General features: G+C 35.9%; 2 protein-coding genes and 4 pseudogenes across 10 annotated transcripts; 1 reads left to right on the top strand and 5 right to left on the bottom strand.

Annotated features, from left to right (window-relative positions):
• The first annotated feature begins 32,844 nt into the window (after positions 1-32,844).
• On the top strand, positions 32,845-34,431 carry LOC311601853 (protein FAM47E-like). The gene has a single exon (XM_084789564.1). It carries the CDS (start codon positions 32,895-32,897, stop codon positions 34,173-34,175), a length of 1,281 nt encoding a protein of 426 aa, XP_084645690.1. The 5' UTR covers positions 32,845-32,894; the 3' UTR covers positions 34,176-34,431.
• A 172,074-nt stretch (positions 34,432-206,505) lies between these two features.
• On the bottom strand, positions 206,506-210,042 carry LOC311602027 (zinc finger protein 532-like; annotated as a pseudogene). The gene is made up of 2 exons: positions 208,138-210,042; positions 206,506-208,066 (listed from the first exon to the last, which is right to left on the bottom strand). The product of its transcript is annotated as a zinc finger protein 532-like (transcript).
• Positions 210,043-294,678: 84,636 nt separating this feature from the next.
• Positions 294,679-520,315, bottom strand: CFAP47 (cilia and flagella associated protein 47). 5 transcript variants are annotated; one of them, XM_084788970.1, is made up of 65 exons: positions 519,981-520,315; positions 518,776-518,927; positions 517,438-517,553; positions 514,586-514,724; positions 513,035-513,263; positions 512,617-512,777; positions 510,529-510,656; positions 502,032-502,267; positions 494,232-494,421; positions 492,936-493,152; positions 488,983-489,135; positions 487,735-487,927; positions 487,548-487,644; positions 483,166-483,382; positions 482,625-482,866; positions 480,432-480,562; positions 477,402-477,524; positions 476,736-476,867; positions 474,511-474,588; positions 470,272-470,416; positions 466,198-466,292; positions 461,677-461,818; positions 458,434-458,528; positions 455,690-455,849; positions 453,925-454,120; positions 447,973-448,182; positions 438,418-438,518; positions 434,899-435,054; positions 433,102-433,330; positions 430,778-430,999; positions 427,741-427,822; positions 426,299-426,421; positions 423,894-424,086; positions 413,524-413,621; positions 413,153-413,269; positions 410,602-410,736; positions 405,924-406,039; positions 402,781-402,931; positions 400,309-400,397; positions 395,328-395,408; positions 388,766-388,818; positions 386,962-387,107; positions 381,127-381,238; positions 379,674-379,900; positions 377,583-377,757; positions 376,832-376,873; positions 375,370-375,566; positions 372,941-373,084; positions 372,242-372,415; positions 366,316-366,427; positions 356,964-357,092; positions 354,111-354,208; positions 347,361-347,536; positions 345,520-345,627; positions 343,183-343,294; positions 340,098-340,202; positions 337,952-338,108; positions 331,757-331,855; positions 324,355-324,514; positions 322,797-322,891; positions 320,004-320,159; positions 314,537-314,708; positions 313,893-314,054; positions 301,105-301,273; positions 294,679-294,900 (listed from the first exon to the last, which is right to left on the bottom strand). In XM_084788970.1, exons 1-65 carry the CDS (start codon positions 520,182-520,184, stop codon positions 294,688-294,690), a joined length of 9,567 nt encoding a protein of 3,188 aa, XP_084645096.1. In that variant the 5' UTR covers positions 520,185-520,315; the 3' UTR covers positions 294,679-294,687. The 5 variants fall into 5 exon arrangements, 4 of the variants coding, with proteins under 4 accessions (XP_084645096.1, XP_084645097.1, XP_084645098.1 ...); XM_084788971.1 differs by lacking the exon at positions 519,981-520,315 and adding an exon at positions 519,871-519,974; XM_084788972.1 differs by lacking the exons at positions 510,529-510,656; positions 514,586-514,724; positions 517,438-517,553; positions 518,776-518,927; positions 519,981-520,315 and having other exon boundaries at positions 513,035-513,173.
• LOC311602026 (divergent protein kinase domain 1B-like) lies at positions 329,584-331,199 on the bottom strand (annotated as a pseudogene). Its single transcript has 2 exons — positions 330,936-331,199; positions 329,584-330,743 (listed from the first exon to the last, which is right to left on the bottom strand). The product of its transcript is annotated as a divergent protein kinase domain 1B-like (transcript).
• LOC311602025 (N-lysine methyltransferase KMT5A-like) lies at positions 456,900-457,852 on the bottom strand (annotated as a pseudogene). The gene is made up of 2 exons: positions 457,847-457,852; positions 456,900-457,753 (listed from the first exon to the last, which is right to left on the bottom strand). The product of its transcript is annotated as an N-lysine methyltransferase KMT5A-like (transcript).
• A 21,125-nt stretch (positions 520,316-541,440) lies between the features above and the next one.
• On the bottom strand, positions 541,441-543,325 carry LOC311602330 (echinoderm microtubule-associated protein-like 2; annotated as a pseudogene). Its single transcript has one exon. The product of its transcript is annotated as an echinoderm microtubule-associated protein-like 2 (transcript).
• Between the last annotated feature and the right edge of the window lie 33,391 nt (positions 543,326-576,716).

The raw sequence follows: 576,716 nt of genomic DNA, 5'->3' as shown, positions 1-576,716 counted from the left end.
ATTTGTATCCAAATAGAGAGCCCTTCTCTATGAAGAAATATTGTGAAATAAGTTTACAGTATTTGTGATATTTCTTTCAGTACCCAATGTGACATTCAGAACAAAATTAGAAACAGTGAACCAAGGCCACTCTTGCTTTTGGTATTAATACAAAAGATGTAGAAAACATCTTTTGTAATGAAAGGTGTAATGAAAAATATTCAAGTTAATAAAATCAGAGTTTATGAATTTTTGATTGTAGAATTATGTTATCAAAGTTCAGAGTTGCAACTTGTGCCCCAAGTTGGGTCTGGTCATCTTCAATAAGCCAATTAAAAAGCCATATTAAAAGTAGAAATCAGAAAAAGAGAGATTTATTCAATTTTGCACCCTGGAAATGCATGAGAGTGGCAAAGTAAAGTACTGGAAATGGCCAATCCATGGATGGTAAAGGGAAAGTTTATGCCTAACTGCCAAGGAATGTCTTTCGGGGCAGAGGTTGGGGAGGGAAGCAGAGAGAAGTGAGATGGTAACGGTCTCTAAATTATAAAGAAAAAGGACATCTGAGGAGGGAGGGGTGTGAACTGAATCAGTCTTGGGAGTTTTAGGGTAGAGGCAGGGGCAGAGGGGCCATGATAGACTTTTAAATGCATAATGGAGGCTAGTATCAACTTTGATAGCTAGCTCAGGTATATGCCAATGAAAAGTCATATGACCCCTTTTGCTGGAGGCAAGAGAAATCACTCCTTTGGAGGTGGGCATCAGTGAAGAAAACCCATTTCCAAAGTTCCTGGGGGATGCTGACTTTTATTAACCACCAGAAGTCTTTCCACTTCTATAATCCAGCATTAGCTGGATCCAGACCTGATTTTGGAGTAAATCACTGGCCTGCCATTTGTGGAGGAAACAGGATTCTCTTTAGAAAGAGGGACAAAACAGACCCTGAGGGTTCACTGGATGCCTTTAATTCATTTGTTAAGTGGCTTAAATCTGGTGTTGTTTGGGCTCAATTGCTTTTCCAGTCTAGGGATAAGTGCAGCCCTGTGTGGATATGTCCACTACTGGAAAACAACATTCCAGTGCAAATCAGTTAATTCCATAATGGGGCCTTTTTACTTGCTTTCTGTAGTGATTTTAATTGGTTTCTCTAAATCTGTCAATATTGGCTCCAAATCTTTCAAACCAAGCCCAAATAAATGAATAAATAAATAAACAACCACAGTTCACTGACAAATTTCAATACCTTACTTAACCAATGTAAAGACCTGTCAGATGTCAGCACCAGCCTAGCTTATTAGACTATGTATTTGTATTTGTTCTAGAATGAAGATCATATCTTCCCAAAGACATTTGAACATTTCATAATACATTGAGAGTTTTAACACTATGGATTGACACACAGTAGTTCTGTTAATTTAGAGTAGGATTCCATTAGTTTTCTGATGGCTCAGGTAACACTGTTTATTGTTACTGGGCATCAAACCTCTTGGGTGTTTTTCACATTAATTGCTGTCCAGATCAATTTCCTAAATCCTTTACTAGTCATCATTCTTTTGTATTTTAATGTAAAGCTCCTGCTTTGACTTCAGAAGCCTTAACTTGTTGGTTTTACCTACTTTTCTTGCCCTACTGAGTATTTTGACAATTTTGATTTTAATTTCTGTGCTCTTAATTAAAGTTTCTGTGCAAAAACAAAACGAAACAAAAAACAGTTAATGTAGCATGTCTCAAACTATTCTTAGGCAATGGTAGATAGCTTGCAAGCTTGGCTTTTGGCAAACATCTGAAAGCTTGCATTTATGGAAAATTCTTAACATTTCTTAGTTGATAAAGGTGTTTAAGTCCTCAGACTTTTTCAATGTGTTATTTTTCTGTGAGCATGAACTGTTTGGCATAGAACAGGCAAAAGCACCTATTCTATCAACTCCATTAAAAAAAAAAACTTAAGAAGAGCTGAGCTTGATGGTACAGAAGGATCAGTAATTCAAAACTATCCTTGGCTATGTAGTGAACTGCTAGATAGCATGAGCTACTCTAAACAAACAAACAAATAAACAAACAAACAAATAATGCTAAATTGAGTCCTAAAGGGCCTTGCTGGATCAGAAATACTGTATTTTTGTTTGTGAGGAAAAGAATGATCCACATCAGTGCTTTTAAAAGACTGCAAGCATAAGGAAGCCTGACCATGGATTCCAAGAATCTCCCTTTTGTGTTTTCCTCTCATTGATTTAGAAATATTAAGATAGCCGTAATAAACCTTAACTTGGATTACAAGGAACTGCTGTCTCATTAGTCCTTTCTATGAATATTTTTCTTAATCTCTAAATGTTGGCATGGAATGAAAGACCCCAGACACACATCTGAACTTGAACATCTGCAGATATAAATTACCTAACCAAGATATCAATCACATGAGGTAGTTTAAGGATGGTTGTGATTATTATCTTCATAAGTTTAAATGTCTTCATTTATGTAATGCGATTGATAGCCATTTTGTGTCTGGTGATATTTTTAAGCTACTCATTACTCAGTCTCTACTTTGAAAACAGTCTTGGAGTTGGAGAGATGGTTCCGTGGGATAAGAGGGCAGACTGCTTTAACAGAGAATCTGAGCTTCATTCCTAGTACTCACATCAGACAGCACAACTCTAGCTCACATTATTCACATAATTTTGTTATGGAATAAGCTTAGATGTCCACCAGAAGAGTACCAGATACAGAAAATGTGCCACATATACCCAATGGAATTCTATTCATACATAAAGAAAATTCATATTATTTTCAGGAAAATGGATGGACCTGGTGATCATCATATTAAATAGAGTATGCCAGTGAATAATTTCTCATATGCAGAAGCTGTGTGTGTATGTGTGTGTGTGTGTGTGTGTGTGTTTGTGTATGTGTGTGTGAAATGTGTGAATGATTAATACAAACTGGTTGGCAGATTTAAAAAATCTTACTAAAGATAAAAAAGTAGTGGCTGAGGCTGCACTTTAGCTTAGGGTGTTGAAGATTCATGATTTCCCTTTGTCACTGGAAATAAAAAGGGAAGATGAAATTACATCTTTTTAGGATAAAAACATATTTATGAGTTTTCCTCAGTGACATCATCCAAATTACAGTGGTCAAGGCCTTTAGACGTATCTGTTTTTCAACCTTTCAGCATTATTTTATGTGGCCTTATTTGGAGTGAGTTTAATCTTTACTGAAGAGTTATTGTTGTGTTACAATGTGATTGCTTCCTACATTTTCCTGTACTGTAATAATGTAGTATTTTTCCATGTAAATCATGGAGCCCCAGCATATATAGCCCTTTTGCCCTGTACTATGCAATGTTAAACTATACAAATACTTTTTGAAGTGTGTTTTTATAGGCCAAGTACTATGTTTCATAAATCAGAATTTTTGGGGCTGAGATACATTCTCAGTAAGTTTAAGAACTGGCCACTATAGGTGGATGGAGATGAGAGGCTGAAGAAGGAGGCAGCTAGATCAAGGCTTGCATATAATTCAGTTTACTGGGGCCATACAAACAGAAGCATGGCCAAGGGTAGACGGAAGAGTAGTGGATTTTCACAGTTTGTGTCAAAGGAGAGAGGCCTATAGAGTGGATAGGCCTCATACATGCCAGAATGTACCTGGTTTTACTCAATCAAATCTGAAAGATGCCAGGAGGTGCTGGAAGTCTCGCTTTAAAATTCCACAGGACACTCTAATGGTTTTGTTTATTTATAGTATACTGGAAAAATATGCAAGGCCAACTGACCAAGGTTACTTAAGGGCATTCATATCAGTTACAACTTAAGATTCAAATCAATCTAGGATGGAATTGAAACATTGCACCACCTTGTTTTTCCAAAGCATTGAAATATTCTGTAGAATTTCAGTAGTAAATTGAGATAAATTTGAATAGAAACAATTGCTCACTTCAGCAGCCAAGTTACTAAAAAATATAACATTTAGAAATAAATGAATGAGTATGATAATTATTTGCATATATGAAATTTTCAAGAGAATTAATAAGAATATTTTACAAGGTCAGAAACAAGGTTTCTATTGATTTAGTAATCTTGGCTAAGTTGAAGTATTTGGCTAAATGCTAATCTATTTATGAGAAACATTTGTACTTAAATTTTTATTTGAAAATATAACAACAAACATTTATGTTCACAGATAAAGTTTTTAGACTACTAACATGTTATTTTTTTGTTTTGTTTTCTTTTGTTATTGTTCTTTTTGTTTTTGTTTTTTTGTTTTGGCTTTGGTTTTGTTTTTTTGAGACAGGGTTTCTCTGTGTAGCCTTGGCTGTCCTGTACTCACTTTGTAGACCAAGCTGGCCTCGAACTCACAGAGATCTATCTGCAGGGGTTAGAATATGTAGTGTATGAAGCTTTTAAACCCCAGACCTAGAGTAACACACACACACACACACACACACACACACACACACACACATGTTATGTATGCATATTTGTTCATAATTAGGCTATTTTGTTTTAGTTTTGTTGTTTTAAACTAGATTTATTCGCTTAATTGATCATTTATTTTTTTAGATAAGTGTTTGTTTCTCTGACAGCTAAACCTGGCTGTCATGGTTAGCCTCAAACTCAAAGATCCACCTGCCTCTATGTCCCCAGTGCTGGTATTAAAGGCATGTGTCATCATGCACTGCTATTTTATTTTATGCCTAAGTATTTTACCAGCATGTATTTATGTATGTGCACCGTGTACATGCCTAGTGGCCTTGGAGGTTGCAGAGGGCATCAGATCTCCTGGAACTGGAGTTACAGATGGTTGTGAGCCTCCATGTGGGTGCTGGGGAATTAAACCTTAGTCTTCTATAAGAAAAAAGTGCTCTTCACCACTGAGGCAACCAACTCTCCAGCTGTCTTAAGCGATTTTTAACTTGAAAGTTGATGCTTGTATATGAATACATTTTAAAGTAAAATTAGGCAATTATTCAGTTTTTAGAACTATAATTTTTCTATATGTTAATTATATTAAAGTATATTTGTTGTACAATTAATAGTTTTTTTTGGTAACATTTCTTGTAAGTGCATCATGTATATTTTGTTCTTATTTTCTTTCTTTACCCTCTTTTGTGCCCCTTCCTTTTTTTCCTTTTTAATTTAATTAATTTATTCAGATTACATCTCAATTGTTATCCCATCCCTTGTATTCTCCCATTCCTCCCTCCCTCCATCTTTCCCTCTATTCCATTGCCCTACGTCTGTGGCCAAGGGGGACATCCTCCCCCACTAAATGGTCACAGGCTATCAAGTCTCGTCTGTATATTCCATACCACTGTATTTTGGAAGCATGTGATCTGTGTTTGATTTTGATTTTACAGGAGAGTATGGTTAAGAGGTTACCCTGAGTCTTAGAAGAAACTTTGGACTTTAAAACAGTATTTAGATAGTGATAGACTATGAATAGGGACTTTTGAAGTTGGACTAAATGAAATTTTGCATTATGATATGCCTACAAGCCTATGAAGAATAGGGCCAAAATTTAGTATTTTGAATAGGAATGCCCCATAGGCTCATATAGAGTGGCACTACTTGACAAAAATTAGGAAATGTGGCCTCACTGGAAGAAGTGTGTCACTGGGTGGGTGGGTTTTGTGGTTTCAAATACTCAAATCAGGCCCAATGTCTTTTTCTTTCTTCCATGCTGCCCACTAATCCAGTCATAGAACTCACAGCTACCTCTCCAGCACCATGTCTGCCTTTGTGCCAGTATGCTTCCTACCATGATGATAATGGACTAAACCTCTGAAAGTGTAAGCCAACCCAAGTTCAATATTTTCCTTTATGGGTATTGCTGTGTTTATGATGTCTCTTCAGAGCAATAGAACAGTTAATGAGACACCCCCAATAGACAACACACACACACACACACACACACACACATACACACACACACACACACATATACACAATTAAAAATAAAGTAAATCTTATATTAAAATATATTGAACTTGCAGAAAAGGGAGACAAAATCTCTGCAATTTAAAATCAAATAAAGTTTTATGTAGTATATTAAAATACATTATCTGGTTAGAAAGTTTATCTTGAACAAAACTAGGTCTGATGTAGGACAAATATGTACAGTACATTGGTAACCCAGTGGGATTTATAAAATACTTGTTTGGAATAGAATCTGATCATGTGGAAAATGCATTTAAATTCAGTAGTTTTAATAATCTTACCATTATTATATGCAATATATCTTAATATATATTGTTTAAAGCTTTTTATAGAATGTTATGTCAAATTTTAATACAAAATATGGGAACATCTTAAACATAAGAGTGATTTTACTGGAATTATTCTGGTGAAAATCAAATTCATTCATTGATCCAAGTGACAAGGGGAAATAGCATCTATGTCTGAAAGTCTTAGGTCTTTAGTGTCCAGGAGCAAATACTCAGGATCAGGGTTCTGCCAGATATGGATCACACCAGTATCATAACTAGGTACACTTATAAAACAAGTTCATATGCCATATATCCTTTGGGTCTGATTGGTTTTAACTTATGTGTCGTATATATTCTCTGTGTAGCCCTGGAAGTCCTGGACTTTGTAGACCAGGTGGCCTGTTTCTGTCTTCCTGAGTGCTGAGATTAAAGGTGTGCATCACCGTGCCCTGCAACCATGATGTTATATTTAATCAATTACAATTCCAGTTTAAGTTTAGTACCTAGAGAGAAGTCCAACTAAAAACTATGGAATCCTGAACAATACTGTGGAACTTTTAGTCAACACCAGGATTGTTCCTGTGGGCTCTTCAAAACCAGAGAAATGGTCCCTTGGTTAACATGTCATTTTGAATGCAGATTTACCTTCTTAGAATTACTAATCACAACTTGAGTCAAGATTCTGTGTTCACATTCTGTCTGTATAATTAAATAGCTGAGATGGCTAAATTTTAAGAGTAAAGATTTACCTAGCTAGTAGTCCTGGAGGCTCCAACACCACATCTGGTAGACCTACTGCTTTGGATCTGTGCTGGGGTTGCCATGTAACAGAAGCAGGGAATATGTGGCTGAGGAAATTGCTTACCTCATATCTAAGAAAATAAATAGAGAAAGAAGTCATGGGTATTATCATCTTCAGTGCATATTACCAATGACATTATTGTTTTCTCTTTGGCTCACTTTTCAAAGTTCAATCACATCCCAATAGCACTATTCTGAGTGACACACCTTTAGTATATGGATTTTCAGTGTGACACTTACCCCAAAGAGACTATAATGTATAAGATGATGTATATCAGTTGCCTGTTAACTCCACACAAATACTGAATTTATTTACAGTATGAGCTTAGCTGAAGATATATATTTGACAACACAAGGCTATTTCGATGTTTAAACAAACATGTAGGACAGAATCATTGTCCTGAAATTTAAAGTACAACAAAACCATAAATTAGTGAACACAACATGATTATATACAACAGTGGTTCTTTTTGTTTTGTTTTGTTTTTTCAAGACAGAGTTTCTCTGTGTAGCCTTGGCTGTCCTGGACCCGCTTTGTAGACCAGGCTGGCGTCGAACTCACAGAGATCCATCTGCCTCTGTCTCCCGAGTGCTGGGATTAAAAGCATGCACCACCACGCCCGGCTACAACAGTGGTTCTTAAACTGTGGTTTGTGACTCCTTTGGAGGTTGAAACACCCTTTCACAAGGGCCACAAAAGACCATAGGAAAGCACATATATTTGCATTGTGATTCATATCAGTAGCAAAATTCTAGTTATGATGTAGCAATGAAATAATTTTATGGTTGGGGGTTACCACAACATGAGAAACTGCATTAAATGGTCACAGCATTAGGAAGGTTGAGAACCACTGATATACAGATATGATGACTAACTTCATAAGCAGTGACAACAGAGAACTTCTGATTCATGGACATGGGAGTGTAGGTTATGGAACAGGAGCTATTTGTCTTAGTGTTAATAAGCTAGGAAAGTGTGCTTTAGAGAAGATCATACAAAATGGCCCACATATACTTTATCATTGAACTACAGCTTCTTCAATCCCTCTCTTCTAAAATTAGCTCCCACTGTCTTCTGCATTTTGGGGCTTTTTTTCCTGATTTTTACTGAAGAGCACCAGACAGTGACGAGCCTTAGAGACATCAATATATTTCTGACTTTTCTTGTGCTTTCCTTTTGAGGAGCAGGGTTTGACCCACAGCCACTCCTGACCATCTCCATTTTGTTTGAAAACATTCAAAATGGAAACGATGTTGAAACTGAATCCATCACTGAACAACACAAATGCCTTTCTCGTCCCCTCCCCCAAAATACCACCGGGTTTGGTAGCACACACATTTAATCCAAGTACTCGGGAGGCAAAGGCAGCTAGATCTCTGAGTTCTAGGCCAGGTTACTCTACATAACAAGTTGTAGATCAGCTAGGTCTTCATAATGAGACCCGATCTCAAAATAAACTTATCAATAAATAAAATGAAAATAAAGTAAATAGTAATTTAAAGGTTAAAAAGCAGAAAAATTCCAGGCAGAACCCAAAACTGTGCTTTCTTTCTCATCGATTATTGTGGCCTTCTTCTGCAAAGGTAAAAATCTAGTACTTCCAGATAGCCTATGAGCTCAGCATACAGTGAAGGACTCCTTTTCTCAGTGGGGGATCCTTCTCTACCTGAACCCTAGAAATTCTAAGGTGTTTCACATAGGTCACATAGCCCCCAGGGAAGACTACAGACCTGACCCTTTCCTGATAGAACCCATTCAGCAAGCACCTGGGGATTCCTGGAAATACCCTAACCTATGCTAAGGAGATCTTAGCTTTCAGCAAATGCCCTTTAATCATGCCTGGAAGTTATTACCCCACTCACAAGACAATTTAGTACCGTGTTCTCCTTCTTGTGATAGGACACCCCTTCTCCCCCATGCTACTGCACAGGGAATATTGAGTGTTGTAACACTGTATGTAAATCAAATGTCCCTAGCATCTTTATCCCCAGAAAATCAAACGTATTCACCCTCAAAAGCCTTCTTAATGCCCAAGGTCTATATAAATGTCTCTGATTCGTGAAATAAACTCTCTCTCATGTTCTCATCATTCCTCCACCATGACCATCTGACACTTCATTTATTCTAGGGAAGGAAGGGCTCCCTTCCTCCCCGGAGAATCACCATTGGATGTCCAGGGCAGTGATGGGATGGCAGAACTGCCTTGGCATCCACTAAAGCCTGCTCCATCATGGCAAGCTCAGAGGTGACCACTAGCAGAGCAGCACTGCAGGGCCTGTGTCTCACTGGATCAGCCTTCTGGTTTTGGGCTCTGCTTGCATCCTAGTTCATGCTAAGCATAGCAGCTTAAGAAAGGGCTGTTAACACTTTGCTATCATCACAATGATTGAGTTTACACTGCTGTCTGATACTGGCATTTTTATTATAAAATAGCTAACTATAAGATCCAGTGGAAAACTCAATTTCTACCCCCGCCCCCCACCCAGTGAAACCGAGAACCTTGCCCAGCACATGGGCCTCACCCTGAGTGCTCTAAGCTTCCCTTGAGGCAGAAATGGCACCTTTGACCTCAGAGTCTATCTGTTCATGTTGGGAAGTAAGGAGCATCTGGACAGGCCAGCCAGATACATTGGTTTGAACATTAATTATGAAGTGTTTTTCTTAAGGCTTTTCTCCTTTATTCCTAATGCTTTTTTAAATTTTGCCCTTTCTTTTATTCCATCAAAACCCCCTCCCTCCTCTCTTTCAAATTCATGGCATCCTTTTTCCTAATTGTTATTGCATGCATATATATTAGTATGTGCGTTTGTACACTCATGAGTGTGTATTATGTGTGTGTGTGTGCTCATCTCCTGTTCAATCTGTATAACGCTACCTGTTATTATGTTTTCAGGCTGATCATTTGGCCTTGGACAACCAATTGATGTGTTCTTCCCTGAGGAAGGCCACCTCTTCTGTTCCAGCTTTCCTAGATTGTCTATAGTTCTTATGTAGGGTAGAGGCCTCATGGGCCTTTTTTTTTTGTCTAGTTTCACATGTTGGTTGGTGTCTTTTTTGTTCAGTTCATATTTGAACAGTCATGTTGTTGACACTTTATGTGTGTAGCTTCTGAGTATATTTTTGTTTAGAGGAATATGAAACACTTTGGAACTTTGGAGTTGAAAATTGATTTAAAAATTTTTAATCAGGACTTAATGGGCCATCCTAGCAGGAACGTGAAAGACAGTGGTACTGAGGGTGATGTGAAGTGTGGGGGCCTGGCTCAAGATGTTTCAGAGGAGAAGAATTTTAATATGTGCACTAGATGTTGTTTGGGGGATATTTTGGTGAAAAATGTGGTTAGCTTTCTGCCCTTGTCAAAAAAAATCATCTAAGCCTAAGTTGAAGAGTTTTGGATTAACTGAGTTTGCAAAGGAAATTAAAAAAAAACCTAGGGTGGACTTTCTCCTGTATTTATTAATGCACATTCTTATTCAGATCTGTAATGAAAAGGAGTAAGATGAGCAAAGAAAATACAAAATGCACAGTTTGGGGATAAATGGGCTACTAGGAAGTGTAACCAGATTAACGAAAAGCTCGATACTAGAAGGCTAAAGGGTTTGGTGACCTCAGATCAAGAGACCCCTCACCATTTGTGAAAAGGAATTAAAGAAAAGTGAAAAGCCTTTAAAGAAAAGCTTAGGGCCAGGAATGGTGGTAAACACCATTGATCCCAGCATTCAGAAGGCCAAAAGAGGCTGGTAGATCTCTGAGTTCCAGGCCAGCCTGGTCTGCAAAGCAAGTTCCCGAATAGTTAATCTTAGGCATTGAAGGAAACCATCAAAAACAGAAAGCTGGTGAAGATGTAATTGAACAAGGGGGCCATATTCCAGCCCCAGCAAAGAACAGAGCTTGGCAGTTTCAGCCACCTGGTTCTGGCTTTAGAGTGAAGGCTACAAGAAAGGGATTATGGAATTTCCCTCTGTGCCCAAGGAAAGCCACTATGCCAGGCATGTGTCAGGGATATCTCTGCTTAGAGGCCTAGAGATGCCATGGTGTGAAGCTGTGAAGATGAGGCCTGGATTATCTTGAAGATCCCAAGATGCTGGAGATGCCAGAGCTGTGGGATACCTGTCAAGGAAAGTTGCTAACAGAGAGTGGAAACAGCCCCAGAAAGAGAAGTGCACTACAGTCAACAAAACTGAAAGGAACTAGGGATCTGAAGAGCACTTTGACATCAGATATGGAGATATAGAATTTGAAGTTTGCTCAGCTGGCTTTTTTGTTCTTGCTGTGGTCCAGTGTTTCCTCACTATGCTCCCTTTATTCCATTTTAGTAAAGGTGCCATTGTATGTTTGATGTCTGTGATCAGCTGTTTGATTTTGGTTTTATAGGAGGTTACAGTTAAAAGATTGCCATGACTCTTAGAAGAGGCTTCGGATTTTAAACAGAGTTGAGACTGTTACAGACTATGATGACTTTTGAAGTTGAGCTGAATGCACTTTTGCATTAAGTGGAAAGTGGTGGACTGAATGAAAATGACCCTCATAGGTTCCTAGGGATTGTCACTATTAGGAGGTATGGCCTTGTTGAAGTAGATATATAGGCCTGTTGGAGGAAGTGTGTCAGTGGTAGTGGCTTTGAGGATTCAAATGTGCAAGCCAGGCCCCTTGCCATGCTCTCTTTCTGCTGCCTGCTCATTCAGATACAGAACTCTCAGCTCCTCCAGCACCATCTCTGCCTATATGCCACCATGCTTATGGTAGGAATACCATAACAATAGTGGCCTAGACCTCTGGAACTGTAATCCAGCCTTAATTAAATGTTTTACTTATTAAGAGTTACCATGGTCTTGGTGTTCCTTCACAGCAATAAAAACCCTAAGATAAGTCCCTTCAGAGATTAACTCTGTGTTCTTTGGAAAACTCCAACTTATAGGAGGCATAAATTTATTTACTATTCATGTGATCTTAGAGGCCTCAAAATCCTACCACCTGTAATCTAGAGAAGTAGGAATTGATTCCACTGATTCGGGTATTGATTTCCTCTAGAAACATACTTATACCCATAAATGACATTTTAGACGTTACTAGGCATCCTTTGGCATAGTCAATTTGAAAAACAAAATTCACTATCAAACACAAAATAAATTATTTTGATACTCTAGGTTTACTATAATAATTCAAAATTATAAATGTTTCCTCTATGAAACTGTTTTGATTGTATATAATGGTAGATATTCTTCGGAGTTCATAGTTGTTTATAAAATAGTCTTTTTTCCACATCTTCTGTACGTGGACCTACTTCTCAAAGGTAACTATTGTAGTTAAGATGACAGATGGAGGGTGGTAGGCTGCAGTCTTGAGGATTCTTGTGTCACTGGAAACCAGAGTGCTTCTTTTTAAGGAAGAGATAAGATATTTCCTCCAGTGTGAGACTTTTTGTAATACTGTGGCTCTTATGGCTTATGCAGTTTATCTTTGTTCATGAGTTTGTAGCCAATAAAGAAGGTCAAAGATATGGATAACTTAGACTTTTCAAGCCTGCAAGGACTTTAAAAATAACCTAGCCAGCGCCCATATACCACTTCAGACACCTTCCTTACTGTCTTCATTACAAATGGCCATTGGAACGCATCTTTCTCCTTAGAAGAGCTGTGACTCTACTTGACAATCTTAGGAAAAATGTTCAAGCATTGGCTTAATTAAATGTGACCAACGAGTCTTGAATATCCTTCATAAATTGTTAAGCAGGATTATAATTAAGGCAAAGATTTTTCTGGTCTATCATAAAACCAAAGATGGAAATATATCTTTTAGGGGATAATAATAAGTGAAGTGGAAGTTTCTGGTTTCTTTAAAAACTCAGATGTGTCATGTGATATTTTTCTGGAAACTGTCTTGTGAGAGGGTATGTGATGTTTTTCTGGAAATAGACACATGAGAGGGCATGACATTTAAAAATATATATAAATAGAACCCCACATAGAATTAGATGACACTTTTGCATTGCTATGCCATGTAACACTTCACTGATATTCACTGGTGTTTATTGGTCTTCACTTCACAGAGAGAAGTGTTCTAGAGAACTTTTCATGGTACTCAGGCTAATTCTTCCCACTCTTGCCCACTAGTGCTGATTTGATGGAGCCTTGCTGTTTCTGCTGTATTGTGTGTGTTACTGCTATGGATTTGTGTTGCATAAGAATTATGGGTCTTTGTAAGAACAACAGATACTCTTAATTCCTGAGCCATTCATTTCTCCAGCCCAATCACTATTTCTTTCTTGAATTTCTGTTTCTGATAGGAAACTTTATATCAAGAGAAAATATTCTACTAATGTATTGTATCTTTATTTTTTGTTAGCAAGTTATTGGAGATCAACCTGACTCTACCTCCCAAGTGCTGGGATTAGATGCGTGTGTATCCATGCCCAGCTAAGTTTTTGATATCTTAATAGTTCCAATAGTTCTTAGATGACATTTTTGGTTTGTGTATGTTTATACTAAATGTCATTTTTCTATAAATATGTTCTCATTTCCTCCTTTCTTTTTGTTCAATTTTATTCTTTATTGCTACCAAAACAGGGATAATTTTTTCTTTTTTTGAAAAATAGCTATTTATTTTTTATTTTAATTTTATTACTTTATTCAGATTACAACTCAATTGTTATCCCATCACTTGTATCCTCCCATTCCTCCCTCCCACCCGCTTTTACCCTATTCCCCTCCCCTAGGTCTATGGCCTGAGGGGGACCTCCTCCCCCACTATGTGGTCATAGGCTATCAAGTCTCATCTTGGTAGCCTGCTTATTCTTTTTTTGAGTGCCACCAGGCCTTGCCACCAAGGGGAAGTGTTCAAATATTGGACACCAGAGTTCATGTCTGAGTTAGTCCCTGCTCTCTACATAACTGTGGTGAATGTCCTGTCCATTGGCTAGATCAGAGTAAGGGTTCGATGTTTACTACTTGTATTGTCCTTGGTTAGTGCAGTAGTTTGAGCAGACCCTCCTGGGCCCTGATCCACCCATTACAATGCTTTTATTGTAGGTTTCTAGGACCCTATGGGTCCTTCTATTTCCTCATCTCATATATTTCTCTTACTTACATTCTCAGTAGGATGTCCTCACATCTATCCCAATCTCCTGGTAAATGAAGACTTTTGTGGGACATGCCTTTTGAGCTAGTGCTCAATTATAAGTGAGTATATACTATGTGAGTCTTTCTGCTTCTGGGTTAACTCACTCAGTATGATCATTTCTAGTCCCATCCATTTGTCCACAAATTTCGGGATTTCCTTGTTTTTTTTATAGCTGAGTAGTATTCCATAGTGTAAATGTACCACAGTTTCTTTATCCATTCTTCGACTGAGGTACATTTAAGTTGTTTCCAGATTCTGGCTATTATGAATAAAGCTGCTATGAACATGGCTGAGCATATGTCCTTGTTGTATGGAGGAGCATTTTCTGCCTATATTCCAAAGAGGGAAATAGCTGGGTCTTGAGGAAGCCCTATTCCCAGTTTTCTGAGATAGCGCCAGATAGATTTCCAAAGTGGTTGTACAAGTTTGCATTCCCACCAGCAATGAAAGAGTGTTCCCCTCTCTCCACATTCTCACCAGCATGTGGCATCACTTGAGTTTTTTATCTTAGCCATTCTGATGGGTGTAAGATGGAATCTCAGAGTCATTTTGATTTGCATTTCCCTGATGACTAAAGATGTTGAGCGTTTAAGTGTTTCTCAGCCACTCAATATTCCTCTGTTGAGAATTTTCTGTTTAGTTCTGAGCCCCATTTCTCAATTGGTTATTTGGTTTGGTGGTGTTTAATTTCTTGAGTTCTTTATATATTTTGGATATTAGACCTTTGTCAGATGAAGGGTTGGTGAAGATCTTTTCCCAGTCTGTAGGCTGTCGCTTTGTTCTCTTGACAGTGTCACCTGCCTTACAGAAGCTTCTCAGCCTCATGAGGTCCCATTTATTAATTGTTGACCTTAAGGCCTGGGCTTTTGAAGTTCTGTTCAGGAAGTTGTCTCCTGTGCCAATGTGTTCCAGACTCTTCCTTGCTTTTTCTTCTAACTGATTCAGTGTCTCTGGCTTTATGTTGAGGTTTTTAATCCACTTGGACTTGAGTTTTGTGCATGGTGACAAATATGTCTCTAATTGCATTTTTCTACACATAGACATCCTGTTAGACCAGCACCATTTGTTGAACATACTATCCTTTTCCATTGAATAGATTTGGCTTCTTTGTAAAAAAAAATCAAGTGATCGCATGTGTGTGGATTCATTTCTGGGTCTTCTATTTTATTCCATTCATCAACCAGCCTATTGCTATGCCAGTACCATGCTGTTTTAATTACTGTTCCTCTATAGTACAGCTTGAGATCAGGAATGGAGATTTCTTCAAAGGATTTTTTTTTATTGTATTGGATTGTTTCAGCTATTCTGGGTTTTTGTTTTTCCATATGAAGTTGAGAATTGTTTTTTCAATGTCTTTTAAAAATTGTGTAGGTCTTATCATTTGTCCCTTGAAATTAAAAGGATTAGAAGTTTTCTTCATCGAGCATCAGGCAAATCCATTTCCTTCACTGTGTCCTTAGCATAGTAAGGTCTCAACAGTGCAGAAAACAGGAAGTGGAGAACTCTCCCTTCCTTCCTTCTCTTTGTCGCTTTCCTCCTACATTGCCCAGACAAGCCTTGGACTCCTGGGATTAAGTGTTCATTGCCAGTTAGTCTCCTGAGTCCTGAGAGGACAACAGCCCATCATCCTCACTGGTGATGGGTCACTGAACTTTTTGGGGTTTTTTGTTTTGTTTTGTTTTCATTGTTTGTTTTTAATTTTATTTTATTAATTTATTCATATTAAATCTCAGTGGTATCCCCTCCCTTGTATCCTCCCATTCCTCCCTCCCTCCCATTTTCCCCTTACTCCCCTCCCCTATGACTGTGACTGAGGGGGACCTCCTCCCCCTGTATATGCCCATAGGGTATAAAATCTCTTCTTGGTAGCATATACACAAATGCATACAAAGTTCTAGGACGGGGCAACAAAACACTACACTATCTACTGCAATGCTGCTTTGTGAGAGAATACACCAGAAAGACAAAGGTATATGAGACAAGTGTCCCCAATTTCTCCCACAAAAATTGCAAAGTAATTCTATACCTAATGAAAATGGTGTTGTCCTTTGGGTTACTTAAGTAGACGTTTAAATCCAGAACTTTGAAATCCTGAGGAAATAGGAGATGGGCTAGGCCTAGAGACGGTGTCAAGGAGCAGACATAGGGACATCTGAGTGACCAAAGAGTCCATCTTCCTCAGCTTCTTATACAGCCTTTGTCTTCATAGGAGCCACATGTATATTCACATGATTTCATAATTATTAAATGTCAGCATAAACAAAAAATTGTGTAGGTATTTTGATAGGGATTGTATTGAATCTGTAAATTGCTTTTGGTAAGATGGCTCTTTTTACAATGTTAATTCTCCTGAAACACGAACAAAGGAGATCCTTCCCTCTTCTGATGTCATCTTCTATCTATTTTTTCAAAGATTTGAAGTTTTTTTCAAACAAGCCCTTCACTTGCTTGGTTAGAGTTACTCTTAGGTATTTTATATTGCTTGTGGCTATCGTGAAGGGTGTAGTTTTCCTAATTTCTTCCTCTGCATGATTTTCATTTGTATATAGGAAGGCTACTGACTTTTTGGAGTTAATTTTGTATCCAGCCAATTTGCTGAAGGTGTTTATCAGCTGTAGTAGTTCTCTGGTGAAATTTTGGGGGTCACTTATGTACACTATCATATCATCTGCAAATAGGGATAATTTGACTTCCTCCTTTCTCATTTGTATCCTCTTGATCTCCTTTTGTTGTCTTATTGCTCTGGCTAGAACTTCAAGAACTATATTGAAGAGATGTGGAAAAAGTGGGCAGCGTTGTCTGGTCCCTGATTTTTAAGGGATTTCCTTGAGTATCTCTCCATTTAATTTGATATTGGCTATTGGCTTGCTGTATATAGCCTTTATCATTACATTACATTTTTCATTCTGTGTGTTCAAGAGTCTGTTCCACATGTATCTTGTCAGCCACTGAGTTTTGTAGCTTTCATTAAAGAAATAATATACAAAGAATATTCATTTTTGGAAAAGCATTAACTTCTGCACATCACTTATAATGTAGAAAGAACCATCAAGTTAGGGATTACATTCTACTTCCATAATTTATTCTGGGCCAAAGAAAGTTCTTTATCCACATTTTGGTAAAGAATTAGAGTGTATATTTAGTTTTCTTCAGTTATTCTTTTTTTTTCCATTTGGTTTTTTGAGATAAAGTTTCTTTGTGTAGTCTTGGCTGTCCTGGACTCACTTTGTAGACCAGCCTGGCCTCGAACTCACAGCGATCCACCTGCCTCTGCCTCCTGAGTGCTGAGATTAAAGTCATGCACCACCATCACCAGGCTTCTTCAGTTATTCTTAAAATAATTAGCAGGGTTCACAGAATAAATCATTTTCTTATACTCCTTCTCTGTTCCCACTCAAGTCACAATGAACTGAAGCATACCCTAGAGTCAGGAGGTCTGGCCACTAGAAAGATACTAAAAGCCAGCAGCCTTGTGTGCAGTGTGCTTTCACAGTGAGTTTCCAGTGGCTTCAATACGTAAAAGGTGATCTGGAATGTTTAGATGAGGATAGATATATAGTTTCAGTGTCTACCACTTAGAGGTCTCTTGTTTGAAAAGATTCACAATAGATATCAATATATATTAATCTTTTTCTTTTTTATTAAATATTTTTATTTTTTGACATATACATTTATATTATTACACATATATATAATAAACTACCTATAGCAGGAAGAACCACAAAATAATCAAGAATTATATAAATGTTACATTCATAGTGTTTTGGTTATTTGTTTTTTGCAACATCTTTCCTATCTTGGTTCATCTAAAATTCTGAATGCAAATTAATATCTACCATATCTCATCATTATCAACTTAAAGCATTTATATAGGCCTAAAAACATCTTAACACCTAAACAACTAAGCTTAATTGTAAAGCCTAAAGAAGATGATGAGCATCAAAGAACCTCCTTATGGAGTTGGCTTCATATGTGGCAAACCAGCCACTGCACAAAATGTCCTCGTTTCTACCACAGACAGAATTCTGCTTTAAAATAGGGCAAGCTTGGTTGCAGGCAGAGTCGATGGCCAAACTCTGCCAAGACAGGGTAAGCAAGTCCTCAATAGTTCCTGCCTCACAAATATGTCTGTCAGATATATTGGGCCAGAAGGCTGAAGATGATGCTTCAACATTATAGAGAGTTTTGTGTGACAGTTCCAGCAGCAAACTGTTTCTGTCGTTTCATTTGGGAAGCTGCTAACCTGCACTCCCAGCATACTCAGTTAATCAGTTTATTCCTTCTCAGGTCTCTGAAAGGGTTGAATACATATTAATCTTAACCAATTTAGAGAAACATAAAATATATATCTTTTGATGGCCCGTGTTCCTAAGTTTTTTCTTTTTTGTCTCCTCAAATCGTTTTATATCCTGGAAGCAATAATCACTTATCTTTTCATATTCTAACATGCTGTGACTCTCTCAGTACTCTGTCTCATTGGTGAAGTCTTGTGTAACATAGGCTATTATGCAACTTTTTATGTAGCTGAAGATGACCTTGAACTCTTCAACCTTCTGCCTCTACCTCTAAGTGAGGGTATTATAGGTGTGAGGCACCATGACTGGTATTTCTTATTTTTCTTTCTATTCTATTTTATGGCCACAATAGTTATCATAAGTTCTATTTAATTTATAGAAAAATAGTTTTGTGGTGCTCAGGATAAAATCCAGGGCTTCATGCATAGCAAGTATGCTTTGTCACTGAATTAAGTTCCAGAATTAGTTTCTTAAAGTTTTTTTTGTTTCTTAAAATTTTAATTGTTGAATAAAATGTAAGTGACTATAGGCACAGTGTTCACTTCTTTCCTGTCCTCTACATTACATATCTAGAGAGGCATACATACCCTTACTAATTTAACTGCCACAGATGAGCTGGTGACAGGCCTCTTTTTTTCCTTCATCAATAATTCCAAGCTTCTACATTCTTTGTCTCATAGAATGTTTGGCATTTGTACATGGAGATAAAATCAGGATCTTACTTCAATCTCTGTCATTCGTCACATTCTAACTAATTGACTCCTGAAGAAGGACTTTCATAAATCTTACTGAATTCAAGTGTTACTCCTGAATTGCCATTCCTCGATGCAAAAGACTATCATCTGGCTGTATGTTCCCCATACCTGAGAATCCTTCATGTACTGCTCAAACCCAAAGAGCTCGGCCCATTTTATGAAGTATCAGTTCTACCTGTTCCCTAAAAATGTCACTCAAATTCAGCTTGTTCACCCTATTTGTACTATCTTACTTAAGGACCTTATTACCTTACTTATTCTTACTTAAGGATATTTCTTGAACTATTAACCCACTACACAGCTGTATAGGTCTCATCACAGATACACAAAAGGTATAGACTTAAGTGTAAGTCTGTAGGTCTCATTCTTTGTTGTCATCCAGGAATGGTTCCCTATCCTAGGTAAGGGTGTTACCATGTGGGGATTTATATCAGGTTTGTTTTCTCTTCCCACTAAAGGATTAGAAGGTAGGACAAACAATCTCTAGTATAATATATGTAGCAGCAGGGAAAATCTTAGACACAGTATTCAAAATCATCAGATGGAAAATACATCTATCAAAGGTGAAGACATATTTATACTACACACACAGCAAGGCACTTAGAGAAAATGACCCCCTGAAAAACAGAGAAATAACCCAGGAATTCTGGTTTTCCTTCCAGGGTTGCAGTTTAAAGTGTCTTCGGTAGGCTGGAACGGGGGTCTTCTAATTCATTGTTTGTCAGTTGGAATAAAGGAAGGGAAGCTGAGAGGCACACAACTTTGAGTAAAAACTTTCTATTCTGGCATTCAACTTGTTAGACTGGTCTATTGGAATGGGGAGAGTTGCGGGGCTGCTGGTCAGGAAAGAAAAATCCCTGCCATGACTTAGTCCCAGATTAAGAGAATGAGGAAAAAGCTAGAAGTTACCCATCTTTAAAACAACTATTTTTGGCCCCTCTCCTTATCTGTCTACCTTTCATGGATTTGTCTAAGTCTTAGGTTTCATAAAGACATAAATTCCTCATTGGAGCACTATATCCACACCCCCAGGCCTTGTCAACCTGGCAAGCCTTACCCCTCCCCCCTTAGTTGAAAATGAGTAATATTTTTCCAGATTTACTCTGCTATTCCTCCTGATTGATTTGTTTATATTTATCCCCCCTGATGCACTCTACTTCTGACCCCTTTCAGCACCCTTCATCATCTCATCATCGTTTTATATTGACACAGAAACCAAAGGAAAGAACATGGAATAAAGATGACTAAGCCTAAGACAACAGATATCTATGAGGGCAGGGCACAAAGTCATTAGGCCCCTTATAAGATAAATGAAAGGTCCATTATTTCCAACTAGCATATTTCAGTGATTGAAATAAATGTTAGCAGTTTCTTTGCTGTGACAAAGTGCTTATGAATATTAATTAAGAGGACAAAAGATATGATTGGGCTCATATAAAAAGTTTTAGTCCATTGTTTCTTAATTCCACCTTTTATTATTATTATTGTTATTATTATTATTATTATTATTATTATTATTATTATTATTATTATTATTGAGACAGGGTCTCTCTGTGTTAGCCTTGGCTGTCCTGGACTCGCTTTGTGGACCAGGCTGGCCTCGAACTCACAGTGATTTGCCTGCCTCTGCCTCCTGAGTGCTGGGATTAAAGGTGTGTGCCACCACGAACTCCACCTTTTAAATAGGCAGTTAATAAGGCAGAATTCTCATCATAGCAGGGAGTAGTCCATGATAGAACAAAGCTAATAACCTCATGATAATCAGGAGAAAGATATATATAGATAGAAATCTGATTATGGGAACAAAATATCCCCTTCATGAGCACATCTCCAGAAATCTTCTTCCAGTTAGGTCCACATCCTTAAGTTTCTATCAACTTCTATCAATCTGTTAATGAGATTAGGGTCCTCATGATTCAATCTCTCCCCAAAAGGTCCCACATCTGAGCACTGGTGCCTTATGGCCATTGCCAACACATGAGTTTTCAAAAGAAATTCAAGATGCCCCAAAGTAACAGATGCAAAATTTCTTTGTACATAACAAATAATTTGTGTACTCAGTGAAGAATGAAATGGACTCGGCATGCGGGGTCTTCAGTGGGTACCTGTGGAGGGGGCAGACAAGTGGGGGGACAGGAGACACAAAGAAATGATGGCAAGTCTGGATTCTGATCAAGCCCCATTTATTGAAAAATTTCACAGAGTTTTTATAGGCACGGAGGCATGGGTATTTGTGTAAGTGAGGGTTGTTATGGATACCTAAATCTGGAATGCTCCAGCAGGTATCTACCTTTACAGCTGTTATAATTGCAGAAGAGAGAAATTCCAGAGAGAAAAGGAAGTTGTAAAAGATCTGGTTAGTCAGGAAAAAGTTCCCGGAACTGCTGCTCACAGGCAGCTGGCCTTTAATCTGATTTTACCAGTAGTCTTATTGGAAAAGCTAGTTTATAGCGAAAAAAGGAGTAGCTCTTACTATGAGCTCGGGGGTCTTAGAATGACCGTCCCCCACAATAAACCACAACAGGTGTCTAACAACCAAACCCCGACAGGGTCAGCTGGTTTCTGGTAAATGACAGACCGCTGGAGAAATAGGAGCCTAAAGGTATAGGCTCTGACAAGATGGCTGAACATTGGCCATATGGCCTACTGTCCCCAACACGAAATGAAGCAACAAGGAACTCCAATTTGCACTCCACTAATTCTGGTCATTTACCAACAAAACATTTGGAAGGTTCCAAATAGATACAAAGAATTCAGAGTTCCTTCTTGTCATTAAAATCTGTTAACTTTAACTTTAGAGTGCTTAATGTATATTATTTACATTCATTTTTATCTTAAGTACAAATGTAGGGGCAAAATTAATGTCATATTCTATATGTAATCTATATTCTCCAACTAATGCTGTGGTCTGTGAACGTTCTGTGAGAACTTGTCCTCTAGGCGATCCTTCTCCCTGAACTCTGGGAATGACACCTGCCAGCAGTCTCCAGAAACTCCACTGGAGCGATCACATACAATTAGCTCCCAATGTTCCTCTGAGATAAAACAACAACAACAATAACAACTTCCCCTCCAGACTCAGTATCTACCCAACCTGCCTAATGGTTGATGTTCCTGTGACCCACAACTTCCTTGAAGATCCAGTCTCCACCCAACCTGCCTAATGATTGACAGTCCTGTGACCCACAACTTCCACGAAGAACCAAATCCACCAACCTGCCTAAAGGTCAACATTCCCCCACTTCCCTTTATAAACCCATCATCCTTGAAGCTCCGGGGTCACTCTCCTATCCTGCTGCATCAGAAAAGATTGTAAACCGAAGCTCGAGCCTATAATTCAGGACCCTGTGTATCTTGCATCGGTATTGAGTCCTGGTGGTCATTTGGGGGTCTTGCGATCTGGGTGATCTCAGTATTACACTGGGTAATCTCGGTATTACACAATCAAATCATTTTGATATGTAGGTAGCAAAATAAAAATATGTCTTTGTTTCTTATAAAGTCTGTACTTTCACTGCTGGGATTGAAGAGTCTGGTAATGAAGAGTCCAGCTTGAACCGGGGACAGCAGTATCAGATCATTGTGTGTGGCAGGATGGCCAGCTTGTATTTAAAAATTTCCACTACCTCAGGAATGTACTTACCCCTCCAATTGGGATAATCCCTGGATACTAGGATACTAGCTTCCTTCTTTTCTCCTGCCCACACCTTTTCTCCTGCCCTCATTATTACTTAGTCAATCATTTTAAAGGTCAACTAACCAATCATATTTGTACTCTGTAAGAGTGTTTAAGCCCTCTGCCATTACAGAATGGGGTCTTTCCATCTCCTTGGAGTATGGTGGACCCTAACATGTTAGCTTAATAAATTCCTTTGCTTTTGCATCGACTCTGGTCTCTGGCTCACAATTGGGCTTCCAGGAATAGACTCTGATGATCAAAGTCTAACAGGATCATACATTGGAATTTTGGGAAAATCTTGCTTTCCTCAGACAGTACAGAGACATATATCAGGATTTGGATGTTGCAGATATAAACAATAAAATAAAATAAAAGCACCTGAGTCTTTGTACAGTCTTATAATGATAAGATACACAAAGGAGTAGCTTCAAGTGTCTAATGGTTTATGCTACTAATAAAAGTTAAGCTGAATCATTTATAGCAATGATGAAAGATAGGTAAAATGAAAAGTTACAATTTTATATGCCACTGAGGTTACTAATTGATCAACCTTACCAAGAACAGGATCAGAAAAAACTCAGCCATGTTACCCTTAGCTCCATGTATTTCCTTGTTTTACCATACACAGCAAGGATAAGAACATGGCTAATGGGCAAGTCAATTAGTCCTGGTATTTAGAAAATGAGGTTTACTCAAATATATAACAAAACAATACTTAGTTCAATTAAGGAAGGCTGGGAGTGGGAAGATAGTACAATCAGAAAAGTGCTTGAAAAGCAAACATCAGGAACTGAGTTGTGTAGTGGGCATGTCACTAGTTTAGCCATCTCACTAATGCCATAGAACTATTTTGATTTGAAAAAGATAGCTGTATTTGCAAGCACAGAGATAAAGTTATATGTCCTGGTTAGCGTTATTTGTCAACTTGACACACCTAGAATCACCTTTGAAGAGGGAACCTCAAATGAAGTATTTTCCCAATTAGATTGGCCTGTGGGCATTCTATGGGACACTATATTGAATGATGATTGGTGTAGAAGGGCCCAGTCCATTTGGGTTGGTATCATCCCTGGGAAAGTGGTCCAGGCTGTATAAGGGAAATATCTGAGTTTGTAAGTGAACTGGAGAATAGAGGTAAATTATATTCCTCTGTGGTTTCTGCTTCAGTTATTGCTTGATTTCCTGCTACGGCTTCTCTCAGTGATGACGTGGAAGCATATGATAAAATAAACTCTTCCCTCCTCAAGATGCAGAAGTCATGGTGTTTATCACAGTAAGATAAAAGCAACCTAAGAAAGCATGTAATATTTTACCTTATGTTGGCTCTGGTTCCTTAACAATTAAACTTTATTATGAATTTATTGAACAAAGATATCTTTCTTACAACCTGACTATCCTAAATAGGAGGGAAAAGAGATTAAAGAGAACAAAAATGAAACCTTTTGAGTATCAGTTCTGCTGGGCGAATCCCTTGTCATAGTTCTTCAGGTATTTCCTCTACCCGACAGAAGAAGTTTGAACACTCTTTGTCCCCGGGGGCAGAGTTGCAGGAGCCTGTCTTTTGTCTTGGGCTCAAACTTCCTCTCTCTCTGAGTCTATCTAAGATCTTTATCTCAGTGGGGTCTCAGTGGAGTCAGGCTATCCAAGACTACTTTCACCTCGGCCCAGCCTAAGCACATTCCTTCCAAAGCCTGTGTGTGTACTAATGAACGCACTATTATTTTCAGTAAGCAGGGAAAATGTTATATCCACAATTAAATTAGTCAGGTTTCAAATAATACCCAACAGAACATATGTAGATTTTTATCAAAACAGAGTTGAATTGCTGTGTGACAGGGGCTAGGCAATCCAATAATTGCCTCCTGTTTACATGATGAAGTGGCACAAAACCAAGCAGCTGAATGTCTTAGCATCCCCAGTATAGTGCTGAAGTCCTATAAATCCCTTAAAGAGTTACTGGTATGGCAGTCTGTTGCCAGCATCAAAAAATATTTTCAGAAAGCAAGACATTTGCAAACATTTTTACTCTGTCTTCATTTGACTTCTTATTTCTGGAGACTACTCATTGGCAGATGCTACTCACATTAGAGGCAGATTTTCACATTGTAGTTAATGGCTGACATGTCAGTTCTTTCTGGAAACATCCTCATAGATACATGGGAATGTTTCATAATCCTAGCCATCTCTTAATACAGTTAAGCTGACAAGAAAGGACAATCAATAGAACTATAGTTTCCATAGATAAATGAAATTACAAATAAGATCAGAAGTGATGTTATCATCAATTCCAACCAAATGTAAATATTTTCCTCTGGATGTTACTTGCATGACATATCTACTGTAGTCTTACTGCATAGTTTCTTGCTATGTATAATAGATCATAGGAAGCTTGTTGAGGCACAGCCCTTGTAGTAAGGCATTCAGCATTCAGTGAGAAGAAAATGTTAACAGTAACCAATAAAAAACCCAGCTGTCAAGTAGTTACTGAACAATGACTTAAATGGTATAGACCAAGAGGGAAAGATACATATTACTTCTTTCTAACTGACAATCTCTAGGAGTTCTGTGAACGATCCTTAAAGATTCCTAGAACTTATAGCCAGATCATGGAAACAGCCTAAATGTCCCTCAGTAGAAGAATGGATAAAGAAACTGTGGTACATTTATACTATGGAATATTACTCAGCTATTAAAAACAAGGAATTCCCGAAATTTGTGGATAAATGGATTGAGCTAGAAATGATCATAATGAGTGAGTTAACCCAGAAGCAGAAAGATTCAAATGGTATATACTCACTTATATCTGCACACTAGCCCAAGGGGCATGTCCCATGGAAGTCTTCACTTACCAGGAAAGTGGGACAGAGGGGAGGACATCCTGTTGGGACTCTAGGTGAGAGAAGCATGGGAGAATGGGGAAATAGAAGGATCCAGAGGGTCCTAGAAACTTACAAGAAGAACATTATGATAGGTAGAGTTGGGCCCAGGGGTCCCGCTCAAACTATGGCACCAGCCAAGGACAATACAGGCCATAAACTTCAAACCCCTACCCAGATCTAGCCAATGGACAGGACATTCTACACAGTTAAGTGGAGAGTGGGGACTGACTTTCACACTTACTCTGGTGCCCCATATTTGACCATGTCCCCTGAATGGGGAGACCTGGTGGCCCTCAGAGGAAGGATAGCAGGCTACCAAGAAGAGATTTGGTACCCTATGAGCCTATAGAGGGGGAGGAGGTCGCCCTCAGTCACAGTCACAGGGGAGGGGAGTAAGGGGAAAATGGGAGGGAGGGAGGAATGGGAGGATACAAGGGATGGGATAACAATTGAGATGTAATATGAATAAATCAATAAACTATATTTTAAAAAAGAACTTGAATTTTAAAAATGTCATGGAGAGGCCAGATGATAACAATTAAAGTAGAGATTAAGGAGGATCTCACTCAATACTTCGGATGAAAAAACAAAAACTGAAAAGAAACGTCTAAATGCCTGATTAAAATAAAAATCAAGTTACTATTGTAGGTTTCATATATTCCCTCCTAAGTCTACCCGATCTTTAACTGTACAGTCATGGCTCTGGATCCAGCCAACCACTTATATGAAAAGAAAAATAGCAAAAGATCCAAAAGTGGATTTATCTGTGGTTATGGCACAAAACCTTGGCCATTCTTAGTATTTTCCCTCTCTGTCAATAAAAAATGTACAATTTGAAGAGATAATAGAGCAAAAGTCAGGATGTAGGTGTATGAAAATTTAGCTGTGGTTTCCAGTCATTTGATCTGGGAAGCTGTGCCAAGGGGGAAAAATAGCTTTTTGAAGTCCTTGTACCTTTTGGTGGGAAGTTGTTCCAGGGGGAAAACTAGTGTTTTGATGTTCTTGTACCTTTTTGGTGTCACAGGCCAGAACTTCTGAAGGGGCAATCTGTGCCTCTGGCAGGATATTCCCTGAGGGCTTGGAACTGAAAATACATATAGTAAACATAATATTGACTTCAAGGAAGTTCAATTACATCCCTCTCTGGAGCTTTGACCTTGGGTAAATTATGCAAAAGTTTAATTTTGAGGAAGTCTGCTTCAGTTTTCTTAGAAGTAAATCACTCTTTGACAAACAGAAAAAATGTATCTAAATAATTACTCATTTCCTTCAAAGTCTTCTTACTTCCATGGAATAGGCAAATTTTCATTCTGTTCTTGTTGCATGGTTAAAGCTCTTTGTTTCTGATTTACACATCATTAAGATGATATTTTTATACTCCTCTGTCCACATAGATTTTCAAAAATTTATACAAAGAGCATCATGATTCATATTATTTTGGAACACTCAGTCATAAACCATCCTTTATTTTTTCCATATCTGTGAGGATATCCAATGATATTTCAAGCACTTGAAAACTGAGTGAACGATGGTGCAAGCCTGCATTCCTAGCTGTTGAGAAACAAATGCAGGAAGACCACGAGTTCAAGGCACCTTGGTATATATACCAGGGATATAATCTATTTTTTTTAAGAAAAGAAAACCCAAAGGAAAGGAGAAATAGCTCAAGGTTGTGTCCGTTATTTATAAATATGTACAAAGTGATTTCTTATAGATATATAATGCTGACAACAGAATTACTTTGAAGATTTTATTTTTATTATTTTTAGTTATGTATATGTATGAGTGAATACTCTGTACAGTGGTGACTTAGGCCAGAGAGATTGGATCTCTTGTATCCTGAGAAACAAGTGGTTGTGTGCTGCCTTACAGTTCCTGGGTGCTGAACTAGGGTCCTTCACAAAAGCTGCACACATTCTTAGCCATTAAGCCACTTCTCCAGTACATGTTTTTTCATTTTTGAAACTATTATATCATGGGATGGAGATAGGCTCAGTAGTTAAGAGCACTTATTTATCGTACAGAGGAAAGTAGTGCAATTCTCAGCGCCCACATTGTGGTTTACAAACTTCATATAACTCCAATTCCATGGGGATCTGATGCCCTCTCCTGACCTCCACAGATTTGTGTACATACATGGTACAAGCACATACATATACTCATATGTGTAAAATAAAATAGTTATTGTTATTATTTATTTATGTGTAGGTGTATTTTGTGTGTGCTTGTGTGTGCCTGTACCTACAGAAGTCACAATTGGAGTTTGGACCTCCTGGAGCTTGAGTAACAGGCAGTTTCAAACTGCCTGATATGGGTCCTGGAAACTGAGTCCGAGTCCTCTTCAAGAGCTGTATGTTCTCTTAATAACTACTCCATCTCTCCAGCCCTCAGAAATATTTTGGATATATAATTTGAGAATAATAAAAACTCTATATTTACATAAACAAATATCAAATAAGGCAATACACACATACAACTTCTTGAATTGAATTCAACACTGATCTACTAACAGGCACATGAAAGTAAAAGTGAATTACCCAAATTACTGATAAATGCACACTCATAGCTCTTCTCACCCATTTCTTTTCTCCTTTTCATCTTTAAAAAAGTATTATACACATTTTCTACTATTAGAGTCTGTGGCATACATGAGGTGATGGACAGGTTGTGAAGGAAGGCACCATTCACAGATGTAATGCACTCCGTTCTGCCCTTCTCTAATTCTATTTTTCCTTGGGCCACTCTTCTGCAGTTACATTGGATTCTAGGATTACATGAGTGAGTGATAATCATCTTTACGACAAGGGACTGAAACTACTCCCTGAGCAACAGCAAACTTTTGAGGACAGATCATTCCTCCAAATGAATGCAATTACTCATAACATGGGGCTGCAGCCCAGAGCACAAGTAATCTTCTCATTGGAACATGATGAGATTCCTCTGCTCAAGTGATCAGAGAGATAATATTCTAGAAAGAATACCATGTGGAACAAGAACTGATAATGTGATCAATTAGACCATTAGCTTCATCATGATTACTTGCTCTGCCAGCTTCAGATAATTTGGGCTATTCTTTATTTTTTCCTTTTCTCTAACATTTCAGAGTTCCTAGGAGCACATTCAGGGTAGATTTGTCATTGAATGTCTTTATTTGTTCTTCCCAACTTTTCCATGTTTATTAATATTCTTTCTCTGTCCCTCACGGCTAGCTCTTTAACTGACATGTATGAATAGGTGGTGAGGCTATCTGTTGGGACTCATGGAGATGAGACTTTTGCCCTAAATTTCTGGGTATGGTAGGCAGAGGTTGACACAGTAAGGAAAAAAGCTTAAGAAAAAGAGAGTACAAAGCCTATTTGCCTCTCAAATGTTGATAATATGCTTTGGTCATATCAACTTGTTTTCTCAAGAGTTGGCTGATGTGGCTATTTACCTATTTAATATGTTTATGTGGCTATAGGGACAAAAGAAGTCATAGACTACCAAAATCCCTCCCCAAACCCTGCTGCAATGAAAACCTTTGTGTGTACTCTAGCCCCTAGGTTGCTTATGTTTTCTACTAGATAATGGATCACATTCCCTATTTCTTTGTTTTAAAAGAATTGTATTGTATCACCAATTGCTACTGTAGTTATGAGAGCTCCCTTTTGGAAATTACTGTATCATAGCTTTATACTGCCTCTGCTAGAGTGTCTAAGCTTGTATATAAAGGAGCTACTGGGCACAAGAGATGGCTCAGGGGTTAAGAGTACTTGTTGCTCTTCCAGAGGTCCTGAGTTCAATTCCTGGCAACCACATGGTGACTCACAACCATCTATAGAAGGATCTGATGCCCTCTTCTGACATATAGGTGTACATGCAGACATTCATAAATAAATAAATAAATAAATACGTCTTTTTAAAAAAGCACCTGCTGTGTTCTGGCTTAAGGTCAACTTCAAAGACCACATGAAGCCAGTGAAGTCTCCCATGACTACCACTTGGTACTCATTGCCATCTAAGAAGTACCCCACTGAAATTCATGCTCATGTCTGTTCCTGGATAGAAGATCTGCAGACTATTAATACAAGGTTTGCTGGCTGAAATTTATGGTTCATAAACTGTCATGTTTGATCTATCATGTTCCAAGATGTCTCTCAATGAGGAAGAAGCATTTAGATGCAGGATCCAGGCTATGAGCAACTTTGGCAATGGGAAGTTCTGTTGGAAGACAAAGTATCATTGTTAGGCCTACAGATTTTCCCCAAACTGGAATACTTTGTCTAGCTTTAATAGGGGAAGACAGGTCTAGTCCTACTGCGACTTCATATGCCAAGGCAGGTTGATATCCATGGAGGTCTCCCCTTTTCTGAGGAGAAAGGGAGGAGAGGGTCAGGGGTGTGAGAAGTAGAGACTAGGAGGAGAAGGAGGGGAAGCTGCAATAGTGAATTAAGTAATTAAAAATGGTCTGAATAATGAAATTAATTCACCTTACAAAACATGTATTTCGGGACATAGTTTGCAGATAACAGCTACTATGGAATTTGTGTATTAGAGGGTCCTTGGTAGTAACAAAAGAATTTATACTCTATCAATACTGTAAAATCTGTAGAATTTGGTACAAATTTCTGAAGGACATTTCTCTTTGAATATCTTAGGAAAAACATTAATGTATAATTGTATAGTTTAAGGACTAGGGTTTTAATGAAGTAGGTATGATGTACACTTGCAAAGTCAGTAGTCATATGATGTAGAAGAGAGATTTTAAGTATCAAAGCAACTTTGAAGAAAGCAACATATTGTGTTGATTGGGACAGATCAATAAAATATATGGTGATTTTTCTCACAAGACAAAAAGAGATCACCTTCATACTTAGAGATTAAGAAAAATAGAAAAATTTATAAAACAGTAAGTTGCAAGGTATGAGGCAACAGAAACTGATCCCCTATTAAAATGGGAAATTGGAAATGAACCCTGTGTTTGTCTTCCATTGTTTACTGACTTTAGACCGTTGCTCAGGAAAGAGGAACCCAGGCAGAAACCCTGAACTCTCGATAAATTGACGAGATTAAGATAAGCAACTTGGGTTGGTCCAGGCATTGGTTGGATGTCCCCTCAGTCTCTGCTCTGTCTTTATCCCTGCACATCTTGTAGGCAGAATAAATTTTGGGTTGAAGTTTTTATGGGTTGTTTGATGTTCCCCTCCACCGAGTAGGAGACTTGTCTAGTTAGAGGGTGGCCTCTTCAGTTTCTATGACCTCTGCTACTAGGAGTCACTGCTAGAGTCCCTCTCATATCCTCATAGGACACTACCCTGACTTAGGTGTCCAGTAGAGATTGAGAGAATGTCCAACCAATGCCTGCCCAACCCAAGACTCATAGCATGGGAGAAAACCAACTGCTGATAATATTAATGATATTCTATTATGCGTACAGACAAGCATAATAATTTGTCCTCTAAGAGGCTCTACTCAGCAGGGGTTCAAAACAGATGTTGAGACTCACATCCAAACATTGTGCGATGCTTAGGGAGTCTTACAGAAAAGTTGGGAGAAGGAGAAAAAGACCTGGATGTGACAGGATCCTTGCAAGAATACCAACTAACCAGGGTCCAGAAGGGCTTGCTGAGACTGAAGCACCAACCAAGGACCATGCATGGACTGGGCCTAAGGGAGTAGAGGGGGGTCCTAACATGGACTCTGTTGCCAGCTTTTTGATCACTTCCCCCTGGAAGGATTGCCTTACCAAGCTACAGGAGAAGAGGACAAGCTTAGTCCTGATGCAACTTGATGAGCTGGGATGGATGGGAAGGGGGGCCTCCTCTGTCCTGAGGAATAGGAAAGGGGAGAGGAAGGAAAGGGAGGAAGGGTGGGGCTATGACCAGGATGTAAAGGGAATAAATTAAACAGACAAGCAACTTGGTCTAGGAAAAGTACCTAAATGATAATAAGCAGCAGTGCCTGGCGTCCACACAAGGCCTCTAAGAGTATCTATTCTGATATAGGAGATATGATGTCGATTCTATACATACACCATAAATCAGAGATGCATTGAGCTTTTCATCCAAAATACTGCAAACAAAAAGAGACTGAGGAGCTGACTCAGCTCAGGGATTGGTTCAGAATAATGGCTACCTTTCCAGAGGACCTGGGTTTTTCCAGTATCCAATTCACAACCATTTGTAACACCAGTCCTAGGAGATCTGACACTGTCCTCAGGACTCCATGGATACCAGACACACAATTTATACACAGACAGTGCAGACAAAATACCAATACCCATAAAATAAAATATTAACAAAAAAATAAAACAGTGCAAGTAAGAAAACAGTATATCTGCCTCTTCGAAGCCCTGGTAGCAGGAAAAAAAAAACCTAAAAGTATCACAGTAGAATTTTATATTATTCTATATAAAGAAAAAAATCTGTTAAAAAAAAGACAAGACCAGGTGTGGTGGCACACATCTGTAATCTCAGCCTTCTTGAGGAGGAGTTTTTATGCTGGCCTGATCTACAGAGTATGTTTCAGACCAACCAGCACTAACTGCACAGTAAAACTTGGCCTTAAAAGATTAAAAAAAAATGCCACCACAACAAAAGCTCACATAAAAGAAAACAAAAATCAAACCAAAAGGCAGTAGGAGGAATCAGGATGGTCTACATAATGAGGCATTGCTCTACTGTTCAGAAAAGGACAGATTCATCACCAGTAAGCATGCAGTAGAATACATGCTTTCTCAAAATTTATTCAGTTCCACTCATAATAGTATCAAAAATATGAAATATCTGGTAAAAATCAGAGAGGGAAAAACACTGTGACATACATTAAAAACAACAAAATAATACCAAGACAATTAAAATAACATATACAAATGATTTTTATAGCTCAGAAAATCCATTATTGTTGAAATAAAAGTATATGTGTACACAAAGAGGTGAATACAACATTCATAGAAGCATTCTGTGAAATAGTCCCAGAAGGAAACAGAAAGTCATCCCTTATGCAGTGGAGTAATGAAATGTATTTAGTTCTTGGCCAACAGAATGGAAGGAGCCAGTGTGGGGGGTGGAAGTGGGGGTGGACCATTTGGTCTTGCCCATGCTAGTAGAATTTTAGCTAAATGGTCCTTGTCTCTTAGCAACCTGAGAAATCCTCCGAAAACAAGAAGTTGAGGCTGGGGCAGTTGCCTCAGTTCCAGAGGTACCATGGGGGAGCAATGGCTGCCATGGAATCGTCCCCGGAAGGTACTTCAGCCAATGCCTCTGGGCATGACCTGCAAACCCTGGTTCAAGGACAGGCTGCCTTCTAAGTGTTTTCCAAAGCACAAACGGGAAGAACTGAAGTTCCCTACTTCTCTGGATGGCCGACGTTGGGTGTTTGTGAAGAAAGGGCTGGATGATTTCCGGAAGGGCTGTCCGCCTTGTGATAATATGACTTTTCGTGGCTCCAAGGAGGGCTTTCTCCCTACTATTTCTCATGGAGTCCGCCATGGATCCAGAAAGAAGCAGCAAAAACAGTACCAGGATTTAAGCCTGTTTTCTTCATTGTCACTGGCCCAGCAAGCACGCAAGAGCTTTGTGGAGAGAACCGAAGCAAACTTGACCCAGAATCCCTTGGCTTTTTGCCCCCTGGAGCAAGCTGTTTCTGAAGATCTCTTTTTAAATGTGCTGGAAACTCTTGACCCTGACCAGAAGTTGGAGGAGAAATGGAATTATTTTGAGAGGCACAGCGAATCTATTAATCTGTCTACTGAGGCTGAGACAAGCCCTGAAGAAACAGTTGACATGGAGCCTGAAGAAACTCCTGAGCCACGTAGATATCGTATGGTTTTTGAAGACGAGGCCTCAAAAGAGGAATCAGAGGAGTCCGTTTATTTCCAGTACATACCCAAAGGAGTCTATGACTTCTGTGAATGGGTTGATTCATTTGGAGACTTGGGCATTGACGAAGATTTCATGATGAAGCAATTTGACATCGGCTATGAGTGCAAACCGGTCTATACAGACTCTGCCATCAGGAAAATCAGCCTGCTTCCTTCTGAGCTCAAGTTCTGCAGGAGGCTGAGCAAAGTGAAGGAGATCAGATTCTCTCTACAGGAGTCAAACTTTGAAAGGAAACTCCGAAAACCACAAGATCCTTACAAGCCTACCAGGGATAAGATTCGATATGGAGCGTGGTACCTGAAACCGTATCTGTGGAAAAAGCTAGTAAATGATGAGCCTCTGCTGGATCCTAACGACTTAATTGAATTTCAAGGTAGAAGGCCTCGTAAATCAGACATCATTGAAGACCTGTATGGAACAATCGCCTTTAAGGATTTCATCATAAGCAAAGGCTATAATATGCCAAGTATCCTTGAGAAATTGTTTGTGAGGAAAGGATGGGATTATGACACTATCAACACTCCAATACCAAGAGTATTAAAAGCACATGAATTGATCATGCAGAAAAAAGATGAAGATTATGATGATGAAAACGACGACTAAGTGGTTTCCCATTCCCATTTTACTTGACTTTATTCTGTTCTCATTTCAAATATTGAACATGATGAAGATATCACCATAAGCGAACATCATCTTGGACAATATAAATGTTACATTTAATATTTATAAACATTTCTTAGTGACTCAAATAAAATTCTGTGCCTGAACCAATATTTCATCAACTACAAGATCTACACTCATATTTGCAGTTCTCAAATTTATTTACAATTGATAATATGCCATTGTTACATCAGTTACATACAAGAATAAATAAAAATACTAATAAAAGCAGAATTGTTACTCTTTAAATTCGGTGGTATACATTACAACACAAGATAAATCTTAAAACATTTGTTTCTATAAGAGAAATTTTCCATATCTTCAGCTAAATGAAAATTTTAAGGAGATAATTATATGACTATTTTAAGATTTACTTATGTACATGAGTACTCTATTTCTATATATATTTGTTTGCATGACTGAAAAGGGCATCAGATCCCATTATAGATGGTTGTGGGCCACCATGTGGTTGCTGGGAATCAAACTCAGTACCTCTGGAGGAGCAGACAGTGCTCTTTTAACCCCTCAGTCATCTCATCAGCCCCCACAATGATTATTTCTTAACCAAACTTTAAGCTACAATGGAAATAATGTCTGTATTCTTGTTCTTCATTCTAGTTTGATTCTTTTATGAAAAATTTTATTTTGTTTTTAGTCATATGTATGTGAGTGTGTCTATGTAAGTAACATGGGTAGATGCACAAGAAGAACTTATGCATCAGATTCCTGGAAGTGGGGTTACAGGTGATTGTGAGTCATCTGTTGCAGGTTCTAGGCATCAAACTCAGATCCTCTGGAAGAATCATACTCTCTTAACTGCTGACTCATCTCTCCAGTCTTGAGACTTTTGAGAGGTAACTACATTTAAAGAATTTAGTTTTAGGTTCATTTTGAACTTTTATATATACAAACACTCAAAGCACATGTTTAAAGCAATGGACATTTTCTATTTGTATGTGTACGGTGGTAACACTTAAGATGTAATACTTTCAGTATTATAACCATTTTCAGAAATAGAGTTTACAAATAATTAAAATATTCTCACTCTTAATTTTTATTTTGTGCAGAAGTTTTTTTCTACCTTGTCTTTTGAATTGATATGCCATGCTTTTCATGTCATATCTAAGAAGTTAATTCTCATATCAATATCAAGGAGATTTCTTCCCATGTTCTTTTGTTTGTACTAGTAGTATTAGTGTTTTTAGGTGCTACATTTACATCTTTAATCCATTTTATGCTCCTCCCTTCACGTTGTGACAAGTTCAGAGAACAAACTGGAAAATGGGTACATATTTGTTGAAAGAAGAAATAAGGAGGAACTATATTACAATGTAAGTTTTATTGTTGTTTTTCAAACATTTCTTCACATTTTAACAATTCAAACACTTTCTACCTTTATCTCCTCTTAGAAAAACTTAAATTCTCCCTGTTGCTGGTGATTTCTCCTTCCCCAAAATTATTTTCCTGAGTGACCAGAATTGATGAGTGTCTCCTAAGTTAGATTACATCGGTTTCTCATCATTTTCACTCTAAGTACAAAAAATGCCTGGTTTTTGTTGTTGTTGTTGCTGGTGACAGTTTGTTGTCTTGTCTTTCAATGACAGAGTCTCACTATATAGCTCTGACTGCCCTGAAACTCACTATGTAAACGAGGCTGGCCTCCAACTCACAGAGATCTTCCTGCCTCAGACGTCCATGTGCTGGGATTAAAGGCGAGTGCCACTATACTTGTATCAGGTGGTTTTAAGATTATGTAGGGAATTTCGTGTGTTAATCATCCCCATTCATCTTCATACACATCACTTTGATTTTACGTAACGTCACATATTTCAAGGTACAGATGTATAGATTTCCTTAAAATTAGTTTCAGTTGATTCCAGGACAGCCAAGGCTACACAGATAAACCCTGTCTTGAAAAACAAAAGTTTCAGGTAAATTTAACAGTAGTTGAGAACATGCCAGCTGTCAGTGACTCCCTGCAAGAACAGTGTTCAGCAAAGGTGAGAAAGGAGGATAACTCTCCTATTTTACCAAAATTACAATTAAAAGCTATATCTTTTTATATTCTAAAAATTCATTCAAGTGTATGAACTCTTCAACAGCATATAGCACCACATTCTGGGAACAAAAATATTTCAGGGAATACTTACTTTTCCCCTGTGGCTATGAGACTTTGAACTTCACAGAGACTGTTTCTTCAGGTATAAAATGAAAATCATACTTAACATTAAAAATAAAAGTCATTTTGATGAGAATGGAATTTTCATGGTTGCCTAATGCTAATGACATCATAGAACTGACACAGCATATATTAGTAAAAGAGGAGGGAAACAGGACAAGAAGAGAGGTATTGCAAAAGCCCAAGGAAAGAGGTAAGTGGTGGGGGGGGGAAGTTTTTCATAACTTTAATGCAGTGTTATAATCAACAATTATTTTCCACACAATTTTTTACAATATGCAGCTACATAGTTGGCTCTGCTCTTTCATTTGTCCCTTTTACACTTATTCTTCCACAAGTTGGCGTGGGGACAGAATAGAATACAAATGTCTTTCAGAAAAAGAACAGGTGCCCTTAGGAAGGCAATGCTTTCATCCAGCACTGTTTCAGTGACATGTGAACAGAGTGCACTGTATGGAAGTGTAAGTTGTCCTTGTGGCTGAACAGCCTCACTGCCCCTCCATACATCTTTCCCCAACTGGCCCAACTGGCAGGGTGACAGTGCCTGGACACTCAAGGTATTGGCAGGAGGAGTAGTAACTGTGGGATTCCTCTTTTATGATGAAATTCAAGCCCAACTAGCTGTTCACTTATGACCAGGAGGGCTTCAAGAAGTCCGAGACATGAAGTGATTGTGGTTGACTAGTATGTATGCTCAAACCAGGGGACTTTTGCAAGAGGAGAAATAAAGATGAAGAAGAGCTTGGATATGCTGACGTGAGGCAAAGTAAATGGATTGATTACTTTTCTGTTGCTGTGATAATACACCACGATCCAAAGTGACTAATGGAAGAATTTGTTTAGATTTATTATTTTAGAGGGCGAATTAATCATGATAAAAGAGATGCATGGCAGCAGGTGGCTGGAGCATGAAGCTGAGAGGTCCATGTCCTTAAAAAAATACAAAGGATCAGGGAGGAGAGTTGAGAGTGTGGTGAGGCAATACATTCTCAAAACCTGGCCCCTGACCCCTGATGATTCACTTCCTCCCACAAGGTTGCAACACCCCACCAAACAGTGCCATAGAGGATCGATCAAGTATTCAACTATGTGAGCTTATAGGAAAATTTTCTTTCTTTCTTTTTCTTTTTTAACCACATTCTACTCCCTGGCTACCATAGGCTTATGGCCATATCATAATGCAAAATATATTTAGTTCAACTTTAAAAGTCCCCATAGTCTTTTATAGTCTTAACACTGTTTAAAAGTTCAGAATCCAAAGTTTCTGGCCTGGGTGCCCCATATCGATAAAGAATTAGTCAATGAAGCAGAGACTAGAAAAATGGATGCCTTCCACACAAATCTGTAGCCATCACAATGCGACAGGCTGCTAAAATATTTAGTCCTCCTTTGTCAGGGGAGTGAGCAGTGGCCAAGAGGTATCATCCAGATGTTCCTAGGACATGTAGATATTCCTGGCCCCAAATACAGGACACAAACCACAAGTTAGCTCTTTTTGGAAAGTCTGGTAGAATTCTGTGCTAAAACCATCTGGCTCTAGGTTCTGTCTGTTAGAGTTTTGTTTGTTTGTTTTTTAAATGGGAGACTTTTAATGATTGATCTTATTTCCTTAGGGATATGGGACTATTTAACTTGTTTCTCTGATCTTGATTTAACTTTACTGTTTTCTACTGAAAAATTAGTCATTTCCTTTTGATTTTCCACTTTTGTGGAGTACATGTGTTTAAAGTATGACCTAATGACTCTGAATTTCCTCCGTGTGTGTTGTTATGTCCCCCTTCTCATCTAATTTTCTTAATTTGGATATTATTTTTCTGTCTTTTAGGTGGATTGGATAAGGCTTTGTCTATCTTTGATTCATTGATTCCTTATATTGTTTCTATTTTACTGATTTCAGTCCTGAATTTGCTTGTTTGTTTGTTGCCATCTACTCCTCTTAGGTATGCTTACTTTGTTTTGCTCTATAGCTTTCAGGTGTGCCATTTTTGTTGCTCTGTGTTCTCTTTAACTTTTTCTATGTAGGCCTTTAGTTCCACGAACTTTCCTATTAGCACCACTTTCATTGTGTCCCATAAGTTTGGTTATATTGTTTATTCATTTTCATTGGATTCTCGAAATTATTTAATTTCTTTATTTATGTCTTGGTCCAGTTATTATTCAGTACAGCCTTGTTCAGTTTTCATGAGTTTGTAGGCTTCTAGCTTAAATTCATGGTGGTCTGATAGGATGCAGGGGGGCATTTCAATTTTCTTGTATTTGTTAAGAGTTGCTTTGTGACTATGTGGTCAATTTTACAAAGGTTCCATGAGGTGCTGTGAAGAAGGTATATACGTTTGAGTTTGGGTGAAATGTTGTGTAGATATTTGTTAGGTCTATTTGGTTTATAATGTCTGTTAGCTCCAGTAATTTTTGGGAACTGAACTACTGTTTACTACCAGAGATAGTTGCTCCCGTAGTGGATTAGAGTAAAGTGTGTGTGTGTGTGTGTGTGTGTGTGTGTGTGTGTGTGTGTGTATGTGTGTGTGTGTGTGTGTGTGTGTGTGTGTGTGTGTGAGAGAGAGAGAGAGAGTATGTGTGTGTGTGTGTGTGTGTGTGTGTGTGTGTGTGTGTGACTATGTGTGTGTGTGTTGGGGTTATTATAATATATGAAATGGTGAGGGGGTACTTTTGGCAGGCCCATGCCAAGGTGTGCTCCTGAGTAAACAGACCTCGTATAAAAGAGGTTTATTTGGGGAGCACATAGGACTGAGGACCTGAGAAGGGATAGAGTCATGCAAGTGGACATGTAAACAGGCAAACAGACAGGACCTAAGCCATGAGGATAGAGAAAAGAGGGGCATAGAAGATGGGAAAACAGGACAGAGAAAAACATGAGGGCAGAGAGACATCTGAGATGGCTGGAGGGCCTTTTTACCACCACACACATAGTGTACCCAGTAAAGCAGTAGGCGATGATGTAAGCAGCTGCTAGATCCTTGCAGAAAGACCAGCAGAATCACCTATACACTACCATTCCTCCCTTTTTGTTTAACTAAAGATGAAGAACTAGGAAGGAGTGGTATGGCAGGAACAAAAGCATTGTGTTCTTTAGACTGCTTCCTGCTGTTTGGGGGCACCAATATCTTTGGGGATCCTAAGGAAATTTGGATGCTGGACAAGTCCTGGGAAAGCTGGATGCCTCAGTTACTGTCCAGGCTGTGAGACCCTCTTGGGCTAGGAGAGTGTAATATCTAGCTTTTTAAAATCATAGGGTTCAGTGTGAGAGAAAGCAACTGGCAGTCAGTTTTCTATATGGAAGTTAAGTACTTTTTCAAAATTATAATGTTGCAGCATAAATTTTAGAATAAAATCATCTATATACTTTTCTTTTTTTGTTTTTGTTTTTGTTTTTGTTTTTTCTTTCAAAAAGCTTCATTTTTACTTGGTCCAAGACTGGGTAGGGGCCCCCAGGGCAGTTACAAAGCTGCCTAGCAATTTGAGAGGTTCATTCAAGAGGAGGTCCTAAGGCTGCTTGGTGCTGAGCTAAGGAGGGAGCCCCTTAGAAGGTGAGGAGACCTCCTAGTCATGCTTCAGAGTAAGCCACTTAAAGAGAGAGTCACTCAGAGATGCCTGTGGCATGCCAATCTGTTCTGCTTGCAGCTCAGCCAGCCAAGGGATGCTGGTCAGGTGGTTGTCCATCTTTCTCTTCTTCTTTTTTTAAAAATTTTAATCGGGATGATTCTTCTTTTTTTAAATTTAAGTAATTTATTCAGATTACATCCCAATTGTTATCCCCTCACTTGTATCTTCCCTTTCCCGCCTCCCTCTGTCTTTCACCCTATTCCCCTCCCCTAGGTCTGTGACAGAAGGGGACCTCCTTCCCCACCATATGGTCTCAGCCTACCAGGTCTCATCTTCATAGCCTGCTTATCCTTCCTCTGAGTGCCACCAGGCCTCCCCACCAAGGGGAAGTGGTTCAAATAAGGGGGCACCAGAGTTCATGTCAGAGTCAGTCCCCGCTCTCCACACAACTGTGGAGAATGTGCTGTCCATTGGCTAGATCTGGGTAGGGGGTCTAGGTTTAACTGCGTGCATTGTCCTTGGTACAGTAGTTTGAGCAGAGCCCCATCCCCATTCAAATTCACCAGCCTCAGTGGTCTTCTTGTAGATTTTTAGGACTCTCTGGATCCTTCTATTTTCCCATTCTCCATCTTCTTGATGAGCTTAACCTCCTCATCCAGGAAGTGGTTTTCCAAGTAATAACAGAGAAGAGGTTCTGTGTGAGCAGAACCTAGGAAATGAAGATACAAGAGGTTCAGGTTCTTCTCCTGGGCTAATGCAACTTCCATAGCCTCCAGAGTTTCACTTTCCTCATCTTGAGATGGCTTCTGCACATCCTGGAAGAGTACATAGTCCCTGGGCCTCTTTCTGCAACTTGAGGAGACTCTAGCCCTTGTGTTTCTCCTCAGCCAATTCATGGAAAAAAGGACCTACACCATCCAGAGCCATGTCATCACTATCAAAATAGCCCAGAGAGAGGTAGATGTAGGAGGCCCGCAGGTGCAAGTTGACCAGGTGGCTCATGGCAGCTTCCACTTCAGTGGAGTAATTCTGAGCAATCTGGGAGGTCATGACTGATCTGCAGTATGTAGCTAACCACAAAGAGATGGTGCTGGCTAGTCCTAGGAGCCTAGGGTGGTGAGTAGATGCTCCTGGAGGCTGCTACTGGGGAGGCTGGAAGGTGGCTAGAAGCTAACAAAGAGGGATCCCAGGGTCTCGTCAGTCCACATCACTGTTTAAGCAAGACACAGAGCCATGGAACCTCCAAGGCTCTGCCTATATACTTTCTTTTTATTAAATATTTTTTACTTTACTTATGCATTTATATTATTACACATATATACAATAAGCTACCTACAGAAAGAAGAACCATTAAACAACCAGGAGTTATATAAATGTTACATTCTTAGTGTTTTGGCTATTTGTATTTGGCAGCCTGAAGAAAACATCTTTCCTATCTTGGTGCATCTAAAACTCTGAATGAGAATCAGTATCTATCATATCTTGTCATTATCAACTTAAAACATCTATCTAGACCTAAAAATATCTTAACCCCTAAACAACTAAGCTTCACTGTAAAACTAAGCAACCTGGTCTTCAACTCCATCAGAGACTTGAGAAGGAATAAAATTAATTACCTGAGTATACAGGGAGGGCAGGTTAGCAGCTTCCCAAATGAGAAGATGGCAGAGACAGTTTGCTACCTGAATAGTTGCCCAAAACTCTCTCTTAAAGCTGTCCTTTTTACACAATCTGAGAACAAGCATTGGAGTTGAAATTTGGCACAAATTGTTCTCTTTACTTTCTTAATTAATTAATTAATTATACATCCTAATCACAAGCCCCCCTTCCCAGGCTCCCCTCACAACCTCTCTCTCTCTCTACTCTTCACTCTCCTTCTTCTTAGAGAAGGGGGAGGTCCTACATGGGTACCAACTCACCCTGGCACATTAAGTCGCTGCAGGACTAGGGTCATACTCTCCTGCTGAGACTAAACAAGGCAGTCCATACAGGGGAAAGTGATCCACAGGGAGGCAATAGAGTCAGAAAGGGCCCCCATTCCAGTTGCTGTGGAACCCACATGAAGACCAAGCTGCATATCTGCTACATATGGGCATGGTGTTTTGCCTGCATGGTCTTTGGTTGTGGTTCAGTCTCTGTGAACCCCCATGTACCCAGGTTACCCTCTGGCTCCCTCAATCATTTCCCCAACTCTTCCATAGGACTCAGAGCTCTGTCTAATGCTTAGCTGTGTGTCTCTGCATTTGTTTCCATCAGCTTCTGGGTGAAGCTTCTCAGAAGAGTTATGCTAGGCTCTTGTCTACAAGCATAGCAGTGTAACATTAATAGTGTCAGAGATTGGTTCTTTCCCAAGTACGTGTCTCAAGGAGGGGCAGTCTTTGGTTGGCCATTCCCTCAATCTCTGCTCCATCTTTGTCCCTGCACTTTTTGTAGGTGGGGTAAATTTTGAGTGGAAGGTTTTGTGGATGAGTTGGTGTCCTTATCCCTCCACTGGAAGTCCTGCCTTGCTACAGGAGGTGGCCACTTCAGGCTCCATATCCCCTGCTGCTAGGAATCTCAGTTAGCATGACCCCTGTAGATTTCCTGGGGCATCCCCAAACCCCAGATGTCTGGCTCATCTCAGAGATAACCTCCAGCTGATTTAGTATAAAACATGGTTCTGGTGTTCGATGGCAAGTTGGGGGAAGTAAGATAAGGTTGAAATCCAAAGTAGTAAACAAGTAACTTCAAACTTTGCTTAGGAGCACAGGGTGGGGACTTTGGTAGTCCTCCCTGCTTTGTAGCTAATGTTCCATTGGAGGTCACAACAATCTTTTAGGGGCTAAATTCCTCCACATTAAATAGAGGGGACTTATTTAAAAACATTATTTTTGTCTGAAAACTTATTTATTACTTAAACTATAACCCAACTTATGAAATTAAAGTCTAGGAAAGAAAGTTCATTTTTAAAACACACACACATGCACACACATGTGGGCACAGGAGCATGCACGCACAGACACATTTTTATTTTATTTTAAATAATTTATTTTTATTTTATGTGCATTGGTGTTTTGCCTGCATATACGTCTGTGTGAGGGTATTGGATCCCCCTGGAATAGGAGTTACAGACAGTTGTAAGCTACCATATGGGCGCTGAGAAATGAACCTGGGACCTCTGGAAGAGCAGCCAGTGCTCTTGCCCACTGAGCCACCTCTCCAGCGGCCTCCGAGAGCGGGGACTGACTCTGACATGAACTTTGGTGCCCCATATTTGACCACCTCTCCTTGGTGGGGAGGTCTGATGGCACTCAAAGAAAGAATAAGCAGGCTACCAAGAGAATACTTGATAGACTAAGAACATTATAGTGGGGGAGGAGGTCCGCCTCAGTCTTAGACCTAGGGGAGGGGAATAGGGTGAAAGTGGGAGGGAGGGAGGTATTGGAGGATACAAGTGATGAGATAACAATTGAGTTGTAATCTGAATAAATTAATAAAATTAAAATAAAAAATAAAATAAAATAAAATGTCTAAAAACATACTGTAGAAAAGAAAAAAAATACTTAAGGTATTTTTTACAACTATGATAATAGTGGTGCTCAATGTAGTTTGCAGGTGACAGAGAATGCAATATAAACTTTGTTTTAAAAAATTGGTATTTGACCTCTCACAGTTTTCTGAATGGATGACCAGTCTTAGGGTCTTGCTTTTGTTTTTCTTTACCATGAAATCTTTTCTGGGTTGGTCTGGCTTTCTGTAGACATTTATAAACACATTTAATGGCCCTAAATGAGTGAAAACAGAGACAGGCAGGCAGCATTAAGACCAAAATGCCTCTATATGAAAAGATGGAATAATAATAGCTTTGGGAAGTTCTCACCAATAATGGAGAATGTAAAAGGTCACTAACATGCTCAAAACTGGATTTGTGTTCATAAAATACCTATAAAACCATAAGCTGTCATCCATGAGTGAACTCCATAAAAACATAAAATCTAAAGCAGGGTTTTAAATTGTCTCAATACAGTTTGAAATAGTGAATCCCAAACAAGTTAAAAACCTTAAAGCCTTTTACCCCCTCCCTTCTAGAATTTTACTTGAGTTTGGCAAACTTTTCCCATATATCACACCAAAGCATATAGCCAAGAAAAATCATATATGTCACTGGACCTCTTCAATATATATCACTATTCAACTACCAAAAAAATTTAATAATAATCCAGTGGAAAAAAATGAGCAAAGGGCATGGGTATTTCACCCAAGAAGACAACTATGTAGCTAATAAAAAGCACTCAAGGGTATTGTCAAACAAACAACAGTCCTATGGGAAATATTTCCCAGTTTCTTAAATGGTATTTTGGCATTTCCTCATTTTTAGTTATAGAGTCACATGTTAAGGGAGATAATTAGAAACATATTTACACAAATATTATTATATATTTTAATGTTATTCATAATGGCTGAAATTTCAAAGTAAAATGTCCTTCAGTTGCTAATGAACATGTAAACAAAGTGTGTTATATCCATACAACAGAATATTAGTCATCATAATTAATCAGTAATCCATCACAAATAGAATGAAATGCTGATGCTGTGACATGGATGATCCTTGCAAACATTTTGCTAAGTGAAAGAAGTATTTCTTTCATTTGATATTCACACAATAGCTAAATTCATAGAGCCACAAAGTGGATTAGAGGTGGTGGGTGGTTGAAACAGAATCGAGTGCTTAATGAAGACAGGATTTCTTTGGGTAATGAGGAAAACATTCTTGATTTATATACTGATGACAGTTGTATAGAATTCTAAAATACACTATAAACAACTCTACTGCATAGGTTAAAATCATTGACATGATAAATTTTATATTATATGAATTGATGTATTTAAATCAAAGTAATTTCCAAAATTAGAAAAGAGGAAAATAAAAAAAGAAATGACAAAAGTTAATAAACCTGCTAAATGAATATTATAAATTCATTACAGTCTAAGTTAGGGTTTCTATTACTATTATAGGAGAGGAAAGAGTTTATTTTATCATACAACTCTCAGGTTACAGAAGCCACGGAGGGGTGATGCTTAGCTGGCTTGCTCTCCATAGTATTCTCACTCAGCTTTAAAAAATGAGATGAAATTTTAGGTAAATACATGGATGAGGAAAAAGTAATACTGAATGGTACAATCTGGGCGAAGAAAGACAAATGATGTTGTATTGTCCTTAATGAAGAGTTTTGCTTCAACTCTTTTGTGTGTTTAACTTATAGCTCAAGTAGAAGCTAGGAAATTAGAAAGAAGCCTTGTGTGGGATTTATAAGACACGGAGGATAGTAGATTATAGGTAGAATGCAACTAGATAGATAGACTACTGAAGGCAAGAAGGCTTAAGCATAATGGAGTGCTGAAATATGAGGGGAATCAAGGAATAGAAGCAAGGACTAATTGAAAGAAGGCAGTATGAAAAACAATATGAAAGCCTAATATCTCACAATCCTGCTAAAAATACAGTTGAAGGGAAAGAAAAATACATGTGAAATGAAAGAAGAGGGGGAATACTAGGCTTTAACAGATTAAGTAGGGATAAGGAAGAGAAAAGAGGGAAAGAAAAGAATAGTCAGTGGGTTAATCAAAACAAAGGATCAACAAAAAAAAAAGCCACAAAGAAATCCATTAATCAGTAAGATGATTTAAAAATTAAACTTAAACATGTTTCAACAAAATTACCATGCATGGAAGGACAATGATGTTTCCAGACTATATGGATTATTAAATAAAAATCACAGTACCAGACATGGGATACTTCCCCATGAGTTATTTGTCAGGGAGGCCGAAGAGGTCAGTAAAATAACATAGATGCTGCTAGTGCACTGGGATACGCTTTCTATCTATGTGGTAAGACCCTATTATTGCCAAACATAGAGAAACCAATTTCAAACTGACCAGTAAATAGTTTCCCTGTTGGCTAACTTTCATAGAGCTATAAAGTGGCATGCAGGCTGCTGAGAGAGACACAACATCAATGGTCTTACCCATTGATGGACCTCAGATACTTAAGTATTGACCTATCAGGGAAGATAGGCCTATTGGTGCAATAGTGTAGTGGCATGACTGTCATGGGCAACCAATGACTTTCTGGATGAATTTGAGACCTGTTTCATAGTAGAGAGTTTCATGCCCTGTATTACAAATGTGGTCAAAAGCCCATGGCTGGGGAGGTCATGGGCCCTAGTGTCATTCCTCCCCTGGTAGTGGCCTGGGTTCTGTGTCCAGAGGTTTGGTCCAGGCACTGTTTGCTTCCTGATGGGTATAGGGGGACCTCAAGGCCAAAGGTCCCATTTCTCTCTCAGGAGCTGATTAGAGTACATAAGGTGAAGCCCATGTGCTAGGTGAGGCTCCAAATCTCACTGGGGAATGTAGAAATGAACTTTCCATGGGGTGTTACAGTTAGATCTTTTAAAATGAGATTGCTAGTATCAGGAGGCAGTGGAAATTCAAAGAGTTCTGAAAGTTGTGATAATACCAAAAAATGTTATAGCCCTTTGTTGAGCTGCCATACTAACTAAGCAAGGCTGAAGATGTAGGTAGATGGCCCAAATCAGCCAGAAGGCAGGTCTGGTGAGACACTGTTCTGGCAGGATGCAGCCTCAGATGGTCTGCAAGCTTGTAGCTTCCTGGTGACTGGCTGCCTGATTGGCAGCCAAGCTCTGCAAGTTCAGTGGTGATTCTCCAGGAGCTCTTCCTTCCCCAGAATAAATGATGAATCCCAGAGGGTTGTGGTAGTGTGAGAGAGCAAGCCAGCCCACTTTTATTGTTGGAATCAGGGATTTATAAACCTTGGGCAGTGGGGAGGAGTTTTGAGAATAAATGTGTTTGATTCTCTGAGGCTAGAGATTCTGGTGATACTTAATCTACATGTAACAAAGCAGACCTATCATAAGAGAGAAAAGCAGTACTTAATTATTCTATGTGTGTGGGAGAATAGTCAGGCACAGTTAAAATATCATTGGCTGAAAGCCAAGACATCAAGACATTTATTAGCATAGGGTGCGTATCTTCAGGAATCCCCAGGTGCTTGCTGAACAGGTTTCTTATCACGGAAGTGTCAGGCCTGTCATTTTCCCTGAGGGCTATATGACAATCCTTAGAAGATCTAGGCTCCCCAGGTTAGGGGAAGCAGGACTCCACTGAGAAAAGAAGCCCACCGTTTTTGTACCAAGCTCAGAAGCTATTCCAGCAGGGTCCCACACCCTAGGGTAAAACTTGTTTATTGTTATTTTGTTAAATGGTCATGCTATCAAGTTGCCGTGTGTGTGTGTGTGTGTGTGTGTGTGTGTGTGTGTGTGTGTGTACATATATATACAGATAAGCTTGGTTTTACTGTAGACAACAGTCAATGGAAAGATATATAACTGGATATAGCGTGGAAAATAATAGAATGAATTCCCACCCCTAAATGGGACTTGTAAATTAACCCCACCACCACCAAAGTTCAGTGATCATCAAGGAAGAGAAGTTGTAAAGAATGTCAGAGCCTGAGGAAGGGGAAGAGTACTGTGAAATGTCATCTTCTGGAACTCACAGCAGCTTTCTTTATCTGCAAACGATCAAGTCAACCAAACTTTTGACATAGATGAGATAGACAAATTCCAGACCCTGTTGCCTTCTGAAGAACTACTGGCAGTTGACAGCGAAGGGACCCTCCCCTAGTGACCCCAGGCCCACCAAACACCCCAATTTGCTTGACTAGATCAACTCCATGACAGGCTTCAGGTTTTCACTTTGCCTAACTAGGCCAAGTTTCTAACAATTCCTAGAAAAACCATAAGTTATTGACAGCTCATGGACAGAACAAAATGACTAGATACCATTTTTTATTACTTCGTGGCCTTGGTAAAGAACACAGCTTGCCCCATCCAATCAAATTAAAGGCCAACTCCTGAGTAAGAGTTAAATCTCAGTGACTCAAAAGGTTCCGGTAACCAGTCAGTCCTGAATCCCCTCTGACTCAATTCTGACCAATCAACTAAAGCTTGTCATAAATCCCTCCAACAGTCTATAAATTGAGCCTGCATGCTCATTTTGGGGTTGCCCTCTAGAGGAGAGAGGCAATCCTAGCATGCTAAAATAAAAATGCTCTTTGCTTTTACATACTGCCTTGGGGTCTGTTCTTCAGCAGATCACCTAGACCTTAACAGACAGTTTCTAGAGGAAGGATAATCTTCTTTGAGGATGAGACCACTGATAGGTTTCCTATGCTCTTGTGGATATTTCCACATCTGTGCATATATTGGTGCAACTACCTGAACTTAGTTTGGGTTATTAAGAAAGACATGAAGCTGGGCGTGGTGGCGCACGCCTTTAATCCCAGCACTCGGGAGGCAGAGGCAGGCGGATCGCTGTGAGTTCGAGGCCAGCCTGGTCTACAAAGTGAGTCCAGGACAGCCAAGGCTAACACAGAGAAACCCTGTCTTGAAAAACAAACAAAAAAAAACCAAAAAAACAAAACAAAAAAAACCCAAACAAACAAAAAAAGAAAGACATGAAGTTGGGAGGAGGACATACTGAGGAGAGTTTGTGGGGGGAAAAGAGGGTAAATATGATAAGTCTTATTGTACAAATTTATGACATTCCTAAAATTAAGGGAAATTTTAAATGGATGGCAAAACTAATATTAATTTTAAAAATGTATGAGCCTTTAAACTAATTCATTATTCTGGGCTCCAGAAAAAAATCAGCACATATTATTTTATGAACACTTAATTTAATATGTACATTGTCTTTCTCTACTACCTTTCATGTGAAACATTTAATTACTGATCATTGTGAGACTAGCTGCTCTCTCCATTCCATTTTTATTTCCTTATTCAATGAGGTGCTCATGCACCCCATGCCTGACCTAGTGACACCAGACTCATTTAAATTCAGGACCATTCCTCTAGTGATGAATAAATAGACAAGTGTATAAAGAGATTGATGCCTACCTTCAGATAAGATGATGGTGACACAAACATGCTTTTGTTTGGGTATATTCGATCTCATGTTTCAAGCATTTTGTATTAATTAATAGAAGATTAATAAAATCATTAGCTATCAATTAATAATATCTAATTGTCAGTAATAATAGTAACTATTAGTTAATAGAATAATTGATTAGTTAATAGAACATTATTAGATGCATGGATGCTATAGGTAAGGAGGAATATGCTAATATTGTAGATGATGAAACCAGTGTCACAAAACTGAAAATAGGAATAAAAAATTAAAATGTGATAAAACTAAGATACACAGGAAGTTTTTCACTTGTGATTGCAAAAAGAAATAATAGACAAATACACACTGATAAAACCCAGATCAGATATAGTTTATGTTAAAACTTTACTCACAGAAGCAGCAGTAACAATAAATAAACGGATGTGCAAACAAACCATGCTGGTTTGAATTAGAATTCTTCCATATAGGCTCATATACTTAAATAATTGGTGTCTGGTTAGTTATGTGTTTGTGGAAGGTTGTGGAACCCTTAGGAGGTATAAGAACACTTCCGGAGTAAGTAGTTACTGGACACAGATTTTAACAGTTTAGAGACTTGCTCACTTCCACTAGCTATCTTTGCTTAAAGACTGTGGTTGAAGATATGATCTCTCAGGTTCTTGCTTCAGCTACCTGCTGCCATGCCTCCCTCACCATGATGGACTCTTTCCATAGAACCATAAGCCAAACTACACTCTTCCTTCTATAAGTGGCCTTGGTCATAATGTTTCATCACAGTAACAGAAGAAGAACTAATACACAAACTAAAGTGGAGAGTTAGTTAACATTAGGCCTAATATAAATCTACAGTTTCAAATCTACTGCCTTGCAAGTTATTGGCATGTAGCTCTTGCCTTTGGTAAAGAAAATATTTTTTATAAGTCTCATATGTTTAAGAAATTTACTTTGGTGTTCTGCCTCCATGTGTGAATGGTGAAAGTATCAAATCTCCTGCAACTGGAATTATAGACAGTTGAGAACTGCCACATGAATTCTGCGGTTTGAACTCAGGTCCTTTGTAAGAGCAACTGGTGCTCTTAACCCCCCAGCCATCTCTCCATACTTTTAAAGTTTTAAAGTTTTCCACCATGGCAAGTGACAGAAGCAGGCTATTATCCAATCCCATTTATTTCACTCTTAGTGAGTACAAAGTTTCCCTTTCCTTGATATTTTCCTAACATCCTTTAAATAACAACTATTCCAAATGATGTAGACTGATGCCTCCCATGGTTTTGATTCCAATATCCTTGGTGACTACTGATGTTAAATACTTGTATGTCATCTTTTGGCAAATACCTGTAAAGTATTCTTATATTTGTTTATATTATATTTTATACTTTCCATTTTAAATTATATTATATTGGTTGGTTCTTATTGGGTTGTATTCCTTATATATGTTGGATATTAACTTTGTGTTAGGTATGCCATTTATAAATATTTTCTTCTATATTCTAGGTTTCTCTTAACACTGGTGAACATTTTTTCCAGTATAAAATCCTTTAGGTTTGATATAATTTAAATTGTTTATTTTTTGTTGCCTTTATTTTTGAGTTCTATAAAGCCAATGTCCTTCATGGATTGAAGTGTCATCATATGTCATTCTGCATGAATGTGTATGAAGAGGGAGTATTGATGAAGTTTTTTTGGGGGGGGTTTCAAGTTTTTTTTTTTAAATCTCAGATGATAAACAGTAACTCTCTTAAATTAAGCAGCTCATGACCAATTGTGTGTTCTGTTATCTTTACTCAAATTCTTACAGAAGGCAGGGAGAAAGTTACAGGGGAAAGAACAGTAGAATTTGAATTGGTGAAAATAAAACTGCCGAATATCTGAATGAGTGAAAAGGCAGTGTACTTATTAGTATATTACAATTTGTCCTTGAAGTACTCAAGTTCCTTTTCCTCATAACTCTTTTGTCAATGAAGTACTTGATTCAAGGGAAAAAAAATTCCAAGTATACAAGGGTTCTCATTGAGTAGGTCCATCTCTTTTTAGCATCAATATTCCAAGTTCTTAAATGGCTTGCTGAAATGAATTTGACCATTTTTTCCCCTGCGTGAACCCTGTTACATGCCACACATAGGATTTGGTCTCATCTGGTGCTATGTAACAGTCTCTTCACAGATCCGACCATTCAATCCTGCATGGAAGCTCAAGAAAGAGAGTAAACAACTCAAAAATAACTTTAGGAGGTCCCTGGCAATGAAGAGATTCACCAGACCTCTTCATAACCAAGGCTATACAGAGTAAAGTCTGCTAAGAGTCACTACCAGACAAGACAAGCCACAAAGCAGTGTCTTCTTTGCTGTTTGGCTTGTCCAGGCAGTTGAGCTGCCTAGAAGAGGCTGCAAAAAAGATTCTCAGGCAAGTGAAGCTGCAGAGAAGACCGTAAGAACTGACCAGCTGCCTGGAAGAGATTTCGACCACATGAATCACTTGGATAGAACACTCTCCAACCCGTTAGACTGCCTGAGTGTTCTACAGTGTGCTCCAAGTTCACAGTGTCTGTGAGCTGTTATCCATACGTGGGTGGGCTTTGATGATGAAACTATCTTTGAGTTATTTATGCTACAGTAAGTAACCCCTCACTCATATTTCTGTAAGTAAGCCAAATAAAACACACAGTTCACCAAGTTGGACTTTGGTGGTATCCATACATCATTCTGCAATGGGCTCCCTAACTGGTGTTAGCAAAAATGGAGTTTTTCCCCAGGAAAAGTCTTTCCATACAAGATCTGGATAGTTGTATTTTCTTTTGATTCTGTATTTTTTACTTTGTTGCTCATTAACTTTGAATTTAAAGTTCAGATTTAAAATAAAAATTGGATAAAGCCTCTGTTTAATCAAAGTAGTGAGTAATAAAGCTTGATTTTGGTGCCCTGAAAGCCAGTAGACTATTGAACCTATTTGGTCTTGAGATATATGTATTCTCTCCCTTAATCCAAAGAATCATGGTCCTGTACCTGCCCCACCTCACAGATGATCTAGATTGTCTTTTTGTTCTCTACTTTTAGATTTAGTTCTAGTTAGTAGCTCTTGAATGATAAAAGATGTCTTTCTTTTCTGTAATTTTTTATTTAATTTAAATTTATTTAAAAATTATTCACTGTACATCCCAATCATAGCCCCCTCTTTCATCTCTTCCCAGTCCCTTTCTCTCTTGCCCTCTGTTTATCTCCTGTAGTCCTCAGAGAGGGGGAGCCCTCCTCCCTAATCATCTTACCCCAGCCTACCAAGTCTCATTAGGACTGATGGCATCCTCTTCCTCTGTGGCCTGGGAAGGCACCCCACCAGGGGGAAGTGATCAAGGAACAGGTAACAAAGACCATGGCAGGGACACATTCCTTGGGAAGATTTTGTTGGCTTAGAAAGGTAATTCTTGGTATTGGGCTAAGCACAACCATAAGAGCATTCACAATTGGAGTCCTAGCCATTTCATCTATGTTCATCACGACATGTACCTGAATTCATTATATACATAATAATTATAAGCACAGTGCAATATGTTACTTTAATGTTTTATTAAACCTTAACTGGTACTCAGCCTTTAACTTAAAAGAATGACCTTGATCCAGAATACAATATCACTATTTACAAGCTAGTTTAGCTTGGGTAGATAATTGAATCATTCTTATTTTAATTCCCTCACCTAACAATATTTGTGTTACTTTTCATTTTTCATAGCTATAGATTTTTGGTTAGATGTGGTATTTTTGCACTAACACAGGTATAATGCAAATCAACAACACAAGTGATATTTCTCTCATACTTGTTACCTATTTTTTTAAAAATAAAAGATATATGCTTGTATGTATAGTCATTAGAATTCTAATCATTTCTGCTTCCTAACAGGTATTTGCAAAACTATTCATGAGGAGAATCTTTTGTGAGGCTAGAGAGATTAGAATATAGGCACTCCATAAAATTTCTATAACTTCTGTTTATGTAATGTATTATTTGAATTACTTTCATAGTATCAGCACTAGTAAAATTATAAGAATATTTCAAAATTATTTTATGATAACCACAGCAGCCTAGTTAATATCTACAGCAGTAATACATTGTTTGCCTCCTGTGAGTTTTAAGTTTTCCGTATTTTACAAGGAAAAAGCATCCCTAATAATTTTTTCAGGATAAAATTATTGTAATTTTCTAACCTCTACCACCAACATCTTTGCCTTCTTTGAGCCTGTTTATGTCCTATAGAGACATCTAGATAAAGGAATTTGAAGTTGGCATTATCTCCTCACAGAGTACTCAGAGAGCCTCAATATATTTTGTGTATACACTGGAAATCCTAGGCAATAATTTACCACTTTTTATCACTTCAGGGTCTTTGTAAAAAATACACAGATTGTATGAAGTACTCCTAGGACAATGGAAGCATAGAGACTGGCTGAATCTCACGGAGCCTTTATGTACTCAGATGGTAGTTATACACATAAGGAAAAGGGAAAACATAAAATAAGAATTGAATCTTATTTTTTGAGATAGTAAAAAAAATTACCTCAGAAATCTCCAGAGTGAAGCTGTATAAATAATCATATCTAGATTTGTGGAATGTGATGTTTAATTGCAATTTAATAAATGAGGCAAATGATAGCTGTATTATATAAACATGTATCATACATAATAAACAAAACCACACACTCTTTCATGGAACATTTGTCAATTTTCGATTGCAATATATTTTATAGCAAGGTCAGAAAACCTTTTTCTGTAAAGAGCCAGTTGGAAAGTATTTCAGACTTTCCTCTGCAAATATAATTTTATCTACTTAATGTTTTCATTGTGGGCTCATTGTAAATAACACAGAAGTTAAACAATTGGACATGGTTGTGTTTAAATGTTATTTATGGACAATAAAATAACTTCATACAGTTTTTATATGTCACAGGATGCTATTTCTCTTTGATATATTTTTGACTATGTAAAATGAAAAACATAGATTAAGGAGATGGTTCAGTGTGTAAAGTCCTTGCTGTAAAAGCAGGAGGACCTGAGTTCAGATTCCTAGCAGCCATATGAGAGATCCTGGTGGTGTCAGCCTGGGACACCAGATCTTGAGAAATTGAAATAGGAGGATCCACAGGACTTGCTCATCAGCCAGGAGAGCTGAAATGGCAAGTTCCAGGTTCAGTAAGAAACTATCTCAAAAAATAAGATGGAGAGCAATAGAGGAAGATACCCAATATTGACCTGGCTTGTAGCCTCCAGTCACAAAGATTCACACACATGTGCATACAACACACACACACACACACACACACACACACACACACACACACACACACACACATCTAAATGTAAAAATCACTGTTAATTCATACATTTTACCGAAGCATATGCTAGACAGAATTAACCTTATGGGATATAGTCAGTTCTAGACAATATTTTAGAAAGTAAAGAATTATGGAGTAAAGTGAAAATATTCTACATTCATGGAACTTCTGACACTTAGCATTATTCATCTATTTTGAAAGGAACTACAGTTCTTAGCTGCTAAAAGTGTCACTAGGTGGCTCTGTATTCTGAGGTTTGTTCAGAAGCTGTTATTGCAACGTGTCAGCACTAGATGGAGCTGACACGTTTGTGTTCTGTCATGTTTTGAAATTTAGTTTCCTAAATATATTTATGATTCCCAATTTTCTCTGTGTAATGAGGACTGCGTGGCTAGCTTCTATTCTTATTATAAGACTGAATAACTACTTTCATGACAGTGTAATTACCCACTGTAACTGTAGAAACTAAAGAAAATTAACCTGCTTTATTAAGATAGTTCCTATTTCTACTCCTCAATATTACTTTATAAAATAGGTAAATACCAGATAACTCAATAATTCAGAACTGAGGTTGACTTTATTGCAAATATATTCTGAATCCATTACCGTTTAAGTAAACATCACCTCTCATACACTCTTGCTAGCCTTTGGAATGCAAAGTTATAAGTAAATACTTTGAACCGTTTTTGATTTTTAGTCTGATATCACCACACCTGGCTATTTGCATTGGTGCTGGTGATCTGGACACAGGATCTCATGCTTGCACAACAGTTTTCAAAACTGAATGTGATCAAGCATGTTTTTTATAGCTTGTCAGAGGAGACACTTTCAAAAGGTGGAGGTTATCGAATAAAAGAGCCTGTGTAATATATAGACAACTTACCAGCACATTTTAAAATAAAACGTTTGAAAGAAAGTGATAGCTGGCTTTGGTGTTTGCTCACTTTGCCTTCTTTATCACCTCCATAATTTAAATTGCCCTCCAGCTGAAGAAGAATAAGTAAGGGAGTCCACTCCTATTATTTTATTTTATTTTTTATTTTACATATACATCTATACCTATAGCAAGAAGAACGATGACACAATCAGGAATTATCTGAAATGTGTGGAATCTTCAGTGATACTGTTTGACCATGCAGTCTTTGTGGGTAACCAAGAGCAATGGCAATAGCATATATTGTTTTTGGGACTCTCTGTTTAATTACTAACAGGGAGGTATGTTATATTTGATAATGGATTTTTCTTTAAAAACCTGTAACTTCTGGAAGCAATATTATCTGTTCTTACATGATGTATTAATTTAAACATTTTTCAATTGTGTTTTTCAGTTGGCTTATACAGTAACATGTTATGGTTATTTTCGTAAAACTATGTTTGTTTCTCAGTTTCTTTCTTAACCCAACTATCACACAAATAATTGAGACTCCATTATATTATTTTAACAAGCTTCACACCATAAGAACTGATCATTAATACTCTAGTCTTAGCTGTCTAGGCTAATCTGATTCCCTCTCAGCTTACGTCCCAGAGATACTGAGATATTTACATGCTGCAGCTTTCTGCTCCAGCTCCTCTCTCCTCATGGCTTTTTGGACTTCTGTGGCTCACTCTCCTTCTTCCTCTTCTAACTCCTCCTCTCTTGGCTGGCAGGAAGTCCAACCCTATTTTCTTCCTTGCTCATCAAATGACTATAAGCTGATTATTTGCATATGAGGGGAATAGTGTTTACACAACACAGAGGCAACAGATTTTCAGAACAAGGGTTGCAACCAGATATGTGGGATAGAGAAGTCAGCATTTGAATTGTGCAATAACCTTCTGCCTACAGTAACAGGTTTCTTAATCATTTTCTCATATATCTTCAGTTTTTTTTTTTGTTGACCTGCTCATATTCTCCCCCCTTTTTATATTTCTTTGTTTCCATATCTATTCAAACATTTCTGCTCCTAATATTCTTGTCCTTTGTACTTTCATTCCATATGTATTTTGCTTTCCTGGAGTCACAGATACAGCTTCTTTTGTTGTGCAGAAGAATTTCAATTTCACAAGGTCCCATTTGTCAATTGTTGGCCTTGTCTTCTGAGCAACCAGAGCTTTATTTAGAAAATCTGTATCTATGCCTGTATATTCTAATATATTCTCTAGCTTTTTGTAGCAGTTTCAGTATTTTCCTGCTTTACACTGATACCTTTGGGCCATTTGGAGAGTTATATGTCTGTGTGTAAGAGATGCGCAATATCTGCACAGGATTAAATATAAGGGTTCGGTTCCATGGTATACATATAGACATGCAATTTTTCCATCAACATTTATTGAAGATACAGTCATTTCTCCAGGTGAATTTAATTGTTAGCCACAACGTCCTTATATGTACTGTAACAAGTGAAAAGATGGCATTAAAATATAGAGTTGCTCAAGGAAAGATCTGGACTACGAGTTATAGCAAAATTGCTCTGGCTGTGTAAGTGGCAGGAGGAAAACACATTTTATGGTAATTGGATGGGGCTTAGTTCTGGAGAAAACGAAGGACGGAGAAAATGGCTGTAGCTGTTGCCTATTGTACTTTACAATAGTCAGGATCAGGAGTCTCAGGAACTAAGCATTACATGTCTGGGAAAGCTGAAACTTGTAAGAGTCACAAAGACCCCTCCCTAGAGTTATAGAAGTAGTAAACCACTGCTGGGGGAAGAGCATATCATATCAGTGAGTTGCCTAGGAGATTCTCTGAAGATCATTCAGAGAGCTCCAGCATTTCAGCTTGTATGAATTGCTACCGTGTTCAAGTAGGCTTTAAGGTGATATAATTGAATTTGAATCATCCCTGTAACTAACCTCAATAAATGCCCACTGGTCCACAAAGTTGTACTTTGAAGCAAGTTGGTTCATTGTGGATTCTCTATCTGGGATGAATCAATATGTGTTTATCTACTCTCCCCAGAAAAAAAATCTCTAACATAATACATAAAAAGGGAAAATGGCTTTGTATAAACAGTAAATATATGACATTTGATATTAACCTAAATCTTACAATAGCTTATGATCAAATCAAAGGTATTTGTTAGCATTTGAAAATCCTTATTTAAGAAGACCTTAGTGTGGTCACTGATTCATACTCAAGCAGACTGATTTGCTTGAGTTTCTGGGGAAAGAGCTGGGGGATTTTGCTAAGCAGCACTGCTTATACAATGAGTCAATGCTTACTGCTTACCTGATTTCATTTGACCAGCGTGGCAACTGCATGATGAATGTACTGTTATTTTTCAGAATTTATTGTTCTGTAATAATCAGGACACAAATGTGCTGTCTAAAGGTAGCAGTAAATGACAAAAATAGAAATGAAGCCATGTTCTACGTGCCTCTGAAACACTGGTCACAGTCACAGCTGTGCACCCTTTCTTCCCTTCAACATGTTAACAGGAGAAGACATATGGCTCAAAATATACTTTCTCATGGACCTACTGTTGGTGTTCTGATACTCTTCTAAACTTTGTTGCTATCGGAAAACAGTTATAAAGTTGACAAATACTAAAATAATCTTTTACACCATTTACTTTATTTATTTTTTGAAGATTTTACTGTTAAATGCTATTGATTTAAGTTCTGAAATTTTAATGACATTATATATATATATATATATGAGAGTTATTGAAAGGCATACTAATTAAGCCAAATAAAAATATATGAGTCATTTTATAAGGTGGCTACCAAGAGTGGTCAGAATCTCTTGGTCACAAAACTCAGGAGTACAGCAGTTTAAATAAGTCCCACTGTTATGCCAGTGTTTGATGAGGGCTGGAACAGCATTTGTCATTTTTGTAGAGCTTAGTGGTATTTTTCAGACACCACATAACGATTATATTTTATATAAGCTTCCTGTTAGTTATTTTAGTTTTATGTTTTAGCCTGCACAAATACTGATTATTCTTGTTAATATGTCTGAACCATGGTGAGGTTCACAGACAGTCCCAAAAGTTTTTCATGCCACGTGAATGCGGCTAGTGTGTGTGTGTGTGTGTGTGTGTGTGTGTGTGTGTGTGTGTGTAAGGCTTAGAAGTGACTAGGCAGACATAGAGCCAAGAAAAAATTGCTATCACCTTAGTCATTTCAATAATAAAATTACAACAATTCTTCCCTTTCTTTCCTCCTTTTAAGACCCTCCCCATTTTCTGCCCTTGCTCTTTTTTAAATTCATGGTCTTTTTCTCTTTAATTGCTAATATATATAAGTATATATGTATATATACAGAGATACATATATAATATGTATGAATACACATATTCATATACACCATTGGAATACTTTTGTGTTGTAAATAATCATTTAGTAATAGGACATATTTGAGTTACAAAATGTCACAAAGTATGAACACTTGTATTTAAAGAAATAACAAAGCACAAAAATAATCTGTAAAATGAAATACATAAAATATTATGATTACTTCAGAGTAGTTAGAGAACTATTTAATATGTTTTAGATTTTTTATTATGAGCATACAGGTATGTTATAAACAAATATCTAACACCATTTTATAACAAATATCATTGTATGGTGACAGTAGATAATAACTATGTATGATACATTCCAAGAAGCTAGATTAAAAGATTTTAGAAGCTTATTCCATAAAAATAATGAATTCTGAGATAAAATATATGTTTAGCATGATTTAAAAATTGCATAATGTATATCTTTACTGGAAATGATATAACACTCCAATAATAGGAACAACCTTTATATTTTATATGATTAAAAATAAACCTGTATGTTAGAGAATTAATTCTCTCAACCACTTTCTTTTCTAAATATAATTATTTTCATTAAAATATTTATGTACAATAAAATATATAATAGATTATGTTGGTGAAACATTAAGCAAAATGAATTGATAAAGTCAATCTTACATAGTATTTAAATATTAGAATTGATTTATAATAAAATTTCAAAACTTTCTCCTTCTACGTTTATGGTTCTGGGCGTTGAATTCAAGTTAGGCTTGGCAGCAAAAGCCTTTAGTTGCTGCGTCATCTGGCCCACACACTATATAAATTTTTTGAGAAAATTCTATTCTGCTTTCTGTATGGTTGTACCAAGGATTTCTTTTCTCCAATGTGTTCATGAGCATTTGTTGTTGTTGTTGGTTTTTTTTTTGGTAACAATTATTTTTAATGAGGTGGTGTTATACTTTGTTATATTTTTGGTGTACATTTCTCTGCTACTTAGTAATGTCTAACATGATGTTATACTCCCATTGACAATTTGTATATCTTCTTTTGGTTATTACCTATTTAAATTTCCCTGAGTAAAACTTTGTTTTTTTCTTTTTTTAAAAATTTTTTATTTTTTTCCTTTATTAATTTATTCTTGTTACATCTCAATGGTTATCCCATCCCTTGTATCCTCCCATTCTTCCCTCTCTCCCATTTTCCCCTTGTTCCCCTCCCCTATGACTGTTCCTGAGGGGGATTACCTCCCCCTGTATATGCTCATAGGGTATCAAATCTCTTCTTGGTAACCTGCTGTTCTTCCTCTGAGTGCCACCAGGTCTCCCCCTCCAGGGGACATGGTCAAAGGTGAGGCACCAGAATATGTGAGAAAGTAACATCCCACTCTCCACTCTACTGTGGAGAATGTTCTGTCCATTGGCTAGATCTGAGTAGGGATTTAAGGTTTACAGCCTGTATTTTCCTTGGCTGGTGCCGTAGTTTGAGCTTGGAACTAAACAGAGAATTCTCAGCAGAGGAATATCAAATGACTGAGAAACACTTAAAGAAATGCTCAACCTCCTTAATCATCAGGGAAATGCAAATCAAAACAACTCTGAGATTCCATCTTACACCCATCAGAATGGCTAAGATCAAAAATTCAAGCGACACCACATGCTGGCGAGAATGTGGGGAGAGAGGAACACTCCTTCATTGCTGGTGGGAATGCAAACTAGTACAGCCACTTTGGAAATCTATCTGGTGCTATCACAGAAAACTGGGAATAGGGCTTCCTCAAGACCCAGCTATTCCACTCCTTGGAGTATACCCAGAAGATGCTCCAGCACACAACAAGAAAATTTGCTCAACCATGTTCATAGCAGCCTTATTCATAATAGCCAGAACATGGAAACAGCCTAAGTGTCCCTCAGTAGAAGAATGGATAAAGAAACTGTGGTACATATACACTATGGAATACTATTCAGCTATTAAAAACAAGGAATTCTCGAAATTTGTGGATAAATGGACTGAACTAGAAATGATTATAATGAGTGAGTTAACCCAGAAGCAGAAAGACTCAAATGGTATATACTCACTTATATCTGCATACTATCCCAAGGGGCATGTCCCATGAAAGTCTTCACTTACCAGGAAACTGAGACAGAGGGGAGGACATCCTATTGGGACTCTAGATGAGAGAAGCATGGGAGAATGGCAAAGTAGAAGGATCCAGAGGGTCCTAGAAGCCTACAAGTAGAACATTATGATAGGCAAATTTGGGCCCAGGGGTCCCACTCAAACTAAGGCACCAGTTGAGCATTTATTTATTCACTTTGCATTCTGATTGCAGCCCCAGCTCCTCTCCTCCCTATGCCCCTTCGCACACCTCCCACCCCATTCTCCCCTTTCCTTCTTCTCAAAGAAGGCAGAGGTTCCCCCATGAGTACCAGTCTGCCTTGTCTGGACTTTCAAAGATCCAATTTATATTTCTTTTGAATTTTAAGCATTCAGTACATCTTAACTAATTGGGAAGTTTGGCAGTCTGGAAGTTCTGCTTTCTATTGCGACCCGCAGCACTTGAGAGCTAATTGCTTCAAAAGTTCTTTGAAATTTTTGATACTTAATTTGCTTGTCTTTAAACTGAAATTTAAGAAATAGTTCACATACATATAACAACATCACTGTATAATATTTGGTTTAGATACATAATAAAAGTCATTTATACACATGTGATACCAAGTGTTCATAACACATAATGTACATTATATACATATGTTCTTCTTAAGTGTCAGTTTAAATTTTCATTTACATACATACATATATACATATATATTAAAAACTCCTTCTGTGTAACAAGAATTAATCAAACAATTCTATACTTTGCCTTTAAATGACATGTACCCATACCATTGTTATATATTTTTTGTGTTTGAAACATGGGTTGTTACTTTAAACTTAATATATTGGTAAAAATTATTATAATAGACAACATACACATGTAAATTAACATAGTAGATTAGGAGTTTCACATACCTGCCGTGTTCAAATTATGATCTTACTTTTTGTTCATGTTTTTCTTTGATTCAGCATTTTTGTTAATTTTTGACAAATATATAAAGGACTAATTTTTATTTTATGATATATTGCTGTAATGAGGATTTGTTTATGATTTCTTTTTAAAAGTTGGAGGTTAGATTTTCATTTTATAGGTTAAATAACAATAATATAAACTCCCAAGGTACTATGTTCATTACAGTTTATAAATGAAGAGCTTCCTATGTGGTCTATGCTAGATGGTCAAAAGATGCATTATTGTATACAGAATGGGAATGTTATATAAATACTTTTAATCTTGAAAGACAAAAGTCTGTATCACAAGCTGCAAGTCAAATTAAAGGGACAGAGGTTGGATTCTGGATTTTAAACACTTTGAGTTTGAATTTCATAACTATACTTACCATTCGTCTAGCAGATTAAGCAGACTACTTAATCTTTCTGCATTCCTGTGTAAAAATGAGCTAGTGGAAGCAATTACCAATTAGAGGCTTTTTTTTTTTGGTACCAAAATCATTGAGTTTGAACCTTAGCAGCCTTTAGAAAACTGCAACCACTTTCATTTTAGGACTGTTTAGAAATCAAACTTCATAATCAAGCAGTTCATAGATGCCTTCATAGGACTGAGAAAAACAACAAGGAGGAAAACAAGGAATATGCAGGCAGTAAAGAAAGTAGGGAGTGAGTAGTTGAGAAGAGGGTCAGCATGAGTGAGAGCAGGAGGAGAGGGGTGAATGTATTCATGTTGTATTACATATGAAAATAAAATTGTGAAATATTACAAAATAAAATGTGCAAGAAACTGCATCGTGGTGGAAGAAAACACTGTGAAGGAAATAGCAGATCTAGGCTGGCAAGGAAATTTTACCTGGAAAAAGTTAGGAAAGCTAGAGCTGGACTGGCCACAGAAAAGAGCATATTTTTCTTTTTTTTATTGTATTTATTTTTTACATATACATTTATATATCACACATAAAGAAAATAAGCTACATACATCAAGAAAAAACACAGAACAATAAGAATATATAAATGTTACATTCATAGTGTTTTGGCTATTTATATTTGGCAAACTTGAAGAAAACTTTCCTATCTTGGTTAGTCTAAATTTCTGAATGTAAATTCATGTCTATCACATCTCATCTTTATAAACTTAAAACATCTATCTAGACCAAAAAACATCTTATCCCATAAACAACTAAGCTTAATTGTAAAACTAAACTATCTGGTCTTCAATGCCATCAGAGACTGAAGAAGGAATAAAATTAATTACCTGCATAAACAGGAAGTGCAGGTTAGCAGCTTCCAATGTGAAAAAAAATGACAGAGAGAGTTTGCTGCCTGAATAGTCACCCAAAACTCTCTATAACTTTGAAACATCACCTTCAGCTTTCTGGCCTAACATATCTCACAGACATACTTATGAAGCAGGAGCAATTGAGGACTTGCTTTCCCTTTCTTGGCAGAGTCTGGTCGTTGACTCTGACTGTATCCAAGCTTGCCTATATTTAGGCAGGATTCTGTTTCTGGTAGAAATGAGGACATTTTTTCCCAGTAGCTTGTTTGCCACATTTGAAGCCATCTCCATAAGGAGGTTATTGATACTCATCATCTTCTTTGAGGTAGGCTGGGTTTTGCCAGGAGTTAACCTGTGCTGTTGTCAAAGAATCTTTAAAATAACAAAAACATGTTTAAATGCCATATTCTGTAACTCTGAGATTTTTGAAGACCTTATGTAACTATTTTATCTTATCTATCTATAGAATCATATCTATCTGTTAAACCTAGCATGTATATTCTTGTAATATAGACTAGTAATTGACATGACCTTTATTTGATCAACTAACAATTAACTTGTATAACATACTTATCCTAAACCAGCCTGCAATAGCACTTTCAAAGTATTGGAAGTAAACCTGGTATTCTACTTGAGTTGTATCAGTACAATACCTCATATTAGAGTAGAAATATATATATATATATATATATATATATATATATATACATACATACATACATATATATATACATATATATAATGTGTGAAGAATAATCTTACATTTGAGTTCTATACCAATGTAACAAAATTTAACTTATTTTGCATCAATATACAAAACTCTATACCAATGAATTAAAAATAACCTTGTAAGTAACAAGTAAGGCTTTAAGTTGAGAAGTAGATTCAATAATCTACTTTTTGTCCTATCATCCCTATATATTTTTACATTCCCCCTTTTTTCTTTTCTTTTTTAAATTTGTTTTATTTTTTATTATGTTTCTTTTTAAAACATATGCATTTATATTATTACACATGAATACAATAAACTACACACAGCAGGAGGAACCACGAGACAAACAGGAATTATATAAATGTTACATTCATAGTGATTTGGATATTTATATTTGGCAACCTTGAAGAAAACATATTTCCTATCTTGGTGAGTCTAAAATTCTGAATGAATATCAATATCTGTCATATCTCATCTCTATCAACTTAAAACAACTATCTTGACTTAAAAACATCTTAACCCCTAAGCAACTAAGCTTAATAATAAGACTAAGCTATCTGGTCTGCAATCCCATCAGAGACTTGAGAAGAAATAGAACTAAATTACCTGAGTGAACTGGAAGTGTATATTAGCAGCTTCCAAAATGAAAAAAAAATGATGAGACAATTTCCTGCCTGAACAATCACCCAAAATTCTCTATAACATTGGAGCATTTTCTTCAGCCTCTTGTCCAATATATCTGACAGACATATGTGCAAGGCAGGAACTATTGAGGGCTTGCTTACCCTGTCTTGGCAGAGTTTGCCTATAGACTCTGTCTGCATCTAAACATGCCTATTTTTAGGTAGAATTCTATCTGTGGCAGAAATGAGGACCATTTACCCAGTGACTGGTTTGCCACATTTGACGCCAACTCCATAAGGAGGATCTTTAATGCTCATCATCTTTTTTGAGGTCAGTTGGGTCTTGCCAGGAGTTAACTTCTCTTGTCAAAAAATCTTTAGAATAATAAAAACATCTTTAAATTCCATATTCTTTAGGTCTCTGAGGCCATTGAAGACCTTATTTAACTATTTTACCTTATATATCTATAGAATCATATCTATCCATTAGATATAGGATATATATTCTTGTAATAAAATTAGAGTAGTATTTGACATGACCATGATTTGTTCAACTAACAATTAGCTTGTATTACTTAAGTAACCTAAATAGGTTGCAGCACCACTTTCAAGGTATTGGAAGTAAACCTTGTATTGTGATTGAATTGGATGGGTATAATACCTCATATTAGAGTAGAAATGCACACACACACACACACACACACACACACACACACACACACAATGTGTGTGAAGAATAATCTTAGATTTGAATTCTATACCAATGTATCAGAATTACACTTGTTTTGCATCAATATACTTATGAACATTCCTCTTAGCACTGCTTTCATCATGTCCCATAACTTTGGGTATGTTGTGCCTTCATTATCATTGAATTCTAGGAAGTTTTTAATTTTGCCCCATACTCAGAGGTCATTGAATAGTGAGTTGTTCAGTTTCTTTGAGCTTGTGGGATTTCTGTTGTTTCTATCATTGTTGAGTTCTAGCTTTAATCCATGGTGGTCTGATATGATGCAAGGGATTATTTTTATCTTCTTGTGTCTATTGAGGTTTGCTTTGTGACAAAGTATGTGTTCAATTTTGAAGAAAGTTCAATGAGGTGCTGAGAAGAACGTGGATTCTTTTGTGTTTGGGTGGAATGTTCTGTAGATATTAGTTAGGTCCAATAGATCCATAGCTTCTATGAGTTTTATTATTTCTTTACTTCATTTCTATCTCGATGATCTGTTCATTGGTGAGAGCAGGGTCATCCACTATTAATGTGTGGTGTTTGATGTGTGGTGTAATGTTTAGTAATGTTTCTTTTACAAATTTGGGTGTTCCTGTATTTGAGGCATAGATGTTCAAAATTGAGATGTCCTCTTGGTTTATATTTTCCTTTGATGAGTATGAAGTGTCTTTCCCCATCTCTTTTGAATAGTTTTGGTTTGAAGTATGTTTTATTAGATACTAGAATGGCTACTCCAGCTTTCTTCTTGGGTCTATTTGCTTGGAATACCTTTTTCCACTCCATTTCTCTAAGGTAATGATTTTCTTTATTGCTGAGGTGTGTTTCTTGTATGCAGCAGAATTATGGGTTCCGTTTTCCTGTCCATTCTGTTAGCTTGTGTCTTTTCAGTGGGGGAGTTGAAGGCACTAATGTTGACAGTAATTAAAGAGCAGTGGTTGTTGGTTTCTGTCTTTTTTTTTTTATGTTGATGGTGGTAGAGTGTGTATGGCGGTCATTCTGTACCCTTTGATTACCACTTGAATTTTGTGAGAAAGACGCATGCACACACACACACACACACACACACACACACACACACACACACACACACAAAGTGGAGCAGTGTAAAGTTGTGTAGATCAAGTTTATCCTCTTTGATTTGTGGAAATGGAATAGGCAAGGCAAAAGGGAAACCAGTGACAGAAGAAAGGAAAAGGGAAGGAAGGAGGAGGGAGGGAACTTTTTTGCATTCATAGTTGGGAGAACTAATAACAAGGATTCTGAGAGGCAACTTATCCATAGTTATCAAAACGGTGAGGGGAAGCTCCAGACTGTTGTTACATTGCTGTCAGGAACTGTGCCCTGAGGCAGTATATCTATTATATATCATCTAACCAGGATTCATGTCACCTAGATTTGTGGCACAGGACCCACCACAGTTACTAGATGATACAAAATGTAAAGAAACTCATTGCTATGATTATAACAATAAAAATGGAATATGAACTCTTAGGCAAAATTATTATTATAAAAGAAGGGGGGAAAAAGTGAAAGATTCACATTCTCTCCTTTAAGTTGCTTTTTAAAACTCCTGTAGTACCTGGGGCAGAACAGAATATATTCGAATAATGTTTATTTCCTAATCTATTGTTGTTCTAATAGAAATGTAGGGTTTTTTTTCCTATTTTCAGTATTAACTATATTTGAATGGCCTTAAAATAAAGCCATTTACCTTTCTAGCCCATTTTCTAGGGAATCTTTTTACTTTCCTGTAACTAACATGAGAACTTTCATAATTGATATTGAAACTGAAAACTCCTTTAGAAGACATCTAGTGGGCACTAGAGAGATGGTTCAGAGGTTAAGAGCACTGGCTTCTCTTTGAAAGGACCCAGGTTGAATTCCCAGTGCCCACATAGTATTTCACAACATTCTGTTATTTCATTTCCAGGTGATGCGACAATTCTGGCTTCTTTAGGCACAAGACACATGAGTAGTATATAGACATAAAAGCAGGCAAAACATTCACACACATAATAAAAAAATCTACTGATCATGCGACAATATTCTATGTCTCGTTTTTGTTGGTTTTTCAAGACAGGGTTTCTCTGTGTATCCTTGCTTGTCCCAGACTCACTTTGTAGACCAAGCTAGCCTCCAACTCATAGAGATCTACCTGCCTTTGCCTTCCTGAGTGCTGGGATTACAGACCTTGTAAAGACTTTCCTCCCTGACTATTTATTTGGGTTTCTGATTAAGTTTAGGCAAATTAAAGTATCAACAGATCAGGATTTATATCTACCTAACAGCATACACCATAAAAAGGTGGTCTAGAAATTTTAGCATTTTCATTTTATTAATTTTGGGACAATATTCATTTTTAATTGCTTTTGAGTTTTGAAGAAGCATTTTCTCTACCTTTTCAACAGGGCACAACATTTTCTTCTTCCTGTTCTATTTGTATGCACCTAATATGGATTAATATATTCAGATTTCTTTTGGGGAGAAGGGAGGCCTGAGGGAAGGTTGTGTTCCCTCTTGGTATGAGGATCATAGGGCATAGGACATGGCAAGATGGGTTTATCCTATTGTTGGTTTTATGCTCTCTCCTAACCGAGTCCATATGAATAAGACAAGTAACGTTACTGTCTGTGTTTTCTCACCATTTGTCTTGCAGCATAAGTGAGGCTGCAGAAACAAATTGAGCCTAGAGAAACATAAGTACAGTCAATGGATGGCAGCCTTGCATTTTTCATTGTTCAGGAGTCTTTGGGTTTCTCTAAGTAACTGTAATTTGCTCCTCTCTCTGGACTTCTGCAGGGGATGTTTGTAAAGTAAAACCCAAAATATTGCAATATTTGGAGACAGCTCCAAGGAGCTACTTCTTTAGCTGGATAATATCTAAATTTTAACCTAAAAAGTAAATGTAGTGACATAGCTTCAATGTATGAAATAGCAATGTTAAAGCTATGGTATTTTCCCTCCACAAAACCAGTCTCCCAAGTGAGTTGGCCTGAATAAATGCCAAACACAGTGTCTCTATGAGAGAGTAAAAGTATCTCACATTTGAAAAGATACACATGTCCCAGAGCCCAATGTGCTGAGGTGACATTATTAAAACAGAAATACCACTGATATGAGTAGGTTTGCAACCTTAATAAGATAGGACTGATCTACTTTATGTCTTGCTACCTCCACATTTATGTTCATGCAGGCTGAAGTGCTAAGTCACACCCAAGGTGTTCTGTTACTAAAGTACTTTCAGGACAGACAGCAGCACCCACATGCATATTATACTGCTGCATATATGTCTGACACACGGTAGTGGAGCAAAACACAACTATATTTTTACAGACAGGGCATCAAAATTTTCTGTGTCCTAAGAAAAGAGAATAATTACAACCACTTCATTAAGTCAGGGCCTGGGTCAGGTTTTATCCAAGGAGAGAGTCTTCTAGGGCCATGGGGAAACTGCTTTGTAAATATTTCTGCGGTTATAGAGGCCCCTTTGTTCCAACTCACAGTAATGTTGGGTAACAAGTTTCCCAGCCTTCAGACAATTTAGAGAGTCATAACTAAGACAACATGGGTGTGCTTGTAAAAAGATTCTTGCTGCTGAACTAACACTCAGTTGTGATTTTGTTTCCCTCTGTTTGGATAGCACAATTCACAGTTCATCCATTAACTAAAGTAGATTGCCAAATAATTTAGCATGTGTGAAACACACACACGAACACACACACACACACACACACACACACACACACACACGCTGAAATCCCACATTCTAGGATTCATGTCAAGATCACTGCAGTAGCAAGCACATATTTTCAAATAGCCAGAATGAAACAGCAGAATTGCAGAGAGAAGAGCTGTGCTTGCCAGATGCAGCGTCATTTACATGAATCCACAGCGCTGTGTGGATGAGTGCGAGGGTGTGATTGCCATTGTAGAAGAGTGTGTTTCTCGGAAATGCCACAATCAAACACAGTGTTATTTTAAAAGAAAATCCTAATCGTTCTATTTTACCAATAAATACTCAGAGTGAAAACCTGCTAGCTCACAGAAGCAGAGAAAGCATCCAGCTGACCTTCCTATTCAGCTCATGTCCTGATGGAAAAGGCCCCAAAGGCTGACTAGCTCAGCTGACAGCCCAAGAAGAAAAGGCAAAAACAAACAAACAAACAAAAACCCGATGGCAAAAGGTTTGCCAACTCAAAGCTCAGAAAACCCCAAAAGCCAGAGAGCTTAAGAGGTACAGAGCTAAAAAGCTCAAGGAGCTGAAAAGCTCAATAGCACCTTCTACTTCTACACACTGTCTTAAATACCTCTCAACTCACAGTCCCTCCTATTCTTTAATCCCTGTCAGCTGGTTTCTTGCTCTGCCTCTGACCTAGGGTTAACATAATAAAATCTGTAGTATAAATGTACCACAGTCTCTTTATTCATTCTTCAACTGAGGGGCATTTAGGCTGTTTCCAGCTTCTGGCTATTATGAATAAGGCTGCTATGAACATGATTGAGCATATGTCCTCATTTTGTGGTGGAGCATTTTCTGGGTATATTCCAAGGAGTGGAATAGCTGTGTCTTGAGGAAGCCCTATTCTCAGTATTCTGAGATCGCGCCAGGTAGATTTCCAAAGTGGTTGTACAAGTTTGCATTCACACCAGCAATGAAAGAGTGTTCCCCTTTCTCCACATCCTTGCCAGCATGTGGTGTCACTTGAACTTTTGATCTGGCCATTCTAATGGGTGTAAGATGGAATCTCAGAGTCATTTTGATTTGCATTTCTTTAATGACTAAAGACATTGAGCATTTCTTTAAGTGTTTCTCAGCCGTTCAATATTCCTCTATGGAATACTACTCAGATATTAAAAACAAGGAAATCCTGAAATTTGTGGACAAACGGAAGGGATTAGAGATGATCATAATGAGTGAGTTAACCCAGAAGCAGAAAGACTCACATAGTATATACTCACTTATAATTGAGCACTAGTCTGAAAGGCATGTCCCACAAAAGTCTTCACTTACCAGGAGATTGGGATAGATGTGAGGACATCCTACTGGGACTCTATGTAAGAGAAATATAGGCGATGGGGAAACAGAAGGTCACAGAGGGTCCTAGAAACCTACAAGAACATCATATGGGTAAATCTGGGCCCGGGGGGTTCTGCTCAAACTATTGCACTAACCAAGGACAATACAAGTAGTAAACATCGAACCCCTACTCTGATCTAGCCAATGGACAGGACATTCTCAACAGTTAGGTGGAGAGCGGGGACTGACTTTGACGTGAACTCTGGTGCCCCATATTTGACCACCTCCCCTTGGTGGGGAGGCCTGGTGGCACTCAAAGAAAGAATAAGCAGGCTACCAAGATTAGACTTGATAGCCTATGCCCATATAGTGGGGGAGGAGGTCCCCCTCAGTCTTAGACCTAGGAGAGGGAATAGGGTGAAAGCGGGAGGGAGGGAGGAATGAGAGGATACAAGTGATGGGATAACAATTGAGTTGTCATCTGAATAAATTAATAAAAAATTTAAAAACATAATTAAATCCTGTTTACAGAAAACTGTTGGATTAAGGTGTGTGTTAAGGCTCAACTGCAGCAAACAAAAGACAGACTTTACAGTTCACAATCTCAGGGATCATAATGGGATCAAAGATGCTGCAACAACACAGTGTCCCCTCTGTTGCTGTATTAGACATCTTTCAAAAACTTCCAATCATTACTGTTTTATTTTCTACTTGTACGAAATAAAAACATTCCAGTTCTGTTTACTTTGTAAATCTTAATACTAATAAATACATGGACCTCTCATGAATTATTTGGTTGATAAATACAGATTTGATCAATTTTCTGCTGATGTAGGTGCATTTGTACAAAATGCAGGGTGGTCTACCTGTCATATTTTCGACAGAGCTGATTATGACATTGCTGATCTCTGCAACAGAGTATGCATCTTTAAAAACATGTCAGTTCTAGAATGTGAACATTTTTGCTAGAGCAGATACTATGCATAATTTAGGTAAGACTAGCTCAAGGCTTATAATGATAACACACCTTACAGATTTCATATACTTGAATAGCAATCCAACAATAGTTATATGAAACATTATAGATGAGGAGAGGCATGGTGAAACCTTACTTTAGGGTTCACATCACTCCTTCCTTGCTTGGATTCTTCAAAGCACAGCCATCATTCATACTTAAGCCATGTTTAGCAGATGATCTATGAATTTTTAATGTTCTATTCATGCTGAAAAAATTCATTATGGGAAAATTTCCCTCTAGATTTCTTCTGTGGAAAAATGTGAATGAAATGTAGACATGTTTTTAGTCTCTCTGCTGTTACTCACATAAATTGCACACAGCTTAAATTAACCTTGTATTTCAAACTGTCAAAAGTTATACATTTCCCTCTATAAATTGCAACTAAAAAGCTTAACATTTTACTGATCTAATATGAAAAATTTGAATTTACGTATGTGAATTGATATTATCTACCCACCAGGATTCTGGTTAACAGGGTCATCAAAAGCAAAGAATAACATGAACAGGAAACTACAGAGAGATTTATTATTTGCTCCTCTGAATTTTGACAAGATTATGAGTCAGCCTTTGCCTACTCAAGACTTCACAGAGCCCTTAATTCCTAGAGTTAATTTTTAGCAAGACTCTGAAGGAGAAGCAAAAAAAGTAAATGCTACAGGTTCTGGGCCATTTCTTCTCTCAGGGCATCTTCAGTCCCTAGAAAGTAGGCACAGGTCACAGGTGCCACATATGCATCATATGGATGGGGCAATGTAGCCAACCACAGGCCAGGAGAAGGAAAGCTTCTTTGGAAGGGATCTCAGACAAACCTAAGTTCATTTTTTCCTAACCTACATTCTCTTTCTTGGTAATTATCACCTAGAAACTTCTGCACAGGTGTATTTTTTTTTAGTAGTTTAAAAAAGAACCTGGAAACTTCCTACGAAGCACTCCAAGATGGTCACAACCAGCATGCATAGTTTCTGAGTAATAGGAGATCAGAGACTGCAGACCAAGTAACTAGTTGGGCTACAGACTCCAAAAGGCCAGCATCTCTGCCAGCATCCTGGCAGCTAAGGACTCAAAGTTCTAGGTCCCTGTGGAAAGCTTCTGAGTTCAAGGGACACATGGTCCCAGGCTTGCTAACTAAAGCATTCTGCCTATCAAAACACAACTCCTGAGTTCCAGGGATACACTACTCCAGTCTCCGGACACCAGACTCCTTCTGTCTCCCTGAGTACAGCTCCTGGACACCTGCTACACTGTCCCAGCTTCTGGTCCATGGTTCTATTCATCCCCATGTGGAGACCTGCCTGGACAATAGGAACATACAGGGTCTCATTTCAAGATGGTGACACCCAGCAAGCATAGAGTCTGAGTAACTAGGAACTCAATGACTGCAGAGAGCTGCTGACTCCAAAATGCCAGTATCCATTCTGTTTTCTCAGAGGTAGTAGGAGACCTGGGCCTTCCTGCTGTTCCCACCATCACAAGGACCACTCTAGATTCCAGGAACACACAGACCCAGACCCAGGTTCATGGCTCTACTAGACATCTTGAGGAGATCTGTCATCTATCAGGATCATACAGGTTAGACACCCACACTTCACCCCAATTCTGTGTCTATAGTTCCACTGAGACAAACCCAGTAGAGAAGAATTGCAGGCTATACACAGAGATCCAGCCCTCAGCCTGTGACCAAGAACTTCCCCTTATCCCACATCAACTTCCCTACCCCAGCATTCCACAGAAACCCAGCAGGCTCCAGGAACACCCAGCTAATGCCATGGGCAACCAGATAGTTAATAACCAGCATAAGAACACTGTCAACAAAACCATAGCAATATAGCACCATCATAACCCAATGATCTTAATACAGAAAGCTCTTGATTTCATAACACAGTTGAAACAAAGGAAAATGACTCTAAACCTATGAGTATGAAGATGATAGACGACTTTATAAAGGAAAAATATAAATCTCTCAATGAAAGACAGGAAAATTTAATCAAACAAATAGAGGCCTTTAAGGAGGAAACAAATAAGTTAAAGCATACAGGAAAATACAAGGAAATAGGTGAAGGAATTAAATTAAGGAGTTCAAGATCTGAAAACATAAATTGAATCAATACAGAAAGCACAAACTGAGGAAATCTTGGAGGTGGAAAACTTAGGGAAGAGAATAGGAACTACAGAGGTAAGCATCATCAACAGAATACAGAAGATGGAGGAAAGAATCTCAGACATAAAAGATGGAAGAAATCCATGCATCTGTTAAGGAGAATATTAAATCAGAAAAATTTCTGACACAAAACATCCAAGATATCAAGGACACTATGAAAAGATAAAACCTAAGAATAATAGGAATAGAAGAAAGAGAAGTTTCCCGCCTCCAAGGACCAGAAAATATTTTCAAAAAAATCATAGAAGAAAAATTTCCCAACCTAAAGGAAGAGATGCCTTTAAACATACAAGAGGCTTACAAAACACCAAATAGACTGGACCGGAAAAGATATTTCTCAAACCACATAATAATCAAAACAGTAAATATACAGAACAAAGAAAAAATATTACAAGTTGTAAAGGAAAAAGGCCAAGTACCATATAAAGGCAGACCTATCAGAATCACACTTGACTTACCAACAGAGACTCTAAAAGCCAGACGGACCTGGGCAGATGTCTTGCTGCCTAAGAGACCACAGATGTCAGTCCAGAACAGTATACCTAGCTAAACTCTCAATCATCATAGATAGAGAATACAAGATATACCAAGACAAAACTAAATCTAAACAATATCTATGCACAAACCCAGCCCTATATCTGGTACTAGAAGGAGGTTAAATATACCCAAGAAAACACAGGGTATGAATAACTTCACTACATCAAAACAAAAAAAGACAAGCACACACAAAAAAAATCACCACCACCAACATCAAATGTTCAATGTCCTTAGTCATCAGGGAAATGCAAATCAAAAGGACTCTGAGATTCCACCTTATATCCATCAGAATGTCTAAGATAAAAAAACTCAAGTGTCATCACATACTGGAAAAAAATAGAGAAAGGAGAACACTCCTCCATTGCTGGTGGGAGTGCGTACTTGCACAACCACCTTGGAAATCAGTCTGGTGTTTTGACAGAAAATTGGGAATAGCTCTACCTCAAGACCCAGCTATACCACTCCTGGGTATATACCCAAAAGATGCTCCACCATACCAAAATGACATTTGTTCAACTATGCTCATAGCAGCTTTATTCCTAATAGCCAGAAACTGGAAGCAATCCAGATGTCCCTCAACAAAAGAATAGATAAAAAAAATCTGTGGTATATTTATACAATGAAATACTACCTAACTATTAAAAAACAAGAGCATCATGAAATTTGGAGCAAATGGATAGAACTAGAAGAGATTAACCTGAGTGACATAACCCAGACCCAGAAACACACACAACATATGTACTCTTTATAAGTGGATTTAGCCACATAGTACACAGGATTACCATACTACAACCCACAGGCCCAAAGAAGCTAAGTAATTAGGAGGCCCCAAGAGATGGTGCTTGAATATCTATCAGCAGAGGAAATATAATAGACAGAGGAAATTATAGAAGAGAGGAAACAGGGTTAGAGAGGGAGTGTAGAGAGAAATGAGGGTAGAGATCTGACGTGAGGAGAGAGAAAACTGGAGGGGAGGAGTTTAGCTGAGAGAAGAGAAACCACGGGCAGAGACATCTCTGTGACACTGGAGACCTCTGACAGGGTAGGCTTCTGGGAGGATAGAGGTATCACTCTAGCTGAGACTTCTAGTAGCAGGGGTCATGGAACCTAAAGAGGCCACTCTTTAACTAGACAGGACTCCTAGTGAATAGAGGGGAACATCAACCCACTCACAAAAACTTTGAACCAAAATTTACCCTGCCTACAATATGTGGAGGCATAAAGATAGAGCTGAGACTGAGAGAATGTCCAACCAATGCCTGGCCCAGCTTGAGACCCACACCATGGGAGAAAGCCAACTTCTGACACTATTAATGATACTCTGCTATGCTTGTAGAGTTGTCCTCTGAGAAGCTACACCCAGCAGTGGATCGAAATAGATGCTGAAAACTCTCTGCATTAGCCATTGATCAGTAACAAAATTATGCATTCAAAAGTAGTGGGATAGAAAATTTAACTTCTTTATTTAATTGAAAAAAGACACATAATTTTCAGATCTGTTTATGGACCTTTTATTTGTAATATAGAAACTTAATTAATTATAGGATTGAACGGCTTCCTTTCTTTTACTATGGTTCTTGAAAACTTACTAGGTGTTCTACATTTATTGGGATACTTCTCTTCTAGGCCCACGGCTTATATAACAATACCATGATACAGTATATAATATGAAGATTTAAAACTCTTATCAGTTGACATTGTGATTTGTGCTTTAACAAATTATATCTTACTACAATTCTGTTAGATTCTGTTTGAACTTTATTTATACTTTAGGGAACTAGAAATGATCATCCTGAATGAGTTAACTCAGATCCAGAAAGACTCACATGGTATATCCTCCTAATTGGACACTAGCCCAAAAGGGATGTCAAATAAAAGTCTTCACTTACCAGGAGATTGGGATAGATACGGGGACTTCTTACTGGGACTCTAGGTGAGGGAAATATAGGAGAATGGGGAAATAGAAGGATCCAGAGAGTCCTAGAAACCCACAAGAAAAACATCATGACAGGCGGATCTCAACCCATGGGGGGGGGTCTGCTCAACCTACTGCACCAACCAAGGACAATACATGCAGTAAACATTGAACTTCTATTCAGATCTAGTCAATGGACAGGACATTCTCCACAGCTGTGTGGAGATTGGGGACTGACTCTGACATGAACTCTGGTGCCCCATATTTGACCACTTCCTCTTGGTGGGGAGGCTTAGTGGCACTCAGAGGAAGGATAAGCAGGCTACCAGGATGAGACTTGATGGCCTATGAGCATATACAGGCAGAAGGGGTCCCCCTCAGTCACAGACATAGGGTAGGGGAGTAAGGGGAAAGCGGAAGGGAGGGAGGAATGGGAGGATACATGGGATGGGATAACAATTGAGATGTAATCTGAATAAATTAATATAAAATGTAAATAAGAAAAATAAAATAAAAGGAAAAGTAATAGGAATTATAGAAATGATAATTAAGTGAAAATTTATGATATGAGGTGGTGAATATTTTGCAGTTTATTTGTGCACTTGTAAGAAAGTAGAATGAAATAAGGGACATGCATTTTGTTAGTGTTAGTCTATTATTTGTAGCTGTAAATAAGCTACTTCCAAATCAATGTAATGATAATTCAATTAATATTGGATTATATTTTGGTAGTTTACGTTTCATTCTCCTTGGTGCCTTACCAGAAAAGGGGGTGATATAAACGAGTGAAAGTAAGTGTTTTTATTCAATGCCAGCCTTGAGGAAAATAGATGGCATTTTCTGTTTCAGATCTTATCACTGAGGGAAGAAGTTGTAGTTAGGCATATTGAGGACCTTTATAGCTTTATGGGAGTACAACAACTTTTGATTTAAAAAAATGGATGGGAAAACAGTGTTTTCCTATACCGTTACAGTATTCTTATTTGTTACCCTATAATTTAATATACAGAGCCATTAAATCAAAGTTTTAAGTTAGATTGGCTTTTTAACAGTATTGTATTTAGTTGAATTTAATTAAATTAATACATTCAATTTAAAAGGCAATTTAATTTCTTTTTCTTAGTAGAGCTATGTGTAATTTGCAGTAGCATAGGAATTTTCCAGTTTTAAGCCTTGAAATATATTTAAGAACAACAACAACAACAAAATGCCAGGACCATACAGCCACATGGTAATTAAAATTGCCTTTGAAACAATCTGTGAAGTTGGAAATGTGGGATTTTAATAATGTGGACTACAAACCAGTTTTTTGGGTCAGATTTAGAATTAATGCAGCATTAAAAGATATTTAGTGTGCAAATATGTTTGATATCATACCGTTTGCTATTTTAGTATTTTTATTAAGGACCTTAGGATATTTTAGATAAGCTTATTAAAAATGCCAATTTTATATTCTGATTAAGTAAATGCTCACATCTTACACCTGGTATATTTTTAAAACAGATTTAGTATGCTTAGAGAATTACAGAGTAAGTTGGTCAGACTGTGCAATGGGAAATTACTCTTTGTAATGATTAAAGGCTAAAGATTTTGAATAAATCTTCAATAAATCAAAAAACACACATACAAAATATGAATTAGTACCACCAACTGATAAATGTCATATAAAACTTTTTTGTCTTTTGAGTCCTGGATTTTTGAGCTGGAACATTTTTGTGTAGTGTTATATTTTTCAGTTATCAGGCAAACAATTTCCAAATAGAAACAGAAAATGCCAGAAAAATCAATCTCTGACACAAACCCACATACCATGTTAAGATACACAATGTAGAAAATGTTAGTATTCTTCTTGCTTTTGCTTTACTGTTAGAAAATGACATTCTTTTTTCAATTTCTCTACAAAACAACATTCCCTGACTAGTCACCTTTTACTTTTTTTTACTAAATGACAATAGACTTCATTTTCCTTACACATTCTTATGCTTGAGAGGTGATTGTATTTTGTTATAGAAGACCTACATATGATTCATCAATATAAGAACATACCACACAACAATATTTTGGTCAAATATTAACCATATATCAAAGAGGAGTTTTATAGGCTTATAACTACTAGAATTTTAGGCATCTTACTTTGTATAAGTGCATCCCATGATATTTACACAATGACATTACCAAATGGTTCACCCTTATTTCATGTTAAAATGATGGATGAGTACATTCTATATTGAATTATGCCATTTGGTAATAACTTGCAAGGTCGGAATTACTTTTTATAAATTATTCCCCAAATCTCATGCTTCAAGACTATAGGATAAAGAAGGAAATTTGCATAATTACTCTCTACCCCATTCATGTACTATGATAGTCTCTTAAGGTTACTTAGAAATGGCACAAGGAAAAGAGTTCCAGAGGAATGCAATGTGACTTAGCCTATTTTTGGTTAGGAAATGATTAAATGAAGAAGAAAAAGAAGGAAGAGAGAAAGGAACTGAAGTAGACATTAATTTATCTGCTTGTTGCTGCATGTTATCAGTAAGATATGCTCTTGACAGATGTTTAAAGGATAGGAAGACAACTGTTGCTTCTATTCAACATCAAAGGAACTATGAAAAACAATTCCTTGGGAAGCCTCTCACTTGCAACTTTGAACAAGAGCTGACAGTAGGATTGCACAGGAATGTTTTTCTTTCCTAAAGAAACCCTAGCCCCCATGTGGCACAGGCACCGACTGAGCTGCAATTTGAGTGGCTTAACAAAGTGAGCACTGTAGCAAGGGAATGGTGAGCCATCACTTATAACTACTTGTTTTTATCAGTGGAGATCTGGTCCAAGTCCAGTAATTCTGAAGAAGTTAAAAGGAACCAGACCAAACAAATCACAGATGCCAGTTATGACTTTAAGTAAGGTAAGTGCATCAAAGAAATATAGTGACAAAGATCAATGAAATAGAGAGAACCACCTTGAGAACTTAACTCTTTTTCATATTGGTGAGCTCTTCAAGCCCCTTCTCCTTATGCATCCAGATGTCACATTAAAGTGAGAAATGTGTGTGGAAATCAGAGGACAACTTGATTGTTAGTTGTCTTATTCAATCATGTGGAGCCAAGAGATCAAACTCAGTTCATCAGGCTTGGCAGCCAATATCTTAACTATATGAGCCATTTCACCAGTTCAGAGACTTAATATTCAATTCCAAATATAATAATCTGTTTTTGAAAAAACTGCCACTCAACATGATTGAATATATTTAAACCAGACAGAACTTTTAATGGTTTTCTTTCTTGTATTGATAATGTGGTCTCTGAATAACACTATAAATAAATTTTATTTGATTGATTTTTACATTGTCTGTAGAAGATAGAAGATTACTCCAAAGAATCCATCTTTAGTTTTGTCTTTATTATTCTTCCATATCAGGTCAGCCAGAAACAGAAGAAATTATATGGCATCCAGAGTTTCTTAATTTTGTACTTCTGAGCTGATACACAGTTGGTTGTGGTTCTTGAAATAAAAGAAATTTCTTTGAGTTTCATGCTTAAAATAAAATTAATCCATGATCCGAATGTAGCATATTAGGTTCAAGAAATTATTCTTTGCACATTAAATAGTAAATTTTCAGTACAATTTATTTCTAATCGATCAAAAACAATTTTTTGATAATCTCATACATGAATAATACTCACTATATTTCTTTAAATGCCATTTCTGTTCATTCTATCTTTCTCTTTTTTCTTTCTAAGAGTACATAATTTCAACTGGTCAAAATTTAAGCTTGCTGATGGTTCCCTTCCATTTATTCCTAAATTTTTCTGTTGAATTACTCATTTCAGCTATTGTAGTTCTCTGCTGTTTGTGTTTTTCAAAATAATATTTGTCTCAATATTGTTATTCTATTTGTTCATACATTGTATTTACAGTTTCACACCTTGTCCTTGTTATCTTGCAGTGCTTTTTATCATATTGAAGATAACACATTTAAGATAACATCCAGTTTGATCAATAACTTCCCCTGGAACTGTAAGTTTCCTTTTTTTCCCCTGATGATAGTCACACTTACCTATTTCTTTTAAATTCAGATCATTTTTGCTGTCGTTGTTGTTGTTGTTGAAAATTGGACATTCAAATATTTTGCTGTTGTAGCTCTATAAATGAGATCCTCTGCCCATTCCAGAATTTCTTACAGAAGATCACTTGCCAGGGTTAGGAACCACTCTGTAGTCAATTAATTTTCAAGATTATTTTTTGAAAAGAAACTAATGTTCTGTGTGTGTAGTCACTGAAATGTTAATCCTACTATTTCCATGGTTGGTTAGTGACTTAGCAGTGATTCTCATAAAAAATTACTATGCTAGTCTTTGCTGATAGACTTGGAGCTGGGTATTTCTCCAATATTAAGCTACCATAGGTATACTTTCTCCTTAGTGCATACCTACTGCTTCTTTTGAGTCCACAGAGTAGCCAGAGGAACAAACTCTAGCATCTTTTTTGTTACATACAGTAGGCCTTCAAAGCCATTATTCTTGCAAACATAAATTACTTCAACATATGCTGATACCTACCTTGAAAGTGACTTTCCCCACAGTGCAGTGTTTTAGAAAACAATAGTTTGCTTCTATATTCATCCCTTAGAGAGATAAAAGATTAGGCAAGCAAACAACCACAATATATTGGACAACAGGTCTATATTAACACTGGCATGCTATATCATCAGGAAGTGTCATCTCTGTGGACTGCTGTCACACAAGAAACCATCATAGTGACAGGAAAGCAAAATATAATACTTTTTGAGGATACAAAAAATAGTAACTTGCTTCCTTACCAAACAGACCTTTTATTATATTCTAGAATTCCTAAAAATTTAATTTCTGCTTTGTTACCAAGTTTTTTGGTTACATTTCTGGTTATGTTGATATAAGAGAAATTTTGGCAGTAAAATTATCTGAAGTTGTATTACAAAAGTTTCTCACTAAAATGATCACATTTTGCTTAAAAATACTTTTCTGTTTTCTTACATAATGAAATTCGTATTTTATTAGTATCACATTTATTCAAATTACTCAACACTTTGCATAAGTGTTTTTTTGCGAGAAACAGGAGGCATAGTACACGCTGCTTATAGGACTAACAGAAATCATTGAGTTAATGATTGGAAATTTTGTTTCAAAACATTCTTAGCATTAGGAGATGATTTAAAAGAATCAGGAAATTTTCATTTCTTCACTATTTGTGCAGTGCTAAGGATCAAGAAATTTAAAATGTCTTCATGATTATCCTTCATTCTTAGTAAGCAGACAGACTTTAAAACTCAGAATTATCTCTTTGACACAGTGAAGAGCATAATGTCCTTATATATTAAATCAGTAGATTTTTTAAAAAAAATCTAGTTTAAATACTCATCAGGAAAAATCAGTAAGTTTCTTGTAAAAAGTGTTCTACTTAGCCAAGAATGTTTACTAGGTGGGAGCTGTCTTTGGTATTACTTGAATTTTATTCTGGACTTCATAGAATGATACATGGCAAGTAAGTACACATGCAGCCTAGGAAACTGTCCCAGAGAAATATTAATTATGCTGGCTGTAGCCCAGCTTCTTTAGTCATGTTTTCATTGATCTAGAATAAGTAATAATCATGTTCTCTGTGCTCCTCAGCTCCTGAATATCTCCACCCACTGATCTTCTGTTCAAAAGAAAAGATTTAAACACATGCACGCATACACACACACACACACACACACACACACACACACACACACACACATACTTATACCTTACCAGACTACCAGAGCACTTTAACTTTACTTCCCATAGTATGCTTCAATGTCTAAATTGGCTGTATATAGTAAAACTAAACAAAATGTCTTTTGTTTTCAATATTTTAGATATACTGTACATATTGTCTAGTATTGGAGCTAAATATTATTCAAAATACTGTGGATTTCTTAACTGAAATTGTTAAGTATTCATGAAGGAAAGACTATGTTCTTTAAAACTCAAGCATGTAAAGGAAAGCTCTTTACTATGAATCAGAAAACTTGAATCACTTACATATGCAGAAAATCAATAATTCTTGGTAGTTCAAGGATTTGCACCACTTGTCAAGGATATCACTGAGAGTAAATCTTTAGAGGCATTTGGTCTTCACACATTAGAGTGAAGTGTTGAGAATAAATTATCACATTTTAAAAATAGAATTTGGGAACAGCAGAGAATTTACAGGGTATGAATTTATGTATTTTTTAAAGTGGAGAATTCCCCAAAAGACAGAAATTTTCCAGTAAATAAAATAATACATGAATCATCAAAAAGGTAACTAGAAATTTGAACTCCAAATTTAGCATTGCTTATTTATTGTCTAAGAGATGCTGTTCTACTGTCATGTATCTTTCAAATAATAGCTATAGTCTATTGGCAGGAACACAGAATCTATTGTATCAAATGAGAGTACAAAACCCATGACAAAAAATTAAATACACAAGTTGATTTAGTTAAGGTTTCTGTTACTGTGATGAAATACCATAACCAAAAAGCAACTTGGGGAGGAAAGGATTTCTTTTGCTCTTACTTCTATATTAGTTAGTACATCATCAAAGTCTTTCTTGGAACAACCTTAAACTGGGAAGGCAGTATCAAATGCAGAGGATATGGGGGAGTATAGCTAATTGGTTTGCTCTATATGGCTTGCTCAGTTTGCTTTCATATTCAACTCACAATAAGCTGGACTCTGCCATATTAATTACTACTTAAGCAAATGACCTACAGGGTTGCAGACAACCCTATCTTATTGAGCCATTGTCTCATTTGAGGATTCCTTCTCTCAGATGACTCTAGTTTGCAACAAGCTGACATAAAAACTAGCCAGCACATATGTCCAGGATAGTACAAAGCTATGACTTTTGAGAGAATATCAAGAAAAACGTCAGTCATTTATTTTTCTCTATATTCATACCTGGTTAACAGAACAGAATAAGAACATGGCTATTTAGGGGAATGAAGTTTTCTACACATTGGTAAATATAGACAATTTTGTTTTGACATCTGACACTATTGTGTTTATCAGTATTGTAGAGTTAAACATCAATGTAAGTATGGTTTCTTGTAGATGCTTTATTTTAGAATAACATGTTATATCAATTCAGTTCAGTTACTGGTTGTGGAAACAGTCAGGGAACAACTCTCTTATGTACAAATTTACTTATATTTTTTCCAAGCATCAAAAGTAATAATGTTATGAAGTTCTTGTTAAATGTAAATCAGGTCTATTAATGTCTATTAGTAGCTTTATAATTATTATGGTGACATTATCTAATACACCATCACAATCAATAAAGACACAGACCCATGATAGATTTTAGAATAGCCTCATTTAGAATAGCATAGCGGATATTACCCCCTAAGCTATATTTACCTCATACCACAGCTATGGTCTAATAATTTCTATCTGGGCTACCTCCCATTCATAATTCCATAATACTTGCTAATGTTCTTCATCTGGGCCTCTTCCCTCCACTCATGCCAATCTGGCCATATGCTCATCTCCACTCTAACCCATGAGGGTGGCTTTGTTTCCTTTTTCCTTCAATACTAGTCTGCTTTTCCTCTCATGATCCTTCTTGTCCCCAAAGCCCTCAAACCTTTGCCACACTTACCTTCCTCCAACCCTGGTCAGATATTGACTTCATACTGATCAAATAAGAATAATTTCTTATGCAAGGTTTACATAACAAGGACAGGTATATGTAAGAATGTTCTGGGCAGCAACCAGATCTTGGGAGCCAATAATTACCATTAGAATACACAGCACAAGATCAACCCCCAACCTAAAGCTGTAAAGTGAAAACTAGAAGAAGAGATCCTAAAATTAGGAGAGGATAGGAAAGGAGGATAAAGGAGAAAATATATGGATAGACAATTAATTCTAAAGGCCTTTTGAAAAGCCACATACAAACATGTTACTGTAGAGGTGTTAAAAATATATACATACATACAAAGGAGTCTAAATGGAGTTACTACATAATGGGGAGACAATGTCCCAACTTGACATTTTGTGTTATCAAGAAAGTGTCCAGTTCCAAGAATAGGACCTCTTGTGTCAGTAGCTAAAGAGTTCCCATAGATACCCTTGAATATCATAGGGAATTGCCAAAGCTATTGGTTACCTCCCACAATCTGATGGTAAGACCCTATTACTAAAAATAGCACTTACTTATATTATTGAATACAGAGAAACTGAGGTTCATCTACTGACAAGTATTATCTCTACTGACCAACAGTCATAGTTCCAGAAGATAATATTCATGGCAACAGAAGAGAAAGATAATTACCATTATCATCCAACCATGAATCCTGAAACCTACAAGAGTGACCTACCTATGATATATACTGGCACAATAGTAGCACAAATGTTATGAGAGTAACCAAACACTTTTTAAAAATTGAATTTAAGACCCACTTTATAAAAATTTCACACTCAACATTGCTAAAGTGGCCTAAAAATCAGAGACTGGATAAGTTATGGGCCTAGAGGAAAATATGACTGAGATCTACAATTATTATAAAGTGCTGAGAAAAAGGATCAAGAAATTAGAAGATAAGAAAAGAGATAGAAAAGATTTTTAAAAGCCTTTTATATCAGGGACGTAGTGAACCAGTAGAAGAGGCCCATAGGGCACCTGAGCAGCTTTTGCTCTTAGATCTCTCTCTACCTGCTTTTCACAGACCTGGCCCATCTGGGACACAATGAACCAGCAGAGGTGAGTTGTGCCTTGGCTACAACTCACATTGTCCACCATACTGAAGAGGCCTGTGGGGTACCCCAGCAGCTTTGGGGTTGGAGCGCTCAGCCTGTTCCTCACCTGCCTGACCAAACTGGGACACAGAAAGTGAATTCAGCAGAGCTGAGCTGGATGTGAGCTTCAATACCCATTGTCCACCATCCCAAGGAGGTTTCTGGAGAGCCCTAGCAAACAGCCTTTGGCTTGGAGCTCTTTTGATCTGTTTCTGATGTGCCTGGCCCATCTGGGACACAGACAGTAACCCCATAGGAGAGACCTCCAGGCCGTCTAACACCAGAGACAACCAGATGTCTAGATGCCCATGGCAGAACACAAGCAACAAATCTCAGTCCCATATGACACTACCACAAACCAGTGGTCCTACCTTAGCAAGTCCTGGAGATACTACACACATATAGTGCAAGAAGAAGATCTTCAATCTGAGAAGGTAAAGAAAATAATAGAAGGCTTGAAGGTGGAAAGTAAACCTCTCAAAAAAAAAAAACAATACAGGAAAATACATTCACACAGATGAAGGAATTGAATACATCCTTTAAAGAATTACAGGAAAATACAATCGAATGGGAGAAAGAAATTCAAGAAATAAATAAAACTATTCAAGACCTAAAGAGGAATTGGAAGCAACAAAGAAAACAAAATCTGAGGCAGTCCTGGAGTTGAAAAACCCAAGGGAAGAGAACAAGAAGTGCAGACACAAGCAACACCAACAGAATACAAGAGATAGAAGAGGAAATCTCAAGTGTAGGAGAACAGTTGAAGTAATCAATACAGAATATGTTAAGGAAAATGTTAAAACTAAAGTGTTTCTGACACAAAACAGCCAAGAAATTTGAGAAGCTATAGGAAGACTAAGCCTAAGAATAATAGGAATAGAAGAAGAATCCAAGTTCCATGCCTGGAAAATATGTTCAACAAAATCACAGAAGAAAACTTCCCCAAGCAACCAAAAGACATGCCTTTGACTAGGCTGGGACAGTTGTGACCAGTTGTGGCAGGGTAGTCTTCTGGGGCTAGCTGTTTGGTTTCTGCCCAGACCTGGTCAGAGGGCTGTTGCAATCCTTGCTTTCACAAGAACTCTGGTGCCCCATATTTGACGATGTCCCCTGGAGGGCGAGACCTGGTGCACTCAGAGGAAGGATAGCAGGCTACCAAGAAGAGACTTGATACCCTATGAACATATACAGGGGGAGGAGGTCCCCCTCAGTCATAGTCATAGGGGAGGGGAATAGGGTGAGAGTGGGAGGGAGGGAGGAAAGGGAGGATAGAAGGGATGGGATAACAATTGAGATGTAGTATGAATGAATGAATAAATAAATTAATTAATTAAAAAATAAAAAAAGAGATGTCGATGAACATACAAGAAACCTACAGAACTCCAAAAAGATTGGCCCAAGAAAGAAACTCCACCTATCACATAATAATCAAAACACTAAATGTACGAAACAAAGAAAGAATACTAAAAACTGCAAGAGAAAAAGGCCAAGTCACATATAAAGGCAAAACTATCAGAATCACACCCGACTACTCAATAGAGACTATGAAAGCCAGAAGGACTTCGACAAATATAATGCAGACATTAGGAGACCACAGATGTCAGCACAAACTAATATACACATCAAAACCTTCAATTACCATAGATGGAGAAAACAAGACATTCCACACCAAACCCCCCCCCAAAAAAAAACAAATTTAAGCAGTACATAGCCATAAATCCAGCCCTACAGAAGATAGTAGAAGGAAAAATCTAACCCAAGGAGGCTAATTACACCCAGAAAAATAACAGAAATCAATAACCTCATATTCACAAAACCAAAAGAAAGGAAACACACACACACACACACACACACACACACACACACACACACACTACCACCACACACACAAAAAAACTTAAAACAAAAGAAAAAACAGGAGCTAACAGCCACTGGCCATTAATAGCTCTCAACATCAATGGCCTCAACTCCCCCACACCCTCAAAAACAAGGCTCACAGAATGCTTGTGAAAATAGGACCCATCATTCTGTTACATAAAGAAATAAATCACTTCAGTGATAAAATAGACATTACCTCAGAATACGGGGTTGCAAGAAGTTATTCCAAGTAAACAAACATGAAAAGCAAGTGGAGTAGTCATTCTAGTACTTAATAAAATAAACTTTCAACCAAAACTAATCAAAAAGGATGGGGAAGGACATTTCATACTCATCAAAGGAAAAAATACATCAATATGATGTCTCAATCCTGAACATCTATGCCCCAAACATAGGAGCATCCACATTTATAAAAGAAATATTACTAAAGCTCAAATCACACATTGAATACTACACATTAATAGTGGGAGACTTTAACACCCCACTCTCAACAATAAGCAGATCATTGAAATAAAATAAATAGAAAAATAATGAAACTAATAGATGTTATGAACCTATTGGACTTGACAAATATCTATAGAACATTTCACCCAAACACAAAAGAATATACCTTCTTCTTAGCACCTCATAGAACCTTCTCCAAAATTGATCATATACTTGGTCACAAAGAAAACTTCAACATATACAAGAAGATTTAAAAATTCTTGGATTTTTATCAGAATACCATGGATTAAAGCTGGAACTCAACAGAAACAGCAGAAAGCCTACAAAGTCATGGAAACTGAATAACTCCCTACTTAATGACTTCTTGGTCAGGGACAAAACTTAAAAAAGAAATTAAAGACTTCCAGAAATTCAATGAAAATGAAGGCACAATATATCCAAACTTGTGGGGCACAATGAAAACACTGCTTAGAGGAAAGTTCATAGAACTAAATTTATTTATAAAGAGATTAGAGACCTCTCATAAAAACAACTTGACAGCACACCTGAAAGCTCTAGAATAAAACAAACAAACAATCAAAAAAACACACCAAAGAAGAGTGGACAACAGGAAATCATCAAACTCAGGGTTGAAATCAATAAATTGAAAACAAAACAAAACAAAACAAAACAAAACAAAACAAAAACAGTGCAAGAAATCAATGAAACCAAAAGCTGGTTCTTTGAGAAAATAAAAAAGATAGACAAACCCTTAGCCAAACTAACTAAAAGGCAGAAGGAAAGTATTCAAATAAATAAAATCAGAAATGAAAAGGGAGACATAAGGAGAGACATTGAGGAAATCCAAAGAATCATCAGGTCTTACGTCAAAAGCCTATATGCCACAACATTTGAAAATCTAAATGAAATGGACAATTTTGATAGATACCACTGACCAACATTGATTGGGGAAATAAATTAAATAGTCCTTTCTCTTTCAAGGAAATAGAAGCACTCATCAAAAGTCTTTTAACCAAAAAAAGCTCAGGGTCAGATGGATTCAGTGCAGAATTCTATCAGACTTTTTTTTTAATTAGCATTTTATTTTATTTTTTTCCTTTATTAATTTATTCTTGTTACATCTCAATGGTTATCCCATCCCTTGTATCCTCCCATTCTTCCCTCCCTCCCATTTTCCCCTTATTCCCCTCCCCTATGACTGTTCCTGAGGGGGATTACCTCCCCCTGTATATGCTACCAGACTTACCAATTCTCTTCAAATTATTCCACAAAATAGAAACATAAGGAGCATTACCAAACTCATTCTATGAGGTCTAAGTCACCTTGATACCTAACCCACACAAAGACCCAAGAAAGAAAGAGCATTTCAGAAAATTTCTCTTATGAACACTAATGAAAAAATACTCAACAAAATACTCACAAACCAAATCAAAGAATGCATCAAAAATATCATTCACCATGACCAAGTAGGCTTCATCCTAATCATGCAAGGGTGATTCAATATACAGAAATCCATCAATGTAATCCACCATATAAATGCATTGAAAAGAAAAAAACCTACATACTCATCTTCTTAGACGCTGAAAAAGCATTTGAAAAAATCTAACACTCACTCCTGTTTTAGAGATATTGGGGATACAAAGCACACACCTAAATGTAATAAAGGTAATATACAACAAGCCTATAGCTAACAATAAACTAAATGGGGAGAAACTTAAATAAAGTGCACTGAAATCAGGGACAGGACAAAGATTTCCACTCTCTCCATATATCTTCAATATAGTACTGGAAGCCTTAGCTTGAGCAATAAGACAATAACAGAGATCAAGGGCATATAAATAGGAAAGGAAAAACTCAAAGAATCACTATTCATAGATGATATGCTAGTATACATAAGTGACCCCAAAAAGTTCTACCAAGGAACTCCTACAGCTCATAAACACTTTCAGCAAAGTGGTTAGATACAAAATCAACTTAAAAAATCAGCAGTTCTCCTACATACAAAAATAATGGACTGAGAAAGAAATTAGGGAAACAACCCCCTTCAGATTAGCAAGAGAATGCGTAAAGTATCTTGGTGTAACTAACCACACAAGTGAAATTCTTGTACAAAAATCAAACAAACAAGTAAACAAACAAAAACCTTCACGCCTCTGAAGAAAGAAATTGAAGAAGGTATCAGAAGATGGAAGATTTCCCATGCTTGTGGATCAGTAGGATTAACCTAGTAAAAATGGCCATCTTACCAGAAACATTCCCATCAAAATAACAACATAATTCTTTACAGAACTTGGAAGAACAATTCTCAACTTCATATAGAAAAACAAAAATTCCTGAATTGCTAAGACAATCTTATACAATAAAGATCTTCTGAAGGTGTCCCCATTCCTAATCTCAAGCTGTACTGTAGTGCAACAGTAATTAAAGACAGAATGGTACTGGAAAAGTAACAGACAGGTGGATAAATGGAATCAAATCGAAGACACAGAAATGAACCCACACACCTACAGAAACTTGATTTTTGACAAAGAATCCAAAACCACACAGTGGAAAAAAAGATAGCATATTCAACAAATGGTGCTGGTCTAACTGTATGTATACACTTATAAAAATGCAAATAGATCCATATTTATCACCCTGAACAAAAGTAAAGTTCACATGGATTAAAGGGCTCAACATAAAGCCAGACACACTAAATCTGTTAGAATAAAGAGTAGAAAAGAGCCTTGAACTCATTGGCACTCGAGACAACTTCCTGAACAGAACACCAAAAGCTCAGGCTCTGAGATCAACAATAAATAATTGGGACCTCATGAAACTGAAAAGCTTCTGTAAAGCAAAGGACACTGTCAACAGAACAAAATGTCAGCCTACAGACTGGGAAAAGATTTCCCCTAACCCTACATCTGGCAAAGGGCTAATATCCAAAATACATAAAGAGCTCAAGACATTAAACATCACCAAACCAATAGTCTAATAAAAAATGTGGAATGGACCTAAACAGAATTTTCAACAAAGGAATATTTAATGATCAAGAAGCACTTAAAGAAATGCTCAATGTCTTTAGTCATTAGGAAAGTGCAAATCAAAACAATTTGGGTTTACATTTTACACCCATCAGAATGACTAAGATTAAAAAACCCAAGTGACAGCAGATGCTGGATAGGATATGAACCACGGAGATCACTCCTCTATTGCTGGTGGGAGTGCAGACTTGTACAATCACTCTAGAAATCAATCTAGTGCTTTCTCAGAAAATTAAGAACAGCTCTACTTCAAGACCCAGCTATAGCCAAAAAATGCCCCATCATACAATAAGAAAATTTGTTTATCTATGTTCATAGCTGCTTTATTCATAATAGCCAGAAACTAGAAACAACCCAGATGTTTTCCTCAACTGACAAATGGTTATAGAAACTGTGGTACATTGGAATACAACTCAGTTATTAAAAACAAGGAAATAATGCAATTTTTTGGCAGTTGGATGAAACTAGAAGAGATTATGCTGAGTGAGGTAACTCAGACCCAAAAAGACAGGCATGGTATAAACTCACTCATAACCAGATATTAGCCACATAAAACAGGAGAACTACACTACAATACACAGACCTAAAAAAGCTAAGTAACAAGAAGGACCCTAGAGAGGATGTTTAATTCTCATTCAGAAGGGCAAATAGAATAGACACTGGACACTGTTGAAGAGAAGGAAGAGGACAGGAGCCTATCATAGAGGTCCTCTGAATAGAGGTCCTCTGAAAGACTCCACCCATCAGGGGATTGAGGCTGATGTTGAGACTCACAGCCAAACATTGGGGTGGACCACATGGAGTCTTATGGAAGAGTTAAGGGAGAAAAGGTCCTTGAGAGGACATGAGCTCCACAAGTAGACCAATGGCTCCCACAAATCTGGGCCTGATTTGGGGCCTTCTGAGACTGATGTACTAATCAAGCACCATGCATGATGAAGACCTATACCACCTGCTCAGATGTAGTCAATAGACAGCACAGTCTCCCTGTGGGCTCCATAATATGGAGAGTGGGGGCTACCGCTGTCATGGACTTTGGTGTCTCCTTTATCATGTCCCCTTTTGGGGGATGCCTTGCCAGGCCACAGAAGAAGGAGATGCAGGCAATCCAGATGAGACTGGATAGGAGAGGAGGTCTCCCCATTTCTGAGGACTAGGGAAGGGGGATGGGAGATGAGGGAGAGAGGGTGCTCCAATAAGGATATTAAATAAATAAAATAATAAAAAACTTTGAAATTGAGAGGTATGCCTTATGCTAAGCAAAGCCTATTTAGAAGTGCATCTTTGGTTGGTGGCTCAGTCTCTGTGAAGCTACTATACCCCCTTACCAAGTCTACTTCTGAGCAAAGATACAGAACTAGATTCATTTTATCCTTTCATCAGGCCCTCTAAGAGCCTTACATTGGTCCAGCTTTCAACAAAAATCTATTACTCTATAGCAATAAAATGAATCATAATGACACAGTTCTATACCCTTAGATCAGTGATTTATTCAGCCAACACCAGAGAAGTTTTTCCTTGCAATAGATGGAAATTTACAGAGAAATCCACAGCTGGACATTGTGAAGAGTAAGTGATTGGATGACTCAGCCCTAAATGGAATATCAAATCTTCCTCCTCAAGGCTCAGAAATCTATGTGGAAGAGAGGCAGAAAGATTATAATCTTTATGTAAAGAGCCATAGTTGGTGAATAACTCCCGGAAAAGAGCATCTTCCAGATGCAAAAGGATTGATGCACATATGGACTCACAGTTGATGTGTAATTATGCACAAGACCAGCACAGGTTCAAGTCAGACAAAATCTAAGCATGGAGAAGGGGAAATGAACACAAAGTTCCACCCCTAACCATGAGGTTAATTGCAGTTAATATCTGCTGGAAAATAGAAAATATGTTTTCTCCAATAGAGTAACACTAGGTATATCAATCAAATTCTAAGGTTAATTCTATGTTCAGAAGTAGTTGGTCAATCCAAATTGGCTCCATATTTTTGTGTGCTTTTTGTTTTGTTTTGTTCTATTTGTTTTTTGTTTTGAGCTTTAAATTGAAAATAGATTCTTCTTTCATACATTATATCCAAACCACTGTTTCAACTCCCTTCACTTCTCCCAGCTCTCTACCACTTCCCTTCTCTCCCAAATCCACTTCTCCTCCCACTGTTAGGAATCTCACAAGGACACCAAGCTAAATAACCATAGCATGTATGCTGCAGACCTGGCACCGACCTGAGAGGGTGTCAAGAACTTAAAGTTGGGTGGGTAGGAAAGTGGAGAATATCTGGGGAAGCATTTGGAAAGGGAAAAATATGATCAAAATGTAGCATATAAACATTTTTATAAGAAAAGAGATAAATCAATCTTATTTATATATCCCATGAATGTAAGATTGTATTTGTAACTTTTCAGTTTATTTTTTACAAATGTTATTATTCTGTAGAATAAACATACTCACAGAGTATAATAAAGGTTTATGCTTCCAAATTTACTTTATTGTCTGTATTCCAGAAGCATTAATAAAAGAATAAAAGAAAAAATTCCACGAGTGCTAATAATTTGAATTATTTAAGATTTGTTGAAAAGCTCTTATGTAAGTAAATAAGTATCTTTATGAAAGTGGCCTATGCAGGTACTATTATTTTAAGTATGCCATCTTATGCACATAAATTAGAAACGTGTTTGTTGTCATGATTGCAATGACTTGATTATACAATCTGTCTTACTTAGGGTTTCTATTGTCATGATAAAACTCAATCACCAAAAGCAACTTGGGGACGAAGCAGTTTGTTTATTTCACCTTATACTTCCAGGTTGTAGTCCATCAATGTAGGAAGTCAAAGCAACTCAAGGCAGGAACCCAAAGACAGAAACTTCAGGGGCCATGGAGTACTGAAGAAAAAAACACTCTGGTTTCTAATTGATTTATATAGGACAATAAATCTAATGGCTTCTTTGTCTTTAATTTTCTATTGTTAATCCTTTGGTGTGTCATTATATTGAAAATGTTGAAATCACCCTTCCCACACAGAATAAAGCATTTGTTCTGTAACCCTTTTAAAGGTAAATAAAGGAATATTCTTCAGGTTTAAGCAATACAGAAAGTGGCAGGGAAAATGAAAATAATTTGGACTAAATGGAATTTTCATTGCCCTCAAGGGAAGAAAAGACAATTAGCCAGGCTGTTTTAAAATTCATTAAATAATCTTCACGCTTTATTGCATCCAGTTTCTCCAACCATGAAACCACTCAAAACCTTTCTCCACTAGGAGAGACATAAACGATACTAGAATTGATACTAGAACTTAAATATCACTACTGAGAAAATTGGTGATTCTAGTTAGGCTGAACACTTTTTAGACTGTTAAAAGTAGTTTGAAGTTGATATCTTTGTATAAATTTTCATTTATATAAAATTTATATAGAAGCCATATATATTGCTTACTTGTAGTAAGCTTTTCTTTAATTTTCATTATATTAGATTGTCTCTGAAATAATCTACAGGCAGGCTCTTATAAATAAATAATTAATAAAAATACTTTTAAAGTTGAAAAATAGTTATTTTTCCTGTGTTATATAGGCTAAAATGTGTCTTTTCCCACTTTATTTCCTTTTAAGTTTTTGGTTCATGTCATTGGAACATAATTATTGATTTATTAGCCTCTGTTAACTGCAATGCCATCTTCAAACAGCTTTTCTTGTCATGTTTGTTTATGGATAGAAAATATAGTATGTAGTTGCAATACTCTAACTTTCACAATTGCTTGTAGAGATGTTGGCAGAACATCATTTCCTCCTGGACACCACCTTGACAATGCAAGTTCCTGATCATGGATGCCTGAAGTTTAACCAAAGAGACTGTTGAAAATGACTCACCCCTGCGCCCTCTTCAAAATATTAATACAGACAAAAATAATGAAAAATTATTTATGGTGGATAAACATTAGACATTATTCTAGAATCAGAACCTTTAATGAATAAATAAATGTTGTATACATTAGAATTCTTATAACCCAGCTTTTTCAACTCCAGCAGTATGTTTTCATGTGCTCCATAGAAAATTTTCTAAATATAGAAGTAGATGTGGAAATATGCAACAAATAACTTGTCCATGTTAGTGCATGTTTTCTTAAAAGTCTAACTATCTCTTATTTTAAATTATTCACTCTCCATGAAAAAAATTATGGACCACGTATTGCCTGGGAACAAAACAAAGTAGGCATTTGTGATATATTTACCCCCATAAAATGTGGACCAGAAATGACATATTTTTGCTGATCTTCAATTTTTTCTTTCCTTTTTCAGTTTTTTTGGCTTTATTTATACATTTTTATTTCTTGTTTCCTATATTACAAGCCTTCAACAAGGCTTCTTTAAATCCATTCTGTTCCATCTCCGGCACCCCATTTCAGTTTCAACTGGTGCTTTAATTTTGTTCAACACTGATCTAGATTCTTGCTCTTCAACTCTTTGCCTAGTTAAGTAGGCATGGATGATTAAATTTTGGTTGCTTTTCAGTTTTCAATTTTCCAGTCCAGAAGATTTACAATTTTGATCCAACTCCTGAGTCACGGAGGCTGGCTTGAGTCTTTCTATGCCAAGTGTTTGTTGTCTGTGTATCAAACACAGTGGCATCTCCTGGGAGCTTGTTAGGAATATAGAATTTAAGATTTCAGACTTTCTGAATTAGATTATGTTTGTATCCACTTTAACAAGAATCCCAAGGTACTTCTGTCAGTACACTAAACATCAGAAGTATTGGGATAGGTCATTGGTCTATAAAATTATCTTTAATAAAACTTGATTTTTAATAAGATAAACACTGAATACATATGCTACAAAACATGAACATGGCAGAGTATGTAGTAGCAAAATAAAACTTCCTTGAATTTAATAGAATCACGGCAAAGAAGTGCTAGTCTCTAAAGTCACAGGTATGTATATAGATAGGGGATATCAGATTTCACTTATGAAATAAATGCCTCACTCATCATGTTCAATTATAACTGGAACTGTATTAACTTACTTTGTTAGTTTATCTAATCTGAAAAGATAAATTCTTCATCTTCATTAGATGGTTGTTTGCCATCCCTATGTTCTTATGAGAGACTATAGCAGCTCCCTTTAGGTTTCTATATTTGAAGGGTGAGTGAAGACTTGGTGTCATTTCTAGGCTCTAACCTGGATCACATGGAACTATCCAAATGGCAGAAGATTTTATTTGAATATCAAAGAAATAGAGTTAAGATTCAGCTCCCTTATATTTATAAAGACTCTTTTCAAGACAGGCATGGAAGTCTTACTACTTGAAACGTTTATTTATTTATTTATTTATTTATTTATTTATTTATTTATATTGCATGTATGAGTGTTCTGTCCTTATGCATGTATGTACACCATGTGTGTAAGTGTCTTGGAAAGGCATTGGATCTACTGGAACTGGAATTATGGATGGTTATGAGCTGTCATGTGGGTGCTGCAAATCAAACCCAAATCTGCAATAACAAGTGCTCTTACTTACTAAGTGTCTCTCAATCACTTTTAAAAAGTTCTCAAAGAAAAGTAATTCTCTCATTCATCTTGTCCCTAACTTACAAAATGATTACTTGTATTGATCTAGTTCTCATGAAAAAGCTATAGATGTAAGTGTGGGGCAAGATGGGGGATGTAGTTATAATAAAATTTGTCCCTGCTTCTGCATATTCAGGAAACATAACAAAGACAGTATTTACAACTCTAACAGTCACAGTTAAAGTTTTGACTGAGGAATTGGGTTACAATTTTAAAAACTTGAAAATGAAATTGCCATACCCAAATTCAAATTTTAAAAAAGTCAACATTTCAAGCAAAGCAAAATTAAGCAGATTTATTGTCTTACAAGGAAACTTGAAAGAATTGTAACAGGGTCTGAAAGCTTAGAAAGTTAGGGTATTGATTTGCATAGGGGCAAAGACATGTCAACATGGGTTTTGCTGAGGCAGAATACTGTTAGTAATTGAATATAATTCATAGTAAAAATTCTTTAGATTGGAGGCACAAAGAGGAAAGGACTTTTAGGTGAATTTTGATTATGAAAGTGTTCATCTTGGGAAGAAATTTTAATTGGATTGCAGTCCTATCTTGTAGAAAAGATTGTGCATTAGTAGGAAATTATTTTTATTTGTGCTCAAATTGGTTTTGGTACTATTTTTCACAGGCATGGTATAATACAGCAAGTCTTAGGATTATTCAATACAAACCCAGGAAATTAATTTGATCCCATGTCTCAGATGCCAAAATGAGTTTTTAAAAAAGATGATATTTATTTTTAAAATATAGGGAGAAAGTAATAGTTCCTGGAAAAATACTCTCCATATTGTCTGTAACAGAAATGTAAGAGGAATAATTCCATATAAGGAACTCAGAAAGCTTATTGTAAGTATGAGGGATAAACACATATGAAGTATGGATAGATTTCTATATGTGGATGACATGATTATGCCACAAGATATGCTTGACTATTTCTGTGAAATATATTCAGATGAAAACATCTAATGTCTCTGAGAAAAAGCAAACTTTTTAGTACAGTAAAAGACAAGTAAGAACTTGCCATTTTCTTCCTTTGAGTTTTTTAATCCCACTAGATGTAAGCATGGTTAGAAATAGCAGTAGTGACTGAAAACAACCAGTACCTAGAAAGACAAAAAAGAAACTGATCATCTATACTCTGATCCGATCTGTACAAGTTTGAATATAGTTCAAAATGAGAAGTCAAGTTAATTTGAACATTTTAACTTAAATTTGATCATAGAATTTCCTACTACATATAACAATTAAAAATAATTGTGTTCATCTACTAGAGTTTTTGATCAGGTGACAAAGGAATAAACCATTTTATAGAGCTGATTTTGAAAGCAGTCAAAAGAAAAATAAAAGTATGCTTTAATGACTTCCTGTGAGATAGTTTCCTTCATTGACATCTAATTATACAAAATAAATATGTTTCTAACGTGGCTAGAAAATGTACAGATAGCACAGCTCGAAGATTGGAAAAACATTTTATTTTCTTCCTGAACAGTGGAAAACATAATGATCAGTGTGATTGAATGTGCTTCATTTTGTTGGGAGGAGGGCTTTTGATGTTTCATTAGTTCTGCAGTTTTAAGGACAGCAGTTCTATGTTCAATTCATTTTGAATTTGGATTTGCTAAGTCTCAAATATACTTGAAATGGTAAGTCAAATTTTATGGAACAGGACTGACTTCCTTCCCTTAACTAAACATTACATTCGTTTTGTAATCTGACTCATCTATTAAAAGTATTTCCCTGACACTTTACAGGAAAAAGGAGCATCTACTCTGATGAAAGAGTAATCATATGTACTTGCAAACTTACCAAGAGTTTTGAAATGTGAAGATATTATCAAATATATTGAAATTTCACTGATACTTCTGTATTGGGAGATTTTTAAATACTAAAAATTTGGACTCTACTTATCAAAATGGCTAGATGCTAGAAGTTTTATATATGATACATATTTCTTGGGACCAAAGCTACATAGTAATGGAAAATAAAATTTAAAAGTATGAGTTATTTTCATAAACCATTTTCTTATTTTTTAATGTGCTAAACTTAATATTAAAGGCATGCATTATGTGTGTATGAATTTATGCCTATGATAATCTCTAACTTCAACAAAGTGATGCCAATATTTTTCAAAAGAAAATTTGATACATTCAATTTCTACTTTTATCTGCTTTGTGAGGGGTTGAATAAGAGAGGCTGATGGAGAATAAATATATTTTGTCCATGGGCAGTCAAAGTATATAACATAAGCTGCAAAATCACATATCTATCTGTATGGAACTAAAATCCACTGTAATTTGTTGAAAATACATTGGCTAGTGTCGTCACTGCTGGGAACAGGCCCAGAATATCCTCTGGGACACAGTATGACACTTGAACATCTGGCAGACAAACCAAGTATGAAAGTCAGATACCAATCTTTAGTAAACCTTGTTATTTCCCATTTTTAGAAAAAAACATTGTTAGCAAAAGGTCAAATATTTTCCTTAAGCACCACACAAGGTCACCTGCCCCCCTGAAGCAACGTGTTCTGAACTTTGGAAAGCCAACAGGCTTAAAAGGGAGGCAGGGAACTTAAGAAAGCAGACACTATCAGCCCGCTTGATACCTGGGGCCTTGCTTCTACCTATTCCCATTTTCTTTTTTGTTTGTTTGTTTGTTTTTTAAGGTAGAAATGAGTTTATTGCATTATAAAACAAAACAATAAAAACTGGCAAACATCTCCATATTAGACATAGTTTGACTTCAAAAAAGTCATAAAGGAATCTCAAAGGAACGTGTTTCAGTCTAGGAGAGGATGATGGTCTTATACTTTCACTTCTCTTGTCCCAGCTTTTATGTCCCCAGGAGCTGCCTTTGTACTTCATTATCATATCCTGGATTCAGCATTTAGCAGACATTGTTTCTGGCTGTAGATTTCATGCCCACATTGAAATACTGGTTTTCCTTCATCGAATCAAACGTCAGTAGACTAGAAATGGTATCATCAAAGGGCAAGCAAACAACCCTATCAGAAGCATTGAACATTCTTCTGCTTTCATGACTATACAATATAGAAATTCTAATTTGCTCTTACAAGCAATTGAAGTCCTTATTAAACTTTGAAGTGTCCAATAGAATGGCAACATCTCAAGACAGCTCACTAAGTGGTTCCTAGAATTTGGCATTTAAACACTCATGAGAACCAGCAAGCAGACACTAAAGTATTAGTGAACTGCTTTACAGTGCCAATCAGTAATGTTGAATGCACACAGTGAGAAAACAAACTTTACCTCGTAGAACTACATATGTATTCTTTCCAGCTTATACTTGAGACCATTCTGTTCTTTTTCTAATATTTGAATCATTCAGTTTCTCATAATGGAATGCTTTGCCAGAGGAAATCTAACTATCATACCTCACTTTCACATGTGAGAGATTACCTTTTCAAAAAGAAAGCCTATGGGGGTGGTGAGAGAGACTATCTTGTAGGTGAAGGTGCTGCTGCCAAGCCTGAGGATTTGAGTTTAATCCTCAGAATCATCATGGTAGAGAGAGGACTGACTCCTGCAAGTTGTTCTTTCACCCGCCAAAAGGTGCCACAATATATGTGCTTCTCCTCAAGTAAATAAGTAAATGAATGTTAAGAAAATAATGCATCTATATAATTTCCTAAGCTGCTGCACTGTACAAACAGATTTCTCAACCCCAGTGGTAATATTGACACTGAGGACCAGTTAACTTTTGCAATGGGTAGCTGTATTGCAAGCTATAGGATGCATTTTGGCAGCAGTATTTACAGTTCTTACTCACAAAATACCTCGTGGCAGCCGCCACCTCCTCCACCCCTGTGGAACAGACAAGGTACTCCTTGTTGTTTATGAAAAAATAACCTCCATTTCAGAAACACTGATGTAATTCTAGATAATTATAGAACATGTCAACAAGCTAATTACCAAAAGAAAAAATGAATGCTATATGAATTATGAATGACATATTTTTCATAAATGCTATATTCCTATTATGCTTTGAAGTTTACACTGTGCTATAGGTATACACCAGGACTACCTTAAAAAGTAGTAGTTGTTCTATGCTTCTTCACCTCTCCTTTTTCTAATTTGTGTTTAATTTATATATTCACTTTATACCTCAATCACAGCCTCATTCCCTCTTCTCCTCCCTTTCCTCCATCCCACCCTTCCCCCCACCCCCTCCACTTATCTTCAGAAAATGGGAAACACACACACACACACACACACACACACACACACACACACACACACACACACTCACACACCAACCCACTCTAGCAATCAAGTTGCATGAGGACTGAGTTCCTCCTCATCCACTGAGGCCAGAGTAAAGTGATGAAAAGGCAAGCAACAGAGTCCATGTCATAGACATCCCTTGCTCAACTTACAAGAGGACCCACATGAAGATCAAACTGCCCATTGGTTACATATGTGTAGGGGCCTTAGGTCCAGTCCGTGCACGCTCTTTGGTTGGTGCTTCTGTCTTTGTAAGACCCATGGGCTTAGGTTAGCTGACTCTGTTGATCTTCTTGCATGGTTATTGTCCCCTCAGGATCCTTCTATCCTTCCCTCCCAGGCTTCCACAGGACCATTCTAATGATTGGATCAGGTGCTGAGAGTAGGGGCTATCAGAAAAAGGCTAAGTTAGGCTTCTGTCTACAAACATAGCAGAGTATCATTAATAGTGTCAGTGGTTGTCTCTCTCCCATGGGATGGGTCTCAGGTCAGGCCAGGCATTGGCTGGTCATTTTCTCAGTCTCTATCTTTATCTCTGCACATCTTGTAGGTAGGGTAAATTATGGTCCCAAGGGTTTGTAGGTGAATTGGTGTTCCCATCCTACTACTATGGGTCATGCCTGGCTAGAAGGTGGTCTCCTAAGTCGCCTGTCCCACAAGCCTCCCACTCCTACCCATTGCTGTTAAGATGCTTAGCTAGAGACACTCCCATAACCTTCCTGTAGTCAATGCTGCTGCAGGTCTCCAGCTTGTCTCAGTGATGTCCTTGCCTTCAGGTTTTCCTTTTCTCTCCAGGCCTTCAAATCTCCCTTCCTACTCTCCCCACATCTGATCCCTTTCTTCCTTTCCCTCCCCACATCCTCTCCGATCCAGTTCCCTCTCTACTTCCTCATCCACTGTCTATTCTATTTCACCATCTGAGTGAGATTCAAGGAGGGCCTCCCTTGGACCCTCCTTGGTACTTAAATTTTTGGGGTCCTTGATTTGTAGTATAGTTATCTTGTAATATATGGCTAATGTCCACTTATGAGTGAATAAATAATATGTGTGTCTTTCTTGGTCTGGGTTACCTTATTCAGTATGATCCTTTCTACTTCCATCCATTTGCCTGCAAATTTCATGATTTCCTTGTTTAATATCCGAGTAGTAGTCCATTGTGTAAATGTACCAGTTTCTTTATCCATTATTTGGTGGAGGGGCATCTAGGTTGTATCCAGTTTCTAACTATTATGAATGAAGCTCTATGAACATAGTTGAGCAAATGTCCTTGGGTATGGTGGAGAATATTTTGTGTATATTCCCAGAAGTGTGTATAGCTGGGTCTTGAGGCAGTACTATTTCCAATTTTCTGAGAAAGCACTAGATTGATTTTTGAAGTAGTTATAAAGTTTGCACTCCATCCAGCAATGGACGAGTCTTCCCTTTTCTCCACATCCTCAGCAGCATGTGCTATCACTTGAGCTATTGATCTTAGCCATGAAATCTCAGAGTTGTTTTTATTTCACTGATGACTAAGGATGTTGAGCATTTCTTTAAGTGTTTCTTGGCCATTTGAGATTTCTTGGTTGAGAATTCTGTTAAGATCTGTACTCAGTTTTTAAATTGAATTATTTGGTTTATTGGTGTTTAATTCCTTGAGTTCTTTTTTTTATTTAAGTAATTTATTCAGCTTACATTTTATTTGTTGTCCCTTCACTTGTATCTTCCCTTTCCCCCTCCGTCCCTTCCTCCCTCTTTCATGCTATTCCCCCCACAGGTCTGTGACAGAAGGGAACCTCCTCCCCCACCATATGATTGCAGCCTATCAGGTCTCTTCCTGGTAGCCTGCTTACTCTTTCTCTGAGTGTCACCAGGCTTCCCCACCAAGGGGAAGTGGTCTAATAGGGAGCACCAAAGTTCATGTTCCAGTCAGTCCCTGCTCTCCACACAATTGTGGAGAACGTCCTGTCATTGGCTAGATCTGGATAGAGGTTCTAGGTTTACTGCATGCGTTGTCCTCAGTTGGTACCGTAGTTTGAGCTGACCCACTTGGTTCCAGATCTGCCAGCCTTAATGGTCTTCTTGTAGGTTTCTAGAACCCTCTGGATCCTTCTATTTCCCCATTCTTGCTTACCTCTCTCACCTAGAGTCCCAATAGGAAGCCCAGTATCCATCCCAATCTCTGGCTAAGTAAAGACTTTTATGGGATATCTCTGTTGGTCTAGTGTCCAATTATAAGTGAGTATATGCCCTGTGCCACTCTCTGGGTCTGGGTTAACTCACTCAGGATGATCATTTCCACTTCCATCCATTTGCCTGCAAATTTCAGGATTTCCTTATTTTTAATAGTTGAGTAGTATTCCATAGTGCAAATGAAACACAGTTTCTTTATCCATTCTTCGACTGATGGACATCAAGGTTGTTTCCAGGTTCTGGTTATTACGAATAAGGCTGCTATGAACATGGTTGAGCATGTGTCCTTGTGTGGTGGAGCATCTTCTAGGTATATTCCAAGGAGAGGTAGCCCTATTCCTAGTTTTCTGAGAAAGCACCAGATAGATTTCCAAAGTGGTTGTACAAATTACACTCCCATCAGCAATGAAGGAGTGTTCCCCTTTCTCCACATCCTCGCCAGCATGTGGTGTCAGTTGAATTTTTTATCTTAGCCATTCTGATGGGTATAAAGCGGAATCTCAGAGTACTTTTGATTTACATTTCTCTGATGACTTCACTCTGCACCCTGTGCTCCCCACAGGGTCAACAGAGGCTGATGCTGCTGTTCTGTAGCCCAAGAATCAGTTTGAGGTAGTGTAGATAAAGCCTGTTATCCTGCATTTGGCTGTGTTTGAAAACCTTGCCCTAGGGCATTGGGGCTCTGGGGACCTAGGCTCAGTTAGCTCTAGAGTGCCAGAACCCTTGCTGCCGGTAGGGGTTGGCTAGCATTCTGTCTGATCAGTCCAGGCTGTGGGGCCTAAGTTCAGTCCCACTTGAGAGAGCAGATACTGCCCTCTGTCTTGTGGGAGTTGGTTGAGCTTCTGCCCTGATCCCCTCAGGCAGGTTCAGTCCCATCTGCATCTGGGCATATGCTGGTACTCCTGCTGGATTTCTGTAGCTGCTCAGGCTACTCCACAGCTTGGGGGAATGACTCCCTGGGTTGGAGCAGGTGGCTATTTTCTCCCTGATCCCCTTTAGGCCAGTTCAGACCCTCCTGAAAGTGTGGGAGCCCCTGCTGAGCTGTGGTGGCTAGCTAGGCATCTGCCAAGTCCTCTCAGGCCAGATCACTTCTGCCCACATGTGTGTGAACAGTCTGCTGGGATGGAGGTTTCTACCCTGTCCCTTTAGACTTTGTGGCCTTAGATCAGTCAGCTGGAGTGCGCAGCTTTGGAGCTGTGGCTGTAAGGCATGTCCACAGTTGCCTGGGACCCCACGTGGGTGCTGGGTCCCTCCGTGGACTGCTGGGCCCCTGATCCACACTTTCAGGTCCCTCTAGGCCAGTGGGCCAACAGATCATGCAGAGAGGGAGACAGAGGGCACAGGAGAGGCAAGCACACTTGGCGTTGGGCTTTGGTTTTGTGCCTGTGTGGTCTCCTGGGCCTGGGGCTTTCTCAGGACTTGCAGGTTTGTCTGAGGTCAGAATAACTGGTTTTCCTGCATTTTTCCCAGGACAGCAGCTCCAGGCTGGAATTACACCACCCACAGTTCAGTCTCAGATACCAAGCTCCCAGTTTTGACTGGCAGGAACGGGGGGTCCAGACCCAGAGAACTGGGCACTCTTCCTCTATGGGCTTAGATTAGTCAACTGTAGTGTGCAGCTTTAGAGCTGTGGCTGGAGGGTGCGTGGGTCCTGGGTCCTTCCATGCACTGGCAGGCCCCAATCCTCACTCTTCATTCCCCCTTGGCCAGTGGACCCACAGATCCGTTAGGGAGGGAGACAGAGAGCACAGGAAGGCAAGCTGTTTGGCTCTGGGCTTTGGTTTTGTGCTCGCCCTCCCCTCAGGCTTTCTCAGCACTTGCAGGTCTGTCTGAGATCAGAATCACCTGTTTTCCTGTGTTTTTTTTTTTTCCAGGACAGCAGCTCCAGGCTGGAGTTATACCGTCCACTGTTCAGTCTCAGATACAGAGCTTCTGGTTGTACAGCAGCTGGTAGGAACCAGTCCAGACCCTGGGAGCTGGACACCCTTCCTCCATGGGCCAGTTGGGTGGCCTGAGGCGGGACCCACCTGTGTCCTGCAGTTTGTGGACCCTCTCACCTAGGGTTCTTCAGGTCTTGTGGTATGTAGCTACCAGCCTAGTCCCCAGCGTCCTTCTTGCAGATCAGATATCCTGTGTGTTCAGCACCATCTTCGAACTCTGAGTTCCTTATTTATTTTGGATATTAGCCCTTTATTGGTGAAGATCTTTTCCTGCTCTCTAGACCGACATTTTGTTCTGTTGACAGTGTCCTTTGTCTTACACAAGCTTTTCAGTTTCACGAGGCCCCATTTATTAATAACTGATTTTAGAACCTGAGCTATTGATGCTCTATTCAGGAAGTTGTCTCCTGTGCCAATGTGTTCAAGGCTAGTTCCCTTGGTTCTAATAGATGTAGTGTTTCTGGTTTTATGTTGAGATCTTTGATCCACATGGGCTTGAATTTTGTTCAGTATGATAAATATGGATCTATTTGCATTTTTCTACATGTAGAATACAGGAGGAGGAGCACCATTTTGTTGAAGATGTTTTCTTTTCTCCATTATATCGTTTTTGTTTCTTTGTCAAAATATCAATGTCCATAGTCCCTCACCTCCTTTTATTTGCCTTACTTTCTTTGCAATTCTAAGGCATCCATGATGGATCTTATCTGTTTTGCTGTGCATCTGGCTCATAGAAATTGCCAAGGGTATAAAGCCTCCTAGAGTAGTGAGTCCCAAATTCTAATGTGTGCAATTATCACCTTTAGAATCTTATTAAGAAGCAGATTCTGACCCTCATTATCTGGATGCAAGCCTGGCATCATGCATGTGTAACTTACAAGTAACACTAGCTCAATGTTATTGGTAAATTAACAGGGAAGAAATAGCCAGCCCTGATACAGGCATACTGAGTCGAAACCTGTACTTTGTTATGTATCTAATTATCTAGTCAATAAAACATAAAAATATTTAAAATTAATTTTTAAAGAGGTATTTTGGTAAGAATATTTAGCATAGTTGTAAGTATATAATGCATAATTATTATTTTCTATTGAAAATATTTTTATACAATATATTCTGATTATGGTTTTCCCTTCCTCATATCCTCAGAGGTCTTCCCCTCTTCCTTACCAATCCAACTCTGCACTCTCTTTTCTCACTCTTTAGAAAATAAAGAGGTAGTTGATGAAACCTTCAAACAAAAATAGAACAAAACAAACAGAAAAGCAATCAAACCATAAAAAGTATGAGAAATATTCATACAATCAGACAACAACCCCCTCTGCCCCACCAAACACACACAATCAGAAACTATAATATATAAGCAAAAGGCTAGTAAGGTTTAAAAAATTCCTCAAAGAAAATATCATGACATAAAAAAAATCTACAAATATACCATGGAGTTCATTTTGTGTTTGTCGACTCCTGGGCACCCTTAAGTGTTATTTGTATACTTAGTGAGACTCTTTTGGAGAAAACTACTTTTTTCCTTTGTGGGCAGTTATCAATTGGAGAGAGTTCCTGGGCTAGGGGTTTGAGCTTGTGTCTACTTCCACTCTCAACACTGGAACCTGATCTGGCTCAGACCTGTCAAGGCCCATGAAGGTCCTATGCATAGTGGCACACTCTCTGTGAGTTTATATGTGTGTCAGTTCTGTTTTGAATGGAAGGCATTGTCTTCCATCATCACTGGTTCTTAGCAATCTTTCTGCTTTCTCTTCTGCAGAGTGCCATAAATGCTAAATAGAGAGATTTGAGGAAGACATCCCATTTAGGACTGAGTGTTCCAAGATCTCTCACTCTTTGTACAAGAATATATAATTATTGATTGTAGGCAGAATGCTACATAGTGGGTATTTAAAGCACATCTTTTTAAGAAACTTTACAACTATGGGATAATGACTTATCATATTATTCTCTCCTAACATATGACAATCACCATTAACCTATTAGATTTTTACGTATCTATTTTATACATATATCAAGTCTATATTTGGATAATACTTAATTATGAAAGTACCTAAAGTATAGAAATATCTATTTCCTATGGAATCAGCTTCTTGGTGCAATCTCAATGTCCTGGTGTTTATTTCCCACTGCCCCTTTCAGTTTTTTTCTCCAAGCCCCTCAACTTATTCCTTTGTGATGCCCACCAACTCACAGAACCATTCTTTAATGGAGACTCCTAGTGGCCACATTAGACTGGTATTCAGTTAGGCAAGCTTTATTAACTTTCTTTAATAGCCTTTAGAACGTATATGCAAATATTTTCAATAAAACACTTGATAACTAGATACAAGAACAAGCCAAGAATTATCCAATATGATAAAAATTTCTTTATCCAAGAGAAGCAGTGGTAGTTCAATACAAAAATCAATAAATGTGATCAACTGGCACAACCGTATTCACTGGAAGCAGTGAGAACAATGAAGCCAGAACAGCTGCTTGACACAATTCCAGCAAAGCTGAGCATATTGCTACAATCACTGTCCTTCTATCTGTAAATGGAACAGCCATATGCACTGAAAACAGTGAAAGTCATAAAGCCAACACAGATGCTTGACACACTTCCAGCAGTGCTGAGCAGATTGCTGTATCTACTGTCCATCTATCTCTAAATTTTGGATTTTTGTCTCTGGGAAATTTCTGTATTATGATTCAATTTATGTCTTTTCCTGAGGAAAATTATGACTGAGACTTTTTAGGAAAATCCTAAAATTAACTTTATCTGGCCACTATTTGTTAGTCTTCCTTATGCCCTGGAGATCGTTAGGCACAGATAAGCACATAGCTAGATAAAGCCATTACTCCAGGAATCCTCTTGTGGTATCTGCCTCTGAGCTAATTCAAACAATATAACGGTGCAGGGTAAAGAGAGAGTACTTACAAACTGACTGGCCAGGAGAATAGGTTACAGATTTAAGGCTTCTTTTTATTGTAGGCTTAGAAGTCTCTAAAAATGTAGTTTAAAGATAGGAGATCATACAGGAAGCACCCCTGAAGGAAATTTACTGAGTATTGACTCAGTAAATAAGATAGATTGACTAAAATAAACTTTTCCTATCTTATAGCATAGATAGTAATGCATATATTAAAAGAAGTTAGGTATTAGCATTTGCTATTCGAAAACAGCCAGTTCAGATGTTTTCTGTTTGTTTGGAGTGGTTTCATACTACAAGCATTCCCAGCCTAAAAGCACGTTGTCATATATTATATGTGCTTGCTTTGGAGTAGACATTCTTTAAATTCTTTAAATTAGAGTTATAGGGGTAATGATGATGATGATGATGATAAAATATCTTCTGTTTGTCTTTTTAATTGTAACTGAATTTGTAATCCTGCACCTGTAATGAAAAATCTAACACATACACTGTACCACTTGGATAATCATTAGTCTGTCTTTGTTCTGTGAAACTTGTATAAATTAAGAAGCACCTGTTTGTTAGATAATCAAAGACTCAGAAAGAGCCTGACTGTTAGAGAGTCAGAGCCACAGAAATAGCCTGAATGCTAGAAAGTTAGAGCCACCTAAAAGGCCTGATTGCTAGACAGTCAGGTACAAGATTCCTCTGACCATTGTGCGTAGCTCACTGCCCCTCTTCACCAAATCCTTGTATCCTCTGACAGATCCCAGTCAGCAGTGACCCTTGGACTCTCTCCCTGTGCCCAGGAAGAGGCCTGGGAAGGCCCCTGCCAGTCCACCACATAACCAGATTGAATGACTAAACCACAAGATCACCTTACTAAAAACAATAAAAGTCTACAAAAGCTAACATCCTTTCATGATAAAATTCCTGGAAAGCTTAGAGATACAAGAGACATACCTCAGCATAGTAAAGGTTATTTGTAATGAGCCCACAGCAAACATCAACCCAAATGGAGAGAAATTCAAAGCATTTCCATGAAAATCATGAATATGACAAGGATGTCCACTCTTTCCACACTGGTTCAAAGTAGTACTTAAAGTCTTAGCTAGAGCAACAAGACAATTTGAAGGAGATCAAATGGATACAGATTGGAAAGGAAGAAGTCAAAGTGTCTTTATTTGTAGATACTATTATTTTATATATAAAAGAGTCTAAAATATTCACCTTGGAATTTCTACAGCTGATAAACATTTTCAGCAAGGCAGCAGGATACAAAATTTGCACTCCAAAATCAGTATCCTTCCTAAACACAAGTGACAAACATACTGAGAGAAATCAAGGGAATCTCCTGGAATCTAAGAAAGTGATCCTAAAGAGGACTCCTAGTAATGGGGAATACTGGAAACTGAACTGACCATCTCTAGTAGTCAGATAAGGCTTCCAGTGGCAACTCTTGATTGCATTTAATTGAGTTGTTAGCTTAGGCGGATCCCTGGAATTCACCAAATAACACAGGCTAATGCAAAGACAAGGATTCCCCTCTGAAATTGAGAGTAGGCAGGTGCTGAGGAGAGCATTCACATAACTCAGTGAAGATGAAGAAGTCTAGGTGGTGTCTACATGGAGTCTTCATACTTATGTTCTGGTGTGTATGGTGCAGGAAGGTACTCTGCAGGCTACCAAAAGAGAAACAGGAACACCAACCTAGCTATAAAATATTTGACTTATAATCTGTCTGCCTACAAAATATGCTAGGACAATGTTGGCACAGAACTTATGGAAGTAGCCAACCAATTTCTGGCTTGACTTAAGACCCACTCCATGAGAATGAACTCATCCTTGACACTGCTTGGATAACCAAAAATTAGAGACCAGATAGCCCAACGTCCTGAGGTAAAACCAAATACAAATGTTCTAAAACTGAAATGAAATGAAAGAAAAGATACCTAGTGATATTTTGCTATACTTATAGATCAGTGCCTGCCTTGTCATCATCAGAGAGGCTTCTTCTGGCAGCAATGGGAACTTTCAGCCAGTGATTATGTGGAGATAGAGTCTCAATGGAAGGTTTCCATCAAATTCGTCCTCTCAGAGCTCCATGGAAGAGAAGACAAAGAGTGTAAGAGACAAAGGGGATGAAGGACATCAGATTACCACAACCCTCTGAATCATCTAAGCAAGGGACACATATGAACTCACAGAGACTGAAACAGCAATCACAGGTCCTAAATGTTTTGCCAACATGCCCCCCTCTCTCCATTTATATAACAATCTTTAGCTTAGCATTTTTATGAGACTTCTGACTGCGAGAGTGAGTGGGTCTCTGACTCTTATGCTCTTGTGACTTTTTTCCTCTTGTTGGGTTGCTGTGCCCAATTTCAAAATGAAAGTTTTTGCTTCATCTTATTTTATTTTGTCATGCTTGGTTGTTGTGTCTTAGAAACCTGTTCATCTCTATTGAGTGACAGAAAGGAAGTGGATCCCAAGTGAAGAGAAGGCATGGAGAAACCAGGAAAAGTGCAGGGAAGGGAAACTATATATTCTATGAGAAAAGAATCTATTTTCAATAAAAATAAATGAAATGAAAAATAAAAATATGTAAGTAAAATCATATAGTACTCAACTTCCTGTGATTACCTCAATTCACTTAGCATAAAAGGTCTGTTATTGTTATCTCACAGCAAGACTTTTCTTTACTTAAGGAAATGAACATTATTCTATTGTTTACACTTAACATGTTTTCTTTATTCACTCATCTGACCATTGGAATTTAGGTTGTTTTCTTGTCTTAGTTATTGTGAATACTGCTGTAATAAACATGAGAGTGTAAATATCATTTTAGATTTATTTCAGTTTTATTCAATATATAACAGAAATTGAATCTTTACAGTATGAATAGAAAAAGAGTAACAAAGTTTTAAAAAGTATGAGACAACAGTAAATGTTTATATCATGAGATTATAACAAAAGGCAGAGAGAAAATAATAGATTAAGGAAACACTGATGTCCAAGAATTTCTCAAAATTAATTTATATAGAAAATTACAGATGCAGATTCCTCAGAGAAAATAAGGGCCTTTATTTATGAAATGGGCACAAAATCCTATCATATTATAATTTCATAGAAAATTTGTGAAAGAAGCCAGAGAAAAGAAGGCAAATACCTTATATACAGATGAATAAAGATAAGGATTACACATGTGTTCTCCTTAGAAACTATAAAAAGAAAGAAGAAAGTGAATGATGGCACTCAAAGAAAGAATAAGCAGGCTACCAAGATGAGACTTGATAGCCTATGACCATACAGTGGGGGAGGAGGTTCCCCTCGGTCTTAGACCTAGGGGAGAGGACTAGGGTGAAAGCAGGAGGGAGGGATGAATGGGAGGATACAAATGATGGGATAACAATTGAGTTGTAATCTGAATAAATTAATAAAAATAAAATTTTTAAATTAAGATTTTAAAAAAATACCAATCAAGTATTTTTGCTCTGTTCAATTATCTTTCAAACTTGCATAAGAGACTCTTTAGGGAAAAAAAGAGAGAGAGATGAAAAATGTGTTAACAGATCTGTTTTTAAAAATATTATAATTAGCTCAACAAGATGGCACATTCCTTTAATCCCAGCACTCTGGAGAGGCAGAGGCAGTTGAATCTCTGAGTCCAAGGCTAGCCTTGCTTACAAAACAAGTACAGGACAGCCAAGGCTACACAGAGAAACCCTATCCTGAAAAACAAAAACAAAAGAGAAAATATATAATTAAGCTTGGAAAATATAAATGGTGTAATGCCCGTAGAAAACTGGAGTTTATATAGAGAAATGAGCCTATCAGAAGATAAATGAATGAAAGTGAAATAAGAATAGTTTTCCTATTAATACTTGAGCTAACTTACATTTTTTTCAAGATGCTATTATCAGAAAGGTATTTATTTATGTATGTGTATGCATATAACTATGCATATAAGTTTATATAGATGTTAAATGACTGGCAATAATGATATAAAGGATGGAAGGAAGAATTACAAATAATTATAAAGAATTTAGAGTATTCCTGAAGCTGTATATTATTATTTGATTCTAGACTTAAATTAGTTTTAAATTTCTATTATACTCTCCAAAATAATAACTGAAAAATAGAAAAGAATATTGCTATGTACGTCAAATATTTTCATTGTTTCTGTTTCAAAATACCCAGCAGGAATCAATTTAAAGAAGGAAGGAGATATGGCTTACAGTTACAGATGCTACACTCCATATGGTAAGAAAGGGTTGACATTAGGAGGTCAGTGGGTCACATTTAATCAGCAATAAAAAAAGCAGACAGTAAATATAAAGTAAAGCTTGGATGTAAAACTGCAGGGTTTATACCTAGTGACTCACTTCCTTTAGTAAGGATATATGTCCTAAATGTTCTACAAGCTTCCCAAACAGCACCACCAGCTGGGGATGGAGCAGGTAAACACATGGGCATTGAGAGGACATTTCATGTTCAAATCACAACATTCCACCCCTAGCCCCCATAGATCTATGGCTGTCCAGTGGTGCAAAAATGTATCCATTGTAACTTCTAAATTCTCCGTGATCTTTGGGAGTCTCAACGCAGTTCAAAACTTTAAATTCTTCTGTGAGATTCAAGGTGTCCTAATTAGATTGTTGTTGCTGTGATAAATCCACAAACAAAAGCAGCAATAAAAACTTTCAGTGAATTTGTAGGAAGCAAAAAAAAAAAAAAATCAATGTGCAAAAACAAGTTACACTTTGGAACACTAGGTATGAGCTAGACAAAATAAAATTATAAATGTAATTCCATTTAATCAACATCAAGAATATTGATGAATAATACAAGGACAGCTGGGCATCATTGTGCATGCCTTTAATCCCAGAACTCAGGGAGGCAGAGGAAGGTGGCTCTTTGTGAGCTTAAGGCCAACCTGGTCTACAGTGCGAGTCCAGGACAGCACTTGTCTTGAAAGACAAACAAAACAAAACAAAAGAATAACAGAAAGAGGTAAAAATGTAATGTAAAATTTGAAATAATAATCATGAAAAATGAAAATATACTCAGTATTTATAGATTTGAAGAGTTAGAAGAAAATGAATACACCACGCCAGTAATCTACAGATTCAATATAGTGTCTATTAATGTAACAATGGTGTTTAATTGTGTGAAATATAATTGTTTCATTTATACAGCAAATTGTTTTAATTTAATATATCTACAATATTTGTAATGAACAAATTAGAGCTACTACTACCTCTGTCGCCTCAGTCATGATAATTTCTTCTTGTTGAGAATCTTCAACGATTTCTTCAGACACTTAGAAATGATTGTGGTTAACTATAGTTTCTCTATTGCAGTGGTCTCAACCTGTAAAGGTTTCAACCCCTCGGGGTGGATCACATATTAGATATGCACATTACTATTCATAACAGTAGAAAAGTAAAGTTATGAAGTAGCAACAAAATAATTTTATAGTTGTTGGTCACAATATGGTAACTATATTAAAAGGTCTCAGCATTAGGAAGGTTAAGAACCAAAGCTACTTTTCCTTTTCTAGCTATACTTTATCATTCATATTTACCTCCTTTCTATCCTTCCTTTTTCTAGTCCCTGGTTTCTTTTGATGATCATTGTATCTCTAATATGTGATCAGCAGTTTTAGCTACTACACATGAAAACAGTCTTTGTTTTTCAATGCCTAGATTATTTTACTTTATATGTCTACTTCCAATCATGATTACTGAAAAAAGACAGTGCTTTATTATTTCTCATAGCTGAGTAATCTCAGAGTGTCCATGTTCCAAATTATTTTTAGCATTCATCATTTATTCATATTATCTTGACACTTATTGTAAGAAATGCTGTTCTAAACACGGGAGAGTGTTTCAGTTCATTTAGGTAGAAACACAACTAGCAGTGAGAATTTTGGATCATATGATAAAAACGTTTTCCAAAAGTTTTGTTTTGAGAAATCTACAAATAGTTTTTTTTTTTTACCATTTTACATGTCTATTGATATTGAATAAGAATTTATATTTCTCCTTGGGCTCACCAACAGTTCTAATGCTTTGTTTTATTGATAATAACCATTTTCCCTATAGCTATTAGAGCTCTCATTGTAATTGGATTTGCCTTTTCCTCATGACTAGTGAACTGAGGAGTTTTTCATATACTTTGCCATTCATATGTGGTTTTTTTTTGAGAGATGCCTGTTCAGATCATTTGCTCACCTTTTAATTGAATTTATTTTTGATTTTGAGTTATTTGAGCATTCAAAAATATATTGTGAATATTAACTCATTATCAGATTAATAATTTAAAAATCTATCTCAACTGTATAGATTCTGTCTTCATCTAAAGCCATACTATCCGGAATGTGTCCTTTCTCATTTGTATATTGTATCTCATCCATGATTTTCAGAAGCTTCTCAGTATAGTATCTTGCTTGTCTGATTTCACTTTTGCTTCTTGCATTTTAGGAGATTTACTAAAAATCATTTTTGCTTATTACTATAACTTAAAAGCATTTCCATGTTTTCTTTTGACATTTTCACACTTTGACATTTTATATCAACATCTTGAAGACCATGTGTGATAATGTACACCTTTACTACCAGCATTCAGAGATAGAACATGCTTCACGCAGGTCAACAGAGACTCCCCAGTGAAATCCTGTCTGAGCATCTCTCCCAATCCCCTGCTGAATGAAGACTCTCAGAGAACATCCCTGTTGGGCTAGTAAGTATATACCATGTGTATCTTTCTGGGTCTGGGTTAACTCACTCAGCATGATCATTTCTAGTTCCATTTGCCTGCAAATTAGCTGAGTAGTATTCCATAGTGTAAATGTGCCACAGTTTCTTTATCCATTCTTTGACTGAGGGACATCTAGGTTGTTTCCAGGTTCTGGCTATTGTGAATAAGGCTGCTATGAACATGGTTGAGCAAATGTCCTTGTTTTGTAGTGGAGCATCATTCAGGTATATTCCAAGGAGTGGACACCAGGTGAGAGAGGTATGGGAGAATGGGGAAGACAGTAGGACTCAAAGGATCCAGGAACCCTACAAGAAGACCACCAAGGCTGGCAGATCTAGACCCACGGGATCTGTTCAAACTACAGTACCGACCAAGGACAATACATGCAGTAAACCTAGACCCCCTATTCAGATCTAGTCAACGGACAGCTCACTCGCCACAGCTGTGGAAAGAGCAGAGACTGACTCTGACATGGACTCTGGTGCCCCCTATTTAAACATCTCCCCGTGGTGGGAAGGCCTGGTGGCACTCAGAGGAAGGGGAAGCAGGCTACCAGGATTAGACCTGATAGGTTGAGACCATATTGTGGGGGAAGGAGGTCGCCTTCTGTCACAGGCCTAAGGGAGGGGAATAGGGTGAAAGAGGGAGGGAGGGGGAATGGGAAGATACAAGTGAGGGGATAACAATTGAGACATAATCTCAATAAGTTATTTAAAAAGTTTTTTAAAAAGACAAAAATCATCCTTTCTGAAACAAAACAAAACAAAACTCCAAACAAACAAAAACACATTGACCCAATTGGGGTTAGTTTATTTTTTTCAGTTAGCTTTTGTATCTAATGATATATGCAGGGGAAATTGTAACAAATGAGGCCAAAGTCTCTTTTCTATCTAAAAAATACTATAATGGTTAAATGTTAAAATGAATTTTATTACTTTTTTTGGTGAAATCTTGCATTCTATATTATAGAAGTCTGACCTATCCCAGTATAAAAGCAGTGTCAGTAGTAAATGGGTTGGACCAGTGCAGTTAGACATTCTTTTCCTGCTCTTCCATGTCTAGAAACATCATGTGCTCCTGAAATTCAGATAAAAGTATCTTAGCTATCACATTCACTCTCTCTTCCTCTCTCTCTCTCTCTGTCTCTCTGGCTCTCTCTCTCTCTCTCTCTCTCTCTCTCTCTCTCTCTCTCTCTCTCTCTCTCTCACACACACACACACACACACACACACACAGACACACACACACACGTGCACGTACGCATGTAAACACACACACAAGAAAGAAAGAAAGAAGAAGAGGAGGAGGAGAAATATATAACTTCATACATTATTTTATCTCTATTATTTCCATGATCTATGAGCTGTTCTCAGCATATATAGGGGCCATGACCTTAGATACTTTCTGTTTCTGTGACATTATGCTTCCTATGAATTGAAATAATAAAACAAAATAGTGTATAGTAAATATCTGCTGTGAGCCTCATCTGTGTCAGAAGATATGAAAGACCAAAATGCCAGTAGTTCCTCCTCAGGAGCTTGTGTATAGTTTTAAAATAAGTCTGTATTTATTACAGTTATAAGCCTGTGTGTAGGATCCCTACACATCTCTTTAAACATTTAGTGATCATGGAGGTGCTAATGCTTTGGAAGACCATGACTGATGCTATGTACAATGATAAACAATGAAATTATTTCCATTTCCCTTGTAAAGAGACGACCACTCAGTACAGGTGGCCCATTTCACACTGAGCTAGAGTAAAATAAGCATCTGTGCAATAATCTGTGCACTACTTACAAAAGCTAAAAACTAACTAACCCTAGATTTTGCCAAAAAAGTTCATGGTGGTACGCAAAGTAACCCTAACACTTGAGACACTGACATAGTAGCTTCTAGATTTTGAGGCCTTTTGAGAGTGGGGAGATAATGAGTTCCAGGCCAGCCTGTGCAACATAATGCAGTCTCATCTCAGAAACAAATAATCTGTCCTAAGAGTTCTAAATTAAATCATAGTTCTAGTTTTCTTTCAGATATAGTTTTTTTTTCAAGATAGGGTTTCCCTGTGTAGCCTTGGCTGTCCTAGGCTCACTTTGTAGACCAGGCTGGCCTCGAACTCATATTGATCTGCCTGCCTCTGCCTCCTGAGTGCTGGGATTAAAGGTGTGTGCCACCACACCCAGCTTTCTTTCAGATATCTTAATGTGCACTAATAATTATTTAATTAAAATATCTTCACTGGTATATAGAATAATAACTCTCAGCTGGTAAAATATACATTAGAGAGGCTTGTTATATCTCATTGATTAGCTTTTTAAAGGGAAAGAGTAGGTGCACTAGATTGATTTATATATTGAGGGAAAAACTGAAAGGGATGCCCTTTTTTTCAACCTCTCTAATATAGACTTTTAGAAATAACCAGTTAAGCAAATTAGTGAGGCTTTTACATAGCAACCAATATCTCAGTAATTTTAAATAAAGTAAATTTCTTTCTTCAGGATAGTAGTAACTGACAACTGTGATTTAAAAACTGTGAGTATAGTCTAGAAACTTCAATTTCATTCACTCTCTAAACACTTGTATCAGTGTCTATTATGTTGATACTATCGTCTGACATTTGTAGTCAAATTTGCTCTTCCTTTCATAAATTTAAGGAACTTAATAAAGACTTAATATTTAAAAAGTGTTGCTTTAACTGAAGCATCATTAAAGCTTTGAAAGTCAAAATGTACAATAGTAAAAACTATGACAGACAGAATTTTTCAGTAGTTTTAAAAAATTTATGTGTATAGATGGTTTTGCCTGTATTCATGTCTGCACATTATATGGCTGCCCGCTGCCTTCAGAGGTCAGAAGAGGTGTCAGATCCCCTGGGACTGTAGTTACCCTGTGTGAGCTGCATTGTGGGTCTGAGAATTGAACCTGGGTCCTCTAGAAGAGCATCCAATGCTCTTATCTTCTGGAGCAACTCTCCAGACATTAGTTTCTTTGCTGTGAATATAGTATACAAATGTTTACAAGAAATAATATCATTTCACACACTTGTGTTGCATGTTATATACAGTAATAATCATTCTCAACTTGAGATCCCTTTCACCTGAGAGATCCCCAGGCCTCTTAAGTATTATGTACATAACAAATCAAATGTTTACTGACTCAAAAGGGCATTTTAAACAATTCTTAAATTTACATATAATTTCACCATTCATTTAAAATGAAAGCAAAATTTTACATTAATGATGATGGATGCTCTTGTTTTTTATATGAATGATAAAATCTTTCTAGATTAAATGCTTGATACTGGAAAACAGGATTTTCAATGTTTTGCATAATTGATCATTATTTTGATTTTATAATTATCAATGCTGAGAAGGCAACTTCACATATATGTAGAAGAAAATAAGAGAAACATATTTAATACCATTTCAGAAACTGTTGGAAGCCTTCTCTCCTCCCATGGTTATGCTTACACATGCCAAGTTGGCTCAAAAAAGAAAGAACGGGAGAGGGAAGGAAGGAAAGAAGGAAGGAAGGAAGGAAGGAAGGACCAAAAGGGAAAGAAAAAGAAGTTGAAAATTTTTGTCCTAATCCCAAGCTAGCAACTCAAAGAAAAACTTTTAAAATATGAGCTGGAGAGATGGTTCAGTGGTTAAGAGCATTGTTTATTTTTCAGAGGTCCTAAATTCAATTCCCAGAAACTACGTGCTGGCTCATGACTGTCTCTAAAGGGATCTGATGCCCTCTTCTGGCCTGCAGGTGTACATGCAGACAGTACACATATAAAATAAATAAATAAATAAATAAATAAATAAATAAATAAATAAATGAATGGTGGAGCATGCTTTTAATCCCAGCACTAGGGAGGCAGAAGCAGGTGGAGTTCTGTGAGTTCAAGACCAGCCTAGACTGCAAAGAGTGTGACAGTATGACACAGAGAAACCCTGTCTCGAAACAAAACAAAACAAAACAATAACAACAAAAAAAACTTTTAAAATAATATATTGGAACAAAATAAACTCCAAAGATACATTAATTTGCCACCTACATGCTTAAAATGACTATGAGATTTCATCCCCCAAGTTGGCATGTTAACTGATGTCATTGCTCAGGTCTTTTATTATTTAAATATATATATATATATATATATATATATATATATATATATATATATATATATATATATATATATATAATTTGTTCACTTTACATTCTGATTGTAGCCCCTACCCCCTTGTCACCGCCGGGTCCCACTTTCCCTCACTCATCCCCCTCCCCCTTCCCTAGTCCTCAGAAAGGGAGGAAAGAAACCTCCTTAACATCTGACCTCAGCCTGTCATTTCTCATCTGGACTGCCTCTGTGCTATTCCTCTGTTGCCTGGCAAGGCCATCTCACAAAGGGTAAGTGATCCATGAATGGGCACCACAAGGAGACTGTGTGTTGGGGACTGGCTACATGGCCAATGTTCTTGTCAGAATCTTGTCAGAACCTAGGTTCCTATTTCTCCAGAAGTCTGCCATTCACCAGAAACTAGCTGACTTTGTCATAGGTCGGTAGTTAGACACTTGTTGTGGTTTATCGTGGGGGCTGGTCATTCCAGACCCCCGAGCTACTCCTTTTCCAGTGAGACTACTGATAAAATTAGATTAAAGGCCAGCTGCCTGTGAGCAGCAGTTCTGGGAGCTTTTTCCTGACTAACCAGATCCTTCACGACTTTCCTGGAATTTCTATCCTGCAATTATAGCAGCTGCTGGAGCATTCCAGAGTTAGGTATCCATAGCAACCCTTGCTTACACAAATACCCATGCCTCTGTGCCTATATAAACTGTGAAATTTTTCAGTAAGCGGGGTTTGATCAGAATGCAGACTCCCCTCCCTCTTCGTGTCTAGTGTTCTCTCTATATACAGGAAAATTTTCCTCCCGAGCGTTAGTCGAATCCCGCAACTGTATTGCCTAGCTACTACATCTGAGAAGAGGGTCTAGGTCCACAACATGCATGGTCCTTGGTTGGTGCATCAGTCTCTGTAGCATCCTCCTTCACTGACCAGATTTGTTGGCTCCATTGGTCTCCTTTTGGAGCTCCTGTTCCCTCCAGGTCCTTCTATCCACCAACTCTTCTGTAAGACTCCCTGAGATCCACCCCAAAGTTTGGCTGTGAGTCTCAGTATCTGCTTGGATCCCATGCTGGGTGGAGGCTTTCAGAGGACCTCTATGGTAGCGTCCTTTCCTGTTCTTTCAACTGCTTCTGCTGTCTATTCTATTTGCTCTTCCGAATAGAATTAAGCATTATCCCTAGAGCCATCCTTGTCATTTAGTTTCTTTAGGTCTGTGCATTACAGTGTGGTTAAACTATGTTATGTGGCTAATATCCATTTATAAGCGAATATATACCATGCATGTCTTTCTGGGTCTGGGTTACCTCATTCAAGAAATTTCAAGATCTCCTTGTTTTTAATAGCTGAGTAGTATTCCATAGTGTAAATGTACCACAGGTTTTAAAATCCATCCTTCAGTTGAGGGACATCTAGATTGTTTCCAGATTCTGGCTATCATGAATAAAGCTGCTATGAACATAGTTGAGCCAATGTCCTTGTTGTATAGTGGATTGTTCATGTGTATGCCCAGGAGTGATATGGCTGGGCCTTGAGGTAAAACTATTCCTAATTTTCTGAGAAAGCATCTGATTGATTTCCACAGTGGTTGTACAAGTTTGCACTCTCACCAGCAATGTTGAGCTTTTTTTCTTTTAAAAAAAAAAAAACACCAGGATTACTGAAATTTCATCTGTCTAGCTTCCCTATTATACATGGAAGACACAATTCAAAACCACTTTAACAGTACTATGACTCTTACAATCTTTTTACCCATGATTCCACAATGTTCCTTGGACTTTAGGTATAGGGGCTGTTTTAGATGTGATAACTGAGGTTGGGCAACCCACCATTAGTTGCTCTTTGCATTTTGTCCAGTAGTGGCTTTGTGTAATGGTTTATGTCTGCTGAAAAAGGAAACTTTTGACAAGAGGTCAGAGTTACACTTATCAGGCTGGTCTAGAGGACACGGTGTGTGGACCAGGCTATGCCTGGAGGCTAGACATGGTGCAGGAAGAATATAAAGATTTATTTTTGTTTTTAATTACGTGTGTGTGTGTGTGTGTGTGTGTGTGTGTGTGTGTGTGTGTGTGTCGTTGTCCAAGGAGGCTAGAAGAGCATGCCAGATCCTCCTGAACTGTAATTACAAGTTATTATGTGATGCCTACATTGGTGCTGGAAACTGAAATTAGGTCCTGCACAACAGCAATACTCTGCAAAAAAGTAAGTCCTAAATGCCAAGCAATCTGTCCATGCCCTCCATATGTTTCTTAAATCTCCTACAATATTGGCTCTGCAGGTGTTCAGTGAATATTTAGTTGATATGCATCTGTGTAAGTCCTCAAGTTACTCTTTGTTGAGATAAATCATCCTCTAAACATTTCCCAGAAATGAGAACTTTTCCATACTTACAATGTTGTTAAGGAACACAATTGAATATTATCCTCTGAGTTTTTAAAATGAAAAATGTATAATTTTACTAATTATTTAGTTTCATGGGACATATGGTAGAAGTTGATTTTATAAATACATATTTTTATTAATTCTTTGAGAAATTTAAACAATGTATTTTGACCATATTCATCCTTGACTCTTTCCTTTAATTCCTTCCTGATCCACTCTGACCTTATTCTCCCCAACTCTTTTTAATTTTATGTTTAATAACTCACTGAATCAAATTGGTGTTGTATATACATTCACTTCTGGGGCTGGGTCATTTAAATGCATCAATGACAAACTCAAGAGTCACATGCTATCACATTAAGGCCATAAATTAGCTTATTCTTGGAGTAGTTTGACCAAGAGTGAGCCCAAATTTGAATTTTCTACTTGTCTCCAGGTGTCTTCCATCTCTTTATAGCTTATGGTTTCTGGCCTATTTGTTATCTCTGTGTTGTATGAATTAGAATTTGTGCCTTCCTGTATGCTATCTGGAATTGTCTGTCCCTGTGTTTATGTGCCTCACTAAGAGCTCTGTCATTTACTGAACAGCACAGAAAATATCACATGAGGAAAGAATGATGGGTACTGCACAGTCATCTTTTTGTTTTACAAGGGATTAAGTGGTGACTCAAATTTACTCAGATAAGAAACAATATTACAAATATCACAGCAAATAGATTTATAACCATGTTGTTTCCAACATTTATGGCTTATAGTCGTTTTTTTTTTTAAATTAATTTATTCATATTACATCTTGATTGTTAGCCCTTCCCCTGTTTCCTCCCATTCCTCCCTCCCTCCCACTTCCCCCCTTCTCCCCTCCCCTATGTCTGTGATTGAGGGAGACTTCTTCCCCCTATGTATGCTCTAAGATTATTGAGTCTCTTCTTGGTAACTTGCTATCCTTCTTCTGAGTGCCACCAGGCCTCCCCATCCAGGGGACATGGTCAGAAAAGGGGCACCAGAGTTCACGTGAGAATCAGATCTCACTCTCCACTCAACAGTGGAGAATATCGTGTTCGTCGGCTAGGTCTTGGTAGGGGTTCGAAGTTTACTGCCTATTTCTCCTTGGCTGGTGCTTTAGTTTGAGGAGGACCCCAGGACCCAGATCTGCCTGTCATAAAGTTCTTCTTGTAGGTTTCCAGGACCCTGTGGGTCCTATTATTTCCCCATTCTTCCATGCTACTCTCGCCTAAAGACTCAATAGGATGTCCTCTCCTCTGACCCACTTTCTTGGTAAGTAAGGTTTTTCATGGGACGTATCCCTTGGACTAGTGTTTTGATATAAGTGAGTATATACCGTTTGTCTCTTTTTGCTTCTGGGTGAACTCACTCATTATGATAATTTCTAGGTCAATCCATTTGTCCACAAATTTCGGGAATTCCTCGTTTTTAATAGCTGAGTAATACTCCATAGTGTAAATGTACCATAGTTTCTTAGTCCATTCTTCTACTGAGGGACATTTAGGCTGTTTCCATGTTCTGGCTATTGTGTATAAAGCAGCTATGAACATGGTTGAGCATATGTCCCTGTTGTGTGTTAGGGCATTTTCTGGGTATATTCCAAGGAGTGGGATAGCTGGGTCTTGAGGAAGCCCTATTCCCATTTTTCTGAGAAAACGCCAGATAGCTTTCCAAAGTGGTTGTACTAGTTTGCATTCCCACCAGCAGTGAAGGAGTGTTCCTCTCTCTCCACATCCTCGCCAACATGTGGTGTCATTTGAGTTTTTGATCTTAGCCATTCTGATGGGTGTAAGATGGAATCTCAGTGTCGTTTTGATTTGCATTTCTCTGATGCCTAACGAGGATGAGCATTTCTTTAAGTGTTTCTCAGCCATTTGATATTCCTCTGTTGAGAATTCTCTGTTTAGTTCTAAGCCCCATTTTGCAATTGGGTTGTTTGGTTTTGTGGTGTTTAATTTCTTGAGTTCTTTATATATTTTGGATATTAAACCTTTGTCAGATGAAGGGTTGGTGAAGATCTTTTCCCAGTCAGTAGGCTGTCGCTTTGTTCTCTTGACAGTGTCTGCTGCCTTACAGAAGCTTCTCAGCCTCATAAGGTCCCATTTATTAATTGTTGACATTAAGGCCTGGGCTGTGGGTGTACTGTTCAGGAAGTTGTTTCCTGCGCCTATGTGTCCCAGGCTCTTACCCACTTTTTCCTCTAACTGAGTTAATGTCTCTGGTTTTAAGTTGAGGTCTTTAATCCACTTGGACTTGAGTTTTGTGCATGGTGACAAATAAGGGTCTAATTGCATTTTTCTACATGTAGACATCCAGTTAGACCAGCACCATTTGTTGAAGATGCTATCATTTTTCCATTGAATAGATTTGGCTTCTTTGTCAAAAATCAAGTGAGCAAATGTGTGTGGGTTCATCTCCGGGTCTTCAATTCGATTCCATTGATCCACCAGCCTATTACTTTGCCAGTACCATGCTGTTTTAATTACTGTTGCTCTGTAGTACAGCTTGAGATCAGGTATGGAGATTCCTCCGGAGGATCTTTTATTGTATAGGATTGTTTTTGCTATTCTGGGTTTTTTATTTCTCCATATGAATTTGAGAATTAATCTTTCAATATCTTCAAAATATTTTGTAGGTATTTTGATAGGGATTGCATTGAATTTGTAAATTGCTTTTGGTAAGATGGCCATTTTTACTATGTTAATTCTCCCGATCCATGAACAAGGTAAATCCCTCCATCTTCTGATGTCATTTTCAATCTCTTTCTTCAAAGGTTTGAAGTTTTTTTCAAATAAGTCCTTCACTTGCTTGGTTAAAGTTATTCCTAGATATTTTATATTGTTTGTGGCTATCGTGAAGGGAGTAGTTTTCCTAATTTCTTCCTCTGCCTGTTTGTCATTTGTATACAGAAAGGCTACTGACTTTTTCGAGTTTATTTTGTATCCTGCCAATTTGCTGAAGGTGTTTATCAGCTGCAGGAGTTCTCTGGTGGAATTTTGGGGATCGCTTATGTACACTATCATATCATCTGCAAATAGGGATAATTTGACTTCTTCCTTTCCCATTTGGATCCCCATGATCTCCTTTTGATGTCTTATTGCTCTGGCTAGAACTTCAAGAACTATATTGAAGAGATATGGGGACAGAGGGCAGCCTTGTCTGGTTCCCGATTTTAGAGGGATTTCCTTGAGTATCTCTCCATTTAATTTAATGTTGGCTGTTGGTTTGCTGTAAATAGCCTTTATTATGTTTAGATAAGTGCCTTGTATTCCCGATCTCTCCAGAACTTTAAACATAAATGGGTGTTGGATTTTGTCAAATGCTTTTTCTGCATCAAGAGAGATGATCATGTGGTTTTTCTCTTTCAGTTTGTTTATATGATGGATTACATTGATGGATTTCCGTATGTTAAACCATCCCTGCATGCCTGGAATGAATCCTACCTGGTCATGGTGGATAATGTCTTTGATATGCTGTTGTAATCGCTTTGCGAGTATTTTGTTGAGTATTTTTGCATCAATGTTCATAAGAGAAATTGGTCTGAAATTCTCTTTTTTTGTTGGGTCTTTGTGAGGTTTAGGTATCAATGTAATTGTGGCCTCATAGAAGGAATTTGGTAATGTTCCGTCCATTTCTATCTTTCGGAATAGCTTGACTAGTATCGGTATTAACTCCTCTTTGAAGGACTGGTAGAATTCTGCGCTGAAGCCATCTGGCCCTGGGCTTTTTTTGGTTGGAAGACTATCAATGGTTGCTTCTATTTCTATAGGCGAAATAGGGCTATTTAATTTGTTTATCTGGTCTTGGTTCAATTTTGGCAAATGGAATCGGTCGAGAAATTTGTCCATTTCCCTTAAATTTTCGAATTTTGTGGCATAAATGCCTTTAAAGTAGGTTCTTACGATTCTTTGTATTTCTTCAGTATCTGTTGTTATGTCTCCCTTTTCATTTCTGATTTTGTTAATTTGGATAGTGTTTCTCTGTCTTTTCGTTAGGTTGGCTAACGGTTTGTCTATCTTGTTAATTTTCTCAAAGAACCAGCTCTTGGTTTTGTTGATTCTTTGGATTGTTCTCTTTGTTTCTAATTTATTGATTTCAGCCCTGAGTTTGATTATTTCTAGGCGTCTACTCCTCTTGGGTGTTTCTGCTTCTTTTTTTTCGAGAGCTTCCAGATGTGTTGTTAAGTTGTTTATGTGGGATGATTCCATTTTCTTTTTAAAGGCACTTAGTGCTATGAATTTTCCTCTTAGCACTGCTTTCAGTGTGTCCCACAAATTTGAATATGTTGTTCCATCATTTTCATTGAGTTTCAGGAAGTCTTTAATTTCTTCCCTTATTTCTTCCATGACCCATGTGTCATTAAGTAGAAAGTTGTTTAGTTTCCACGTGTTAGTATGCTTTTTGTTATTTCTGTTGTTGTTGAAGTCCAGCCTTAGACCATGGTGATCTGATAAGATACAAGGTATTATTTCAATCTTCTTGTATCTGTTGAGGTTTGCTTCGTGACCAACTATGTGATCAATTTTAGAGAATGTTCCATGGGGTGCTGAGAAAAAGGTATACTCCTTTGCGTTTGGGTGGAAAGTTCTGTAGATATCTGTTAGATCCATTTGATTCATGACATTGGTTAATGAGGTTATTTCCTGGCTTAGTTTTTGAATCAAAGACCTATCCTTGAGTGAAAGTGGGGTATTGAAGTCGCCCACTATTAATGTGTGGGTATCAATAAGTGGGGCAAGCTTTGTTAATAACTCTTTTACAAATGTGGGAGCCCTTGTATTTGGAGCATAGATGTTCAAAATCGTGATGTCTTCTTGGTTGACTTTACCTTTGACGAGTACGAAGTGTCCATCCTCATCCCTTTTGATTAATTTTGTTTGAAATTCTATTTTATTAGATATTAGAATGGCTACCCCAGCTTGTTTCTTGTGACCATTTGCTTGGAATATTTTCCCCCAACCCTTTACTCTGAGGCAATGTCTGTCCTTGTGGTTGAGATGTGTTTCTTGAATGCAGAAGAATGTTGGGTCGTGTTTATGCAACCACTCCATTAGTCTGTGTCTTTTTATTGGAGAATTGAGACCATTGACATTGAGAGATATTAATGACCAGTGATTGGTAAGTCCCTTCATTTTTGGTATTTGTAAGAGTCAAGATTTTGTGAGGTTGTGATTTTGCAATGGTATAGTTACCCATTTCCTATGTAGTTTTGGTTGTAGACCAGTTGGGGTAGAGTTTTCCTTCTAGTAACTTCTGTAAAGTCGGATTTGTGGCTAGGTACTGTTTGAATTTGTTTTTGTCATGGAATATCTTGTTTTCACCATCAATGGTTATTGATAATTTTGCTGGATATAGTAGTCTTGCCTGGTATCTGTGTTCTCTTAGGGTTTGCAGAACCCCTGTCCAGGCCCTTCTGGCTTTCATGGTCTCTGCTGAGAAGTCAGGAGTAATTCTGATAGGTTTGCCTTCATACGTTACTCGGCCTTTTTCTCTTGCCGCTTTTAATATTTTTTCCTTGTTCTGTATATTTTGCGTTGTTATTATTATGTGACGGGAAGATTTTCTTTTCAAGTCTATTCTGTTTGGTGTTCTGTAGGCCTCTTGTATGCTCGTATGCATCTCCTTCTTCAAATTGGGGAAATTTTCTTCTATTATTCGATTAAAGATATTTTCTGGACTGTGGAGTCGGTTGCCTTCTCTTTCCTCTATCCCTATTATTCTCAAGTTTCGTCTTTTCATGTTATCTTTTATTTCATGAATGCTTTGTGTCAGGAGCTTTTCAGATTTAGCATTTTCCTGGATGGTTGATTCCAGTTCTGCGATTGTATCTTCAAGTCCCGATATTCGTTCTTCCATCTCTTGCAATCTGTTAGATAATGCCACCTCTGAGATCTTTGTTTTCTTCTTTGATGCCTCTTGATCACGTTTTTCTTCTGTGTGTTCCTGTATCATAGCTTCCATTTTTATCTTCATGTCTTGGACTGTTTTAATGATTTCCTTCATCTGGTTATTTATATTTTTCTGAAATTCTTCAAATGCCTCTTTATATGATTCTTTTAACTCTTCAGCCCTCTTGTTTGCCTCCTCCTGCAATTGTTTACAGATTTTAATTGATTCTTCCTTTATCATTGTCTTTACTAGGGCTTTGAGGTCCTTTTCTTGACTATCCATTGCTGTTAGGTTCTCCAGGTTGTTTTCATTGGGAATGCTGGGATCTGGAGATGCCAAACTGTTTCGGTTTTTGTTAGCATTCTTTCGTTGTCCTCTTGTCATTTTGATGTCTCTGATGTTGGAAGATATTTTGTAGTGACCTTCGCTGGTTGAGAGTGGTTAATTGATGACTGATTATAGGTCAGGTGCTCTTGCCTGTGGGGATCAAGGAGTATTTCCGTGGAACAGGTAGTTGATCTGGTTTCCCTTCTGGTGATTTTCCTCTGCACCGTGGGCTCCCGGCTGAGTCATCCAAAGTAGATTTCTCTTTGGATTTTACTGCTGTGATTCAGATCAGCAGTTTTGGGACCTAGATTAAGGTCCACACACAGACGTTCTGGTTGTGTAGGTTGATCTCTGCTGCCTGTCCTTCCTGTGGCTTTGTAGTCAAGATCCCAGGTAAATCAGATCTTCTGGAGGTGTAGCTGTCTTTTAGGTCTGTCTCTATACCCTGTAGAGGTGTTCACCTTCTCCCAGAACTCTATGCCTGGAGGGACCAAGGTCGCTCCTGGTCCGCAATTAGATACTGCAAGCAAGACCCACGTTTTTTCTCTTGATATTGTGAGATTGCCTGCCTTGTTTGGGCCAAGAGCCCCTGATAAGCTCTCTATTCCAGGGAGTGCAGGACCAGTGCCTTGTAACTGGGTGGGTAGGCACAATAGCAGGAAAGCTGTGCAGAGCTCTGGAGAAAGCCCGCGGGTTGGAACCAGATCTTCCCGCCGAGCTCTGATGCTCCACTAATGCTCTGGGTCAGCAATTAGACACTGCAAACACGACCCACCCAAGTCTCGACTCCCGATAATGTGAGAGTGCCTGCCTTGGTCGGGCCAAGGGCCCCGGATCGGCTCTCTAGTTCAGGGAGTGCAGGGCCAGTGCCTTGTTACTGGCTGGGTAGGCACAATCGCGGTGCAGAGGTCTGGAGGAAACCCGCGGGTTGGAACCAGGTCTTCCCGCCGGGCTCTGATGCTCCACTAATGCTCTGGGTCAGCAATTAGACACTGCAAACACGACCCACCCAAGTCTCGACTCCCGATAATGTGAGAGTGCCTGCCTTGGTCGGGCCAAGGGCCCCGGATCGGCTCTCTAGTTCAGGGAGTGCAGGGCCAGTGCCTTGTTACTGGCTGGGTAGGCACAATCGCGGTGCAGAGCTCTGGAGGAAACCCGCGGGTCGGAACCAGGTCTTCCCGCCGAGCTCTGATGCTCCACTAATGCTCTGGGTCAGCAATTAGACACTGCAAACACGACCCACCCAAGTCTCGACTCCCGATAATGTGAGAGTGCCTGCCTTGGTCGGGCCAAGGGCCCCGGATCGGCTCTCTAGTTCAGGGAGTGCAGGGCCAGTGCCTTGTTACTGGCTGGGTAGGCACAATCGCGGTGCAGAGGTCTGGAGGAAACCCGCGGGTTGGAACCAGGTCTTCCCGCCGGGCTCTGACGCTCAGCTATCGCTCTAGGCAAGACCCACGTCTCCTGATATGTCTGTGGAAGCAGTTCCAAGCTGACTTCTCACTGCCGCTGTTTGCAGGCTCAATCCACTATGATTGGTGTTAGGTTGGGCCCTGGATAGCCAGCGAGCTGCAGTCCCTCCACCTGTTGGGACCCTCCGCCTGCGTTTCCACTCGCCCCAGGCGGGTGATCTCTGCAGTTTGGGGTGGTGTGGAAGGAGGAATCCTAGGGCAGATTTCCCCTCTTCATTGAGACTCCTGGCTAGAGTCTCCGGAAAATCCCTCCCCAAACAGCGAGTCGGTGCTTTCTATGCAGCTGTAGTTTGCATGTGGATTCCGTTCTAGAGTTTGGGGAGTGCGTTTTGCACCTCCGGGATGTTTGTCCCCGGGGAGGGGGGTGGGCCCCCTGTTTGGACTGCAGTCTTTGGGGCCCCACTCACCTACAGTTCTCAAAGTCCAGCAATCTGTTTCTCTATTTATGTCCCTGGTCTTCTCGGAGTAGATCAGATACGCGGCTTATTGGTCGGCGCCATCTTGGAATCCCCCTTATAGTCGTTTTATAAGGTCACTTTTGACTGTTTTGCTGTTTTCAGAAAATTATCATAACATATTTACAGATATACATATTACTGTCTAGGTCAAGGACATGAAAGAATACACAATATTAAAGCCATGTGTTGGCTTAGATTGTTAAAGGTGATTACATGGGATTCCAGAGCAAGTAAGGCTGGTTGTTATACTGTTGTCTAAAAGGTAGGTTAAATAATCAGGCTCAATACACAACTGGATAGCATTTTTAATTTATAAGTGATCTCTAGGTCTATTATTAACTCTTCTGTAAGATCCAGTAAAAGTTCCAGAGTCCTATAATTTAAGAGATGGTTTCATAGTGATGTTTCTCCACGTGGAACTGCCCACTGGAGTGTGGTTTGACCTATCAGAATCCAGTGAAAACTGAATCTTCCTACCCCAGAGGCCATCAACTGTCAATAACTCCTCAGATAGGGGAGGAAGCCTATAATTCTCTTTTGCATGTTCAGTCTTTATCTGGTTTTATGATCAGGGCAATGTTGGCTTTGTAGAAAGAATTAAAATATTTTATGCAATAATTTGAGGAATATTGGAGTTCTTTGGAAGTTTGGTAGAATTCTACATTGAATCTATCCAGTTGTTTTTCTTGTTGAGAGAGTTTAAATTGATCCTCCTATCTTGCTGATTATTATGTGTCTTTTTATTTATTTCATCTAAATTTAACATCAGCAGATCAAATACATCTAGAAATTCATCCATTTCTTCTAGATTTTCCTCTTTAGTGTAATATAGAATTTTTAAAGTGTAACCTTACAATTCTCTGAATTTTTTCAGTATGTTTGTTTCCCTTTTTACTTATAATTTCATTAATTTGGATCTTCTCATACTTTTGGTTAATTTGCCTAAATTTTTGTAATTTTACTAGCTTTTTTCAAAGAATCAAGCCTTTGACTCATTGATTCTTTTAAATTTTTGTTTCTGTTTTTTTAATATCAGACTTGACTTTTATTATCTCTCTCCACTTACTGTTAGGGGCTACTGACTATTCTTATTTTTCTAAGGCTTTCAGGTGCATCATTAACTTATAAACTTGAGTTATAAGTTTTTTTTTTAAATGTGGGCACTTAGTGCTATAAACTTTCCTCTTAGGACTGCCTTTATATTGTCCCATAGGTTTTTGGTGTGTTGTATTTTCATTTTCATTCACTTATGGAAATTTAAATTTTTCTTTCTTGGTTTTTTCCTTCACCTTGTCTTCATTTTATAGAATGTTGCTCAGTTTCTTTGAATTTGTGTTCTTTCTGTAATTTCTAATGCTGCTTTTGTTTTAATGACTTTGCCTATTCTTTTCCTTTCTTCTTTTTCATTGTTTTATTTTTATTACTTGAATGTTTCATACATGGATGCAATATATCTTGATAATGTCCATCTCTATTATCCCCCTCCTTTAACACTCCCTAGGCCTCTCAAACCTAGTTCATCTGAAGTGCATACCACCCAGCATATGAACACACACACACACACACACACACACACACACACACACACTGAATTCAATTAATTCTGCCTTTATGCACATGTGCAACCAGAGGCTACATCCTTAAAGAAAAGTACCTCTACTCCAGCAACAACCAACTGTATAACTTTTTCCTTCTATTGATGTTATATGTTATATTGACTGATTTATATATGTGGAATGTATTTTGCACTCCTGGAATGAATACCATTGATCACAGTAAATAATTGTTATACTGTGATATTGGATTTAGTTCTCTAGGATTGCCTTTAGGATTTGGGGCATCTATGCTCAATTAATGATAATAGATAGGTATTTCTTTTTTTCTTCTTATTTTATCATCTAATTTTGATATCACAAGACTAGATAAATAGAGTGTATTTAGAAGAATGTATTTCCTTTCAAAATTTAGGAACATATTTATTAAAATTGGCATTAGTTCTTTGAATGTTACATAGAATTCTGTAGTGAAGCCATTTAATCTTGCTGTGTTCTTTCATAATAGAGACTATTTGTTAATGATTCTCATAGTTTATCTGTACTAGTTTTTTTTCATTCGGTCTTCATAAGGTGTATGAGCCACAAATTTTGTCATTTTCTTCTAGGTTGTCCAACCTGTTGACATATAGTTGTTTGTAATAATCTGTAATGAATGCCTTCCTTTTAATTTCTAATTTAATTGGTTTGAATTCCCCTATTTATAGTTTAGTCAACAACTTACCTATTTTGCTTATCTTTCCAAAAACACAGATACTGATTTATTGATCTTTTACATTGCTCCATTTTTATCTATTTGTCTCTCTGTCTGTCTGACTATCTAATGAGTTTTCAAGATAGGGTTTCTCTGTGTAGCCCTAGCTGTCCTGACACTTGCTTTATTGATCAGGATGTCCTTGAACTCAGAAATCTACTTACCTCTGCTTCCCAAGTGCTGAGATTAAAGACATGTGCCCCTATTCCTGGCCTCATATTATTTATTTACTTTTGATTTTATCTTTGTTTTTCTTGTACTACTTATTTAAATTTTTTCTTATTATTTGTTAGTTGGATATTATAACAGTTTATTTATTACATATACTCTTTCTGGAATAAATAGTGTCTACTAAATCAGGTTTTGATTTATTACATTTCCATTATATCTTTTTTTAAATTTAATTTTATTAATTTATTTATATTACATCTCAGTGGTTATCCCATCCCTTGTATCCTCCCATTACTCCCTCCCTCCCATTTTCACTTTACGTCCCTCCCTTATGACTGTGACTGATGGGGACCTCCTCCCCCTGTATATGCTCATAGGGTATCAAGTCTCTTCTTGGTAGCCTGCTATCCTTCCTCTGAGTGCCACCTGGTCTCCCCATCTAGGGGACGTGGCCAAATATGAGGCCCCAAAGTACGTGTGAAAGTCATACCCCACTCTCCACTCAACTGTGGAGAATGTCCTGTCCGTTGGCTAGATCTGGGTAGGGGTTTGAAATTTACTGCCCGTATTGTCCTTGGCTGGTGCCAAAGTTTAAGTGGGACCCCTGGGCCCAACTCTGCCTATCATAATGTTCTTCTTGTAGGTTTCTAGGACCCTCTGGATCCTTCTACTTTGCCATTCTCCCACGCTTCTCTCACCTAGAGTCCCAATAGGATGTCCTCCCCTCTGTCCCACTTTCCTAATTTTATAGAAATAATGAAAATATCCCATGAAAGTCTAAATTTTCATTATTTCTATAAAATTATAATCCTACCTGAATATTTCTTCATCCATTGGTTTTTCAAAAGTAATCTCTTCCATGTATTTGTGTCATTTTGAAAGTTTTTCTTGGTATTAATTTCTAATTGTATTACATTGCATGTGGCAAGATATTTAATATATCAATATTTGTATAATAAAATCTTAGATGTTTTATGGTCTATAATATCTTCTATCATGTGGGAAGTTCCATATACTTTTGAGAATATATATTATTTACTAGTTGGAAGTAAGGCTCTGTGAATGCATAATAGGTTTTGATCTAGAGCACATATTCTCTTGTTTCCTTATTGATTTTCTGTAAGGGTGATGTGACATTTGCTTAGAGTGAAGTGGCAAAAGCTCCTACTGTTATTATGATGAGGCTTTTCCATTACTTTAAGTCTTTTTCCTTTATATATTTGGGTCCTCAGTGTTATGTATATATTACCTTTTTTCATCATTTTATTTTTTATTTATTTTATTTTGTAATTTTCATGTGTCATTTTACTGATTTTAATTTCACTTACCTTTAATTTTTACATAAATGTAGACATTTCTGACATCTTTGAGAATTTTTGCATAGAATCTCTTTTTTCTTTTAGGTTTTAACATGCTGCTTGTTCTTCATTTTATTATTATCTTCTTATTTTCATCCTTATTCTTTTTTTTATTTATTCTTGTTACATCTCAATGGCTATCCCATCCCTTGTATCCTCCCATTCTTCCCTCCCTCCCATTTTCCCCTTATTCCCCTCCCCTATGACTGTTCCTGAGGGGGATTAGAATCTTTTATTTTGTTCTCTCACATTACATTTAAATAGTCCTTATAAATGGAGAAATTTCTTATACAGAACATTTAGTTGGTTATTTGAAAATAGCTATTCAGTTCCTCTGTCTTTTAATTGTAGTGGTAATTACTGATAGGTAAATTCTTATTATGGCCATTGTATAATTTGTTTTTTACTTTTATTGTGGTTTCTTTTGCTTTTAAGGTTTTACAGTGGTCTTTTGTAGTTAAAGTGATGTACCCTGGTACTGTCCTTTTTTTTTCTGGTTACCATAAGAATTAAAATATATTTGTTCTACTTTAATACTGCTGCAAATCAAATGCCTGACAAAACAATTTAAAGTAGGACATGTTTTTTATGATTTCCTAAAGCCATAACGTTGATGAAAGCAGAAGTACGAGGAGAAGAGGGAAAGTTCTTTATCTCCTGACAGAAAGGGAGTGAGGATCAAATAATGTAATAGCTAAGACCATCAAAATGGTCTCCCAATAAGTATTTTTTTCAAAGCTAGTCCTACCTAAAGTTTCTAGAACTTTTCAAGTCTCTTTCTTTCATTTTGAAAACACCCCTAACATTTCTTACACAGCAGGTCATTACACAGAAGGTCATAGTCTGTTTGCTTTTGTCCGTTTGGAAATGTCTTATGCTTCCATTTCTAATGTATTTCTTTGTCAGATGTTATATTCTTCATTCATCTTCTTTGACATCTTGGTTATAGTATGTGTGGGGGCATCTTTGTTTTTCAAAGCTTGACTGGTGACTGGTGTCTTTCATGTAACTAGATATTTGTATCTATCTCAAGGTTTGGGAGCTTCCTGATACTGTCTTTTTAAACAAACTTTCTAACCTGTTGGCATTGTCAAGTCCTACTAGAACATCAAAAAGACCAGTATTTGTTAATATAAGGGTCTTCTGAAGTTCTTATAAAATTCTTTTTTTCTTTTTTCCCCCTCTCTTTTTTCTTTCTTACTCTTATAGCTGTGTATTTTCAAATAGCCTTTTTTTTTTAGTTTTCTAATCCTTTCTTCTACTTGATCCATTTTGCAGTGGTCATCTTTGATTAATTTTTAAGTTACCTTACATTTTTTCTGTTTTATAGTTTATTTGTTTTAATATAATATAATTACAACATTTCTTCCTTCACTTTCCTCCTTCAAATTTATCTCATAACCTACTCCTGCTCTGTTTCAAATTTATGACTTTGTTTATCATTTATTCTTATTATGTGCTTGTATGTATATGAATATACATAGATTCCTAAATATAACCTGCTTGCTACATATAGTGTTATATAATGTAACTTTTCTGTATGTCTTCATGGTTGATCATTTGATATTGGATAATCAATTGATGTAGTTTTAATCTTAAATTCTTCTTGATTTGTATACTTATTTTCATATTTCAGGTAAGCATTGACTTGTTTCTCAGTGACAACTTGAGATTTGTATAATTTTGGTAAAACAACTGCTTAAATGTCTCCTTATGAAATATTTCCTTTATTAGTTATTACATGGTCATTTTCTCCTACCTTACTTCCATGGCAAGTTGAGAGTCATATTTTTTAATGCTCCTGATGGTTTTTAGTGTGTAACCTGGTATGCACACTGAAGCAGTAGGTATCTATTCCAGTATTTATACTTTGTTTTTGTTTGTTCCCACCTTTTCAGAAATTATGAGCAAGCAGTTTGTTTTTTCAGAGTACAGAGCTATCAAGACTTGATCTTCATAGCTACTGATCATAGCTATTAAGACTTGATGGTATCTTATATCCAGATTTCCTCCAAGTCTACGGTAGAATAGTGCCAGTGTTTCACCATTAAAGTGTCATTCAAGCCTTAGCGTATTCACAATCTGTACTTGATTTGTTGTTCAGGATAAACTGAGAATGTACGTAGAACATATATTTCAAATATCTCCATAGGGTAGAAGAATGTTGCTAACTGAAAAAAAAACTTTATGACTTTTATGAAGGTTTTCAGGTAAGAACGTTTTTGCATACATTTTTTTTTGTGATAGGCAGTGTTCCTGTAAGTTTCTCTTATATTTTCCAAGCCCTATACTAAAGGTTTGGCTTCTTGAGGAAGGAGACTAACTTGAGGCTTGTTCTCTTACTGAAGGATACTATGTAGTGAAGTAATGTACCAGAGATAATGGGGAATCTCTCTACTCTAGTGTTACAATCACTGGAAATCAAATTTCCTGAGACATCGATATTGTTAGTGTTGTTATATGCATATTGTGAACTTGATATTTTCAGCTGCACTAAATATTGTAATATCTAAAACTTTTATAGTTTGGAAAATGTCACATAATTTCAGAGAACTAAGTTAATTGGGATGAATTGAGTATTATTAGAAATGTAATATTTCCACAAAAAACGATGTTTCATATTTTTAGGCATTGTGGTAAACATTAAACACAATTAGAAAGTTTAACATTTATATACCTTCATGACCATTCACAGCCAAATGGCGAATGTGCAAACTGAAGGTCAGAGATGTTTTGGAGCCTATCCAAAGTCCTACATTGGTGATTTGGGGTATATATTTCACATGAAAGGGATATGATTCCAGAGACTATGCTCTTAACCTCATTCCTGCATCTCTAGTGCAAAATGACCACATGTGTTTATCTTATAGGCTGTCCTACCACCTGCCATACTCTAATAAAGATAGAATGACGTGTTTAGTAATTTAGTCCTTCTTTCAGATGATATTTATTATAGTTATTTTGTGTCAGCCACTGTTATGTACCCAGGGAGTACTACCATATATAATTCAGAAGAGAAAATTATAGCCATGGAGATGATATTCTTGCTGTTAGATGAGAAAATAATTACAAGCCTTTTGGTTCATGTGGTGCCTTCACTGGCACATTAATGAACTTTTTTTCAAGAGTCTACGATTGGTGTGAATACTTCAAAGTCAAGCCACAAGAATCAACACATTCATTATGAATTGTCCTCACTGTGACAAGAATCATGCCATATTAATTTGGGCTCCCTTACACAGTGCCTGGTAATTTACCCTGGGTGACGTCTAAAAAATTGTTGAATGACATATTATATGCTACTTAAAATTATGTGTTAGCCTTTAATTTGGAAAAGAACTTTCTTTTTAGTATATATGGAGGTTCATTGTGAACAAGGGATTTCTGTGTCATTTTATTGCCAACATTGATAAGAAATGTAAAAAATTTAAAGCAGTATAATGTAGAAACATTTTGGATCAAGATAGGTCTGTAAATACTTTCTATAACGAATAGTAATTAATCTGAACTGAACAAACTGAGACTTTCTGCTGTGACACTTTTATACATAAACTTACTATACTTCAATTACATCCATTATCTCTATTTTACCTACTCTTGACCTCTTTTTCTTCACTCCCTGTGTTACGCTTTCAGGTCATTCTTTCATTTTATGTTTTTCCTAAGTAAAAACACTTTAAAGCAAGCTTCCATCCTTTGTTTTTAATTTTTGTTTAATCATTTACAGAAACCCTGCTGTCCTAATCCTCTGTCCCATATTTCTCTGAAACACTTATCATACTGACAAAACCTTCACTTGCTCTAAAAGAAAATCATATCCTAGTGCTTATTTCCATTTCGTGTGTGTTTTAGATCCTTTGAAAGATTAATAATGTACTGCTACAACATCACTAAACATGAGTCTCAAATGGTTCTTGACAAATTACACACCACTCAATGCCAGCAGGTTCCGTGATGTCAGAACTAAGTTGTCAAGGAAGGCTCGTAGGAAAAAGTCTGAAGGCAGATACCATCAAGTAGGCAGTGAAGTGAGCCAAACAATTTCGTTGCTATTGCTATGAACATTTAAGGCTGAATAAATCAGGAGATGGACATCCCTCTCCTTCAGACAGGTTATCACAAGAATCAGACACTGAAGAAGGAAACATTTTTTTTTTTTGGTTTCTTACAAATATAAGAATTGAGAAAAGGCAGGATTCAAAAGGCCCAAAAGGAATCCATTAATTCATTCAGTGCACTGGCCTTGTTATATGTAGTCAAATAGTTATAACTATACTAATAGTTATAATAGTAGAAATATAATAGTCCTTGTTCTAACCAGCACAATATCCCCAAAAGTTAGTCTATGTATGCTGAGATTAGGAATTCTCAGAGCAAATATTGCAGTGTGCACAGGGTGAAGATACCAGCTTCCTGGATCTGGAATGTGGTTGTTTTGTTGCACAATGAAAAGTATCCTATGTAGACCCAGTATGGTTTTAATTTTGCTAACCTTTACCCACACAAAAATGAAATGTTACAAGTTTAATCATTAGAAAACCGTGCGATCGCACAGAGAAACCCTGTCTCAAAAAACCAGAGGGGGAGGGGGAAAAAGAAAAAAAAACTCTTTGAAAACCCTTATTATTCCTGGAGACACAGACTCTAGGAATCTCTCTTCTTGTACAAATAAAGGCATAATCATACATATCTCTAGTTCTTTGCTAAGCTCAACAGCCTCCACACATTTACTAGTCTGATTACTTTACCAGTCAACCATGGCCTGACAGCGTTCTATACACTACCTACCACAGGGTCCACCTAGCAGAGACATGTGAGCAGGTTTTGTAAGAATGATCTTGTAGGTAACACTCAATCCAGTCTTCATTGTATTCACTACAAATGAGAACTCAAGTATCTGAATGTACAACTAAAACTGAGGTGAAGGCAAAAGGAAGGCCTGCCTCTCTAAAGTTCACCCTTGCTCAGTGACTACCCAACATGAATCAGTCCAAAGGGGGAGTGAGGGTACCTGTCTGCTTCTGTCCAAGTCACCAAAGTGTACAGAGGGCAAGAGAACTCCTCTTGCCTTTGCCCCCAACAAGAGCCTTTTCTAGAACACTGCCCTATTTCAAACACCTGCAGAATGCCCCAACCAGAATTTAAACTACTCGTGAAATATAAACTACTAGTCATTTATTCTAAATGCTTAAAAAAACCCTGGAAAGGAGGGAAACCCTTAAAAAGATACATTCTGCTACCACACTATCATACACATTCTAAGTGTGTGTACGTATTTAGAGGAAATAAACACGATTTAAAAAGGATAGTAAAAAGCCAGGAAATACAGATTTCTTCTTCCCAGAAGAATAGTGTTGCCTATCCCAAGCTACAGCTGTGGATGACTTCACTAATTGGTCTACATTCCAACAAAACCAACCACCAAAATAATAATAATAATAATAATAATAATAATAATAATAATAATAATGATGATGATGATGATGATGATAATAATAATAATAATAAACCAACACCCACAAAAATATCAGTTCAGACCTAGCCTGGAATATGTGACAATAATATATTTCTATGGAACTGTCTCATGCCTTGCAAGCTTCTATGATAAAATCCAGGTCACTGTGTGTCTAATGGTAACACTAAGAGAAGAAATAGAAAGTCCACTAGTCTTCTCACTCTGCCAATCAGCACTGAGTACTAGATCAGACGCAAGCTTTTGGCTTGTTGGACCAGAGGGCCAAAGGCAGTGAAGAAATCACCTCTGAACAATCACTGACATGAAGCATTTCACTTTCCAGTGTGTTCAGTTAGAATGATGTATAGAGACCATTGCACTAAAGGAAGAACATACGTTATCCAAGTAGACTATCTCCCAACAGACCCAAGGAACAGTAGTTATCGTAGCAAAGAAACTGAAGGGGAGTTTGTTGTTTGTGGTTCTGATTCCTCAGGGCTGGCTGTGAGAAGGTCAGCAACATTAACAGCAGCAATGGGCAGAGAGGAGCTGGACAGTGGATGGAAGGTCCCTGCGGGACATTTGTTCATCTGTTTTCTGCATCAGTCAGAGAAGCACCTACTGGCTTATTTCCATTTCAGGGACGCACATCTTAGGCTCCCTAGATCCTTCACAGATTTGGAGAGTGACTGCCCAGCAGGTCTATGACCACGTGAGAAAGAAAGCTTTATCTAGCTTGGTGGCAGCCAACAGAGACTCTATGTCACTGAGGATGTCGGAACTCAGTGCTTCCTGTAGGCTGGGTGTCAGCTCCTCTCTTTCTATGTTCATCTCATCTCCCTCCACTGTTCCAAGGTCCTGGACTCACTCTGTAGACCAGGCTGGCCTTGAACTCAGAGATCTGCCTGCCTCTGCCTCCCGAATGCTGGGATTAAAGGTGTGTGCCACTACTCCTTGGCCAAAGAGTAATTTTTAAAGGAACAAAGTAAGCATGAATTAACTCTTCAGTACAAGCTATGAAATAATAGTTGGTTATGAATTGTAGTAGCACCAGCTAGCGCCTCTATCATTTAAGTGTCTTTGAATGTTCTAGAACAATCTCTCATTTTCAAGGGTTTATAGTCAACAACAACAACAAAAAAAAGTTCTTTCCCTGGCTAAAGCAGCTACTGTGAAAAGTCTCAGCTTAAGAAGAAATAGAAATGTAAGCATTCTGGCCCTTTGGTTTAGTATAGCACAAGAAGTAGAGAAATTTTATTCAGTACTTTGAGTGCTCAAAAAATGCAATTTGTGTATTATACGTGATGATTCATAGGTCAGTCATTTATAGCCATTGACTCTAAGGCTTTTGTTAAGAAACTAGCTGAAGATTTACCCTTGAATTATGTCTGGGGAAATGGCCACAGGGAGGATGCACTGACTGTAGAACAGAAATGAATTCTACTTTAATCCAAAGTTGTGCAGATGGAAGATACACAACAGTGTGTGGTGAACTGCAGATGACAGGGCATTGGTGAGTGCCTATGATATGTCAGAAAACCGAAGAATAAAAGTGGGCAGAATAGTTTTATTGTGGGAGGAGGGAGAGGGAAGGTGGGCATGGGCTGGTGAGAGTTAGTGGGGCTGTGATAGAAAAGCTTTTGTGAACTTTTTCTTCCATAAAGACTTATCTCACATCTTTCTATGCGAAGTTGTTCCTAATCTTTAAGACACTTAAGCTCTCCCACAAAATGTGATGTGCCATCTTCTTTCTCCCTGGGGATCATTTGCCTGGTTATATATACCTCAGTGTCCATTAGCCGTGGTGCCTCTCAGTGCTCTCTGGCTACATCAAACCCTTTGCTGACTGCGGGAGACCTGAGTACCCTTCTCTCACTGAATTTGAATCACGGTCTCAATGTAGTCTTTCTTGTTGTGTCCAAAGTGTTTAATGCTTCCGGGATGTAGTATGTAGCATGTAGATAAGCATTTAAATGGCTATTCTTGAATATCTTTTACAATAAACAATTTTTATAATCTTAAAAAAAGAAAACAGTGCTATTGAGAAGATGTGGAGAAAACACTAAAACAAATTAAGTGAAAATATGTTCCTTTATAGAATTTTATCTCAATAGTTTGTCAGATTCTTGAAACATAGTGCCTGGGAAGACAAAAAGGATGAAAGGGAATTGACAAAGGCCAGAGGAAGATAAAAGAGAGTGGGTGTAGAAGTGATCACAATGCATTATTAACATGCATAAATTTATAAAAGGATAAATTTAATAATAAATCTCTTAAATATTTGTCTAGGAACTGGTAAAAATTAACCATGATATCTTCCATTTTCAGAAAAACTTCAAGTATCAATGCACTGAATCTAACAAAATAAGGGGATGAAACACTGATTCTGGAGAGTCATAGAAAGTACAGTGTAGCTAATAATGATTATTATTATAAACCTATAATTATTATGGAAGTTTTATTACACCCAGTATCAAATCATTAAAAGACATAGACACCTGATAGATTTTATATAAGCCCTATTTTATCTGGGTCTGGGTAGATATTAACCCCTAAATTACCTTTTCCTCCCAGCCCCACACCCTATGTGAATTGCTCTAATAATTTCTCTCAGGGCTACTTCCCATTCATAATTCCATAAGTATTTGCTTATGCTTTCCATATGGGCAACTTCTCTCCATGCCAAACCTGAGGAATAACTTCCAGTCACATGTTTCTTTTCCTATCTGATGGTGACTCTGTTCCCTTCTCTCTCTTCTACCTGTCTCCTTTCCCATAATCCTTCTGTCCCCAAAGCCTTTGAACTTTAGCTCTGCCTCTCACTTCTGCCCTGCCCAGACTTCAGCATTTATTATTAACTAATCAACTTGAAGTTAGTTAGAGCAAGGTCTACACAACAAGGACGGGTGTACATGAGAATGTGCTTGTCTGGGCAGCAACCAGATATTGGTAGCAAAATAACTAACAATAAAATACAAAGCACTACACCATGCTGTTACACTGGAGTTTAAAACCTGTAACAGCACATCTGCTGAGACTTTGTCTAATCTCTATTCCATTTAACTAGCTAGTGGTGCAGATATGTGTTCAAGCCTTTACCTAGAATATGTGAGGTACCAATATCAATCTATAGTAGTAAAACAAACAAAAGCCCTGCAAAGTCTTGTAATCCTAGAATTTTTGGAGGCAGTCTTTTTTATTAGATTCAATTTCATGATTTGTTATTGGTCTCATCAAAATTTTAATATCCTTTTTATTTAAATTTGCTATATCTTATACATTCTTGCTTGTCCAATTTGTCATGGTTTAAGTTTTCAAAAACAACTCTTAATGATGCTTTGAAATTTCTGTAATGCCAAACATTTTTTTCCTCTAATTTTCTTAATTTGAGCTCCATCTATCCTTGTTGCTGTCTTTCATTAATCTAGCTAAAGTTTTGTCAGTTTTGCTTTTTCAAAAAATAGTTATTTATAAAGCTAGGCGTGGTGGCGCACGCCTTTAATCCCAGCACTCGGGAGGCAGAGGCAGGTGGATCTCTGTGAGTTCAAGGCCAGCCTGGTCTACAAAATGAGTCCAGGACAGCCAAGGCTACACAGAGAAACCCTGTTTCAAAAAACCATAAAACAAAACAAAACAAAACAAAAACAAAAAAATAGTTATTTATTTCATCATTTATTGTTCTTTAAGATTATTTCATTTATTTGTGCTCTCCTCTTTACTATTTATTTTGTCTATTAATTTTGAGTTTAATTTTACCTAAAACTTTGAGATACATTATTAGGATGTTAACTATAATTATTTCATTTTTGTGATGTATGGGTCTATTGCTATTGAATTTCTCTATAAGTACTACTTCTGCTGTAAGTCAAATGCGTGTGTGTGTGTGTGCGTGCGCTCGCGCACGCGCACACGTATAGATCTCATGTCAGGTAACTTTCTATGATTTATCTTTACTTTTATTTTTTGAGACAAGTTCTCTCACTGAACCTAAGTATCATAGGATTGATGACTAGTGGGTATAAAGGTTCTACCTATTTTTGGTCCCTATTCATAATTGAAGCTAGAGTTAAAGACACATGCTTTCTATGTAATTTCTGGGCACCTGAACTCATGTCTTTGTACTGACACTGTAGGATCTTAACCAACAGAGCCATTTTCCCAACCCACCAAAAAGTTTTGATATGTTACATTTCTATTTTAATTTTCTTCAGTGACTTGACTTTTCAGCTTATTTAGTGATCCACTCTTCTTTCAAAAGTGTAAATGTAAAGTAGTATAACCTCAATGGAAAATGTAATGTAGGTTTCTTAAAACAATAGAAATAGTCTTATATATATATTCCAACAATCCCACAACTAGGTACATATCCAGGAGAAGTAAAGCTACTGTACAAAAGAGATATCTGTACAAGTATGTTGACAGTGGCATTTACTAAGCACTACAGGAAAGATATTGTATCAACATAGATGCCCGTGAATAAACAAAAGATGTAGTGTTATCTATGCAATGGAGTAAAGAATGAAGTCTTTTCATTTGTAGCAAATTGAATGAAAGTAGGGATCATGTAAAGAAAACAAAACAAGAAAAAAGGACAGTATCCCATGTGCTCTTTCCTGTGTAAAAACTAAACATTCAAATCAGAAAAATGCACAGACCTAAAGAAACTAAATAACAAAGCAGACCCTAGGGAGAATGCTTAATTCTCATTCAGAAGGGCAAATAGAATAGACCCTGAAAGCAGTTGAAGAGAAAGAACAGGAAGGGAAGCTACCATAGAGGTCCTCTGAAAGACTCCACCCAGCAGGGGATCCAAGGAGATGATATCACTCATAGTCAAACTTTGGGGTGGACCTTAAGGAGTCTTTTGGAAGAGTTGGGTGATAAAAAGACCTGGTGGGGACCAGAACTCCACAAGGAGACCAGTGGAGCCAAAAAATCAGGGTGGTGGAGGGAAGTGCTGCAGAGTGATGCATCAACCAAAGACCATGCACAGTAATGACTTAGACCTTCTACTCAGGCAGCACAGTCTCTTTGTCAGTCCCATAATAATTGGCAGTAGGAACTATTTCTGGCATGGACTCCAATGTCCACTCATGGATCACTTCCCCCTTGTGGGGTGGTCTTCCCAGGCCACAGAGGAAGAGGATACAGACAGTCCAGAAGAGACATGATAGGCTCAGGTCAGATTCAGGGGAAGAGGTCCCCTGTTTCTGAGGACCAGGCAGGGATAAGGGACGGAGGGTAGGACCAGGGCTACAATTGAGATGTAAAGTGAAAAAAGTTAAAAAATAATGTAAATAAAATAAATATGTAGGAATTGTGGAAATAAATCTACAATCCAAACTAATGAAAGCTAACAACACACACACACACACACACACACACACACACACACACACACCAATAAAGGAGTTTGTGTTTGAAAGATATTTGAGATCAGATGATAAGGGAAGAGGACTCCTCTTCCTGAGTACTAAGAGAGGGAGGGAGAGCTAATGAGGAAGGGGGATACAATCAGGATGTGAAGAATTTAAACTGCAGAACAGGCAGGTTACTAATATTGCCAATCCCACTATATGGGAATAGCTTGAAACTGGCTGAGACATGAATGCTTCTTGTTGGCTACAGAACCCCTACAAATTAGTATTATATGCTATTCTTCATATGACATGAATGAAGATTTACAGATGTCTTTTTTTCTGCTCATACAAAGAGCAGAATTGTTCTGTGCATCATGCATACTTTATACACTTATACTTTTAGGATTGTATAATGCTTGTGAAAAATTTTATGCTTTCAGAACAAAAGAACCAGACACTGACATTGAATCTGACCTGACAGGATTCATTCCTCTCAGCATGCTGGACACTAACATGCTGCATCCTTCATGTTCCAGTACCAAGTGCTTCAGTTGCTGTTCCTCATCAGAACAAGACAGCCCCCAGGACACTTTCAAAGAAAACTTCCAATCCCAAATGGTCCAACATTTCAGACTGTCCCACACAGGATTCTGATTTTTTTCTCCTTTATTAATTTATTCTTGTTACATCTCAATGGTTATCCCATCCCTTGTATCCTCCCATTCTTCCCTCCCTCCCTCCCATTTTCCCCTTATTCCCCTCCCCTATGACTGTTCCTGAGGGGAATTACCTCTCCCTGTATATGTTCATAGGGTATCAAGTCTCTTCTTGGTAACCTGCTGTCCTTCCTCTGAGTGCCACCAGGTCTCCCCCTCCAGGGGACATGGTCAAAGGTGAGGCACCAGAGTATGTGAGAAAGTCATATCCCACTCTCCACTCTACTGTGGGGAGTGTTCTGTCCATTGTCTAGATCTGGGTAGGGGTTTAAGGTTTACCGCCTGGAATTTTGCAACATTTAGAAACTGGACCACAAATGCGTTTCCAAGCTTGTTTTACCATTTCCCCAATTTTATTTGTGTCTCTACTAGGTACTATTCATCCCAAATCAGCTGGAAGAAACCCTAAGAGAATGATGCCCCATTTCCTTTTAGGGGGATCAGGTAGGTTTTTGGTTGCCCTTTTGGCCTGTAGAGAGTTATTATCAATGGGAGCTGGTTACAAGGTATTATTGGTCTTATGTAGAAAGGAAACAAGGTTAGACTCAGCAATGTCTCTCTTTTCCATTATCTTACATTCTCAGGTTTGGAGATAGGGGTTGAACAGAAAGAAGGGGGAATATAGAAATATATAGAGAAGATAGAACAAACAGTAGATTAGTGATTCTATTCCTTGATTTAATGCCTCAATTGTCACACACAAGGTTATTTTTAATTCACTGGTATAGAATTTTGAATATCGATGCAAAATAACTTTACTTCTAGATACAGTGATATAGAATTCAAATTTGTTTATTCTTCATACACATTATATATGAATATTTCTACTCTAATATGAAATATTATATTCATATAATTCAATTATTATACAAGAATTACTTCCAATCCTTTGAAAGTTCTATTGCAGGCTGTGTAGGATAAATAAGTTATACAACTTAATCGTTAGTTGATCAAATTTACAGTCATGTCAATCACTAGTCTACTTTTATCACAAGAATATACATCTTAGGTGTGGCATATAGATATGATTCTATAGAAAGATAAAGTAGGATAGTTAGATAAGGTCTTCAAATACCTTACCGACATGCAGAATATGGCATTTAAAAATGTTTTTATTATTTTAAAGATTCACTCACCTTTCTCCACATCCTCACCAGCATGTGATTGTCACTGAAGTTTTTGATCTTTGCCATTCTGATGGGTGTAAGATGGAATCTCAGAGTTGTTTTGATTTGCATTTCCTGATGACTAAAGAGGTTGAGCATTTCTTTGTCTCTCAGCCATTTGATATTCCTCTGTTGAGAGTTCTCTGTTTAGCTCTGAGCTTCATTTCTTAATTGAGTTATTGGATTTGCTAGTATTTAATTTCTTGAGTTCTTTATATATTTTGGATATTAGCCCTTTGTCAGATATAGTGTTGGTGAAGATCTTTTCCCAGTCTGTGGGCTGTCGCTTTGCTCTGTTGATAGTGTCTCCTGTCTTACAGAAGCTTCTCAGCTTAATGAGGACCCATTTATTGATTGTTGACCTTAAGGCTTGGACTGTTGGTGGTCTGTTCAGGAAGGAATGCAAATTTGTACAACCACTTTGGAAATGTATCTGGCGCTATCTCAGAAAACTGGGAATAGGGCTTCCTCAAGACCCAGCTATTCCACTCCTTGGAATATACCCAGAAGACGCTCCACCACACAAGGACATATGCTCAACCATGCTCATAGCGGCCTTATTCATAATAGCCAGAACCTGGAAACAACCCAAATGCCCTTCAGTCAAAAAATGGATAAAGAAACTGTGGTACATTTACACTATGGAATACTACTGAGCCATTAAAAACAAGGAAATCCAGAAATTTGTGGACAAATGGATGGAACTAGAAATGATTATACTGAGTGAGTTAACCCAGAAGCAGAAAGACTCACAGGGTATATACTCACTTATAATTAGACACTAGCCCAAGAGGCATGTCCCATGAAAGTCTTCACTTACCAGGAGATTAGAATAGATGTGAGTACATCCTATTGGGACTCTAGATGAGAGAAGTATGAAAGAATGGAGAAATAAAAGGATCCAGTGGGTCCTAGTAAACCTGCAGGAAGAACATTAGGATGGGCAGAACTGGGCCCAAGGGTTCTACTCAAACTACTACACCAGCCATGGACAATACATGCAGTAAACAGCGAACCCCTATTCAGATCTAGCCTATGGACAGGACATTCTCCACACTTGAGTGGAGAGTGGTAACTAACTCTGACGAAAACTCTGGTGCCCCATATTTGATCACCTCCCCTTGGTGGGGAGGCCTGGTGGCATTCAGAGAAAGGATAGACAGGCTACCAAGACGAGACTTGATAGCCTATGATCATATAGTGGGGGAGGAGGTCCCTCTTGGTCACCGAGGGGAGGGGAATTGGGTGAAGGTAAGAGGGAGGGAGGAATGGGTGGATACAAGGACGGGATAACATTGAAATGTAATCTGAATAAATTAATTAAATAAAAAAAGAACTCACAAAAAATGCACTCACAATGAGACAGGTTAACTTATGGCAACATCCAGCCTAGCTCAAAGAGGAGGATGAGCATCAAAGAACCTCCTTACTGAGATGGCTTAAAATATGGCAAACAAACCACTAGGCAAAATGTCCTCATTTCTAGAACAGATAGAATTCTGGAAAAAAAATAAAAGGGCAAGCTTGGATGCAGGCAGTGCCGATGGCCAAACTCTACCAAGACAGGGTAAGCAAGTCTTCAAGAGTTCCTGTCTCACAAAAATGTCTTTCAGATATATTAGGCCAGAAGGCTGAAGAAGATGCTCCAACATAATAGAGAGTTTGGGGTGACCATCCAGCTAGAAAACTGTCTGTCATCTTCTCATTTGGAAAGGTCCTAATCTGCACTCCTGACATACTCAGGTAATCAAGTTTATTCCTTCTCAAGTCTCTGGTGGAGTTGAAGACCAGTATCTTAGTTTAACAATGAAGCTTACTTGTTTAGGGGTTAAGATATTTTTAGGTCTAGATAGATGTTTTAGGTTAGTATTGACAAGATATGATGGAGGTTGATTTACACTCAGAATTTTAGATACATCAAGATAAGAAAGATGTTTTCTTCAAGGCTGTCAAATACAAATAGTCAAAACACTAAGAATGTAACATTTATATAATTTCTGATTGTGTCATGGTTCTTCTTGCTGTAGGTAGTTTATTGTATATATGGGTAATCATATAAATGTTTATGTAAAAAATAAAAAATATTTAATTAAAAATCACTGCTTTTTGTATTCTAAAATTTATGGAATTCCTTTCTCATGGGTTTTATATACATATGTGAATGCATATCAATATAAACACATATTATATACATGCAACAATTATAATTAAAGAAAAGAAAATGAGAGGGGACATGTGAGTACTTGGAAGGGAGGAAGAGAGGAAAGTGCAGGAACAATGTAGGTGCAGTGCTCAAGTATATAGTTCTCAAACAATGAAACTATTCAAAAATATCCCACCTCCCCTTGGTGGGAAGGCCTGGTGTCACTCAAAGAAAGGATAAGCAGGCTACCAAGATGAGACTTGATAGGCTATGACCATATGGTGCCAGAGGAGGTCCCCTTTGCTCACAAACCTAGGGGAGGGGAATATGGTGAAAAAGAGATGGAGAAAGAAACGGGAGGATAAGAGTGATGGGATAACAATTGAGATACAATCTGAATAAATTAATAATAAAAATATCGGGATATTTAAAGATCACAGGCATTAATTAGACTAGTACATATTAGGACATACTAATCTATTTCTTTGCCACTGCTTTTGTCATCAAATAGATTGCACCTTTCTGAGATATCTGCCATAGTGTAAGTTCTTAGATGATTTCCTATACGTTTATGAGGATCTAATCACTGTGGTCACTCCAGTCACTCGTGTCAAACTCTCCAGAAAAAAACAGTGATTGGCAGACATTTTTGCAGCTGGTAACAGTGCTCAGCCCAAAAGTGCTAGAGTTCAGTGGATTTTCTGATTTCTGACTTTGTGAGCAAAACATGTGACAAAAACACTTGTCTGTAAATGGAAAGGATCCTGTCCTAGTCCTTATTCCTATATTTTCCCCTTAAAACTCAAAACATAACTCATTAGTAGAAATTTGCTTTCTCTGAGTTTGTGGAACTACAACAGAACTATATATAAGGCTTTGACATGGAGGATCTTGTTAACCATACATCCTATTGTCCATTCACTTTTAGTAGTCACAATTGTTTCTGGTCTAAATTTCTTTGACATCCTGTGTGAGTGGTGTTATTTTATACATTTTCTTCTAACTGTTTAATTTTTCACCTTATATCTGAATGTATACTTTTGACATTCCAAAATGAAGGACTAGAGTAATAGCCTAACTTTCAGGATTCCCTTTATTAAGAAATAAGAAATGAGTAATTAGATAATCCTAAGAGTCTTGAGATGCAATCTATTCAACAGACATATGCTATTATTCTTGCCAAAAGAAGCCATATCTTACTGCCTTAGAATTCAATTACTGTCAAGAGACACTATGGTCCCAACAAACTCTGATGATGAAAAGCATTTAATTGAGGTTTGCATATAGTTCAGAAGTTTAGTCCATTGTCATTATGGCAGAAAGCATGGTGGCATGCAAGCAGATATGGGGGTGCATAGTGGCTGAGAGTTCTACATCTGGATCTACAGGGAGAGAGAGTGAGAGAGAGCGAGAGAGAGAGAGAGCGAGAGAGAGAGAGAGAGAGAGAGAGAGAGAGAGAGAGAGGGAGAGAGAGAGGGAGAGGGAGAGAGAAAGAGAGAGAGAGAGAGAGAGAGAGAGAGAGAGAGAGAGAGAGAGGGAGACAGAGACAGAGAGACAGAGAGACAGAGACAGAGGCACAGAGAGAGAGAGAGACAGAGACAGAGACAGAGACAGAGACAGACAGATAGACAGAGTGAGAGAAAGAGAGACAGAGAGACAGAGAGACAGAGAGAGAGACTGGACACAGCTTAATCATTTGAAATCTCAAACCCCATCCTCAGTGCCACACTTCCTGCAACAAGGCCACACCCCCTAGTAGTGCCACTCTTTGCTAACCAACCATTCAAATCTAAGAACATAGAAGGGTATTCTTATTTGAATCAGCACACTCAGCATGACTTAATCATATTTTCCTTTAAACCAAGTTCTCCATCTGCATTTCTTAACAGTATTAAAAGAATTTTATTCCTGCCAGGTAAATGTTAGATTCTAGCCATAGCAACATTCAAATTGCCTGCTTTCTTGCATTCATATTATGTATAATGTCTTCCAGGATCATTCCTATTCCTGTCTCGCTGTCCCTTCCATATAGTTTAAGCCTTCAGTTGCAGTATTTAACGGATTATTTTTCTGTGTGGTATTTATAACATATTTCTCAATGGAAATGTCCTACACTGTATTGTATGTTTTCTTTTAAAGGCCAATATTCCAAGCTAGATTTTGAAATTTCATTTCTTCTGTGCCTCACTGTCTGCAGATCCTAGGACCCTACAGCAGGACTTGTTAATTAATAATCTCTCAGATATTGGGCATATTAAAGAGTTTCTCAGTGACATCTTAGTGAAACTCATGTTTCTTCAATGAAACTATGTCCTCAAAATTATTAAAGTATTATAGAATTTTATTTATGAAATTTTAATTGTCACATTCATTTCCACTATATTGATTAACAAAGTATAGACTCAATATGTTTTCTTGACATTTAAAGTCTTCTTTTAAAAATATTTTTATTAATGCTTTGCAAATATAATGTGATGAATTTCATTATACTTAATGTATTCCCAGCTCTTTCCATATCCACCCTCTCCACTCTCAGCTTCCTATGTATATAACATTGAATTTTATTCTTTTGTCATACCATCTAGTCCAGTTTGGGTTGCCAGATACTCTTGGGAATGAGAGTACTCCTTGAATGTCATTAATGTAGCAGGGCTTACAGTATTAAAGAAAACTTACTCTCTCTCTCTTCCAACAACTATCAAAAGTTAATGGCACCTCAAATAGTAACAAGATTTCTTGTCCATTTTCTACCCTCCATCCTGGGATTTTGTCTGCCTTGAGTTAGCACTGCTTTTGTAGATGCTGTTCCAGTTGCAGTGAGCTCATATGTGCAACTGCCCTGTTGTGTCTAGAAAGTATTCTTTCCATGAAGTTATCCAGTACCTTTGGATAGTGGATAACTTTTCCCCCTCTCCTCCCTCTCTTCAATGAAGATTCCTTCATTGCTGGTGGGAATGCCAACTTTTACAACCATGTTTGAAATCAATCTGGTTCTTTCTCAGGAAACTGGGAATAGGGCTACCACAAGATCCAGTTATTCCACTCCTTGGAATATACCTGAAAGATACTCCACTGCACAATGAGGACATTTGCTCAATCATGTTCATAGCAGCCTTACCTGTAATAACCAAAATCTGGAAACAACCTAGATGTCCCTTAGTCACAGATAAAGAAACTGTGGTATGTTTACACTATGGAATACTACTCAGCTATTAAAAACAAGGTATTCTTGAAATTTGCAGGCAAATGGATGGAACTAGAAATGATCATGCAGAGTGAGTTAACCAAGACTTAGAAAGACACACATGGTACATACTGACTTATAATTAGATAATAGCCCAACATGGATGTCCTCTGAGAGTCTTCACTTATCAGGGGTTGAGACAGATGCTGAGACTTGCTATTGTGATTCCAGGTGGAAGAGGTATAGGAAAATCAGTAGATAGAAGGACCCAGAGGGTCCTAGAAACCTCCAAGAAGACCATCAAGAATGGCAGACCTGGACCCAGAGGGGCCTACAGAAACTACTCTACCAACTAAGGACAATGCATTCAGTAAACGTAGACTGACTATTGAGATCTAGCCAATGGACATCACATTTTCTACAGTTGTATGGAAAGCAGAAACTGACTCTGACATGAACTCTGGTATCCCCTCTTTGGCCTTGGTGGGAAGGCCTGGTGGCACTCAGAGGAAGGGGAAACAGGCTACAGGAAGAGACCTGATAGGCTGTGATCATACTGTGGGGGAGGAGGTCCCCTTCTGTCACAGGCCTAGGGGAGGGGAATATGGTGAAAGAGGGAGGGAGTGGGAATGGGAAGATACAAATGAGGGGATAACAATTGGGGTGTAATCTGAATAAATAATTTAAATAAAAAAGAATCAAAACCACAAAACAAAACAAAAAAGTGATATATGGAAACTATGACTGTAGCATACTTATAAAATATATACCTCTGCCTATACACAAATACATATACATATATGGAGAGGGTTTTAATGAAGTTCCCTTGCAGTGTGGGTCAATAAACCAAATAGATACATATGTTAGCAAATAAAAATAGCAGTATTAAAAATGAGTTACCGTTTTAAAAATCATTGGCCAATGGAGTATCAAAAGTCTTAAACTGAATAACTCTTTAAAACTGTTAAAAATTACTTGTCTAGTAAAACCACCACAAAGCTTAACTGGGCTTATTGCTTTTGTTCTTCAATCAGGATATCACCCGTGCTTTGCTCATGATATTTCCTCTTCCACAAGCTATTATCTTCTTCTTTATACCTTTCAGCCCCATCTTTTTATATTCACTAATGAAGTTGGAGTCTACCAGTAGTCCTTCCTGATACATTCTAGATTGTTAAGAACAGAGGACAATGAAATACTTGGCATTCTTTCATAGTAAAAAAGAAGTTATCATTATGTTTTGGTGTAAAAAAAACATTTTAAATAGTATACTTAGCTTCTTTTTGAATCTCTCATGGGCAGAAAATCTGTTACCTTGTATTGGATAGCCATTGATGTACATAGTATGTCCTTATTATTGGAAGAAATAATACAACCATGTTTCACTCACTTTTTGATTCTTAATGGATCCTAAAATTTTCTTCCATGTACATAATGCAAAATCTGTATATGTTTTTGGAACAAATAAATGAATATTCTTACATTGAATGGCCTTGAATTTTCACCTTAGTAGTATTGAAAGTGTGCACACAGTGTTTTGTCCACTACATAAATGGAGGCTTCTGATGGCTACTGTAATTTTAATGTATAAATTTAAGAAGTAATTTAACTTAAAGTTAATTTATTAAGACACTAATAATCATATAGCAATATATCACATTATTTGACATGATACTGGTATATTCTAGCAAAGCTATTAAAATATTCTTCCGTAGTAATGCCTTTCTTAGGCCACAAACAGTGTTTCTGTGCTTTGTGATAAAGAAATAATATACAGGTTAACATAATTCTGTGTTTCATTCTCTGTGAATAATGCTAAAAAACTATTAGCCAAAGTATATTCCCAGTCCTCAGACTACTGGAAAGGAAGGTTCAGATTATGAAATTTTAAATTCTTCATAGTTCTAGGTTAGAAGACACCATTATACCAAATGCACAGCCCTGCGCATGTGCTATTGGGACTCTTTTTCTCACTTTCATTCCTTTGAATTCTTTCATGATCTGGGGCTTTGTACTCATGTTGGTACTGTTATATACAGTATACATTTTATTCATACTTTTAAACTGAAAACTGCTTGGTTGACCTTTGAGACTTACAGGTGTACCACATAGGAGGCAAAACTTCACTCAACATAATGAGTTGAAAAGTATTTTCACACAACCCTAGAAGTTGATTAGGACAAGAATAATTTGAAAAGTGAAGCCATGAGACATGAGTGTCTAGAGTGTGGGCTATCACAACTGTCTTAGTTGTCCTAGTGAGAATCTTATTGGAAATGTTAGGCCAGCAAGGTTCCTGGATATAAGGTCAATACTTAATATTTTACAAAAATTTCTTTTTCAATAACCTTTCTCATCTTTTAACAGTATAACTGGCATTACAAATATTTAATAGCTTGTATGTTTTAAACAAATTAATATTTCCTCCACTGAGGAAGCTATATTTAATCAAGGAACATATAATGAATATTTGCAGCAGATCTAGAATCATTGAAGCATATAATAGTGCTGCTCCTGAAGACCAGCTCCAGGAACGGCAAAGAGGAGAGAAGAGAGGTGGATCTGCAGTAGGGAGAATTGAGCAAGCAGTGAATGGCTGGTTCAGGGAAACCAATCATTGGTTGAAAAACTAGCTAGAGAAACCAATTGTTGAGGAGATGTTGAGGAATGGAGGAAAAAAAAATACTCAGAGACTCAAGCATATGTGGTACAAGCTGAAGATCTCAAAGCCCAGAGATTTTTTCTTCTGGCTCTTTTTCTCCATCTGTCTCGCTTACTGTCTGTCTGCCTCCTTGCTCCTTGCTCACTTACTTGCTTGCTGCTTTTTTATCTAGATATCTTCTTGCTTGCTATTACCCATTCTTCTCACTCCTTGCTTGTTCTTGCCCATCTATCTCTTTGCTGTTTCCCATCTCACTCTACCTTACTCTCTCATGTCTGTTACTTGTTTTGCCCTTCTCCTTGGGCCAACCCCAGTATTTTATTGAAATGAAGCTCAATTTTTTTTCATTACAGATTACATCATGAAGCTTTTTTCTTTTACAATCGCTAGGGCAATCAAAAATCAATAGAGTAACAAGGAAATACAAAAAGTTTTGCATCCTACAACAAAACATACAACAAAAAGCAACCAATTTTCTAGAAATGGTTAGCCTGATCTGATAGTTAATACACGGGAAAGTTTAATCATAAATTTCCCTGGGCGAAAGTCAATGTTATTACAAGATGGTCATGGCAAAATAGCTTGAGCTAGATATTCTATAAAGAAAAAATTTTACCTACTTCCAGTCCGAGACCAACAGGTGTGCTATTCAAGCCTAGGTTAACTGCCAAGGGGTCCTCTATTGTAAAATATCTATCTGCAAAGCATGTTGTTCCTAGCCCACCTTCTATTGCTCTCAAAGCAGATTCTACAGAAACATTTCTACAGGTAATAGTATCAAGCCAGGTACTGTTATACCTAGGTCTTAATTTTCTTACATTCAGTTTCTGCTTGGGTGCTCATAGTCAGAGCGAAAATCTCATTGTCTCAAGCCCTTGGCCAGATGCTGTCTTTCAACATTCTCTGTGGGAAAAAAGTTTCAGCCCATGCTTGCTGTGTACCCCCATGGACCCAGGTTAGTTTATTCTGTAGATCTTCTTCTGTTGCCTTGACCCCTGTGGCTCCTTCTATCTATCCCTCTCACTCCTCCACATAACTGCCCAAGCCCTGCCTATTGTTTCACTGTGGGTCTTGCATCTGTTTCCATCAGCTTCATGAAGCCTATCAGAAGACAGCTATGCTAGGGTCCTGTCTGCAAGCATAGTAGAGTATCATTAATGGTGACAGAGGCTTGCTATCTCCCATGGAGGGGGTCTCATGTCGGCTCAGTCATTGGCTTGCCATTGCCTCAATCTCTGCTCCATCTTAATTCCTACATTTCTTGTAAGCAAAACAAATTTTGGGTCAAAGGTTTTATTGGTGGGTTGGTGTCTCCCTCCCTCCACTGGATATCCTTCCTGGCTACAGGAGGTGGTGAGTTGCATCTTCTTAAACCTCGCTGCTAGTAGTCTCAGCTAGGGTCACCCTTATACTCCAAGGAGACTTCCTTTTCCCAGAGATGTCAACCTAGCCACTGTTTCCATTCTTTCTCCCAGTCTTACCCTCTCTCTGCACACATGATGCCCACTCCTGTTATTCCCATGCCTTTTTCAACTCAGTTCCCTCACTCCATCTATTTCAGATGTCTATTTCATTTCTCTTTCGAAGTGAGATTCAAGTATCCTCCTTTGGCTTCTTTGGGCCTATGGATTGTAGCATGGTTATTCTGTATATTATGGCTAATATCTATTTATGAGGTGTATTCCATGTGTGTCTTCTGAAACAGGGTTACCCCGTTCAGGATGATCTTTTCTAGTTCCATCCATTTGCTTGAAAATTGCATGATGTCTTTGTTTTATTTTTTTATAAATTTTTATTTTTTTAAATTAATTTATTCATATTACATCTCAGTTGTTAGCCTATCCCATGTATCCTCCCATTCCTCCCTTCCTCCCACTTCCCCCCTACTCCCCTCCCCTCCCCTATGTCTGTGTCTGAGGGGGACCTCCTCCCCTTGTATATGCTCATAGGGTATCAAGTCTCTCCTTGGTGACCTATTATCTTTCCTCTGAGTGCCACCAGGCATCTCCATCCAAGGGTCATGTTCAAATATGGGGCACCTGAGTTTGTGTGAAAGTTAGATCTCCTTCTCCACTCAACAGTGGAGACTGTCCTGTCCATCGGCTAGTCTGGGTAGGGGTTTGAGGTTACTGCCTATTTTTTCCTTGGCTGTTGCCATAGTTTGCGGAGGACTCCAGGGCCCAGACTCGCCTGTAGTTTCCCAAGACTCGCTGGATCCTTCTATTTCCTCTTTCTCCCAGGCCTCACACCTAAAGTCTCAATAGGATGACCTCCCCTCTTACCCACTATCCTGGTAGGTACAGTTTTTCATGGGGATGTACACCTTGGACTAGTGTCTCAATATAAGTGAGTATATACCATTTAGCTCTTTTTGCTTCTGTGTGAACTCACTCATTATGACAATTTCTAGTTCAATCCATTTGTCCAAATTTTGGAAATTCCTTGTTTTTAATAGCTGAGTAGTATTCCATAGTGTAAATGTACCACAGTTTCTTTATCCATTCTTCTATTGAGGGACACGTAGGTTGGTTCCAAGTTCTGGCTATTATGAATAAGGCGGCTATGAACATGGTTGAGCATATGTCCCTGTTGTGTGGTAGTGCATCCTCTGGGTATATTCCAAGGAGTGGAATAGCTGGGTCTTGAGGAAGCCCTATTCCCATTTTTTCTGAGAAAGCACCAGATAGCTTTCCAAAGTGGTTGTACTAGTTTGCACTCCCACCAGCAACGCAGGAGTGTTCCTCTTTCTCCACACCCTCACCAGCATGAGGTGTCAGTTGAGTTATTGATCTTAGCTATTCTGATGGATGTAAGATGGAATATCAGTGTCATTTTGATTTGCATTTCTCTGATGACTAAGGAGGTCGAGCATTTCTTTAAGTGTTTCTCAGCCATTTGATATTCCTCTGTTGAGAATTCTCTGTTTAGTTCTGAGCCCCATTTCTCTATTGGGTTATTTGGTTTGGTGGTGTTTAATTTCTTGAGTTCTTTATATATTTTGGATATTAGACCTTTGTCAGATGAAGAGTTGGTGAAGATCTTTTCCCAGTCTGTAGGCTGTCGCTTTGTTCTCTTGACAGTGTCACTTGCCTTATAGAAGCTTCTCAGCCTCATGAGGTCCCATTTATTAATTGTTGATGTTAAGGCCTGGGCTGTTGGTATTCTGTTCAGGAAGTTGTCTCCTGTGCCTATGAGTTTCAGGCCCTTCCCCACTTTTTCCTCTAACTGGGTTAATGTCTGTGGTTTTAGGTTGAGGTCTTTAATCCACTTGGACTTGAGTTTTGTGCATGGTGATAAATAGGGGTCTAATTGCATTTTTCTACATGTAGACATCCAGTTAGACCAGCACCATTTGTTGAAGATGCTGTCATTTTTCCCTTGAATGGATTTGGCTTCTTTGTCGAAAATCAGGTGAGCAAATGTGTGTGGATTCATCTCTGGGTCTTCAGTTAGATTCCATTGATCCACTAGCCTATTGCTGTGCCAGTACCATGCTGTTTTAATTACTATTGCTCTATAGTACAACTTGAGATCAGGTATGGAGATTCCTCCAGAGGATCTTTTATTGTATAGGATTGTTTTTGTTATTCTGGGCTTTTTGTTTCTCTATATGAAGTTGAGAATTGTTCTTTCAATATCTTCAAAATATTTTGTAGGTATTCTGATAAGGATTGCATTGAATCTGTAAATTGCTTTTGGTAAGATGGCCATTTTTACTATGTTGATTCTTCTGATCTACGAACAAGGTAGAGCCCGCCATCTTCTGATGTCATTTTCAATCTCTTTCTTCAGAGGTTTAAAGTTTTTTTCAAATAAATCCTTCACTTGCTTGGTTAGGGTTATTCCTAGATATTTTATATTGCTTGTGGCTATCGTGAAGGGAGTAATTTTTCTAATTTCTTCCTCTGCCTGTTTGTCATTTGTATATAAGAAAGCTACTGACTTTTTTGAGTTTATTTTGTATCCTGCTAGTTTGCTGAAGGTGTTTATCAGCTGTAGGAGTTCTCTGGTGGAATTTTTGGGGTCACTTATATACACTATCATATCATCTGCAAATAGGGATAATTTTACTTCTTCCTTTCCCATTTGGATCCCCCTTGATCTCCTTTTGATGTCTTATTGCTCTGGCTAGAACTTCAAGAACTATATTGAAGAGATATGGGGGAAGTGGGCAGCCTTGTCTGGTCCCCAATTTTAGAGGGATTTCCTTGAGTATCTCTCCATTTAATTTAATGTTGGCTATTGGTTTGCTGTATATAGCCTTTATTGTGTTTAGAAAAGTGCCTTGTATTCCCGATCTCTCCAGAACTTTAAACATAAATGGGTGTTGGATTTTGTCAAATGCTTTTTCTGCATCTAAAGAGATGATCATGTGGTTTTTCTCTTTCAGTTTGTTTATATGGTGGATTATATTGATGGATTTCCATATGTTAAACCATCCCTGCATTCCTGGAATGAAGCCTACCTGGTCATGGTGAATGATGTCTTTGATATGCTGTTGTATTCGCTTTGCGAGTATTTTGTTGAGTATTTTTGCATCAATGTTCATAAGAGAAATTGGTCTGAAATTCTCTTTTTTTGTTGGGTCTTTGTGGGGTTTAGGTATCAATGTGGCCTCATAGAAGGAGTTTGGTAATATTCTGTCCATTTCTATCTTTAGGAATAGCTTGAATAGTATCGGTATTAGCTCCTCTTTGAAGGACTGGTAGAATGCTGCGCTGAAACCATCTGGCCCTGGGCTTTTTTTTTTGGTTGGAAGACTATCAATGGTTGCTTCTATTTCTATAGGCGAAATAGGGCTATTTAATTTGTTTATCTGGTCTTGGTTCAATTTTGGTAAATGGAATCGGTCGAGAAATTTGTCCATTTGCCTTAAATTTTCAAATTTTGTGGCATAAATGTCTTTGAAGTAGGTTCTTATGATTCTTTGTATTTCTTCGGTGTCTGTTGTTATGTCTCCCTTTTCATTTCTGATTTTGTTAATTTGGATAGTGTTTCTTTGTCTTTTAGTTAGATTGGCTAACGGTTCGTCTATCTTGTTAATTTTCTCAAAGAACTAGCTCTTGGTTTTGTTGATTCTTTGTATTGTTCTCTTTGTTTCTAATTTATTGATTTCAGCCCTGAGTTTGATTATTTCCAGGCGTCTACTCCTCTTGGGTGTTTCTGCTTCTTTTTTTTCTAGGGCTTCCAGATGTGTTGTTAAGTTGTTTATGTGGGATGATTCCATTTTCTTTTTAAAGGCACTTAGTGCTATGAATTTTCCTCTTAGCACTGCTTTCAATGTGACCCACAAATTTGGGTATGTTGTTCCATCATTTTCGTTGAATTTCAGGAAGTCTTTTATTTCTTCCCTTATTTCTTCCGTGACCCATGTGTCATTAAGTAGCAAGTTGTTTAGTTTCCACGTGTTGGTATGCTTTTTGTTATTTCTATTGTTGTTGAAGTCCAGCCTTAGACCATGGTGATCTGATAAGATACAAGGTATTATTTCAATCTTCTTGTATCTGTTGAGGTTTGCTTCGTGACCAACTATGTAATCAATTTTAGAAAACGTTCCAAGGGATGCTGAGAAAAAGGTATACTCCTTTGCGTTTGGGTGGAAAGTTCTGTAGATATCTGTTAGATCCATTTGATTCATGACATTGGTTAATGAGGTTATTTCCCGGCTTAGTTTTGAAATCAAAGTCCTATACTTGAGTGAAAGTGGGGTGTTGAAGTCTCCCACTATTAATGTGTGGGAATCGATGAATGGGGCAAGCTTTGTTAATAACTCTTTTACAAATGTGGGAGCCCTTGTATTCGGAGCATATATGTTCAAAATCGTGATGTCTTCTTGGTTGACTTTACCTTTGACGAGTATGAAGTGTCCATCTTTGTCTCTTTTGATTAATTTTGGTTGAAAGCCTATTTTATTAGATATTAGAATAGCTACCCCAGCTTGTTTCTTGTGACCATTTGCTTGGAATATTTTTCCCCAACCTTTTACTCTGAGGCAATGTCTGTCCTTGTGGTTGAGATGTGTTTGTTGAATGCAGAAGAATGTTGGGTCGTGTTTATGCATCCACTCTGTTAGTCTGTGTCTTTTTATTGGAGAGTTGAGACCATTGACATTGAGAGATATTAATGACCAGTGACTGGTAAGTCCCTTCATTTTTGGTATTTGTAACAATCGAGTTTTTATGAAGTTGTGATTTTGCAATGGTGTAGTTACTTATTTCTTATGTATTTTTGGTTGTAGTTTGACCAGTTGGGGTGGAGTTTTCCTTCTAGTAAGTTCTGTAAAGCCGGACTTGTGGCTAGGTACTGTGTGAATTTGTTTTTGTCGTGGAATATCTTGTCTTCTCCGCCAATGGTTATTGATAATTTTGCTGGATATAGTAGTCTTGCCTGGTATCTGTGTTCTCTTAGGGTTTGCAGAACCTCTGTCCAGGCCCTTCTGGCTTTCATGGTCTCTGCTGAGAAGTCAGGAGTAATTCTGATAGGTTTGCCTTCATATGTTACTCGTCCTTTTTCTCTTGCTGCTTTTAATATTTTTTCCTTGTTCTGTATATTTTGTGTTGTTATTATTATGTGGCGGGAAGATTTTCTTTTTGGGTCTATTCTATTTGGTGTTCTGTAGGCCTCTTGTATGCTCGTATGCATCTCCTTCTTCAAATTAGGGAAATTTTCTTCTATTATTCGATTAAAGATATTTTCTGGGCTGTGGAGTCGGTTGCCTTCTCTTTCCTCTATCCCTATTACTCTCAAGTTTTGTCTTTTCATGTTGTCTTTTATTTCATGAACACTTTGTGTCAGGAACTTTTCAGATTTAGCATTATCCTGGATGGTTGTTTCCAATTGTGCGATTGTATCTTCAAGTCCTGATATTCGTTCTTCCATTTCTTGCAATCTGTTAGATAAGGCCACCTCTGAGATGTTTGCTTTCTTTTCTGATGCTTCTCAATCACATTTTTCTTCCGTGTGTTCTTTTATGATAGCTTCCATTTTTATCTTCAGGTCTTGAACTGTTTTAACAATTTCCTTCATCTGGTTATTTGTGTTTTTCTGAAATTCTTCAAATGTCTCTTTATATGACTCTTTTAAGTCATCAGCCCTCTTGTTTGCTTCCTCCTGCATTTGTTTACAGATTTTATTTGTTTCTTCCATTATCATCTTACTTACTAAGGATTTGAGGTGGTTTTCATGTATATCCATTGTTGTTGGGTTCTCCAGGTTGTTTTCATTAGGATTGCTGGGATCTGGAGATGTCATCCTGTTTTGGTTTTTGTTAGCATTCTTTCATTGTCCCCTTGTCATTTTGGTGACTCTAGTGTTGGGAGGTGGTTTGTAGTGACCTTCTCTGTTTGGGAGTGGATAGTTGATGTCTGATTATAGATAGGGTGCCCTTACCTGTGGGGAACAGGGAGTATTTCCCTGGACCAGATTCTACTCCCAGAGATTTTTCTCAACACCTTAGGCTCCAGGCTGAGTCATGCAAAGTAGGTTTCTGTTTGGGCCTTTTCACCTTACTGCTGTATCTCAAGTCAGCAGTATTGGGATCTAGAGTAAGGTCAGCACACAAGCTCTCTGGTTGTGTAGGTTGATCCCAGCTGTCTGTCTTTCCTGTTGCTTTGTAGCCAAGACCCTGAATGGATCAGATCTTCTGGGTTGTAGCTGTCTTTTAGCTCTGCCTCTACACTCTGTAGGAGTGTCCAGCCTTTCCCATGAATTTGGGAGTTCTTGCTGGGTCTGCAGGAGCTGACACAGCTAGGATCTGCCTGTTGGAGATTACAGGATCCGTGCCTGTACCATACGGTTTCAGGCCACTGGCAGTATCTGAGGAGGTAGCAGTTTCCACACCCCTGTATGCCAGGACACTCCCAGCTTGCTATAGATTAGCAGTCATTCCCTGCACGCATGAGCCACAGCTTCCTATATCGTGGAACCCAGCTAGGTCCTGTTGTTCGGGGGGTGCCCAGTCAGAGTCAGCAGCTTGTCCCCTCGGCTGGCGACAAAGGCGGCTCAGAGTCTCTGTTGAGAAGTCAGCTGTAATTCTGATAGGTCTGCCTTTGTAAGTTACTTGGCATTTTTCCCTTGCTGCTTTTAATATTATTTTGTTGTTGTTCTATAGATTTAGTGTGTTGACTTATGTGGCAAGTCTTTTTTTCTTTTTTGGCCCAATCTAATTGGTGTTCTTCATGCTTTTTGTATGTACATAGGCATCTTTTGCTTTAGGTTGGGTAACTTTTCTTCTATGAATTTGTTGAAAATATTTTCTCATCACTGGAGCTGGGACTCTTCACCTTCTTTTATTCTTATTTCTAGGTTAGTTCTTTTATTAGTATCCCAGAATTCCTAGATGTTTTGTGTTGGGAAATTTTTAGATTTAAGTTTTCTTTGACTGATGTACCAATTTATTTTATCATCTTTTTATTTTTAATTTATTATAATTTATTCAGATTACATCATGAATGTTATCCTCTCACTTGTATCTTCCTTTTTCTACCTTTGCTTCCTCTTCTGCCCTATTTCCCTCCCCTACACCTCTGACAGAAAGGACCTATTCCTCCACAATATGACCACAGCCTGTCAGGTCCATCCCCTGCTGGGTGGAGTCTTTCAAAGGACATGTGTGTTGGGCTAACATCCACTTATAAGTGAGTATATGTCATACATGTCTTTCTGGGTCTAGGTTACTTCACTCAGGATGATCATTTCGAGTTTCATCCATTTCCCTGCAAATGTCAAGATTTCCTTGTTTTTAATATCTGAGTAGTATTCCATTGTGTAAATGTACCACAGTTTCTTTATCCATTCTTCAGTTGCTGGACATCTGGGTTGTTCCCAGATTCTGGCTTTTATGAATAAAACTGCTATGAACATAGTTGAGCAAATGTCCTTGTATGGTGGAACATCTTTCTGCCTATCATATCTTCTATGCATGAGATTCTTTCTCTCATTTCTTGAATTCTGTTGGTGATGCTTGCATCTATAGTTTCTGTTCTTTTCCTTAGGGTTTATATCTCCATTATTCCCTCAGTCTGTGTTTTCTTTATTGATTTCACTTCTATTTTCATGTCTTGAACACTTTTATTCATTTCTGTCATCTGTTTAATTGTGTTTTCCTGTGTTTCTTTAAGGGATTTATTCATTTTCTCTTTAAAGATCTCTACCTGTTTAATTGTGTTTTCCTGTATTTCTTTAAAGGATTCATTCATTTACTCTTTAAAGGCCTTCATCATCTTTATGAGGTTGGATTTGAGGTCATCTTCTTGTGCTTTGGCTGTTAGGATATCTGGGTCTTATAGTAGCTGGGCTCCAGTGGTGTCACCATATTGCTCTGGCTCTTGTTGGTTGTTTTCTTATGCTGGCCTTAAGTCATTTGGCTGTCTTTGGTATTGGCCAAATGTTCATGAGTGAGACAAGTGAGACAAGCAATGCCTTACACCTGACGATGTAGCTCAAGGAACAGCCTGCTACTCACCTCTGTTACCTGTGCCTCAGGTGTAACTGAATGTACCTGGGGTCCTACATGTCTCTATTGACTGTCCCGTAGCTGAATCAGGCTGGTAGAGAATAGACAGAGAGGGCTATATGCTGAATATTGCTGTCCCCCCACTCCTTCCATACACATACACAGACTACCTCAGGATGGCAGCTGATGAGGTTGGGGGCAGCATGCATCTCATCACAGCTGGCTGTGCCTCAGGATGATCAGGCAGGTAGGGAATTTTCCAGTAATTTTCATTCAAGTGTGTTTGACTCCTCTGTCTCTGAATACTAGGTCTACTTTTGTAGCTTCTCTAATTTAGTCAAGCAAGCATTGATTATCTTTTTTTCTTAAAAGTAAATATATCATACAAGATAGCGTATTTCTGAGAGCATAATAAATGTGAATTTATATGAATATGAATAGATATGATGACATGAACATGAATAAATATGAATCTTGTGTTATAAATAGGATGTGCATATATACCTAAGGCAGAGAAGATTGGTGCTATCTAAAATTTATGCCTAACAAAGACATCTCAAAAACAAAGACTCCTCTAAGCTTAATATTTCTCTTTTGTAACACAATACTTGATAGTATATTTGGCATCTGGCCCTCCATTTATTGCTGTATGGAACATGATGTTCAAAGAACTTTTAAATATTGAGACCCTGGCTGCTGTTATTTCTCTGAATAATATACCGGTAAGCAGGAACGTGGTGCCTTCTGTTAGCATTACTTAAAATGTAGCAGGCTAACTTGTTATATTGCAAATAGGATAAAATCGCAGGTCTTTTATAGTTTTTTGACAGTTTAAAAATAGAATGCTGAAAACAATCCTATACAATAAAAGATCCTCCGGAGGAATCTCCATACCTGATTTCAAGCTGTACTACAGAGCAACAGTAATTAAAACAGCATGGTACTGGCAAAGTAATAGGCTGGTGGATCAATGGAATCGAATTGAAGACCCGGAGATGAATCCACACACATTTGCTCACTTGATTTTTGACAAAGAAGCCAAATCTATTCAATGGAAAAATGATAGCATCTTCAACAAATGGTGCTGGTCTAACTGGATGTCTACATGTAGAAAAATGCAATTAGACCCCTATTTGTCACCATGCACAAAACTCAAGTCCAAGTGGATTAAAGACCTCAACTTAAAACCAGAGACATTAACTCAGTTAGAGGAAAAAGTGGGGAAGAGCCTGGGACACATAGGCACAGGAAACAACTTCCTGAACAGTACACCCACAGCCCAGGCCTTAATGTCAATAATTAATAAATGAGACCTTATGAGGCTGAGAAGCTTCTGTAAGGCAGGAGACACTGTCAAGAGAACAAAGCGACAGCCTACAGACTGGGAAAAGATCTTCACCAACCTTTCATCTGACAAAGGTTTAATATCCAAAATATATAAAGAACTCAAGAAATTAAACACCACAAAACCAAACAACCCAATTGCAAAATGGGGCTTAGAACTAAACAGAGAATTCTCAACAGAGGAATATCAAATGGCTGAGAAACACTTAAAGAAATGCTCATCCTCGTTAGGCATCAGAGAAATGCAAATCAAAATGACACTGAGATTCCATCTTACACCCATCAGAATGGCTAAGATCAAAAACTCAAATGACACCACATGTTGGCGAGGATGTGGAGAGAGAGGAACACTCCTTCACTGCTGGTGGGAATGCAAACTAGTACAACCACTTTGGAAAGCTATCTGGCGTTTTCTCAGAAAAATGGGAATAGGGCTTCCTCAAGACCCAGCTATCCCACTCCTTGGAATATACCCAGAAAATGCCCTAACACACAACAGGGACATATGCTCAACCATGTTCATAGCTGCTTTATACACAATAGCCAGAACATGGAAACAGCCTAAATGTCCCTCAGTAGAAGAATGGACTAAGAAACTATGGTACATTTACACTATGGAGTATTACTCAGCTATTAAAAACGAGGAATTCCCGAAATTTGTGGACAAATGGATTGACCTAGAAATTATCATAATGAGTGAGTTCACCCAGAAGCAAAAAGAGACAAACGGTATATACTCACTTATATCAAAACACTAGTCCAAGGGATACGTCCCATGAAAAACCTTACTTACCAAGAAAGTGGGTCAGAGGAGAGGACATCCTATTGAGTCTTTAGGCGAGAGTAGCATGGAAGAATGGGGAAATAATAGGACCCACAGGGTCCTGGAAACCTACAAGAAGAACTTTATGACAGGCAGATCTGGGTCCTGGGGTCCTCCTCAAACTAAGGCACCAGCCAAGGAGAAATAGGCAGTAAAATTCGAACCCCTACCAAGACCTAGCCGACGAACACGATATTCTCCACTGTTGAGTGGAGAGTGAGATCTGATTCTCACGTGAACTCTGGTGCCCCTTTTCTGACCATGTCCCCTGGATGGGGAGGCCTGGTGGCACTCAGAAGAAGGATAGCAAGTTACCAAGAAGAGACTCGATAATCTTAGAGCATACATAGGGGGAAGAAGTCTCCCTCAATCACAGACATAGGGGAGGGGAGAAGGGGGGAAGTGGGAGGGAGGGAGGAATGGGAGGAAACAGGGGAAGGGCTAACAATCAAGATGCAATATGAATAAATTAATTTAAAAAAAATGTAAAAAAAAATAGAATGCTGGCTTAACATGTTCTGTATGATATAATTTTACGATCACATGCATCATACATTTTTAGGTTGCTTATGAATGATTTAAAGTGAATGATAGGGCCGGGCGTGGTGGCGCACGCCTTTAATCCCAGCACTCGGGAGGCAGAGGCAGGCGGATTGTTGTGAGTTCGAGGCTAGCCTGGTCTACAAAGTGAGTCCAGGACGGCCAAGGCTACACAGAGAAACCCTGTCTCGTAAAACCAAAAAAAAAAAAAAAAAAAAAAAAAAAGTGAATGATAGTATAGTCAGTTTCTATTTTGAAAAGTCTCTAAAAGCATTTTCAGTTCATATATGTAAGCTCAGTACTAAGTCCAGATACCAGAAGGCATTTAAATCATTGAAGGGTGGAAACATATTAATATTTGAAGTAACATTTGAAAATTTTAAATCCAAAATTCTCAATAAAGCTCAAGAAAAACTGATGCTTCTGTGTGTATGAATTTATCATGACATAATATAAAATTCAAAAATTTTGCCTCAATATGACTAAAAATAAAGAATAATTGATGAAAATAGCAGATGTGTTCTAGAGGATATTAATATACATTCAATATTTTAATAAATAGGCTAATATAGTTAAGTGTAATTTGGTTGAATTATGATCTAATTGACATTCATTCTTACAGACATATAGAGAAATCCCAGACTATTAATTTAGACTTAATTTCTTTTTAGTTGTTTCAATTATAGATATTGTTACTGGAAATAATTCTCTTTATAGTACAAACTTCATGCAACCAGACTCAATTATGGCAAGTTGCACATAGTTGTAATAAATGAAAAAATAATCGAAATCAAATATCACTTAAATGAGATATTTTATTATATTATGAAAGAGAGCTAAATTCAGATAGAGAGAGAGGTGTTCTCTTCAGAAACAGTCAATGTAGTTTATTTTCCAGAGAATCTTAGACTACGGTAACAAACAAAGCAAAAAAATTACAGCCATAAGGAACTGCCAAACTAGATCGCTTTCTTTGAAAAGACTTGCAGTTTCTTTTTGATACAGTTAAGTACCAAAGGTATAATTTTCCATTTACTTTCACTTGTTGTTGTGTATGTAGGATGTTTACCCCAATTTGATGCCATTTTCTCTTCATCAGATGAAAACTTACTGCAGACACATATAAACTACAGTTATTCCCATGTTGCATGTTATATAAATGGTCCTTGTCGTTCTCTTTTTTGACACTGGCCATTTCTTTACACAGAAATCAGTTATCAAATAACTGAAGTCCTATATAATTCAGCCCTAATGGATTGTATATGACAAGGGTGATAGAAACTGCACTAGTTCAAAATACCTTTCTCTAAATTGTCATTGTATCTGCAAAGATAAAGTTCTCCCATGATTGCTACTGGAATGACTATTGTGGCAGTCTTTGGTTTCTAGGGGGCTTTGTAGGCAGTAGAAAATGCCCAATTTGAGTAAAAGCACATAGATCACAGTTGAGCTAAAAGGCCTGCATGCAAGCTTTGAGGTGTTAGACCATTTAAACAGCATTTGGGATTGCACACCCTTCCACCTTTTTTCAGTTTTGTTTAGACCCATTCAATATCAAGTTAATATACTACTGTGTTTAAATATATTTCTTTGGTTATAGATTACTCCTTCAGCTGAGTATGGGAAGTGGCATCTCACAATTGAAATCCCAGCATCCAGGAGGCTATGGCAGGGAGATTTTAATGAGTTAGAGGCAGTATGCTTATTTAGAAAATGTAAGGCCACTCTCTCCTACAGTCAAATCCTATTTTTAAAAAACTAGTTTACATTTTCCTCAAGAGCTACATATATCTCAAATAGAAAAGTAAAACATTTTACATTTCATTGTCAGGAGCCTATCATACTGTTTACTGACTTTCTATTCTCATACTAGGCTAGCGGTCCTTGCTTATAAACAACATTGTTAGGCAGTGCTATGGGACCACTGGATCCTTTTCTAAGACAATTAAGAAAGGCAATTGCGCCCACACGTTAATGTCACCTTTTGGCTTGAATTCAGTCTTAACAGTAATGAACAATTACATTTGTCTCCAGCACAAATCAGTGATTTAGAGTGTTATAAAATTGGCCAGTGTCTGCCAAGAGAGATGAGGTTTACCTCCTGAATATTCCATATGATGTGAAAGCCATTTCACCTTTTTCTTATTATTCAGCATATGAAAGATTTGATTTCTTATTCTTTTTCTCCAGATACTTCAGTTCTAAGAAAAACTTGATAAATTTTCCGATTCATTTTTATTCCAAGGAGAGGAAACACAACTGAGAGCAAATAACAATCAAGTCTGCAAAACCACTCACCACATATATGTCTGAATCTCTGCTCCTATGAATATGCCACATGATATGACAAAGAAAAAGTAAGGTAATAGAATTAAGTTTGTAATCAGATAGACCTAGACCTCTTGGGTTATCTGGAAGGGCTCTGTGAACTGACAACATTCTTTATAACTGTTAGAATCAGGTAGACAGGAAAGAAATAGAGAGACAGCAGCACAAGAAGGAACTATAAAATTTGGGATACTGACTGAAGAGAGAAGAAAGTTGTCATGAGCCCAGGAAAATAGGAATCCTTAAGAAGCTGGAAAAGACAAGTCATCAGATTCTTCTTTAGAGATTTTACAAGAAATGCAATGCTGTACTAACAATTGAGTTTAGTACTATTAGTTTTCTTTCATATTTCAGCAAAGTACAAAGACATATTGTTGTTATTTTTAAACATTTATTTTATTTTACTTGGCTTTATGTGTATGATTAATTTGCCTGCATATATTTATATGTATGCAAGTCAGAATAGGTGTTGGAAGCCCTGGAACTGTAGTTATGACTGCTTCTGAGCCACCATGTAGATGTGAGAAGCAAACCCAGGTCCTCTGCAACAGCACCAAGCGCCTTTTTTGTTTTGTTTGTTGGTTTGGTTTGGTTTGATTTGTTTTCTTTTGGTCTTGGTTTTTGTTTTTGGAGACAGAGTTTCTCTGTGGAGCATTGGTTGTCCTGGACCTCACTCTGTATACCAGGCTGGCCTCAAACTCACAGAGATCTGACTGCCTCTGCCTCCTGAGTGTAGTGCTGAGATTAAAGGCATGCACTACCACCGCCTGGCAACCAAGCATTTTTTTAAAACTGTTGAGCCCCCCCCCACCACCACCAATTTTTTTCAGCCACTAAGTTCATTATAATAACAAGAAACTATAATATCCAATTAGCTTGGATTTCTATAGTCACATTCACTATGAAATAATTTGAACAATGACTATTTTTTTAAAGCACATTGCCCCCTCGTGTTATCTGTATACATACTGTAATATACCCTTTTTAAAAGTGATTTCTGTATCAGGTTATGGTTATTTATAAAGAACTTTGAAAGGAAGGATTTCCAATTATGGAAAATTGTATTTGAAGACACACATTTCCCAGATTTTTGTTTATTGCATAATTACCTGATCTGCAGCTCCTAAAAGAAATCCATGTTCTGACATGAACTTTGGAGCCTCCTATTTGACCACTTCCTCTTGGTGGGGAGGCCTGGTGGCACTCAGAGGAAGGGTAAGCAGGCTACCTGGATGAGACCTGATAGGCTGTGGTCACATGGTGGGGAGAAGGTCTCCTTCTGTCACAGACCTAGGGGAGAGAAATAGGGTGAAAGAGAGAGGGAGGGTGGGAACTGGAAGGTACAAGTGAGGGGATAGCAATCAGGATGTAATCTAAATAATTTTAAAAAAAAGAAAAAAAAAGAATTCCATGTTCATATTAGTTTCAATATTGGATGAGAGGAGATTATAAACTTCTTAACTTTTTCTTTTCTTTTCTTTCTTTTCTTTTTCCTTTCTTTCTTTCTTTCTTTTTCTTCTTCTTCTTCTTCTTTTTTTTTTTTGAGACAGATTTTCTCTGTGTAGACTTGGCTGTCCTGGTGTTGCTTTGTAAACCAGGCTGAGCTGGAACTCACAACGAACCACTTGATCTGTCTCCCTGACTGCTGGGATTAAAGTTGTGTGCCACCACACCCAGCTAAACTTTAATAAAGGTAAATATTGCAAAGCATTGTCGTGATTGAAAAGCACACAGTATGGAATACTAATCCTTTTACTACAGCAGCTCTTGCTTTATAGCTTTATCTGATCTTCCGAAGCTTAATCTGTGTTTTACTCTAATTGTTATATCAAATAGCAGCTAATATAATAACTAGATATTCCTCTTAAAAATGAAAACATATATTATATTATACTTACAATATAATAAAAATAAAGGCTTTTTTTAGTTTACATCTCTGCCTTTCCAATTATGAAAACTCTGAATGAAAATAATTCTTTCACAGTTTTTGTTTGATGCAGAATTTTATGTAAATGAAGACCTAAAAGATGTTTGGCGTGTATTGTGAGTATAAGAACTTCCCATGTGAAAAAGAAAAAGAAACAAAACAAAAGAAAGCCATGATGCTGCCTGAGAGAAATACACCAAATCTCAAAATGAAATACTTAGTTTCTTATTCCATCCAAGTAAGTTATTACTTGAATGGCTTTTGTCAAATCATGTACTCTTCTTGTGGCAGCTATAAAATGGACATAATAACATACATTGTAGATCAATGCAGTTTTTCAATAACAAAATACATCTTGATTAGCTCACTTAACATTCAGGAACTGGCCCCAATCACTGAGACTCTAGCTGTGCATCATGCCATCATATTCTGGCTCTGCATGTTTACTTTGCTGGTCTTCATGCTCTGATTTTAGTTTTGAAGCAAAACAACTGTATCTCATCAATTAAAACTGGCTTTCAAATCTGCAGCTGTGAGTTTATGATGACTCCTAGTTTCCATGTGATGCATTTTAATTTTGTAGTAAATGTCAGTTTTCATCAGCTCAAATGTCCTCATGACATAATATGACTTGACAAAACGAAAATAACATTTTACCAGACATTTCTAATTAGATGCAGGTCTTGGGTGGGCAGGTAGTTTCTAATTAGTTCTGAGGCAATCAGGAAAAATCACATTTGATTATACGTTACCGATTCACTTCAGGAAGATCAGCGCAGGGAGGCGAACACACAGCTCATTTTCTTTTATCGAAAGATGCTTCGTCTCTCTACTTTTAGCTTCTTATGATCTTCTCTATCTCCTTTAACTCACAGGGATTAAAGAAAATCTGGGGAAAACTTTTTTTTTTTTGTAGAAACCAGGGATTTTGCTTTGCATTGTAAATAGAACACTGATGAGGCTGAAAACAAATGTTATAGAGTTCCATAGCTACACAATAATCAAATAAAACGAAACTATAGATATCAGACAACTTTAATCAGGAATTGTTACTTCACTTCTTCTCTCTTCTATTTTGGGCCCTCAGCATTGGGTGATGCCCACAAAATTTGATGAGGACGATCTTATTTAATCTGTCTATATTTTCAAATGTTAATATTTACCAGGAACATTATAAAAGACAGGGAGAAAGGGAATAGTAAAGACAGAAAAATGAAGGCTTTACAAGCAATTTAGTTTTGTGTAATAATTTTTTCTTTTTTTATTTTAAAAATTATTTATTTTTTAGTTAAACATTTTACATATACATTTCTATTATTACACATATATACAATAAACTACCTATAACAAGAAGAACCATGACACAATCAGGAATTACATAAATGTTACATTTTTAGTGTTTTGCCTATTTATATTTGACAGCCTTGAAGAAAAAAATCTTTCTTATCTTAGTGTGTCAAAAATTCTGAATGTAAATCAATCTCCATCACATCTTGTAATTATCAACTAGACCTAAAAACTATTTTAGAGATTCACTGATAATGAAACAGGTTAATTCCTGGCAACACCCAGCCTACCTCAAAGAGGATGATGAGCATTAAAGAACCTCTTTATGGAGAGGGCATCAAATGTGGCAAACAAGCCACTGGGAAAAATGTCCTCATTTCTATCACAAACAGAATTTTGCCTAAAAATGTGCGAGCTTGGATGCAGATGGAGTTGATGACCAAACTCTGCCAAGACAGGGTAAGCAAGTCCTCAACAGTTCCTGCCTCACAAATATGTTTGTCAGATATATTGGACCAGGAGGCTGAAGAAGATGCTCCATCATTATAGAGAGTTTTGGGTGACTGTTCAGGTAACAAACTGTCTCTGTCATCTTCTCATTTGGGAAGCTGCTAACCTGCACTCCCAGCATACTCAGGTATTTAAGTTTATTCCTTCTCAAGTCTCTGATTGGGTTGAACACCAGATAGTTTAGTTTTACAATGAAGCTTAGTTGTTTAGGGGTTAAGATATTTTAAGGTCTAGATAGATGTTTAAAGTTGATAATGACAAGATGTGACAGAGATTTATTTATTTTATTTTATTTTATTTTATTTTGGCTTTTCATGACAAGGTTTCTCTTGTATTCCTGACTGTTCTGGACTCACTTTGTAGACCCAGCTGGCCTCAAACTCCCGGTGATCTGCCTGCCTCTGATTCTCTAGTGTTGGCATTATGGGTATGTGTCACCATGCTTGGCTAAATATTTCTTACTAATTTAAGAATATTAACTATGTAATGTTTCTTCTTTTTCCTCTGTTGTGTTAGTTTTCAAGATGTCTTTTATGACAAGGATTGAAATTATGAAAATAGAGCCTGTCATATGCTGACCATACGTTCTATCATTGACTTGTTCCCAGCCTTGTTTACTTTTTATTTTGAGACAAGGTCTCACTGTCCAATTTTCCCTGAGTTTACTCTGTAGTTTGGGTAGGTCTTGAATTTAAGATACTTCTGACTCTGCCTTCTTCTAAGTCTGGGATTTTAGGTTTGTACCATGAGAGCCAACTTTTTGTTGGTTTTAATCCTTTTAATTTATGTATTTATAATTTCTACATGAGCTTTTGCTGCTTGTTATAGATTAATGCTCTAAAATATGTTATAGGAGTTTCGTGCTTTCAGGTAGTGTTACTGGATATTTTTGAGTATCCCTTTGTGGTAACTAGATAACACAGGGAGTTAGGATCCCCTCATGAATTTCTTAGCCTTATTAACAGAAGAATTTAATAACAGACTCAAATGGAACCTCAAGGATAATTTTATTAGAATTTAAAAATAACCCCCAGATTAGATAAGCTGCAAAGAACAGTAGCTGCCCAAAAGAGAAAGAAAAAATGTCAGGCTACTTAAATTGGCTTGGAGGTCAGCCACATGGTGACAGGCAGCCATCTTTTTTAGGAAGAGGGGCTTTATAGAAAGAGTAAAGAAGCTTCAAGTGTTAGGGAAAACATTCCAAAGTTGCCCTCTTCTGAGTAAATAAGAAAAGTGAGCAGATTTCTAAAGCACTCTGGTTACACCCTGTGAGAGACTGTGGTAGAAAGTGGAATTCTGGAAAGGGAAAGTACATTATATTATGAAAGATATAACTATTGTACCTATCTCTTTAGCATGGCTTAAGGGGAACTTGCCCTTCCTAACGTGAGTTCCCACCTTCCTGAGGGGTATGACAGCTGAATTACGTTAACATTTATCTTTTATTATTAGTTTGTTAAGGGATGCTTCTCAGAACATAAATTTCCTTACTTTGAAGCTTTCCTGAGTAGGCAAAGAAGGTTTTGGTTGTCAAGGAAAGTCTTTCAACAATTGGAAGTGTCAAAGGTTGTACTGCAATGGTAAAGCAACAAAGATAGAGGTGGCACTCTGTCTACTATGAGCCCTCAGTAGAAGACCATGGACACACCAGGAAGTGTTCTCAACAGCTGTTTTCATCTTGACTCTCTCATCTTGATAATTAAAGTTTTCCACACCCATTACTCAGGAGCATCTGTGGTATAGAAAGAGAGAAAAATAGAGGACAGGCAAGGAGGGAAAGAGAGGGCAGTAGAAAGAAAGTCCAAGACTGAACTAAACCAGTGTCCACTAGTGAGAATATCTTGTTAGTAGATAGGAATGGAGGATCGTGGAAGGAGAAAAGGTAGCAGTACCAGTGAAGGGAACTGCTGACACATTATCAATTTCTCTTAGTGTTCCCAACTCAGATCACCAGTAACTCACAAAGCACCCTTTTGTTATTTGCGAATAGCATTATCCTCTAGGTAAACATGGTACTGGCTTCACTGTGACAAGAGTAAGCTCTAATCAGGATCAGGTCTAAGGAATGAACGTTTGTCATTCTGAATAGTAAATGAGGAAGACAAATCCTCCTGAGTGAAATTGAACTATCCTTAGGAGAGTAAGCTTATATAGCTTATGTCCAATGCATTGAAGGCTTCCCTTGCAAGCCAATGAGGCAAAAGAAATGTCCCGGGAAAAAGCAGCATGAAGGTCTTCAGATTGTAAAGGTGAATTTCGGTGCCCTTCCACCACAGGATGTGGCACTGTGTGCAATATCACACACACACACACACACACACACACACACACACACACACACACACACATACACATGCACACACATGTCCAAAGTAACTCTGATGAACCATGTCCCTAATCATCAATGTTCCCTTACTCTGTTACCTATAGTCCCTTCCTCTCCTTTCTACACCTATGGCAACTAATTTGCTATCTTTTTTTACACTTATTTATAGTTTGACACATTTAACAGCACACAGTAATGTGGTGAGAAAGTATGTCTTTGATGTAAACCAAATTCTTTTATCCAATATCAAATGTCCTAAATCCTGAACTAAAAGTGGCTCCTGCAGTTGCAAAACAGAAGCAGCTTTCAGAAATGGTACGTGGTCTTGCATTCATTCTGTCAGTGTCTTACAAGTCATCTACAATGATTTCTTCCAGTGGTAGAACTTGGAACTCACAGTCATTGATTTCCTGGCCAGGGCTGCAAAAAAAAAAACTGTCAATACAATCAATGCATATTGTGGTAAGGAATGTTTTGTAACCCTTTTTGACTGAACCTCAGACTTTCAAGTCTTCACAATCATGATGAGTTTTAGTCACTGTGATCTGGGCTGGATTTTAATTATTAAACTGTCTTCCACACTGGTCACGTAATACTCAAACTGCAGGTTACCTTACTCCTTGGAAAATAGATCAGTGTATTGTACATGAAATGGTTTATCACTCTGTGGCTGTAAATCACACCATCTTGGGAGCAGAACTGTAATTCTCTGAGAATGTTATAGAGCAGCACTATAATTTGTAGGGACTCATGAGGGGTGTGCACTGTCTGTATCAAAATCCTCCTGGACTTGCCTTAAGTAGTACAAGCAGGAATGCCAAGTCAGGCAGAACACAGCTTCTCTAGGTGCCTTCTCAGTCACAACACTTCTACTAATGTCCTGATCACATCCCTTGTCTGATTACCAGAGTCATACACTATATGCCAATACAAACATGCTAGCAGTGTTAGAATACCCATGTGTGTTCCATTCATATCCTGTATCCAAGCACACAATGTAAGTGATGGAGGAGGGCTCTTAATCTTTGCTCTATTTATATCTTGATGTGAATGATATTAAAACACTGAATTTCCTGTGGTTCTATTGTTTGCTACATGTACTTTTTTATACAGTTACACCACTCTAGTGATACAGAGGGCTTCTATTCATTCTTTTCATTTGCATTCACTGGTCAATGGGTAGTACTACATGAATTGTGTCAATATAATTCTGCAGTGATGCTTAATTTTTGTTTAGTTGTTCCATTGAAATGCAAGCATAAAATCTTGTCCACTCATGCTCTATATCTATTCACACAAATGCAACAGTAATATAAAGTAGTACAAGGAGTGTCTTCTTTTCTCCCTTTTATCTACTTCCCATTGCAGACATGACACTGCATGTTATTTTTATCTTTGCCTATCCACACTTCAGCCCTAGGTCTACAATGCATTGGTAATGTATTTTCCTCTTTTATTTCAAAGCCTCTGTCTATTCACAGGAACTATACAGGTTATATAAGGTTGTTTTGGTTGGTAACTTCACCTACAAACTCATTACAGTGCTACACTTGTGTTCTGAGGATGACCCTATATGTCATTATTACATAGTATGCTCAGTTACTCAAGCATAATTTAAAACTTAGTGTTCTTACTATTTACAAGCTCGTGTTGGCTATCTGAGTCCATGATTCTCTTTTTTCTTGTATGAAATTACACATTGCACTGGAAAGAAAGGTCTTTGATATGACTTCTGTTCATCTTCCCCAATACAGTTTCTCCTGCTGGCTTAGGTGCAGTGTGCTTTGTTTTTGTCACCTATAATGTAAAGATAATATTCTTGTTCTTTTCTAGTTGTTATAGTATTCTGATGGTATGAATGTGTTTTTTCAACGCTGTTGAATTTTTCCATTGGAGAATATTCAGGTAAGTGGGTGTCAAATATCTTAGAATTCCCCTGACAAACAATCATTGCATGACCTTCCATGTGTCTGAGACATGTATTAGTTAAGGTTCTCTACAAGAGCAGAACCAAGAGACTGAACACATGCGTGCGTGCGCATACACACACACACACACACACACACACACACACACACACACACACACACACGGGGGGAGGAGGTGGGGTGATTTATTATCCTGGCTTATAGGATGTGTGTGGTCCCAGTAGATCAACAGTGGGCTGTCTCATGATGGAAGAGGCTTACAGTCCCATTGTTGTTCAGTTCATAAGGCTGAATGTCTCTGAAGCTTGAGTCTGGTGCTGGAGTCCTGGAAGATTTCTAGTAAGCTTCTGCCCTTCAGTCTATGTTGGAATCTTGAAGAAGTTGCATTTAATATCACCATCAGCAACATGACAGACAAACTTTCCAGTTAGATAGAAGGCAGTAAGGCAAAAAGCAAAGTTTTCTTCTTCCATGTACTTTTATGTAGGTTGCCACTAGAAGGGGTAGAAAAGATGTAGGATAGTTTATCCTTCTTCAGATAATTTGATTAAGAAAGTTGCCCACAGAAGTGTTCAGCATTCTTTGAGATGTAACAGGAATAAATTAATAATAATAATAATAAAAATCTGTCATAAAAAAAAACAGAAGTGTTCAGCATATTGAGTTTTAGTTGATTACAGATATAGTCAATTTTACAACTGGAATTAGCCATAAAAATAAACAACTTTATTTTTCTCTGGTTGGGAATAATACATCACTTGGCTATGAGGGGGCATGCCAAAAACAAGTTGCAGTACCCAGATTAAGTACAGACCTATCTGTAACTACAACCAGGGTGATCAGAAGTACCAACAAGTCTTTATTTAATTCCTCAACTATAATGAAAATATTAATAATGGCAGGTTATAATTGAGGCTTGAGGATAATATGAGGCCTTTTCATTGAGCATGTGGCCATTCATTTTGTCAGGCGTTCAAGTTAGTCAACTACAAGTTATCTTTGCATCTTTCGGTAATCCATAATGCACCTCAAGCTGGCCCCTGGGGCAATAACTTTTTATTCCTAGGACTAGAAATTGTTGGCGAATTATTGAGCCTTGTACTTTCAAAACATACAATAATAACTAGTGTCACAATATAAACTCTTGAGATTTGTCCCTGGATAGGTCCCATACTAAGTTCTTTGTGAAGGAATTAATTTCAATAATCAAAGAAGCAAATGTCACTGTGCATCTATGATCCAGCTGTTGTGCCTGTGAAGAATATGGCCACAGAGAAAAATCATATTTATGGTGAGATTTGGAAAAGCAGTAAGTTATAATTTGGATTTTGAATATCTCCTAAGGGCCCAAGTGCTGGAAAGCTTGATCTCTAGGGTCATGCTGTGGTGCTTTTACGTTGCTGAAATCCTTTAGGATGCTGAGCTTTGTGGGACGTCATTAGGTCATGGGGGCCTTATCTTTAATGGGGATAGTGGGATGTTCATCCATTCTCTATGCTTTGGTTTGTGGCTGATGATGTGTTGTCTTTCCATGGACCCAAAGGAATAAGGTTACTTGATCAGGGTCTAGAATCTACAAAACTATAAGCCCAAGTCACATTTTTTTTCTCTTTTAAACTCTTTGATTTTTGTCATGGTGATGGAAAGCTGAGTATATATGGCGTCTCTGAGACAAGCTGGAGACCTTCCACAGGATAGGCTCCTGAAAGGACATGGGCTGACTCCAGCTGAGAGTCCTAACAGAAGGGGACATGGAGACTGAAGTGGACACCTAGCCAGGAAGGACTTCCGGTGGAGAGATAAGGACACCAACCCACCCACAAAACATTTGACCCAAAATTTACCCTGTGTACAAAATGTCCAGGAATAAAGATGGAGCAGAGATTGAGAGAATGACCAACCAATAACTGTTCCAACTTGAGACCCACCCCATGGGAGAGAGCCAGCGCCTGACACTACCAATGATACTCTGCTATGTTTGCAGACAGGAACATAACATAACTGTACTCTGAGAGGTACTACCCAGAAGCAGATTGAAACAGATACTGAGATCCAACTGAGCTCAGGCTATTATGACAGACTCCCCTTCTTAGCAAGGTTCTCTCTTCCAGGTCCCCAAGGAGTGTTTCATAGTCCTCAGTGAAGATTACAAGACCAACCCTTTCCTGATAGAACTTGTTCAGGAAGCATCTGGGACTTCCTGGAAATACTCCACCCTATGCTAAGGAGATCCTATCCTTCAGCAAATGACCTTTAATAATACCTGGAAGTTCTCCCCCTACCCATAGGATAATTACATACTGTGTTCTTCTTGTGATAGGCCCCTGTGATACTGCAGGTAAATGAGGTACTGTACCACTGCATGTAAATCAAGTATCCTGGCAGCTCTAGCCCATAGGAAATCAGACACACTCATGCACAAACCCCTCTCCACTGCACAAGGTTTATAAATCCTTATTCATGAATAAAGGCTGCTTTTCTGTCTCACTCATGAGACATTCCTCTACCATGTTTATCTGAGACTCCATTCATTCCTTTCTCCCTGGAGAATCACAACTGGATGACTGAGGCAGCAATGGAGGAAGTGCCTTGGCAGCCACTGAAGCCCACTCCATCTGTCTGCATCCTTTGCATTGTTTAGCATGGCAAAAAGGACTGTAACGTTTTTCTATCGTCACAGGCTTGTGGAGCTCCCGATTCTCCACTGTGATCTGATACCTGAAATTTCATTCTGAAAGAGCTAACTGTAACACTTGGTGAAAAACATATTTCCACCCACCCTAGTTGAAATCAGGAGCCCCAGCCTAGTGCACAGACATCACTGTAAAGGTCTCTAGCTGTTCCTTAGAGAAAGGGAAACTCTGATCTCAGGATTCCTCCGTACTTTGTCCAGAGCAGCCAGCCATGTTCCAGAATACCACCGAACACTGAATGACAGCCAGCTAGGCTCAAACTTTTATTAAAAGGTAACCATAATAAAGAGTGTAAGGACCAAATTAATGCCACATTCTATATGTTCTGTAACTAATGCCACGATCTGTATGTTCTGTGAGACCTTGTCCTCTAGGTGACCCTTACTTCTCTCTGCATTCTGGGAATGACTACTTACTGCCATACACTGCACCTGCCAGCAGTCTCCAGAAACTCCACCAGAGCAATTAGATATAATCAGCATCCAATGTTCCTCTGAGATTAAAAAAAAAAACAACAACAAAAAACAAAATACTTCCCCTTGTGATCCAGCCTCCACCCAACCTGCTTAAATGTCAACATTCCTGTGACGCATAAGCCCCCTTACAGTTTTTCCCTTTACAAACCCATTACCCTTGAAACTCCAGCACCACTCTCCTATCCTGTTGTGTCAGGAAGGATTGTGGTTTGAACTTGAGCCCATAATACAGGACACTTTGGGTATTACATCGGTATCGAGTCCTGTTGGTTTTTTGGGGGTCTCATGATCCGGGTACTACAACAACAAACAGGCTTTTATTACTATAAAGAAACATGATATTTATGATTTACAAATACTTTTATTTTGATGGTGGTGTTAGTGTGTGTATGTCTCTCTCTCTCTGTGTGTTTCCTTTCTTTTGCTTGTGTAGAATTATTTATTTCCTGTGTTTTCTTGATATAATTATCCTCTTTGGGATGGAATTTAGAAGTAGTGCTGAGGAAAATGCGGATGAGGATCTGATGTGGGGAGAGCAGGAGGACAGAGGGTATACATAGAGAAGGGAAAGCATTGCCTGTGTCATCTCTGAGACAGGCTAGAGACTTAAAACAGGGTAGACCCCCAGGAGGACATGGGGGTGACTCTAGCTGAGACCCCCTACTCATGGCAAATGTGAAAACTAAAGAGACTACCCTCTAACCAGACAGGACTCCCAGTAGAAGGAGGGGAACACCAACCCACCCACAAAATCTTTGAATCAAAATTTACCCTGGCTACAAGATGTGCAGCAATAAAGAAAGAGCAGAGATTGACAGAATGTCCAGCTAATGCTTGGCCATACCATGCAAGAATGCCAAACCATTACATTATTAATGATACTCTCCTGTGCTTTCAGATGGGAGCCTAGCATAGCTGTTCTCTAAAAAGCTCCATCCAGCAATGGATCTAAACAGGTGCTGAGACTCACAGCCAAACATTGAGCAGATCACAGAGAGCCTTGTGGAAGAGGGGGATGAAGGACAAAGGGACCCAGAGGGAGCATGAGCTCCATAAGAAGACCAACAGAGCCAACTAACCTGGGCCCAGAAGGGCTTGTGAAGACTGAAACACCAACCAACAACCATGTATAGACTGGACCTAGGCCCCTTACAAATACGTAGCTGATGGGCAGCTTGGTGTTCATGCTGTCTGCTAGTAAGATGAATGGGGGCTTTCTCTGACAAACACTTTGTTGCATGCTTTTTGATAACTTAGAGAAGCTTCTGGTTAGTGCTACCAGATTTATGATTAATACTACTGAAATAGAGGATGACTGAAAAACACAAAGAAGAATTGTTTGGCAAATAATAGTTTCTGATGAGCAAACAACTTTTGAATGTTGGTTTATAATTTGCTACTAGTTCATACAAACCCAGAGAGAACTCCCAAGTTGTCAATTTACAAACATCTTAGAAGATGGAGTAGAAATATATTGCAGCATCCATCCAAGTAGAACCTTTAACTTATACTGTTCAATAGGTCTCATCTAGAACTAAAGTCAAAGTTCAGTTCTCAACAAAGATGTCTGCTTTGAAACTTACCCACTGTATTTCTTTTGTTTTCAATGTTATTAGAGTGGATCAATTGATTTGCTGGAATTATTGGTTTTACACAGTAGTTTTAGTTTTAGAAAAGTAACGATAGGGTTAGAGCTAGTCTCAAATGACATTAGGAGGACAAAACATAGAATATTGTCTTTTTGCACTGTTTTAGATTGATTTTTCTTCTTAGTCATGAGAACTAAGGCTCAAGGTCCTTAGTATTCTCATAAAGTAGCACCATTTCATTTCAAATACCTTTTCCTTTTTGTTATTATTTATTTTTACTGAAAATACATTCTTCTCTCATACATGTCAACCACAGTTTTCCCTCCCGCAACTCCTAAGCCCTCAAACTCCCTTCTTCCCCAGATCTACTCAGGCTCCATTTCCTTTTCAGAAAAAAGATGACAGACAAACAGAACAAAACATGATACACTAAGACAAGGCAAAATCCTTCATATCAAGGCTAGACAAGCAACCCAATAAAAGGAAAAGAATCTCAACCAGCTGGCAAAGAATTCATAGATATACTCATTCCTACTGTTAAGAGTCCCAGAAGAACACCGAGCTAACAGCCAAAACATATACACAGAGGACCTAATGCAGGTCTGTGCAGGCCTTGTGCTTGCCATTTCAGTCTCTATGAACCCATGTGAGCCTTACTTAGTTGATTAGTGTTTGGGATGCTAGTGTAGTCCCAAAAATTTCTCAGGGTGATCTTTTAAGTAAAAAGACCATGTCATGGGTTGACACACTTCAGTTGACAAGAATAGCCAGAAGCAAAAAGCAAGGTTTGCTCACTTTGAATCTTTCCAAGAACTATATGGAAGTTGATGTATCAGGCTTTTTATTTTAGTTTTGGCAGGTGGCATTGTAATGCCCAAGTCATGAAACTTTACAGACTACCAGAGACCCAGTCAGATGCAATATACACAGGGTCTTTTTTATTTATCTTGCTCCAGAGCAAGGACCATCCGTTCCCTAGAGGCTGAGGAAGGTGGGCAGCCTTGACTCCTTTGAATTCAAGGTTTTTAAAGGCAGAAACCCCAAGCCTTTCCAAGCCTTGGCATCACATAATTTGGTAAGGGGCATAGGGAAAGTTGGCCTTAATTGGTAAGGTATAAGCCAGAGGAGTTTTGAGTCATGCTGCAGGGGGACTCTTATCTAAATTTTTCATCTGCTATAGCTATTACACTGCGGGGTCTCCCACACAATTGGGGAAGGGGAAGCTGTCCCTAATCTGATAAGGTGAGCTTTTGTTTGGATCTCAGGGAAGTGAGCCCCTCATCTAGCTCCCAGGGAAGTTGACTTCAGGCTGATTGAGCATAGAGCAGGGAGAGGGCTTCTGCTCAGGGAAGCTAGCCCTTGTCCAGTTCCCACAGTATTGTCTATGTGTTTAGATTTACCATCTGAATGGTACTTCCATTATGGAGACAGTTATAATAAGGTCTTCAGTCCTATTGAAGACTGAGGCCCTTTTACATTTGGAAGGGAGAGAATTTACAAGGCTATATCATTTCGTCCATTTCTTAATCATCTGCATAACTGGTTGCAGCACAGAATTCTCAGAAATTCATTAGGCCTGAGGAGGTACTGATACTGCATTTTTTAATAAACTCCAGGGGTTACTGTTGTTTTGTTCCTGCTACTGATGCTTAAAGGACCACAGCTTGAGAAACAGTGCTTTGAATCAACTCACCTGAGAAACTAATAACAGATGCCTGTGTGAACAAGACTCCAGTATATTCTGTACAAGCTTTCTTCTCAGAAAAATAGGACATTTTTCTCTTCTGTTCTGATAATAGCAGTCTTGTGAGGGAAAAAAAACATCATTTACTGTAAGAAGTATTTTGTATTTGCTTTGACACTTACTAGCATGGTTGTCTTGGAAATTTTCTTATATTTGCTGAAGCTCATATTGTATTACAAAAAGCAGAAAATGAACCCAATCACTTCACTCCATTGTGCAATTTAAAACATAAAACATGTGAAAACACCTACTGAATATTCTACAAATGTCATAATTGTTACAAAATATGTTACTCCAGGCTGGCTATAAACAATAAAAAAAACTGAAGACCATGCTTTGTTTTCTGAAAACTAGGGAGCCATCCACAATGCTATATTTTCCAAACTTTGCTTTCACAAGTATGCATGAGACATTGTTACTAAGCTTTTATATGAAGCTAGGGAGGGCTTCACATACACTGCAGATCTTATCTACAAATGAAGATTCTCTTTGACATACTATATATTCTTATGAAGCCCAACTTTCTATGATGAAAATGCACAAGAAAAACATCAGCCCAATCCTGGAGTCAATTCAGGCATAAGGTATGAATATAGAGAGATACATAAGGATGATCTATTCAATATAACACAGTTTATACTTCCCCCTTCACCTTCACATGCTGTTTAAAACCTAGGAAAACTGTTCTCTTGTGATTACAGAATAAATTGATATAGCATTATATATTAAAATCTACTCTCATTTCATTTGTCTCCATGATACTGTCCCTGCAAATATCAGCTACCTAAGGACACAAGCCAAGATCCATTCACAGCTTTGAGTAAACATTACAGTATACTCCAAACAATTCCCATAAATGGGCGAGAAGTCAGAACAGATGGTGTCTCTGTAGGAAGTGACTTTCCCCCTGGAAAGCATTTGTTTATGGCAGCAACCAATACAGAAAACAAAGCTACATACTTCAAAGAGGTTTTTTCCCCAGCTGTTGAGGTTGTTAACACAGAAGGTCTCTTTCTCTAACAAAAGAGCATGTGAACACTCAGGGTGAATGAGTGGATACATAATGTCAAGCAGAATTATAAAGAATAGAGGTAACAATGTAATTTCATCGGTGGAAGGGTAGAAAAGGTGACAAAATTATTTTACCTTATATTCTGAGATTCTGATGTTATGGTACTAAACTATAACCTTTATCAACTAGGCCATCAAAAGCTTCTGAGGACCACATTCAACTTTTACATCCAAGCAGATCCTGTCCATATTTCTTTAAGGCTTAAGTGGGTGATTATGCCTGATGCTTCATCCATCCTTACCAAACCCTCAGATGTAGCCTATCTCCACCTCCAATGTACACTAGAAATAAACATACAGGAAATGGGTGGCACCAAAGAGCAAAACCTTCCAATTATAAGCCCAGATGAGAGAGAAGAAGCCAAGGTTAATGCATTAACTAGAACTTCAACAATATCATAGAAGAAAACTTCCCCAAACTAAAGATAGATATACCCATATCGATGCAAAAAGCACACAGGCCACCAGAAGGATGAGACTAGAAGAGAAAATTTCTACAGTATATCACAGATAAAGTGCTAAGTATGAAAAACAAAGAAAGTTTATTGAAACCTGAAAAAAAAAAACCACAAGTCACATATTAAGAAAAACCCATCAAAATAACAGTTGATTTGTCATTTGAAAAGTTGAAAATCCTGGAGCAATGCGTTCCAAGTGCCAAAAGACCATAAGGGTGAATGTAGAATAATATATCAAGTAAAACTATCTGTCATAGTTGAAGGAGAAAAATAAAACTTCCCATGACATAAAGAGCCTAAAAAATTATATCCAACAAACCCAACCCAAAGAAAGTACAGAAAGGCAGGCCAGATGAGGTATCATAGGTGCACAAGCCTTTAATGAACTTTTAAGGCAGAAGCATGTAGATCTCTGAGTCTAAGGTCGGTTTGATTTACTGAGGAAATTTTAGGGCTGTCAGGAATACATAGTGACACCTTGTCTCAAAAAGTTAAAGTCAAGGAGGACTCTAAGGTGATGGTGCCCAGCTTGCATGATGTCAAAGTAGCAAGAGATCAGAGACTGCAGACCAAGTGAGTGGCTGGGCTGCAGACTTCAAAATGCCAAAATGGAAATAGAATTGATAAAGAAACCCAAACCAAGAATGTTCTTGAGATAGCCAACTTAGGGGAGAGAACAGGAACTACAGAAATAAGCATCATCAACAGAATATATAAGATATGGAGGAGAAAAATATTGGGCATAGTAGATATAGTTGATGAAATTGGTATATCTGTCAAAGAAAATATTAAATCTAAAACTCTCCTTACAAAAACATGCAAGGACATAGTGAAAAGAAGAAACCTAAGAATAATAAGAATAGAAGAAAGAAGATTTCTGGCTCTGAGGACTAGAAAATACATTTAAAAATCATAGAAGAAAATTTCCACAACCAAAAGCAAAAGATGCCTTTAAATATACAAGAAGCTTACAGAACATCAAGTAGATTAGACCAGAAAAGAAATTCTTCCTTCCATGTAGTAATCAAAATACTAAATGTTCAGGACAAAGAAAAATGTTAAAAGCTGCAAGAGAAAAAAAGCCAGGTAACATATGAAGGCAGACCTATCAAAATCATACCTGACTTCTCAACGGAGACTCTAAAAGCCAAAAGAGCCTGGAAAGATATCTTACATACTATAAGAGACCACAGACGTCAGTGCAGACTACTAGGTACAGCAAAACGTTAAATCCCCATATATATAGAAAACAAAATACTCCATGACAAAATGAAATTTAAACAATATCTATGCATATTCGCAGCCCTACAAAAAATGCTAGATGGAAAACTCCAACCCATGAATGTTACCTACATGCAAGAAAACACAGGATATAAATAACGTCACTACACCAAAACCAAAGATGGACAAGCACAAACACACCACCTCTACCAACATCAAAGTAAAAGGAATTCACAATCGCTGGTCATTAATTATCTCTCAGTATCAATGGATTCAACTCTCCAATAAAAAGACACAGGTTAACAGAATGTATAAACATTCTGTGTTAAACATGTGTGTATAAACAGGACCCATCATTCTTCTGCATACAAGAAACACACCTCAGCAACAAATATAGACATTATGGAGTAAAGGGCTGAGAAAGGTTTTCCAAGCAAATGGACACAAGAAGCAAGCTGGAGTAGCCAATCTATTATCTAGTAAAATAGACTTTCAACCAAAATTAATCAAAATGATGGGGAAGGACACTGTATTCTCATCAAAGGAAATATCTACCAACAGTACATCTCAATTTTGAATATCTATGCTCCAAATACAAGGTTACCCGTATTTGTTAAAAAAAAACATTATTAAAGCTTAGTTCACACATCTATCCCCACACATTAATAGTAGAAGACATCAATACCTCACTTTCACCAATAACAGATCACTGAAGATAGAAACTAAATAGAGAAATAATGAGCCTAGTGAATGTCATGAATCAAACGGACATAATATATATTTATATAACTTTTCATTCAAACACAAAAGAATATACCTTCTTCCCAGCACCTCACAGAATCTTCTCCAAAATTAGTCACATAGTCAGTCACAAAGAAAGCCTCAGCAGATACAAGAAAACTGACATAATGCCTTGTATGTTTTTATTAGACAACCATGGATTAAAGCTGAACATAACAACAACAGAAAGAACAAAAAACCTGCAGACTTATGGAAACTGAACAACTCTCTACTCAGTGACCACTGGGTCAGGGAAGAAATAAAGAAATTAAAGACTTCCTAAAGTTCAATGAAAATGGGACACAGTGAAAGCAGTGCTAAGAGTAAAGTTCATAGCACTAGGTACCTTCATAAAAAAATTAGAGAGATCTCATACTAGCAACTTGACAACTCACCTGACAGCTCTAGGAAACACACACACACATACACACACACACACACACACACACACACACACACACACACAAAGAATACAAGTGAGGAAATAATCAAACTCAGGGCTGAATTCAATAAGTTAGAAACAAAGAGAACAATACAAAGAATCAACAAAACTAAGAGCTGTTCTCTGAGAAAATCAATTAGACAAACTTTTACACTAACTAACTAAAAGAGAGAGAGAGAAAGAGAGAGAGAATGTCCAAATAAACATTTAGAAATGAAAAGTGGGACAAAACAATGGACATTGAGGAAATCTGAATAATCATTAGGTCTTACTTCAAAAGCCCGTATTCTACAAAATTGGAAAATCTAAAAAATAGAACAATTTTTGTGATAGAATTTTTTTACTTAACTTATACCAATGTTAAATCAAGATCAGACAAAGAGGTTAAATAGTTCTATAACCACTGACGAAATAGAAGTAGGTATTCAAAATCTCCCAACCAAATAACACCCAGGGGCAGAATTCAGTACAAAATTCTATCAGACATTCAAAGAAGAGCTATTACCAATAGTCCTCAAATTATTCCACAAAACAGAAACAGAAAAAATATTGCAAAACTCATTGTATGAGGACACAGTCACCATGATACCTAAATAACACAAAGATCCAACCAAGAAAGAGAATTTCAGACCAATTTCCCTATGGACTTTGATGCAAAAATACTAAAATACTCACAAACCGATTCCAAGAACACATCAAAATTATCATCCACCATGACAAAGTATGCTTCATATCAAGCATGCAGGGGTAGTTCAATATATGGAAATCCACTAATTTAATACACCAAATAAAGAAACTGTGAGAACAAAACCCACATGACTGTTTTTAAAAAAACAGTAGTCTTCCTTTATACAAAGACAAACAGGCTGGTAAAGAAATTAGGGAAAACACACCCTTCACAATAGTCAGGAAACAATATAAAGTATCTTTGTGTAACTCTAACCAAGGAAGTCAAAGACCTCTATGACAAAAATTTCAAGTCTCTGAAGAAAGAAACTGAGGGAGATATCGGAAGATAGAAAGTTCTCCCATGCACATGGATATATAGGATTAGCATAATAAAAATGGCCATCTTATCAAAAGCAATCTACAAATTCAATGCAATTCCCATCAAAATACCAATACAATTATTTACAGAGATTTTATAGAAATTATTCAACAAATAGGGTTTTCAAGAAGTTTATATCAAACTGTGACATATCTTACAATCCCAATCTACTTCTTCAATAGATTTTTCACTTTCCATTAAACAAAATACCAAGTGCTTTGTGCTCTATAACATCTATTTTTTTATGTCCACTCTGCTTCCCAATATGAACAGACAAGCATGGAACTCAGTAAGGTGGGCTGGTGAATGGAGATCAGAGATTAACTTTAAAAAATTGTTAACTTTTAATTTTTCAGCACTGACATCAAACTGCTCATCACACCTATCTCACATTTTTCTATTAAAGTGAACATTTTAAAGCAAACACATTCATTTTGATGTTTTTGTGTTCTTTTAAAATATATAAGTATTTCCTTTTATTTTTTATCAGTTGGACACACTAAAGTTTGAAACTGAAGAAAGGATGTAAGACTTTTAAAAATGATTGAAATATGTCAAACAAAATGTAAAATGATACAAAAACAGAATGCTTTAAACGAATCTAATTTAAGTCTGATCTCTTTACAAGTAGAAATCATGGTTGAGATAGGAAATAAAAACCAATTCAGATAGTAACACAGAAAAGTATGGCAGATATGGAATGAAGGCAGACAAAAGGGTTTATATGCTACTAAACCTAAGAGAGAATCCTGATTCCTGTAATGTAATGACTATGTGACCTTGACCAACTGTGTAATTTTTAGACAGTATAAATGACACTACTTTAACTAAAGGGACACAATATCAAATAAATGTTAAGGAAAGAAAATACAAAAGACAGAGGTCATGAATTGAACACTTAGCCATTTGCATAGAAAATATAGCTGATATCAGCCATTAGCCTTGATCTGTTCTAAACAAAATAAGCAAATGTTCATTGTTGTTGAGATTTGTTTTATTAAAGTCATAGATTCAAATGAAGAATAAACAAGCAAAATATTGCATAAAGTAGTTCTAAATAGGAACTTTGTTGACTTGTTTTGAATTTATATTTTATTTCCTTTTATCTCATATATATTGGTTTTTGGTTTTCAAGATAGGGTTTCTCTGTGGAGCCTTTGCTGTCCTAGACTCACTTTGTAGACCAGGCTGGCCTGGAACTCACAGTGATCCACCTACCTCTGCCTCCTTGAATGCTAGGATTACAGGCGAGTGCCACTGTGCCTGGCCAATTAAATAAATGTTAACTATTTATAAAGTAAAACTTTTCTACAGCCTTTCATGAATTTATTAAGAAGATTCAAAAGAGTAATATAGTCTTAGCATCTCTATCTTTTACACACACACACACACACACACACACACACACACACACACACACAGCCAAGTATAGTTGGGAGCATTTTTTATTTCAGTACTCAAGAAGGAAAGGTGAGTGGATCTGTGAGTTAGAAGCCATCCTAACCTACATAATGGAATTCAGGGCATATAGTGAGACCCTGTCTCAGAAAACAGAAGAAACAAAAATAATCATTGATGTGTTAAGGTGCACATAACTTTATATACCTACATTTGATAGAAAACAAAAACCTCAGCCTATGGTCAAATCCGGTTTGATAATTTAGTCTATGTTGGTAGTCAGGTACAATAAATAGACAAATGGATTGCTCAGAACCACACAGAAAATTTGGCTTTGATCTAGTAATCTATTTCTGAACATGCCATCATTCCTCCTGTATTTGAGCACATGCCCCTGAAATAAGAGTCTTCAAGGAATAAAGAGAAGAGAGAGGTGATTGTATGGCTTCTTTTGAGGGGAGATTTTCTATCCCCTGTAACTGTTCTTGAAGAAGGGGAATTTTGTCTTTTATAACTTGCTTTGGATGTGAAAAAACTGGTATGCAGTACACTAGGAGTCCAAAGAAATGCTTTGTTCTGTGGTGTTCAAGTTTCCTTTAGTTCAAAGTACTATGTACTTTACTTCAAAGACCAAGACGAACAACTTTGGAGTGTTATTTTCTATGCTGCCACACAATAGACACTTCAAAGAATTCCTGTAAAGCCAGAATTCATAACCTAAAATCAAATGGGTGCTCAGCTAGTTTCCCTTCAGCAACTGTGACACATACTGCTTCTTTATACATAAAGTAATAATTATGTGGAAGACTGAATAAATCATTTAGAAATAATACTCATGGTATATATGTAGGCTGTTGTCACTCTGAATATGGTAGGTACAAATAAGATATGAATGCACATTGCAGTAAAAGAAAAAATTCTGCTTATTATTCAAACTAAGGTATTTTAGAAATTAGATGAATAAGAAGTTAGCACATTTGTGTCTTTAATGTCAGTGATAATTTACATAAAATACTGACATCATTTGTAACAGATGTATCTCAATTCAGGGTTTCACTTTTTATTTGAAAATGAAGCAATATCCCCTGTCTCTACTGTATGCTAAGAGAGAAATTTTAAGCATGTCCTTGATAAAGATGTTGACAAATAAGGGAAGACAGGAAATTTTCATCTAAGTTCCTACTTGATGCTATACTTTGTTAAAATGGGTTTGGCTCATTAAAACTTTATAACTACTACCCTGAAGATTCTAGCACCTGAAAATAAAATCAGAGATTGGTGGACTTTTGCCATTATGTTGTCCATGAGTGAACAGGAAAATTATGTCTTAAATATTTTAATGGTTCCCTACATGTTGTAAAATACTTAAGAATTCTCACCAACTCTTGAACCACAAATCAGAAAATAGGTTGAGTATTGCTTTATAAGGTCCTCCCATGCTACAGTTTGGGGATATCTTTCAAGTGTTTATTTCCTAAAATATTGTTTTTTTTATTGTAGCATTACTAAGAGGTGGTAAAAACATTGAAGACTTAGGTCCTACTGGCAACTTAGACAACTGGAAATGCTATCCACTGCTATCCATCAGTTCTCATAGGACCTCCCCCTCCAAATATTCTTCAGGAGAATAAGTACTTATGAAGAATAATCTTAACTCTCTGGATTCCTGTCTTGCCACATGATGTCTCTCACTTGTGTTCTTTTGGATGTGAGGACTGATCTTCTAGCAACATTTAAAAAATTACATACAAAGTGATTATGAAATGAAGTTAATTATTTGCATATCCATCATTTCCAACAAACAAATGAACAGAAGAAAAAGACGCAAAGATATGAACAAGAAGCACATACAGATGCAGAGACATACATTCACATATACAGGAAGTCCATTAAAACAAAATTAGAAGATATAGTTTATAAGCAAAGAGTCCATAAGTAAAATAAAAAAATTAAATTAAATTAAAAAATAAAAAAATCAAGGGAAATAAAAAAAGGGGGTAAAGTCCTGATAAAATATCATGAAATAAGACAAAGAATTTCCAACAATGTCATTGAGTTTGTTTCGTTTGTGTTGGCTATCTACTGCTGGGCCTTAGGCCTGCCCTTAAGAGTGGTTTATAAAAATGAGTTTCTACTCTTGGTTATCTGACCACATCTGGGCCAGCTTTGATATATGTTTCTTCAAAGAGCCAATTTTTGGCCTAAAGTCTTTTCTTTGAAGTGTGTCTCTGAAAGGAACTAGCCATTTGACACTTTTTGGTCTAGGGTCCTGTGGACTGTTGCCAGCAGAGGATGGATCCCTGCCTATTTCTGAGCTCAGGGCTTACTGGAAGGGGCCATCTCACCTAGTCCTGAAAGTGAAGGCCAACAACACATTTAATCCCTCTGGCTGGAGTACAGACACACTGTTAACATACACTTTTGATCTCAGGCTATGAAGCTAAGGTTGGGTTTACAGACGAAAGCAGCCATGTTTAAAAGTGCTATCTAATTGAAGAGGAGACAAAGTGATGAATCAGAGAAAGATTTGACCAAATGAGATAAAGATAGAATATTCCCAACTCTCACGAGAAAGAGGTTAACTAGTACAGGGAGCAGTACAGGGAGGCTTTTGTTTGTTTGTTTTATAATCAAGATTTTTTAAAAAACCAGACAGTTTTACAGAGACAGGTTGCAGAGAAAACTAGCTAGATAGAGATGATGTCAGAATAGGCCAAGGAATGAGGGATCTGAATATTAAAATGAATTGCCAGAATTAGTTTGAGGCCAGAATTAGTCAGAAGCCAAGAGAAGCCAGTTTGAATCAGTCATCTTGGAGAAGGGTTTGGACCAGAACAACTGAGTTGAACCAGCTAGTGACTGTTCAGAAAGATCTAGAAAAGCTTGGGAATGGCTCTCATCTTAGTCCCTCATCTGAGGACATAAAAACATTTACACATCTGGATAAATATTATGGTTATATAGTTTAGTTTTCTTGTGGGATTTCTAACAGTGGCAATAGGTGCTGTATTTGACACTTTTGTCTGCTTTTGAGACTCTTTTCTTTCTTCATGGTTGCTTCCTCCAGCCTTGATATGAGGAGATGTGCCTAGTTTTATTGTAATGTTTGGTTTCTATTCCTGGGAAAGAGGGATTTAAGAAGAAGGACTGGGAGAAGAGTGAGAGGTAACTATGGTCAGGATATAACAATGGAGCAGAATATATAAATAAATACTTTTCTTAAAAATAAAAAACTAAAAGGGAAGAAAGAAAAACTTAAATTGTATATTGGAGAGTGGACCATATTTCCTCAGTATGCAAAGGAAGCAATTTTTCTTATTTTAATTTACATATATCAACTTACCTCTTCTTCCCAGTGGAGAAAATAAAGCAAAGTAAATAATTGGTATCACTTCTCTATAGCTAGTCATTTTTGTCTTCAACTTCACAACCTAAAGCTTATGTGCATTCTCATAAATTGTTGAGTTTCCTGTGTAAAGTGCTTTGTGATCAAGATTCTTATGGCCATTTCTAGAATCTAATTGATTATAAGGTAATAGTCTTAAAAGAAGACAAGATAACATTAGCTTAAACACACACATGCACACAGAGAGGGGGCAGGAGGGAAGGAAGGAGTGAGGGAGGGAGAGAGAGAGAGAGAGAGAGAGAGTCAGAAGGTACCCTGCAGTAAGCTGTCATCAGGAAAATATGTCTCCTTCTATTAGCATTTCAGGCATGAAGTAGGAAGAACTAACAAGTCCTATACCTCCCAAAGCTTTTCTTTCTTTCTTTCTTTCTTTCATTTTGTAATGGATTTTGTACGCAGCTCCCTTAATTACAGCTTATCATTACAAGAAAGGCTAAGGTAGTACTAATTTAGTTGTCCAGTCTCTTTAGAACAGATATAAATGAATAAAAGAGCTTTGAGAAAACTAATTCTCAATATCCATTTCTGGATATTTACCTCTTAGAGAAAGCTCAAAACACTTCAAATGAGATGAAATAACTAATCAGACTGTCTGTGTTTTTTACATCTACAAGTATTTTTATCTGAAAGGACCAAACCAAAATCAATTAATTCTTTTGACATTAGGAGAAATACTTTTACAAGGACAATTGCCTTGGAGAAAATTATGCAGAAACAAAATATTTAAAATATGCTTGGCCATGAAAAGTGTCTTACATGATTCTGTTCCCTGCTTTGAATAAAAATACAAGAAACTTATCTGGCTAATAGCACATTTCAGTCATTCTTTGCATTAAGATAATTTGTACCACATGGAAATGTCTGTTTTCATGAAATATATGTACTTATTTCTATTTTGAATTTGAAATATAGATAGTTCTTATGGGCCTTATAAGTTGCTTAAGATTTACTACCTAAGATAATAAGATAATTATAGCATTATTTTTAAATTGAATATGCATGACTGAAATAGAGATTAAAAGTACAGATTAAACATTGTTCATTATTTTAAAAGGTAAAAGTAAGCCTGAAGATCAGTTTTAGGAAACCTATGATGCGCTTTACTATAGTCTGCTTTTTTCCCAAAAAGCTTGTTTTCATTACAGAAATCCAAAACTGGTCAAAAAAAATGAAAGAACCAACTGTCTATAGGTTGCTCAGCCCCAATTAATACATATGTAACACAATCCCAACACCTAAGGCTTAGTAAGCATCCAAGAAGAGGAGGCAGAGAGATTAATAGAGTCTAAGGGCCAGGATGTCTGATGCAAAACAAAAACAAAACAAAACAAAACAAAAAAAAACCTGTCTCCTCTATTTGACAGGGAAGCTGTGCCTATGAAATTTCAAAAACATAACTGTCTAAACAAGATGAGCTATGACAACACCAGTTGATATTCCAACATAGATGGGGCAAATATTCCAAAGCTCCACTCATAAATGAATAACTACAGGCAACTAATGACTTCTAAAAGAATGTGAAACAGTCTTACCCGGGGATGAGTCTCCTAATTGGTTTTCCAGTACTAAATAGTCAGCCCCAAAACATGTGCATACTAGCAACACTAAATATACTTTTTATGCATTTAATGCTAGTAATTAAAGTAAAGGAAGCCATGCTTTTAAGGGAATTATAGAAGAGGAAGCACCTGGAAGGAGGTGAGGGAAAAAGGGAAAGGATTAAAGAGTACACATTTATGAAATTTAAATAAATATATATGATCTTCTTGTTTTGATTTGCTATTGATTATTTTGTCATACCAAATTGTTGGTTGTCTCTCCACTCTTGTCATATAAAGCCACCAAGTAGTAATCTGCATTGTTGAGCTGTATTTCCTTTTGTATATGTCCAGTCTTTGGCTTTCATTTATTTAAATTCATGACTTCAAGAGAAAATGAACCTTTGTGATGAAGGTGTGTGTGGATCCTGATCCTCTTCTACAAATAGATACATATGTAGAAATTCAGGGTGTTTTCACAAAGCATTGGACAGATTATTAAAATAAATTAATCTCTTTTGCATTTTGTCATATACCATTGACTTACTTCTGTACAAGAATAAATCATATGTAATAAACAAGTGAAAGTAACTATTTTTCCTTACAGTATAATTGCAAATTATAATGGAAAGGGGAAGCTTAAAATTTAAAAGTAAATTAAATGCATAGGAGAGGATCACCAAATGCTAAAATTAAAATGAAAAGATATGACAATAGCTACCTATCACTCCTCTCCTCCAGGTCCTTCTCCCTACCTCCCTCTTTCCCAGGAATAGAAACTAAACATTTCAATAAGACTAGGCACCCCTCCTCATATACCACCTGAGATTCGGACAACAAGTGCTTAGATAAAATTTAAGTTAATATTTCACCAGTGGCAGGAAAATACATGGGCAAAATAGTCATTAAGAGTAAGCAAAGAGATCACATTGAATAGAAAAAGAAAACTGATAAGTTTGTATTCAAGGAAAGGAGTAGTTGGCAATGTTGTGGTTACAAAAGAACTATTGTCATCTATAGTAAATCTTATCTTTCCCTTAAAGGCTTATTAGCTATATGTCTTGAGCTATAATAAAAAACAATAAGATCATCTTGTTCTGTAAAAAGTAATTAAAGTATGTTTTGTGAATATTTGATGGTATTTCACTCCATACAATAGCCTTTTATAATTCCTTCATTGGTGTTTCTTAGAATAATCTTGTGAAATATGTCAACCCTTAAGAGAAACTTAGTCACAAATTGACTGAAGTTGTTTATTCGATCTGTTCAGGAATACAAAGTGCAAAATCAAATTCAAACAGGTTTGAATATGTGTTCCTAAGGTCTTATAGTCTTCAAAAAATTACAGGCAAAAGACGAAACCAGACACACACACACACACAAACAACTGGGAAATGAAATTGTGTGAGTTTTAAAAAATGTATATTGGTACAGGTATGGTGGCAGTCTCATAAAAATATTAGATGTGTTGAAAATAAAAGTATTTCTCAGAGATAGCAGTAGAAAGAATTAGAATAAAGAAATTCTTGATTTTAATTTCCTCATGAATATGAGAAAAATTCTAAATTTAATGATAAGAAAGTTGGCTCTCATCTAGGATCTTTTCTTAGTCAAGTTACTTAGATGTCACACATAGTAACCATGTTTGCAACCTTACATCTGTTCCAAGGATCATGCTGTCCCTTTATCATCCAACTCTTTTTGTTTTGTTTTGTTTTGTTTTTTGAGGCAGGGTTTCTCTGTGTAGCTTTGGCAGTCCTGGACTCATTTTGTAGACAAGGCTGGCCTCAAACTCACAGCGATCCACCTGCCTCTGCCACCTGAGTGCTGGGATTAAAGGCATATGCCACCACGCCCGGTTCTACCATCCAACTCTTAAGATCATCAAACTCTTAAGAAACCTGTGGGATAACTCTGGTGCCCCATATTTGACCAGCTTGATGGCACTCAAAAAAAAAAAAATAAGCAGGCTATCAAGATGAGACTTGATAGCCTATGATCATATAGTGGGGGAGGCGATCCCCTCAGTCATAGACCTAGGGGAGGGGAATAGGGTGAAAGCAGGAGGAAGGGAGGAAGGGGAGGATACAAGTGATGGAATAACAATTGAGTTGTAATCTGAATAAATTAATTAATAATAAAAAAGAAAAAACAAAACAAAAAAAAGAAGTTTGATGTGAAAAAGAGGGAGGTTGTTTTGAGTTGTCTGAGAAGTTTTTAATGTAGCCTCTTTGTTTAAAAATTCTGGCTTACAATCAACCCCCATATGCATGGCAGATTATAAACTAGAAAAACAATTCTAAAGAAAACTCATGGACTGCATTTTAAAACACCACAGCAATGGTCTTATCAAGGCCTCTTTTCTGTCATGAATTAGACTACCTATTTCTTTCCCATTGTAATCTCATCATTAATCAAAGAAGATGAAAAAATGTGTTATCATCCCTCAAACTGCTCATTATCTTTACAAACTTTTGATTTGTATTTTAAGTGTATCTTACAGGAATATATATATATATATATATTCTTCAGAAAACGTGGGACATGGTTCACATACTTCAGTAGATTGATTTTCTAAAACTGTCACATACTCAAGGAAATACTAAACTGTGCTAGATTCTGAAGTGATTGGAGCAAACAGGACAAAATAATCACAAAAAGAGCCTTTTCAGTGGCTTTCTCCTATCAGTCAGTATTGGTTTCCAGATTCAACTCAATTCACAGCACTAAATTGTGAAGTTATTCTCAGCACTGTACTGTTGATGTTAAGATTTTCTTCTTTAGTTGTATGATACCATTTCCGTACCTTCCTTCTTTAAAGAAAGTGTGTGTGTGTGTGTGTGTGTGTGTGTGTGTGTGTGTGTCTGTGTGTGTCTGTGTGTGTGTATGTCTGTGTGTGTGTGTGTGTATAGGCCAAGGCTGCACCTTGTTTATTTAGGCAGTATCTTTCCATTAAACTCAGACCTCTCTGATGTGACTTCTCGCTGGCCAGCTTGCTTCCTGGTGTCCCCTATCTGTGCCTTCCCAGTGCTGGAATCACAGGTGGGCTAGCATGCCCAACCCAAACCATGTTTGCACATATTCTCTATGGTAATGTTTCACAATCCTATTCTCTGATTGACACATCTCAAAGTTTTTCTAAGTCAGTAATTATTTGTTTGGAATAAACTATTTATGAACTGTGCCCACCTATCAAGAGACACTAACATCAAGTAAAAATTTTGGAGATATTTTATCCAGAGTTCCTAAGTCATAATTGACAGTTAAAATGTGTATATAGTTGAGCCACCAACATCATGATTTGGTAAACGCTGTAGAGTGATTAGCACAATCAAATTAATTGAACATATCTATCACAAAGATACTATTGTAACATGTTTATGTGTTTGTAGTAAGGAAGCAGTATCTGCTGCCTCAGAAAATTTCAAGGAAATAAAACACTACAGCTTGTAAATGTTGTTTTTATTTTCTAAGATGAGGAGAGGAGATGAGAACCATTCTCAAGCCTTTCTCTGAACTCACACTGGCTGATTCACCTCAGCTGTTCTGGCCCAAATTCCTGTCCAAGCTGACTGGTTTTATCTGCTTTCTTTTAGCTTCTGACTAAATTGCTCTGCCTAGCCTCAAACTAACTCTGGCGTTATCTACTAATCATTTGGCTCCTTCTCATTCTCTAGATCATTCCCTCTGAGACCTGTCTCTGTAAAACTGCCACACACACACACACACACACACACACACACACACACACACACACACACACAGGACCCTTGCCCTGTTCAGATGTAGCCGATGGACAGCTGATTCTCCAAGTAGGGGTGGGAGGGAAAACTGCAGCTGAACCCCTTACATGCAGTCTGGAGCCCACGATTTGATCACTGCCCCTTGGCAGAATGTCCTCGCAGGCACACAGAGGAAAGGATGCTTACTATCCTAATGAGATCTGATAGGCTATGGCCAGATAGTGGGATAGGAACCTCCACCCCGCAGCAGAGGTCTAGGGGAGGGGAATAGGGAAGAAGAGGGAGGGAGGGTGGTAATGGGAAGATATAAACAAGGGATAACAATCAGGATGTAGTGTTTGAATATATTATAATAAATAAATTATATAAAAAAAACAAAAAAGGATCCACAGGACAACTGAACAGAAAGGGTTAATTTCACGAGAGGATTGTTTTCAAATGTACCCATCTTTAAAATAGTTAATATAGCTTTATAAATATTTACCCTTTTAAATATTTAAATATCAAATTGTACATTTTTCTTACTTTTTTGTTCTGACATTATTATGCCATTTATGCCATGCCAATTCAATATTCCATTAAATCCTCTGTAAAATTAAACTTGACTCAAATGAATGTCAATGAAAATAAATTTGAAATATGAAGAAGCACATTGTAATGTGCTTTTAAGATGTCTAGTTTACCCTCAGCCAACAATGTAATCTGCCTATATGATGTGCTAGTGGATTAAATGATACATAGCTTTTGGTATTAACTAAAAATATCTGATTGGATTTAAGCCCTACTCCACGAGATGGAAGGAGTACATGATACTGCTTGCATGACTAAATACCTGTGACAAAATGGCCTAGGTATCTAGGGTAAAACCAAATTCTACTGTTCTAAAAAAACACTTTTACATATAAATAAATAAATAAATAAATAAATAAATAAATAAATAAATCTAAAACATGTAGCAATAAAATGACTCTTAATGACATTCTTTTGTACTCATAGACCAGTGCCTTGCTCAGCCCTCATCAGATAAGCTTCATCCTGCACTAGATGGGAACAAATACAGAGACCCACAGATATTTATAAGAGAGAGAGGTAGGGAGGAGGGAGAAGTGGACTTTGAATACTCAATCCAAAATATTGTACCTCCATGTAATCTCAAGGCCCAAGGAATTTTACAGAAGAGGTGGAAAGATTGTAAAAGCCAGAGGTGATGAAAGACACAAAAGACACAAGGCCTTCTAAACACATCTGGATTGATGCACATAGGAACTCAAAGGGACTGTGGCCCCATGGTGGGCCAGATGGAGTCCCAACTGCTGAGAGGAGGACTGGATTCAACCCCAAGCTATTATAACCCAGAAGCTAGCTACAATTGATAACCACTTGAAAATAAAAATTTAGTTTTCTTCACTGAGGATGAAAATCACCTTTAAAGAGTTATTTATGTATTCACTTTACATCCTGATTGCAGTCCCGTTCTCTTCTCCCATTGTCCCCTTACACATTCCTCTCCCCATTGTCCTCTTTCTTTCTCCTCAGAGAAGGGAGAGGTACACCATGGTAACCAAGCTACCCTGGCCCATTAAGTTGCAGCAGAACAAGACACATCCTCTTCCACTGAGGCCAGACAAGGCAGCCCAGTTAGAGGAGCAACATCCAAAGGGAGACATCAGAGTCAAAGACAGTCCCCCGCTCTAGTTGTCGGAGACCAAGATGGGTATCTTCTACATATGTACAGGGACCTAACACCAGGCCATGCATAGTTTTCCTTAGTAGCTCAGTCTCTGTGAACCCCCATTGTCCTACATTAGTTGACTCTATAGGTCATCTTGTGGATTCCTTGACCCTTCCAGCTCCCTCAATCATTTCCCCAACTCTTCTGTAGGACACCTCACACTCTGTCTAATGTTTGGCTGTGGGTCACCACATCTGTTTCCATCAGCTACTGGGTGAACCTCTCAAAGGAGTTATGCTAGGCTTCTGTCTACAAGCATAACAGAGTAACATTAATAGTGTCAGGTGGTGGTACTCTCTGATGGGATGGGTCTCAAGTAGGGCCAGGCTTTGGTTGGCCATTCCCTTGAACTTTGCTCCATCTTTCTCCCCACACATCTTGGAGGCAGGATAAATTTTGGGTAGAAGGTTTTGTGGGTGGTTTGGTGTCTTTATCCCTCCACTGGAAGTTCTTCCTGTCTATAGGAGGTGCCAACTTCAAGTTCCATGCCACCCTGCACCCCTGCTGCTAGGAGTTTCAGCTAGGGCCACACCCATAGACTTCCTGGGGCCTCCCCTATCCCAGATCTCTGGAAAATTACAGAGATGCCTTCTACTCTGAATTCTGTTCTCTCAACCAGCCCTATCTCTCCCTGCTTTCCCTATTCCTAATCTCCTCCCTTGATTCCCTCCCCACTCCCTCTCCTACCCTGTTCTTTTCCTTAATCAACCTTCTATGCTTATTTTATTTCCATTTCTGAATGAGACTCATTCATTCTCTCTTGAGTCTTCATTGTAACTTAGCTTCTTTGGTTCTGTGGATTGTAGCAATGTTATCCTGTATTTTATGGCTAATAGCCACTGAGTATATACCATACATGTATTTGGGGGTTTGGGTTACCTCACGCAGGATGATTTTTTTCCAGTTCCATCCATTTTGTTGCAAGTTTCAAGATGTCCTTGATTATACTAGCCGAGTAGTGTTCCATTGTGTAAAGGTAGCACATTTTCCTTATCCTTTATTCAGTTGATGGACAATTGGGCTGTCTCCAGTTTCTGGCTAATACAAATAAAGCTGCTATGAATATAGTTGAGCAATTATTCTTGTTGTATGGTGGAGCATTTTTTGGGAATATGCCCAGAAGTGGAATAGCTGGGTCTTTACGTAGAGTAATTGTCAGTTTTCTGAGAGACATCCAGATTGATTCCACAGTGGGTGTGAAAGTTTGCACTCCTACCAGCAATGGAGGAGTTTTCCCATTTCTCCACAACTTTGTCAGTGTATATGCTGTCCCTTAATTTTTTGATCACAATCATACTGAGGCATGTAAGATGGAATCTCAGAGTCATTTTGATGTGCATTTCCATCATGACTAAGGACAGTGAACATTTCTTTAAGTGTTTCTCAGCCATTAGAGACTCCTCTGTTGATAATTCTGTTTAGCTCTGTACCCCATTTTTAGTTAGATTATTTGGTTTGTTGGTATTTAATATCTAGAGTTCATATGCCAATATTTTATGCCAATACCATACAGCTTTTTATTACTATTGTTTTGTAATACAATTTGATATCTCCAGTGCAGGCTTCACCTTTTCCAATCTTACTTTGAGGTTCTTTAAATGCTTATACCTCCCTTCCAACCCACCTACCCTAGATAGGAGAGAAAGGAATTTTATGAGAACAGGAGAAGTAGACCTTGTTGGATTCAGTTCCTGGGAGCAATTTCCCTGGCATAGTCAGCAGGATTTTAGCAAACCAGCAATTCCACCAAAGTTGCTGCTGGAACCTGGAGCAGCCAGAATCTTGAGCCTCAGCCAGAGCCCAAATCCTTGAAGCCTTCACTGTAGCAGTTCTCTCTTAGAGCATCTCAAAGTGGAGCAATGAACACCCATACATGCCAATACCCAAAAAGCCTCTTCCTTTTGTTTTGGGCATATATATATATATATATAATCGTCTCAGAGTCTGTATTAGGATGTGTTTCAGCTGGCAACACCCAAACCACCTGTGAAGTTGTTCGACTTCTTAGTAATAAACATCACCTGTTCTCTGACAAGTCTGTTATCCATCCCAAAAACATGTTTATATCCACTACACTCCAGAAGTTCTTTTGCCATACAGGATTGTTTTAGCTATCCTGGCTTTTTTCCATATGAAGTTGCTCTTTCAAGGTCTGTAAAGAATTGTGTTAGAATTTTGATGGGAAGTTCATTGAATCTATAAATTGTTTTTATTATGTTAATCCTATTGATTCATGAGTAAGGGAGATCTTTCTATCTTCTAATAACTTCTTTAATTTCTTTCTTCAAAGACTTATAGCTCTTGTCATACAAATCTTTCACTTGCTTGAGTAGAGTTACACAAAGATATTTTATATTATTTGTGGCTGGTATGAAATCTATTGTTTCTTTAATTTCTTTCTAAGCCCATTTATCATTTGTATAAAGGAATGCTACTGTTTTTTTTTTTAGTTAATTTTCTATCCAGCCATGTTGCTGATTGTGTTTATCAGCTGTTGGAGTTCTCCAGAAAATTTTTGGTGTCACTTATTTATACTATCAAATAATGTATAAATAGTGATACTTTAACTTCTTTCTTTCCAATTTATGTCCTCTTGATATCCTTTAGTTTTCATTCTTTTTTTCTTTTTTGTGTATTTTTGTTCTAGTTCTATGTTGAATAGATATGGAAATCCTTGTCTTGTCCCTGATTTTGGTGGAATTGTTTTAAGTTCCTCTCCTTTTAATTTGATGTTGGCTATAGGTTTGCTGTTTATTGTCTTTATTATATTTAGGTATAGGCCCTATATTCCTGATATCTCCAAGAGTTTTTTTTTATCATAAAAGGATGTTGGATTTTGTCAACAGCTTTTTGAGAGTCTAATGAAATGATCATGTGCTTTTTTCCCTTTCAATTTGTTTATATGGTGTATTACATTGATGGAGTTTCATATGTTGAATCATCCCTGCATCCCTGCATCCCTGCATCCCTGCATCCCTGCATCCCTGCATCCCTGGGATGAAGTTTACTTAATCATGATGGATGATATATTTGATGTGTTCTTGGATTCAATTAGTATTTTTTGTTGGGAGACATTTAATGACTACTTCTATTTCCTTAGAGATTACAAGACTATTTAGATTGCTAACTCCATCCTGACTGGACTTTGGTAAATGGCATTTATCAAGAAAATCATCTATTTCTTTAGATTTTCCAGTTTTGTGTAGTATAGTCTTTTGAAGTAAGACCTAATGCTTCTTTGGATTTCCTCAGTGTCTGTGGATATGCCCCCCCTTTTCATTTCTGAATTTTTTAAATTTGGAAACTGTCTCTGCCTTTTAGGTAGTTTCCTAAGTGTTTGTCTATCTTGTTGATTTTTATCAAAGAAGCAGGTACTAGTTTTGTTGACACTTTTTATTACCCTCCTTGTTTCTAAGTTACTGATTTCATCCCTTAGTTTGGTTTTTCCTTCCTTCTATTCCTTTTTGGTTTGTTTGCTTTTATTGTTGTTGTTTGATTTGTTTTGTTTTGTTTTGTTTTAGAGCTTTCAGATGTGCTGTTAAGTTGCTAGTATGAGATCTCTTAAAATTCTTTATGAAGGCTCTTAGGGCTATTAAATTTCCTCTTAGCACTGATTTCATTGTGTCCCATAAGTTTGGTTTTTTTGCCTTCATTTTTATTTAATTTTTGGAAGTCTTTAATTTCTTTATTTCTTCCGTGACCCAGTGGTAGTTGAGTAGAGAGTTATTCAGTTTCCTTGAGTTTGTAGCTCTCTGTTTCTGTTGTTGTTGTTGTTGAGTTCCAGCTTTTTAGTTTTAGCATTTTGTTTGACTGATGTGTTGATATTTTTTAATCTTATTTTCTTTGACAGATGTATAAATTTCTTAAATTGTATCTTCTAGAAATTATCTCTTTTAGTATGTTGGTGATGCTTGTATCTGTAGTTCCTTTTCTCCTTCCTAGGTTTTTCATCTTCAGGATTGTCTCAGTTTGTGGTTTTTTTTTTCATTGCTTCTCTTTCCCTTTTCAGGTCTTGAACAGTTTTATTCATCTCCTTCTCAAGTTTGCTTGTATTTTCCTGTATTTATTTAAGGGATTTATTAATTTCATTCACGTGTTTGATTGTATTTTCCTATATTTCTTTGAGGGATTTATTCATTTCTTATTTAAAGGTCTCTATCATCTTCAAAAGTTTACATTTAACGTCTTTTTCTGTACTTCAGCTGTGTTAGGATATCAAGTGCTTGCTATAGTGAGATAGCTGGCTTCTGGTGATGCTTTTCTGTCCTGGCTTTTGTTGGGTGTGTGCTCATGCTGGTTTTTAGCCATCTGTTTGCCTATGTTGTTGGCAGGCTTGGATGTCCCTGGTAGTCTCCGGTAGTTATTGCTTCTGGTAGTCACTGATGGCTGCTACATCTGGGATTGCAAGAAAAGCTGTGACCCAAGGAACAGGCAGGCACATGTAGAGCACGGGGCAGACCTCACCATTACTGGGAGTCCCCAATGGCTGCTGTATTTGGAACTGCAGGCAGAGCTAGGACAAGGGAAATCATGAACAGAAGTCACAGGGAAGCCCTCACTGGTACTAACAGTCCCTAATGGCTGCCACCTCTGAGACTGCAGGCAAAACTGGGGCCTGGGACCTGGCACTCCAAGGTCATGGAACAGATTTCATCACTGCCGGCTCATTGTCTTATATTTCATATCCTACCACCAATTTTATTTTATTTTTAACATTCAGTTTATTCCAGGAATGTTTATTCCTCTTTATAAGAGAAAAGTCCTATTTTTTTTTTTAAACTAAAGCTTATTGGGCTTGCAGATCTCATGGTCATAGTCTCCTTCTTATTGAAACAATTACTTTCCTCTTATATTTCCCTTGTGAATAGAAGTTTATCTTAGCACCCTAACTTTCTAAAATAAATTTTACATTTTCGAAATTTAATTATAATTATCATTCTACCCTTCCCCTTTCTCCCTCCAAACATTCCCATGGACTCTTGGTTGCTCTCTCCATAATTTAACAATTTATTATCCACTTGCTCTTTTTCCTGTTTTGTTCTTATTCTTATTCTTCCTCCTTCTCTTCCTTCTCCTTTTCATTTATCTTTTTCCTGTTTTTATTGATTATGTTCTTGTTTTTGTCTTTGTTTTTGTTGTTCTCTTCCTTCTCGTGCTCTTCCTCCTCCTCCTCCTTCTTTTTCTTCTTCTGGTAGTGATATGGGGCATAAAGTATAGATAGTTAAATGATTAAAAAATTGAAGAAAGACAAAAGAAGTAAAAGTAATATGACCTGTAGAGGTATGCTGTGTGTGTGTGTGTGTGTGTGTGTGTGTGTGTGTGTGTGTGTAAGTAAACTTTCTCAGATAGAAATTTAACAACTAGATAGACTACAGACTAGATTCAAAGAAATATATTCCCAGAATATTTTGAGATCTTCTAACTCTAAATTGGATTCTATACTCAGATCCAGTAGGAAGAAATCTCACCCCTAGATGTGGGAGCTGCCTGAGAAGACTATCCTTCATTGTTTCTCTCTAGTTGGAGCTCATTGTAAATCTTCTCTAGGGAGAATCTTTGAGAAGACTATGTCTTATCAAGTCATCAATGCCTACAAGGAAACAGGAGAAAATAAGCCTCCAATAAGCTGATAAACCAAATTTCAGCAAATTTCATAAGTGTACTAAAAAGAAAATTATATAATTATAAAAAAAGGAAAATATATTATTTACATTGTATACTATTTATATATGCTAATGTATATTAATATAAATATATAAACAAAATATATTTACATTTTAATTTATTTTAAATTTTAATTAATATACAATATATGGTGTAAATATAAAATATGTATTATATATTAATATCTAAAGGGAAATAGATAAAATTATAATATAAAAGAAAATTATATAATTATATAATAGAATGATTAGAGCAGCAATTGAGTGGACAGTACCGTACTTGAGCATGCCACGGAACAATGTCACCAGACACCACCAGGGAAGCTTGTGTTTATTGTCAGGCCATGTTGGAGCTAAACAGACATGTACAAATCTGGGCTTCCCCTTGACTGACAATGATCAGCTTTATGTAGTACAGAAGTCTTCCCGTGTTGATGGATATATGTCTCTGTGTGTATTTCTTGTGTGTGCAGGTACCATCACTGTCAGATCTCCCACAGCTGGAGTTACAGGCAGTTATGAGTCACCTAACATGGCTTCTAAGTACCAAATTCTGGGCCTTTGGAAGAATAACATGTGGTCTTAACTATAAGCCATCTTTCCAGCCCCAGAATTTTCACTCTTATAGACACTATAAACATTAGTAAAACCTTGTAATTTGAAAAAACAAAAAAGAGAAAATTATATAAAAAGAAAAGTATGTAATAAATTGTATGCTATAAAATATATGTAAATTACATAATGCAACTCTTTGAGTTTATGCTCATATAATGTTGAAATTTAATCTCTCTCTATCTCTGTCTTTCTGTCTCTCTGTCTCTCTCTTTTCAGTTTCTAAAAAGCCATAGTGCCCCAAACCGAAGTTTGATTGTACTTTGCACATAACTTTATTTATTGAATAAATGAATATTTGTCAGTATATACATAACCACAAAGAGCAAGTACTAGATTAAGAAAAAGATATTTGGGTTCTAATATGCAAAGCCACTTACCAGCTATGAGGGCTCAGGTGAGGAGCTGGACCTGAACTCAGCTTCCTCGACTGTACTTCCTCGACTGTAGGCTGTACAGACCTATGTGGCCACCACACAGGCTTATTGCAAGGTTCAAATGCAGGAATGTGTGAAAGTGCCATGAACAGAACTGGGAGCAATACAGATGTAGCAAGTGACAGCAATTCAAACTTCAAGTTGAGGAATAGTCTCACACCCTTGGGTTGTACCAGTGTAGTCAACAGACAGTGTCAGAGTAGCTAGCTGGTCACTGGTGAGAAAAAGTAAGCCATTTTTCGGAGTGAAAAAAATTCTGCAAGATTCTTTAGCCTGTCCTGATAATGAGTCATTCCCCAAGTTTCATGATGTTAGAGACCCACCAATAACTCTCTTGAAGAAACTCAAGAGCCAGATGTTCCTCGTTTATTTACATACACCCAACAGCAGCAAGACCTTTCAAGGGACTGAACAGGACTAAAGTCTAGCATGCAAGTATCTATGTACACAAATGATTTTCTTTGCTTAGAAAAACAAAACATATCAGCAGATAAATACAAGATGTAAAATACAATGAAAAACAACCATCAATATATATTGCTTTCCCAGAGAACTATATAGGGAAGTGACTGAAGAGCACCTGGGCAGTGCTCCAGGCAGGTAGCCATGAGAGGGGCTGAAATGACTGTAGATGCCTGATGGCTTGTTTATGGCCAGTTCCAGAGTACAGGCTGCTGAACTGCTAGGTCAGTGGTGAGGCTATGTATCCTGACTCTAAGTACCAGAACATTTGGCAGTACCATCAAAAAAAGGAAATGCTAACTATGTGGACAGTAAATGGTCAAGTCAAGCATGCCTTTTTGTTCCTGTCAAGAGCAAGAGAAATACTTGATGCTCTTATTACATGTGCCTCTGAAATAGTTGGTGAATTCCATGACAAAACTTGACTAGAGAGCTACAGGTATAACTAGGACTTTCAACTTTAACCACAGGCTGCCCTTATTCTAGCTTGTGTCCTCCTGCCCTGTAAGTCAGTCTTGCAAATCCACCCCTAAAAGTTACCAGCTCCATTTCCCCCTTTATGAATCCCTTCTTCCTCATTCTCCCAGATAGAATTAAGGATGCCTGAATGCCTTACTGTATTCTCAGCCTCTTTTACTCACTTTAGAGGAAGAAGAGGTCTGCAAGGCTGTTTTAGATGCTGTCTGAGATGGCTCAGGCCATGCCCTTACCTGGATGCTGTTGTCCTTGGAGCCCTCGGGTGCTATGAACAGGCACACAGAGTGTGGTACTAAGACACTTTAAAGTTGCTAGTGTTGTAAGACCCACAAACACAATTTATGTGGTGAGTTCTAAAATTTAAAAACATTAAAAAAGGCATGATAGCCTGGAATTACTGAACTCATTCAAATTTGTAACATACAAAATGGTTGGTTTGAATTCAGGAGCTGCCCCTGGTACTAAGAACTCCATTTTAAAGAAAGAGTTAAAAAAAAAAAAAAAGAAAAGAAAAGAAAAGAAAATCCTAACACACACACACTACATCCCCCACCCCACCTCACCCCCACAAACCTCAAAACATTTTTCACCAAATACTGATACAAACATGTAACAAGGAGGATAAAAAGTTATTTAAATATATACAAATTCTTTAAAACTCAAATACTGCCATAATAATTATGAGGAGGGATACATCTGAGGAGTGTGGCAACAGGACAGAGAACATACTGTGACAGCTGCGACAGTACTGTTAATTCTGTTATACTGCAAACTTTTGGTAACAAAAATGTCTTGTTTTCACTCTGATTGTGGATCGGGGTTTTTCCCGTGGAAGCTCTGTGGCTCTTTTCAGCTGAACTCAGTCTTTTGAATTTGATGAAGGCCATGCCATGTGCCCTCATGTGTGTGTTTAAGGCAGCTTCTGTTTTAAAAGTCTTGGCGCACATTTGCACTTCCTGTCTGATGCTGCGCCCTCTGCAGCCTCGTCCTCGGGGCTGAGCTTTTTCTCTTGCTGGCTGCCTTCCCCAGCTCCATTCTGCTTGGACGCATGCTGAGGCTCCTTCAACTTGTGCAGGATAAAGAGGTGACTGGACAGGGAGACATGGGACTGGGACGTGTAGCAGAGGCCGCACTCCCAGCACGGGTAGGAGGAGCTGTCCGACTTGTGTGGGGGATGTGCTCATGGAACTGCCGCAGGTGTGTGGTGAAGCCACATATGGCACACTTGTGAACCTTGAAGACGTTGGTTTTCCGTTTCTTCAGTGGCTGGGTGATGGCTCCTCTGGGAGGCCTGAGTTTGGGACTGGGAGCCTTGGCATCTTCCTTTCTTTCTGTTTCCTCCTCCTCCTCCTCCTCCTCCTCCTCCTCCTCCTCCTCCTCCTCCTCCTCCTCCTCCTCATTGGTCGTGTTAGTCATCTCTTTCACATCAGGGTCCTTGATCCCGTGCATCAGCCGCTTCGTGAATGTCCGCCATGAGTCTGCGCGGTGTGAGCAGGCATAAATATTCCTGATGCCTTTGTGCTTGATGCAATTGTGGTGGCACAGGCTGTGGCAGGAGCTCAAAGACTTGTCACACTGACTGGCGGCAGGGGTGCTTCTTCATTTGTTTCCCATGCTCCTTCCTCATGTGACAGAGATACACTTCCCGCTGTGTGAACAGAGGGTCACACTCCCAACACGTCCACCCAAGACTGGCCATCTTCTTAGATTCTCTGAATTTCTTTGCAGGAGATAGAGACTTCTTTTCCAACTTCTTTTGCCCTTTCACGGACTTGGCATTCTCTCTGCTATGGTTTGTTTAATTCTGATTGGCAGGCTTAATGCCCAAAGGCATGTTTATACCCAAGTTTAAAGGCCCTTCAATACTTTTCAGAGTTCCATGCATAGACTTGATATGGTCCATCATAAGTTGCTTCTCTGCGTATAAATGAGAACAGTCAGGACACTTGAAAACAGACACCTTTTAGTTTTTAATGTGCTAGTCAAAGTGGCGATACAGCAAGGTTTGCAGGGTGAACACAGTGTCACACATGGAACGCTTATAGATTATTTTTGCTTCTCCTATCTTGATGCCAAGATACTGCAGGTGGGTGTGGGAATGTGTACTTGGGGGCAGACCTAAATGCCATTGGACAGATAGGACACTTGTAGGAGACATCACAGTGAGAGCCTTCACTGAGACTTCAGTGTGGCCACATTAGAGTACACAACATTGTAATGTACACATTAAAAACCAACTGTCTGTGTACATGCCCTAGGGTATGGGAAAGGAGGCTGCACTTGTAACAAACAAGGTTCTTTGTAGAGTGGTTGCATGTTACTTCAATGAGCATGCTTCACTGTCATAGTGCTGGGTCAGGCTCATTTCCAGGGTGAAGGAGTCCCAATACTCATACCCACACATTGGTAATGAGATCCCTGAATTGGTGGGAGGGGGATTGAGGTTTGGGATGTAAACAGGGACTGGATTGACACTGCTCAGCTTCTTGTTGAAAGCTTTCGCCACAGAACTCTACAAGGATGACCCCACCTGGACCCGAGACACCTTTTTAGGTGGTGTGAGGCCGCTGCATTGATTATTGCCTGCTTTATTTGTTGCCGAGGTTTGGTTAGCACTTGGCGGAGTTCAGATGTGGCCTGGGCACCCTGGGGCAGAAGGTTAAGGTTGGCAAGATGCACAGGTTTTCGCACAAGTTTGGCATTGGCCAGGCTGGATGCCTGTACCAAAATGGTTTGCTTCTGGATGGCATTGGCAGCTTTGATTATGGGGCTGCTAGTACTCTGAACAAAGGCAGAAGATATGATCGTAGCTTTCACCTTCGTGTTGTTAGCAAGCTTCAGATTGGTGACTTGAGACCCTGCCATCTTGAAGGCAGACACAGGAAGAAAAGCAGTAGCCATGGGCTTGATGGTGATCTGTTTGGGGGTCAGCTCTGCTGGAGAAACCATGGCCATCTGCAGAGGTGCCCTGAGAGGAGAGGAAAGGACAGTGGCTGAGGCCCAAGAGGAGAGGAATGATGTCACAGAGGCCATAACAGTTGCTCCCTACTCAGAAGGCTGCTTCCTAGAGCCCAGATGCACTTCTGACAAGACTATTGTCACTGTCCTCTTGATCTCCCCAGATGATGTCTTGATGGCCTTGATGCCAACTTTGGGGATTTCTGGGGTGGACCCCACAGTAGAGGATGGGGGTCTTTTGGTGCTGTTCTCACTGGATACATTCCTGGGACTATGTGGTGGCTTCAGAGAGGCTTTCTGTGTGACATCAATGAGACTATGGGACTCAGAAGACTTGTCAGCTGCTTTGGGACTCGTGCACTTCTGTTGGTAATGGAGAAGCTTCCTAGGAATTGGCTACAGGCTCTTTTCAGGAGTCTTAAGCAGCCTTTTTAGCACTCAGGGCTGCGATGGCAGCTATGCATGAGGAAAGCTTGGAGGACGACTTTGTTTTGGAAGATGTGACAGCAGGAATGTTGGTTGTCTTTGTTCTCAGAGCTCAGCTTCCCATCAAAGACCCTGTTTTCAAGCATCTTCTCAAGAGTTCTCTTTCAACTTATCCTCTGATTTTCTGACCTTAAAAGGCTCATAAACACTCAGGCTTATGGAATTCGTTTGTTTATCTCTTGACTTTGTTTTTATCCATATGGCCTGGGGTAGAAATTCCCCTCCAAGTGCCTTCAGTCCTATTGGGGAGCTGAGCCTGTCAATACATTTGATCTGAAACTGGACCTCATTTCTTCCTTATTGGGCCAGTCATCCACCTCTATTTTCTCATCATCATCAAACTCTTCAGTACTGAAGATAGGGATGAACTGCCTGAATGTAGGGTCTTTAAGAGTCACCACTGAGGTAAGTGTGTCCCCCTTTAAGGACTTTGTCCCATCCTTGCCAGATCTGTCAAAAGAGGATGAAGTGAGGAACCCATTATGCAATCCATTGCCTATGGGGTTGTGGCTGTCTTCTTCCAGTCCCTCAGTGGAGTCAATGTTGCAAGGATTCTTCACAAACACACTAATGCCAACATCTAAGGAGGATAGAGCATGAGAGTCGTCATCCATGTGCACATTCTGCTTAATGTGGCATTCGTGGTGATCATGTCCAGATTCAGTGGCTGGTTTGGGATCTACCATATCAGGTATGTCAAATGCTGCCAAGAGATCATCAAAGTCTGGGGTCTTTATATCTCCCATGGTCATTTGATCAGATGTTCTTGTGGACCTTGACCTTTTGAAAAGACTTTGGGTCAGTCTTCAGTTATTATCACTCGTTTGCATTCTCTGCAAATATGAAAGGGTTAAAAAGAAGCCCCAGTCAACAGACCCCATGGCCTGGGGGGCCTGGACTGCACTCAAGCCCAGGTGTCTTGGTTGCGGCTCCCTCTGCAGTGTTAGCAGCGGCAGCTTCCATGCTATGGGCATGTCACACCTCTGTGCCACCTGGGTCTGTGTGTGAGAACGGAGCCAGGCTTCACAGCCCTGGGGATCCTCACCGCAGCAGCCTGACCATGCACCAGGGCACTGGGAAAATCATGTATTATTCATCAATTCTATAAAATCTGTTCTCTTAATTTTCCTGTTACCAATAAATAATCTACAGTTCTATGACAGAACAAATTGGATTATTTGATATTTTCTCCACTTATACATTAATTATTTGAAATTCAGATAGGAAGCTTTTACAAGGTAGGATAACTAGTTAAATGTCAGTATCTAGACCTAAACCTAAAACTTCAGATTAAAAATGCAATATACCAACAAATTTATCACACTTTCTCAGTCGTTATTTTCTCTTAGACTATTGTGCTAATAAAAACTTCAAAACTTACTATAAATCATGTTAATTTTCAGACAAACACAGACAGGAGGTTAATAAGAAATCACATATGCTTATTAATCCAATAATAGAACCAGAGAGCAAACCCACTATATCCAATAATTATGTGACTAAAATCTGAAGACATTATTTTGCATTGTTCATTGATTTTACAGGGTTATAATTTTACACATATCGACTATAATTTGCAGTATAATAAAAATGTAAGCATCTGAAGATCCAAGATGGTGGCGCCAATCACACACTGTATCTGATTAATAGGAAAACCAGGACTGCACAGAGACCTAAAGACCGAAATTAGATCTACAAAACACCAGTGCTGCTGATTCCCAAGTGAGAGAGATCCACATTGTGTGGAGCACGGGTGGGTCTGACCTCCAGCCACCCAGCTAACCCACAGAAAAATCCCGGGACAGCCCACATTAGCTGCCATCTTGATAAGGCCTGTGGGATATTGACGCAGCTTCAGGTTTTCACTACCCTTCTACTGCTTGCTGGATGCTAGCAGGGAGCAGACATGCAGAGCTGAGTCCTGGCACCAGACACATTTTACATTAGCTGCTTTCCGAGAAAGAGTGAGGGGCACCCAAGAACCTTTGGGCTCTGATCTCTCTCAGCCCCCCAGTTGCTTGCCGGACTAGCCCAGCTAGGTCACAGAGCAGATAGGCAGAGCTCTGCCATCTTAAGAGGGCTTGTAGAGCATCCAAGCAGCTTGGAGTTCTGATTTCTCACAGGGGGCCCTGTCCCCTGCCCCGTGCCAACAACTTGCTTAATAGCCAAGCCCATCTGTGACACAGAACAGACAGGCAAAGCTGAATCCAGGCGCCATCTGTAATAAGCATTAGCTGCCGTCCTATGAACAACTTCAAGGCTGGTCCTGTCTCTGCCAATCTACATGTCTGAAGCATACAGCCCTGACACAGCTAAGATGCAAAGCAAACAGGCTGAGCAGAAACATGCTTGGGCCACAATCTGCATTAGCTGCTATCCTGTCAGCAGGTTCTGGCTCTGATCTCAGCCCACTCACCCGCAGCTTATTGGCCTGCTTCATCTAGATCACAGAGCAGACATACAGAGCAGAGACCTGCGCGGGCCACACCCCACATTAGCTGACATTCTATGAGCATCTTTGAGCTCTAATCTCTCTCTTCCTTCGGCCAGTGGCTTACTGGCCTAGCCCAACCAGGACACAGAGCAGATAAAGAGATACCGGTCATCTCAATAAGGCCTATAGAACACTCCAGCAGCTTTTGGCTCTGACCCTCATTAACTCCCAACTGCTTACCAGCCTGGCCCATCTGAGATACAGACCAGATAGACAGAGCTGAATCTGGTGCAAATTAAGACTCATTTTTGCTGCTATCTCAAAAGGTCTATGGGGCACCCAAGCAGATTCAAGCTTGAATTGCTCGCAGCCCCGCAGCTGCTTACTGGCCTAGCCCATCTGGAATACAGAGCAGATAGACAAAGCCCTGCCATCTCGAAAAGAACTGTAGGGCACCTGAGAAGCTTTGGGCTTGGAAATCAATCACCTGACTCCTCTCCTGCCTGACCCAACTGGGATACAGTCATGGAACCCAGCTGAGCTGAGCTGGGTGCAGGCTCTAACACCCATTGTCCAACTGTCTCTGTCATCTCCTCATTTGAAAAGCTAGTAACCTGCACTCCTGGCATACTCAGGTAATCGAGTTTATACTTTCTCAAGTCTCTGATGGAGTTGCAGACCAGGTAGCTTAGTGTTACAATGAAGCTTAGTTGGTTAGAGATTAAGATGTTTTTAGGTCTAGATAGATGTTTTAAGTTGATAATGACAAGATGTGATGGAGACTGATTTACATTCAGAATTTTAGACTTACCAAGGTAGGAAAGATGTTCTCTTCAAGGTTGCCAAATACAAATAGCCAAAACACTATGAATGTAACATTAATATAGTTCCTGATTATGTCACAGTTCTTTTTGCTATGGGTAGGTTATTGTATATATATAGAATAATATAAATATCTATGTAAAAATACTTAATAAAAAATAAAAGAAAAAGATAAAAGAAACAAATTAAGCATCCAATACATCAATTGAAGCACTGGCAGAATATTCAGCCTAATAAGTATATTCCCTCAAAGAAAAATTCTTGGAGTTAGAAGGGCTAAGATGAAAAGAAGTCAGGAATATCAAAAATACAGTTATGCCATTGAATTTTCTGTTGCTGTAGTAGAACACTCTGACAAAAACCAACTCAAGGAAACTCTTAGTTCCACTTATATTTCCAGGTCACAATCCATCATTGAAAGAAGTTAAGGCAGGAAAATGAGGCAAGGAACCTCTGCTTGATGATTTGCCTTGGTTTGCTTGAGAGCTCATGCAAAGCCAGTTTCCTTATACACCCAAGACTGACCGGCTAGGAATAGTACTGCCCACAATGTACTAGCTGTCAGATAGCAAGATCCTCCCAGACATGCCCACAGGCCTATCAGATAAAGGCAAGCTGTGTGAAGATGAAATTTAAGGCTAACTAGGACAACAATATAGTACATATCAACTCTTTTAAAATAGTAATGTCTAATAGAATTACAAATATAACTTATGCAGTGTAGCATTATATAGGGATAAAATTAAATTTAAAGATCAACTTATTGAAATGTTCAAGAAAGTGATAAAAACTTCATCCTTAATTTTCAGTTACATTTCCTTTGAAGTATAACAAGTACACAGAAGATCAATAAAAAATAGCAAAGCATAATTTAATAGAATATTGGAAAGGCAATTACTTATATAAACAGCCCTATTGATTCACCAAATTTCTCCACTGGAATAAAGTTTGTTCTGCCTCTCTTAACTCTCAGAGAGTTCTTATGTGTTGTTCTTTTGTATTGTTCTAATAATTTTGTGCTCAAATTTCATAAATATGATTTAAAATAATATATACTGTGCTGTTGAATAAAATGACTAAATATTAAAGACCGTATTTATATATGCTATTTGTGCCTTCTATATATTTATACAGTTTTTCTAAGATAGCTCTTAACAGAGTCATATTTTAATATTTTCTCTCTCCAAGCCTTCTGACCACCCACCCATACTCTCCCCACATCTGATCTCCACCTCCATTTTCCCTTCTGAGTGAGAATCAAGAATCCTTCTTTTGGTCATTCTTAATACTGCGATTTGGGGGGGTCTGTAAAAGTAGTATGGTTATCCTGTAATATATGGCTAATACTTATTTATAAGTGAGTATATAGAAAGCATATAGTATATAGAAAGCTGAGTCTGGGATACCTCACTCAGGATGATTTTTTTCTAGTTCCAGCCATTTGCCTTCAAATTTCCATATTTCCTTATTTATAATAGCTGAGTAGCATTCCATTGTGTAAATATACCACATTTTCTTTATCCATTCTTTGGTTGCAAGACATCTGGATGGCTTCTACTTTCTGGTTATTACAAATAAAGCTTCTATGAACATAATTGAGCAAGTGTCCTTGTTGTATAGTGGGGCATCTTTTGAGTATATGCCCAACAGTGGTATTGCTGGGTCTTGAGGTAGAGTTATTTTCATTTGTCTGAGAAAGCACAAGATTGATTTCCAAATTGATTGTACAAACTTGCACTCCTACCAGCAATGGAGGAGTGTTCCCCTTTCTCCACTTCCTTACTAGCATATGTTGTCCCTTGAGTTTTGGGTCTTAGCCATTCTGATGGTTATAATACGTAAACCCAGACTTGTTTTGATTTACATTTCCCTCATGACTAAGGACATTGAGAATTTTTAAACATATATTTATTTTATTACACATGAATAAAACAAACTACATACAGCAGGAGAACCATGAGACAATCATGAGTTATATAAATGTTATATTCATATTGATTTGGCTATTTGTATTTGTCAAACTTGAAATAAACATATTTCCTATCTTGTTGGGTATAAATTTCTGAATAAAATTCATATCTATTATATCTCACCTCTATAAACTTAAATCCTTTATCTTGATCTAAAAAGATCTTATGCCCTAACCAACTAAACTTGATTGTAAAACTAAACTATCTGGTCTTCAAACCCCCTAAGAGACTTGAGAAGGAATAAAACTTAAATGCTTGTGTGAACGAGTAGTACAGGTTAGCAGCTTCCAAAATGAAAAAATGACTGAGACAGTTTATTGCCTGAACAGTCACCCAACATTTTATATAACATTGGAGACTCAATAGCTCTGCCAGATTTATTCATGAGGCAGGAACTGTTGAGGACTTGTTTACCCTGTCTTGGCAGAGTTTGGCTGCCTGCATCTAAGCTTGCCCATTTTTAGGCAGAATTCTGTCTGTGGCAGAAAGTGCTTCTCAGCCATTCAAGATTCCTCTGTTGAGGATTCTATTTAGTTCTGTACCTTATTTTTATATTTGGATTATTTGAATGGTGGTGTCTAATATCTTGATTTCTTTATATATTTTGGATATTAGCCTTCGTCAGATGTAGGGTTAATGAAGACCTTTTCCCAATCTGTAGGCTGTCATTTTGTTCTATTGACAATGTTCTTTGTCTTATAGAAGCTGTTGAGTTTCCCAAGGACAATACATGCAGTAAACATCGAACCCCTACTCAGATATAGCCAATGGACAGGACATTCTGCACAGTTGAGTGGAGAGCAAGGACTGACTCTGGCATGAACTCTGGTGCCCTATATTTGATCACTTCCCGGTGGTAAGGAAGCCTGGTGGCAATCAGAAAAAGAATAAGCAGGATACCAAGATGAGACTTTATAGCTTATGACCATATAGTGGGGGAGGAGGTCCCCTTTGGTTACAAACTTAGAAGAAAGGAATAGGGTGAAAGTGGGAGGGAGGGAGGGAGGGAGGGAGGAAAGGGAGGATACAAGTAATGGGATAACAATTGAGGTGTAATCTGAATAAAGTAATTAAAAAAAAAACAGGACATTCTCCACAGTTGAGTGGAGAGTGAGGTCTGACTTTCATACAAACTCTGGTGCCCCATTTTTTACCACATCCCCTTGATGGAGAGCCCTGGTGGCACTCAGAGGAAAGATAACAGGTCACCAAGAAGAGACTCGATACCCTATGAGCATATACAGGGGAGGAGGTCCCCTTCAGTCACAGACATAGGGGAGGGGAGTAGGGGGGAAGCGGGAGGGAGGGAGGAATAGGAGGATACAAGGGATGGGCTAACAATTTAGATGTAATATGAATAAATTAATAAAATATTTTTTAAAAACTAAAAAAGCAAATGTTCTTATGGAACACAGTACCCTGTGATAAATTATATAAAATAAATATATATACTGAAAAATCAAAATAAAAATCCAATGCAAGTAAAAAAAGAAGCTTTTCAGTTTCATGAGGTCCTATTTATTAATTATTGATATGAGAGCCTAAGCCGTTAGTATTCTGTTCAGGAAGTTGTTTCCTGTGCCAATGAGTTCAAGGCAGACCACCGCTTTCTATTCTAATAGATTTACTATATCTGGTTTTATGTTGTGGTCTTATATTCATTGGACTTGAGTTTTGTGCAGGGCAATACGTGTGGATCTATTTGGATTTTCTACATGTGGACATAGAGTTAGACCAGCACCATTTTTTTAAGATGCTATCTTTTTTCCATTGCATGGTTTTCCTTCTCTGTCAAAAAGCAAGTATCCATAGGTGTGTCTGTTTATTTCTGGGTCTTCAATTCAATTCTACTGATCCACAAGTTTGTTTCTCTGCCAGTACCATGCAGTTTTTACTACAGTTGCTCTGTAATACAGCTTGAAATCAGGGATGGAGATTCCTCCTGAAGTTCACAGGTACTTTTTTTTTTTTTTTAGCTATTCTAGATTTTTAAATATGGTGTTTAGAGTTGTTCTTTCATGATCTGTAAAGAATTGTGTTGGTATTTTGATGGGAATTGCATTGAAACTGTAGATTGCTTTGGGTAAGGTGGCCAATTTTATTATGTTAATCCCACAGATCCATGAGCATGAGAGATCATTGCACCTTCTGATATCTTCTTCAAATTCTTTCTTCAAAGATTTGAAGTTCTTGTCATGCAGGTCTTTCACTTGCTTGGTTACAGTTACACCAAGGTACTTTATTTTTTGTGGCTCTTGTTAAGACTATTGTTTCCCTAATGTCTTTCTCAGCCTATTTTTCCTTTGTATACAGGAAAGTTACTGATTTTTTAGTTAATATTGTACCCAGACACTTTGCTGAAAGTATTTATCAGCTATAGGAGTTCTCTGGTAGAAAATTTTTGGGTCACTTGTGTATACTATTAAATGATCTGTGAATAGTGATACTTTAACTTCTTCCTTCCCAATTTATATCCCCTATATTTCCTTTAGTTTTCTTTTTGCTCTAGGGATTCAAGTGCTATATTGAAGAGATTTGGAAAGAATTGGCAGCCTTGTCTTATCCCTGGTATGAGTGGGATTGCTTTAAATTTCTATCAATTTAATTTGATGTTGGCTATCGGCTTACTCTATATTGCCCTTATTGTGTTAAAGTATGTACACTGTATCCCTTATCTTTCCAAGGCTTTTAACATGAATGAGTGTTGAATTTTGTCAAAGGCTTTGGCATCTAATAAGATGATGGTATAGTTTTTATCTTTTCAGTTTATTGAACCATTCCTGCATGCCTGGGTAAAGCCTAATCGGTCATGGTGGATTTTTTGTTGTTGTTGTTGTTGTTTGTTTGTTTGTTTGTTTTTGATTCGTTATTGGATTTGGTTTACAAGTAGTTTACTGAGTATTATTGTGTCAATGTTCATAATGAAAATTGGTCTTAAATTCTCTTTCTTTGTTGGTTTTTCCTGTGGTTCAGGTACCAGAGTGACTGTGGTCTCATAGAATGAGCTTGTCAATGTTCTTTCTGTTTCTACTTTGTGGAATAGTTTGAGAAGCATTGTTATATGCTCTCTCTTCTTTAAAAGTCTGGTAGCATTCTGCACTGAAACCGTCTGGCACTTGGCTTCTTTTGATTGGGAGAATTTAATGATTGCTTCTAATTCTTAAGTGTTAAAGGATATTTAACTTGTTTACCTGATCTTGATTCAACTTTGTTAAGTGGACTCTATCAGGAAAATTGTCCATTTCATTTAGACTTTTTGTTGGGGACAAAAGGCCATATGGCCAATGTTCAGCCATCTTGTCCAAGTCTGCACCTTTAAGTCTCTGTCTTTCCCAGAGCTTACTTTCACCAGAAACTAGCTGACCCTGTTGTGACTCAGCGGCTAAAGACAGATACGGATGGAACGACCCTGTTGTGAGTCAGCAGCTAAAGACAGATAGGGATGAAGCAACCCTGTTGTGAGTCAACAGTTAGACTAAAGCTAGATGAAGACAAAGCAAGATGCCCTGTGTGGCAGGACGTCATGACCCTGCCTGGAATTCCCCAGTGTTTTGAGAAAAGCCTGTACCTGCATTGCTATGGTAATATGCTTCCCTGCCTTCTGAATTATAAAAGCTGCTGCCTGACTAATAAAGTTTGGGAGTTTGATCAATCAGACTTGCTCTCCTTCTTTGTGTCTTGCATTCTCAATAGGTGACCTCTCTCCCGAGTTTTAGTTGAACCCTGCAGGTTGGGGCAACTGGCCCCCAACGTGGGGCAGGCATAACTTTTCAATTCTGTGGCATATAGGCTTTTGAAATAAGACCTTGTGATTCTTTGGATTTCTTCAGTGTTCATTTCTGATTTTGTTGATTTTGGTATTTTCTCTCTGCCTTTTAGATAGTTTAGCTAAAAGTTTATCTATCTTATTGATTTTCTCAAAGAATCAGCTCCTGAATTTGTTGAATCTTTGTATTGCTCTCTTTGTTTCCAATTTTTTTATTTCAACCCCAAGTTTGATTTTTTACAGCAGTTTACTCCTCTTGGGTGTATCTACTTGTTTTTTTCTAGTGCTTTCAGATGTGCTGTTAAGTTGCTAATCCAAGGACATTCCATTTTCTTTATCAATGCACTTAGTGCTATGAACTTTTTTCTTAGCACTGCTTTCATTGTGTCCCATAAGTTTGCGTATGTTATGCCTTCATTTTCACTGAATGTTAGGAAGACTTTAATTTCTTTCTTTCTTTATTCCCTGACCCAGTCGACATTGAGTAGAGAGTTGTTCAGTTTCTATGATTTTGTAGATTTTCTGTTGTTGTTGATTCTAGCTTTAATCAATGGTGATCTGATAAAATACAAGGTGTTATTTCAATTTCCTATATTGGTTAATGCTTGCTTTATGACTATATGGTCAATTTTGAAGAAAGTTCCATGAGATGTTGAAAAGAAGGTATATTTCTTATGTGTTTGGGTAAAAGTTATGTAGCTATATGCTAAATCTGTTACTTTAATTATTTCTCTTTTTAGTTTCCAACTCAATGACTTTTACTTTGGTGAGAGTGGGGTGTTGAAATCTTCCACTATTAATGTGTAAGGATTGATGTGTGACTTAAGCTTTAGTAATGTTTCTTTTACAAATGTTGGTACCCCTGTATTTGGGTTATAGATGTACAGAATTTAGATGCCATCTTGGTAGATTTTTCCTTTGATGAATATGAAGTGACCTTCCTCATCTCTTTCCATTAATTTTGGTTGAAAGTCTATTTTATTCAATATTTGAATGGCAACTCTGGCTTGATTCTTGGGTCTGTTTGCTTTTTCCAGCCCTTTACTCTGAGGTAAAGTCTATCTTTTTTGCTAATGTGTGTTTCTTGTATGCAGCAGAATGATGGGTCCTGTGTACACATACTTTCTGTTAGCCTGTTTTTCTAAATTGGGGAATTAAGTCCATTGATGTTCAGAGATATTAAGGACCGATGATTGTTAGCTCCTATTATTTTATGTTAGTGGTTGTTTGTGTGTTTGTGTTTCTTTTCTTTTTTGTTTTTCTGCTGTAGAGTTATTTATTTTCTGTGTTTTCCTGGTTGCTGTAACCACCTTTGGGTGGAGTTTTCCTTCTAGCATTGTTTGTAGGGTTGTGTTTGTGCATATTGTTTAAATTTGGTTTTGTCATGGAATATATTGTTTTCTCCATCTGTGGTGATTGAAAGCTTTGTTTGTTATTGTGTTCTGAGCTGATATCTGTGGTCTCTTAGCATTTGCAAGATGTCTTTCTAGGCCCTTCTGGTTTTGCCTTTATATGTAACTTGGCCTTGTTCCCTTGCAGAGTTTAATAGTTTTTTTCTTTGCTGTGTATACTTAGTATTTTGATTATTATGTGGTAGGATGATTTTTTTCTGGTCTAATCTAATAAGTATTTTGTAGACCTCTTGTATGTTTCTAGGCATCTCTTTAGGTTGGGGAAATTTCTTCTATGATTTTGTTGAAGATATTTTCTGAGCCTTGGAGCTGGAAATCTTTTTCTTCTATTCCTAATCTTTGGTTTCATCTTTGCTTAGTGTCCTTGATTTCTTGCATGTTTTGTGTCAGGAATTTTATCAATTTAATATTTCCAATTCAGATGTATTGATTTCTTCTATTGTATCTTCAACACCTGAGCTTGTTTTCTCCTTGTATTCTTTTGGTGATATTTAACTCTTTAATTCCTGTTTTCTCTATGTTTTCCATCACCAGGATTTTCTCAGTTTGTGTTTTCTTTATTTTTTCTATTTCCATTTTCAGGTCTTGAATAGTTTTATTCATTTTCTTCACCTGCTCGCTTGTATTTTCCTGCATTTTGTTAAGGGATTTATTCTTTTCCTCTTCAAAGGTCTCTGTTTGATTGTATTTCCTGTATTTCTTTAAGGGATTTATTTATTTCCTCTTTAAGGCCTCTCTCATCTTCTTTAGCATAGATCTAAGGTAATTTTCTTGTGTTTCAGCCGTGTTTAAGATTGTGTTTCAGTTGTGGGCACCCCACAATTAAAATTCTGACATGAACATCTTTATTCTTAACCACATCCTCCGTGTTCAGTGGTTTTACTGTGACTGTTGGGACTTAGAATGTTTGTAAATATTGAGTGGTGTTATATATTGGCAGTGGAAGAAATATTCATAGTTGTCATTAATAGGGTTATGTTCTCTTGTAGGCTGTCAACTGACAAACATAAATAAAACATGGTACAAAATAGAAAACAATTATCATTTAACCATAAAGACAGAATTGTGCTATTTGTGTGAAACTGAAAGACATCATGTCAATAAAAAATAAACCAAACACAGAAAAATAAGTATTACATGCTCTCCCTCATCTATTAAAGCATACAATTTCACATAAAACAACTAAGAATTTCTAAAGTATAAGAAATATATGAAGGTATTGAAAAATAGATTGAAGTATAACAGTACTGAGATTTTGTAACTAAACCAGTAAGCATAAGTATTACTGATATAAATAAAGTAGATATTATATTAAAATAGGATCTGAATTTAAGGATTGAGAGATGTGGCAACTCATTGGGTTTCAAATGTAAACTAATTCTGAAATGAACTAAATTGAACAGGCATATAAAATGTAAAATGTAAAAAAAAATAAAATAAAATAAAATGTAAAATGTAAAAAATTCATTAGTTTTGATGTCTTTTTTCCTTTTCTTAATTGTTTGTTCTGTATTCTCTTCTAAACACACTCTGGTTTTAGAGATTGAGATGGAGAGGCTATAAACACATCACAATTTGTGACAAAGGTCAGTAAATCTAGGATCAGGAAAAATAGGTTTCAAAAATGATACATTGGTGACTACTATGCTTTTAGTGGGATATGAATTCTGCAAGGGAGATCAAACCAAAATAGTTGGACATTAAAACTGACTCTCTTCCCCTAGAGAGTTGCTAAGACATAACTTCTATAGCTGAAACTGTCATGGAGGATTTGAAATTGTCCACTGAGGCCAGGTAGTAAATAACTCAGCCTGAATCCTAGTATGTATTTATTTTCTAAGAAATATCAATAAAACAGATGCCTAAGAAATAGGTCGTATATGTGTGTGTGATAATTTTTCTTGCCATTATTAGTGACATATGTAAGATTAAACTTTAAAAGATATAAAAGTAATTTTAATAAACACAAAATAAAACCCCATGAGTTTGATTTATAAAGTTTGGACACTTCTCAATCTTTATGGGACTCATTTACTCATTCATATCTAGGATTTCTGCCAATTGTCTAATGAAACCAGACATATTTTTGGCCAATTTTCACAACTTCAAAAATCTTCCAACTAGATATTTGAGAAACTTGACATTATATCTCTTTCCAGAAGTTACTGTAATTTGTAGAGGTATAACTGTCAAGCAATTTTTATTTTTTTTCATTGCAAGAGTTAAAATCAGTATTTTATAGTATTTAACTTATAATATTTTAATTTTCTTGAGTTTTCCAAAATAGAAATTCAGTTTTTCTATCTTACAAGCACATTTAATTTATGTTGTTATCACATGGGCTTTAAAATTATTTTTCCCAATAGAAAGCATAAAAGATTGTCATAAATGAGTCTTATTTTTTTAATGTTCATTGTTTGGAAAATCTCCCATTGGCAATGAGTTACAAAACTTCACTGTTTTCAGATATGTAAATATTCAATTTTTGAAAGTTACTTCAACTCACATGATCAATTAGCTTCAATAGCATAATATTAATCTTGAGCATTTCTTAAATGTGAATTCCTGGGTCACTTTAGATTTATTAAATATGAAAAATAGATTCTAGTAGGAAACATAAACAAAAATGTTTTATAATTCCAAGCTTTAAGTATTTCTTTAAAACAACAAGGAAGTATGTTAGTGAAGAAAATGTTATTGTGACCCCACATGCCTTCTCTGTCTAGACCACAAACTAATGTCTGCCTTTATAAAAGATAGTATATTCTTTTATCAAATAATTCAATTTTTATTTTGACAGAATTAATGCTCTCTGTATAAAATGTAGAAAATCCAAGAAGGGGAATTGAAGGAAATTGGATAACCTATAGACCCATACTCTGAAAATTACTTTGTATTTTTACAAACCTTTTGTATAATCCTTTTGGCAATATATAATGGCCCTGTTTTTAAAAAACTTAACATTCTGTAAATCTGGATTATGCTGCATCCTTCCAAGTAGCTGGACCTACAGAAGTGCATTACTATGTCTGGCTGAAAAAAAACTAAGTGGCTGTATAATGTTACTATAGAATATAAAGGTAATAACATACTTTACTTGACAAAAAGCGATAAGTAAGCTTAACATCTTAAATATTATAATATAGTATTCATTCTGGAATGCAACTATTTTGTTCACAGGAAATACATGCTTTATTCATTCATTTATCTATTTCTGGAAACAATCATCAAGGAGTGTTCGTATGACATAAAAAAGTCAATTCAAGGACTTCTGTGGATTCCTACGGAAATGTTAGAAGAATAGAATGTAAAGGTTCTTTCACTTCTGCAATTGCTTGGCAGAGAAAATAAATATCTGTAACTACTGAGGGTCATCTTTTCTATTCTGAGGAAACCTACCTGAATGGTGTTAAACAAAAGTAGCAGCAAAAAAGCAGTAGATAGAGCTGAAGAGAGCCCTATCACATATCGTTCTCAGCTGAACACTGAGTCTAACAACTTTACCATAATGTTAAGAATTTCCATAGTATTCTTTTGAGTTTTAGTAGCAGCTCCATTTCTACATTGTTTTTAAACCATTTTCAATTGGACACAAACCACTTATACCTTAGTTTGACAACCATGATTTTCTTTTAGTATTCCTTCCTATGAGTACAACTTATAGCTCAAAGAATAAGAACTTTTCAAGGGTCTTGATCCACATTACAAGGCTGCATTCTAAAAATTGACATCAATATCTTCATTAGTAATGAATATTTGTCACAAATAAAGGTCTGAAAAATCTCCACATGATGATGCATCTTTGGTTTGGAGGCTATTTATACTTCTGAATATTCATTTTATTTTTCTAGCATTTGATAGAACAAATGCCCAGTGCGCCAGAAACTCTCTATGAACTAGAAAACAAAGATGAAAAAAATGGGTCTATCTTGAAAAGTTTAAATCTGATGAGAAAAAAAAATCTTCTTATCTATGTATGATGTGATCTGTGATGAAAACAAACTATCCTATAAGTATATAAGAGAAATTGGTGATACAGAATCAATAGAAATGACTCATAAAGCTGGATACAATTGGCCTTGAATAGAAATTCAATGAATGTAGATGCTAGAAAGAAAATAAGGACTACAAGAATAAAAACAATTAGAGTTGTTGGCTAGGAGTCACTCCAAGTGCTGAATGTTTAGACTGATGTGGTTGTTGTCTGATTACATTTCTTTATGACCTTAGCATTTTCACTCTACCTTTAAATGTTGCTGTTTTAGTTCCTCCATTCTTCATTTTTCTATGTTCTACTTACTTTTCTTCAATCTAATTTTTCTTTATTGTTCTGATGTCAATACTAGTCTTAGTTTGTTTGGACTTTTTGCTTGTTTTGAAATAAAAGTTCACTGTGTAACCTAGGCTGACTTGAAAATCCTTATACAGCCCAGGATAGTCTCAAATTTGTGGCAATTCTCCTGCATCAGCCTCTTCATTGAGCATGAGCCTGCATATCCAGATAATTAATTACTTTTCTTACTCTATTGTTTTCTTTCCATTCTTATCCTTAGTAATATCTGAGTCATATCATTCTAACTTTTTTCCTTTATTCTCCCAAAGTGAATGAATTAAGGGATGAACATTACTAATTCGCTGATACTTTGTTCTCATAATGGGCCTATCCAGCAGTTGTGGTTGCTTCTTTCATGCATATTCTATTCTCATGATAGTACTGAAATTATAGTTCATCCCCTGAGCATATAGATGGAGGGTTTAGCTATTGAATGGAGTCCTTAGTCCAGGAGGAAGAAAGTACACTTTAACATTATCGACTACCATTTAGAGTCTCTCTTTTCTTCAGAATCCCGACCCCAGAATCTTAAACAAAGTGGTAGAATGTATTGTTATGCATTCCTGATATGAAAATTATGATATTACCAACAAGTATAGCTTAAGTTAAATCTTCATCACAATTCCAGTAACAACTCTCAGATATTTATGTGACAGCTCTAAAATTCACATAGAAATACAAAAGACCCAGATTTCAAAAAAAAAAACTTAACAACAACAACAACAAAAAAAAAAAACCAAGGGTGAAAGCATAATAGTTAATCTCAAATTAGGCTGCCAAGCCATAGTTGAAAACAAACAGTATGATACTCACACAAAACCAGACATGTAGATTACTGAGATATAATATAAGAACCATAAATCAATTTACACAGCTACAATTTATTTTTGACAAAAATATAAAAGAACTAAACGTTGAAAGAAAACAAGATATGTTGTATTTTATTAAAGACTTTTTTGACTCTAAAATGTATGTAACCTTTCTATGGTTACTAATCATTTTCACAAATATCACATTCTTTTCCATGGTCTTAGGCCTTTGTAATATTGAGTTCACTCTGAATTAGTGTCATTTTGCCTTCTTCTTCTAACTCTCTCCCAGCTCAACTATGTCTTCATTTACTTAGTACTAATATACTTTGTAGTTAATTAAAACCATATATTCTTAAAGTAAAATAAATCATGTATCTAGGGGTTTAATATGTTGGATGGCTTTTACAATTATTATTTTTCTTAAAGAAAAGCATAGCTTACTGAACCAAGTACATGATGTACTTCATATATGTATATAAGGAAATATCCTCTCCTATATCTTCCCCTTTTTGCTTTTAATATAAGTTTTATTATTTTTAAACTAGTATTCATAGCAAAGAACTTAATCGCAATATTATTGTACACACATGCCACAATCTATTTGAACCCATCACAAATAGTTTCTTTTTTTATCCTTTTACAACACATGAATCCCATTACCCTGAGCCATTGCTGTTTTCTTCTTCTTTCAGGCTATCTCTAACCATAATGTCTTTTGGTGTGAAAAATTTTATGCTTTGATGATGATGATGCTCCTGAAGATAGCTTCACCCTCACAAAAAGACATAAAAAAATAGTATATCTCAATGCTTTAAACTTCTTCATATCAAGATCCCAGTTAGCAAATAAATCCCCCGTGACATTAATGCCAACATCACACAAAATCTCAGAGCAATCCAGGGAGAATAATCTTATGACTGGCTCTTTCCTTGCTGGTTCCCTTCTTCTAAAGCCATGATTGCAGTTGTTTTAATTCTCTGCCTTTCTAAGAGTCAACAAGTGACATTGAGGAAAGTCTCCTTTCTGGCTTTGTTTGTCGTATCGTTTGGTAGTATCCTCTTCACAGTGAATCCTAACACATGATGTAAGATCCTCTCTTTACATCCATTGTGTTTTCTGATATTTTAATCTAAGGATATGCACTTTCCATATTTATTAGAATGCCTGTAAAGGAAAACATACCCAATAGTTACTCAAATGAGGTGTTTAACAGAGAAGATATTTATCAGTTTGTAAGATACAAAGCTTTTCTTTGCTTAGCCTTTTACTTCTTGTTAAATAAAATGAGAAGTAACTCATAATATATTTATAGCCATTGTATTGCAAGAATACGGTAAACTGTGGCTAATATTCTTATGACTACATGAATAATTGCAGCTCAAAAAGAAAATATGTACAGAGAACTAATAATAAAACCTGTTATCCATTCTGCCATGTACAATTATTCTCTATTTGTATTTCTGCACATTCAGAAGTAAATTTAAGACTCCTACACAAGTGTATTCATTGTGTCTTTAACTTGTATTTAAGACATCTAACAATTTTTTCATAAAACAGAGCTTCATGTATATAAATTGTATGAGTCTTCACATCTACCCATGTGGAAGACATGCATGCGATCTCATATTTATTAAATATTTTCATACTTACAGTGATTCTAATTTTTATTATTTTATTTATATTTTTAAATTGTTCACTTTACATCATGATTGTAGTCCCTTCCCTTGTCTCCCCCAAGTCCAATGCGTTTGCTCATACTCTCACCAACCTTAGTCCTCAGAAAGGGGGGCGTCATCCTCCTATATCATCTGACCCTAGTCTATCAATTCTCATATAAACTGCCTGCATCCTCTTCTATGGCCTGGCAAGGCTGCCCAGCCAGGGGGAAGTGATCAACTAGTAGGTACCAGAGTCCATGTCAGAGGTAGCTGCTACTTCTCATATTATGGAATTCACAAAGAGACTGTGCTGCCTATCGGCTACATCTGAGCAAGAGATCTAGGTCTTCAACTATGCATGGTTATTTGTTGGTGCATCATTCTCTGCAATACCCACCCCTTCCTCCAGGCCCAGATCTGTTGCTTCCATTTGTCTCCTTGTAGAGCTCCTGTCCCTTCAAGGACCTTCTATCCCCAAACTCATCCAGAAGACCCCCTGCTCTCCACCCCAAAGTTTGGCTGTGAATCTCAGCATTTGCTTTGATCCCCCTACTATGTGGAGTCTTTCAGAGGACCTCTATGGTAGGCTGTTCCTTCTTTTCAATTGCTTCTGGTGTCTACTCTATTTGCTCTTCTGAATGAGAATTAAGCATCCTCCCTATGGTCCTCTTTATTATTTAGTTTCTTTTGTTCTGTATATCGTAGTGTGGTTATCCTGTATTATGTGGCTTGTACACCATGTGTTCCTTTCTCAATATGGATTATTTCACTCAGGAGGATCTTTTTCAGTTCCATCCATTTGCCTTCAAATTTCAAGATTTCCTTGTTTTTAATGGCTAAATAGTACTCCACTTTGTAAATGTACCACAGTTTCTTTATCCATTCTTCAGTTGGGGGACACTTAGGTTGTTTCAAGACTCCTGTTATTATGAATAAAGCTGCTATGAACATAGCTGAGCAAATGTCCTTGTTGTATGGTAGAGCATGCCCAGGAGTGGTATAGCTGGGTCTTCAGGTAGAGCTATTCCTAATTTTCTGAGAAAGCTCCAGATTGATTTTTAAATTTGTTGTACTAGTTTGCACTCCCACCAGCATGGAGAGGTGTTTACCTTTCTCTACATCCTTGCCAGATTGTGCTGTCATTTGAGATTTTTATTTTAGCCATTCTGACAGGTGAAAGATGGATTCTTAGAGTCATTTTATTTGGATTTCCCTGATGATTAGGGACATTGAACATTTCTTGAAGCGTTTCACAGCCATTAGATATTCCTTTGCTGAGAATTCTCTGTTTATCTCTGTGCTACTTCTACTTTTTTTCTTTTTTTAAAAAAAATTATTTTTGGCACCACATTTTTAATTAGATTACTTGATTTGGTGGTGTTTAATTTCTTGAGTTCTTTATGTATTTTGGATATTATCCCTTTTGGATATAGGGTTGGCGAATAACTTTCTCAGTATGTATGTAGGCTATCATTTTGTTCTGTTGAAAGTGTCCTTTGCCTTACAGAAGCTTTTCAGTTTCATGAAAGCCCATTTTTTAATTGTTGATCTTAGAGACCGAGTGTTATTGTTCTGTTCAGGAAGTTGTTTCCTGTACCAATGAGTTCAAGGCTCTTCCACATTTTTTCTTCTAACAGGCTTAGTTTGCCTAGTTTTATGTTGATATCTTTAACCCACTTGAACTTTAGTTTTGTGCAGAGTAACAAATATGGATGCATTTGCATTCTTATACATGTAGACATCCAGCTAGACCATTTGTTGAAGATGCTATCTTTTCTCCATTGTATGATTTTGGCTTCTTTATCAAAAGTTGAGTGTCCATAGGTGTGAAATCATTTCTGGTGATTATAATTTTGCATATGACCTTTAATTTATTTGCTAAAGAGTGAAAAATCATAGCAAATTTATTTACAGTCATAAGGAGTCTGATGGTAGACTATAAAACATTAATGATTATATGAATTTCAAATTTGAATACAAATGAAACACAAAAATTTAATGTTTCTATAAAATATTGAGAAAATACTAGTACATGTTCCAAAATTTACTTATCCTCAGAGTAGTGTAGTGAGATAAGGGTGATAGCACAAAATTTGAATATTACATTGCAAGAATATTTATTGAGCCAAGATGTCAATTATATCTTTATATTCTGAATATAGTTTGTTTACTTATAACATTAGAATTCTTCACAATTCTTTTATACTATAGAAGGAAGTTTCCTACACAACTTTCCGTGGGATTAGTCAATCTAGAGAGACATTTTCTTCTGTGTTAAAAGGTGAAGAGGGAAATCCCAAAAGGCTCCCTCATGAATTTTTTTATATAAATTTCTTTAACACAGCTGTGTGTTTACTCTGTTGGCTCAATTGAGAGTGTATAAGTAAAGTCATCTGCTCAGAAGGAGACTGACTTCCTGGTTTCATCTTCATCTCAGCCCCAAACCAAGCATGATTATGTTCTAATGTAGTTGAAGTGTGAAGTGTTCAAATACAGTGCAAGTAATTCCAGAAGGAAAATGGAACTGTTGCAGTGTGCTGTGTCTGAAATTAGCATTCAAAACAGGCCATAAATGTGTGGTCTAGAATAAGTCCTATGAGCTCCTATAGTAATATTTGTAGGCATGCTGACTTAGCTCTCTTTGTCTGTGCCTATTCTTGTTGAGGTATTCTACTTGTCACATTTGAATATAACAATATCTTAACTAGCTTATTCTCAAATCACATACAGGTGCAAAACTCCTATTTCTTGTACATCATCCATTGTCCTTGTGGCAACTCCTATAAGCAAGGCACTGACTCAAATATACCTGTTTATTCTTTTCTAAGTATAAAGTACTGTGACTTGTGTCTCAGAACCAATTGGCTCTTCCTCATCTTCACAGTGTTTATAGAAGCATTTTAATCCTCACCTCTTTCCTCCTTTAGCTCCTATTCATTTTTAGTATCTTCTGTAGTATAGTCTCTATTTCCTCATGGTGCCTTAAGCTTTACACCTAAGCTATCTAAACATACTCACTTTTCCAGTATGATTTTGAAACTTTATTATTTCTGCTAAATTAATCTTAGCCTACAATATAGAATATGTTACAGTGTCTCCAAAATTATTTATTAATTTTATATATTTCAAGGCATAAATTATATTGCTGAATAATGTGACATAACAATTTCATGCCTCATTTTGTGTTTTATACTGATTGAATACATCTGCTAAGGGAGTTTTAAAAGTTAACAATCTCTGGACTCTGAGCTCAAAGAAATCATATTATTTTTCAAACAAGCATGATGTTGCCTGCAGAATCAATAAGGATAAAACATGACCAACTATAGGAAGTAAATAGCATTTCAGCATCTCTAAGTCTCTTTCATCATTAATGTATAAAATTGCTCTTTACTTTTAAGGCAATGATTTTTATGTAGAGCGGTAGAAATATTTCTTATAATTTTTGTAAATGATGATGCCATATTTCATAATTTACTTGATGTGTCCTCTATTGTTTAATGCATTTATAGACTCTAAAATATTAATAACCCTCCAATAAGTTTATAAATAACTGTAAAATAGAAATGACTGTTTTGTTTCAAATGCTATAGTGAGTTTATTTTTATGGGAAAATTATAAGTAGAAACCACAGCTTTCTGGTTTTACTTTATAGATCTATTCCTAATAAAAACCCAGTGGTTTGCTGATGGATGCAATTGCAAACAAGACACATTTATAACATAACTAACATGATGTTGGTGTAAATGCAGAGCAAAGGTAATTGAAAGTTTTAAATAAGTCTGTACTTTTTTATTCATCTTGATGATATATTGTGCCATATCTAATACTGCTCTGAGTTTTAAATATAAATCTAATACTAGAAAAGCTAGGCTTTATTTTTAGGATTAGTGATTGATCTAAGAAATTATCATGAGGTATATGTATTGTCCTGTGGTGGTAGAATAAAGGATTGCTAGTCTGAGCTATAACAGATGTTACCTTTTAATGATTTTGAGTTTGCACTATTTCTTCCACAAACATCAATCATCCATCCAATCACTATTGGAGAACAGCAGTCTTCTGTGAGAGCACTTTGCAGCTGTCGGATAAAATCTTTTTCTTTGGGAGCAGAGGAACTTGTAAATATTGCCAGTATCTCCATTTTCAAGAATCATGAAAAGGAGTCATTAACATCAGTAAGTAAAACAAACTGCATGTATATTTTCCCTACATTTGATGACCTCTTTTCACAGTAACTAGATTACAACTGGTTTTCCCTCCACCAGTTTCCTACTTTTCTATGACTAGGTAGGAAGAATATTTTTCAGAGGTGAGAAAATGGGAATACAATTTTCTGTGTACTATCTTTAACAACATATGATGTATTCCCTTCTATTTTGGCTATGGTAAAGTGTAATTGACATAAATAAATAATCTCCATTACTTTAATATTTTTTTCAGATTTGACAAATTGTATGCTATTAGCCATTTGCCATTAGTACAGTTTAGATGATATGTAAATGTATAACCTCAAGTGTATTCTTATTAATTAATTAATTAAATTTTATCTTTAATTTGTTCACTTTAAATCCCAATTGTAGCCACTTCGCTCATCACCTCCTGGTCCCATCCTCCATTCCTCATGCCCCCTCACTCCCCTAGTCCTCAGAAGAGTGAGCCCTCCTCCGCTAACATCTGACCTCAGTCTATCAAGTCTCATCTGGGCTGTCTGTATCCTCTTCCTCTATGGCCTGGCAAGGCCGCCCCACCAAGGGGAAATGATCAATGGGTCGGGGCCAGAATCCTTGTCAGAAGTAGTCTCTATTCCTCATATTATGGGACCCACAAGCAGATTATGCTTCCTATCTACTAGAAGAGGGACTATGTCCTCATAATACATGATTCTGGTTTGGTACATCAGTCTCTGCAGCACCACCATCTTCCACCTGGATTTGTTGTCTCTATTGGTGAAATTGTGAAGCTCATGACCCTGACAGGTCCTCATATTACCCAACTTTTCATGAAACTCCCTTAGCTCCACCCTGAAGTTTGGCTGTGAGTCTCAGCATCTGTTTGGATATCCTGCTGGGTGAAATCTTTCAGAGGACCTCTATGGTAGGCTCCCTTCCCGTGCCTTCTCTGCAACTGTTTCTGCTGTATATTTTATCTATCCTCTTGAAAGATAATTAAGAATTTCCCCTAGAGCCCTCCTTGTTATTTAGTTTCTTTGGGTCTGTGTATTGTAGTGTAGTTATCTTGTATTATATGGCTAATATCCACTTATAAATGAGTATATACCATGCATGTCTTTCTGGGTCCAGGTTACCTCACTCAGGATAATCTTTTCTAGTTCCATACATTTGCCTGCAAATTTCATTATTTCCTTGTTTATTATAACTGAGTAGTATTCCCTTGTGTAAATGTACCACAGTTTCTTTATCCATTCTTTGGCTGAGGAACATCTAGACTATTTCCAGATTCTGGCTATTATAAATAAAGCTGCTATGAACACAGTTGAGCAAATGTACATGTTGTTTGGTGGATCATCTTTCAGGTATATGCCCAGGAGTGGTATAACTGGATCTTGAGATAGAACTATTCCAAATTTTCTGAGAAAGTGTCAGATTGATTTCTAAAGTGGTTGTACAAGCTTGCACTCCCACCAGCAGTTGGAGATGTGTTCCCTTTTCTCCACATCCTTTCAAGCATATACTGTCAGTTAAGTTTTCTATCTTAGCCATTCTGACAGGTGAAAGGTGAAAGGTCATTTTTATTTGCATTCCCTGATGACTAAGGATATTGAGCATTTCTTGAAGTGTTTCACAGCCATTAGATATTCCTTTGCTGAGAAGTCTATGTTTAGCTCCATATTCCATCTTTAATTGGCTTATTTGATTTCGTGGCATTTAATGTCTTGAGTTATTTATATATTTTGGATATTAGCCCTTTGTTGGATGTAGGGTTTTTGAAGATATTTTCTCAATCTGTAGGCTGCCTTTTTGTTCTATTGACAGTGTCCTTTGCTTTACAGAAGCTTTTCAGTTTCATGAATTCCCATTTATTAAATTTTTATATTAAAGCCTGAGCTGTTGGTGTTCTGTTCAGGAAGATGTCTCCTGTGCCAATGAATTTTAGGCTCTTCCCTTTTTCTTCTAAAAGATTTAGCGTGTCTGGTTTTATGTTAAGATCTTTAATCCACTTGGACTTTAGTTTTGTACAGGGTGATAAATAAGTGTCTATTTGCAGTTTTATGCATATAGACATCCAGTTACACCAGGACCATATGTGGAGGATCCTATTTTTTTTTCTATTGTATAGTTTTGGCTTTTTTGTAAAAAATCATGTGTCCATAAATATGTGAGTTTATTTATAGGTCTTTTGATTCCATTGATCCACTTGTCTGTTTTTATGCCAGTATCATGCAGTTTGTATTACTGTTGCTCTATACTACAGCTTGAGATCAGGGATTGAGATACCTCCAGAAGATCTTTTATTGTATAGGATTGTCTCAGCTATTTGAGTTTTTTAATATTTTCATATGAAGTTGAGGATTGTTCTTTTGATGTCTCTTAAGAATTGTGTTGTTGGGCTGGGCATGGTGGTGCACACTTTTAATGCCAGAACTCGGGAGGCAGAGGCTGGTAGATCACTGTGAGTTTGAGGCCAGCCTGGTCTACAAAGTGAGTCCAGGACAGCCCAGTCTACACAGAGAGGCTCAGTCTCAAAAACAAAAAAACAAAAAAAAAAAATAAGAATTGTGTTGTCATTTTGATGGGAATTGCATTGAATCTGTAGATTGCTTTTGGTAAGATGGCCATCTTTACTATGTTGATTCTCCCGATCAACAAGCATGGGAGATCTTTCCATCTTCTGATGTCTTCTTCAATTTCTTTCTTCGTAGACTTGAAGTTGTTTTCATACAAATTTTTCACATGCTTGGTTAGAGTTACACTAAGATACTTTATATTATTTGTGGCTATTGTGAAGGGTGTTGTTTACCTAATTTCTTTCTCAGCCCATTTGTCTTTTGCCTAATGGAAAGTTACTGATTTTTAAAAAATTGATTTTGTATCCAGCCACTTTGCTGAAGATGTTTATCAGCTGTAAGAGTTCCTTGGCAGAATTTTTTAGGTCACTTATGAATATTAACATATCATCCATGAACAGTGATATTTTAACTTCTTCCTTTCCAATTTGTATCTCTTTGATGTTCTTTAGATTTCTTATTGCTCTAGCTATGACTTTGAGTACTATATTTAAGAGATATAGAGAGAATGGCCACTATTGTCTTGTCCCTGATTTTTGTGTAATTGATTTAAATTTTTCTCCACTTAGTTTGATGTTGGCTTTCTGTATATTGCCTTTATTATGTTTAGGTATGTTCCTTGTATCTCTACAAGACTTATAACATGAATGAGTGTTGGATTTTGTCAAATGTTTTTTTAGCATCTAAAGAGATGATTGTGTGTTTTTTCAGTTCATTTATAGGATGGATTATATTGATGTATATCCATATATTGAACTACCCCTAAATGTCTAGGGTAAAGCCTAATTGTTCTTGGTGAATGATGTTTTTTTTTATGTGTTCTTGAATTCGGTTTGCAAGTATTTTATTGAGTATTTTTTTCACTAACTTGTCAGTCCAATTTAACTATCTGGCCAGGAAGCAACGGATTTTCTATTGTTTCCATCTCCACAACACATAAATTGCAAGCCTAGGTGTGGCTTCCTTTCTCAGAGAGACTGGGCTGAGAATATGGTCACAGAGTTTTCTTCAGCCTTCTGGAGGCTAGCTGAAGAAGGCTCTGTCCGGAGAACCAGTCATAAGGAAGGCCCCCTGGGCAGGGAGGGAGCTTTCTGGCCAGATCCCTAATTTTGAGAGAGCACAGGGTGGCTGTGCGCTTAGCTGGGGTTGAGACAATGGGAGCTCTTGTCCCTTCCACAGGGGTAGGGATGGGGGGGTAAAGGATCCTCAGACTTGTAAAAGGCCAGGGAGCCAACTGCAATTGGTTAAAATAAAGACAGTCAAGAGTCAAAAAGCTAGATTTTAATTCACTAAGCATAATGATAAAAGAAAGACATACACAGGGAGCTATGGAGGGAGCAACAGGGAGTGTGCTCCCTCACCCCAGACCTCTGGGTTTTTAAACCAAGGGTATCTGAATTGCAGAAGCCATACCCAGGGAACTTCCTGGGGCTTGTCTACAGGGCAGCTTTGATGTGTATTACTTCAAAGATCCAACTTTTGACAACTTTTGGCCTAAGGTCTTTGCAGTTTGCTTTGAAACTGTCCCTGCAAGGAACTAGCCTTTTAACACATTTTGGGATCTGGTGGGTTGTTGCCAGCAGGTAAATATGATCGCCTATTTTCAAGCACAAAGCTTACCTATGGGTAGGGAGCTTCTCCTCCACCTACAAAGGCCCACATCTGGGATTTTACATGGCTACTGGGGATCCAAACTAAAATCCTCATACTTGCATGGAAATCACTTTGCCAACAGACCTATTTCCTAATCCCCTTAAAAACCTTACAACTGTTATTTTACGTATATTCTACCATAACTTTAAGTGTAATAAGCCAAGCACAACAGAACAAATATTGAATGGTCTTATTTGTTTGTAGAACATATAAAAGTAGTCGTGTAGAAGTTGAAAGTATTATGATAGTTATCAAGATTGTGATAACTTGATATCAGAACAGAACAGGAGAATACAGTGGAATAGACTGGTCAAAATGAGTCATATAGATAGGAAGAGTAAGTACTCTTATTCTAGTTAATAGTAACAGATCTAATAGTGTATTTTTAATAAACCATAAAAGGTTTTAAATGTCTTCACAACGAAAACAGAAACCTTTCCAATGATAGGTAAGCTAACATTCTTTTCTCATGGTAGAATGTATAATTATCAGAATACCACATCTCTAAGATGTGGTATTTTCTATAATGAAAGAGAATTGTGTCCCAATCATTGTTATGCATGGCCTTTGAGAGTATTATGATAAAATAAGTAAGCAAATAGCAATACAATTCCAATCTTAAGAAATGGTAGTAGTCAAAACAGAAACAAAAATAAGAAAGATGGCTACTAATGGTTGGGTGGAGAATAAGTACTTAGTAAGTATAGAGGTACACATTTGTAAGAAAATACTTTTAGAGTTTTGTTGCACTATAATGTGAGTATATTTAACAATGTTAATTTGTACACTAAAATCTTTTTGTTATGCTAAGTTTAATGTTACCTTCTTTTTTTACCCATCAACAAATGAAAAACATACAAGTATTTTCTAAGCTGAATAAACACAAAAGTCCAGTGAATATCTGGAAATATATTCAACCCTAATTACAAAGCAGTGCAGAAAACAATAACAACGTGATGCCATTTTGTTGGAATTAATATATAATAGCCCCTAAATATAGACAACCATAAAATTATCAAATAGTATGCTTCTCCATTTTTGGGGAGTGAAAATGGAGCTAGGTGATGAAATTGACCAGTTGTCATTATTGTTTCAACTTTTCTTAATGACAACTTAATGATGTATAAAAAAGATAGAGAATATCTAAGTTCTTTGGTTCAGAAAGTTAAACTCTAGAAATTTATTCCAATGAATTCCATGAAACAATCTATAAGATTGTTTATTTTAATAACATTTAAAAAGGATGTTAATCAATTAAGTAATCTACAAAACATGGTTAGCTAAACATAAATGAAAAGGAATGAAACCTTAATACAACGAATATACATAAGAATATTATCAAATAATGTAGACTATGATAATAAACTTGTCTCTGTGGGATGTAAGTGTGTACATATGTACATGTGTGTATCTGTTGTTATCAGTGCAATGTAGAACAGAACAGAACAAGAACAGAAGAATGACTCAAGGATTCAGCAGAAGTCTTTCCTTGAACAAAATGGCCTTGGATTATAGCTAAATAGTAGAATGTTTGCTTAGCAGTAAAGAGGTCCTCAGTCCTCACTAACACAAAATAAGGTAGGTAGAAAGTTGGCATATAAGTAAAGAAGAAAGAAAAGTGAATAGAGAAGGTAAGTAAGATTTTCAAACTGTTTCATCCTGGCATCTGAAGTTTCCATTCTGTGATCAGTTAGTGTATCAGCTGTGGTGTGACATGCTTTTATATATCACCTCACTTAATCTTAGATCTGCAATTCATAGATGGCAAAATAAAAGTTTGGAAATTTACATAGCCAATGAACATGAACAATGGATTACTAACCTTTGGAACTACTGAGGACATTTACCAGTGAAAAGAAGGCATGAGATATAATATTTGTTGCTTTTTTTCATTGCTGTGACCAAAACACTTAACAGAAAGAACATAAAAGACTGAGGTTTATTTCATGCATGTTTTCAGATGGTACAGTCCATCTCAGTGTGGAAAGCATGGCAGGACACCTCTGTGTTAGTGGGATCATAAGCACTGAGAGTAGACATTTATTTTTGTCTCATAAATGGTAACATATTTTTTCAATGCCAAAGTGACAATGTGGAGTCAGAATTGCTCTCCACAAAATAAAAAACAGAACAGAGTGAATAACAGAATCCAAATGTCTGCCATCTAATTAATGGATAAACACAATGTGGTCTAGGCAAATAAAAGTAGTAAAATGCAAATAGATTCCAAATATTATGCTAAGTGAACAAAGTCAGTCACAAAGACCATATGGAACATAAAAAATATGCAGACATAGAAAGTAGAGTCATGGTTACTGAAGAAAGAAGAGAAGGGAAGTTTCTCATTACTTGGTAAAAATGTTTCCTGTATTAGATATTGGTAGTTTGTATTAAAATCACCAAATGTTATACTTTTAACTGATAAATTCTATATATGCAAATTATAGCTCAATAGTTAATTAGCAACGAATGACATTGTTATCAGTTTTTTTCATATTTTTATTAAATTATTCTTGTTACATCTCAATGATTATCCCATCCCTTGTACCCTCCCATTCTTCCCTCCCTCCCATTTTCCCCTTACTCCCCTCCCCTATGACTGTTCTTGAGGGGGATTTCCTCCCCCTGTATATGCTCATAGGGTATCAAGTCTCTTCTTGGTAACCTGCTATCCTTCCTCTGAGTGCCACCAGTTTTGATGAATGCAAATCAGTTTTATCTTTTTCAGAACTTACAAAATGTGGTAAACTTATTTGTAAAATGAGAAAAAGGAGGAAGAAAGTCAGACATTGGTCTAAACAAACACATAAAAAAACTAAAATTCAGATATATTTCTTAGTAGAAACAGTAGTAATTACGACAGATACATCAAATAAGGTATGATTTTTTCCACAGTAGAAACCAGAAAGAAGGAAGTATCAGTTCATGGGAAATGAATTGTTCTCTGTTGCCAAGGTAAACAGGGGTCCTGATCTCCTTGAGATGCAACATCAAGTAAAATCTACCAAATCCTAGTTGAAAAAAATGCCTTCAGTCTTCCTCCTTGTGATAGTACTATTGTCAATTGACCAATTATCCCCAAGAAGCGCATGCCTCAGCCCTTTGTTTATTCTGAGAACAATTAGTAATATGGAACATACCTTTTATTTAATGAACTACATAATGATGAACTTTATAATTTTGATTATCATCTTTGTCTAGCACAAATGTGGGACCTTGAATAATTTACTTTATCTCTGTGAACCTGTAGTTTCACATCTTTTACATTGCAATATCTGTCTAGCATGTCGGGAGCCATGTTTTGGAGTACTCAAGAGAAGCAGGCCAGAGAACTTATGACCTTGCCTTGTAAACTCTCACACAGCCTTGAGGACTTGACAAGATACTTGTGCTAGCTAACTTCCTAGGTAAGAAAGTTATTTATTAATTCCAGGTGTGGACGTTAGCTTGATGTACATCTTTAGCCTTGAGATGAAAGAAGTCTAAGCATATAGATAACTAAAGTAATTATTAGCTTTTGTTTTTATTCCAAGAATCTTCTTGTTCACACGGATGAACTGTATAAAAGCTCTGAGAGAAATAAACTCGGTGTTACAGTATTTACTGTTAGTCCTCCTGAATACTTGTCTTTTTTCTTATCTATTTTGCTGTATCTTTTCTATCTTTTCCTATATATTTTTTATTTCTCCAGTTTCATGACCCATATCCAGGTATTGGTCAAATCTGTTGGCTGGCACCAGCACTAGAGATGGTATTTCCATTTATTCATGTGCAATTTTTTAATCTTCATGGGAGTGTTTACTAGATACATATGTCCCTGTTATGAACTTTGATTGTTTCTTTTATTTATTTGACAAATGAACATTTGTTGTTAACTCTTGCCTGGCCTTAAGTTTATAATAGTAGAAATGCAGCAGCAAAAAACAAAGAAACAAACCCAGAAGATGAAAAATATATTCATATAGTGATGGATAGATATAAAAATAAGATTGAAAAGCAATATATATACAATGTCATAAATGCTATAAAAGGATTATGAACTATTAGTATAGAGTTCTGGGCTTTTAGTTCAGAGACCAGCAGAAGCTTGAATGAGATTTTGAGTAAAATCATAATGGATATCCTAATATAGCCAAAGCATAAGAAAATGAATTTAAATCCAACCTTATTGAGATAGTAGAAGCCTCTAAGAAAAAATGGATAAATTCCTTAAAAATACATGAAAATAAGATCAAACAGGTAAATAAAATTAATAAAATTGTTCAAGACCTGAAAATGTAAACAGAAGCAATAAAGAAAACAAAGCATGAGGGAATCCTGGTGGTGGTCTGGTTCTTAATAGACATCTTCTGAAAGGAGATATGTTAATAAAAATAGTTTAATATAGGTATATCTTTATCACATTTCTAGCTATCAAAGTGTTTTTATATTCCATTTTATCATTGACAGTTTTACACCAACTACTGTGCTGTGTACACAGAAATGAGAAAGCTGTAAAATGTCCACCCAGAGCACTGAAATAAGTGCAGAAGATGGCAATACAGACTATATACTGTGAAAATGCTCCCAAAGAAATTTCTATTTAGGCCAGGCAACTCCTATTTTGTAGTTGTTATTGTTCTTTATTTTTGTTACGTTTATTTTGGGGGTGTGTGCTCACGCATGCACATGCAGAGGTCAAAGAACAACTTCTGGGAGTTGGCTCTTGCTTTTTACCATGTGGGATATAAACACTGAGAGTTCAAACTCAGGTGGTCAGTTTTGGCAGCAATAATTTTAACCCACATTAATCATTAATCAAGAAAATACCTGCACAGAAATGCCCACTGACCAGTCTAATGGAGGTGATACTTTAATTGAAGTCATCTAGTCAACTTTAGTTGAAGTTACTCTATGGCAAGTTCGCAAAAACTAACATTTCTTCTCAAAATTAATCATGTTGACAAATTGTTTTGAAACAAGTGAAAATCATTTTTAAAATTTAAGTAGTAGAAATGAATGTAATCTTAACAAAGCTAATATTCTGAAATTTAGTATCTGCCAAGTATTAGTATGATTCTTTGTTGAAATCTGGTTTTACAATGTAAAGAGGGCAGCATAACTGCCTAAAGTGGTAAGAAATCCACATTTTGCCCTTTATGGAACTTAATACCTTCATCCCTGGTATAATATTTTTTTCAGGAAGCTAAGTAGATGTTCAACCCTGGATCCCAGTAGTTTGCTCTGTGAAGCCATAGCTGCCATATCAGTATTTCCCTATTACCTAGTCTGTGTAGTGAACCTGATGTAACAGACACTCCAAAACATAGTATTTAGATTCTTTCCTCATAGTATCAGGATGATAGTATATACAAGAATACTAATGTGTCTGAGTAAGCTTATTGATGTACATCCCTGTGAAATGGTTGGTTTGGATGTAATATTGTATCAGATATCAAGGTAATAAATACGACATTTGTTTAAGTAAATAAGAAAAATAATCCTTTTTGAGTCTTTTTTATTTTATTAATTTATTCAGATTACAACTCAATTGTTATCCCATCACTTGTGACCTCCCAATCCTCCCTCCTTCCCTCTTTCACTCTATTCCCCTCCCCTAGGTCTAAGACTGAGGGGGACCTCCTCCCCTACTATATAGTCATAGACTATCAAATCTCATCTCAGCAGCCTGCTTATTCTAAGAAAAATAATCTTGACTGTGTGACATTTACTCAGGAATTTCCCAAATGCCATATAATAATCAATTTGCCCAAGATCTGCCATCTAATCATTAATTTGCCCAAAATCTGCTTTTCTTAGTAGGTGAAAGGTTAGCAAGTGATAAATTAAAACAAAAAGATACTACTTACATTTTGATCAGGCTGCTTTTACACATTCTAGGTAGCATAAAGCATGGGTTGAGCACTAAAATGCCACAATTAAGTTAAAAATATCTGATATTTTTAGGTAAATATATGTTATCAATAGAGTCCAGTAATGACATAGAAGTATGTGTAGCAAGAAATTTAGATATGGATCATAAAATGACTAAGTAGCCTTTCAGTGAAGTAGTAAGCAATGTGAAATGAAGCCTTCCTCAAATATTTTCTCAGGCCCAGTTCAAGGTGCTTTGAAAGCATAGAATGGGGGAGTAGTGTTAATTACTCAGTGTTCATAAGATTTCTTTGCAGTTACCAAAATTTTCAAATATTATTTCTATATACTACACTGTTATTTATTCCTAACAAGACAGTCTGTCCAAGAGGCTTCCTGGTTCTTCAAAGCTCCATTTATCTGTCCTGACTCATAATTCATTTTCTGTCACTATTGGGATTTTCAAAGATGTTTCCTTTTTTATTAAGTTTTTTAGTTTATCTTTTTGTTAGACAGTTAAAACGCCACTTGTGGTGTGTGTGTGTGTGTGTGTGTGTGTGTGTGTGTGTGTGTGTGTGTGTGTGTGTGTGTGTGTGTGCTGTTTTTAATTAATTTTTTGAAGGGGCTGCCTTGCCAGACCACTAGAAGAGGATATACTCAGTCTTGATGTAACTGGAAGTGCTGACGTGGGTTAGTAGGGGCTCCCCTTTCTTAAAGAGTAAGGAAGGAGCGAAAAGGGAGGGACAGTGGGACCAGGAGAAGAGAAGGTTGAGGACTACAAGTAGGATGTAAAATGAACAACTAAATAAAGTTAAAAGTTTAGGTCCTTTTCTCGTACAATATAACCTGAAGTTTCTCCTCACCCTACTCCTCCCAGTTTCTTCCCACCTTCACTCCCATCCATAGCCACTAATTTTATGTCTCTCATTAAAAAGAACAGGATTCTAACAAAACATAACAAATCTAAGCATAATAAGATAAAACAACTGATGAAAGTTCATAAGTACTCACAGAAACGGAAACAGAAGCTATAAGTCTTACACAGATCTGCATCAGTTTCTCTGAATATATACTATAGCTTCCAGTTAGGGTTTTTTTAGATGTATTTATTTGTTATGTACACAGTGCTCTGCCTACCTGTATGCCTGCATGACAGAGGAGGGCATTAGATAACATTACAGATGATTGTGACCCACCATGAGGTTACTGGGAATTGAACTCAGGACTTCTAGAAGAGCATTCAGTGTTCTCAACCTCTGAGCCATCTCTCCAGCCCCTCAGTTAGTATTTTTATGAACCTCTTGATTACATAAATGAGTAGGTTTCTGATTCTTGTAGCTTCTCTTGGAGTTCGGAGTTCCTTTCCTTGTGTTGGTATGACTTGTGCAACAAACATCAATAAAATTGTACTATTTGGTAAAATTTGCATTCATAATTTCTAGTCCATTAGCATTTGGCAACCTTGGAGAAAATATTCTACAATATGTCCTATCTTGGTGAGTCCAAAGTTCTGTACCTAAATCATTTTGTATAAAAACTTGCATTACCAATCAAAAACCATCTTCAGACCTAAAACACCTTAAATCGTAAAAAACTAAGTTTAATTGTAAGACTATAACTATTTAGTCTTCAGCCTCATCAGAGACATGAGAAGGATAAATAGCTGAATAAACAGGAAGTGCAGAGCAATCAGCTTCCAAAGCTATAGAAATAACAGATACTGCTGGCCACCTGGACAGTCACCCAAGATATCTCTATAGTGTTGGATCATCAAAGTAGGAAAACCCACTTTAATGTGGGTGTTTCCTTCCAGCTACAGGGCAGATAGATATAAGGAGATGGCTGGTTAGAAAAAAAAGCTCTTGCTGTTTGCCTACTTGCTATTCCCACTTGCATATGAATATATCTGTCCTCTTACTGGTGGTATTGCTGCCATAGTTGCTACCATCTTATGATGACACAGATTCTTTAGTTCACAAATATAAAATGAAGAACAGTGGCTATCCAGGAATCCTCCAGTAATTTGATACCATATTGGAACTACTCAGACATCTAGCTTCGTGGACTGAGCAAACAAGTTCTTAGCTTCTCCACTATGAGACAATACATTGCTGAATTATTCAGACTATATTGTGTAAGCCAATTTAATAAGTTCCATTTTAATCTATATTCATTCTGTCAGTTTCATTTATCTAATGAACTTTAATTGACACTATGATAAAATACTATAGCTATGAAAGAAAAAGCCATGTGTTATTTGTTGTTTCAGTGCCTAAGATATGCTGTGAACATTACTGCCCTTGTATGGCTTGGGTATCTGTTTTGAGCTGGCCCCATTTGAAGTGGGAGCTCTTTAGCAAAATGAGTCATGAGATATATAACTTAGATCTTATAGTTCTAGTAGTATCCATTATAGATAATCCTGTGTATATTCTCTGGTAAGCCCCCCAAAAGATTTCATAATATCACTTTAGAATTATGAGATAGACTGTGTACTACAAAACTATGGGTCTTTTTCAAAAAACACACACTGTCGATAAACAGCTCTGAGAATCTTATTGCAAAAAACTGAGTAGGTGACTGTGAGACCAGACATGTGCATCATAAGCTAAATGCTGTTAAAGTCTGTGAGTTATGTTTTTGAACTTAAAAAATAAAAAGAGAAAGTTTATAAAATGGATGCAGAACAAATCATGTAAAAGACCACTGTCAACTGTGTGCTTGTGCACCACACTCATATTTGCCGTAGTTCACATTTTTCACGTGATGATAACTGAAGGAGCTTTGGGGAGGTAATTAGAGTTAGATGCCATTATGATAGTGGAGAACTTGTGAAGGCGTTATTGCTATCATAAGAAAACACTAGAGAGTTTCTTTTTGCCCCATAAGCACACAAAGGTCTTACATAAGGCCATGCCAAAAGATAAGTCCTCACTTTTTGACACCTTGATCTTTAATATTTTGTCTATGTTGTTAAGTCACATAAGGTGTCTACTACTGAAACCCAAATGAAATAAAACAAAATACAAGTTTTTCAGATACAAGAATATGCAAATTACAAATAAAAGGGTTCTTTGTGACCTTAATTTATTTTATAGATAGATACTTAGACAGTACTTCAAGATCCATATAAATGAAGGATAAGAGCAAATGCTCACTGTTCCAAAGCTAATGAAATAAGATAATCCCATTAAAATATCAGGCTGCGTTTAGAGAGAGAAAAAAATGAATCATAATTGAAAAGGCCAATTTTTAAAGATAGTTACTTAGCTCTGAGGGGAAGTATTTGATGGAGACTTCCAGCTTAAATTCTCTCTTTGTGTAATGTCTGGCTGTGGGTGTCACAGACCACTAGCTCAGCTGAAGATCGATCCTTGGGATCGGAGGTTCTTGGAGTGTAGGTGAACGGGGATAAGGCGAAGTGACAAACAGTTTTCAGAATTCAAAAAGTTAGGAAATACAAAGTAGAGAAAAATTTAAATTCATAAGCAGTTTAATTGGTGATTCTGGTGAGAATTCAGAATTCCACAATGTGAGTAGAAATCCAGATAATAAAAAATTTGTTTATATGTTTCAGACTGTCAATAAGAATCTACAGGGATGTTTTGGGAATTGCAATATAGGACATTCATATTGCACTGTGGCAAATAGCTTTTCATTTTTTCATTTTCCTCAAATTTTGTGAGAGGTTAAATTTAGAAGTGATAGACTAATTTTCTAGAGGAAATTTCAAAGCAGGTTTTTTAACACTCAGGGTGTGGCATAGTCATTGTTTCCCCCTTTTAGTTAAAGTTCTAAAGCATATTGTGATAATGAAATTTAGAGTCGATGTTTAAACTGGCAATTTCTCAAAATAAGTTCTCACCATATGCATCCATTTACATAATTTTGAGTTCTAGTATAAATGCAGAGCATTATCGGAAACAGTGTCCGATCCCAGATAAGGAAAAACCTTGGACAACTGCAACACAGTGCTTTCCTTTTTTTCTTCAGTCTTGCAAAACTCACTCATTCTGAAGTTAGTTAGCCAGGCACATTTTTCTTCCCATTTTAATGAGACTGTTTTATTCCACAATCTACTTTGAGTAAATTTTTGTATAAAATATTAGTTTGCGTTAAAGACCATTCCTTTTTAGAATAGATTTTCAATCAATCCAGCAGTTATTTGTTGAAAAAGTTTGTATAATTTTAAAGAAACAAAGTCAAGCAAAACAAAATCACTTTGGGTTTTGTTTATTTCCTAGAACTCATGCTGGTTGGACTTAATGGCTAACATTTATGTTGATGAATTGAAGAGGATCACCTAACTTTGCAACTTCTCACTTGGTACTAATTTAATTGGGCAGCTCCCTTTACAGCATTGTTGTGTTACACAAAAATATGGTTATTTTTTAATTTATATCTTCCCAGTGGCTTATAAACATCAGGAATTTCTGGGAACACCAACTGTTTTTTTAAATTTATGCATCTTTGAAGCTACTCCAGTTCACAATTTTTCAATATAAACATGCTCTCTGTATATCATGGGTTTTTAAAAATATTTTAAAATTATGTTTCTTTTTTAACATATACATTTATATTATTACACATGAGTAAAATAAACTACATACAGCAGGAAGAACCATGAGACAATCAGGAATTACATAAATGTTACATCCATAGTGATTTGGATATTTTAATTTGGCAAACTTGAAGTAAACATCTTTCCTATCTTGTTGGGTCTAAAATTCTGAATGGAGATTAATATCTGTCGTATCTCATCTCTATTAACTTAAAACATCTATCTTGATCTAAAAACATCTTAACCCCTAACCTACTAAGCTTAACTGAAAGTCTAAACTATCTGGTCTTCAAACTCATCAGAGACTTGAGAAGGGATAAAACTTAAATACCTGAGTGAACACGGAGTGCAGGTTAGCAGCTTCCAAAATGAAAAAAATGACTGAGACAGTTTACTGCCTAAACAGTCACCCACCACTCTCTATAATATTGGAGCATCATCTTCAGCCTTCTGGCCCAATATATCTGATATACATATTTGTGAGGCAGGTACAATTGAGGACTTGCTTACCCTGTCCTAGCAGAGTTTGGCCATCGACTCTGCCTGCATCTGAACATAGCCATTTTTAGGCAGAATTCTGTCTGTGGCAGAAACAACAACATTTGCCCAGTTGATGGTTTGCTGCATTTGAAACCAACTCCATAAGGGGGTTCTTTGATGCTCATCTTCTTCTTTAAGGGAGGCTGGGTGTTGCCAGGAGTTAACTTGTCTTGTTATCAGAGAATCATTAGAATAATAAAAACATCTTTAAATGCCACGTTCTCTAGTCTCTGAGGTTTTTGAAGACCCTATTTAACTATTTTACCTGATATATCTATAGAATCATATCTATTAGACCTAGAGTATATATTCTTTTAATAAAATTAGGCTAGTTTTTTTTTTACATAAGCACAATTTGCATCAATATACAAAATTCAATACCATTGAATTAAAAAAATAACCTTATTTGTGAGTATACTTCTTCTACTTCCTACACTTAAAAATATTTTATCTCAATACTTTATTTATGATCTCCTCTCAAAAAACTCTCTTAAGACTGTGCTGTAAACCCAATCTTAGTATTTGTAACGTCATTGGATATGGATAAAAATCTATAAAATATGTAACAAAATTGGCTTAAAAATGTATACAAAAAGGCTTATAATAAGAAATACGCAATATTGTGATAATATTAACTACTAGGAAAAACTGACCCATTCATCATTTATCTCCAGGGTCCTACAGAAGCTATAGACACTTTTGAGTTGATTGCCCTCCTCTGCCTTGTCAGTCCTTCAAGTTTCTTCTCCACAGAGGAATCTCTCAAAACTTCATCTGGCAGTGCTGCTCCCGCAGACCAGCTCCAGGAACAGTGAAGAGGAGAGAAAAGAGGTGGATTTGAGGTAGGGAGAATTGAGCAGGTGGTGAACAGCTGATTAATGGAAACCAACCATTGGATGAACCACTAGCTAGAGGAACTAGTTGTTGAGAAGAGGTTGAGCAACTGAAGAAAGAGAAATACTTGGTGACTCAGGCATATGGGTTACAAGATGAAGGTCTTAAAGCCCAGGTGAACTTTATTTTCTCTCTCTCTCTCACATGCTTACTGTCTGTCTCTGTCTCTGTCTTGCTTGTTATCACCCATCTTTCTATCTCTCTTCTTGCTTATTGTTGTCCATCTTTCTGTCTCTCTTCTTGCTTGCTATTACCCATCTTTCTATCTCTCTTGCTGTTCCATCTCACTTTAGCTTACTCTCTCATATCTGTTATTTGCTTGCCATTCTCCTTGGGCCAATCCCAGTATTTTACTAAAATGAACTTGTTTTTTTTCACTACAGATTACACCATGATTTTGCTCATTTTGTACAATCAATAGGGAATTCAAGAATCAACAAAACAAGGTAACAGTCTAATAATGAAAGACAAACAGTTCTGTATAACTTATAATGAAGCATTCAGCAAAAATCAAGTTCCAAGCAATGGTCAGCATAACCTGAGTATCATTTCTTAAACATACTGGGCAAAGTTTAGTCATAAATTTCCTGGGGCTAAAGCTGTTGTGTTTACAAGATTGTCATAGCAACACAGCTTGAGCTAAACGTTCTCTAAAAAGAAAAAAAACTTGACATACTCCCTGTCCCAAACCAACTGGTATGCTATCTAAGCCTAGGCTAACTGCCAAGGGGTCCTCTATAGTAAAATATCTGTAAAGCATGACATTCCAAGCCCCCTTCTATTGCTCTCAAAGCAGATTCTAAAGAAAAATTTCTATAGGTAACACTGTCTAGCCAGATACTATGTTATGCCAAGGTCTTAAATTTCTTTCATGCAGTTTCTACTTTGGTGCTTACAGCCAGAGCAAATAAATTCTACCATTGTCTCAAGCCTTTGGCCAGGTGTCGTCTTTCAACATTCACTGTGGGAAAAAATTTTGCTTCTATAAATTTCCCAAGGGCTGAGAAATAAACAGAAAAAGACAGTGTTAATGTGAAATTTGGTGAGACAGATAGACAAGGGGGAAAAGGTTTAAGGGAAATTCTTATCTAGGGCATACATTTGAAACTTCTAGGCCAATACACTCTATAGTACAGTGCTAACAAACTTTTCCCCAGAGACCCTGGTCACCTCCCCAGGGGCATAAATGCCCCCTCCTTCAATGAACCAAACCAATTCTCCAAAGCTGTTGCTGGGTGTGTTCTTAACCCTGCCTTGCATTCACCCATGCCTGGCTAAGCTTCACTCTCTCCAGTCCAGCCCAGTGAATGAAGGTCCTGGCTACCCACAGGGAGAAGTGGACACGGGGAGGCAGATCCCACATGGTATTGTAGAGCCTGGACACCAAGTGAAATAGCCTGCTTTTATTAGATTTGGACTTGCACTTGACCAGCATTTCAATTTTCTGGTGTACGTAACAGCAATGCCCTAATGTTAGCAGGAAGGAGTCATAGAAAAGATTACATCAGCCGGGCATGGTGGCGCACACCTTTAATTCCGAGCACTCGGAAGGGAGACAGAGGCAGGCGGATCGCTGTGAGTTCAAGGCCAGCCTGGTCTACAAAGCGAATCCAGAACAGCCAAGACTACACAGAGAAACACTGTCTCAAAAAAACAAAACAAAACATCAACAATAGCAAAATAGAAAACAAAAAATAAACAACAACAAAAAAGAGAAAAGATTACATCAATACTTATCATTTATTATCAACAGAAAGACTGGGATGTTAGGTCTCAAACCCAGAAGAAATGACTGAGGTGTCCATTACCATATCAAAGCAAATGTTGGCCACAGTGTTTTCCTATTATGCCTTAATTTCTACCAGTTACAAGGTCCTCTTGGCTGTCATACCCAACCCTTTACCATGAACTTTCCAGACCAGATACTGGGCTGGGCTCCCCACAGATCCTCTGGCCCTTATATAGCTCAGCCATTTTGCCATGCCAGTCTCTTGGTCAGTGTGTTGGCCCAAGCCACACCACTTGATTGGTGGCTCTTCTCCACATTTCTTCACCCCTCTCCTCATATGGTCCAGCTCATACTCTCACTCTCTGCTCACACTCTGGACTCTCCCAGATGCTTCTGTCTCTTCCTGTGTTTCCCCTCATATCTATAATAACCTTGCCAACATACCTAGGGTATTCATGTCCTTCCTTTTTAATTTATTTTCTTCATTCAAGAATAGATGCATATAGGAACTCAAAGTGGTTTTTTAAGTACTACAGGTACATGTGTCTGCTGGAGGTGGAAGAACATAGCAATAGTATGAAGTGAATTACATACTGCAACTTCATTGGACTCAGTTTTTGTACATTTTCTCATTTGTCATGAAGAGTTTAGGAACAGGAGCCAAAAAAGAAACTGGTTTCACCTAGGAAACAAATATAGCTCAGTCAGTCTGAGAGCTAAACAAAATGAAGAAGTTTCCTTTTTTATTTATTATTCACTTTATGTCATGGTCACAGTCCCCTGCCTCCTCTCCTTCTGGTCTCATGCTACCTCCTGTTTCCCTTACCTCCCATCCTCTACTTCTCAGAGAAGGAGAGCCACCCTACCCACCCACCCCAGCATATCAAGTCATATCAGGACTAAGCACATACTCTTCCCCTGTGGTCTGGTGAGGTAGACCTTTGAGGGGAAAGTGATAAAAAATCAGTCAACAGAGTCCATGTCAGAGTCATCCCTCACTCCCCTCAGTAAGGGACCTATATGAGGACCAAGTTGCCCCTTGGTTACATCTTATGTTTCCCTGGGAACATGTGTCTAGCGGAGATTCAAGAGTCACTTGGACTCATCAAGGGCTCTTATACTGCCCATAGCCATTTGTGTTTTAGGCATTGTGATTGATATCTGAAAACTTAGAACTAAAAACATACCCTTTCTAGAGAATTTACAAAGCTTCCAGAGTGTGTTTCTTCAAGCCAAAATAATGTCTCTTTCTTCCATTTTTCTAGAATGGTTTCTACTTTGAGATGAGTTTTAGCAGCAGCACTCTGGAGACTCAACATCTTCTGCCAGTGTTTGTTTCTCGTGGTGATGTACTGTGGTCCACTTTTCACAGAGCATACTGTGAAGTTTTCCTTCTTGTTAGGGAAAATAGGTTCCTATGGTGCAGTTCACATGACTTCAGGGAAAGAGGAAGAGAAGAGGATATTAGCATACAGTACCCTGTCAGAAAGGTTCCAATTCATTAAGCAATGTCACCTAACTGTCTTCTTCAGTGTGCTCTAAGAAGGATGTCATTAAAATGGCACTTCAAGGTGACATAAACCACTGCTCACAGCCATCAATTACTGTTAGGAAATTCTATTCCTAGGTAAAATTAAAGGAAAATGCCCAAACTTTTCCATTTTCTGGGTATTATTAATGTGAACTTGATAATTGCTGACAGCCAGTTACAACACTGTCTATGGGTTTTGCTTTGTTTGCTTTCTGGGACTTTACTACTTGTGAATAATAATTCCTCTTATCATATACTTAAAACAGTAAATTACCCATCAGAGCTCCACAATTAGTATATTAAACATTGTTCTAGGAAGCTCACATGCCATTTTTAACTTCTTCACTTGTAGTGCTTACAGGTAACCTTGGGAACTCAGGGGTAAATGCCATGTTCCCTAGCACCAAAACATATACATTATCAAACTCTTCTAGAAATTAAAAGATTTGAGTGAATCACATTCATTTGTTTAGGTTTTATATCATTTTTCAATTAGTCAGTCTCACTCTGAGGTTGCCACTAGTGAATACAACAGAATCTATTGTGATTACTTGCTTTGCCTTTAAAAGTTGCAATGAATAGATTGTTTACTAAATATTAAAGTTGTCTGACAATCACATCTCATCCCAGACACCAACTGGACCATTTTGATATATTTATATAGCATTATTTTAAAGCAAAATTTTAATAATAATAAAATTATCCTAAATGATGATAAAATAAAAGCTGCTATTTTTTATATAAAGAAACTTCCCAATCTATATTTTTGGTAAAACAAAATATTTTTCTAACATTCTCTCCACCCCCATTCTTTCCTTCTTTTTTTTCCTTCACTTCCTTCCTAAATTTTAGCAGACTACTTTTAAAATTACAAGTATTAAAAAAGAGTCACCAATACAAAACCTGTAGTAGAACTCTCACACACATATCTATGACAAGAATCATTCAAAAAATCCCTCAAAAGTGCTGCTACATTCAATTAGACTGCTTGTACAAGGATGTTTGTGTAGTAATGGTTGTCTCCACCAATGACTTGAAGTCCAATGTGCAACAGGTACTTATAACCAATGATCCTTGTTTTAAGATCACTTACATAAACCTTTAATTTTGCCCTTAAAAGATTTCGCTCTGCATGAATGTGTTTGTGTACACTTATGGCTCCACTTAGCATGCAAATATCAGATTATAATATCCCATTATTCTCCAAACAGCTGCTTGTTTTGGAGTGTCATTCACTTGATTTTGTGGTCCTATGACACACACTCTTCCAAACCTTTGCTGTGCGTTGATTAATAATCAGTTATATTTCTGGAGATATTACTGGAAAGATGGATTCTGGAAAACAGACTTTAGTTCATCTTAATTTTTTATTTTTTAATATTTAAAAATTATGTGTATGTTTACAATTATGTGTGAAGACATGCATATGAGTACAGGTGCCCTGAAAGGCTAGATGTTAGATACCTTAGAGCTGGAGTTACAGGTGGTTGAAAGCCCCTTGATATGAGTGCTAAGATCTGAGCCTGGTTCTTCTGTAAATGTTGAGACATCTCTCCAGATCCCTCATTTGTTTTGCTAAATTTAACATTTTTGTTACTTTATTATTCACTAATACTCTGTGAAAAGTACAAGCTTTTAAAGACAAAAGTAAAAGGCTCATGTATCCTATGCTGAAACGAAGAACATTGGTTATACTTACTTGTTGCTCAAATGGGCTTCACATCATTGGTGGAGACAACCATTTCTTGACAAGTATGCTTGTACAAGCAGCCTAACTGGAGTGCAGATAATATAGTCTTTTACAATCTTTTCATTATTATATTTTTCACAAAGAATAAAACAATCAAATAAATTGACTTCAAAACTCAAGCCACAACCACCAGCAAGATCAAAGGACACAAAAGGAGTTTGTAATAAATAGCATGAAATGATGGGAACAATATGAAGTATTTTTGATTACTCATAATATTAAACATAGCTTTGGTTGTAATATTCTTCCAGGAAGCAGTTATTCTTATAGGCTATGGATGAGAAGAGAATGAAGTGTCATGCATGGCAATAAAAAACATTACCATTCACTAGAAATGACTTAGACTATAATCACTTCATGACTGTGGAGCTATGTATCCTGTTTCTTCTGAACAGCTTTACCACCTAGATATAGAAATGATATTTTGCTGTATAAAAATACTTGGTGAATATCCAATTAAGCATCAAAACACATACATTAAAATTTATACAATTAAAAGAATAACTAAGGATTTAGGGATTTTATGCATATGGTCAGTTTTGGAGGCTAGACATTAGTGTCACAGTAAACAAAGTTGATCCATCTCCAATATCTATAGAAATATTTGCTTGTTCATGTTTACTCCAAACTCCAACTTTTTTCAAACTATGCCACCAGGTCATCTAGTTGAAATACTAGGATGCCCCTTTGACATTCAACCAAGATGTAAGAGTTACTTGTCATTGTCAGCATTTATAATTAAGAAGGACTTTCAGAGAATCAAGGACTCTTCATGTTGGTACCCTGCATACTTAATAAGGTCTCAAATCTGATTGCACTTTCTCTTGTTTTTATATATCTGGAATGGGAGGATAATATTGCTGACCCTGTTGCTTATAATCTTATTTGAGAAGATGTTGTTTATGCAAAAGTTCTCATTGAATTAATTAAGCTTGCAGTGGTTTGTAGTTATTATTTCCATTCTTTCATATATTGTTTATATTATTTTGTATATAAGTGTGTTTTAACTGCATGTATATATGTGAACCATGTGTATGCCTGGTGCCTGAGGAGGCCAGAGAGGGATTTGGTTCTATTGGAACTAGAGCTACATATGGTTGTGACCTGCCATGTTGATTCTGAGAATTAAACGTAGATCCTCTGGTAGAGCAGTCAGTGCTCTTAACCACTGAGACATCTCTCCAGGTTACGATGACCACAGCCATCATTTCATTTTTATAACCAAGTCTGAACTAATAAGGAAAATCCTGTTAAGCATCCTTTACTCCAACTTCTCACACATAAAATGAGGAATTATATAAATATAATCTTTAAAACATTCTTTCAGTTCAATTAATGCATATATCAGATATTTCTTACCAAAACTAATGTGAGATCATTCCATTCCATGAAACTCATCAATTTATTCACAAAACATTTACTAAACCACAACAGACTGTATGATGCCATACTACATTATTTCTTTACAATTTATTTCATTATTATACTATGAAGGTCTCAATGGCAGCAGAATTATATTTTTCTTCTATCCATAATATGTTTATAATATGATATTTTAATGAGCATTATTGATAACTGACAAGAACGTCTTGAGGAAAGAAAACTGACATAAAATTATCAACAAATAAATGGATTCACACAATGCTATGCTTCTGCAAGAGTGAGATGAAGCATCTTACAGTTATTTGTTTGGTAGCTTGTTTAATTGTTTGTATGCTGTTGACAGGATCTGACTCTTTATAGCCCGAGGTGGATATGAATGTACTATCTAGCCCAATTCGGCCTCAGATTTGTGCTATTTCTCATGTCTTAGCTTTTTGAATGCTGGGATTGTAGGTATGAACAACCACTACACACACATAGGAATGTTTCTTAGAAACCATATTAGGGACAAAACATATTGTCACACATATGATCTTACATCTACTATATCATATCAAGAATTAACATTTACAGATAAATGTCTATGTATCATTGGAAATGAGATCATATTTACATATAAATATATGCATATCAAAAATGAATGCTACATGTTCTTCAGTTCTTGATTCATCATAGGGAAGAACTAGACTTCTCTATACTGTTGTAATTTGGCCTATCAGGGCTGAAGCCAAACACATATCTTACATCTTTGGAAAGTTAATCATTTCTGTACTTAAATTTCCTTATCAATTATAGTATAGCGTAAATAAAGATGAACAGAGAATAAATACTTCACAACAATGACAATGTTATCATCTTATACCATTATGACCAAATATATTACATTTCTTGAAGTTAGAAAAACATTAATGGGTAATTTGTAATAATCTTAAACAAGTAATAAACATACCCATACACTGCTTATAAAGAAATCATCAGCATCCTTCAATTAAATGGGTTATAGGGAAAAATCACGATTTTCTGGCAATGTTCTTTGGTAGAGAGAGAATGACAAACTGAAAAAAAGGAGAGCTTTCTAGATAATCATTGCTGACAAATTTCCTATGATTTATCAGAGAAACCAGAATTTCCAGTATAATTTTTGCCATTTCTATGTGTATTTAAAATATACATTCAACTTTCTTTTAATTTTATACTTATAAAACTATATTCATTTTTAGGGAAACTAGAATTTTAAATTTAAGTTTATTTTTAAAAATTTATTCATTTTACATCCCAATCTAGCCCCTTCCCTCATCTCCTCCTGGTCTTACCCTCACTCTCTCTTCCTCCCTATTCCCCTCCCCTAGTTTTCAGAGAGGTAGAGGCCTTCTCCCATACCACTGTCCCCAGCCTATCAAGTCTCATCAGAACTATCTGCATCCTCTTCCTCTGTGGCATGATAAGGCACCCTGTCAGGGAGAAATGATCAAAGAGTAGGCAACAGAGTCCATTGCAGTATAGCTCTTATTTCTCTTAATAGGGGACCCATATGAAGACTGAGCTGCCTATCTGCTACATCTGAGTAGGGCCATAGGTCCTCCCCACTAGAGCAATAAGACAACTAAAGGTGATCAAGAGGATACAAACTGGAAAGAAAGGCATCAAAGTATCACTATAAATGCATGTAATGATTATATATGTAAGTGATCCCCAAAATTCTACCAAGGAACTTCTATGGCTGATAAATACCTTCAGCAATGTGGCTGAATACAAAATTAACTAAAAACAATCAGTAGCCTTCCTGTATACAAAAGAGCAAATGGACTGAGAACAAAAATTAAAGAAACACCCTTCATAATAGACACACACACACACACACACACACACACACACACACACACACACACACACACAAACCCATAAAGTATCTTGGTATAACTCTGACCAAGCAAGGAAAAGGCTTGTAGGAGAAAAAAACTTCAAGTCTCTGAAGAAAGAAATCAAAGAAGATATCAGAATATGGAAAGATCTCCCATGTTCATGGGTAGGTAGATTAACATATTAAATTTGGCCATCCTACCAAAAGCAATCTACAGATTCAATGCAATTCCCATCACAATGCCAACAGAATTCTCTACATATCTTGGAAGATCAATTCTCAGCTTCATATGGATAAAGAAAAAATGAATAGCTAAGACAATCTTGTACCATAAAAAACCTCTGTGCCTATGTGTTCCAGGCTCTTCCCCACTTTTTCCTCTAACTGAATTAATGTCTCTGGTTTTAAGTTGAGGTCTTTAATAGACTTGGACTTGAGTTTTGTGCATGGTGACAAACAGGGGTCTAATTGCATTTTTCTACATGCAGATATCCAGTTAGACCAGCACCATTTGTTTGGACCTCATTAGGCTGAGAAGTTTCTGTAAGGCAGGTGACACTATCAACAGAACAAAGCGACAGCCTACAGAGTGGGAAAAGATCTTCACCAACCCTTCATTTGACAAAGGTCTAATATCCAAAATATATAAAGAACTCAAGAAATTAAATGCCACCAAACCAAATAACCCAATAGAGAAATGGGGCTCAGAACTAAACAGAGACTTCTCAACAGAGGCATATCAAATGGCTGAGAAACACTTAAGGAAATGCTCATCCTCATTAGTCATCAGAGAAATGCAAATCAAAACGACACTGAGATTCCATCTTACACCCATCAGAATGGCTAAGATCAAAAACTCAAGTGACACCACATGCTGGCGAAGGTGTGGAGAGAGAGGAACAATCCTTCATTGCTGGTGGGAATGAAAAATTGTACAACCACTTTGGAAATCTATCTGGCGCTTTCTCAGAAAAATGGGAATAGGGCTTCCTCAAGACCCAACTATTCCACTCCTTGGAATATACCTAGAAAATGCTCTACCACACAGCAGGGACATATGCTCAACCGTGTTCATAGCAGCCTTATTCATAATAGCCAGAACATGGAAACAGCCTTAAGTGTCCCTCAGTAGAAGAATGGATAAAGAATCTGTGGTACATCTACACTATGGAATACTACTCAGCTATTAAAAACAAGGAATTCCCGAAACTTGTGGACAAATGGATTGAACTAGAAATGATCATAATGAGTGAATTCACCCAGAAGCAAAAAGAGACAAATAGTATATACTCACTTATATCGAGACACTAGTTCAAGGGGTACATCCCATGAAAAACTTTACTTACCAGGAAAGTGGGACAGAGGGGAGGACATCCTATTGAGACTTCAGGTGAGAGTAGCATGGAAGAATGGGGAAATAGAAGGATCCAGAGGGTCCTTGAAACCTACAAGAGGAATTTTATGACAGGCGGATCTGGGTCCTGGGGTCCTCCTCAAACTAAGGCACCAGCCAAGGAAAATATAGGCAGTAAACTTCAAACCCCTACCCAGACTAGCCGATGGACAGGACATTCTCCACCGTTGAGTGGAGAATGAGATCTGACTTTCACACAAACTCTGGTGCCCCTTTTCTGACCACGTCCCCTAGATGAGGAGGCCTGGTGGCACTCAGAGGAAGGACAGCAGGTTACCAAGAAGAGACTTGATACCCTATGAGCATATACAGGGGGAGGAGGTCCCCCTCAGGCACACTCATAGGGGAGGGGAATAAGGGGAAAATGGGAGGGAGGGAGGAATGGGAGGATACAAGGGATGGGATAACCATTGAGATGTAATATGAATAAATTAATTAAAAATTTTATTGTGTAAGTATAAAATAAAATAAACAACAACAACAACAACAACAGAAACTTCTGGAGGTACCTACATCCCTGATCTCAAGCTGTACTTTAGAGCAATAGTAATAAAAACTGCACGCTATTGGCATTGAAACAGACTGGTGGATCAGTAGAATCAAATCAAGGGCCCAGAAATAAACCTACACACAATTACAGATGCTTGATTTTTTGACAAAGAAGGACTAACAATTTTAAGAAATAGAAATACTGCAAAATCTGAATGTGCCCCTGATACTAAATTTTTAGATACTGAACTAACTTCTAGTTTTCAGACTCTTACTTCATCTCACTTTCCCTGTTTAATATCTTTTGGGCTCTTCAGTTCTAGCTAGCCAAGGAAAATAAATTATTTTCATGTTTAATTTTCTTTTCCACACAGATTTAGGGGTTGATACACACTAGGAGTAAAAATTGTTTTTGAAATATTAGTTGGAAAAAGAGATATAGTTCTTTGCTCATACTATATTGCCCTAAAATTGGTTCTAATGCAGATCCATCTATCTATCTATCTATCTATCTATCTATCTATCTATCTATCTATCTACTTGCTATGTTTTTTTTAGTTTCATTGGGGTTTTTTGTTTCTTTGCTTGCTTGCTTGCTGCCATTTTGGGGATATGGTCTCCCTATGTAGACTTAACTTGCCTAGAACTTGCTGTTTATACTGATTAACCTTGAACTCAAGGGGATTCTACTTAGGCAGAAACTTCCTAAGTGATCTAAAGGTATATACCACCATGTTCAGTTATCTATCTATCTATCTATCTATCTATCTATCTATCTATCTATGTATCTGTAAAACAGTTAATATGGGTCACCAAGGTTCATCATGTATAGATGATATTACTTTCTTCCTGGTTATGAAATTGGTCCATAAATTAATTTTTAATTGTATAATCCTTATGTTTGATCTAAACACATATTAATTTTCATCTTTCTGCCTATAGTTATAAGATGCAATTAAAATGTCAAATATAGCCTTTATGCATATTCTGAAGACAGGAAAAAACGGTATCCACTGTCTTGGCATTAATTTCCAGAATAAATCGTAGTCTTCACTGATTTACTTTTTTTATTTTTCCAAATCATTCTTAGAACTAAGATGTTATCTTGTTGAATTAAAGATAATGGGCATTTGAGCAGAGGAAAATATGTTGCTATATATTAGTAAAAGTTCTGTTATGGTTAGAAATAATAATAATACACTTTCCAAAAGCCTCTTTTCAGAAGTTGCTTTCCAGCGAGGCAGCTTAAATAAAGTGGCTCATCAAATTTCTACTTTTTCCTGAAAATTTTCCAGGTACATTCTTTTTTCCCTTCTCTTATTAAACATTTTTTCTTTTTTACATATACATTTATATTATTGCACAATAGACTACTTATGGAAAGAAGAACTGTGACAAAATCAGGAATTATATAACTATTACATTCTTAGTGTTTTGTCTATTTGTATTTGACAGTCTTGAAGACAACATCTTTCCTATCTTGGTGCATCTACAATTCTGAATGTAAATCAATCTCCATCACATCTTGCCATTATCAACTTAAAACATCTATCTGAATCTAAAACCGTCTTAATCCCTAAACAGCTAAGCTACCTGGTCTTCAACTCCATCAGAGACCTAAGGAGGAATAAACTTGATTACCTGAGTATGCCGGGAGTAAAGGTTAGTAGCTTTCCAAATGAGAAGATGACAGAGACAGTTTTCCACCTGAATAGTCACCCAAAACCCTCGGTTTTGTTGAAGCATCTTCTTCAGCTTTCTGACCCAATATATCTGACAATCATAGTTGTGAGGCAGGAACTGTAGAGGACTTGCTTACCCTGTCTTGGCAGAGTTTGGCCTTTGACTCTGCCTACATCCAAGCTTGCCATTTTTTGTAGGCAGAATTCTGTCTGTGGTAGAAATGAAGACATTTTGCCCAGTGGCTTGTTTGCACATTTGAAACCATCTTCATAAGGAGATTCTTTGATGCTCATCATCTTCTTTGAGGTAGGCTGGGTGTTACCTCAGTTTTACAATAAAGCTTAGTTGTTTAGAGGTTAAGATGTTTTTAGGTCTAGATAGATGTTTTAAGTTGATAGTGACAAGATGTGATGGAGACTGATTGACATTCAGAATTTTAGATGCACCAAAGTAGGAAAGATGTTTACTTCAAGGCTGTCAAATACAAATAGCCAAAACACTAAGAATGTAATATTTATATAATTCCTGATTGTGTCATGGTTCTTCTTGCTATGGGTAGTTTTTTGTATATATGTGTAATAATATAAATGTATATGCAAAAAAAGAGGATTTAAAAAAAAACCCTCTATAGGCCAAGAAAGAAACCAAACACCTACCTGACCCCTCCTTAAAGGAAATGGAGTGTCATTCTCTTAAGGTTTCTTCTGGCTGATTTATGCTCAAATGAAATTGGGGAAATGGTGGTCCAGCATCTGTGGTCCAGTTTGTAAATGTTGAGAAATTCCAGGCTTAATTACAGTCCTCTGTGGGACTTTCTGAAATGCTAGACCAATTGGGATGGGAAGCTTTCTCCGAAGGTGGCCTGGGAGCTGTCTTGTTCAGACAAGGAATAGCAATTGAAGCATTTGGTGCTGGGAATCAGCAGCACTGATGTTTTGCAGCTCTCAGTTTGGTCTTTACTTCACGTTACAGTCCTGCTTTTCCTGTTAATCAGATGCAGTTTGTGATCTGTGTCACCATCTTTGTCTATCCTCCAGGAACATTATTATACTCAATCTATAATATTGATTCATGAGGTTTTATCCAAAGCCAACTGAGACACTGTAAAGGAGAAATGATGAATATGTTTTTGTCATATTTCAGTGATCAAACTCAGAGATAAGCATCCAGACATACGTTCACATATGCTTAAAGATACATGTGTACATGTACACTTTCTTTAAGCACAAGTTGGAAATTCACTTTCACCTCTAAAAGTCCAGCACCTAGGGATCAAACTCCCATTTTCACATAAATTTTAAATTCCTGTACTGTAAAACTATAACTAGCTAAAACAATCTCACCTAAGAAATAAGTCTTTACATAGAAGTAAAAGGAGGGGCCTGGAGAGATGGCTCAGCGGTTAAGAGCACTGTTTGTTCTTCCAAAGGACGTGGGTTCAATTCCCAGCACCCACATGGCAGCTCACAACTGTCTGTAATTACAGTTCCAGGGGATCTGACACCCTCACATAAATAAAATTAAAGAATTATTTCCTTTAAAAAAATAAGTAAAAGGAATCATTTTTATCATTTATTTTCCAAAAGATAAACACCAAAGCAGGAAATGTTGAGAGTATTGGATTAATACAATGGCAAAGGATGGCACTGGGATATTCATCTCAGATACCATTAATATGGTAGTGAGCTTATTTCACTTTTTAAAATTTTTATCTTTTCATCTGTATATCTGGATGTTTATTTCTTTTTTTATTATTTAATTTTTTCAGATTACAACTCAATTGTTATCCCATTACTTGTGTCCTCCCATTCCTCCCTCCCTCCCACTGTCACCCTATTCCACTCCCCTAGCTCTAAGACTGAGGGGGACCTCCTCCCCCACTATATGGTCATAGGCTATCAAGTCTCATGTTGGTAGCCTGCTTATTCTTTCTTTGAGTGCCACCAGGCCTCCCCACCAAGGGGAGGTGGTCAAATAGGGGGCACCAGAGTTCATGTCAAAGTCAGTCCCCTCTCTCCACATAACTGTGGAGAATGTCCTGTCAATTGGGTAGACCATAGTAGGGGTTCGATATTTACTACTTGTATTGCCCCTGGTTAACTATTGTATTGTCCTTGGTTAGTGCAATAGTTTGAGCAGACACCCCCCCACCCCGGGCCCCAATCCATCTGTCAAGATGTTCTTCTTGTATGTTTCTAGGATCCTCTGGGTCCTTCTATTTCCCCATCTCCTATATTTCTCTTACCTAGAGTCCCAGTAGGATGTCCTCACATCTATCCCAATCTCCTCGTAAGTGAAGACTTTCATGGGACATGCCTCCAGAAAATGCTCCACCTCACAACAAGGACATATGTTCAACCATGTTCATAGCGGCCTTATTCATAACAGCCACAACATGGAAGCAGCCTAAATGTCCCTCAGTTGAAAAATAGATAAAGAAAGTGTGGTATATTTACACTATGGAATACTACTCAGCAATTAAAAACAAGGAAATCCTGAAATTTGTGGACAAATGGATGGAACTAGAAATGATCATACTGAGTCAGTTAACCTACAAGCAGAAAGACTCACGTGGTATATACTCACTTATTTCATTTTTGAAACTTTAGTTTTCCTCCTATGAGCCAGTCACTAATTTGATGATATAAATATGTGGAAGAATAATGTATGCCTACTACCACAGAGGATATTGCATTCTTATGGCTATCAGATCATATATGGTTAATTTAAACTCGATTCACCAAATGTTATTACTGGATTTGGAGTTCAGTCCAGACTAGAAGAGTTAGCAAGACTATTTGGAAGAAACAGTGTTTTACCTGTGCTTTATTTAGATCCAAGCTCAGTACTTGTTAGTTTTGTGCTAGAGGGCAGCTGACACAGTTTGAGTAGTCTTTCTAACTTTTGTTTTCCTTCTGTTATTTCTGAAAAAGTGTATTTATATCCTTATTTATAAAATAAGTTCACTGTAGTAAGCTCACAAATATAACATTATGTATCTAGATGAATAAAGGCACATTTTAAATTTGAACATTTTATAATAAAAGCCTTCTTATTATTGTTAGAATATAAAATAATGGGCTTCATTATGACATTTTCACTCAGCAAGAAACACATACATTTTCCCACCCCTATGAGTACACTTTGTGTAAAAATAACCACAGTAATTTTCATCCTTTTCTTGACAAGGACCAGCTCACTGAAACGGAGTATTTCTATTCATTTGACAATCTGGGACTGTCAAATCTAGGGTACTGTTTTCTTGAAGTGGTCAGCCTATGATGTCTCACTTTGTATGCACTGATGAAAGATATGGAGGACTTGGTTGTGTAACAAGTAAAGATATTCACTTTTATCACCATGGCCACCACCATCATTATACATAATATGCAATGTATATAATATACAATATGCATATTTCTGTATATATTTGTATAATATATGTATATTAATACACATAGTATATATTATATATACACACAGTAGTATGTGAATCATGAATACACATTCGAAGTATAATGACACAAATAATTTGATCATTTAAAACAAAATGTCTTTGTTATTTTTGTGTAATTCATGCTTTGACTCAAATTCACATTTCTTTCTCTGGAACTCTTGATGAAGGATCTTACTCTACTTAGGGCATATTGTTGTGAAAACAAAATCTATTTTTTTTTCTGAAAATGGTGGGAGTAGAAATGTATGGTACCTCTTAGGACCTTGTTTTAAAACTATCAAACTATCATTCTCAGGTATTTCCATGGAGTCAAATTAATACCTTCTGGGTGCAACTTTTGGTAGATTACATAGGAAACACACTGCTTTTTGGAACAGTTTTCTTAGGTCTTTGTGCAAAAAACATGAAAAACTTCCAGTGATGGTTTTGTAACTGCTAAATTTCATGTTTTTGGCATGATGAATTCCTTCAGAATATGAGATTTGGGTAAACTTCCTCCTGTCCATATGTAAGGAATAAGATGATCCTGTTCATGTGCCTTTGTGGAAGAGAAGTCGCTAAGTTTTCAATGCTGATAAAGGAGAAGTTCATAGGAATAGTTAGTTAATTACTAAGATTGTTGATAACTTATTTGTACCCCTAGTATATAAACAGAGCTTTTCCTGTCATAGTTAAACTAAAACTAGGAAACATATTTTTTACCTACTATGTGAAGGTAAAAAATTTATCATTATAAAGTGGAACTCAATCGTCTCTCCAGAGAATTAAGGTTTTGTACTTGTACACTTTGCTTTCTACTTGACAGAACTGTGATTCTCTCATAACATATGAGTCCTCTGAAGCAACAAATAGACATTTATAAGAGCTGACTTTCCTTCACTCAGGGAGAACTTGACCTTGAATACTGCCATTAGCTGGCAAAGTAATGATACCATTTCCTGTCTAAACTAGATATTTATTTGCTCAGAAAATGCCTATAATAGAATAGAAGTAAAACAAAAATAATAAATTTCCCTGAACTAACAAGGCCTGAGTTAACAATAACAAAACCATAATATGTATGTCTTATATTGTAGGTATTATTTCAAGGCAGTCCTTCATGTTTTGCTTGTATTGAAATATTGTTGGGGCAAAATGGTATAAAAGTAATGGGACAATGATTTCCCAGCAGAGTGGGAGAATCTAGTTGAAGCAAGATTTCTTATTCTCTTTCTTTTTATATTACAATATCTTATTTGTTTTTTTTTACTGTAGTGAGTGTAAGATATTCTGTTTTTGCTCATTGTGACCAAAAAGTCTATGACTTACAGTGAATCCTTCACCTTTGATGTTCATAGTCTAGCTTGTGTGTTTTTTAATATAGATGAATTTATGAAATCCTTGATGTCAGGGTATGATGAACTTTATCTCCATAATATTAACCATAGACTTACAACTCCATAGAAATACAAGAGATTTCATTGTTTTAGCACAGTGTACCATTCCTGGCATTTCACTCTTATTTTCATAAGATATATTTTATTGTATCATTAGAAAGATTAAATTAATGTATTTTATTACACATAAAACAATAGCTGTAACAGAGTGAAGAACCTGAAAGTAACATCATTATTAGATTTATTCATCTTAAAATTTGACTGCTCATGTACTTCTGATGTTTTTAATCAACCTGTGATTTTAAATTTTTATTGTTTCATAGAAATCAGATTTTATAACTCTTTTATCCTCCTAACTTAATGTGGAAAAAGATTTCCCTCAGGACTGACTACTCTTATATCATTTGTAAATGTTGCATAGTTTCACAGTGTAGAGATGTTCGCTTTATTAATTAGACAATCCTGCTCAGAGACATTGAACTCAACACTTTATTACTTTTTGATATTATAAATAGTGCTGTTGTTATAAAAATTTTTCAGAAAAAAAATGGCCACAATATTCTGTAGTTCCTCCAATATAGAGGTTTCTACAGGCTGTTTCTCAATCCCTGAATCTGACCTTGATTTTAGTACCTGTTTCCTTTTTGTTTTTGTTTAGAAAAGTTCTAAGGACACTCCATGAACTATACTTAGACTAATTACTAAAAGAGAAGCTACATGACTCTCAGCCATCTGAGATTAAGATAAATGTACAAAAGAGGGCATTTTAAATATTATGGGTATCTACTTTCTGCAGAGTTGTCCTAATCCTCAAGAACCACATGACCAAATAACAGAACACAAAAAAATAACAAAGATTTTTTTATTTTAATCAATTAAATTTGGAAATTTTTGTTATGGAGTCAAAATTAACTGATACAAATTTCCTTTAGATGATTATTATTTCCCAATGAAGTTTCGTAGAAGTACAAACTTCTTGGTCAGTGTGTACACTTTCATACATGTCACTGAAAATGTCTTTATATATAAATGAGCAATATCACATTGTTCTTGTAACTGTTTTAATACTTCTTAAATTTTTAGGGATAGTATGAGTGCCACAGTGCACCTGTGAAGGCCAGGGGATGTTTTGAGAGTTGGTTGTCTCCTTTCACCTTGATTTTGAAGCAGAGTCTCCGTTGTTTCTGCTGCAAAGCTGCAGTTTTGAGTTTTTGGCTTATTCTCTTATCTGTCTCTCCACAAGAATACTGGGTAACGTAAGCCACTGTTTGTGCCCTTATACATGGATTCAGTGGATCAAATTAAGGCTATAAGGCTTATGAAACAAGTGCTTTTATCCCCTGAGCCATGCTCCCAGTCTGTTTTTAGTTTATTTTTAGTATATGTTAATTATATGTGATAATAGGTTTTGTTTTAGTGTTTTCACAATATATATGATGAATTTTTTATCATGCTTAACCTACCTCATTATTTGTTTCCACTACCTTGGCTTATAGTCTAGTTCCCTCATTTGCTATTTTAAGACTTAAGTCTATTATTCCACCCAGTATCTTATTTAAAAACCCTCAACAACCAAACTGGGATGTTGTTCAGAGTTCGACTCTTTCTATAACATATGCAGAACCATGCTAATGCTCTGTTGTAAACATAAGATAGCAACTTGAATTACAACTAAAGTCTCAAAACAGGAAATACCTCACAACTTTCTAAGGAAGTAGCAGGGAGCTACTAGAAGAGGTAGGTGAGATGAAGATTGTTATACTGATATGAGATTCATTTATCTCACAGCATTAGTAGCTATTTTTCTATTTAGATGACTGGATGTTAACTAAACCATTCAGAAGAGGCTATGAAAATCAATTGGTTGAGAAATACACACACACACACACACACACACACACACCACATACAAACAATCACATTAGGGTGCACTCACACCTACATGTGGAGAGAGATAAAAAGAGAGAATAAATATACCTGCTTCATAATCGGAAAATGATTTGAGAGACCTAAAATAAAAAGTGCTCCTTAAAATAGAAAAGTTTTTAGATATTTTAGAACACAATCACAGTGGCACTTTTGTAGGAAGATGACACTGAGTATTTCACTCATGATTTTTAATTGTTCAGCATTCAAAACTTGTTATCATGAAGTATAGTTTCTGTATGAATTCTTACTTCTAAAATGATCCTAAAGGGCTTTAAAATTCAGTTATTAGGTTGTTTCCAGATTCTGGCTATTACAAATAAGGCTGCTATGAACATAGTTAAACAAATGTCCTTGTTGTGTGAGGGAGCATCTTTTGGGTATATTCCAAGAAGTGGGATAGCTGGGTCTTGAGGTAGCCCTATTCCCAGTTTTCTGAGAAAGCACCAGATAGATTTCCAAAGTGGTTGTACAAGTTTGCATTCCCACCAGCAATAGAGAAGTGTTCCCCTTTCTCCACATCCTCGCCAGCATGTGCTGTCACTTGAGTTTTTGAACTCAGCCATTCTGATGGGTGTAAGATGCAATCTCAGAGTCATTTTAATTTGCATTTCACGGATGTCTAAGGAAGTTGTGCACTTCTTTAAGTGTTTCTCAGCCATTCAATATTCCTCTGTTTAGAATTCTGTTTAGTTCTGAGCCCCATTTCTTATTTGGGTTATTTGGTTTGGTGGTGTTTAATTTCTTGAGTTCTTTATATATTTTGGATTTTAGACCTTTATTGGATGTAGGGTTGGTGAAGATCTTTTTCCAGTCTGTAGGCTGTCGCTTTCTTCTGTTGACAGTGTCTTTTGCCTTACAGAAGCTTCTCAGATTCATGAAGTCCCATTTATTAATTGCTGACCTAAGAGCCTGGGCTGTTGGTGTTCAGTAGAGGATGTTGTCTCCTGTGCCAATGAGTTCAAGGCTCTTCCCCACTTTTTCTTCAAGGAGATTTAGTGTCTCTGGTTTCATGTTGAGGTCTTTAATCCACTTGGACTTCAGTTTTGTGCACGGTGATAAATGTGGATCTACTTGAATTTTTTTACTTGTAGTCATCCAGTTAGACCGGCACTATTTGTTCTCAACAGAGGATATCTAGTGGCTGAGAAACACTTAAAGAAATGTTCAACATCCTTAGGCATCCATAAAATGCAAGTCAAAGTAACTCAGTTTCCATCTTACACCCATCAAAATGGCTAAGTTCAAAAGCTTAAGTGATAGCACATGCTGGCGAGGATGTGGAGAAAAGGGAACACTCTCCATTGCTGGTGGGTGTGCAAACTTGTACAACCACATTGGAAATCAATCTGTCCCTTTCTCAGAAAATTGGAAATAGTTCTATCTCAAGACTCAGCCATACCACTCCTGGGCCTATACCTGAAAGATGCTTCACCATACAGCAAGGACATTTGCTCAACTATGTTCATAGCAGCTTTATTCTTAATAGTTCACATCTGTAAACAGCTTAGGTGTTTCTCCACCAAAGAATGGATAACGAAAATGTGTTCCATTTACACAATGGAATACTACTCAGCTATTAAAAACAAGGAACTCTTGAAAATTTCAGGCACATGGATGGAACTAGAAATGATCATCCTGAGTGAGGTAATCCAGAGCGAGAAAGAACTCAAGGTATACACTCACTTATAAGTGGATATTAGGCAAAGAATACAAGATAACCACATTACACAGACTTAAAGAAACTAAATAACATGGAGAATCCTAGGGAAAATGATTAATTCTCATTCAGAAGGGCAAATAGAACAGTACTGGAAGCAGTTGAAGAGAAGGAACAGGAAGGTCCTCTGAAAGGACATAGAGGTTCTCTGAAAGAGTCCACCCAGCAGGAGATCCAAGCAGATGCTGAGACTCACAGCCAAGCAGAGGCGTGGATCACAGGAAGTCTTATGGAAGAGTTGGGGAATAGAGGGATCTGGAGGGGTCAGAAGCTCCACAAAGAGACAATGGAGCCAACAAATCTGTGTAGAGGAGGTAGGTACTGCAGAGACTGATGCACCAACCAAAGATCATACACAGTGAGGACATAGACCCTCTTCTCAGATGTAGTAGAGAGGCAGCACAGTCTCCTTCTGGGTCCCATAATATGTGGAGTAGGGACCACTTCTGTCATGGTCTCTTGTCCCCACATGTTCATCACTTCCCCCTGGTGGGGAGGCTTTGCCAGGCCACAGAGGAAGAGGATACATTCAGATTACACTTGATAGTATGGGGTCGGATGATCTGGGAGGAAGGATCCCCTTTCTCAGGAGTAGGGGAGGGGTAAGGGTGGTATTGGGAGGAGATGAGCAGGGGGCTACATTCCAGGTATAAAGTGAACAAATTAAATTTTAAAAAAATCTAATAAAAAAAAGAAAACTAGCAATGGGATAAAAGTTTGTGTCCATAGAATATGACTACTGTGATTGCTAGTTTTTATGTGGCAAGTTATTTGAACCATACAAATTTCCAAAAAAATCATTAAATACAATTTCATGCAGTGTTTTTATGAAATTTCTGGAAAAAAGTTAGCACTTGAGTTGATGGACTAACTAGAGCAAATGGTCCTCGCCAACATTGGTCGGCACCTTTGATCCACTGAGAGCCTGAAGAGAACAAAATGTCAGATGAAGGATAGATCTGAACATGCTACATTCAAGTACTACTAAGCTGGAGTATTCACATTTTCTTCTCAGTGATCTTACTCTGGGCTGTAAAGCGCACTGAATCCAATTCCTATTCTTCACATTACACCATTGGTGTTGCAGAATCTCTGACTTGCAAAGAAGAAACTTCTCAGTTTCTATAATTATGAGTCAATAGAAAATATCTTATTATAAGCTTCTCCTAGTCATATTCATGAACCACTCTACTGTTTCTGTTTCTCTGGGGAAGCTTGGTTAACAAAATCATTGAGACCTCCAAATAGGAGGAGGATTCATTTACCTGAAGTTAGGGAATAAAAGAGGAATTAGGAACTTATACTAAATGAATATACTTTAAAATTTGCCAATTTTAGATGAAACCAAGAACCTTCCATTTTAGTATATAAAAATATATTGCTTGATACAGGAAAATACAAAGACCAGATGAACTACCATAAAAGTAATGTTGAGCATAACATTTTATTGTCCAGTTTGATTCTCTTTTAGTGGCACAATAAATCATTCTAAAATTTAGTGGTATAAAAATAGGATCCAGGACCCGCTGAACTACAGGTGAGTCTGGGCCCTGGGGTCCTCCGCAAACTATGGCAACAGCCAAGGAAAAAATAGGCAGTAAACCTCGAACCCCTACCCAGACTAGCCGATGGACAGGACATTCTCCACTGGTGAGTGGAGAAGGAGATCTGACTTTCACACAAACTCTGGTGCCCCATATTTGAACATGTCCCTTGGATGGAGATGCCTGGTGGCGCTCAGAGGAAAGATAATAGGTCACCAAGGAGAGACTTGATACCCTATGAGCATATACAGGGGGAGGAGGTCCCCCTCAGACACAGACATAGGGGAGGGGAGGGGAGTAGGGGGGAAGTGGGAGGAAGGGAGGAATGAGAGGATACATGGGATGGGCTAACAACTGAGATGTAATATGAATAAATTAATTTAAAAAAATAAAAATTAAAAAAAATAAAAATAGGATCATTTTAATATTTTTCAGTGTTGCATGGGTCGACTGAGCTTAATTCCTTTTTTAGTTTCATTTTAGACATCTCATGCTACTGTAGACACATAAGTACATGGAATGTTGGGACTCAGCTATTATATCAAGTTTAGTAATTCTCTTTCATTTGTAATAATGGAGAAAATAAGAATACAGCTCTTTTACTTCATTTCCAAAGTAAAAATTGAGGAAGGAGTCCTCCTTAATACTAATTTATTTAGCAAGAAATAAGTTTTTTTCTGAGAGTGAGCTCTTTCTCAGTATATAACTATATAATTTCAGTTCATTTTCTCTATCAACCTGTTGTTGAATAAAATGTTGGCTTTCAAAACACAGCAAATCATTTTGTATGTTTCCATTTCAGTTTTATGTCATTGGAGCAAAAGCTTCTCCTTAATTTATTTATTATATCAGAGTTCACATCATTTTAAACAAATGAATTATTTTTGTTCAGTGCCTTTCATTAGACACGAAACCTACAAGTCTAGATCTTAATGGTTATTTCCAGTGTGATGGAGATCAAGGAACAATGAAGACATCCATCAGAGACTATTTATATAAACATTTCCATGAGTTTCTCACATTTCTCAACAGCTCATTGACAAAGAGTCTAAGTGTTTCTTTTCTAGATTATGTTTTCAAAGACATGTGTGTAATGAAGATCTTTGGAAGATAGATTAGTATTCATTTGTGTGATATGTATCAAGTTTACTTATTACAGAAAATACCAAACATATTTTTGCTATGTATGAAAGGACAGAAAATATTTTATAACATGATTGGTGTCCTCTAAGCTTTGGATTATTATTCTAAAATGATTTACAGTTTTTGTGAAAATCTCCCAAGTCCTTTTTTGCGTGCATGTGAATGTGTTTCTGTGCAACTCAGGTAGTAACAACTGATGCACTATTTTGATAATTAAGCTGAATTCCATATTAAGTATGATAATTTCACTCACACCTGACATATGTTTTCTGACAATATCTTTGAAACAGACTGAATTATTAGTTTTTAAGTCGTGGTATTTCTAAATTAGCTCTTGATATATTTTTAAACATATGTTAAAAGCTCAAATGTAATTATACTAGTTAGCTGTTTTTTTTTTTACCTTAGAATAACTACCCTTCAAAGCACGCAATTCTTTCCCCAAACCAAAGATCTATATAGAATTATGTCACAGGTTAACAAATGAGAAGTCTTGAATTGTTTTTTACAAATATAAAGCCATAAAACTGAGATTAAAAGACAAGTTTGTGATTTTTTGACTAAACCTGAAATATTTGAGTTCCAAATTATACTATGCTTATATTGCTAGCTGAAAATAAATTAAAGAAACAGAAACAGAAGAAAATAGTAGAAGAAATTTTGTTGGATAAACTGTACCTAATTTAGTTAACTAAACTCAATTATCTTTTTTTAAGAGGGACTAAGCAATTATTTGTTAGTTGATCTCGGTATTGGCAGGTTGTATACACAGCAATGAAAATACACAATCAGAGAAATACCAAAGATGGGAGGAAAATCATGTCAATCCCTCCTTATCCACTTTTTTCATACGCAGGTATTCTTGCCTTCTGCTATTGCACATTTAATTTATAAAAAAATTATATTCCAATTAGATACAAAAATTTATGCATACATGTCTCCATTTTCACATTCTCATTCACATTTCATTTAATGTCAAGGAAATTATCAGGGACAGTCTCCTTAAGATTGTATAGAATGATTATTCTATCTCAACTCAAACAGCATTTTTTTTTCTTGCTGAAAGCCAGAAATGTCTCAAAATGAGGTTTAATAAGCTCAATGTTGGTATTGCCTAAATAATGAAAAAAAATCTCATCACACAAGCATATGTCAATTTAAAGTGTTATGAATTCTTAGCCAGGTGTGATGGCAGAAGCCTTTAATCCCAGCATTCAGGAGGTGTACCCTTTGAGTTTTATGGCAACCTAGTTTACATAGTAAGTTCCAGAAAAGCCAGGGCTAAAGACCCTGTCTAAAGAAAAAAAAATGTGTTATGAACTCTTTACATATGATGATTCATTCATTTACACATTATATCACAAGAAGAGATAAATAACTACGAGATATGGAAACTAAAGTACTGCAGGGTGTTTAAGGAACGTCAAAGACCATAGGAATACACTTGATGGAGTCAGTATTCAAAATTAGGCATTTTGACTTTAGACATCATGCACCTGCCACCTTAGCTGTATATTTCATAGTCCCTTTCCTCCCTCTTAATCATCTTCTATACCTCTGCCCCCTGTCTCTCAAATTCGTGAACTCTTTTTTCATTAATTGTTATGTCATGCACATATTATTTGTATGTACAAATATATTCTGAAATATAAATTGCTCTGTCAATATAATGCTACTTGTGCACATTTTCAGAGCTGACTGTTTGGCACCGAACAAGCAATTGGTGTGCTCTTCCCTGGAGAAGATCACCTTTTCCACTCCCAGCTTTCCTTGGCTGCTTGTAGTTCTTTGTGTATGTTTGGATCATCTAGTTTTGCATGTTAACTGGTGCTTTCCTTGCTCCAGTCACATTGGCCAGTTGTATTGTTGAGACATTACCGTTGTAGCTTCTGCTAGTACTAGGAGACACAATCTCACAGCCAACTTCTTGATCCTCTGGATCTTAAAATTTTCCACGTCCTATTACACAATGTTCTCTGAGTCCTAGGTGCTGAAGGGTTTCATAGATGTATCTCTGGGATAGCCCTCCACAACTCTGCATTATGATTTACAGTTTTCTTTAATGGTCTTCATTTGTTTGTTGAATGAGAAGTTTGATCTTCCATCCTTACCTTGCCTCTTACTTTGCTATTGAATTTCTCTGGAAGAAAAATCAGTGTGTGGTATAAACTGCATCATGCTTAGTAGATTTTAAATGTATTTATATTTTAAATAATTTAAGTATTTTATGTTAGTCATTGATATCTACTTATTTTTATCATCATTGGAGATGTAAAATCTTCTGATATTATGTTGATTTTTATCAGTGATTTCACCAAATATACTATTAAATCTCATGTACTGAAAAATGTTTATTAATCTATAAAATTTACTTTGAAATTTTACTTGAAAAAATGGTTCTATTATGTTATGTTTGGGACTGAAAAAAAGTGTTAGAGTGTTGCCTTAATCAAGCTGTTAAATGTTTTTTAATTTGTAATTTTGTTACAATAAAGTGTTTTTCATAATGAAAATAGTTCTATTTAAGAAACATTGAAAATTTCACAACTTTTTACTACTCTGTGCCTGGACATCTAAATATGACCAAATGAGTTAGATGGGTGAAAATGGAATGAAGAAATTTTAATATCATTGATCACATGATCAATGAGTTTATATGTGTGCTGGTACCAAATATCCACGGACATTGATATATTACATTGGACAGAGAATTGATGAAAAACAATTGCATGTATGATTACCAAAAATATGGAATAGCTGTTCAGTTCCTACTTTCTCCTTCAGAGGCATTTTATCTTTCCATTAGAATGAAAGGTACGGGGAGAGGATGAGGAAGGATGATGATGGGTGAAATACATCCCTGTTTTTATCTACCCCTCCTCACTGATGTTTAAAAACAATGTAAATGATATATATTCAATATAATCAAAAATATCAGTATTTGAATGCCTCTGCAATCTTTATAGATAATCTCACGAAAACAAAATTGGTAGTATAGATTTAGCCATATTGCAAGAACAAAATTTAAACAGCACTCCAGCTAGGCATGACATTGCATTTCCCTTTAGCGCTTTAGAAAATCCACAAGCACAGATGGAGTCTTACTATCTGAAAATAAAAAAAGGTAAGAGCTAGATGAATGAAACAGCTGTACCACTTTGTCAAACACTGATATGATCTACGCATTTTTGTATACTTCTTTAATCCCAGCACCTGTGAGGCAGACACAGGCAGATGCCTATGAGTTTGAAGGCAGGTTAGTCTATATAGTGAGTTTCAGGATAGCCAGAGTTGCATAGTGAAACCTCATTTCAAAACCACCACCACCACCACCACCAAAACCTCCAAAAAGTAAATAAAGAAAGAAGAACAAAATGGTCACAGCTAACAGGATGATTATAAACATTAAAGTATTTAAAGGAAGAATACTGCTAATCATGGATATAGGCAGATTTGGCAATGTCATTATAAATGATATCATTAACAAGAATAAAGTGTGTCCGGCATATCAAAGGAAACAAAAACATACTCACTAAGAAAGTCCACCAGGGACTGGTCCTCTAATGTTGGCATGAGAAAATTTCACTTGTTACTTATTTGATCTGTGCTGCCACTTTAAATTACATGATAAAGTCCCAATACAATGTCCTCCCCTCTGTCCCACTTTCCTGGTAAGTGAACACTTTCATGGGACATGCCCCTTGGGTTGGTGTCTAGATATAAGTGAGTATATACCATTTGACTCTTTCTGCTTCTGGGTTAACTCACTCATTATGATCATTTCTAGTTCAATCCATTTGTCCACAAATTTTGGGAATTCCTGGGTTTTTAATAGCTGAGTAGTATTCCACAATGTAAATGTACCACAGTTTCTTTATCCATTCTTCTACTGAGGGACGCTTAGGCTGTTTCCATATTCTGGCTATTATGAATAAGGCCGCTATAACATGGTTGAGTATATGTCCCTGTTGTGTGGTGGAGCATTTTCTGGGTAGAATGGGGAAATAGAAGGATCCAGAGGGTCCTAGAAACCTACAAGTAGAACATTATGAAAGGTAGATTTGGGCCCAGGGGTCCCACTCAAACTAAGACACCAGCCAAGGACAATACAGACCGTAAACTTTAAACCCCTACCCAGATCTAGCTAATGGACAGAACATTCTCCACAGTAGAGTGGAGAGTGGGGTATGACTTTCACAGGTACTCTGGTGCCCCATATTTGACCATGTCCCGTGGAGGGGAAGACCTGGTGGCACTCAGAGGAAGGATAGCAGGTTACCAAGAAGAGACTTGATACCCTATGAGCATATACAGGGGGAGGAAGTCCCCCTCAAGAACAATCAGGGGAGGGGAGTAAGGGGAAAATGGGAGAGAGAGAGGAATGGGAGGATACAAGGGATGGCATAACAATTGAGATGCAATATGAATAAATTAATAAAATATTCAAAAAATAAAGGCACTAGAAAAATTACATGATAAAAGACACTATCTTTTCTCACTATCCACTCATTTGTTCATTTTTTCAGTTTGTTAAGTCAGCCTAACTTAAAAAAATTTTTTTGCATCTGTTGTGGTTTGAACTTTGTCTCCTTCTATATAAATAATAAAAGATATAATCAGTAGCAGCTGAGAATGTGACTAGAATTAGAAACAGGGTTTCTAAAGGTGTAGGAATGAGAAGGAAGAAGTCATTCTACATTAGAGAAGGTCTTAAATCATTAGTCATTAAATTGAAAACTTATTTGCAGAGATAGAGACACAAAAAGAAGAATAGCATGTGATTCATAGTGGAGGCTGAAATTAGATTTCAAAAACATTTTTACTGAAAGAAGCTAGTACCAACAAACAGATGCACACAATACACCTATACACCAGTCTAATTTTATTTTGAAAGGAAAATAAAGTAGATGTTACCAGAGGAAATTAAAGAAGGCTGGACTGCATGGGATTTGAGTCATTTTCCCCACAAGGAATAAAAATTAAAAATTTTAATTAGAATGCTAATTAAATTATACATCTAACTTCTTAGTCATTACCATAAAGATAAATGTAAATATTTACTGCAAATAATGCTATTGTATGTTATTTTATGAAATGAAGTGAAAGGATAAAAATCTACTTGGTAAAATTGTGTCAGTACTTCAAGGAAAATTGTGGCAGTACTTCAAGGAGAAAAGGTAAAACCATTGAAAAAATAGAGATGTATTCATTTGCTATAGCTGTTGTAATCAAGTAGGCTAGGATGCCTCACACAGCAGCAATGAATTCCCATCTAATTTTGGAGCTAGAATCTGAGATCGGGGTACATTAGAACATGGTTTTTCAAATGATGTTAGGAGACGATCTGTTCCAGTGGTTTCTTCTTGATTCGGTAAAACTCATTCATTGTGGCAACATATTCTCATGATAGTCTCATTGTGTATACACATCTATACTTCTTCACTCATATTTATCACTCTGCACTGCCATTTCTTAAATGTGAAAAGCTGATCTCTTATGTTTTTAATTTTAATGTTTATCTTTTTTCCCATGTTTGTTCCCTTTCTCTTCTATTGTGAAGTCACATTCTCCAATGCATTTGAATAATCTCTTAACATTTGTGGAAACTTGTTAAATTTTTTTGTGTACATTTATGTGTATGTGTAAATGTGCATGAGAGTGTGTGTTTACTTATGAGCTTAATGAGTGCAAAGTATTTGAGATTTTAGTGCATTCATCTAGAAAGAAGTATAAACCAAGTAATTAAATATAAAAATTTTAACTCATAATATCTAAAAATCCAAAAATTCAAATATGAATATTCACTAGTTTCAGAATGACATGAGGAGATGAGGAACTAGGTTAGTGAGTTAATAATAGGCATACTTGAAACATGATACATGTAAAAATCAAGTAAATATCTTGTACTGATGTGTGTGTTTGTTGTATATATCTTTGATAAAAGTTGCAAAATCCAAGTGTCAAGCATGAGAAACTTTGATATATTAGGGTGTTTATAATGAAGGAACTGTTTCTAAAATACATTAAATATTTATTATCTTTGCAGCTTGATTTGTGTATTAGTTTCTTTTGTATTGATATGACAAAATATCATGAATCAGAAGGTCTTTAGAACTTATAGCAAAAAAATGTTTACTTGAGTTTATGGTTGTAGAGGAATTTTAATCCAGTAACAATGGCTGCCCTGCAAGGAATCACATCCAAAGACATTCTAGGTCTATCTGAGCTGGTGTCAATGACACACTTTTAATCCCTCTGACTGGAATACAGAAGAGCACCTTTAATCTCAAACAACGAAGTTCAAGTTAGCATGAAAAAGAAAGCACCCATGTTTGAAAGTGATGCCTAATTGAAAGGCAGACAAAGTAATCAATCAAAGAAAGATTTGACAGAATGAGTCAGAGATAGGATACACCCAACTCTCATGAGAACAGACAGAAAAGCTACTTAAGAGCAGTACTGTAGAGTTCAGATAGGAGAGTAGGATACAGCAGAGAAAGAGAGTAGAGAAGACAGTACAGTAGAGCACATTAGAGAATTCAGCAAAGAAGATGGTTGTTAAATTAATGGTATGGCCTAATAAATGTTTACTATTAGGCTTATAATTATTATGGTGATAATGTCTAACCTGTTATCATAATAAAAAAGATAGACACCTGTTGTATTTTATAGAAGATGCTTATCACCTGAGGAATGGCAGATATTAACCTCCTAAACTACCTTCCAATATCTCTCATCCTCTGTCCCATGCCATCTGTTACAACAAATCCTATCTGGGCTACCTCCATCCATAATCCCAAAATAATTGCTAAGGTTGTTCATTTGGGCCATTTCTTTTATGTGGAACTTCAGAGTTTGTCCTCTGGGCCCATATGGCTCTTTTCTATCCCATGGTGACTCTCCTCCTCCTTCCTCCTCTGGTCCCATCTTCTTCTCTTTCCCAAGATCCTGTCTGTCCCAAAAGAGAATGAACATTTGTGGTGCCTACTTCCTCCATGCCCTCCTGCCCAGGTTTCAGCTTTTTTTATTGGTCAAAAAGGGAGGCAAAGTTAAATGGCAATATTTGGGGATTATGACAGTCAACAGTAAGAATCTCAGGGGGCAAGCAATTAACAAATACAAAGCACCAGACAATCCTCCAACAATTCCCCTTTCCTGCCTAAATAAAAGGGCCATTTTTATATAATACCACACAGTAATAACAATTATGAAATACTTATAAGAACAATAGGTAAGATTTATATACATAGTACTTACGTAAAATGTATTTGGCAACCTTGAAGAAAATATTATCTATCCTATCTTGGTACATTTAAAGTCTTGTACCTAAATTAATTTCTATCCTATCTTGCATCTAACAATCTAAAGAAACTTTAGACCTTAATATATATTCTTAAATCAGAAACAACTAAGCTTAATTATAAAACTATAATAATCTAATATTCAACCCCATCAGAGACTTGAGGAGGAATAAAACTAGTTACTTGAATAAGCAGAAATGGCTGGCTAGTAGCTTCCAAAAATTAGAAAAAAAAGTGACAGAGACAGTTCATTGCCTGGATAGCCACCCAAAAACTCTATAATGTTGGAGCTCATCTTCAGCCTTCTGGCCAAGTATATCTGACAGACATATTTGTGAAGCAGGAACTATTAAGGACTTGCTTACCCTGTCTTGGCGGAGTTCAGCAGTCAACTCAGCCTGTATCCAAGCTTGCCCATTTTAGGCAGAATTCTGTCTGTGGTAGAAATTAGAACATTTCTTTGCCCAGGTGGCTTCCTTGCGACATTTGAAGCAATCTCCATATAGAAGTTCTTTGATGCTCACCATCTTCTTTGAGGTACGTTGGGGGTGCTGCCAGGAGCTGAGGTATCTCGTTGTCAAAGAATCCTGAAATTAATAAAAATATTTTAAATGCCATTTTCTGTAGGTCTCTGAGGTTTTTGAAGACCATCTATTCATTCACTTTAACACAATCTATCTATAGAATCATATCCATCTGTTAAACCGAGGATATATATTCCTGTGCTAAGTTAGACGATTATTTGACATAACCATGAATCTGATTGACTGTCCATTAATTTGCATTATTTAACTACCCTAAAAAATCTGCAAAAGCAGTTTTAAAAGTAAGCCTTGTATTATAAGTGAGTTGTATGGCTTCAGTGCCTCATATCAGAGTAGAAACACACACACACACACACACACACACACACACACACACACACACAATGTGTGTGTCATATATAAAATTAAAATTTAATTCTATACCAATGTATCAAAATAAACTTACTTTTGCATCAATATACAAAATTCTATACCTCTGAATTAAAAATAACCTTATTTGAGTAACAATTAAAGCCTTAAATTGAGTAGATTCATTAATCTACCTTTTGTCCTATAATCACTCTATATCTTTATATATTTTCTATATTTCTCCTTTTTTTCAACTCCTATCTTCATGCCTAAGAAAGATAGAGAAAAGAAAAAGAAAAGAGAGATATTCCTAAGTCTAACCTCATTTTTTCCCTCTGAATTAGAACATGAATAATTTATAACTAACTCCCAATGATAATAAATCCCCATGGCCCAAGAAAACAACCAAAAACCTATGAAACCACCTTAACAAAAATGGGACATCATTTTCTTACTGCTGCTTCTTGCTGATATTGGAGCATAGAATGTCTTTTGGGGGGGGCAAATAAATTGAGAAAATGATTAAGAAAACTAGTAATAATATTTTTGGTCCAGTCTCTAAATGTTGAGAAATTCCAGGCTTAATAGAAGTCCTGTTTGGAAGAGTCAGAAATGCTGGACCAAATAAGATCAGGAGCTTTCTTTAAAGTTCTCCTGGGAGCAGGCTCTGATGTGGAAAACCAACTGAAGCAGTTGAAGCTGGAACATGCAGTGTGTTGAGACAGTGTGTCAGCTTCTCGGTATGCTGGAGGATGAATCCTGTCACGGTTGATCCAGCATCATCAGTGTCTGCTTCTTTTGTTCTAAAAATATATAATTTCTCAGAAACATTATTCGTTCCTAAAATTATAAATATATAAGATGGGCATGATGAACAGATCAATTAAGGATGTTTTTCTGTTCTTTGTATGAGCAGAAGAAAAGGTATCATTCTACAAGTCAGTTTGGATTGTAAACCAAACTGTAATTTAATTTGTTTATGCTATTTAAAAGAATGGCATGATAAAATTTGAGGATATAGTAGCCAAGGATTTATTGGCCATGCAAGTTGAAGTTCTGGCTGTAAGAGTTCTCTGAAAGAATTTTGGGGGTCATTTACATATATTACCATACCATCTGCAAATAAGAGTAGTTTGACTCCTTCCTTTCCAGTTCATATCACCTTGATTCCCTTCAGTTGTTTTATTGCTCTAGCTAATACTTAAAGTACTATATTGAATACGTATAGGAGTGGACAACCTTGTATAGTTCCTGATTTTAGGGGAATTGCTTTGAGTTTCTTTCCATTTAATTTGATGTTGTCTATAGACAAATGGCCTTAATTATGTTTAGATATGTTGCTGAGTCCCGAACTTCTCCAATACTTTTCTAATGAAATGGTATATGATTTTTGTCAGTAGCCTTTTCTGTATCTAATGAGATGATCATTCGTTTTCTTTCAGTCTGTTTATATGGTAGATTCCATTGGCTGAGTTTTGTGTGTTAAACAATCCCACATCTATGAAATGCAATCTATTTATTTATGGGGAAGGATCTTTTCTATGTGTTCTTTGATCTGAATTGTGGGTATTTTTTCAGTATTTGTGCATCTATGTTCATAAGAAAATTGGTCTATAATTCACTTCATTGTTTAATATTTGTGTAATTTAAGTATTAGGGCAACTACAATCTCATAAAATGAATTTAGAAATGTTCCTTCTGTTTCTATTTTGTGTAATAATTTGAGGAGTATTAGCTTTAGCTCTTCTTTGAAAGTCTGGTATAATATTGCACTATAAAACTGTCTAGCCTTGAGTTTGTTTTGTTTTCTTAATTGATTGGGAGGCTTTTAATGATTGCTATTTCCTTAGAGGTTACGTGTTTATTTAATTTGTCTCATATTGTTTTAACTTTGGTAACTGCTATATATTGTTAAAGTATCAATTTCTTTTAGACTTTCAAATTTTGTGGAGTACAGATTTTAAAGTAGGACCTAATGATTCCTTGGATTTCTTTGGTATCTTTTCTGTCCCTCTATTTGTTTCTGATTTTCTTAATTTGGATATTCTCTCTTTGACTTTTAGTTTGAATAAGGGTTTGTATATCTTGTTGATTTTTCCCAAAGAATAAACTATTGTTTCATTAATTCTATGTTGTTTTTGTCTGTATGTTATTGAGTTCAGCACTCAGTGATTATTTCCTACTGTCTCCTCCTCCTATGTGTGGTAACTTATTTTTGTTCTGGAGCTTTCAAGTGTGCTTTTAAGTTGCTAGTGTGAGATCTCTCAAAATTTCTTATGTATGCACTTATTACTTTATACTTTCATATTATCCCAGTTTTGGTTGTGTCCCTTAAGTCTGGATATGTTGTGAATTCTTTTTCCCTTTTTATCTTTAATTTATTCACTTTACATCCCAATTGAAGCCCTCTTCCTTGTCTCCTCCTGGCCCCACCCTCCCTCTTTCACCCCTCCCCTCCCTAGCTCTCAGAATGAGGGGAGTCATCCTCCATTCTCATCTGACTTTAGCCTATCAAGTCTTATCTGGGCTGCCTGCATCCTCTTCCTCTGTGGTCTGGAAATCCCACCCCACCAGGGAGAAGTGATAAACGTGTTGGCACCAGAGTCCATGTCAGAGATAGCCCTTACTCCCCATATTATGGGACCCATAAGGAGACTATGCTACCTATCTACTACATCTGAGCAGGAGGTCTGGGTCCTCACTATGTATGATCCTTTGTGCATCAGTCTCTGTAAGACCCTTGCACCCAGATTTCTTGGCTCCACTGGTCTCATTGAAAAACTCCTGTCCCTTCAATGTCTTTCTATAAGGCTTCTATAAGTCTTCCATAATACTCTCTGCACTCCACTCTGAAGTTTGGCTGTGTGTCTCAGCATCTTCTTTTGGTATGTGCTTGGTAGAGTCCTTCAGAGTACATCTATGGTAGGTCCTGTTTCTTCTACTCAATTGCTTCTGGTGTCTTTTCTAGTTGCCCTACTGAATGAGAAATATGCATGCTCACTAGAGTCCTCCTTAGTTTCTTAGGTCTGTGGATTGTAGTGTGGTTATCCTGTTATATGGCAAACATCCACTTACAAGTGAGTATATGCCATATATGTCTTTCTGGGTCTGGGTTACCTCACTCAGGATGATCATTTCTAATTCCATCCATTTGCCTGCAAATATCAGGATTCTCTTGTTTTTAATGGCTGAGTAGTATTCCATTGTGTAAATGTACCATAATTTCTGTATCCATTTTTCTCTTGAGGGACACCTTGATTGTTTCTAGATGTTGGCTATTATGAACAAAGCTGCTATGAACATAGTTGAGTAAATGTCCTATTTATATGGAGGAGCATCTTTTAGGTTTATGCCCAGGAGTGATATATTTTGGTCTTGAGGTAGTACTATTCCCAATTTTCTGAGAAAGTGCCAGAATGATTTCCAAAGTGGTTTTACAAGTTTTCACTTCCACCAGCAATGGAGGAGTGTATCCCTTTCTCCACATTCTCACCAGCTTGTGCTGTCACTTGAGTTTTTGATCTTAGGCATTATGATGGGTGTAAGATGGAATCTTAGAGTTGTTTGATTTCCATTTTCCTGATGACTAAAGATGTTGAGCATTTCTTAAAGGGCTTCTTCGACATTCAAGATTTCTCTGTTGAGAATTCTCTGTTTACTTCTATACCTCATCTTTAACTGGATTACTTGGTTTGTTGGTGTTTAATTTTCTGATTTCTTTATATATTTTGGATATTAGCCTTGTCAGATGTAGGATTTCTAAGGACATTTTCTTTTTTAATTTAATTTTTTACATATACATTTACATTATTACACATATATACAATAAACTACCTACAACAAAAAGAATCATGAAACAATCAGGAATCATATAAATGTCACCTTCATAGTGTTTTGGCTATTTGTATTTGGCAGCCTTGAAGAAAGCATTGTTCCTATCTTGGTGCATGTAAAATTCTGAACATAAATCAATATCTATTATATCTCATCATTATCAACTTAAAACTTGCTTACTCCTTAAACATATGTAGCAGATGTTCTTTTTTAAAATTAATTTATTCATATTACATCTCAGTTGTAAGCCCATCCCTTGTATTCTCCCATTCCTACGTAGCATATGTTCAATGTGATCAACGTGTGGGTCCCGTAACAATGGGAGTAGGGACTGTCTCTGTCTCTGTTGCTTGCCTTTGGATCCCTTTCACCTAGCTGGACTGCCTTGTCTGTCCTCAGTACGAGAGGAAACACTTAATTCTGCTGTGATTTGAGGTACCAGGGTAAGTTGGTACTCCTTACAGGACCCCTACTTCCGAGAAGGAGAGCGGTGAAGGAGGGAGGCAGGCATGACGGCAGGACTGGGAGAAAAGGGGGAGTGGTAAGAATATTTGTTCAGAACAAATATCTTGAAAAACTAAAAAAAGATACAAGTTTGGGTAAGGAAGGTTCTGTGCCTCTGTGAAGAGTTCAGGGAGGCAGTGAGTACAATCAAAACCCATTGTATGAAACTCTAAAAGCACTAATAAAAAGACTTTCAAAGCCTAACTTAGTACAACTATCTATATGTAGCAGAGAAAAAATACTTAACATAGAGTAGTTAACATTGAGCTAAAGTTTTATATCCCAAAGTAAAAAGAGGAAATGAAGCTACAGCTTCACTTGTAGAATAAGCATGACTAGAAGTCTGCCATCTGAAATGCAGGAATGGCCTCACTGTTTAAACCTAGGGGCTATGATGCATCAAGGTAAGGGGAAAATACCAATAATTACTGCCTGAAGCTACAACATATAAGAAACTGCCAGGCAATATAAGCCTCAAAATACTGATATTGTCTCAGTACAAGCATGAATGGTGCTCATTAACCATTTTCTAAATATATTACAACCCTCCCAGAAGTTGTAACAAGGCCTGATTATGCAGTAAGCCCTTAACTTCTAACAGACCATAATAATGAAAGTAGAAAAAAAAACAAAGCATATATCAGGGTTGGAATTAACTCTTGATGTTGTTAGTTTTCAAAGTTTTTAAAGCATATATATATATAATATATAGACATGAACAAGATATTAAATACATTGTATATATAAAACAAATGGAAATTAGCTAACTTAAAATATGAAAATCATGAACATCAGTATAGAAAATAAAGGAAATAGACAAGAAAACTCTAAAATGTAATACTGATGAATACATTCATACTGACTCTGAAGGCAAAAGAACCCAAGATGGGAAATGAAGTTATAAGCAGCAAGAATTTGATATGTTTTATTGCTATTATTTCAAGCCTAATGTCTTGGATTTTCTGTTATAGAATGTGATGGTTAATCTTCCTTCTCAATTTGATTGCATTTAAGAATTACCTAGGAGATACATCTCTTGATGTGTCAGAGATAGGATTTCCAGAGAGGTTCACCTAAGGAGGGAAGACCAAACTTAAATGTGGTCAGCACTATAGACTAGGGTCCTACATGCAATACAAAGGAAAAGTTGAGAAGGAAATGGTCATTCATTACTGTTGTTTTCTTCATAAAAACACTGTATGACTAACCAATTCCTGCTCTAGCAGACAAAAATAGAGCCACCACACTGCCACAAATTCCCAACAATCATTCTTGTTTCCTCAAACTGTGAGCCAAAATAGATTTTTCATTCTTTCTTTTCATTGGGTGCTTTGGAACTTCAACTAGCAAAGTAATGGATGAAAACTATTGGTACCTAGAAGTAGGGTTATTGCTATGAAAACCTGACCAGGTAGATATTAGTTACTAGAATTGGTTAATATGTAAGAATTTAGAGCTATGTGTTTGAAAAGGCCCCAGATTGTTATAAGCAGAGATTAATTGGGCCATTCTAGTGGGAATTTGGAAGCCAAGACTGGAGGAGGAATGGGAGGATATAAGGGATGGGATAACAATTGAGATGTAATATGAATAAATTAATAAAATATATATATTTTTAAAAAAGAGTGCCCAAGGGAGAATCAAAGCAGAGGCAAAGCTTACAAGGTTTCAGTGGGGAACAAGAAACCTATTGATTAACTGGACTGTAGGCCATGCATGTTATACTCAATCAAATACTCTGGCTTCAGACCTCATATCCTGGAAACTTGAGTGAGGCTGGATTTTTTAAAAATCACTTGAAATTTGATGGAGGAAATTTTAAAACAGAAAAGCATTCAGTCTGTGGTATAGTTACTATTTAACTTTATTATCCAGGCTTAAACTGAGAACACATAGAACAAGCATATGAAAAAAGGAACATTTTCTAATGAAAGGAGCTTGAAGAAGTTTAAACTTGAGGGGATTAGAGAGAAAATAGCAGATGAGAAGAATAGAGAGAAAGTAGTTGTAGTTGTAAAACAAATTGACTTCAGCCTCATTAACTTCATACTCTGCATTGGAACAAAAGGAAATGTGAAGTTATAACAACAGTGGGATTATACCAAGAGAGAATCTATATGTGCTTGACATTAGTAGAATTGGAGCGGAAAGGCTTAAAGACTGGTAGATCACATGAAATTCTGTCATGGCCTCAGATTCTAGACATTGAGCTGTAACACTTGGTGTCCGCTTTCATAATTTTCAATATTCCTTTGGTTTTTAACTTCCAATGTTGTATTCTCTTTATTTCATTTTGTGATGTGAATATTTACTTTGTGCATTTTATGTTGAAGATATATAATGTTTTTTTTTTAATTTTATTTTAGAGGACTTCACAATTAAGAGACTCTCATAAATTTCAGACGAGATTTTGGATTTTTAAGTAGTGTTACAATTAGACTTTGATTTTGGAATTAATGCATTCTGTATTATTGGAAAGTGAGCGCTGTGAACAGTATATATATAAGATGCTATAGTACCAGTTTTGTAGTAGGGAGACTTGTTTTTACTTTTTTTGAATGTTAAGGTTCAAAAATCACAATGGTTGGTATATGGCAAATAGAATCTTGAGAAAATGTTTGAGTATGGGTAATTTTTTAAAAGCTAATTCATTCTGTGTTATTGAAAAGATTACTTCCACAGGGAATTGGAACTAAGCTTGATTCTGCTGCAAAGTATGTGAACAACACAAAGAATATACTCTAGGGATAAAGATGTAGATATATTATTAAGTCCTTTATTGATCCATCAGTGATCAAAATCTGCTCTCAGGGATAGTGATGATCTGTGTTTTTGTGTCAAACACTCATATGCCCAGAGATATAAAACAGGAAGATCTCTAGGTTCTGGTAATAGAAAGCTTTTGTTCCATCTGTAAACAGTGCCACAGGGAAATGGGTAGAAAAGATACATGCTTGAGTCTCCTTTGTGGCTCAAAAACAAATTTGAGGAAAGCCCATTCTCTCATGTGTCATAATTTTATTCATATCCTGGTTTTCCTACTTGAATTTCACCCATCCCACTTTCTCAGGTAAAATTTGAAACATTAAAATTTCACATCACAATTTTATGTATTTTGAAATATTTACAGCATGAAATAATAACATGATTTAAAAAATTATTTCAACCACACTTTCATTTCTTTCCCCAAAAAGTTGAATACAAATGCATTTCACCATGGGTATCTCAATTATTGGAGCTTTTTAGTTAGCAGAACAATTATGTTTCTCAAAAGATCCAGTATAATAGGTCCACATGTAATTACTATGCATTAACATAAGCATTAGGCAGAAAGGCAATTCTATTTGTGAATATATTCATGACAACAGTGCTTTTACATTCTGAAGAGATTATTGGGAGATTTTAAGATGTTTCTAGAGACATGTTTAGAGATTGCTTATGTCCTTAAGCCTTCACACTTAGCAGGAAGAAGAAAAAAATATGGAAAGAATAAAGCAACAAAGAAAGAAAAGAGAAAAAAGCTTTATGGGGCTAGAGATTGAAAAAAATGCTTTTGGAAAACTCACACAATTTTAGCTTTTTTTCCATTCAAAATAGAATATCCTGTGGTACATGAACTTTTACTCCAGGCTACCAAAATTGTGGCAGATAATACTAATTACATACCTGTGCTCAAATAACTCTGCTTATCAAAATGTAAGGAAATTACAATAATTAGATTCAAATTAGTTCCTAAAGGTCATTGCTGGCATAACACAGAAAAGAAGTAGAAAATAGTTACAGCTTTGCATCTATATTGTTTCTGTGTACTTCACTGCTGAATTACAAAAGTAGTCATAAGCAATATATAAAAATGATTTTTTTAGCTGTGTGCAATAGTGCATACGTTAAATTTTGGCACTTGGGATGCAGAAGCAACTAGATCTCTGTGAGTTTAAGGCCAGCCTGGTCTACATAGTTAGTTTCAAGAAAGCCAGGAGTATATAGTGAGACACCCGCCCCCCCCGTCTCAAAAAAGATGGTCTTATATTTCAGTAAAGGTTTCCATAGTGAATAAAGTGAATTCTCTATAATTTTGTCATATACTAGCTTACATTGATTTCTCATCCACTGTCATGCAAAATTTAGTCTTAGCTAGTGGCTTCGGAATAAATAAAGATAGGTGGCATGCTACATATATCCCAAAATACCTTATTTTTGAGGTATGAAATTTGATTAATGAAAGGATAACTACACACTATTCCTCATAGAATCATGGGTAAAGTTTAGAACAAAGCTAGCCATTTGTATCAAAATATCTTCAAGATGGTCTTAAAAATTAGAAATGCAACAAAGTAAGTTTTAGTGAGGCTGCAGTGATGTCTCAGAGACTGAGTACTTGCTAATTTTGCAGTAGGTCTGGGTTCAGTCCCCTGCACCCATATAGTGGCTCACAGCCATCTGTAACTCCAGTTCCAGTTTAATCTGATGGCCTCTTTTGGCTTCCACATGCTCCTGTACTCATCAATTCATGTAGGCAAGCACGCGCGCGCGCACACGCACACACACACACACACACACACACACACACACACACAAAGAGAGAGAAATAAAAATACATATTTTAAAAGATGCTTTGTCATTTTGACATATACCTACATTATTTAAAGGATGCAATATAGAATTATAAAAAGTATAAGGGTTATGTAAAGATATGTACACTAACTGAAAAATCATTAGAAAACACATGATATTATAAATATCAACTCTGAAAAATAGTGGCTCTTTCAGGATTACACACCAAACTTATTAATCTTTTTAAGTAGTGTAAGGAATTGACATTTAATACTAATACTTGTTTAAAATATTGCCACAAAAATCATGTTTCAGTCTTGTACTTTAAAAGTAAAGAAATTTCAACATTTGTACACAACATCTATTTTTAAACAAAAACACAAGTCAGAAATGACCTACAACATTTTATTAAAATAATATAAAAACCCAGCATTAAAAAAAACCCAAAACCCAGACTTCCAAGATGGCGGTGGACAAGGCAGATCATATCTGAGTGGCAGAAGATCAGAGACTAGATCTGGTCAGTAACATGGCTACAGAATTAAAAAAAACCAACACTGGTGTTTCCCTGAAAGGAGGGGACATTGTAGGAGCTGGGGATACACAGTTCCAGGAGTCACACACAGTCTGGGGCTCAGTGCTTTCCGCCTACTTGAGCATGGAACCGCTCCAGCAACCAGACCTCAGATTCTTCCAGCTTCACTTAGGGCAAAACCTGGATACTGGGCACTCCAACCTCCAATCCATTGTACCTCTGGTCCCCCTGTAGAGACCAGTTGGATAATAGGAGCATACAGGGTCACAGGTCCAAGATGTCAGAGCCCAGCTGAATCTGAGTGCCAGGAGCGCAACGTCTGCTCATCTTGCAAGCTGCTCTACTTAAAAAGGCCAGCACCAATAATTCCGAACTTCCCCTGCCATTCTGAAGATGACTCCAGACTCCAGAGACATACAGATACAGCCTTTGGTTCAGCTCTACTAGCTGTCTTGAAGAGACCAGCAGACTATCATGGGACCACAAAGGACTGAGTAACGTAACAGGTTCCAGGAAAAGCCAAAGCCAAACAGTCAAAGCCACAGACAACCAGATGGCTAAAGGCCATCATAAGAACACGATCAACAAAAACCAGGGTAATATGGCTCCAACAGAATACCTGCTCCCAAACAATGGATATTATAAAACAACTAAAACACAGGAAAATGACCTCAAATCTGTGCTTATGAAGTTGTCAGAGGCACATAAAGAGGAAACTATTCCTCAAAGAAATACAGGAAAATACATTCAAAAAATTAGAAGTCATCAAAGACATATAAGAAAATACAATCAAACAAGGGAAAGAAATGAATAAAATGGTTCAAGAACTGAAAATCGAAATAGAATCAATAACGAAAACACAAACAAAGAAAATCCTGGAGATAGAAAATTTAGAGAGGAGAACACAAACCATAGAGGTAAGCATCACCAACAGAATACAGAAAATCCCAGGAATAGAAGATACAATTGAAGAAATTGATATGTCTGTCAAAGAAAATATTAAATTGAAAAAATTCATGACAGAACATCCAAGAAATCAAGGACATCATGAAAACATGAAACTTAAGAAATATAGGAATACTCATGGAAAGCAACAGAGCCATGCTGGTCTCCTTGAACTTTGGAATAAAAATTATGTTTAATATAATATGAAAAGCTTAGTATTTTGAGAGCCAAATAAGTAATAGTTTTTATATGTATGGCATGTGTTCACGTATTACAATTAAATCCTGAAAGTGGTGAAACCAATTCCTGCACATATTGACGTTTTCTTATATCTATATTATTATATACCTTTTATATGTTTGTCCTATAGAGATCAAGAGGAATTAATGCTAGCACACCTATAATAAAATACATGTTTCAACTATGAAAAAAAAAAAGAAATATAGGAATAGAAGAAAAAGGAGATTCCAGGCTCCAAGGACCAGAAAATATTTTCAAGAAAATCATAAATCATTTTCCCAACCTAAAGAAAGAGATGCCTTTAGACATACAGAGGCTTACAAAACACCATATAGACTTGTCCAGAAAAGAAATTCCTCCTGCCACATAATACTCAAAACACTAAACCTATACAACAACAACAAAAATAAACATGCCAAGGGAAAAAGGGCAATTGGCTTATAAAGGCAGACCTACCAGTATCACATGTAAGTTCTGAACAGGGACTTTGAAAGCCAGAGAGCTTGAGCAGTTGTAGTGCAGACAATAAGAGACCACAGATGCCATCAAAGACAGTACTATACCCAGCAAAACTTTCAATCACCATAGAGGGAGAAAACAAGATATTCCATGACAAAATTAAATTATTACAATATGTACCAACTCAGTCCTACAGAAGATACTAGAAGAAAAACTCCAACCCAATGAGGTAAGCTATACCAAAGAAAACAAAGAATATAGATAATAAAGGCAAGCACACAAACACACTGTCATGACTCATACCACAACAAAAGAAAAGAGCATTCATTGGTCACTAGTACCTATCAGCATCAGTTGACTCAACTCTCCAATAAAAAGACACGGGCTAACAGAATGGATGTATAAATAGCATCCAACATTCTGCTGCATACAATAAACATACCTCAGCAGTAAAGATAGACATTATCACAGAGTAAGAGCTGGAAAAAGGGAATGGACCCAACAAGCAGAAGTAGATATCCTGATATCTAATAAAATAGCTTTTCAACCAAAATTAATCAAAAGAGACGGGGAAGGGCACTTCATTCTCATCAAATGAAAAATCCACCAAGATGACATCTCACTCCTGATAATCTACACCCCAAATACAAGGGCACCCACATTTGTAAAAGAAACATTAAAGCTTAAATCACACATCAGTCCGCACATATTAATAGTGGGAGACTTCAACACCACACTCTCACCAATGGACAGATCATCCAGACAGAAAATAAACAGAGAAATAATGAAACAAACAGAGGTTATGAATAAAATGGACCTAATAGATGTCTACAGAACTTTTCACCCAAACACAAATGAATATACTTTTTTCTCAACATCCCACAGAACCTTTTAAAAAATTGACAATACAGTCGGTTACAAAGCAAACCTCAACTGATAAAAAATTGAATTAACTCATTTTTTTTATCAGATCACCATGGATTAAAGATAGACCTTAACAAAAACAGACATAACAAAAAGCCTACACACACATAGAAACTGATCAAATCCTTGATCAATGGCCACTGGGTCAGGGAAGAGATAAATTGAGGATCTCCTAAAATTCAATGAAAATGAAGGTACAACATACCCACATTTATGGAATGTCATGAAAGCAGTGCTAAGAAGAAAGTTCATCACACTAAAGTGCCTTCATAAAAAAATTGGAGAGATCCTATACTAGAAACTTAACACCTCACCTGAAATCTTTAGAAAAAAAGAAGCAAACACGCCCATGAGGAGTAGATGGCAGTAAATAAACTCAGGGATGAAATCAATCAATTAAAAAGAGGAAAACAATACAAAGAATCAACAAAACCAAGAGCTGGTTCTTTGATAAAATCAACAAGATAGACAAACCTCTAGCCAAGCTAACCAAAAGGCAGAGAGACAGTACCCAAATTAACAAAATCAGAAATGAAAAGGGGGACAAAACAAGACACACTGATGAAAACCAAAGAATCATTAGCTCTTACTTCAAAAGCCTATATAGCACAAACTTGGAAAATCTAGAGGAAATGGACTATTTTCCCGATCAATATCACTTACCAATGTTAAATTGAGAGCAGGCAAACAATTTAAATTTAAATTCCTAAGAAAATAGAAGTAGTCGTTAAAACTCTCCCAACCAAAAACAAAACAAATGAAACAAATAAACAAAAATAAACTCAGGGCCAGGTAATTTTAGCACAGAATTCTACCAGACTTTCAAAGAGCTAAAACCAATACTACTTAAATCAGTCCACAAAATAGAAACATTGCAAAACTCATTCTATGAGGCCACAATCACACAAAGACTCAACAAAAAAGAGAATTTCAGACTAATTTCGGTCATGAACATTGATGCAAAAATACTCAACAAAATACTTGTAAATTGAATTCAAGAACACATCAAATATAGCATCCACCATGGTCACATAGGCTTCATCCAAATGACGCAGGTATAGTTCAACATATGAAAACCCACCAATGTAATCCACCATGTAAACAAAGTGAAAGAAAAAAAAATCACACGATCATCTCATTAATGGCAGAAAAAGCATTTGAAAAATCCAACAAACTTTCATGATAAAAGTCTTGGAGTAATCAGGGATACAAGGCCCATACTTAAACACAATAAAGATTATATACAGCAAGCCGATAGCCAAAATCAAATTAAATAGAGAGAAACTCAAAGCAATCTCTAAAATCAGTGGCAAGACAAGGCTGCCTATTCTCTCCATATCTCTTCAAAACAGTACTAAAAGTTCTTGATAGAGCAATGAGACAACTAAAGAAGATGAAGGAGATGTAAGTTGGAAAGGAAAACGTCAATTGATCATTATTTGCAGATGATATAACAGCATACATATGTGACCCTAAAATTCCACCAGAGAACTCCTACATCTGATAAATACCTTCAGAAAAGTGGCTCTGGACAAGATTAATAAACAAACACACAGACAATGCAAAAACTGCACTCCTGTATACAAAAGACAAATAGGGCGAGAATGAAATTAGGGAAACTACACACTTTACAATATCAACAAAAACAATAAAGTATCTTGCTGTAACTCTAACCAAGCAAGTGAAAGGCTTGTAGGAAAAAAACCTTAAAGTCTCTGAATAAAGAAATTAAAGAAGATATCACAAGATGGGAAGATCTCACATGCATGTGGATCAACAGGATTAAAATAGTAAAAGTGGCCATCTTACCAAAAGCAACCTACAGATTCAATGCAATTTCCATCAAAATGTAAACACAATTCTTTACAGATCTTGAAAGAACAATTCTCAACTTCATATGGCAAAACAAAAAACCCAAATAGCTAAGATAATTCTGTACAATAAAAGATCTTCTGCAAACTACTGCACCAAACAAGGACAATACAAGCAATAAACATCGAACCCCTACTCTGATCTAGCCAATGGACAGGACATTCTCCACAGTTATGTGGAGAGTGGGGACTCTGACATGAACTCTGTTGCCCCATATTTGACCACTTCCCCTTGGTGGGGAGGCCTGGTGGCACTCAGAGAAAGAATAAGTAGGCTATCAAGATGAGACTTGATAGCCTATGACCATATAGTGGGGGAGGAGGTCCCCCTCGGTCATAGACCTAGGGGAGAGGAATAGGGCGAAAGTGGGAGGGAGGGAGGAACAGGGAGGATACAAGGGATGGAATAACAATTGAGTTGTAATCTGAATAAAATAAATAAATAATAAGATAAAAAATAAGATAAAAAACAATCTTCTGGAGGTATCTCCATTGGTAATCTCAAGCTGTACTATAGAGCAATAGTAATAATAAACTACATGGTTCTGGCAAAGAAGCTGACTGACAAATCAATGGAACCAATTCGAAACCCAGAAATAAACAACTCATGAGCACTTGATTTTTCACAATGAAGCCAAATCCATACCATGGAAAAATATAGTATCTTCAAAAAATGGTGAAGGTCTAAGTGGATGTCCACATGTAGAAAAATGCAAATAGATACTTATTTATCACCCTGCACAAAATTAATGTCCAAGTGGATTAGAGACCTTAACATAAAACCAGACACACTAAATCTCTTAGAAGAAAAAGTGGGGAAGAGCCTTGTACTCATTGGCACAGGAGACATATTCTTGTACAGAACAGCAACAATTCATGTTCTAAGATTAACAATAAGTGGGACCTCATGAAACATAAAAGGTTTTGTAAGGCAAAATACACTGTCAACGGAACAAAGCGGCAGCCTATAGACTGGGGAAATAGCTTCACTAACCCTATATCTGATAGAGGGCTAATATCCAAAATATATAAAGAACTCAGGAAATTAAATACAAACATACAAAATAATCCAATTAAAATAGAGTACAGAACTAAACAGAGAATTCTCAACAAAGGAATATCAAATGGTTGAGAAACACTTTAAAAAGCTCAACCCCCTTAATCATCAGGAAAATACAAATCAAAACACCTTCCACCTATCAGAATGGCTAAGATCAAAAACTCAAGTGACAGCACATGCTGGTGAGGATGTGGAGAAAGGGGAACACTCCTCCATTGCTGGGGAGTGCAAACTTATACAATCACTTCGGAAATCAATTTGGTGCTTTCTCAGAAAATTGGCAATAGTGTTACCTCAAGAGTCAGGTATATCACTCCTGGGCATGTACCTGAAAATACTCTACCATCCAACAAGGATACTTACTCAAGTGTGTTCATAGCAGATTTCTTTGTAATAGCCAGAATCCTGAAACAACCTAGATGTCCCTCAACTGAAGAATGGATAAAGAAACTGTGGTAGGTATACACAATGGAATACTACTCAGCTATTAAAACAAGGAAATCATGAGATTTGCAGGGAAATGGATGGAACTAGAAAAGTTCATCCTGAGTTAGGTAACCCAGACCCACAGACATATATAGTATATACTCACTTATAAGTGGATATTAACCATATAATACAGGATAACCACACTATAATACACAGACCTAAAGAAACTAATAACAAGGAGGACCCTAGGGAGAATACTTATCATTCGGAATGACAAATAGAATAGATAAAGGAAGTGGTGAAAGAGAGGGAACAGGATGGGAGCCTACCATAGATGTCCGCTGAAGGACTCCACCCAGCAGACTCCACCCAGCAGAGGATTGAAGCAGATGTTGAGACTCACAGCCAAACATTGCGGTGGACCACAGGGAGCCTTATGGCACAGTTGAGGGATAGAAAGAGAAGGAGGGGACAGGAGCTTCATAAGGAAACTAAAGGAGCCAACAATTCTGGGCCCAGGGGGTCCTGCAGAACCTGATGTATCAACCAAGGACCATGTATGGAATGGACCTAGACCACCTGCTCAGATGTAGTCGATAGGCAGCACAGGGTCAATGTGGGTCCCATAACGTGGGTAGTAGAAACTGACTCTTTTGCCCGTTTATTGACTACTTCCCCCTGGCAGAGTGGCCTTTCCAGGCTACAGAAGACTAGGATGCAGGCAGCCCAGATGAGACTTGATAGGCTGTGGTCATAGGGTAGGGGAGGAGGGATCTCCCTTTCTGAGGACTTGGGGCAGTGGGGTAGAAAGAGGGATGGAGGGTGGAACTAGATGAGGGAGGGGCTACAACTGGGATGTAAAATGAATAAATAAAATGAAAAGCATCAACAGAGCCAACTACCCAGGGCCTAGAGTGGCCTGTAGAGTCTGAAGCACCAACCAAGGACCGTGAATGGACTGGACATAGGTCCTGTACATAGATGTAGCCAATGGGCAGCTCAGGATTCATATAGGTCCTCTATTAAGGGGAACAGGGGCTGTGTTTGACATGGAGCTGGTTGCCTGTTTTTTGATAACTTCCCCTTGATGGGACTGCCTTGCCAGGCCACAGGGGAAGAGGACAAACTCAGTCATGATGTGACTTGATGAGATGGGTTGGGTGGGGGAGGATCCCCTTTCTTTTAGGAATAGAGTAGTGGGGATGGGGGATGGAGGGTAGGACTGGGAGAAGAGATGTGATGGTGTTATTACTAAGATGTAAAGTTAATAAATAAATCAATAAACCTCAAACCAAAAAAAGTGTATTTTGATTATCCCCTAAAACTTAGATAAGAACCAAAATATCCATTTGTACATGACACCAAGGAACAGTTTAACAATATTTTTTATTTATGTTTTTTAACTGAAGAAGCCCCTTTAATTGTAGAAGATATTCTTGTCTTTCGAAGTTTAGCATTTTCACGTATAAAATTGTGTTGAATTGGTGGCATGCAGTCACATATCTTGTTAGTAGCATCAATTTTGGCTTTTACGTGTGTCAATGATTTCGGTGGTGGAGGTAACCCATTTATTTCATACAACCAATATATTTCATCTGTCTGAAAATTAAATAGAAAGATATTAAAAGACATATCCACAGACCTAGAAAATTAGGGAAACATTTACCATTATATTAGTTTCTACTTATTGTATGTGGCAGGGAAAAGGTAAAAAACAGAAGTTGAATCTATAATGACAAATAGTTAATCGGCAAATAAATACAGCTATTGGCTTTATATATAAAGGACCAATCACTGACAAGAAAATCTCTTAGCTATAGGTCTGCCGCGTAGCTTCATCCCAGGCATGCAGGGGTAGTTGAACACATGAAAATCCATTATTATAATCTACCATGTAAACAAATTGAAAGAAAACACCCATATGATCATCTCATTAAATGCTGAAAAAGCATTTGATAAAATCCAATACCCATTCATATTTAAAGTCTTGGAAAGATCAGGGATACATAGCCCATACGTAAATATAATAAAGGCTATATATGGCAAGGTGATGGCCAACATCAAAGTAAATTGAGAGAAACTCAAATAAATTCCACTGGAATCAGGGTTATGACAAGGCTGCCCACTATTTCCATATCTCTTCAAGACAGTACTTTGAAGTTCTACCTAGAGCAATAAGACAGCTAAAGAGATCAAGGGATCCACATAGGGAAAAAAAAGAAGTTAATGTATCACTATTCGTAGATGATATGATAGTATACGTAATTGCCTCCCAAAATTCCACCGGAAAACTCCTACAGCTGATAAACACCTTCATCAAAGTTGCCAGATACAAGATTAATTTTAAAAAATCAGTAGCCTGAGCTGAGAAAGAAATTAGGAAAAGCACACCCTTCTCAATAAGCACAAATAATATAAATGATCTTGGTGTAACTCTAACCAGGCAAGTAAAAGTCTTGTATGAAAAAAAATTTAGGTCTCTGAAGAAAGAATTTGAAGAAGATATCAGAAGATGAAATGATCTTCTATGCTCATGAATTGCAAGGATTAACATAGTAAAAATGAACATTCTCCCAAAGGCAATCTACAGATCCAAAGCAATCGCTATCAAATACCAACACAATTTTTTACAGACCTTGAAAGATCAATTCTTAACCTTATATGAAAAAACACAATAACTATAATAATTCTGTACAATAAAAGATCTTCTGGATGAATCTCCATCCCTGATCTCAAGTTGTCCTATAGAGCAACAGTAATAAAAACTGCATGGTAGCCGGGCATGGTGGCGCACGCCTTTAATCCCAGCACTCGGGAGGCAGAGGCAGGCGGATCGCTGTGAGTTCGAGGCCAGCATGGTCTACAAAGTGAGTCCAGGACAGCCAAGGCTACACAGAGAAACCTTGTCTCAAAAAAAAAAACAACCAAAAAACAAACAAACAAAACAAAAACAAAAACAAAAAAAAAACCTGCATGGTACTGGCATCGAATTTGGCTTGTTGATCAATGGAATTGAATTGAAGAGCTGGAAATAAACCCATACATCTATGAACACTTTATATTTAACAAAGAAGTCAAAATCATACAATGAAAGAAAAGTACCTTCAACAAATGGTGCAGGTCATAGTAGATGTCTACATGTAGAAAAACGAAAATAGATACATATTTATCACCCTGCAGAAAACTAAAGTCCAAGTGGATTAAAGATCTCAACATAAAATTGTTTGAAGAAAAAGTGGGAAAGAGTGTTGAGCTCTTTGGCATAGGAGACAAATCCTGAACAGAACACCAACAGCTCAGGCTTTAAGATCAACAATTAATAAATGGGACATCATGAAACCGAAAAACTTCTGTAAGGTGAAGGACACTGTCAACAGAACAAAACAACAGCCTACAGACTGGGAAAAGATCTTCACCAACCCTGCATCTGTCAAAGGGCTAATATCCAAAATATATAAAGAACCCAGGAAATTAAACACAACAAAACAAATTATCCAATTAAAATGGGGTACTGAGCTAAACTGAGAATTCTCAACAGAGGAATATCGAATGGCTGAAACGAAATGTTCAATGTCCTTAGTAATCAGGGAAATGCAGATTAAAATGATTCTGAGATCCCATCTTACACCTATCTGAATGGCTAAGGTAAAAAACTCAAGTGATATCACATGCTGGAGAGGATATGGAGAAAGGGGAACACTCCTCCATTGCTGGTAGGAGTGTGAACTTGTACAACCGCTTTGAAAATAAATCTGGCAGTTTCTCCAAAAACTGGAAACAGTGCTACCACAAGACCCAGCCATAACACACCTGGGCATATACCCAAAAGATGTTCCACCATACAAGGATATTTGCTCAATTTCATTCATAGAAGCTTTCTTCATAATAATCAGAATCTGGAAACAATCTAGATGTCCCTCAACCAAAGAGTGGATAAAGAAACTGTGGTACATTTACACAATGGAATACTATTCAGCTATTAAAAAAAAGGGGGGAATCTTGAAATTTGCAGGCAAATGGATGGAACTAGAAATGATCATTCTGAGTGAGGTAACCCAGAACCAGAATGACATGTATGGTATATACCCACTTTTAAGTGTATATTAGCCTAACACAGATGTCCTCTGAGAGACTCCTCTCAGAGGGGGACTGGGTCAGATATTGGCTCTTGCAGCCGGACTCTGAGCAGAGCACTGGGAGTCCTATAGAAAAATGAGGGGAGGGAAGGACCCCAAAAGGTCAGGAGCTCCACAAGGAGACCATCAAGGCTGGTGGATCTGGTCCCAGCAGGGCCGTCCCAAACTGGTTCACCAACCAAGACAATACATGCAGAGAAACTAGGACTCCCCTGTTAAGACGTAGTAGTTGGACAGCTCATTCTCCATGTGGTGGGGGTAAGGAATGGGGACTGCCTCTGACATGAATTCTGTTCCCCAAGATTTGATCACTTCCCATTGGTGAAGTAGCCTGAGAGTATAGAAAGGAAGGGGCTGCAGGCTATCCTGATGAGACCTGATAGGCTGTGGTCAGATGGTGAAGGAGTGCCCCCCTACCCCTTGTCAGAGAACTAGGGGATGGGAATAGAGTGGAAGGAGGGAGGATGGAAACAGGAAGATATGAGTGAGGGTGTAACAATCAGATGTAATGTGAATACATTATTTTAAAAATAAATAATATATAAATGTTTGTATATTTTATATACACATATAAAATGCACACTTATATTTGATTATAGTTACAACCAGAATATTGTTTTGATATATTTTATATTGTAAGATACACAAATATATACATTATTTTATCTAAATATAAGACATCATATATTTCATGTTCTATAACTCTTACCAATTTTTTGAGTGTGTGTTGCATGTATTTGTGTGGGTATTACACATGTATGAAGGTACCTATGCATGTTGTGTACATATATGTGGAAGCCAGAGGCTAGCATCAGGTGTCACCTTTGATTGCTCCTGCTCCCCCTTATTTTTTGAGACAGGGTTGCTCATTGCATCTAGAGCTCATTCACTAGACTAGGCTGTCTGGCTAAGGAACTCCAGTGATCTGATCATCCTTTGCTTTTCACAATGGAGCTTCCTGTGTGTTATCACTGTGTCTTCATTCTGAACAAACTGAGGATTGGAACCCAGGCCCTCATGCTTGCACAACATATAGTTTTCCAACTTAGCCATCTGCCAACTCCAGTTCTCAGTTTTTAAAACCATTTTTTCCATAGCTGCTTTGGAATCGTCATTAGATTTGCTACTCTTCTGGTAAACGGAACAAGTTAACTTCCTTCTATCAGAGCTAATGTCATTTGCCTTGTTTCCTAATTGAAAAATAACAGGTTTTAATTATTCTAAAGATGTCTTAGTTGAATGACAAATTATAAGGCATGAGAACATGATTTCTGATGTTTGTCTGGGCAAGATTTATTAAAACTAATCTTATAAATCACTTATTTTTCTGAGTGAAGTGGAATGAATATTATATTTTTATAACTTCTGATTTAATACTTAACCTAAATATTTTTAAATGGCAATAATGTAAGTAGTAAATTTAATTTAGATAATGAGTTGATTTTTTTGAACTGTCTTAACCCGTAACATGAGTGTAAGTATAGGTGCTATTGAAATTAACTGAGATTTGGCATCAGTGTGTATGAACTGTGATTTTTTTTCTTTCTTTCTTTTTAAATTTTTTATTAATTAAACATTTTTATTTTTACATATACATTTATATTATTGCACATATATACAATAAACTACCTATAGCAAGAAGAACCATGACACAATCAGGAATTATATAAATTTTACATTCTTAGTGTTTTGTGTTTTTGCTATTTGTATTTGACAACCTTGAAGAAAACATCTTTTTTTCTTTTTTAAAAATTAATTTATTCATATTACATCTCAGTTGTTAGCCCATCCCATGTATCCTCCCATTCCTCCCTTCCTCCCACTTCCCCCCTACTCCCCTCCCCTCCCCTATGACTGTGACTGAGGGGGACTTCCCCTGTATATGCTCATAGGGTATCAAGTCTCTTCTTGGTAGCCTGCTATCCTTCCTCTGAGTGCCACCAGGACTCCCCATCCAGGGGACATTGAACTGTGATTTTTTTAAAGATCAATAATTTGATATATGCAGTAGCTCTTATGAATCTCCAGGGTAAATGTACTTAGCATAACATGTCAATTTCAAAAGTTTGTACAGTATAATACATATATATATATATATATATATATATATTCTAGGATCCATGAATAAATGTAAAAATACATTAGAAATATAAAAAGTAGTATAAGGCCTCTAATGTGATTTTTCATATTTAGGTATCTTACTATACATTTTTAGGAAGTCATCATTGGAAGAAAACAAAGTCTTCACAGAACTGCGTGTGCTTTGTTTACAATTTTCGCTAATTCTACCCATTTTCTCAAAACTGAAATAAGAGATTTTTAAATGAATGTTTGAAACCATGTTTACCATGTGTTTATATATCAACATGGCAATGAATAACATTAAAGTACATATTCTTTTTCTATAAATATTTGGAATTTTACATAGTAAAATTAAATCAACAAATTAATATTTCCTCTTTTTAACTGAGTCTCAAGCTGACTTCCAAATCTTAACCTCTACTTAAGCCTTTACTTCCTGAATGCTGAAATTATAAATAAGTCACAGAACTCCTGGAAAAAATATAATTTTAACACATGTTTTAATGTCAATTTGTCTCCCACATAAGCTTTTATTAGTATATCAATAAGGGATATGCAGCAAAAGAGGTTTCATTTCTCAAGTTCTGAGTTCTATATAATAAAACTCTAAATTTGTATTTTCAATATCATTTTTCCACTAATGGTAGTGTTTGTTTGATTTAAAAGTCTAGGGATATCTTTGGAAGCAAAAGTTGTAAGGTTACAGAATGACAACATGTATTTTGTGTTTATGCTACTGAAAGTAAACTGGGAATGTATAAATAAAAATATAAAAAGTCTAAAATTTTTTCAGAAAAGTCAATGAGTGAAACTACAGATTTTAGGAAAATATTAACTATTGTTTCAACATCAATGTAAATGGTTCCAGTAAAGCCAGGAATCATGTACAAAGTTAGGACAGCTAAAAATACAATCCATTGAGAGAAACTGGCATTTATACCATTGGCTAAAAATTAACACTAGTGACATTCCTATATTCAGTTTAAAGTCGCTTATGAGTTACAAGATTAAATAAGAATCTAACTAGGAAGGATTGGTGAATAAAGCTGCAGAGACTGAAGTCTTAACAATGACAACTTTTTTAAATTTTTATTTTATTAATTTATTTATATTACATCTCAGTGGTTATCCCCTTCCTTGTATCCTTCCAACTTTTAATTTTTGTTAAATGGTGACACACATCTGTAATCCTAGCACTCAGGAAGGCAGAGACAAGCAGACTGCTATGAGTTCGAGGCCAGCCTGGTCTATCAAGTGAGTCCAGGACACCTAGGGATACACAGAGAAACCCTGTCTCAAAACAAAACAAAACAAATAAAATTTTACCTTATATTTAACTTCAACATTTTGAAAATATGATTTAATCAACATTTGTAAAAGATTTACTTAAAATATTATAGTTATTAAACATAAAAGCCATTGACAAAGAACTTTTTAAAAGAAAATGTTATGTGACTATACAAAAAGTATTCATACATTTAGTAATTCCTTAATTTCTTAGTTTTAACAAATATTTTGCTATATTCCATAGCTAAATTATTTGGCTTTGAAAATTAAAGTTGAAGTTGTGTGTTCTAAAACTCACCTGTATTACAAGTGTTGCTTGATATTTCTTACTGTACATTCGGGGTTTAAATCCTACAATGATGACAATTCCTTTTGTGTAAAATGGAGGGAGTTCTCCAGAATGAGGATTGACAAAAAATTCTTTATCACTGCCTGGCAGAAAATGAGCTACAAATGGCTCATAATACCTAGGAAAAATGATAAATGTAATCTATTAAATTGGTCATTATCTCATCGACTTTGTGAGAAATTTATGACTAAAACATAAATTCTGCTTCAACAGACCTATAGTTAAAAATTAATACTGAATGCTTGTGAAAATGTGTGAGGTAGTATTTTGAAAATTGCCAAATACTATCTGTCCTAGTTTTCTGTCTGTTGCTCTGATAAAATACCATGACCAAAATATCTCAGGAAGTAAAAGTTTATTTGGCATACACATTGCAAGCATTGTCTATCACTGAGACAAGTCAGGGCAGGATCTTAATTAGGAACAGACACAGGAGCTACAGGAACACTACTTACTGGCTTGTTTCCCCTTCCCATACTTAGGACCATCTATCCAGTGACAGGGACACCCATAGTGGGCTTGGCATTCTTATATCAATCACTAGTCAAGGCAATATCTAAAATATATGCTCAGGGGCCAATCTAATACAGGGAATTTCTCAGCTGATGTTCTTTATTTTTAAAGATCTCTATAGTTTGTGTCAAGTGGACAAAAATTAAATAACAAACTATCATTTTTTTCTCGGTGTGGCAAAATAAAATCCTGAAGGTTTTTTTCATTTATATTTATGTTTATAGTGTACTAAGATAAATGTTGTCATTATAAAAATTGGCAGAATTCAGTATTCCAGATAAGAACTTAGTCTTTTATAAATTCATATGCAAAACAAGTGACCACTAAAGCTGTTATAAAGCCTTTTGTTTCTATTGCTATTCCATTACACTATGTACTTACCAGTAGCTTTCTACTTGCTAAGTGCTATGAAATTACTAGAGTCTCACTAAACATTTGTAGACATGAAGATAGATAATTAAAGTATGAAGTGGAGTGACATTTATGTTTTAAGTTACCATTTTATGCCATGACCAACTAAAATTGACAAAAGAAAGTTAAGTAGAAGAATGTCTTAGTTGAATAATACATATAATACATATCCTGTTTTATACACACACACACACACACACACACACACACACACACAGTTTTAATCTCAGAATTTAAAAATAAATTAATAGACATGCATGTAAAAGATCAAATGTGGCTTCTGAGAACATGTACAATAGTGAAAAAAACAAAAAAAAACAGGGAAGAATTTATCTGATCTAGTCAACAAACATGTGTTGAGTATCATGGTGGAAGACTGGAGAACATGATCTGTAGACATGGGTGGCCTGGATTTGGGTGGTCTATCTAGGCGTAGCAGCTCAGGAAGTTTGCTTAATCTTTTGTATCCCAGTTTTGTCATTTCTTAAATTACTAAACAGAATCAAGTAATTGTACCATTTTTTACTTTGTACTGATATACTTTAGTCATCATTATCATTGTGGTTTTAAATCTTTTATAATCAGTGTGACAAAATCTTAACTGATGTAATAAATGAGCTGAGTAACACAGAGTGCCTAGGAGTCAAACAACAGCAAGATGATAGACAGATAGCCACAGGAATCCATAAATCTCCCTTTTCTTGAGAGACAACAATTCAGAAGTATATATGGAATAATTCTCTTTATGAGGAACCTAGAAATCAGTAACAAACCTGAGGTTACAGAAATATATTGCCATGCGTGGCTATGAACTTCTTTTAAAAAATGATTTCTTTTTTGAGATAGGGTATCTTGTATCCTATGCTGGTCACAATCTCACCATGTAGAACAGGATGATTTTAACACTTTGCTCCTGTTGCCTGTTCCTCCAAAGAGCTGAGATGAAAAGACTGTAGCACTATGGCCAATTTATGCAGTGTTGGGGACCAAACTCAGGAATTCCTGTGTGCTGGTCATGCTCTCTGTCAAGTGAACTGTACCCCCATCCCAAAGATAGTTTTAAAAAATTGATGCACTAAAAGTAAAGAAATTATAGTAGATAAACAGTATAACAGATGCTTCAGAAAGGAAAAGAAACACAAAAGACTCTTATATACAATTATATTTAGGAAGAGTTTAAAAAAAATTTTAATTCACAAATTTCTCAAAAAATTACTTATCAGTGGATTGCTTCAATATGTCAGTAAAATGATTTTTGTAGTGATTTAAAAGTTTACTGTGAAAAAATTTCACTATCAAATATGTTCTCAGATGAATGCTACCTGTCATTCAAAGAAGAGCTACTATCAACAGCATCAATCCTTTTTAAGTCACCTGCAAGTAATTGTACTTTGTCACACCTCCACAAAATATATGAAAAACACTTCTCCCAGAGTTATGAGCAAAAAGATATGTTATGGAAAATGTAAATTAAAGAAAACATAAAAAACAGTTCAATTAAGAGTGAGCTTGTTGAAAAGTTCAATTATGTCAACAGAAGTATAGTCAGATTACCTTAAAAAAAGGATGTTTAACTTAACCAAAAATGAAAGGTAGAATATAAGAGACACTTTAGAAATAAAAATGTTCACCAGAAAGTAGTTAGCATAGTTATAAGCCCAGACTAAGACAAAGGGACAAGTATGCAGAAATACATAATTTCTACAATTGACAAAGAAGTTTAAAATCAAACCAGCCTTATAACTAGCAATGAGATTATATCAGCCAGATGGGTTCACTAGTGTATGCTACCAGCATTTAAAAATACATTTTTTATTTTGTGTGCACATGCACATTTGTATGTGAGTACACGTATGTATATGTGTGTGCACGCATGTGTGTGTGTGTGTGTGTGTGTGTGTGTGTGTGTGTGTGTGTGTGTGTGTATGGATACTTGTCTGGAGCCAACACAAGGTCACCCAAGGCTAAAAGAATCTACTGGCTATGGAAAAATACTGATGGCCCATTCCAAAGCTAACTTCTTCCTTTCAACCTCTGCATAACTTCCTCCTTTCAACCTCTGCATAACTTCCTCCTTTTAGCCTTTGCATAACCTCCTCCTTTCACCCCCTGCAGATGTTGTTCAGCAGGATAGCTCAGGACTTTCGAGAGATAGAGAGATAGTGTTCCGAGATAAACCACAGGATGTTCCCCTGATGGCATCATCTGGAGGTATTCTCGGGCCCCTGCCCCCGCTGCTTAGCCCCTGCCTCCACCCCATGTAAGCTTTTGCTTTTGATTCAATAAACAGACCTTGATAGGGATGCTACTTGGTCTCGGCTTTCTCTTTCTCGTCCCATCTTTTCAGGTATGGCTCCCCTCGAGACCCCGTAATTACTGGTCCTGCTGGACAGGACAGATACTGAAGGATATCTTGTGCAAGTCAGTTATTTCCTTCTACTATGTGGCTCTCAGGCTTGAGGCCAGGATCCTTTACATGCTGAACCATCTTGCCAGCCCATTTAACATAACATATTCTATAAAGAAGAATTAACCTAGAATCCCCTCAAACTCTTCAAAAATAAAGATAAATAAAAGGAAAACTTCCCTTCTCCCTTAGTGAAGTCAATATCAACCTGACTTCATAACCAGATAATGACTGTGTAAGAAACAAAAAACAAAAACAAAACTATGAGTGAGTAGTATCTTTGATGAACACAGAATCAAACTACTAATAAAAACAATTAAGTAGCAAGTTTAAAGGATTATACATGAAAACCAAATGAGTTTTCTTCTGGGAAGAAAACAAAATGAAAAATCTACATAAGGTAGATGGTAATGTTTATTTATGGACTGCTAGACCCTCAAGGGAATAAAAAGGGGATAACTGGAGAATAGCTAGACCACTAGGTGGGTGTTGATATGCTGGTTTTAGTTGCAAAGAAACAAAGAAAGTGGAAATTAGAACAGGAAAATTCAGAATCTATTCCAGAGGGCTTGACCACAACTGGAGGTTAGGCAAAGGCAAAGCCTCAGAACATTTGGTGCTTCCATAACAGATAGTTTAGATAATGTTAACCAATTTAATGGGAATGTGGAAAGCAAGGCAGATGGAGAGGGAGAGAGAGAAATCACTCTAGCACATAGTACACTCCCAGGGATGGGTGGTCCCAGAGGAAAAAAGTTCTTTGACACTCTAGCCTAGCTGTGTTAAGAAGCCCTTTTTACAAATCAACACTACTTTGAGATTCCATGTTACACCTGTCAGAACGGCTAATATCAATAATACAAGTGATGGCTCTCATGCTGGTGACGGTGAGGAGCACTGTCATTGTTGGTGAAAGTGCAAACTTGTACAGCCACTATAGAAACCAACATGGCAGTTTCTCAGAAAATTAGGAATCAAGATCCAGCCACACCACTTTTGGGCATATAACCAAAGGAAGCTTCATCCTACCATAAGGACACTTGCACAAATATGTTTACTATGGCTTTATTCATAATACCCAGAAACTGGAAATACCCTAGATGTCCCTTGACAGAAGACTGGTTAAAAAAAAAACCATGGTACATTTACATAATTAAGTATTATTCATCTGTTAAAAATGACATCATGAACTCTGCAGGTAAATGGATGGAACTAAAAATGAAAAAGAAAAAAAAATAACCCACTCTGAGTAAGGTAACCCGAACACAGAAATACAAATACAGTATTTACTTGTAAGTGGATATTAGCCCTTAAGTAAATGGAGGCCAAACTAAAATCCATAGATACAGAGAGTTTAGGTAAAGAGGATGGGTCTGAGGGAGACATACGGATTTCCGTGGGAGTAGAAAATAAAACAGATTTTACTGGAAGCAAGGGAATCAGGTGCTGGAGAAGCTGGGATGGGTGAGTGTGAGGGGAGAGACAGCTGGAATTTGGGGGGTAGTGTGGAAACTTCCTGGAATCTATGAAGTTGATCGTAATGAGGACTCCTAGTTATGGGGTTATAAAGTCTCAACAGACCATCTCTTGTAACCAGGCAAAGTTTCTAGTGGCAGGACTGGGTTGCATTCAATTGAGCTGCTGACAAATGGGAGCCCCATGATTATTTCCAAACAACCCAGCTGCTAAGACAAAAGGTTGTTCTCCAAAAACTGACAGCAGGGCCTCATTGCTAAGGGCAACACCAACACAATTCATTAAACACAGAGAAGTCGAGTTGATGACTTCACGAGCCTTCACTCCCTGTAGATAGCCCAGAGATGTAGAGTATAACCATACCGAACTGAGATTAAAAAAAAAATCAATTAAGGGGCTGGAGAGATGGTTCAGTGGTTAAGAGCACTGACTGCTCTTCCAGAGGTCCTGAGTTCAATTCCCAGCAACCTCATGGTGGCTCACAACCTTTTATCATGTGATCTGATGCCCTCTTCTGGCCTGCAGGTGTACCTATAGGCAGAGCACTATATATGTAATAAATATTTAAAAAATCAATTAAATGATTCTTAATGATACTCTGCTATATTCATAGATCAATGTCTTATAGATCAGTGTCATCATCAAAGAGGCTTCCTTCTGGAGCAGATGGGAACAGATTCAGAGACCTACAGCCAGATATTATACAAAGAGAGTCTAAATGGGAAGTCTCCATCCAATCCCTCACCCCAAAGCTCATATAATCCTTTGGAAGAGGTAGCAGAAAGTTTGTAAGAGCCAGAGGGGAGAGAGCACACCAGGAGAACAAATGCCTCTGAGTCAACTAAGCAAGGCACTTATGAGGTCGCAGAGACTGAAGCAAAAAGTATAGAGCCTACCTAGGTCTGCACTAGGTCCTCTGCATATATACTGTAGTTATGAGCTTAGAATTTTCTTGAGATTCCTAATTGTGAGAGTAAGTTGGTCTCTGACTCTTGTGCCTACTCCTGAGACTCTCTTTCTCTTGTTGGGTTGCCTTGTCCAACTTTGATATGAAATTTTTGTTTCATTTTATATTTTATTTTGTCACATTTGGTTGTTATCTCTGAGAGGCAGAAAGAGAATGGATCCGGAGAGGAGCAGAGGTTTGGAGGAAACTAGGAGTAGAGAGAAGGTTTTCTTTGGGTAAGCTGTATGCATCCAGAAAATTATCTTTTAATTTTAGTTTTCACATAGACTCTAATTTCTTTGGCATGGGATTCAGTGTTTACCTTTTTTAGTTGGGTTAAGAATTTCTCAATCCTCTTTGTTTTATTGAACAAACTCTTTGCTTCATTTGTTCTTTGCATTCTTTTTATTTCATCTTTATTCCTGTGCTGATATCTATCCTTTATTCATGTTTGTAGATTTTTAAGCTATTGTCAATGAGATTGTTTCCATAAATATTTCACAGCACATTTGTTATTGGTATGTAGAAAAGCTACTTAGTTTTATATTGGTTTTGTAATCACTTAGTCAGCTGAAAGTATTTATTAATTCTGATAGTTTTATATTTTGCATTGTTTAGGTTTTCTTACATATAAAAACTATCTAAACAGGAAGAAATTGATTTCTTTCCTATTTGTATCTCTTTTATCTTCTTGTCTTATTTAAGAAAGACTTCAAAGAATATACTCAATGGGAATGGAGAAAGAGGGCATACTCAGTTCATGGTATCAGTGCAAATATTTTTGAGTCTTTCCAATTTTGTATAAAGTTGACAGTAAATTTGTCATATATAACATTTGTATGCTGATGTGAAGTCTTCCTATTATTGTTCTTTATTTTTATGTCTTTTGTCAGGAAGACAAAAAAGCTCTTTCTGTATCTATGAAATGCTTATTTTATTTCTGCCCTTGAGTGTATTAACTTAATGTGTTGCGTCTAGAGATTTGCATATCTTGAGTCATGCTTTCATTCTAGGATAAATCACAGTGTCTCAGTGGATGAACTTCTGGTCTGTACTTGAGTTTGCTTTGTAAATATTATGTTGAGATATTTTTCATCTATGTTCTTTCTTGTGTTCTTATCAGGCTTCACACACACAAAAAAGATGATAGTGTTTACTCCCTTTCATTTTAAGGAACGGTTTGAAGTACATTGGTATTACTTCTTTAATGGTGTGCTGGAGTTTAGAAGGGGCTCCTGCTAGGTATTTTAACAGCTTCATAAGGATACATTTATTCACTTATTGGGGCCATGAAACTGATTTTAATTTTTCTCATGTTAGCAACTTCTATTAAGGTAAGTGAAATACTAGAGTTGTGTTGATCAATTTAGAAATCCAAGGACTTAAGAGGATCCAATTTAGAATATTAAGGGCATAGTCTGTTCCAGAATATTTTTTTCTGATTCCTTATAAATGTTACATATTCATAGTTGTGGATGGAATCATGGAAAGTAAAGCCAATGGTCCATCTATTCGAAAATAAGCCATATAGAAAACTAATAACAAAAGCATCACAGCTTTACAATACAGCACAGCTAGTGATTAAATCAGTGCTTTAGAGCATAAAGGGAGTAGGTATTCAGAGGAAAGGGATATACAGTGTGGACTGGCCAGACAAATGATGAAACACACTTTTAAGAAATCTTTCTGGCTATGCTATGACAGAACTGCAAAGGAAAAAGGTGGATGGTGAATGGCAGGCAGAACAACAAGGCTCTGTAACAACCAATGCAAAAATATTAGTGGTTAGGTTAAGGTGGCACTAGTAGTAATGGTAAAAAGTAACAGAGTTATACTTATATTTCAAAAATTGTATAGCCATTTTCTCTAATGGATCATAAATGATATGAACTAGAAACAGAGGAACATAAATTTATTGCAGCATTCTGAGAGATGTCAGAACTAGAATTACAATTCAACTAAATGAGAAGTATATAAAAAGACCCTCTTTTAGGGAGAAATAATTTATATTTTGAAACTTCATGTTAATTACTAATACTCTATTGAACTAGTTATGCAACAGAAAATTGGACATATGTATTTGATATTTAAGAAAAAGTTCGAGAATGAAAATATATTTTGGATTCTTTAAAGTATAGACAATAAAGTCAGCAAATTTATGAAATTATCTAGAAAAGGAAAATAGAAGGAAAAAATCATCTTCTGGGAAACAACAATGTTTAAAGGATAGAGAAATGAGAAACAGCCAATAGAGAAATGGCCAGTAATAGAAAAACAAATCCTAGAAAATATGATCCTTTCAGGCTGATGTTAGGACAGAAGTTCAAGATAGATATAAGGCAATGGAGATAAGGAGCAAAAATTAATTTCTTGATTGAGAAAATTGTAAGCAGTGTTTAACAGTGTTAGCACTGGGTACTTTAGCTCAGTAGCTACTGGAATCATTAGAACCATGCAAGTTGTGATACATGAAAGAATAACGGACTAGACACTGATGGAATGTTACTACAAAGAATTTTATTCTTTCTTACTTTCACTCAATATATATGTATTTGGAGATGTGGTTTCTCTGGGTAGCCCTGGCTGTCGTGAAACTCACTCTGTAGACCAGGTTCATCTTGAACTCAGAGATTCACCTGCCTCTGCCTCCCCAAGTACTGGGATTAAAGGCATATGCTACCCTTTCCAGCCTACAATGTAGTTCATAATTATAACAAAAAGTTGGGGAAAGACAATGTACTGATATCAGCTTCAATATAGAAGTGGCCATAGAGAGCAGTTGCTGACTACAGTACCCATGCACCATTCATGTATTTTCAACTATGTCTCAAAGGACATTGATGCTATTGGATCTCACTTCAAATCTCATTTTCTTGCTCTCTATTGGAAATGCTTTAACAATGTGACCCCTTCAAACTTGTAAACTTCTAAATACCTCTACAATAAGATCATTGCTACCTCGTCCCAACTGTCCCACTTTTCAGAATGTGTGGCTTCTCGAAGGTTTTTAAGTGCTTTATTGACTTATACTCTTATGCATGTATTCCTTTGTTCACGAGGCACAAGTGATGAACCAAAATGAATACAGAAGTTCTCTGTTTCAATAGTTAAGAGTTATTGTGTGTGGTATGGCCCTGTACTACCAGGATGGCTGATGCAAAAGGAGTGCAAGCTTAAAGTTTGTCTAGCTTAGCAAAACTTTCTCAAAATACATTACAAAAAAGATCTAGAGTACTTGAATAGTACGTGTGAGGCTCTAGGTTCAGTTTCTATCAGTGAGAAACAAAACCCTATTCCTGTATATGGCATTCTTTAGTGATACTTATTTTGGTTACACTCAAGACAGCTAATGCTGGATATGTCTTAAAAATAAAACAAAACATCAACAAAATCCAAAACGCTGGATTGTTTAGTAGTGTTCTGAGAGATTTGGTTATTCAAATATATTTGAAATATCTACCATGTTTATTATGCTACTAAAATTTGGAATTACCCAAATCTGAGGTTTGTAAGACATCAAATAGATGTAAGGACATGAAAAAGTATTTCTCTGTTGAGATATGGTCAGAATGTAATAAGCAGGACCCGAGGCATCTTACTTAAAGAGGAATCCTAGTTAGCAAGCACTGCTAATTCTGGTAACTTAAGATTTAATACAAAATATTGAGCATAGGATGGGCATGGTGGTTCTTGCCTTTAATTCCAGCACTCAGGGAGGCAGAGGCAGGTGGATCACTGAGTTTGAGGCCAGCCTAGTCTACAAAATGAGTACAGGACAGCCAATATTACACAGAGAAACCCTGTCTCGAAAGACCAAAAAAAATTGAACACACACACATGCATGCACATATGCATGTAAAATGTGCATATGTTTTTGTGTATGTAGGTACATGTATATTTAGGTGAAGTAGATACAATGATATAAATTTTATAGTGTCATTAAAATTAAATACTTTCATATAGTCTAAATATTTGGTAGATATGTACTACATATTTATTATTGCTGTTATTGTGGTTTTAGGGGAAATGGACTAAAGAAACTACAGTGATCAAGAATAATCACGTAAGTGGTCCTAGGTTGAACTGTTTGACAGAGTTATACTATTTACACTATATATTGGAAATGAATTACTTTTCATTCTTTTCCTTTATAATATTATTAAACATTATAGATTACACAAGTAATCTTGATCTTTTGTCATAAGAGATAGTAGGTTAAGTATACATATCTTTAAGTTATTAAAATTGTATAGTTAGTGTTGACTAAAATTAGGATTTTTCTCATAACAATGTGAAAAGAAATAATGCATTTGACTTAAACTAGATATTCATCAGAAGACAATATATTCTTTTTCTCCCTTTGTGACAGTAAATACAGTTTTTTGTTTCTGTCTCCAATTAATTACAGGAAGAAAGTTTCTTATTAACTTGAGACAATGTAGGCTAATGAAAAAAAATTCATGATGAGATATCATCCAGACTTTTCTTTTGCATCATACAAAATTTTGAGTTTTCTTTTGATTGGCTCTTTTAACAAATGATTGCATTATTTATTTGCATCTGTCAAAGTGAAAGAGCTTATGAAGGAATTTGCGTTACTTTCTATTCAAATGATTTAGCGCATATTTTTTAGTTAGCATGAATGCACAGGATATTACAGAGTAGTTAGTTAAGAATATAATATAGGGCTGGCAATGTTTTCCAGTGCCTATGGGTGCTCGCCAGCAAGGCTGAAAGCTTCAGTTCACTTCTTGGAACCTATATGATGAGAAGAAAGAAGCTAGTTGCTTTTTGACCTCCATATCCTCTGTGACACACAAGCATGCAGGCGTGTACGCACACATGCACACACACATAAATACAAATATAAAATACATGGATGTATTCCTAGAAGTTGTAAAATAAATTCTCATTTTCATGTTTGAAGGAACATATCTTTCATCTCTACAGTACTCACAAATGGAATGAATTTGTGATAGGGATCATTTAAAACATCTCTACTTCAAAAGGCGATGAAAAAAGTCCATGTATTACATAGCTCATTTAAATATAGAGGAATATGAAAAGAGATTGATTTCTAGACTATGATACAACTTTCTCTGTAAATAAGTATGCCATTGACATAAGCTACCTACCAAAGAAATAGAATCCCATTTTTTAGTCCTGAGGGCAGAAGAACTATATTAAACCTTATGAAAGTAGGCATGCTACAGACTAGTAAGTAAGAAATGTTTAAATTACTGGAATTTTAGATCTCTAATCACGGCTATAACTATGTTTAACTGGACAGTCATATTCTAAATATATTGATGTAAAAGTTTTATGCAATAAATAATCATATACATTGCTACAGTATTTAGAAAAGTGTTGGAGAAGGAGAAGTGCAAATTAGAACAAAGCGGAGAGATACATATACATGAAAATGCTATAATGAATGCCATTATTTTGGATGCTAACTTAAAAAAAAAGAGGTCTGGTATACTGCTGAATATCTGTAATTTCAGCACTCAAGATGCTGAGGCAGTCAGATGACTAAGGTTCAAGGCCTGCATAGTCTTCACATAGCAAGTTCTAGGCCAGCCAATACTTCATAGCAAGCCTCATCTCTAAAACTCCAAATAAGCAAATAGAGTTTAAAAATAACTATGTTAGCATTGTCCTGGGGGTTGGAAAAGTAAGGTGAAAGTGTTTCTGAATCCTGTATTTATAAAATAATTAATAGAGAAGTTTAAAATGTTTTATGAAATCCCAGAATACAAGTGGTAAATAATTATATCTGCTAGCATTCTTCAGAACTCTAATATGCACATTCAGTTTCTTTTTTGACTAACAGAGTATTTCAAGGTAAATTCATATTTAGTAACCACCATGGAAAGATATGATTAGCTTTTGTCTTATCATAGAAATCAAAGAACTTGGACACGTTTCTCTTTAAAGAGTATATTTAGTAAATATCTTTTAGATGCTGGACACGAAATGAGAGATTCTCAATGCCTTTCCTCGTGGAATTTGGTCTAACAGTAACAGCATATATAATAGACATTACATGGCACAACATATCACAAGTAGTTTTCTGAAATCTAAAGTGGAGTAAAACACCTTGAAAGAGACTAGAGAAAAATGAAATGTTACTCTTAGGGGAACAAATCAAATAGCAGTTTTCTTCTCAGAGGCCACTACAGCTGGACACAATTACTGAAAGAAAAAGAACTCTGAACAACAAATTCTATATTGAGCAAATTTATCCTTTGTTGTTGAAGGGAAAATAAAAATAATCTCATAATAAGGAAAGCCATGAAAATGTTTTATCAGCATGGTTATCCTTACAAAAATGCTAAGGCATACGTTCTGAACAAAAATACAGATAAAAGTGGACAATAACTTCAGGAAGAAATACAAGCAAGAAAATGGGAAAGATATGGCTAGGCGTAATAGACTACCATCCTCATAAGTTCTTTAAAGATTTTTGAAATTTATATACTTTCAGTACAAATACAAAGTAAGAAAAAATAAAAGAGAAGCAGAAATGAAATAAAAGATAAATATAAAATTATATCTAGTAAAGTCAAGACTTCTCTTTTATAAGTTTATAGAATTGGACTTGATTATCGCTTAGTGGTACAATGCTCTCAAAATATGTGCACATCCCTGGAATCCAGATAAGAAAAACCACTGTACAGAAAGTAAGAGAAATGGAAAGAGTAAGTCCTATCATCAACCAATGAGCTCTAATAATAGATACTTGACCTCAGCTTCTTCTATTTTATTGATTTATATTTAACACCTCAATATTTTAACAAGTTATAATAACATCAAAAATGAATTTATAAGGTGTATTTTTCAGATTTCATATGAATCAAACAAAAGCAATTCAAAAAATATGAGAGAAAGCTTCATGTTTTGTTCACATTAAATTCCATTCCACACTTCAGCATTAATTATCTTCATAAGAACAGTGAGAAAAATATTCTAGATAGTTCATACCTTGTTTCACTTGTCAGTCGAAATTCCGTGACAGCTGTCTGGAGTAAACCTGTTCCTTGGATATTAATGACATCTTCCACATCGGGCTCAGTAGCAATCAAAGTTACAGGAAACTTCCAGATTCCATGTGTTATACACTCAACTTTCAATGTGATATGAGTCCTTGAATACAAAAAGAGATTAAAAAAAAACAAGAAGACATGGAAAGAGACTTAATATATCAATTAAATATCCAAAAGCAAAAAAATTTGGGACATTTCATTTAAAAAAAACTCTAGGTAACTGTTATTTTTATTTTAGGAATAATTTTAGTATTCATGGCATCATTGTATCATTTGAGATAATCATTTTGTGGTTAGCTTTGAAAACACCCTAATTGTTTCAAAATTGACTACATATTTTCTGCAACCAATATAAGTTATCAGTGTACTTAGTAAGTTATAGATACATTCTGACAAATGGGTCCAATGAAATATATGTTTTTTTCATTAGAGTCCTTTTTATAGCTCATTGGCTAGTAATGATATAGCTCCAAATAGTTTTTGATAAAATCAAACAAATAATGTAATCCAAATATTGACAGGCAGCAGAAAAAAGACCATATTAAATTTAAAAAGAGTAACAATACTATATTTAATGTTTACCTGAATGGCTTTTTTGGTGTAAATATCATATTGAAAGTCAATGAAATTATTTCACGTTTTACGTTAACATTTTTTCTATACAAATATAAAGATACAGAGGAATCCAGGTTAGACTTCAATTCTTCAGATTCAAATTCTATTTCATATTCAAATTCACGTCTTTTAGGAGTTACTAGTAAAATGAAAATGAAAGCATATATCAGTTTACCTCCTTACACATAAACTGAACATCACTTAATGTGTCAACATTATTTCTGAACAGGTTTTTAGAGAAAGAGAAAAAGGAACATTTCTCTTCATAATGTTCACTACAATATCAGCTATATAATATTATAAGTAATTTTGTTAAAGTGAAATATATGAAGTATTAAAATATACGATCCCTTTCTCAACATCTTTATTTACAATTCAAACTAATGAAAAATGAAAAACTAAGCAAAAATTGACAGTCAACATTAACTATGAATAAGAAATGCTTTTACACATGTGTGATATGTGCTAAATATGTGCAATTTATATTTTATTTATTATAATATATTCACATATTACATCCTGATTGTTATCCCCTTGCTCTTATCTTCCCATTTCCACCCTCCTTCCCTTTTCTGCCCTACTCCCCTCTCTAAGACCTCTGACTGGGATGGGGCTCCTACCCCATTGTCTGACCACAGCCAATCAGGTCTCATCAGGATAGCCTACATCTCCTTCCTCTACAAGGCTGTCTTGCCAAAGGGCAGTGATCAAATTGTGGGCACTGGAGTGCTTGTCAGAGGTTCAGTGGCAGTCTTCCGCCTCTGCACTTGGATAATCATCTGTCCATCAGCTACAGGAAATCTCTAAGTTTTAATCTTGGAATGTTTTAGACAATAAGACAAAAGTAATGTCTTGATACAGTATGTTACCAAAATAAATTAATGGTATGGTATACTAAATATGGAAAATCTTAAGTCCAGAAGTAACATGCATAAAAGAGGTATAAATGTACACTAAATTACTCTATATTTTGCTCTGAGGTTCAAACTACAAATCTAGAAATTTGTCTTATAAAGACCACAGTTCAGACAAGTATGATTTGACTTTGCTCACAGTGGAACCAATTTATATTTGTCTTGGTTAATATAAAGATAATTTATTTGTTTCATGTGTCAGTATTTTGTCTGTCTACATGTATATGCACCATGTATATGCTTGACTCGCCTGGAGGTCAGAAGAAGGCATCAGATCCCCTGGAACTAGAATTTCAAGAACAAGTGCTCTTATCAGCTGAGCCATATCTCCAGCCATAACACCTCTTTTTTTTTTTTAAAGTATTTAATATTAATTTCTGCTATTGAAGGCTGGATAAGAGCCAATATGTAAAGTTCGTGTTAAATTTAATTCGTAGTCACAAAACTTATTGTGTAACAATCTGCCTTATAATATCATAAGAGCTCCATTTTTTTCTTTTCCCTCAGGAAAATAAGCATGAGATCATAAATTGCTGCTTTTAATTCTTTTGATATACTTAAATATTTCTATTCCTACTGATCACTTTATTTGTGTGTGCTTTGCGGTGGTGGGTTTCGTGTGTGTGTGTGTGTGTGTGTGTGTGTGTGTGTGTGTGTGTGTGTGTGTTCTGTGTTGTGTCTGCCCATAGAGTATAGAACAAATCTGGTCTTCTGGAAGGGCTGGAAGCTCTCTTAATTACTGAGCCATCTATACAATGACATCTCCCACTAGCCATTTTTGTTAGAGAAAAACCATTGTGTATACATATACTTTTCTATTTTCTCTGAGAATTGAATCTAAAAATTCCACACAAGAAGATATAACCAACCAAGCTGCTAACCTGCACTCTGGGTTCACTCAGGTATTTAAGTTTTATCCCTTCTCAAGTCTCTGATGGATTTGAAGACCAGATAGTTTAGTCTTTCAATTAAGCTTAGTAGGTTAGGGGTTAAGAGGTTTTTAGATCAAGATAGATGTTTTAAGTTAATAGAGATGAGATATGATAGATAATCTATATTGAGAAATTTAGACCCAACAAGATAGGAAAGATATTTACTTCAAGTTTGACAAACGCAAATGGCCAAATCACTATAATGTAACATTTCTTTAATTCCTGATTGTCTCGTGGTTCTTCCTGCTGTATGTAGTTTATTTTACTCATGTAATAATAAAAATGTATACATTAAAAAAGAAACATAATAAAAATTTTTAAAAGAAGCAGAGGAAGCCATAATCAGGATATATTATGTGAGAAAATAATATATTTTCAATAAAAGAAAAAATGTGAGTAAACCTTAGACTATTATAAATGAAATATATTTTAGACAAACGTGTTAATTTTATCATTCTTTCCAAACTAAAATACCAAGCAAATCCACCAAAAAGAGGATATAACCAATCCAGAAAAAAATGGCATTTAAATATGCTACTGTTTTATACGAGATATGATATTTTTATTTCATTCAAACAAAAAACCGGAAAATTTTCAGTGGTGGAAACTGTATTCATGGCTCTTTAACACTGACCTAAACTCTTTGCTAGTGAATTTTTAAAAGTATATTATTTGTAGTTAGGGTATGCTCCTGTTTTGACTTTTCCAAAAGCTTTATTGCAATGATTCTCAACCTTCCTAATGCTGCAACTCTTTAATAAAGTCCTTCGGGTTGTGGTGACCCCAACCATAAAATTACTTTCATTGCTACTTCTTAATTGTAATTTTGCTACTATTCTGAACAGTACTGTAAATATCTGTTTCCTGATAATCTTAGGAAACCCCATGTGAAAGGGTCGTTTGATTCCCAAAAGGGACACAACCCAAAGGTTGAGAACCTCCTTTTTATGGGACTGGAACCAGGGAATGATCAGCTATCCTTATTTGCAGAAACTTTTACCATCCTTTTATCAACCAGGGAGCTAGCAAAATGACTTAGTGTTTCAAAGGCCCTGGATTTGCTACCTAGAGCCAATGGAGTGGCTTATAACCACCCCAAACTCCAGTTGCAGGGGATCTAGTACCATGTCCCAGCTCATACAGTCATAAAGCATGTACACACTGCACATGCATACATAGAAATAAAAATTCCTACATATAAATAAAAAATTTAACTAATACATAAAATTCGCCCAGTTTGAGAGCTATAATTTCATTCATAAATGAATGTTACTGAATACATGTGTACTTATTAGCTAAGGAAAAAGGAAGATAGGAGAAGAACTGGAGCAATTCTTTAAAGTAAGAAAAATAGAAATGATTGAAACAAAAGTCTTCATAGAGTTTGTAACTGGTAGGAAGGAACTGACAATTAATTGTTAATATTATAACCAGTACTTGGTAATAACTGTTTCCACAAAGAATTAAAAAGGCTAAGAAAACACAGTTCTAGGGACTCAATAACTAGGGACTTGATCCTCCTCACGGAGGAGACCACTACACTAAAATTGGATCCTGAGTGAGGGTTAGGTAAATGTATGTAGGTATAAAATGGCCTCTATTCATTGGAGTATCCAGGAATTGTATATAGGAAAAACCAGATTGGCTCTTTTAAAGAAATATTTATGCCTTAGAGAAGAGGCAGAATATAGGCAGATTGTCCAAATACGAGGCCAGCAATATAGGAAAGAGATAGACCATGTAGGATATGGGAGGATTTGGGGTTTTCAAGAACAAACGAAAAATGATTAACATCAAATTTAAACTTTAGCCAATATTTATCAATACATGTTTTCATATTTTGACTCCTTTATGTAATTTTGAGAAATTCCACTGTGGTTGATGGAACTGTTTTCACTTGTCAGCCTGAAGTGATAATGATGGAAATATTTACTTTGTGGAATATACATGGACAACCGTGTATGGGGATTCCACATGTAGTTATCTATTTAATCCTCAAATTTATCAAAAAATAGTACCTTATTATGTTCATATTTTAGCAAAAGAAACTAAGTTCACAGGGAAGAACATAATGTTCTAGAGGGCTCTCCTACTTAGGTGTGGTAGTTTGAGTAAGAATGGCCCCATAGATTCATAGGGTTCAATACTGGTTACCAGGAAGTGAAGGTCTTTGAACGGAGTAGGAGGTACGGCCTTATTGGAGAAAGCTTGTCACCTGTGGTAGGCTTTGAGGCTTCTAAAACCCCATTCCAAGCACAGAGTATCTGACTTACTGCTGCCTACAGATTCAAATGTAGAATTCCCGCTACTTCTTCAGAACCATGCCTGCTATGCCACTATGCTCCCTGATGTGATGAGGATGGATTAAATCTCTGAAACTGTAAGCAAGCTCAAATTAAACACTTATTAACAATAAGAGTTTCTTCGGCCACAGTACCTCTTCACAGCAATAAAACACTGACTAAGACAACGGGAAAACCAAAACTATCTGACTAGATGTCACAGTGTAGAGTACAAGTCTAACCTCATGGCTTTAATGCCAAAGAAATACACAAACACACGTATGTCTTGAAGTACGCAGAACATGAGCTGTACACAGAAAAGTATAGTGTTGTCAGAGGGTAAAGGACAAACAACAAGGATGGAGAAAATACAGCCAGTGAACTAAGTAAATGATGAGGAAACACCTTCAAACTGTTCAACTGTTACGTGTTACTGACAAGTAAAACATACAAATACGGCCATTCTTTTAGGACTTGGGAAGAAAGACACCAATCTTTCGAAGTATTCGATTGGATAGGAGCAGAGCGTTGATAGAGTGTAGTGATCAGAGGAAATGAAATGATGAGGAACAGAGCAAAGGATGAAAGGCTGAGGCTAACGTAGGGTCATGAAAAGATCATTGATAACTTAGGACATATCTCAGATTACAAGCTAAATTTATTTTTTTAATTTTATTAATGTATTCAGATTACAACTCAATCGTTATCCCATCAGTTGTATCCTCCCTCCCTCTTTCACCCTATTCCCCTCCCCTAGGTCTAAGACAAGTATGACATATAAACCAACAAATAAGTCTCAAAAACTAACACATATTTTAAAAAGAAACAACAGCCTTTGAGTTTTGAACAAATAGGGTTCAGGAGTTAGTAGTGTTTGTTGCTTGCAGAGGATAAATGTTTGATTCCCAGCACCACCCTGCGGCTCACAACCACTAGTAACTCTACATCTAGTGGATCTGATTTCTGCTTCTGTACACTGTAGGGCACTGGACATGAAAATAGGGAAAGATGTTAAATTTGAGTTCAATTAGAAACTAGATTTACTGAAGTGTTTCTTTTAACAATGCTGAGAGGTTTACAATTCATGTCATGTAAATCGTGTAGTAACCATAACTACTATCACTACTGAGATAACTGTTGTGTAAAGACAACACATTACCAGAGTTCTTAGGTATTAACTTCGTTATTAAATTAAATAAGAAGTAAATAGATATTTATTACTGAGCTATCAGCAACCTACATTTTAAAGCAAATGAATTTTATTTACTATAATTAACTCTTATAGCTTTGACTATAATTCTCTTACCATCAACATCTTCATAAATACTGTCAAGTGAATTTCTTTTTGGAAACACTGAAATGTCTATCAACTCCCGCGATGGATGTGGGCCAAAAAAATTACCAGTCATTGTCACTTCCACTTTTTCTTCTACCCGTTTATTGGCCTGACATTTTATAACAACTGTAGGAGAAAAGGTTTTAGTTAGTTCAGTTGTTAGGTATCATTATTATTATTTAGATAAAATAAATTTTTATGAAAATAAAACTTCACTGAACATAATTTCAATTGGCATTGCATATGACACACATCCTCTTGTAATATACCTATTATATATAAATATCAACATGTAGATAAAAATAGTATCCAAAAGTTGAATATGTAATACAGTACACACACACACACACACACATGATGATTAGAGACTATATTAGGATGTAGGAATTTGTTTCAGGAACTGATATGGTCATATCACTAACTCAAGTGACAATTCCGAACACATGAACTAATTTTATAATAACAGTAGAGTATACGCCTTCAAATAATGAAAAAAGTTCAATAACTTCTGGCTTATAACAATAAAGTACTTCTATCTGGCTTTTTACATGTACTTTAAAATTCATACTTACAAAGATTTAAAATTTGAAATCTATAAAATATTACATGTTAGTGGTTGTACATAAGACTACACAATGACTTAATATTAATCTTAAATGTGAGGTATTAATGTTAATTTACAGCGTTAATGATCTCTCTATAGTAGTTACACATGCCAATATTTACCCCTATAAAGTGTAGAAGTTGTCAGTGATATTAGATTCACAATGTTTGTATGCATAATTACACAAAGAACAACCAATATTTGATAGTAGCTCTATATTATTGAGCAAAGTATATGGGAATTCATATATACACAAATATTTCCCCAAGTGTATTGTTATACTTCTACTACACAGAGATCATATACAATGAATATAAATGAAAAATTAGATCCTATATTTTAAAATGTTAGAAGAATATTTTATTTGTTTAGACTTGAGTAATCTGGTATTATCTACCAAGTTAGCTGATGTCAACAAATTTTCACAATATTCATTATATTGCTATGATATTACAAAATTAATTTTAAATTGTATAATTTTATATTTTAAAATAGCATTTATATATCTTACAAATCATATGTAAAATAAAAATAACTATATAAAATGAGAGACAAACTAAAGGGGTGCCATGGTTGGTAAAATGTACACATTTTTCTGGTTATAATGAAGCTAGCTCAACCATGCGGTACTAAGTTGGAAGCTAATGAGATCAATTTATAATTGGTGTTTTATAGCTGGTCTTCACTAGTAGGGCTTTAAGAAGCTAATGCTCCATCCACCACAGTGGATTCAGTACTTATTGCATTATACTATAACAAGTAGTGAAAATATTTTCTAATTATCTGCCCCCAATAAGCAGTAAGCACATAAGTCACAAAGTGAATTGGTAGCTCACAGAACAACAAAATTGTCCTGGGTTTGAAAATAATGTGAATATTACAGAAAAAGGAATAGCAGGACTTAACAATAATGTAGTTGAACAGAGAAAGCACTGGGCTGTCTCTGGTATGTTCTTAAGAAAATAATGTAGAATAGACTGTCCCAAAAGCAATAACATATGTGCAGAAAAATTTGCACACTTACCTCTGAAAAAGATTCCTACAAAAATAACTACCAGCACAATTATAGACTGATTGTAAAACAATTCAATAACAAATATCTAAGTTAGTTTGGAATATTTAGATTACCGCTATCCTGTCTTAATATGACATATACTAGTCATACCATCATAATTTTTAAAAATCAAGTAACTACAAAAAATACAAGTCACAGAAAAACTATATGGAATATGTTTGATTTTCTTTGAGGGAAATGCATTAAAAAGTACTCACAGGCTTTTTAAAAGAAAAATATTTCTGCTTAACATATTTAATCTGGGAAAACAAAATCTGCCTATAGTAGGTAGAACAAAGCAGTGACACAATAAGAATGACAAGAGTTTAATATTTAGTTTTTAGTACAGGGCGTTGATCACTTACTAGTGTATTATACATTTTAATAAATGTAGCACTATGGAAAAGACAAAATTAACATAAAATACATTTTATCACATCTCTTAAACATTTTGAAGATAATTTAGTAGGTTCAAAATGACTTCTGTAGGTGTTCATAAACTGAAAAGCAAAACTACAAGTTACATTGACCTGTAAATGGCAAAAGTACTTCTATGTATGTGGATTTTTTTTCTCCAGTTAAAACAAGGAAGTATTCATTCTTGACCTTTTTGAATAACCAATACTAGTGTATTTAGAGAAGTGCTCTGGTACAAGAAAAATTTACCACTTCTTCCTATTTCAATGTATGATGATGTAATGTAAGTTCAGTAAAGACTAATCATTTCTTATCTCTTTATTGTCATATTTTATTTCTTCTGTTGCTGAAGATGGAGCCCAGGCCCTTTTCACATGCCAAGGAAGCATTCTTCCATTAAGTTATAGCCTCAGCCCAGAAGTAATTATTTCATTTGCAATAATTGATATGGAGAATTAAAGAACAGAATTTCAAGCCTCTGAAAACTCCATCAAAATTTCTTAAGGTAGGTATTGAAGACATGATTTACCATCCCTACTGGTATGGAAGAAAGTACTGTTATAGCACCCTTAGGAACAGGCTGCTTGTAGCATATCTGTTTGCATTTGCATAAAGAGATGAAGTTACACAATGGTTACGGTCTCTTAGAATTCTGTGACTTTTCTTTCTTGAGTAAAATATATTTTACCTGGAGAACTTTTAGGGACTGGTGCCTGCGGAAGTCCAATAATAGGGTATATCCAATGTATTGTTTGTGTTTCCCCATGGTCTGTGCCAATATACCTATATAGAAATTAAAACATGTACATGTAGAGTTAACACAAAACAGAAATACTGTCAATATAGATCAAAGAAATAATTACTATATATCTATATCTATAATATAGGCATGTAACAACAATTAATGGAAAAAGAGGCCATAAGTATGAAAGAGAAATTTGAGGTATTTGGGAAAATGTTGATGAGAAAAAGGAAATGATTAAGTTATATTTAAATCTCAAAAAATAACTATGAAAAAAGAAAAATGATGTATTTTTATTACTCTGAAGTTATTTTAGTAACACTTATTTGTAATTATATTTAGGCAGACAAACTTAGAAAATATTTTCTTAATCAGTTGATGTTATAAACATGTATAAGGAAGTCTTAGGGAATTATTTAAAAATAAATCATCATGGAGTGTAAGTTAAAGTGTAGGAGCTTTAGTCATCTACCTTCCAAGAGTATATCTGTATTTATTGCTAAAACTAAATGGTGACTGGGAGGTAAAACAATTTATATAGGTGATATCCTAAATTATACAGTGAAAAATCACAAAATACAAAATCTTATTAATTATGGAGCTTCAGAAAGGGATGCAAACTTTTATCTTAAGGTGATACCAGTTAATAAGAGTATGTATCTCATCTACTATTAGAAAAATGAATTTAGAAAAGTTTGCTGATCATTTTTGAAGACGAAATTTTCTTGCAAAATAAAATTTGAAACACAGTACAGAAGACCACTTGTGCATGTGACTTGTGTAACTGCCTCGTAGGACACCATACTCAAAAGGGCTTTGCCTTAAACCTATCCTACAATTCTCATTAAGTTTTTAACAAGAATCCTTTCATTGTAATTTTTCACTGAGATGCTGCATATGTGTGTACATATAATTAACTGTCACTCTGGAAGTGGTAAATGGATAAGAATTGAGCCACAGTAAAAACATGTGGAAAAGAAATATGAAAGTATACAATAAAAGAAGATTCTGATTTTAAATAAGGTTTCTAGACTAATTAAACTGTAAAAGCAGAGGAAACACTTAAAATTTGTATGATTATTGAAGTATGCTTAACTCTCAGCTAAGCAAACAATGTGAGTTACCTTTATTATGGAAATGGCATAGAAATGATTCACCCTGGTTATATCAGTATTTCGTCAATTGGTGAGTGCCACCCTTACAAGTTCTGTATTTGCTCAGACAAGCTGCTGATGCAGGTTGCCCTCAAGTTATTATTTCTTGAAGTAGCAGTCAGTCACGACTTTCCCTTTGTACACACCTGACTGGTTAAAAGTAATACTTGTCTTGTTCACTACTCTGAACTTCAACAAACGTATTTTATTTTTCTGCACATAAGATAAGAGCTGCAGTAGTTCAGATCTTACTGAGTTTTATGTCGAATATATATCATACATTAAAAAAACCTATCACATCAAGTTCAGTCAAAATACAAACTACTTTCTTTTTATGTGATAATTGTTACCTCTTAGTCTCTTCACTTAGCTCATCAAAATTGTCAATAGTCCATTTTCTTTTGTTTGCTCTGTTCATCTTAACAATCACTATTGTTTTGTATAATGTCATAGCGGTAGGTATAAATAACACTGGGATATCTAAGTTTCCATTAGGAGGCACCACGATTCCTGTAAAACAGGGAAAACAACTTCAAAACATTATAACATACTTGCTCAACCATGTTAATTAATATTCTATTTGCAACAGAAAGAAATGGGAACAACTGAAATGTCCTTCAAATAATAAATGGATAATAAAAATGTGGTACATATACACAATGGATTTCTATTCACCTGTGAAGATAAATGAAACCAAGAAATTTGCAGGTAAGTTGGTGGAACTGGAAAATATTATACTGAATGAATTAAGCAGACCCAGAAAGATAAATGCCACATATCCTTTTTTTTTATTTTACCCTATAATTTTCATATCAGAAAATAATATCCTAATGTTTTTACTGGCCAGTAATATTTCAAAAACTCCTTCTGAACAAAGCTCACATTCTGGTAAGTTGTAAATGATTCTCTACCTTTCACCTAAAATCCATGAACTATATTCTAAGATCCATTTTATTAAGAAACAAGAAGTTTCTCTGGAAGAAGCTTTGAACTTGGTAATTCTTAAAATTGATGGCTAAGGTTATATAGAGTGATAAAAGAACAAAAAAAATCCTCATGAGTTTCTGCCAACTCTTACTACATTTTATAGACAAGTGTGTGCAACAACTTATAGAAGAAAGGGTACAGCAGTGCTTTTTTTTTTTTTTTTTTTTTTAGAGAAGACATTCTTTATAATAGTGACAATGACGATGTCTGTACTGCAACCAGAATTTTGGTTATAAAAATCAACATTTGAGTATACAGTGCTCAAAAAACATCATCCAACATACAAATTAAGGTATACTTAATTAAAAGTACCCCCAAAAAGATCTTAGAGATTTAAAGAATTTAAATATGCTAATTTGACTTATGGCTGACTTGTGAGATCATTAGACCTCATCATTTTTTTTTCTTCCTCCAGTGGTGCCACATTGAATAAATCCACTCTCTAGTAACTTTCACCAGTACTCATCTTTCTAATTAGCCTACTGATGACAAATTGTTAAAGTCTGGCAGAGTCCCACCCTGATGTCAATAATAATATTGAGACTCAAAAGAGCAGTTCTTGTTGTATCTGAATTGTCCTCATGGCATCTAAACATTAGGAAATTGAAGATAAGAATGGAAGACCAACAACCATTGGAATATTAATTTGAGTATCATTAAAGCTAGTGCAAAATTAGCAATAAGCAAAGTAGAGCAGTAAGTCAGATTTTAGCACAAGAATATATATCCTAAGTCTAACAAATAGATATGACTCTCTCGATATATGAGGTAAAATAATTAAATAAGGTCTTCAAAAGCCTCAGAGACCTAAAGAATATGACATTTAAAAATGTTTTTATAATCCTAAATTTCCTTGACAACAAGACAAATTAACTCCTGACAACATCCAGCCGACCTCAAAGAAGACGATGAGCATCAAAGAGCCTCCTTATTGAGCTGGCCTCAAATGTGGCAAGCTAGCCACTGGGCAAAATGTCCTCATTCCTGCCACAAACAGAATTCTGCCAAAAATTGGGACGCTTAGATGCAGGCAGAGTCAAAGGCCGCATTCTGCCAAGACAGGGTAAGCAAGTCCTTAGTAGCTCCTGGCTTGCGAATAAGTCTGGCAGAGATATTGGGCCAGAAAACCAAAGATGAGGCTCCAACATTATAGAGAGCGTTAGGTGACTGTTCAGGCAGTAAACTGTCTCAGTCAGTTTGTTCATTTTGGAAGCTGCTAAACTGCACCAGCAGTGCTTATTGTACATTTAAAACCAAAATATGTTCATATCTTTGTTTCGTGTCTTCAGGTTGCTGGCAATAAAATCCTTTCATCTGCAAGAAGATCCAAATATTACTTAATAAAAAACAGGCAGCAGGCTCTGTCTCCTAGTTATAAGAGTCTGATGCTAGAAAACCTCCTGAAATACTTTCTTTTCAGATTACTAGAAAAGTTTGAGGTTTACTAAAGACCATCTAAATAAAAACCATGCTACAAATGAGGCTTGTTGAATCTCAACTCAAGGGAATTGGATATGTTCCATGTAAGTGAGGGCACAAGAAGCCTCACATTTTATGGCATTAAAAACATATTACTATAAGACAAACCTTTGAAAATATAATCCCACCAATTGAACAAAATGGAGATATTGGTGGAATGGTGACATAGCCTCCAGGGCTCTGTATGCAAGGTGCTTATCACTGTATTAATTTTTTATTGATATTTTAAGTTTGACTCTCAAAGATTTTTAGTACAGTAATAAATTTTTATATTACTATTTTATGTCTATAAATCCCTATCTAATGTAATGTAGGAGTAATATAAATGAGTGTATATCCAGAATGTCTTAAATACTAATCCCATGAAGTATGTATACTTTTATAGAAATATCACTCTTGCTTTTACTTGTTTCTTCATAGTTGCATATTTTATCTATTTGTAATTCATTCTAATACAAACAATAAAGAACATATTCTATGGTACCGATATTTACATCAAGATTGTTATCTAAAAAGAACTATTTTCAAAGATTATTGGTTTGTGGGCCATTAAGATGACTCAGTGGGTAAAGGTACTTTCCTCATAAGACTGTTGAATACTTGTCTCCTAAGGTAATGTGTGCATATGAGGGCCCAAGAAGCTGCCTGAACAAGAAGAACTACCGCAATAAAAACTCATAATAAGATAAACTTTTGAAAAAATAATCCCACCAATTGAACAAAGTGGAGATGTTGGTGAAATGGTAACACAGCCTTCAGGGGAAATTTTAACAGTGCAGGCAGTATTTACACACACACACACACACACACACACACACACACACACACACACACTTATTAAGAAGCTTCTAACTATAAGATTTCCATATGGCAATTTAAAAGATACTTCTTCCTCTTGTATACTGCTTTCCCATCCCTCGCCCCATTTAATGCTCCTGTTCCATTATCCCTATTTCCTCCTTTACATCATGAAGTTCTAGTCACATTCTATTGAAATCTGTTTTCTATAGTCAGTCCTTTTCTAGTTTCCCCAATTTCTATGAGTACTATGATTTAAACACAGAAATCCAAAATTTCAAATCTCCTATCCACGTATGAGAGAAAACATGCAATAGTTTTCTTTCTTTGTCCTATGCAACTATGAATACTGTGAGTAATGATAATAATTGCCCTGGCAAGGTATGCCCATAGGGGCAACAGTGACCACATCTTCTTGGAATAGATAACAGTTTCTGATTAGATATAAAGTCTACTCTGCAAGACAGAGCCCATGTCTTATATAAACTAGATCCAAAGCCAGTAACTGGCTGCATTATAGGCCCTATGAGAGAACCTAAATCCATTATTATGCAAAATGTACATAGTATTACATTGCCCTCTAAGGTTTTATATTCATAAATTAGTATATTTTTCAGGATCATGTCACCATTTTCTTGGAATTGTTCAAGTGGAATTATTTAGTAGTGCTTGTATATGAAAATGTACATTTAAATATCTCATAAAAACTACAACATAAGTGTACCCATATAACTCAATTATAATACAAGGTTTACTTCCAATGCTTTGGAAGTGCTATAGCAACCTGTTTAGGAGAAATAAGTTATACAAATTAAAGGTTAGTAGATTAAGTCACGGTCATGTCAATTGCTAGTCTACTTTTATCACAAAAATATACATCTTAGGTGCAACAGATATATATGACTGTATAGAAAGACAAAGTCTTAAAAAAAACCCAGACACATGCAGAATATGGCATTTAAAATGTTTTATTACTTTAAAGATTCATTGAGAATGAGACAGGGTAACTCCTGGCAACACCCAGCCTACCTCAAAGAAGATGATAAGCATCAAAGAACCTCATTATGGAGATGGCTTCAAATGTGGCAAACAAGCCACTGGGCAAAATGTCCTCATTTCTACCACAGACAGAATTCTGCCTAAAAAAAGGGCAAGCTTGGATGCAGGCAGAGTCGATGGCCAAACTCTGCCAAGAAAGGGTAAGCAAGTCCTCAATAGTTCCTGCCTCACAAATGCATTGGTCCAGAAGGTTTGTTGACAAGTGCTTTTTTTTGCTGACCCATCTTACTGTACTATATTTTCACTTTTTAATGGCCATTTCTACTCCTACTATTATGGACTAGTGCTTATACTCAATGTAATTTATTTTAAAGAGATAGTGAAAGACTTTAAGTCAGAGACAAGAAGTTCACCGAGTTTACCGGATTCTGATTCTTTTTTTCTACATTTTAATTTTCTCAATTCAACAACAACAAAACTACAACAACTCACCATGGAGTTGTAGCAAATTAGAGATAACCTAGAAATTTGAGCTTCTAATCTGGCTATATCTTCATCCTCTCTTGAAAAGGTCTAACTCTGGAGAATATAATACTTTCCTTTCTTACAAGAGCATTTATTATCCTCCAGATCATATGTGTGTGTGCGTGTGTGCATGCGTGTGTGCGTGCATGTGTGTGTGTGTGTGTGTGTGTGTATGTGTGTGTATACACCGCATATACAGGTTTGGGTGTCAGTAAATGTGTGGCGATATATATATGTGTGCATTTGTGTAAGTGGACATCAGACTTCCACATTAGGCATTTTTTTTCTTAGTTACTTCTCATCATACTTCATGTACAAGGTACTTAATTGAAGTGGGAGCTCATAAATTTGGTTAGGCTAGGTGCTCACCAAAGTCCTGGATTCTGCCTGTCTCTACCTCCCCAATGTGAGGATCACAGGTGTGTACTGCCACGCTAGGCTTTTACATGGGTGCTGGATTTTGAACTCAGTTGCTCCTGATTGCATAGGGAACACTTTACTGACAGCCATTTCATAGCCCATATTTTTCCCATTTTGAATTTTTGCATTTTCTTCATCTCTTAGTTTAATGTCTGTGAACAGAGATGCATTAAAACATTTTCTTTATAAACTACATCTTCACTTTTAAAAGATGCTGATACAAATGACTAAAATAATTACAAGGAGATAACTGAACTGTTGTGGGGAGATTTTTTTCTTTTTGGTCACATAAAAGCCATTTATTTACATGTTCAGAAGAATAACCTAGGTGAGCCAGCTGCTGACAGGGGGTTGTGACTCCTCTGCTTCATCATTGGAGAGTGGGGGTAGTTATTTTCAAAGGGGTGACTTCCCAAATGGATGCTCCACACACATCAGTAGTGGCTGGAGCCTGCACCCTTATGACTACTGGTGTTGGAGATTTCATTCCAGAGCAAGGTCTTGAGGTGGCTAAGCACCAGTGAGTGGTGGGCCTCCACCTGGTTGGCCAGTCCACTCAGTGTAGTGCACGTGTGTAGCTGTTTGCCCAGCTCCTCTTGGAGGTCTGCAGTTACAGCTGGCAACAGATAGTCCCTTAGCAGCTCACACACCTTGGCCAGGTTAGGCTGGATGAGGTCACCCTTGCACTGCCTCATGAGGTGGTCACAAGGGGCCCTGCAATCTCTCCCATAAATGCGGTCAGAGCTCTGCTCACAGTGGCGGTCCTGAAGGAGGCGACACACAGTAGCCTCTAGTGCTACCTGTGCAAGTCAGCCATCCTGAAGTTATAGGTGGCCGTGTACCTTGGTCAGTGTGGTCTCACACATGTAGAAGGTACCATAGGAGCCATGGAAGAACTCTTCTACAAACTCCAGCAGGTCAATGGCAATCTTGGCACACCAGGGCCACACAGTTACAAACCATTAATGGAGATCCTTATGCAGCAGAGACAGCACAAAGTGGGCTCAAGGCAAGCAGTGACACGGCCCCATGCCAGGAGCCATGAGGGATGCCCTCAGTAAGGTAGAGGTCCCCGTAGTAGTCCCAAAGACGGGAAGCATTCTCCTTCTCCTGAGGGGACAGCAGGAACTCGTTGTGCTGTAGCAGGGTCTTTGCCAGGAACACCCTGCTATCTTTGTTGAAGTCCGCCATGAGAAAGATCTGGTCAACTACCACTGGCAGGGAAGGCAGGTCTCCTACGTTCACCTTAAGGAAGTTGAGGGTCATCTCCCTGAACTCCTTTGATAGAGGCGCCCCAGCTTGGCTTGTCAAACAACATCAGCTTCTGCCTCGGTGCTGCATCTGGCCAGGCCTTGGAGTTCAGGGCCTCCTTGATGCCACATTTGATGGTCACCTCTTTGTCCTGCCACAGCACACTGTACACCTGCTGGCCTGGGGCTGAGGAAAGGCAGGTCCTCCACTTCACCTTCTGCAGCTCACACAGGTCCTGGTACACAGAGCCCAAGATGATGCCTTTGTGGTACTGGTCACACTGAAGAGAGGCATCAGGGTATGCCCTAGGGCATGGGACTCGGTGGTCACAGCCCTACCCACTTCCTTTGGATCCACAGCCAGCTCAGCTACACTCTGTTGAGGGTCCCATCTGTGAAGGAGACCCAGTGTCTCAAATGTTCCTTCAGTTGATGATCACTGTCAGGCTTATTTGTCACCATCCGATCATCACCTGGCAGACATGGCCATGGCAGAGCTCCGAATAGGACGAGTAGTGCACATAGATGATCCAGCTGCCCATGAGGATACCCAGCCAGACCAGCAAGACATACTTGACCCTGAGGCCTCGAAGCTGCCCCTTCAGAACCATGGAGAAGAGGCAGAGGATCACCAGGTGCACCAGGTGCTTCAGCAGCCACATGATGGGCACTGGCCAGGGCTGCAGAACCTCAGCAGGTGCCGGCAGGCCAGCAGCGGTTACAGCTTTGCTCTCCATGCAGGCTGAGCACCTTTGGCCCCTGTTAAAGGTGATGTGTGTGCCTTTCTCCGGGAGATGTAAATAGTCATTATTGACTTCAACTAACAGATTTTTGTTAAGATAATATTTATCATATTGCCATAGACTTGATTATTATCATTTAGAATCTTCAATTTTAGACAAATTCATAATGCTTGAGAGATAGTGGTTTTTATTTCTTTGTGGTGCAAAGAATTGAACCTCTGACTCATATGGTCTAAGCATGGAAAATACTGAGTTACATCATCAGCCTAAATTTTAGATATTCAAGAAGACCTATTATTTGTTAAATTTCTTCCTATAGGTGGTATATTGGTGGGACTAAGTTACAGAAGACTGTCTTTACACATTGAAATAAATTTGCAAGTAAACATACAAAGTTGAAATCATTTTTCATGATGCCATGAGTACTTTTACTATTCTACAATATTCTTAAAAATTTCTTGACTGATAAACTGGAGAAATCTATATACAGAACATGTCTTAAATGTAGTGGTATACAAAACGACAGAATTTAAGAAAAAAAAATCCTCTACCTTGCGTACGCCTCAAAGAACTAAACCGGAAGGCAGAATGTTCATGGAGGAAGCTGTCCCAACAATGATCAGTTATAATATTCTTGGTTTTTTGTTTATCTAATTAAGAAAGAAAGAGATATTATACTTAAGTGTCATACTCAAGAAGAAAAATTCTATGAAAATTTAATGCTTTTCAAAGATAGATAAGTATGTTTCAAAGTATGTTTTGACATGAAGTTTAAGTGACATATTTGGAGAACATATTCAACGTTAGAATTGGCTTTCTCTATTAATATTAAAATATTTTAAAATCCACTCACAAATTAGTGGTGTTTTAATTTTAAGTACTCAAATAACAGATATGAAGAATCTAGTCATCAAAAATGAATTATAGCACTTAATGTATACTGTGTGTATATATATTTATATATAATTTATGTAACATTAATTATAAAATTAAACCCAGTGCAAAGAACCATATAGTAATTATCTATACAATAGGATAAATACACATTTTGGTAAAAATTCAATATATGCATAATTGGAAAGAAATGCTGAAAAATATTTAATCATAGAAGTAAATGAATCAAAAATGCTTTGAGCTAATTATGTAAATACCAGTGTCTTAAAAGTGCAGTCTTGTGGCAAGCTGTATTGAAAACCTTATGATGACAAGGCCATAGCTAGAACTAATAAATCAGAATAACAATGTGGTAAAATAAAATGCTTACCTATTAATGTATGTAAACAGTAATTAAAGACAAGTAAAGTGATTGTAAGCAAGTAGAGACTTAGATTATTCATCTGAAAGTGTACATAAGAATTATTCTATTTTTACTTTCTAGTATTAGAAAATTTTAGATTATGCTTAGAAAATCAAAGACAGATAACGCAATTTAACTGATACATCAAAGTCTTTTGTGCTACAATTTTCTAGTTATAAATCTCAAATCTTATAATGCTTTTGAAAATATTCAAAGATAAAATCTGAATGTCTGAAGTTAGGAATTAATTTGAAGGTACGTGTGTGGATTTTTCATTCATATATATATGAATATATATATTGTTTTATATATATATATATATATTGTTTTATTTGTAAGGTCATGTTTATCCTAATAATTAACAATTTATAGTGACTACTATTATACTTAACATATTTATTTAACTATGACTGTGTCTTGGGTATGATTTAAAAACAACATTTGCATCATCATGTATTAGTATGCTATTATACTATGTTAATTAGTATGCATACTCTTACACTTAGTATTGTTTCCAGTAAACTATTGCTGTTTGAAGCAGTCTAATTTTATTTAAAGATTTTAATTTAAATCCTTATTATTGCATTTAAATTTTGATAAAATAAGATTGCATAATCTCCAGAGTACAGCAATCTCTAGAGTATAGCAGTTTCAGTAGAAAAATAACAATAATGCCAGCTTATACATATCAATTATTGCTTCATTCATTTATACTGTTTTTAGATACATAATTATACTAAAATTTCACAGGCAGAATGCAATAGAAAATCAGAGATAGTATATTTGTTATCCATATGTGAGATAGCTTTAAAATGTATATCCAATAGTTTTCAAGCCACAAAAGATGCTCAATAGCAGGTAATTATATTTAACCCCTGTGCTATCGATATCCATTTTGGAAGTAATAACACTACCAATTAAAAGAAACCCTGATATTAAAAGTTCATAAATGAGCAGTTATAGAATTCCTAATAGAAGCAAGGGAACAGACATGTGTTTGACATGTGTCCTTAAATTAGTATCTTAGGCCTTGCCCTAATTTCTAATGTTTTAACTCATACTCTTATATCTCAACATGGTTACTCTCCATTTCTTTATTTTATACTAACAGGTTAGATATTTTGAAGAAAGAGTTTGAGGATGAGGACATAATTACTGATGAAAGATGATTGTTTGCTGAGTATATGAACACCAACCTTTGAGCATACGTATATGTCTAAGCCAAACAAGGCCCATAGAGGAACCCCAAACATGTATGGATTAGGTAGTTCCCGTCTGATGGCAGAGGGTAAAATAAAGGTGTCAGAAGAGCTGACACAATAAGAAAGCAGTGGCGTTAAGGAACATGGCTTGGAGTCCTTTGATAGGATGAAGGCCTCCATCTCTTCACCTAGCATCCAAGGAAAGGAAGCAGCAAATGTTATTTTAGTTTAGTGCCTTAAGACTGGCATTTACATGTATCACCTATGACTGAAATTTAGGTGACCCTGAAGAAGACATCTTGACACATTCAGTTCCAGGCCCTGTTCAGTTTATGCACTGTATAGCTTTGAACAATTCCTTCTTTTTAAATTTATTTTTATTTCAGGTTCATTAGCATTTGCACGCATGAGTGTCTGTTTGAGGGTGTCACAAGGCCTGGAGCTAGAGTTACAGAAAGGTGTGAGTTGCCATATTGGGAATAGAATCAAGGTCCTCCGAAAGAGTAGTCAGTACTCTTAATTACTGAGCCTTCTTTCCAGTCCCAGTATTGACCAATTTCTAAGACTGAGGTTCTACAACTGAAAAACATATAGTTAACTTTGTCTGCAAAACTGAACATAGTCATGCATTCAGAGGGCTCGAGTATTGGGCGTATTGGGTTTATCACAAATATTAAGTTCCAAGGCTATTTACATTTTTCCACAAATTCTTATGTCTCAAAATACTCACTGATGATCTGCATTGATGATTACTTTTTCTAGTCCTGAATATTTATGCCATTTCCTCTGTAGCTACTTTCTGAAATTAGCATAGAGTAATATATGCATGGATGCTTGAATCATTCATTTTCCTACAGCTTGCCGTACATAATTCTTAACTGAAAGCTCTCTTTCAAAGGCCCATTTTCTTTCTACTGTTACTACTGCTGTTTCAGGCTTACAGGTATCTATTCATAAACTGTGTGAGCTAGAAATTCAAAGGAAGTTGGGAGCTGCAGTCTAACCTTAAGATGTTATAGTTTCCAGAGAATTATATTTTCACAACAATCAAAAACACTATAAAATTATTATTTCTTGGGGTAATCCCGTGTACATTTATACTTTCATCTATATTCTACTCTTAAGGGAATCACATAGTTACATAAACAATAATAAGATGAATTTTAAGTATTGTTAAGAGGGAGACTTGTTGAGAAAAAGGGCTTGGTAAGAATAGGGGTAGTGGTGAGAGAGGGTAATGAAAGTGTAGAAATGACCAAAATACATTGTAAATTACTATGAAATTGAAAAAGAATAAAAAAGGTTTTTTCCTCCAAGAACATAACCAGTCCCGAGGGATGAGATACGGCAATAGTAAGTCACTTGTTCTGGGTAATTCTAAAGTGTTTCAGTAGAAGCCAATTTATAGAAAAGATTATGAAGTTGCATCAGAATTCCTATAGTGTAATCAACTAATAGGTTAATGAAAAGCTTCTTCCTGACATAAATAAGTGGGAAATCTCCCCCAGTTTTATATGACATGTGCAATATTCCAAGAAATGCTTTTTATAAGATCTCCAACACATCATGATGAATACTTCTATGTCATCTAAAGTTATGAATGTGTGAAATACCCAGATGGTGAAGTTGACTCAATAAACTTCTTCCTGTGACTGGGAGGAAGTGTCACGTATTTCAAGTACAGAGATTTGGGACTCATTCGGTTTAATTAATGAACAGACTTCAAGGTTCTCAGAAAAAGAACTCTTCTAAGTCTATTCACTTACGCTTTAGCATTTCTTCAATTAAGTGTTTTGTTTTGTATATTTAGGTGACTATTTAGTGAGTAATTCTATCTGTTAAGAAGCTATATACAAAGTTCCTCAGGGATGTTCCTTTGTAAAATTAGGTTTTCTTTCCTGTTCCTTCATTTAATGGCTCTGAATGGCTTTGTGAACAGAAACAAGTTGCTAGCTCTCTGTGTCTCTTAATCTTCTCATGTTTAAAATTGAATATAATGAGTACCTTAGGGGGCTCTTGATTTAGAGTTTCCTTGGAAATAATTATTTGGCAAGTGGTCTTGGGAGTGCAGATTGAGGCGTTTAGACGCCAGACACAAAATCCAATCACATCTATCACATGAGTCACTGCTACAGGGAAGTAGGATTCAAAGTACATGGGGAACTATGGATCTATAATGAGTACACAATGCAGAAAAACAGGGATATGTGGACTGTGATATTTAGCCATTATTCCCTGGCATCCATAGATTGAATATTAACTTAGGGACACCTCCAGCTTACCCTGGGTAGGCAGGAAAAAAAAAAAACTCTTGCAGTCAGCGGAAGCACTCAGAAAAATTCTAAATTATTGGCAAATGAATGGAGGCCCAAATTAATATCAGTCTAATAGTTTCTGTCTTAAGATAAGTTGAAGGAAGTACAGATGAAGTGCTGCGTAAAATTCAGGCACAACTTATATCTGAATAAATGATGATGATGATGTATTATCTAGTTTAAATATAACTGTGTATCAACCATTTAATTTCAAGTGAACAAAATATAAAACCAAAGAAAGTATTAAATTTAGGTGCACGTTCTCATGTGTAAATTTTAGAGGACAACAAGAATTTGTACTTTAGAGAAAGGTAAAAGCACTCAAAAAGTATACCCTTGTGAATAGGACAAACACTGTCCTTAGGCAAATACTGCATTTGTTTGTCATACTCAGAGCAGTTGAATATATTAAAAAAATGTTTTCAATGTCTGAGGCAAATACTATAGCCATGATGATTGTAAGCATAGGACAATTTTAATTTGGGCATAGCTAATACAGATCTGGCATAAAAATTATGTCAATAACAGAAAAATGTCTTGAGAAACATATATTTTGTACAATATAGTATAGTTACTTGGAAACAAAATAATTGAATGAAATAGTTACGCTCATTAAAGAACCAGATGTTTTCTAAGATATGGGAGAAATTTGAGGAATATACCATATGATTTCCATGACCATTGGTCATGGACTTTTCTGCTATAACTGCCTTCAACTTCCTGTAACTGTGCTTCTCAACTATAAAGTATTCTCTCAATCAGTACATGATGTCTACAAATACTTATGGAATCATTGTTAAAAATGCTATAAAATCAAATTTATAAAGCATAAAGCACAATTTCTCTTTTGTAAATTCCCAGTGCCTCTGAGATAAATGAAGCACATGTTCCATGATAATAAGTAGGAACACTGAAACTTACAGCTTGGTGTGTTTAACCGGGATGGCACCAGCCAAGGACGATATGTGCAGTAAACTTTAAACCCCTACCCAGATCTAGCCAAGGGACAGGACGTTCTCCACAGTTGAGTGGAGAGTGGGGTCTGACTTTCACACGAACTCTGGTGCCCCATATTTGACCATGTCCCCTGGAGGGGGACACCTGGTGGCACTCAGAGGAAGGACAGCAGGTTACCAAGAAGAGACTTGATACCCTATGAGCATATACAGGGGGAGGTAATCCCCCTCAGGAACAGTCATAGGGGAGGGGAATAAGGGAAAAATGGGAGGGAGGGAAGAATGGGAGGATACAAGGGATGGGATAACCATTGAGATGTAACAAGAATAAATTAATAAAATATATTAAAATAAAATAAAACAGAATAAAAATTATAAAAGAACCTGGAGTAGAAAGTGGCCACTAGTGGTAGTGGTAGGCAGGGAAGAAAAGCCCTTAAGGGGGGAGGTATAGTTAAAAATAGGCAATGTGAAAATGGAGAGGTGGAATAATGAGGGTGGAAAAATTTAAGCAGGAAGATGGGTGGAGGGGATGGGAGAGAAGAATGTTCGGATACCTACTGTATTGTGAATCTACTCATACCTTCTCCCTCCCTCCCTCCCCCCCCTCTCTCTAGATGTAGTGGGTTATTAAATGAAAATCCCAGTGTCCTGTGTAGAATATTTTGAGTTATTTGTCAGGGAGATCCCAGACTCTTAAACAGTGTCACTAGAATTTCTATAAATTTTTACATAATAAGACCTACAACATTGAGAAATACCATAAGAATCTTATATATCAACTAACTCATATGTGGATTTAAAAAATAAGATCAGAAGACCTTTAATTGGTGCGTAGATTCATATTTTACCTCTTATTTTTATGCTTTTATTCATATTTTACCTCTTATTTTTATACTTTCTACTTAATGAAATGTTTTATTATACAATAAAAATACACAAACTATATCCACAAACTATAATAAAAACAACTTACTTGTTAATATGAGATCAATGGCAACATCTTCATGAGTAGGATTTTTGAAATGTATCATGACAGATGCCTGAAGACCAAGGACTGTGGTTATTCTTTGCACATCTATAGGTTTAGGGAATAGTCCTACTCCAAACAGGTGGAATTTCCATTCTTGAAACTGTTTTTTTAAAGAAAAAAATCATACCTAAAATATATTTGATTTTCAAGATTCAGAAAATATTTTAGTGTTTTCTCCTATGTTTTTCAGGGTATATGGTACTGAGTTACATAATGACTTTTTTTTCCAAGTATGTACTTTGAGCATATTCCCCTGCATACTTTACTACAATCACTTTTGTATATAGTACAGAATCAGAGGTGGAGTGATGAAGGTGACTGAATGATCTCAACTAGGAAAGAGAAATACTATGAATAGATAGTTATGGATAGATGTATATCAAATGCAAAGGGAAGCTAAGAAGAGGAAGATAGTGAGAATGGGGGAGAGATAGCTAAAATTAGTGGGCACCAGAGGTGTATTATAAAACCTAATAAAGTAGAAGCTTCTTAAATTATATACATATATGAAGTCCATCTATATGAAATTGCCAGATAATTGGGTGGACAAGGCCCAACAGGCCATTTTTTTGTCACCAAATGAAGTTTCCAATACCAGGATATGGTTACTTCTAACTGAGTTGTTGATGAAAGTGGTCCTGGGGCGCTCCCAAGCAATCCAGGTTATTGCTATAACTAAAGGTTGTTTTCCACAACTGATGCTAAGGAGGGTCCCATTGCTGAGTTTTATATGGCTCATTGAACATGAGGAAGTTGGGTTGTTTCCTACATGGAGCCTTTAACCTTACATGCTAGTGTCTTTGATACAGTAAGGTATTTTGCAAGATACCAAAAGAGAAATGTAAACACCAAACTATCCTCAAACTCTTTGATCTACAATGGTGCCTTGCCTGTAAGATATACTACTATTCTAAACAAACAAACCAACAAAGAAATACAAAACATTATGCAAATAAAATGAGTTATACAATTGTATATGAATAAAGCAAATGAGGAACAGTATTAGAATAAAAGTTAAGACATTTAAAAGATGAGAAATATATTTTAAACCAAGACCAAAGAAAAGTTTCCTATATTTTTTGTTGAAAGTTTTTGCCCATATTATGTAATATGGCAATTTAACTTTTCTTAGAGGCTCTGGTAGAATAATAAATTCAAGATATTTAAAGCTGGTATTAGAATTTTTGGATTCTGCCAACTAGAGTGCAAGTCAGATTTTTAGGATACAGGCTGTTCATATGAATTTAAACCAGAAGTAAATGAAAGATAATAAACCATAGTATTTTCTCTCATTTCAAGTTATATTTTGGAAATAGTTAAATTTTGTTTGACTAGTACTGCCTTTATCTTATTTTAAATTAATTAGCTACTCAGTTGTGCATATCAGTTCAAGTAAATACAATTAATCACATCCAGAAAGGAATATAAATTTATATACAATTTTTCATAAAGGTAAAGAAATATTTCAAATATTTAGGCTCAAAAAAATACATCTTAAAAGGTTACTTTAAAATTTGTTCTTAGAGTCTTGGCAACACATAATATGCACTTTTTATACAGATGTTTATTTAATTAAAATTTTATGAACTGCTTTTCCTTGCAAAAGTTGTGAATGTGATTAAATAAAAAGATGTGAATCATTAGGGGATAACAAAGGCAAAAAAGGGCAAAGTTTAGAGAAACATTAGAAAAGTGAAAAGGTCTGAACTTAATAGTTGAAGAGATGAATTATTGGTTCAAATTTAAGCATTTAGGAATGGAGATTTTATGAGGTAGAAAGTGGGTACTCACAATGACTGAAATCAAGAACAATGTTCGGCTGATTTAGGAAATGTTAAAATGATTATTTTGTTTTGTTTTACTTTACTTTACACTTGAGAAAGAATGTATTGCTCAATTTCTAGGAAGTAAGATCAGAACATATCTTATTTAACTGTTTACAGATTGGAAATATATACTACTGTATTTTAAAACATTTAATGATTTGCAATTAAAGTGTTTTATTTGCAAAAAGATACTAAATGCATAAATTGCGCTTCTCTATGTACCTTTTTGAAACTCATTGAATCAGCTTCACCTGAGAACATACCTGAGTACAACAGAAGCTAATACAAGTTTCATGACCAATTCTCCCAAGTCCTGATGGATGAAAGTAAACAGATAGCTCTCTCGTAGAGTGAGGAAGGAGGACGAACTGTAAGAATTCAGGGAAAAAAATTAAGAAAAGCAAAAATAAATGTTTTTGCTGAGGAGGGATTTTTGTATGTCAGGTCTTTGAAGGGTCGATGTTTGCAGGATAAATGTAAGGAGGTGCACACATTATTTTTTTTGTATACTCACTGTACAAATATTGATTATAGGGAATGTGATGACTACTATGTTATGTTAGTTCTTAGACCATATTCTTTCTAGAGATATTGACCATGGAAGATTTACTCACTGTGTATTAAGATGTAAGGATTAATTCTAAGAGTTTATTTAAATAATCTAATTATATAAATATGTACTTTATTTAAGAGTCCATAGCCTTTGCACACTCTATGATACAGACCAAGTTATTATAGGATCCTAACTTGTAACTTTGTCAAAGTCAAACGAAATGATCTGTTTGTAAACATCACTGTAAGTTTCATAATTGTTCACTTCATCCTGTTATATTCATGGTACTAGATGGTGGTCTATAGACTAATGAGTTTCAATTTTCTCTTTAGAGATAGTAAACGGAAACAATGATGACATTAAAATGCACAGAAAACTTGAGTTTCATATACAATCAAATACTAGGCTGGCCATACTGCAAAATATAATACCAATGGATACAGAATAGCCTGACAAAATCATTTTTATACTTAAGTACTTTTATAGATAAACTTCAAATACAACAAACCAAAATTATAATCTAATAACAACAATCAATCTTTGCAAAATGCAGCATTTGGTATTCAATAATTTCTGATAATGGTTATGAAACACAAAACCAAATGTAATATATATTATTTAAATAAAAGATATGAATAATATAACTTAGGGTTTCTTTTAAAGTGCAGAAGAGTAATTGGAGGCATTTTTTTCCAGTTGAGATTCCCTCTTCTTGATGATTTTAGATTTTGTCATTTTGACAAAACAATAATCGGCAAAGCTGAGTAAACTTTTGAATTCTCATAGAATCAAGATAATTCTGGAGGATTGTAGGCTACTAAAATATAATCTTAATCAAGTATTTAAGTTGAAAGGACATGGAGAAATAGAATAGAGAAGAAAGAAGCAGATTGTGTGGCAGATCATTAATAAATTGTGAAATGAAATTAAAGGTAATAGGGTTTGTTAATTATATTATTGTTTCAACTTCTCATGTCTGAAATATTTGATAAATTGCTGGAAGAAAGATTTTTACAATAAATTTTTGTTTATTAAGGTATTAAAAAATAATAAACATTATTTGTAAAGACATGAATACAAATACTATTCAATTATAACCAAGAATAAAGTTGCATATATAGACAAGTGAACACACACATATCTGTGCACACATTTATATCACTTATGTTTTAAAAATACTCTTATGATTTTCCATGTGTCATTTTATCTATGTGCTACCAGTTGGTTAACTGTTCTTATCCATATTATAATAGTACTGCCTCGAATATAATGTTCAAGATCTTTCTAATATTAGCTGTTTTAATTTAATGCCTAATAATGCTTGGTAAGTTAATAAAATAAACAATGGAGTCTAAAACAAAGGATAAAAGAATAAAATGTCTACATTTTTAATGTAAGATGCCATGCAATATATTGTCTTTGCCTATTTGTAGAAATAGATTATTAGCATTTTATATAAATGTAAAGATATATATGATGTGAAAACTCTACTTTTAGTGAAGAATTTAAAGTACAAGCAAACCACAATGAACTCTATATGTTTTATAATTACTTATGTTGTTAGATGATACATTCAAATATGTTTAGTTAATGCACTTTATAAATTTTTAAGTAGATTAGGCAGTGATTTTAAATTTGATCTGTTTAATTGTTAAACTAAGAACTAATATTATATATTATATATTAACATAAATATGTACATTCTAGCTTCTCAAACATGGTATTTTTAATTGATTCATATACAAAAAGTACTTTGATTTTATTCAGTTTCAATTTGCTTCTCTTAAGAAAATTCTCAGTAATTCTTTGAGAATTTCATACAGTGCACTTTTATCATATTCACTGTTCCATTCTCCCAATCCAATCTCACTTCCCTACCCACTCACTTTGAATTCTCTTCTTTTTGTCAAAGGCACATGAAGGCCAATTTGTGTTACATTCTCTTATTGTAATTCAAAGCCTACTAAAACACATCTCAGTCAGCAATCAGTCATTGCCGAGAGACAAAATTTAAGGTATAAAGACACCAAAGTGTATACTTATTCAACAGTCATTAAACTACAAACACTACAAGCTTTTATTTTGACAGCTCAGTCTATCTAGCCACTTGTCTCAGCCTCCTGAATAGCTAGAGTAGCAATGACTAGAGGTACGTGCACATAGCTGTGGCTGTTTTTTAATTATCATTTGGAAGTTTACTTGAAATGATATGGGACAACATTTACTGCATAAAATTGATGTCCTATGGTTTTGAAATATAGGTACTTGTGTCAAAAATTACCTTGTTTTGCAACTTAGGCAAAAATTAAAAGTAATTTAGGCCCATTCACCTGATCATATACTTCTCGTGACTCCAAAATGAGACAGTGGGACAGAGACATAAACAGAAAATGAGCAAGACCTTTCTAAGAACCTGAAAAGTTAGGTATGGACAAGGATAGAAACATACAAAGGGTTAAAAACACTTGTCCTCAGGACTTTGTAAACATATAATAAATTGTCAAGATAAAATCATATAACTCATAAGCTATTAATAAAATTGTCAGAAACAAAATATAACCAGTATATTTAGCATAATTTAGCATATATAACTCCAACATTACATTAAAATGAGATTGTTTAATAATAGATTACAATTCATGAACAAGTATAAAAAAAGCAAATATCACTTTAAAGAATTCAAATTTTTGAATTGTTATTAATGTTTCTAATAATAATACTACACTAGAACCCTAAAAGTAGAATTAGAAATTGCTGTTGTAGTGATCAATTTCATGTATTTCTGATGTACTTACTAGTGTTTTTCTGTTAATGTCCATGACAAAATTTTTAGGATTGCTGTTCCTTATTTTCAATTCTAAAGTTTCATTCGTCGGATTATATAAAGGAAGAGTCTGAACGATGTTCCTGGGAGGAAAATCATAAGTAGTAAATTTTCTGAGGTTTATAAACTTATCAATGATAATTTTATTAACTTTTCATTATCAACTAAATTGTAACTCCCTTAAAACCTATGCTATTATATAATATTTGCATATGTTTGTGAAAAACAGTGTATGGTTTGATTGTATGACAAATACATGTGAATCCAAATTAAAAGTAGGAATTAGCCAAATGATCTTAACAATGCTATTGAACACTAAAATATATATTATTGAACTTGTAACCCACAATATTAGAATGTGATATTAAATGCAATATGGAATATATGAGGTTTCTTAAATTGAAGTCAGGTAGGAAAAGATGGTCTTTTAATCAAATATTACTTGTGTCCTGTAACATTTAATTCAAATATGATCAGCCTTCACAGCTTAGGCTGCAGCAATTTAATTATTTCATATGGTGTGGTACCAACTCAAGCTTTGAGTCTAAAAAGAAAGGTTTTCAGACGTTTCTGAGTTTTCACATTGGTTTTAATGAATGCCTGTCTTTGTAATACTTTCTGTGTTGAATAAACAACAAAAAAGTTCCTTGACAGCAAGAAAATTACGACATTTCAGTAGATGTTTAAAGCTTATGCTTGATGAGAATTTGGATATTCAAGATTTAAGGAATCAGCACCATGATTTTCAATGCAACCTTATTCTGATTAATGCATATTCTAATACCACTCTTGCTATCAGCATTTGGACTTTTATTTCATTTTAATTAGAATTTACTAACACAGAATCTCCAAGGAAACTGAATATGTATATAAAGTAAAAAATATATAAACACAACATATATACATATATAGCAATTAGAAGAAGGGATAATGTGTGTATGCTTATTTTCAAACATAATTTGCAGAAAAATTACTCTGCCAAATTGCTTTTGGTAATAGAAATAAAGCCTAGGATCTGCATTCAAAAGTTTTCTTAACATGTTGAGAAATCTATGGCTTCAAATTAATACTAGCAGAAACTCAATTATATAAAAAGTCTATTCACATAAGGAGAACAAGATATGATACTGTTGTATTAATAGTGAATGGAATGATATTGAACAATGGAACAGAAGCCAAAATAGAAATGTCCTCATTAAGGCACCTGCTTTTACTTTGACAGAATCAAGTATCGTTGAGTGGTTTCTTATGTTTAAGTAAGTATGATTTTTTCACTGTGGAAAATGAAGTGCAATGATTAGGAAAGAGAGTCACAGTAACTAACCTTGTTGTAAAACAAGGAAAGCTCAAGAGGTAGCAACAGAGGAAAGCTAAGTGTTTCCATGGGTACTGATTGGGGAAAATGCAAATTAGTGTGAACTTTCCTTTGCTAGGTTCCTTAAACAATTGTCTGATTCATGTAGAAAGTAGCAGTTAGTAGTGTTATGTATCTGTCTGTCTGTCTGTCTGTCTGTCTATCTATCTATTAATTTTACATCTGATATTAGCTGTTTCCCTTCCCTTCTTAAGTAAAAGATACTTAACTGCCCATTAGACTATATATTTTTAAAGTTAATTAGAGGTTCTTCATTCTTGTTTACCAGAATCGATTCTGGTGTCAGACACAAACAATATAAGATCTTGGCTATCTGAGTGTGAGTGTGGTACCTCAAGGGAACATAGTGTTAACCAAGTGGCCTGATGTTTACAGTTGGTCATAACATACCTTCTGCTTTGAAAAAACAAAACAACAACAACAAAAAAACCAACTTCAACCAGGCCTCTCTTTTACCCCAAACCCAACTTGTTCCCAAGGGTAAGCCATATGTGCACAAAAACATGTTCTGCTCCCTCCAGCATCTTCTGGGGAATAAGCTGAGTACTGTGACACTCACTTCCCATTAGAATCCACTGACTATTTTCTCTTGTCTAGCTTTCTTCTCCTTTACTCTCTCCCATTTTAGATTGTAGGGTCTTAAGAGGGAAGCTTGTTCTGTACTGCAATAGTCCCTTTCCCTCCTTTGCAAGCATCTTTTGTAGGAAACTCTTTTGGGGGGGGGTGTTTTGAGGTCGGGTTTATCTATGTAGTCTTTGCTGTCCTGGAATTCACTCTGTAGACAAGGCTGGCCTTGAACTCACAACACTTCGCCTATCTCTGCCTCCTTGATCTGTTCCTCTGGACAGAATTTTCCACTAGAGATATATTTATTTTGTGTTTTAAAAAGGTGTTTTTTCTTTTTGTATAACAAAATTATTAAACAGAACTTACTTTCCAAGATCACACTGCATTTCTGGTATTATCTTTGTTTTTGGAAGTTCAGTTGTTAATTTTAGTGAATACCAGAACTCTTCACCCATTTCAGGCTGAAAAATAATGCTATTATAAAGAAAATTTGAAAATTTTATTAGTTGTCTTGGTTTGTACAATAAACATGGACTAGTAAAATATAAAATTTTATAAATATCTGGTTTCAAATACAGTATTTACTCACTACTCTGTTATATAGTCTTAACATGAATGTATTTGCAATCTTTCTCTTTTTTTTTTTTTTTTTTTTTTTTTTGGTTTTTCGAGACAGGGTCTCTCTGTGTAGCCTTGGCTGTCCTGGACTCACTTTGTAGACCAGGCTGGCCTCAAACTCACAGCAATCCACCTGCCTCTGCCTCCCGAGTGCTGGGATTAAAGGCGTGCGCCACCAAGCCCGGCTTTATTTGCAATCTTTCAATTTTTGGTGGGAAGATTATTTTGTTAAAGAAAAAATTTAATATAGACCTAATAAGTGTTTGTTGAATGAATTGAAACTGATTACATAGGAGTATTTTAAAAGTCAATGTTAGAAAACACCCTAGTTTATAGGTTTAGTCAAATCAAATTTACTTTGTTGAACTAAATGCATGCACATATTTGTGTGAAGGTCAACATAAACATATAAACATCTTTATAATCAGCATGTGCTCATCGTTTAGAAGATGGAGTTTGTAAAACTGTAAGTCTATCATTGGATTGATATCTCAACTTTATTCTATTTTATCTATATAACTTTGATAAAGTCACAAGTTTTTGAGTTTAATTTCACTTTTTATAAAATTGGATGAGTCAATCATCCTTACTTTACTCTTGCTATTAGAATTTTATGTACATAAAATATATGCCAAGATGATAATAATAGAGTACGTAATAATATCAAGCCTAGCGTATACCTTCTAATACATATAAATAACTAAAAACAAAGTTTCAGTTGGTACTTGTAAAACCTAGATTCACATTAGAGAAATGAGACAACTGCATATTTCTAATGGTATTATATTACAAGATTTAAAAAATAACATCCTGTTCTTCATCTTAGAATACCCTGGTCCTCCTCTTCTAGTTCTTCTTTGTGATTTGTTTTTTTTTGTTTTGTTTTGGTTTGAGATAGGATATCACTTTAGTTCAAGCTGGACTAGAACTCACTGTGTAGTCTGAGCTTATCTTTTACTCAAAGATCTCCCTGCTTTGTGAAAGGCAGGATTACAAATGTGAGCCATCAGGCTAGGATAATAAACTATTCCTTTCCTGATTTATACTATTATAAATTTTATCTCTTAAGGTTTAAAGTATATATTATTTTAGTAATTATAGGTAGTAATTTCTATATTTTGTGAGAAGCAAGGAAAAAAATTTTCACAGTCATCATTCTGTGAGACAAAATACTCACAGAACCATACCATACTCCTAATATATACAAGTGTGTATGCATTTGTGTGTGTTTTCAGTAGGGGATAATACTTATAATGTACTTTTTCTATATCTTGCAAACAAATGATTTATAGCTACTCAAAAGGAGAAATTAATTTTTATCAAGAAAAGTAAAATTAAAACCCTAGTACTCAAGAACTATCCTCAGTTCAATTATTGTACTAAGGAAGATTTGTCTAGTAGAAAGGAAAATGATAAATAGCAGGATGTTTAATTTGATATTTCAGTGAATAGTAATTTTGCACTGAAACAAGAAAAAACTAATTCTTAATTGCTACATATAATCAGCAAATAGTAATAAGGTATGTAAAGCAATGATTTTAAAGCTCCAAAAGCTCAACAACACATTCTAATACAAGCCTAAAGCACACCTTTCTTCTTTATAGCCTGTTGCTGCAGGAGAATACCATACAATATAGTTCATGCACTCCAATGGATTCAGTTTAATTTCCTCTGGTCCATTAAATGCAGAGGATGATAAATATACACTCATACAAATAGCTCTATCTTTTGGATTGGAGATAGGAATTTCAATACAGGTGGTCTCCTAGGATTATAAAAGAAAAAAAGATATAATCAACTTTTGTAATGAGGCTAATTATTTCTCTAGGGTAGCAAACAGGAAAAAAATTCCTATTATTTAAGGCCATTTGCACTATTTTTCCTCTTCTCATAAACTTCTAAATATATCTTTATTAAATCTTAATCTCATATATATTATCCCTGGTTAATCTCAACAAATGATAACATGCTATAAAACAGCATTAATGGCTAGCACTATAGAGAGAGCTAATATAATTAAATATGTTTTCACCAATAGTATTATTACCAGGATGTCCATTTGCCATTGTTTCTTCTGGTAATAACTCAGTGATGGCAGGATGTTGTATTTTACTAATTTTCTAGGTAACCTGATGAAGTTTATAAAACTACTAAAGAACTTAACATTTTAAGAAGTGTTCAAAGTCTTTAGTAAAACAAAGAAAACAAACTCCACCAAATAAAAAACAAGCAATAACAAACCTTAAGCTCTTACTGTTACATTTTCTGATACATCATCATCATCATCATTATCTTTTTTAAGGTATGAATTATTAAATATATTATATACATATGTACATAGCTAATTTATCATATAAATACAATTATTTCAGCCAATATCTTTTATTCCATTAAAATTCTGTGCCAGCAAATGGCAAAGGTACTTGCTACCAAGTCTGACAACCTGAGTTCTAGCCTCAAGACCCATATAGAAAAAGGAAATGGATTCTTTACAAGTTCTCAGTTCCATAAATTCCATAAACAGTATGGTAAACACACATACACATGAGAGAGGAGAGAGAGAGAGAGAGAGAGAGAGAGAGAGAGAGAGAGAGAGAGAGAGAGAGAGAGAGAGATTTTAGTCTAGCAAGATGTCTGCACTGGAAAGGGATCACATCTAAACACCTTCCAAGTGTACTTGACCTGGCTAGAATTAAGACATGCCCTGGATTGCAGTATGACCTGGATGGAATACAGGCATGTCCTTAGTATACACTTTAAATCTCAAACAATGAAAGATTAGTTATAGAAGGAAGCAGTGAAATTTGAAAATGATATCAAATTGAGGGTCAGACAAAGTGACAAATCAGAAAAAGATTTAACAGAATGAGTCAGTGATAGGATACGCCCAACTCTCATGAGAGCAGAACAGGAAAGAGGCTAGTTAAGATCAGTGCACGGAGAAGTAGTAGTGGTAGGGTATACTAGTGTGTGGCAGTTTTCCTGGGAAAGTTTTACAGAGAATAAGAAGGAGCCAGAAGATTAAAACATAATGCAAGAGTTAGCTTGACATCAAGCAGAGCAATTCAGTGAAAAGCCAAGAGAAAAGCCAGATAGAATCAGTCAGCTTGGAGAGGAAATTGGGCTAGAACAGCTGAGTTGAATCAGCCAGTCAAAATTCAGAAAGAATGGAAAAAGGCGAGCTTATTCAGTGCTAAGTCTTGGAGGCTGAAAACATTCTAGGCATAGGTAAGCAGACAGAGGCTGGAAACTGAAGCTTTCAAGGACTAGGTTACAGAAGATTAGATTATACAAAAAGCTAGAAGCTTCCAGGCCTAGACAGAGTTAGAATGAAGAAATATTCTGGGATCAGCCTAAGCTTGTATTCCTAGAACTTGGATACAGTTCATTTCATCCCCTCACCTGAAGAAATAAAAACAACAACAACAACAACAACAACAACAACAACACACACACACACATACACAGTAAAATTAAAAGAAAATAACATATTTGACCTATTCATATTTTAAGAACTACACATTAAATATGCAAACTCTGGCCTAAAAAGGAATAGAATATTAGAGTTTAGAATATACAATTTCTTTTAAAGTATATCAATCTTACCCACATTTGAACACAAAATAGATGTGTGTGTGTGTGTGTGTGTGTGTGTGTGTGTGTGTGTGTGTTCTTGAGTCAAGAATTTTCTCTCAAGACCCGGTTAACCTGGAATTCAAAATTCTATCTCCATTCCCCAAATTCTGGGACTATAATCATGTACCATTATGCTTCACTTGGAATCAACTTTAAACTTATTGCTTTCTTGTGAACTATAACTTGTGCAACAAAAGCAAAAATTTTTATAACAAGAAAGTTATAATATGCTATACTTCACTAAATCTTAAGGTTAGAATGAATGTTAGGGTGGAAGTCATGAGGAACTAATATCACAGGGCCTCCTTGGCATCCTTGCTATATCAATGGCAACCTGTCTCTATCTGATTACATAGGAGGTCTAGAAAAATTCTCTAATTCTTTCAGAGGTGAGAATTTACACAGCAATGGTGAAATGCTTACTAACAGCAATATCTTGGTAATCTCTGGAGTATAAACTCTCTAGACTAATTTTCAACAAAAAAAATGTTTACTATAATCCCAAAATTTAATTTTGCTACTAATGTGTTACATAGCTAACATGATAATAAACTGATTAAACTTTAAAATATTTGTCTTGAAAGCCATTAAAGTTTTTCTTTTTGGTTTTTCGAGACAAGGTTTGCCACTTTTGGGAATTTTATTTGAGTTTTAAAGAAAATACCATTAAAACTTTAATGAGCCTATAATTCCAGCACTTGGGAAGCAGAGGCCAGCCTGGTCTATCTACAAAGCGAGTCCAGGACAGTCAAGGCTACACAGAGGAACCTTGTCTTGAAAAACAAAACAAAACAGAACAAAACTTCCTATGAAATTTCTCAGTTCAGTGATTTTGTTTGTTTTCTAGCTCTATTAGCATGTTAATTTCTTGCCAATAGAATCCATACACTATCAAATGCCTGACATGCTGAATACTGACAATACTTAAAGTATCTAGGTGAAAAATCTGACACAGGAAGCACTTCACAATCTTTAAGTTTGTCTAGGATGCTTTGTGCTTGAAAGGCATTGCTTGAGGCAGCAACTTGAGATGGGAGCAGAACTTCATCATCTCACTATTTACTCACTTGTTTAACTTTGTCCCTTGATTGTCATTTCATACTTTTTCTCAAGAGCAAAACATTCATTTATCAAGTGTTTTAACTGAAAACTTCATTACTCCTTTCTGGGCTCAAGTAAAGGTTATGTTTTCACATGTAAACAATTGAGTCAATAATAAAGTAATAGGAAATAGCAGGAAATACATTTCACTATATCTTCTCCCAGAAGATAATGATTATTTCATTATAAAGTGATCATATTTGGTGTGGAAAACAAACAGTACCATTAATTTAGGTAAAATTTCACTGAGGAAATTTTTATATTTAATTTTATTAAGTTTGAAAAATTACCAAGTCAATAACAAATAGTGGTTTGGGCATTTTGAAATTACTATGTGATTAAAAGGAAGATTTATCTATAATCTATCACTACATTTTTCTTAAATTGAAAAGTTAGTTACAGTAGTTTGGAACTTGGTTAAATGAGGGAGGCAGCTATAAATTGGAAATGTCATTCTCATTTCTCTGCTGCTCTTATCTGCATGCCACTGTATTTTCACATATCATGTACATCTTTTCTCTTACCCCTTTCACCTCACAATTCATAGTCCAAACTCAAATGTACAGTGCAAAGGTATTACTTTCTGCACTTGTATTAAAATCATAGTGTTTCAGATAATTGTACAGTTGTTACATTTTAAAATGAAGAGATGGGCAATCACACTCTTCTCGTTTGACCTTTCTTTGCCTTTCCACTCACAGTATATTTGTTCACTTGTGGATATGGATATCTCAAAATAGGTGTCTTTTTTTAGTTAAAATTTCTAAAATATATTAAATCTTAAGTATTTATTGGTTATTATAAAAAAAAGATGGACTTGCTAAAAACAAACCCATCAATTAAACATCTTCCATCTTGACCTCACTCTAGTGTTCTTTTTCCATGTGTAGCATATAAAGTTTTATTCACACACATTTTCACAAAGTATTTGCTGGAGCTCCGGAATATATTAAGAGGGAAATGTTTTACTCTTTTTCTCCCACAACTAAACTCTATGGTGTACAGGAGGATTTTTTTTTTTTAGTTTTCTACTTAACAATTCAAATAAATGTTAAAATTACAAAAAAAGTTCCTACTTTAAATCATCAAAAAATACTGTCTTCAAATTCAATTGCTATTTACTGAGAATAAACTTTTTAAATCTATAGTAAACAGTAATTAAAGACCTTCTACACTAAGCAGTAACATAAAGATCTTTATAATACAAACAATATCTGAAATGCATGTCAGAATAAATTTGACTGTTCATTCTTGTGTAAACAAAATATAGAAATCATATTAAATATAATAAAACCTGAGATATAGCTGGAAATCAGAGCTGTCTCCCTATCCTGAACACACTATTACTATATTTTATAAGCTTAAGTTTAAGCAAAACATTTCATAAACATTTTAACAAATCAACAAATATAATTGAAAACACGGGGAAGTTATATTTATGTGAAGAAAACAATTTTAGTATACAGTTGAAAGTACTAAGAAACACACACTTCAGGAAGCATACAAAGGCTTGACTGTATGTTCATATTTAAAAAGTCAATCTCTCAAGTTAGTTTTCACGTATGAAAGTTAATGAAGGTATACACTTTTATGACTAGAAACGCAGGAAAACTCAATGAGTTTGAAACAATATCATTCAATAATATCAACGTAGAATTAGTTGGAAAAAAAACTTTCAACCAGCCTTAGTAGAAAGTAAACATTTAATTAAAACAGAAAGCTGACCTTAATCACAAGGAGAAGACTGTAGTAGCTACAGTATTTATGGAAAGCAATAAACTCATGAAAGGGCAATACATCTACTTAAGTTAAACAATGAAAACATACTATAAATGTTTAATGTAAGATATGCATATCAATTTCTTTGCAATCTCTACAAGTTTACATAGCTACATGAAATACTGTAATATTGTGGGTTTTTCAACCCGTGTAACAATTTTTATCATTCAAAATTAAATATCAAAAACAGGTATCAATTTTTTTCATTAGTTTTTTCTCAATGGCATAGCAAATCTTAGTGAGAAGGTGCAGTTGTTTTGATTTCAGAATTGCATGTATGCTTGCTAATTTTTTACACATATCCACTCATCTTCTTTACTCATGCTAAACAAATCCTCAGTGAGGAAGGCAATGGCACATTTTCTAAGGTAGTGTCTTGGACTCCCAATTTAAGTCTATTTAATATTTTTCTACACTGCTTTATAAAGAACTTTTAATTCAGTAATCATTTCATTTATCAAGAGGTTGTGTAATTACATTTATGCTGTTTAAAAATAACATTTATGAGGGCCTGGAGTGGTGCTTCCTTGGTGTAGAGCACTTGTCACTCTTGCAGTGGATCTAACTTCAGTTACTCATATGACATCTTATAACCTTCCTAAGAACTTGAGTTCCTAGGGATCCAATAACCTTTTCAGGCCTCAAAGGTACCAGGCATGTAGGCAGTGCAAAATAATAGATACATCCTGGCAAAAAAAAAACCCTTATATACATAAAATAAAAGTAATAAATAAATCTTTAAAAGATAAAATGAATTAAAATAGCCTTTTATGTATGTCTCCATATGGGGCTGGAAAGATGGTTCAGTGGTTAAGAGCACTGCCTGCTCTTCCAAAGGACCAGGGTTCAATTCCCAGCACCCACATGGCAGTTCACAACTGTCAGTAACTCCAAGATCTGACACCCTCACACCAATGCACATAAATTAAAATAAAATATTTTTTAAAAAGTATGTCTCTATATTACAGCAAACAGTAGGGCATGAAACTGGGTCATTTTCATTCAAAGAAATGATCCTACTATAATCAAGCTAAACGATTTTTCACTTATAAGATAATGATTTCACAAACCACATTTGAATGCATTTCAATGTTTCTATCATGTATTTTCTATGCTTCGATAGAGATTTATCCAGAAAACAGTTTGGGATATAATCAACTTAGACTCAAAGTATTAGAAATATTTTCTCACTTTATATGATTAGGAGCTAAACTTTAAGATTCTGAGTAATTAGCTGTATAAAAATAGTATTTATTGGATTATACTCAATTTAATTATCTGTATGTGAACAATATGTTGATTATATCTATTATTAACAATTAACACAATCTTATTTCACTTAAATCTAAACTACTGGTGTTTGAAATTATTAAGTCTAGGATCTTGCTGTTTGACATTATTAAGCAGTTTTGGATACAGATGTATGAACACACGAATAATTCAATTAAGAAAAACTCATCGGTAATCAGTCCCACATAAAATCTATGCAAGAACTATAATATATTTCCAAGAGAACACCTTACTGTGTGCATCAGGAAGAATGTATACTGGAGGCTAAAAGCACAGTTACACTTTTACCACAAATGAGGAGAATTAAAGAGATGGGGTAAAGTTAACTTAAGAACTCTTGAAATATAAAGGTAGAATGCTAAGTAGAGAAGTCACTACAAATGCCACATAATTAAAAGATATTTCTCTGAAGCATTTAAAGTCTAGAGTGGTTCTGACTGACTAATGTCAATATATTCCTTTGAAATATATGCTTTAAGGATAGAAACTTAGTGTTTTGCAAATGAGTTTATGAACATTTACTGGGTTCTTACCAGAGAAATGCAGTGAAGTTCAATTGTATCTACAGGAGGTCCAGGAGAGCTGTGGATCTCAAGATGATACCAGAGTTTTAGAGCTTTTACCTTTTCATCTGAAAACAAAACAAAACAAAACAAAAACTAAAGACCAACAGTAAACAACTACTTATTAATATAGGCATGGGAATTATATACAAATTTGATACTCATAAACATAATATTTTCAAAATTTCCTTTCCATTTTCTTTCTTTTTTCTTTCTTTTTTCTTGCACTCACTATGTAGCCAAGGATGACATTAAATTCTGCATAATTCCCATATCTTACAGTCTCCAATGCTGGGATTACAGGCATGTACAACCATTGATGGCATTGAAGTTCCTTTTATTAGATTTACCAGGAAATCTGAGAACACCGGAAGCTACTTTCATTACAGTGGTGAGCAGTAAGAGAAGGCCCATTCTGTGTGTTCCTGTTTTTATGCCTGTAATTCATTCACTTCCCTGGCAAAATAAACTTAAGAAGCTTTAATTTTAAGTCAACCATTAATGCTCTGAAGGAAAAATAATTAAGCTTCTATAACATTTATATATTTATACAAAAATATCTAAACAATATATTACAATGAAGAACTTTTCATTCCTAGATATTTAAGAATTTAGATTATTGAGAGGGTCAGGATTATGAAGCATAGGTTCCATGGGAGTATTTAAAATCCCTAGCAATTTAACTCTAAGAAGATAGAGAAAAGTTTAGGCAAAGTAGTAAGATGATGTTTATGTCAGAGTTCACAGTTTTTCATCAGAGCAGAAAACTCTGCCATTGTTGATGTCCAAACTCCTGCACCAAAACCTGAAATCTTGATCAGCCACAAAGTCCCCTCATAGGAAGGTGCTGTACTTGCACCAATCCATTTTCTTTCTGTCCAGCTGTTCCCATCTGCACAGCTTCTCACTTCTGATTTTGTTTTTCAATGTTGAGCTACCGCAGGTTGAAGAAGTTTGCTCATGTCAGTGAACTGTTTGAACGGACACATCAATACTGTTGTGTCTAAATATTTTTAAGAATTGTAATTCTACATTAAATTGTATAAGTAAGTTATTAACTTCCATTAGCTCAGCTTATCTGTGAATTTGGGGTTCACAGCAATAGCATTATCAGTCTCTCTTCTGAAAATCTTCTCCATGTATATATTATTTTGCATGGCATTGCAATATATTGAATTAAAAGGCACTATGTATGATCTCATGTGACACTGAAGAGAGAGAGAGGGAGGGAGGGAGAGAGAAAGAAAGAAAGAAATGAGGGAGGGAGGGAGGGAGGGAGGGGAAGAGAAAGAGACAGAGAGAGAGGGGGGCAGGGGGAGAGACAGATACAGATACACAGATCTTTCTTTAGCTTTCTGTCTTTCTTATAGGTCCTCCTGAAAATCCTGCTTATCTCTGCTTTTATCACAAAATATAGTTGCACCTTTAATATGTAGGTACAGTGTACATGTGTGCGTATGCTGTGTCTCTGTCAGTCTGTTTGTCTGTATACATGTCTGTCTGTCTGTCTGTCTGTATACATGTGTGTGTGGGGAAAGAGAGAGGGTGATGAGAGCCAGGGAATAAGATAGGAAATCTATTGTTTCTACTTTTTTTTTTTGAAGAACAACTGCACTACAAATTCATTCAAAAATAATGTGGTCAGGATATATTGTATGAAAAAAGAACAAAGAAAAATAGAAAAATATCTTCTTGGTATACATCTATGCCTCTTTGCACTGTGAATTATGAATCTTTGGATTCTCGCATCTCTGTTACCCTCTCATGACTCTGATACCACAACTCATTTTCTAGGATGTGCATTCTAACTATTGCAAATCTCTACTGTCACATTCTTTTTTCGCAATTCCTAAAAATATATTTTACACTGTTTAAGATTTATAGGAAAAATACAATATCATTACATGTTTTGATATAAGACTACTATCATATCTTATATTGAAATAAGAAAACCAGTATATTAAGACAATATATCCATTAGTATCTTATCAGAAACTTAGTATATAGTCTTTGTTTAATAACAGGAAACAAGTACAGCTTTGCATTAATGCAAAGACAGACAGTGTTCATGGTAAGATATAATAATCTTATTTTTAAAAAGCAGAGGACAATACAAGCAGTAAGTATCTAACTCCTACTCTGCTCTAGCCAATGGACAAAACATTCTCGACAGCTGAGAGGAGAGCGGGGACTGACTCTGACATGAACTCTGGTGCCCCATATTTGACCACTTCCCCTTGGTGGGGAGGCCTGGTGGCACTCAGAGGAAGAATAAGTAGGCTACCAAGATGAGACTTGATAGCCTATGACCATATGGTGGGGGAGGAGGTCCCCTTCAGTCTTAGACCTAGGGGAGGGGAATAGGGTGAAAGCAGGAGGGAGGGAGGAATGAGTGAGTAGGAGTGAGGGGAAAACAATGGAGATGTAATCTGAATAAATTAATTAAATAATGAAAAGTTTTTAAAAAGAAAGAAAAAAAAGCAGAGCTTGGCATAGTGGTGCACGCCTTTAATCCCAGCACTCGAGAGGCACAGGTAGGCAAATTGCTTTGAGTTCGAGGACAGCCTGGTCTACAAAGTGAGTCCAGGACAGCCAAGGCTACACAGAGAAACCTTGTCTCGAAAAAAACCAAGAAAAAAAAGTAGAAATTCAGAAAATAATCTATATAAAATTAAATCTTATATAATACACTATTCTGACAGACATATGCAATAGAAAATGAGATACGTATTATGCATTTAAACTATATATTTAACTTAAAGATGAATGATGATCAGGATTTCCACAGTGAAATAACAAAATACACTATCATAAAAAGTTTACCAGAGTATTCCTCAAAAATAATGGTAGATGGATCTGATGGCGTATCCTGAGAAGAGCGGTCATTCTCTGAATCTGTATCTTCCTGAGAATACTCTTCATCTCTACTCTTAACGGAGAATGTAATTGCACCTGTAACATGTGGGTACAGGATGAGAGTTAACCATCGAGGAATTTCTGAAATGTTTAGTCTCAAGCATCAAATTCACTATGGCTTACATATGAAATATAAATTCTAAGTGGTAGTACCAGAATTAAATATGATGTGGTTATAAAAAAAATTTAAAGGTAATTTCAAGGACATAGTGTCAAATTCTTAGTTGTTTTTCAACAGATTTCCTGTAATAAGAAAAATTGGCAAATAATTAGTCTGCATTAGCTTTCAGAAACTTGGTGATTCTAGAGGATCGTGCTTACCTATTTTCTTTGTTAGACATTTATAACATTCCTATTTATTGTCTCGTTGAAAAACTATTTTGTTTTATATTATTGCAAATTACATATTATTCCAAGTTTAATTGAATATTTAAGACATATGTTTCATACTTTGTTATAAAAATTGTTAGTCAACAATTTTTACTGTAATTTTTAGTATACTAAGTTGGGCTGATTCAACATCAGTAGTAATGCTAAAAACTAGGGTTAATATTTAGAAAATAATTCTGGAATTGGCTGTAATCATTCAATATCAGCTTAGCATAAAGAAGATTTGCAAACTAATCATGTGTTCCTAGCCATGCATCATATTGAATAGCTTAAGCTAATATAAGTATATAAATGTATTTACTACTGTTTTACTACTTGAAAAATAAAGGTAACTGACATAAAACATCAAAATATTCTTAGGTTTTAGTTAATGGTGAATTGAATTTATTATATATTCTTGAAATGTGGTCTTTTTATAGAGAAGTTTTAGAGAGAGGCACTCTTGTAATATATATATATATATATATATATATATTAACATAAAATGTATAAGTCAAACAATGAACATAGTAAAGGTACTCTATAGATGGTATATTTACTTAGAATCTTATTGATCCTGGTTTGATAGTGCCACAAGGCATGATAATAATGTTCACATTGCTCCTATGTAAGAAAAAGAAATGACTGATATGGGAAAAAATGTATTTTCAGTTGTTTTGGTGAGACATATTTATAGACTTAGGTTTTTCCTAGGTTAATGGCTTAAGGTCAAAATGTGTAAGTTTATCCCAAAATGTATAAGTTTGGAGTTGTGCTGACAATATGGAAGCCATTAGTCATATGTGATTATTAAGTAATTAAAATAGTGATAGTTTCAAAATGCTCTATGATTAGGTACACACACACAGACACACAATGTATATTATTAATGCTTTTGTGCTCAGTGCTTTTTAAGGTTGTAATATTTGTTTTGGATGAATAAAATATTTAAAAACAATATTACATGGCATATATTATTACTTCTATAACAAAGATTGCCCAGCGCATGAGGTTAAGTCTCTTTACTACTAAGCTATGTATCCAGAGCATCGATTTAAATTTGTGATTATTAAACTACTTAAAAATACATAATTAAATATGCCAGTACCATGCTGTTTTAATTACTGTTGCTCCATAGTAGAGCTTGAGATCAGGTATGGAGATTGCTCCAAAGGATCTTTTATTGTACACAATTGTTTTACCTATTCTGGGTTTTTTTGTTTTTCAGTATGAAGTTGAGAACTGATCTTTCAATGTCTTTAAAGTCTGTGTAGGTATTTTGATGCGGATTGCATTGAATCTATAAATTGCTTTTGGTAAGATGGCCATTTTTACTATGTCAATTCTCTGGATCCATGAACAAGGGAGATCTTTCTATCTTCTGATGTCGTCATCAATCTCCTTCTTCAAAGATTTGAAGGTTTTTTTCAAACAAGTCCTTTACTTGCTTGGTTAGAGTTACTCCTAGATACTTTACAATTTAGCATAATGCGAAAAACAATTATTTACAATACCATTATAATACTTGATGTTTTACAAATAAATAATTTAAATAATTTTATAAGGTAATGAAATAAGCCTATTATGGATACATTTATTTCATAAAAATACTTTCTCAAACTAAATATATTCTTTGCTGGGAGTTATCTTAACCTAAGAAGAAAAGATAAAACTAAACTTACACACACACACAAAATAAAAAAATAAAAACTTCACTGTAACCTCAACATAAACCAGAGACACTAAATCAGTTAGAAGAAAAAGTGGAGAAGAGCCTGGAACACATTGGCACAGGAGACAACTTCCTGAACAGAACACCACTGGCCCAGGCATTAATGTCAACAATTAATAAATGGGACCTCATGAGGCTGAGAAGTTTCTATAAGACAGGAGACACTGTCAAGAGAACAAAGCGACAGCCTACGGGGAAAGATCTTCACCAACCCTACATCTGACAAAGGTCTAATATCCAAAATTTATAAAGAACTAAAGAAATTAAACACCACCAAACCAAATAACCCAATAGAGAAATGGGGCTCAGAACTAAACAGAGAATTCTCAACAGAGGACCGTCAAAAGGCTGAGAAACACTTAAAGAAAGGGATGGGATAACCATTGAGATGTAACAAGAATAAATTAATAAAGGAGAAAAAAAAAGTAAAAAAAATGCTCAACCTCCTTAGTCATCAGGGAAATTCAAGTCAAAACAACTCTGAGATTCCATCTTACACCCTTCAGAATGGCTAAGATCAAAAATTCAAGCGACACCAAATGCTGGCGAGGATGTGGGGAGAGAGGAACACTCCTTCATTGCTGGTGAGAATGCAAACTAGTATAGCCACTTTGGACATCTATCTGGCGCTATCTCAGAAAACTAGGAATAAGGCTTCCTCTAGACCCAGCTATTCCACTCCTTGGAATATACCCAGAAGATGCTCCAGCACACAAGAAGATTTGCTCAACCATGTTCATAGCAGCCTTATTCATAATAGCCAGGACCTGGAAACAGCCTAAGTGTCCCTCAGTAGAATAATAGATAAAGAAACTGTGGTACATTTACACTATGGAATACTACTCAGCTATTAAAAACAAGAAATTCCTGAAATTTGTGGACAAATATATGGAACTAGAAATGATCATACTGATTGAGTTTATCCAGAAGCAAAAAGAGTCAAGTGGTATATACTCACTTATATCTGGACAATAGCCCAAGAGGCATGTCCCATGAAAATATTCACTCACCAGGAAAGTGGGACAGAGGGGAGGACATACTATTGGGACTCTAGGTGAGAGAAGCAAGGGAGAATGGGGAAATAGAAGGATCCAGAGAGTCCTAGAAACCTATAAGAACATTATGATGGGCGGATCTGGGCTCAAACTATGGCATCAGCCAAGGACAATACATGCAGTAAACTTCGAACCCCTACCCAGATCTAGCCAATGGACAGGACATTCTCCACAGTTGAGTGGAAAGTGGAGTCTGAGTTTCACACGAACTCTGGTGCCCCATATTTGACCACATCCCCTGGATGGGGAGGCCTGGTGGCACTCAGAAGAAGGATAGCAGGCTACCAAGAAGAGACTTAATACGCTATGAGCATATACAGGGGGAGAAAGTCCCCCTCAGTCACAGTCATAAGGGAGGGGAGTAAGGGGGAAATGGGAGGGAGGGAGGAATAAGAGGATACAAGGGATGGGATAACAATTGATATGTAATATAAATAAACTATTAAACTATATTTTAAAAACTTCATTGTATCCTGGAATGTTTGTTCTCAAATATATTTCTGAATGTACTCTATTGGAGCAGCAATTTAAAAAATCAAGAAGGAAAGGCTTTTCAATTTTACCATGGAAATGTGGATACTATGAATACACTGACCAAACTTTAAATGAAACGTATGAATTTAAATGGTACTACTTTTGCTTAGCATTACATTCTTAAATCATATGAAAATCAATGCTTTTCATAATGTCTAACATTGGAAATTTTATTTTGAATTGAGGTTGTCACTAAAGATGTCCACCGGCAAATCAAATATTTCAAGAAATAGTATATCTACATTTTCTAAATATAGCCACACACAAGAATATCTTTTAAAAATATTTATGTATTTATTTTATGTACAATGTTCTGCTAGCATGTATGCCCGAATGCCAGAAAAGGGCAACAGATCTTACTATATATGGTTGTGAGTCACCTTGTGGTTGCTGGGAATTGAAGTCAGGACATTTGGAAGAACAGACAGTGCTCTTAACCTCTGAGCCATATCTCCAGCCCACAAGAATATCTTTATTGTGATACCTTACATATTTTATTTTTATATTAAACACAAATGTTAAAAATATAAATCTTTACCAAAGCCGACTAAAAGCTTGCTTGCAATTCTTTTCTTGTGCTTTCTTCAAAAAATCTCTTCCCAGGTTTTAGGTTATGAATTGGAAAATTTTATACTGATTATTGGCTATAATTCGCATGGTTATAATAGTGGCATGAATGCTATTGGTGCCACCAACTACTCTATAATTGTGTTTGTGGCCCATGACATATGAAGAAACACATGCCTAGTATTGTAAATCTGGCTAAGAAACTAATTGATATATATATATATATATATATATATATATACATACATACATACATATATATACATACACACACACACACACACACACACACACACACACACACACACACGCACACACGGCTGTAGCTTCCAGCAAAAGATCAAGCTAACATTCTATCACAGATTTAGGTGTTTTGTGGGGAGGGTTGCTGCTGCTTAACCTCTGCCATGCACTCTGGAGCCCAAGATTTGATCACCTCCCCTAGGCAGGATGGCCTTATGGGCACACAGAGGAAGGGGATGCAGGCTATCCTGTTGAGACCTGGTAGGCTGTGGCCATACAGTGAGGGAGGAGCCCCCCCCCACTTCTGTCTGAGATCTAGGAAAGGTGACTAGGGCAGAAGAGTGAGAGTGGGAATGGGAAGACATGAGTGAGGGAATAACAATTGGGATGTACTGTGAATAAATTTTAATAAATAAAATATTTTTAAAAAGAAGGTGGTTTAGAGCATTCCTCATTCATAATGATGAGGCATGGACTGTTGATGGCTTCTGGAGTAAAGGGAATTAGTTTCTTTAAGGATATGGCATCTGCTAGATTATGCATGCTCTGCTATCAAAATTGAACATTATTAGCCACCTGCCTTCTACAGCTACTGGATTACTAAGGATCATTTATACTGAAAATTAATTTCAATTTACTATATGAAGAATGCTTGTGCTACAAACCAAATCAACTATTAATACAAGTAATCATCATAAAATTGGTCTTCTAAAGTTAGTTTTATTTTTTTAAAAAATAGAGCATCAGTACAGTTTAGTTGTACAATATCTTAATTTTAGGTTTTTAATTTAAGGTCTTGTACAAGTGTACTGTATCTACATCATGAGATATAGTCTCCACTATATTTCTCTGCTTGTATCTACTGTATCTACCTAACAATATATGTGTGCACTCAATCTATCTATCCACTCTAAGTACATAGAGTATAAAATATATAAATATATCACTTTAGAGACAGTTTCAGGCCACAAGGCCAAAAAACACCCACATTAAATTCTTAAAGAAGGTTTTGTTGTTGTTGTTGTTGTGGTGGTGGTGGTGGTGGTGGTGGTGGTGGTGGTGGTGCTATGGACCTAACTGCAATACATCATACATGCAAACAAGTACTCTACTTCTTGGAAGTAACCCTAGCCTGCTTTTGTCTGACAGTTCTTAATGTATTTAAATGAATCTCATTTCAATAAATTCTATTAGTTATACCCTTCCTCTGTTAAAACTTTCCCTTTGGCATGAAATAATACTTAGAGAAATATGAAGAAACATGACTAGCCCACTTCAATGAGAAACAGTATGATTTTCTTCCTGGGAGACTCTGCATATATTTCTAGCTATATGCCACTCTGCATTCCATGCACACATATATCTATAATATTAATTTATTTGTATTTACATGAAACAATTACATTGATTTCAGTAATGCTATTTCAATTGCTCAAATATCTTACCAATCATATTAGCTGATAAAAATTCCAGCTCATACGTTTTGAGAATAATGTTTCTTCTCCTTTACTGCTTTTGTGACTATAGTTAAAGTTTCAATGTATCAAAGTATTCCTTAGTTTATAGATATCTAGACCCACAATGAGATATGAATTCATGGGAGTCAGGAGACATATCATATCTATCATTATATGCTATATGTTATGGCAAAGTACACAACAATGAACAAACTTATCTTCTAGCTTTGGACAATTCATAAGAGGATATATATGGTTAATGTATTGAGGCACTCTGGTGACTCAAATATATGATTAACAAAATCATGTTCTAAAGTTCTATAGCTAAACCAAACCTTCTAACATCAATAAAATAATTACATACGGAAAAGACATATTAAATGGAATGACTTAATTCTTACACCTAGCTGAATACGTTGAATTTATATTTCCTTTTCATAAAGCAATAAAGCTCACTGGCTTCTGTTTTGAAAGTAATCACAAATTTGGATGGGAAGGTGTATGGCTTCCATGATAGGATTTTAGAAAGTTAAATGAGAAGTTTATTATATTGAAACCCATCTTTTATTCTTAAAAAAGTATGTGAAACTTATGAAAACTTATTATTTTTTATTATAGACTAATTAATATTCCAAAATTAAGAACATCTACTAGAATTGAGATGTCATCTTGATGGAATTTTCATTTGATGAATATGAAGTGCCCTTCCACAGCTCTTGATTAATTTTGCTTGAAAGTCTATTTTGTTGGATATAAAAATAGCTACTCCTGCAGGTTTTGTGGGTTCTTTTGCCTGGAAAACCTTTTTCCAGCCCTTTACTCTGAGGTAATGTCTATCTTTGTTGCTGAGGTGTGTCTTGTATACAGCAGAATGATGAGTCCTGTTTCTGTATCCACTCTATTAACCTGTGTGCTTTTCATGGGGGATTGAGTCCAATGATATTGATAGATATTAATGACTAATGATTGTTGATTCCTGTTATTTCGATATTGATGATGGTAGTGTGTATGTGTGCACACATGCGCATGCTTCCCTTTTGTTTTTGCTGGTGTGAAATTGTGTATTTCCTGTGTTTTCTTACATATAAATATATATGTGTGTGTACATATATACATACATACATACATACATACATACATTTGAAAATGATAGATAAAAAGTAGGGGGAGAGAAGACTTAGTGTTTTACTTTTTCGTTTTGTATAAAAAGGCCAGATCACATACAGTAACAGCATACTACTTTTTAGTGAAAAGTGATGAGTACTATTAATTTTCAACTTGAGAGAACCTAGCATACATATGCAGAATTATTTTATTTAAAGTAACATTAATTGTGGATGAAATCATATCACAGGCTGGGGTCTAGGAATGAAAAAATGGAGAAGTGAAACTAAGCACCAGCATTCATTCATTTGCCCTTAGCTCCCTGATTGTGCTATGGCCAGCTGCCTTAGACTCTTACTTCCAGCCTTGACTTCCCTTCCTACATACTGGAACTGTAAGCCAGAATAAACCTTTTTCCTTTATTTACTTTTGTCAGAATGTTCTAATGCACAAATGGAGAAATAAAGTAAGACATGAAAGAATATATAAAGTAAAACAAAATAGAAAAGCAAAGCAAATAAACAAATATAAAGAATTGTCTGTGGAAAAATGACATGATTCATATTTGGGATGCCTTATTTCTTTTATTACTAATTTCTTTAATGATATTTAGATGAAGTAAACTTCCAGTGCTAATAGAGGGATGCCCATATAAAACTGTTACTTTTTTGAGCAAGAAAACAAAATGGTTTTTTCTGTTAAAAAAGAAAATCTACCAAGTAGCATGATTAAAACTCTGGAATAAGAAAACCTGAAACAAACTTTAAATTAAAATTTCTGTCAATCTATAGCTTCTGGTTTATCTGCAACACTAAAATAAATTACTTCACTGATATTCTTATAATAGGGTCACACTTTTCAATTTTATGAGGTTATAATAGACCTGTTGTAGAGACAGTCTATTTTTTTCTCTTTTTTTAGTTGAGATACTATTTTTTTTCCTTTATTAATTTATTCTTGTTACGTCTCAATGGTTATTCCATCCCTTGTTTCCTCCCATTCTTCCCTCCCTCCCATTTTCCCCTTATTCCCCTCCCCTATGACTGTTCCTGAGGGGGATTACCTCCCCCTGTATATGCTCATAGGGTATCAAGTCTCTTCTTGGTAACCTGCTGTCCTTCCTCTGAGTGCCACCAGGTCTCCCCCTCCAGGGGACATGGTCAAATGTGAGGCACCAGAGTATGTGAGAAAGTCATATCCCACTCTCCACTCTGCTGTGGAGAATGTTCTGTCCATTATCTAGATCTGGGTAGGGGTTTAAGGTTTACCGCCTATATTGTCCTTGGCTGGTGCCTTAGTTTGAGCGGGACCCCTGGGCCCAAATCTGCCTATCATAATGTTCTACTTGTAGGTTTCTAGGATCCTCCGGATCATTCTACTTTGCCATTCTCCCATGCTTTGTAGAGACAGTCTTTAGCAAGGCCACAAGGGTTGCGAAGTCAGTACTTCCAGAAACTACAAGAAGCCTGACTATAAGTGATCTGCTTAATACACTTCTAAAATTGTGTTCAGTGAGCATATAACAATTTTCTCAGTGTGCTATCTCCACTAATGGGACATTTAATTATCGTCTAATTTGAAAAAAAGTATATTATATGATGAATCATAGTTATTCAGTACTAGCTACTAACTATTTTATAACAGAAAAGGATTTTACTATAAAACTGAAGCTGGCCAGGAATTTAACATTTTCCTCTCCTTTAAGTGCGATGATTAGAAACATGAATTACCATCATGCCTAGCTAATTACTATGTTCTGCTACTTTTCACCTGCTTTCCTCTCATCCCAATCAAATAATTGTGCTCAAGTATGAATGGGAACTGTTATATAAATACTTTATTAGAGTAAAGAAAAAATACTTCATACCAAAAGTTGAATTTATGTGTTAACAGTGTACATAACAGTCATTTATATAATTATTTAAATATATCTATTAAATTTCAAATATAAACACCTTTAACTAAGATTCAATTTCTAGAAATTTCTTTAGAGATATATTTGAAATATCAAAGATAATGCAATACTTGCTGTAAAATACATACCCCAAAGCTCTAATTGTTTGGATAGTGAAATGACAATGTTTTCTCTCATACCATCTATCCAAAAATAGAACAATAAATTATAGTTGTATTCATCATTACCATATTTGCTTCCTGGCAATGTAATTAATAATAATATTTTATGAAGGACTTAATACCTTTGAATTCTCCACGTTTCCAAGGACATACATGGAGAGTATATGGAATTGAGTTGTTAGGTTCAATGGTGATATAGGAATTTCCCCAAACTATTGCGAGATCTGAAGTTACCTAGGAGAGTACATTAGAAAATAGGAATTATGTTAATGTCAATATGAAAATATTTTATCATGTTATATTATATAGTAGTTATTGTCATAAGTTATTGCATAAAATGTATCATAATTTAATTACTTTCATTAAATCGATAGAATTTGCATTAAAATTTCAGAAAATTGTGTTATACTAGAAAAGGAAAAATATGAGAAGAGACATGGAAAATCAAAACAAGGGAAATAATTTTGCAGAAAATAAATGTTATTTTCAGTTGCTACTTGAATATTAATCAGAAAATATCAGTATCTTTTATAGATCATGGACAATATTTAGGGAAATATTATATATAAGAAATAGAAGTATTTCAATGAATGTTTAGGTTAGTAGTGAAGAATATTTAAGCAGAATTTTGGCACAACCTTGTTTAAATTAAAGTTTCATCTAATTATGTCTCTATATATTTGTCCATTATAGTTGATTCCTAGAAATTAAATCAAGACATTTTAAAACATGTTTAAACCTTTATTTAAGTCCACATATGTGTATATATGTGTGCTTGCTATTCATGTGTAGTTGCTTACGAAGATCACAAGGATTCCGGTCTTAGAGGTGGTTATGAGCTGCTTGATATGAGTACCAGGAATTGAACTTGTGTCCTCTAGAAGAGCAGCAATGTTCTTAACCACTGAGCCAAAACTTCAGCTCCTACATATGACAGTTTATAACTATGGTTTTAATTTATTACACAAATTTCTTTTCTAAAGCTGTTTTTAAATTAGGAAAGATGATATCTATTATGTATGTGATTTAACAGACAGGTGTAGATTTCTCCACATTATCAAACACTGAAGATACCTTAAGAAGTGAATTTCAAAGAAAAATCTGTTTTCACAATACACTGAACAAAAATACAAACACAAGCACATATCCACACATATCACATTTTCTGGTGATGAGAATCCTAGTGTTCTAAAAATTTACCTATTTTAGATGCCACGTATGAGAACTATCATTGTGTTTGTCTTTATTTTTTTTTTGTATCTTATTTAGACACTTCTACATTACAAATGAAGACATGCTTTTTGAAGACCTAATAATATTTTATTGAACAGAGATACTAACAGGCTACAAAATACATCTGTCTGTCTGTCTATCTTTATCAATCTATCTATCTATCTATCTACCTATCTATCTATCTATCTATCTATCTATCTCCACCTACATATCTATCTCCATCTATCTATCTATCACTTATCTATATCTATCTATTCATCTGTTTGTCCATCTATCCAATATCTCTCTCTCTGCCTCCCTCCTCCTCCCTTTCCTCATTCCTTCTTTACGATTTCATTCTGTTATCCATGTTAGCCTGTATCTCACTGAACTCACTATGTAAAAAGGGGGCCTCGAACTCACGTCAAGTGATATATTAATATTACTGAGAATCTAATATATGTATGTAACTAGGGACAAATTGTGCTATTTCTACATTGACAGTTCGATGTTATCTTTATTTGAAAGTCAAATGGAGTTAGAAGTGTGGATCATTTTGATTTTGTCTACTTTAAAATGGATGAGCTCTTCAGATATGTAGATTAATTTTTTTTTATTTCTGGAACTAACTCCTTTAACCCTATGAATTATATTTGTCTTTCTCTTCTTCTCAAGAACTATTATTAGGGATATACTGATGTTTTATGGTGTTTCATCGATGTCTTGGATTTGGTAAATATTTTTTATTTTGTTTTCCTGAGACTGGGAGATCCACATTGCTCTATAATCAACTTTGCTGACATTGTTTTCTGCTACTTTAAATCTACTCCTGAGGTTGTATAGTGAACAAAATGTTTCACATACTTTATTTTTAATTACAAATTAGTTGTTATTTCTTCTTCTTATTATTATTAGTAATTATTTGCTAGCATGTAGTAGTAGAAGTAGTAGTAGTAGTAGTAGCAGCAACAGCAGTAGTAATTATTGTTAGCATGAATGTCTATGTGGCATGCATATGTCTTTTATTGGTTGAGGCCAGAGAGTACTAGATCTCCGGAAACTTTGACCTGTCATGTGGGTTGTAGCAATTAAACCTGTGTCTTCTACAGGAACAGTAGCCAGTGCTCTTAACCACTGAGCCATCTCTCTGTCTCCTATTTCTACATCTCAATTGTTCTTATCTATTTATTAAAACATCACGGTGGTACTTTTCATTACTCATGCTGGCAACATCTCTATTTCATTAATTTGTTAAAAGAAAAACCTAAACATGTAAGTCACTTAATCTGGCATAAGTCCCTTCTGTGAACAGCTTCTTATGTATTAGTCATATTTTCTTTATTCTTTTCTTTCTTTCCCTCATATTTTTTGGTATTATAAGTACACATTATGCATGGGATATGCATCACTATATGTCTCTGTTTTGTTGTTCAAATTTTTGTTCCTTCTGCATTTTTTGGATTAGTGAATTATACGGATTAAGCGAATAAACCCTGAATTCACCATAATTAATATGTGATCAATGCAATTCCTAATCAGATACTGGTGAAGACATCAGCAATGATTTGGCCTTCTGCCAAGAATCACCACATAAGAACACCTCCAATATTCAGGTGTGCTGCCTTGGTCAGATAGGACTTCCATGTGAGCCTTAGGTAAAAAACTCACATTTCACATATTTTATTGACATGCTAAAAGCTCTACACATAAAAGTAATTTACGTGATCACAAAGAATAGATAAGATCTTTTAATATCCCATAGAAACATTTCATATTCCAAATATCCTTATAATGGTTACAATCAAATTTATGTTGGTTATTACTTACATTGCATGCGCCAACAAAGGCAAAATTAAACAATTATTGAGTGCTTTGGACATATGTTCTCAGAACAGGATCTGTCTATCAAACCAAAACTTTTAGACAAGTGGAATAACAAGAAAATGTTGCTAGTGGATATTGCAAGGATAACTTAAGATACGTCAAATAGAGATCCATACTAAAAATGCATATCTCCTTGTTTGAAAGGCTTATTGCATAGCTGTGCAGAACAAAATAGAAATAGGCTGGGTTCTCAAATGGCATCAGTGTTTACTCTTAATAGCCTTAATAGCATTTGGAGTTTTCCCTAAATATGTACTCTTTTAAGACTTTTGAATATTTCAATATACTTATAGTTCATTATAGATTTTAGGGAAGAGTGGATTTACAAAATTATTTAAATAGATTATAAAATGTACTTTAATAAAAATGGAATTGTCTTTTATTGGGGGAAATTTTAAGAATATGTATAGTCTAAATAAAGAAAATGAACCAACCAATCCATGCCATGAGAAGGAGCCCACCCCTCACTGTCCACTGTCCTGCCTGAATGGCCAGGACAGGAGGCTGTATGACCCAAAGACCTGGGGTAGAGTCAATCATGACTGGCAAAAAAGAAAACAGAGAAATGAATCCTAATGATACTGTACTACATTCATAGATAGGTACCTAGCCCCGTATGTTCAAAGATATTTCATGCAGCAATTAATGGGAACAGATGCAGAGACCCACAACCAAACATTAGGCAGACCTCAGAGAACTCATAAAAGGAGGTAGAAGAAGGATTGTAGAATCTAGAATGGGTGAAGACACCAGGAAAACACAAACCATAGAATCAACTAAGCAGGGCTCACAGGGGTTCACAGAGACAGAAAACTTCATGGGTCTGCACTTGGTCCTCTGTATATATGTTATGGTTTTGTAGCTGGGTATTCTTGTAGGACTCCTAGCACTCAGAGTGAGGGTTTCCTCTGACTTTTTTGTTTCCTCTTGAGACCCTTTTCCTCTTACTGTGTTGTCTTGTCCTTTTGATGTAAAGATATGCCTAAACTTATTGTAACATGTTATGCAGGGGTCAGTTGATATTCTGGGAAGCCTGCTCTTGTCTCAAGGTATTTGGGGGAAAGAAAAGGTAGGGCAGGGATTGTGAAGAGTAGAGGGATGGGAAACTGCATTTGGCATTAATATATGAGAGAAAAATAAAATAAAAAAGCAAACACACTAGAACAACAGCAAGAACAAAGGATAACAACAATAATATTGGTCCCTAGAGATTAGGTACACATAGTTGAGAAAGTTCCAGAAAGCTGAGTATGGTGGCACACACCTGCAATCCCAACATTTGGCAAACTGAGGAAATAGGATTATTGTGAATTCAAGGCCAGCCAGGGATACAAAGTAAGACCTTCTAAAAATTTAATTCTCAAGACAAACAAACTTCTAGAAAAACAAAACAAAAAAACTACTCTTAACAATGAGGTCTAAATGCTTGTGGTGAAGTGGAAAGGTGCCAGAAACAAACAAGGTATTCAAAGGTTTTCCAACCTTCAGAAACAGGAGTCAAAGTAGGCTGTAACAGCCAGGTGGTGGTGGCGTACACTTTTTTTTATTTTATTAATTTATTCATATTACATCTCAATTGTTATCCCATCCCTTGAATCCTCCCATTTCTCCCTCCCTCCCATTTCCCCCTACTCCCCTCCCCTATGACTGTGCCTGAGGAGGACCTCCTCCCCCTGTATATGCACATAGGGTATCAAGTCTCTTCTTGGTAGCCTGTTATCCTTCCTCTGGGTGCGGCCAGGTCTCCCCATTCAGGGGACCTGGTCAAATATGGGACACAAGAGTACATGTGAAAGTTAGACCCCACTCTCTACTCAACTGGCCTAGGGGCATACACTTTTCATCCCAGCACTTGGGAGGCAGCGGCAGGAGGATCTCCATGAGTTCAAGGCCAGCCTGGTCTACAGATAGAGTTCTAGTACAGCTTGAGCTGTTATACAGTGAAACCCTGTCTCAAAAAAACCAAAACCAAACCAAGCCAATAGAAAACAAAACAAACCTGAGCTGTAACTTGTGGTTGAGGTAACCTGTGTCTCTAGTGGCAACCACTGAATTGCTTTTAGATCTATTTAAAAGTGATGTATCACTAATGCAGTCATCAGTGTTTTGTGGAGAAAAAGGGATATCCGTGACTGTAACTGTACAAGTAATTGAGAAGAACTGTGTTGTGACTGTGGAAGAATTTTAGAGATAGCCTAATCCAATGTATTTTGCTTGTGAAAAAATTAAAAAGAAAACCATTTATAGATAAAGCAGTTGAGTAAGAGTTGTATTTTTATTTTCATTTTTGGTGCTGAGAATTAATCTAAGAATCTTGCACACACTGAGTACATATTCTCACCAAAGACCTATGCCTCTCCCGCCAGCACAGTGCTATATGCCTATAATCACACACATAGGAGATTAAGACAGGAAGATCTTGAGTTTGAGGTTAGAATGGGGTATACAGACATACCCTGCTTCAAAATATTAAAAAATTGTTCCTACATTTTTGTTAAACATCTTGTATTGTCAAATATAGTTTCTTCAAAGAAAAATGAATATGGAACAAATACATAAAATTGAAATGTTTTATAATTACACACTAATAGTTAAGAATAAAACTTGTTTGAGTTAGGTATGGTAGCAGCTGGCTGCAATCCAAGTACATGACACACTAGGGAAAAACTGAAATTTGAGATTATGATAAGCCTCTATCTCATACAAAGTAAAGAAAGACAAATGCAAACAGAATAAAAAAGTAAAAACAACAAAAAATTGCTTGATGCTAACCACAATTAGTAATTAAAATTAAGTTTTGTAGCTTTTGGAAGAAGAAAAAGTAGAACTACACTTATTTCTGTATGTGTCTCACCTCTTTAGGTAAAACTGTTAATATTTTTCACATCATTAACACATTCCATATAATTCAAGTATATTCAGAAGAATCTATTTTCTTATTAAAATTCTTACCTTAAATGTCAGTAGACTTGCTGTATAATTAGGAACTATTATGGATTTATCTGTCACATTTCCCACTTGGCAGTCTATAACAAGATGGTCCAATGGCATTGGGTGTGTCCCAATCCCATCTATTTCAATGATGTGTTCCACACCATCCACTTCATTTTGTAAAGTAAGTTTACCCTAAGATAAAGAAGACACTTTTAAGCTCTACAACAGTCAGCAGTCATAATTCAACCTACTCATCTTGAGTCTCATCAACAAAAGGAACTGCAATTTCCAGTTCATGATTTTATTGGTGAAAGAATTTACTAATGAAATGTACTTTACTTCTATCTTTCTGGAAATTATACATTATACATAACCATTCTCAAATGTAGAAATTATATTTTAATTTACTATCTTGTCAAGGAAATATTACTAAAGGAGAATTTTCAGGTGCAGCAATTGACATAATAACTAGAAGCAATGATTTCATATCATTGAGTATGCTTTCTTAAATTAACTTAGTTATAAATATTCATAGACAACAGCACTGTGACATGATAAATATTGGTCTCTCAAATTTAAACATTATAAACAAAACTATAGTGTTTATAAAATATATAAAATGTTACTCAACATTTTTATAATGAACTACAATGCCTACTATATATACATTTGTTCATTTACATATTAATAATATAAGGAAAAATCTATGATTTATACCATAACTTCACATTCCAAAATGGGTTTGAAGGTCAAGGGATATTGGATCGTTTCACCAGGGCCAACATGTAAATTTGGAGGTCCATAAAACCACTCTCCTTCTACTTTAATTTTAATTCTCCAATGTTTCTTTGTGTCATTTTTCTAAAACATGAAAAGAATTACACATGTTAGAAGAAAGACGTTTGCAAAATTGAATTGCATGCTAATTCTTATTACTTAAGACATTACAAAATACAAAATACAAAACAAATACAAAATGCTAGTATCTGGAGGCATTAAGTGTATACATCCTGGAATTCCACAGCAGCCTGGGATCTATTGTTAAGTTCAAGGCAGGCCTGAGCTACAAAGTGAGACTCACTTTCAAAAATGTAAGGACTAGAATAGAGGACAGTAGTAGAGAAGTTGCCTCGCATGCACAAGAATTATAAAAGTTCCAGTAGGAAAAGGGGGAACAGAGAAATGAGATGGGATTGGGAGACATATAGAATCAACCAAATTAAACATAATAAAAATCATAGTATGGAAAAATATAATGAAAATCACCCATGTCTATGCAGGCTAATATAATTATTTTTAAATAATAAAAATGCAGTGGTTAGAATTAGTATTTGAAAAAATACTTCAATTATTATGAAATATTTGAAATGTGACATGAAAAGAGACTTGTGAAGAACAGCTCCTTAAAATGTGAACAAGAAGAAAACGAGTACCTCAACTGTTTTATAAGTAATAACATAAACATTGCCTGATAGGTCTATCCAAGTGTTATTTAACATCTATAGAAAATAATCTGTTTGGTTTACTGAAGATCAATTTATGATAATTTATGACAAATGGCCAACTTAGCAATGGTATTATGATCCTGAGTGATACAATTTATTACTGACCAAGAATAATAAAAGGTGTTGAATTGATATATTTCTCAGATAACAGAGGTTCTACATATAATGAGAACAGACTTTTCTACATCAGTCTGACTGGGTTATGTCACAAGTAATTAAAGGAGCAAAACTTGGTTTACTATTCTGAATTCAGAAATTCTCCTATAATTAATTACCAACTTCTATGCTATATTGTCATTTTGTCTAATAGGGGACAACAGGTTTTCTTAGTACCTATGAACCCATCTTGCTCATATGTTAAAAACAGAATTTGGAGAAAGGATCTGTGTGTCCATATCTTAGCTGGTGACTCCAATAGAAATAATTTCTTTTAGGTAACTGATGAGAGGTTAAGGATATTACAGTCATATTTTTAAGCAAATGTATCTAACAAAATGATGCTTGTATGGTAGCAGAGTTGATATTCAGGAAGAAACCCTGACATAATAAGGAAAAGTAACTTTTAATCTATAAAATAAAATTATAAATTTACATTTCTCAAAATGAGAAGTTAGGAGGAGTTTGAGACAGCAAAAGTAGGTGTGGAACCCCAAAATATACCATCCTGAAATTAAAGATAAATATACATAGAAAATAGGAAAGAATTATGTCTGGGAAAATGGCCATTTGTGAAATAAAGCAACATATTATAAGGGAGATCTGCATTACTGAACAGGAAATACATGCAGAAGCTTTTCTATGGTTCTATATCTTTCTGGCTTGGAAAGATCATTTCACAGGAGGAAGAGAGGGTGTGATGATAGTCCTGGTTAGGGATTACCTTAGATTGTTGCAACTTGGGAGACATTACCTACCTACTAAGATAAACTTTACTTCTTCCTCAGAGACTCCCCTCAACCTTCCTAGCCAGTTGCAACCTCCCTTGTCTAGGTCCCTACAATCGAACCATTTCTTTCATCTTCTATATTAACTGCGAGTATGCTGTTTCTCTATTTAGCTTTTAAATGGCTTCTGTGCTTCTGCATGGCAATACATTCGGATTATTCTCCCTGCTAATCTGTTCAGTTATATATGTTATATATATATATAATATTTGGATGAAAATGCATAGTGTACTAAAAAACTCCTGATCTATGGAATCAAACCCAAAACTTCTGATTTTATACACTGTCTTTTTCAATTTTAACCTTTTACAGAAAACATCAAACTAAAAGGAGAAAATGTTCACCTCCATAAGCCCTGGCCTCTAATACTAGAAGAAATGCTTATTCAATTCAGGCCAAGTAACAGGAGTCCACAATTAAATGTACAAATGTTTATTTCCTGGCTATTATTATCTTATTATATATTATATTATTATATTTATATATTTTCTATAAATTTGTTATACTGAACATATAAGGTAGAAATAGCCTAATAAGGGTTCTAGTTTTTACCAAAACTAAAACTAACTTATTTTCTCAAGTTTCTCATTATATCATTTTTTTGTTTATGGCCAGCATTCATACAGAACCATATATTATTGCTAGAATCTCCACTTATATATGTAAATAACGTCACAAAAAGGGAATTTTCACTTACTATTGGGATATGCTGTGTAAGAGGTTCAAATGCTGGTGTTTTAAACAACAATGCAGCTTCTGTTTCTCCTTCATTCACTATACCTTCAATTACATACACACGTACATCATATCTTGATACTAACAAAATTTTACAAGGGTATCTTCCAGGCCCAAGAGGAGCAAATCGTAGAGGAATTGAAACAGTTCCTTCTAAAGCTAATGAAATAATTTAAAAGCAGTAGTCATTTTAAACATCATAAGATCTAAAATTAACCTTAGTGATCAATATTTAATATTACTTTGTGTATCTTAGAGTATGTGCCCAGGAGTGGTATTGTTCAGTCTTGAGGTAGCCCTATTCTCAGTTTTCTGAAAAGCACCAGATTGATGTCTAAAGTGGTTGTACAAGTTTGCACTCCCACCAGCAATGGAGAAGTGTTCCCCTTTCTACACATCCTTACCAATATGTGCTGTCACTTGAGTTTTTGATCTTAGCCATGCTAATAGGTGTAAGGTAGAATCTCAGAGTCATTTTGATTTGCATTTAAGTTCAAAGAAAAAGAAAGTTTATTCTCTTGCATAAAATCATAAGGGTGAAATTGAGTTACTTATCAAACTGAAACTGTGTTAAACTTATAAGAAAAAAGATGTTGCTAATGTGACAACTCAGTACACGATTACTTGTCTCTTAAATGCACATGTGTTCTACTCCAATATCTCACAAAAACAAAGAAAAGGTAAATCACTTATGAATGTGTGGACCCACATGTAAATCCAGTACACAGGAAGATCAGGTACCAGGCCAGCATAGCTGCACAGGGAGATCATTTTTCACAAAAAGTAGAACAAAACAAAACAAAGCAACACAGTATATGCAGTACTGTATCATATTAAATTATATGGCATTTCTCCTAGTTAACATGACCAGTTTAGTCAAGTAAAATGTGAATATGCACAGGGAAATTTTTCTTTCACCTACATCCATGTATGGCAGGGTAGTTAGAGAAAGTCCTATAAGTTACAGTTTTGGTGGTTTCCAAAGTAGGAAGCAAGTTTACTATCAGGAGGATGCAGACAGAAAAGCAATGGGAATTGGCAATAGATCAGGCTGATGTCAAAGATGTCAGTTTAATAGTTACAAAAGACCTGCATTAAGATCTGTTTGAGAGAACTGGACCACCAAAAACTTTCTTGGAGCCTGTTTGTCCAAATCATCTTACCAATATACTTATAAAGTGCACTAATTTTGTGATTTTCATTGTTAGGGAAATTTAAATATTTATGTAATCCTTGCTATTGCAGATTACTCTTTCCTGGCTATCTCAGAATTCTATCTATCTATCTATCTATCTATCTATCTATCTATCTATCTATCTATTATCTATCTATCCATTCTCACTGAAATATTTAGTCAGGGAATTTCCCCTCAAGTTTTCCACGCAGTCTATAATTATTCAACTTAAATTCCTACATTCTTTTACCTGCTTGAGTACTCGGCAGTTGCTTCTGGAGTGGCTGGTCTCCTAGGAAGGTAAAAAGAACTGAGAAATCCTTGAAATCATAGTTTATAACTACTTTTTCAAACTTAGAAATATTCTACAGTTAAAATTTCACTAAAATAATATTTACCAAAAACATAACACATTGTATATATATGTGTGTGTGTGTGTGTGTATATATATATACATATAAAGTTATAATTTTGAAGTTAGCACCAGTTAAGAAATTACAGTAGGCCAGGTGGTGGTGGCACAAGCCTTTAATCCCAGCACTTAAGAGGCAGAGGCAAGTGGATCTCTGTGACTTCAAAGCCAACCTGGTCTATAAAGTGAGTCCAGAACAGCTAAGGCTACACGGAGAAACTCTGTCTCAAAAAATCAAAAAAAAAAATTTACAGTCCTTGTATTTCCCAGCAAATTGACAAGAACTAAAATATAGAAAACGAAAACAAATTTCAACAGAAACATTTAGTCACATGTTTACTATTTTATTAATATTTTACAATACATATATATCAATATTCATATTAACTTAATTTATATGTTCCTCAGCACAATTATAGAATGAGTATGCTTCAGGAAACTATGCACAAATACATTATGCAAATGATAAAAAAGATGGTTATATCAAAGATACATTACCCATGAAAAAGCATAGTTCTCTTCTAGTAAGTTCCTCCCTTTAAATATCTGTAATACTTCTAGATATTCCAAACAAAATATTCTTTATTACCTGTTAAATTTTGAGGTTTAATTTCAAGAGATTGAGTACGAACAGCTGGAGGTTCTGGAATCTGAGGGATGTAAATTTTCCTGGGTATATTAAAATGTGCAGGAAGGCTCAATTCTGTGGCATATAAAATGGATTTAGGCTTCTTCAACTTTGACATATTAAAAAGGAAAAGGCACTGTAAGGAAACATTGAGATTATATTGTAATTTTCTTAAATTTTACCTCCAAATCACATTATATGCTCAGATAAAACATTTGGGGGAGAATACACACAAGCAGAAACAAACCTATATCTTTACAGATGTTACCATACAACTGAGTAGAAGATAGTACTAATCCATACAAATTACCAATGGTGTTGTCTGTAACAGTAGCACATTCCTCTTTTTCTAATGCTTAAAGTGGCCAATAACTTGTCTTTGGAGGAAAACATTCCATTAATAAGCGACCTGAAATACAGCTTTACTATTTGAGTGGAAACCTATGTGCATTTACATCAATGTATCTGATACTAACACAACTTGCAGGGCTTACCAAGCCACTATCTTCACTAATGATAATTTTTTGACTATATAACTAGGTTTAAGGTCTTTTTGGATGCCCAAATCAAATTGAAAAGCAGAGATTCATTCAGCATTTAACCTAGAATTCCTGAAGTAATTGAGGGAGGTTTTTTAAAAATTAATTCCTTTTTTACATATACATTTATATTATTACACATATATAATAAATTACATACAGCAAGAAGAACCATGAAACAATCAAGAATTATATAACTGTTCCATTCATAGTGTTTTGGCCATTTGTATTTAGCAACCTTGAAGAAAACATTTATCCTATCTTGGTGAGTCTAAATTTCTGAACGTAAATCAGTGTCAATCAAATCTAATCTGTATCAATTTAACACATCTATCTAGACCTAAAAACATCTTTTATTTTCCAGTTTTTAGCATGACTTCTATGTCATCAAGAAAAAGGCAACAGAGGAAATTCAAAGACCAGAGGAACATATATTTGTCTAGCATACTGGGAAGAAAAACAAACAAGACTGGTCTAAGGGATTCTGTAAGTAAATAGTCTCTGATGGAGGAGCTGAGATTATGAGATAAGACAGACATGATCAGGAAGACCATTCATAGAGCATCTTCAGGACATTGGCTTTTCTCTTGCAAAAACTAGAACATGCACAGAAGAACATATGAATATGTTTACCTTTTAAAGAATCATTTTTCTGCTTATTGAGAACAAAATGTACATTATTTTAAACCATATAATAGTCTTCCTAATATATTACTTCTGATAGCAATACTTATAAGAGTAATCAAAAGTAGGCATGAACAGAACATTATTCAATACATATTATACAAACATTTCTCAATTTTCAGAAATTACCATTATCACTATATTAAAAATATAAAAAGAGCATCTTGTGAAGGTTTAAATAACCATCTTATAATCACACAACTAGATGTGGTTAAAGTGTCTATACTTAGCTTATTAATTTGATACCAGGCAGCATCTTGGGTAAATTGCAGAACTACTTCCCACCCAGTCATTTCCTGAGATTCAAATGTAGTTGTTTTAGAGTGTGCCTGTTTCAATCTGTTATTAAGTTACCAAGAACATTCTAATGTTCATTCAGATTGACAATTATTGTGAATTCAAAACTGTACTATGATGATTAAAATTATACACTAGAATGCATTATTTCAAATGCCATTATAGTTAATAAAGTAAAAAAGTACCACTGAGCTCCTAGGAAAAGAAAGAGTATTCATAAATTTCTATGTAAAAATATAATTATAAAATAATATAACTGCAAAGTTTCAAGAGTAATTAGAGCCACTGAGATATCGGTAAGAGGAACCAGCTGCCAAGTAGATTCTTGGGACCCACATGATAAAGAAGATCACAAATTCCTGCAAATTTCCCTATTATATCCCTATATACTATGGTACCATGTACATGCTCAAATATGTACACACACACACACACATACACACACACTAAATGAATAATTGAATGAATGAATGAATAAATGAATGAATTTTTTTCCAAACGCAACTAAATGGCATCACTTCTCTATTCCTACCTCAATCTTGGTTAGTCCTAGGAGGGCAATGGCCACACGAATGGTACTGCTCTCCAGAGTGCCAGTGATAGCCCTTCGCTCATACTCAAGAGTCGACATCTGTTGCTGTGCCGCAAAAGCCAAAGCTTTTTCCTTAGCTTCATTAGTCAGTGCTACTTTAAGGTTGAAATCAAGGACTTGATGGGGTTTGCAGGTCAAATATAGAACTGGGTCTTCATTATTATATTCTGGGGAGAGTAAAAATATTTGATCATGTAATAAATCTTCATTCCCTAAGCACTGTTATCCTCCATGAATTCTGAGGTTAGAAACAAACAAGAACAGTTAGTAATATTGTTTATTAAGCAGAAGAAAACAAATGGATAATACATTTCTGTTAACTCTAAATAAATGATTCAAGAATAAGACTTCAAAAATTAAAGATACAATATTGGTATTCTCTAAGAGAAGCTTTAGTCTAATAGTGTTTTACTAAAAATATCAATATAGTCAAAAACTTAATACACTGTGATCCTGATAAAGCTGTAATATAATTCTCATGAAGAGAAGATAGGACAGATTCTCCCATGCCTAATCCACTAAACCATGTTAGCTAATATAGTTTCCCACTTTTTTGTTAATGATGCATAGATTGTGCCTAATCCATGTATCCTATAACAAGAGAACAAAACTCACCAGATATGGGATAATACCAGGATGTCCACAAGGACAAATTTGATCTCAATATAAAAGAACCCAACCAAACAACCAAACTAACAAGCAAAACAAAACAAAATAGATCTCATTCTTACATATGAAACCCTTAACCATGAAAAAGAGATTTTAAAAATTTTATTATCATAAACTAACAAAAAACACAATTAGCCCCGCCAACTTGATTTAACAAAATAATCATTCTTGTCAGTGTTAGCAAGCTCCTTGTTTTTTCAAAATCAGTGTACACTCATTTCACTAAGCTCCTTTTCAATCTAATCAAAACTTGTGTCTGAGAGTTCATAGTCAGTCCCAGGTTTTATTGCTACAATCACTGGATTAAGTTGCCACACACATTAAGGATAAGGTAGGGAAAGTGGAAACAAAGATAAAAATGATGCTCTTTAAGAACAGGCAAAAATTAAAACTTTGTTTCATTAACAACCAAGTTCTTTCAGTGCTAGTAATCAAGAGTTAGACCTAAGACTAGAAATCTAGATTTCAAAAAATAATTTTTTGATAATGAAGTCATGAGTCACATTTGGTATACTTACTTCCTATATTATCTGAAACCTAATAACATACATTTATACAGAATGAGGTGCTGTTTCACAAATACAAACAAAATAAAAGTTAGAAGGAGGCTTTGTAAAATATGTCTGCATATTGGAGAAAAGTGCTATAAGGATGGTTGTGTGTCCATTCAAAAAATAATGCAATCTGTCAACACACCAAATGAAAGCAAACATGTATAATATACCTTCATCTTGAGAAATGCTGTAGTCCACTGGACGTGGAGGCTTCAATGGAAAGAAATTTGATGGCAAGGGTACCAAACCTTTCCCTTCAATAATATATATCAAATCTCCAATCTAAAACATAAACATATAATAACACTAAATGTTAAGCACTTATAAAAATATAAAGCATATTCATGTCACAGTGAAAATCTATGTGCTTTCTAGGAACATTATGGCATACATTTCTGTGCAAATCATGGACTAATTAACTAGACAAAAGTAAAGCATAGGCCCACCAACTCCCCTGAAAGAACACTCAACAGAGGTAAACTGTATCCCAAAGCCTGTGTTTCAGCCTGCTTTCATGAGGGTCCCCATGTAAGCCACTCCCTCCTCCCAAGACTCTGCCCTCTGAAAGCACACCCAACAGTAGTAAGTCATACCCCAGACCCAGAACTCCACTTCCTGTCCCAGTACTCTGCAGTCTTTCCCAAGGTCTGCGTGCAAAAGAAACCACAGGTATGGCCCGTCATCATCCTAAATCCTGCCTGCCAGTTCTCCCAAAAGCACATCCAACAGAGGTAAACCACATCCCAAATCCCCTGTTCCATTTCTGACCCCACAACTCTGCCTGATTCATTGGGGCTTGTTGGAACCAGGGACAACCAGGTAAGTAAGACCCTGATCCAAGGCCTTGTCCCCCATTTCCCTTAAAACACACACAACAGCCTTAAATTGCATCCCAGCCCCTGGACGCCAACCAGCGTTTCAAAGCTCCAACTCCACCAGCTTTCCTAGAGGCTTTCATCACCAGAGGCCCAAGGCCATGCTAGTACTAGAGAACACAGGAAAAAAGTTAGCAGCAAAATCCCAGAGGCCAGGCAGGCTACAAAAGCCCTGTAGAGACAACCTGTTAGATCTGAAGACTCACTAGTCATCATAACAGCAGGCAACTCAGGCAAGAAGACAGAGAAGAAACAGAAACCAAGGAAAAACATTGAAAAAACATCCATCCAACAAAGAAGAACTCAGAGATCAGTATATTAACTTACAATAACCAAAAAAGCCATATGGGTAAAGTAAACTTAATAACACAATCAACAACACCAAGCCCAGCTATCTTATTCCAGCAAGCCCTGGATATTCTAGCACAACTGAATCGCGGGAAAATGACTTTAAATTCAACTGTACTATAAGGCAACAATAATGAAAAACTGAATAGTACTAGCATAGAAACAGACTGATGGATTAAGGCAATCCAGTTGAAACATAAAAATAAACCCACACAGGTATGGACACTTGATCTTTGACAAAAAAGGCAAAACAGTACAATGAAAAAAAGATAGCATTGTCAACAAATGGTACTGTTCTAACTGGATGTCTACAGGTAGAAAAATGAAAATAGATCCATATTTATCACCCTGCAAGAAACTCAAGTCCAAGTGGATTAAAGACCTCAACATATAACTAGACACACTAAGTCTGTTAGACGAAAAAATGAAGAGCCTGGAACTCATATGCCCAGGAGACAACTTCCTGAACAAAACACCAGGAATTCAGACTCTAAGATCAACAATTAATAAATGGGACCTCATGAAACTGAAAAGCTTCCGTAAGGCTAAGGACACTGTGAATAGAAAAAAACTACACCCTACAGACTAGGAAAAAATCTTCACCAACCCTACATTCAACAGAGGGCTAATACCTAAAGTGTATAAAGAACTCAAGAAATTAAATACCACCAAACCAAATAATCCAATTTAAAAATGGGGTACAGAACTAACAGAGAATTATCAACAGAGAAATATCAAATGGCCAAGAAACACATAAAGAAATGTTCAATGTCCTTAGTCATCAGGCAAATGCAAATCAAGACAACTCTGAGATTCCATCTTACACCCATCAGAATGGCTAAGAATAAAAAACTCAAGTGACAGCTCATGCTGGCAAGGATGTGGAGTAAGGGGAACACTCTTCCTTTGCTGGTGGTAGTGCAAACTTGTACAACCACTTTAGAAATCAATCTGACGCTTTCTCAAAAAACTGGAAATAGCTTTACTTCAAGACCCAGCAGTAACACTCCTGGGCATATACCCGAAAGATGCTCCAAGATACAACAAGAATATTTGTTCAACTATCTATATTCCTAGCAGTTTTTTCAAAATAGCCAGAATCTGGAAACAATGTAGATGTCCCACAACTGAAGAATAGATAAAGAAATTGTTGTATATCTACACAATGGAATACTACTCAGCTTTGAAATTTGCAGGCAAATGGATGAGACTAGAAAAGTTCATCCTGCGTGAAATAACCCAGACCCATATACATGGTATATACTCACTTACAAGCAGATAATAGCCACATAATACAGGATAACTACACTACAAGCCATAGATCTGAAGAAGCCAAATACCAAGGAGGACCCTAAGGAGGACGCTTAATTTTCATTCAGAAGGGCAAATAGAACAGACATAGCAATTGCTGGAAGAGATGAAACATTACAGGAGCCTACAATAGAGACCCTCTGAAAGACTTCACCCAGGAGGGGATCGAAGTAGATGCTGACACTCACAGCCAAACTTTGAGGCAGAGTACAGGGAGTCTTATGGAAAAGTTGGGGGATAGAAGGACCTGAAAGGGATAGGTTATCCACAAGGAGAACAACAGAGCCAACCAATCGAGACACAGAAGGACCTGCAGAGACTGATGTAACAACCAAGGACCATGCATGGAGAGGACCTAGACCCCTGATAAAATGTAGTCAATAGGCAGCAAAGTCTCCATGTGAGCCATAATATGGGGTATAGGAGCTGCTGCTAACATGGACTCTGTTGTCCACTCACTGTTCACTTCTCCACTGGCAGGGCTGCCTTGCAAAACCAGAGAAGGAGGATGCAGGCAGTCCAGATGAGACTTGATAGGATGAGGTCAGATGGGAGGTAAGGATAGGTCCCCCTTTCTGAGGTCTAGGGAAGAGTTGAGGGGCAGAATAGAGAGGGAGGCTGATACAGGGAAGAGATGTGGAAGGGGACAACAATCAGGATGTAAAGTGAATAAATTAAACAAGAAATTAAAATATTTTCAATAATATGGTACATTTGGCCTTGTCAAAATTACGGAGTTGTCATTATAAAATAGTGAAGTATGGATGAAAGTGCTTGGTGGTTAAGACTTACTACATTATATTCATGAAACTGTTCTGCCATGCTATTGAAAATGGGGTCAAAATACAGACAATTTACTATGGATTCTTCTCTACAGCTGTATGTAGAGAAAATCAGGATATGCCAGTCCATGTTATGACTGATATAAATTAAGATTATTTTGCGATCAAGGGAATTGAGAAGTACAGGTTATAGTCTGTTCTTTCCAATGTTCCCTAAACCAAGATATTAATTTACAAAGGTTTCTTCCCTTTCTCTCAACTAGGAAGGACAGAAGCTGATCAGAAAGTCTAATTAGACGTGCATTTGCCTGCAGACGATTCTTGATTAATCTACAGAACAAAATAACACTCGTTTGCCTTACCACATATTGCTCTACATAGACACACTGTCTCATTGAAGCTGCTATGTAAGGGAAGAAGCTCTAATTCACCTCTTATTCATCCCGTAGCTTTCTCGTATATCAAATATGTTTAGAAGCTTTTGTTCGTTTTATCTTTCTAAGAACAGTATGTTCCTACCCTCTACATATTTTGTACTTTTCATAATATTTTTTTAAATTGTTGACTCATAAGAAATGAAATGACAGGATTTAGGGTAAACTACAGGACAACACATGTAAGAAATATTGGTATAATCAAAATAGCTATAGGAAAAAATTAAGTACTAAAAAATAAATCTACCAGTGAAAAGATAAGTACTAATTGATGAAATGATAAAGATCAAGTGTTTGTGGGAGAAGGTAAGTATACCACAGCAAGTGGCTATAATTAAAAGCCACATACTTAGAAGATCTCTCAAGTGAGAAAAAAAATCCCAGTTTAACATGACTGCATTCTTCATAAAAAATGAGTTCAATCAATGTTCAGTGGCTTCTAGCATGAGAACACAGTAGAATCCATTTATTCCAATGCTGGGGACCACAATTTATACAGATCAATGTGTCAGGCTACTGCTGTGATTTGTATGCTGCCTGTTCTCTCATCCCAAGGAGATGACATTCCTCAGAGACTGAGTTTCTGAGTCTGCTAAGTTTTCCATTTAAGCTTCCCCTTTCCATTTTTTATCTGAAATTTCTTTGGATTTCTAGAACCTAATAGCAGGACCTCTTAGGGCTGCTTTGAGCCTGCCTGAAAATTGACATATTTTATGTATACAGACAGAAGATTTGTACAACTATAGGTATCTTCAAAGTTATATAAATATTTCCTTTCTTATTTGAAAATTCAACTAAAACACACAAAAGTGAAACAAATGTGCACTCCTGAAAACACTGTTGTATAACTGGTTTTATTTAATAAGTTCAAAGCTACCAAATAGAAGCCTAATTACTTCAGGATTTTTTTTAACAGTTGGGCTTAATAGGATGGGGGCTAACACATATTGAATAAGACAGGAGCTAACTGTGCTGGCTTATATTTATTATATCTAGTTAAGACTGTAACTATATTTTCAATATGATTAGCAACTTATTTGAATATAAAAATTATAGCAACTATACTTCAGTCAAATACTTTAAATTGTGGCAGTGTTTCCAATAGGCAGTAATACATTTCTAAGACTGTTGTTCTATATCAATGCTTTCTGCAGCAAGGTCAAAATAATGACAGGTATGCTCTAATAAGTGGAGACGCTTGGTTATATTTTAAGTAATTTAGATTCAATTTATGTAAGTAGATAATAGATAATACTGATGTAATCTACTTCAAGAAAATCAATTTTGTAATTCTACTCTTGAAAATGAATTTTCTATAATTTAATTTTTAAAAGGTGTTTTTAATATTTGATTCAAATAATGGTAACAAATAATAACTATTTATTACCTCCATTTTATATAGAGAAAAATGTAGTTGAATCCTCAAAGATTCTTTTTCCAGAACTAAGAATGAAGTACAAGGCCTTGTATATGCTGCACAAGCCCTCTATTACTAAGCTACAATTCTGGGCACTGAATAGGATAAAGCTAAGGGTGGTTAAATAACGCATTTTCCACAGTGGCAATTTTACATGTAATTTTAAAGTATATCTTATCATTAATAGAATATAGTATTTTTCACATACAATAGCTCTCAATTTTATTGATTAGTTAAATATAGGGAACACACATGATATATGTGGCTCTGTGGCTACACATTGTGAGGATTCTAAATTTCCTCCTCAGATCATTATCTTAGTCACTCTTTCCCTGAGTTACTCTTCCCTCTCTTCTCCTCTTCCCCTCCACTCAAAAAATTGTTTTCTCCTTTGTTGGTTTAAGCACCAACCAAGCTGCATGAATGCTACAGGTAAAATGAAAATAATCCCATAAACAACTTGTGAGGTTAGAAGGAGATTCTTCCTCAGATCAACCTCAGAGAAGATGCCAGTCTCGGTAGTTCCTTCACTGAATATTTTATATACCACAAATAGAGGACTTAGCATGTTTGGCCAGATCTCTGACTCATGGAGACAGAGACAAAACCAATCATGGCAGTTGTTTCCATGGAACTTTTATATGCAGTCACCATATAATTTATCTACAAAATAGTGGGGCTCTTAGTATTTTTTGGAAAATGCTTCTCCCCTTGGAATTTGAGGACTAGAAACATAAGTGTTTCCAGAATACCAGCTACACCAAGTTGCCTTTAATGCTTACTTCATTATGGAAGCAAACTATAATGGAAGAAACATAGAGCACAATTCTGTTCTTACTGCTTTGTTGCTCAGGATGACGACACAATAGCGAACATGCATGTCAAAGGGAAGATAGTAGAGATCCAGGCATGAACATCCTTTTGCTCCCACGAAAATTGTTTGCATTGAACAGAAGAATTCTCTGATGAAGTTACACTTAATTGCTATTAAAACAGGATGCAGAGAATTGATAAATAATGTATTACTCAACCGAAGTATTGTTGCAATAAATAATATTTTACAATGAATAAAATGTTGAAAACAATATTATAAGATAGAATATATTTTTCATATACTTTATTAATTTATTCATATTACATCTCAGTTGTTATCCCATCCCTTGTATCCTCCCATTCCTACCTCCCTCCCATTTTCCTCTTACTCCTCTCCCCTATGACTGTGACTGAGGGGGACTTCCTCCCCCTGTATATGCTCATAGGGTATCACGCCTCTTCTTGGTAGTCTGCTATCCTTCCTCTGAGTGCCACCAGGTCTCCCCATCCAGGGGACGTGGTCAAATATGGGGCACCAGCATTCGTGTGAATGTATTTTTAATGAGAAACTATGGGTGATCTGATCTCAAGTTGGAATAATAAAATATACAGGTATGCTCATCAATTAAAGACTCCTTTATAAAGAATCTCATGAAAGGAGACCTCATTATTACTTAAATTTATTTCATATATATTAAAATTGTCACTCTTGAATGTCCAATTTTGATGACTTATGAAGCAATTCATATAACAAAATAAAATGGACAATTTGAGTTGGAACACAATAAAGATATTCATATTTTTAGTAGTTTTAAAACATCTTAAAACCCATGAGAATGTGGTGATACAATGGGCCAACTTTGGCTACTTCATTTGAAAAATGTTGTGTGCTAGACACGAGCAGTAGTGAAGTGGCATGATTTATGATATTATACGAGGAAATGTAATCCAACATCTGCCTAATGCTTTATCTTTGTTCTTTTAAAACTATTATTCTATGAGAAGTCTGAGACATATAGAGATCCTATTTGTAAGATTCTAAGTCACCATTCCAGATAAGATGCTAGGCAGAGGCAGTATTAAACAAAATAGTTTTGAAATATTCCAAGTTCCAGGTTTCATTTGATTGTAAATGCTTGAGAGGCCTTGGTCTGAAGCCATGCATGTGTGCCCAGTCATCCAAAAAATACCGAAAGAGCTACATCTGATTTATGTTGCTATGTGCCACTGTGATTGTGATGTTTTGTTCTGTGCTGTGGTCAACTAGAACATTTCTATGATCAGTTTCCTGTCCATCATTCTACTCATCTTTTAAAATATTTTAACACCATATTTAAAATCTTAAAAGAGTACGGTTAAATACAATGTTCAAATGTTCTGCTATATAAGGATGATCTTCTGAAAGTCAAATTAGAGTTCTTTGAAGCCACCTTTGTGTAACTTTGCCCATCATTTTGAGGCCTGTATTTACTTAATAATACTAAATGGAAAACGGTGTTTTTACAATTCTAACTGTAATAAGACCTGGTATCTAAATAGATTTTAAGAGTTCAATAAAATTCAAAAGCAACTTAAAGACCAGATATTTAATCATGTTTCCCATATGTTACTGGAAACACTCAGTAGTAAAAGGAAAGATGGGGCAGAATACTCAAATGGGTGGTCAACAAAAAACACAGACAACCAAGTAAATCTCCATTTGGCCAGAAATCCCTATGAGTTTCTATTCTATCATCATAATCACCCTTGATTATCAGTTGTTGAGTTTTTTCCACATAAATATCAGGTGCAAGAAAAAAAAAACAGAAAAATCTCAGTGAGGTACTCACAAGTTCTTAAGCCATTTTCAGCATGGGAAGAACTCCGATCAGTAGCATAGTCACTGTTGAAGAAAAGAAAAGAATACCAAATGCACATATGAAATTTTCCTTTAAAGATTCCTGTATTTTATTAAAGATTATAGATATTCAATAATTATCATGATCTACAATATATCATATCGTGTTTATTTTAAAAGCTCAAAAATTAGAAAAACACAAAAATTTGAACTTTTAGTATTTCCATTATTTCTTGGAGTAAGGGTCTCCTTGTTATCCTGAAACTCATTATATAAATAAAGATGACCTAGAGCTCACAGAGACTTGTCTCTCTCGGCTTCCTGAGTACTGAGATTAGAGGCATGTGCCAAAATGTCTAGCATAATCTATAAATATTAGTGAGATAGTCCTCTTTTGCTTTTAAACAGTGGGTCAAAAATAGGGTGCATCTTTGGGCTAAACGAAAATTCTCTCCCAAAGTGATTGTAGAAAGAATTCGCTTTCCAGGAAAAAAACCCTCTATCATCATTTCCATGTTTGCTCCTTTTTTATAAAAGTGGGTTATATGGCAAATTTAAATTTTTTGCTACAGTTCTGAAAGTGACAGAGTAAATCACAGTCTGAGGCAACTGTTTATCTTCAGACATTTTAGGTTCACCAGACACATAATTTTAACCCAGCTTAGTGGTCATGATTACTTTGATCACTGAGCTATCAATCAATATTTGCTATTTACATATACATATATTTCTAAGTGAAGTTATTATATCTTCACTCCTTTTTATTCCATTTGAATATTATGAGTAATGCTTTCTTAGCAACATATTTTTGTTGATGTCATTTCCCACATTTATAATTATTCTGTGCTTTAATTATATTAATATATATTTTAGTATGAAATTTGAGTACCATAGTATCTTTTGTTAAGAAGTAAGGAACATTTACTATTTTGTGTAATTTGAGCATTTGATAGACACTTTAATTTTAGCTTGTCATAGGTACAATAGCTTGATGCATTTACATGTAAAATAGAGAATATACACAGAGTGGAAAGAATAATAAAGATTACATTGTATTTCTCCACATATGGCCCCACTGTCATCTCTTTGATAATGGAGACATGAAGAGAATTACTGATTAAAACCCACAGATAATCTACAAGTTCATTTTTTTTCCAATATTTGCAATGTCTAGTCTTTTGTTTATTTTTATTACAGTACATAAAATGTATATGGATCTGGGCTTCATATCCATTTTCTTTTGTGTATTTTGTCAGAAGCAAATAATAAAAAAGCCTTTGGAGAAATCTGAATGTTGTCTCTTTCACAAAAGATATTCTTTTTTTTTCACAAAAGATATTCTTAAGTGTAGATAAGTTAAGATTTGTATATTGCTCATAATAATGACAGTAAATATTGAAACTATTATTATAAGTTTTAGAGAAATCCAAAAATAATTTAGTTAAAATTGTATGGTTTGTACAAATTCTATTATAATTAATGTTCACCAGTCTAGAAAATTCAGCGACAAATACCACTGTTTTATAACCCAAAGACAAAAGAAATGTTATCTTGCCAGTCTTTTTGTTACTACTGACATTCTATCCTTTAAATTTTTTATACATATTCACAGATGCCTGCTGGAGCTGTTTCATGAGGACATGTCGAAACCTTTCTAAGTCTTAGGGAACAAAGCATGAAAAGAAGGTAAATTGTTTAAATTTCTGTATCAAACAATATTTCTTGTTAATTCATTAGGGAATGAGAGTGAGGGAATGGAAATTATTTTTAAAGTGGAGAAGAATGTAGCATAAAAAGAAGAGCTAATGCCAACATTCTGCGAATTATTCCACAAAATATAAACAAAAAGAGTACTGCAAATTTCATTTTATGAAGCCACAGTCACATTGATAGCCAAACCACTAAAAGATTCAAAATACAATTACATACCAATTTCCCTCATGAACATTCATGTAAAAATACTCAATGAAATACTTGCAAATAGAATTCAAAAACAAATTTAAAAAAAGATCATTCACAATAACCAAGTAGGCTTCATCTCAAAGATAGAAGGATGTTTTGACATATGAAAATCAATCAATATAAACCACCATACAAACAAACTGAAAGAGAAAAAACATGACTCTCTCATAAATGCAGAAAGTTCCCTTGGCAAAATCCAACAGCCCTTCACGATAAAAGTCTTGGAAATATTGGGGATACAAAGGACATATCTAACCATAATAAAGGCAAGCCCATAGCCAAAATCAAGTTAAATGGAGAGAAACTCAAGACAAAGCTGTCTACTGTCTCCAGAAGTTTTCAATATAGTACTTGACATTCTAGCTAGAGAGGATACAAAATGGAAAGGAAGAAGAGAAAGTGTTATTATTTACAGATGATAAGATAAAGTGCATATTGGACCCCAAAATTCTACCAAGGAACTCCTAGAGATAATAAACACTTTCAGTGAAGTAGCTAGATACAATATTAACTCAAAAAATCAGTAGCCCTCCTACATATAAATGGCAATGGACTGAGAAAAAAATAGTGAAGCAGTACACTTCACAATAGCCACAAACAATATAAAATATATCTGGGTAACTCTAACCAAGAAAATGAATGGCTTGTATGACAAAAATTTCAAGTCTTTAAAGAAAGAAAATGAAGATATCCGAAGATGGAAAGATCTCCCACGCTCATGGACTGGTAGGATTAACGTAGTAAAAATGGCCATCCTACCAAAGAAATCTGCAGATTCAGTGCAATCAGCATCAAAAATCCAACATAATTCTTTAAAAGTTGAACTTCTTATGGAAAAAAGAACTTCACAGGATGTCAATTTATTTTGTTTAACAAAAGACCTTTCAGAGTATCACTATTTCTTATTTCTAGCTGTGGTACAGTGCTATAATATTAAAAACCACATATTATTGCCATAAAAGCAGACAAGTTTATCAGTGGAATGGAAATGAAGACTCAAATATAAATCCATACACCCATGGTCACATAAGTTCTGATGAAAAAGAAAGAAAGACACAAGGGAAAAAAGAAAGCATCTTCAACAAATGTTGCTGGTCTAACTGGATGTCTTTATGTAGTAGAATGTGACTAGATCCATATCTATCACCCTACACAAAACTCAAGTCCAAGTGTATCAAAGACCTCAACATAAGATCAGATACACTGAATCTGATGGAAGAGAATGTGGCGAATAGCCCTGAATGCATTTGCATAGGAGACAACTTCCTGAGCAGAACACAAATAGCAAAGGCACTAGGATCAGCAAGTATAAATAGGACATTATCAAATTATAAAGGTTCTGTAAGCCAAAAGACCCTGCCAATAGGATAAAACAGCAGTCTATGGAGTGAGAAAAGATATTCAGCAAATCCATGTCTTTAAAAAGGGCTAATATCCAAAATTTATAGAGAACTCAAGAAACAAGATATCAACAAACTAAATAATCCAATTAAAATTTAAGTTCATATTTAAATAGACATCTTAATAGAAGAATCTCAAATGTCTTAGAAATACTTAACGAAATGTTCAGCACCCTTAGTCATCTGGGAAATATCAACCAAAACATTTCTGAGATTCCATCTTGCACTTGCACCTGCCAGAATGGCTAAGATCAATAACACAAGTGGCAGCTCATGCTAGCTTGGATGTAGAGCAAAGGGAACACTCTGCCATTGTTGGTGGGAATGCAAATGTGTACAGCCACTATGAAACTCAATATGATGGTTCCTCAGAAAATTGAGAATCAATCTAACTCAAAACTCAGCTATAACACTCTTAGACATATGCCCAAAGGATTCTTCATCCTACTACAAGGACAAATGTCCCCTTTGTTCATAGTAGCTTTATTCATAATAGCCGGGAACTGGGGGACAAAAAGATATTCCTCGACCAAAGAATGAATAAAGAAAATGTCGCAATTTACATAAAAATTGCTCTGCTTTTTTTAAAACGTGGCATCAGGCAATTTGCAGGCAAATGCACGAAACGAAAAAACATGCCAAATGAGGTGACCCAGATCCAGAAAGATATGGTACTTATTCCCTTACAAGTGGATGTTAGCTAGTAAGTGAAGCATAATCATGTTACAATCCAAAAATCCAGCAAGGCCTTGTTGCACGATATTTGATCCCATTGTGAACCCTGAGACTGTGAACTGTAAAAACCTCTTTTGCTTGGCATGGTTCAGGCCTAACACACACCTTTAATCCAAGAACTTTCTGCACACAGGATTTAATAAAGGTAAAGAGGTGGAGGAACAAACCAGCTGACAGGCATTAAAGAGGAAGAGAGAATTTAAGTTGAAGGGTGTGTAAGAAAGCTTGGATAAGAAGGGGCTTTTGAGCTTTGAACTAGTAAGCTCTAGCTTTTAGTTTTTGGCTTTTTCTCCTAGGCTGTCAGCTGAGCTAGAGAGCTTTTTGGGCTTTTTCCTTTGAGATGTGAGCTGAGTAGGAAGGTCAGCTGGGTGCTTTGTCTTCCTCTCTGAGCCAGCAGGTTTTCACCCCAGCATCTGGCTCCTCAGTCTTCATTGGGAAAATCAAATGATCTGGGATTTCATTCTTTATAACAAGAAGGCCTAGTAACAAGGAGGTCTCTAGGGAGAATGCATGGCTATACATGAGAAAGGAAAATAGAATAGATTTTGTGGGTACACTGGGGTCAGATGGGGATGGAAACAGAGGGGAAAGGTGTGGCAAGCTCTATAGCCCAGAGACCAAGGATATAACCAAGTATGACTGGCAAAAAAAAAGTCAATTAAATGAATCCTAATGGTATTCTTTACACTCATAGATTGGTGCCTAGCCCAATCATCTTTAGAGAAGTTCCATCCACCAATTGATGGGAGCATATGCAGAGACCCACAGACAAAAATTCGGGGGAGCTCGGGGAACTCAGCAGAATAGGGGGTAAGGATGACTGTAGGAGCTAAATGATTTGAGGACAATAGGAGAATATGGCCCAGAGAATCAAATAAGCAGTGCATATAGGGTCTCAAGGAGACTAAAGGGGCAGCCATGGACACTGCATGGGGCTACACTAGGACGTCTGAACATATGATATGGTTGTGAGGGTTGATAGCCTTCTGGGGCTCCTAAACATTGGAAGTGTGAATTGTCTCTGACTCTTAACCCTTTCCTCCTACTAGGTTATCTCATCAAGTCTTGATATAAAGGTTTATGCCTACTTATATTATTACTTGTTATGCAGTGTTTGGTTGATATTCCTGGGAAACCTACTCTATTGTGAAGAGAAATGGGAAAGGAGTGGATCTGGGGGATAGGGTAGTGGAGGCTCAAGTAGGGAGGATGAATGTGGTCAGAATGAATTGTATGAGAATAGAATAAATTTAAAATACATAAATAAAAAATACCAACAGTCTTCTTCTAGTAGGATCACTACTGTGCTGTCTTAAATTTTAATGAAAAAAATTGTGCTTTATTATTTACTAAAGCAAAATGCACAAGCAAAATTGTGAATAACCTAACATGAAATTATTACTCAATAACAAAGTACAATGACATTCAAGTTATTTACTCATTAACAACTCTTCTCAGAGAATCACCTTAAAAGAAGGCAATCATTTTATGATAAATACAATGTTTATATTCTACTATAAGTACTAACTTACAATAATTCACTTTAGGAAAATAAATTATACTAATTTTAATCTTAGAAAATATCTGCACACAGTTTAAAGAGTTGTTGTAACTTTCGCATTGTGAGCCCCTATTTTATCAAAATTGTTAAATGTTTACCTCCTGACATTTTTATATCTAAAAACATAACATCAACATTATCACACAGAGGAATAAAGTAAAAAACCCACAAACAACATATAAATAATTGTCATCATGTGCACAAATTTCACTAATTATGACCTCAATTATTTACTTTAATCTTGATAAAGTATTTAACTGTATTTCAATATAAATACCTATTCTAAAATTTAAAGATATATGAGCTATGCAAATAAATCTAACATTAAAATATTTTTCCTTGTTTCAAAGTCAAAATTAATTTTTAGACTAATTGAAGATGCCAAAATGCAGGCATAATATTTTAAATGCAGTTGATTTTAATTAGTCATAATCCTTAATTTTCCAAATTTGTCTACTTGCTAAAATGAATTAATATCACTCAAATAAATATTCCCAGTACTTTTACATTATTTGAAGGAATGTTTAGAAGTATATGGAATTCTTGGGACTGATTGTTCTACTTCCAGTTAAGGTCAAACATGGAAACCATCTGGATAGTTTAAGATATATTTTTCCAAGAAACATTAATTTAATTTTCACATTGAGTGTCTGTAGGGTTTTTATTGACAGAAAAAATTATGATGAATACTCACTATATTAAATCAAATGCAGATTTCCTTACATATGAACATAGAAACATTAAAAATATATTTTAAAAGAATACACATAATGTAACTACACATATTTGAAAAATAAAAGCTATTAATCAGATTCTCTGGTTCCAAGTTCCCTTGGGCATTAATTCCTTAGAACTTTCCCTTAGATATGTATGAGTATAAAATCAAAGCTACTTACTTGGGTATCACAGCAGCATTTGAAGATCCAGTTATTTGTGATGGAAAATGCATAAGTGTTGTGGATTCCACAAGAAAGACACTGAGTGAATACAAAAAGAATTATTTCCAATTGTAATGTACCAAACTTCAGATAGCAATAAACCATTCTTCCTTTTCATTTTCCTTATTATCTATAAACTCTCTTCAAATTGTACAAGTGTGTTCATTCTGCAACTCAAAGGATATATTAGGGAAAAGGCAGAAAACTACAACAGAAATACCTGAAATATAGAAAATTACACGTGTAAACACACACACACACACAAACACACACACACACACACACACACACACACACACACAGAGCATTGTGCTTTGAATCTGAAATGCTGCTCATAATGTTGTGTTTTGAAACTTTATTCACCAGATGATGTTGATATTTTGATAGAGTATTGAATCTTTAGAAGGAAGTGCTTAGAGGACAGATGTAGACAATAAGAGTCAGGCCTTAGACTATTATAAGTCAGTACAAGGCTCCTTTCTAGTATCCTACTTTTTGGTACAGGCTGACATAAACTTGTCTCTACCATAAGACCCCTGCTACTATAAATATAACTGCTCTGTTGTAATTCCTAAACCTAAATGGACTTAAATGCTGTGAAACCATAACCACAAAGAATCTATTTTTCCTATTGTTCAGATATTTTGGTCACAAAGAAGTAAAATGATAATAATGATGATGATGATGATGATGATGATGATGATGATGATTACAAATGACAATACTGGATACTGAATTATAGGAAAAAGCATGAATGTATGAATGAATTCAAATTATATTATAGAAAGAAAAGAAAAACACAATAGGCAAGTGTTATAAGCATTGTCTGTAGTCATGTTTATGAATAGGAGAGAAATCCTTCACAACTTGATATGAAATGCATGTAGTTAATAGAAGCTGATCTGATACCTGGGTTTCCTTAGCTGAGATGCAGACATTGAGTGAACAGCCTCCATAAAGTAGTTTTGTGTGGCCACATGAAACTTGAAGAAATGGGAAATATAAGGACAAAGCAGATAGATCATGTTCCTTGTCAGACAGTGAAATAATCTTTTGGGGCTTGTATTTTCCATCAACACCCATGAAACTGTAGTGAATTACATTACAGGTAGGGAAAAACTTCAATGTATTTTTTTTTGTTGTTTGCTTTCTTTTCTTCTTATTTGTTGCTTCTGTAAATCCCCTTTGGCAATCGAATTCATACCCTTGGATATATATTCCTTTATTACACTATTCTACTCCATGTGTCTCTCATTATTTTGTATATTTCCTTCCAGAACTCCAAGAGAAAAAAGGGTTAATGGAAAGATTTTTGTAACAATGCAAAATCTGTATTAGCAATAAGCTTGGGGTTTGAAGAGTGGACATAAAATTATTTTAGCAAGATTAAGGTGGAACAAAGAATTCATGTAACACAAATAAAAGTATGCATATTTGAAAAAAATTGTTTTTCAACTGAAACAAAAAGCAGAAGCTAGCAAGAAATGATACGCAAAGATTTGATGTATCTCTGCACAACTCTAGCCCCTAGCACTAAAGACACAGTTTTAGGGGTATCCTAAGTTCAAGGCTAATCAGTTCTACATAGCAAGAACCTGTCTCAAATAAAAAAGCAAACAAAATGTATCAAAGAACACATAAAATCTATAGATAAGGCAAGTACATAAAATACATATGTTATATATTATTTTTTGAAACCTTTTACTGTACTTTCTCTCTTAAAAGGCCGGTCTCAATAATGAATATAAAATGAATACAAATTTTTATAAGTTATATGATTCCCAGCCTGTAGCTCAGCATCCATACACTGAAGCCTGAAGACACCCAGGATAGACAGGTTAGATAAGCCTGTCCCAGCCTCCTGCCTACTGGGTGCCCCTGGGCAAGCACAGCAGCTGTGAGCTTTGTCTTGCCACTATCCCCTGTGTGCTCAATCTACCACACCACACACTCCTAGAGGGCAGTGGCCATCAAGGACCACCAGAGGCCTGCGCCTATCAGGGACCACCAGCAAAGCCTCCATCCCCAGAGGCCAGTGTCCACTCAGGAATGAAAGAAGCCTGTGGCCATCAGGGACCACCAGAAGGTTGTGTGCATCAGGGACCACAAGAGGCCTGCAGCCATCAGGGACCACCAGATATATACCAGATAGTTCTCCCCAGTGCTCCATTTTCTGGCCCACAACTCAGCCTGCATTACCCTGAGACCTGCCAATACCAGAGATAACCAGATGTCTAAGGGCCATTTTAAGAGTGCTAACAAGAGCCAGGGCAATATGGCATCACCAGAACCCAGCTCATACTACTGCAATCACAGGATATCTCTACATAGCTTAAGCACAAGAAAATGATCTTAAATCAAATCTTATGAAGATGATAGAGGCCTTTAAAGAAAAAAAACAGAATAAATCCCTTAAGGAAATAAAGGAAAATACAATTAAAAGAAGGTAGAAGCCTTTAAAGAGAAAATGAAGGAAAACAGAATTAAACAGGTGAAGGAAATGAATAAAACTGATTAAGACCTGAAAATGGAAGAAGAAGCAATAAAGAAAACACAAACTGATGGAACCTTGAAGATGGAAAACCTAGGGAAGAAAACAGGAACTACAGGCACAAGCACTATAAACAGGATACAGGAGATGGAAGAGAGAATCTCAGGTATTCAAGATAAGATAGAAGAAACTGATACATCAATGAAAATGTTAAACCTAAAAATTCCTAACATAAAACAGCCAGGAAATCAGAGATACTATGAAAAGACCTAAACTAAGAATAATAAGACTAGAAGAAGGTGAAGAGTGCCAGCTCCAAGGCACAGAAAATATTTTCAACAAAATCATATAGGAAATTTTCCCCAATCTAAAAAAAAAAAAGAGATGCATACAGAAGCATACAGAACAACAATTCCCAGCAGCCACATGATAGCTTAAAGCCTTCTGTAACTAGAGCTCCCAGTGATCAGATGGCTTCAGTAGGCAATAGGCACAGCCATACATGCAGGTGAAATAACCAAGTGCTTATTTTTATTTTAAAAATTAAAATATAAATGAACAGGCCTTGGGGAAATAGAACCAGTACTCAGAATGAGTATATTTCATATTTCAAATATGTCTAGAATCCTCCATAGAAACTATGAAACAAAGACATCATGTTATGTCATAGCCTAAAAGAGTCAAAGATCCTTCTGCCAAATATTACAGCCCTTTGGCAATGTTACTGGTTACTCTCCACAACCTGGAATCAAGGCTCTATTATGACATCAAAGAAGTTAAGCATGTGCAAAAGTAAGAGCTTCACTCCTATTGATTCATGTTGCTGGAAGGTACTATGAATGACATCCAAGGAGAAAAATAAACATCAATATCACCCAGCTTCAAACTCTGCAACCTACAGGAATGACCCGCTTGAAACTCTGGTACAATAGTAGCACAAATATTATGGAAGCAGTCAACAACCCTTGGGTTGCATTTATGGCTCACTGTATAAGATGGTACCCATACCTGACACTGTTAAGAACTTGATACTAAATTAGGACATGAGGCCTAGGGAAAAGCCTACTATATTATTCTATAACAATAGTAGCAATAAAATGAACATAGCAATAAAATAACATATTTCTATACCCATACAGCAGGGCACTATTCAGTCTTTACTAGAGAAGCTTCTTTTTGCAGTAGATGAGATTTAACACAGAGGCCCACAAACAGAAAATGTGCAGAATGAGAGACTCTGGAGCATTCAGCAGTCAGTGGAATGTCTTTATCAAGTCTCAGGGATCTACTTGAAAGAAGAGGCAGAAATCCAAAAGCCAGATGTGTTGGACCCCTCCAAAGAAACACTGTCTTCCAGACACAGGAGGGAAATTGCACACATTAACTCACAGAGACTATATCTCTGTACAGGTCCACATCAGACAAAATCCTGGCACAGAGATGAAAGGGAACTCAACATAAAGTCTCATCTCTAACCATGATGTTATTTGTATGTGAACATCAGTTCCCCCAGTGGAGTGGTAGTGGATATATATACCAAACTACAGCACAGGTCTCATGCCCATAAGTAGTTGGTCAATACAACTCTTATGTTTTTGGGCACTTTTTAAACTGTTTGTTTAGTTTGGGTTTTTTGTTCACTTTGGTCTGTATCTTTTGGGGGTTATAACATAGTTGGGTGAGTGCAGAAAATCTAGAAAACATAGGAGGGAAAGGTATACAATCAATATATACTATTTGAAGACATTTTAAAGCCAGTAACTGAAAAAGAAAAAATATGAAACATGTAAAGAAAGAAGAAAGGAAATGGGTGACTGAAACTGTCTGTGACCCAGATATGAGATTTAAGAGGAAACAAAATCAAACTAGTTATTACATGTACTTTCAAATAACTATAAAATTGTATAAAGAAATAAAAGAAAGTATGAGGCTAATGTGGCATCAAACATAAAACATCAATAAAGATTATAAAAAGGATCCTGGAAGAAATTCTGGAGATGGAGACAAAAATAGACATGAGAAATTTGATGAAGAGCTCAATAATAAATTTAAGTTTACAGAGGTATAGAAATCATAAATTCCTTAATAACTATTTTACCTAAATTAGTTTTGTTTAATCAATCTTGAGTGATATTATGGATAATAAATCTTTGAAAACTTTAACATAAAGTCATTCAGAATGCTTAAAATTGCCAAATAATATGTAATAATTTATCAATTATTAAATATAAAACATTTTATATTATATTGACACTTCCTTTCACAATACATATATTGCATGAGTTTGATTTCATCTATTATATTTGCTGATACTTTTAAGTTCATAGTAATGTAAGCACATGCCATTTCTCCTCAGAAGAATCATGTTGAAGAGGAAAAGGCATTTACCTATTCTTATTGGATACAGATAGTGAAGTACAATACAATTACATTAAAACAATAACATACTTAAACTCTCCACCAGTTGAAAAGGGGTTTTTCACATTCACACTGACTTCTTTCCATTGATAACATGGAGCTTTACAGTTTAGAATCTCCTAAAGTAAAAAAAAAAGTTACAATTCATAATAATGTCAAAACCCCAAAATATATTATTTATTTTTATTTTATCTTAATTATGAACTGAAACTTAAAAAACCTAGTGGTTGTGTGATTATTATAATTAATAAAACTCTTTCCCTCACAAATAATTTATGATTGAAATTCAGAAAAGATAAAGTGTATTTATTTTATCCACCTTAATGTGATAAAAATTAAAATATATGTTTTGAATGTCTCTTAAATTGATCTCTTTTAAGCTGATTTCATGAATGATCAGATAATGATTTCATGAGTAATCAGATAAGATCTCTATCTGTAAATTAAATACTGTGTGTGTGTATATATATATATATATATATATATATATATATATATATATATATATATAGTGTCCATTTATATATATCACCTAAGACAAAGGTAGGAATACATGTGTATATTTGTACAAGGTGCATGTTCATATTGAGGAGGTTATAATGACATGCTTTTAAGGAATGCATAAAAATACTTATAATGAATTTAGAAAAAATCTAGAAAATTTCCAGTTTAAGCTGTGTTCTTCTTTTAAATATTTTCTCTGTTGACATGAGTAGGAAGAGAGGAATGTATTCAGAGCTGCATAGTATTCAGGCATTCCGTTTTCAGGTTTTCTCTCCAGTATTGGGTTAATGATGTTCCAACATTTTAGAGAGGTATGGGTGACTATTCAGGCAGAAAACTATCTCGTCATTTTTTTCTCTTGTTATTAAAGTAGGAAGCTGCTAACTCGCACTTCCTGTTTGCTCAGGTAATTAACTTTACTCCTTCTCAAGTCTCTGATGGTGTTTAAGACTAAATAGTTGAGTGTCACAATTGAGCCTAGTCGTTTGGGGATTAAGATGTCCTTAGATCTAGATAGATGTTTTAAGTTGATAGAGATGAGATATGATAGATATTGGGTTACAGTCAGAATTTCAGACTCACCGAGATAGGAAAATGTTTTCTTCAAGGTTGCCAAATACAAATAGCCAAAATACTATGAATATAACTGGAATGAAATTTCTGAATGTTCTGTGGTTCTTGTGGTATGTCGTTTGCTTTATGGTGGTGTAATAATATAGATGTATATGTAAAATAAAAAAATTAATTAAAAATCAGCCATGTCAATGAACTACATGTGACAAAGTAATACATTGTTTCAGAGGGATGTATGTGATATTGTTTCAGAGAATATATGTGAGACTTACAGAGAATGTATGTGACAGAGTTGAGAAATGTCAAGTGTTCACTACTAGAGAGGAAACTAGAAAAAAACAACATATCATAGTAAGAGATAACATCCTGCTTAGAGCATCACTGCTAATTAAGTCAGTCTGTCCATGTGAACATCTTGGTGCTCTCTTCTCATATCTGGCTATCACTTAATACTTCTAGACTCATTCTTTGTACTTTATACTCATACCTTGCACATTCAAATGTGGTGTTTTATTTTTATAATATACATAGAATCCTGGCAACAAGTTTGCTTGATTTTACCATTTATACACGGCAGTAAATAATATGTTTCAGCATAATATTTTTTATTAATTCCTTGAGAATTTCACATCATGCACACTAATGGCACTCATTTTCCAGTACATCCATGTCCGTTCCCCAGCTTTGTAACCACCTCCCCCAAATTAAAATATTTTTAAGTATAATCTGTGTTATCTAAATACTCATTAGGGTATGCCCAAACTCTCAGTGGCCTGCCCCTTAAATAGAACTCGGCTGTTCCCCTCCAACACCTCCACATGAAGCCATCAAATTTTTAAACAATATGTTTATAGAGGTCTACAAATGTATTTCTGACCCACTGTTTGAGATATGAGCATCTAGAATTCAGTCAAGAACATAATCATTCTTCATTAAATGTAGTATTGCCATGAGGTTTTTCATAGCCTAGCTCTACATAACACTCCAGATAAAGATGAATGTCCAATTAAACAGGTGATTGAGCATGTAAAAGTACTTGCTGCCAAGCCTTTTAGCCTGTGTTCAATCTGCAAGATCCACAAAGGAGAGAGTTACCTCCTGCAAGATACCTTAGATGTCCATCATGCTGTGGCACAAGTGTACCAACAGAGATGCATATATGCATGCACATACATACACACATACAAAATAAATAAAGAAATATTAAAATATATATTAAAAGTTCCTGTCTGTAGCAGAAAAATAATTGTTGAATCAACGGTCAACTTTCAGTGCCCTCACAACAAAACAGGGTTTGATGGCAAAGAGATGACCTAAGTACTAAGAGTAGAAGTGAAACAAAACAGGCAAGAATATTCATCATGTGACATTGCAGAGGCTGGGGAATGGAACTGAAAGTATACAAAATAAATACAGTTTACTTACAAGTGCTTTAAAATTGAGTACTTCTCCCTTTAGAGCAAAAGTCATTGTACTGCCTCCTACTCCCCCCTTTGGTTTTGAAATTAATAATAGTGTAGCTTCGGCAGGACGGAGGTAGCGACTAAAATATTTCACAACAAGGATAATTTGGCTTCTGTTTAATAAAAAAAGAGGAAATATTTTAATGAAATAAAAGACAAATATATATTAGGTACAAATCATGTTTAGTATATACACACTGAACTGTATTCATTTGTAGCAAAAATTAAACTGCACTGGAGCATGATGTCATTTGTATGATCTAAATTTAACTATACTATATGTATAACATAATCTCACATTGGATTTTACAGCCATGAACATATGAATATATACATTTTGTATGAAGTTATAAGTACGTTTTTGTTCGTAAACTCTTAGTCATGTTCTGTGCTTACTCTTGCTTATACAGAGCAAAAAAATATTTGACAAAAACCTGAATTAAAATAATACCTCAAGTTAAGTTTTAAAGTACAGCCCAATAATGGTAGATAAAGAGCAGTAGTATGTTAGTTACTTGAGAGAAATCAATTAAAAGATGAAATAAAGAAAATATGTCTAGTTCTTTTAATATTTAACATTGTAGTATAACATGTAGTCTAACAGAGTCTTAAGGATGTGGATAAGATTCTATTCACACATTTATAGAAAAATGATGACACTAGGCCGTATTTTGGCAGCTTAAGTGCTCTGCTACAAGTCTGGAAATGAAACACACAGATCCTTTTGAAACAAAAATGGAGGCTCTTGAAGTACAAAAACACTTCTTGGAAGCTATCCCAGCCTCTTCCGTTGTAATGAACTTGGAGGCTTGCTAACTCATGATCTTTAAAATTGTTACAGGCTATGAAACAGTATCACAGTAGTATGAAATTTCTTCTTCATGAAAGTCAATTTTGTTCTCTTTTGGTTTTCCCTTGTGTAAGGAAGAAATCTGGCACTTCTTGCTTTCATTTTTCATGTACACACACACACACACACACACACACACACACAGAGAGCAACATATCTAGAATCCAGAGTTATAGATAGCACAGTTATATTTTTAGTTTTTGTCTCTTTTGTTTAGAAAAGAGGGTATAGCATGTAGAGAAGGTGTATTTAAAGTTAAAAGTTAGCTTTTCCTGATGACACATTATAGTTGTTCTTTTTGTCTTAATTGTGTTTTCACTCTACCAGCTAGTAAGCATTTTAATTCATCTCTTCTCTCTTTTAACTCACCCTAAATGTATAGAACAGTACTGACATACTTTTGGTAAATAAGAATCATTTGGCAATGGAAAAGGCAAAGTAAATGAGTCTCATAATAATACCCATAATATTTGTTATTTAGCTTTTGGGGACTTGGCAGTACTAAGCCTGAGTCATTAAAACAATCTATGTTATCAACTTAGAACACCTATCTAGACCTAAAAACATCTTAATCCCTAAACAATTAAGCTTCATTGTTGTTTAGAGGTTAAAATGTTTTTAGGTCTAGATAGGTGTTCTACGTGATAATGACAATATATGACAGAGATTGATTTACATTCAGAAATTCAGACGCACTAAGATAGGAAAGATGTCTTCTTCAAGGCTGTTAAAGACAAATAGCCAAAACTCTAAGAATGTAACATTTATAAAATTCCTGATTGTGTCACTGTTCTTCTTGCCATAGGTAATCTATTGTATATATGTGTAATAATATAAATGTATATATAAAAAAATATATTTTTAAAAAAGAAAATAAGCTGGGATTCTCACAAGCTAATCTTTCAGCCTTGCCACATGTTTACATGGCTCCAAGTGATAAATAACATAAATATTTTACCACTTGTTTTTGCTCTGGCTCTTAGTATAATTATCATTACATAATACTAAGTTATTTTTTTCTACAAATTATCACTTATTATAAAGTCTCTTATGGAAAAATATTGATAATGAATATGGGAACAGTTTTCCTTGCTCTCAAACCTTGCTCTAATTTTTTATTAATTTCTTCATATTACATTTCAATTGTTATCCCATCCCTTGTATCCTCCCATTCCTCCCTCCCTCCCACTTTCCCCCTACTCCCCTCCCCTATGACTGTGACTGAGGGGGACTTCCTCCCCCTGTATATGCTCATAGGGTATCAAGTCTCTTCTTGGTAACCTGCTATCCTTCCTCTGAGTCCTTGCTTTAATTTTTATAATCTGTGGAACCACTGTTAAATAGACCATTATGAAAGACTTAGGGACAAAAATTTCATTTAAAATAATGAGGTTTTCATATTGGAGTGATTTCCTGGGTGCAGAAGCTCAAATTCTGTGCAAGAATCCCATACTGAAATAAGAATTTTCAAGATAATCCTTATAGTCTATTAATTCACTAACTCACTCATTCCACCTACATTTATAAATAATTTATAGAGCTTCAAAAACTGTTATAGGCTCATGGGAAACTGTAATAAGATAAAGTATACAATTCTTAACTTTATGGATTATCAATTCCATTGTACATGGATGAGTATTCAGTATCACTAAATAAATTTGAAACATAAGACTCATGTATTACTTTATATAACATAATTTGGAGCATATGTACAGTCATATAAATCCACCAAGGTATCTTTCTGCCCTTTATATAGGATGAAGAAACATGGTAATATCAATGCTTTTTGGAAGCAGAATTTTAAGGCTTTTACTTATTTTGGTCTTCATACATCCATAGCTTCTAAACTTCAATCATGACTGTGTTGCTATAATAATCAGAATCTATACATAATGTAATATGTATATTATAAAATTATATATAATTAGCATGCACTAGTTGCATTTCCTTCAAGAAACGTATTTGTGCTATATAAACAATGAATTTATAATGTTATCACCATGATTCATATACACATAAATTAAATTAAAATTAATTAAGTACATGCATAAAAGTAGCTGCTTTATATTGTTAGAATTGTTTTGACAAAATTAAAGAGGAATATCAGAAAAACAAATGTCCTGTTTCTCAACGAAAGTATTTCATCATGTTTCTATCAGTTTAGAAAAATCAAACTCACATTCTAATAAATATTGTAAATATTAAATGTCTAATTTGGCAAGTCCAGTAAGTCAGAATATTTTAAAAACACTCACTTTGGGGGAATTGTTACAACATTTCCTGCCTGGGAAAGACAGAAGTCAGCAGCATCTCTTCCAACAATTGTAGCTGTGTACACTAAATTCTTCAAACTTGGGTTTTTCACTAATATCTATGAATGGAGAATATGAAAAAGCAAGGTTAATGCCTATACAAATGCAACATTTCTTACTTTTGACACAGAAGGTTAGATATTCTGTGTCTCAGCTTAATGCATACTATTAACTGAAAGTTGTATACTATTAATTCCAAGTGTGTTGGACAGGGCCTTGCTACATAGCCCCGGCTGGCTTGGAGCTCATTCTTTTCCACGTTCACCTTCCCAAGTGATGAAATAATAGGCATGAATTACCATGTCAACTAATGACTTGGTGGTTATTAATAGTTCCTCTATCTATCTTTATGATTTATCAAATTAAAAAACAGTCTTCCAATAATTGATGTGATAATTCAAAGTCACCTGGTAGATAAAGCCCAATACCAGCAACTGCGATTTAATTTTTTTTTAACGAGTAAAAATTTTTGGAAGATTTAAGCAGAAACAGTATAATTTAGTCTCCATAAAATGATAATTTGTTAGATCAGTGAAGAAAGTTTAACAAGGAGTACAAGTTTGAAGATATCCAAATTAGAAATGATTCTGTCATGGTGTGAAAGGAGTTTAATTAGGTAGCTGAACTAGAAACATGGAAAGTATAAAGAAAAAGGAGAGGAAGAAGAGGATGGGAAGGAAGATGAAGATGTGGGGGAGGAAAAAGAAAGAACAAGAGGAGGAAAAGGAGGAAGAGGGAGAAGAGGAGGAATAATAACAAGAAGAAGAAAAGGATAAGGAGGAAGAAAGTAAGAAAAAAGTACTTCACTATTAGGGGGTGGGTTTACTTGAAACATTATTTTTAACATACATGCAAAAATGACCAAAATTCAGAAAATTAATACAGAAACACAGGGTAAGGAGTTGGATACTTGAAAGATGAGACAGATGCAATTTCAAAGGACAGCATGAAGCTTTCAAATGGTAACCTTCCAGAATTGATTTATCAGAGTATAGTAAAAGGAGAACCAAAAGAATAGCTTGGGGCTTGTAAATTTGAGGTAAATGATGAATGCATGCTGAGAGCTTTAAATCAGCTACAAAACTAAAGAAAAAACTGATGATAGTAGATGCAATTAGCTCTTATTACTGGTCTAGAGCTAAGAAAATCTAAAGAGAGGGCTTTATCTGTCAGGTGAATTTGATAAAGAAAATTTGGTTAGCAATCTCATATTCCAAACTTACAACCTGAGGTTAGGCCAGCACTAGACCACCCTCAGCTGATTATAAATCTGGACCACAAATAATAAAATAGGGTTAATTATATCTTCTTTGATTGCTCTGAAATGGAAGAGGACAGGTTTTTTTTTGTTTTTGTTTTTGTTTCCTTTGTTTTTGTTTCTTTTTAGTCATCAATACATATGTCTTCTTGTGAAGAACAAGACTTAAACTCACTTAACTAACAGGAATAAGTTTTCTCCCTTTTGGCTAGCTACCATATTATGAGTTGCTATTAAGGTTGCTGGAGAAGAAAAGGCATCAATAGTCTTATCTACTTGTGCATCCTATGATATGTAAAACCAACTTTCCAGGAAAGAGTGAATGCAGAAATGCATAACTACACAAGGTGCTGAGAATAAGTGAGGGGTAATTATATAGCCCTAAATAAAACATCTATATCACCCTAAATCTCAAGGAACCTTTAGGAAAAGGGGACATAGAAAGTGTAAAACCTTGGCAATATGGAGAACTGTGAAATCCCATATTCTGGGTAACACACAGTCACTGTAATCATGAACTGATAGCAGCTGTCCTGCAGTGAATCTGCCTAAAGAACAGAAGAGAGGCTCAAAAGGCCCTACTTCTTACTACCGAATTGTTTGCTACTCACTGAATCAGAGAAAAGAGAATCATTGTCTTCAGTTGTGTACCCACTGGAGACTCCACCAGATTCCAGTGAGATAGTTCCATCCAATGGTCACAAAGATGACCCTGGTTAAACTAAATTGGTCACAAAACTAAAGCAAATGCCATCAATATGGGGAGGAGTGATAGGGCTGAGGGAAGGTTGAGACAGAGATAAAAGAGGGGGTTGGGAAAAGATTTATCAGAATATACTATATACATGTGTACTTTGTCAAAATATTTAGTACATATGTATTAGAAAATAAGCAGAACAGGTGCAAGTACAGCAAGACTGTGGGAAATCAGAGTTGTTGGTCATATCCTGGACTCTTGGCCTTGTTCTCACAAAATAGCGATCTCATTACTTTGATTCCATTGCGAGCCTACTGTTCGTATCTTCTGGTGTTCATTTATCCTCTGGAAAAATAATCCTAGAAAAGGTATCTCTCTATTCTTTGGCGATCTTACCCAAGGACCAGTATTGTGTTTCAAGATCTATGCCAACCAAACAGGGTAAAAGGATGGGGATTTTCTCCTTGATTGAATTCTAGTCCAGTCCTTTCAAGCTCAGGTTGAGCTCAACCTCATCTTTTTGAACATGTACTGAAGAACAAACTTTAGGAAGATACTTGCTAACTTCTTTCATCCAGAATCTTCTACCTCTGAAATCTGATAACCCTTCATAATAAACTCCTTATTTCTACTCTCTCTCAGAAGATACCATATCTGCTTCTCAGAAAGGATCATACTATGATGAGTTAGCCAGTCTCTTACGTTACTCCTAGTGTACCTTTTACTAGTTCTTTCTTCATTGAGCATACTCTATCTCATTGATTACAAACTCTTATTTTTTTCTTTTTATATTCAGAGTTAGTCTCAGTTACCTACAAACCCAGTCCTGTGTAAGTCTATGTCATCATTTTAAGCTAGATTCACGAATATATTTCTTTAATAACATGCAAGAATATTTTGAAAATACTCCAAGTAAAGTTGGTAAATGGTTACCCCAAGCAAAACCCAGGTATTTCAAGGGTAAATTAACAGTAGCATGTATAGTTATGATAAATCATACAGAATTTGGGAGCAATTTGGAGAAAGAGAAAATTAACTATTATCTTAGTTCAATACAAAATTTTGGTGACTATTAGAATAAATATATTAATTCTAATAAATGTTTGTCTTTTGTTTTCCCCAGGGATTTAGGGACCCATATTGGTCAACAACATATCACTTATAACTTAATGAAGAAATTTTGATATAATATTTTACAGTGTATATAAAAGCATGTTTTCTTAGAATTATCTCACATTTGGAAAAATAAAAATTTACACCTTCATATATTATCTATAATTTATACATAAAGATTATTTTAAATAAATATACAAATGAGATATTAAGTTCTCATGTGAATGGACTTCAACTGTTAACATACTAATTAATGCTTATGTTTAATCATCAGCTAATGTGCAGCAAACTGGAATAGCACTTGCCTGAAACATGTAAAATTCTGGGTGTCATCTCTTGCTCAACAAATATAGTAAAAGAAAAGTTTTAAATAATTGTAGTATTAACCTTTTCCTTAGTCCTAAGAATCCTATGTTTGACAAAAGTACATGCTCAATTACTGAGCAGAATCTTAGTACAATATCCATTGCTTTGCATGAAAGGAAACAAGGGCTAGTTAGATGGTCAAGAAAGAAAGACATCTGTATCCAACCCTGCAAGATTGAGTTTCATCAGTGGGAATCACAGTGTGAAAGTAAATAACTAACTCCCACATACATGTGTACACATATGAACACACACACACACACTGAGAGAGACACACACACACAGACACAGAGAGACAGAGACAAAGAGAGGAAAGAATAATAGTAACAGTAAACAGTTAAGAAACATGAAGAGATTGAAACATAACATAAAGAAATATAAGCACTGAGAATTGTTGAGACTCCATCTAGCTCCTGAAAAGTTAAACAAAACCCTTCTAAACTATGGTGCTTTATTTTACAGGTACAATGGAATGATAGTTAGTAGCCAAATTCCTTAACTATCATAGCATTTAGGGAGGTATTATAATCAACACTCCTCAGAAAACTATCATTTCACATTTTTTTCCTCTGACAAAGAATTAAACAAAAGCAGTTAAACAAATAAGATGATATTTCAATGCTTTCTAATGAAAGCTTAAAAGAGTGCTTGTTTTCCTTTCTATAAATTGAGCAATCTACACTAGAAAAAAAAATCTTGAAAAGTTCCTGATAATTATTTAAATCCTTATAAACCATCATTCAAATCAAGAGCCTTTACTGTTATTTTCATCAAAGTTGCTAAAGTTAAAAATCATGAGGTAATAGCTTTAAAGATAAATTCTGGAGGATTGAAAAGAATATTCAATTATATCCCATCCCAAAAGTGCATAAAGAAGAATATACAAAATAAGCTGAGATAGGAAAACCTTAATCTTCTCAAAATGGCAAACTCTCATATGGAAGATTATTATATTCTGTAAAATATGAATGAGAAAGGAATCATTTTTATAGCTAGTGGTGATTATTAAGCAAAAATTATCCCATTATTACTTTTTTGTTAGAAGAAATTATTTGATGAACCTTACTCAATCATAGTAAAACTGTATCACATAAACATTTGCTATTAATTTCTTTAGGGAAGCAAACATTTAAAACTCCTTTAATTATTTCACTCCATGTGAGTTTAGGTCCTAAAGACTCTCTTACCTGTCCAAGAACGGTATCATACAGAGTACAAGAGAATGGTACCACTTTTCTGGGGAGGTATGTAGGGAGCCTTTCATACATGTAGACACAGAGCATTAGCATCAGCACTGGGTTTGGATCACAGATGTCGATGGCCTTGGTTCACAGGAGAAAGATATAAGTTATAGGATGTACAGACAAAGCAGAGACAGTAAATAAAGTATAATAGTTACTGAATAATTTTAAAACATTCAAAGGTGCTTCTAATCAACAATGGGAAAAATTTACATATAAAAACAGAATAGTATTCTTAAAGGGAAGCACCTAACACATTAAAGGATGAGTTAGACATAATCAGAATGCTAACCTCAGACATTCAAAGGCTGCATAAAAAAGAGATCCAGAGCTCAGAAGTATACCTTATCTTAAAAATGATGATTCACATGGATAAACTGACATCTTTGATTTAAAATACTAAATAATATAGTGAAAGAAATATGAAAAATGCCTATATTACTAAATATAGCAAGGGGCTTTCAAAGAAGGCCCATGGGAGACAATGGCACATGAAATGAGTATCATAGAATGTTTTGAATTTAAGTGGGTTATGCCTAATATAAGGGAAATGCATCATAAGAGAAGAATTACCACAAAGTGAAAGTATAAAGAAAAAGACAAAAAGACCACCAAAACATATTGATTTCCAGGATTATATTGTGGAAGCTCTGAATGCCAGGATGCCAGGGGCTAGGCTTGATAAACAAACAAGGACTCAAGAAGCAACAATTCAGACAGACTAGGTAAGAGCAGTTGGAGAATTACTTCATCTACAAGAAACAAAAAGAACTGTACTGATAAACAGGGTAATTTGTCATGGCTGTTTCAACTTCCTAGAAATAAAATTAAATATTTGTAAGAAATCTTTAGAAAATGGGAAGGAGTTATGCTATAGAAATATAGTATCTTTTTTCTTCTTATGGCTCCCAAATATGAGGATCAACATTTCCTTTATCATGTGTGCCCATCTTTCTAGGAGTTCAGGTTTATGGAACCACCTGATTTTAGACTGTGACCTCCAGCAATATGGGCCTAAATAAATATTTTTTCATTGTAATTCTCTCAAGTTTCTCATTACAGTGATGAAAACTTGGCTACCTCAATAACAATCTTTTTTTTAAAGATATGAAAGATAAAATACCTCAGAAAAAATTCATGTTGTTTTACACATTGCTATGCTCTTGACTAACACAATTGGATTTTCTGGGCCTAAGTTACATGATCAGCAACTAGATAAGAAGTTGCCTTTGTTCATGGTTAGTTTAATATACCACAGTGCTCAGGTTTCTCAAAAGCTTTCATGGTAGGCAACAACCAGTTTTGGAAGTCCCCATGTGACATACTGCAGCCCTATAGAGTCTCTTGTTTCATCCCATCAGTTATTTCATCTTTTCAGGTTCACTACAGATTTTTTTTTAGTCAATATTTCATTTCTTTCATCCAGCAACGTCTTATCCAAAAGCATGTGGTGTAATTTTTTTTAAATGGTGTGCAATGAGAAATACACGGTGAGTCTAGTGGAAAATGTTCATTTCTTTTTTTCTTTTTCTTCTCCTTTTTGTAAAAAGAGAAGCAAAATAAGAGGTACTATTTAAGCCTAGCTGTTTAAATAAAGATCTTAGGTGGGATACCACCAAAAAACAAACAAACAAACAAACAAAACAAGATTCTTAGTGTGCATGCTAGACATGAAGTCAGCATGGTAAGGACGGCTACTGAACAATACACCTGGAGAACTTTGATGAAATAATAGTTGGCTCTAAAATTTTTCTATTTGACTTTATCTCACTCAAACTGCTGATTTTCCTTATTTTAAAATCATTTTATTATTATCAATTTTGAACATATCCTATGACCAAAAAAGGAAGTAAAAATGGAAAGACAAAGCCTGCCTTATTGTTCATCCTTATTGCCATAATTAAGTTTAATTATATTCAACCTATATACATTTTATTAGACTATTATCTTGTGTTCATCCTTCAGGACACTGAGCAATTATAGTATCTTTGCTTTGAATACAAATCACAGATATATTTCTATTAAATAAATCACATATAAATATCACACACACACACACACACACACACACACACACACACACACACTGGCTAGTGGGATTCCAACAGAGAATATGACTTATAAACAGGAACTTGTCCAATTGAATTTTTAGCTATAACAAAAAATTGACAGCACCATTTAGAAACTCTGTCTTTTAAATTGGTAAATTAGTGCTTCCACAAAGTAATACACTGAAACTAGCTGAATATTCTTCAAAAACAAAATTAATTTTTCATTTCATAATTTTCAAACAGAACTATTATATATAATCTCAAATAATTACATAATTTTTAAATAACCAGAGCATCTGCTAAGAATTATATTTGAATTTCCATAGTTCAACACATGGAAAATATGTTTCAATTTAGATTTAAAATATATAAGTAGAGGAATATTATAAATGAGTAAATGAATCAAAGCAAACATTGAAAGGTATCTGTGATATAAATGTACTCACCTGTATGTTTAAATCAAAGTTAATTTCATGAAGACTATTTATAACAATCAAGCAATTGTGCAAATACTGCTCAGGACGTTTTGGTCGTGTGTACATATTTGCAAAATAAGACTCAATCTGGAAGTTAAAGAAAACAAAGTTTTAGTTAATAGAATAAAAACAGATCTTGGTAGTACAACAAAGGATGATTTTGATTTTGGCATCTGAAACAAAATATTACAGTCAGCACAAGAATAAACCAAAAGGTAGTAACATTCATGTTTTTGAGTCAGAATTAAGTCATTTAAAAAGGCAGTTTTCAGGAAATAACTTCCAATTGTAATCACTAACTCAGACAGAACACTACCCTTGGATCATGAAATAACTCTTACCAAAAATGGGCAGTATGCTCCCAGCTGTGCAGCAATAACAAGGCCATCAAGAAGGTCTGTATCAAAATTCACTATCCATCTCTCAGAGGGAACATTTTCTATTTTGAAAAAAAAAAAGAAATATAACAATATATAACTTTGTTGAAATATATCTTATAGCACTTTGAAAAGAAAAGCATCTGTTTAAATTTAAAATACAATTTGTATAGATAAAAGGCATGATGTTATATTTGGTAACCTGATACAAGTAGAGAAACCTAGGAATCATCTCAATATGAAAGTGTCTACAGTGGATAGGCTATGGGAATATCTGTGCAAGTGGAACTATCTTAATTATATTAACTGTTGTGGAAACACCCGGCCAACTGTGGCAGACACCATTCTTTTGGTAGAATGTGAAATTGTGTTTGTGTGGAAAAGGTGAGCAGAGTCTGTATGCACTCGTTTCTCTCAGCTCTTGATAAAGATGTAATATGAGTAGCTTGTTTGAAGCTCCTGCCTTGATGTACCTACAATATAGATTGCAACTCAGTGTTATACGCTGAAATAAGCCTTCCTTATTCCTAAATTGCTTGTAGTCAAAGTATATTATCATAGCAACAGAAATAAAACAAAAGCACTATGAAATATATCCATCCGGCACAAAACCAACTGAAGGTTGTGTCTTACTTCTACATGAGCTACTCTGAAAAACACCATTTTATGAACTAATAAAACAGAAGGCATTACTCACTTTTCTGTCCTTCATTCCTTCCTTAATTCTTTTTAGAAAGAGCCTCTTATAGCCGAGGGTGGCCTTAGCCTATCTATGTAGTGGAACATGACTTTGTAGTCTGATCCTATTGCTTCTACCACTGAAGTGCTGAAATTTCAGACATGTCACCACACCCTTCTATACACATTATTTTTGATTACTTTGTTCAAATGTTTGACCACTGATTTTAAAAAAACATGCAAGAGTACTGAGGCACAAAATTCATATTATTCCCTATAATTCTATGTTATTAACAATGGTTTATTTATATACATACATATATACACTACATATATATTATAGGTATATAAATACATTTAAATCAAGCAGGGTAATAGTAAGTATCAGAGATGCCCTCCAATTCCCTCACTCATTCCTATTTCCCTTGAAGAAGAAATGGCAAATGGTATGTTTAGGACATGTTTGTGTTATTTCCAAAAACCAAAACTAGATTATACTTAAAAGTAGAACACTTAGTTTTCCCTTGGACCACAGATACTCATACCCTTTACAGAAGCTACTTGTAATTTTTCACCTCACAATATTTCAATATAAAATATTTTATAAGATTTCTATAGCATTATACTCTATAAAATTATTCTAGAAAGTGCAGAGGAACAGAAATTTTCAACCAATCAGAACACATTATAATAACATTTTTTATTTTTCCAGCTTGAAATATAACCACTAAATAAAATTATATTCATGTTAAATGAATGTGGTAATTTGGTTTGTGTGTAAATCCTACAAGGCTCAGAATTGACATACTGGAAACTTCACATAGTTATTATTGTGTGTGTGTGTGTGTGTGTGTGTGTGTGTGTGTGTGTGTGTGTGTGTATTTGATAAAAGTACTGCTCTTAATTTGCTACCCAGGTTTTTCAATAAAAAGCAATTTGCTTTTATTTTTCATTGTAAGCAGTGGTAAATTTGATCGGATAATAGCAACAAGCTAGACACTGACCGAAACAATAGATCAGAGAGGTAGTGAGGGAAATAGATTTCATTCACCAAATATCAAATTATCCTGAAGGAGTTTATCTGTGAGTGTTTGGCATTTATTTCAAGCTCATTAATACCTCTAAAAGTTCTCAGAGAAACGTAACCATGACACGTTATAGCTGTTAATGGTCTCCTTGGTACAACAAAATATGTGACAAAAGCAACTTAAGGCATAACTAACCGTGTACAGACCCAGGGGATGCAGTACATAATGGCAAGAAGAAAATCATAGCCGAAACAGGTGGAGGCTTGTCATACTGCAACCACAGTCCAAACGCAGAAAACAGTGACTACTAGTTCTCAGCATGCTTTTTTTTTTAATCATAGTACATGGAATGGTGGTGCCAGATGTTTTCCCCCCTACCTTAATTAACTTAATCTTGATAATTATTCAAAGCAATGCCCACAAACCTGTTTCCCAGACTTTAGGCTCCTTCAATCTGACCAATGGCTAACACCATATCTCCACCTCTTGTCAATTTGACACCCAATCATAATCACATTTAAGTCATTACCTTCAACTTTTTGAACCGACAGTTACAGAACCATTTTTTTAAATACAAAATGCATTCAGTCCAACATCAAATATAACCACAGTATTTAACATCTACTAGTTTTCAAAAGTGTAATGAACAAGTTTAAGAGACTCAGGCAATCTCTTAAATAGGAGCGTTGTTGTAACCTAGGCTTCATCTTCAGTTTTATACAATTATTTCGAGGTCTCCTTACAAGCACTCTAACCCTTCCACACGTTGCCCAGTTGTAGGAGCTCTCTGAAAGAATGGAGCAAGTCTCAATTGCCTTTTCAACGCTCATGCCTTAACAAGCCAGTGCAACAAAGGAAATACTGCCAATTTCTGTGCCAAATGGAAATGTAGCTTGCTCTCTCACTGGACCACAATGCCTTAGGCCTTTGAATGTCTTTGATGTTGATCCTGAAGAAACATTTCCCCAGGTGGTTGCATTTGAAAAGAAAATTCTTTCAAAAGGATTCTCAATTCAGCCTTTCTCTCTCTTGAAATGAAGAGGGGTTTTCACAAGATGGAACCATTCATGGATGGCATCTTGTTCTCCTGGGCATCTTTCCTATATGCTACATATAAACTTATTTCTGCTTTTTTTTTTTCCGCATCCAGCATCCAGCTGTGGTCTCTAGGCGCGTCATGTTTTCTTTGCTGCTGTATACTTGGCTTTTACTAGATAGCCAACCACCCCACTTCTTACTGGCTTCAAGCTGCATTTAAGAGGAATATCTCCTGGTTATCACATCACTTCTTCCTGAAAGTACCTGCAGTTCCATGAATTTACTCCGCATTCACAGGAGTTTATGGAAAAACATATCTGTTTGTCTACCTTTTGATATTTTAAGTGTAGGAGGTTTTTTTCCCCCCTGGTTTTCTACTTGTACCTGCAGAAAACACTGGTGCCAATGTAGTTTTGTTTATTTTACAATCTATCATAACTTTAGAATTGCTTTGGTATAAAACTAACTTATTAAACACTAGCAGGTATGGACCGATGCTGATCAAATATGGCTTTATGTAAAGAGGGGAGGAAGTGCTTTCTAGGACAATGTTGAGAAGAGGTAAAAACACTTTCATAGAACTTTCTCATCTCTCATTCCATGACTGCATTGTCTTTTCTGTCAAAGGCTGCTGCCAAAATGACACTACTGCTTACATCAAGAGTAAGTATATCAAAGATCTCTTCTGCTTTTATGATAGGTCTTTTGATATAGTTTATTCTTTCTTTTTTATTCTAAGGTTTTATACAGAAAGGCAGCTAAGTTGAATGAGTAACACTGACATCAGATTAAGGTTATTGAAAATAGAGATGCTAGGCATTATCCAGCACTTACTGTAATAGAAAAGTAACTTAAGAAAATCATCAGGGAATCAGCAGCTTTATCTAGTCTTCATGTGTCAGAAATAAAAAAAAAAATCAAAAGCTACTAGACACGTATAAATTAAAATTGACTTTCAGTTTCTATTTTCATCTAGTTTAAAAATATATTCTTTCAGACTGATACCTTAAAATTGAAATAAAGCCAGGTGGTGTAACACACACCACTAATGAGAAGGCAAAGGGAGGTGGATCTATAAAGTGAGTTCCAGGACAGCTGAGACCACACAGAAAAATCCTGTCTCTGTATAAAGAAAAAGAAAAAAACTTGAAATAAAATGTTACAAAATAGTATTATACAACAGTGACATGGTTGCTAAAAACAAAACTGAACCATTTAATGCCACAAAAATATCAGTGCATTATTTTAATGAATATTAGAATTGGTAAACTAATTCTATTTTAGATAATTCCAAAATATGTTTAGCAATTTTAACTAAGAATAAATCAGTACATCATATAAAATTCAAGCAATTTATTATTCAAATAACTATTACATATTTAAATTTATAAAATCATCACTATGACCTACCTTAAGAATATTTTATTTTAATTAACAGAATAATTGTACATGTTTATGAGGTAATATATGATATTGTAAAATATGAATATAATGTGTGATAAATCAGGATAAGTAACATATCCAACACTTCAAACATTTATCATTGCTTTCTATTTAGAACATTCAACATCATTGTTTCTAGCTTTTTTTTTTTTTTTACTTTTTTCTTTTTTGGTTTTTCAAGACAGGGTCTGTGTAGGCTTGGTTGTCCTGGACTCACTTTTGTAGACGAGACTGGTCTTGAACTCACAGTATCCGCCTGTGCTGGGATTAAAGGCATGCACCACCACGGCGGGTATTTCTAGCTATTTTAAAATATATTTTATTATTGAATTGCACTACGCTATGAAACAATCTAACTTTGTTTTTATCAGTAGTTAAAGAAGTCCCATATCCATGAGGTTCTACATCATATTTCTTCAATCTTTTCATATTTAAAATAAAAACTGCTACTTTTCACTATGTATTTATCTATTTTAAGTATTTAATTAATACAGAGCCAAAAACTACTTGCTCTTGAAGCTCAGAAAATAGCTCAGTGGTTCAGAGCACTTGTTCTTCTAGAGGACATGGGTTCTATTAGCAGCAACCACGTTGTATATATGAGAGAGTGGTGGAGATCTGCTCTTTGTTAGTGAATGGATAATCTTCCATCATCTAGGCTACACTAGTCTTTCCTTTGTTTACTATATCCGAATGAACCAAGCTGCTGATATGTTGAGGAAGCTTAGTTTTCTTATACACAATTGTTTTACCTCCATGTCATCGCCCTGAATTTTGTCCTGACCTTCATTGTAATCAAAACTAATAATAGGCTTTAAGTGACAGTTCAAATGAAACAGCCAAAACAGGAATGTTTCAGAGTAGCAAGACAAATAATAATCGCTTACTACTGAACTGTAATGAAATAGTCTGGAACTTTTGAAGTAACATAATTACCATTTTATTGCTTAATGAACTTAAATACTTGACTTGCTGGAAAGAAAATGGTATCTACAAATTTAAGACCTCAGAACCACGATAGTGGACAATAACCATTACTAGAACTATATCAAAATTTCCTGAATGCACAGAGAACAATGCTTTAAAAGCTTTTATATAATGAATGTTTTACATTTAATCCAAATTCATTGCAGACCCTAAGTAACATAAAACAAAGGATAAACTTTAGAAAATGCACTTAATAGTAGCTCTTCATAAAAATAGTATTTTCATTTTAATAAGCATAGCTATCATACTGAGAAAATGTTAAGTATATGCTATGTTGTACTACAGAGATTATTTCAGCAGAATGTTAAAAGCATTCTAATTTTAGGATTTAGTTTTAAGACAATGGCTGAGTGCAAATTCTTATTCTACCAGATCCTCCACTCTCTATATTGGTCAGTTTCTGTTCTCAGACTCACAGGATGATTAGAAGATAGTATCAGCAAGGAAACAATTGAAGCAAAGGATGCAAATGAAGAATACAGAAGATACATTATCACATTCATAATGTTGATAATGATTGAAAAAAGTGTAATGTTCATGGTGGGGGTGGGGGAAGGCAGGAAAAAGAAGTGTGCCGTTTACATCTGAGAGATGTCCATTTATTACACAGAATAAATTTTAGTCCTTCAAAATATGTAACCCAAATCACTACATGCAAGATTGCCACAATTTCAAACTCATGGTCCATTTATTGTCTTCCCTTCCTCCTTTCTTCTGCCTCCCCTCCTCCTATAGTCTAAGCCTTTTTCCTTGTACTCCATCTCATATTCTTCTCTCTTTTCACAGAAACTGTGAATGGCTGTCTTTCTCAGGATTAACTCATGTAGTTCCCATTTAGTGCTAAATTCAGATGAACTGGCTAAAGTGTCCAACCTCTAAATACGTCAATCCTGAGATTTGAAGTTGCTAGAACAAACAATGATTTCTTATCACAGCTCTCAAAATATCAGCTATTATTCATGACTTGTCAATTCAAAATGGAAGAAATCTTTAAAAAAAGAGGCTTCAACCGCAAGGCTCTGGATTTCCGGCTATCTCATCAACAACTACTTTTAGATTTTTCTGTCCAAGACTTATCAATATGCCTTATTTATCAAAGAGTTCATTTACTCTCTCTTTTCTTGTTCTGTTATTATAAATACATTCTAATGAGATAAATTTAGTAAGTCTACTAAAATTGAAGTAGAAGTGTAAGAAAAGTATGACAACAGATATGTAATCAAGAACTAAGCCATTTAATAAACTCTCATGTGTTTACACTAATAAAATCTCAACAGCTGTTAGTCATACAGCTAAATAAAGACAGAATGTTCAGAACAATCACTGTGGCCCAATAATAAGTTTACTAAAAAAAAACCTGTGTAGTTTCAATGTATTGTCTTGATAGTACCCTTTTTCTTAATTACTTTTATATAAGCTAATTAAGTGAATGTTCTTATGAATTTTCCTTTATAGAAGTAAATATTGAATTGACTCTTCATATATATCTTACATAAATGTTAGTCTTATTACTCAACTGTTTCTTCAAGAAACATTTTTTTAAGAACTGAAACTCTAAGAGCTGGAGAGATGGCTCAGAGGTTAAAAGCACTGCCTGTTCTTCCAAAGGTCCTGAGTTCAATTCCCAGCAACCACATCGTGGCTCATAACCATCTATAATGAGATCTGGTGCCCTCTTCTGGCCTGCTAGCTCACACGCAGGCAGAATACTGTATAAAAGAATTGAAGCCCTGATGGTTGTTGTTGTTGTTTAAATAAAAAGCATCATCACAGGATCTTGCAAACATTGGGTCACCTGCTAATTGTCACTTTTTGTTGGAGTCTTTTAGAGTGGACCTAAAATTGACAAGTGAGAATTCATAAAACTAAAATCCTTCTACACAGCTAAAGAAACAATCAACCTGGTAAGAAGAAAGCCCACAGAATGGGAGAGACTCTTTAGCAGCTATTCAGCTGGTAGAGCATTAATATCCAGACTACACCGAGAACTCAAAAACAAAAACAAAAACAAAACAAAAAATTAAAACAGCAACTGACCCATTCAAAAAGTGAGCCAAGACCTGAATAAAAGTTCTCAAAATAAAGGAAAAATTTGTAGCCCAGGTTGGCCTCAGCCTCCTGGTCCTCCTGCCTCCGCATCCTTCAGCTAATCTTAACAGTATGCACCACCACAGCAACTTTATTCATAATAGCCAGAACATAGAAACAACCTAGATGTCCCTCAACTGAAGAATGGATAAAGAAACTGTGGTACATCTACACAAGGGAATACTACTCGGCTGTACCAATTGAGGGCCTCCCATTCTCAGGGAAGAATGGTGATGGGGTGGGAGGAGGGATAGACTGAAATGAGAGGACGGAGGGGCTTGGATTGGAATGTAAAGTGATTAAATAAATAAATGAGGGCATAATCATGCAGTTCGCAGGCAAATGGGTAGAACTAGAAAAATTCATCCTGAGTGAGGTAAAGAAGACCCAGAAAGACACACATGATATATACTCACTTATAAGTAGATCTTAGCCATAAAGTACAAGAGAACCATACTATAATCCACAGATTCAAAGAGGGTCAAAGAGAAGATGCTTGAATCTCACTCAAAAGGAGAAATAATACAGACATCTGAAGTAGGTGGAGGAAGGGAACTGTGTGGGAGAGGGGTTGGGAAGGGAAACAGGTGGGGACCACGGGTAGGGAAAGGGGAAGAACTGGAAGAGAGAACAAAAACCGGTGGGAGGCGTCTCTGGAACTGGGGAGACACCAGGGAGTCTATGGGGATGACCCTTGCTAAGACTCCTAGCAGCAGCAGATATAAAACCTGAAGTTGCCACTTCCTGTAGACAGGTGGGACTTTCAGTAGTGGGAGGGGGACAGCAGCCCACCTATAAAATGTTCAGCACAAAATTTGTCCTGCCTACAAGAAGTGTAGGGGCAAAGATTGAGGTAACGGTCAACCAATGACTGGGTCAACTTGAGACCCTCCCTATGGGAGAGAGCCAACCCCTGTCACTATTAGCAGGGTCTCTGCTGTACCTTTAGACAGAAGCCTAGCATACCTGTCTTCTGAGAGACTTCATACAGCAGCTGATGGAAATAGATGCAGAGACCCACAGCCAAACAATAGGCAGAGCTGTGGGAGTCTTGTGGAAGAGTTGGGGGAACAAGTCAGGGAGCTTGAGGGATTAAGGACAGGACAAGAAAGATCTAGAGAGTAAACTAACCTAGGCTCATGGGGGCTCAGAGAGACTGAACCACCAATCAAAGACCATGAATGAGCTGGACTTAGGCCCCCTACACATATGTAGCAGATGTGCAGCTTGCTCTTCCTGTGGCTCCCTTAAAAATTGGAGTAGGGGCTGTTTTTGACAGCCTCTGTTGCCTGTTTCTGACGCCTCCCTACGGATCCATTCAGAATAATTATAAAATGGAAACAACTGAAATGCCTTCCAAGTGATGAACAGTTAATGAAAATATGAGCACACATACACTTAGGAATTACTAGTCACTTGAAAAAAGGAAATCATGAACTTTGAAGATAAATGAATGGAACTAGAAAAAAAGCATGTTGAGTGGGGTAGCACAGACACAGAAAGACAAACATATGCATGTTTTTTGCTAGGCCCACAGATATACTTCTCACTCCTCATCAAGAACACTTTTGATTGCAACAGACTAAAATCAGTACAGAAAAGCACAACACAAAAACGCAGAGTTGAGGAATGTAGTCACAATACACACACACATAAAACAAGACTCCTAAACCTAAGTCTCAGTCAATATTATAAAAGACGGGGTAGGAAGAATGTAAATGGCAGAGGAACAAGGAATTTGCAGTGGGACTGTCTATTAGTGAGGTCAGAAGATATACCTCCAAAATCTTACCAACATAACTGCCCAAAAAGGAGCTGAAGAAGGAAAACAGACATCCACAAGTGGGTAGGAGGAAACCCAGGAGGTCTCAGTCTTTCACATTCAACTATGGAATGCTGAGACTTGGAAAAATTGTCTTCCTTGGGGAAAAGCACACCTATTCATTATCCAATACCAAATGGTAAGCCCTGAAAGCATACATACAAGTAACAGCATACAGACTGAGCAGGTTATACTTATGTATTTAGGAACACACACACACACAAACGCATGCATGAATGCACACATGTGCACACACACACATGCACGCACAAGCACACACACACGTGTGTGTATAGTAACAATGAAAAAAGAGGCCAAGAATTTGAAAAGAACAGAGGAGGGCAATATGGGAGAGTTTGAAGAGAAGAAAGAGATTGTACTTTTAAAAGAAACCCACATTCTACAGTGGGGGAGCCTGATAAACAGTTACATGTTATGTTTGAAAAATTCTATTCAAATACAAATAAAGAACAGAAGAAACAGGCTGCATTTTATGCTGTTTTGGAGAGACTATTAGGGAATAATGCCTTCAACTTATGAAAAAACTCAAAAAATCCTACGAAAATTCAAACTCCACAATCTTCCATTTAGCTCTGTGGCCAGGCTTCAATTTCAAGAGTTGAGTATTAGCAGTTGTCTACTCTAAGCACAGAAGCTCTGCATGCTCTAAGAGTAACAGTGGTAATTTTAAACTAAAATCACATTTCCTTGTAAGCTATGATCAATAGAGTTAATGCTTAGGAAAAAGGAAAAATGTATAGCTATATTAGCAGTTAGAACTTTGTAAAAGGAATTTCAGGCTCTTGATAATAGAATTCAATGTAGCTGAATATTGGGAAATATATACATATGTTTGTGTATAAGCCTATCATGACCTATTTACTAAAGAACATGAAACGTTATATTCACATGGCAATGCTCAATAAAATACTCATTAATAAAATGTAGCCTAAGTTTAATATTTTACACAGCTCAAAATGCTAGCAACAGCATCAGGGGTGGCTTTAATATTCAAATTTCTAAACATTTCTACATGCACTTCATCATTTCTCCTCCAAAATATAATAAAATAATTTATGAATTTATTACTATCTCACCTTGAATATTGTGAAATGGTATCTCTCTTATATAACACAGAAAACACCTTGGACGCAGTCTCTAGAACCCATAGGTTCTGAGTGTGGTTTCATAGCCCGTTTTGTAACAATTTTCTCACTACAACTAATAACTGGTCAATAAAAAATACATACCACATTTATTATTCTTCCATATAATATGTCGATGAGTTTCATAATTTGTATTCAACCAACTAAGTAGAATCCTTTCAGAATTAGAATATATGTTGCTGGATGCAAAACAAGGATTGATTTTTGGTGTAGTCTCCACACGAATGTTTGGCATAGAACTATAGGAATGTGGTGTCACCCGAGACAGAACCATAACCTGGAATTTTGAAGAAAAAAAAAGTTAATAGAGTCAGATAGAAAATAAGTTCACATTTGAAAAGTTAATTATTTCAGGTATATAAGTAAGGGACAAAAGAGTATTTTCTGGTTAAATGTACCCTTACGGGAATAATGGAATAGATGAGAGATGGTCATATTCAATCTTCATCTTTTTGTGTGCGTATCATTTAGATTATTGGGTTGCTGACTATGCAATTTATAATAAGAGTCTTCATAATTAAAAAAAGACTATACATGACAATAGATTTATTAGAATTCCAATACATTAAAACACATGAATTAGTGTGATTCTTATTTTTACAGTTCACAAAATTTAAAATTTTGAATATCAAGAATTTTACCCATCTGTATTAGTTACTTTCCTTACTGCTATATCTGAAAAGAGCAATTTAAGGAGAAATGGCTTAATATTGGTTCACAATTTTATAGTGAAGGAGTCACTGTACCCAAAACAAGAGATACATCCACACTGCAACCACAGTTAGGAAGCAGACACAGATACATGCTGGTACTCAAATTGCTTTCTATTTTATTCCATTTTGGACCCTAACCTACAGAATGGTATTGCCTATATTTAGAGGGAACTTCCCAGCTTAATTTGCTGAGTTTAAACATTCCTTCACAGATCCAGTTAGAGATTTTTCTTCTAGATGCTATTAATTTGACATTCAATATTAACCATTATACCACTCAAAATAAATTTTGATATGAAACTTAATAAGCATATTTTGTTGGTTAGTTGGTGACAGAGTCTCATGTATCTCAAGTTGGCTTCTAATCCGCTATGTAGACAATGCTGGCCTTTGGACTTCAAATTTTTCTGCCTCTCTTTCCTACATAGGGAATATAGGTGTATGCCACTATGCCTGTGATATGTGTATTTAAGGAAATAAGTAGTCCAAAAATTTCAACTTCAATGTATTTTTATCTCATGCTGTTAAGTTTGGTATAGACCATCACAGCCTCATTCACAACATGCACGCAATATCTGATCTGCAGGGAAATATGGCCTAGAGCTGCTTAGAGTTTCACTTCATTAGCTATTGAAATAGATTCTAGATGACAGCAACAATTTGAGTTTTATTAGTTTATCATTATCAAGCTAGGTAAGCAGATACTCAATTACAGAACAATCGATATTGTAAAACAGTCCTAATGAATGAGTCAGCTCAGCTGCTTACATCATATACATAATCCTATCTCAGTTCACTGAGATATCCTGGTACTTTCATAGGTAGTTCTCTAATGTCTTCAACATGACGAATACAACTTGAGCAACAAATGCTCTAGAGATATGCCTGTCCTGTTCACATCCACCCAGCACTCACCTTAGGTAACATGGCGACTTACTGTATTAAAATACAGATTAAAAGCAAGGAACTTGTATTAACAAGTCATCTATCTATAACTTAACTATGTGGAAATTTTTTCACAAAAATAAAATAAAAAAGGATAACTGAGACTATAATAATACATGGCTCAAATATATAAATCTTGGTTACATAAACACGATGAGCTATAATCCTTAGCATCTCAAAGTCCATAAGTTAACTTACTTCCTCTAAATGTTCATGCACCTTACCTCAGAATCTGCCTAGTTTTATTTTGACAGAAAACAGTTCAGTAAACATGGATTAAACCACAAAAGTATGATATGAAAATAAACTGCTATAGTAAGCTCCATTGTAATAGCTATATACCAAGATAATGAAGGAAAACAAAATCTAAAAAATGAATTTCAGTGGAATAGAAACAGCACTGAAAAAAGGAGTAGGTCCTGCAACTACAATTCTGGACAATGCCTGCACATATGGTTCTTCACTTAAATGTAGTATAAAAAAAAACCTCCTGACTATATTATTTTATTATATTAAAAGATTATAGTAATATTAAATAAAAATTATATTATTAGTATTATTATATTGAAGGTTGATATTAACTCATTTTAGAAAAAACATTTAATTGGAAAGGCTGACCCATAGGTGAAAGCCAATACTAAGGAAAGAAGACATCAACAGCTCTGGATCATTCAATTCCCAACATTTCCATTCAGAAGGAAAACATAATTTATTTTAACCACTGCATCTTAAACTCCTGTATAACACCATTTCCTAAAATATCACACTATCCATGTGAATGAACAACAACAGTAACAACAAAATCACAGCAAATAAGTGTAGAAGTATTACCTTGTATATCTGCAGAAATACATCTGTCCATGCCCGCTTACTCCAGGCTTCAAAATTATTCATATCTATATTAACAGAACAATTTCTCTTAAGTGTACAGAGAGCCGTGTTTTTAGTGGATGTCTTTAAGAAATGAAATACAACAGCATGAATAAAAATGCAAAGCCAGTATTAGTGTCAAATTTTAACTATGATATAGGATTTTCTCTTTTCATAAATATTCAGGTGTTCATTTTATACATTCATCAATATGTTTACTCCTGTGAAAAGACTGAAGCTACCCACACAGATAATTTCTAGGGATAAAAGTACCACTTACATGACATACTTATTCATTTCACACATATATCAATGCCTTCTCTAGTAGAAGGAATGGAAAAGGAAAGCAAAGTACCTGAATTCTGAGTCAAGAAAAAGCTACATCCTTTGGAATTACCCACAAGAACTCAGCATAAGGCCACAATATAGGCCTCACTCTTTTGGACATATCAAACAGTAAATAAGTGACTTCTACAAATAAAATTAATTTACCTAAAAAATAATTCTTCTCCTCAAGAGGGTTTTTAAAAATATACTCTATACTTGGAGAAAAAAATATGAATTTATTGCTTAATTTCTCTATTTTCTCCAAATATTACAAAACAAGAAGTATCAAGTCTTTGTAAAGTTAAAATTTTTTCTAAAAGACAAACATCCTTAAATTTTACATTTAAGGAAAACTTAACTATGTGTATGTGTGGTGCGCGCGCGCGCGCGCGCGTGTGTGTGTGTGTGTATAAAATTACATAAGTGTGTGGACTTATCCTTTGTAAATCTTCAGTGGGTACTGAATAAGCATGAGGAATCAAGTGTGAATTCCCAGCACCTATGTAAATGTGGGGTAAGAGTAGTGGCCTATAGACAAGACGGATTCCGTAAAGCAAAAGGATAAGGTAGACTGGGCAAATCAGCTATTTCTAGGTTCAATTGGGAGAGCCAGACTTAAACTAAGAGAGTGCAAGGAAAATACTTCACATCAACCTCTGGCTTCCAGATGCATGAGCACAGGTGAGTTTTCACACACACACACACACACACACACACACACACACACACACTTGCACCCATACACATGTAAACAGGTATACACACATGCATACATATCACACACTAAAGCCTGTAAGCAAAGAGAAAAGAAAAAATCCATTGATTCATTTTTGCACAAGAATCTCAGAAAAAAATTACTAAAGCTCTCACTTTTATACACATACAGACACACACAAACACACTCACACACACATACACACACACACACACTCACAAACACATTAGCTCTTAAGAGAGGCTTAAGCTTTAGGATATTTCAGATACAAAGTCACAAAGTCTAAATTTTACTCATTTTAAAAAGACCATATATTAGTAAATTTAATGACTATATAGACTATATCTAGAAATTATCTTACTGTAATTTCAAGCCACTTCATATAATCTTTTGGTTCAAGCAAAAATTCTGGCAATACATGAGAAATGCATCCACCTTGAGAACTAAAAGAAAACCCCAAATTATAGAATTATAAACATATTATGAAACTTTCAGTTAAATTATTTCAATAGTATCATATTACTCATGTTATTTGTATAATTATTTTAAAATATCCTCTCAATAAATTATACATACTACTTTTATAAAATTTGATAAATGAGATAGAACTTATTCAATGTTTATAAGCACACTTATCTATGTTTATATATTAACTGAATATATAGTATCCTATGATTTGGGTCTCTTCAGTCAAGCCAATATTTTATTATTGTCATAACAATTAGAAATCCAAAAACACCTATAAAGTGCTTACGTACAAAAAACATCTATGAGATCATTTGTCATCTAATACCAAATGAATGACTACTATCTGATATGCCTAAAATTGTAAAATAAGCTATTAATTAATTAATTTTTCCAAATGGCATATTGAAAACTGTAGAATAGTTTTTTGTGTAAACTTATAATATATATGAAACACTATATATGATGAATTTTTAAGTTATGCATATATACATGTACACATATATAATATATAGCCACATTCAAATGTCTGTACAAGCATTATTTCATCACTGTCAAATTCCAAAAGTAATTTAATCTGCCTTCCTTCATATAAATGCCTATCAGCATTAGAACCACCAGCAAAAATCAAGCACATTATGTTGAAAGATGTTTTCTAGTAGAGATCTGAGTATGTGAATTTAACTCATTTAGTAAACATAGAGCAGCATTAAGCAGTACAGTATTAACAAAGAACTCTGCACCTAATGCTCAATGCAGAATACACTTTCAGCAATTTAGTCCTGTGGTTAGAGAAAAATGAGGAAAAGAATCAGAAAAAAAGATGGCACTGAAAATAAAACCTAGACACTCTTACTAATGAATAATAACAGAAATGTGAGGAAGGGAACTTGTACAAATGAAGTGGTGTGCACAGTTCTAGAGTTCTTCAATTCTATATGATTCTGGACTAGTTTACACTAATACAAAAGGCAAAAATACAACATCCATTCTTTGATTTTTTTTTAACCAATTCTTTCCCTATGTATATGACATCTACAAATACAAACTGCTATCATATTTAAATTGCTATAGTGTTACAAAAAGTCATTTTTCTTTATAACATTGTTCATTAGCCGGAATGGCCAACATAAATCCTAAATAAGAATTGCAGTACATATACTCCTATTAAATTGAAATCTTCTGAAATAGTTTTAAAACAAAAGATAATTTAGAGGCATATGCAGAAACTAGAACACTTCCTTGTGGCTAAAGCAATACAATGTGTCCAATGCAACTTATCATCTGTAATCACACTTATCTATGTTTATATGTTGACTGAATATATAGTGTCCGATGATTTGGGTCTTTTCAATCAAGATGATATTTTATTACTGTCATAACGATTAGAATTTAAAATATAACAAAGGCTACTCACAGACTAATGAAATGAGGGACCAATTAAATGAGAGCTTTTTTCAAGAATGAAAATAACATGATATTCATGAGTAACCTATTTTCCAGCAGAATAATAGAGTTGTATAAAAGCTGTGGATGCTTACTATATTTGTTGACCCTGCTATCCACTTTTGTTTTCCATTTTGAATAATTTTTTAGTCCTACCTTTATGACTACATAGATAGTTATTATGTTTTGTCTCACCAATAGATTTTCTGTCTACTTTGTCTTTTTGTTTGTTTGTTTTTATTGTTTTTGTTTTTCAAGACAGGGTTCCTCTATGTTATCTTGGCTGTCCTGGACTTGCTTTGTAGACCAGGCTGGCCTTGAACTCACAATGGTCCCCCTGCCTTTGCCTCCCAAATGCTGGGATTAAAGGCATCCGCCACCATGCCTGGCTACTTTGTCTTATGGAGAATTGCCTTTAATGGCACATTTGGTTACACTTACACACACGCTTGCTGTTTGAGTAGTCTAAGCTCACAATGAATATTTCAAAAATAAGAATAAAGATGATGATTTATCAATTCTAAATGTAATCTTCAAATGGTGAGATCTTTAGAATTTTAATTTAATCTGTAAATATGACTCATGTAACCACTAAATAGGTATCTTACCAATGCAAAATTCACTAGTCACTGAGTTATCGATTTAAGAGGGAAAGTAAATGATATATACATTTACAATAACATTTTGAATTTTAATATATTCATTTCCTTGATAAGACATATGCACATATCCTGGATTAATGGCCCAATGTTATTAACAATGCTGCCACTTTCTAAAGGCTAAGTAATTTTTATCACAGTCAACTTATCCTGACGGGCATGTATGTGCTGATAAAGAGCAAATAAATCTGAATGGCTTGGCTTTAATGCCAAAATCACTCTTCCATACCTGCAATGCTCACATCATAAAATGTCAAAACAAAAATAACCCATGTTAATGTCAACACTGCTTGGAAATAGGTAAACAATATTCACAAGTGCCACAGAGCTAAGTATTTAAATCTTCTCTTGTACCAAGTGAATATTTCATTAAGTAACATAAATGTCATTTATAAACAAACATATCTGAAATATATCTTATTTGGTGAAACCACCTTATTAAATTAGTCCTTTGAAGATTAAAAGTATAAAAAGTATAGTACTGTTAAATGATTTACATTATTATATTTTTGCTCTTTTTTATAACTTATGTGATTTTCCCATTCTCTCTCCTTGACTTCATCTAGAGCAGCAGTTGCAAGCTGAGGGCTAGGACCACTGCTAATGAAACATATCTTCACTGTTAGTAAATGGCATCCAAAAAGGTTTGGAGATATTTATGTTATCTGGTGTATACTTCTCTGAAATATACATTATGTGTATAACAAGATATTTTTAAGTACAAACCAGTTACTTCCTTCAATATATCCATTCAGTCACATGTCTATCCATTTATCTATTCCAGTAAGCCATGGCTACATGTTTAATCTACTATGTCTTAGTTCTTACGTGATAAAGTCTAGAAGCGAGGCGTGTTGTGAATAAAGCTGTATCACCCTTTCAGTGTTATCCACAGGTAAGGACTGGTTTGAGTTAATTCCTGGTGGCAGTCTTCCACTCAAGTGCAGTATCACATCATAAATTGTTTTATTATATTTGGAAAAATCATACTGTCTGCAAAATTTCTTCTGTGGTGAGGAAGGTGAATAGAATTGTATTTTCTGCACATCCCTATGGGAAAAAAAGGAACAAATGAACAACAGTCTCAAAATGTTACTTTATGAAAAATCATGATCAAGAACTAAAGCAAATAATACTAAGGTACACAGCAATAAATTCTAAAACACAATTCATAAGGTTGCTATTTGCAAGCACAAATTAAATTTTTAAATATTACTAAAGATTTTATAGTATCTCCTTTACAGATATATCACTAATGCTGCAATTGAGGGGCTCAAGGAGTGGACTGAGAATTGACTGAATTTGAGAAAAGACAAGAAGACTTGATTCCTGGTCTCCTCATCTCTTCACTCTATGTTAATACAGCAAGTAACTTAAACTGACTGGACACAATCCTATATTCTATATTTAAATACAATTTCTATAGTTTCCAATATAAAATAAATTCACATACTTTCTTTGGCTTTTTTCCCCCTTTTTTTCTTGTTTAATATAACCAGGATTGTTTCGGCTTTTTTCCTTTTCTAAACCAATCTTTACTTTATTGTTACAATTTCCTTTAAATTTATTAAATTTAATATCATACTATACTCCATATTGCTTGCTAATTTATTTTTATGTGATTTTGAGAAAACAGTCATCCTTGATTTTTCTATCTGTTTTGGTTTGAACTTCTTGCTCTTACATTTGTTTGCCTTCTCTCTGAACACTATTATGAACTGAGCTCTGAAAAGAATACTCACCACTGAAAAAGATCAATAAAAATAAAAGAGTTATACTTTCCAGAATTATACAAAGTGAACTATTGAAATGTAAGAAATACAAAAAGGCAAAAGAAAAGTATACTTCCAAAACATCCAAAGAATTTAATATCCCATTTTAAAAATGATGAAATACTTTAAAGAAATTTTTTTTGTTTCTTGTTTTTTTTTTCCTTTTTTTATTAATTTATACTTGTTACATCTCAATGGTTATCCCATCCCTTTTTTCCTCCCATTCTTCCCTCCCTCCCATTTTCCCCTTACTCCCCTCCCCTATGACTGTTCCTGAGGGGGATTACCTCCCTCTGTATATGCTCATAGGGTATCAAGTCTCTTCTTGGTAACCTGCTGTCCTTCCTCTGAGTGCCACCAAGTCTCCCCCTCCAGGGGACATGGTCAAAGGTGAGGCACCAGAGTTCGTGTGAAAGTCAGACTGCACTCTCCACTCTACTGTGGAGAATATTCTGACCATTGGCTAGATCTGGGTAGGGGTTTAAAGTTTTATGGCCTGCATTGTCCTTGGCTGGTGCCTTAGTTTGAGCGGGACCCCTGGGCCCAAATCTGCCTATCATAATGTTCTACTTGTAGGTTTCTAGGACCCTCTGGATCCTTCTACTTTGCCATTCTCCCATGCTTCTCTCATCTAGATTCCCAATAGAATGTTCCTCCCCTCTGTCTCAGTTTCCTGGTAAGTGAAGACTTTCATGGGACATGCCCCTTGGGCTAATATGCAGATATAAGTGAGTATATACCATTTGAGTCTTTCTGCTTCTGGGTTAACTCACTCATTATGATCATTTCTAGCTCAATCCATTTATCCACAAATGAATGATGAGGAAAAGGTTACAAACAGCTATACACACACACACACACACACACACACACACACACACACACACACACACAAAACCTATATATTCAGACATGAAGAGGGATTAAATTGTACTGCTTGAAAGAATCAGCATGCAACAGGATATCATTATCATCTAGTGAAAGGAAATAAACTAGATTTAGAAATATAAATCACATGTTTCCTATCATAAAGAGAATCTATATTTTTAAAAGACATAAAAGTAAAGGAGGCCAAAATGATGGGTACAAAAACATCATGGGGAAGCGTATATGAACAAAGTACAATATATACATGCAAAGGTTGCAACAAAACTCATTATTTTATAAAATTAATATTCAGTAACAAAGTTAATTTAAAGCAAAATAATTATGTTGAAGAAATATATATGAATCACAGAATTTATATTTGCATCATCTTAGTCTCAATAGTCCCTAATGACCATCAGTTTAAAGTAAATCAATTAACAGTCTGTTTCACTTTAAAACGATCCAAATAAATACACTATACTTTAGAAAAATTAAAAAACATGCAAATGTCACCTTCTTACTGTCTCAGGAATAGAAAGAGAATGGGGCCCTTCAGGCCAGCCAAAGAGACTGAACCATGTCTGAGCTGCATTCACAACCTTCTCGAAATAGTCAAAAGCCTTTGATCCTTCTTCCGGTGCAAAGAACTGTTGATTCTTCTCTTCATTTTCCAGCAATCCAAAACGTACTCTATCTGCAATACTGTCATCTGAGTCCAAGCGATCACGTGCAATTTCCATCCCTAAAGTCCACATTTGTTATATAAGGTTATTATTTGACCACAAAGTATTCTACTAGTTAGCTCTACTTCTAATAGGCAAATAAAAACCTCTTCAACACAGTATTGTTTGGTGTTTTTTTGTTTTGTTTTGTTTTACTTTGTTTTGTTTTGTTTTTGAGACAGTTTCTCTGCCTTCCCACATCCACCTTCAACCAAGTATTCTATACTTTCTAATAAATGTGGGTGTATCTACTGTATTTTAAAACAAAAAATAGTATAGTCATTTCCAAATACTCAAAATAGTTTAAAGTATATTTATTCAATACAGAACAAAATGACATTTTATAATGTCAGGGATTGGTTCACAAATACTCTTCAAAATATAACTGTTTACTTTTGTTTACATAAGAAAAGCTTATTAATACTTCTTTACCATTGCTTATTATAAAATTAAACTTCAGCTGAGAGAATTACAGAAACAAAATGTCAACTACATATGCAAAATGTCTTTCTCTCTGAGCAATGCACTTAAATATAATAAAATGGTTTTATATTGTGGAAATTTTAAATGGTATAACTTATGTGTCATATTTTGTCAAAAGACTTTTCATATGAATCACAAAAACATACATATTCACACTATTGAAAGCTTATTTGCTCAACTGATTAATGAATTTTAATCAATTGAGCCAATAAGCTTTCAATAGTGTGAATATGCAGAGGGGAGGACATCCTATTGGGACTCTAGATGAGAGAAGCATGGGAGAATAGCAAAGTAGAAGGATCCAGAGGGTCCTAGAAACCTACAAGTAGAACATTATGATAGGCAGATTTGGGCCCAGGGGTCCTGCTCAAACTAAGGCACCAGCCAAGGACAATACAGGTGGTAAACTTTAAACCCCTACCCAGATCTAGCCAATGGGCAGAACATTCTCCACAGTTGAGTGGAGAGTGGGATATGACTTTCTCACGAACTCTGGTGCTTCACATTTGACCATGTCCCCTGGAGGGGGAGACTTGGTGGCACTCAGAGGAAGGACAGCAGGTTACCAAGAAGAGACTTGATACCCTATGAGCATATACAGGGGGAGGTAATCCCCCTCAGGAACAGTCATAGGGGAGGGGAGTAAGGGGAAAGTGGGAGGGAGGGAGGAATGGGAGGACACAAGGGATGGGATAACAATTGAGATGTAATATGAATAAATTAATAAAACATTTTTTAAAGGAAAAAAAGAATACTGTAAAATAAGTCAGACATGGTGGTACAAGCACTTGGGAGGCAGAGGCAGGTGGATCGCTGTGAGTTCAAGGCCAGCCTTGTCTATAAAGTGAATCCAGGACAGCCAAGGCTAAACTGAGAGACCCTGTCTCAAAAAGTGAAAAACATAAAAATAAAAAAGAACACTGTAAAAGTAGATAACGCCTATTGCTAATCACTGAAAAGCATACCGAGAAGAGATAACCCACTATGACTGTGGTAAACCCATGGGATTTTAAAAATAAATGTATTGCTTGAAATACCTCTTCTGATATTAGTAAGATTATATCATGGACTAGTTTTAATAAGTGCATTATATATTTTCACATACCAACAAATAGGTTCCCACATGTAAGTTCAGCATCAGTAATTTTGGAAGCCAGAGACCCCCTTTTCCCTGCATGTGCAGATAGTGGTTTGGAGTCCCTGCGTGGAATCACAGGAACCAAAAAACTGCCTCTAGGCTTTGTAATATTTCCTCCTTTATCTACAATAACAAATTAGAGCATAGTTAGCCATGAAATGTTAGTGAAATTTTATTGAAGTTCACATTATTGAACTTGTATTTCAGAATCAATATATAATAGTAAAGAAGCCTAAGTATCAATTACATCATCATATTGAGTTGACATAATTAAAATAGCATAAACAGTGGTATGGTTTTCTAGACTGAATGGAATTTATTTGATAAAATAATTGTCATATTATTAGAAAAATGAACAATATTAACTTTACCTAAAATATATAATACATATTAAAGATTGCTATATCAAATAATTGGAATTATTACATTAAAGTCATAAAAGGGTCTCTGACAAAAATACTTTTTCCTAGTTGATCCTCAAAAATGAAATAACTTCTTGTTTGTGAGCTGATACCATTTTAGAGATTTTAATCCTATTGCAGTTAGAACTGCTATTTACTTTAGAGTTATCAAATGACATATATTTAACTTACTTTAAATAAATACATATATTGCAAATAATATATATTCATAGTCTGTCAGAAAAGCAAACCTATAAAGTTCAAATTTGTAGTCATACATTTGGTAGGACTACTCTTTAGCATCTAAATAAATTCAGGGTATATTTTATTCAAAGTCTCTGGAAAATTTTTTTTATCAAAACATAGGAAATCAGAGGTTTTAAGGTCACTGTACAGATTAATTTTAATTTCTTCCTAATATTTTTAGAGCAAAAGCATCCATAATTTGTAATAGCAATTTTACCTAATATGTCTCAGGGGACTCTCTTGCAACCCTGTAATGCCAATTGGACTAACCTTTAAATTTCTTTAAAACTAAATTTTGTGATTGTTAGATATACTCCTTGACATATAATCAATTTTTAATAGTAATAAACAGATAAAATTGCTTTCTTACTGTTTTGCTATTCAAGTGACTCATTTTATGATTTAGGTGAGATAGGAAATATACCATTTTCAATCTATCATATATTATGTGAGACATTCTGGATAGAAGAGTGAAAAGGGAAATCGGTTCCATCCTCAAGGACCTTAGAAATGTCACAAAAAATGCAGATGTGAAGCTTAAGAACTTACAATGAAATATGGAGTATGGCAGGAGAACGACAGTTATGAGAGTGCAGAAAATGAATGAAAATCCCATGCACATAAAAGCAAGGCTCTTCCTTGGTATATAGCTATATAGTGTCTAATGGAGACAATTTTACAATCAACAAAAAGATTATTTAAAAAAGCGTACAGAGAGTAAAAGAACTCATAGAAGCATATTATGACTTAACCATAGAAGACAAAATGCCCAAAATAAAAACAAAGCCATTTCCTGAACTATGATATTAGAAACCTTGTTGTTGCTTTTTTATTATTCTAAATATATTATTAGCTAATAGGTTTCATTTATAAGATTGTATAATGTAGTGAAAGTATTTTTTATCTTATTTGCTCCCACTATCCTCTCCTGCCCCCTCTTTTGTTGATCCCCTTCTTCATCTCAGCTAGCCCCCTTTCTCCTGTAATGTTTTTGGTTTTTGTTTGTTTGGGAAATTTTGCCCACTTGATTTAATTAGAGTTGTTTGCAAGACTGTGTGTCCCTCCTCCAACAATCACTAACAACTGATAGTTCCGCAGGGAGGAATTTGGCCTCCTTAGCAGCCATCAGAAATTTTAACAACCATTGAGATAGCCTTGAATTTGCTACCTTATTGCTTTAGTCTCCTAGTGCTGGGATTATGATTAAGTAGAACTATGGAAAGATTTATTTCTTTGTGCAGGAGAGTGTCTGGGAATCTGTATATGGGTGCCTGGAGAAAACTGAAGATAATATTGGAACTGCTTGAACTATATTTTTAGAAAGTTATGAGCCACCAAAAGAACTTGATGAAGAACTCTGCTAAGTTATATCTCTAGACCCACTGTATAAAGTTTGTATGCATGTATATTAAGAGGAAATTTCAGTTTATAAATATCACTGTTATGATAGTATACAGCACAGTTTTTGAATGGGATATAGCATTGCAAGAGAAAACCTTAGCTTCATGAAAACACCATATGAAATATGTGGCAACAGTCAGTAAAGAAGTAAAGGAATTTGAAAGACATTTTGAAGTATGAGTTATAAGAAAATGGTCTTTTGATTTACTCATGGAATGAAAAATACATACATCAGAGGAAGATTTCATTAAATGTGTTTGAGGGAACATTTAGAGAGATTAAAGCAGACTCTGAAAAATGGTATGTGGTATCCCTAGGAAAGTTTGAAAATGGAAAGTGACATGCTAAATAATCAAGTCTTAGCTGTGTTCAGTGGTGAAGTATTGTTTCCTGCTGACCTCTGAGATTTCATTGTTAGATGGAGGAAAAGTAATTTAACCACTCAGTGCTCTTTGTAACTTTTCTTCGTACCTCTGGAAAACTAAGTGTTTTGTTGGACTGGTAAATTTAGAAAGAATAATTGGGAAATGAGTGTCCTGAACTGCCCATTTTCTTTGGAATTTTCCTGAGAAAATATAACCTCCTTTCTCTTTCCTGAGCTCTTCCTGAAAATTGACATAAGAAGGCAAAATTTGCCTAGAAAGTGCACCACAGGTTACACAGTACAGTATGGACCGTGGGTAGTAGGAAGTAAGTAAACAACTTAAGCCTGAAGAGAATACTGGCTTCTAGTCATGTGATTGAAATAAAAGGAGAAAGTATAGAATCTGATGCATGTTTGATGTGGGACTTTACTGTGGTGTTATTGTGTGATGGTCTGTTTGTTGATGTTTGTTTTTCTGAGGAATAAAGAATCTACTCTCTGAAGAGACAGAACAGGACCAAGTATCTTTTGTAAGCTTGATTGATGGCTGAAGAGGCAAGTGAATAATACAACTGATTAAAATAGGGGGAAAGGCTAGCATAGAACTAAAATGTATGGACCAGACAGTGCACAGTGAGACCCCTGTCCCTCCTATCACACGACTAAGCATTTGCAATATTGCTTTCTATACAAACAATCCTGTTTAACATTATCATTTGAAAAGGTTGACATAAATTTCTTCATAATTCCTATAAAATCACTGCAAAGATCCATAAAACCTAATCCCCTATTCATGCATTTTCAGATACCCTGTTAAATTTATGAAACAAAACACATTGTCAGATTCTATTACTAATAACAAACATAGCTCTGGGCAACAATAATGTTTAATAAACATGTGTTATTTCCAGGTGCTGACTATCAAACACAGCACTTTGAACATGTTAGACAAGTGTTCTATCATTAAGCAGCATGCCATGTTGTTTATTTTAAATTCAGTATATTTTTAGATGTTAGATTTAATTAGTAGGAACCTTCACAGAGAGAGAATGGAATCAGCCAAAAGCAACTTACCGTTCTTTAAAGTAACTTTCTGCGTGTCCAGATGAACTGCCAAATATAGATAAATAGTAAGAAGGCAATTTTCTGCTGTCGCAGTAACTGGAAGCAAAAACCTAAAAATGAAAATAGTTTCATCAATAAAATAGGTTAACATGTAGTAAAGGAAATGAAATAAGTATTTTTATTCTAAGTGCCTTCAATGCATAAAACTCAAATTATTAATAATTTGTTCTTTCCTTATATCATGTTTTTGGTAACCACTAAGAATATCCTAAAAGCTTGTAAATTTAAATTTTTTAATAGTGTATACATGCACTATAAAATATACTCCAGGAAAGAGATGGTTAACTCTGAGGGTACAAAACACAGATTCAAATTTCTACATCAACCAGTACAGAAGTTCTTAAATATAGAATTACCACAGGACATTACTAAACAACTCCATTATACTTCATAAAGCATTCTACATTAACACACCAACACAGATACTTCTACACCCATGTTTGCTGCTGTACTGTTCATGACAGCAAAGTTACTGAATGGAAAAAAACAGCATTTTTTTGTCTCTCAACTGTGCAATGTACATATGTGTGTTGGTGTGTGCTTATGTATATTTAAAAATAGGAAGCTGGGGAATGCAAGAAGACCAGTGGGGAAAAAAAGAAGATGGGTTAAAATAGTAAGGTATTAAGAATGAATGTGGCCAAAATACATGATATAACTAAAAGATACTATCTTTATAAACCTCAAAACTGTTTGTTTCTTTTGCTTTTGGTTTTGTGTTTTTTGCTTGTTTTTGTAACAAGGATTCTCTGTGTAGCCTTGGCTGTCCTGGACTCATTTTTTTAGACCAGACTGGTCATGCATACATAGTGGTCTGCCTGCCTCTGCCTCCTTGAGTGTTGCACCCGGCTTCAAAACTATTTATAACAAATATGAGCCAAAACAACAAATATAAGTCCACAGATTTTTGAATTTTAGAGTTAATTGGCACAGTTAACTTACTCACACTTATGTTCTAAATTAAAGAGCATAAAGATATCAACATTATAATCATAATCATCCTCATCACCATCATGGAAACAACATTGAGAGTTTTTGTTTTAACAATGATTATTATTATGGAAGGAAAAGAAATAGTGTAGCAAATGCTGTGAATGCTCTTTGTTTGTACTCTCATATATACACACACACAGAGAGAGAGAGAGAGAGACAGAGAGAGAGAGACAGAGAGAGAGAGAGAGAAGGGGGGGCGGAGAGAAATGCTGGACCAGTCCTTTGAAAATGCATTTGACTGTGAAAGCTACTACATTCAACATCACCAGTATAAGTGTATGTGTTATTCAGTACTCAAGTACTTACTTTCAATGAATGGGAAAAATTGATGACTGTGTTTACTCTATAAGATTTATTTCAGAAACAAATATCCCTGATTAAAGTCTCTAAAGTGCCATACCCAAACCTAATTAAAATCTTTTAAAATTCAATTGCTGCTAGGAAAGTATATCTCATGTAATCCTATTTACACACACACACACACTTCCGTTAATATATTTGCTAAAATACTTGGCACCTATCACAAATGATACTTTTATATTATTTAGGCCAAGGATTGAGTCAAGGGAACTCTCCTTTGGAATTCTAATGCATACTTATCAGAATAGAAATCATTCACAATGTTGTGAAATACAAGACTGCTTAGTGCAAGTATCACTGTCTTAGTAATAAACATAGAGTTTGGTTCCATCCAGTAAAAGCAACAGAGCTTTCCAACAAGTCAGAGACTGCTTTCCTACTTGATTTTGCTGCACAAAATATATGGAAAAAAATCACAATAGACATGATAAAATATCCTAAAAATAATTGAGATATATATATATATACACAAACATGTTTGTGTATAAATATGACTACACCTATTTGCATAATTGAAAGTAATATATGAAGGCATATCACATTTCTAATACATAGAGCCTATTGGTTTAGAAGGTAAAGAAATTAACTGTTAATGGTATTTTTTAAATTCAGCACTGGTTAAATTTTTGTAATGACTGATACATTCCTTTTGCTATTTAAACATTTGCTATTCTTTGTATGAAGCATGTGATGTAATCAAATTCTGTAATACTACTGACATAATTTCCTCATTAATCAATCAATGTTAAAAAATGGTTCAGATGATAGACACTCAGTCAGTGTACTAAGAAGGTAAATGTGAGATGGTTCTACTAGAAGGTTTCCAGGTGCTCTGCAGACCACCTTCTTCTCAGAGCTCTATAAAGACAAGCAGTCAGGCTTGTGGTCAGACCGACTTAAAAAGAAAACAAATGAATGGGACTGTAAAGCTTCCTTTAAATGAACACCTGCTGAGCATGATGCAGGCATGCCAGCCACCTCTCGCTGTCTCCAAGGAGTATATGTGTAAAGAAAAGGGCAGTGAAGAAACCACATCTGTGAATATTTTTATTATACTACCTGCTATTAAAATATCATTGTAGTAATCTGGAAAGGCACTACCTTGGAAGCTTTAGGGTTTCTGTCAATCTATATGCAAGTTTTCTACAATAATATTTTGCTGCTTTTTGAATGATAAATGAATTAAATATCATTTTATTTTGTTTGTATTTTATAACACAGTGGTGTTCTGTGTTTTATGTTATGCTAACGTAGACTTTGTATAATCCTGTAATTTATTTAAACAGATCAAGAAAACAGAATGAAGTTGCAAAACAGTTTTTCACACACTTGGGCAAGCAATAAGGAACAAGCGATTATACCAGAATACAGCATCGTTCCTTATGTACTCTATTCCCCAAGAATGGTGAGCAAATACAAGCATTATGCCTAGCACAATCTCCTAAATCATACAAGATAACAGATCTAACAATAAGTATGATTTTCAGCTATGGTCAATTACATGCTTTTTTGAAATCCTCTTGTGAACCTGCATTTTAGCAGCAATAATGTTAAAGTCAGCAATGTATGTTGTAATTAATCAAAAAAATACAATATTTTATTAGTTTTGAATTGGTGACTGATTAGAACACTCAGATGTTTGTGCGTGCAACAATTTATAAACGAGACATTTCAATGGGAATATGACTGCTAAGGACACTGATGTTGCCCAATACCAGTCAATCATGAAGCTATAGGGATATTAGTACTGAAAACACTAGAATTATAATATCCTTTGGGTAAAAAAATAACTCTTCATATAGAAAACCCTGGTATTAAAATATTTATATTTAGGGCTGGAGAGAGGCCTCAGAAGTTAGAAGGGCTGCTCTTCTAGAGGACCCAGCATTGATTCTCATTTGCTACATGGTGAGTCACAAGCAGTAACAACTACTATTTCAAGGCATGTTTTGGACTCCACAGATACTTTTTTGCATATGGTATACAGACATAAGGGGAGACAAAAACATACACATAAAATAAAAAATAAATATTTAATAAATATAAAATAAAAATAAAATATTTATATCTAAGTACCTATGAATTCTCTAAGCCAGAAAAGAACAGGATAGGATTCTGAAGGACTCTGGCTAAAGTAGGCCTTCAACATTTTGGTTATACAAGGTCTTATATACATCCAAAATCTAAAGGAAATAGATAACGTATTTTTGTCATTGATTAGGAGTGTGATGAAAATGGAGTGTTATGAAGTAAGTTTTAGTCATTTAAGTCTATCTTATTGGCTAAATATCCCTGTATTGCTTTTTACTAAAGCTTTCAAATTTACTTTTAGTTCGCAACATATTTTTGGTTTAATAAACCAATCAAATCTTCTTATTCAAGTAAAGTGTTATATACCATTACATATCACAATGCAAAATAATTCTCTTCATTATTAATACACTGGATTGCTATGGTAATAAAATCAAAAGGCTTGAAATGTCATACTGTGGTAAAATGTGCAATAGACATAATAGAATTTGACCTCAAACCCAGATCCAAATGAAAAGTGGTGTTGTAATTTCAACTACTATACATTTGGAATTATATTTCACAAAGAATTTTTAAACAAATTAAGTTATATAAAGTTATATAATTAACAGACTAATTTAAAATTTCTTTAAAAGATGTTACATATTCCTCCTACAGTACTTCCATGGTACCATTTTCTGGTGCTGATACATATTTGTCAGTAGTCCACCGTTTAATCCCTCTTCACATTTTCCCATATTCAATGTTTTATAGATCACATTCTTTAAAGACTTTACTGTGCATATAAGCCACTGGGAGAAAATTTGAAAACACAGATGCTGACTCTTAGTTCTGGACTGGGAGGTAAAATTACACCTTTCAAATTAGCTCAAAGCATGCGGCCAAGCTAGTAAGCTCAGCATCAAATGGAAATTCTATATATATGCACAGTTATAGAATTCTTTATAAACTCATCATGTACTCTAGGGGTGGTGTTCAAGAGTTTTATTTAGTCTTCAGAGGTAGTCATATACAGGATAACATTACAAACCTGTTTTAGGGCTATGGTCCCTTTTAAAGTTAAGTAGTGAGCATTTAAACTTTTAGTACTAAGTTTATTTCTCAGATGAATTATATCAGATGCTTCTCAATGGGAAGGAAACATTTGTCCTGGACCTCACATACAATTTTAATGCCATGTCAGTTGTCTTACAACACCGAGGATTCCCCCCACCTCTTTCTCTAAAGTTACCCTATCTCAATATTGGTATGAATGAGTTACTTTAACTTCTTTTCTTATTTGTGTCTCTGTTTCATTCCTAATTTCAATGAAATTGTTTTGATCATCTCTGCATTTAGGAAGATAATGGAAGTGAGCTTGTCATTTATAACCTTTATCATGAAGATGTGGTTGTTGTTATTGTTAAAGGCCTTTTTTTGCATGTTTTGAAATGATCAAGTGATTTGTACTCTTAAATCCACTTATGAGATTTAATCCATTTGCTTAAGTTGAACCATAACTCGAGCTGTAGGATAAAGCTAACTTAGTAGAAATTCCACAACATTCTTCACATAAATGCCGGGGGGGGGGGGCTCATCATAAAACTCATGGAACGACAAAAGATCCTGTATACCCAAAGGAATCCTGAGCGAAAATAACATTGCTGAATAGATGATTATGCCAGACTTCAAGATATATTACAGAGCCATTGTTATAAAAAACAGCAGTGTAATGGCACAAAAACAGATACATAGATCAATAGAACGAAACAGAAAACCCAAACATGAGTCATGTAACTGATATTGAACAAAGATACCAAAAACACAGAGAAAGAAAAGATAGCATCTTCAACACATGATTAATGAAATTACATGCATATTTACCATCCTGCACAAAACTAGGCCAAATATGAAAGTCAAAACTCTGAAACTGCTCGAAGAAAATGCAAATTAACACTAAATTTAGATTTCATCACACCCCAGTCAGACTAGCTAAGATCAAGACACACCTAAAAACAAGTACTAGAAATGATATGGGGAAAGAAGAACACTTATTCATTATTAGTGGGACAACAAAATAATGAGGATACTGTTGAAATCAGTGTTGAAATTATCAGAGAGCTAAAAATAAATCTACCCTTTGAGCTAGCTACACCACTCCTTAGCATGTCCAAAGGACTCAATGTCTTACTTCACATATACTTGCTTAGCTATGTTCGCTGCTGCTTTATTCACAATAGTTAAGAAACAGGAACACTCTAAATTTCTCTCAACTGGCTAACAGATAATGAAAATATGGTATATATATACACAATGGAACTCTCTTTTGCTATAAGAAAGAATAAAATCATGAACTCTGAAGATAGATGCAGTCATTCAACAGCAAAATTATACACTAAGTGACTAGACCCAGAAAGATGAACACTGAAAGTTATCATCTCTGATTTGCAAAGCCTAGCTCAGAATCATTAGATCTGAGTTTACAGTCTGGAACAACCACAGAATCCAGGGAAGTAAAAGGGAGCATACGGTGGAAGAATTTATGTAACGGGAATAGTAGAACATAGTGGCTATGAATAAGGAAATGGGAAAACCAACGGAATGTGATTCAAGAGAGAAGGGGCTAGCGAGGGCAAGAGAAAGGAAGAAAAAAAGGGAAAATAAGACTAATGATGTATATAAAGCCAAAGGGAAAATCATTTTACATTTACTTAAAAATATTTTTTGATTATATATAATGCACAAACATATATAATGAATGAAACTATACTGTATACACACACACACACACACACACACACACACACACACACACACACACACACACACCACTCTGGGTGATACTACTAAGGGGATATAATCTCCCTTGAGAAATAAAAGACAATCTACCAAAACCCCACTACTAGACACAAGAATCCTCCCTTGGAGGTGTGGGTAAAATGAGTCCAAAAGAGTTCCAAAATAATAAGGAATATGGCCATTTCCCTTGGCTTCCTCCCAGAACTTAAAGATAAGACCATATTGCTGAGAACATCTTACATTTCAGACAAGAACTTGGAGTATTTGAGCTAGAACTGACCCAGAATACTCCTCTTTGAGGTCTAGCTCTCATAGTACTAGGTGGTGCTATTCAAGCTACCGAAGGAGAAAAGGTCAATGAGTAGCCCTACCCAGCTGTAAAGCCTACAAACCACAACCATAACCAACGGGACTAGATGTTCACAAGGGTGCAAAATATACCTTGGATGTGACTGATAGCTTCTTAATTGGATTTAAGTCTACTCAGGAAGAAGGAATACATGCCTCATACTGTAAATCTAGTCAACTACCCATGGCCAGAGAGATCATAGACCCTAGAAGAGAACCTACTAATGTACTTATCTGTGGGTATTATACCCATGGGTAAGTATAGCTTTCAGACCTCACCAAGGAAAACCCCTACCCAGATCTAGCCAATAGACAGAACATTCTCCACAGTTGAGTGGAGAGTGGGATATGACTTTCTCACTAACTCTGATACCTCATATTTGACCATGTCCCCTGGAGGGAGAGACCTGGTGGCACTCAGAGGAAGGACAGCAGGTTACCAAAAAGAGACTTGATACCCTGTGAGCATATACAGGGGGAGGTAATCCCCCTCAGGAACAGTCATAGGGGAGGGGAATAACGGGAAAATGGGAGGGAGAGAAGAATGGGAGGATACAAGGGATGGGATAACCATTGAGATGTAACAAGAATAAATTAATAAAAAATTTCTCATTAAGGCAAAGTCCATTACATAAATCTAGGTCTGGGTCAAAGTATAGAGAACACCCAACCACATGGTGCCCAATAAAACTGATACATCAATAGTACAACCCCTAGACCTAAAGCTCAGCTGGCAAAAGAGATTGCAAGAAACAAGGGATCAGAATACTTGTTGTGAGACAGTTTCTTTTATATATTACAGGGAAATTGAGGCCATGAAATTTCTAAAGTATGCTTGCCTAAACAAGACCTACACTAGATCACCAGTTGACATGCCAAAATAGTCAACAGAAATGTCACTAGCTTCTACCTGTAGACAAAGAGCTATGCCTATAACAAGTAGTGGCTACTGAGAGAGGGAAAATCAATATTCAGGGACAAGCTCATACACAGGTTATCAAATCCCAAATGGTCAGCCTTAACACATAAACATAAAAGAATCCATAAATTTTGTCAGTGGGTAGTGATGACATATACATATGTGTGTAGTTTTGTATGTATGTAACAATAGTGATTAAGAACAAGAGGTCATGAATTTGAATGTATGAGGGGGTGACTAGAGGGGAATTCAAAGTGGGAGAGGGAGGGGTGGAAATAGTGTAAATACAGTACACATGTATGAAAGTTTCAAGACACCAAAAACAAATTAAAATTTGTGTGAGATTTAAGAATGGGTAGAAGGCCTCAGCGTTCTGACATACTCCATACCTAATTATGAGCTTTCAATATGCTTTGTATTTGGTCACTGTGGAATTTCTACCTGAGGGTTAAGCATTGATGAAAAGAACTATGTATATATAATCAACTCTTGACTACAAAGTACCTAGATTGAAAGTTCACTTTACTTGAGACATAGATGCTTTTTGGACACTACCATTTTGATAAGCCTATATCAATTATTCTATGCAAAGAAAATACTCTTGACTGTCTTTCTAACCTGATCCTCTTTTCTTCTTTTTTTACATATATATTTATATTATTACACATATATACAATAAACTACTTACAGCAAGAAGAACCACAAGACAATTAAGAATTATGTAAATGTTACTTCATAGTTTTGGCTACTCGTATTTGGCAACCTTGAAGAAAATGTCTTTCCTATCTTGGTGAGTCTAAAATTCTGAATGTAAATCAGTATCTATTGTATCTCATCTCTATCAACTTAAAATATCTATCTAGACCTAAAATCGTCTTAACCTCTAAACAAGTATGCTTAATTGTAAAACTAAACTATCTGGTCTTCAACCCCATCAGAGACTTGAGAAGGAATAAAATTATTTACCTCCTCTTTAAGTATTCTTTATTTTCTTTTTTCCATCTCATCTTGTTAAAAGAATCTGCCTTCCTTTTTCTGCTCCTCTTTTCTCTGTCAGCCCTCTGTTGGTATTTGAACTTAGGTTCTCACACATGTAGGACATCATTCTACGACTGAGCTATATTCTCAACCTAAGAACTATCCTCACAAGCTATCTGTATAGCACTATCAAGTCATCTTAAGTTTCAATAAAGAATAGTTCTTGCTGCTTTTCGTTACTAGGTTTTGACGCAATATACTTTTCTTTGATGGCTTTTGCCAACACTATTAGTTTAACTGTCAAACTTACATAGTACTTTATAATACTCATTTATATCAACTTTATTTTCAGTAATAATCATCAATATATAGGTGTCGGTTGAATTTGTGACACAGAGTCTTTCATCAAAACATAGCATTCAATTTCTTTACACCATACTGTGAAAATAATTTGTTTGAGCATACTAAAAATATAATAAAAGACAAGAGAAGTGAATAATATTCTGGTGTGTGTGTGTGTGTGTATTCTATCTATATGTATATGTTTGAAAAAGAAGGTGTTGAAAGGATGGGGAAAGATTAAGAGATTAAATAGATGCAAAAGCAAAGCAGGAAAAAATAACTTAATTATCTTTTCTTATTCTTAGGGAAAAATATATATGCTATAGCTACTCTCTATAGATGACTGCTTATAAGAAAAACCCTTGTATTATGCATGCCACTGTTGTCCTTCACGCTTTTCCTCTGGGCGCTGCAGTACAACAATCCACCAAAACTATTGTCAATAAAAAAAAATCTAGTTGTACCTTGACACTACATGTTCTACTTCACTACTTGTAAAACTTTTGTTCACATCAGCTTTCTATTTACATATGAAAAAATGTGTCTCAGAAATCAAGTTAACAAAGTTATAACACTATGAATGAATATAACTCACTATTTTGTTACTTATGAAAGCCATTTTATATTTGGAATGCTAGAAATTGTAAGTCTAAAATCATTATATGTCATTCCTTTTACCACTTTACAAAAGACTAGACTATAAAGCTAGTATCCTTCAATGTCAAGAACAAAAGTATTTAATTTAAATGTCTTACCAGTTATCTCTGTCATCACAGAAAAGAAGATTGGCAAAAAAGGAAACAGGTTTAGATGAATTGAAACTAAGATGACATGGTAGCTCATCATTATTTCCAGTAGTAGAGCCTGATATAACTCTGCCTTTTGGAAATGTAACAGTAAGTGGTTGAATTTCATCATCATCAAGAAGTTTTGCAGTGGGAATCTTGAACTGTAGAACTGCATTACTGTTTAAAATTAAAATTAAATATATTTATTGTCGAAATAGCAGCAATTAATTTGAATTAAATATGCATGTATTTTCTTTAAAAAGCAACTACATGCAGTAGTATTTTCAGTATTTAAACATTTATTTCTTTTTTTACATATAATTTTACCATTTATTGAAAGTAAAAACAAATTTGCATCTTAGTAAGATGAAACTGCTTATGTATTTGTACATGAAAACTAAAATATTAGCTAAATATTTGATACTGCAGGATGTAAAGTGTCTTCAACAGTCAAAACACTGCTATGCACAACACTCGAGGGGCTCAAATATGAGCCAAGGTGTTAAACATATATTTCTATCTTCTCTTTTTTTGACCCCTGTGTTCTATAAGATTTAAGAGAAATAAAATATCATACTAAAAGCAATGTTATTTTTAAATGTAACCATAACAAAAATTATTTCTCTCCAACATAACCAAGCAAAGATTTGGCCAAAACAATCAGTTAACATTTATAAATTTAATGCATATATATTAAATAATATTGATAGATTTTATACACAAAGAACTTTCTAAAATGTGGATATTAATAAATACCTCAAAACAAATATCCCAAATAAATATCATCACTATATTTTAAATATTTAGTATACTAAATGACTGATTTTTAAAACATTTTATAAAACATTTAGTATGCTAAGTGTTTACTATATAAAAAAATTAATGAATCAAAAATTATATAGAATTCCTTTAAAATAGATTTGCTACTTATAATTCTATGGTCAATAAATATTGAAAGATCAGCTTCTTTTATTATATATGTATAAAGATATAGTCCAATGAAAGCAATTTACTTCTAAATGACTATCACAGAATGTGTCACTTATGCTGCTCATTTATATATATGATATATATATCATATATATATCAAAGAAACTGAGTGACATCATCTCTTCAACTCTTTTCACAATTTCATCATCTCATATTTTGAGTTCAAGTAGTTTTTACATTGATATCAGCATCCATTAGCTAAAGAGTTGAAAGGTTAAAGATTAATTCTTATATTAAGCTCCAAAAAACGAATACTTTGTGGCAAAATAAATTCTAAATCACATTTTTATAAACTAATAGACATTAGTGACTCCTTATAAAATGGAATCTCAACAAAACTGCAAATTGCAAGGGTATGTTAAATCTTCAAGACCTGAGGTCTTCTCAAATTGAATAACACTTAGTGCAAGCCCTTTGGTATCATCCATTATATCTTCCTAATCAAACACAGAAATTAAATATCACATTGCCTTCTTCAATTTGGAAATTTCATTAACAGTGTTCATATATCATTACTGGTAAGATAATCCATCTACACAATCCTCCTTTTAACAGTTCACTATTTTGCTTCATTCATAACCAAATATTCATGTCCAAATAAATAGCAAGTTATTCATACCTTCACTTGTTACAAGAAACTTATTTATTTGCCAGATTTTCCTATACTGAAAAACATTACTATGGACAATGTTAAACATAGCTTATAGTAGACAAGTGAAATTGTCTTTCTAGGATATATTATTGAGACAGTCGAGACCCACTCTGCAGACAAAGTGAAGATGCACAACCAGAACGTTAACCTGTATAATCTGTTATACATTAAAAGTAATGATGCATAATTTCCTCCATCCTCAGTTTCCTCGCTCTCCCAACCAAAATTATTGACCTCAAGCAATTTGCATATAGGGAGACTGTAGAGATGCCTCAGCAGTTAAGAACACTCATGGATCTTGCAGAGGCCAGAGCTCATTTCTCAGACTGGTATCAGGTGGCTCATAGTCACCTTTAGTGCCTGCTCCAGGGCATCTAACACACTCTTTTGGCTTCTGAAGGAGCCTGCATATATAAGTACAGGTGTGTGTGTGTATATATATATATATGTGTGTGTGTGTGTGTGTGTGTGTGTGTGTGTGTGTGTGTGTGTGTGCGCATATGTGTATATATACATTAGTTTAAACAAGTATATTCACTTATTTTTACGTGAATGTGTGTGGATATGTATATGTATGTGGATATATATGCATATATATGTACATGTATCTATAAACATTCACATAAAAATAAATAAATCTAAAAATTGGATGTACAAAGCAATCATGTTAACCTGTAAGGATACATTAGATCAGAGAAAGGATGTTGAAGATCACACACACACAAAAAAGGACAGAATACAAAGAAAACCTGAAACTTTAAATTTGTTGTTTTTAAAGGTATAGTGTATATCTTCTAGCCACCACTTCCTCCATGTGATGTCTGGCCCATTCTTATCACAAGGCCAGGATATTGTGGCTTGTCTTAAATGTCAACTTAAGCTAGGGTCATATTGGAAAAAAGAATATTAATCTAGATTATGCTTCCAAGTACTGTACTGTAGGCAGTTTTCTTGACTGATGATTAATATCAAAGTGCCCAGCTAACTGTAGGTAGTGTCAGCCAGATCATGTGGTCCTGAGTCATAAAAGAAAGAAGGCTGAGAGACATCACTTGCCCAACCACAGGTCATGTCTGCCAGAAGGCCAGATTGGTACCTAGCCCAATCACCATCAGAGAGGCTTCCTCTGGCAGCTGATGGGAGCAGATGCAGAGACCCACAGCCAAATATTAGCCAGAGCTCCAGGAACACTGCAGAAGGAGCCAGAGGGGTCCAGGATACCAAGAGAACAGAGACCACAGAATCAATAAGCAGGACTCATAGAGTCTCACAGAGACTGAAGAGACAAATCATGGACCCTGCATAGGTATGAGTTAGGTCCTCTGAATATATGTTATGTTTGTCTATATTGGTATTTTTATTGGACTCCTAAGAGTCAGGGCAGGACTCTTTTGCCTGCTTTTGGTACCCTTTTCCTACTGGCTTGCCTCATCAAGCCTTAATATAAGGGTTTGTGCCTAGACTTTCTTGTTAAGCCATGTTTGATTGATGTAACTGGGAAGCCTGTTCGTTTCTGAAGGGAAACAGAAGAGCAGTAGATCTGCGGGAGAGGGGAGGTTGGAGGAACTGGGAAGACTAGAAAGAGGGAAAGCTTTGAATGGGGGCTGGGAGAATTGAGGAAAGGAAAGCTGTAGTCTAAATATATTACATGAAAGAAGAATATAAAGAGATAGACTGACCAAATAGTAGAGAGCAAGCCAATAAGCAGCAGTCTTCCAGGGCCTCTGCACTAGAGCCTGCCTCCAGAATCTTGAAGAGTTCCCACCCTGACTTCCCTGTAAAATGGACTGCAAGCTAAATGATGAAATTAACCCTTTCCTCCCAGCTGATTATGGTCATGGTGGGCTATTACCTAACTGTAAAGGAGGGGGACATATTTCCTAGTCCTCAGTGACAGGATATAAAACAAGCAACATCAAACATTTTTCAAAGCTTTATACATAAGGAAAACCAGCAATTCCAGATGTATTAAAAATATAAACAAATAAAATCTTACTCTGGTATATATTCAATGATATATAAATAAATAAATATATGTATATATATATATATTACTGCAAAGAAACACATTTAAACATAAATATACTTAAAGATACAATTAAAGATATTCCACCTAATAGTAATCCCAAAAACCTGAATCATTTTAGTAATGACAAAAAGACCAATTCACTAAACAGTGATAAACATACTAGTCTCCACATAAGCAAAACAAAGACTATTTGAGTAAATACTGGTGGATTATATTACCTATTTTAATAACTTTCAGTGATTGACACAGAAGGATGTAAAAACAGAATTTAGAGCTCTCATTTACTTTTGGTGGTTTTTTGAAAATGGTACAAACATTTTGGAAAACAGGTAACTGCATTGTCTGCACGTACAGATGACTCACTTGCCCCACTCTTAATTCAGGTACTAGTGGAACTGTGTACATATACAATGTATAAACGAATGCTGATAAACTCACTGCACAGTACAGTCAATATTGGTAGTATTATGGATAAAAATAATGGTTGCGGTATGTCATACCCATCTTTGATCCTCAGCACTCTGGAGGCTCAGTGGCCTGATCTCTTAAGTTCGCGACCAGTCTGGTCCAGAAAGTGAGTTCCAGGACACCAGGGAATCCTCACCATAGAGTTCTGGCTAGCTTAGAATTTGCTAGATTTAAAGGCTAGCGTCAAACTCACAGAGACCTCCCTGCCTCTGCCTCTCAAATGCTGAGTGATGCAATGTAAGACTCGCACCTGTACACCTGCTTCTATCCATTTGTTCTTGAAGAAAGAGCCCATTACAATTTTTACTAAGTGTTCTTGTCTCTGGCTCAATTGTGTTTCTGCTGTAACTGAGACAGGAGAATCCGAATGCCTGGTAAGGCTATGGACAGAAATTCTTGGAGTGTGAGATATGCAAACATCATGCTTTACACAGCATTATTTAGAATGGTAACAATACTGAGTGATACCACAACTAGTTTACTTAAGCTCGTGTTTGAATAATACTAGTATAGCATTTGGTATCTCATTATTCATTTTTAAAAAGCTATTTATATTCTATTTTTAACTCTTTCATATACCATAGCTATCTTTTTTTCAATATTTCAATTGTGCTATCTGGTTGTAAGACATTTTTTACGGACTCTATATTGGCCTTCAACTCAAAATCCTGCTTTATATGTTCTGAGATTGTATCCATATACAACCATGCCTACCATTTATATTTTCTACATTTTAACAATTATTTGCTGTGATCACAACAAAAATAAAAGTGAAAAGTAATATTAATTTCACATGTGAGAGACTTTAAGAAACAAAAATACAAGATATAAAAATTATTAAATAACTCTAAGAGTTATAGTCACGTGTAAGTTATAAAAATTTGAAATTATACTCACAATTAAACTATTTTTTAAAATATATAAATGCTAAAGTGAATTAAAAGGAAAATTTTGACTACCCCTTCTACACAGTAAAGTATCTCAATACAAATCTGAAGTATATATGGGTACAGGAAAAGACATTTAAAACATTCAATAAGCGCTATCATTTTAAAATATATAAAATAACATGCCTTAAAATAAAAGAAAATACATTGTCTTCAAGTGTTGATTAATTATAACAATTACCAGTGCATTTGCCTCTGCTTACAGCCCAAGTTTCAAAGCATTTCTGATCTGGTATCATGTAGATTATGCTATCTGATAGTAAATGAGCTTGGAGGGAGTAGGAAAAATTTGATAGTTGATACATTTTGGAGCACAGGGTACACATATGACCGGTCTAGGACCTGAGGATGAATGCTAAGAGATAGATGTGGCCCAATCAATAACTATTGTCTTAAGTTTATAATTAAATGGAAATTAATTCTGACTTACAACCTAAGACCTTGGAAGAGAACTAAGACACAGAATAATTTGAAGCTGCAATTTATATATATTTTCCTGCCTGTTCAGATCCTGAACAAAAGATGCAGCTAAACAAACCTAGTAACTGATCCATATAAATCCAAGAGAATAAATTGATATTGTTTGGGGTATCAAATAAATGTTTCAAGGCACAAAGCTTGTGTTGTTTCTTTTACACAGAAAATTTTAAGCAAAAAAATAAATAAGTACAAACGCTATTTTTTATTTCCTTAAATGTCAGTTGTAATGAAGTGCTTTAATAGTGCTTAACAACTATAGCAAAAGTCATCTATTGCATATAATTATCACACAGCACAGACATAAAGAAATTACATAATGAAGATGTTGTAGAAAATTCATATTAAGGACTTGCCTGAAATAGTTTTGTGGCAAAATTTTAATATCCACGCCAGCTGTGGTATCCAAAGGAACAGGGGTAAAACATATAAACGGTGGATCAAAAAATATCTTTGGTACTTGTACCTCTCCAATCAGATGTAATGTTCTAAAGTCAAATAAGTTATCATTTAAACGTATAGCAACATCAGCTAGGTATGTTATGGGCTCCTCTACAAAAAGAAAAAGTGCTATAGATTAGTTTACATACAAAAATGTATATACTGTAAGCATTACTATATAAATGTAATATGATATTACTGCTCAGTAGGGCAGAGTAGTTTACCCAGGAACAATGAAGACTAAAGAAAAACAAAGACTAAATAAAGTTTTATTGGAAAAAGAATGTGTATTCAAGTATACCTTGTCTAGAGATGCAGGAAAACTTTTTAATGTCTACTATATGCGGGAAATGAACACTGGGGAAGAGATGTTTACTACATGAGGGAAAATAAATAATAGATGGAAGGAGTATAACTGGACTTCTTTTTAAAACATTTATTACAATTATTTTCTCCATGCTACTAAAGTCAATGATTATAAAAGAAGGAAAAGATAGTAAAAGTCACATGAGAGATGGTCTTCAATCCACAAACAATTAAATATTCCCAAATTTCTAAAGCAATTTCATTATACTACACAAAGATCTTGCTAAATATAGGTAAAGTATCAAATAAACTTTCAAAAAGCACAGTTCCAGATATTCTTGATATGTATGAACATTCTTCAGTCCACACCTCACATTTAATGCTATACAGTCACTCATATTTCTTAGTTCTTTGCAAATTTAATTTATCATTGTCATATGAAGAATAGAAAAGGACTATTCCTGAGGGGGACTTCCTCCCCCTGTATATGCTCATAGGGTATCAAGTCTCTTCTTGGTAGCCTGCTATCCTTCCTCTGAGTGCCACCAGGTCTCCCCCTCCAGGGGACATGGTCAAAGGTGAGGCACCAGAGTATGTGAGAAAGTCATACCCCACTCTCCACTCTACTGTGGAGAATGTTCTGACCATTGGCTAGAACAGTCATAGGGTAGGGGAATAAGGGGAAAATGGGAGGGAGGGAAGAATGGGAGGATACAAGGGATGGGATAACCATTGAGATGTAACAAGAATAAAAAAAAAAGATATATAAACTCTGTAAAACTGTTGCTGGGGGCCACCTCTCCCTAGGATGAAAATCAAGCCTAGTGCGCTGGATCAATAAACCTTTGGCTTTTGCATTGAAAAAAAAGAATAGAAAAAGAGACAAAATAGCAATAGATCCAAAAGCACTTACTGTGTGCTTAGATCCACAGGAAAAAGAAATAGAATGACAAAATTAATAAACATATTTTTTAAAATCTCTATTTTTATTAATAAGCCCATTTTCATTGCTTCCAATGCTTTAAAAAAAGCTGCTAATACCTTATGATATATATAATATGAAGATGACATTACAAACATGACATTACAAACTGCCAGAAGAATCGTTAAGGAACTACTGAAAAAGGAGAATGCTGAGTGAAATTCTCTCATCTTTGAAGATTAAGAAAGACTGTCAGGGCCACTGGAGAGATGGCTCAGCAGTAGGATCCAGGCTCAATTTCCCGTCCCTACATAGCAGCTCACAACAAGTTCCAGCAGATCCTCAACTTGCTTCTGCCCTCAGCAGGCCCCAGAGACATACAAATATGCAGGCAAAACACTACTACACATAAAAAAATCTGAAGATATTTTATTAAATAGAAAAATACTTACTTGGGCAGAAATGTATGGAAATAGTATACTTTTCATTTGGTTTCAGACTTCCAATCAGTGCAGTAAATTTGAATATGCCATTTTTGAAATATAAGTCAATACTGCCAATATCCAAAGACCACTGAACAGTTTTTTTGGAGATATTAAATAAAACAAGATCCTGTTCATACACACAAGAATAATTTTAATAATAAATGCAGTATAAAATTTAGTTTTTAGAAACAAGATTAGTTAGACTAGAGTACCATCTCATCTCTTCTCTACACAAAGCAGCCAGCAAAGCCAAAAAAATAAAAATAAAAAAGCCCAAGAAGGGAAACAAAGAAACAAAAAACACTGAGGCATTTCACTCCCTTCAAATCTCATATACATATAATCTGTTTCCAGTAAGGGTGAATTTCTTCCTTTTTTGATATATTTTTAATGTTTCTGTAGGTTTTTTATTATTATTTTTGCAAATAAACTCAGCATATACATTTCTATAAAGAACTAATGCAGTTTCAGGACACCTTCCCTATTCCTTTTTCTTTCATGCCTCTAGTCCTACTGTCTGCCCTGGTGCTGAGAGGTGCCTGGAAAAGCAAAAGCCTGTGGATGCGGTCTATTCCTGACAGCGCCTCTGAGCCGTGGGCTCAGAGAGCTTGGAAAAAGCAAAGAGGTCTAGCTTACTGTGAAACTTTTGTTTAAAAATATACATACAATTCAAAGTGTATGCCTGTCAAGATACTGAAGCAAGAACTTGGAGACATCCAATGCAGGCTATGCATGGGTGGTGGCAGTAACCTCACATGCTGACTGTCCTTGCACCTGGGGTGTGGCTTTCATTTTGGGCAGAGCCAGGCTTCCTAGATCATGGTCAGCTCCATTCTCTAAAACATGTGTACTCTTAAACTGCCCTCAAAGCACAAACATTCAACTTGTATGCAAAAAGTTATGAAAATAAGTAGAAAACAAAAATAAAACAAACCAAAAAAACCCACCTAGAATCTAAAAGTTTGGGTAATATAAGGCCCTCTATTCAAGTGCACTTTGGAGACCTACAACAGATATTTAAATATTAAATATAAAGGCATCTGAAAGTACTTTTTAAAAATATTTGAAGTAATGAACTAACAGTGTGTGTGAAAAAAAAATTTCCCTTTGAGGACACTATGTCCTTTGAAGGAGGCAAAATGGCAGGGAGGCCACATAGTTAATCCTTAAGCCAAGGTTAGACTTTGATGAAGGCCTTGCTGCGGTGAACATAGTCACACAGGAGCTCCTCCCCAGTTATAATGCCTTCAATGGCCATGGTAAGGATGAGGTGAGGCATGCTATCGATGTCATGCGGTTTAGTTTGGTCTGGCAATTCCCACATTTAATGTGATTGATCCATCTCCCCAGGTGCTTCGTTTTTCAAGTGGAATCCACAATAGGTTATGCTCAGATATTGAAAATACATGTAGCAGGCCATGGCAGGGGTCTTTTGCATACAGAACCTCTGATTCCTGGCACAGTTGATCTCAATGATGTCCTCATGGTTATCTACCACAAAGTCTCCCCAGGAGAAATTCGTGATGGCAATCACACCCCTGCCTCTGCCATCAATGAGATCAATCCTCATGCCTTCTTCCTGTCAACTCACAATCAGCACATCCATTTTTTTCCCTTTCTTCAGACTGCAGTTCAGCTTTGCCCTTCTTGGAGCACCTTCGCACCAGGTAGAAATCTGTGAGTTTTGTATTCTGCTGCATTTTCCCTTCAGATTTTTTCCCTTCTGTTGCTTTTGATTTTGGGATTGGAAAAGGTGCCGGGGAACCTCTCCTAGCATCTTTAATCTTTTGTTCATCAGACTTCAGGGCACATCAGATAGCATTCCCAGCATTCTTTTTTTTTCTTCTCCTTTCCTGTACATGCCAGCTAATGGCTTCCACTTGCATTTAACCTCATGATGTGCAGCTGAAGTGGGGCGCACATTCTGGAACATTTGTTTAGACTCATGTAGGTATAGATCTTTGACTGCCCAGCAAACACAGTCACTACTGCTACTGCTGCAGCAGCTGCTGCCACTGCCACTAGCACTGCCTAAGTTCCCCCAGGGAAGTGCCAGTGGTAGCCCATAGCACCTGCTTCCAGTAAAAGGAGAAGAGAACCAACTCTACCAAGTTATCCTCTAACCCGCATGCATGCCCACATAGACATATCATGAATAGACACTCATGGTGATAAAATTTTAAAAGTTATTTTTAGGGGAGCTTGAAAGATGGTTTGAAGGATAAAGTGCTAGTATAACAAGCATGATTAATATGACTTCAAATCCCCAGTGCCTAACAAAAGGCCATATTAAATCCTGCTCATCTATAATCCTGTGCTCCTACAGTGTGATGGAAGGTAATAAGAGGAGAACTCCAAAAAGCCCATGGGCCAACTTGCTAAGCTTGAGCAACTACAAACAACCACATGCATAAACATGGTATACACACAAACATGATATACCATACACAAAAAAATTTCTGAAAATATATAACTATTATGTATTATTTATATATGTATATCTTATACATATATATCTAAAGAACATATACATATATGTATCTATATGTACTATTCTCTATAAAATTCAGTGTCGTTGCTCCAAATATGCTAAATAAATATGGTACATTACTAATAAGCAATAGTTCAAACTGAAAATATATATGTATTATTTATATACCAGAAATTACCAAATAATTATAGGTTATAAAGCATGTTAATTATCTATATACCTGAATTCTTGTGATCTCCTTATTATGTTGAAGCTCAAATAATGGAACTTTAAAGACAAACACAGTGCTAGATAATTCCAATGGTGCTCGCAGCACTTTAAAAGAAATTTATAAAATATTAATAAACAGAATGTGAACTCTATTTGGTATATTTTTAAAATGAAATGATAAGAAAGTTAGGTCTGTCGCTTTCTTATAATCTAGTCAAAAAATAAAATTCCATTTCAAACATTCTAAGATACCTTGGTTTCCATACATACAAATTTTCATTTTATAAATTTTAGTGGTAACGTATTACATGTAAAACAAGACAATACCAATAAAATATATTCAGTATTGAAATAAGAAAGGACAAGTCTAGAGAGATGGCTCAGAGGTTAAGAGCACTGGATGCTCTTCCAGAGGTTCTGAGTTCAATTCACAGCAACCACATGGTGGCTCACAACCATCTATAATGAGATCTGGTGCCCTCTTCTGGCAGGCAGACACGTATGCAAGCAGGATGTTGTGTACATAATAAATAAGTCTTAAAAATTAAAATTTAAAAAAAAAGAAAGGACAAGTGGTACTAATTTGATCTCTATACCGAAGTATAAATCATGCAAAAATGGAGAAGCAAAACATTATTGGATTGCACGGAAAATAAATAGTTGACAAACTTACTGAGTAAATGGCTATTCTCCAGAAATGTAGGAATACAGATTTATGTTTAAAAAAAAAAACACAGAGGGTAATTTTATCTATTCTCTCTTGCCTCTTTAATCTTACTTCTGAATCATTTAAATTCTTAATAACAAAAAATAAGGTTTTATAAGTGTTTAATATATGAGTTTAAGTCAGTTTGTAATTCTGTAAGCATATTTAGCTTATATGTGTTTCATTACATCAATTAAATTAATGGATGCTTTAGCAAGGGGTTGGAATATATGAGAAAGGAGAATCTTACTAATATTTTGTTCCACTGTATCATACCCAATGCCAGTCATGAGAAACACTAAGAAATCGCAGTAGATCCAAAACAAGAATCAGATACAAAATGGCTTTCCATTTTGAGATTAGAAATAATTTATGGTATAACCAGAAAAAAATGCTATCTAAACTACTCACAGTTTTGTTTTGACATATTCCATTATCTTCTGGAAAGACTAATTTTAATAAAACAAAGTTAAACATAGTCTCCCTGAGACAGATTTCTTGAACAATATTTTCTGAGGAAACTGAAACACCAAATTTTAAAGGCCTAATTTTTCAGACTAACCCCTACCTACATTAAAAATGCATTATTGTCCAGAATGCCGATATACACAATGGAAGTCAGTGTTTTGAGAGCCACTAATAAACATTTAAAAGCAAGCAATGAACAAAAGAAATTGATAGAAAACAAAGATGAAATTTTCAAAGAAATCATTATAAAAATAAAATGCAGTGTTTTAGCAAAAAAGTAAACCTATAAATTTTAAAAGGACTTCAGAAAATAGAACTTCTGTCACTTCAAAATTGACAAACACATTAAAAGTAGAGAAGAAATAAGGAAATTTTCCCTCAGAAGGATACATTTGAATTTTTGAAAAGAGAATTTTAAAAAATCATTAAAATATAGATTTACCATAAAGTAATGAAAATATTAAATACTTCCTAAAAATAAAAGTAATAAGCACCTTAAAATATTCATGCTAAATAAGAAAAATTTTACAAGCAAATGCAAAATATATCATGAAAGATAATTTATCAATTTTAGAAGAAATTTTAAAATTATCTTTTGGCCAAAACTATATTAACGTCAAATTTTTCCAATTCATAAAGCTTTATACTATCCATAAAACTTATAATTTGGAACCCTTAATGAGTGATATAAATTTACATCATTGGCATACTGGTTAGTAAGGCCTCTCTTTCCCTTTGCCATATAGTAATTGTGTGATCTCGCATCCAGCAATATATTATTATTGACAATTTATCTTGGTATTAGAGCTATATATACAAAAATAGACTTCTTGAATTTCAGGGAAAGTAAATAAGCATATATGATATGTAATGGAAGTTTTGGTTTCTTTAAAAACTCAGTTATGTTATTTAAACATGTTTTTGTTTTCATTTCAAGTGTAGGATTTTAGTTTGGGCTTTAGTTTGTCCACAGCTGATAATTGCCTCTTACAGGGCTTGGTCTTTGCCAGCTGGTAAACACCTGGAGTAGCATGAAGAGGGCCATGGTCTTTGACAGTTATAGTTTAGGTTAATTCTGAGGACACTGAGGGGTATAAATAGGAGAGCTCAGAGAGAGAGAGAGAGAGGGAGAGACAGAGAGAGAGACAGAGAGAGAGACAGAGAGAGAGACAGAGAGAGAGACAGAGAGAGACAGAGAGACAGAGAGACAGAGAGACAGAGATGGTTTGGAGACGATAGAGGAAAAAAAGGTGGCGAATTGGAGGAAACTAATGGGGAGAGGGCTGCAAGAAGAATGCTTGGTGAATAGGGCTCCCAAACTCAGACACATACACACACACACAGACACACACACACACACACACACACACACACACACACACACACACACACACTTTAATCAACGCTAAACAGCCAGGAGAAGTAAAGAGTTCTACACCCTTTCTCTCCACTAACCTTCTTTCTTTCATACCTAGTGTTGGGGTGTCAGAAAGGATTTGGGTAGAGAAGAAAGGTAGAGACAGTAAATACCAAATATAGAATTTAAAAATAAGCATCAACATATATAAGCAGTAAAGCTAAAGCTTTTCAAAAGTATATATTGAAGAGTGTACAAGTTTTATATTTAAATATTTTTAGATCAGGGACAAGGAAATATTCAAGAAATAATTTAAATATTTAGTATGCTTAAAAATATTTAGTTATCCTTTAAAAATTCCTTCCACTTTCAGGAAATATTTAAGAAAAGTCTTTTTCATTTTACTTTGGGTATAACCTTTGTGTTTTAATAATTTATATGTTGATTTAATTTTAAAACATCACATAATAGCAAATTGGCTCACTTTAATTCTATTATTTTCAGAAAGAGTCAAATATGGATATATTTGTACTGTTAATCAAGATACCAACCCATATATTCATGATTTCAGTCACATATAAAGAAATTGAGTAGGGATTTAATTTAATATTCCAAATTTTGAAAACTAAAAATGATACTGATTTTTTTTTTACATTTAGGTATTAAGTGTAAATCTTTGACTAAGTGTAAATGCACTCAGTTGACTATTACCTATTACATACCGGTAGCTTGAACAAAACAAGGTGGAATAAGTGGTGATACTCTTGGTATCAGCATCGTTTTCTTTGACAAATATTCACAGTAGAGCTCTGAAGCCTTAAAGGAATTAATATTGATAGGAAAGCTAAAGTCATATGTTGCTACCTGTCAATAGAAAAATGAAAAAATATTTATAACTTTGAGGGCTTTGATACTGTTGATGCACCAAAATTACCTTTTTCAAACTAAAATTACCTTGAGGCATTAAGAAACATTTATCCAATAAAGTTAAGTATATATTATTTACTATGTGAAAAGAAAAGTCTCCAAAACCATGAGGTAAATTGTTTTTTAAAAGCCTGTTTATTAAAAATGAACCAAATATATAACTATTAAAATGAAAACATCATGGAAAACAAAGAAAAGCTTTGTTATCATTAGATAGGCAAGGATTTCTTAACTACTAAACCATGTATAGCATTCTTAAAAGAGAAAATGATTAATTCGTATCGTAAAAAATTAAAAGCATCTATTCTGTTAAGGAGAACATCGGGACATAAAATGAGCCAAAACAAATTTCTCACCAAAATTTTAACTAGTATTAAAAATATACAAATAAGATTCTAAGATCATTTATAAAATGATCTAGATAATGAAAATATAGGTGAAAGTAGGGGAAAAACAATTCAGAAAAGATATGTACACAGTGACACATTAGCATAAGCAAAGATATGTTTCATCAAACATCAAGGAAATGGAGACTGACATCACAGCATGTTTCCCAGTGAGATAGTTCAGAGCATAAAAATGCTTGCTGCCAAGGCTGATGACCTTAGTTTAATCCCCAGGACCCAATGGTGGAAGGAGACAAATGACTCCTGCAAGTTGTTCTCTGACCTCCAGACACACAACATACTATAAATAAATAAATGTAAATCAAAAAGGAAAAAAATCACAACAGGTATGATTTCTCATCTGTACCAATTGCTTAAACAAAAGTAACAATACTAAATGCTACTAAAGATATTTGAACAATCACAATACATAGACACACAAAGCACTGCCCACTGTTCCCTTGATAAGTTTCTAGAAGTAAACAGTAGAAATAAAACAACAAAAACACATATTTTAAACTTGGAGGTAAGAAAATTCCCCAAGATCATGACAACAAAGTGGTATTTAAGGACATAATCTAGTGCCATACTCTACTGAGCAATGTCATATAATGGGCATCCTTTCAAATCTGTTGATTCACTTTACCCTGGTTATGAAAAACATATGGGTCTTCATCTTTAGTTTATTTAACTGTATCTGACCATACCACTGCCAATTCCATCTCCTGCCATGGAATCTTATGTAAACAATCTGTTCTCATAACAGAATTGAGAAGTGTAAAAAAAAAGAGGCATGTGTTATTTTAATGACATTTCAAAACACTCATACACATGAAAATCTATTTCTGCAAGTATCTCCAAACAAATCTCAAGGAGTACACTAATTAAAGATACAGTATTCTTATAGTTGTACTGAATTACACTACAATATATTAGTGTAAATTTCCTTATAAAAAGGCAGTAAATGAATAATTCAGAACATTTACCAAATTAAATAATTCCACAGAATTATAAGTATATAACTTAACTCTATAATCAATTTCTAGCATCCTTACAGTTTTATCATAAATTTAAAGGAAAAGATGCACAATTTGTCACTGTTGATAGTGTTTATGAATTTGAGTACAAATATGTTGCATATATACTTACTCAACAACTTTGTGCAACTAAAACTGGATTATTAGATGTATTTCTGATTTTCTGTTAGCCTTAATGTCTGAGGTAGGATTTCTATTGTTTGAGAAAACACTGGGACTAAAAGCAGCTTGGGAACGTAAGGGTTTATTTCAGCTTATAGCTCCTTATCACAGAGGGAAGAAGTCAGAACAGGAACCTGGACGTAGGAGCTAATAAGAAGGCTATTGAAGAGTACTACTTACTGGTTTTATTTCCGTGGCTTATTCAGTTTGCTTTCTTATTCACTCCAGGAACCCTGCTTGCCACCCACAGTGAGCTAGGCTCTCCAACATCAAACATCAACCAAGAAAATGCACTACAGGCCTGCCCACATGCCAAGTTAGTTGGGGCATTTTATCAACTTAGGTCCCCACATACAACATAAAACTAGCTTCTGTCAATGTGATACAAAACTATCTAGCGCACTTTAGTAAAATAATTTTATGAATATATCCAGTATAGAGAAAATTAAATTTAAATGTAGATTTACTTTAAAATATATAACAGTTTCAACGATATAGATAAGGTGGCTCAATTGGTAAAGTCTTTGTTGTACAAGCATATCTTCCTAAGTTTGGATACCCAGAACTCATATAAAAATGCATGTGAGGTAAATACCTATAATCCCAGAAAACAGGAATTACAGACAGGAGGACCACTGTGACTTGGTGGCCAAACAGTCTAACTTAATAGGAAAACTCCAAGTTCAATGAGCAATCTCGCTCTCTCTCATTTTTTAATATTTAGCCTGCATGTATGTATGTGTATCACCTGTGTGTCTGCTGTCCATGGAAGCCAGTAGTGTGCTGGATGCCCCAGAACATGAGTTAGAAATAAATATTTGTGAGCCATCATGTCGGTGCTAAAAATTGAAATGAGTTCTTCCTTGTGTGTAACACATACTCTAAACCACTAAATATATCATCTCTCTAGTCCCTATGAGTGATCTCTTAAATACAATTAAGGATGTTTTCAAAAGTCACATTATTACCTTATACGCTTAATTAAAATACATATGTGTATATATGTATATACACAAAACTGCATGTGTGTGTACAAATGAAAGAAAAATATATCACATATTCAGAGAAAGCTAAAGAGAGTGAGAAAGCGAGGTGGGGGAAGGGAGAAAGTTTAAATAGAATACTGCCAGTGGAGCTAAATACATCGCCTGAGACCCACACACTAACAGAAACCTTAATACCAGGTAAAGGGAAACCCTTGTCAAATTGTTGGTCAGGGGATACCCATGAGATTCCCAAAACAACATAAGTGGTTGCCCCTGTCTTTGCTTCCCTACCAGAACTTGAAGGTAAGACTATAGCTGAAGACACCACATACTTCAGAAACAGAACCCGGCAGAATAAAGCTGAAACTGACCTGAAAGTCTCCCCCCTGAGGACTAGTTCTCTGAGTAATGAAAGATACTATGAAAGAAGCTAAAGGAGAAAGGTAATCAGTAGTGCTACCCAGACATAAAGCCTACTAACCGCAATGACTAGCCCGGTATGATATAGCCAGTTATGCAATAGTTGCACTATTTTCACAGGGGTAACCAACACTTGTCTAATTGGACTTAAGGGCATGTTGAATAAAACGGAATTCTTAACTGGTATTGTAAATCTAGCTAAGTATCTATGGCTGGGGAGTAGTAGAACCTAAAAGTGAAGCTACAAGTGCCATCTTCTTAAACCAATATAACAGCTAACTATTATTTAGATATTTATCTTTATACCCAGAGGTAAATGTAATTCTCAATCTTTTTCAAAGGTTAATTTTTAGCAGACATAGACAACTACAATAAGCCACAACTGGCCAAAATCAAAAGAGTAAGTGACCATGATGTGCCCACTCTCACAAATGGTACACCTACAGTGCCATTACAGTACTTAAGACTCAGGGAATATTGTAAATATAAGTAGCATAGAACCAGGATGGGTGCTGAATAGTGTCTTCTAGACATAACAACTGAACTGAATCCATGATATCTAAACAATATGGTTGCCTAAACAAGACTTGCATAATGAAAACACTAGCTGGCATTACTGTGGATGAAGGAACAATTATTACTTTCATTTAGGAAACATTTTCTGTATTTACTGGTTACAAAAAATTAACTTAGCTACATTGCTTTGTTGTTTTACTTTTGATTTATAAATCTTATACTGTAGTTGTCAAAAAGAAGGTCTCTCCATATCATTTATATTTCAGAAATCTGAAACAAAAGCATACTACAGCTTATGCTATAAACTTATCCAGTGATATTACTTCCTTATGGGCACATTCCAATAAAGGGTTTTTTATTGTTTTTACCAATTTAAAATTAAAACTGGATATCACAGGCACAATATAAGCTAAGAATCATAGAAACAGTGTCTTTTAATTGCTTGCAACGTATTTGGGGAATTTCAGATAATGAATCCATGAGGAACCTTCAAATATAATTGCAAAGCACAACATAGCCTGAATATAAGTGAGTTTCTGGTTAGCTTAAACCTGTCATTCCGTGACAACACACCATTCTTCACATTTGATAGGAAGTACAGCAAAGACAGCATAACCATAGTTCTTCATAAAGCAGACATAACTGGTAATTATATTAATGAGTTAAAAGTTATAGCTAGGCATAGTCACTCATCAGAATAAGATCTATTCAAAACAGAACTTAGATGATATCTGGTAGATTCTTAAATAGTTAATTGGTAATTGCACTATTATTCTTCAATAACATGAGTAACAGAAAACTGAACTTACTTCTACAGGAGAAAATGTTATGCAACATTCTACAGATGTGCCTTCTTCTACCTCTATTGCATACATATAAGGACATTCTGAATTCTTGCACTCTCCTACAAAAGAAGAAAAACCATATATAAAACCTATCCACATATATAGCAGTATTATTTAATGTGAACCCCTAGGATGTCATTATAGTGCTCATAGAAATCAAAATGCAAGTATTGAAATACCTAAGGGTAAAGCTGTATTAAATTTGTAATTGAACAATGATTCTTAATACCAAGTTTATAATACCAAATGTCATACACAAATATGCAATGTAGAATAAGGAAATAAATCATATAAAAATTAAAATTCTTCCAAAGTTCTGTAAATACAATAATATTCTGATTAATGTAGAAATGAATAAAGAGTAAAGTCAAACAACTGACTTAGTCATAGGTCTCAGAGCAGCCCCAAAATGACCTATGTAATGAAGGGGAAGCAGGAAGACCCAAAAATTCACAAATTTGCAAAGAACACACCAATTATTTCAATTGTTCATCATTTATTTTTAAGGAAAAACTTCCTTTCAGAAACACACACTTGTGATGAATTAGTATTAACTATGGTAACCCAAAAATAAAATAGGTCTCATGGAATATTTGTCATTAAAAACTAATACCATATAAGAAGGCAAACAATTTCAAAAATAATCTTGTCAAAATGGAATTATTTCAAGAATAAAAATACTAGGTAAAAATACAGTTGTCACACAGAAATCAATTGCTGAAAGATCAAATGGAAGTTGCAGTGGAATTACTCTTCTTAGATTAAACAATTTGTAAAATCTAATTTCCTCATTACAGTTACATTAATCCAAGAATAATAATTTTAATTGTCTCTATCTGGAAATCAAACTCAGTAACTTCCATTTTATCCATCATCTCTCAAATTCATTTACCCTTGATCCAATATAGGAAAACCATGAAACAAATAACGACTATATATTAATACTAGAACTTTTATGGTCTGGGAAAATATACCAATATGAAACAGCAAAGAATAGCTAACTAGGATAGACATATTTCTAAAGATTGTTGAGCTAAACCAATATTTAGAAGCAAATGATATATATCTAATAAGACAGCTCGTGAAATAAATATTTCCTGGTATATTTTTCTTTCTATGCTTATGACCTCATATTAATTTTCTACACAGTACTAGAATAGACAACTTCACTAAAACAATATATATAATGGTATTAGACCTATGGGATATGTATATACCATAAGGTGAAAACCAACAAAAAACAAAACATGTACATGGCTCCCTCTACTACCTGAAAGAATTTGGCAACTGAAATCATAAAGTAAAAAAGCAAATCGGTTTCCATCTAATTAACAGGAGTTCAAAAGAGAATATCAATGATCTACAGGTCAAAAAAAGATGCAACCAGCTTATAAAAGACAATAGGTTCTCAAGAAGCATAGAGAAAAGAGAAATATCATTCTAAGAGATGTATGATATAGTATAGCTCCAGGAAACAATCTATGGTGCAGGCAATGACAAATAACTAGAATGACAAATATTAGATTGCCATAAATGCATAATTATCTCAACATTACTTTTCTCACTGGTCACTCCATCAAAAATTATTCAAAGGATCATGTTGGAAATCAATATGTCAAAGACATTTATCTAGTAACATATTTTTTAATTTATTTATTCAGATTATAACTCAATTGTTATCCCTTCACTTATATCCTCCCATTTCTCCCTCCATCCCACTTTCAAAAACCCTATTCCCTCCCCTCCCCTATGCCTAAGACTGAGGGAGACCTCCTCCCCCACTGTATGGTCATAGGCAATCAAGTCTTATCTTGGTAGCCTGCTTATTCTTTCTTTGAGTGCCATCAGGCCTCCCCACCAAGGGGAGGTGGTCAAATATGGGGCACCAGAGTTCATGTCTCCACAGTTCTGTGGAAAGCGGGGACTTAAGAAAATATTTGTTACTAGCTATTAAACTACTATGTTTTGTTTACTTTATGCAACCTGTGTTTAGAAACACTACTATTTGTGAAAGTAAACCAAGAGTATTTTTTAAGTAGAGAAGTGTGATCAGATCTTTGTATGTAAGACTTGATGAAATAAGAGAAAAGGTTTGAAAACAGGGATGCATTTTAAAGGGTAATTGAGTGTCCTGAAGAGAGGTTTGAATTGGAGGCAACTCAACTATGGGAAGAAAAGCACTTTACCAGGCAGCTTCTCAAAAATCTCCCTGAAGATTTGCTGATTATGGGCACCCAGGACAAAGTGTCAAAAAGCTAAAAGTTGCTTAAAAACATTTCAGTAAATGAACACAGATTCCATGTATATTCCCATCAGTCTTCTGTAAGGTTCTCAGGTACAGCTAAATCTGATACTTAAACAATGTGTCTCCTTATTCATTCTCTGACTCCAGCACTCTGTTAGCTATGAACTGAACTCTCAGCTATCTGGAGTCTGGGGTCAAAACCCAGATGTTTGGAAATTCCCTCCTCCTCCTTCACATCTGCTTGGTCGTCAGGTCAGGTATTTCACTCATTTGTATTAGTATCCTCTTCTTTCTCATTACCAGTTCCCCTGCTTGAGTCTCACTCTCGTGGTCTCTGTGTTTGTCCTCCTATCTTCACTCAAGTACCCTCTCAATTAAGCTCCAGAAGAAAACCACAAGCCTAATTATGCCACTACCTACATATAAATCCTTTCATTGCATTGCTTAGCCTCTAAAATAAAAAGTCCCGAAAGGCATTTAATCCCAACACGTGATGATCTCCTGAGTTTGAAGCCAGCCTGGTCTATATAGGAAGTTCCAAGACAGTCTACATAGTAAGATTGTCTCAAAAAATAAAAGGCCAGAAATATGCCTTCATAACCTTGGCCTCAAAGGCCAACTACTAATCACACCAGCCCTCTTACCAGGACTTTACTCCCATTCCTTCACATATAGCCTTGTGTGTATATATACTTTCAATTCCTTAAGTTATGTAATAGTTATCAATGTCCACACTTCCTGATAACTGAGTCTAGACTAGGTTTTTTTCCAATATGTATTCCTTTAACACCATGAGAGGAACTATCTTACAGAATCAGTCATGCTATATGGTAATAGCCTGATTTTACTTCAACTACTGTTATAGGTAGACACCATTGTCCCCTAGATCTAATATTCACCTTCCTTGGCTTACTCACTCTTGACTCCTCTAATACAAGTTAAGTCAAGCTTACTTGCTGTTTCTCATTATTAAGGTCTTTCCTAAAAAGCATCATCAACATAGTCAAAAGTAAGTGAAAGCCAAATATGTATTCTACAACTCCCTCACAGTCTTGCCTGCAGTTCTAGCAATGGCCCCATTGCTTTGTGACTATAGAACTTATTAGTTGCCTCACTGACCAGAATTTCATCACCTGCTAGATCATCAATGTACTTTTCCCTCTTGCGACTTCAGGATTACAGATAACAGCAAGTACCACCTACTTTTTGCTTCTTTTAATTCTGCCCTAAACTCCATATATGATTCATTTTCTAAAATATATTTAACTAAATCCTCTCAAAGATTCATCTGCTTGTTGCTGAGATTCTGAATTATAACTTTACTGGGCCCTTCTTAAGAACATACAAAATATCTTAGTTGCCTTATAAACTTAGACTGATATTTATGTTATAATTGAAATTTATTAAATATTTACTGAAGAAGAAATAACTATATCACTCAGAAAGATACTTTTTCTGTAAGGGTTCAAATACCAGATATTCTATTCTCTGTAAGAAATAATCTCTCACCCAACTCCTCAATTCTATTACTAAACCATGAAGGCATCAATAAGAAATATGCAAATGAATCTATATCCTAATAAAACTTTGTTTGTAAGATAAAGTTCAAATAAGATTTAGTTTTACAACTCCCAAAATAAAAAAGATACAGCACATTCATAAAGGTACATGTTTCATTTAAGACAAGATAAACATCATTCCTGACACATGAGTAAGCACAGAGAAAAAAGACTGCAAACAAATTTGAGAATATAAATTTGCTTGATAGTACTATTAGAGCATAGGAAGTATACCTGCATTTCCCTTAAAATCCACTGCAAAGAGTGGAAAGTCTTTTAAATTGAACTCCACTTTGGCACGCGTCACACCGCAGTTTTTTATTATAAATGGAAAAGTTTCTGTAGTGCCAACATAGGTACCACTGAAATTAAAGATATTCTAAAAATCAAAAAAGAAATAATTAGAAAGTATAATAACACTTTACAAATATGTATAATCAAATCTGTTTTTATGTTTGTCTAGGAAATTGTTATTCAGATCTCAACAAAAACTTTATCTTCCTCTTCAAACATATACTAGATGTAAAATACCAAAACACATTAATCTTGCTCCCCATCTCCAAACTCTTTACTGGGTTATATCTGTATGATAATAAAATCTCTAAATTTTTAATTTCTTAAATCCTTCCCTTCATTAATTAAGTCACAAACTTGTCGGTTTACATTTGGCCTTCCCTCACTATCAATAGGACAAGGTCCAAACTCATCAGCAGTATTCATAAAGTTGTCCAAGTCTTTTAGTGCCTTGTATTCTAGCCTCACCTAAGCTCCTTTCTCATCTTAACACTTAATATTTCAGTAAGTTATATCTATGATTTTGCACTTCAAAGTAATATTAGATATTTCCCCCTACATCTCTTAATCATGGTGTCTCTACTGCCAAGAACCAATTCTTTAAAATGTAATTGCCTGATAATGTGATGCATCCCTAAAAAGTTCAGATAAATTACACCGTGGTAGGGATAACTTATTCCTTACACTATATTGCCTTCTGATATCACAATATCTATTCACATATCTGAGTCTCCTAAGGGAGAATAGGATTCATTTATATATATATGGACATGTGTTTGTGTGCTTGTATGTGACCGTGTCTATATGTGCATTGGATGTTTACTGAGTGTTTGTGAACTCTAGCTCATACACAATGTATGTGACTTTACCACAAACCTCTGTAAGGTACTTCATTATACAATTATTATAACGACAATTCTTTAGCAAAAGAACCACACAGAACATTAAAGGGATATAATGGCAATAGTGTCATAATATTGAGTAAAATATTTATTTAAGATCAACCTTTTTTATACAAAGATATTTAGAAATTTTTAAATGTATAGTAAATTTTTGTTATTTTCTGAATATATGAACACTGCTTTTCTTATTTCTTCATTATATGTTCACTTGATTAAAACTCTGAATTGCTATAAGACACTGTATACTATATACTATTGCTATAATTCAGTGCTATAACTCTTACTACAAAGATACTAAAAAAATTTTAAATGCCATATTACTACTGTTATTGTTATTATTATTAACTTAGTCATGATTTTTATATGGAGTCCAGGCTTGTATCTAATTTGTGTACATTCTTCCTCAGCCTACTGAATGTTACAATTAGAAGTAATCTGTGCCAAAATTGATGAGTAAATTACTTTTTAAAGACAGCTATATATCTGAATTTTAAAATAATAAGGGCTTATTGATAAACACAGATCAATATAAAGTCTTATAAATCATTCTATTATATTATCATTTGTAACGTGTGCTGCAAAATGGATTTGGCATGAATAACTAGAGTAATAAAAGCCTTAGCATCCAATATTTTTCCATAGAGTATTCCATACTAAACGAAAAGACAGTTTACATTTTATGGGATCTTATTTTTTCCCATTATTGAAACAGGTTTATTTGTGCACATAATACATCCTGGTTATGGTTTCCCCTCCCTCTACTCCTCTGAGTTCTTCCCAATTCCGTCCCCCCACCCCTCGCCATCTGGATACACAACCTTTCTATCTCTCATTAAAAAATAAAGAGGCTTCTATGGGATAATAATAAAGTATAGGAAAATCAGACAAAAATGAATACATCAGAGTTGGATACATCAAACAGAATGAAAAGAATGTGCACAAGAACACCCACTCATTCACACACTCAGAACCCCACAAGTAAACTAAACTGGAAGCAATGATGTAACTACAAAGAACCTGGTGCAGACCCATGCAGGCCCTCCCTGTGCACACTGGCTCAGTCCTGTGGAAGTTTTGATTTATATGTAAACATGGTTTTGTTTTCATCCCTGGTGTGGGATACGGGGGCTGCTCCAGTTTGTCCACAACTCATAGTTGCCTCTTGAGAAAGCAAGTGATCTTTATCAGCTGTGAACTACCTCATGCAGGGGCATGGTCTTTGTCAGTGGGGATAAAAGCCAGACCGAAAGGGAGGCTGGGGCCTTGGAGAAAGAAGGCTGCTGGTGCTTCCTTCTGCTGCTCCTGGTTGCTCTTGATGCAGTGTGATGAGAAGTCAGAGATACCCTAAAATGGAGAGTGGACTTGGCCCAAGGAATGCGATGACCCTGAACAGCAGGAATTAGTTAAGGAAAACTATGCGCCTTCTCACCACTAATAATCTTTCTCCCCTACCTAGTGTTGGGGTGTTGGAAAGGATTGGGATGAAGGAAGGGAGAAGGAGATGTAAGGAATACAAAAATAGGAACAGATTTTTAAAATATGCCAACACAGTCTCTGCCAGTTCTTACATTGATCTTGTTGATTTAGATGTCCTTGTTTTCTTAGTGTCCTCCATTCCGTCTTACAGTCTTCATTTAATAATTACCACAGTCTTAAATACGCTAGCTGAGTGTCTACTGATCTGTGCATCTCAGGTTTTCATCATGAACAACAGGAAGCAGAAACTAATGCCTTCTGCTAGAATTTTTGTTGTGCAAGTAAAAACAAGACTGGCACTGAGCTACTGAGACAGCCAGTTAAGCTCTTTAATCACTATATTTTATACTTTAATCATAAAGTCACCAGATTGTGAAACAATTTGAAGAAATTAAAAAAAAACAATCCCAAAATAATAAGATAATTGCTATGGTGGACATGTTTTCAGAGTATAAGAGATTGATAACATCTTATAAATGTAATAATGGAGGAACGTAAAGACTTGAATTGAATATAAGTTTCTTTTTCTTCCTCTAGGTTTCTCAAGGCAAGGTGTCTCTGTGTAGCCTTAGCTATCCTGGACTAGCTTTGTAAACCAGGCTGGCCTAGAATTTACAGAGATCCGCCTGCCTCTGCCTCCTTGAATATTGGAATTAAAGGTGTGTGCCACCACACCCTGCTTAATATAACTTTTTACAGTTAATGGACCAGAACTTCTACTTTGAAATGTTGGGGTTTTTTTAAAAAAGGGAGGTGTGTGTATGTATCTGTGTGTATTTGTACATGCACATAGACAGAAAGACAGATACATAGATAGATACATAGATAGATAGATAGATAGATAGATAGATAGATAGATAGATAGTGTCCATATGTATGGACATTACCAAGAGAACAAATCCTAGTTATGTATAGCTAATAATTTGAAAAGCTGATGTCAGTATAGTTCAAAAACTTAAAAACAATAAGACAATGAAATATCTATTCTATACACATTAGATGAGTATTTTGCATCTCATATTACAACATGTGGAACATTGAAATATGGAGCCATACAAATAAAAGCAAAATGGTATTTTATAAATTATCTTATGAAAATAAACAGGAACAAACCCTATATCATCACAAAAGCTTTTGTACCTCAGAATATATGTATATGACCTGCCATGTGACAGTGCTTGCAATAACAAAATCCTGAAATAACTACATGAAAGAACAATGGAATGAAGATGCTAATTATAGTGTGCTCAAATAACCAGTATGCAGCAGTGACACAAATACAGTATAGTTTCATACAACCTAAGTCAAAACTAGACCACAAAATACATATGTGTGTGTGTATGTATATATGTATATATGAGGGGAGAGAGAGAGAGAGAGAGAGAGAGAGAGAGAGAGAGAGAGAGAGAGAGAGAGAGCGCTAATAATTTGAAAAACTGATGTCAGTATAGTTCAGAAAAGTACAATTAATAGTAGGACAGTGAAGTATCTATTTTATACTCATTAGATGAGCATTTGCATCTCATACTACAATTTGTGGATATATTTTATATTCATTAGAGTCAAAGGATCATCTCTTATAAAGGATGAGAACATAATGAAATCATTTTAATAATAAATTTTCTCACACCTAAGTCAAGTGTTTTATTCTTAAAATTTCAATATTCTGTTTCATCACTTATATTTATATTACACATATAAATTACCACATACAAAATTATTTGTAACACTAATTGACTATGTACATATAGCATAACCTTCACAGTCATAAATTAAGCAAACGAACAGGTGGCATACTCACAGGTATGATTTCAACTTCAGCAATTTCAACAGATCCACCAATCCTAAGATCTATTACATTTGCATGGAGAATATCAACCTTATTTAGGAGAAATACGAAATTTTGTAGAAATTACATTAAAATATACTCCTATTAAATAAAAAATTCCAGGCTCTTATATGCTACTTTGTAATTTAAATTATAGCAATTATGTGTGTGGTTTTGTGCAAGTATATGTGTGTATGTGTCTGTGTGTGCTTGTGTGCTTATTTAAAACTTTATTCTGATCCGGGCGTGGTGGTACATGCCTTTAATCCCAGCACATGGGAGGAAGAGGCAGGTGGATCTCCAGCTTGGTCTACAAAGTGAGTCCAGGACAGCCAACACTACACAGAGAAACACTGTCTAGAAAAAATAAAACAAAAAACAAACAAACAAAAACTTTATTCTGGCAGTTATTAGCACTGTTCTTTTTTAGCATAATTGATACTCCTTGGAAAACTAAGTGTTTAACCATTAGAAATCATATGTCTTATGAATCTAACTGCAGAATAATGTGTATTTGACTAAACCAAACTATATTTCTACATAACACATTTTCCCTTATCTAATACAACAGAGAATTCAATATAATAAAAGTATGATTGAATGACATATACTTTGTTACACATAAATATGCTAATACATACAATAACAATGAAAATAGGTCAAAATTATTCTATAGGTATATTACAGTACTTAATATTATAGTACTTAATACATTATCTTCTTTTAAATGCCTAATACACTATGGCATTACTCTCCCAACAACTCTAATTTCAAAGTACAGAAAACTATTGCTGAGAAAGGCCAATGTTTTATCTTTTAGAGTCCCTAGTTTTTAATTCCAAAACAATTAAACCTGAACCATAGCCTGCCTGAATACTGAACCTTCACCGAGAAAATTAAGATAATAAAAATCAACAACAATCTAACAAAAAACCTAGATCTAGGCATGGTAAAAACTCCCTTTGAGTTGCTCTTGGAAGCAGCCTAAGAGACTTCCAAAACAACATAGGGTATTTCCATTGCCTTTGATTGCCTCCCAAAACTTCAAGATAAGTCTATCACTAAGGATAGCACACAATTAGGTTATAGGACTGGAGGACTCCAGGTTGAACTGACTAGGAAGCCTCCTCCCTGAGGACTACTAGCACTCATACTATTGGAAGGTGCTATACGAGTTGGTAAAGGAGAGAAGCCATCAATAGTTCTATTCAGCTATAATGCCAACAGACCACAATGACCTGCCTGGAAATATATCCCTAATAGTGCAACAGTGATACTATTCTTTGGGGTGACTGACTTATGAGACACTTAATGGAAGCAATTCATGTCTTGTACTGGGAACCAAGTCAACTCCTATGGATAGAGAGGTCACAGACGCTAGAGAACAAGCTACTGTGGCCACTTTCCTACACCAGTGCAATTTAAAACTGCATTCTAAATATTTATGCTCAAACCTAAAGCTAAATGTAGTTTTCATCACTCCTTAAAGAAGCTATTTTTATATCCGATGGACATTATGACAGAAATTTATAACTTGTCAAAATACAGAGAAATAATGACTATGGATGCCCAACTCCAACTGATACATCCGCAATACAACCTTTACAACTACAGTTCAGGAAACATCATGGAAGAGTGTAGAGAAAGATTTTAAGAGCCAAAGGATCAGAATGTCTACTGCATCCCAAAAGTATTTTTTCCTAATTTTCCTAACTAATGCCATGAGGAAAAATCACCTACTTCTATGAAAACAGTGAAGATCTGTCAAAACTCATAGGAGCCAAAATTATACAATTTTATGTGAAACTTCCTTGTGCTGATTAGTAGTTACTCATTTCAACTTAGTAGAAACTTCAGCTACCAGGTTTCTTGAAAAGAATTTTCAGAAATTTCTCTCCAAGTACTGCTGCTCATTTTTCTTTTTAATAATTTAGATATGGTTGCTATTTTTAGACCTCTAAAACATATATATTTAGATAATTTCTATATAAATGGTAGCTTAATCTACTTAGTGTTATAGGTCAAAAGTCTATTGGTGATGGAATAAATACATTTTAATAACAAATATGCAATTACTTTGTGATAATGTGCTATTATGAATATTTGCAAAACTTTGCATATATGGATACACATATGTAAATACATATACACACATACATATAGAGAGAAAGAATGGACAAATACATTAAAAGACAAACCTTTGCTCTTGTATCAAATTTTTCTGCCACAGAAGGTGTACAGGAGATATTAAGAACAGTTATTCCCCCAAATGGGATTATGCCTTCTGATGGAACAATATTAATGATAGGCAAAAGGCTTTGATCACAAACCTGTAATTAAAAATTGATAAGATGCTATAGTGTCTTACAAAATGATTCAAGGGTTTTACAGGGAAACATCTATAATACTTCCTGGACATAAAATATGACATGATTTTTGTAATAGAACAATTTTATCAATACATAAATCATGAGAAAAACAACTAATTAGTTCAATCTAGTCTTTATTGCTACAATGGCATTCCTGACTACAAAGAAAAATGAAGAAAAAAGAAAAGCGTATAATGAACTATGCAGTGTAGCATTACTTAGTAATTATATTTAAAACATTTTTCACTTTTACTTTTGATGAAACATAATACACCAAGAAAAAAAGAGGAAAAAAGAAAAAAAGTATGATTTGGGAAAAATAGGATAAATTTAATAAAACATACTCAGAAAAACTACTTATAATAACTTGAACACTGCCTTGAATCATCTATAAAAAATAAAGTATTAATTTCATAATGTATTTAAAACTAACAAACTGATTCAAACCATAGTATGACCTGATCCAAGTGAGAAGTGACCAAAATTCTGTATTACCTTGAAATAAGCATGGTTTTGCCCTATATTGTGAAGAATGGCTTTCCTCCAAGTAGTTAAACCTTGCGAACTATTACTGAACAATATTCTTGGCTCTAAAAATGTGACTTTAGTATGACCAACCTAGTAATGAAAGAAAGGGAGAAATTACCAAAAATAATAGCAAATAAAATTATTTATTTGATTTGCTCAGAAAATTAAATACAAATAACATTTACCTGCTCTACCATATACATGTACATGTATGTATACATACATTTAAGCCTATAAATATAGTTTTTCTGAATTGTTCAAGTGTGCCTGCTCACAGCATGAAAAGGTCTTAATATGACTAAAGAAATAAAGCCAGTTTTCCTCATTGGGAAAAAGAAGAAAGTAATGAAAGAAGTGACAAAAACATACTGCTATCATATAACTGGAAATTTAGCTTCTTGGATAATTTTAAAATATAGCATATTAGTAGTTGTTTGCTGAATCATTAAGACAAAGATAAAGAAAATTAAAATAATCTAAGTTACTTCCTCCAAGTGTTGGTTGACAATAATTTACTGCTAGACTGCTCCCCTAGCATGTGTGAAGACTGATCCTCAGTCACATCATATGCCCCCACACCCTGACACACAAACTGTTACATAACTATAGAATGTTGAGATTATCCCTATAGCAGAAGTGATTCCTAGAGTAAGTACATCCTGAATACACTATTACTGAACGGCTCTTAAAGCTATCTACTCAGCTAAATATGGTGTATTTTTGTATATTATTCAACAGAATTCAAAGGTCATCTAAATATAGGGAACAAGTTGTTTCAAATGAAAGCACCCAGACATGCTTTACTAGCAGCCATGTTCATTTAGCTTAATATGCAGTTATCTTGGTCTACAAGAGAATGAGGACATAGCTCACTTTGACAAAATTACACAGACACAGAGATTTGCTTCTTTCCAAGAAAAGCATTTCATAGAACTAATAAATCAACAAATACTATTTTCAAATGTGGCCATTATTCATTTCTATAGTAAATAATGTGAAGTAATCAGGCATCAAGGGTAACTAACATATTTTCTCCAAGTATTATTGAGTGGAGTGTATTTTATGCTAGACTTTATTACATCTTTATAAAATATTATTATATTAGGCTTTAATACGTTCTTACAATTATTTGGAAAATGTAGGGTTTTTTTTAACTGGAATATTAAAATCTCAAACTAAGCTAAACAGAAAAATAAAAAAGAAAAACTATTTTTATAAATATATGATAAACCTTTAACATTTTATATAAACAAAAGTTTTTCTATCCTACCTTCTTCAGAATGAATTTTAAAGGATTCAAAGCTTTACCTGAAATGATGCAATTTACTATTTATTTATCTCAGATATTTCCTTGTTTAATTCACTATTTAATTATTTCATAGTTTTTTCTCATTTCATAGTTTAGTTTTTCATTCTTATTGAATCATGAGGTAGGAAGCCAAAGAATCACATTTCATTAGAGAGGGTAACATTAAAGCCTCTGTAGGCAAATTTGGATCTAGAAATAAATTGCAACTAAGCCATTTCTGGCATTTGTGAACTAGTAGTAGTTACTTGGGTATCCTAGTCATCCAATTCTTGGTCTATTAGTACTACTCTTTATAATATATGTAACATATATGAATATATACATGAAATGTCCAAGGATTTTACAGAGATGAGCTAATAAACACCACTTAGCATGGCACTTGACACATTGCAATTACTCAATAAGTAGTATATAATCATTAATGCTAAATCTCTATTTATTAAATTCCTAATTTTTGTATCTTAATGAAAAGTACACATAGGTTGAGTATGTGAGCAAAAGTACATCACTGTTAGATACAATTACATAAACATTAGATAAATACTGTGCATATGCTTACTGAGAGTTAAAATAATGAAAATGAAGCATGTTGGCTAAATACTTGAAATCCTTATCAGCCATGCAAATGTTAAATGACAGTACAGTCATACAAATGGGGTACATCTCAAGGACACTGAATTATCAACAAGCATATGCATGAGCATTCACTAGTCCATGTGAATATAAGTTTTAAGCCATAATTAATTTTCTCATAAGTGAGGAAAGTGATAACCCTGAGAGAAATATGGTTATAGGAACTGTGGCCTGGGGGCAGGATGGGTCTTTCGTTACGCTAACCACTTTCTGATTCTTGATCTGGATGATCTATGAGTAGTAACAATATATCAATTTGCAAAGATGAGTGATATATATTTTTAGTATTTGTATATGCTTCAGGAGAAAGTTTAGGAAAAATAATATGTGGTTTATATACAAAGCTAGTAGGAGTCAGCTTATTTCAGGCTTGGAACTGAGGAAAGACCCCACTGTGTTCTGATAGTCATTTGCAATACCTAAAATTTGGAGTCTTGTAAGTATAAGCTACAAGCACCTTCAAAAATGAAACACATTAGCTCCCTATGTCTAGAAAATATAGATAGATTTTAGGGAAAATACTTTGGTTATTTAAATTTTCTAGCAGAATTGCCTGGGAAACAAACAAAATGCACTTTTAATGACCAAAGGTTAGGGAATCTTGGGTTATAACAATGAAAGAAAGAAAGCTAGATATAAATCACATTTTTCATTTTTATTGTAAGAAATATTCTATAGTAATAAAAAGCCTGGTGTCTTTTTATATAAATTAAATGATCTTTCCAATACTAAATTAACTAGTACTAGAATATTAACAGTACAATACAGTAGGAAATATAATTTTCTCAACTATACTCTATGTTGTATTTAATGAAAGAAGTTATTCTTAAGTGGCTCTCATGATGCTGTTATATATTTATAGAGCCCCTGTCAATCTAGTGTTGTTTCCCCAAAGTTCTTGGATACTTAAATTAGTTCTTCATTCACTGTATACAAGTGACTCTATGAAGTAGCTGAAATAATTATTAGAGTAATTCAGTTTTTACATGCTCATATAAGCCATCCAGACAATCCAGACACTCAAGATAAATATCACATTCAAGAGAAATAATTACATGTGCAATACACTTCATTGTCAAAGTATTTCCTCCACAGACTTGAAGCACAAATTCTCCTCTCTCTGGAGAACTAAAACCTGGGTGCCAGATGATTTCACATTCCAAAGAGCAATATGGATCAACAATGCCTATAGAGAACAAGACAAAGTAAGACAATATATTTTCATTATTGATTTTTTGTAAACATTCAGAATGAGAACTGGTTGTAAAAATGTAATGGCATCATAAAACAAATTAAAACTAAATTTGAATAATAGAGAAATTATAAGTGAGGCATTTTCAAATGAAGACAATCATAGAGGATTTAATTTAACCCAAAATATAAATTGGTTTTCCAAGTAGGTAAAAGAAATGTATACCAAAATACATCAATGTATGAAAAAATAACAAAAAATGTATCGTGGCAATAAACATTGGGCTAGAGAAACACAGACAACAGAAAATCATTTGTGATCCTTGACAAAATTGCCTCTCCCAATTTTCCTATATTCTGCTTTCAGAAGGAATTAATATCAGAAATATTATTCATCACTTCAAAAGGAAGAGATGGAAGAAGTGCACGATGAGAGCGGAAGAGATGGGGGAGTCTGAAGCATCCAAAGAAAATAAAGGAAACTTTATTGTTCTGCATTTGAGCTTTGATATGAAGGACAGATGAGCTGGAACTTTGCAAGATGGCAAATTTAGGAGTGACATAAAAATGACCAAAGAAAATGATTAATTTCTTAAAAAGAAAACGGCACACAAAACCTGATGGGAAATTAAGTTTGAAGTTATTCCTTGGGAAAAAAAGAAGCTTCTGAAACATGGGGACATAGACCCTAAATGGAAGAAATGAATGGCCATTAAAATTTCTTGTTAGGATTAGTATGATTTGCATCCAGTGTAAGTTTTTTTTCTTTAATCTTAAAAAATTATGACCAGGTGTGATGGCATACACCTTTAATCCCAGCACTTGGGAGACAGAGACAGGTGGATCTCTGTGAGTTCCAGGCCAACCTGGGACAGCCAGGGATACAGAAAGAAATCCTGTCTTGAAAAAAAAAAAAAAAGAAGTGCTAACCTCTGATTTTGCAATGGCCATATAAATGAACACCAGTAAAGGGATGGGCATGTGAGATTATCAGAAAGTACCAAGTGACATACTTTCAATATTCTTGGATGGCAATACCTATTAACAGTAATTCATGAATGAAAGAGAGCTGGCTAATAGACATGTTTATTGTCAAGATCACACTAGCTGTAAGCAAAAAAATAAAAGTTCTGACATAGAGGAATAAAAAGATAGAAGTTTGTTCTAGAAAAAAATTATCTCATTACAATTAAGAAAGCAACAGATGGAAATGGCAGTGATAGAAAATAAAGAAGATTCAATGATACAAAATTATATGAGATGATAAATAGAAAGGATTAGCAATTCTTATTGATGATCTGTGCAAAGAGAATGTCTCCCTCCATTCAGCATAATTGAGCTCCTAAGAATTTTCTGCATGTCAGAGAAAGAAGTCATATGGATGGCTTAAATAAGGCTGGATTTTGTAGAGCAGGTACTGCACATAATCAAGTAGTAAGTGTACTGAGATTTGCTGCAGAACTCTGTGCTTCTTAGGAATCATTACTGAAAACTCAAAGGCTTGGTCAGAACCTACAGCCAGACTACAGATAGCTAATTTAAAATTGTCATATCCCTGTTCGAGGGATTTGAAGGATTATATAGATCATCTCTGTAATACATAAAAAATATGTTCTCGTTCTTCTCTATTTCCTCAATAAGAGTCAGTATTACCAATATTACAGTTTAAAATACAGTTTTGAATGACTTACAGTCTTAAATGACTTAGAGCCCCTAAAACTGAATCTTGCCTTTAGTCTAAAGACTATACCATCACTTTTTCCCTCGGTATGTAGCCTACCATCTTGCCTTGTAAACTTCTGAATTGTTAAGCCACATAGCTAACCAAGAACATATGTTATATCTTCATCTCTATCTCTTATTGTTTCTCAAAACAATAACCTCAATTGAACCTCAAAACATGATACTTATTTTCAAGTCATGTTTACATATATAAAAATAGTTTACTTCTATGCTCTTACCGTAAGTACGTAGTAAATGCTCAATATATAATTAATGTCTGAATCCATGACTGAATGAATGAATATCTAAATAAAAGAAACCAATTAAACTATTACCTTTGGCTGGACGAATAGTAAATGTAACTCCTCTCGGTGCACTTACTGGTCTCCATCCAAATTGGGCAGGGAGATTCAGATGATTATAGAGCCTAACGGTTCCCCGAAAACAACTTTTCAACAAGAAGGCTTGTGGTCTCAATACAATCACATTACTAGATAGCTCAAGACTTACAGGCAGGATGACAGCCATCACTAAGATATGCCCACCAGTTATGTTGTTAATTCTAAAGGTGAATGATCTGTAAGAAAGCAAAAACTCCCAAATTTAACTAGTAGCACAGTACCTATTTATGATTACAGACTTCAGAAACATGTAAAATATATATGGTATAAATTACCATACATGATTACTTCTGAAAATATTATTGTGGAAATTAGATTATCACTGAAATATATGAATATATAAGTGCACAAACTGTTGTCTATAATATATATTCTATACTTTGGGACAAAACATATTCTATGCTACAATTACTGAAGTAATTTAATACATATGATAAATGATTAGAGTAAGTAGAAACTGAGAGATAAACCTTACTTCCAAAATTTCCCATTGGTAGAAGATTCGAACACCATTGAAATATATGTACTAGATGTAGGTGGGATCACATATGAAAATTGTTTGGTTTTTTGAAGTTCTTCCAAATTAATATCAAACTGGAGCAATATATACATGGGCAGCATATTAACAATATGAAGTTGCTGAATATTTGTCGATTTCACACAAACATTACCAAAATTAAGGACAGATGGTCCTGAAATAATCAAAGTAAGTTATTAAGTAAAATTATTGCAAAGGTGTTCCTTCATTTTCTAAGTTTTCAAATGTTATTTTGGTAAGCTAAATTGTCCAAAATTAACACAAAATTATTTAGTATAATTTCACAAAATGATATCAGACATGAATAGCTATACTTAGCTAGCTGTTTAAAGTTTCATACCTAGAGATTATTGCTTCATGTTCAATATGAATATATTCTAGTATGGAAATTTTTATGGTAAAATAATCTAATAAAATTCCTATCATCATATTTATCTGAAAACTTTCACCAATGTCTACTTCTATATATACACTTATTTTAATCTCTAATATATAATTTATTAAAAATAGCAATTTTCAATTCTGTGACTTATTTCCTAAAGGTTCCCTTTTAAATGGCAAAAGTTTTCATTATAATAATCTTAACATTACATATAATCTCATTTTTATTTTCAAACAAGATTTAACTATACAGCCAAGGCCAGCCTTGAACTTATTATCTTCCTGTTTGTGGATCTATTCTAGGTATGCATCACCCCATATTGTTTTCACTTTCCAATTTGAGTAATTTGTCATAACAGATATAAAATTTATTGACCACACTTAAGTATATAATTTCTTTTTTATTATTCTATTTTTAATATTGTTTTTATTATTTTTAATTATTTTTACATGTACATTTATATATTACACATATATACAATAAACTACCTACAGCATGAAGAAACACAAAACAATCAGGAATTATATAAATGTTGCATTCTTAGTGTTTTGGCTATTTATATTAGGCAGCCTTGAAGAAAACATTTTCTTATCTTATTGAGTCTAAAATTCTGAATGTAAATCCATATCTATCATATCTCATCTATATCAACTTTAAAGATCTATCTAGATGTAAAAGCATCTTAACCCCTAAACAACTAAGCTTAATTGTAAAACTAAACTATTTCTTTAATACTGACATACATATATAAAGGTTGAATACTGACCAGTCCAAAATATTTTCTTGTACTTCATTACATTCATTACCTCTCACTAGTCCCAAAATATTTCTCAGGAAATGTACATGTACTATTATACTATACATAAGATTTCTTTCTAGAGTTTTCTTATTTTCACTTATTTTTATTTGCGTGCGTGCGTGTGTGCGTGCGTGCGTGTGTGTGTGTGTGTGTGTGTGTGTGTGTGTGTTGTATGTGTAAATGTGTATATAAAGGAGTCTGGGTGTGTCACAGCATGTGTGTGTGTGTGTGTGTGTGTGTGTGTTGTATGTGTAAATGTGTATATAAAGGAGTCTGGGTGTGTCACAGCATGTGTGTGTGTGTGTGTGTTGTATGTGTAAATGTGTATATAAAGGAGTCTGGGTGTGTCACAGCATGTGTATGCACGTCAGTGGGCAAACCAAAAGTTCTCTCAACTGTAAAGATTCTGAGAATCAACTTGAGATCACCAGGCTGAAGAGCAAGCATCTTTACTCACTGATCAACATTTTTCGCAGTTTTACATGAACTGAATCATCTGGTACATAACAGATTTGGATGGATTCTTTTTCACAGTGAATTTTTTAGACATTCATGCAATTTTTAAAATAAATGAATATTTCATTTTTTATATTACTCAGTAGGATGATGTCTAGTTTCTATTGTCAACTTGACATAGTCTATAATCACCTTTAAAAAGTCTGAATAAATGAGAGTTTGTCTAGACTAGGCTGGTCTGTGGGCATGTCTGTGGGGAAATATTTTTTTATTTTATTTATTTAATAACTTTACAGGCTGATTCCAGCCCCCCTCCCTCCTCTCCTCTCAGCCATGCCCTTACACCCCTTTCCCCCCCATTCCCTCCTCTCCTTCTTCTCAGAGAATGGGAGGCCCTTAAGGGGTATCAACCTATCCTGGCACCTCAAGTCACAGGAGGACTAAGTGCATATTCTACTGAAACCTGACAAAATATCTCAGCTAGGGAAAAGGGCTCCAAAGGCAGGCAACAGAGTCACTGACAGCCTCTAGTCCCATTGTTAGAGGACCCACATGATGACCAGTCTACACAGCTGCTATATAAGTACAGGAGGGAGTCCAGGTCCAGCCCACATATACTCTTTGGTTGGTGGTTCACTCTCTGTGAGCCTCCATAGGCCTAGGTTAGTTTACTCTTTAAGTCTTCTTGTGATGTCCCTGACCCCACAGGCTCCCTCTATTCTTCCTACTCTTCCACAAAACTCCCTGAGCTCGGCCTATTGTTTGGCTGTGGGTCTCTGCATCCGTTTCCATCAGCTGCTGGATGGAGCCTCTCAGAAGGCAGTTATGCTAGGCTCCTGTCTTGCAAGTATAAAAGAGTATCATTAACAGTGACAGAGGTTGGCTCTCTCCCATACAGTAGGTCTCAAGTCAAGCCAGTCATTGGTTGGCCATTCCTACAATCTCTACTCCATCTTTATCCCTACACTTCTTGTAGGCAAGACAAATTAGGGGTGAAAGGTTTTATGGGTGGGTTAGTGTCCCCCTCCCTCCACTGGAAGTCCTGCTTAGATTGGGAACTATCTTGATCACTTTAATTGCTATGGAAAGACCCAGCCTACTATGATGGAACCATATATGGGTTTGAAGTTGTGGAATAAATAAGAGTAGAGAAAGTAAGCTGAGTGGTAAAGCATGTATTCATTTTTCTCTGCTCTTCATTGTGGATAAGATATGGCCAACTGTCTTGAGCTCCTGCTATCCTGATTTTTCCACAATAATGGACTGTATTCTGTAATTATGAGTTAAAATAGATTTCTCCCCTAGGTCGGTTTTTCTCAAGGTATTATAATCACAACAACCAAAGCAAAACTAGAATATAGTCCCTTTATATATATGTATATCTTAATTGATATTTAATTTCTTATAATTAATATCTTAATTAATAGTTTCTAATTATTAGCAATTTTCAAAAACAATTATACATATTTGATAGCAAATACTGATTTAATCATACAACTTCATTTCTTTTGGAAAAATATCTAGGAAGAGTATGGAAAAATATTTTTTGATTTGTGTATGAATATAAAAGGAGCCAGCAAGCTATTTAAAACAGTTGTATTCACACTAAAAGCATGCAATATAAGAGTGTCAGGTTCTTTGTGTTTTTGGAAAAATTTAAATGATGAGATGGTTTTGCTTCATGGTTTCACACTAACCACTTACTAAATTTATAGTAGTATCTCATTTTGGTTTAATTTCATATGTCCTTAAGAACTAACACTGTCTACTTTAATACGTGAGTATAACAATTGTGTATGTTACTTAATGAACTGCCAAATTTTCAGCCTGTTTATCAAAATTTAGTTGCTTTCAGTTAAAAGTAATTTATTGATAAACAATTTTAACAGTTTATTTTAGTCAATGGATCTTTATTATTCTCCTACCAGTATCTTTAATGGAAAAGTTTTGATTAATTTCTGAATTCTTACATGTTTTGTCAATTATGATTCTCAAAACTTTCCCAAAGTTAAGGATCTTTTCATACACACACACACACAAAAAAAATGCCTCTGCTTATCACTACATATTTTATCCTATGGAACCATGTTTTATCTATGTCTACATTTTAAAATAATAGTAAATAATGGTAACTAACATATGCATTACCTTGTGCACTTGTCAGCTGTTGGGTAAGAAAATTAAAATGTCTACTCTCAGCAATGTTCATGTATGCATTATCTTTTTAATTATAGCTACAATGTTGTACAATAGATCTTGCTAAGGCAATCTTTCTTGGTCTAAATCTAGGACTGTAATCAGTTAGCTGCCACCTGACCACAGAGCTACCACCTAAAATTGATCCTCATATATTTTAAGTTCTAGTAGAGTTTTACAACTTAGGAACTGAAGGACCAAGCTCTCACAATGACACATCTATCCAAGAACAGTTACACAGTTCCTCTTGTGTGGTAAAATAAACCATGGTCTTTCAATTCAATCATTTTAATGAAATTTGCCTTTGAGCATGGTGGAGAATATAACATAAAATTGGGTGGGAAGGGATTTGAGTAGGATATGGATGGAAATGGTAGTAGGATGTGATCAAATATATTGTGTAAAAATTAAAAATAAAATCAACACACATATGCACAAATACCCACATACAAACAAAGACTGTAGTAGATTTATGAATAATCTTACCAACAATTACTTGGTGAATTTGCTTTGGTGTCAAAACTTTGCTGCAGTCAAGTTTTTCATGGTGAGTGGTTGGCTTTGATTTAAGTCCTTTGGTGATCTGTTTTTCAAAATTTATCATTTAGTATTAATAAGAGCCATTTTTAAAATTCTCATGATATAACAACAAAATTGAAAACATTACACATGCCTTTCTCTGTAGCGATTCTGTCTCCCGGGATGCTATTTTCTTCGTGCTTAGCAATCTTTTACCTCTAAGAGAAGACACTTTTAAAGATGAAGGTGTTTCCTCTTCTATTTCTGATTGAGATAGTGATGGTGACTTTATACCAGATGATGGCTGCATTCCTATATCTACTTCATTAAATGGTAATCTGCATTCCCTATAAAAATAAATCAAATGATGATGATAATGAGTAATTGAGGAAAATTTGTTCAAAAAATATAGTAAGTGAAAATATTCTCCATGATAAGCACTTATAGCCTTATCCATATCTATGTAACCGAACTGGAGTACTAATCAGCAATATGTTTTCTTCCACTAAGTGGCCTCCACTCTTCTTAAACACCTCAAAGAGGAAGTTATAGCCACCCCTAATCCTTTCTCACACTCCAAAGACATACTACAGTCACTGAGTGACTTGGAGCAAAGTGAAAAGTCTCTTTGGTTCAAGATAGAAACAATGATTGATGTCGTTTATGCTCAAAAGAATCTTGGCATCAGGCTGGGTACTTCATTTGAAATACATCAATTATTCCCCTGATGTACATACTCTCATTCCTATATCCTACATAGCTTTCTCCTGAGAATATGCTTTCAGTGAATGACACGCTATTTAGGATCTGCCTCTAGAAAAAATTATCCAAGAAAACTCCCAATAAGAAGTTAGCAAAAGTTACTTCAGCGAAAACAGTTAAATAACTATTTTAACTATTCAAACATGTTTTGAAATGCTACTAAAACAACTCAAAATTTTTAAAAATCTAAGACATAAAGAAACATATCTGATGTTAACAAGATTAAATTATGAATCATAATAATCTATATAAACATCACAAAAGAGACATAAGATTTAAACAAGACAAAAAAACAGAGAAATGCAAATCCAAAAACATTATTGGGAGTAATATATAGCCAAAACAGAAACTGGTATGGAAGAATTCAAAGCTCCAAAAACAAAGTAATGGCAAGGAAACTAAGAAAGCATTCTTTTAACCCAAATACATTGTATACATGTCCCTTTATACTTAATAAATATCTTCAGTTATTACACTGATCAAAACTTATAAAACAGTTTATGATGAGAATGACAAATATCCTGATTTGATCATTATATTCATTATACTGCACTCCCCAAATTTATATAAATCAAATATTCAATTTAAGAAGAAAACCAAATCTGGTCTTTAGGTACACTGTCTGAAGAACTATCTTTACCTCTGTGCTTCTTTCTGTAGGCGTGCATTTCTTAAATTTCTAATATAGTCTGTGTAGTAATCTCGGTGTATTTTTTTTTCTAGTTTTTCCAAATCAGTGTATTCAAAATCAGGATCCAAATAATGATGCCTTGGCATCTTTGTGAAAATCGTTCTACAAGATAAAAAAAGATGTCATGCTAAAATACACACAGAGATATACACTCACGCACAGCCCCCTCACCTCCCCACAGACAATCTGTTCAATCAGTATATAGCAAGTACCTATTAGTCACTTTAAATGTCGGGGGCATAAAACGGTGAGTAGAACAAACTGTATATCCTCTGATATACAAAGACATCACTGCATGTAGAACTACGGTGAGGGTAAGATATACCCATCTACGTGTGTGTGTGTGTGTGTGTGTGTGTGTGTGTGTGTGTGTGTGTGTGTTTAATTATGACCAAAATTAGAAAAAATAGAACAACAAATTTTTCACTAGACATATTATTGTTAGATTACATTATACTGTTAGATTCTAGGTACTCTTCCACTCTCAAGAAACATGACAATCATGGAAAAAGCCCAGTGGTCCTATGAGACAGACAACTGCTAAGAAATCTTGTTGTGCTGTGGCTTAACAGAACCTTTCACATTTACTTGCAAAATAGGTTTATGACGAGACTGAACTGTTGCCCCAACGCCAAGGTAGAGGCTAGGCCAGAATAAATCATATGATATGAAACTTTCCTAACCCCTAAAAATCTCTAAAAAGCAAAAACACTCTTTTATCTCTAGCTCTGAATGGTCTGTCTCTCCCATTAAGAAACCTGTCAAAGTATACATAGTGACTATGTCTTCTCACGGTTTCCCATTTCAAGTCCAGATCCTGGCTGCCAGTGGTCAGGAGGCTCTCTCTTCTAAAAATTATAATTCTGAAGGGTAGCTTCCTGTCAGCTTCTTTATAGGAACTGCTGGAGGAGGGATTATTTTTGGCTGTCATTCTAACAACTACTTTCTTAAACTAGATTTCATGAAACATCCATCAATAATAAGTTGATACAGAGAAAATCTCATGAGACCTTTATATTACTTTATATGACATATTTACTCAACTGGTATCTTATTCTTCCTTTTTGACAATAATAAATTTCTAATAAACTAGAGTATAAATATTCATAGCTTCTGACTTTCATCTACCTCAATTATCCAAAACTTTTATCAAACATTGAAAAGCTTCCTCTATAATATTTATATATGTATATAAGTGAAATAACTGAATATTAATTTTAAAATCTCCATGTTTCCCAAGATTCTCCAATGTTACATGATGACAACTTTAAATCTGGTGGAAGTTTTACAGAATGATACAAAAAGAAGGGAAATGTTTAGTTATTCAAAGACAGTTCTTTATAGTTAAGTTCTGTATTAATTACTGGACCCTTAACTATTTTTTTGAATCTAAAAACAATTTTTATATCTGAAGTTGTGTGGACTATAGTAACGTGAAATGAAGTTCATGGAAAACAGTGAAAGAGTAAGCTCATGGAATGACAGATATTATTAACATATTAAAACCTTCTTTGTTTTTATTTTTTATTTGTTCACTTTACATCATGATTTTTTTTAATTTATTCATTTATTATGTATACAGTACTCTGCCTGCATGTACATCTGCAGGCCAGAAGAGGGCACCAGATCACATTATAGATGGTTATGAGCCACCATGTAGTTGCTGGGAATTGAACTCAGGAACTCTGGAAGAGCACTCAGTGCTCTTAACTTCTGAGCCATCTCTCCAGCTTATCACACCCTTAAACAATAAACATAAAGAATTTTCTCCGTGGCTTATACAATATTAATACACATAATCCAATATGCAATACACAGGGAACAAAACTTACTATGTAACTGAATAATTTCTCTCATCTCATTTATTTATTCAAAACAACTTACGGAATGTCAGATAGTTCTATATGCTTATTGTGTTAGTTATTGCCATTTTAGTAATATGAAAAACTTTTCATTGAGAGCAATAAATATAGCTTTTAAATAATTAGGAAACGCTTAGCTTATTTTTTTAATTCTGGCAATTTTTATGATCTAATTAATAGAGAATTATAATAAGATTGTTAAAATTAGTTAAAACATTATAACTTTGTAGAAGCATGTAGGTTTATGAAAGAGTCAAAAATGTTTTCGTTGGGCATAGTGGTGCACGCCTTTAATCCCAGCACTTGGGGAGGCAGAGGCAGGTGGGTCACTGTGAGTTCAAGGCCAGCCTGGTTTACAAAGTGAGTCCAGGAATAGTCAAGGCTACACAGAGAAACCCTGACTCAAAAAAACAAAAAAAGAAGTCAAAAATGTTTCCAGAAGCCATCAACTCAGGGTATTGGAGCAGATGATATCAGCCAGAAGAAAACATACAACTACCTTTTCATAATACATAATTATTTCAAATGTCAGAATTGTTTTTATAGTTCAGTTTTTATGGTACTAGTCAAATAGAAACAAATAAAAGACAGATGTGAGTAAAATTTAGAAAATTAAAACGTTAAGGAAGTCAGTAAATATCATAGAATATTTTCCCTTGTAGATAATGAAAATGTGGAATGAAGAATCAAATGGAACCCAGGCGTGTTGGTGCACATATTTAATCCCAGCCCTTGGGAGGCAGAGGCAGGCAGAGGCAGATCTCTGAGTTCGACGGCAACCTGGTCTACAAAGTGAGTCCAGGGTTATACAGAGAAAACCTGTCTCAAAAAAAAAATGAATCAAATGGAAAAGTAAGAAAGACAAACATTATTGTAAAAGAGTTGGAGAAAAGATAGAGAGACCCGGACAGGACAAGATCTCCACATGAAGACCAACAGAGTCACCTAACCTAGGCTCATGGGGGCTCACAGAGACTGAAGCACTAGCCAAAGAGCAAGCATCGACTGGACCTAGGCCTTTTACACATATGTAACTGATGGGCAGCTCAGGCTTTATGTCAGTCCTCTAGCAAGTCTATTTGGGGTTCTCTCTGTCATGGAATCTGTTGCCTGCTGTGGACCACTTTATGCTAGCTGGGCTACCTTGTTTGGCCACAGAGGAATACACTTGGTCTTGATGCAACTTGATATGTTGGGGTGACTTGGTGTAGGGGGACTCCCCTTTTCTGAGGAGAAGGGAAGAAGAAAGTGGGAAGTGGGAAGGCGTGACTGGGAGGAGAGGGGTGAAGGGGCTACAATTGGGCTGTAAAGTGAATAAAAAATAATTTTTTTAATTTAAGTTATTTAATGATCACCCGAAGGTAAACTGACAACTAGAAAACATACAAGACTATTATTAAGTTAAGGTAGTCTATTGTTAACATACAAGTTGGCAGAAAATAACCCTCCTTTACTCTTGAGTATAATAAAATCTTTTCTGGGATGAAGGCCAGAAAATCATGGATTTGTCACTTTTAACTTACTATTGGTAAACTAATAATTTCTTTGGGGTTATAATGGATTTAAATTGAAGTTTAAACACACCTTATGAACTTAACTAGTGGGGAAGAGTCACTAGAGATGTGTTTATGAGGTGACAAAACAGGAGGATGATAAACATTAATTGGTTTCCTACAATTTAAGTTGTTTTATTCAGATAAATTCAAACTCACAATCATACTGAATAAATATAACTACTCTGGAGTCTAATTCCAATAGTGATTATTTCTATCATTTATTTATTGGTACTCATAATATACTTAAAAAATTATTCTGTGCGCCATGTATTTCTTCCCAAGCACACAGTAGAGGGTATAAAAAGGTAGGACAAATATTGTAGCACTCAACAGCCATTGTATTCACTCCACATACAAAAAGGAGAACATAATTTCATTCTGATTACGGCCAACAGCAGTTTCTTTCCTTTTTTACCACTAGGATCTTCATATTATCTTGGATATTATGTCTTTCAAATTTTAATTTATTAATATTACACATTACCTGAAATGTTCATGGTGGTCTCCACTCCTGATACTTGCAGCTCTATCATTAGGAAAGGCAATCATTGCATCCTTCTCTGACTCAACACTTGCGCGATGATTATGAAGGTCCGTCATGCCTGACCGGAGCATTGTGACTACAGGTGGACGATCATCCTTTTTTCCTGAATCTTGGATCACAAATTGTCTCGTAGGATTACTGACTAAGGGGGATATGCCTTTAATAAAATTGAATATGAAGTCGGTATTTAGTACTTTGTGTTGTATGTTTCCAAAACCTAGCAAAGAATTATTTAATACACTAAACAGTCCATGTGGCGGTTTGAGTAAGAATAGCCCTCATAGGCTCACAGATTTGAATGCATGGTTATTATGGAGTAGTACTACTTGACACAGAATAGGAGGCATGGTTTTGTTGGAATACATGTAGCCTTGTTGTATTACTGGGGACGGGCTTACAGGTTTCAAATGCTCATGTCTGACCCAATGTCTCTCTTCCACTACCTGCCAATCCACACATAGAATTCTCAGCTCCTTCTCCAGCACCATGTCTGCCAGTATGCCGCCATGCTCTGCACTATAAAAATAATGGAATAAGCATCTGAAACACTACGCAAGCCCAGTTAAATGCTTGCTTTTATATGAGTTTCTGTGGCTATGGCAATAGACCAAGAGAACAATAATGAAGACAATTGATTTAACAAGTGCTAAATTCTCAAACAGATTGCGAAAATAGAAATGACTTAATATAATGCATAGGCCTATATTAAACCAATTTAGCAGAATAACACTTAAATGATAATAAAATGTATGCATAATAATAAACATGCTAATTTGAAGATTTAAGTTGACCCATATGAAAGTGCAAGTTTTTTTCTCTTTTATGTTAAAAACAACTGTGTATCACCAAGTTCATGTGGTTCAATTAATAAAAGATTATATATGACTAAACAAAACTGGAGTACCAAGAAAATCTGGATGTAGTCAAACTAGTTTAAACTCCAGGAAAAAAATAGCATAGCAACCAACAAAATATTTGAGCATCTGTATAAGAAACCTCGAAATAGCAAAACAACATGTACTGGATATATGAAGAAAGATCTTTGGTATTCACAGAGACCTACTTAATAATACTAGAATGTTAGGCCATGATATGTATTTGAGCAGGCTTTTAAGTGACTTTAGTAGATACTTTTAAAAGGTAGAATGCATTGTTTTGAACCTGTTTGATACACATGATCTTATATTAACAACAACAACCACATCAGAGCTGTGTGAAACTAGTGCAATAACATACCAAGATTAATTTTCTCCTCAACTTTTTTAGTGTAAGCTTTGCAAGTACTGATGAATTCTAAATTTATACGATGAAATGGTTTCATTGACAAAGACTGTAAGCTTTCATCTGCCACTGGTCCAATAATCTCGATCACTTGCTTCACTTTAAATACTCCAATTTGATGTGGAACAAATGAACATATCACATTCTAAAGAAAAAGCAAATTTAATTCATATTCTAAAGTTAGAAAATTTTTTTAATCTTAAAATACAGGTTAATTTAATTTCAGGCTACATGATTTCATCATGGAAATTCTTACAGAATTTTAGGAAACATCCACAATAAACCATTTATATTCATTATTAGAAACTTAAGAACATAGAAATATAATAATACAGTATTTAAAAGGCAATACATGAAAAATTTCCAAATCTATTTTGCACAAAAATAAATGACAAAATTTGCCAAAGTCAACTTTTATTTTCTATTTAAAAATTTTCCAAGGCTTAAATAATTCAGTATATCATAGGAATCTTGATAAATGTCTGAAAGTACCCATTGCATTTTTCTTACTTTAGTCTCATTCTCTAAACTCAACTATGGTAGCTGTGACTATAATGAGCACTAATGTCCAACAAAGGTAGAGGTGTGGGTTTGAAGAACTCAAAAAGTCTCATTTCTCATATTATATTATATTATAGGTTCTTCCTAGCAAGTGGCAGAAAATCTTGTAAGCATATTTTTATCTGATATAATTCAGAGTATCTTCTGTAGTAACAGTTCCCTGAGAGAGAGGGAGTAAAGGGGGGGGGTGAATAACACATGAACATGATGTCCTTTTCCATTTAATGTTTAAAGGAGCTATTAGAAATTAAACAGCTAAATTACTAAGATATTAATAGTGTTTTAAACTTCTGATCTTGAAAGAGGAGCTAAATTTAAACAGGTATAAAAAGAAAGAAACAAAACCAGAGACACTCTTGAGAAAGGGTTACTGGAAGTTCCCTGATGAGAAGCAGCTGCCTACAATTCTGCTGTAAAAGGAGAATGTTCTAACCTCCATTCTAGGTATCTGCTTCTATAAACCTGACTGGCTGCATACAAGAATTTCTCATTATAAACATAGTCACATCGAACGTCTATGGCTTTTAGGCATATAAAGCACTTGATTAAACCCACCAATGATATATTGGTTTATAAATGTTGCTAGAAACCTATAAATGCTATATAAACCTATGTATGATTGCTCAGACCTACTGAGACTTCTCTTTGTGCCAGCATGTAATAAATTCTTCTGACTCTCAGCTCAGTCTTTGGTATCTATATGAGAAAGATCATATCCCTGTTCCATTTTTCCCCATTTGTTTGTTTGGTATTTCTTTCGATAACAGCATCTTCCTGGTAACTGGGGCTTGATTGAGTACATACAACAAAGAAAATTATCTATGCAGAATTTGTCTAGAAAGTCATAAAATAATGTAAAACTAAACAAAGCCACAGTAAACCTTGCAATGATTTGATTTTCAGAATTTCAAAGAAGTATATTACTTAACATGTCCAGTTTTCACCAAAAAATTGTTTTACAATGAAAGAAACCGTAAAATGTAGCCAATACACCAGAAAGGCATCATAATAAGAAATGTCTGCGAGGATATTCAAATGCTGTACTTACCAAACAGTTAAGGTACGTCAACTATTATAAATATGCTAAAAGAATTGAAAAAATGTCTGAAGAATAAAAGGAAGATAGCAGTGACTCACAAAAAGGATAATATCAATTATTGATGTTATTAAAGAAATAAATATTTCATAGAGTACAGCACTTAAATTTTAAAAAAACCAAGAAGAGACTTGATACCCTATGAGCATATACAGGGGGAGGTAATCCCCCTCAGGAACAGTCATAGGGCAGGGGAATAAGGGGAAAATGGGAGGGAGGGAGGAATGGGAGGATACAAGGGATGGGATAACAATTGAGATGTAACAAGAATAAATCAATAAAATAAAATTAAAATAAACAAATAAACCACTAAAAAGATCTCAATAGCTGATGTGAACTGATACAAGAAATAATCAATGCACTTGAACACAAGATATTTGAGAATACCTAGAATACCTAGAAGAGACTATTAAAACTTAGGCAAAAAAGGAGTATTGTTGATAATAGCACAACTATGTCAAGGACTCCAACTCTTTAGACCCATTGGAAAGCCTTTCGCAAATCAGACTCAGGAACAGCAAAACCATGGTCCAAGTACAAGTGTTTACAAATGATTGACTAGCATACGCAAGAACTGTCAAACACAGCTTTCTCCTATAGGGCGACTGCAACAGGAAATTACTAAGGCATAGAAATCTCCTCCTGGGATTAGCTGAACCTACCTCCTCAATGCAGATGTATAAAATAAATACGCTGAATTTCTGGGCTACTGCTAGTGACTCTCCACTAGAGTGCATGGCACACTTGATCTCAGATTTTTTTGTATGTATGTCTGTGTGTCTATCCTTTGTTCATTCCCTCCTGCGCACATCATATCAACAAACACCAAATCTGTGAGGGTCACATTAATAAAAAAACAACTACCAATGAATGATAACATGTTCCAAAGAACAGCTGAGAGAGGAAAGAGAAATATATATGAGACATTTAGAAAGTTGATTGAAAACATTAGCCTGTATACCAGTGAAACTCAACAAAACTCTGGATATATCAGAATGATAGACACATCAGAGTCAAACAGTCAAAAGCCAGTGACGAGAAAGTCTTGAAAATATCAAGGAAAAAGTGACTCAAACCTTAAAAGAAGTCATGGAAAGCTCAAAAATTAGAATTCATTAAGAATCTTAGACAGAGGAAGGCAGTGAAAAGATTTCACCTACAGGGAAAAAATTAGAAACTCAAAATCCTATAACTAGCAAAACTCTCAGTCAAACTAAACTATACGTGGTCTTTCCAAAAAAACATCAAAGGAGAGAATGTATTCCTAGTAATGTTGCTTTAGAAAAGTACAAAAGGATTTCCTTCCACTGAAATAAAAGGATATTTTACAACTATACAAATTTCAAAAAATCAATTAAGAACAGATGTAAAAGAAACTATATATGTCAATATTTTAAAAATGAGAGTGTATTTTTATTTGCAGAGTTCTCTTACTGATTTGGTTTAAAAATCTGGAGAAAGGAAAGAAGTTAGCCATAAAGGTCAGAATATGAATGATAAGAAAGTATTTTCTCTTCTCTTTCTCTCAGAGAGATAGAGAGAGAGAAAGAAAGAAAGAAAGAAAGAAAGAAAGAAAGAAAGAAAGAAAGAAAAAGAAAGACAGACAGACAGACAGGGCATATATATGTGTGTGTATATATATATATAATATATAATATAATATAATATATATATATACACACACATATATGTGTGTTCTATCACTACAATATGGTGACTAAGCATAATGTGCTTAATAATTGCTAAGAAAATTTTTAAATATTCCACAAAAATTAAAGGTAAGTGACTATACTTGCCCTTGTTAGTAAGGCATTTAAAATACTTCCACAAGAAAGTATCTGTGTTTCCAGACCATGGTCACTCTAATTTGGCTCCAGAATAAACTATTTCTTACCACATTTTAGTTGAGACCAGTGTTGTCATGTCAACAGAACTCTCTCCCTTTCTTTCTCTCTCTCCATATATGTGTGTGTATGTGTGTGTGTATATATGATGCAACAACAAAGAGTACATTTTAGACCAATCTATATAACACTGTAATATAAACTGTAATAAGTTAAATTTATTAAAATTATACTATTTCAATTATAAGGCAATGAAATTAGAGAAAATATGAGATGTGGGACATTCACAAATATGTAGAAATTGAGCAAAGCATTTTTAAACAACTAGTATGTCAAAGAAGAAACTAAAGAAGAAATTTGAAGTTACTTTGAAATAAAACAACTAAACCACAAATGTATATAGCAAAAATTAATGCTTAAGCTGGGTGCAGTGGCACATGCCTGTAATCCCAGCACTCAGGGAGGCAGAGGCAGGTAGATTGCTATGAGTTCAAGGCTACCCTCATCTACAAAGCAATCCAGAACAACCAAGGTTACACAGAGAAACTCTGTTTTGAAAAAACAAATATTAATATTAATAATAATGATAATGCTTAAAATAAAATTACTGCCATAAGCTCCTATATTAAAGAAAGGCCATTACTCCATAACTTAAGCTTCTTCAGTAGAAAAAACTGGATGAAGTATAAGCCCAAAGTAAGAAGAAAATAAAACAAAAAATATGAAAACCAACAAACGTGAAATTATGTTTTCAAATGTCAATGTTACATCAGTGAAAATTAGGAAAGAAATAAAGGAATATAAACAATAATATGACAACAAAGATGATAACCTAGATGATGTGAGCAAATTCTAAGAAGATCTGACTCAAAATACTAAAACAGCCTCTGGAAGAAAGAGAACATTTCAACAATTCTATAGCTCGTACAAAAACTAAGCTAACTTAAAAAAAAACACATGACAAAGAAAATTCCTAAAGTTAGTGGATTTAATGAAGAATTCTACCAACCACTGAAAGAAGAAATAACACCAATGTCTTACAAATTATTCTAAAAACTGAAGAGCAAAGAGTATATTCTAATTCATTCTATCACAACAAAACCAAAAACATTTCAAGGTATTTTACCCCAGGTCCTCATATGAACAGACACACAGACACACAGTCTCTCTCTCTCTCTCTCTCTCTCTCTCTTCTCTCTCTCTCTCTCTCTCTCTCTCTCTCTCTCTCTCTCTCTCTCTCTCTCTCTCTCTCTCTCCCTCCCTCCCTCCCTCCCTCCTTTACTGGACCAATGAAGGGCAGTAGTCTCTCTGTGGTAGTGGAGACTGAATGCTGGGGGGCAGGGGGCTTGGGAGTTGTATAGGGCAGAAAAGGGGACTTTTGATGTAGAATAGTCCATTTGCATATCTGTTAGAAGATCAAGGACTTAAAAGCATCAAGCAGTAAGAAAGTAGACAGGCACAATGGTACAATGATTATATCTGCAGGCAGTTAGGAACCCAGAATCTCATGACAAGGTCAACATACCAACCTCCATGGGTAATTAGAACTTTTGAGAGTGAAAGTGAACAAATCAGATGCTAGAATTGTATACCTCAAAAGTTCCCTGTTCTGCCCTAAAAACACCCTCTGCAAAATTGAATCTAGTAGAAACAGTTGACACAGTACATGTAAGTATTGATTCATGTTGCTTTTAATATCTAAGTATCAATATAATGAATTTTAATGGAGAAACATTTTGCCACTTAAAAGAAACAAATTATTTGACAAAACACATCACATTTTCATAATGAAAACTAGGGGTAGAAGAGAACTTCCAAGATTGGAATGGTAGTATATACATCTATAGCTAGTATTTTATTTGATGGAATAATAAATGCCTTCCCTTTAGAGCAAGTACAAGATAAAATAGTCTCCTTTGCTACTTCTATTTAATATTGTGCTAGAGATTCTAGGTAGGAATGAAAGAGCCAGTGCCCGCTCTACCCACAACCATGGAGAATGAGCTGTCCATTGACTATATCTGAACAGGAGGTCTAGGTTTACTGCATGCATTGTTCTTGGTACAACAGTTTGTGCAAGACCCCTGGGTCCAGATCCACTAGCCTGGATGGTCTCCTTGTGGAGCTCCTGAACCTTCTGGGTCATTTCATCCCCCCATTCTTCCACACCAGTCTCAGTAGTGCACCTGGAGTGCAGCAGGGAGTCCCAGCATCTGTGCAGATCCCCCTCTGGATGAAGTCTCATAGAGGACACCTATGTTGGGCTAATATCCAATTATAAGTGAGTATACACTATGTGTGTCTGCCTTAATGTTAATGAACTAAAATCTGAGTCATTTGATCTGTGCTCATGTTCTGAAAGATCTATTGGAGAGTCTGGGTTTTATTTTATTGCTTTTATGTCACTTCTAGAAGCTAGAAACCATCGCATTCATTGACTTACATCCCTTATTTCCATTTCTGAAGCCATCAAATGACAATAAATTCTTTCTCTTGTCACAGCACTTTAATATTGATATTTCCTCCTACACTGCTACGGATTCTTGTGATTCTATTGGGACCACTCAGACAACACTGACTGATTTACACATTTTAAGATCAAATGATTTTCAATCTTAATTGTAACAGACACTTCAATTCTCCTTTTCATGGAACGCAACACATAAATTTGAGATATTCAAATACTACTATTTGTAGTAAGCCATCAGTCACCTTGCTGTAGATATATTTCCCTAAACAAAATATGGATGGAAAATAAAACAGTAAATATAGGCATCATCATCAGTTATTAGGAACATCATAATTAAAATGATATTGGCATGTCATTTTGTACCCACTAAAATGATTATAACAAAAAAAGGATAGTATCAATATAGGAAGGCACATAAAGAAATTAGACTCTTAACTCACTGATGGAAGTATAAAATCACGCAATCACTTTGGCAAACACTATGGGGAAAGCTCCAAATGTTAAACACTGCATTTTCAAGATTTAACAATCCCTCTACATGGTGTATTTTGATAATATTAAATATGTATATCCACAAAAAATCATACATGAATGTTTACAACATCATTAGAATGGCTTAAATGGTGAAACATCAAGTGCCAAAATTGTCCAACAGACCATAGAATTCCAAGCCCTGATTTAGGTCACAAACTTTCATGGTATCCTAAAATGGAATGTGTAGAGGGACACAAAATTTTGACAATAAGAAAAAGCTTCTGAGTATGCAATGAACAAAGACAAAATAAAAGTTAAATGTGTAATTAAGCTGAGTTTTGTCTTGCAACCCTAGTCTCTGCTGCAACACCAACTGTCACAACCATGCTTCAGAATATACAACAAGCAAACTTAGCATTGTGTATGCATCACGTGGCATAACAATGGTGCATGATGCATGAAACACATGGGCTCAGATCTGAAACCATTGTATGTTTTTAGTTGTACTCTTTATACGGTACACACAACGTTCTCTATTGTTATAGAAACATACTGGTTTAATTGTAGAAAAGGACTTTTGATATACTTCTGCCATCATTTCTCAGGAAATATGTATTAAATTTGTATCATAATTTATATATCTAAATACTTAGGGTCTGCTCAGGCCCCCCCAAAAAAGGAATTGAGTAGAGATTATTGAGGAAGTTCTATTTTAGAGAGCCTAGAAAAAAAGATGTCAGAGTGACCAGTCATACTTAAAATAATCCCACCAACATAGGACTTGGCCTGATACTAATAGGAATGTCTTATTATCCACACTTTTTTTTGTTTTTCCTCAATAACAAGTTGCAAAGTAGCTAACTATTACTCATTTCAAATTTTGACGAAATCTACAAGGTATTACTCCTGTTTGGTCCATAAAATCCTTCCTGAATGGAAATAAATACTTGCTATTTGCATTTTGATGGCACTAGGTTAGATACCCTTTTAACACTATGCTGTCTTCTGAAGCAATACCTGTTTCTATATATGTCTTATACTTCCTTAATACAATAAAACTGTTTTAGAAGCAATAACTGTATCCACATTGCACTTGAACATGGCATGCTTTTACTGGCATACTACAGCCACTAAAGAAAGAATTATGGATTCTCTATGTCTGCACTTAAAAGTAATTCTATGCCACATCAGAGACATACTTCATAAAAACTAGTAAATCGTATATGGTTCTTAATTCTTTGTAAAATATTTTAGCAGAAAAAAAATAGCCAAAGTGCTATGAAAGAAAATCAAAGTATAAACTAGCTTACCTGAATACATCCTTCATCAATTTTGCCCCTTTCAGGGTCCATTTTGAAGTGTGCAGTTTTTTTAAAATGGTACCTCACAGGAAGTGATATGGATTGATTTTTTACAATGCACAGGATATCTGAATGTTCACCCATGTAACAAGGTGTAAAAGTAAGTACTTTTCCTGGATCAAACTCTAATATGACAGGAAGTCCAGTTCCTGTCAAAGCTAATTCCACTTTTTGAAGTCGATTACCTGGAAAAGCAATAGTAACTATTGAACACAGTGAGGATTGCTTGGAGTATCAAAAATCTATTTGCTTAGCCCACATAGTGTCAGTTTTTTTTTTTTAATTATCATAAACGGGAAACTCATTCAAACTTCAGCAAAAGCACTGGCTGCCTTCTCTGTATTACACATAATTTTGGGTCTTGATGAATAAAGGAGAATTTGTTCTGATGGAGTTATATTCTACAGAGTGTGAGCCCTTGTCTGCAGGTGGAGGAGACTCTCCCTCCAGGTAAGCTTAGTGCTCAGACATAGGTGAGCATACCCCCTGCTGATAACAACCCACCAGGCCCCAAATGTGTTAAAAGGCTAGTTCCTAGCAGGGACACTTCAAAAGCAAACCCTGAGCCAAAAAGTGTCAAAAGCTGGCTCTTTCAAGAAAAACATATCAAAGGTGCCCTAGAGACAAGCCCCAGGAAGTGTCCTGGGAGTGTCTCCTGCTATTCAAGAACCCACATACAGAGGTAATCCTGACAGTGAGTAATTACATTTACAACACTCACAGAGGGTAAAAGCTATAGGTAAAGGCAAAGTAGAGCAACACAGAATACAAAGCCTTGGGTATATTGTTTTGGGTAAAGATATCCAAGCAGGTCACTTTTATATACACAATAACATTTGGACAAACATTCAAAGGAAATGAACTTCCATGAAAACCATATTTGAAGCAGAAAGAAGAAAGTAAAACACTCTAGAGACTTGCTTATCATGTTCAAAAAGCCTTAAGGAGCCCAGCACACTGGCACATTCCTGTAATCCCAGCACTTGGGAGGCAGAGGTAGGCAGACCTCTGTGAGTGCAAAGCCAGTCTGGTCTACAAAGCAATTGCAGGACAACCAAGGGTACACAGAGAGACTCTGTCTCAGAAAACCAAAATCAAACAAACAAATAAACAAAGAAAGTCATAAGAATCCAAATAATGGTTGTTTCAGGGGAATTATAGGATAGCCAGAAGCAGCCAAGGTTATAGATAAACTCTTGAGGGTAGAGCAAATAATCTTTGCCCACATATTGGCTAGAAGACAGAAAAATCAACAAATGCTAAATGATAACACTAAGATTTGTTTTTATTTTTCTGTGATATATTTGTTTCTTCATGTGCTTTAGTGCATGTGTGAGTAACAGGAGAAAAATAGAATTGCTGCTTCTGGAGATCAATAAAGACTGAAGGAGGGAGATACTTGAAAGAAAAAGCATGAGTTCTTTTGAAATTGTCCTAGTTAGCTCTAATTGTTATCCTGAAAGAGCCTTTGATCATCCAAGAAATTGTCTAGAGTAGACTGGCCTGTGGACATTTCTGTGGTGCTTCTTTTAACTATTTCTTTATGCAGGAGGGTCCTATTCACTGTAGGCTGAATAAGAAAGCTAGGTTGCATGAGCAAGTGTCGCATGCTAGTAGACATATCTAATAGATTTCTCAATGTATTTAGATCTGTAATGTAAAGAGGAATCAATAGAGTTGAATGAAAGTTATATAATGCTAAAATTGTTAGAATCTCAATGAATAACAAAATTCAACAATATACCAAAACACCATAACACACTGGGTTGAGTCTATAATATGAAAGTAAAATGAAAGGAGATTAAAGGTTGTTTTTTTCCTATCCAATCATTATTGGAAATAGGCCAAAGGTTATGTATACATGAAAAAGAATGGTTAAATCTTACATGATAGAATAATATAGATAGGGAAAACATGTAAAATGTAGGATTTGAGACATTAGGAATAAGATAAGAACTATGGATCCTGTGACAAGACTGCAATCAATAACATCCAGGACAATATGTCTTCACTATAGTAAAGCTATCCTATCACAGCAGGCTCTGAACATTCCAATGTACCTCAAGTACAAGTCAAAGACCTTAAAACCAAATATTTGACAATGATAGAGGTCCTTAAAGAGGAAATGAATAAATCCCTTAGTGAAAGCCAAGAAAACACAAGGAGATGAGGAAAATGATTAAAACTGTTCAAGACCTGAAAATGGAAATAGAAGCCATATTAAAGCTCAAATGGAGGGGATTATGGAAAGGATAAATTTAAGATTTCAAACAGAGACCAGCTTCAGCAACAGCATACAAGAGATGGAGGAGAAATTTATATGATACAACAGAAAAAATGGAAACATCAGTGTCAAAGAAAATGTTAATCTAAAAAAAAATCCTGACACAAAACATCTAGGAAACCTGGGACACTGAAATTTCCAAAGGTGAGAATAATGGGTATAAAGGAAAAAAGAAAAAACGCAATTCAAAGGCTCAAAAAATGTATTCAGCAAAAATATAGAAGAACCATTTCCTAACCTAAGGAAGAAGATGCCTAAAAAGGTACAAGAAACATACAGAACACCGCATAGACTGGAGGAGGAAAGGAAAGCCCCTTGCCACATAGTAAAAAAAAAAATGCAGAACAAAGAAAGACTATTAAAAACTTCAAGGAAAAAAGACCAGGTAACAGAAAAGGGCAGACTAATAGAATTACACCTGACTTCTCAACAGAGATTCTAAAAGCCAGTAACGCCTAGGTAGATTTGCTGCAGAATCTAAGACAACCTACCTAAATCTGTGCCTCTTTAACAGTTTCTCATGTTGTGGTGAGCACCTTCGATAAAATTACTGTCTTTTCTACTTCATTATTGTAATTTTGCTACTGTTGGACTTGTAATAAAAATGTGTATTCTGATGACCTTAGGTGACCCCTGTGAAAGGATCATTTGTCCCTAAGAAGAGTGGCAACCTAAAAGTTGAGAATCACTGCTCTAAGAGAACACAGATGCCATCCCAGACTACAATGCTCAGCAAAACTTTCAATCACCATAGATGGAGAAAATAAGGTATTCCATGACAAAGTCAAATTTAAAGACTATCTACAAATCCAACCCTAAAGAAGGTGCTAGAACAGTGGTTCTCAACCAGTGAGTTGCAATACCTTTGGAGATAGAACATTTCTGTCATACAGCTTGCATAGCAGGTATCTTTAATATCAATATCAGATATGTTATAAGTAATAGGAGTAGTAAAATTACAGTTATGAAGTAGCAATGAAAAGATAAAGACTAGCAGATGCAAAACCAGCATCTCTCCTTCTGATGTATCTAAGCAAAACACATCAACATCAAGGATAGACATTACCTCAGGGTAAAGGATTAGAAAAATCTATCTCAAGCAAATGGACCCAAAGAAAAAGCTGGTATAGCCATTTTAAATTGTAACTAAACTAACCTTAAATTCATCAAAGGAAAAATCCACTAAAATTGACATTTAGATTCCTACCTAAGTTTGTAAAAGAAACACTAATATAGTTTAAATCACAGAGTGACTCTCACACACTGATAGTGGTAGACATCAATACCCCACTGTCACAATGGACAAGTCATCTAGACAAATATAAACAGAAAAATAATAGAGCTGAGAGATGTTATAAACTAAATAGACCTAACATATATTTACAGAAAATTTCACCCAAACACAAAAGAACATAACTTCGTCTTTGCAACCCCTGGAATTTTCTACAAAATTGGCCACAATCACATACATAAAAAAGCCTCAACAAATATAAAATCATACAAATAGCTCTATACATCCTGCCAGGTGGCCACAGATTAAATCTGGATATCAACAACAACAGAAACAACAGAATTCTTACAAACTCATGGAAATTGAACAACTCTCTATTGAATGAAAGACATATAAAGACAGGAATAAAGAAAGGAATTGGGGGTTGGGGACTTAGCTCAGTGGTAGAGTGCTTGCCTAGCAAGTACAAGGCCCTGGGTTCAGTCCTCAGCTCTGAAAACAAAAGAAAGGACTTAAACACTTTGTAGAATACAATTAAACTGAAAATACAACATACCCAAACTTACACTTATGGGACACAATGAAAGCAGTGCTAAGAAGAAAGTTCATAGCACTAAGCACCTTCATAAAGAAAATGGAAAGATCTCATATTTAACATACACCTGAAAGCTCTGAAACATAAAGAATTAAAGACATTCAAAAGGATTAGATGTCAATAAATAATCAAACTCAGGGCTGAAATTAATAAAATAGAAACAAAGAGAACTATACAAAAATCAATGAAATAAAGTTAGTTCTTTTAAGAAATGAACAAGATAGACAAACTTTTATCCAAACTAACTACAAGGCAGAGAAAGAATATCCAAATTAACAATATCAGAAATGAAAGAGGGCATTGAAATAGGCAACTAGGAAATCCAGAAAAGCAAAAGGACATGTTTTAAAAGCCTGTAATCGCATCAAATTGGAAAATCTAAAAGAAATGGGTAATTTTTCACCATAAGTACCACTTACCAAAGTCAAATGAAGATCAAATAAACATTTTACATAGACCTATAACCCCTACGGAAATAGGAGCAGCCATTAAAAGTCATCTAATGACAAAAAAACAGATGGTGTCAGAGCAGAATTCTTCCAGACTTCTAAAAAGGGTTGATGTCAATACTCTGCAAGTAATTCCACAAAATTAGAAACAGAAAGAACATTGCAAAATTCATTTTATGAGGCCACAGCTACCCTGATACCGAAACAACAGTCTCAAAAGAGAAAGAAAATTACAGACCAACTGCTTTTATGAATTTGATTGGAAACCTATTCAATAAAATACTTGTAAAAATGAAGCATGCATCATGATCATACAAAATGATCAAGTAGGCTTCATCAATATATGAACATCAATAAGTAAAGTCCACCATGTAAATAAACTTCAAGAAAAAATACACATGATCATATCATTCGATGCAGAAAAGACTTTTGAAAAAATCCAAGACTTCTTCATAATGAAAGTTCTGGAGATACTAGGAATACAAGTGACATACCTAAACATAGTAAAGACAATTTTCAGCAAGCCTATTCCTAGGAAAGTTGGGAATTGATCTACTTCAAGATCCAGCAATATCACTCCTGGGCATATTCTCAAAGGATGCTCCATCCAACCACAAGGATACTTGCTCATCCATGTTCTTTGTTTCTTTATTCATAATAGCCAGAAAACAACCTAGATGTCCCTCAACAGAAGAATTGATCAGAAAATGTGGTAAATTTACATATATTACTCAAGCTATTATAAAATGGCATCATGAAAATTGTAGGCAAATGGATGGAACTAGAAAAAAACAAAATCAACCTGAGTGAGGTAATCCAGACCCAGAAAAATATTGTATGTATCTGCTTATAAGTATATATTAACTATTAAGTAAATGATAACCAAGCTATAATCCCTAGATGCAGAAAGGTTAGGTTAAGAGTAGGGTTTAAGGGAAGATGCATGGATTTCCCTGAGAAGGAGAAATCTTTACAGGTACAGATTTTACAGGTAGACTGGGGATGGGTGGGGACTAGATCACATGTGGAAGCAAATAGGGTAGGGGAGAGGGTACAGGGACAGACAACTGAAATTGGGGCCATTACGGGGGAGGTGTGGAAACTTGGTGCAATAGAGACTTCCTAGAATGACTGAAGGTGATCCTAATCAGAACTCCTAAGGAAGATTCATATGAAGTCTCAACTTGCCACCTCTTATTTAAAGGCAAGGACTGGGTTGCATGCAATGGAGTTCCAAGGTGTACCAGAAAAGTACCCAAACAACCTTGGCTGTCTCTAAGATAAGGAATGAGAGCAGAGCCCGACTCCCTAAGACAACATCAACAAAACTGATTGAACTGGTACCTACAACAGATGAACAGCCTTCATCCCTATGTTCTAGTCTCTTTGTTGCACAAAGGTATTTTGCAAGTTACCAAAAGAGAAATATGGATAGCATCACAACCACTAAAGCTTTGACCTACAATTTGTCCTGCCTAAAAATACACTAGGGCAATGGTGGCACAGAATTTGTGGGACTAGTCAACCAATGCCTGATTTGTCTTAAGGCCCATCCTCAAAACAGAACCCAATCAGACACTGCTTATATAAACAAAAACTAGAGCGTAGATAGCCAAGATACCCAGGGTAAAACCAAACATTACTGGTCTAAAAGAAAAAAAATCAATAAAATGATACCTAATGGTTTTGTGTTATACTCATTGATCAATGCCTTATTCAGCCATCATCAGAGAAGCTTTCTCCTATAGCAGAAGGGAACAGATAGAGAGATGCACAGCCAAACATTATGTGAACAGATAGTCTAAATGAGAGGTCTCCATCAAACTCCTCACTCAGAGCTCAGGAATGCAGTGGAAGAGGAGGCAGAACGAGTGTAAGTGCCAAAGACTGAGGACACCACAAGAGCAGGGCCCTCTTAATCAAATAAGCAAGGTGATCTCATTGAGACATGAAGCATCAGCATAGGAGCCTTAAAAAGACAGCACTAGCTCCTCTGAATATAAATTATATCTATTAGCTTAGTACTTTTATGGGACTTCTAAGTGTAAAAATTAATGGTCCTGGCCAGGCGTGGTGGCGCACACCTTTAATCCCAGCACTCGGGAAGCAGAGGCAGAAGGATCACTGGGAGTTCGAGGCCAGCCTGGTCTACAAAAATGAGTCCAGGACAGCCAGGACTGTTACACAGAGAAACCCTGTCTCAAAAAAAAACTTAAAAAATAAATTAATGGTCCTCTGACTATTGTGCTGGCACTTGAGACTCTCTTCCTCCTGTTGGGTTGCACTGCTCAACTTTGATATGACAGTTTTTGCTTCATCTTATTATATTTTATTTTGTCATGTTTGGTTGGTACCTCTTAGAAACCTGTTCTTTTCTAATGAGAAACACAAAGGGAGCATATGCAAAGGGAAGAGAGGTTGGGGAGAACTGGAAGGAGTAGAGGGAGGGAAAATATAATCAGGATAAACTGTATGAGAAAAAAATCTATGTTCAATAAAAGGAGGGATGAAAAATCAAAGCCACAATAACCAGAAGACTTCAAACAAATGTTCTCTGAGCAGTAAACAGCTCAATATGACAAGCCATAACATAATATCAGCAATATATTTCTGCCATACTGAGCAAGAATGTGTGTGTGTGTGTGTGTGTGTGTGTGTGTGTGTGTGTGTGTGTGTGTGTGTATTAAATAGTAACACAGTTTAATACTGCAAAGTAACACTCATACTGGCCTGCAAATATTCCAGGCTCTTAGCTTTACTAAATTTACAGGATAGATTTATATTTCCAGGGCATAGTTCATTTTTTTCAGAGTTGATTTGCAACCTGCCTATTCATTCATCTTTGATTTGACATATTAAAAATGACTCAAGTACTATTACATTTTTGCTTACCTCCAATCAACACAAAACTACATGCAACTGCAAAACAATGTGATGCCTCTTGATATGTGGCCTGCAAAACACATGTTCTCTACATTCTCATAGTATGTATCCAAAGACACTATTATACTTTGCTTACTAGATCACAATCTTGTTCCTTTTTTTTTTTTTTTTTTTTTTTTTGTCTTTTTTTTTTCCTGAGACAGAGTTTCTCTGTGTAGCCCTGGCTGTCCTGGAATTTACTCTACAGACCAGGCTGACCTCAAACTCACAGGGAACTACCTGTCTTTGCCTCGAAAGTACTGGGATTAAAGGCAAGCACCATCCCCCAGCCTCTCTCTCAGTGTTGTTCTTTAACAGTAACTATATATAACATTCTAGAAGTAAAGGTCAAGTATAGAATGCCTCATTTGTTTTATGTCAAGTTCAAATAAGAAACCTTTGAGTCCAGGACAGCCAAGGCTAAACAGAGAAACCTTATCCTCAAAACACACACACACACACACATATGTATATGTATATATATATATATATATATATATATATATATATATATATATATATATATATAAGAGAGAGAGAGAGAGAGAGAGAGAGAGAGAGAGAGAGAGAGAGAGAATAAGAACATGCTTTTAATTTCTCAAGCTCCTAAATCATAATGTTTATGTAAAGTCATGAAATTCTAACCTAAGAAATTATGAAAATGGTTCTAAGGTTGACTTACCATGCCACAGATAGCATATTAAGGTCTTCAAAGTGTTTTCATTTTTGTTCAATATAAAAATATGCATTTTATATGTTTCTGTGATACTGATATTTATTATTTTAATTTTTATTGAGAATGTCACCCATGCATACAATGAGTTTATATCAAATTCACTTCCTATTTACTCTCCACCAATTCCTCCCTATTCCCTCACATTTCCTTTCCAATTTCATGAATTCTTCTTTCTTTTAAAGAATTTTAATTGCTGCACATTTAATGATCTTGTTCATTTTATACTTACTTTTCATGGTGCTAGAGTTATCGTCTCTCAAAAATCCATCTTTACTTCCCACAGAATCAAATCTCACAAAGAGTGCATAATCTTGCCTATGTGAAGGCCCAACATCCTTTTTAATGTCAACTACTAGCCTGTAAATATTACAATTTATTATTTTTAAGGCAGAGGTGATATATTTTGTCACTTGTCAATATAAATTATCCACCTGATCTTTAATTTATGAAAGCAAAAGGAAAGGAATAAAAACACAATTGTTATCCATTTCCCAATTTTCCTAAAAAAAAAAAAAAAAGAGGCCATCAGAGCATAAAGCTCAGGGGAAAAATGAGTTAATACAAATATTTCTAAGACAAGACTAACTTAAATATGCCAATTTGTGAAAACCTACATCACATGTCAAAGTGTCCATAATGTATTTTTATTCCATACAGAATTCATTATTAGCCAAGGACTCTATAATAACCCATATTGCCTCTGGTAGTAACCTCTGTTACACATTTATTTCTTCTAGTGAAGCAAATTGTTATTACCAATCAAGTTCATGGTGGTGGACAAGTAGAGAATATAGGTCAGATCTTAGAGAAATTCAAAAGAAGTATGGAAACAAAGTAAAGAATCAGGAACAAAGGCAAGCTAGGTTACACCATAGGTTGGTCATTGACTATATTTATATAGCTTACCTATATTAGCTCTTCTGCCAGTGGATACTCAAATACAAAAAGTTGATGTCTAATATTAAACTGACATATATGTGGTGTGCTCAAAATATATTTAACAAAGATTCAAATATTCACACCTACATTTCCATACTAGACTCCCAAATAAATTTAAAATGTTGTCATAGGAAACAATATTTGGATTTCTTTCCAAGTATATATGGTTGGAAGAGGCTGGAGGGATGGCTCAAGAGCTAAGAAGACCCAGACTTGGTTCCTAGCACCCATACGAGGTGACTCACAACAATATATACTCTCAGATAAGATACACAGATATACACATAAAATAACATAATAATCTTATATGTGTTGTAATTTCCAAAGAAACTTCCTATATAAGAATACCATTAAAACAAATTTTTATTACATGAGTAGGGCAATTATTGATTAGCTTTATGCCTTAGGTTTATTTTTGCTCACAATTCCAGGTAAAATTCCATCAAAGCACATAAGTCAAGGCAAAAATGCAGTCACATCATACTCACAGTACAGAGCAGAGAGAAATAAATACATGTATGTTTAGTACTCAGCAAGCTTTCTCTACTCTTATACAGCAGAAGGTTCAAAAACAGGGAAGAGTACCACCCACTTTCAGAATGTGTCTTCCCTTATCAATTAAAGCAATCTCCCAAATACATGACCATATGCCAACCTGATGTAGGTAATCAATCATTCATTGAGATTCCCCAGTGATCCTAGATTCTATCAAGTTAATAATTAAAACTAATCATCAGATCCTCTTTAATTACAGCACAATTGTGCCTTCAAAAAGATGACATCACTAAGTGACACTGAACATGACCCTCTAACAGAGGTAAATTCTTACAGTTCATTTGGTTATTCACAAACAAACATGCTAAGAGATTATTGATTGCATTTGTTACCATATATTAAACATTTTCAAAACTATTTTCAGCCTAAATAACAATAGAAAGTACAAAAAACTGTGAAAATATATACTACATGTGATTAAATTTTGTGGGTTAATTGAAGCAGGTGCTGTTGGTTTAACATTGAAGAGATTCAGACAGAAAGGATTTTGTCCAGGTAAGAGCATCACTTCCTATCTGGGAGCATCACAAAATGCTACATGCACATGACTATTCTTGCGGTAACAACAAGTTCTGAGCTGTACAAATCAACTTATACAACGTAAGGCAACCTAAAACCCTACCTCCCCCACCAATTTCCAATAGTTCTAGGACATTGTTTTTAATTTAATATAAACTATTGGATGTCATACTTATGAATACTGGAAATCTTAGGCATCTTAGAAATAATTACAAAAGTATGACATCAAATAAGTCTGGTTAGTGTATAGTTACTATAACATTTATTAATAATTGACATTACAATTGAATTCACTTTTGCTTACTTTGGGCTGAAGCAAAATGTAATAACGATCTTTTGAAAAGGGAGTAAAGTCCCTTCATTGGGAACACAGGAGATAAAATCAGTCATATCTATTTTCTTTATTTTGCTTAAGTAGGGGAGATTATTTAAAGCCATATCTGTCCTTTGATGAATATTTGCTCCCTATAACAAAAGACAAGCACAAAAACATATTAGGGAAAAAGTAAACAACATATTTTGAAAGGTTAAAATAATTATTGAAATTTTAGAACCTAGAAAATCAATTATATTTGTCCCTAACATAGCATATACCTAAATTTGACTAAGACACATGATTCAATTCAAAACTTGAGAATAGAAATCTTCAGTCACTGATTTGCAAGAAACACTCATCTAGTTTTATTCAGAGATGATGTCCCATTTTTGCACAGTTCACTTACCAGCTCTTCTCCAACACAATCATCTTGCATTATTGCCACCCAGTTAATGGTTTCAGGGCTATTGTTATACAGAAGGGCATGCTCAATTTTTGATGTTCCAAAGAACACATAACCAAACCGTATACATTCCAATTTCCTGTCACTATTCATGTTAACCAATTCGATTATCTGTTCAACCACATGAACTTTGATGTTCAAGAATGTATCAGGACGACCTTGCAAACTCACTCTATAAGAAAATAAGATGTAAATGTGTAAGTATTTTCATTATAAATTTATATACTCATTTTCTCTAATTATTTGGACAAAAATTTTTTAAATGACATTATAACTAATTCAGCAGAGTAAGAGCAGTTCCTTTTATATGCTGCCAGAGGTTATCAGGTCCTTTGGTGTGTCTACATCCATAACGTAAATTAGTCTGTAACCTAACTTATTCTGTACTCGAACCAACAATGTTGGAAAACAAACTAATGAGTCAATGAAACATTCATACCTTTATTTTTCATAAATACAGAAATTACATTATTTATATAAGATTAGCTTAAGAATGCCAAGACAACATTCTAACTCATTCCAACCCAGGCCCAGTCTAATGGCATGTACATCCAAATACCACAGTTCCTTAAATTAAAAAAAAAAACCTCAAAAAATTATTTTCTCAAAAATATGATTCCAGTAAAATTTGGTTTCTTGAACCAACTGCAGTTCTCATTTTGCACTCCTGTCACATGTTTATTCCTTTCTGGCACAGATGCAATCTTATCAACTTAACCCCAACAGATACACAAATAACTGCCTACTCTTAAACTATTATCAAAATGTTTATTTACATTTCTGTGGCATTATCCATACCATACGTTAACAAATCTATCCTTCCTTAGATTCCTTGATATCACACATTTCCCTGAGTTTTCATTCTAACTCCAAATGCATGACCTAATTTTCATTCTAAGACATGGATCCTCTGTAAACTATTTGTTTCTCTCTTATTGTTTCATGCTCTGATCTTTTTTTCACTGTAATCCTAAGTACTTTTATGTTTTAGCCACCAGATACACCCCGAGGAACCCTGTACCTAACTCATCTGGACAAAGCTGCTTTTTAGGGCCTAGGACAAGTAAATCTAATAAGCCACAACCATACAGTCCACAATTATTCTGAAAATGAAATTAGTTGTACCCTGTCACATCTGAACTTCCTTCTGCAGAACCTTTCTTCCTCTTACCTCCTTCGTTCAGTAACTCATCTTATTTAATGATAAGTGTGTAATTTAGCTACCTATTTGTTAGTGGAATCCTTTCAATTCCACAAAACTGAAATTAGGAGCTGATGTCATGTGTATCCATATGCTACTCTCTAGTACTTTTCATTGCTGAGCATTTATCTACATTTGTATGTTTTGATATATAGAAATAACTAAATGAACAAGTAGCAAATGAAAGAAAAAGGAGTTGGCAAATAAACAGGCAATCTATCTGAAAGAAGAAAACAGGAAAATATTGAGTTCCATACAAGCACTTTCTTCCAAATAACATACTATATATTTACCTTGCCACTTCATTTACAGTGTGGGCCTTGTCTGCACAGAAATCTACTTTGATGACCGTTGATGACTTAGCCTTCACAATACCACTACTTGGAGAAATGACAATAGGTAACTGACCCTGGTATTCTGTTTTAAACATGCCTAAGGAGAGTAAGAGGCACAGTTTATAACTAGACACTTGCAATAGACACATATTACAAGATGATCCACTGTGGAACAAAATAATAGGTTTTATTGTAATTACAGATGCTGACATCACCCAAAAAATCTGAAGCCAGCGCTGGAATTCAACCCTCATCAGTAGATTAAATTTTATATATTCATTTTGGGAAAGTACTTATATGAAGTACACTATATCTACATACATGCTCTCCAATTCTTATTATAAGCCATACATTCAACTACTTATCCACATTTTACAAATAAGAAATCAAAAACTTAAATAAGATGTCTTAATCTCTAAAGTATAAGCAGGCAATGAATGCTTGGGAAAAAATCATTTGCCCAGGTTTTCTCCAATTAATAAATGAACCAATTACATGTAAAACATGGTCAATTTCACACCTAGAATATGTTTTTTCTTTGTGCTTCAGTGTTTTTAAAAAAAAATATTTACCCATGTCTACAGTTTACGTTTTCATTCATTTCATTAAAAAATACACTAAACATTCCGTTAAAATTAAATCTTCATTTTAACTCAGAGAGATTTCATATATAACTATAATTTGGGGAGATTTTAGACTAAAATGCATGTGTTATTTATTTAATCCCTAAAGCATTATGAATGAACAAGTTAAGGAAGAAATTGGAAAGCAAACTAAAATAATTTTTTTTCAATCATATATCACTACTCTAAAATATTAGTACTCTTCAGAATCAAAGAACCTTAACCACTTGACTTAAGAGACTCTCTTCTGAGAAACACTCCTTCATTGCTCGTGGGATTGCAAACTTGTACAACCATTTTGGAAATCTATCTGGTACTATCTCAGAAAACTGGGAATAAGGCTTCCTCAAGACCTAGCTATTCCACTCCTTGGAATATACTCAGAAGATGCACCAGCACACATCAAGGACATATACTTAACCATGTTCATAGCAGCCTTATTCATAATAGCCAGAACCAGCCTAAGTGTCCCTCAGTAGAAAAATGGATAAAGAAACTGTGGTACATTTACACTATGGAATGCTACTCAGCTATTAAAAACAAGGAAATCCCGAAATGTGTGGACAAGTGGATTGAACTAGAAATGATCATGAGTTAACCCAGAAACAGAAAGACTCAAGTGGTATATACTCACTTATATCTGGACACTAGCCCAAGGTGCATGTCCCATGAAAGTCTTCACTTATGAGGAAACTGGGACAAAGGGGAAGACTTCCTATTGGGACTCTAGGTGAGAGAAGCAAGGAAGAATGGGAAAATAGAAGGACCTAGAGGGTCCTAAAAACCCACAAGAAGAACATTGTGACAGGTGGGTCAGGGCCCAGGGGGTCTGCTCAAACTATTGCACTAACAAGGACAATTCAAGTAGTAACCATCGAACCCCAACTCTGATCTAGCCAATGGACAGGACATTCTCCAGAGTTATGTGGAGAGTGGGGACTGACTCTGACATGAACTCTGGTGCTCTGTATTTGACCACCTCCCCTTGGTGGGGAGGCCTAGTGGCACTCAAAGAATAAGCAGGCTACCAATGTGAGACTTGATAGCCTATGACCATATAGTGGGGGAAGGCGGTCCCCCTTAGTCATAGACCTAGGGGAGGGAAATAGGGTGAAAGAGGGAGGGAGGGAGGGAGGAATGGGAGGATACAAGTGATGGGATAACAATTCAGTTGTAATCTGAATAAATTAATTAAATAAAAATAACCTAGAACCTAATATTCTATAAACTCCCAAGCAATGAATATTCATTCATCAAAAACCAAACCACTGAAAGCTAAATGAACAAGATTCAATCAGAAATAGCTATTAGTTTTACTACTGTATATCTTTTGAAGAAATCCATAATGGGATAGACTATCTTTGTGTTAATAATACCCAATGTTCAAGAAGGCATCTAAGAAAAAACAATCTAGTGGTATTTAAGATCTCATTATATATTTAACATTAGTCTCAGAGAGATTGTCTTCATATTAGTCTTCATATTAAATTGGGAGAAATGGCAATCTTGCAATCAGTGTCACTGACCATCTAACCAAAAGATGATGTACTATATCCATAGTTGTCATCAATAAAAAGTATGCCTGACAATACAAACTTTTATGAAAATATCTGGGCCACAATAAAAATTTCTAAAAATAATCCTGTCTGGAGGAAAGTGTTCTTTCAGTGAAAATAACAGATTATTAAAAGCCTTCTAGGGATCATGATGTGAATGCCAAGTTGAGTTTGACAAAAAGAATAAATAGTTCATATATATGATGAAACAAATATCATGCCAAAATTTTAGGTATATACCTAATTAACTCATTATATATTTGCTATTTGCTCCTCATAAATAAGTCACTTAAATACACTTGTCCCATATGATATAGCTAACTGAGGTATAATTCAGACCCTTGATCAGCCTAATGACAATATCAGTTCTATGACACCATCCTGCATCCCATCATCAGGAAAATCGCCAGTCATATAACAAACAGGCTGTGTTAACATGGATTATAAGAGACAGGTTCATTTTTCCTGAATGATTGGATATCTATCCTTTGTAGTCAAAATACTTAAAGGCACTTGGTTTTCACATATTTCAAATAATAGACTTCTTTTCCTTATGACTCCAAAAATCTTTTAGACATTATGTACACTTAAAATACTAGCAACTTTTCTAAATGTATAAGCTTATATATACCTGGAGCTTTGCCATGGTTAATAATATTAATCTCTTTACAATGCACTTTACTATTGGCAACTATTGTGCCAAAATCAACTACTGGCACAATTTCCAGTTGACAGGTTGGAATCAGCCTAAGAGAGAATTAAAGAAACACTCAATTAGTAACATCTGCATAGTTATGTCCATGGAAAATGCATACACACAGACACACTTTAAATACACTATTAACTTCTAAAAATCTATTGACAACACTGTTGACAAGAAGAGAAGTCATGAAAAAACATCTGTAAACTATAATGCAACCTATTTTTAAGAAGGAAATCAGACATCCCATATAAGCACCATTTGACAGATTACTCATTTAAATCAATTTAGTGTTACTCTAACATGCTTGAAATTCCTTCTGAGAATCTCTACATATATCCATTAAATGTGTTAAAACTTATTAAAAAGAACTGAATTTCACACTTCAAATAACAAAATATGATAAAGAAAGCACTGATAAACCAGGCATGGTGGAGCATTCCTGTAATCCAAGCACTTGAGGACGCAGAAGCAGGTGGATCGCTGTGAGTTCGAGGCCACCCTGGTCTACAGAGAGAGTTCAGGACAGCCAAGGCTACATAGGGAAACTCAGTCTTGAGAACAAATATATAATAAAAAAGAAAGAAGTCACACTATAGCCTAATATTTGGGGAATATTATAGTAATTTTCTCTTGCTGTGATAAAACAAACACTGACCAAAACGAGCTTAGGAGGGAAAGGACTTATTTGGCTTACAAATCCAGATCACATTCTATCACTGAGGGGAGCCAAAGAATGAACTCAAACAAGAACAGGCAGGATACAAACAGGATCACTTCTTACTGACTTGCTTGTTCAGATTGCTTTCTTAAACACCCAAGGACCATAAGGCCCGGAGGCACTGGCCACAATGGACAGGGGTATCTCACACCAATAAGTAAACAAGAAAACGCCCCCACAGATTTGACTACAAGATTTTTAGAGATAATTACTGCAACTGAGGGTCTCTCTTCACACCGGACTCTAGCTTGTATCAGGGTGACCAAAAAAACAAAAAACAAAAAAACAAAAAAAGCACAGGATATTAAACAATATCTCTGTACAGAGAAGAAATTTGACTTGCTACATATGTCTTTAATGTGTTCTCTAAAGCATATATACAGTGTGTATTTTCAGACATACTTTAAAACTTCATTATCACATAGGAACAAATCTCATGGCACATTTACTTTATATTTAGATAAGCTCTCCTTTACAGAATGCTCTTAAGTTACCAGTACAGTTTAATAACAAAATTCTTACAAACCAGAAAAGTGAAGATAGCATACCCAATTAGAGGAACCTCTAGTACTTTATTTCCTACAGAAATAAACATGTGATCAAATGTGTCTTCATTTTTAGTAGGATGATATTCTACCATTGCTGTCATCTGAAGACCAGAAGCAAGTTCCTTATCCAGATTTGTCAACAATAGTTTGAACTGTAGTGGAGAAAAGATAAAATCAACCCTCTTAATGAGTTATTACAAGCCACTGTAGTTAGGAACAGCGCTTTATTATCAAGCATAGGTCTTATTCACACCTAAGAGAAAAATGCAGTTTTTAAAACTTTAAACTTACAAATGATAATTGTCCCTATTCATGAGGAATAATGATTAGGCCTGTACTAAAATGCCCCTTTTAGTTTCTAGTCCTGTAAGAGATGTGTTTGTTCCACAGTCGATGCCCAACAAATACCTAAAGCATTTGACAGAAAACTTTCCACTAATGCCTTGATTAGTAATTCCTGAAAGAACCAAGAACTTTATGTGTCAAATGGCAATTAACAACTCCCCCCCCCAAAAAAAAGGTCTCTGGAGGTTTTAAGACAACTTCAGAATCATGAAGACATGGTATATAGAATTAGAATTCTTAGAAGTAGTTAGTAAGCATCATTGTATGCATAATACTTCATAAATCTATACTTTTCTGTCAATTAAAAATAAAAATAGAAATTAGGCCTCTCCAAACACAATATATCAGTTTTGCCCCCCTAGTCTATTTAGATGTCAAGCAAAAGGGTTTTTCTCCACTCCACTCCTTCTGTCCCTCCCTCCCTTTCTCCCTCTTTCGGTCATTATTTCTCCCAATCCCCATCTCCACCTCCCTTCCTAGGCTACCTTTCTCTTTCCTTCCCTTCCTCTTTTTCTCCCTCCCTTTCTCGCCCTTTCCCACTTCACTCAGTCTCCTCCCTCTCCCTCACTTCCTTGCTCTTCCTCCCTCTTTCCCTCACTTTCTCCCTTCCTCTCTTCTTTCCCCTTACCCCTCCTCCTACCTCTCTTTCCTTTTCAGTCCCTCTGACTTTGTGTCTCCTCCCTCCTGTCTCAGCCCCTCCCTCCCTCTCTCTTCTCTTCCTCTTCCCCTCCCCTTTCCCGGTAACCACACCTTAGCAAAGACAATCCTTCACCCAATTCCTCCGGAGCTTGATCTCAGGGCCAAAGACATGCTCAAGTGAGGAGGCTACCCAGAAGCTTTCAGTACCCTTAATGTGTCACCTGTGGATTCGTTGGCTCTAGAAACCTGATCTTCTGGTTCCAGCGGCCCACGTTGTGCACAGTAAGGGGGAGGCGGTACACTTTCCCAGACACTGCATCCTGGAACCTCAGCTCCGATGGGATTACCCGCAGCTGAACTTCCTTCTTGGGGACATCTGCATCCCGAGGGACAACTGAGCCCCGCTCTGTGTCCATCGCGGCCATCTAGAAAGCCCGCAACCGAGTGCGGACTTGACCAACTCCGGACTGGCTAGGGACAACAGACGTAGCTAGGAGACAAGCACTAAGTACTCGTTCTTGGGATCCCTCGTGCTCTGCAGCCCGCCCCTCGAGCCGGTCCGGGTGCTTCTAGCCCGGAAGTCTCTTGCGCTTGCCCCGCCCCGCCCCGACCACGCCCCCACACGTGGATTGGCCACTAGCCCTCCACACACCCGGTGCTCTGCTACTCTCCCTCTAGACCTTAAAGCCCACCCTCAGTCCCTGCCCCAGCTACTCAAGCTCTCGCGAACATGCTCCAGTTTCAAAGGCCTCGCTGAAGATTTTGAGATGGTAGCTGGAACAGAACAAAGAAATGGGTGGCAAGTATCAACAAACTAATTTGAAAATAATTTATGCCAGGCTCAAACCCAGAAACAGCTCATGTTGACATAGTCTGCTAGGATTTCAAAGTGGCATTCTGTGTAATGGGCACTTTCCTGGACTTTTAGAGCAAGCTTTAAGAAAATTATGTGTCCACGGGATCTATTAAGTCAGCCAGATTTGACTGAAATGAAGGATTTTTCTAAAGGGGACAGTGTCAGTGGCCTTTAGGCCAGCATTTCTGTGTTTCCTATATTATCAAACTATTGGATTAATATAAAAATGTATCAATAGAGACGACTTTATTGAAAATACATTTTCTTTCTTTTTTTTTTTTTTTTCTTCAATGCTAGGGAATAGATCTAATATCTTTAGCATGCGAGCATTCCACTACTGAACTACATATTCAACCACTATATCATTAAATTTTAAAGAAATTAAATACACATGCATGCTATAAAAGCAACCCTGTAGTTTATTATTTAATATAGATTGTAATTCAGCATATCTGGAGCAGTTCCCAAGAATCTTCACTTAGAAGTTTCTAGAGGATTTCAATGTTGATGGTCAATGGACTATATTCCCTGATTATAGAGGCTTTAGAAATGGCATTCGCTATAGAAAGATTAACTTTTGAAGGTATATAAGCTGTATAAGGCATACCAATGAAACGTCTTCATTGTTAGATGAAGATGTTTCACACAAGCACAGATGTACATTGTTGCGTCTTCTTGCTCTTTGCTACAAGACTCACAATCTGCCAACTAAAAAGTTATCTTTATCACATACATACCTTTTTAAAAGCCTGTTCCCTTACAGTTTTGCAAGAGTCTTACATCACCAACATCATAATTAGCTCATTTTCTACAAATATGGAGAGATTATTAAGTAGCCCTAAATATAAAGTCAACGTGTACCTTTATTGGAATTGTTGTTGCCAGTTGAAACAAGATGGGAAGGGGTTGGCTATTCCATGCAAATTTTTATGTAATAATAAAATATCTGAATCACCTTCTGAAAGTCTTTTTCTTAGGAGCACAGAACAAAGCCTGTCTAAATCCTGGTGCCCAAACCAGGACACTTTTGTACCCCTAAGTGGCTCAGAGTTGGTGTGAATGCAAATCACGGTTCCTGTAGAATGACCTAAACAAACTCAAAAGCAATTGGAAGCAACAAAAAAGGCATCAAATTTTCTATCAGCACACATTCAAAGAAAAGACTTGCTGGAGTCTGAAATGTGTGGATCTCTTTTGGAATTCTTTTCAACTAAAAAAGGCTGGAACTACGAAATGTATGCAGTAAGATACAATACAGAAACCAATACTCTGTACAGATCTATATAAGGTCTGTCTCTCTCTCTCTCTCTCTGTCTCTCTCTCTGTCTCTCTCTCTGTCTCTCTCTCTCTCTCTCTCTCTCTCTCTCTCTCTCTCTCTCTCTCTCTCTCTCTCTCTCTCTCACATACACACACACACACACACACACACACATACACATCTTCAGGGAGGTTGAGTTGGTAGAATGCTTTATGAGTTTGTATTGAGAAGTTATTTTGACAAATTTAGACATATATTTCTTAGAATAAGAAGGAGAGATACTAAAAGTAAGTTAGTTTTAAGGACATAAAAACAAAAATATTAGTTATTTACAAAATGGAAAGCTGTTCAGTGAATACCATTTGCTGAGTGATTCTCATATGTAAACAGAATGTTGATCCAAGTAAAAGCATTGTATAGCTACATTGTTAAGTAGTAGTATGAGAATAATTCTTTTTTCCTTTTTCCCCACTTTTACTGTTTCTTTTTAACATATACATTTATATAATTACACATGAATAAAATAAACTACATACAACAGGAATAACCATGAGACAACCAGGAATCACATAAACGATTCATAGTGATTTAGCTATTTGTATTTATTGGGTTGTTGATAAGAACGCACCTGATTAGTATATTTTCAAGTGAAAAAATATGAAAACATCAGATTCTGATGAGATTACAAAGCAACATGATCATGTTTACATTTCTTCCGTGTCTGTAGTACTGGTGATTGAACATAGGTCCCCTTTGGTCCCAGATAACATTCTACCGCTGAGCTATATCCCGGACTTTGTCTTAATTTTCAAAAATATTAAGATAGTGGAGCACTAATTATAACAGGTTGGCCTTGAACTCACTTTGTAGTTCAAGCAAGCCTTGAATTTGTGATCCTCTGGCCTCAGCCTCTGGAACAGTATGATTTAATATGCTTGAGCCACCAGACTCTGCTTATATTTAGTAAGACTTTTAAAATTTTGAAACCACTCTGTAAAACAGCTTTGGAAATATTTATTAAGCTAATTACTTAATTATCATACAAACCATAAGTTGTATTCATGAGTATTCATTCTAGAGAAACACAAACTTCTTGCATATAAACTTCGAATGTTGCAAATAGGAATTTTATTCATAATAATAAAAAATCCAGCACAACTTACTCAGTCATGAATAAACAATCTGCAATACATATATTCCTAAAATAATACTCCACAATGAGAATGAAAGAGGTAAAACTTCTTTTGCTCTCTGGGTACTATAGAGTAGAGAGTCACACAGTAACAGGGCCCCCGGCCTCAGTCGGACCAAGACGGTAGCACAAATGATTCCGTGATGGAAGTAGTATTCAGGCTGCAAACTCAACACATAGAGAGTGACACCTCCCAAATCTAAAACAAAGGCCTGATCCATCAAAGACTTTAGTTCTGGGGTCAGTCTCTAAATGTACTAACCTTGCTTTTTCGGCTTCTGTAGTTGTGCTTCTGGCTAACTGTTCTTGTTAACTGAAGTATGTCGACCCGGAACATGTTCCTTTTGTGTGTGTGCTTATAAAGTTCACCTTGAGGATGGCTCAGGGCCACATTGGGATCCCAATTATCCAGTATAGATATCAGCCAGTTAATTATGACTTTTTATTGGCTTAAACTCATGTCCAAGCAGTCTTCTATGCTGAATACCTCACATAAAGCATGATATTGTAAAAGCTAACACATGTATGGTCTCTTCATACACCATGTTTGAAGACACAGCATTTTGCAAGTAGAAGACAAATTAATAGATAGTTATGGGGTGATGAACAACAGAATTCAGTATGGTTTAGAAAAGGAAGAAATAAGGGATTGTTGTATTTGGCGATTATCTGACTGTGGTTGGGCATACATGAATGTACAGAACTGATAAACATTGTACAGACCTCCCCCTCACACACATGAGTGCAAGTAAATGATAATATGAAAGATAGATATTTTACATCACTATAAATCTACCTCTAGATATAATATAATATAATAAGTATGATATAATATAACATAACATAATATAGTATAATTTACAAGGTATGACCACTAAGGGAACTTTGAGTTTTTATTTGGTGGTACCAAAGATTTAAAGTTAAAAAATTTTACAGAACGTATCTCCATATTATATGCTATAAGCACAGATGAATATTTAATCATAATATAAAATTTAAATATAACATAAAACTAAATTCAACTGTATAAAATTTATTTGGCATTATTCATTTCTTCTAATACAATAAATATTTGAACATCTGGTTAAATTTACGCAAGGTTCAAAATAAAATGAAATGTAAAAATCACATGATACTTGTTCACAAAATGCAGGGTAGCAAACAAACCCTTTGTTCAAACATCTAAATCATTGTACTTTGTTATGCATTTAAAGGTATATTTACTTGGAGTGTAATTGTATATTTCAGCCAGACACTAAGAAGAACGTATAATATTCTGCAGAGATAATCCACCCTATATGAATTTGCTCAATAAATTTGTGGTAGGCAGGCAGATTGATTTCTCAGTTTCTGGTCATTGCAAGTGTCCTCTGTTTTATTTATAGGTAACTGTAAGTTTACTGTAATTTGCTTGGTGTAAAATATATAGTCAGTGGGTGCCGTCTTGTTCGACCTATGTAACAGCAAAATGTGAAATCAGCAGTAAAGCTCTTGATTTATTTTTAGCTGTAACCTGTTCTTTGCTATAGCTGTGTCAGGTTTTGGTATACTCAAAAATGTTAGCAGGTCATATTGATTGTATTTGGTATCCTTCTCCAGACTAAAGTCATTCAAATATGTCTTTCTGAGTGAGTCACTCAAGCACATTCTTGGCCAGGGTATATTTCCCTTTCTTAGCTGCTAGTCATATGTACCTATTTGAATTAAAGCACAAATACATTAAAATCAAATTGTTTATCACAGGAGTCAAATTCTTATTGCTCTAACCAGTAATAAATGTTCTGATGTATTATATTTCTATAACAGTTATGACCATAAGTACTTTTCATCACTTCAAACATTACATCTGAGAACAAGATGTTATTCGCGGATACTTAGCTATTATAAATATTTGCCTTTCAGTTGTAGATCATCTAAACTACAAATTTAATAGCGGAAATAAAAGTTTTCCCTACAATTTATTTGTGTCTTATAAAAGAGCTTTACTATGTGATCTGAATAGAAAATTATGCAAGAAAATATGAAGCACTATAAAGGAGCATGAGAACAAACACCACAGAAATTTACATTCCACACCTGTATGTATCCCTATCAGCAGACATTTTTTAAACATTTATAGAAATATTGATATATACTGTAATTCTCTTTGTAAAAAGAAAAGCCTTAGTCATATATAGAAATAATCTTTACTATCATTCGTATCTAAATGTTTATCTTTGATGGCTTTAACTTTTTATTTTATAAAAAGTAATTTATTTTTATCATTTCTATGTATTTAGTGTTATGTCAAAGTGACAGTCAGTACCTTTTCACTGGAATTTGTTTTATCGTTATCTGTTTATTTCTAAAGTGAATAATTTCTTTGAACTTGTGTAAATGTTGTTTTTATTTCCTCAGAGAAGGGGATGAGATGAGAGACATACCCAAGATTTATGAATACGTGGCTTGAGCTAAGCTAATGGGCATTTCTATCTAACTATCCATAACCCTAGGCCTTAGCCTCCATACAATCTAATACTCTACAAGCCTGAACCTTGAAGGCTTCAGCTTTCAGCCTCATCTTATAACCTAAGACTACAATGTTTTCAGCCTTCAAGACTTAATGCTGAATAAACTCACCATTTCCAGTTCTTTCTGAACTCTGGCTGGATGGTTCAACTCACCTGTTCTGGCTCAACCTCCCCTCAAGCTAACTGGTTCAAGTTGACTTCTCATGGCTTTTTTTAAAATGTGTTCACTTTACATGCCAAATGTAGCCAGCTCTCCCATCTTCATCCAGTACCACCCTCCCGCCCTCATCCACCCTCCACACCTTCCCTCAGAAATGGGGAGTCCTCCTGCCCAACATCTGACTTCAGCCTATCAAGTCTCATCTACACTGCCTGCATCTTCTTCCTCTGTGGGCTAGCAAGGCCATCCCACCAGGCAGAAGTGATCAACAAGTGAGGGCCAGTACCATGCTGTTTTAATTACTGTTGCTCTAGTACAGCTTGAGATCAGGTATGGAGACTCCTCTGGAGGATCTTTTATTGTATAGGATTGTTTTTGCTATTCTAGGTTTTTTGTTTTTCCATATGAAGTTGAGAATTGAACTTTCTTTTTTTAAATATATTTTATTAATTTATTCATATTACATCTCAGTTGTTATCCCATCTCTTGTATCCTCCCATTCCTCCTTCCCTCCCTCCCATTTTCCCCTTACTCCCCTCCCATATGACTGTGACTAAGGGGGACCTCCTCTCCCTGTATATGCTCATATGGTATCAAGTCCCTTCTTGGTAGACTGCTATCCTTCCTCTGAGTGCCACCAGGCCTCCCCATCCATGGGACATGGTCAATATGTGGCACCAGAGTTTGTGTGAAAGTCAGACCCCACTCTCCACTCAACTGTGGAGAATGTCCTGTCCATTGGCTAGATCTGGGTAGGAGTTTGAAGTTTACTGCACGTATTGTCCTTGGCTGGTGCCATAGTTTGAGCAGGACCCTGGGCCCAGATCCGCCCATCATAATGTTCTACTTGTAGGTTTCTAGGACCCTCTGGATCCTTCTATTTCCCCATTCTCCCATGCTTCTCTCACCTAGGGTCCCAAAAGGATGTCCTCCCCTCTGTCCCACTTTCCTAACAAGTGAAGACATTTATGGGACAGACCCCTTGGGATGGTGTCCAGATATAAGTGAGTATATACCATTTGACTCTGCTTCTGAGTGAACTCACTCATTATGATCATTTCTAGTTTAATCCATTTGTCCACAAATTTCAGGAATTCCTTGTTTTTAATAGCTGAATAGTGAGAATTGAACTTTCAATGTCTTAAAATAATTATGTAGGTATTTCGATAAGGATTGCATTGAATCTGTAAATTGTTTTTGATAAGATGGCCATTTTTACTATGTTCATTCTCCCTATCCACGAACAAAGGAGACCCTTCCATCTTCTGATGTCATCTTCAATCTCTTCTTGTAGCTTTTAATACTCGTTCTTTGTTCTGTACATTTAATGTTTTGATTGTTATGTGGATGGAAGATTTTCTTCTCTGGTCCAATCTATTGTGAGTTCTATTGGATTCTTGTATGTTATGTCTCTTTCTCTAGGTTGGGGACTTTTTCTTGTATGTTTTTTTGAAAATGTTTTCTGGGCCATGGAGCTTGGACTCTTCCTCTTCTATTCCTATTATTCTTAGGTTTGGTCTTTTTATAGTGTCCCAGATTTCTTGGATGTTTTATGTCAGAAACGTTTTAGTTTTAACATTTTCTTTGACTGATGTATCGATAAGTTCAACTGTATTTTCTACACTTGAGAGTCTGTTTTCCATCCCCTGAAGTTGCTTGTGTCTGTAGTTCCTGTTCTCTTCCCTAGGTTTTTCCTCTCCAGGACTGACTCAGGTTGTGTCTTCTTTGTTACTTCTAATTCCCTTTTTAGGTCTTTATAGTCTTACTTATTTCTGTCATTTCTTTCTCCCATTTGATTTTATTTTCCTGTAATTCTTTATAGGATTTATTCAATTCCTTCATCTGTTTGAATGTATTTTCCTGTATTTCTTTGAGACATTTATTTTCAAGGCTTGTATCATCTTCATTATCTGAAATTTAAATTTTTCTTTTTGCATTTCAGGGGTGTTAGTATCTCTAGGGCTTGCTGTGGTAGGACTGCTGGTTTCTGGTTTTGTCATATAGCCATGAAATTTGTTGCTTGTGTTTTTGTGCAACTCTCTAGCTGTTATATTGGTCTAAATTCTACTCACATACACTCAAATTATTTTTTCCAAAGGTACATGAAAATAAGTCTCTTAAAACTTTTTTTTCCTAATAAAATTTACTGTAGTATTGTATGTCACTGATGCTTTCTATGATTTGTAGGTAGCCTTTTACCAGCAACTGACTGTTTTCAGTAATTAATAGTGTAATGTGATAAATTTTAACTCAGAATACATTCTATAACATTGTAGTTTTGCTGAATGGACATGCTGTCAAACCGCCTTCTAAATATATATGTTTATACTCATAGATATAGAGTCTTTTCAACCTTTGCGCAAAAAAAAAACCCACATTGTTCTGCAGAGGGCAGTAGTGATTGGTGAGAATCATAACTGGTCATATAATAAGTGATTGTTAACTCCTTAGCCCCAAATGGAATATTTAAATCACCCTATCCAAGCTCAGGACCAAAACAGAAGAGAAGGCAGATATAATATAGAAGCTGGAGGATAGAAGGAGTGCCACAAAATGCCCTCTTCTAGACAGATCATAACTGTTGCACCCATGAACTCAAAGCAGCAGAGGCTACCTGCACAAGATTAAGCCCATCAGCATGGATGGAGAAATGTGTTCATAAAACCCTACCCCTCCTTGAGGAGATGTATGCAGTTTAGCTTGCTACAAAGACAGACATAGTCCCTCAGTGGTGTAGCTGCTGGTAATGTGCCCCAGTTCAAATAAATATTCACTACCTTTAATCATTCAGGCAGCCCCAGTTAAATTCTATAGGTCATAAATAAATTTAAAACAACACAATAGTAGTAAGGAACTTGATGAGATGAAGAAGAGTTTTAGTGGGAGAAAAAAGGAAGTAACAGAGGATAATGAGGGTACCAAATTACATTGTATATCTATGTGTGTATGAAATTCCAAAGAGTAAATAAAGTTTTAGAAAAGGATACTAGAGAATGGAAGATGTCTTACCAAGTGAAGGAATTTGACCTTAAGCACAAGGATCTGAATTCAATCCCTTGGATCCATATGATAGAAGAGAGCTGATTCCTACAAATTGTAACTTCCATACACATACTGTGAAGCAGAACTGCATGCATGTCTGCATACATGCAAGCACACAGACACATATGCATGCATACTAAATAAATGTAAAAAAAAAAAAAGACTGTATAAATAAAACCAAAACTCACAGCCTGATGTGCCTCTATTTTTGTTACTTGTCTCATTACGGTGTCAAAATACATCTGACAAGAACAACTTACAGGAACGTTTATTTCAGCTTACAGTTCCAGGTGATACAGTTCATAATAACGCAGAAGGTATGACAATAAAAATAAAAGGCATTTGATCACACTGGATTCACTTGAGTGTTTACAAAGAGAAAAAGACAAGCTCAAAGATTGTTAAATCCCAGGTCAAGTTATAGTCCATGAATCAAGGAGCCTCCTTGCCAGTTTTAAATGAAACTTATTTCTTGTGCAGAAATTGTGAGTGCAGAATCGTCAGTGCTCGTGCTCAGCTCCATTGGTCCTTTTTTTTTTTTCCAGTCCAAAACTCAGTTCACTAAATGATAGAATGATACTATTCACATTTAGAGTGGTTTTTCCAGAGATTTGTTTACATGGTTGAAAATCAAGGTTAACCATCACACTTTCATATTATCAGCCTGCCTTGTTGGCTGCTGCATACTGCTTTTGTGGGAAAAAAAATCCTTAGGACTTTCAGACTACACCTCAAGATTATCAGTGTCATGTACACACAATTCTCTCCATTCCATGTTTCAGGATTCCAGTTTTTCTCTTATTATTACAAGCCAGTAAATTCAAGCTTTCATTGCAATCCAGCAAATCAAATACTACTTAAATGTTATGCTTGATTTTTAGCAGCATCAGCCCCATGGCCACAAGAAATAAGCTTCTTTTAAAACTGGCAAGGAAGCTCTTTGATTCATGCACTATCACTTGAGCTGGGATTTAAGAATCTTTGAGCTTGTCTTTTTCTCTTTGTAAACATCCAAGTGAATTCAATAGAATGTATGTGGCAAGCCAGTCTATTTAGTCATCATTACTGTCGTAGTAATCAAGTGAAGCAACCACTAAGGCCCACATTTCAGCTGACACTTCATCACACTCAACCACAAATAATAGCGTGTTTAATTCTTAGGCCATTGCACACTCTGTTTTTACCACTATTGATTTTTTCCTCTAGATAGTTTATCTCCTGGGACCACCAGTCTCCCCAAACATGTAATCGTCTGGGCTCAACTGGAATAAAGACAAAAAGCAACTCTGACATGCTATAGATTTAAAAATATTAAAGATGCAAAACAATCTACATAATGTTTAATAACAAAGCAGCATATTTGCATTTGCAATTTTTACAGTTATAATTTTAATGTTTACCACACTGTAATTAGAATTGGAAAGCATAGTAAAAAGAAGTATTGACTCTAATATAATCACATTGTAAGCATCATGAGGGATTGGCTAGTAAATCAGACTATCTAGAAATACCAGATATAAAGAGTATTCATTCTAGCTGGGTATGGTGCCCCATGCCTGTAATCCCAGCACTAAGGGAGGCTGAGGCAAGCAGACCACTGTGAGTTCAAGGGCAGCCTGGTCAACAAAGCAAGTCCAGTGCAGCCAAGGCTACACAGAGAAACCATCTTGAAAAACAAGAGAGAGAGAGAGAGAGAGAGAGAGAGAGAGAGAGAGAGAGAGAGGAAGAATTCATTCTACTTTTAGCATAAAGCATTCTAGATCTCCTTCCTTAGTCCCGACTACCCAGCACTGATATCTATGTTCCAACTGAATGACAGTAATGTGGCCTCTGGAAACACAATGGCAAAACCTTCTAGAAAGCATCCTGTGGAATAAGGCAAGGCAAAAGATTGGTCATGGAGAAAGGTTTCATCAGATATGGTGCTTGTAAACGCCTTGAGGAAAGCATCCAGGGCAAGCTATTTACTGTCTGCTGCTGCTGGCCACTGCATATTGCGAGAAGCAGGCACTAGTAAATGGACTACACAGCAAGAGTCTAACGTCAGAGAAACAGCATGCTCTTGGAGATTCCCTAATCAATACACTGAAGCCCCAACTCAAAATGTCCTTCCCCTTATAGAGGATCTCCAGTATCCTCTGAGAAATATTTCTGGCCACAATCTATCTAAAATAACAGCCTAAAATTAGGCTAATAAGCTAATGACAACAAAAACAATATATAGTATACAGACAATTATCACTGTAAATGTTTTCTTTTTGTAGGGCTAGCATTTAAACATTGCTTATGTTGTTGTTTGTTTTTAATGTGCTGTTGAAGTACAGTTTACACACTGTCATATTAGGCTCTTTCTTTATGACTTATTGGTAGTCACAGTGTTTAAAGTGTTGACTTAGCTGAAGATTGTTCTCTAAATTTCCTCTGTATTGTTAACTCTTCTGATGCAGTTGTGTTAGATTTAATCTTTACACAGTACTTACTTAGAATTTCAATTTCTTAATTCCCATTATGTAATACAAAATAGAATTTACATAATACAATTGATATAATGACTAGATAGATTTTACTTGAAATGGTTATATAAGTGTTTTGTGCATAGTAAGGGCTTACTATAGATTGCTGAATGCAGATATTAACAATAAAATTTACTAACATTAGCAATTAATTTGTAATATGTGTATATAAACTCACATTTTATATTTCTACTTAAAATAATATGTAATTATAATCTGTTACTCAATATAATAAAGCTTTGCCTGGCTGTCCTACAGTGAACTTCAAAATGTTTAATTTTATTGATTAGAAAATGTGTCTATATTTTACTATAATAAAACGCTAAAAATATTAACATTACAAAGAAAATTGTGAAGTTACTTTTCATATTTATCTCAATGCATATAATCATTCATTTTAAACAATTCTTTGTTTTCTCTTTTATTTATTTATTTATTCACTTTACATACCAATTACAGCTCCTCTCTCCTATGCTCCCAGTCTCATGCTACCACCCTCTTTCCCCAATCCATCATCCCTTTCTTCTCAGAGAAGGGAGTGCCCCTCTTCATTCCTACCCCACCACTTCATGTTACATTAGGAGTAAATGCATCCTCTTCCACTGAGGCCAGATATGGTTGCACAGCTAAAGGAAAGTGATCCAATAGCAGGCAACGGCATCCATGTCAGTGACAGCCTACACTCCAGTTGCTAAGGGACCCAGATGAAGACTGAGCTGTCTATCAGCTTTATAAGTGTAGGGGGCTAGATCCAAACCATGCACGAACTTAGGTTGGTGGGTCAGTCTCTGTGAGCCCCCATGGCCCTAGGTGAATTGACTCTGTTGGTCTTCATGTGGAGTTTTTGTCCTCTTTCGGTCCCTCTTGCCTTCCTCCAACTCTTCTACATGATTCCCACATCCTCATCAATTATTTTCATAAACTTTTATTTATCCTTCTCTCATACAGTACATCCTGACTGCAGCTTCTGTTCCCTCAACTGCTCCCAGTTTCTCCCTTCTCACATACACACTCCTTCCTCCATCTCCCCAAGATAAAAGAAGGCCTCGTAGGTACATCAATCAACTGAATGCAGCACAACAAGATACAATAAGACCAGGCAGAAACCTCACATCAGGGCTGGGGTGGGGGGCAACCCAGAAAGGGGGAAAGAGTCCCAAGAACAGACAAAAGAGACAGACACACCTGTACTCTCAATGTTCATAGTCTCTCTAAAACCCCAAGGCAAAACCATAACATATATACAGACTCATGCATGCTCCACGATTGCCACTTCAGCCTCTGTGTACCCTCATGAGCACTATTTAGCTGGTTCCATGAGCTGTAAACTCCCAGTGTCCTCAACCACGCTGGCTCCCTCAATTCCTCCTTCTTGTCCTCTACAGGCTTTCCTGAGCTCTGAGAGGAGGAACCTCAGAGGCCTCCAACCTGGGATCTTTGCCTGTCTTAATGTTTGGCTGTGGGTCTTTGCATCAGTTTTCATCAGCTACTGGAATATAAGAAAACATGAAAAAGATCATCTACCATGGTCAACTCAGCTTCATCCCAGATAGGCTTCTTTTAATTCCTCAGAGGTTATAGGGCTATTTAAATTGTTTATTTGATCCTTATTTATCTTTGGTAAGTAGTATATATTGAGAAAATTGTCTTTTTTTTTTTTTTAAGATTTTCCAATTTTATGAAGTACAGGTTTTTAAAGAATGACCTAATAATTCTTTGGATTTCCTTAATTTCTATTATTATGTCCACTTGTTATTTCTGATTTTGTTAATTTGGGTAACCTCTCTCCAACACTTTAGTTAGTTTGAGTAACATTTTATCTATTGTGTTGATTTTCTCAAAGAATCAACTCTTTGTTTTGTTTCTTCGTATTGTTATCCTTGCTTATATTTCATTGATTATTAGCCCTCAATCTGACTATTTAATTGGCCTCCAATCTTCTTGGATGTGATTACTTCTTTTTGTTCTAGATATTTCAGGTGTGCTAGTAAGTTGCTAATAGGAAATCTCTCCAATTTCTTTATGTAGGCACTTAGTCTTTTCCTCTTAGCACTGCTTACATTGTGTCCTAAGAGTTTGAACATGTTCTGCATTCGTTTTCATTGAATCCTACAAAAACTTCAATTTTTCTTTATTTATACCTTATCCCAGTAGAGAGTTATTTAGTTTCTATAAGTTTGTTGGCTTTTTGTTGTTTCTGTTGTTGAAATCCGTCTTTAATCCATGGTGTACTGTTAGAATATAGGGGGTTATATCAAATTTTTTTATCTGTTGAGACTTCTTTTGTGACCAAGTATGTGGTCAATTTTGTAGAGCCTTTATGCTTGAATTATCCTCTTTCTTCTATTCTTATCATCCCTAAATTTGATAGATGGATTTTTCCCCTTGGTTTTTGTTTCCTTTCTGGACTTCTGCAGGAGGTCTCTCACTGAGCTGGGAGCTAGGACACAACAATGAGGAGCAGTTGGGGAATTGGGAATAAGGTCAGTGGCACCAAGAAAGTGGTGGGCGTCTGTGGATGGATGGCTTGACAGTACTTTTGGCAGCTGATATGTCCTCTGGTTAAGTAGGTGGCCTCTTTCAGAGTTCTGTTTATAATAATTTTATCCAATTTCAGCTCTATTACATATAATTACATGCTTACATAACACAAGTTTATACTATAATTTTAATCATTTTGTGCTCTGATATAATTTTGAAATTTGCTCTTCAGAATTTTGTTGACAACAACTAGAAATATTATATTAATTACTCAATATATTTGAATTTGGGGTGTCAAGTAGTTTATGATAAAGTCCCCCAGTTATTCAACACTAATCTCAATGCTGCTATACCAGCATTTTTTAAGATGTGATTTAAATCTGTGTTGACTTAATTTTTTTAGAAAGGTAGATTTTCTTATCCAAGAAAATTGAGGTAGTTTTGGAGTCAGTTGGGAGCCATTTGAGACATGTAGGGCTTACCTGGAGAAGAATTTATTTTTCATGTGTATAGAAACAGCTTTTGTCAGAGAATTCCAGCATGCCCCTTTTGATAGCCATATGTATAATTTTCACACTCACATAAGTAATTTCCAAAAGTCATGCAAGTTTTTTTTACAATAGATTTTTTAACTATGTCACCTGTTGTTATTTGGTATTGTCTTCGAGGTTGTCCTGATACCAAGAAGAGAGACTCAACAATCCCTGGATCACTACTAAATATGTCAAGTATTGCTAAATGCTTTTGGAATTATTTTTATGTTGGGCTTTAATTAAACCTTTAATGTCAATACTTTCTTAATGAATGGTGAAAGGTGTTTAGACATGTGGGGTCAAACCTATACAAAGAAGTGCAGGCAACTAAGGAATGCTGAGAGCAGGAGAAATAGTTTTCTATTTCTGGGAATATCTGTGGAAAGAACTTGAAATTGGCTATCCATCACCAAAGAGTCATCCTTGAAAACATACATACAAGTAACATTATACAAACTGTGCAGGTTTGTATAACTAATAACAACTAATGAAAAGAGAAACCATGACTTTGAAAGAAAGCAAGGAGGGTTATAAAGGTGGGTTTGGAAGGAAGAAGGAGAAAGGAGAATGATATATAATTATCTCAAAACAAATAAAGTAAATGCTTTTTAAAAAGTATTTAGAGCAAGCCCTTTGACATGCCTTTCTTTCTGGTAGACTTTAGTAGGGAAACACAAACAGCATCTTTACTAGAAACCAGCAGGTCTGCCCTTTTGATAACTCACGTATTTATGGCACTTAACAATCACTGTGAGGACACTTCAGCATAAGGACATTTTTCAATCATGATCATCTCAGACAACTTGCACAAGCCTTGAAAAGGATTACTCAAAGGAAAAATAAGCTTCAGTGAAGTATAAATGGATTTGGAACTATTTTCATTTAAACCAAAGGGGACAATTCTCCCTGTGACTCACAGAACATCTTAGGTACAAATCCTATCCTTCATTACCAGGATAACTGGGTCACGATTGTTGCAAACACCCTTGGCATAACCCCATCCTGATGATAATAATAGAATCAGGCTGTTTCATTCACTTTTTGTGTCAGCAAGGAGACATCATCTTTTTTTTGTTGCGCCAGGTACACCCCCACTCCCCCATCCTCCACTCCCAGTAGTGCAATATTACATCTAATAGAAAATCCTTCTTTTGAATGGCTCTTTGTTGGATGTGCTTGCTTTTATGGGTAGAACAGGCTGAGCTTGTTACACAAAAAAGGAGATAGTGGTAGCAGTAGCAAGGTGCGGCAGTAGCAGCGAAAAGGCAGCAAAAGAGTTGGGAAGAGTGACCAGGAGACAGAGACAGTGTAGAGCAAAAAAGGTGGAGATGACAATAAAGAACAGTGAATGATTATAGAAAGTGCTGAAAAGATGATGAAAGAATGCAGCCGAAGTCACTGGAAAAATTTTAGAGAGCTACTAATTCCTAAGGGCTGAAGTACCCAAAGCCCAAAGTCTATAAAACTAGCCACTGTAAGTTCTAACACTTAATGCTTTGGAGCTACGGCATTCATTGGTACTGAGAACAGCTGTTGCTAGCTTTGTCTAGGGGTCGGTAATACTAGCTGCTAAGTAAAGTTCAGAGGCATACCCTAAATTGAACACCTATAATCATATATAACTGATCTCTATGGCCTGATTCCATAATTCTCTTAAGTCTCGGGACTTGGTACTCAAAGTCCCTAAAGCTATCAGCCCAGTCTTTAAGTCATTGAAACCCAAGAGCCCAAATTGAAGACACTACAGAGGCCACATTTTGGTGTTGTTTTTCAAGACAGGGTTTCTCTGTATAGCCCTGGTTGTACTAGAACTCACTCTACACAACCAGGCTGGCCTCATACTCAGAGAAATGCCTGTCTCTGCCTCCTGAGTTCTGGGACTAAAGGTGTTTTAAAAGTATATTTAGATAATTAGACACAACAAAACAAAGTCATTAGACACAATAAAGTACATTTGGCAATTTAATTATAAATTTAGTCTTCTTATCAAGAACTATTAAAAATAAATGATGAAACAGAAGAATGATCTTTTAACCTTTGCATGGGCATATATGTGTCAAACATCATCATAAATTAGATATAATATTTGGGGGGATACAACCATTTTAAATGATTTTTATTCCTTTTTAATGATAAATATATGTACTCAGATATGTCTATTAAACACACACACACACACACACACACACACACACACACACACACTTTTGCACAGAAAACCGTGGTATGTTCCTTTTTTGTTGTTGTTTTTGTTGTTTTTTTTTTTTTAATAATTTATTCAGAGTACATCTGGCTGTTATCCCCTCACTTGTATCTTCCCGTTCTCCCTCTCTCCCTCTTTCACCTTATTCCCCTCCCCTAGACCTGTGACAGAAGGGGACCTCCTCCCCTACCATATGATCACAGCATATCAGGTTTCATTTTTTAAACCTAAAACTGGCTTTAGTTTTGGAATAGATAAACTGGTTTTGGGGGTTTTTTGTTGTTGTTGTTGTTGTTGTTTTGTTTTTTGTTTTGTTTTGGTTTTTTGTCCCTGTAAGTAGAACTAAAAGCCTCAATTCATAATACATTCAACCTACAAAAACCTTCAAAAGATAGGAGAGAATGACACAAGGTAGCTACTAAAGGTTTCAAAAACAGTATGAATGTGAGCTCCTAGGATTTTAGTTTTTGTGTTCCTTGAATCTAACATCCATGCTGAAAGGAAGAACTCACAGCAGAGAAAAGTCAACAGATATAGACAAAAGATCTGCAATGGCAGCATGTTCTCTGTAGCTTAAGGATCAAAACAGAAAATGAAAAGGAGGTCAGAAAGCATTTTTTGTTTGTTTTTTGAGGCAGAGTTTCTGGCTGTCCTGGAGTTGCTTGGTAGATCAGACTGGCTTCGAACTCACAGTGGTCTGCCTCCCTCTGCCTCCCAACAGCTGGGATTAAAGGCATGCGCCACCATGCCTAGCTCAGAAAGCATTTTTATTATAACCATATTTCTTCTGCTGAATTCCAATAGGAAAAACAGTCTTGTCTCACCCTTCTGTTTGTCACAACTAAAAGAAACTCTTATCTCTCCACTTCCAGCAGTCAGACAAAGGTCAGCATTCCTCAGGAACCTGTGGAACTGGTTCCCTTCTACCAGAAGGAACCAGTTCCCTTATCACTGGCAGAAAGGACAGTTGGTTATCTGTAGTGGCTATTATCACATCAAAATGCATGCTGGCCACCAGGGTCTCCAGTATCACAAATGCCTGTTCCGCGTTTCTGAGTCCAAACTGGCATCCTGGCTTTTTTAAGCTTTACTTGTTCCCCTGCCACGCCCAAACTTTTCCAGTTCGTGTCTTTTTTTCCCTTTAGCTATTCATTTTCCTTATAAGCCTGCTATTTTGTCTATGTAGTCTCTTTGTTGTTGTTGTTGTTTGTTTGTTTTGTTTTGTTTTTTAAGGCAAGATCTTGGACTCACTTTGTAGACCAGGCTGGCCTCAAACTCTCAGTAATCTGCCTGCCTCTGCCTCCTGAGTGCTGGGAGTAAAGGCATGCACCACCACACCACTTGTCTATAAAGTCTCTTGTTTCTCTCTTTGTCTTCATCTCTTGCTTCCCCCCCTCCCCACTCCTCTCCTCTGCTCCTGTTTCTTTATTAACCAGATCTAGTTTGCTGGCCATGTTCAATCTATTACTTTTTCTCTCTACTCTGGACACATTCAGATGTCTCTGGTTGTTCTCTCCCTCATATCTACAATCAACACCTTCCCCTTAATCATATCATAGAGCATTCACATAGTTTATTCACTGCACATACACTATCATTGGAATGGAAGAGAAGTATAGGATTTCATCCTTCACATGTCATTTTGTTAGTGGTATGATGTTGGCAAAAGCTGAGCTGAAAAGTAGACTCTGATCCTTTCCCAGTAGTACCTCTCTTCATTAGGAGAATTACAGAAAGGGTAAAAGGAAAAAGGGCTTCTAAATCGAATATGAAGACCCACAGAAATGTAGGAGTGAGCCTTATGTGAGACTAATCTGAACTACATCAGGATTAAAAACTAAATAACCCTATGAACTTCTCCAAGAATCAGATACTCTATCAGCCCAGCATGCAAATACGCAGACAAGAATAACACTAAGACTGTTCTGAAGGCTTAACTTGTTCATCAAACCATACCTCTCCCCAACAAAAAAGTAGGCTTCTGTGGCAATGCTTTGTGGTGAAAATGTATTTTTACATTCAAAGAGACTGAAAATTTGCTGAACCTCATAGTCCAAGTTAATAATACATGAGGTCAGATCAGACTTAAAACTGCTATCCTATGTATATTCAACCTATCTGTTTAACCTACACTTAAGAGAACAATTTAACAGCCAATATTGCGTGCCTTTGGTGTCTCATGTAATCAACTTTTACAATCTAAGTTATAATTATAACACATGTATTTTCCCATGCCCTTGACCCAGGGAACAATGCCTGAATTTCTGTGTGTGTGTGTGTGTGTGTGTGTGTGTGTGTGTGTAGCATTCATGTTTTTTAAAGATTTATTTATTTTATGTATATGCATGCTCTACCTTCATGTACACCTGCATTCCAGAAGACAGCATCAGATTACAGTATAGATGGTTGTGAGCCACCGTGTGGTTGCCAGGAACTGAACTCAGAACCTCTGGAAGAGCAGATTATGCTCTTAACTGCTAAGTTATCTCTATAGCCCTAGTAGTCATTTGTTGAAAGTAACAAATAAGTTGAAAAGCAGTCTTACAAAACAAATATTCACTATAAATGCTTGGAAAGACAAATGTTTGTTTATTATCTGTGACTGTTGGTGTCAGTTTTGATCCCTTGTAAAACTGTGTTAAAGAATTCTGTAAAATGTTCCATGTTTCTTCCTTATGTGATGCCTTCTGTAATAGTCAACAAATACAGAACAAAACTCCTTTGTTAGGGAAACAAAGACACAGACACAAGCACAGATAAATCAGACCAGGGAGGTACCAAATCTTACTTAAATAACTGATTACATACAAGAGATGACAAGAAGACAGAGAGAGAGAGAGAGAGAGAGAGAGAGAGAGAGAGAGAGAGAGAGAGAGAGAGAGAGAGAGAAGTAGAGAATTTCAAATTTGGGCTCACTCTTGGTAAAACTACTCAAAAGGAAGAGTTGAGATGATGAATGAAGGAATTTGTGAATTTGAAGATAAAAAAAACTAATTAATAGAGAATATAGGATAAAAATCAAATAATAGAGCCTAAAAGATCTGTATCTAAACATCTCCCAAACTAAATAACAGCACATATCAGAGTCAATTTCCCTGGAAACAAAAGATAAAGACTTTAAACCTGCTGTAGAAAAAAGCATATTCCTATAAAGTACTAACTCTTTGAATTCTATTATTTTCTATTCAGGACTCCAAGAATACAAAGAGAAATGGCAAATTTCCAAGTACAGAAAAATGAAGAATTCCATATGTTATAAAATATATTCAGAAATGAAAATGGAACAAAAACACTCTCTGGTAAATAAATACAGAGAATACATCATTAGCAGATTCTCTCTCTCTCTCTCTCTCTCTCTCTCTCTCTCTCTCTCTCTCTCTCTCTTTCTCTCTCTCTAATAGACACACACACAAGAAAGCTTTTCACACAATAGTGAAAGGACTCACTGAATATTAAATATTAATAAAAATGAGAAGGATAATAAACTGTACTTCACTGAATTTTTAAAAATATATTTGATGATTGAAAAAAATATATGTCAAGATGGTAAGTTGACTCAGAGGTTAAGAACATTTGTTGCTCTTGCAAAAGAACCCATGGTCAATTTCCAGCCCCCACATGGTATCTCTTAACTATCTTGTAGATCCCAGGGAATCTAATGCTCTCTTCTGACTTCCAGACAGCAGAGACACACATTCACACATAAAGTAATAAAGTAGTTTTTGAATTAAAAATATGTCAATTTGTGGAATGATAAGAGTGTTTAAAGGAATATATACCTATACCATGAGATATTTCCCCATAAAATATTCATATGTGAGCCAGGTGGTGGTGGCACATGCCTTTAATTCCAGCACTTGGGAGGCAGAGGCAGGTGGATCGTTGTGAGTTTGAGGCCAACCTGGTCTACAAAGTGAGTCCAGGACAGCCAAGGCTACACAGAGAAATCTTGTCTTGAAAACAAACAAACAAACAAAAATCCGTGTGTGTGTGTATGTGTGTGTGTGTGTTAACACTAAAGATAAATAACAAGAAATTCTGAAAAAAAATTCGCTTAACCTTCAGTTAGAAGAATAAAAGAAGTATGATGAACACAAGAAACAAATATTAAAGTATCACACTTCCTTCTAATTTATGTATCTATTATAATTCATTTAAATTATCTACATATATCAACTTGAAATCTGAGCCAAATTTTACAGGAAATGTCTGCAATCTTTGTGTTAATGAGGCTGAACCAAGAGGATCACCCTAAGTTTGAGGCCAGTCTTTTGCACATAAGGAGTTTCAGGCTAGCTTCGGCAGCATAGTGAAAAATATAGTGATACCTATCAAAGAGGAGGAGCAGGCAGAGGAGGAGGAGGAGGAGCAGCAGCAGCAGGAGGAGGTTATGATTAAGGTTAGATTAGATTTTTTTCCATGTCATAAGAAGATATTGAGAACTGTCTGGCTTTCTCTTATCTGCACAGTGTTGGCTCTGAGAGATAGATGGGCAAGAAAAGGATAACACTATTCAGTTTCCTCCAATTGAGCAAAGCTTTTTCTGTGTTAGGAATTCAAATGTTTGCTGTAGCGTTAAAACCTTACCACTTCTGCAATGTTTATATTCTTTTAGATTACAAACTGCCATTTGATCATAGTTTACTGTAGTTTTTTTTTCAATGCTTAAGTCTATTTCTAGATGATATTTAAAAAAAAAAAACTTAAAAAAAAAAAAAAACACCGATGGCTCCCCCAAGGTATGGTGGCTCATTTTTCCCACCCAGATAAAGAGACTTCTGTCTATATGTCTGTCTGCTCACCCACCCGCCCCCATAATCCCCTCTGCTGTAGGCATACTTCGGGTATATATTACTCTACTCCACAATAAACATCTCCCCAAAATAGAAGTCATTACTGCCACAAGTATCTCCCTTGGCCCCATACCCCCGTTTCAGACTACCTGCTGCTGTAGCACGCTCCTGCCTTTTCTCCCAGTGGTTAAGGGCATGCTGTCATCCCACAAGAAGGCCACATTGGTCACATGGCTGCTGTGTCCACCGTGTTCGTTACTGAGGGCTCTGGGCTGACAGTAGGGGTAGCTGAACAGGTTCACTTTGCCGAAGTCATCAGCAGAAACCACCAACTTCTCTTCATGAGAGCTGGCCACAGCATTGACATTTGTCATCTGCCCCCTTGGGCCAGATCCCAAACACCCCAAACCCAACACACAAGTAGTGGTGGCCCATTCTCCATTTCTCATGGTGTCTGCACTGGTGATCTGCTTACAGGTGGTGTGGTCCCAGTACAGAATCCCGTAGTGTCCTGAATTGGTGACAAGGCAGTTGCTTTCCTGGGCCCAATCCAGGTGGGTGATAAAACTGAAATGGCCTGAGCATTTGCCCAGGGGGACGACCTTGTAGCCACCCTGGTCCACCATGTACATGTACACCAAGTTGTTGTGGAAGCCCACAGGCAGGTACGCCCCATCTGGTGAAAAGTTGACCACAGAGATCTCATCATTACCATCTGGGTGGATAGCCACCAGATCATAAGTGTCCATACCCAGTAGCCACCTGCTGGGCACTGTGCCCACCGCCAGGATAGAGCCATAGGGGTGGAAGCCAGCCAAACAGGCAGGATCCTCAATGGTCCTGCTCCATAGGGATTGGTGGGTCTCTGAACTCCACAGATTCACCAGCTTATCTTGCTCACAAGTCACAAACTGTGCCTGGCAAGAGTGCATGGCCAGGCCCCACCACTCTTCCACATGTCCATAGACAAGCAATGAGAAGAAATCTATGTGCACTCAGCCAACCAAGATTGAGTTTTGGGTGGTCCCCACATACGATGTATCTCCCCGGCTCTCAGCCACAGTGCATACCAGGCCAAAGCCCTGTGGGACCTCTACCTCCTGCACCTTGAGGTCTGGACCACAGAGGACCACCCAAAAATCATGGCCCCCTGCAGGCACCAGCGTCCTGGGCCACAGGGCACAGAACCCAAATATGCCACCATCATGGGCTCTCAGTACTTCCTGAGTGATGTGGTTTCCACCTTTGCCACAGACAGAGAGGTTCTCCCCAGAGTCTCCAGTTACCACATCACCACCTTCCAAGAAGGTCATACACAGCACATTTCTCATGTTTCTCAAGCAAATCCTGCCACTTGCTCAGCCTGCCTCCCTCCAGGCTCCAGGAAGTAGATGTGTGGCTTCCCACAGGCGATCAGCAGGCTGGGATCAGTGAGGAAGAAAGGTAGCACTTGGTATCCACTACCTTGCTCTTCTTGGCCCAGTCCGATATAGAGAGCACATGATCATCAGTTTCACCCACTGCACACAGCAGGTTGCCTCATTTGATTTGGAGAAGGCCACACAGCACACTGCTCCGTCAAACACTCCCAGGCCCAGTACGTGTTGGGTGGAAAGAGAAACTGAGTCCCAGACCCGCACATGGGGTGGCAGAGATTTGCCTTCCTTTGTAGTTCCTGCCACCTGTCACATGCTGATGGTGACCATATCTGGGTGAACGGTCAGACATTTGATGCCATCATTGTGTCTCAGGTAGTGTTTTTGTCTCTCTTCTTCCACGCTGTTTAATACGGCCACAGAGGCCACAAAGTATACCACCTCTCCAGTATGCAGGAGGTAAAAGTTGGCCCTGCAGTCCCAGCCTTGATAGCCATAGACCCAGTCTAGCTTTATCCACCTGGAGGGCAGCTCGAGTGTCCAGGCTATAGATGGGCACCAGCTCGATGGGGATCAGCACTGACACTAGGTGGCCCCTCAGAAACATTTTCACAGATCCCTCTTCCATGCTGAAGATAACTTCTTTGGCTTTCCCAGTTCTAACACTTACTCATGGCGGCTGCTGGCAGAGCTTCAGGTCGGGGGTGGGGGGTCATAGTTTGCTATGTTAACTATTACTTTTTTTTCGAGTTCTTTATTTTGATCCTTGACAAAATGGCAATATAAATTTTGTGATGCACAGCACATCTAATATAAATAAATAACATAGTTCACCATAGGTAGTATTGAGAAGTCTTGTGCTAAACCAAATGGAGCACAACATGATTTCTTGTACATTTAGCCATTTATTTTAACTCTGGTGACTTACTCATAAATCATGGACACAACAACAAAGCAATTTGTCATGTTAATGTAATGGCTGGCATTTTAAATTTCCAAGCCCTTGTGTTTTCCTATATGTTTAATGTCTTCAAGTCATTAAATATATCATCACATGGTGTTCTAGTTAAGTTTCTACTTCTATGATAATATCCTATGACTAAGATAAACTTGTGGGGTAAAGGATTTATTTTATTTTACAATTCTCAAGTCATATTTCAACACTGAAGAAAGTCAGGGCAAGAACTCAAGGCAAAAGCTGATGGAGAGGCCATGAAGGAGTGTTGCTTACTGGCTTGCTTGCTGCTCACAGCTTTCTCAGTACACTTTCTAGTAGCACTCAGGAGTGGTACTACCTACAGTAAATGATTCCCTCCCACATCAGTCCTTAATTAAGATAATGTACCTTGGCCTTATCTACAGATCTGTCTGAGAGAGGCATTTACTCACTTGAAGTCCCCTATTCTTAGACAGTTTAATATTAGATCAAATTCTCTAAAACACTAAGCAGCACATTTATGATGTGATAATGCTGTTGATGATGATAATGACCTTGATAGTCTTGTCTACCAAGGGATGACTGTGAGGTTTAAACAAAATAATTCAAAGAAAATACATGAAATATTTTCTGATGTCCAGTACAATATTTATGATTGTTATTCTTTTCATTTAATTTTATATTATTATTTTAAAATTTATTTTATTTGCTATTAATTTGACATTGATATTAAAAATTATATTTTATCCACAATTCTAACATTTTTAAAATTGGAATTATAGTTTATTCAGATTGCATCTTGATTTTTATCACCTCATTTGTATCTTCACATTCCCACCCCACCCCCCTCTTCTGCTCTATCCCCCCAGACCTCTGACAGAAAGGGACCTCCTTCTCTACCATATAACTACAGTCTTATCTGGATAGCCTGATTCCCCTTTCTCTGTTTGCCTATGAGGACTCCCCACCATGAGGAAGTGACCAAATTAGGGACACCAGAGTTCATGTCAGAGGCAGTCCCCACACCCCCCACAACCATGGAAAGTGAGCTGTCCATTGGCTATATCTGAACAAGGAGTCTCAGTTTACTGCATGCATTGTCCTTGGTTGGTACAACAGTTTGTGAAGTGCCCCCCTGGATTCATATCTGCTGGCCTTGAATGCTATTCTTGCTAATTGTAAACTCTTCACTAAAATAAAATCTTCAAGGTTAGAGAGAGTTCAGAAAACCAAAACAACACCAAAAAATAATAACAAAAACATGAGGGATGGAACATCAGCACTGCTTTTAGGTCAGTTTTCTCATATGGCTTTGGAACCATAATGACCTCAGATTAGTACCTGGAACTTGGATTCAGAGTGACTCAAAATCATATCTTGCCTCTGCCATTTATGAGCTATCTGACTTTAGGAAAATTACTGAAACTCTCTACACTCTTTTCTTAATTTGTAATAGGGAATAATAGTAGTAACAGCATCATCAAGTTGTTTCAAGGATTCAAAGAGACATTGCTCAAGCTTTGAATTGAATGGTAGCTTAGTAGTGCTATTTTCTTTTATAGCTATTATGTGACTACTATAAAAATTATCCTTTATTTTTAGAATATACTCCCAGTCATGAATGTTACCATATTCTGAGGAGCTTTTTAAATTTTTGAATCAAAGAACAAATATTTCACTTGGCTTTATGCTACCCTTTGAGCTATATTATTGAAATGTTTCTGAACTATCAGGTTCTGTCCTCCTTTCTTCATTAAATTTCATTTTTCCACTCCATAAGTGTATTTGGTGTAGTGTCTTTCACCACCATTCCAATTTCATAATAGTTTCATCTAAATTATGGAAACTCTTTTTTTCTAGTTTCTAACAATGCTGATTCCATAGAAGTGGATGGTAGGCTAGAGTAAGTTGTACAAACAGATTTTTTAAGTGGATAAAGTTGACTGATATCAGATTATAAACATACAACTCACTCCATTTTCAGACTACTCACGTTCTGTTCCCAACACACCCTTGAGTAACATAGCATGTATATATTGCAAGCTCTTAAAGAGAATGTAGTAAACATGTTATGATTGGTTTTTATGTCAACCAGATATAAATTTGTATAATTTTGATTGCCTCAACTGATGTGGGAAGACCCAGTTCAATTGTGAGTGGCACATTAGGTAGCATCCCAGATAAATAAGAATATTTCAGAACGCAGATCAACTCACCTTTTGCTATCTTGGCCTTCCCTCTTGCCTCCGTTTTGCCCTGACAATACTCCTGATTCCTTTGCTTGTGTCAGAGCCAACATTAATTTCTGAGGTTTCATCATGGAGTAGGGACCAGCAACTATCAGCCCTACTCCCCAGAAACCTTCCAGGTCTGAAGAGCCAGGTTGGGACTGCTGAGGCACCCTGATTTGTAGAGTGAGTAAATACCAGCTGTCAGGCTGCACACAGTGAGAGATAGCCAGTGTGGACCTATTCTCACTACTGAGGCATCCTGCCTCAAGGACAAACAGGCTTCTCAGCTCTCAGGTATGATTCTGAGTTTCTTATCATTTTGAAGCTCACATAACATACTCATACCATTGGCTCTTTTTCTCTAGAGAATGCCGCCTAATATGCAGTTCTTTTCTCTTTTTCCTGAACCAGGATTTCAAAGGAAATGCCTTCAAATATATCAGTAGGTTAATTTGTACATTGGTTGACCACTCACTATTCACAATACATCATATGAGGCATATGATACTGTGTATTCTCAAATGAGAATAGATGATATGTTTGTTTTAATTTTGATGAAACTGATTTGGAAGGAACAGCGCTGAAAGCTGAGAAAAGTGATTTTCTTTCATGTATCTAATAGAACTTTTATTCTGTTTGTTTGTTATAGATTACAAAAATATATGAAGTACAGTCCTTGTTTTCTAGATGTTCTTTAATTAACTAAGATAAAAAGAAATAGATCAGTACTGTATGTTGTATTTAATTATAAAAGCAGCAATAATGCTGACAACAGGTGATAGTTTATAAGAGATGATCTACTGAAAAATTAATTCAGGCAATACAGGATGTGGAAGAAAGGAGGCAGCTTCATAAAACTTGTTACTTGGTTGTAAAAGTTTAAAACTGGCAATGGTCTTGATGGTACTGAAAAATAGGAAATAAGGAATGTGCAATAAGTGAAATAAGGAATTACTGAGTCACTGGTTTTGTTGACACTTGGAAGCCTCTTCTAGTTCTTGAACAAGAGACGTGAAAAGTCTGTAATATATTTTTGTAAAAATAGCTGGTAGTGAGGTATTACAGAAATAAATTACCGAAGAACAAGGTTACAGAGTAGTTAACCTTGTTTATCACAGTTATGATAAACTATGTTAGTTACTATGGTGATTACAGGGCAAGTACAAATTCTAGAATCAGAAAAGCTGTGCCCTCCTGACTTGCTAATCTCAGTGCAACTGTCATCTGGCCTTAGTTTAGCGATCACTTGTACCTCATGTTAGGGTTTTGAGTGACATACTCTCATGAATTAGGTTAAAAAACCTACAATGATCATTTTCCCTAAGATATAATTTTAGATTTAGTTATTTTTGTTTTGTATGTATTAGTATTTTGTCTGCATATATGTAAGTGTGCAGATATTGTGGAGGCTAAGAAGAGGAAGTTAAGGGCATAGTGAGCTTTTATATAGGTGCTGAAAGCCAAACCTAGTTTTCTGCAAGAACAGTAAACACTTTTAACTACAGAGATACCTCTCCAACCCCTCCTCTAAGGTACTTTAAAAGCATGGAAACCAGAGATGTTTCCGCATGACCCAGTGGTAAAGATAGGGTTGTAAATCGCTTAGAAAGTGGCTTTCGCACTTCCGCCTCTCTCCTCGTAATTGAGGAATTTAAGTCTGTAATTAATTTATAATCCTTTCTAATTACATCTGGTGGGTCTCACTCTTGTTGTTTGTTTTATTGATCAATTACACCTATCTTCTGCCTTTTTGATCTCCTGTCATCTGGCTGTGATTTGAAATTTTTATTTTACCCTATGGTACAGGTCTTGGCTCATTTCCATTTCACTTGCCCAGCACAGTCAAACCTTATCATCAGTATTACAGAATGTGGAGGTTCAAATGCTTTTTCCTCACTTTATTTGGCTTCATTTTGCTGCTTATAGAGTAAGACTGCCTATTGCTCAGGTTTCTTTGTATGTTTGTTTGTTTGTTTGTTTGTTTGTTTTTGCCAGGGGTGTAGGGTGAGTTTTTTTCCAGGTTGTTTTTTTGTTTTGTTTTTATTTTTACTACCAATTTGGCATACCTTTAGTGAACTGTCACAGGAACCAGCAGCATGGGGCTGGATAATGTATGCTTCCACACTGAGCTTTAACCACATTTCTAGCCTCTTCTAAATCTGAGCCACTCTTGACTAATTTGCGTGGCTAGACTCTCATTCCTCCTGGATACGTTTATTCTCAGAAGCTTCTTAGATTTCATGTAAATAGTCTCAGTGCTAAGCAAGCTTGATACCACCCACTGCGCACATAGCTCTGAAAATTCTCAAGCTGTGATCCCCTGCTACATAAAGATACAGAATTTTTCTTGTAATGAATGTCTGAAAGTGAGGGCATTGCAAAGCTACCTTCTTTAAGTAAAGGCTGAAGCAAAAGAGCAGCAGGAAAGAGCTAAAATAAAACACCTAGGAAGATGTTTTCCTTTTCTTTGAGAATTCCTGTACTGGCATTTGCCTTCAAAACTGTCCCAGTCTTTTAATAGTTCATCACTCTGAAGCACATCAGATGCCATTTTCTGATTAATTTTTCCACTTAAAGGAGCAGGAGCATTATAATTGTTATTCCCGACAACTAGCCTTATTTATAAAATCACGTTAGGTCCATGGGCTCTCACATGTGCTGTTTAGAGCCATCCACATCACTATTGTTGCCCTTCAGCATGGCATTCAACTTTCAGTTGTTCCTGTGACTTACTGACACAGCGATGTTTGGCTGAAGGCATAGTCTCATTGCACCAATATGTGTGAGGATTAAGTTCTGTAACAAACACAACCTCATTACTAAGGAATTAAATAGTAGGGAAGATCTTTAACTATCCATTAGAAAGTGCTTAATATAAATTAGGCAAGTGATTGGATGTACACAGAAAAAAAATTAATCCATTTTGTAGAAAAGTTGGCAAAACAGAATCATGAGAAGCCATCAATATAACATGAACTTGTGAAGTTATCAGTAACCTTTTTATAATTGAAAATGAAATTTAAGACTACAGCTATATACTACTTTGTTTAAACTTCACATATAAAAATTAACCCCCAAATACAAAATATTGGCAATCATCTACCATGTTCATAATGGATATAATTTCAATATGAAATATGTAAAGTATAATATTTGTATATTCTATACAACACCTCTAAGACTATCCGTTTTTTGTTTCGTTTTTGTTTTTCTTTTTAAAAATTGAAGCCAGGGTGAACCAAAACTAAGGATGTAAAAAAAAGAAAGATATATTGAAACCTGTTAATTCTATAAGTTAATTAAAATATTTTTTAAAGAGTTTGAGTAGAGATACCTGAACTAGGCAGATAATTCTAATTTCAGAAGGCTTGATGATTAAACAAAAATTTCAGTGCCAGATGTGGGATACTTGTCTATGTGTTGTTGGACAGGAAGACCACAGAGGCCCCCAAACAATATTGACTACTGCTGTTGCTCTCGGTTGTTTACCAAAACTAGAAGTAAATATGTTTTTGTTAAAAACACCATATACTTTAGTTGTAGGACATAAAAAAAAAATCAAGCTAGAATTGAGCTGCAATCTCCTTTCCTGATGGCTAGTATGCATAGGGCCAAGGAGGTGCCTTGCCAGCTGCTGTGGGTGTGCTTATCAACAGTTTTATGCAGCTGTGAACCCTATGAGCTACAATAACACCAGACAACAAGTGGCCACTGGTTCCAGTAGTGGCATGATTGTCATAATGGTAAGTCATTTGGTCATTATAATCAAGCCTAAATAATGAAAATCAGCCTGCAATTCTACCTAGTAAGGGTTTTTTTTTTTTTAGAATACCAGGATTTCCTTTTTGATCAATTTTGATTCCTTGTTTTCTAATAGTTAATATATTGCACTATCTTATACTGACCTAAAATGTACAGCTTTTCTAGTAGTTATTAAAACCCAAACCCACATGGAGACTTGAGAAGGCCACTTTCTGACCAGGCAGGGCTTTATGTCATGGGAGGGGAACACCAATCCTTCGACCCAAAATGTATCTTGCCTGCAAGATGTTCAGAGGTAAAGATGGAGCAGAGACTGATGGAATGTCGAACCAAGGCCTGGTCCAACCTGAGACCCACCCAACGGGAGAGAGCCAACCCGTGACACCATTAATGATACTCTGCTGTGTTTGCTGACGTGAGCCTATCATGGCTTGTCCTCTGGGAGGTCCCAACTAGTGGCTGATGGAATCCAATGGGGAGACTCACAGCCAAGCACCAGATGGAGCTCCAGGAGTCCTATGGAAGCGTCAGGAGGGAGGCAGGGAACTGGAGGGGACAGGAGCACCACAGGAAGACCAACAGAGTCAGCTGACCAGGGCCTATGGGGCCTTACAGAGATGATGAGATGGAAGGAAGCCCCCTACTCATATGTAATCCATGGGCAGTTTGATCTACATTTGGGTTCTCTAGTAAGTTGAGGGGTGCTATCCTCCCATTGATGTTTCTTTCTACAGATCTTTCTAGTAATAGCAAGAAATTAAATTCCTGAGTAAATCAGCAGGGTGGGTTAACAGCTTCCAAAATGTACAACATCCTCAGAGACATGCAGAATATGGCATTTAAAAATGTTTTTATTATTTTAAAGGTTCACTGACAATGAAACAGGTTAAGTCCTGGCAACACCCAGCCTACTTCACAGAGGATGATGAGCATCGAAGACTTCCTTATGGAGATGGCTTCAAATGTGGCAAACCAGCCACTGGGAAAAATGTCACTTCTGCCACAGACAGAATTCTGCTAAAACTGGACAAGATTGGATGCAGGCAGAGTCGATGGCCAAACTCTGCCAAGACAGGGTAAATAAATCCTCAATAGTTCCTACCTCTCAAATATGTCTGTCAGATATATTGGGCCAGAAGACTGAAGATGATGCTCTAATTTTATGGAGAGTGTTGGGTGACTGTTCAGGCAGTATTTTTGACAATTTCATATATGAACACAACACATTCTTATCATCCTTATCCCCACTCTCTTTTATTTCCCTCACATCCCCATTAGGCCCTGTCTTTCATATAAATTTTATCCCACAAACACATATTTTCATTTTGTTTTGTAACCTGTTATAGTTAACTAGGGCCTTCAGTAGGTTAAGAACTGTTCTTTGAACTGGTGGAATCACCTGTAGGTAGACAATGAAGATAATGACTTCTTACTCTCCAGAGTCTTTCAATAACCTAGAGTTCAGAGGGTCCCTGTCTCCTCCACGATGATTTTGATGATTTTGTGCAAACACAGTTCAAGTAACCACAGTTGCTATGAGCTCATCATTGTGATGCCTATGTCATGTCAAAAAGACAGCACTTTGCAACACTTTATCCTCTCTTCCAGTTATTAGATATCTACATGTGGCTTTTAAGAAAGTATCTTACAATCAATAAAATAAGGGCATGAACAGATTTTAGGAAATACTTTTTAAACAAGGGTTCTTCCAGAAGGATTCTATCATGACACAATGCTGATAGCTTACTTCAACACTTTGTGAAGTCAACTCTCACTTGTTTATTAAAAACAAAAACAACGACGACGAAGAAGAAAAAAACCACAACCAACCAACCAAACAAAAATCTCTTTGCCAGAATATATCAATTACACTTCAAGGCATAAATACTTCATCCTTTTCTTGTTTATAATGACCATTTAAAAATTCTCTGAAACTATCCAGGAAATTAAATGACAATGACCCTTATAAAGTGCCTACTCTTTTACCCACTTCATGACTGTGTTCTGTAATAAGGACATGATGCCTTTCCAAGGAACAGTCTAACGGAAAAGAGCTTTCTGGCTTTATATGGTGTTATGCCATCAAAGTAATAATGATTAGCATTTGCCTATCAGTAGGTTGCATATATCAATACACATAATGCATTTAATGTATTGTCTTTGCTGAGAATTCTTTTTAAAAAAAACTTTTACCTTTATTTATTTGGTTGTTCACTTTACATCTCAATGATAGTCCCCATCCTCCTCTCCTGGTCCCATCCTCCCTCCCTCTTTCCCCCTCCCTTACTCCTCAGGAGAGTAAGGCCCCCACTAACCCACCCCAGCACTTCAAGTCACATGAAGACTGAGTTTGTCCTCTTCCACAGTAGCCTTGCAAGGCAGCCCCACCAGGGAGAAGTGATAGAAAAGCATGCAACAGAGTCCATGCCAGAAACTTGCTGAGAATTCTTTTGGGATTAACATTAAAGACTTAAAGATGCAAATAACATAGTTAGGAACTATGGCTTACGAACTATTTTCATCTTAGCTTCATCAGTCAGTGCAAGGCTGATTTTATTACCAAAATTACCTACCAGAAAGAGAAAATAAATTCATAGGATTTAACACAATATTACTTATTCTTTTGAAGTAACTCACATATTCTCTAGAATATCTATGGTGTATACGTCTTCTGTAACTTTTCCAATAATCTTTTCTGTCCTCTTTTTATCTCTACTACTTCCTCTGCCTAACCCATATATAATAACACATTACGAACATATAAATTTAGAGTACACATACATTCATACTTACATGGGATTTCACTAAAACAATGGTATTTGGTTGATGTGAATTTTCACTGATCCCATGATTTATTACTGGAAATGACAATGTAAGCTGTACTAATAGCAGAACACAGAATTTTACAATTGGTACATACTTTTTAAAATAAAATGTTTTGATAGCTATCAATCAATCATAATGACTTAAAATAGTAAAACAATGGAATGGCATAGGTTTTCAGATTACTCAAATGTATTATTTTAATTATAACTTTGCTGATTTGCTGTTATTGAGTAATATAACATATAACATGATTCATGTGAAAATATGCATTCAAGAATAGTAAGTAAACATACAATTCTAACATAATGAATATTTATGGACTTCAGACTAAAGAAGAGTTTTCAGATTTTATTGTCATGATAAAATCATTAAGAAATATATACATGAATGAGCTTAAACAAATTAAGAGCAAGATCAAAGTTAAAGCCACTTAAGGCGTAAATTAGTTCATTACTTGAAAAATGCTCATTTTATAGATAATAATTGATTCAAGAATGAGGATATCATTTTGTATTAGTTATTATTGTGTCCAGCGAAGTCATTCTCATTCTACTTCATTTCTTCTTCAGGCAAGCATAAAACATGGCTTAATGAATAAAAATTGCATTATTATAGTGACGCATGTGAGACTCAAGTTGTAATTACAGAAACTTGTCATAACTAAGGAAACAACTGTTGGTGCTCTCACACTCATAAGGAACTTCTCGTGTGCTGTGATATAATAGATGAGCTATACTGTCATAAACATACAAATTACACCACCAATATTAAAACTCATTTTTCATTTAAATTGGCTCACTGTTTTATTAAGTGTATAAACTCTGCTGCTTGTACTAGGTGTTTTTCTAGGTATTGTAAACATTAATATTTATATTAATATAATAATTATTTTATGTGTTATGTACAAATAAGCCTGGTACTAGTTATTTTTTAATGTTTTTTTTTTTGAGACAGGGTTTCTCTTTGTAGCCTTGACTGTCCTGGACTTACTTTGTAGACAAAGCTGGCCTTGAACTCACAGAGATCCACCTGCTTCTGTCTCCCTGAGTGCTGGGATTACAGGTGTAAACCACCACACCTGGAGTTACTAGCTACTTACTGGGTACTTGAGTAGATGTACATCATTAAGTTGCTTTGGAAAGCATGAAGAAGGAATAGTTTCTGTGATAACTTTTTCTTAAAGCAGTGTAGGCATTGCAAATAAATTCATTGGTTCTTAATCTTTACTTAAAATAAGGTTTATAACAAGCAACAGTGTTTCACAATGAACAGCAATTTCAAAGGGCTGATTTTGTATCCTCTACTTTTTGAGTTATTAGCATTATGGATATAGTGAATAGCACTAATGAAAATCAGTGTCCGGCCTACAGACTGGGAAAAGATCTTCACCAACCCTACATCTGACAAAGGTCTAATATCCAAAATGTACAAAGAACTCAAGAAATTAAACACCACCAAACCAAATAACCCAATTGAGATATGGGGCTCAGAACTAAACAGAGAATTCTCTACAGAGGAATACTGAATGGCTGAGAAACACTTAAAGAAATGCTCAACGTCTTTAGTCATCAGAGAAATGCAAACCAAAACGACTCTGAAATTCAATCTAAAATCAAAAAATTTCAAGTGACACCACATGCTGGTGAGCACGTGGAGAAAGAGGAACACTCCTTCATTGCTGGTGGGAATGCAAATTTGTACAACCACTTTAGAAATCTATCTGGCGCTTTCTCAGAAAACTGGGAATAGGGCTTCCTCAAGACATAACTATTCCACTCCTTGGAATATACTCAGAAGATGCTCCACCACACAACAAGGACATATGCTCAGCCATGTTCATAGCAGCTTTATTCATAATGGTCAAAACTTGGAAACAGCCTAAATGTCCCTCAGTTGAAGAATGGATAAAGAAACTGTGGTACATTTACAGTATGGAATACTACTCAGCTATTAAAAACAAGGAAATCCTGAAATTTGTGGACAAGTGGATTGAACTAAAAATTATCATAATGAATGAGTTAACCCAGAAGAAGAAAGACTCACATAGTATATACTCACTTATAATTGGGCACTAGCCCAAAAGGCATGTCCCACAAAAGTCTTCACTTACCAGGAGATTGAGATAGATGTGAGGACATCCTACTGAGACATTAGGTAAGAGAAATATAGGAGATGGGAAAATAGAAGGACTCAGAGGGTCCTAGAAACTTACAAGAAGAACATCTTGATGGGTGAAGAGGGGCCCAGGGAGGTCTGCTCAAACTATTGCACTAACCAAGGACAATACAAGTAGTAAACATCGGACCCCTATTCTGATCTACCCAATGGACAGGACATTCTCCACAGTTATGTGGAGAGCAGGGACTGACTCTGATATGAACTCTGGTGCCCTATATTTCACCACCTCCCCTTGGTGGGGAGGCCTGATGGCACTCAAAGAAAGAATAAGTAGGTGACCAAGAGACTTGATAGCCTATGACCATATAGTGGGGAGCAGGTCCCCCTTAGTCTTAGACCTAGGGGACAGGAATAGGGAGAAAGAAGGAGGGAGGGAAGAACTGGAGAAAAAAAGTGATGGGATAACAATTCAGTTGTAAGCCAGGCGTGGTGGCGCACGCCTTTAATCCCAGCACTCGGGAGGCAGAGGCAGGCGGATCGCTGTGAGTTTGAGGCCAGCCTGGTCTACAAAGAGAGTCCAAGACAGCCAAGGCTACACAGAGAAACCCTGTCTTGCAAAAACCAAAAAAACCAAAACAAAACAAACAAACAAACAAAAACCAAACAAACAAAAACAATTCAGTTGTAATCTGAATAAATTAATAAAATTAAAATAAGAAAAGAAAATCAGTGTCAGTAGTGAAATGTTCAAACTTATCCAGCAGCGATGAGCTTTGTGTATAAATTATTTTTGATCTGATACCCTTAAGTAAAGTGTTTGATAAACAAATATATTAAAATTAAAGAAAATAATTTAATGTAATGTTTGTATTAATTCTTTGTGAATTTCATACAATGAATTTATATCATTTCCACCATATGTCCCTGCAAATAAAACACACAGTCTGTGTGAAGATTATTTGAAAAACCTTTGGAAGTGCTCCTCAAAGCAGCTAGGTAATTTAGTCTTAAAGATAAGTACTGATGAACATGTCCCCAAAGTGAAAAATCTCAGTATAGGACAGTAACCTTATAAGATGTAAAAGATATCAAATGTTTTACAGCACTATGATGAGACTCACAGTGAGTGAAATTTGTTTTGAAGTGCTTATTATCATCAGGGAAAAGTAACTTAAACATAAAGGCATATAGTGACTATCACATAACAAAATGATCAGATCCCTACCCTCACAATAATGCATTGCTCTGCTTCCTGGTAAGATGCAAAGAAAATTATACTATAGGGTGTATAAAGTAGTGTTGCCAACCGTATAAACCTCATCTAGTCAGAGTAGAACAATCAGAGCTGTTAAGTGACGAGCTTTGATTTTTCAAAACTGTGGCTGTCATTAAGAATGAAAGAAGGTCTGAGAAATGGCTTGGTTTAAATGGGACTTATAGCAATGGACTGAATTTGGAAACAACATTGAGAGTATTGAATATGGACTGTAAGTTAAATGATGTATAATTATCAAACTCTTGGCTATGGTAAATAAATTTTAATATGGTAGGAATGTTATTCTTAAAAGATGTCAGTATTTAACTATGGATTTTTGGATGTTACATGTGCACATGTGTATGTGTACACGTAAGTACATATACTTTTTGTAAATAAATTAAAAGTAAAAAGAAGATAAAAAAAGGCTAAAGAAAACAAAAAAGATGAGAGAAAAGAAGGGAAACTGACAGAAAATTCTTATGATTTAAGCAATTCTCTAATATATACTTCACATCAAATTACTTAAAGTTGTATTATGTTAAAAATTATCACAACTAGCTGGCCACAGAGGTGGCTTAGTGAGTAAAGACACTTTGTCACAAAGTCTAATGGCCTGATCTTGATCCAAATTTACATGGCAGAAGGAGACAACTGGCTCCTGAATGTTCTTCTCTGATCTCCACGCTGTGGTAAATGAGTGGGTACACATGTAAATATACACAAAACAAAAATAAATAAATAAATGTAATTATGACAGTTATTATTTTAATTGATACAAAGCAAGAGGTAAGAATCATATTTCCTCTTTCATTTCTATTTCCTTAGAATCTTAATTAATTGTTCATTTTAATTCTATTACTGAATTTTCATTCATACTTTGTTTGGGTTGAATCTCCTGCCCTTTTGCCTATATTACTGACTTCATGGTTCCCTACTGTACACTTTCACCCTTAGTATTTCTATTTCTTTTTTATTTTTTATTTTTTCTTTTTTTTAGTATTTCTATTTCTTACACAGTCCAGATTTTAGAAGGTATGGGATTTATGGGACACCCTGAAGTAAATAAAACCCATCTGAGTTGCTTTGAAAACTTTCTTTAAAAAAATAGTGTGCATTTTTTGTCATTTTACCATGTCTTCTATATTCTAACAATCTATTAACATCTGTGTTCAATAATTTAGTTGTTTCTAAATTCATTATGTACTATGCTCAAATGTAAGTATTTGAAAGCTTCTATAAAATAAGACATTTGTTTATTGTAAAAATGCTTAGTTATTACCATTTGTATGTATATAGATACATTCCACTTAATGATTAGTCTAGGTTATGAAAGAATAAATTATTATCACTTTAAAGTGTCTTAAAAGAACATATTTCTTTTCATAGAAACTCCTAGAATCATGAATTAAGCAAAAAAGACAGTTTATGGGGTGCAGAGAAGAAGGTATATTCCTTTTTGTTTGGGTGAAAGGTTCTGTAGATATCTGTTAGATCCATTTGATTCATGGCATTGGTTAATGATGTTATTTCTCAGCTTAGTTTCTGTTTCAATGACCTATCCTTCGGTGAGAGTGGGGTGTTGAAGTCTCCCACTATTATTGTGTGGGGATCGATGTGTGGTTTAAGCTTCATTACAAATGGGGATGCCCTTGGATTGGGAGAATAGATGTTCAGAATTTTGATGTCACCTTGGTTGACTTTACATTTGATGAGTATGAAGTGTTACTCCTCATCCTTTTTGATTAATTTTGGTTGAAAATCTATTTTGTTAGATATTAAAATGGCTATGACTGCTTGCTTCTTGTGATCATTTGCTAGGAATATTTTTTCGAGCCTTTTACCCTGAGGTAATGTCCATCTTTACGGGTGAGATGTGTTTCTTGAATGCAGAAGAATGTTGCATCTTTTTATGCATCCATTCAGTTAGTCTGTGTCTTTTTATTGGAGAATTGAGACGATTGATGTTGAGAGATATTAATGACCAGTAACAGCCTACAGACTTGGAAAAGATCTTCACCAACCCTACATCTGACAAAGGTCTAATATCCAAAATATATAAAGAACTCAAGAAATTAAACACCACCAAACCAAATAACCCAATTGAGAAATGGGGCTCAGAACTAAACAGAGAATTCGCAACAGAGGAATATCTAATGGCTGAGAAACATTTAAAGAAATGCTCAACTTTCTTAGTCATCAGGGAAATACAAATCAAAACAACTCTGAGATTCCGTCTTACACCCATCAGAATGGCCAAGATCAAAAATTCAAAAATTCAAGCGACACTACATGCTTGCGAGGATGTGGAGAGAGAGGAACATTCCTTCATTGCTAGTGGGAATGCAAACTAGTACTGCCACTTTGGAAATCTATCTGGAGCTATCTCAGAAAACTGGGAATAAAGCTTCCTCAAGACCCAGCTATTCCACTCCTTGGAATATACCCAGAAGATGCTCCAGCACACAACAAGAACATTTGCTCAACCATGTTCATAGAAGCCTTATTCATAATAGCCAGAACATGGAAACAGCCTAAATGTCCCTCAGTACATTTACACTATGGAATACTACTCAGCTATTAAAAACAAGGAATTCCAGAAATTTGTGGACAAATGGACGGAACTATATATAATCATACTGACTGAGTTAACGCAGAAGCAGAAAGAGTCAAATGGTATATACTCACGTATATCTGGACACTAGCCCAAGGGGCATGTCCCATGAAAGTCTTCACTTACTAGCAAAGTGGGTCAGAGGGGAGGACATCCTATTGGGACTCTAGGTAAGAGAAACATGGGAGAATGGGGAAATAAAAGATCCAGAGGGTCCTAGAAACCTACAAGAAAACATTATGACAGGTGGATCTGGGCCCAGGGGTCCTGCTCAAACTATGGCACCAACCAAGGACAATACATGCAGTAAACTTGGAAACCCTACTCAGATCTAGCCAATGGACAGGACATTCTCCACAGTTGAGTGGAGAGTGGGGTCTGACTTTCACACGAACTCTGGTGCCCCATATTTGACCACATCCCCTGGATGAGGAGGGCTGGTGGCACTCAGAGGAAGGATAGCAGGCTACCAAGAAGGGACTTGATACCATATGAGCATATACAGGGGGAGGAGGTCCCCCTCAGTCACAGTCACAGGGGAGGGGAGTAAGGAGAAAATGGGAGGGAGGGAGGAACAGGAGGATACAAACGGATGGGATAACAACTGAGATGTAATATGAATAAATTAATAAAATATATTAAAAACAAGATAGTTTAGTTTTTCTCATCATCATAATTATCTGTGATTCCACCTCTTCACCCTACCCAACTTCTTTTCAAACACATGTGAAGTATCTTGAAATATCTAAGCAATTCTAATTAACCAAATGAACATGAGATTGTAACCATGACAAAATAGCTTTGTACACAACCTTATTCTCAATAATACAGAACAGAATAGTTAAGACACACACATATACACTCAAATAAGTATGTGTTTTTAATAAAAGAAAAACGAACAGGAAACCATTTCCTTCAATTTGAATTAGTCAATAAAAATCAAACATTTAATAATCACTCATACATACAGTGAGGAATACATTCAGTTAGTAGGAAATTATTCAAACACACACACACTCATAGACATGGCATAATAAATATTTTGAGCAGCTAGTTAACATTAATTGTATATAGAAGTATTTCAAGCTCACCAGAAATCATTTTATTAATTTCTAAAGTTGCTCAACAAGGTCATTAAATCAGAGTTATGAGTAGGACTATGTGAAACAATGAGTATAAAACACACAACAGAGCATCATAGAAGAGAAGCACTATTTCTAATAATATTTCAAACTTGGTAAAGAATCACAACACTTTTCTTTAGAATTGTTTCTCTAAATTGACTCACCAGCTTAAAGCCAAAGATCTCATGTCCATTGTGTTAGTCTGTGTTCTATCACTTGGAAAAGATACCATGATCAAAATAAATCTTATAATGTAAAACATTTAACTGGGATGGCTTACAGTTTCAGAGGTTTAGCTCATTACCATCATGATGGGAAGCATGGCAGACATGGTGCTAGAGAACGAGCTGAGAGTTCTATATCTGGGTCCGCAGGTGGAAGGAAGAGAGAGTCATTGGACCTGACTTGGGCTTTTGAAACATCAAAGACTACCCCTAGGAACATACTTCCTCTAACAAGGCCGAAGCTGCCCCAACAAGGTCACAAGTCCATATCCTTTCAAATAGTGCCACTCCCTATGAGCCTATTAGGGTTATTTTCATTCAACCCATCACATCCATTATTTATTATATTTCAGTTTCTCATTTGTATTCTGGAAATATATTATGAAACAACAATAACAAGAAGTATATCAGTAGTAATAATACAATTGCAACTATTAAGGTGGCTAAGAACCTGAGCCTGCATAGGACACAGGGCCTAGGTGAAAACCAAATACTTTTTTTCTGCTAAAGGAACACAGCAATAAAATGATGTCTAATGTCAGCCTGCTATTCCCATAGACCAATGCCTCACTCAACTATCATCCGAGGCAACTCTTCTTAGGCTAGATTGGACTAAACAGAGAATCACAATCGTACAATGTGCAGAGAATCCCTACCCTGAGGGATCAGGGTGTTGATTTGATGATGGGATAGAAAGACTGTGAGAGACAGAGGTGTTGGATACTTCATGGAAACAAGGTCTTTCAGACACAAGACTGATGTACTCACCAAGAAATCACATAAACTGTGGTAGCACATACAGCACCTGCACAGGTTCAAGTAAAATACGGTCCTGGTGGTGGCAATTCAGCATTTGCAGGGAACAGCATATGCATACTTCACAGATGGAACTCTAATGTGGCTAGGCCCATGGAAATCCCTTGGATTCTACTGTGGCAAAGTTCATGGAAACCCTTTCCCATTTGGCAAGGATCTGTGGTGTTTTCGATGACCTCTATGCTTATTACCTGGAATGCATGAGCTACAAGCTTTCTTTGCTTTCACTGTACTGTTTATACTCATAGCAATAATTTCACTTTCTTTGTTACAGTCAGGGCCGGGATCACACAGGCTGAAAGCCCTGGGGATGATTCTGTTTGTTCTCAATACTCTTTAGAGGGGTAAAACCCTTCCCTCCTCTCTCTGTCTCTATAAATCCTCAAGATATGATAGTTAATCCTGTGTATCTTGGGGGGTGTAATCATGTCCCTAGAAAAACAGATGCAGTAACACTGCACACAGCAGTTTTAGAGAGCAATGGGCCCTGCTTACATAACTCGTCAGAGGAAGCTGTGTCTAATCAACAGAAACTTAAAAGTGGGAAAGCTATGTCTGATCAATAGAGACTTAAAACGGTTCTTGGAAAGATGGAATCAGATATTGATAGGCACATGTTTCTGCCTGCAATTAAAAAAAGTGTTATGACAGAGGGGTGCTATTTGATGAATGGCCTTACATCTACAAATAATCTTCCTTTCACCTTGCATAACTGTATAACTGCATTTGCTGCCAGCTGGGACCCAGTGCTGAAAGGAGGCAAATGGACATTGGCTCCCATGCCTAATCAAGAAGCTACCTGATTCAGCACAGAATTCTGCCAGACCTTCAAAGAAAAGCTAATACCTATTCTTTTCAAACCACTCCACAAAATAGAAACAGAAGGAACATTACCAAACTCATTCTATGAGGCCACAATGATCTTGATACCTAAATCACACAAAGATTCAACAAAGAAAGGGAATTTCTGACCAATTTTTCTTATGAACATTGGTGCAAAAATACTCAATGAATCTCACAAACTAAATCCAAGAACATATCAAAGATATCACTCACCATGACCAAGTAAGTTTCATCCAAGGCATGCAGGGGTTGTTCAATATAATGAAATCAATGAATGTGATCCATCATATAAACAAATTGAAAGATAAAAACCACATGATCATCTCCTTAGATGGTGAAAAAGCATTTGACAAAATCTAACAACCATTCATGTTAAAAGTCTTGGAGAAATCAGTAATACAAGGCACATATCTAAAAAGAATAAACACAATATACAGCAAGCGTATAGCCAACATCGAAGTAAATGGAGAGAAACTTAAAATAATTTCACTGAAATCAGGGACAAGACAAGTCTGTCCACTCTCTCATTTTCTTCAGTATAGTGCTTGAAGTCCTAGCTAGAGCAACAAGACAATTAAAGGAGATAAAGGGAATACAAATTGGAAAGGAAGAAGTCAAAGTCTCACTATTCACAAATGATATGAAAGTATACACAAGCGAGCACCCAAATTCTACCAAAGAAGTCCTACAACTAATAAGCACCATCAGCAAAATAGCTGGATACAAAATCAACTCAAAAACATCAGTAATCCTCCTGTATACAAATGACAAATGGGCTGAGAAAGAAATTAGGATAACTACACCCTTCACAATAGCCACAAAAACCATAAAATATCTTGGTGTAACTCTAGTCAAGCACATGAAAGACTTGTATGAAAAAACTTCAACTCTGAAGAAGGAAATTGAAGAAGCTATCAGAAGATGGAAAGATCTCCCATGCTCCTGGATCGGGAGACTCTACATAGTAAAAATGGCCATCTTACCAAAGGCAATCTAATGATTCAATGCAACCCCTATCAAAATACCTACACAATTCTTTACAGAGTAAAAGTAATAAAATGACATGGTGCTGGCATAGAAATAGGATGGTCGACCAATGGAATCAAATTGAAGACCCAGAAATAAACCCACACACCTATGGACATTTATTTTTGACAAGGAAGCCAAATCCATAAAATAGGAAAAAGACAGCATCTTCACCAGATGGTGCTGGTCTAACTGGATGTCTACATGTAGAAAAATGCAAGTAGATCCATATTTATTACCCTTCACCAAACTAAAGTCAAAGTGGATTAAAGATCTCAACATAAAACCAGACACACTAAATCTGTTAGAAGAAAAAGTGAGAAAGAGCCTAGAATTCAGTCACACAAGAGACAACTTCCTGAAGAGAACATCAATAGCTCAGGTTCCAAGATCAACAATTAATAAATGGGACCTCATGATCATCCTGAATGAGGTAACCCAGACCCAAAAAGACACACATGATATACATCACTTATAAGTGGGTATTAAGCCAAAAATGGAAATCCTCTGAGAAACTCCACCTAGCAGGGATTTGGCACAGATACTGGGACTTGTAGCTGGACCTTGGGAGGAGAGCTGAGAGTTGTATGGAAGAGTGGGGAGTGGGGAACGGAAGGAACCGGAGGGGTCAGGAGCTGCACAGGGAGCCCACCAAGGCCAGGGTATCTGGACCCAGGGGGCCTACACAAACTGATGCACCAACCATGGACAACATAGGCAGAGTACCTAGACCCTCTGTTCAGATCTAGCTGATAGACATCTCATGCTCCCTGTGTATGAGAAGAGAGGATAGAGAGGACTGCCTCTGACATGAACTCTGATGCCTGCGATTTGATCACTGCCCTTTGGCGGGGCAGACTTGGGGGCCACACAGAGTAAGGGGATGCAGGCAACACTGATGAGACATGATAGACAGTGATCAAAAGGTGGGGGAGGAGGGTGGGAGCTGGAAGATAAAGAGAGAGGGGATACCAATCAGGATGTAATGTGAATAAATTATAACAATAAAAACAGAAGCTACCTGCAATTGATACACTCTTGCAAAGAAAACCTCAGGTTTCTTCAAAGGAATTTCACTGGACATATTAAGCACACTTCATCAGAGATCCGATGCCCGGGGGAGTTGACCAGCACAATGTGAACTAAAGGGTACTTTTGTTGACTGTGTCAATTTCTTTGTTTAAGCATTTTTTGTCCTAATGGTCTCTGCCTGTATAATTTGGTTCCCCCCCCCCTCTCCGTGCTGTTTTTATTTTTGCTTTTCAAATAGAGAGAAAAGGTGTGGAGTTGTATAGGTAGGAAGTTGGAAAGGATCTGGAAGGGATTGTTGTGGGAGGAGAAAATCAAAATCAGAATATTTTGTATAAATTTTCAACTAAAAATGTAAAATGACAAAATGATATTATTTATAGAACGAATCTTCATGAATTTCTGAAATAGATGAAAGAACTTTAGTTACTTACTTTTTCTCTTAAACTATATACCCTGTTTAAGAATGTATGTAAGCCACCATATGGTTCCTGGGAATCGAACTCAAGATCTCTGGAAGAGCAGAACCTGCTCATTTTTTTTTTATGTTACTGCTCTTCTAAGTTTTTATTTCAAAAATAATTTTATGTACAAAAACGCAGGTGATTTAGAAAACATATGTCTAAAATTGTTTCTTTTTTCAATAGTTTCACTAAACAAAACTGATTATAAAATTTTTTATTACATTTTTAAATTTTTTACATATACATATATATTATTACACATATGTACAATAAACTTCCTACAACAAGAAGAACCATAAAACAATGAGGAATTATATAAATGTTACATCTTAGTGTTTTGGCTATTTATATTTGGCAGCCTTGAAGAAAACATCTTTCCTATCTTGGTGCATCTAAAATTCTGATTGTAAATTAATATCTATCATATCTCATCATTATCAAATAATGGTCATTTCAATTACTAGTCTATTTTTATCACAAGTATATACATCTCAGGTGCAAGAGATAGATATGATTCTATAGAAAGGTAAGGTAAAATAGTTAGATAAGGTCTTCAAAAACAGACCCTGCTCTTATCCACTGAGCCATCCTTCTGCCTTTAATCCCACCACTCAGGAGGCAGAGGCAGTCTGATCTCTCTGAGTTTGAGGCCAGCCTGTCATACAGAGTGATTCTAAGGCAGCCAGAGCTACACACAGAAAAGCTCTGTCTTGAAAAGCTAACAAGAAAAAAGAGAAGGAATCTATGAGATATTTTAAGCTCAGGAAAATAATGGTAATATTATATGGCAAATGACTTGTTAGCTCACAAATAAATTTCCTAGTCAGGTTTTAGATCCTTATTGTACTCCTTTCAGGGTTATAAATTTTTATCCCTTCCTCCATATAGTCATTAACAATATTAAGGTTACTTAAGACGTATTTAAAATATGTGGGGAATTATGTAAATGTAATAAAACTATAAAACATTAATATTTTCTTTCTTGAGTCTATTACATTATTTTATGGATATATCATAAAAAATCATTAATATACATAATTAATATCAACTAGTTCCCTGAAGCTAGTATTCTGATTACATGTCTTAACAAAGATACCACAGAATAATCAATATTTCTGTAAGGTGTGGTGGTACATGCCTGTCAACCTCAGCAGTTAGAAGTCTGAGGCTATAGAATTATGCATTAGATAATATATAATTATACATGTAAAATAATACATATACATACCCATATACATATATACATTATGTATGCATGTACATTATATACAATATATAATTATACATATACAATAATACATAGTGAGTTATTTAGTGAGACTATCTCAATAACAGAAAACAAAATAAAACAAAAATCCTTCATAAGAAGAGAGTAAAAATCTTGAGCCTAACCAAATCTAGCATATTTTAAAGATTTAAGGTTCTAATATACTCCACAATATTTACATACTCAGTACAACCAATATCAACACACAAATAACCATAAATATATGAGCCATTTTCATTTATTTGTTTTTATGATTTCCTTTAAAAAGGAAAAAAATTCTAAAAGGAAACCATGGTACAATGGTGGAAATGGTATTAACCATACAACATTCACTCCCAGTGTAAAAATAATTGCTAAAACAATATGATAACCAGAACTGTGTGATGTTGGCATAGGAGGAATAGAACAATGAAATATTATTTGTGACTGAATTAATAAATTTGAGTGGCCCAAGTCAGTACCCACTCTATGGGAGGGAGGCAATCCCTGATACTATTAACAATATTCAGCTATATTTGCAGACAGAAGCCTAGCAGAGTTGTCCTCTGCAAGGCTCCACCCAGCAGCACCTTGAAACAGATGCTGAGACTCACAGCAAACATTGGGAGATGCATAGGGAGTCTTGTGGAAAAGTTAGGGGAAGGAGAAAAGGGCCTGTAGTGGGCAGGAGCCTCACGAGAAGACCAACAGAGCCAACTAACCAGGGCCCAGAAAAGTTTCCTGAAACTGAAGCACCAACCAAGGATCACGCATGGACTGGACCTCGGCCACTTATACAGATGTAGCCAATGGTCAGCTCGGTTTTCATGTGGGTCCCCTAGTACAGGAAGTGGGGGCTGTCTTTGATATGAACTCTGATGGCAGCTTTTTTATCACTTCCCCCTGGTGAGACTGCCTTGCCAGGCCACAGGGGAAGAGGACACTCTCAGTCCTTCCTGGACTTGATGAGCTGGGGAGGGTGAGAAAGAGGGAGCTCAGAAAAGGGGAGGGGGAAGGGGAAGCAGGAGGGAAGGGACACTGAGAGGGGAGGAGGGCTGAGGCTAAGACCAGGATGTAAAGTGAATAAATAAATAAGAAGAAGCTTTAAAAATGTATCTATACCTTATAGAGTAATAAATTTTATTCAATTACCACTATCCCCTGATATCTCAGTCATCAAGTGTTTTGTCAAAGACCTTTTAAAATATATTTTAGGTAAAATTTCTTGTCTGGCACTCCCGCAATTATTGTTATACCATCAATTATCATTTTCAATAGATGAACTATTAAAATAATTTTAACTGTATGCTAATTAAATAATTAAAGAGCCCAGGTGTGTTAGCATGATGCTATGATTTGCATAATTGCATTACAAAATGAAATGATGAGATAGCTCAGAATTTTTGTTTACTGGACATTTAAATGTATCATGAAACCACAATGAAATTTGTTCTGTGTACACATTTCAATTTAACTAAAAAATGAGCAAATTTCCAAGAACATGAAGTAAACATCTCAACTAAGGTATGTGGTCAGTATTAGATAAATATCTTACTCATTCCAGAATGTAATTACTTGGAGCCTCTAGATAAAAATAAGAGATGTTATTTTAAATATTAATAAGCATAAGTACTTCATTATCTGTTACCAGTAGATTTATTAGAATCTAGGGTTAAAGAGTAGAATTATGCCCAGGGGTCCCACTCAAACTAAGGCACCAGCCAAGGACAATACAAGTGGTAAACCTTAAACCCCTACCCAGATCTAGCCAATGGGCAGAACATTCTCCACAGTTGAGTGGAGAGTGGGATATGACTTTCTCACATACTCTGGTGCCTCACCTTTGACCATGTCCCCTGGACAGGGAGACCTGGTGGCACTCAGAGGAAGGATAGCAGGTTACCAAGAAGAGACTTGATACCCTATGAGCATATACAGGGGGAGGTAATCCCCCTCAGGAACAGTCATAGGGGAGGGGAATAAGGGGAAAATGGGAGGGAGGGAAGAATGGGAGGATACAAGGGATGGGATAACCATTGAGATGTAACAAGAATAAATTAATAAAAAATTTTTTAAAAGTAGAATTATGGTGTTCTGTTATGAAAATAGAATGTCTACTTTGATTTAAATGTCTATTTTGTTTAGTTGATATTGAGATGATATTTAATACAATTAAATGAAATCTCAGGCCTTACCTGGGATGGTCTAAACCATAACTTCTATAGTTGTTATTTGCACAATTTCTTGTTTAACCATTTTATCACTGAATTCTTGCATACATTAAAATTTAAGGGTGGGACTGGGACAAGGGGGGAAGTGGGCTGGGATCAGGCTATAAAGTAATTAAATCAGTTAAAAATATTTTTAAAATAAATAAGCTGAAAAAAATTTAAAAATTTAAAGCCACTGTCCTCTCATATATAGGAGTGTTATTTCTCTCTTTCAATATTCTTCTAGATACCATATGTCAGCTACTAACATCCCTAGTGTTATTTTACTTAAGAAATTTTTAAAAATTTATTTATTATGTATGTAGCACTCTGCCTGCATATACACACCTGCAGACCAAAAGAGGGGCATCAGATTACATTACAGATGGTTGTGAGCCACAATGTGGTTGCTGGGGATTGAACTCAGAACCTTTGGAAGAGTAGTCAGTGTTCTTAACCTCTGAGCTATCTCTCCAGCCCTTACTTAAGAAATTTTAACACAGTATATTTTGGTCATGTTTTTCTTTATCTCCAACTCCTCTCATATCCTCCCTGCTATCCTATATATCTAAATTTAAGCAGGGTCTCCCTCCTCCCTCTCTCTGCATATATAAAAGTATTTCATATCACGAAAGCAAACAAGCAAACATAAAAAATGTCAACCTACCACTTTGGAGTTTTGCTTGTTTCTTTTGATAATAATTGGTTTTGTAGCTTACAATCACATTTAGCTTGAGCTAATGTTCCAAAATCATGGCAAGATGGTTAATTATTCTTATTTTTCCATTTAAAAGACTTGAGAATAGTGCTTCCTTTGAATTACAAGCAGTTATCAGTCCCCATAGTAAGTTAACAGAAACTATACTGTACTCTAGAAACAAAAGTGCTTACTTGAAGGCATTATTCTAATTTCCTGAAGGATGCCAAGTACAAACAAAACAGAGGCACCCTTTTCATTTGAAGCTTTAGGTCTGCAAAATATTCTTGTTTAGAGGCACTTAAAGTTAAATCTGTATGCCAGGACAAAGGTATTTGGAAACAATTATTTTAATGATGTAAAACTCATGAACCCTTGGTCATAAGAGTATTTAAGGACTGTACATGAGCACTGTTCCTTTATCATTCTCTTACCCATCATTTTTCTTGCATTTACTGGCATAATTGTTTTGGATGCAGTTCTGTCTTGGTGAGCCAGCTAATGGTCTCCAACCTCGTGCCCCTGTGATGCCTAATTTTCCTCTCAAATTTTCTTTCTGATATAAAGCCTTACATTTCCTTTTGAAATAAAGTTGTATTCCATTTGTTTTCTGACAAAATTTAAGTTAAAGGCTTCTTTGGGAACACAATAAAATCTTTCATATATGAAGAATAAGTCTTGTTTTTGTAACCTGTAGAAAATATGTAGGTGTATTTATATCTTCAAATAGCAACCCAATAAGGGAGGAAAGTGTTCCAAGTACAGGCAATAGTAAAAACTCCACTCTTTCTCACAGTTAGGAGTCTCATAAAAATACTAAGCTAAAAGCTATAATATATCTGCAGAGGACTTGGTGTCAACGCCTGTAGGCACTATAGATGAATTTTAGTCTGACAACATGGCTGTTAGCAAGGAATCACATCCAAAGATCTTCTAGATCTATGTGATCCAGCTGGAATATAGACACACATTAGTACACAGCTTTGATTACAAACAATGAAGATGAGACTTGTATAAAAAAGGAAGCAGCATGTTTGAGAGTGAGGTTTAATTGAAGGGCAGATAATCAGAGAAAGGTTTGACAGAATGGGACAGAGATAGGAAATGCCTACCACCCATAAGAATAGGACAGGAAAGAGGATACTTAAAAGTAGTACAGGGAGAGGAGGGTGGACACCGAGACAGTTTTAAAGAGAAAGGTTGCAAAGAAAACAAGCTAGACACAGGTGAAAACATGACAAGCCAGAGAATAAGAAGGAGCCAGAAGATTAAAACATATTGCCAGAATTAGTTTGAGGCCAGGCAGAGCAATTCAGTCTGAAGCCAAGAGAAGGTTGATTGAATCAGTCAGCTCAGAGAGTTTAGGCCAGAACAGCTGAGTTGAATCTGTTAGTGAGAATGCAGAAAGAGCTATCAAGGTTTGGGAATGACTCTCATCTTATCCCCTCATTTGAGGAAATTAAATCAACATTACACATATTTACTTGGCTTAGTTGATTCAGAAGGTCATGTTCTCTTGGTGTTCTCCATCTTTCTGCTCCTTTCTCTGAGATTCCTTGAGATCTGAGGAGAGATTTGTTAGTAATCTCCAATTTAGACTCCCTCTCTCTCTCCACATAATGTCTGGCTATGGATCTCTGCATCTGCTCCATCTGCTGCTAGAATGCTGGAGGAAGCCCCTCTGATGATGATTGGATAAGGTACTGATCTATGACTATAGCTAAATATTATTAGGAATTATTTTTATAGATTTTTTAAAGAGTTGTGTTTGTTTTTACCCTAGGTCTCTGGGACACCTAGGTTTCACTTCTTGGTCCCAAAGCAATTGTGGGTATGGGTTGTTACTTGTGGCTTGGGCTTTAAGTAAACTCAGACATAGGTTGGTTACTCCCACAAGTGCTACGGCACCATTGCAGTAGCTATTTTTCAGGCAGGACAGACTACAGGTCAAAGGTTTTGTGACTGGGTTAGTGTCCCAGTTTTCTATTTTGGTAGCCTTTAGAGTACCTTCCAGCACCAAGGAGACTACAACATAGGGGTGAAGGCTTTGTGTAGGCACCAGCTGGACTTCTCCATGTTCAATGCATTATGTGGATATTGGCTTTGGCAATGGGGACCCACGGTCAGTTTGCAGAGAGAAACCCTTTGTCTTAGAAGCAGCCTGTGCTATTTGGGGATTTTCATGTGTCTCAATAGGTCAATACCTCAATTAAATGTAACCCAATCTCTCCACTGGAAGCTTTTAAGGATGACCAATTGAGACTCCATATCCTCTTTTACTGGGAGTCTCTCTTAGGATCACCATCATAGATTCCAAGAAGTTTTCACTGCACCTGCAAAAGCCCCCTAATTCCAGCCATCTCTTCCCTCATTCTCTCCCTCATCCTGTACTCTCTCCCTCAGTCCCATCACCCTCCCCACCTGATCCTTCCAGCTCTCCTCCACACCAATCCTGAGTCCACCACTAAATTCTATTCTATTTTCCCTTCCCAGAGAGATCCATACATCAATCTAGAACCTTCCTCTTTACTTAAAGTCTACGTGTCTATGAATTGTAGGTTGGTTATCATTTATTTAAGGCTAATATCTACGCATAAGTGAAAACATACCTTGTTTTTCATTCTGGGTCTGGGATACCTCACTCAAGATGAGTGTTTCTAGTTCTATCCACTTACCTACAAATTTCATCATGTCATTTTTTTTTCAAGGCAAGATTTCTGTCTGTTGCTTTGACTTTCCTGGACTCACTTTGTAGACCAGGCTAGCCTAAAACTCACAGAGCCTCTGCCTCACTGAGTTCTGGGATTACAGGCATAAGCTATTGTGCCTGGCTATGACATAATTTTTTTAACAGCAGAGTAAATCTCCACTGTATAAATGTACTACATTTTCATTATCCACTGTTTTGTAGAGACAGATTTAGGTTGTTCCAGTTTCCTGCTGTTATGAAAAAGCATCAACGGACATGGTTGAACAAGAGTCCTTGTCATAGGATGGAGTTTCCTTTGGGTATATGCTCAAGAGTGGTATAGCTGGACCTTGAGGTAGATATATTCCCAAATCTCTGAGGAGCATGCCTTTCCATAATGTCTGTACCAGTTTTAACTTCTACCATGCTGTTATGCTGTATTTGTTGATGTCCCTGGAAGGCCTGCTCTTTTCTGAAGGAGATGAAGAGGAGTGAATCTTGAGGAAAGGTGATATGTGAGTGAAAGACGGGGGTGAGGGTAGGGAGAGGAAACTGCAGTTGAATTGTCATATACGAGAGAAGAATAAATAGAAGGGGAAAAATCAGGGTCCAAATGTATTTTCACTTATATCTTGGGCTTCAACTAAATTCCACTGATCAGTATGTCTGTTTTTATGCCAATACCATGTGTTTTTTATTGCTATGGGTCTCTAGTAAAATTGAAATCAGAGATGGTGATACCTCTAGCAATCCTTTTATTGTTCAGGATTGTTTTAGCTGAATTTGAGAATTGTCCTTTCAAGGTCTATAAAGAATTGTGTTGAAGCCGGGCATGGTGGCACACGCCTTTAATCCCAGCACTCGGGAGGCAGAGGTAGGCAGATCGCTGTGAGTTCGAGGCCAGCCTGGTCTACAAAGTGAGTCCAGGATGGCCAAGGCTACACAGAAAGACCCTGTCTCCAAAAACCAAAAAAAAAAAAAAAAAAAAAAAAAAGAATTGTGTTGAAAATGTGATGTATGTTAAATCTATAGACAGTTTTTATTTAAATCAACACTTTTACTATGTTAATCCTACTGGTTCATGAAGCATGAGGGATCTATCCATCTTCTGATCCATCTTTCTTTAGAGGATGAAATTTTTATCATACAAGTCTTTCAGTTGATTGGTTAGGCTTACACACCAAGATATTTTATATTATTTGTGGCTATTGTAAAATATTTTGATTCTCTGATTTCTTTCTCAGTCCATTTGTTATCTGTATCTGGGAGGGCCACGGATTCTTTTGAATTATTATTGTATCCAGCCACATTGCTGAAAGTCTATACCAGCAATAGGAGTTTCCCAGTGAAAGTTTGGGGGTTGTTTATGTATACAATTATATCATCTGTGACTAACTATGCTTTGACTTCTTCCTTTCAAATTTTTATATTCTTGATATACTGCAGATGTATAGCTCTAGCTATAACTTCTTTGAAACTATCAACAAGATAGACAAATGTTTATCCAGACTAAATAAAACATACAATATGCAAATCAACAAAATCAGAAAAAAAAAGGCGAGGATAACAACAGACACAGACGGAATCCAAAGAATACTTAGATCATACTTTAAAAACCTGTGCTCCATGAAGTTGGAAAATATAAAAATAGATAATTAATTTTCAAGTACTATATTGAATAAATATGGAGATAATGAACAGACTTATCTTGCTCCTCATTTTAGTGGAATTGCTTTGTGTTTCTCTCCATTTAATTTGATGTTGGTATAGGCTTTCTGTGAATATCTTAATTATATTTAGGTATGTTCCTTGTCTCCCTAATCTCTTCATCTTTTTTATCATGAAGGGGAGTTGGATTTTGTCAGAGGACTTTTATACATCTAATGAGATGATCATGTTGGAGTTCTCTTTTCTTTCAGTTTGTTTATATGGTGGGTTATATTGACAGAATTTTGTATCTCTGTATCTCTGAGATGAATCATACTTGGTCATGTTAGATAATCTTTTTGATATGTTCTTGGATTCAGTTTGTGAGTACTTTATTGAGCATTTTTCATGTATGTTCATAGGGGAAATTTTTCTATAATTCTTTCTTTATTTTATCTTTGTATGGTTGGAGTAAGGGTAACTTTAGCCTCATAGAATGAGTTTGGCAATGTTCCTTTTGTTTCTATTTTGTGGAATAGTTTGAGGAATATTGGCATTAGCTCTTTTTTCAAAGTCTAGTAGAATTCTGATCTAAAACTATCTGGCCCTGGGCTTTTTGTTTGTTTGTTTGTTTGGGAGACTTTTAATGACTGCTTCTGTTTTCTTAGGGGTTGATAGGCTTATTAAAATTATTTATCTTATCTTGATTTAACTGTGGTAAGTGATATAGATTGAGAAAATTATCCCTCTCCTCTTCTTTTTAGATTTTTTCCAATTTTGTGGAATGCAGTTTTTTAAAGTATCATCTAATTATTCTTTGGATTTCATCTGTGTCTCCTGTTATCTTCCCGTTTCTGTTTCTGATTTTGTTGATTTGCATATTCTTTCTCTCTGTTTTTTTAGTTAGTCTGGATAAGCATTTGTCTATCATGTTGATATTCCCAAAGAACCAATGCCTTGTTTCATTAATTCTTTATATTCTTCTCTTTGCTTCCATTTTACTGTTCGACATGTACTCCTCTTAGGTGTGATTACTTTTGTTTGTTCTAGAGTTTTCAGGTGCCTTGCAATTTTTAAAAAAGATTTATTTATTTTTTTGTTACTTATACAATATTTGGCCTGCATGTGAAAGCAGGCATCAGATCTCGTTAGAGATGTTTGTGAGCCATCCCGTGTTACTGGGAATTGAACTCAGGACCTTTGGTAGTACAGCCAGTACTCTTAACCTCTGAGCCATCTCTCCAACCCCCTTGCAATTTTTTATGTAGGCACTTAGTTCTATGAACTATCTTCTTAGCCCTGCTTTTCCTGTGTCACATAAGTTTGGATATGTTGTATATTCATTTTCATTGAAATCTTGAAAGTCTTTAATTTTTTTATATCTGTCTTAACCTTGTTTTCATTTCAGCAGAGGATTTTTCAATTTCTATGAGTTCATATGATTTCTGTTGTTTCTTTTATTGATATCCAGCTTTAATCCATGGTGTTCTGATAGGGTGCAGTGGTTTATTTTAATTTTCTTGTATCTATTGAAACTTGTTTTGTGATAGAGTATGTGTTCAATTTTGGAGAAATACCTGTGAGTTTCTGAGAAGAATATATATTCTTTTGTGTTTAGTGAAAAATTCTGTAGATAACTGTTAGGTCCATTTGGTTTATAATATCTGCTTGCTCCAGTATTTCACATGGTCCCTGATAAGTTAACTGTGCTCCAGGGGAAGATCACCCAAGTAGCACAAATTGGAATTTGATGAGCATTATTCAAAAGAAGTCACAAAGTTGTCTTGTCAGTACTGAATGAAAAGTAGATTTGAGAAGAGTTGGGGAGGGGCCAGATATGATGAAAACTACATTTTGTGAAAACTTTGAAGAACTAAAATAAATTAATAAATAAAACATTATAATTACATTTAAAAATAAGAATGCAGGTAATTTTTTCATTAGTAAATTAGGCTACTTTATTTTAGGTTATCTGAAGGCCACATAATTTGCATCTGAAGGAAGAGGATAACGACAGCTGGATAAAAAAAAACAAATAATATCTCCATATTCTAAGTGTGTTCAACAGATAGCTGGATTTCAATTAAGTCTATTGAAAAGCTTCTTTTGGTTTCAGTAAAAATACTTCTGAGAAACACAAGTTTTTGTAATTCAGAATCTCACCTTTAGAGTTTTTATTTTTGTGTTTGTATTTGTTTATTGTTGTTTCTCTTTCTCCAGTGTTGTACATAAACTTTTGGGATGAGGTTGCACTGACCATTATAAAAGTATGTTTTCAGCTACATAGTATTAGTGTTTACTCTGCTTATGTCACAACTGCTTTGTGCCAAGCACTTCTTATGTTTCATTTTTATCCCAGAAAATATTCAATGTGGATTGCCTTAATGTATATGTATCTCCCAATAATGCACATTGAATTGATCCAACTACATTTTTATAACATGCAATCTTTTCTCTAGGCCTTATCTGGTACTTGGAATCATTTATATATGTTTCATATTTCCATAAAGGAAAAGTTTTATCTTTTTTTCCAGAGTAGAGAATGAGTTGCTTTCTACTCCTTTATATAATCAAAGAAAGCACAGTCTTTGTGTAATATAATGCCTTCCTCATTTGTAAATAGGACATTTAATCTGGCTCTTTTTACATCATTCTAGAAGTAAAATCAATGTGTGACAAAAATGTGTTCACAATGTGCATTTTACCTGAAGGACATCCTGTGTCAGATCTGTAACACACAATCTGAAAGTTCAATTTTGGATGAACTATAAGGATGATTGTTAAAAGTGTAGAAACTGCATTTCTCTGCCTTTTTCTCTCAAAAAAATATATATATTCTAAATAGCATTTTCATAATTGATGATGATGTATAACCTTTGTGAAAGTACACTTAATATGGTCACACAGCTGAGTGCCTTGATAATGTCTTCTAAAATATTTTATTACTATTAGTAGTTTATCCCTATGCCTAGTTAGTTTGTTCATAAATTTAATAATTGATTTGAAAGGAAAATGTTCATGGAATACTTTTATAGCATGAAAACAGAAATATGACTGCATATAAATCCTCTGCATTTAATAATGTTTGGAAATTTATATACCCAACTGTGAATAATATGAAAGTAGTGTTAGAGGTCCAGGTGCCAGAAAACATGTGAATGAGCCTTTGGTATTCTGTTAATACTTAATTAATGAAATGGAATCATCTTCCTACATATGTTTTATGATTTCTAATTTAGTAGATGAATATATTTTTTCATTTCAGTTGATTTAAAATTAAGCATATGGACAGTGAGTAACCTAGTGACTGACTCCAAATAACTGATGTCGATGTTTCCCGGATGGGAGGGGATATCCCACGAGATGGGGACACACAGATACCCCGCAGCCATCTCCAGGGTCCAGAAGTCACAAGGTCCTGGACTCATGGTGCTGGGCACTTTTTGCCTGTGTGAGTCTGCATCTCCAGTTCTATGGGCGCTCAGCTCCAGCATCAAGACTTCAGATTCTTTCTACTTGCCTGAGAGCAGTACCCGGATGCTCAGGCTAGCATCTCAACCCTAATCCATGTTTCTACTGGTCCCTATGTGGAGCCCAGCTGCACAATATGAGCATAAAGGGTTCTGAGTCCAAGTAATGTCAATGCATTTTCATTGCATGGCTGACTCCTGAACGCCAACCCCCGCTTGCCACCTGCCAGCTCTGCTTGATCCACCCGAGACACAGCCAGCAGAGAGGTGAGCTGCCTGTGGGACCAAACCCCACTGTCTTTCACCCTGAGGAGGCCTGTGGGTGGCCCGAGTAACATTCAGCTTAAAGCCTGCTGATTCTTGATCTGCCTGACCCACCTGGGACAAGTCCAGCAGAGATGAGCTGTACTCAGGCACCAACACACATATCCTTGCTATCCTGAGGAGGCCTGTGTGGGCCCCCAGCAACATTCAGCTTAGACCCCTCTCTGGAACTGCCTGAGCATCAGGGACCACCAGATCTGATAACACCAGAGACAACCAGATGGCTATGTCTGCTTAAGCACACAAGCAACAAAACCCAGGACCACATGACATCACCAGAAACAAGCTTTCCAACCACAGCAAGCCCTGGAGATACTACCTACTACACCTGAAGTGCAAGAAAACAATCTAAGTGGTTGAATCTGAACAAAACTGTCTGCTCCTTCAAATTCAGGTCTCAGAAACAATGGCATAGAGGAGAAAACTGTGGGTTAAGGAAGTCCTTAGGAAAATGATGAATAGTGTTTGATAATCCTTTTCATCTTCTT

The sequence above is a fragment of the Acomys minous genome, assembly GCF_964271855.1.
Source record: "Acomys minous genome assembly, chromosome: 7".
NCBI lineage: Eukaryota > Metazoa > Chordata > Mammalia > Rodentia > Muridae > Acomys > Acomys minous.
The sequence above is the reverse complement of the archived record's forward strand: the minus strand, read 5'-3'. Positions and strand labels throughout refer to the sequence as shown.

Coding starts and splice junctions, on each gene's coding strand:
- CFAP47 (XM_084788970.1), bottom strand. CDS start 520,184: ATGGCCGCGATGGACACAGAGCGGGGCTCAGTTGTCCCTCGGGATGCA. Junction 413,622..423,893: donor ATGGAAGAATAATAAATGTG/GTATGTATTTTT, acceptor TTTTCAAAATAG/AAAATGTTCCCTCTGAGAGA. Junction 347,537..354,110: donor AACTTCACTGCATTTCTCTG/GTAAGAACCCAG, acceptor TTATAATCCTAG/GAGACCACCTGTATTGAAAT.
- LOC311601853 (XM_084789564.1), top strand. CDS start 32,895: ATGGGGGAGCAATGGCTGCCATGGAATCGTCCCCGGAAGGTACTTCAG.